At 42.4% G+C, this 576,716-nt stretch overlaps 1 protein-coding gene across 1 annotated transcript; it reads left to right on the top strand.

Annotated features, from left to right (window-relative positions):
• The first annotated feature begins 106,848 nt into the window (after positions 1-106,848).
• On the top strand, positions 106,849-503,691 carry LOC124625104 (zwei Ig domain protein zig-8-like). The gene is made up of 5 exons (XM_047149148.1): positions 106,849-106,951; positions 345,597-345,807; positions 462,472-462,599; positions 476,672-476,840; positions 503,315-503,691. The coding sequence occupies exons 2-5, from the start codon at positions 345,705-345,707 to the stop codon at positions 503,422-503,424; spliced, it is 510 nt and encodes a 169-aa protein (XP_047005104.1). The 5' UTR covers positions 106,849-106,951; positions 345,597-345,704; the 3' UTR covers positions 503,425-503,691.
• Positions 503,692-576,716: the final 73,025 nt, after the last annotated feature.

The following is a 576,716-nucleotide window of genomic DNA, read 5'->3' as shown; positions in this document are numbered from 1 at the left end:
GTCTGCCAATTTTTCTTCTCTGTCCTTCAATGTATTTCTTCTGGTAATTCTGAGTGTGAAAGGCACCAGCACCAAAATACTGACCTCATGTGAAAGTTTTTAACTTAAATTTAATTTTTAAAAAATTTGATGTACTGAAAACTAACATTTCGGTGGTGGATTCAAAATTTCGGTTATTTATATTCTGCTTCTTTTTAAAAAAATAAAAGCTTCTTTTAGCATCAGTTTTCATATTTTCTATTTCTACACATTCCCACCCGAAAGCCACTAATTACGTTTAGGTTACTGAAATTGAAAACGAGAGCTAGTAGCTGATTTCCAAATGTGGCCCGGCAGTCTCATTGCTCTGAAACACAGGATTTCCAGAACTGAGTCTGACGTAGGATTAATGGACAGAAATCCGGAACTTCTTACAAAAGAAGCACATGTGTGTCTGAATGTTATTAAACATTTTTGTTGACATATGATACAAATCGCAAAGTTATAAATGTTGCTATTTTCATATGTGGTACCCCAATAAGTACACACATCACTCTGTCAGTTGTTTTCTCACTGCATCGAATAGTCTACCCAGAAATACGTCACAAATTTTACTACCTGATGTTTTCTACACCGCAGTACTGCAACACTACATGGACTTCGCTTGTCACTACAGACATCCACACGTCCACATTTCAGCACCTAATCTGCCCCCCGAGGAAAATAAGCGTGTTTGCTTGCTCTTGACACCTGTATTTGGAGGTATCAACGAACGTAGAAACATAGGGCATGTAGTAGATATAAATATTAGTTTGCAAATTATGTGAATACTGAGATAATGTAGTTCAGAACGCCGTACTCAACCAATAATGAAAAAGTAGGAAATATATGCATTTATTCCTTTCACATCCTGTATTGTTTATTGAATACTTTGCTCTCTGAGTATTTCGTGTTCATATACCTAGCTAACAGAAAAAGTAGATTTGGTATGTTGTATAACGATTAGTAACGGTTCTCGACAAGGTTTAACAATGACTGAGATTGCATCGTTGTTTTTGTATTAACGAAATGTTTGTTGCGTCAGTTATTCCGGTAATATACGCGTAACTACTAACAGTACGGCCCATATTACGAGTAGCTTATATTCAGTTCAGATATGCTCACATGAGCTTTAGGCTATTGTGGATGAGAATTTGATTCATGTCTCGAAGGTGAAAGTGTCATCAATTGTCTCTTATGAGCATTATATAAAATTAAGTTTTGTCGAGTTACAAGGAAAAGTTCATTTAATCCGTGCCGCTGTGTCTAAGAATATATATGGCGTTCGAAAATTCCGTTACAAACTTCTAGGACTTGTAGAGGGAAATGAGTAGACAAAATTTTTAAGTGGAACCCATATCCGGATGTTTGGTAGTTGGGTATGCAACATTGGGGGGGGGGGGGGGGGGGGGTGCTTGCGTCGGATCGCACGATGTCATTTGCCGACCGCTGTGGCCGAGCGGTTCCAGGCGCTACAGTCTGGATCCGCGCAATCGCTACGGTCCCAGGTTCGAATCCTGCCGAGGTCATAGATGTGTATGCCGTCCTTAGGTTAGTTAGGTTTAAGTAGTTCTAAGTTGTAGGGGACTGATGACGTCAGAATTTAAGTCCCATAGAGCCATTTGAACCATTTTGATGGCCATCCTACCTCTCTGACATGTTTCGAATTTCATTCACGCGTTTGTGAGCATTATAGCAATATGGTTGACTACACGTTCGCAGAATGCACCCACATGATCCTTCTGTATGGCGATGCTCATGGTAATGGAAGAGGTGCTCTTATTCTTTATCAGGATCGTAATGCACGACGTACCACTCCATCACATACCGTTTGCGCCACAATTACGCAACGGCTTTGAGGAAGAGGCCGTCAGCAGGCTTCACTGTGGTGCTCTAAGGAGACGTCGTATACCCGAAATGGTAGTCCGCAGCTCGTGGTCGTGCGGTAGCGTTCTCGCTTCCCACGCCCGGGTTCCCCGGTTCGATTCCCGGCGGGGTCAGGGATTTTCTCTGCCTCGTCATGACTGGGGGTTGTGTGCTGTCCTTAGGTTAGTTAGGTTTAAGTAGTTCTAGGTTCTAGGGGACTGATGACCATAGATGTTAAGTCCCATAGTGCTCAGAGCCATTTGAACCATTTTGAACCGAATTGGTAGAGACCATACTTAAACAACAGTATTAGTGAAAGCTGGTTAAATTTCCTTTTTGCTTCCTTTTTTTAATGAGCAGAATTACGACAGTGTTTGTGAAAACTGGTTAAATATCCGTTTTGCTTCTTTTTCTTTTAATGAGCGTAATCGTTGGACAAGTGATTTACTGGGTCAAGTATAATAAATTACTTGCAGTAGTGGTCTCGTTACCGATATGTTCTCAAATGATTGTAGCACGGAAACGGTACGTTTCTGGTGTGGCGGAACCGGTTTATAGTATTTCGTGACTTTAATTACTTATGAATGATATTTCAGGTCCCCTAATAAAATATTTCATGTAAATCGTCCGAAACAGTTAGGCTTTATACATCAGCAAATAAGCAATTGATATTACGCAACGTGCTGTGAGCACTATTTTTAAAGATTCAATCTGAGTTGAATTCTGTCTTTTGAAGTAGATTCTGGACCAACGGTGCACATTTATTTCCATTCACTTATATCTAACAACATTTATGTTTGTTAAAACCCTCGATTCAAAACTGCCGCGGAGATAATTTTGCTAAGACGGCGGCAGACATACGATAGTCAAATTGTGTATCGTTATTATCAATTCCTTTTATATCAAGTTAATATATTCAGATAAAAGTCATTAAGCTTTATGTTCACTATTCTTTAGCACTTAAAATTATTCTCAATGAAAAATGTTTCGTGTTTCTTATACCAGTTACTAATAAATTCCGCTGTAAGTTATTAGCGCTAATGGCTGCAGTCCTAATTCGGGAGCTGAAAATTAACACTTAAAAACATTAATTAGATTGGATTACAATTGAAATAAATACAAATCCACGCCTAGACAATAGCGACTCTATTTTCCAAATAATAATTAACAATATAGTTACAGGTTTTGTCTTTACAGACCTCACACGTCTCACGTCCGGTTAGCACAGGAACAACAACTGAACCACAATTACCACAGATAACAAAAAAATTATACTTGTCGTTGTCTATAAATATAGTTCTCTGATAATAGTTTTAATTCACACAGAAATTAAATTATTACAGAAATAATGAAATAATTATCGTCATTTTTACACGATACAGTCTTTTTTACACGTAGTGACGATAGTATTTGTTGAAGTTTGTACACTTAGTTCATTTTAACATCTTGTGGCTAGAACATAGTGTCGTGGATATTACACTGGACATGGGTTCCAGTTCAAATGTTATCTAATCAATCCCCTCTAGAAGTCCCTTAAGTTTGTAACAGGAGTTTCCGAACACCCTGCGTTCTCTTACGACAGCCTCCATCGTTTGAGGGTATTTATCGACTCTTGGTTTACTCCGTCGTCGTTTTAAGAAAAGTCATCCACTTTGGCTTCTTTTCAGAAACGAAATGACTTCAGTGCGACTAACGTAGTTACAGTCTGCGAGCAATGTGGGGACGTGCTGTTATGATCGTGGCTTTATTGACAGGGGGTGCGATATTGCAAGACTGACGTCATATCGCTAAACGGTTCATAGCGCATGTTGTCCGTCATTTATTTTTTTTTACAAATGCAACTGGTTCTCAGAAGAATTCACTTCTTTCGCACACAAACCAAGCCAACATTCCCAGCCGTGGTTGACAGTGTGACTGTGTCGAGATACCCATTTTCTCCGTAAACACGACAAGATAGTACTCTCGGCTTGCTATTTAAGTGGAAAGGTTTTGTGCCAGACGTGGCATCGGATTTGCATCTACAAACCTTAAATGGGTTCCAAAACGCGACCTCAATAATGTATTTGTGTATCGCGCTTAATTATGCTGTCCTTTAAAACGATATAGGCTTTCACGGCCGAGTCCTTGATGAAAACATTTTACCTCCGAAGATGCCTCTGGCAGTCGGAGACGAAACGCCATGGTTTGATTTTACCTCTAGACCACAGCCTGTTAGGTAGGAAGGCTTAATTGAAATGACCACCAGCCGTCAACACCTACATCGTATGCGTGAACGACTCTGCGGGAAGGCATGTCAACATTGGTTTGGACACGGGGCTCACACAAAAAGAAAGCTCAGCTCTGTACGATTGCTGTCCTGCTATGCTGCCGGGATGCTTCGACTGTTCTGAAATTTCTTAAGTCTAAGAGGATCTTTCACTCTTCACAAGATCACCGTAAAAGCAACCGCGTGGAAGTAGCAATGTTACGAGAGCGAGTCCACCAGGGCTGCGAGAAGTGCCGACAGCTATCAGTAAGCTATTACGTCTCCATTTGTACATCAGCAATCATCCGCAGTACTGGTACTAGAATAAGGATGAAGTCTTAACGTTCAGGACTGCGGAATTAAGTGCAGAGATGTCAGCCAATACAAGGAGAAGCTTGCTAGCTTACGGAAGAACAAGTCTCAAACTTCGATTGTTGACGATTCTCGAAAAGGCGGTTATCTCTCAGCATCTATATGAGTATTCTGCAACTGACGCTTAAGTGCCTGACAGAGAGTTCATCGAATCGCTTTCAGGCAATTCCTCTACTGTTCCACTCCGACCAGCGCGTGGAAAGAACGAGCATCTAAATTTTTCCGTGCAACTTCTGATTTTTCTAATTTTTAATGGTGATCGTTTCTTATGCAAGTGAGAGTCAACACAATATCTTCGCATTCGGATGGGAAAAATGGTGTCAGAAATTTCCTCAAAAGATCTCACCGCAATGAAAAACGCCTTTGTTTTAATGGGTACCACACAATTTTAGGTATCATATCCATAGTACTTCCTCCACTGTCTCATGGTAGTACTCTTTACTTTTTCGATGTCCTCCGTCAATCCTATGTGGTAAAGATGCCATACCGCGTATAAACAATCTAGAAGGGGACGGACAAGCCTAGTATATGCAGTTTCTTTGTCGATTCGTTGTCTCGTCAAAGTGTGCTGCCGATAAAACGTAATTTTTTGTTCGTGTTACGCATCTAAGTGATCCTTCCAACTGAAGTTGTTCGCGAATGTTATCAGTTTTTTAGAGCCAACTACTACTTTTTGCATCATACAAGTAGCGTGACTATACCGTTCTGCAATTGGTTTTGATCTTCTGATGACTTTATTTGTCGGTGAACGACAGCATCGTCTACAAACAATCCAAGAGGGCTGCTCAGATGGTCTAAATCGTTTGCAAAAATTAGGAACAGCAGAGGGCCTGTAACATTTCCTTGGGGAACGCCATGTATCACTTCTGTTTTACTCGATGTCTTTCTCTCAGTTACAACAAACTGTGAAATTTCTGACATGAAATATCGAATCCATGCGCACATCTGGGCCGACAGTCCATAGCCATGCAATTTCATTATCAGTTGTTTATGAGGAGAGGGGTCAAAATACTTCCGGGAATCTCTAAATATGGGATCCACTTGAGATAACCTGTCGATAGTATCCATTATTTAATGAGAACAAAGAGTTTGTCGCAATCCACAAGAACGATATTTTCTGAATCTCTACTATGTTTCTGTTATTACAGGCCCATATCGTTAATGTCGATATGCAGCAGAATTTTGGAATCTATTTTGTGTTCGAACCATATGAGTTACCTCTAAGAAAACGATCTATTGACTCACAGTCAATAAGAATGTAGAAAACATCGTTCTTGTAGACCACAAGTTGCTCTTTACTCACGCGAAGCGTTGAGTGCTAATGACAACGGATTTCAAATTGATTCCGTATTTGTAGATTTCCAGAAGGCTTCTGACCCTGTACGACTCAAGCAGCTTGTAGCAAAATTGAGTGCTTATGGAATATCGTCTCAGTTATGTGACTGGATTCGTGATTTCCTGTCAGAGAGATCTCAGTTCGTAATAATTGACGGAAAGTCTTCGAGTAAAACAGAAGAGATTTCTGGTGTTCCCCAAACTAGTGTTACAAACCATTTGCTTTTCCTTATCCATTTTAAGGATTTAGGAGGCATTCTGAGCAGCTCTTTCAGGTTGTTTGCAGGTGACGCTGTCGTTTGTCGACTAGTTGTAAGTAGGCTGTTTAGGAGCGCTACGTGGCGTTACCAATAAAAAAACCTAAACAGCCTACTTACATAGTTAAGTCATCAGAAGATCAAATCAAATTGCAAAACAATTTAGAAAAGGTATCTTTATGGTGCTAAAATTGGCGCTTGACCCTAAATAAATAAAATTGTGAGGTCATCCACATGAGTACTAAAGGGAAGCCGTTACATTTTGGTTACACAATAAATAAGTCAGATCTAAAGTCCGTAAATACAATTAGATTCCTAGGAATTATAATTACGAAGAAGTTAAATTGGATGGAACACCTACAAAATGTTGTGGGGAAGGCTACCCAAAGACTGAGTTTTATTAGCAGCACCTTAGAAAATGTAACAGATCTACTGAAGAGACTGCTACATTTCACTTGGCCCTCCTCTTTGAGAATACTGGTGCACTGTGTTGGGCGCTTATCAGATAGGCCTGAAGGAGTACAATGAGAGTTCAAAGTATGGCATCACATTTTGTACTATCACAATGGGAGAGAATGTCACTGAAATGATACAGGATTTGTGGTGGACATCATTAAAACATTCACTATAATAACGTAAGGGAAATCAGAGCTGTTGGCTTCCCCCGCGCGCTGTACGAGATTGGTATAAAAGAGAATTATTGAGAAGGCGGTTCGATGAACCCTCTGCCGGGCATTTAAGTGTGATTTGCAGAGTATCCATGTAGATGTATATGGAGATCGTTTCCTTCGAGGTAATTCACAACGTTCGAGCACCGAGCATGCTCCAAACTCCTACTGCAAATTGACATCAGTGATGTGGCTTTGTAATTCATCGGATTACTCCTATTTCTTTTCTTGAGTATAGGTGTGACCCGTGCAACTTTCCATTTTGTAGGTACGGCTCTCCCGTCGAGCGAGTGGTTGTTTATGATTTCTAAGTATGAAACGATTATATCAGAATATTCTGAATGGACCCTGATTCGTTTATAGTCTGGATCGGAAGACTTTCCTTTATCAAGTGATTTGAGGTGCAAGCCGGGGACATCTGCTTCCTAGTTAATTTTGTTGGCAGCCAGTCTTTCTTCGACTCCAGAAATATTTACTTCGTCTTCTTTGGTGAAGGAATTTCGATGTTACGATAATGAGTTTCGCTACCACGACGTTGTGGTAACTAACCCTGTATCCGCTATGATACCGCCTATTTGCTCATGATTATTTATTGTTAAGTGGCCAAGGATGTTTTTGCAACCATTTACACTTCGAATGGACTCAGAACTAATCGCCCAAAATCATTTTCGCAGTAAGCATTTAGTGCAATTTCGGACGACATTTCGTGCCTACCATGGCTCTGAACACGTATACCGAAAGTAGAATAAAGAAACCACCAATTATAATTTATAGAACTTTTTCTAATCTACGATGGTGTGATGCACCAATCACTGGAAACAGTACGAAAGAACAAACAGTATTGGTTGCAAAATGGATTTTTTTTTAAATTTTATTCCATCTCCAATGACGCACTTCGCCTTATACAAGGCATCTTCAGATAGGACTAAGAGAAAAAAATACAATTTTCATGTACATGGCACGACGCCGATTTAGCGAAGTGAGCTTGCAAGGGGGAAAAATGGTGTAGTTTCCTCTAAAATAAGAAAAAAAACATATCGGAATATGGCCGATAAATATTCATAAGCCAGTAAACAATCTAATGCATTAATAGCCCAAAACATACTCAAACAAATTTTAAAAATATAAGGAAACAACTTACTGATGTAGACCACGGCAGTTACATTGGGGGACCGTGTCCAAAGCACATGAAAGCCCCAGTAGGTAGTTGTCACCTTTTTTTAAAGATCTCGCGTACTGTTCTGTAAAACATATCACCTAGAATGCCTAAGAAGTCTTGTAAAGCAAATAACTGGTTTAGTCTCATAAGAAGTACGTATTTCTGTACATACAGATATGCGGCTCCGTCTACATCTCTAAAACGGGATCAAGACTACGTAGATGCACCACACAGTAAATAAGTAGGAGGCGTGGCTGCTCATGCAACTTTAAAAATATGAGAGGGCCACTACCTGGTGGTTTCCTGCTAGGACATTTATAAGCGCGGTATCCTATGTATTTATCACTTCTTTTGTCTTGCTAGACCGATTCTGCTAAATCGGAGTCATGACATTTATAAGCAAAGTTGTATCTGCCCTCGTAGACCAATGTGAAGACGCCTTGGTTGGCTCTGAGCACTATGGGACTTAACATCTATGGTCATCAGTCCCCTAGAACTTAGAACTACTTAAACGTAACTAACCTAAGGACAGCACACAACACCCAGTCATCACGAGGCAGAGAAAATCCCTGACCCCGCCGGGAATCGAACCCGGGAACCCGGGCGTGGGAAGCGAGAAGACGCCTTGTATAAGGCGAATCGCTCACTGGAGGATCAATCAGATACCCACTTTGGCAACCAAAACTGTTTCTTCTTTCACATACACAACCACTCACTTATTTCAATACACCCAACAAATGGCATCTAGTCCTCTTTAGATAGGTCCAATATCGTGAGTACGGTTGAGGAAGCAAAAGAATAGTACAACAGTTTTACACATGTCATGATTTTTGTTAGTGGTTATCGAGATACTATAGTATCCAGCAAAAAACGTTTTGTACATAAACGTTATGTACCTATCTGATACAACTGTTTACCTATTTGCCGACAGACGCCGCATGTGGTGCATCTGTGTTGTTCCCTGTAGTGATGTGATGCCCGCAGCGAACGGCAAGCACTGCTACGATATATAACATGTGGTTTCTACACGTCATTTCCTTCGTGACATTGAAGTGTGCACATCGCTAGTATAGCTTCACGAGTAGAGATATCCACAGAAGAAAGTGCTGCAATTTTAGTACTAAGCCAAGCAGGTTTATCTATCCACCAAATTGCGAACAGTGTAGTGTATCTATAGGGAGAGTGCAATACACCCTTCACCGCAAGAGGACAACAGGTAGCAATAACGACATACCATGAACAGGACGACCTAGTAAAACAACTAAAAGTGATGATAAACGTATCAGAATTACCAGTAAAAGAAATAGATCCAAAGCAGCGCCCCAAATTCGTACAGAATTGGTAGAAATGAACACGATAACAGTATCTGTTGCAACAGTAAAAAGGCGACTGACTGAAGCCGGCTTGAAAGAATGTGTCACGGCAATAAAACCCCTTCTAAGACCCATAACTAAATAGAACAGACTTGAATGGGCTAGAAAACATCGTAATTGGACGTCGGAAGAGTGGACGATGGTGTTATTCACTGATCAATCGAAGTCCTAGATTTTTCGAACGAGAATGAAAATATTTGTTCTTCGATTTGTAGGGGAAAGGGTAGCCCAGCAGTGTGTTCTACCTGCAGTTAAAGACAGTGGAGGTTCTATTATGGTTTGGGCACGTTTTGCCGGTGATAGAGTTGGCGGCATTGAGAAAATAGAAGGGTATATGGATCAATAACAGTACCACCCCATACTTAACTATCATGCAGTACGAAGTGGATTGCGCTAAATAGGGAAATGGTCCACCTTACGACCGGGTAATGACCCAAAGTTTCGGTCGGCATACTGTACGAACTATGTTCTGTCAAAGAAAAAACAGGGAGTACTGAACGATATGGCATTGCCGTTAAAGGCCCGATTACCATCCCATTGAAATGGTGTGGGATGAAATGGACAGACATATCAGGGATGTTAATATATCCAGCAAGGAACATCTCCGGAATATTGTTAAGAATGTGTGGAATCATATAGATTCACGACATATACGATAACTGATTGACCGCACGCCTCGAGTTTGTGAGGCAGTGAGTTTGTGAGGTGAATTCTTTGATGAAAGTAAAATGTAATGATTGTGATTGTATTATATATGGGGAAGTTAACATAATTATATTTTGTGAGAAATAACGTTCATTTGTGCTGTAAATCTGAAATACCAGGGTGTATTGAAATTAATGAGCGGTAGTGCAGTTGTATGAGTGGAGTAACTGTTTGAACTGAGACTTAATGAGTCTTTCAGCCATTCAGTAACTGTATCGTACTATTTCTGGAGCCAGTAAAAGGAACCAGTTACTAATTTATTCTGGTTGTCAATTATAACCTCTACCTCTGGTACATAATTAACTAAAGACGTCTTGGAAAGTTTCCACAGAAGACATTACAGTAAATGTTGACACAGCTATCGGTCTGTTACCAGAACAGTCTCCTGATTAACTTAGGACAGAAAAGGCTAGGATATTACTTAAATGCAAGACACACTCATTTAGTCGAACATGTAAGTAACACGAAAGGAAGTGCCGAGGTAGAACATATTTTCCGAGATCAAAAAATTAATTGCAGTGAGACGATCTTTCTAACGAAGACAATGCTTTATCATTAGAGAGGCCTCATGGATTCACCAACATCGTAATACTTTAAACACAAAACAAGAAGGCGTTAAAATAGGTAAAATATGTATGATGACCTTGCACCTACAGATTAGAGAGCGATTACCTTTAGTAGAGAGCAATGCCGCCAGCCACGTGCCCTCTATGCAACTCTAAAAATTAGGCTATCTCTCGAACCGTTGATGGAGTTGCTGTTTTACATCTGAAGACGCCTCCCAAAGCTGGTCACGAAAAGTTAGCTATTAGTATTATAAGTCGACTATGGTCTGACAGCCAGGAAGTTTTAACTGAAGTAAGTTAATCTGAAATATGTTCTCCGAAGTCGAGGTAAACATACCGACGTGGCAAGCCAAAGCTGAAGAGACAGAGAAAGTACGTTACCTCATGACCAGGCAGAGATTTCGAAATCAGATAATGTACTGTAAGATGTACCAAGGAGAAGATATAGACTCATATCACAATTTAGTAGTGATGGAGAGTAGTCTGAAGTTTAAAAGATTAGTCAGGAAGAATCAATATGCAAAGAAGTGGGAGGCGGATGTTCTAAGGAATGACGAGATGCTCTTGAAGTTCTCTAACGCCATAGATACGGCAATAAGGAATAGCTCAGTAGGCAGTACAGTTGAAGAGGAATGAACATTTCTAAGAAGGGCAATCATAGAATTTGGAATGAAAAGCATAGGTACAGAGAAGGTAAATGCGAAAAAAAAACGTGGGTAACAGAAAAAATACTGAAGTCAATCTATGAAAGAAGGAAGTACAAAAATGTTCTGGGAAATACTGAAAAACAGAAATACAAGTCACTGAGAAATGAAACCAGTAGGAAGTGCAGGGAAGCTAAGACGAAATGGCTGTATGAAAAATGTGAAGAAATCGAAAAAGAAATTATTCATGATTGACTGAGAATATAGAATACTCGAAAGAGCCTCCAGTACAATTAAAATCAAGGTTGAAAAAATTAATAATGCAATGGGAATTCTGTCGAATGCAGAGGAGAGAGCAAACGGGTGGAAAGAGCAGGCCTGTATGAGGGGGAAGATTTTGTCTCATGTGATAGAAGAAGAAACAATAGCTGTATATAGGCGAGACAGTGGATCCAGTATTGGAATTTATAAGAGCTTCCTAAGACTTAGGAACTGATAAGACAGAAGGAATAGATAAACGAGAGTTTCCAAAACCATTGGGGAATGGTAACAAAATGACAGTTCACTTTCGTGCATAGAATATATGATTCTGCATCATCTGACCTTCGGAAAAGCATCATCTACACATGAAACTTCCTGGGAGATCAAAACTGTGTGCCCGATCGAGACTCGAACTCGGGACCGCTGCCTTTCGCGGGCAAGTCCTCTACCAACTGAGCTACCCAAGCACGACTCACGCCCCGTTCACACAGCTTCACTTCTGCCAGTACCTCGTCTTCTACCTTCCAAAGCAGTGAGGACGGGGCGTGAGTCGTGCTTGGATAGCTCAGTTGGTATAGCACTTTCCCGTGAAAGGCAAAGGTCCCGAGTTCGAGTCTCGGTCCGGCACACAGTTTTTATCTGCCAGGAAGTTTCATATCAGCGCACACTCTGCTGCGGAGTGAAAATCTCATTCTGGGAATCATCTACACACTTCAGTGGTTTCCAGGAGCTAAAAAATAGGAGAATCATCGCGCAATCAGTTTAACTGCTCATGCATCACACATGCTTTCAAGAATAATATACAACAGAAAGGGAAAGAAAATTGAGAATTTATTTCATAATGATCAGTTTGGCTTTATGATAGGTAAAGGAACACGAGAGGCAATTCTGACGTTGCGACTGGTAATGGAAGCCACACTAAATAAAAATCGAGACGTATTCATAGGGTTTGTCGACCAGAAAAAATATTTGTACAATGTCCAACGAATGGCACAAGGTATTTGAAATTCTGAGAAAAATGGCGGTAAGCTGTAGGTAAAGAAGGGTAATATACAAAATGTATAACAGCCAAAATGGAACAATAAGTGTGGAAGAACAAGAACGAATTGCTCGGATGGAAAAGCGTGCAGTTACTGTTCAAAACATAAATCATAGAAGAAATGTCGGAAATAAATGAAAGGTTCAGGAGAAGTATTAGAATTCAAGGCGAAAAGATATGAGTGGTAAAAGGGAAGAAGAATTACAGGATTTGCTGAATGGTATGTGTAGTGACTTGGCAAGACAGCCAAGCCACTCGGAGGTAGCCGAAAGGAACGCGTTTAGCTCACGCAGTCTGGCGTGAGGTCTGGAACAGGACATTGTCTTGAGAATTGCAAATAAAGTACGAAGATCTTGGAATACTTAACTTTAATCCATAATTGGAGAACATCGCTCTTGTTGATACATTAATATAATCTCAATATAACTGGTAATGGCGCCTTGCTAGGTCGTAGCAAATGACGTAGCTGAAGGCTATGCTAACTATCGTCTCGGCAAATGAGAGCGTATTTGTCAGTGTAGCATCGCTAGCAAAGTCGGCTGTACAACTGGGGCGAGTGCTAGGACGTCTCTCTAGACCTGCCGTGTGGCGGCGCTCGGTCTGCAATCACTGACAGTGCCGACACGCGGGTCCGACGTATACTAACGGACCGCGGCCGATTTAAAGGCTACCACCTAGCAAGTGTGGTGTCTGGCGGTGACACCACAGTATGAGTATGGTATGAGTATGGTATTGAGTAGAGAAATGGAAGTCGAAAGTAATGAGAAGTAGCAGAAATGATAAGAGCGGGAAACTTAAGATCATGACTGATGATCACAAAGTAGATGAGGGAATTCTCCTACCTAGACAGCAAAATTACCCATGACGGAGCAAGGAGGACATAAAAAAGAGACTAGCACTGATGGAAAGGACATTTCTATTAATATCTAACTTTGGAAGGAAGGATTTCAGGAAGAAATTTCAGAGAATGTAAAAATGGTTCAAATGGCTCTGAGCACTATGTGACTTAACTTCTGAGGTCATCAGTCCCCTACAACTACTTAAACCTAACTAACCTAAGGACATCACTCACATCCACGCCCGAGGCAGGATTCGAATCTGCGACCATAGCGGTCGCATTGTTCCAGACTGTAGCGCCTAGAACCGCTCGGCCACTGCGGCCGGCTCAGAGAATGTACGTTTGGACCACAGCATTGTATGGTAGTGAAACAAGAGCTGTTGGAAAATCTGGAAAGAAGAGAATCTATGTATTTGAGATGTGGTGCTTCAGGAGAATGTTTAAAAGTAGGTGGACTGGTAAGGTAAGGAATGAGAAGGTTCTCCGTAGAATCGGTGAGAAGGTGAATGTATGGGAAACATTCAGAAGAAGAAGGGACAGGATGATAGGACGTCTGTTGAAACATCACGGAATAGTTTCCATGGTACTAGGGAGAAGAACGTAGATTGGAAGTACTACTGTGAGGTGAGGAGGGTGGCACAGAAGAAGATTTCGTAGCGGCTGCATGAAAGCTGTCAAAAGACTGATGACTCAAGAAACATGTTGTCTTATGTTTACGATTTTTACTCCAAATTGTGTCTTTATTGCTTACAGTTGCGGCTTGGGAAATAGATTCTGCTCAAAATTACATCCACTAATAGTCGATAATTCAATAAATATGGTAAAAAACGTTTAGTTTGTATTAAATGTATAAGGTATTCCGGGATGGAACTCGCAGATGACACTTTAAAATCCCTATGGCTCTAAGATCAGAACTTTTTGTGTTACAGCGTTCTAAAATGCACATCATCAGGCATATCACGGCAAAATGATCAACAGATGTTAAAGTAATTCCACGGATTCAGCTGTTCTCAAACTCATCAGTCGCACTATAGCTCATACCTGTTACATCCGTCGCAGTATTCACAGAATGAGGAAAGAAGGAATGAAGCGAGCGTGGCAGAGGCAGTGGCAAGAAACTGAGAAGTTGCTACCGTAATTTTGTCACTGAAATGATTAATGATCGTGAGATAGATATTTTCCAAAATTTGACAATATGTCTTCAGTGACGACCGGCCACAAATGTAATTTGTGCCTTGGGTTTATTATGTTCATATAACATACAATCCACTACATGATACGGAATAAACAGGTAAAAGTAACCTGGACTGAACCGTTACTGAAGGTGTAAGCGAATTCAATAAGAGGAGTGCTAAATCACTTACGGCAATATAATGTTTCAAGCGAGGAACAATGCAGACTCTACAACAAAGAAGTTTAGCGAAATTGTATGACAGTCGTGTCATTCAGAGCAATCAACAACGCTCTGAACAGTAATAATAAAAAAGAGAAAGACAGGAAAAGGAAGAGAAGAAGGCAATAAATTGGTTCCTTACGTCTCAGCATAATATTCAGGGAGCCTTTGATGTTGGTCTGCACATGTAACCTTTTTTTTCCTTGTTTACTGGACCTTCCTTGTTAGCATTCCTTACAGCGCAGTTTATATGACACAACTCTGAATGTTATCACTCTTTACTTTATTATAAGTATATTTTTAACATGGTTAAATACATTATAAAGCCAGGATTTATTATTTGATAAAAAACGTTGAAATATGAGGTAAAAAAGTAACAGACACCAACCCGCCATCAGTGCGTAAAACGTAACACAAATTCAAGAATTATATGCATACTGAGAAAGTTTGCTAAATATGAGCAGAAGAATGAAATTAGTTTTTCTGCGCAAGGAACTTAAAACGCAATGAAAGCTACTAATTTACTTCTCATGTTATTGTGAATATCTGGTATAAATTTTATTGATTGGATGGATGCATTAAATTACGAACATAACTTTCTAATTTAACTACTACGAAAAAATCAGCATTTTAACTTGCTGTTATGTTTATTTCAACTAGTAAAGCATTTTCTACCTTCCTAACCTATTCACAAACAGGAGGTTGTATGTTGTATGTTGAGTTTCATGCAAACTGACGTCCAAGTGGGCAGAATCAGGTACAGTCTTAGTGTACTCGTTTACGTCGGAGTGCTGTTTACTGACTGCGCTTGGCTGGCACCTACGTCTAGTTCAGGGCCGGCCAGAAATTCTGCACGCGTGCGGTGCTGTCGCACATGTGCAACTTCCGTGTCGCAGCGTGCACGCCGCAGCCGTCAGCGTTCATGTAGTGCATGTTTCTACACACAGATGTCGCTGCTCTGTTACGCAAAGTGCGTTATCGACTCCTCGTATGTATATCACAACCTGGGCTGTATCTGTAAGATCTGTTGCTTCATCGAGCGCAACAGAGAAAGCAACAAAGTATTTAGCCCTATTTATAGCTGCCTGTGCAGATCGCCGGCCATAGCACTTGTCACTGTTTGTTTGGATAGACTGATTTCTTGAAACCTGCTAACGTTCGTGGGACACACAAGTTCTGCAGCATCAATCAGACACTCTTTCACAAACTCCCCTTCTGAAAAGGGTTTCCCAGATTGTGCAATTCTTAATGCGATTTTAAAACTTGCTCGCAGTGAAGGTTTAGTGTGGTTGTCATTCTGGAAAATTTGAAACAGTAAATTGTACAGCGTAGAGTAAAACAGACATAAATGTAACACTAGAAACTAAGAGTTCAAGAAGTATCAGTTACTTTGACGTACAGTAAAATCGAGTTGATGTGTCTCGTCCATTTTCTGGAGGACATTTAATTTTGCTTGCCGTTCTTCACTGTTGAGTACACTACACTCGTCTTTGTGATATGTATTGTAACGTCTTTCAATTGAAAACTTACGCTGGACGCCTATTATTCGGCGGCACAGCAAACACTGAGTTTTCACCAACGGCTACAAAAAAGAATTGCAGTTCCCAGTCAATTTTAAACGACTGAGAACATAGATCTCCCGTCCTTTGCTTTTTCACAGTACTTAACATTTCTCAGTACTTCTGCGTTAAAGTTAGGGTCACCAGGGGTAAACGAGACTGGATATGTTGCGCTCTTGCTTGTACCACAGGGAAGTGGAGCCGCCGCCGTTCATTTAGGACACATGTCTAATAACAGATGTCGCTCCCGCTCGCTGCCGCACACTTGCGCACATGTGCAGCACTTCCGCACGTCTGCACACTGTGCAGCGTTTGGCCGGCCCTGGTCTAGTTGGTATGCACAAAGCGTCCGTACTGGCGCCATTGGGAGTTACTTGCTCCTTAAACAGTTGCGCGAATAGCCGCTTTAGACTTAGCAGCCAGTAAATATTCAACAGATGGAGGAAGAACCTACTGTGAAAAAGATGAAAAGAGAGTAAGAATAGAATAATCAGTACGTGTTCCTGTTAGTTGTACATTTCACGATAAAAGGAAATAGCAGGTGATGATCATATTTAATCATTTACTGTTTTACTTTTCAGTGTTTATGGTTTGTTTTCCACTTTTCCTGAATGAGACAATGAAGCAAGGTAACAGTTTTCATCTACATTGATATTTCACAATCCACCTTACGGCACGCGGTGGAGGGTATCCCATACCACTACAAGTCATTTCCTTTCTGTTCCACTTGCAAATAGAACGAGCGAAAAACGATTGTCTATATGCCTCCGTAAGAGCCTTAATTTGTCGTATCTTACCCCCGTGGTCTTTAAGTGCAATGTATGTTGGAGGTGACAGGCTCGTTCTGCAGCCAGTTTCAAATGATTGTCTTGTCCCATAAATTTTCTCAGTGATGTTCCTCGAAAAGAATGTCGCCTTCCTTCCATTTGAGATCCCGAATTATCTCCTCAACACTTGCATGTTGTTCGAACTTACCAGTAACAAATATAGCAGCCCGCCTCTGAATTGCTTCGATGTCGTCCTGTAATCCGATATGGTACGCATCTCAAAGACTCCAGAAGTACTCCAGAATAGGTCCCACTAGCGTCTCTCAATGCTGTCTCCTTTGCAGATGAACCACACTTTCGTACAGTCCTCCCAAGAAATCGAGGTCGTCCACTTGTCTTCCCTACTACAATCGTTACGTGCCTCTCCAGTTCCATAATAATCAACTTGACTATATCAACCACGACACTACTGACAATGTATCCGACATTATGAGTTTATTTTTCCTACTTATCCGTATTAACTTACATTTATCTATATTTCTGCACTTAGAGCTGGCTTCCATTCATCACACAAAGCCGCGTCTAAGTCATCTTGTAAACTAAGACACTCACTCAACTCCGATACCTTAACATAGACCTCAGAATAATCACCAAACAACCACATATTGCTCCCCACCCTGTCCTCAAAATTTATGTATACAAGGTCTTCATTTTAACAGAAGACACTGAAATATCTCGATAACTATACATTGAATCAAAAACATTGTAATTCCAATTTGTTTATTTAGGAGGGGGCCATTCAGTGATACTACTGACAAGCTGCATTGGAATTTTATCAGTGAAGTGGTGAATGATCGTGAGAAGATGAAGAAAGGCATTTTCCACAAGTAGACAATACGTCTTCAATGATTACCGGCCACAACACGTAATTTCTGCCTCCCAGCACCATGCGTAATTCGCGGGGGGCAACTTTGAAGTCTTCAGTGAGATCAAAAAAATGGTTCAAATGGCTCTGAGCACTATGGGACTTAACATCTGTGGTCATCAGTCCCCTAGAACTTAGAACTACTTAAACCTAACTAACCTAAGGGCATCACACACATCCATGCCCGAGACAGGATTCGAACCTGCGACCGCAGCAGTCGCGCGGTTCCGGACTGAGCGCCTAGAACCGCTAGACCACCGCGGCCGGCTCAGTGAGATCCCCCCGTTTTCTATTGCAGCTTACGATTCTACGGCAAAATCTGCATACGTTTCGTCTGAATCATTTTCTTTGTTTCACCACATATGACGCTGTAATCAGAGAAATAGGAATTAGTACACAATCACAATTTACGACATGCTACTCAATGGCCCTTTAATATCCAATGGCACATGGGATCCCATTTCCATGTTGTGGTGATAGAACAGGCCAATATTTCATAACTTCTAATTGCAAACGCGATTCGCAACATTATAATCGTCGGACATATCGAACAGGGGACTACTCGACGCAGCACTGTGGCCTTGGATCGACGCGAACGACATCCAATTAGAGTACGTGTTCAAACTTAGGACCGCAAATTTCAATACACTTAGTGATCCGCTTTGCAAATAACTGTACACAGGACAGTAGCGTATGTGGAGGAATGTCAGCACAGTCGTTGGCGTTTCTGATACGGTCGACCATGTCTTCACGCCCTGTTGGCACCTGCTGGTATACCTTATCGTTTGAATAACTGCACAAAAAGATATCAGGCTACCTCAAATCCATTAGCATAGCCTGACAATTAATAGGGCCACCTCTGACGATCCGCCAACCAGTGTCAACCCGGTCTAATACCTCTCGTGCTTCAGTTGCGTAATGCGCTAGGAAATCGTCATACTGAAACCCCATACGTCGTCGAACGTCCAGAGCAACATCCTGCAGTAGTACCGGTAGTTGCTGTTCCAAAAAATTCGATATTTCCGTCTGTTTAATATGTTATCGATAAAATACGGACCAATGAGTTTTTTCCCCATTATCCTTTCAATACGTAAACCGACCAAAGATGTTCATGGTCAACTTGCCATAACCAGTGGGAATTCTCTGCATTCCAGTAATGCCTGTTATGCCACTTAACACTACTATGGTTTATGAATATAGGTAAATTCATCGGAAAATTGTACTTCTGCAAAGAACATGGGGATCGTTTGCATATGTTGACGTGCTCATTCACAAAATACTACCCAGTAATGGAAATCGGCGCTATGAAGTGCTTGATGCATTGACACTTGGTATGGATATTACTTATGACACTACAGTTTTACGACAATGCTACCTACGGACATACAGGAATCGCGGTGTAATAACCGGACGCTTATATGTGGGTTGTGATGCATTGACGCTAGTACAGCTATTTCGTTAGCTCCTCCTGCAACACGTTTGCTTCGGTTCCTTTATCTGGCCTGTACGCTGCCATCAGATGTAAATGCGTTCTCAGCCTTGTAAAAGAGCGAACGAGACTGAGCTTTGCCTGGAAAATGCTAGGCAAGAGCAGCCTCAATTTTTCTCATACATTCTCCATAAATCAGGGACATTCCTTTCTTTTCTGTGGTTGTAATATTCCTCGTCCACTTGCACATCTGTTCGCCGACTGATAGGTAGGTATGCAGGCAATAAACACTGTACAAAATTGTAAAGTTTAGGGCCACTATCTGTTTTACTTCTGGATGACACGCGAGCTCCGGTCGCAGTGTATTGTCTGTTGTGATGCGTCGTAGTTCGCTACATGGCCACGACGGCGCTTCGAGTAGTTTCGTGTTCAATATGCAGGAGATATTCAATGTTGCGAGTGGTGTTTGCTATTTGAAGTTAAGAAACATTGGCCTGTCCTACCCTCGCAGCATGGAGGCGGGGTTACAAGTGCCACTGGGTATTCAAGGGCAATTGAATAGCATACCGGAAATTGCAATTATGTACTCAATAGTATTTAAAGTTAAAACACTAACATCCCTCGGTCGCAAAAATGAAGTCTTTAGACCTAGGTTTCGGCAACTACTAAGAGTGCCTTCATCAGAAGTAAAAGATTCAAACTGGCCTATAACATAAGAAATAACTCCTAGGAATTATTTATTTATTTATTTACTTTTTTCTTGTGTTATAAACCAGTTTGAATGTTTTACTTCTGATGAAGGCACTCTTAGTGGTTACTGAAACCTAGGTCACACGACTTCATTTTTACAACCGAGGGCTGTTATTGCTTTAATTTTACTTTCTAAACTGTCACTGACAGTGCAGCCGTGTTCAAAACTTCCAATAATATTTCTCAGACTACAGCGCCATCTGTCGCGAAACGAAGAAAATGTTTCAACGGTATGCAGGTTTTGCCGAAGGTTCGTAATCTGCAAATAAAAAACTGGGTTTCACACTGAACATTTCAAAGTTGTCCCTCACCACCCACGCACGTGTTTGGACACACGTGTTGGGATGGGGGTTCGAGTGTGGTAGCATTGGACATCCCCCTCTGAGAAAAACAGATTGAAGGTATAACTTCTTTTGACTCGAAGCGTATTTTTCGAGATACTTCAATGTCCTCAGTTAAAATTAACACCCTATATAAAGAATAACAGCGGTCCTGTAGCACCCACCTAGGACATTCGTGACGATAGTCCTGTCTCTGATGAATATTTGCCATCGAGGACAACATACTAGGTTCTATGACTTACGAAGTATCTTGACCACTCACGTATCCATGAACCTGTTCCATATTCTCGTGCCTTCTTCAACATCTTGCAATGGGGCACCATGTCAAACATTTTCCAGAAATCCAGAAATATGGAATTTGCCTGTTGCCCTTCATCCAAACTTCGCAGTATGTCATATGCGTAAAGGGTAGTCTAAATCCATGCTGATTCGTAGACATCGGTTTCTCAGTGTCAAGAAAATTTGTTGCATGCCGCCTGAGAATATGTTCACGGATTCTACAAAAAACCGATGTTAAAGATGTTGGTCTGTAATTTTGCGTGTTCGTTCTTTTGCCCTTCTTATATACAGGCGTAACCTGCGTTTATTTTTCCAATCGCTTGTTACTCTGAACAGGGCGAGAGATTCTCAATGAATGCAAAGCTAATTAAGAGGATAATACTGTACAGTACTCTAAGAAAAACCGAATTAGGATTCCATCCGGACGTGCTGACTTTTCCAGTACTTCAGCTGTTTCGCTTCGCCAGGGATGTTATGTCGTTCATACGGGTGTCTGTTCTCTCGTCAAACGACGGTATAATAAATAATAATAAATAATAATAAATAATAATAATAATTATAATAATGACGTGTGACGAGGACCTCCCGTCGGGTAGACCGTTCGTCTGGTGCAGGTCTTTCGAGTTGACGCCACTTCGGCGACCTGCGCGTCGATGGGGATGAAATGATGATGATTAGGACAACACAACACCCAGTCCCTGATCGGAGAAAGTCTCCAACCCAGCCGGGAATCGAACCCGGGCCTTTAGGATTGACAGTCTTACTCTCCCACGTGAACGATTACTTGAGCGTGAAATTTAAAAATTCGGCTTTCGTTTTGCTGTCTTCGACTGCCACAACAAACTGGTCAACAAGTAACGGAATGGAAGGCTTAGACCAACATAGCGCTATTACGCAGGACAAGAATCAGGTACTTGTTTACCTCGGAGTAACGTGTACTGGTTGCGCTTGGCCTGCATTTATGTATAGTTGGTATGCAAAAAGCTTCCGTACTGGCGCAACTACGAGTTTACCAATAAATGGGATAAAAAAAGCAAAAAAATGACCCGAAGGATATACACAGTACAAATGAAATAAATAATGTGTTTTTGAGTTTTAAAGCTGCGTAATATATACACTGCTGGCCATAAAAACTGCAGCACCGTGAAAACGAGCGGAATATATGCGATATTGGCATGGAACGTACGACATGCTTGGATATACAATTGACAAACGTTGCACCACATCCCGACACCAACTGAAAAGATCCGGTAATAGCTTGTGAAGAGATTGTACGTCAATACTTGGCAGTTATAGATATTGATGAAATCCGACATGGAGTTGAAGCAGCACGCAATGATATACCCTTACCTGTCATCCAGGCTCAGTTCGGCTGGATATCGACCCATGTTATAGCTATCGTTGTGCAAAAGGCGGCAGATACGTGTTCTAAATTTAAATGCTCAGGTCATCTCAAATTTAATGATGTTGTGTATCTACTACACCAGCAATTTAATTGAACTCACATTTTTATTTTCTTAGCTCATGCACATAATTAGACAAAATTAAAAGGGTGAATTGTTCAGTTGAGTTTTAAAGACAAGTCCAGACTAAAAACAGCACGTTCCAATATGGATTCATTTACTAAGCGCGAAAGTGACACGGAAATTCCCCGCCATCTCCAGTGGCAGATGCAGCAAAGAGGTTACTGCATAAAGGTTCCTAGAAAACTCAGTCAATATATAGCTACCTCTTACGTATATCGCGCAAAAAGACTATAAAGGTAAAATCAGAGAGACCTGAACCACACGGAGGCGCAGCAGCAGCTGTTCTTTCAGCAAGTGATCCACAAGTTACTAGAACAGGAGAAAGTGATACTGGTGCATAAAATTCCCTCTTCCATACATCGTAAGGAGTATAGATGTAGATTTAGATTTCTAACAACAAAAGAATCGCCTACTGTGTACCATTTGCAGCCGCTGATTGTAAAGAAATAATATAAATAAAATATTTAATTGTGTGATGCAAACAATTGAAGGGACATAAAGTGAAAATCCGATAACATTGCTATACGAGAAGAGTAAAGAGCTCAACAGACAGTAGTCGTAATAAAGATAAGAGGAAAATTGTAGTAACGAAGGAAAATTGACACGATAATCAGCCGACATAGCTTGCTATTACAAAAACCAGGAGCGAAATTAGAGAGTGATAGCAAAGTACAGCACGCAATTGGATTTTCCATTGTGCAAGAAGGAACTAGTATGACTGGCCGACTCTCATGTTTCAGAAAGTTTTAGAGAAATTTTGAAGTGAATAAAGACTCCAGAACATAAAATATTTAATACACTATGTGATCAAAAGTATCCCGACACCTGGCTGAAAATGACTTAAGTTCGTGGCGCCTTATATCGGTAAAGCTGGAATTCAGTATGGTGTTGGCCCAACTTTAGCCATGATGACAGCTTCCACTCTCGTACACATACGTTCAAGTAGGTGCTGGAAGGTTTCTTGGCGGATGGCAGCCCATTATTCATGGAGTGCTGCACTGAGGAGAGGTATCGATGTCGGTCGGTGAGGCCTGGCACGAAGTCGGCGTTCCAAAACATCCTAAAGAAGTTCTATAGGATTCAGGTCAGGACTCAGTGCAGAGATGTTATTGTCGTGTAACCACTCCGCCACAGGCAGTGTATTATGAACAGGTGCTCGATTGTGTTGACAGATGCAGTCACCATCCCCGCATTCCTCTTCAACAGTGGGAAGCAAGAAGATGCTTAAAACATCAATGTAGGCCTCCAAATTTTACTGTTGGCACTCACTACACACGCTGGCAAATGACGTTCACCAGTCATTCGCCATACCCACACCATGCCATCGGATCGCCACATTGTGTACCATGATTCGTCATTCCACACAACGTTTTCCCACTGTTTAATGGTCCAATGGTTACGCTCCTTAGACCAAACAAGACGTCGTTTGTCATTTGCCAGCGAGATATGTGGCTTATGAGCAGCCACTCGATCATGAAATCCAAGTTTTCTCACCTCCCGCCTAGCTGTCATGGTACTTGCCGTGGATCCTGATGCAGTTTCGAATTCCTGTGTGATGGTCTGGATAGATGTCTGCCTGTTACACATCACGACCCTTCTGAACTGTCGGCTGTCTCTGTCAATCAACAGACGAGGTCAGACTGCACCCTTTTGTATTGTACGTATCCTTTCACGCTTCCACTTAACTATCACATCGGAAACAGTGGACCTAGGAATGTTTAAGAATATGGAAATCTCGCGTACAGACGTATAACACAAGTGGCACCCAATCACCTGACCACGTTCGAAGTCCGGAGTTCCTCTGAGCGCCTCATTCTGATCTCTCACGATGTCTTATGACTACTGAGGTCACTGATATGGAGTACGTGGCAGTAGGTGGCAACACAATGCACCTAATATAAAAAAACCTATGTTTTTTGGTGAGTCCGAATACTTTCGGCCACGTAGTGTATTTTTCATAAAGACGCAGAAAATCCAAATTCCAGGAAGTAGAAGATCTATACTATGACTGAAATCCATTGTAGCAAAGATGACGTATGTCTATTACAGGTTTTCCTCTGGAAAACAATGAGATATTCATACCGAATGTCTTTACGTACATTGTGTTCTGAACATAAATCATTTCTCACATTCAGAATTGTTTCTGTGAACCAACGAACATACATGAAGTAAGTTTTTTCGTATATTAGTGGTGTATCTGTATGCAGTGTTAGTTACACTACCGAAAACTGAGCAGTTTAACTGAAATAAGCAGTTTCATAATATCGTATACCATTGTTTAGTGACCGCTTAGTTACTGAAAGCTGACTCGTTCCACATCATTTCGATAATCAACTGTTCATATAATCTATGGAACATGTAACAAACTCTCAACGTACTTGAAGACTACTGCACAGTTTACAAATGCTATTTATCAAATATTGAAAGTAATGCGGTCCAGACAACCGATCTCTCCATAATACAGCTCACACGCTGTTTTGGATAGATGTCTAGTGATCATAAATAATACAATTTCTTTCCTTCAGGCAGATCAGACTTAAGTAAATATTTTGGGAAATGACAGCATCAAAAGAGACATTGAAATGGAACACCTCATTCATTACGTTAGCCCCTAAATTTCAACAAAGGAAGATGTGGAACAGGACCAGTATATCAAAATTCCCTCTTTTCCCAGAACAGGCCCACCACACACAATAAATTATAAATGTCGTGTGACTAGGGCCTGCCGTCCGGTAGACCGTTCGTCGGGTAAAAGTCTTTCGATTTGACGCCACTTCGGCTACTTTTGCGTCGATGGGAATGAAGTGATGATGATTAGGACAACACAACACCCAGACCCTCAGCGAAGAAAATCTCCAACCCAGCCGGCAATCGAACCCGGGCTCTTAGTAGTGATATTCTGTTGCGCTGACTAGTCAGCTACCGGTAGAGAACACTGTGGTGTCACCGCCAGACACCACACTTGCTAGGTGGTAGCCTTTAAATCGGCCGCGGTCCGCTAGTATACGTCGGACCCGCAAGTCGGCACTGTCAGTGATTGCAGACCGAGCGCCGCCACACGGCAGGTCTAGAGAGACGTCCTTGCACTCGCCCCAGTTGCACAGCCGACTTTGCTAGCGATGGTTCACTGACAAATTACGCTCTCATTTGCCGAGACGCTAGTTAGCATCGCCTTCAGCTATGTCATTTGCTACGACCTAGCAAGGCGCCATTACCAGTTTATATTGAGATTGTAAAACATGTACCATCAAGAGCGATGTACACCAATTATGAATTAAAGTTAAGTATTCAAAGAGCTTCGTACTTTATTTGTTAGACTCAACTCCTTTAATCGTTCCAGACCTCACGCCAGTCTGCGTAAGCTTAAAAGCGTGTATTTCGGCCTCCTCTAGGAACACGGTGTTGGCTCTTCTGCCAACACATCAGACACCACACACAACAGTACACCCACATACACAGTTTATAAATGAATATCAGACTAGATACAGATAACACAACACAAACAAAAGACGAAGTAAAAACACACAGGAAAGGTGGCAAACATTATAAGCATTATGAATGAAAAAAGCAGAGGTCAGCTTCAATTTTCTACAATCTTTATAATTTCAAACACTGGTTTTTAGCTGTTACGCAGTCGTCAGGTACAAAGACAATAAGTGTATGTGTCAAATTTTTGTGGAATAAAATATTTTAAAACAGTACTGTTTATGTTTGAATCAGGGCTAAAACGACACGAAACGGTTCAGTAAATATTTGATATATATTACTTAGTCTTAGATAAAATATGAGACTCATTACATAATTAAGTACGTAACAAATTACATCAATTCATCGGAAAAAAGGTGGAACGATGTTTATCAGACTTTGGAGACGTGTCCCAAAGGGGTGACTGAATAAAATAATTATGTCCTTAAAAGGACATTTTAATAAACAGGTACAATATAACAAGTGAGACTAAATAGGTAAATGAAGCAACTGTGATTCTTTTCCTTCATCTTATCAGTGTTTCCCACGTGTTCCATACCCTGTCAGTCCAGATTATTTTCAGCAGTGTTCCGGTTTCCCCACAGTCAGTGTTTCACTACCAGACTGTGCTGTTTTCCAAACGCACATACTAGAAATTTAGTGCTCAGACTAAGGCCTATGTTTGATACTAGTCCACTTCTACTGTCCAGGAATATCCTCTTTTCCTATGCTAGTCTGCTTGCCTCCTTGTTTCGTCCGTCATGGGCAATTTTGCTTCCATTTATCAGAATACCTTAACCTCGTCTAATTATAGATCCCTAATTTTGATGTTAAGTTTTTCGCTGTTCACATTTCTGCCACATTTTTACCTTTGTCTTTTTCCAGTCCATTCTCAGTTCATATTCTGTGATCACTGGGCTGTTCATTCCATCCAAAAGATCCTGTAATTCTTCTTCAGCTTCATTGAGGATAGTAACCTCATCATCGAATTCTGTTACTGATATGCTCTCACACTGAATTTTAGTTCCACTCTTGAATCTTTTCTTTTTGTAATTACCTGTTCGATGTATAGTTAGAAGAGTAGTGGTGAAATATTGCATCCTTGTCTTAAGCCCTTTCTAATCGGAGCACGACTTTCTTATTCTTCGAGTCTTATTTGTATGGACCACTCTGTAGTGGCAACTAGGCAGGGAGTGGCGCTTGTGTGATGATGCTGTAGGTGGTAGGGAACCGAACAAACGCTGTGGAAAGTTTAACAAAATAACTTTATTCTATCTTCAATTCTACACGGGGTAGGCACGTCTCTACTCATGAGCTCTGGTCGGTGCAGTTGGCGTCGACTGCTAGGACGGCGTTCGACGATGCTGCGGTAGGACTCCGGCCCTGCGGCGAAGTCAAGGCCACGTCCAGTTGCGACATCGGCGCTTCGCGAAGGGGCGATATGCCAAGCGGCGGCGTCGCTCCTCTTCGCTTCGCAGCGGCGGAGGCAGCTGTGAGCGGGTCTCGACCCGCGCCCCCCGGACAGTGGAGGAAGACAGCTGGCACCATCGTCGAACGTTTTAAGTAGATTGACTTTTTCGATGAAAGTGACTTAACTTTTCATTAGTCTTGCTTCCATTGCCAAGCAACGGCAGAACCTCTCTGGTGAATTTACCTTTCCTGAAACCAAACTGTTCATTTAACAGAGCCTCGGTTTTCTTTTCCTGTCTTCTGTATATTATGCTTGTCCGCGCCTTGTACGTGTAAGTTGTTAAGCTGATTGTGTGATATTAGCCGCACATTTATGTTCTTGCTATCTACGGAATTGTGTGCATGATATTCTTTCGAAGCTGTGATGGTACATCGGCAGTCTCATAGCCTCTACAAACCCACGTGAATTATGGTTTCGTTGCCACTTCCCTAAAGATTTTAGAAATACCTATGGAATGTCGTCTCTCCCTTCTATCTTATTTGATTCAAGTCCTCAAGTCGGACTAATACTGGATCCCTTATGTCTTCCATACGGATTCCAGTTTCTTCTTCTATCACGTAACTGGTCATGTCTTTCCCCTCAAGCGTTCAATGTACTCATTCCATCTACTCGATCTCTCCTCTATGTTGAACGGTACACTCTTAATGCTACCACCGTTACTTTTATTTTCACATTCCGAGTCAAGTCCTTAGCCCAGATAATTTCTTTTTCAATATCTTTACATCTTTCCTGCAGCCATTTGGCATTACCCGCCTAGCACTTCCTATTTATTTCATTACTAAGGGATTTATATTATGTATTCCTACCTCTCCATGATCAGTTTTCAACTTTCTTCTTTCATCGATCATCTGAGGCATTTCTTTTGTTACCCATAGTTTCTTCGCAGCTACAAATGGTTCAAATACCTCTAATCACTGTGGGACGTAACATCTGAGGTCATCAGTCCCCTAGACTTAGAACCAATTAAACCTAACTAACCTAAGGATACGACACACATCCATACCAGAGGCAGGACTCGAACCTGCGACCGTAGTAGCAGCGCGGTTCCGGACTGAAGCGCCTAGAACCACTCGGCCACAACGGCCGGCGCAACTACATTGCTTGTGCATATGTTTGACCGCCCAACATCTATGACACCCTTTTTAGAGATGGGCATTCCTTTTCAACTGAACTCCCTATTGTGTTATTCCTCATCACATTATCTACATCCTTAGTAATCTTCAAACTCGTCTCCACATTCCTGAGTGCTCCGGTACCCCACTTTCTCCCACACTTATTCTCCCGGGCCATTCTTCAGTGTACTCTTCATGTTCAACATATTGTGATCTGAGTTCTGGATCTATATCTGCTCCTGGTACGCCTTACAGTCCAGTATCTAATTTCGAAATATCTGTCTATCGTGATGCAATCTGTCTGGAATTTTCCCGTGCCCCCGGGTCTTTCCCAAGTTAGACTCCTCCTTTTATGATTGTTGATTAGAGTATTTGCTGTTAACAGTTGAAATTTATTGCAGAAATCAATCAGTGTTCCTCTTCTCTATCGCTCCTAGAGCCAAGCCCATATTCCCTCGTAAACCTTTCTTCTACTCCTTCTCCAACACCCGCGTTGCAGACCCCCATGGTTATTAGATTTTGATCTTCCTTTACATATTGAATTACCCGTTCAGTATCGTCATATACCTTCTCTATCGGTTCATCTTATGCTTGCGACATAAGGATGTATATGTGAAGTATCTTCGTCGGCGCTGGTCTGCACTCGAACCTGATGAGAACAACCCTGTCACTGAACTGTTCACAGTAGCTCACTCACTACCCTAATTTCCTATTCGAATCCTACTCCAATTGTATCATTTTCTGCTGCTGTTAAAATTTCACTGTGTTCGTCTGAACAGAAATCCATATTTTCTTTCCATTTTATTTCATTGAACCTCACTATATCTTGAGTGAGTCTTTGGCTTTTCAGATTTTCTAGATTTCCTACTACGTTCAAACTTCTTAATTCCCAAGCTCTGATACGTAGAATACTATCCCACCACTCATTATTACAACTTTTTCTCATTGGCACCCGATGATACGGAGGGGTGAGGGGTGGGGGAGAGATAGCAGGTCCGGAATCTTTTGTGAGTCTTTTACTATTATATCCTAAGTGCCCTACTGATAAACATTTTTCAATGGTTTCCATTGCTTTCTGCATCATGTCGTTCTTCATTGCTGGTTCTTCCATCTTTCATGGGCAGTTTCTCACACCAAGTTCAATAGAGTGCCCTGAACCTCTGTGCGCTCCTCCGCCCTTTTTAAATAAGACCTTCGACAGAACATAGGTGACTTCTTGTGCGGGAAGCCTTCTGGCGGAGTTGTTAATGACTTTTATTGAAAATGTAAGCAATGTATGTGTTCGAAAGGTGGACCCTATGACATTTTTGTTACCGTACTGATCAAAGTCTCTACCCCTACACCACGGGTGAGCTCAAGTGGTCTGCATGCGATTATTAGCAGTACCTATAGTTAGAAGTGGCGAGTAAGGGAGCTATGATTATTCAGTTGTAAGCTTTGGTACGTGGTTAAATGTTTCTCAAATGCCTTTATTTTAAGGTAATTAACCTTTCTTGTGGATTTTAAGTGAAATTTAAACCTGCACATCGTAACTGTGGCTTTCTTTAAGCAAGTGATTCACAAAAGTAGTCTCCCTTTCTAAGTCTCAATCTTTTATGGTCTCCTTCCTAGCGGGTGGATGTTGCCACGTCAGACCGACCAATAGGGCATTTGGCACAATTTTAAATGATTCTATATATTCCACTCTTTCCCATAGGTGAAGGACTGTCTCTCCCGTTGGGCAACAAGTGTCGAATAGTGTTGCATACATGCAATGTTTTTTTAAAGTTCTTGGATTTAAGCTTTCAGGCCACATTCTGAGAGACATTACCTAAATGCGGAAACGGGCATCATTTGTTAGGGTCATGAGGTTGAGGTTTAAGCAGAGAGAGAAATCAGTCTATATGTGTTCAGAAAAGTAAAAGTAACCTGAAATTCGTGGAAAATTTTAACTTCAGCAAGGAACTACAGTTTTCATTTCGGAAAGAACCACTCGATTCTTCAAAGCTATAGCTTTTACACGCATCCAGATACAACACGGTGTCCTTTTTCACATTTACCACCAAAGTTTTCATTTACCTTACACAAATTCTCAGTTTGCCCTCCGCCGAAAACTCAAAAAACTTCCAGAGTTAGTCAAAGAATCCCACACTTTTGTGAACATTACTCGATTTGCTATGCGGCTTTGCAGATCATCCAAATCTGGCAGGCGAGTAACCACATGATGTCTTTCAGAAAACCTTACAGAAAAAGGAAGAAAAAGTAACATGAGCTTAAGCGACCTTGGAAGCCTAAATCTGTATGCCCCTTCACTATCAATGCAACGTCGAGGCACCTCATTGTTAAGAAATGCTGTTACAATCCGGTGCCAGTGCGTTGGTGTTCCGTACTGAATTTTTCGTCATATTTTCTTGATTGTTAAGAATGTAGGTAGGTCATATCTATAACTGTATTTTCCGCAAAACAGAAAGGACCCTGCATTTTATCTCAGGAAACGGCACTAGACAAATGGTGCTTTGGAGAGTGTCTTTCATGGTCGACGATGGTGTGGTATTTGGCCGCTGCGCTCCCATACACTTACCTTTCGACTGTTTACTTTTCCACTCAAATGGAACGCAGGTTACTAAACGTGAAAGAAAATTGTTGTCTTCCATCTCGAGACCTAGAGAGAGCTCATCTAGCGCTACAGGTTGTTGATTATCGTTATGAAGGGCTTGTAGCAATTGAATACTATATAGTCGCAGCAGAACACGCGAAAGACATACATTAAGTATGGCCAACTCTCGGCTAGCATCGCGACGTGAGTTTCGTTGGCTACATGCGAAACTATCGTCCTTGCTTTACTGTTTTTTTTTTTTTTTTTACTCCAGCGCGTTGCTGAGGTCATCGGTCCCTAAGCTTACACACTACTTCAACTAACTGAAAATAACTTACGCTAAAGACATCTCACACACCCATGCCCTCCTACGGGGGGATCCGCGCGGACTGCGACAATGCGCCACAGGCCGCTCGGCTACCCTGCGCGGCTCGTCCGTGCTCTATGTCTTGAAGGAAAGTAGGAAGCGACGCTCATTATTGTCCGATATGAACGATGTCTTGAAATCGCCGTTAGTGCCATTGAATGCTTTGAACTCCAGAATGTGCAGTGCCGCGCTGGCGTTGAAAATCACGGCACACAGGTGTAACTGAATTGCACGTGTCGAAAGGAAGGACGCAGAATGCCTTTTGGTGCTACCTTATCGCAACCTAAACTCGCCCCTATCTGGATAATGAATGAGTGAACAATGGATCTAGTTGCACCAGGATCTCTTTATCGGCAACTGCATGGATGAACAACTTTTCTGGGTTATTAGGCCGCGTCATATTTGTACTAAAATGATCGATGTTTCGACCCATCTGCTGGGATCTTTCTCAGGATCTTTGGTGTTCACTACTGCTAGGACACTGTCAGGGGAAGAACTGTTAAGGAACGCATTAAGGAACACGAACGGCACATGTGGTTTAAAAAAAGCGCCAAATCGGCAGCAACGGAACAACACGAGAACTGTGCCTCTGACATCGATTTTAATAACGTACGTGTACTGGCTAAGTCAGCAAAAATTTATAGAAGGAAGGTCTGAGAAGCGGCTCAAATTTCCAAAAATGCATGTAACTTGAATAGAGAGGAGGGCCATAGACTTCCGGCATCGTGGCACCCCGCCATCAAGGGAGCGAATACGCGGCCGCGGTTTGCGAGCGACATAAACAACGCGCTGCAAGTCAATTCGGCGGACAATAATATTTTGGCTAAACATTCCCCCTCTCTTGCTCTATCTGTTTCGAATCTACCGAATGATGACTACCAACCAATAGCAGTAGCAGGAATTTCAATCAATAACCCTTCTCCAGCGTAAGTGTGGAATAGTGCCTTTCTATCCAATGACGATGCGCCGCCAGTGGCATTTACAGGAGATTAGCCAACGACGCCCCTTCTTCTACATCTGAGCGTGAAAATTAGCCTATAACTAAGGCTCAGCAATGGTGCCCATATGAATTTTAGCCAGTACTATGACTTCTTCAGCACGAACGCGAGAAAAGTCCCCTTTATAAAGGACGCAATAATCGTCGCTGACAGTGTCCTACCAGTAAGGACACCAGAAGATCCTGAGGATGATCCCAGCAGAGGGGTGAAACGTCGTTCATTTTAATAGAAATATGACGCGGAATAATAACCCAGAAGATTTAAACTTCATTGACAACAGCGAGGAAAGTAAAGTTTTCTTATTTTCGATGCATAACGTAAAATTCACCCGACACTTTCTATACTCACGTAGATCATGTACTTTGGCGTGAAAAATTTAAGAACGAAAGTACACTACTGGCCATTAAAATTGCACACCACGAAGATGACGTGCTACAGACGCGAAATTTAACCGACAGGAAGAAGATGCTATGATATGCAAATGATTAGCTTTTCAGAGCATTCACACAAGATTGGCGCCGGTGGCGACACCTACAACGTGTTGACATGAGGAAAGTTTCCAACCGTTTTCTCATACACAAACTGCAGTTGACTGGCGTTGCCTGGTGAACCGTTGTTGTGATGCCTCGTGTAAGGAGGGGAAATGCGTACGATCACGTTTCCGACTTTGATAAAGGTCGGATTGTAGCCCATGGCGATTGCGGTTTATCGTATCGCGACATTGCTGTTCGCGTTGGTCGAGATCCAATGACTGTTAGCAGAATATAGAATCGGTGGGTTCAGGAGGGTAATACGGATCGCCGTGCTCGATCCCAACGGCCTTGTACCACTAGCAATCAAGACGACAGGCGTCTGATCCGCATGGCTGTAACGGATCGTGCAGCCACGTCTCGATCCCTGAGTCAACAGATGGGGACGTTTGCAAGACAACAACCATCTGCACGAACAGTTCAACGACGTTTGCAGCAGCATGGACTATCAGCTCGGAGACCATGGCTGGGTTACCCTTTACGCTGCATGACAGACAGGAGCGCCTGCGATGGTGTACTCAACGACGAACCTGGGTGCACGAATGGCAAAACGTCATTTGTTCGGATGAATCCAGGTTCTGTTTACAGCATCATGTTGGTCGCATCCGTGTTTGGCGACATTGCGGTGAACGCACGTTGGAAGCGTGTATTCGTCATCGCCATACTGGCGTATCAACCGGCGTGATGGTACGGGGTGCCATTGGTTACACGTCTGGGTCACCTCTTGTTCACATTGACGGCACTTTGAACAGTGGACGTTACATTTCAGATGTATTACGACAAGTGGCTCTACCCTTCATTCGATGCCTGCGAAACACTTCATTTCAGCAGGATAATGCACGACCGTATGTTGCAGGTCCTGCACGGGCCTTTCTGGATACAGAAAATGTTCGACTGCTGCCCTGGCCAGCACATTCTCCAGGTCTCTCACTAATTGAAATCGTCTGGTCAATGGTGGCCGAGCAACTGGCTCGTCATAATACGCCAGTCACTGCTCTTGATGAACTGTGGTATCGTGTTGAAGCTGCATGGGCAGCTGTACCTGTACACGCCATCCAAGCTCTGTTTGACTCAATGCCCAGGCATATCAAGGCCGTTGTTACGGCCAGAGGTGGTTGTTCTGAGTACCGATTTCTCAGGATCTAGGCACCCAAACTGCGTGAAAATGTAATCACATGTCAGTTGTAGTATAATACATTTGTCCAATGATTATCCGTTTATCATCTGCATTTCTTCTTGGTCTAGTAACTTTAATGGCCAGTAGTGTAATTTCCTCGTGATGCTTAAAGGTTAAGTAACATATCTCGATGAATCTTGGACATAGACGGAACCGCTGTAGTATAGTACAGAAGGTAGCTGAAAGAATTGACGCTATAGTCAAAGACAATAATTACACTGAGGTCACCTCGAATTATGACGGTCACTTGAACATGCAAACGGCGGGACGTGGTTCTTAACATGATGTGTGGTGCAGTGAGCTCCCATGCTGGCCACAAGGTTAGTAAGCAGTTCTTGTGGGAGGGCGTTCAGCATAGTGGTTGAGAAATGCTGGATGGTCGTTGGCGCATGTAGACGTGCTTCAGTACGTTCTCGATAGCATTTAAGTCGGTGGAATGGACAAGCTAGTCCATTCACCGAATGGCTTCTCGTGAAAGAGCTCTTCCACCTGCACAGTTCGATATGGTCGCACATCATCTTTCATAAGAATGTAATCAGAGCCGAATGCACACAGGAAAATACGCACATAGTGTGAAAAGTACAGTGCCACAAGATCGTTGACCGGTGAGTTCACCGCTTTCAATGATTTGGAGGTCAGTACACACTTGCTACATTAAACCCCTACATCGTAACATCTGGATCTCCAAAACGATCGTGTTCGGCAGCGTTCCTGGGAGCATTTCGTGTTCTAACCTCTCGCCATATGCGGTTACATCCACCATTGTTGATCATGATAGTTTCCGTGGTCTAGGTGTTGCATTGTGGGGAGACATAATATTGCAAGGTGTAGTGGCCTCCAAACGTTTGGACGCGACGCACTCACCCGTCAGCGTGTTTGTGACACTGTACTCCTTCCCGACGTCTTTTATGTGATTACAGATGACACTGCGCTACCGCATCGAAAGGGGCAGGTGGAGGAGCCCTTGCAACGCGAGATTATTTTGAGAATGTGTGGGCCAGCCCGTTCTGCGACTGAAATCCCGTCGAGCGCGTTTGGGATGCGTTGAGGTACCATCGACATTCACCAATGAACGTTACCAATTGTCAACCGCTCTGGTCAAGGAATAGAACTTTTTACCAACTTTTTGGCCGACATATATGCTCATTTCAGAACATGCGCTGCCATCCGTGCTGATCAAAAACCCTTTTATGAACCACGTCCCGCCATTTTTCGTGTGAAAGGAACCATCCTGAGTCGTGATGACTTCAGTGTGGTAATTGACTTCGAATAATTGTATCATTTCTGTTTCTCCCAATAACAGTTTCTTTCAGTTAGCTTATAACCTATGTGGTCACAGTTCTTTCCGTATCGTCCAAGTTTCATCGACGTATGTTTCCTTCCAATCAAACATAACGCGGATCGTCGTACATCCATAGTTGAAACGGAGGACAGTGGGACGTCAGCTGGTATCAATTTATATTAAAAATGAAGAAATTCCTCCAGCTGTATTTAAGGTGTCGATTTTATATTGGCAACTAGTTTCAACGTTGTAACTACGACATCTTCAGGCCTATACACTTGTTGACGTCAACTGCGTGCGGCTGATATTAGACGTCAGTGGTGAGATACTGACGTGCTCCGTGTGGAAGGTGGAATAGCCGCCTTCCACACGAAGCACGTCCGTGTCTCACCACTGACATCTAGTATCAGCCGCACGCAGTTGACGTCAACAAGTGTATAGGCCTGAAGATTTCGTTGTTACAACGTTGAAACTAATGGGAAAATAAAATCGGCACCTTAAATACAGCTGGAGACATTTCTTAATTTTTAATATAAACATAACGCGGAAGTTAATTGCGTCCTTAAGCTTTGCACAGTATTTCAGTTTTGTATAACAGGTCAGCTCTTTTGCCTTTTAAAAAACTCCGAACTGGACTTAGAGCGAAACCATAATGTGACAAATAGCTGCATTAACCTTGTGGTGCATAGTGTCCACTATCAATCTGTCCTGAATTTGCAAATACACACAGTCCCCTGCAGTGGGCGATCCCTGCTGCGCCGGCCGGAGTGGCCGAGCGGTTCTAGGCGCTACAGTCTGAAACCGCGCGACCGCTACGGTAGCAGGTTCGAATCCTGCCTCGGGCATGGATGTGTGTGCTCTCCTTGGGTAAGTTAGGTTTAAGTAGTTCCAAGTACTAGGGGACTGATGACCTCAGAAGTTAAGTCCCATAGTGCTCAGAGCCATTTGATCCCTGCTGCATGTATTTGCAACCTCATGACTGGTCTAAAACGCCAGAGAAGTGACAATTAAAAGCTGTCAACTGCAGTGAAAATCATACACAACAGGGTTGCAGGTGCAGAGGCTTACAAGAAATCGTCAGTGTTAGCAGCATCTCGTGAGAAACACGCCTGCCTGTATCCAGCTATCCGCTCAGGAACGGACATCCGACGCTACTCTCCTGACGAGGCAGCTGGAGTCGGCTGCAACTTTCCAGTCCTCTGCAGAGCCACTGCCACAACTCTGCGGAAACAAAGCCACGACCCTCGTTCCTCTGAGGCGAGGAAATTGGATGCCCGCGCTAGCTTATCAGCCGACAACGCGGACGCTGCTGGTCAAGCTGGACCAACGCGCCGTATCTACAGCTCCCAGACCTCAAGTTTCGTGTAGCATTATGCTTACCACGGTCCATTCATTACAACTACATAGACTTGCGCATTTCTTCCAAGCAGACTGAAACGTATTCTTCAGTTATGAATGGAGTGAAACCTATGATTTTATCTTTGCACAAAATTACATTTGTAGATGTTGGGTCCTTGGCTCTGGGCCACACTGTTGATACAACAATATTCGTACCGTGTCTAAATTTGTCATTTATTAATCAGGAAGCTTCGAATGTTATACATATTTTCAATTCACCAGTGCTCACTGAATGCGGATTTAAGCCTGAAAGCCACCTCTTGATCAACGAATTTATCGTTCAAGTGGTAAAGAGATACCAACGGCCCTGAACAATATTTACTGATCCTACTGATTTTAATGTCAATGTCGTATGAAATAATTTTGATGTACGTCTACCTTGTAGTCAGCTAAATAACATCGTAAGCTGTCATGAAGTAACTGAAAATCTCTAGTAGTTTTACGAAAGCTGTCGCCTCTTAATAATATTTTTTACAAAGTTTTTTGCGTGTTGTGTGGAAAAAGAATCCAGAAATGATTTGTTACTCTGTTGTTAAATAATTATACAATTGAGAGAAACTTCGTCACAGCACACAATTACTAAAGAGATAGTTGATGAATAACTGCAGTGTGCATAAATCGTGACTTAGTTAACAAACAAGCAGTCAGGATCGAAAGACCCTACACACTCCATAATAATCGTTGTTATACGGATCACTTTTCACAATTAGTCACTTACTATTTGGTTATTACCTTCTTCTCTAGAGCTACCATTGCATGGCACAGTGTAACATAAGCACCGCTTTCACAGGGAACTGTATTCATCATTAACACTTTCACCTAGAAATCTGAAAACTCTGAATCTTCCAAGTTTATTGTAAACTATTAGGGAGCGATGACTTCAGCAATTTGGTCCCATAGAACTTACCACAAATTTCCAAAAACTATGAATTTGGTTGTGTCTGAATCTGTTAGCTTTGACGGTGATCTTAAACAAAAACTGAAATCTGCTGTTTCAAAACAAATACAAACTCTGGAGCTGTCAAATGCCGCTATTTCATTGCTTATGCAAACTAAGTGTTACTGTGTTCAGTTCTAGGTTCATGAAACTATAAATGCTAGACATCATTAGTTAAGTACTTTATCTCTGTTGCCATTGTAATTTTAATACTACTACTATGAATGAAAAACAACACAAAATCTGCCTTACAGATCCTGTTGCAAAAGCAATTGTAACAACGTGGATTCTGCATGAATGGTTATTTTAACTTTAAGACGATTCTCTTACTTGGCGAGCACCATAAATACGTATTACATTCAATATATAGTTGGTTTTTTTGACGTACAACTTGTAGCAATGCTCTTGTTGTATGGAAGATCTGTTATGCGACTCCAAACGTTGATGATCACGTACTATTTAGCTCACATTCCTCTTGATGTGCCAGAATGAGCATATAATTTCCTCTTGCCATACGTACTGATGAACACCCATGAGATGCAGGTTAAATTTTATTATAAGAGAAGGAACAGCCTCGATAAATGCTCTGCCCTCTTATCTTGTCGCCTTCCGTTGAAACATAAACACGGCACTGCTTAGTCACAGTTCACAGTGCTTTATGCACAGGCTTTTCACTTTATAAAACAAATTGCTGACCGGTGTTCAAAGTCTTTTTTAAATATTTGTAGTAATTCAGACTGGGGTTTTGTCACAGTTTTGATTTTACTGCCCAGTCTCACTCAATAAATATTATTGTAACCACGGCATGTTGCCAAGTGCTAAGCCTTTGTTGCTACTGCAGCGGCGCGCGTTTAACGGTTTTGGCGCGTCCCATGTCAGCAACACGCTCACTAATACTGCTAAGGTGGGTGTGTACAGTCTCTATGACCATTTTATATTCGATAATAGTTTGCAGATACATTTACGCCAAAGCACATAAAAATACGAGTCGTTACAAGTGTCTAATATCACACAGAACATTAAGAAATCGTTAACAAAAAAAAAGAAAAAAAAACTTAAGATATTTCGTGGTACCTCTATAAATAAGCGTTATAGTTTGTCCCACTTTCTGCTTAACGGATTAACGTAGCCGCAAAAAAAAACAATATTTACGAATTCATTTAGCATTTTTGTCATTGATGATACGTGGTAATTACCCCAAGAAGGAATACCTGGAGGCGAGGACCCACCCATATAACTTTCTTTCCACGCAACCTGTTTGTTTAATAATATATAACTAGAACATTTTCTTTGACAAAATGAACAAATCTGCAAAATACTTTTGACTTTAGACCTTAAGTCGAGTAAGCTCTTTCAAGAGAAATCAAACAGCAAACAATATGACAATGATTGCAAGACGGCCGGACCTGCAGCCCGCCCGTTATCGAGTGAAACAGCGGTGTTTATTACAGCCGTGGACACAGTCTGTCTTATTAAATACCGTTCTGCAACACATGAAAACTATATAAGCACCATTGATGTCAAGAGTGATTCAACTACTCAAAACAGATGACGTAACTTTTAATTTCAAAGCTGTATGTCGAAAGGTTCGGGGTTAGGATGCGCATCTTTGCTTCAAACAGAATAGGAAACAATATGGCAATGATAAGGCTTACTTCATAGCAACCAACCACTTCGTTTCAATCTGTAACCTAGGTGCGACTGGATCCCCATCCGTGCTTTTTGAAAATTTAATTTTGACTAAAGCCCTGGTGACAGTTGGCTGTTAATATTTTTAAAATTAAACTGATGGTCAGTTATTAAGACTGCTCCGAAGGAACGTCTTAAAACATTACTTGTGAACACTTATTACAAGAGAAATCACTCGGTGGGACCACAAGGTCCAGCTAAAATACATCAATATTGACCAGGTCTTTCGAACACAGTTACGAACAGCATAGCACAACAGGTTGTTCAGATAATAACTAGCGACTGAAAAATGCAATTGCAATCAAAGAACTGAACCGGTTAACATCCAAATCTAACCACAGGGTTCCTCTTTGTTTAACGGCAACCTGTGCGTTAGTACAATTGTTCTGGCTGTATTTACGGCCAGGAGCTGATTCATTAGAACATTAATGATGGGGTGCCAACCAGAAAGGAAAGACAATATAATAGGGGGACAAAATTTCTAACGACAACTTGTGTCTCAGTACAATACTACGGTTTATATTTACGACCAAAGACCCGAGAAGAAAACTCTGAGGGTCGGGTACAAACCAGAAAATAATAAGGAGGGCAGGTAGGCAATGACAAATCACCACGAGGATTATGAAATGTTACTCCCCTTTAGCAGCGACGAGTTCCATGGATCCGCGGTGCGTCGCAGCGGTTACTGTGTGGTGCCGATGAAAGTCAGGTAGAAGAGGTCAGCCAGGCCACGAGCGGTCGTCTGATACGAATGTTGCCAACCAACCGACGGAATGTCGGCCTGCTGCCTGTAATCGACGCTGACCCCGGTGAAGTTCTCTGGTATCTTCGCTCTGCGCAGGCCCTCCTTGCGCACCTCGTGGCTTCGGCCTCTCGGACCTCGTGACCAACTCTTGTCGCGACCCTACCGCCAATCCCCAAACTACATGCCTCCTTCTAGGGCCAGCGAATCCCGTAAGGACACAACCCACAGATACCAACTCTTCCTCATAGATGTTGTCAATGGGGCCGCAAGAGGAATAGTCGATACTACACCTGTGTCAGTGGCGCCAGACAGAACAGTCTACTAACTCAATGGCGCTACGTCTCACTTGGTAAATTTCAAATATTAACGTAGTTTATGTAACGTAAGTACAAGTAAGTAGTCTCATATTTGGGGAATGATGGTAGGGGAGGAGGCGCAGAAATCCTACATCACCAGTCTATGCAATGCCCTAGTGGAGTTTGTATGTCGTTGGCTTCCCTGGAACGTATACAAATTACAATGACAAATACAAGAGACTGCATTCAGTAATCAAAATGTTTCATTTGAAACGCTCTTCAGGTACTACATCAGTTAAATTAAGAGCATATCGAACCGTGTCAGGAACAGGGGCACAACGACCAAAATCGACTTAAAGAATTCTGTAAATTTTATACTGCAATAATATGAACGTCTTTTGGATTTCAAGTAAATAATTTTGATAGTATGCGCCATTGTAGTCTACACAACAATAATGTGGACATATAGTCCTGTACTCGACGAATATGAGGGGTTATAGGGCAATTATTAATTAATTCTTTGAGTTGTGTCATTTTTCTTGATTTTCTAATTTTCCTTTTACGATCCCTCTGGTAACTTCTTGCCAGTTTTCCATCACAAATAATATTTTATTTTACTTAACGTAATGTAAAACAACATTCAGACCTCCGTAGACAAAAATAATGTTCAAGTTAGAATAAAAAATGGAAAACAGGTTGAAATTGTTGTATTAGAGAAATATAAAAGTCAGAATTGTAGTTTATGAAAATTAATAAAATTTAATAATGGACACCTAGCAGGTACACTTTAATGAATAGAACTTACGAAAACATAGAATCATGAGTAGGCTTATGTAATGTACGAATACTTTCAAGTGGTTCAAATGGCTCTGAGCACTATGGGACTTAACATCGGAGGTCATCAGTCCCCTAGAATTTAGAACTACTTAAACCTAACTAACCTAAGGACATCACACACATCCATGCCCGAGGCAGGATTCGAACATGCGACCGTAGTGGTCGCGCGGTTCCAGACTGAAGCGTCTAGAACCGCTCGGCCACTCCGGCCGGCACGAATACTTGTCGTGGAGAAAAGAGGTGCACTATGAACTTCCCTTGTAGCAGTAGTTCCCCTTTTTTTCTCGCGAGGCGTAACGCACGAAATTTGCTAATATTTAAAAGAGCTGCAATCTTCAAATCAGGACTTTATCATGTTAGTTGCAGACACTGTATGAACACAAACATTGTAACAATCAATGATATTAAAAATTACAAAACAGTATCTTATACATTGAAAGTTTCACAATTCACAATGTGTCACTCCCTTTGAATTACTCATGCACACCTGTCAGCAGCAATGCTGAAGTGAAACTGATCTTGTCGTGGCGAATCATGAAGTAGCCTACAACAGAACTATCGCAACTGCTACGAAGTGGACAAATAGCGAGACTGAGACGTGACGCTTTTCGTGCCCTTTGGGGAACTTCACACATATTTTTGAAAGACAAAAGATGAAAATTGCATTTAATGACATGTGCCATTTTCGTTGCCGGGTTGCGAGACAATGAACCTGCAATAACGTCCAGAAATATTCAAGCAGAATAGACGCAGTCAGCAAGGTGTGCTAAACGGTAAAAATAAGATTACGCTCATGATCTTTCCAAATAATAATAATATCTACTGTCATAACGGAAAAGTGTGATTTTTTCTACACTCACAAATATAAGTATTCTACATAACTTGGAAGCTAAGTGGTATTATCAGGAGTCGCCTATTGAAAGACTGCTGTTGTTTTACTTCATTAATAGCATTTTACAACGTCGCGCATTGCCGTTTAATGAAAAAAATACAAGGCTAAGGAGTATCGGAGCAGACCTGCGATTGGATAGAAGACTTTCTTGCAGATAGAACTTAACACGTCGCTCTCAACGGAACTATATCGACAGATGTAAAGGTAATATCCGGAGTACCACAGGGAAGTGTCATAAGACCGTTGCTGTTCACAATACATATAAATGATATAGAAGAAAGCGTCGGGTGCTCTTTAAGGCAGATCATACAGTTGTTTGTACCAAAGTAGCAACGCCAGAAGATGGTAATAATTTGCAGAACGACCTGCACAGTATTAATGAATGGTGCAGACTCTTGCAGTTGACCCTGGACGTAAATAAATGCAACATATTGCGCATACATAGGAAAAGAAATCCACTGCTGTACAATTACTTGCCGATCAAAAACAGTTGGAGACAGCACCTCCCGTAAAATATCTAGGTGTAACTAACTATCCAGAGCGACCTTAAATGTAATGACAATATAAAACAAACGATATAAAACAGATAGTAGGAAAAGCAGGTACCAGACTCAGATTCATCGGAAGAATCTTAAGGAAATGTAACTCATCCAAGGAAAGAAGTGGCTTGTAAGGCGTTTGTTCGCCCGATTCTTGAGTAATGTGTATCTATCTGGGATCCCTACCAGGTAGGGTTGATAAAGGAGTTAGAGTAGATCCAACGAAGAGCGGAGCGTTTCGTGACGGGATCGTTTAGCTAGCGAGAGAGCATTACAGAGATTCTAAACAAACTCCACTGGCAAACGTTACAAGAGAGGCGTTGTGTACCACGGAGAGATTTACTATTGAAATTTCGGGGCAGAACTTTTTGGGAGGAGTCATACAACATATATCTGACCGCAAAGAAATTTACCTTATAGACGATATTCCGTGCACTGCACATGTTTTATGCGGTTTGTACAGACGGAAACAATTATGAACCTTTCTTAATCGCAAAAACCCAGACCTCTGAACATACAAATGAGAGGCTCCCTCTGATCACTGGTGACAACCTGTGACGTGTGCTGGCGGCGCTTCTTCATATTTCGTCAGTCTAATGTGCAAATACTTACCCAAAAAATTTTAAATATCACATAAAACAAACTAATACCCATGGCGGTGTATAATGTACCAGATATTTGTGAGCTCTGGTGCTATTAAACAGGGAATGCAATCGTTATGTGGCCTGCAGAGTTTGGAAATATTACAAGAAAAATGTTAACCCTTTTCAGACCTGCAATATTGAAATTAATTTTTTGAAATTTTCTTGTATTTATTTGCTTATTTGACATACATTGAGACAGAACAGTGTACAAAACAAGCGTTACATACTTTATTGGAACAGAAATGGGTTGGTTTCAAATGAAGCCGCTGTGCGTGAGATGTCGTTACTTTTGGTAATAAAGTGTAATACAGTTCCTTTCAGCAATTAGGGACAGGGCTACTCAACAGTGAGCACCTTTCATCTGCTTCTGTGATGTTTCTTCTTCGTACTGCAGTGTACAGTGTTCTGAGATGCTATGTACTGATAGATGGTTTGCTTCTGTTGCATGTTTTTCGAGTGGAATAACTGTTTCACATTTTTTGTTAATGGTTCTTTCTCTCAGTCTTTGGAGTAGTGCAAGATAACGGTGAGTTTTTTCGTTCGAAGATCAAGATCACTGTGTTCGGCTAACACATCATCTCCACTTCCACTACTACTGTCAATCTGAGTCGGTACCGAAGGAAATCGCTTCCAAAAGGCACCCCTGCCGTAGACCACGAGCTTATTTAGCCATGTGGTAGGAAAAGCGACAAGTATGTTAACCCTTTCAGACCCGCAACATTAAAAATTATATTTTTGAACTGTCTTGTTTTTATTGGCTTATTAGACATACATTGATAGAGAAAAATGTAAAAAAAAGACGAGTGTTACATACATTAATTGAAACACACGGGGTGGTATCAAATGAAGCCACTGTACATGAAATCATACTAGTACAAAAGAGATAATTTGCCACTGCATGCCATATGATACACCAAAACCAAAGAGCATCCAGTGAGAAATGTAATGCATCCTCTCAGGCAAAGAGACATGATAAGCCATCGACTACTGACTGCTGGAGCACATCGTGAGAAACTGGTAACGTTGGCCTTAGAGCTGCAGTGGTCTGAAAAGGAATCATCACAATAATTAAGAAAATAAATACAGAGATTCAATTATTACCACAATACGCAGAACATAAATTTCAGCAGAACAGTTTTCTGGGCCTAATCCATGCGCAAAACACGCAGAGACAAATCAAGTCATAGTATGAAAACGAAGAGAATCGTGCACTGCATACAAAAATGGGTCCCACGTTACCTAGTCTAACTACTAAGATCAGAAACACGTGAATTTCTTCAAGCTACACCGCTACATTTCAGCATCTACTGCAGAAGTAAAGGGTGGCTATAGATGTGGCTACTGTGCAGGTGCCACGAAATGAGAAAATCCTAACTGGCTTATAACGGAACCACATCGCCTGAAAAGGTTAAAAGAAACTAGCTCGACGACACCAGATTTGCTAATAGCTCGCTATATTAAAAAACCATCTCTTTACAGAGTAGACAGCTATAAACTGGACCTTCTCAATCAACATCGAAATGCAAACTGAGTACAAAGGGGATAAATTTCTGCTGCATGCCGACTAATAGGCACTCAAAACCTAAGGGCATCCAGTGAGATATATCATGCGTTGCCCCAGGCCAAAGAGCCACAACAATCCGTAGATTATAGAACCCAGCGCGTCAACATGCACGTCTCTTTGGTTAAGGCAGGATATTAACCTATGAGTGAAACGAATCAAGGCAAAACCAGATGCGTTTAGAAGTTGCTAAATTTAAAAGTCATGCAACTATACACAAAGAACTCGTTCTTCAGCGAACTAAAACTACTCTTAAGGCGGACAGACCAAATACAATGAATGCTTCACATTTTGCTTGAAACTGGCAATTTTGTAACAGTCTTCTATTTTGTAGGCATCGCACTGCGTTCGTTAGTTCCGACAAACTAAATATTCTTCCAATATTCCATCTGGACAACCCTTCAGAGGCTATTCACTAGAAATTACTTTATTCAAGCACTTCTAGTAGCCAACTAAAGGTGTGATCGAATATCACAAATGGTTGCATTTGCTGCCCGCGTAGGTCAAAGATATGTGCTGGTGACCAGACGTGGCACGCTATTAAATTTGTCACTGCTGTGGTGTGGCTAAGGTGGTCCAGCGAATAGAGGACCAGACGCCGGCTGTGAAGGTCCCAGGTTCACTCCCATAGGGGCAGAGATGTTTCCTCTTTCGAGTTCCTCCAGGTCAGCCTCAGATCCACACAGATCGATATTATATGAGTGCAGGGAATCTTTTTCAGGGGTAAAGGGTGACTGGAGAGGTGAGCCCATGCTCCCCCTTCTGGTGGAATGGCGAAGAACGTCAGTATAATAACCATTCACGGGCTTATGCCACAAACGGACTTTCAGGTTAAATCGCGTAATCTACACAAGAAAATGTAAATTTAGTTTGTTCAGCATCATAAATCTTCGACTGGTTTAAAATTATGACAAAGTTGCATTCGAATACACATGTGTTTTTGCATACCAACTGGAGAACCGTATGGCATATAAATATATAAAGGAAATAAGTTGCCAATCTCAGGTTCGTTTGTTCAAAAACTTAAATATCCGAAAGTGGTTCACCGATTGCTTTGAAATTTTAATACAACATTGCATGCAAATACGCGCGTGTTTTATATAACTCTTTATAAATATGTAGAATATGTAATAAACAGATGGAAAGCTTCTTACCAAAAATCTGGAATAGTTCTTCACCGATTTACTTGAAATTGTAACCTGATACTCTAATGGACATTCGGACTTATATATATATATATATATATATATATATGTAGTACATTAAGAAGAAAAATGGAAAACACTGTTACCAAAAATTTCAGAAGGTACTCGACTGATTACTTCAAATTTGCAAATTTGAAACGAGTATTTAACATTCAGACGCATACAGACTACATACACTAAAAAAAAAATGTAGATTTTCTCCGAGTGCGAGAAAGAAACGGCTCTTCTGTACTGTGGTGTAAAAATGTGAGCTTTTGTTTCCCTTGTTTTTTGGTTTTTCGACTTATGATTAGAATACCAATACGGACTTTAAACTTACAATAACAACAAAAAAGATCAGAGAGGATGGGAGTGGATATGGACAAAGGTTGTAGGAGGAAAGGAACATAGAAAACTTGAAGAAGCAAATGGCAGGGAGACGAGACAGAAGGAAATGGACAGAGAAGAGGAGGAGGAGAAGAGAGGTGGAGAGATGGGGGAGGAAGTGATGACAGTGAGAGGGAAAGGAGGAGGTGATGAACAAAGAGTGGAGGAGCATGAGATGGAAAGACACGGGGATGAGAAGAAGATTGGGGCGCATATCAAATTCCCATACCTATTATAAAAGCGTGCTTCCTTTTTTCTTTCTTTCCGTTGGGCCACAGCAACGCGTAGCCGGGTACAGCTAGCAGAAAATAATTTAAGTGGATATAATAAGCTGGAGTTTTTCTAAATACATTGAAGGTAAATTAATAACATTACTGTAAGGCATACAATCAATTTAAGATGAAAAAATATGTTTTTCAATATTTAATTCTGAGCTGTTACTACACACACCACACAAACACACACACACACACACACACACACACACACACACACACACACAAAAGACTTCGGCATGAAACGACAGAAACACGCCGTGGTGTTGAGAAAATAATATTTGTGACGTGTTGCCCGTTAGTACTCGTCTAGGAACGGGCATTTACCGTTCTCCGACGTTTCGCCAGCAGGAGGGGCTGGCATTGTTAGTCACTTACCCTTCATTGCTGATAGCGGCTTGGAATCCATCTCAGAGCCGGAGATTTATTTGCACTTGCTGCGCCAACGTCTCTAGGTATTTTCTTGATCAATACCGCTTATTTTGTTCTCTTGTTAGAAGCAGTGGTATGGGCTGTGTTTACACGGAATATACTGAGTCGTCTGGTCCAAGCGACTCGAGAAATGTCTGGTAATGGTTATGTTCGGCTACTTGGAGATCTTTGCTGTCATTCAAGGACTTATCCCCAAACAACCATGGAATTTTTATGGACGAAATTGCGCCATAACTATTCTGATTGGTTTGAAGAACATTCTGGACTATTCGAGCGAATGGTTCGGCCGCCCAGTTCGCCTGACATGTATCCGATCGCAGATTTATGGAACATAATCGAGAGATCAGTTCGTCCACAAAATCCTATACCGGCTACACTTTTGCAATAGTGGAGTGCTGTAGAGGGAGCATGGCTTAGTAATTCTGCAGGGGACTTCAAGAGACTTGTTGAGTTCGTGCTACGGCGAGTTTCTGCACTAAGCCGAGCAATAGGAGGTCCGACACCGTATTAGGACGTCTGCCGTGACTTTTGTCACCTCGAGGTAAATGTGGGCTGCTGTAGGCTGTGAGATTAATTATTTCAAAAATGCACAACTGTATACAGGGAAATCAAGTGAAGGTAGAGAAGTAAATCAATAGTAACGAATGTTTTACGTTGTTTAGTTGATCACCTGAGGGAAAACGCTATGAACATCTCCACTGATAACATTTTATAAATTTGTAATCTAATTATTGGATGCAACGATGGAATTAGAATTTCAATAATGTGCGTGGGTTCTCACAATAAGCCCTCATTATTTTTGTGGGAAGTATTTCACCTTTTATCGCCAGGTAATTGCTAGAGTCACACTGAGGTCAAAAAGACCCTACACTCATAATACGTTTCTCCAGAGCTGATACCACCCGAGGGAAAAATGAACCTAATTTCAGACACGTTGGCAAGTCGGAAGGAATTTAGTTATCACTTTTGAATGCTTTTCAGCACCTGTCTATACATATCTTATTAGTTCCTTTCCATTTCCTGCGAAAGGCATCACTGGAACCATCAAACCACGAAGACATGCGGAATGTAGTCCAACGATACGTAGTCTGAATGGCTTCACCTATAATATTAGTGAAAGGACAGGGTAGAGATAAGCATAACGTACAGTAAGACAAATATCACGGTAATCCACATTGTACGGGCTTGTATTTCTGGTACGTCCATTCTCAAGAAGCGGGAAGAAAACAAGAGAAAAACGAGATGCTTTGAATTCTTCTAGTTGTAAACCCTATCCGCTTGTTTTATAATTTAATACCGTAACGAAATTACACAAAGTCTGAAAAAATATAAAGAATCGCGACTACTCCCATTACTAAGGTACTTCTCTCACTGAGTATTAATGCACGTATGTTTTTCTAACTTAACCTCATGACAAGCTTATTTAAAGCTAATCGACTTTGTGAAAGCAGACGAGATCCTTACTGCGAACGTGTTCTTTTGCTACGATGAAAGGTGAAACCTGTGGAGCTCTTGTACTGCTTCAAGAGAAACGACAGGCGGAAATTTTTTGTGATGTCAAAACAATGAATACAGAAGCCCATGAACTCAGATGGTTACTGCTTTCAAGACAGCCATCTCTAATTGAGCATACTATTAAGTAAATAATTTTTCTGCCTAACTTTTTCCAGTCTTTGTGGGAAAGTCTGGGGGGGGGGGGGGGGGAGGGCAGGACATGGAGAGGACAGCACGTGTTGACGGCATCATTTTACCATACGGTGCATGAAGGCAACCGTAGCTTTTTAGTAATAGAAGAACTCTTGCTTCTTTTGCGTTAGGCCTGGTATAACGACGCAAATGATTTACAAGTCTCCTGAAAATACTGTTATGCTTTCTGTGTTACACTTAATTGTCGTTGTGTGTATCATCACAAGGTTGTGTTAAAGCTGGTCACCTGACTTCGTTGTAGAGATAGTTAGTAGCAGGAGTGCACCCAGAAACAACGTGCGCTTCTTCCCAATATAGAGTTGATTACCAACTATTCTTGCGAGTATATTTTATTTTTTTCTCAAATTTCTTGCTTCAGTTACTGCTTCTCTTTTACTACGAAAAGACCGTAAGCGTATCATAACTCAGTCACTCAAGCAGTTTTCATAACGCGGATGAGCCGACGAGAATTCAACATTTACTATACACGCCCAATCCTCGTCACTATTTCAAGCACAAGAGTTATGGCTCTGGCGGACTCGTTTTAAGAGAGCTGTAAATTTTTCTCGTAAGTGAGAAATACTGCAAGGAGAGTTTCGTATTATAAAGGGGAGGGAGAAAAAAAAGTACGGGAGAAGTGCGAAAGACTGATGGCGTTTTCCTGTCTTCTTTCTGGTGTTCTTTTTCCCTCGCATTCTGCGCCTCTGAGATGCGTTTTCCAGTTGTTGTTAGGTTTTGCGTCACGCTGATATGCTTGCAGTCTATCGCTCCCTTTTTTTTTTTTTTTTTTTGGTCATCAGTCTACTGACTGGTTTGATGCGGCCCGCCACGAATTCCTTTCCTGTGCTAACCTCTTCATCTCAGAGTAGCACTTGCAACCTGCGTCCTCAATTATTTGCTTGACGTATTCCAATCTCTGTCTTCCTCTACAGTTTTTGCCCTCTACAGCTCCCTCTAGTACCATGGAAGTCATTCCCTCATGTCTTAGCAAATGTCCTATCATCCTGTCCCTTCTCCTTATCAGTGTTTTCAACATATTCTTTCCTCTCCGTTTCTGCGCAGAACCTCCTCATACCTTACCTTATCAGTCCACCTAATTTTCAACATTCGTCTATAGCACCACATCTCAAATGCTTCGATTCTCTTCTGTTCCGGTTTTCCCACCATGTTTCACTACCATACAATGCTGTACTCCAGACGTACATCCTCAGAAATTTCTTCCTCAAATTAAGGCCGGTATTTGATGTTAGTAGACTTCTCTTGGCCAGAAATGCCTTTTTTGCCATAGCGAGTCTGCCTTTGATGCCCTCCTTGCTCCGTCCGTCATTGATTATTTTACTGGCTATGTAGCAGAATTCCTTAACTTCATTGACTTCGTGACCATCAATCCTGAAGTTAAGTTTCTCGCTGTTCTCATTTCTACCACTTCTCATTACCTTCGTCTTTCTTCGATTTACTCTCAAACCATACTGTGTACTCATTAGACTGTTCATTCCGTTCAGCAGATCATTTAATTCTTCTTCACTTTCACTCAGGATAGCAATGTCATCAGCGAATCGTATCATTGATATCCTTTCACCTTGTATTTTAATTCCACTCCTGAACCTTTCTTTTATTTCCATCATTGCCTCCTCGATGTACAGATTGAAGAGTAGGGGCGAAAGGCTACAGCCTTGTCTTACACCCTTCTTAATACGAGCACTTCGTTCTTGATCGTCCACTCTTATTACTCCCTCTTGGTTGTTGTACATATTGTATATGACCCTTCTCTCCCTATAGCTTACCCCTACTTTTCTCAGAATCTCGAACTGCTTGCACCATTTTATATTGTCGAACGCTTTTTCCAGGTCGACAAATCCTATGAAAGTGTCTTGATTTTTCTTTAGCCTTGCTTCCATTATTAGCCGTAACGTCAGAATTGCCTCTCTCGTTCCTTTACTTTTCCTAAAGCCAAACTGATCGTCACCTAGCGCATTCTCAATTTTCTTTTCCATTCTTCTGTATATTATTCTTGTAAGCAGCTTCGATGCATGAGCTGTTAAGCTTATTGTGCGATAATTCTCACACTTGTCAGCCCTTGCCGTCTTCGGAATTGTGTGGATGATGCTTTTCCGAAAGTCGGATGGTGTATCGCCAGACTCATATATTCTACACGCCAACGTGAATAGTCGTTTTGTTGCCACTTCCCCCAATGATTTTAGAAATTCAAAATGGGTTCAAATGGGTCTGAGCACTATGCGACTTAACTTCTGAGGTCATCAGTCACCTAGAACTTAGAACTAATTAAACCTAACTAACCTAAGGACATCACACACATCCATGCCCGAGGCAGGATTCGAACCTGCGACCGTAGCGGTCACGCGGTTCCAGACTGAAGCGCCTTTAACCGCACGGCCACACCGGCCGGCTTTAGAAATTCTGATGGAATGTTATCTACCCCTTCTGCCTTATTTGACCGTAAGTTCTCCAAAGCTCTTTTAAATTCCGATTCTAATACTGGATTCCCTGTATGCTGAGTCTGTCCTACCGACAATCATATCTTTTTCGATGTCTTCACATTTTTCCTGCAGCCATTTGGTCTTCGCTTCCCTGCACTTCCTATTTATTTCATTCCTCAACGGCTTGTATTTCTGTATTCCTGATTTTCCCGGAACATGTTTGTACTTCCTCCTTTCATCAATCAACTGAAGTATTTCTTCTTTTATCCATGGTTTCTTCGCAGCTACCTTCTTTGTACCTATGTTTTCCTTCCCAACTTCTGTGATGGCCCTTTTTAGATATGTCCATTCCTCTTCAACTGTACTGTCTAGTGCGCTATTCCTTATTGCTGTATCTATAGCGTTAGAGAACTTCAAACGTATCTCGTCATTCCTTAGTACTTCCGTATCCCACTTCTTTGCGTATTGATTCTTCCTGACTAATGTCTTGAACTTCAGCCTACTCTTCATCACTACTATACTGTGATCTGAGTCTATATCTGCTCCTGGGTACGCCTTACAATACAGTATCTGATTTCGGAATCTCTGTCTGACCATGATGTAATCTAATTGAAATCTTCCCGTATCTCCCGGCCTTTTCCAAGTATACCTCCTCCTCTTGTGATTCTTGAACAGGGTATTCGCTATTACTAGCTTAAACTTGTTACAGAACTCAATTAGTCTTTCTCCTCTTTCATTCCTTGTCCTGTAACCTTTTCTTCTACTCCTTCCCCTACAACTGCATTCCAGTCTCCCATGACTATTAGATTTTCGTCCCCCTTTACATACTGCATTACTCTTTCAATATCCTCATACACTTTCTCTATCTGTTCATCTTCAGCTTGCGAAGTCGGCATGTATACCTGAACTTTCCCACCCCTAGGACAAGAGAGTTCCCTGAACCTCTATCCGCTCCTCCGCCCTCTTTGACAAGGTCGTTGGCAGAATGAGGCTGACTTCTCATGCCGGAAGTCTTCGGCCGCCAATGATGATTATTTATCAAAATTTAGGCAGTGGCGGGGATCGAACCCGGGACCGAAGACGTTTTGATTATGAATCAAAGGTGCTACCCGTAGACCACGGGTGCAGGCCTATCGCTCTCCACGTAAGAATTAATGTTACTATGTGTTTGGCGTACATACTGTCCAGTGAGACATGATGGCAACTGGCAATAGCTAAAATTTCTTCATATTTTTGAGGAATGAAAATGTAGTTAAATAGGGCAAATTCAGAAAATTTTTCAGGAATCCCGTTGGTACATAATTATCGGTTACGGCCTTCGGTTTCCGTAACGCAGCGATAAAGCTCCTTTTAGATAATGTAATTTCGCTAGTAGCCATCGGAATCGTGTCTGAGCTGTCTTGGTTAATAGATGTCACACACACAGATACACGGGAAGGTTGTCATCAGTGTACCCTTTCCGTAGATGTACCATTGTTATATTTTCGTTTGTGTTATAGCTGCTGCTATGCAGCTAAGCTGAACTGACTTAAAAGTTGAGAAACATGCCACTACCTTAGTTTGAAGGTTGTAGGTTACAGCGGAGACCTAATGTAGACGAATGAAGAAAATAATGTTATTTTTTGTTTCGAGTTGTGTATGGTGATAACATCAATTATATCGGGTCTGCTTGGTGTATACCATTGCTGAACGAATCTCCTCTACGTTTCATGGATATATTCAACTTTATATTACTTCCCTGCAACTTCCTATCTAATGACCTGTATAGCAGACCCTACAGTGTTATCACCATCTAACCACTACAAGCCCCCATGAATAGGCATCTGGCCCATTCATGGGAATACCGTAAAATTATTTAAGGATATCATCTGCACAAACAGTATTAGGATTTATTTATTTTACTGGTGAGAGATACGTGCAAGAGGCCACTCCTGTTCCTCTGATAGGTACATAAATATAATTTAAATTACAGATATTGCATACTGTAAACAATAACTGCAATTACATGTATAACCAATGCTATTAAATTATTATTGCACGTTAAAATTATTGTAGCAAGCTGAGTAAAAACTGGTGAATTATGTTTAATACTATAATCTTGTCATCACATGCACTCTTTTCTTAATTGTAACACGTCCGTGAGTACAATTTGGTGGGGTGGTACCTTTAAAGTGGTGGTCGTTTCGCTTCTGGGACCGTGTTCCCTATCCACTCCACGTAGCTGATAATCCTGCGGCGGTCGTATTGTCCTGCTCCACACTGCTGCTGGCATGCTGAAATGATCTATCGAAATATGCAAGCAGGTTTAGGGGAGCCACTCAACGTTAAAACACAACACAGTTCGACGTCTGGTATGAACAACTATATTCTGAGACGATTAAAGAAAATCGCAGGTTGCACTGTTTACATTCTAATTAATGGATGATTACCAGTCCACAGTATCACTCAGACGAGCGTACACGTAACCGACACGGCATGGATGATTGTTGATGTTGTGAAAGCCGAATAATCGAACGAAAGTTCTTTCACCCGCCACGCATACACAGATTTCTTTTGATACCAGTCCTCCTTGACGCTATTAATGATATAACACCGTTCGTAAAGTTAATTTTTCAGTTCTTCGTTCTTACTTGTACTAGCGTGCGCGTAAACGTCGCGGCGTGGCTGATTGTTGATAATGCGGAACGCGATGACCGAACGCACGTTCACACACTAGCAACAAGACACTGGCACTTGACTTCACTCTTTTATGGTAACTAATTTCCACTGTTTCACATCAGTTCATTCTTGGAGACCGAACATGGCGCGGATTATTGATACAGTATGGTACGACACGCAACGATAGGATACGCAAATACGTTATCAGCAGCACTCCTCAGTTTTAATTACTTCTTGACGCACTTCCCTCTGAGTCATTTACTTATTTTATCACTTTACTGTAATAGCACTTGTAGCATCACTTCAACTTCCATACTAACAATGCCTCTCACATGCACAGCTACACACTACACAACATAACAGTTCCGTGTCGCGCTCGACCCTACAGACGCGGCTGCCCGCAAAGATACTCCACAACTAAGCCAGCGATATGGACAATACGCTTACAGAATGAAGAGTAAACAGTGGTGACAGAGACAACACCACTCCAACCGACAGGGATGGAAGGGGCGTTAGGTTGAACATCATGCTTAGACCATCAATAACGCAAAGGCCATCGGAAAGACTATTACTGGACCCAGTCGTTCGACTGTTCCTTTATCAAATATTTCTCCTGCTCCGAAAGCTGCCACGTCACTAAAGGCTGTGCCAAGAGAAGACAAAAAGCTTTAATATTGACAAGTTCTCATACAATAAAAATTATGAAGCACTGAACCTTGCACTAACTGAAAGAGAAAGCTGGCCAAAGTGAGTCAAACAAAACGAATGAAAATACCAACACTAGTGTCTGGTTTTGTGAGTTATGTCAAAAATGGATCAGTGGGCGAAGAAAGTGAGTGCACGAAAACTTATCTGGAGTTAGGAGCAATATTAAAACATGGTTTTAATTGCATATAAACTGTATCCCTGTGTTACGGAAGTTCGAACTGGCTCCTACTTTGTCCGCAATTATATGCAATGGCAGTTATTTTATAAAGTAGCGTAAATCTCAATTACTTTCATAATAGCATCAGTTTAGAGTTATTCTGCACTTCAGTACTAACCTAATTTAGTTCTTTTTATGTCCTGAATCAACTTTCTTTGTTTATATTAAAACTAATTTCCACTTATTTATCCTTTTATTTTCTTAATTATTCTGTGTCGCCTTATTAAAATCCACCCAACCATGAGATGTTCTAGCATGAAATTTTGGATATTCGTTTAATGGTCTGTTCATGAAGTTTAACCGGTCCATTGATGGAAACGGGTTTCCATGAATGCATCTTTACGAAAATGATTCGCATTGTTTCCTGGTGGCGTGAAAAGTACTTCAGGAATAACCTTATACACTGCAATATAGGTTACCTGAAGAATTGTGACATTCAGTTTCAAAACATTTGAAACTTTGATTTCTTTTAATGCAAGACAAAATATAATTGGCCCTCCTTTGGCAGCCTTACCCTGTCTGCTATTTAGGTGTCTCTTCAGAAAGTAAATTATACATGTAATTCTACGCTAAGACTGTCCCAGGGTGACACGCTCTCAGAAGAGGGTACATCCTGCAGACACAGTGCAAGTCAAATGGTACGGAAATCGGAAACGTAATCCAAAGATGAAGTACGCGGGGCGGTACGATTTTTGTATGGGAAATATCGAAATTTCAAACAGATTCGTTATGAAATTTACATAACACAGTGACCAAATGTAATGCCGCGTCAGGTCGCAGATGAATAGTGAGAAAGTTTGACTAAGCATGGACAGGATGATGATGACCAGCCATACAGAATACATGTCGCACCATGTAATTTCCATCTTTTCGGCAAGTTGTTAGAACATCCTGGGTCCTCTAATGGCCCTCTGGCCTAAAACGGATTCCTATGGTCGAGCCGCGCGGGTAACAATGAGTAAAATGTTCCGACGGTGGTTTACAGAGATTTGATGAATATGTAGAAAAATAGTGTCATGTAACTGCGTCATTCTGAAGTGTAGTACAGCATTCAGTAAGAGTTACTTGGCCTACCATTACAATGTGTAACAAACTTTTCAATGTACCCTCGTACATATAATGTATTCGTCGTATCTTCTGGTCTGCTGATTCCGGTGAGGCTAGCGAGAAAAGAGTGCGTGCACTTGGTTAGTCTCTTGCCCACAGTGACATCCTGTTCACGATATCACCCACGGGGAAACATGCGATTCAAAATAAATTCAACCATCTCCAGATACAGGGAGATGCAGCGTTCTCACCGAGTAATACCGCTACAGGCTGACAACAGTATTTTATGTATCTTCTGAAAGGTCATTATGGACTTAATTACGAAGAATTGGAAGGCTTGCGACAACAGATATACGACAGGAGACTGTCGAAGAGACCTGACAAATTGGCCACTCAGCAGGATACGGAGATTTGCAGATACATTTTTCTTACCACTACTACTCACTCTTTGCCTCGATGTGCTGTTTGATACAATGCTCACTTCAGCGGCCGATGTTAACATACTTGGTAATTATTGTCATATGCCTTAGGACGCAGTATAATGCCCTTATAAAAGAAAAGACCAAGGATGAAGATATCTGTCACTACCGCTATTGATATTCTATTAAAGCTTTTCCATTCACTGTCGCTGGTGAAATAAACGAACAGCCAACTCGATTCTTGGGTTTCCATGTTACCTGCCTAAACCGATAGGTCTAGCTCTACTTACAGTGTTACACAAGAACATTATTTCCTAAGGCCTTCGAATTCATGTGAAATGAAGCGTTCAGGCTTAAATCATGTGCTTGAAAATGACCCAAGATTGAAATTGTCCAATTGCATGGATAATAAACAGATCGCAACAGGCTTGGACCACGTTTCCATCATCACGTTGAAGCACGGGCCGCGAACAAAAATAAAATTTTAAAGAGTTTAGGAACATTAACACTATTGACATTTTACTTGTTGAGCTATCGCTGTCAAAGGCGGGTGGTTTCTGGAAGTGATGCCCCACACCTAGAACAATATTTTGAAAGCAAATTAAAACCACCTACCTTGGCATGGCAAATCATTTTATTTTGGAACCAGTTTCACTAATAGCATATCGCCATACTTTGCGATACTCTGTGGTAACTTGTTGAAAAATTTCTTTTTCGTTTGCTGCCACCGAAAAGTCCACATTTCTTTAAGGAATTGCAATCAGTCAACCTACATGCTGTAAGGTTAACGCTGTTAATTTAGGTGGCTATTGGTCCTCTCTTGGATTCAGGTAGCTGTGAAAAATTTCGGGAAAAGGAAATACCAATGAACCGACACTGAAATTCATCAGTGACATAACGTCTTACAGCATAAGCAAGTATACAAGAGGTACATATGTGGTACAGAGGGAAGCTGACGGGTAGCGGTTGGCGCATCTCTGACTGACGTCAAGGAAACTATCTATTCAAAAATATATGCCAGCCCCCTGTCAAATGCCGTACAGACTGCAACGGTTAACATTACTTACGACAAAAATGTGACATGAAAGCACCGTGTAGATACTTCCGTGACCCTTTGGAAAACCGTAACTTGGGATTGAACGCCTGTCTCCACCTCAGGAGAAGACTGGGTAGGAGAAGATAGGAGGCCAGTTACGAGTAACGGATGTCTAAAGATCACAGAACTATCTGAAATGAGATCGTCTATCTTGGGGCCCTTTCAAGTGCCCATTTCGGTTTGGACTGTATTGTATTTGGTGGGTGTTAAGCTGACTGTATTTACTTCTCCTTTACCAGAGGGGGAAGCTTTGTGCTCAGCACCTGCAGAAACAGCGGTTGCATTTCCATTCATTGACCAGTATTAGTTCACACTTGTGGTTTCACCTCCAGGTCTCTCCCATATCAACACTAGCAGCTGTAGTCGCACAACACAATTATAGCTCAGAGGTAAACGTAAAGGTTAGTAACAGTTTTTGATTTTTAACAGATGGAGATATCATTACAGTAGTTTACTTTTCACCATTTTACAATAATTACATTGAAATCGAAAAGAAAATATGACATACACACCCACACACACACACACACACACACACACACACACACACAGACACAGAAAATAACGACATCTCGTTCTCTCACTCTCTATTCCTCTCACACACTCATACACATACACAACACACACCCACACACAAAATATATATATATATATATATATATATATATATATATATATATATATGTGTGTGTGTGTGTGTGTGTTTGTGTGTGTGTGTGTGTGTGTGGGTGGGTGTGGGTGTGTGTGTTTGTGTGTGTGTGTGTGTGGGTGTGGGTGTGGATGTGTGTAAGCCGAGTGTATGCACGTGCTTATACCTGGAATCTTCTGAATTGATTTCAGCCAAATGTGGCAGACAAACAGCAGGTGCCACGAGTATCAGCACTGTGGGGTTCATAGCATCTAAGGTTCAATAAGAGTGGAGATGTGGGTAACAATGTATTTTTCCAGCCCCTTTACGACTAGCATGCTGTGGAAACAGTATCCGCCTGCGAAATTAATCTGCTTCCCAGGATGGCCTGAGTGTCATGGGCAAGAAACAATTTTCCAGGCCCCCACACGTAGGCTGCCCTATGTGATGCGTGTTGTAGTGGCGAAGTATCAGCCTGCCTTAGCGACGTGCTTTGAATGGCGGTCTCTACAATAGGGGCTACTGTATGATATTCGAGGCCCTTTCGAGTATCTTGCTCTGCATGACAGGTATGGAACCGGCGTAGGAGTGTTTTATTCAACTGTATTGTAGAGGCTACACGTACTGGTGAGCATGATTCGGGACAGGCTAAGATAACTAGAGGAGTGTATGAGCAGAGTGAGGAGGAGGGGGAAAGGGGAAAAGATAGGGGGAGAAGAAAAAAAGAGACAGTGGCTGGAGGAGGAGATAGAAAGATTGGGTGGGAGGATGAGACGGACACAGGGAGGAAGAAGTGGACACAAAGAGAGATAAGACGAGGTGTGTTCAAAACATGTGATAAACGCAAAGCCGGCCGCGGTGGCCGTGCGGTTCTAGGCGCTGCAGTCCGGAACCGCGGGAGTGCTACGGTCGCAGGTTCGAATCCTGCCTCGGGCATGGATGTGTGTGATGTCCTTAGGTTAGTTAGGTTTAAGTAGTTCTAAGTTCTAGGGGACTGATGACCTAAGATGTTAAGTCCCATAGTGCTCAGAGCCATTTGAACCATTTTTGAACCAAACGCAAATGCGGGCGAGACCACGGAGATAAGTCTAGCGCCTCACTTCTTCGAGACCCCTAACTGCCCCAAGAAACTTCAAATAGCAAAAAAGTGTCGATGCATTTGTAACAAATCCAGAGGTCAGAAGTTCATGTGGCGTGTAAAGTGGGGCTATGACGCCAAATTGGCACCACATTGCATCACAGTTCTTACCAACCCCCGTGGAGGTGTCACATCATCGGAACGTCTTATCACGTTACACGTGCACGTAGCCTTGAGCAGAATTGTGTTGAAATTTGGTGCATATGTGACATCATTATTCCACCTTACAGTTCACAAGAACTTCTGCGCTCTAGCCTGTTTTTCGGTGTTTGAAACGTCGGCTAGCCCGGGGGTGACGTCGCAGTGGGCCACGCCCTCGCACCTTTATAGAGGATAATTGCAGGCACATCTGAGCCAAATTTAAATTATCTCCGTCGGTATGGAAGACAATTAAGGGATTTCTAAGGAGTCCTCATTTAATTCTGTTGCGCCTTATATGTGTGTGTTTTACCATTTTTTCTGTTTCTAGTCGTCGTACTCTACTATTTATTTTTAAAAGGATCATAAGTCCTCAACAAGTCAGATCTAAACAAGGGACGCCTTAACTCCTCCACTTCTGACTATGGTGTTTTTAATTTTATTTGTCATAGGGTATATTGTGACGCTGAAGGTGGCAGGGGTAAAATACAGGGAGCGAAAGGCTATTTATAATTTGTACAGAAACCAGATGGCAGTTATAAGAGTCTAGGGGCATGAAAGGGAAGCAGTGGTTGGAAAGGGAGTGAGACAGGGTTGTAGCCTCTCCCCGATGTTATTCAATCTGTATATTGAGCAAGCAGTAAAGGAAACAAAAGAAAAGCTACGAGTAGATATTAAAATCCATGGAGAAGAAATAAAAACTTTAAGGTTCGCCGATGACATTGTAATTCTGTCAGAGACAGCAAAGGACTTGGAACAGCTGTAGAACGGAATGGACAGTGTCTTGAAAGGAGGATATATGATGAACATCAACGAAAGGAAAACGAGGATAATGGAATGTAGTCGAATTAAGTCGGGCGATGCTGAGGGAATTAGATTAGGAAATGAGACGCATAAAGTAGTAAAGGAGTTTTGCTATTTGGGGAGCAAAATAACTGATGATGGTCGAAGTAGAGAGGATATAAAATGTAGACTGGCAATGGCAAGGAAAGCGTTTCTGAAGAAGAGAAATTTGTTAGCATCGAGTATTGATTTAAGTGTCAGGAAGTCGTTTCTGAAAGTATTTGTATGGAGTGTAGCCATGTATGGAAGTGAAACATGGACGATAAATAGTTTGGACAAGAAGAAAATAGAAGCTTTCGAAATGTGGTGCTACAGAAGAATGCTGAAGATTAGATGGGTAGATCACATAACTAACGAGGAAGTGTTGAATAGAATTGGGGAGAAGAGGAGTTTGTGGCACAACTTGACAAGAAGAAGGGACGGATTGGTAGGACATGTTCTGAGGCATCAAGGGATCACAAGTTTAGCATTGGAGGGTAGCGTGGAGGGTAAAATCGTAGAGGCAAACCAAGGGTTGAATACACTAAGCAGATTTAGAAGGATGTAGGTTGCAGAAATACTGCGAGACGAAGAAGCTTGCACAGGATAGAGTAGCATGGAGAGTTGCATCGAACGAGTCTCAGGACTGAAGAACACAACAACAACATATTGTGACGCTGTGGTTGTGAACTAAAACGTAAGTGTTTAGCTGAATACAGTGATTGATCATAGCAACCGCCAGTCTCTGGATACGTCTTACAACGAAAGCCGGATGTCAGGCTACAGGATGCGAGCTTCCGACGCGACCACTGCAGCGGTAAAAACGTGTCCAGGTGCCGAAGCTTCGCCTGTGGGTGTCACTGTGAGGGAGACGACCGACTTATCCCAGGCGAGGGCCGTAGAGTGGGGCGAATAACTGCTGTTTGTTCGCGAGGCGTCTCTATTGGCAGCACGCCAGCGAGCAGCCGTTTCCGAGAAGGCATTCCTCTGTTTGCTATTCCTCCAATATTGGCTTTCTCCCCACTGCTGACAGGCGAAGACTTAATTGGCAAACTGATGAAGCCATTCAGTAGCCGACAAATAACTGGTCTCCGGAAACAGTTGCTATGAGGTCCTGGTTGCGTAACGGAAATCGTGCTACGTAGATTTTTGCATGACTTTCCGACATTTGGGAACACGTTATTTTATTTGTTCTGCGTCCTTTAAATACAAGTTTCAAACAGTTCTATTCTTGCAAACTTTTAATATTCAACACAATTCAGGAGCCGCATCACCAAACTGTTTAGCCGGCCGGGGTGGCCGAGCGGTTCTAGGCACTACAGTCCGAAACCACGTGACCGCTACGGTCGCAGGTTCGAATCCTGCCTCGGGCATGGATGTGTGTGATGTCCTTAGGTTAGGTTCAAGTAGTTCTAAGTTCTAGGGGACTGATGACCTCAGAAGTTAAGTCCCCCAGAGCCATTTGAACCATTTGAACCAAACTGTATAACTGAAATGGGCAGAATATTATTATAATAACGTCGGCCCTTGCGGGGAACGTGAGTTGTGTGCCTGTTACATTTTATTATGCACAAATTCTCTGTAGGCTCTGCAGTCTAACATTTAGAGCTGAGTCCCGTCATTCTGTAGCTGTAAGGCATGTTCTCTTCAGACACAGAGTTATCACTGAATATTGCTGGTCGAACTGACAATCAGACTTCCGTTCAGGTACTTTGTTGTTGTTGTTGTTGTGGTCTTCAGTCCTGAGACTGGTTTGATGCAGCTCTCCACCCTACTCTCTCCTGTGCAAGCTTCTTCATCTCACAGTACCTACTGCAACCTGCATCATCCTGAATCTGCTTAGTGTATTCACCTCTTGGTCTGCCTCTACGATTTTTACCATCCACGCTGCCCTCCGATACTAAATTTTAGATTCCTTGATGCCTCAGAACATGTCCAACCAACCGATCCTTTCTTCTTGTCAAGCTGTGCCACAAACTCCTCTTCTCCCCAATCTTACTCAGGACCTCCTCATTAGTTATGTGATCTACCCATCTAATCTTCAGCATTCTTCTGTAGCACCACATTTCGAAAGCTTCTATTCTCTTCTTGTCCAAAATAGGTATCGTCCATGTTTCACTACCTAACATGGCTACACTCCATACGTATACTTTCAGAAACGACTTCCTGACACTTAAATCTATACCCGATGTTAACAAATTTCTCTTTTTTGGAAACGCTTTCCTTGCCATTGACAGTCTACGTTTTATATCCTCTCTACTTCGACCATCGTCAGTTATTTTGCTCCCCAAATAGCAGAACTCCTTTACTGCTTTATGTTTCTCATTTCCTAATCTAATTCCCTCGGAATCGCCCGATTAAATTCGACTACATTCCATTATCCTCGTTTTGCTTTTGTTGATGTTCATCTTATACCCTCCTTTTAAGACACTGTCCATTCCGTTCAACTGCTCTTCCAAGCCCTTTGCTGTCTCTGACAGAATTACAATGTCATCGGCGAACCTTAAAGTTTTTATTTCTTCTCCATGGATTTTAATACCTACTCCGAATTTTTCTTTTGTTTCCTTTACTGCTTGCTCAATATACAGATTGAATAGCATCGGAGGGAGGCTACAACCCTGTCTTACTCCCTTCCCAACCACTGCTTCCCTTTCATGTCCCTCGACTCTTATAACTGCCTTCTGGTTTCTGTACAAATTGTAAATAGCATTTCGCTCCCTGTATTTTACCCCTGCCGCCTTCAGAATTTCAAAGAGAATATTCCAGTCAACATTGTCAAAAGCTTTCTCTATGTCAACAAATGCTGGAAACGTGGGTTTTCCTTTTCTTAATCTAGCTTCTAAAATAAGTCATAGGGTCAGTATTGCCTCACGTGTCCCCATATTTCTACGGAATCCAAACTGATCTTCCCCAAGGTCGGCTTCTACCAGTTTTTCCATTCGTCTGTAATGAATTCGCGTTAGTATTTTGCAGCGTTGACTTATTATACTGATAGTTCGGTAATTTTCATATCTGTCAACGCCGGCTTTCTTTGGGATTGGAATTATTATATTCTTCTTGAAGTCTGAGGGTATTTCGCCTGTCTCATACCTTTTGCTCACCAGATGGTAGAGTTTTGTCAAGATTGGCCCTCCCAAGGCTGTCAGTAGTTCTAATGGAATGTTGTCTACTCCCGGGGCCTTTTTTCGACTCAGGTCTTTCAGTGCTCTGTCAAACTCTTCACGCAGTATCATATATCCCATTTCATCTTCATCTACATCCTCTTCCATTTATATAATATTGTCCTCAAGTACAGCGCCCTTGTATAGACCCTCTATATACTCGTTCCACCTTTCTGCTTTTCCTTCTTTGCTTAGAACTGGGTTTCCATCTGAGCTTTTGATATTCAAACAAGTCGTTCTCTTTTTCCCAAAGGTCTCTTTAATTTTCCTGTACGCAGTATCTATCTCACCTCCAGTGAGAGAAGCGTCTATATCCTTAGATTTGTCCTCAAGCCATGGCTGCTTAGCCAATTTGCACTTCCTGTCGATCTCATTTTTGAGACGTTTGTATTCCTTTTTGCCTGCTTCATTTACTGCATTTTTATATTTTCTCCTTTCGTCAATTAAATTCAATATTTCTTCTGTCACCCAAGTATTTCTATTAGCCCTAGTCTTTATACCTACTTGATTCTCTGCTGCCTTCACTACTTCATCCATCAAAGCTACCCATTCTTCTTCTACTGTATTTCTTTCCCCTATTCTTGTCAATTGTTCCCTTATGCTCTCCCTGAAACTCTGTGCTACCTCTGGTTTAGTCCGTTTATCCAGGTCCCATCTCCTTAAATTCCCACCTTTTTGCAGTTTCTTCAGTTTTAATCTACAGTTCATAACCAATAGATTGTGGTCAGGGTCCACATCTGCCCCTGGTTCCCAAATCTCTGTCTTACCATTATATAATCTGTATGATGCCTTTTAGTATCTCCAGGGTTCTTCCATGTATACAACCTTCTTTGGTGATTCTTGAACCAAGTGTTAGCTATGATTAAGTTATGCTCTGCGCAAAATTCTACCAGGCGGCTTCCTCTTTCATTTCTTACCCCCAATCCATACTTACCTACTACGTTTCCTTCTCTCTCTTTTCCTACTACCGAATTCCACTCACCCATGACTATTAAATTTTCGTCTCCCTTCACTATCTGAATAATTTCTTTTATTTCATCATACATTTCTTCAATTTCTTCGTCATCTGCAGCGCTAGTTGGCATATAAATTTGTTCTACTGTCGTAGGCGTGGGCTTCGTGTCCATCGTGGCCACAACAATGTGTTCGCTGTGCTGTTTGTAGTAGCTTACCCGCATTTCTATTGTTTTATTCATTATCAAACCTACTCCTGCATTACCCCTATTTGATTTTGTATTTATAACCCTGTATTCACCTGACCAAAAGTCTTGTTCCTCCTGCCACCGAACTTCACTAATTCCCACTATAACCAACTTTAACCTATCCATTTCCCTTTTTAAATTTTCTAACCTACCTGCCCGACTAAGGGATCTGACATTCCACGCTCCGATCCATAGAACGCCAGTTTTCTTTCTTCTGATAACGACGTCCTCCTGAGTAGTCCCCGCCCAGAGATCCGAATGGGGGACTATTATACCTGCGGAATATTTTACCCAAGGGGACGCCATCATCATTTAATCATTTATCCATACAGTAAAGCTGCATGCCCTCGGGAAATATTACGGCCGTAGTTCCCCCTTGGTTTCAGCCGTTCGCAGTACCAGCACAGCAAGGCCGTTTTGGTTAGTGTTACAAGGCCAGATCAGTCAATCATCCAGACTGTTGCCCCTGCATATTCTGAAAAGGCTGCTGCCCCTCTTCAGGAACCACCCGTTTGTCTGGCCTCTCAACAGATACCCCTCCGTTGTGGTTGCACCTACGGTACGGTTATCTGTATCGCTGAGGCACGCAAGCCTCCCCACCAACGGCAAGGTCTATGGTTCATGGGGGGTCAGGTACTTTAGGTAAGCATTATTAGCGATGCGCAGCCTTTTCTCCACATACACAGCACTGGAGGTGCTACCATCTATTTGGAAAATTTGAATAAATCAAAACAGATGACTCAGTTTATGACTGCACTTCCTGCTTCACACATTACCCACACATTGACCATTTCTCAAATGAGTTTAAATTTTCTTAGATATTACAAAATTTTTAACTTTCAGAAAATCTGTAATTGACAATTGAAAACTCTGTGAAGCTAATGTATATTAAAGAAAACAGTTCTTTAGTTTGTTATTAACCGCAGCATAAGAATTCCACAGAAACTGATAGTAACACTAATGATATAATACATTTTTACCACAGAGAGGAAGATACGGCACCAGCTACAAAAATGAAACCATCTACATTCAAATAACACGAAAAGAGCCAAACTTAGGTCACCTTGTAAATCTCAGATGATGTCTTAATTTTCTTTTTCAGTTTGCATTAGAAGCACAAGTCGATGTTCGGTGCATACTATTGCTGCATAACATATCGCGCACCAAATTTCTGTTACTAAAAGCCCTTTTTGAAACTTCTGAGTTATGAGCCATGAGGGACCACATAAAGGTCATATTTTCAATTTTTCCTTACTTTGCCTTCTAGGATTGTTATGTATCATTTACGATTCTTTGCTATACTCATATCCTTTGGTTTGACGGAAGAGACTAATACAGAATGCTTAGTAACAGTAAGTTGTTACATTTTTTCGGTTATTTCAGACCACCAACATGCTCTGAAACGTATCCCATTTAAGTTAGCATCAACATTTGGAATCCTTCATGTCTATTCTAGATTTCCTTTAAAATCTCTTAAATTTTTTATTTGCAATTAGTACATTATAGGCTTAATTTCTCATACAAACTTGAGCCTGCTACAGAAAATGTGGCGAGATTTCTCTGTTTTTGTTAATTCACCGTTTATGATTTCAGTTGCTGAAATATCTCTCCCAAAATTGATTCTACCGCAGGGAATGTGGTGTTTTTTTTAATTATCAATTCACCGTTTGTGCCTTCTATGTTTTCAAATTTATCATTCAAATTTTTGCCTACTAATGAAATAATGTACCACACATATTACGAATGCAGAAGAACGTTTCCCTGTAACATGTATTGATTGACGAGTTCGCCTGTCAGTACTTTTGACGGCTCTGACTTCTTTTCCATCCTTCATAGTATGAGTCCTCTTTTCTGTCCTGAACATCGTTTCAAAGTTGAAAAGCATTGTTCTATTGTTATTCCTCTAAAGCCTATTACAACGACTGCTCTCGTCTGATTAGTAATAATGTAAAGACCGAGATAATTAATTATTTCTTTGCTACAAATAACTCTTCTTTCACTTTTACAGCCGATTATAATGTGAACTTAACATACTATGGAGTCGGCATGACACCATACATATGTAGTTAAGGCATGATCGCAATAATCAAGAGTTGGCTTTGTCTGACGGAGTCAGGAAGAAGTAAATTTTTTTGAGTGGGTGACCATATCTAGGTCTAAATAAAGATATCTTTTCGGTTCTGTTGTAGACAGTTCTGCCAGTAGCCGAAACATGAGCTACCCGTTCAGAGAACTTAATAAAAGTCTCAAAAGCTACTGCATGGAGCCGTACAGACACTTATAATGTACAAATGTTACAGAAGAGACTACATGCCAATCACTGAGACTTTAATGTCTCTAGAATGTCACTAGAGGTTGACCTATGTGAAGGCAAGCTCTTAATTTGAGTACGATGGCGCTTTGTCTTCAATGAAACAGACGAGAGCAATAAAATCGTGTGAAGTCATTGCACCATACTCCAAAGATGCGGATGTATACTACCGGTAATTAATTATGCTTTCACGTTTCTGTGTTGTGAGAGATAGCACTAATATTGTTCCTTTCCACGGAACTTGGTTAAATGTGCTTCCCACTACGGGGAAAGCTATGCCTAGTGAAAAGTGGACAGAGAAGAACAGCTGCCCTCAATTAAAATAATTTCTATGAACCGTTAGCTGCCGCCGCTTAAATATTCCCAGGCGAAGCCGCGAGACTTCCAGATGATGCCCCGAGGATAAATACTCCTACAAACAGCTAACGCTCCAGGTTCCTGGTAACTTGCGCGTAATGGAATACGCTAAACCATGGGAATGACTTCCCTCGTGTAATTAAATTACTCACCGGTACCGATCAGCCTTTGTAGATCATATCTCCAGTACGTCCGGTCTGACAGTTAATAGGAAAACTTTAGTGATTCGGGGGAGTTCTTATAACGTCCACCTCGAATGGAGGTTCACCTCTGCATTCTTATTAAACTAGAAAGATTTCGCATTAGAAGAAATAAGGTACTTTTGAAATAACTGTGGAAGCTCTAACACACGGTAGTTACTGTTCAACTGAGTGGCGAAGGACAGTGGAACAGCTATGGATGACATACATCAAATGTGAAGGACCTAATTCTCGTGTCTTATGCCTTAAAAATCATGTGTAAACGGCTTACTGACTATCTCACTTACAGTGCCTTTTTGATACGCTTACTCATAACTGTAAACTGCAACTATGAATAATAGTTTCCAAACTACAAAATGAGTATTTCCACTCCTCTTTCAAATAATGTCACCCTATTGTTTCGGTGGGAGCATCGAAAATCATTTGAAAATTTAATTCATATCTACACATCTGTAAGCAACTATAAATAAACATTGAAATTCATAGGCTACAGATAGAATATTAATTAATATTGTCGTGCAATAAATTTTCGCAGTACAGATCTTGTTTGGTTTCTCGCTTATTTATGTATTCTGTTCGTCTGCGGCTCTTATAGCTATGTCTCTGTGCCTTAACATTTTCACTCAATGAGTGTCGGCAATTGATATTGGAGTAATTGGTTCTAGAACAATTCCCCTTCCCGAATATCATCTTACAATTAGCTATAATGGTGAATGGAAATCAGACTTGGACCAAAAATTAAAAAAAGAAGTCCACACATTTATATAATTGTTTTTGAATCTGCAATACCTCTAATGCATCAAGCAGAGTAATTATACATCAGTAAATTTATATCTTTAGAGTATAAACTTGTACATTATACCTTGTTCCTAACCTTATTTGTCTTGGCACGTGACCAAATCTAGTAAAGAAATTTGTCTAAATGTAAGCAATGATACACATCATCAAGTACTGAGGTAATGGCAATCTTGTTAGCGGCAAAATGTAATTAGAAAATTATGTCTCTTGTTTGTATCGAGACGAAGTGTCGCCATGAACTTTCCTCATCTTTATTGGTGCTCTTGTGGTAATTCTGCCTAAAAAGATGTAATGTTTGCAACTGCAGCATTACTTCAAGTCCCAAATTCGTTTCATTTATATGTTTTTAGTATTGTCTGGCTTTACGTTATGTTCCGATTCTGTTATTCAGCAATTTCCATCATGCAAGTATCGGGTAGATTCGTGAATAAGACAATCATCTGCTCGTCTCTCCACGTAACAAGGAGCTATACACTAAGGTCAGAAAAATCATGGGATAGCGATCTGCACATATAGTGATGGTGGTAATACCGAGGTATAAAAGGGTGGTGCATTGTGTGGAGCTGTCACGTAAACTCACGTGATTCGTGTGAAAAGTTTTCCGACGTGATTATGGCTACAATACAGGAATTAGCAGGCAACGCAGTGGCCGAGTGCCTTCACTTAACGATGAGAGCAGTGACGTTTGCTTAGAGTCGTCAGTACTAACACACAAGCAACACTGCGAGCTATCAATGTGAGACGTGCGACGAATGTATCCGTTAGGATAAACTAAACTAAACTCCACTCGAAGTCCCAACGGTACCTCCCGGCAGCCGTGTCATCTTGAGCCAGCAGGCGGATATGAAGGGGCATGTGGTCAGCTCATAGCTCTCCCGGTCTCATGTCGGTTTACGAGACCGGAGCCGCTACTTCTCAATCAAGTAGTTCCTCAGTGGACACTGGTGCGAAATGTTGCGTTAATGGGCTGAGGCAGTAGAATGCCGACGTGAGTGCCTTCGCTAACAGCACGACTTCGCCCTCAGAATATCTCCTGGGCACGTGATCACATCGATTGGATGCTAAACGACTGGAAAACGGTAGCCTGGTCAGAGGAGTCCCAATTTCAGTTGGTAAATGCAGATAGTAGCGTTCGAGTGTAGCGCAGAACCCAGGAAGCCATGGACCAAAGTTGTCAAGACGGCACTATGCAAACTAGTCGTGGCTCCATAGTGGTGTGGGCAGTGTCTGCATGGAATGAGTAGATCCGCCGGTTAGCGAATGATCTGGCCACCTAACTCACCCTACACGAATCCCATCGAACATTTACGTAAGACAATACAGGAGTCAAATCGTGCACAGGGTCCTGCACCGGCAACACTTTCACACTTATGAACAGCTATAGAGGCAGCATGGCTCAGTATTTCTGCAGTCGACTTCCAACGACTTGTTGAGTCCATGCCACCTCGAGCTGCTGCACTACGCAGGGCAGGAAGAGGTCCGACACGATATTAGGAGGCATTCCACGACTTTTATCACCTCAGTGTATATTGGTTTCTCATTAACATACTTTTTTGTTGTCATACAAAATGTCAAATAAATATATCTCAGACCACTGTATTGGACAGATCTATTTGTTCAGTGTGATACAAGTGAATTCAGTTACATTTGTGTACCTGATCGGCTTTGTTCTGGTACCGTGTACGATTCTACTGATTGATGTAGTTTTGTCCAATTTCAGATACAGTCCGCAGCACTACAATGGATCGAGAATTTAACCTGTCAGTACATATGTTTGCCACTGTTTTCTTACGTTGTTCTAAATCTAGAAAAGTTTCTTCAATGAGACCATGTCCAGCCACGTCTTTTCAGTCGTCAGATAAATCGCTCCGTTTCCACACTTTTGCAACTGCACTGTTTTCCACGTCCCCCCTATGCATTTTATATTCCTCCACTACTAGTGCTGTCACCCGCAGTCTGTGAGTTGTTATTGCTGGTAGAAGTCGAACTTAAGCGGTGGTCCCATTAATGTGAGTGTACTGAGTATAGCACTCCCTTCGGGGACCTCCGATATTACCTGTACATCTATCGACTTTGCAGCGTTATGTGGAGGTATTGACTTCTGCCTGACAGGAAGTGTTGTTTCATTCATACTCCGACGTTGTAAAACGGTATTGCATGAACACCTCACTTCTTTATTGGTGGTTTTGTAGAAAATGTAGCTGAGACGATATAAGGCTTCTAACGGCTGCGTTAGTTCATTCTGTAAATTCGGTTCGTATACGTCAGCTAAGTTTTCAGTGCCGCCTTGCTTAATGTTCTGCAACGATTCTCTTCTTCCGTAACTTCGACGTGTCAACCATGCTCTCTCTCAACATGTAATGTGCAGCTATGCGCAGGTTTCTGCTTTACCTACGTTTGTGTTACAACACTAAACCTCAAAAACATTTCTCTCAGACATTACTAATGTAATGATCAATTTTCCAGTATGAAAATCCCTTAGTCTTAGCTGCTTACTGTATTCAAAGAACTGTAGTCCCCCTCCCCTTTCCATATTTCGACTACGAAACTGGCGATTCGTTCATGCCTCAAGATGTGTAATATCACCCGATCTCTTTTCTTAGTCCAGTTGTACCATATATCCTATCTCTCCGCAATTACATTCAGTAGATTGTCACATACGCAACAAACTTTTTCTGTAGTGCCACTTCTAAGGCTTCCATCCTCTTCTCGTTTGAACTCTTCATTGTTCACGCATCACTTTGCTTATAAGGCCAAATTCCAGTCACATACCCTCTGCATTTGTTTTCGTTTTGACAAAAGATTTCCCTACCTCTGCCAGGGCGAATTTTATATCCTCTGTACTTCATCCATCATCAATTTTTAGCTGCCCAAAAACGAAAACTTCTGTGCTATTTTTAGTGGTTCATTTAATAATCTAATAACTTCAGCATATCCTCTGTAATTCGACTACATTCAATTTTCTTTTTCATGTCGTCTTCAGTGCGACTGGCATAATAAACTTCTCCTGGATAGCTCTCCTTCTGCATCCTTCTAATTAACACAAATAGTAAATGGTTGAATAGGTTATCAATTACTGTAGTTCACAGTATTATGTTTTAGTTGGTTGTTTGATTTGGGGGAGGGTACCAAAAAGGCGAGGTCTTCGGTCCTGTCGGATTAGGGAAGAATGCGGAAGGAAGTCCGCCGTGGCTTTCTAAGGAAACAGCCCGCCATTTGCCTGAAGCGATTTAGGGAAATCACGTGTGTTTAGAAATTCTCCATTTACTGAATTAAGTTGCTAAATACACTCACACACACACACACGCACACAAATACAGGGCTTCTGTTTGCGTCTGCTCAGCTCAATAACAACTAGGAGAAGACGAAACACTTCTGCCTTTATAATTACCATTAATTTTAAGGCCGCTGAAATTTGGACGGCAGCAGAGACAAAACTGCTGAAGTGAGCGCCCAATCAACACTTGAAGTTACTTGGTGAAAAAATAATATGAAAGTGTTACGTAAAACCACAGAACTTAACAGCAGGAGTTATGTCGCAGTGAGGAAGGTTTGATGCGATACGCTTTATATTATTTATTTAGATTGATGTTGATTTTACAACACCTTTCGCTATTATTATCCCTTTCCGTCTGTCGTCGTCAATCGTGAAACGCGATGCAGTTGCAAAAATTATTTAGTTAAGGAAAGCAAAACACGGTTTCAAGACGTATCTCCCATCTTCAGGTGCATATTAAAATGTGAATCCAGATATTTTAACTTGGGTTATGCATCCATTGTAGATTCATATTTTAATATGCACTTGAGCGTCCGTCACATGTGTTGAAATCGGACTGTGCTTTCCTGTTTAGAAATAAATAAATTTTACAACTGTAGCGGATTTTATCACTCACTATCCATTGCTTTGAACAGAATTATGCTACCAGCAGCCTTCAAAGATTTTATTTGTTCTCCCAGAGTCTTAATTCCCTTTTCAAATTTTTCGTGGTTTCCTTAATCCTACTTGATGTCCAAACTGAGTGTATCTGCCTTACTCCCTTCTCAACTACTGCTCCTCTTTCATGCCTTTCGACCCTCATATCTGCACTTTGGTTTCTGTAGAGGTTCTAAGTATCCTCTCTCTCCTTTATTATATCCGTGCTGCCTTTGGAGTTCTAAAGCTGATGAAAAGATTGAACTGACAGATGGTATTAAATCAGATACCTTTAGTTTCAGGGTTTTTTGTTTTTAATTAAAAATAAGGAACCTTCGCAAATTAATTGGATTTAATATTAACAGTCAAATTAAAGTGTTGACTTTTCTCACTTTTAATCGAAAACTAGAAACTATGGGTAAGCTTCTACCGACATGAGCATTTTGTGTCACACTTTTAAATAGGGAAGTAGAAATAAACATCCTTTCCAGTAGAGCACACTTGGTCTCCAGTACTGCTCAGTCCATCAACAAGCCTCGAAGGATCATTTCAGAGTGAGACTGTGTCCCAAGTCCAGGATGTAGAGACCCCCACCCCTCCCGTGCACGAAGATTTGGAAGATGATAAGATGATAGGCAGTGAGCATTGTACTTTAAGAAAGGTTGAAAGCCGTTCATTGGGGAATGATAGGTGAGGGAGAAAAGCGTTAGGCGTTCTGTGGTATTATAAGATGAGATGAGGGGAGGTATAATAGTGATTGTAAAAATCCTGATGTGAATCAAGCCCTTCATAGTCTACAGGAATTACATGTTCCAGCCTTTAAATCCCTATGTGAGAACATCGCTGGGCTTAAAGATCTTTACTAAGAGAATTGTACGTGGCTTCCGTAGGAACAAAGAACCTATCACCTTTCTGTATAACCGGCAGAGAGGCTGACGTGGTTGCCAGGGTGCCCCAGAAGATGAGATTGTTTGATGTACAGCAGGGCGAGAGAAGAGAGCAGGGGAAGCAGCCCCATCTCCCCCAGCTGTCAGCCGGCGGTGCTTCCAGCTCCCGACGTGGGAAACCGTGGGAGAAGAAGAGCTGCGGGGTTGCCGCCCGGCAGGCGCCGCCAGGCAGGCCGACAGCAGCAACTGGCGTTCTCTCGAACTAGCTGCCCGTCTACACCCGTCAAACGTATCCCGTTACTTCTGAAATCTAATTTCGCTGGCTCTACTCTTCGCCCAAAGAAAGATCTTCAATCTATTTAGCGAATGTATCACAACTGTTAGAGGAACAGTTTCTAAGATACCTCAACCAGTCACAAAATTTTTTGAATACTTAAACTATTCAATCAGCAAGTTGTTTCAAGGCTGGACCTTATCACCAGGTTACAGTCACAGTAAGGAAATACAGAACACAAGTGCACATAAGTATAGTTGTTTTACGCAGTTGTGGTAAATGTTTTTGTACTGCCACTGCAGCCTGAAGATGAGGTCTAGCCTCGAAACATATTCCTAACTACATCGTTTAAAACATCAATATATTTTGTGACTCGTAGAGGTATTTGAATAACCTTTTTATATTTTTAAATAGTCACAGCGATTAACCGTAAACTCGAATTCAAAGAAACATTTGAAACTCTATTTATTTTAAGATAAATTTTAAGAACTTCCCTATTTCAGCGAGCCATAAATAGTTACCTCCATTCATCTATTAGTGTGCTGCAGTATTTAATATAAGCAAATGGCCGTAGGAAGTTAGTGACGAAATCGTCTTGCAAGCACAGTTTACTTGTTATAAAATTCCAGAATGGAATTCCTCACTTCCTGAAGTGCTAATTACTGAGAACGCAATATGGAAATAATTTTTTTTATTCAAATCCATACTGAGGCAAGAAGGTAATAAATTTGAAAACTGTCTATTTTGAAAAGTTTATAGGATTCCTCATATTCCCAGCAGTTACATCAATATTCGTCCATAAGCAATTTGCCTTTTACTTGCTGTGGTGTTGAAACTCGAGACACATTTCGACCCTTGTGTGAAAAGAATCTTCGGTGGGCATTAGGTAAAACATTTGACAAAAAGACCTTATTTCCTGTGTCAAGAGATGGTGTAAAAGTCAACCCCAGAATTTTACCAAAGTGCATATACATCTTGAAAAGAACGTTGGGCCAGATGCGTCACAGCTGATGGAGGCTACATTGAGTAGGCTCAATGTATAGCTAAATGTTCCAAGTAAGTTCACGAAAATTTTCATTTTCCTCCTGCAAAAAATAAAAAAATAGTGACGATTGTGCAAAACTTTTTGAACGCCCTTTGTAGTAAGACGTAAATGCCCAGAGAAGTTTCCTGTTTTTTTCTCCATGTGGACAAAAGTCGATAGTCGCACTACAGAGTATTTGTACATATTCTTGACGACGCAATTCCTGTTTTCTCAGAATTAGTTCAGCGCACAGTATATTTCTCAGGTGTATTATTTACAATCTGCCTCCCAGTTATCAGATACGCCACAGAGAGTGTTATTATTTCGAATAAGGAATCTAAAACGCTAAAATCTTCAGGATGTGTAAAACTAACTAAAACACTCTTCCACAATAACAGCGAAAGGAGTCATGTTTTGTTATAAAGACGAGTGAAAGAAGCATTTAGTCTTTTTTTGCTTTTAGTTTGGGATAATTTTCCAGTACGTTCTTCCATGTAGTCGTAGTACAGCTACATTTAAAATTTACATCAGAAGAAGGCGTTGAAGATCGCAACACAGCTGCCCGATTCAACTATCACACGAATGACGAAATGGCACATAGTGAGATAAGCGACTACAGAACAGAAAATCAACTAAAACTACGAAACAGTGGAGTGGCGGATTAATTGGATTAAGCTGCTGTGAGACTGTATAGATGTTACCCAAGAGAATCGCTCTCTTCGTGGCGGTAGTTAATTGTAACACTCTGGAGCAAGAAAGGTTGCTAGCAACTTCTCGTTGATGTTTTTTATGTATTGGAAAGTAACTTTGCGCTCGACACTATTTTATATTAGTAAATTGCTTTAAAATCATTTGCCCTATTGTGTGTTTTGGTGTCTTTGATGGACAAGATTAGTTACTGACTTTTCGAATACTTTTGGCTATTATATTCCATTTAGTTTTTATTTTAAAGGGCAACACGCAATTTTATGAAAATATTGACAATGTAGTTTGCCCACTATGTGAGTTACATGGACGGAAGCCTTTGTGTTTATGAGCTGTTATGCCGGTAAGTTGGCTTTAATATTTCCCTTTGTAGTCCAAAGATTTAATAAATGGGGGTAATGCCAACTTCAAAGAAAATTTTGTATTTTTCATTGTAGGCCAGTTTAAATATATCTTAAACAAGGCGAAACGCGTTATTGGCAAAATATGAAATGATAAAGCCGATTTGGTAGCCAAGACTGTTTATCTTTTCAATACATTGTCCCGCTGAGTACTCCCCAATATCCTGAGATAATTTCTCCTGTCAGTGGACCAGTAACGGCGCGCTTGATGTCAGAGAGTCCGAAAACCGTAAATCTACAGTACTGTCGCTATGAAATCCATTTATCTGCACAATTTTCACAAGCTGCTCCGTTTACAATAATTGCTCGAAATGGTGTCCCCCAGCGTCGGTCCAGGTTGTACCCATTCCAGTATCCTCGGTGTCGGTTCAAATGGTTCAAATGGCTCTGAGCACTATGCGACTTAACGTCTGAGGTCATCAGTCGCCTAGAACTTAGAACTAATTAAACCTAACCAACCTAAGGACATCACACACATCCATGCCCGGGGTAGGATTCGAACGTGCGACCGTAGCGGTCGCTCGGCTCCAGACTGTAGCGCCTAGAACCGCACGGCCTCTCCGGCCGGCCCTCGGTGTCGTCTGAACAGTGTCGGAGACTGCGAGAATTCTTGCCATCAGTTTCACATGGCCCCACAAGGAGAAATTAAGAGAGATTAGGTCAACTTGAGACACGTAACACAACCTCCTCCGCCTATTTGCTTATCGTGATATTTCTGATCCACGTGTTCACGAACCCTTAGTCCACAGGGAGGTGAATCTTCATCATGCTGGAACCACATCTGTGGACCGATAACAGGTAGACTATATTCCAGGAACCTGGGCAGCACCTTTCTGAAAAACACCGTGTACACAGGCAAATTTCAGGGTGGAGGAATAAAAAATGATCCTGATGGGTGACCACTGACTATGCCTGCCAAAAAATAGGCCGATCATCTCTGTTGATGGCACTGTACAATTTTGTGTGGCGATCCTCATCGGCCAAAACATGACTATTGCGACCATTTAGTACTCTGTCTCTGCTGAAGCAGACTTAATCTGTATCAAGTACATACGCTGAAATGTTAGGATTTACTCTGAGGAGCTTCAAGTACCCTTGGCTGAACACTACTCGAGGCCCGAAGTCAGCAGGAATCTAAACATGCACTTTCTGTGGATGGCAGGGGTGTAGCTGCATTTCCCGTTGTACTCGTCTCACAGAACATTGTCAAACATTCATTTCACGTCGAACTGATGAATGCCGATTGCATGCACCTCTTCCACTCGCGCGAGTAGAGCATCTCCTAAGTCCTTAGGGTTCCTCGCCATCCTCGAGCGACTTCCATGTTTCACTTAATCTTGGAAACAGTCTTGGAAAAATGGTATGAGCCAATGGGATCTAAGTGGATATTTGATTCTGTACAGTCTTTCCCTATCTCTGCTGCTTTGCCGGCCGCTGTGGCCGAGCGGTTCTAGGCGCTTCAGTCTGGAACCGCGCTGCGGCTACATTCGCTGGTTCGAATCCTGCCTTGGGCATGGCTGTGTGTGGTGTCCTTAGGTTAGTTAGGTTTAAGTAGTTCTAAGTCTAGGTGACAACCTCAGATGTTAAGTCCCATAATGCTCAGTCATTTGAACCATTTCTCTGCTGCTTCCGTTTGCTTGTACACGTACGAAAATCATGCCGCCAAGATGATCAACGTTAGTAGTTCGAATTGTATACGCAGACTACAGGCTACTACAGTACAGACATTGGACACCAGGACTGCTTATTTTAGTACACAGTACGCCATTGCATTGGGTTAGTTGAGTTATTATTCTCAGGTCTACACCTGGGCCTAATCGGGATTGCGTACCCTATAGTATTAGCACCAACGAAACCGTTGGCCAGCATCAGAGGTATCTGAACGATTTGCGCTTGTAACTTTCGACCCGATCGTTTCCGGACTAGGATACCTTATCGCAGAATGATACATTTTACACATATTCATGGTGTCTGAAACTGTGTAACATACTGTATAACAAATAGCAATAAAAGCAAATGCTTTTTTTCATTGGGAGAATTTTATAGAAACATAATTCACCCACGAAAGAGATAGCTTAAAAAATTATTCGACCAGTACTTGAGTATCTTTCATCAGTCTGTGGCTCTTGCCACGCAAGATTAATAGCAGATGTAGATAAGTTATGGTGAAAAGCGATACGTCTACTCGAAACGGGAGCGCTACGAAGAGAGGCATTGTGCATTACGAGGAGGTTAAGTGCGGAATTTCGAAAACCTACGTTGTAGGAAGAGTTTGACAATATATTACCTCTTCCCTCATACGTCACGCAAGGTCACCATGACCAAGAAATGAGAAGAATTAGAACTGATGCGAAAATTTACCGATAACCGTTCTTCTCACGTGTCTATAGACCAAGTAGAGGGTGGGGATTAGATAGTGGTACCAGAAGAACTCACCGACGCACACCGTAAGGTGTGTTGCGGTGTGTAGATGCCGAAGTGGATGTAGGTACCGTATTGGAAGCTTATAGCATACTTTACGGAAATGCGTGTCACCAGAAAAACACTTCTTTCGTTACTTACTCATCGCCTTTGGTGGAAGTTTTAAATGAAATTTGGTGGAACGCCTGTTTACATAACACTAGTTTGTTATAGGAAAGGAAATTCGTTCACAATATGTTCTCAAAACAGTTACTTTTCTAGAGGAGCCATTGCCAGTTTCTCCGAACGATACTGATTAATTCTTTATGTCACCGGAACTGCAATAAGTAATATTTATGACCATACAGTGGATTCTCCAGTCTCTTCTGTTCTCTTTAATGGTGAAATACAGTTTTTAAATTTTTTATAAAGATAATAACAATGTTGTGCCTGGATTTTCGTATGGTGCTGTAGAGAGCTAGATTAGTTTGTGTCTGTAGCGAGCACAAGTTGGGTGTTATGGAGCTAGAGAAATCCAATTTCGTCGGTATCAGCTTGGCGCAGTTCCATCGCAGTGTCGAGCAAACAAAGACTATACATCACCACACTACACACTTTTCTAGTTACGTGTAAAAATGGTGATAAAGGTAACAGCGATGCTATCGAAACCTATGAGTATCAATGAACGAAACTTGTTTCTCGATGTCAGATTCAGAAAGGGGATAAAACATAAGAGTCCTACTCAGAGTATCGCCTGAAGTAGATGATGGATCCGTACAACATAAATGATTTTCGGTTTAGCACGCTTGCCTTTTCAAAGTTATGCGTACGATTCTCACTTTTTATAGCGATAAAGAGTAGCGTAGGGACTCCCCCGAATCTCGTCACTAGTAAGTTCACTTAATGCTTTGTCCTCTCATTTTGTCCGTGGTCTCTTCACGGAGCGACTCTTCAGTTTCACCCTACTACCGCTGCATATTTGGCAAACTTTGTCGGTGGTAGATTCGCAGGAGACTCTCCTTTCGCACAAACATCATAAAATTTGTATAATGGCGCAATCAGGTTTTAGACAGGTAATTTAAAACTAGATGGGCTAGCTCATATCTGATCTTACTCTCGGCGTTTTATAGTGCAGCATACCGTCTCCACACTGTGGTAACAGTATCAAAGTTGCTACAACCAGGCAACTCTTAAAACATTATACGCTGAAATATAACTTGCGTGATCATATATGGCTCCACTGTACTTCTAAAACTCTTATGAGTCTGTCTCAACTAATTTAGACAAATAGTCATATGACGTGACAGGATGGTTTACGTTCTAGTGGAAATTCAACATCGCGACAGCTGCACTGAGCTTTCGTAGACGAACGCGAAGCGTGCGTCTCATATTTATTGTAAAATTATTATCAACCAAATAGAGTAAACGAATGTGTTTCTATGACAGTAAACACAATGGTCTTCAGCAGTAGACAACAGCCAACTCGTAAAAATACTCATATAGCTGTTGTTAAAAATTATTCCTTGAAGCAATTCAACAGACACTTGCCTCAGAAGATTACAATGTATATCTTGTCCATTATAATTATCCGGGCTGTTATGCCGTGGTCGGTTGATGAATTCTGAGGTGATTCCCAACGTTTCGTTTCCGACTGCGGGAGACATCTTCAAGGGGGTCCGTAGCTTGATGGAAGGTTCTACACACACACTGGCTCAGTCAGTAGCGAGCCAGTGTGTGTGTTGGACCTTCCATCAAGCTACGGACCCCCTTGAAGATGTCTCCCGCAGTCGGAGACGAAACGTTGGGAATCACCTCAGAATTCATCAACCGACCACGGCATAACAGCCTGGATAATTATAATGGACATGATATTTCCGGCCGTGAAAGTTTACATTTTAGTATAATGTACATCTTCTTCTTCCTCTTTTTTTGTGTGTTTGTCCCGCATCGGCGCAGGGTCAGCATGATTGTGAATGGATCTGGCACTGTTAATTGCGGAGTGGCCGGCTGGGTGCCTGTCGCGGATCGGTTACCCCCTTGGCCGGAATACAGTATGTGCACCCCATCCATCTGCGTGTAATGTTATTCACGTGAAAGTCAGTGAAAGTTTTCTGCCTATTTGAGAATCGTGTAACTGAAGTAGGACTTGTGAAACAGCTTAAAAACAATATCCACGCTGCTCGGCACAGCGATCCTCGTCGTTTATCAACTGCAACAACATTCTTATTCGGTACGTCACGTGACCCTCGGAATGCCTTCAGGCATACTATGGAGGTATTTTCTCACGAAAGCTTTTCTAACATTTCTGTGACGCTGGGAACGACTTCATAACTGACGTCACTAACGCAATGTAATGTAGCCCTTCTCGATCCGAAGGCAGCGAATGTAAATCCTTGGAGGCGAGAGACAGCTGTTGGGTGCTACCTTTGCGTCTCTTTTGAATGAAGTGTTACAGGGTAGAGTAGCGTCGACCTCGTTCAAAGTGTGAAAAATTGTTTTAATGCCGAAGCGCCCTGGACCGGCTTTCCCAGATAGATTTCGCCCAATTACTTCGTTAAACTTTGGTCATAGGACTGCGGCGAGGGCAGCTAATAGTAGGATGTCGGCTCTGATGGATGTGATACTTACCGGCCGGAGTAGCTGAGCGGTTCTAGGCGCTTCAGTCTGGAACAGCGCGACCGCTACGGTCATAGGTTCGAATCCTGCCTCGGGCATGGATGTGTGTGATGTCCTTAGGTTAGTTAGGATTAAGTAGGTCTAAGTTCTAGGGGACTGATGACCTCAGAAGTTAAGTCCCATAGTGCTCAGAGCCATTTTGTGATACTTGCCAAACATCAAAGCTGCGTACCTGGTCGTACCATTGTTACTCCTATAGTCTAGGGTCGTGATGTGGTTTCGGTTGCTGAAGTAACGTCCATCCCTTGTGCCCTTGCCTTCCTAGACTTCGGTAAGACATATTTGAGCGTGTTAATCACGACTTCTTGCTTCGGATTCTGGAGGCAGTTGGTTTTACTGCTGACACACAGCGAGTTCTCTCAAATCTGTTTACAGGTATTTCAGCTTCGGTGGTTGTTCATGGCCAACCGACACCCCCGATAAATATCCGTCGGGGGGTGCCTCAAGGAATCCCGCTGTCAATGACTGATAGTGTTGTCTCCGGAGCCCCTACTTCGGATGCTAGCATCCCAGCTGGAAGGTTGGACGCTTTCCGGAGGGACTACAGCTGTTCGTGCATACGCGGATGACGTGATGATTCTACTCTGCAATTCTGTGGAGATACCTCGACTGAAGGCTGTAATCGACTATTATTGTCGGAGTTCAGGTGCACTACTTAATGACGGTAAATGCAGGTTTCTTACTTTGCGAGGTTTTGATGACGCAGTTTTTCCATGGGCTACAGTGGTGGATCGGTATACGTCTCTCGATATCATCATTGATCGTTGTCCACTCGAAATGGCGACTCTCAACTGGAAGTGTGTTACGGAAAAAATTCAGGGAGCGATACTAGAACATGAAAGAGGTTCTCTTACTCTGCTCTAGAAACTCCGAATAGTGGAAACATATGTTTGATGCAAAGCTTATTACGTGGCCCAAGTTTATCAGCTTCCCTCCATGATGGCGAAGAAACTACAGTAACTGTTTGGTCGTTTCTTATGGGAATGACACATCTTTGGCTTACGGTATGAGGTGGTTACAAAGCCTCGTTCCTTTAGGGGGTTGGGCCTGTCTGACATACGAAGGAAGATGCCGATGCTATATGTGCGACGTATTCACGTCTCGTTTATTTCTCGGCGTCCGTCCTGCTAGTCTTGAACCCCCTATTGATGTTGGTCGTATAAATAAGTTAAAACACATTCGTGACTTCAATCTTGGGTGAGCTATTTGGTGGCTAACATTTTATGGAGACGCGTCCTCACCATGAAATTCCTACAGAGTCGTTAGAAAGCAGTCCCTTGCTCGAACCTCGTTGAAAGAGGATCGCAGCAAAGAAACTGGGCGACAGTTTGGTGCAATATCGGTCTTCCGATATTGTCGACACGCGTAGCGTCCTCTTGGTATAAGGTAGTAAATAACTTAATTGCAACGAACGAGCGACTTTTCCGTATTGGGCTTAGCGACACGGATTTACGTAGTCTACAGGTACGATACGACATTGCTTTACTTGTGGAGGTCATATGGCAAATTGGTCTTGGGTTAGAACTCAATTGGTCTTTCTTCCTTGATCTTCTGAGTCATTATACACTACGGACATCATATTGCGACCGGATTATTCCATCTTTCCACAGACGAATACTCATACCGTTATGTGGATACTGGAACACTTCATTCATTATGTTGTACAAGGTAAGTGGGAAGATGATACGAACTTCAGGCAGTATATGATCACGGCCTACTGGACGTGCTTGCGGATGCCTCGATATCGAGACCTCTTGGCCAACTTGTTGAATTTTGTTTTCCGTCGGGAAGGTGTTGGTTGATATCATTTTTCTAGTGACAGGTGTTTTCCTTGTGATGTATGTTTCCATATGATTTGCTACAGTTTGTTCTCTTCCAGTTTCCTTGCTCGATTTGTTTAGTGTTTTCATTCAGTATCGCTTCAGTTCTATTGTAAAATGTGTATAGGTGAAGTATATGTACACATGAGCGTGTAGAATCCTTGAAATCATACTGAAAATATTCTTAGTTTGCTATTTAGAATATGATCTGATTCGTTGTCTTTCTGCTTTTAGATTCTATATGATATAAAATAAATAAAAATTAAAAAACTAAACAAATATAAAAACTATAAAAAATGTTTATACATACCATGAGAGCATGGTGGTGGTTTCTCGGCTATGTTATCAGTTTTTACCCTTTATCATTTTATTATTGTTTTGATATCATAATTAATTTGTTCTCCCGTCTGCAGCTTATATTACATGATGATCTGACTATGGTCTACTGAAGTTTCATGATAGTACCAAGTCACTCTGATAATTAAGAGAAAGATTGCTCAGTCGGATACAGCGTCTGCCATGTAAGCAGGAGATCCCTGGTTCGAGTCCCGGTTGGGGAAAAAAAATGGTAAGGCGACCGCTCGCGATAAGCGGGAAACCCGAGTTCCAGTTCCGGTCCGGAACAAATTTTGTTGTTGTCTTTTCAATCTACAGCTGATGGTGGCCCTTATTTGCAATTGCGAATAAATTTAATCTGTCTCATTACAGGTTTAATACGCACTACACAACCGTCCGAGATATCGTGGCTTGCTACAACAAAACACCCTTAAACGCGATGCTTAGGCAGATTCACTTCGGACTGCAGTGCCATGGAACATATGGCATTGTTTTCTCAGTGCATTTCTCCGACAAACACGCATACCATTTTGAGGCTCTAGGTAGCCGTTCACTCGTTAAAAATAGCTAGTGGAACTCGCCACTGTCCACTATCTACCCCCGCGGCGTGTGCATAATCACTCCTCCCTTCAGTCCACACTCTTCGACAGATACATCAGAAGGCAGCTCGCCACAACCTATTACTGCTCATCTCGGTCGACAGGCGTTGCGTCAGCATGGGGAAACTTGGGCAGTGTCCCGCAAGCGAGGCACACTCGCTGTTAATTTGGTTCCTCGGCGAACAGTGTAGCTTACTTCCTCCACTTCGGCAGCTACTTCCTTTCTACTCTACGGACACTTTGTATCCTCGCTCTCTCTCTCCCACTGCAGCTACCTCTGGCAGGCGTTGCTCAAGTTTTGTCGCAGCCAGAGAATCGCCTAGCTGCCGCTTGTGCTGCGCGCAGATCTCACTGGAATCAGTAGCCGCTGCGACTGCCCAGATTTCTCGACCTGTCTTTCCATATTGGACACTAAAGACTGTTCCATAATTAAATGGCTAAAGTTACACTAAATGATTCTCTTCACATATTTAATAAGATTAATCACATTTAAATGTATTAAGAGTATCATTAAAATTTACAGCTTTTAGGTTACATAGTATTTGGAGATGCTGATTTGTCATCACCAATCAAGCTTGTCATAGAACTGGGCTTCCAGAATACACAATGGAAGGTTTTCCAGAGCTGCAGCCGTCGGCTGTTGGACCGTACTTTCGGACGTCAACATTGGGCGCGCCTAGTTCGACGTGTTGCTGAATGCTCAGAAACAACCTGACTCGAGCCTACGGTACGTGTGTGCCTCAGTGTGGTACACACGATCGCAGCGCGCTCCAGCGGTAGTTGTCGGCTCTATATTGCTCGCAGATCACTCTTTTTACGAAATGGAGCGACGTAAATTTCCTGCGTTAGGTCTGTTAAACTAACACGGAAGTCACTATAGTCGACATAATTATCTTGAGAGATTCAGCAACTGCTTAGATAATCAAAATAATTCTCGTTTATTGTTACGTCTCAGTTTCACATTTTTAATTGGATTACACATTTTGATACATCAGGATAATTTTCAAATCTAAGTAGCTGTGTCAGCAACCCGTCTTGGCTACTCAGAACCACGCATCAATGCTAGTGAGACTCGATAGTGAAACGGAATTATCGTAATATGACAGTATCGCAACTTATTAGGAATCTTGAAGGTTGTTTAAATTATTCTTATACAGAGGGAAGCGAACAGGCGGCACATCTGCTGCATCGCAATAAGATTCTTCTCTCTTGCTCATTACGCTATCCTGGCCGTTAGTAATATATGACCATACTTTGCTTCTGACCTTTTCCTTGAAGCTTTAATCAGTAGATACGTTTATTAACTGACAATGAATTACAACAAACGGTAATGAGAACAAGGCATTTTTATTGATCTTCAACCTTCTGTTGTCTTGAAACGATTTACGTTCACAATATCCAAGTTATATTAATTGTTTAACGACCACTATGACGTTTCAATATTTTCGAGAGATCCTCAGTTTGAGGCATCTAGAACGCAGATAGAAATGGTGTTGAACTGAACGTCAATACGGCGTCTCGCGACTCTGTACTGAAGAGAGATGGCGTCATGTGACGCAGGTGGCGTTTTTCTGTCTCATTGGTCTACGTTCAAAAGAAATTTTAGAATATCTTACGTGCTAGATGTTGCTCTCCACGTTCGGATAGTCTCCCCAACGAGTTATTTCCACGCTATGACGTCAGAAATCCGGCAGGCTAAACGCTCGAATCCACGACCGTCGGTCGACGGCATCACGAGCTTGCTATCCACTTCACTCCTTGCTGTTGAACTACCCTACACGACCTCCGGGTAAGGATTCATTCAGGCCGTTATTTGAGGCCACGGTAAAATCCACAACCGTTTGTATATTACCCGACGAATTGGTAGACAAAAAGACTGCCACTCGGTAGTGTCCCTCTCTCTCGACGTGAAAGCCGCTTCTGGCCGTACCAAAACTTGGCGAATTAAAAGCTCCCGGGAGTGGGATGTGGCGGTTAAAAGGGCCAGCGCGATATCGCGCAGCCGCAGCCGCAGCCTTACTCGCTACTCATGTGTCAGTCTCTCCCCCTACGCCCCACACCTAACTCTCTTTCCCTTACAGGGCAGAACGCGGGCCGCCTCTGAGCCGAGCCCAATATCCGGCATGCGTGCCGCCCGAGGGGTTAATTGCAGCGGCGCGGCGCATGCCAAATCCCGACTCTAAACTAATTTCCTCTTTATCCCGGACAATAAGGCCGCGGCTGTCTCTCCCTGCCCTCCGCCCCCGGCCCGCTTCCGGAGGCATTAGACGGCTGCCGCCAGCCCAGCCTCCTGTACTGCAGTGCATGGCCCAGGCTCTCACTGGCCGCCGCAGCGCCCTGCTTTAATCTGCAGAGGCCGTCTGTGGCGGCCCGCAGCGCGCACGGGGCTCCCGGCTGAGCAGTCGCCGTCTCTGCCTTGGCGCGTATTATTGCTCTGTTTGTGCGCTGCTGCACTTCGCGCCGTCAGCCACTAGCGCTTACAATTGGCTCCACTCCTGTGAATTGGTGAGTCTCCACAGCACTTGCAGCTTAATAGTGTTTGTAAAATATTCGTCCAGTTCCACATGACTGTGTCCTCAGACTTGAGACAGAAACTTGGGGTGAATTTTAACTTACGCACCGAAACCAAAAGCTGAAAAACGTTCAGTGGAATACGTCTTCAATTTACATAACATATATCACAACCATGGATTTGCGTGGTGTCTACCTTTCGGCCGGCTGGGGTGGCAGAGCGGTTCTAGGCGCTACAGTCTGGAACCGCGAGACCGCTACGGTCGCAGGTTCGAATCCTGCCTCGGGCATGGATGTATGTGATGTCCTTAGGTTAGTTAGGTTTAAATAGTTGTAAGTTCCAGGGGACTGATGACCTCAGCAGTTAAGTCCCATAGTGCTTAGAGCCATTTGAACAATCTACCTTTCGGACATGTCCGAAGGAACATACAAACATTCACAAAACTGATTTGCCTCGATGAGCAATGAATCCACAATCAGTTTCCTTTAATTTACGTCTATGGTCACACACTTTTTGTTAACAGATTACTGGTTTCGGTCTATAATGACCATCATCAGATCTGCAGCAAAAAATGGGAAAAACATGAATACACTCGGATATTCTCTACAGCTTAAAAACAATACACAGACCATAACGAAATGTACTACTGACAAATATACGTATTTGTGCGCTTTAAGTATGAAGAGGCATACCTGTTTTATAAAAAAACATGGTTCAAATACTCTGAGAACTATGGGACTTAACTTCTGAGGTCATCAGTCCCCTAGAACTTAGAACTACCTAAACCTAACTAACCTAGGGACAACACACACATCCATGCCCGAGGCAGGATTCGAACCTGCGACCGTAGCAGTCGCGCGGTTCCTGACTGAAGCGCCTGGAACCGCTCGGTCACCTCGGCATGTTGTTTTATAAAAACAAAGTCCTAATGTACTGCAGCCATAGTGGTATAGTCAAATGTTAAATGCAGAATCAGCACCAGCATCGTCAAACTTATTTGAATGCACGAGTCATGTTGTGAGTAGCACTACTGTTGTTTTCAAGTTGTAGACCATCTGCGAGTGGATTTATGTTTTTCGCATTTTTTGCTGCAGATCTGATGATGGTCATTATAGACCGAAACCGGTAACCTGTTAACAAATGGTTCAAATGGCTCTGACCACTATGGGACTTAACTTCTAAGGTCATCAGTCCCTTAGAACTTAGAACTACTTAAACCCAACTAACCTAAGGACATCACACTCATCCATGCCCGAGACAGGATTCGAACCTGCGACCGTAGCGGTCGCACGGTTCCAGACTGAAGCGCCTAGAACCGCTCCGCCACTCCGGCCGGCTGTTAACAAAAAGTTTGTGATCATAGACGTAAATTAAAGGAAACTTATTGTATATACGGGTCACTGTTTTATTCGCGACAATGTCGCAGCTTGGGAATCCACAATCTTCTCTGCAGACGCAAGCTTACGTTCGATCTCAAGCGGAAATCTGAAGTTAGCGAGCGTGGAGGACATGAAAGGGGACTAGGACAGGTTGATGTGTGGCTCAGATGGGGGTCTGCCGAGATGTCCGCGCATTGCCATAAACACTGTCGCCGTGTGGCGCAGTGGTTAACGCCACTGCCTAGCAAGCAGGCGATCTCTGTTTCCAGTCACAATATTGCACATAGTTTCACTCGTCGCCACTGACTGCGCACAAAGTCTCGATACATCTTATGAGTTATCGAGCATTGCGCCCTCATTTAAGTATATGGCCGGAATAGTCAGCCTTCAGGAATTGTGAAACGGACCCTGTCGTCGAGGACCGTGTGCCACAAAGGGCGCAGATTCACCACGAGATGGAGAAATTCGCTGGCGTCTATTTTCTATTGAGGCCTAAGCACTGTAGTGTGCGACTGAGACAGACGAGAACATACGTCATAGGGAAACCCAGTAGAAGTCGTTTGTGGCTGACGAGACGTTGCAGTGTTAAATGTGACAGACCTAAGATCGGCCATAATGGAAACATTTATGAGATCTATTTAATTCTGTAGTAATGTAGGGAATGAAGCCAAGTAATTTTAATCTGCCACACTCCACAAATTTTCGTGGTGATCCCAACAAAACCTGATTATTGATCATCTCTGTAATAGAAGCTCATCATTAAAATGACAGATGTTGTAAATATCAATTCTGTAACTTTATTTGTTTAAAAGATATAGTAAATTTAAACTATCCGTAATTTCAGTTAAATATCAGATCATCATTTCCTCCACACAAAACAGATTCAACGATGGCAGCATGACACCCTATTCAATCATTAGGTAATAGAATATTTGTTGTAAAATTTAGTGCATAACAGTTACTTTTGTTCTTTATTTATTTATCAGAAAGCACATTGGTGCAAGGCTACTGGCTGTGACATTCAAAGTTAAGAACGAAATTACATTCGTTTTATGTAAATGAATTTAACGTTTCTTATGCAATGGATATTATTGTTACTTTATTTAGTGGTAAATCTTTGATTATTTAAATGTGTTAAAATGTAAAGTAATGTATAATAAGCTGTAGCCAGTCACATGGACGGCTTCAGTCAGGTGAGCGAAGATCTTCGGCGTGCGTGAAACGTGGTCGGAGATGGACAGAGAAAAGTTCTGATCGAGACACCAAAGAGGACAGTTCGGATGGAGACGCGAAAACGGACAGTCGGTCTTTAAGCAGCTAGGAAGTCAAGTGAAACGACTTAGAAAATTTCGAATTGTTCGCTATCGCGGGATTTAGTCTCTGATTCAAATGGTCATCAGCCGCGTGTCTGGTGTAAACTCTTAACATTTCGCGTAGTTAACGAGGTGAATTTGTAATCCGATATGAGATGGTGAATGATCGAACTGTGGCAAATGGGTATGTGCTCGAGTTTAACAGTAACTCCAAGTATGACCACTATCGCTATTAGTTTGCTTTCTGAATAAACATTATTATAACCAAATCGCAGCTGTGTGGCCAACATTATTTATGGGCCGTTAATTTACTTCCCGATATCATTACTACTGTTATTAATTGTTATGTTAACTTTGTTTTTTGCAAAGTTGCCATCAGCCAGACTATTTAGCCAAAGGGTCACTTCACAAGTGCTTGAGTGCTGTTACACGCAACGCGGAAAAATATTGAAAGCTGCTGCCGTTAGGTATGGCGGGAAGGCGAGACTCTTCGCTCATAGCTGACTTAACTGCGGCATTCCACGCTTTTTGAATTCACATTCATTTTCTACCGTAATCACAATATTATAATGTGCAGTGTATCCGAGGAAACGGCAGTCAGCAACCCAAGCTGTTAATCACGAAAAATTCCACTTTTGGATACCTGAAACTATCTTCACACTGGTTATACGAGCTGACGGGATGTCACCTGACGAGCAGTCATGGTTGGTACTCAGTTACGACTTAGGGACGACGTAGGCATAAACCAAACGAAAAAAAGAATGACGAGAAGAAAAAGTAACAGCAAATAAAAAACTTAACACGATGATGGAAATGAAGCGACAAAGGATTAGAAATAAAAAATTACATTTAAACTAATTATTTGGATAAAAATAATAATCATAGTCGTTTTGATAAAGAATGAAAAATTAAAAAAGTGTGTCACGTGTCTAGATCCCGCACGTAAAGAATGTAACTAAAACATTACGTTGCACCAACGCTGCCGCTGCAGTATTATATGTACACCTCTACAAAACCAATCGCAATGATGAGTTGTTGCCTGCATAAAGTCCAGCTTCGTGCAACCTCGTATGCCAGTCTCTGTCAAGACCATAATTGACTGTGTGTCTCCAACTCTCGTCTTGTGCGAAACGATCAGTTTGTATTTGGCTGATGCTGCGTATGACGCAAAGGCCTACGTATTTCCTTACCGTCGTTGTACGTATGTTGTTTTTGGTGTTGTTATTATGTATGATGAAATGCGAAGAAAAAGGGCCAGACACAGGGTTCGGGATCCAAACGGATCATGGAAGAAAGCCAGATAAGGAAATCGAAGTGAACGGACCACTTGTGGCAGTATGGCAATGGCGAACAGGTCACACGTGGCGCTGAGCATTTTGGAAGAAACCAGTTACACTGCATGGAGTATCAATTAATCAGTATATAACCTTAGGCTGCATAGCGCAAACTCGGCTACACGCCATACTTTTCTGGCGGTAGCTGTGTAACCAATCCCGAGTCGGGTTGAGATTTGAGCTAGCGTGTTCATGTGAGATAAAGACAGTTGTCATTATAGCCGACATACTCTTGACGAGAGAACAGAAACTGTACCGGTATCGATATTTAAAACAATTTTAATGTCGTTCATTTTTCAGTCTCAAGTTGCACATTTTTTTAACCGTATGACTGGTTTCGTATCCCGTGGATCATTTTCAGATCTATGTAGCTACGCAAGCAAACCGTCGTGTCGGTGTCAGAAGCATATATTATGATATGTGGTTCTCATACGGACTCGACGGATCTACGTACATAGATCAAAAAATTGTCGGAGGCGATTCTAACCAGTCATACTGTCCAAATATTTGCAACTGTTACCCAGAAACGAAGGATACTTAAAAATTGTTTTAAAGACACTTATGTTTCCGGGATGGCATGGGCTACACGAATCGCGTGGACGCTGCCTGCACTCTTAATGGAATTTTGGTCCAAAATCGATGAGTTTGTCTAATGTTTCATTTAATTGGGCATTTATAAACTGCAACCTATAAGAATTTGTGGTGAGAACTTTATCTGGTCGCTTTCTTTGGTGTAATATACTATTTATTTCTAGTTGTGCTTTCTTTGTGGCCAAGGCTGAATCGGTTGTTAAGACTCAGAGACTTTGGTAGATGTTCAAGGATCAATATCGGTCTTTTATTAGTCATCTTTGAAACACATTATGGTTCACGTTACTATCCCACTTATTTAATATGACTACAGGTATTAGAAATTATATGGGTTCTGCTTTTGACGATTTGTAGTCATTGTATTCCACATAACTCCTCTATGATTATCTTATTGCATTACTGACGTATCGTGATGTTTCTCTTGCATAGTTATCAATGATTACTCACACGCCTATTTATTGTTCTTTATTTACCGTGCTTTCTTGGTGAGCTTCTATGTGCTTTACACTTTGTCTAACGTGAGCACACTTAACTGAATACATAATGGCTTCAGTTCTATCACTGTTTAGCATGGTGCCATCAGGAGATTATACAGCTATTTCTTTGGATGAAGTCAATTCTCAGCCGTAGACATCTTTGAGACACTTGCTGATCCCGAGTATTCGGAGAATGACTAATATGGCCGGCCGCGGTGGTCTAGCGGTTCTAGGTGCGCAGTCCGGAACCGCGCGACTGCTACGGTCGCAGGTTCGAATCCTGCCTTGGGCATGGATGTGTGTGATGTCCTTAGGTTAGTTAGGTTTAAGTAGTTCTAAGTTCTAGGGGACTGATGACCACAGATGTTAAGTCCCATAGTGCTCAGAACCATTTTTTTGAATGACTAATATGGTTAATTATTCTTGTGGTAAAGTATCGGTTTATGCAACGTGCACTCTGTATCTCAATTGCACGCATGATACCCGTAAAGGAGGATGCTGTACACTTACATATCGTGTTATTATGTGTTAAAAACATTCGACTTATTCGTGCAGTACGTATGTTCGATATCCGCTAAGTCTACCTATGAAAGTCTTCCTACCAGCGAATATATCATGAAAAGAAGTGATACTCAAGTCAGACCAGTTTTGTCCCCAAACAGAATTTAAAATGGATTACAAGACTTTCAGAATTTGCCATGTTGCCAGTTGTAAGTTGGGGAAGTTCATGCCGATGGCGACTGGCGTCTCCCTGGAGTGGCAAGCTCGTTCTCTCGTTTATTACGATTATGGCAACTGGTTCTTGAATTCATTATCAGTTTCATTGGAAGTATCCAACGTTTTATAGCAGGTAGCTGATGTAACAGAAAAGAAATATATCGGTGTCTAGGGCTAAGGAAAGCTGTTTCTTGGTCAGTTTGCACACGGCACTACAGTTGTGAGTTTCTGCTAACATGAAACCAACAGATACTGCTACGTCCTGATTGGCTAACGGGGTATAGCTAGCGCGCCGAAAACTGTAACTCAGTAATGTTGACGAATTGTTCAAGGCGTCAAACAGGAAAATGGGAATAGGTTTCTCATTAATGTAGTTATAAGTACGCAGCTATTAAAATTGTATCATTTGTGGAAGACGAAAAGACGTGAATAGCAAGGATCACTTCGTGGAATTTTCAGAGAGTCACGAACAATACCGCAAGAAGAGATGCGTGCTGGTAATTAGTCGTGGCATGCTCACTTTGGCAGCAGCAGTGACGTTGCGTGTTGGCACGAATCTGCAAGCAGCGCAGACCAGTACTACGGCAGGAGATTTATTTTCTGCTCACTGCGTATGAAAAGTATTTTTTTTAACACTTATAGTCTTCCGTGTCGAATATAGATCATTGATCATTATGAGCACAGGAATGCAAGATTTTGTTATTGTGGTCAGTGCCAACTTCGTGAGTAAAATAACTGGATCTCTTCTGGAATTTCGACTACGTCAGTTAGCATTCTTCCTAAGCCTTTGTATCTAAGCCACACATCGTAGGACCAATTTCACGTACTGGTACCTGATCGAGTTCCGACGCCTCGGCTCTCACTGCAATGGGACGAACTACAGGGTGGTTCATAATTAATCGCTCGCTACTTGGGCCAGTGAAGACGAAAATCATCTACCATATGCCAACCCAACTTCTTAGAGATTTGCGTTGTTAGTGGTATTAGTATCGTGACTTGCCGTTAGCCGCCTGTACTGGTATGGTGACGTAGTGTTGAAATAAAGCATCGGTTGCAGACAGTCAACAGGGGACTGGACAAGGTGAGCAGGGATTTACTCGTAAAGCTGTTTTATCAAAACAACAGTAACAGTGCTGTTGCCCTCCGCGAGTATCGACACATTTAACGAATACGGAGACGTTACCTTTCCGCATCTGGGTTGAGGAACCTGATACGGTACTTCGAATTAACTGGCTGTTTGGAAAATATTTCTGGGAGAGGCCAACAAATTTACCGTTACCACGGCTGAGAACGCTCGAGGCAATGTGCGATCTTCAAGCGTCACATGGGCTGTGTGATGGCACCCGAACATTCCATGGTTCACCGTTATTTCGGGCTGCAGTAGAGCAATCCCTAATGCGGCTCCAGGCTGTCGTGGATGCAGATGGTCGTCACATTGAGCAACATTTGTAACCTGGAACGTAAACATGCTACGCAAATAACAAAATAATGTTAACTGATGATGTGGAACTTTTACTCTACTCCAATTACACACACTGACGCAAGCAAGTTTTGCGTCCCCCACAAGAACGCAAGCAAATATGGAACATGAAGCTGTAAGTGCCGTCCTTTTTAAATGAGGGTGAGAATGGCGTTATCTCGGTCGAAAGTTCCTTCTGCATTCTTCGTTCATAAAATCTTTTGTGAGATGGCTCCCGCTGGTGCCATGGTTCCGGTTGTACTCAATTGTATCCCCTTGCCTTTCAAACCTACATGGCTAGGAGCAGCGATCAGACCCGCCGATGACGTCGTCAAAGGTAGTGAAACTGATCATGACTCCCTATCCTGCCGCGCGGAGTGGCTGCGCGGTTAGATTCGCCGTGTCACGGATTGCGCGGCCTTCCCGCCGGAGATTCCGGTCCTCCCTAAGGCATGCGTGTGTGTGTGTGTGTGTGTGTGTGTGTGTGTGTGTGTGTGTGTGTGTGTGTGTTGTTCTTAGCTTAAGTTGGTTGAAATTAGTTGAAGTTAGTTTAAGTAGTGTGTAAGTCTAGGGACCGATGGCCTCAGCTATTTGGTCCCTTAGGAATTCACACACACACTCTATCCCCACAGCGTTACTACATGACCCTCGGTCACCCATATATACAGCTCACTCAGGAGGGACTCAACATCTCTCCATTTGAAAATTCCTGGCGGATTAAAACAGTGCTCCGGGCCGGAGGTACTGGCGCAAGTAAAGCTGTGAGGACGGGTCGTGAGTCGTGCGTAGGTGGTTCAGTCGGTACAGCCCTTTCCTGCGACATGTAGGGCTACCAAGTTCCAGTCTCCGTCTGGCACACAGTTTTAATCTGCCAGGAAGTTTCATATCAGCGCACACTCCGCTGCAGAGTGAAAATTTCAGTCTAGGAACTCTCCATTTATTCCAGCGTAACAGAGGAACGGAACTTCTGGCCAGTTCTCAGGAATTTATGCACATCAGTAAGTTTTAAAACGGACCTGGCTAAACAGCACTCCGCGAGAGCTTCAGCCGCGCTTCTGTCTAGCGCTCTGTGCGAAGTGGCGAGTGGGCTAAGTGACGCAAAGGAGGTGGACACTGAAGGCGGCAGCCGGAAGTCACTAGAGATGAACCGTTCCAGCGTCACGCGCCATGGACTTTGCTGACTAACTTGCGTGAAATCAGATTGAAGTTGTGCTTTAGGAGTACTATGGCGTCACACAAATGTCCAAAAAATGTGGGGAACTAACATCATTGAATTCCAAGTAGGAATAACGTTACTTTTTCTGTTGCTTAAAGGCCAAGTCTAGGGCTTCATATTCCATCGCAATATTATGAGATGGAAAAACATTCTTTGGAATGTCTTTACAACGGCGTACAAAGATGTTATGATGCACTTTTTTTTCATGAACGACGATGAATGCTGGATGAACCAAAGGCGGTCATTCGGGAACAAAACTAAGTCATGATAAGTAGAATGGTGATGAAATCTTTTATTTGAATTTATTAAGTTTCTTAATACAAGGGTAGAATCTTTTGGCAACGCATGTGGTGGACAATATTGATGCTATAAACCAAAAATAAATTTTATGGAAAAATCAGCTTCAAGTTCGTGACATGAAACATTTCCCATAACACAAGACAGTGTTTTGTGGATCACACGTGACCGAAAGCAATTTATGAAGTCCCACCAACATTCGAGTTTCAGAGATTTTAAACTGTGTAGCTCGATGTGTTTGACTGTCTGATCCACAGCTGCTTGGAATAGCGCAATGGTGGGGGAAGCCAGAGTACTCAACAGACTCGACTGTGCTGGTGGAGCAGTGTGCGCTCTAGGAGCGCCAATGTTGACCAGATCTGTTGTAAATGTTAACTAAATTAATATTCCACTACTTGAATCTCTTAGACACTCATTGTGGGATGAAAATGTGCAATTTGATCTCAAAAGTGTCAGAGAAAACCTGTATTGGAGGAGGAGGTCTCAAATGAGTGCTGCCTCACAATATTTGCAATTTAGTGAACACTGTATTTCAGCTCATCCTCTGGGGCGATATTGATGTGCATACTGATTGATTACGTAGCAGCTATCTGTAATGAACATTTCACTGTGAACATAAACTATCTAATCTATTCGGGATTATTACCCTGGAGCCAACTAGTACTGATCTGAAGGTTGTTCGCAGCTGCTGGTAGCAGTAATAACTGTATTTGAGGAGAGGTAACGTCAGTCGAAATTGGACATTGAAATTACTGGATGGCGAAAATTGAAATTTGTGCCAGACTGGGAATCAGACCAGGATTTCCCATTTTACGTGAGCAGTCGGCTTAACCATTTCGGATATCCGAGCACGCTTTCCGTCTAACCCAAAGTCTCAACTTAACACTCACTATAAATTGGCGCCCCTGTCCATTTACTTCATTTTGCTCACAGCGTTTCCTATATTTACGCAAGAGTTTTGGACCCTATTGTACATCCACTCTGAGGATACCATAGCAACCAAACTTGCCGACATACAATGTGTGTGTGGTACCTAAGGACAGGGATGCTATCTCGTAGAGTATGGTAAATTGAGTATTTGGGCCGGACGAAAAGTGTGCTCGGATAACTGAAGCACTTAAGGTGATCGCTAATGTAAAGGGGGAACATGGGGATCGAGTCTCGATCTGGCACAAATTTTCAACTTTCGTCATTGAATTGTTTCGGTGCCCAACTGCAGCTGACGTCGATATCCTCCTCGAAATATTGGTATTCATGGCCACTGTATCAAAAGCATTAGTGTCTATTCTATCAGACATCTTGGACATACACACATAAAAAAAAGTTTTGCATCACCTCGGTTCCAAGAGTTCCGGAAACTGTACAGAAAATTGGTATAGAGGTCAACATAAAAATCATTTACGCCCTTTTTATTGCTCACGAAAACCACACATTGTATGTTGTACCACCAAACAGCGAGACCATCAGAGGTGGTGGTCGAGATTGCTGTACACACCAGTACTTCTAATACCTAGTAGCACGTCATCTTGCATTGATGCATGCCTGTATTCGTCGTGGCATACTATCCACAAGTTCATCAAGGCACTGTTGGTCCAGATTGTCCCACTTCTCAACGCCGATTCGGCGTAGATCACTTAGAGTGGTTGGTGGGTCACGTCGTCCCTTTTCAATCTATCCCAGGCATGTTCGATGGGGTTCTTGTCTGGAGAACATGCTGGCCACTCTAGTAGAGCGATGTAGTTATCTTGAAGGAATTCATTCACAAGTTGTGCACGATAGGAGCGCGAATTGTCATCCTTGAAGACGAATGCCTCGCCAATTGCTGCCGATATGGTTGCACTATCGGTCGGAGGATGGCATTCACGTATCGCACAGCCGCTACGGCGCCTTCCAGGACCACCAAAGGCGTACGTCGGCCTCACATAATGCCACCCCAAAAGATCTGGGATCCTCCACCTTGCTGCACTCGGTAGACACTGTGTCTAAGAAGTTAAGCATGAACGGATTGCCTCCAAACACGTCTCCGACGATTGTCTGGTTGAAGGCATATGCGACACTCATCGGTGAAGAGAACGTGATGCCAATCCTGAGCGGTCCTTTCGTCATGTTGTTGCGCCAATCCGTACCATGCTGCATGGTGTCTTGGTTGCGAAGATCGACCTCGCCATGGACGTCTGGAGTGAAGCTGTTCATCATGCAGCCTATTGTGCACAGTTTGAGTCGTAGCACGACGTCCTGTGGCTTCACGAAAAGCATTATTCAACACGGTGGCGTTGCTGCTGTAGGGTTCCTCCAGCCATAATCCGTTCGTAGCGGTCATCCACTGCAGTAGTAGCTCTTGGGAGGACTGAGTGAGGCATGTCATCGAAAGTTTCTGTCTCTCTGTACCTTCTCCATGTCCGAACAACATCGCTTTGTTTCCCTCCGAGACGCCTGGACACTTTCCTTGTTAAGAGCCCTTCTTGGCACAATGTGAAACAATTGTACCACATTGCTAGTGAACTACTTAGAAGCAATCTATGACGGCCGCGGTGGCCGAGCGGTTCTAGACGCCTCAGTCCGGAACCGCGCGACTGCTACGGTTGCAGGTTCGAATCCAGCCAAGGGCGTGGATGTGTGTGATGTCCTTAGGTTAGTTAGGTTTAAGGGGAGCCGGAGGTGCCTATGCTGCCCATGTTAAAATCACTAAGTTTGAGGAACATTTATGAATAAAATACGAAATAGAAAAATTTGAATTTTTTTTTACATATAGAGTGGTTTAGTATTGCAGTTATGACAGAGGGATTTTGGAGTATCTTTTCTAGTTTCCTTCCAATTATTTTTTTATTAATGACCCCAATTTTTTTACAAATAATTGCTTTATAATTAAACTGAAATGAAACTACTGAACATATTGCCAAATGGCTGTGTTACAATGTAATTTTGACCACTGGGAGTGCTGTATAAAAATTTCATCTCTCTAGTTTTTGTGGATTTTGAGAAAATGTTCCTTATATTCGAAAAATTCTAATTTACGGGAAATGGCTATCAAAGTTTCTCAATACATTCCTGCATTATAGGATGGATTTTCAGGATCTTCTTCTTCATCCTCCAAAAGCTTCCTCTTCTGTCTTCTTTTCTGGCCTGTTGTTCCATCATACATCATATGCCTTTCTCTTCTTTCTGCTCCTCTTATCCTTTCTCTGTCAATATTTCTTAGTGCTCGTACAGTGTTCACCCCAGCTGTAAATCCTAATGCCTTCAGAACTTCACACTTCACACTGTTTCCTTGGTTGTAGGTTACTATTGCATCATAAATGCCGAAGTGCAGTGTTTTTATGCTTACAAACACCCTTTTAGGAATCACTTTCCAAATCAAATTGTTTACGCTCTCATTAGGATTCTGCGTCTTTCCGTGTAGACATTTGTGTAACAATTCTGGCTGTGCTAAGTCATGAAAAATTGGTTTTATTGCATTTATCACAGCTGCTGGCAAGCCATGTTTGTGATCATAGTCCTTTTTTGCATTATATTTGCACCAGGAATCTTTTGGGCACAGGTTGTGTTGAGGGTATTCATTGGAAGAGGCAGTATGAAGGAACAATGCCCACACTGCTTTCCGCATGTCACTAACATTACTAGTATTTTGCCTTATAGCATACCCATAGTATCTCTGTAGACGTTCAATCACCTCATCAGTAAGCCTGCCCCTCCCTCCTATTGTCTCTCCATCACTGAGCTTACTTGAATCCAAAGTTTGTTTGAGCCTTCGAAGCCGTGCACCCATACGCTTTTGCATATGCCCAATGCATTCCAACTATTCAACTACAAATTCATTTCCATATGGTATCAGTTCCTCTATAGTCTTGAAACCTTTGGAGTCACCATCCCCAAGGTAGTATTTGTATGTAACATTGTATCTGGGAACTGAACGTTCAAAAATTTGTTTCACTCCATCCACTTCCATTGCTCCACGTGATCCACTAAAATTTGCCTCACAGGTTCCAGTGTGCTCTCCTTTGATTTTATTTTTGCACCTACAATGTTTTAATAATATTGCAACATCTATCACTTTTGCACTATCACCACAAGTAGCAGTTACAACCCCAGTCAGGGATTTATGACCCCTCTTTTGCTAGGAACCATCTAATTCCACTACCACCGTTCATTTCTACAGATTCCTCCACTGCTTCCTTCATGGTTTTCAAAGCCACATCTTCAACAGAGGATCCTACCAGTTCACAGTAGTACCCAAATTTGCTTGGAGGCGATGGCAAGTTCATAATACCACAAAACAGTTTACCAGCAGCAGACCCTTTTCCAATGGATCGAAGACCGTACACAAGTCGAACATTCACATCAAACACTCTAGATCGTGCCCGCATCTCGTGGTCGTGCGGTAGCGTTCTCGCTTCCCAAGCCCGGGTTCCCGGGTTCGATTCCCGGCGGGGTCAGGGATTTTCTCTGCCTCGTGATGGCTGGGTGTTGTGTGCTGTCCTTAGGTTAGTTAGGTTTAAGCACTTCTAAGTTCTAGGAGACTGATGACCATAGATGTTAAGTCCCATAGTGCTCAGAGCCATTTGAACCAACTCTAGATCGTCCATTTTCACCAAAGAGACTGGCATGTGAATTGTAGAAAGTCACTTGATACTTGCAACTTGCACAGATTATCTTCATCTCACAAGCTAAACCAAAGTGCTTTGTTATCTCTAGTCCCACTCCTACACTTGAACACATTTTGCACAGAACACTTTCTTTCAGCACGGAAGATAATAATCCAATATTCAGTACTTCGTTAATATCATCACTGCCACTAACATATTCACGAAATCTGTCACTTCCACCAGTCAGCTTTTTGCTTGAAGATGCCACAGGGCTATGGCTGGCCATGTGTTGCTTAGCAGAAGAACGCGCTGTTTCAGTAATTTTAGTATCGCAACTTGGTATTAGTGTTAATTTTCTTTTCCCTACGTTCTTCCTCTTCTTATATACACGGTTACTAAAACGTGGCATCGTAACCAGAACAACGCTTCACGCAAGAAGTATAATACTACCAACAACAGGCGCAACACTGAACTAATTCGAAACGGTAAACAGCAAAGAGACGATGTTCCGCGCTCTTAGCGCTTCATTTGTCACAGAAAACAATGTAGCCAACCCTTGCACACTCGCTGTATGCGTAACATAAGGCGCTGTATGCGTAACAGGCCGAGAAAATCCCAAGCAGTTGGCCAGGAAGTCACGAGAGGGTGTTAGATGCATTCAGCGGCCGCCCATTTCCTCTGCAGGCGTGGGGGAAAATGGTAATAACTCCACTTCTAGGGCGAGTAGAACAATAATTCAAAGTTTACGTTAAAGAGGATTGTTCCAATTAATTTTCGGTAGCAAAAAAAATCGTAATTTTTTGGATTTGACCACCTCCGGCTCCACTTACGTAGTTCTAAGTTCTAGGGGACTGATGACCTCAGATGTTAAGTCCCATAGTGCTCAGAGCTATTTGAACCATTTGAAGCAATATCACGGTTATTAGGTTTGATCCTTGACGGACTCCAAATAACATGTGTCACAAATTTAACTTGTCGTCAGATTCTCATGAACGATTTTATCAATTCGGCAGCGGTGAGTCAATTACATTTTCATGTTCGTGTGAAAGGTAATGGATTTGATAAAAATTAAAATATCATACTTCATAAATAGATATGTTTTTGCTGTATTTAATTGCCACTCTTTGAATAAACCCATCCTTCATTAATTGATATTAAATGAGATATATTTAGCAATACGAAGACGTACATCAGCTCACAGTTCTGTACAGTTTATTCGCATCATGACCAGTAAACGTGTCGCCACTCTCGAGCTCATTTGCTAACAGGCATATTATCAGACTCGCTGTGGAGCAGCCACCTATTTACTGCCCATTCTCGTTATAATTTTTCTGGTAATATACGTCATAAGGCTGGACTGATAACTCTGACGTAACTGGTACGTGTTTCCACCCTGCCTCACGCAAGGGGACTCTCATCTCAACTCGGTGGTCAACAATTAACCAGTTGGTTATAGTGGTTGGTAACTTATTATTGGGATCTTAAGCAACATTGCATGATCACCTAGATGTACATAAAGACACACTCTGCATGCTTGGCCATAGCTTACCATTTGTTTGTCAACGAAAATAATATCTTTCAGTAACAGAGGCAGGGTACACTAACCCCTTGAAGGGCCAGAGTTTCTGGAAAATAGCTGTAAATGGTGTTTCTATGTAAATCAAGGAGCGTATTATTGCTTACCCCTTTCCGTACCAGTCAGCAAAAACTTACCAAAGAGGCACAAGTTCTAAAATTTGCACTTTTGACGTAACAAATTTGGTGATTTTGAGAATGTGTTGCACCCACGAATTTAATTTTACAGGAAGTAAACACAGGACGAAGACTGTCAAACTATTGCTAGTTGAATTCAGTGTTCTGGAAGTAGAAACACGAGATCTGAAGATCCGCCATTAGTACGCAACAACAGCTGAAAAACCTTTTATGTTATCGTTTTCAGAAAGGGTGGTACATCTTTGATATAATGATTCCAAATTACTTCCCCTTATGATGAAATACAGCCTATCGATCCATTTAGGAAAGGAACTTAGAAAAAAGGTATTTTTGTTCATATGCGAATAATGTCGTGATGCCCCCTGAGAATCTACATGAAATCTGAACATCTAGGAAAGTCCTGTTAGTTACTAATTTAAATAACCAGGACAAATACGACCGAGTAATATTTTTCAAAGTGGAGAAAGAAGAAATAATTTTCTGTACGTTTATCAGTTTTGATGTCATCTGTAACTAGTTACTTACAGAGCATCAAAGTGGATCATGCTAATGGATGTGTTGCTTAAGATTTTTTTAAGATGATTAGTGTAAAGTAAATTTAATAAAATGAATTTTGGAACTTACATTGTTTGGTTTTTATGGTTTGATTAAATTTTAAACCTGGTCAGATTTCGACGAGTTGAATGTGGGAAACATCCCAAAACAGGATTCTCAGCGGGATTCAACAGCAGAAGTAGCGTTCTTCTGAAGATGGCGACCGGCTGGATGGCCAAAATATCGAATAGAGTTGATTTTAGGACCCAGCAGCAAACCCGAAGAGACTTTCAAGAGTTAATACGCCGGGAAAGCCTACGATATCACATCGTAAAACAACCTCGACTGTGCAGTACAACTGACTGTTAACAAAAAAAAGGCTGAAACTACACGATCTTTGTCTCCACATTTGCCATACTATTGAGCAAACTTGCCAACTGAGCTTCTCTAACCGCAATTATAAGAGTGCATGTTACGCCGTGTTACGCGACATGCAGTTGAGGAAGTTCGCAATTTCTGGAGGGGAAATCTTCCTATTTCAAGCATTCTTTCCTATTGGTAGGGCGGAAAGCGTTATTTTACGTATTCGACTGATGTATCTGGGTCCATAGCTTAATTACTTGCGAACACATATTGTGTGTGGTAAGATCGTGTTCTGCAGGGTCTGCTACAATCGGTCTCCGGTTGTGAAACACCGTGTGGCCTGAGCATGCCATGACGAGTGTTGCTTGTCAACATATAAATAGACAGTTGTCATTACGTTGCGCAGCCGGGGGACGCACGGAGGTCTTGCTCGGCATTGGAGCCGTATTTACACGCTGTAATCAAAAGTATTCAGACACCTATTAGTAGACGTTAATACACTACTGGCCATTAAAATTGCTACACCAAGGAGAAATGCAGATGATAAACGGGTATTCATTAAACAAGTGTACTACACTAGAACTGCCATGTGATTACATTTTCACGCAGTTTGGGTGCATAAATCCTGAGAAATCAGTACCCAGCACAACCACCTCTGGCCGTAATAACGGCCTTGATACGCCAGGGCATAGAGTCAAACAGAGCTTGGATGGTGTGTACAGGCACAGACGCCCATGCAGCTTCAACACGATACTACAGTTCATCAAGAGTAGTAACTGGCGTATTGTGACGAGCCAGTTGCTCGGTCACCATTGACCAGACGTTTTCAATTGGTGGCTAGGGCAGCAGTCGAACATTTTCTGTATCCAGAAAGGCCCGTACAGGACCTGCAACATTCGGTCGTGCATTAACGTGCTGAAATGTAGGGTTTCGCAAGGATCGAATGAAAGGTAGAGCCACGGGTCGTAACACATCTGAAATGTAACGTCCGCTGTTCAAAGCGCCGTCAATGCGAACAAGAGGTGACCGAGACCTGTAACCTGTAACCAATGGCACCCCATACCATCACGCCGGGTGATACGCCAGTATGGCGATGACTAATACACGCTTCCAATGTGCGTTCACCGCGATGTCGCCAAACACGGATGCGACCATCATGATGTTGTAAACATAACCTGGATTCATCCAAAAAAATTACGTTTTGCCATTCGTGCACCCCGGTTCGTCGTTGGGTACACCATAGCAAGCGCTCTTGTCTGTGATACAGCGTTAAGGGTAACCGCAGCCATGGTCTCCGAGCTGATAGTCCATGCTGTTGCAAACGTCGTCAAACTGTTCGTGCAGATTGTTGTTGTCTTGCAAACGTCCCCATCTGTTGACTCAGGGATCGAGACGTGGCTGCACGATCCGTTACAGCCATGCGGATAAGATGCCTGTCATCACGAGTGCTAGTGATACGGGGCCGTTGGGATCGAGCACGGCGATCCGTATTACCCTCCGGAACCCATCGATTCCATATTCTGCTAACAGTCATTGAATCTCGACCAACGCGAGCAGTAATGTCGGGATACGATGAAACGCAATCGCGGTAGGCTACAATCCGACCTTTACAAAGTCTGAAACGTGATGGTACGCATTTCTCCTCCTTACACGAGGCATCACAGCAACGTTTCACCTGGCAACGCCGGTCAACTGCTGTTTGTGTATGAGAAATCTATTGGAAACTTTCCTCATGTCAGCACGTTTTAGGTGTCACCACCGGCAACAACCTTGTGTGAATGCTCTGAAAAGCTAATCACTTGCATATCACAGGATCTTCTTCCTGTCGGTCAAATTTCGCGTCTGTAGCACGTCATCTTCGTGGTGTAGCAATTTTAATGTCCAGTAGTGTATGAGACATGTCCATCCTTCGCCTTTTTGGCAACTTGACGCTGGATTCTGGAACGAAGTCGACGCTCTAACTCACCTCAAAGGTACTCCATAGGATTCGGGTCGGGACACGAGGCAACCCTGTCCATTTCAGGGCAGTCATCGTCTCTGAACTGTTCTTCAGTTGTATGCGGTACACAATACTCTACAATGTGTTCACATTCAACCGCACGTAGCGTTTTCTTAAGCACACTGGGACACCACGCCCTAAACGCGAAAAACAGCTTTGTGTCACAACACCTACTCCTCGGTACTGAACTCTAGGCGCTACACGTGACGGCAGGCAATGTTCTCAAACCATTCACCAAACCATAACTCTTTCGTTGAATTACCACAGGGTACACCTCGATGCACCACCCGTTTGCATTTATCCAGTATCCATTGTCACCTCAAGGTACTTAGCGCTGATTACAGAAATATGCGGCTTATGAGGAGCTGTTCGATCATTGTACGTCATTCTTTCTAACTTTCTACACACAGTTATTGTGTTAGCTGGACTGCTGGTAGTACGATTCCTTTGGGGATTTAATGCGACATTTTTTACAAAAGCCTCCGCAGTGCTCGATGGTCCCTGTAATTCAGTACACAAAGTCTGCCTGGTCTTGCTTTAGGTTTGATTGTTCCTTCGCTTTTCCACTTCACAATCTTTATCTTTTTTTTCTAGTTAAAACACAGTTCACAGTTACGTGCCCCCCTCCCCCCCCTCCCGTATATTGGCGGGTCCACGACTAGAGACATCTAGAGGGCAATCTTTCGTTACATTTGGCTGTCCGGATACATTTCATCAGATAGTGAATACTGTGCTGAGCTTAGGTACCGGAATTCGCGAACCCTCACTCGATGAGGACTTTACGAGAAAGGGAGAGAGAATACACTAGCCCGACTGTTTTGTTACATAGCAGCATCGGATACACCGTTAGAGTGAGTAGCAAAGAAGTAATACATTTAAACGTCAAGCACAATGCGGCGGTTTTTCATTCATCCCAGTGTTTATGACGTCATATCTCGTGAACTATGTACGGTAACATGACATAATTTTGTACATGCATTTAGCGGCTTATGAGAGTAGCATCTGTGAAATTCATTGCGAAATGCACATCTTCCCAACATACGCTGGCGTGTTGTTTTCAAACAACTTAAAAAACATGTCAGAATAAAAATCAACAGGTGAAATTATATGGTGTCAGATTACAGGACTAGAAAAGAAGAAAAATATACAAATAACATGACATCAAATATAACAGAATTTGTTATAACACAGTAAAATACATCGCACTGTAGGTAAAGTTTGGCAATAATTTGTGCTATTACCTTTCCTACCTTATGACGTTTTTTCAGGCAATACAATGTATATTACCATTTATCCACTATTTGTATTTTAGATTAATTGTTATGGCCTACTTTGGATATATGGTTTTTTTATAAATTAGCTTTCATATTATAACGGGTCCCACTGCTGCTGTGATACATGTAATAAAATTATCTCCTTTATATGAGTATCCAAAACCGTTTGCTTCACAGTTTTCATTTCTGTTTTATCAACAGTAAAGGTATGATGGGTTCTGACCAAGTGCTTGTGCAATAAAAGAGTATAGATTGAGTACGATGTATTTATTTGGGATAAAGCTTTTATACTTTAAAGAGAACACTGTTTCCTTATGCCCGAGTTCTGTTTGTATCATATGATAATTTTTTCTATCAATAATAGGTGCGATAGTGGAGGTATCTACTAATCTAGGGTATTTCGTACGCTTGTCTCTATCCAAGATATAATTTATTCTTTGAAATTTGTAACAGTAGTTTTCACCCACGAATGCGCTAAACGATCTCTGCATCCACAATGTGCTTTTAAAACATTCTGCTTTCATAATTATGATGACTTTTTAATTTATATAAAGTGTGCACATGTCCCAACGGAATAAATGAGATGTGTGTTTCATCACGTCGTTAAATATGATAAAAATTGTTAATCTGCACACTTTAAATTTTTTTTATAACACGTAATGAGTTTCATGGCATTTTGACCTGCTATATTGTGACATGCTTTGTATAATTACATTTATGTATTTGACTTATTGGTTTCAATGTAATATTTTACGTAAATTAAGAAGCTTACATCTCTGACTCCCTACGAAAGATGGCGGTTACTGTGTTATAACAAATTCTGTTACATCTGATGTCATGTTATTTGTATATTTTTCTTCTTTTCTAGTCCTGTATTACGACACCATATCACTTCACCCGTTGATTTTTATTCTGACATATTTTTAAGTTGCTTTAAAATAACACGCCGGCGTATGTTGGCAAGATGTGCATTCTCCGCCCCCCCCCCCCCCCCCCTGCCTTTTTTTGCTATGCGTTTTTTAATGTACAATTATAAAATTGAAATATTCAATTAATGATTTGCAAGTGCACGTTGTTATTTTGTGGTAATCTCTTGGCAAATAAAGAATTGTTAAGACTTCACACGTGACACACGTCTCATAGAGGGCGTTCCAAGACCCTGTCACACCGAGGCCTGCTGTATAGGTGAATGTAAACAGCGGCTTCAGTTATTGTGATCGCTTCTCAGTTTTGGTTACTGATAACTTGATACCAGTGTCTGAGTTTAATTTGTGCAGGTATGTTCTTTCCAACAGTTGGTTTATACTCAGGTGTGTTTGTGGTTTTTTGTTTTTACTCACTGATCGCTATGTAAAAATTTTGAACTTCCAGCACCGAAGATGATCACTATGAAATCAAAAATCGATTCTGCTATCAATAAAACATCAATATTACGGCCAACGCTGACGTTCATTTTAATTTAACATATATGGTCGATGAGCATAAAGGACTCCATGGAGTCGCCAGTCAACATATGTATGGTTTTTCCGTATCACTAGGATGTGTTGGACGGTACTGTGATAGACGGTCGTACCTATAAACGACTACGAACTCTGCATTGAAGGAAGGAGCTGTATTCTGCATTCCACGAGTCACAAGTGTCCCATTTTTTGCTTCTCTACGATACTTGCGGATACCTCTGACCTTTATCCCAATTGACTCTAAACTGCATTTTACCTGGTCGTCCCATTCATTTAGATTTGAACCTAACAATGCTTTGCGTATCGGAAAAGTTAGTGAGACGAATTGTAAGCAAGCTGATTTGAACCATGACTGGAATATGTAGCGTCACAATGTTACAGACGTCGATCTCTCTGTGTCTGGCAGGCTGGGCGGGGTCGTTCTTCCTAACGGACTTCCTTCACGAGCTGCCGACGCCCGCCACGGGCCCTCAGTTCGACACCTCCGTGCCGGACAACCTGACGTCGCTCGTGGGCAAGGAGGCGGAGCTCAATTGCCGCGTCAAGAACCTCGGCAACAGGACGGTGAGTACGGCCCATTTACATACCGTCACACATATAGTTTAATTCTAGAGACTGTCGTTTGGACACTCTACAATGCATAACTACACTCCTGGAAATTGAAATAAGAACACCGTGAATTCATTGTCCCAGGAAGGGGAAACTTTATTGACACATTCCTGGGGTCAGATACATCACATGATCACACTGACAGAACCACAGGCACATAGACACAGGCAACAGAGCATGCACAATGTCGGCACTAGTACAGTGTATATCCACCTTTCGCAGCAATGCAGGCTGCTATTCTCCCATGGAGACGATCGTAGAGATGCTGGATGTAGTCCTGTGGAACGGCTTGCCATGCCATTTCCACCTGGCGCCTCAGTTGGACCAGCGTTCGTGCTGGACGTGCAGACCGCGTGAGACGACGCTTCATCCAGTCCCAAACATGCTCAATGGGGGACAGATCCGGAGATCTTGCTGGCCAGGGTAGTTGACTTACACCTTCTAGAGCACGTTGGGTGGCACGGGATACATGCGGACGTGCATTGTCCTGTTGGAACAGCAAGTTCCCTTGCCGGTCTAGGAATGGTAGAACGATGGGTTCGATGACGGTTTGGATGTACCGTGCACTATTCAGTGTCCCCTCGACGATCACCAGTGGTGTACGGCCAGTGTAGGAGATCGCTCCCCACACCATGATGCCCGGTGTTGGCCCTGTGTGCCTCGGTCGTATGCAGTCCTGATTGTGGCGCTCACCTGCACGGCGCCAAACACGCATACGACCATCACTGGCACCAAGGCAGAAGCGACTCTCATCGCTGAAGACGACACGTCTCCATTCGTCCCTCCATTCACGCCTGTCGCGACACCACTGGAGGCGGGCTGCACGATGTTGGGGCGTGAGCGGAAGACGGCCTAACGGTGTGCGGGACCGTAGCCCAGCTTCATGGAGACGGTTGCGAATGGTCCTCGCCGATACCACAGGAGCAACAGTGTCCCTAATTTGCTGGGAAGTGGCGGTGCGGTCCCCTACGGCACTGCGTAGGATCCTACGCCCTTGGCGTGCATCCGTGCGTCGCTGCGGTCCGGTCCCAGGTCGACGGGCACGTGCACCTTCCGCCGACCACTGGCGACAACATCGATGTACTGTGGAGACCTCACGCCCCACGTGTTGAGCAATTCGGCGGTACGTCCACCCGGCCTCCCGCATGCCCACTATACGCCCTCGCTCAAAGTCCGTCAACTGCACATACGGTTCACGTCCACGCTGACGCGGCATGCTACCAGTGTTAAAGACTGCGATGGAGCTCCGTATGCCACGGCAAACTGGCTGACACTGACGGCGGCGTTGCACAAATGCTGCGCAGCTAGCGCCATTCGACGGCCAACACCGCGGTTCCTGGTGTGTCCGCTGTGCCGTGCGTGTGATCATTGCTTGTACAGCCCTCTCGCAGTGTCCGGAGCAAGTATGGTGGGTCTGACACACCGGTGTCAATGTGTTCTTTTTTCCATTTCCAGGAGTGTATATAAATAGAACTACATCTCTACAACTGCAGTTAGTGATGCCACATTAGCAGTATTTATATCCAGGTTTCACACATACTAACAAGCAGTGATTTCTTTCTTCGTCTGCACACTGCTATTGTACTCCTGCTACTATTTCGCTCTGTCGTATGTTGTCGTTTGGATACATTCAAAACAATTTCAACCCTACCATTTTTTTGTAACTGATGGTGGAAGGGGGAGACAGGAAAGGAAAAGGACGCAACTAATGATATCAGCTGCATCCTTCCCCCCACCCCCCACCCTCCTTCCCTCAGTTAGAAAATATGCAGGGTGAGGTACTAACTATTGCCACCTAACCACCAGAAAGATGATAGGATGTGGGACGAAAGTTGCATGGGACAACGGGGGCCATAATATGACGTTGGTTTTTCTGTTGCTAGGTGGGGTGGCGTCAGAGATATGGTCAACTTTGTTTCCTTTTTTCTTTTAAATGAGATGCTGTAGTTTCTTACTTATTTTTTGATAGCGGATATCGAGGCGAATCCAATGATGTGTAACAGTAACGTCTTTGAAGGTCAACGTAGGTCACAAGGGTGGCATGAACCTCCATTTACAGAAGGTGTTCGAAGTGATGATTCCTTATCACATGGGCACTTATCGAAGCACATGCTCTGACAATTCTCTCTCGCATATCTTGAGGTGTAGCTGGAACGTCTTTGAAAACAATGTCTTTTACGAATCCCCACAAGAAAAAATCCAGAGGCATCAAGTCTGGCGAACGAGTCGGCCACGACCTATCTCCTCCGCGTCCATTCCAACTATTTGGGAATTGTCTCTGTGACTCATTTCTAGCCAACAGCGAAAAACGTGCCGGACACTCATCGCATTAATACCACATTTTTTTTATGTTCCTAAAGGTATTTATTCCAATAAGAGACCTAATGTTTCTTGCAAAATGGATTCAAATGGCTCTGAGCACTATGGGTCGTAACTTCTGAGGTCATCAGTCCCCTAGAACGTAGAACTACTTAAACCTATCTAACCTAAGGACATCACACACGCCCATGCCCGAGGCAGGATAGAACCTGCGACCGCAGTGGTCGTCGGTTCCAGACTTTAGCCCCTAGATCCGCTCGGCCACTCCGGCCGGCATGTTTCTTCCAGAAATGTAGTGTACTTCCTACAATTAAGATTTCCTTCGATGAAATAGGGGCCTATAATTCTGTCCTCCAGAATCCCGTACCGTACATTCACAGACCACGGTTTTTGGTGTGCAACTTGCCGCAGCCAACATGGATTTTCAGTTGCAAAATAATGCATTTTACGCAAATTAACATTTCCATGGTTCGTGAATGCAGCCTCGTAAGTAAATAAAATCAAATTAATAAATTTGTCATCCCTCTGTAACTGAAGTTGAGCCCATCGGCGGAATTCAATGCGACGCATACAATCCGTACCAGTTAATTCTCGGTAAAGACTGATATGGTAAGGATGATATTTATGGCTATGCACAACACGGACAGCACTACCCTGGTTCATGCCAGATTCCGTTGCGATTTGACGCGAACTAAGATAATGATCTCGAACCACAGTGGCAAGAGTACCAATTTCCGTGTCCTCGATAGTAACTTTCATTTGCCCGATGTGTTTCCGATGCGTTAAAAATCTCGTTGTTCTCAATTTATCATACACATATTCAAATGTACGACGTGTGGGCTGAGTACGTTGAGGATATCTTTCAGCGTATAAGTCTCTAGCTTTCTCTGAATTTCGTTGGCATTCTCCGTAAACGAGAAGCATATAGACTTGTTCTTCGAAGGAATACATCATTCACATTCGCTTTATTCGACGATACTAGTCTTACCGTTCCTATTAGTGTTGTACTGCGAAATCCTCGAATGGCTTTTAAATGACACGTTAGATAGATGCGCCGTATTCGGCGAATATTTACTATTTGCACTATATACGGGAGAGAATTGTCAGCGCATTTGCTTCGATAAGTGCCGAAGTGATAAACAATACCACTCAAACCATGATAAGAAGATTGTAGCGCTGCATTGATACCAATGGCCATCACTTCGAACACCTTCTGTAAATGGTCGCTCATCCCACCTTTTTGACCTTCGTTGACCTTCAAAGACGTTACTGTTACACATCATTGGATTCGCCTTGATAGCCGCTATCAAAAAATAAGTAAGAAACTACAGCATCTCATTTAAAAGAAAAAAAACAGAGTTGACCATATCTCTGACGCAACCCCACCTAGCAACAAAAAACCAACGTCATATTACGGCTCCCGTTGTCCCATGCAACATTTGTCCCACAAACTTTTCAGCTACTAACATTCTTTTGGAGTTATTATAGGTGGCAATAGTAAGTGACTCACCCTGTATAAACCAGTTGCGGTTCCCGCTTGGTGTCTGTTCTTCCGGACATGCCAAATGAAAATACACTACGCGTTTATATGATTCAAACATCGCGCCTTTTGTTTATTATTTGAGTAGTGATGTGCTAGCACAATGGAAATGGGTGACAGGTACTGTTATGAGTATTATTACTGCCAAAAAGAAATTTCATTTGCGGCGGAATGTGCGCCGATTGGATTATTCCTGGAAGATGAAAACTATGTGCCGGACAAGAATCGATGCCTGAAGCTTTGTCTTTCGAGGGCATTTGCTGCACCGACTGAGCCATCCGACGCGACGAACGCTCTGCTCTTACAGCTTCACTTCCGCCAGTACGACTTTCTTACCCTCCACGTTTCTGCAGCATACCTTGTAAGACTGTACTGTTGGAAGAAAGAAAATTTTGGATAAATGCCTAACCCTCTTGATGGGTGATTGTCCCTAGAATGAATTTCACTCTACAACGGAATGAGTTCTGGAATGAAACTTCCTGGCAGATGTATTGCAAAATAACGTTGTACTGTACAATTCATAATACGTTGGGTGCTTACACTGCTCCTGATATCCTGATGGCGTTGACTTATTGAAACAAAATTCGAAGTTCCATAGCTGTCAGTGGTATAAATCTTGGCGAACGTGACAAATGTGGAGGTTCTGAAATCTGTTGTGAATAGTAGTAGTCAACAATAATATACCAAATAACTTTAATATTTCCACGTGCTGTGTGTTTTCCGCCAAGGTGTAGTGGTCACAGACGCTGGTTTGCGACCTTTGGTGTTACAAGTTAGATTCCCCCCTAACACAATCATTAATCACTTTAAGTCATGTCATGTGGAGGATTGTGGAACATGCGAATTTTCTGAAACATTCTCTGTGTGTACATGTTAAACGGGGTACTCTCAGTTCAGACAGGCAGTTCCGTTACGTCTGTGTGCCCAATAAACATGTTTTCATTGTGAAGTGTTACTTATTGTTGCCTTCTTTGCCCATGTTACCGATTCGTAAATGATTTTACATAATAATGTCGACTAACTCAATACTGAGGTCCGATATCCTCAGATAATCGATGTAGTAAGAGCCCAAGACCGGAAACCAGAATTCATCAGATAACAAAAGCAAATTGGTAGTCGCACAAATTGAAACATCTTGGTTTGTATCTTAAACTGCTGAATGCAACTAAATCTTATTAAACTACTAAGTGAAATTGAACTTACAGTCTCATTGCTATTTTTTATCATTTCACTGACCTACAGAATTTTCCCTGACAAATACAACTCAAATCTATTCTGTTTATTTATTGCCCACAATATCCGCGCGCAACGCAATCGCACGGAAAATAATTAGCACAAAATATCGGCCCTGAATCAGAAGAAATCCTAACATGAGCGCATACATTTCGTAAGTCACTTACCTCACAGAAAATCTTCATGACATGAACTACAGCAAATACAGCAAACAGCAACTACACCCAGCTAAATAAAAAGATTCTAACTACTGTAGACTCTAACTACTAATAGGCATGTGGTTAGCAAGTGAAAGATTTTGTTGCCGAGCGAACAATGCATTTAGCAGATTTTACCTTAATCATGTGACATCCAGTTCCAAAAATTATGTAATCGTCAAAAATTCCATTTCCCAATCATTAGCAAATACATCAATCATCATTTTAGAATCCATTTCCCACCAACACTAAATCTCCATGAAGGACACACGTCCAGACCGTCCGCCCGCGCTGACACTGCCAACCTCCATCACTGCTAACTATTAAATGACAACTGCCGGTCCGTCCAGCCACAGAGTCTCTTAGCGACGGCGCAGAGTGCTGTCAGTGATATTATTGCAGTCTATAGCGCTGCCAACATACAAACATATAAACAGGCTACTTATAAAATATACACAGTGATGAAATGCACCATGAGCAGATACTACTATTATATGAAATACATTAAATATTCTGAAAGCTGTAATAGCATATAAGTATATCAGTTACATGATGTGGAGCAGTAAGCTGGTATAGTGTGATTATAACGTATACAGTAACAAACGTTATTTTAAAAACAGCTTCTATTTCTTTTGATTGAGTAATGATTGTTGATACTCGAGAAAGAACGATGTTGCATGTATTTCGATGACAAGAAGTACTGTACACCACACTACTTTAATGTTGAGGGGCTGCTGGTAATAGGACAGTTGAGTCATAAAATTAAACATACATGGTGCTTTAATAATACACTGAGTTTTCAAGAATTTATTTCTTTGTTATTCCGTGTCCTAGGGTAGGACTGAAATTGCTCATATTCTGGAGCTCGTCTCATTTCAACCAAGTCGTAACAAACTATGAGTGGTTTAGAATAAAGCGTTATCAATGGAGATCATATCGAAAGTATTACTGGTGCCAGCGAAGAGAATCCTCACAAACAGCCTGCTGCTTCTGTTCTTACAGTGTGATTCTATCCCAAACAGAAATATGATTTCATAGCAATTGTTTGTGTATTTGTTCTTGTGTGTGAGACAGTATCGCCAGTGACTTGTTCGACTTGGGCATTGTGCTTCCTGCTATGCAATTAGCCATTACTGAAATCAGTGTGCACATATGAATCCGATAGTATTACTAATGGGTTGGTTTGAAATTTCACGTAACGTTTTATGTAGTTAGGCTCTTAAAATAATTTCTGTTTTCCATTTCATATTGCAACCCATACAACACTGAAGTATCAGAATTTTATGCTGCGTGACGTTCTGGCAAATAATTGTTACGTATGTACACTGACGAGCCCAAATATTACGTATGATCACCTGTTTCATAGCGAGTAGGTCCACATATGGAACACAATACAGCGGCGATTCTGCATAATATGGATTCAAGAAGTCCTTAGTCAGACTAATTTGACGGCTAAGACATCAGCGTGAGTTCACTGTCATGCTCTTCGAATCACTGTAGCACTGTTCTGGCCTTGTGACGTGAACAGTTATCCTGCTGGAAGGTGCCAACATCATCGTGGAAGACATCGCCCTTTAAGGATGCAGGCAGCTGCAATAAAGTTCGTGTAGTTCGCGGGCCTGGCTGTCGATGTTCGAGACACGACCATCGACCTTCTGTTAACAAGGAACGTGATTTTTTGTAAACAACGACACTTTCATTGGCTTACCGTTCAGCCTCGATGATTCTGTGTCTACTGCAGTCGTAATCAACTTTGTAGCTGCGTCAACTTGTAAAAACGCAGAGGTCGTCTGCTGCAAAGCTACTTGTACAACAATGTACCATAACGGTGTGCTCCAGGGCACTTACGCATGCACCGGAATTGTAAGATGTCATCAGAACTCCTATAGATCGCCGCCTACCCTACTTTACACAGCGGGAAAGCCTTCGAGTTCTGCGTTCTGTGATGAGGCGTGGACGTCCAACACCTTGCCGCCTACTCGTCGTTTCGCCGCCCTTCAGACACTTTTCGTGGATGCTCACAACAATACTGCACGAACACCTGACCAGCTTCACAGTTTGTGAGATATTTGTCCGCAGGCGCCGGGTCAGAACAATCTGAACCTTCTCAAAGCGATTTAGATTAGCCGATTACTCCATCTGCGGCCCATAACATCGCTGGAATGATTTCCCGCTCGTCTCTTCTCCACTTTTATACTTTTCTTACCTTGTCACGTGACCGCCAACGTCACCAGGCGGCACTAAATCTGGCGGTGGGCAGTGGTCGTAATGTTTTGGCTGATTAGTGTAGTTGCTTCGTTGTTTATTTCACATGTAGAGGGTACCAAAAGTTGAGAACCTGTTTCCTCTCTCTCTCTCTCTCTCTCTCTCTCTCTCTCTCTCCCTGGAACAGTGCGAGCACTGCCTTCACTGAAATAGTGTCCAACGTTACCAGCCCAGATAATTTTTATCGCTGATGTGGCGGTGACATTTGTATTATCTTCGATGGAGCAAGGGAAGTGGTCAAGGCGTTAGTAGAAGACTTTAACTGCATCCCAAAATGGAATTCACCCACGAATTGATTGATAAATGTAATATACCTAATTATTTAGATTTACAGGTGAAACTCAGTGGAGGTAGTATGTAATCGGATACATATCGGAAATCTACTACGAGCGACGTGTTGATCTTGTCACCCAATCCGTAAAAAAATCTTACTTTATTAAGGTAATGATTCATCGGGTTTGTGAACTGCCAATATATTAACCTCCACAGTGAAAGAGTAATCTAATCTTAGGTAAACAGCCGTACGTAACGGCTTTAAAGCGGTGGTAGTTGACGATTTATACTGGAAGAAGACTATGGCAAATGAAAACCTTTCGTAGGACTTAGCCAAACTCTTTCAAGAATACGATTGTAATTTTGTATATTCATAGACTACTATGCTGCAGAATCATTATATTCGTAATGAACAACCATATAGAAACAAATTTAACCGTTCTTGGGTATATATCATTAACTGAAGTGAATGGGATGCGCCATACATTGGACACACACGTAATAAGTTCAATACCAGATTCTACAAACATTAGTTGTACATTCTAATGTTATTGGCAGGAAAATAGTAATAGCTGTTTCAAATTCGTAAATTCAATCTGCTGCGAAGAGATAACTGTTACGCTCCAGATAGTGACGTTTTACGTTATACATTATACGTTGCCATTCATATATTTACCGATACCAAATCAAAATAAATTATATAGGTGTGACATGCTGTAGACAAAGGAAACCAATGTCTCATGTATAACTGTTTAGTACGTATTTTTGATGGATTTGTAAATGACAAGAATTTAGTCAGAACTCATTTGGTGAGAAGAGAAAAAGCAACTTTTCTCCAGCTACTGAATGCTACGCCATGAAAGTTACACGAAAAGTTAGTATCCGCCTCCGGATCCCATCGTCGTCTTAGCGGTACCTGGGGAGCCATCAGAAACTCATTCCAAGTTCCCGAAGATCAGATTTTTTTTTATGATCAGTAGTAACTCCCACGTGAGGCAGTGTATGAAAGAGGGAAGATTACTGACAGTAATGGAGTGATTGATGGACTCTTACAACCTTTCGCATACCGTATAAAGTAATTTTTGCAGACGTGAAAAAGTAGTTTATCACCACTTTGTGTTTTATCATCTCGTTCCCTTTTACAAAGCGACCACATTAAATTTGGTACCGCTGTTCCAACAATAACACTTCTTACGTTAATATACAAGGTAAAATAAGTTTCGCATGACTTTGCAGTCAAAGCTTAAGCACTAATAAGTAAAACACATTTCCATTTATCTCACATTTGATTTTACACAGTGCCGTCTCCTTCAGTTGTTTAATTTTCCACAGTTTTCATTTTCAGCTGACAATAATTTTGCTGTAGAACATCATCAGCTAAGAGAACCCGAGCGGAACGTCTAGTGTATCCACCGGCTCCACATACCATTATTTCAGACACTGTGCCAGTTTGGACGACAAATATTTCCTCCAGTGTGAGATCTCCTCGGAGTGTCAGCATGCGGGCATAAGTATATTTTGTCATGTTTTACGTCAATAGATATGTAGTTCATCGAAGGAACGTGAAATCACGCCAAAATATCACTGCCGATAGAAGGGAATGTCTGGAACTGTACAAGCAGTTGACACTGACAGATGTAAATAGAAGTTAGATAAAATTCGTATCACTAACGATGTTTTCAGTTGGTAATACGAGAAGTGTAAGATGAAACAATTACACATTTTTATTAGTTTCCAAGATTGATTTTTAACAATTTAAGCAATTAATACTACACGAGTACTATTATTGTGTTCATTAATAATTTATGATCATTTTTCAACCAGCAAACATTAATAGAAACCTTAGAACGTTTCTACAATTTTCTGTCTTTTGATTTTGATAATTAATCTCTCATCTCAACTAATGAACCATGGTGTCTGTCCAGCAAACATTTCTGCTTTGGCTTCTTCATACAGTTACAATTTCCATTTGTCTCTTACTAAATCTGTACTACGTCTTCTCATATCCTGTTGAAGTCATTACTAAACAGTATCCAGTATATACCAGAGTGGGGTCGAAATTCTTGGTGAAATACTATCAATGATAACATCCGATGACACTTCTATTCTCAGTGAATGTGAAGAAGAATTGCAGGATCTATTGACTGAAATTAAAAGTCTAATGAAGGACAGAGCATGGATTGACAGTAAATCGAACGAAGACGAAAGTAATGATAAATAGTAGAAATGAGAACAGCGAGGAACTTAACATTATGATTGATGGCCACGGCGTACATGAGCTTAAGGAACCATGGCCTTCAATTTGAGGAAGACAAAAAAAAAATGGTTCAAATGGCTCTGAGCGCTATGGGACTTAACATCTGAGGTTGTCAGTCCCCTAGAACTTAGAAATACTTAAACCTAACTAACCTAAGGACATCACACACATCCATGCCCGAGGCGGGATTCGAACCTGCGACCGTAGCAGTCGCGCGGTTCCGGACTAAAGCGCCTAGAACCGCTCGGCCACCGGGGCCGGCTGAGGAAGACATTTCTGGGAATGTGCGTCTGCAGTACAGCACTGCAGAATACTGAGAGGTAGACTGTGGGGAAACCGGAACTGAAGGGAATCGAAGCATATGAGATCTGGTGCTACAGAAAAATGTTGACAATTAGGTGAGTTGGTCAAGGAAAGGGAAGACGTGGTGCTCCTCAGAATTGGTGAGAAATGAAATGTATGGGGAACACTGAAAAGATGAAGGAACAGGATGACAGGACATGTGTTACGACTTCAGGGAATAACTGCCATAGTACTAGAGGGAGCAGTAGACGGTAAAAAACGTAGAGATTGGAATACATCCAGCAAGTAACTGAGGACGCCTGTTGCAAAGGTTGCTCTGACCTGAAAAGTTTGACACAGGAGAGGAATTAGAGGTGGGCCGCATCAAACCAGTCAGAAGACTGATGTCTACATAAAAGGAGAAAAAATCGGGTTCCTACTGCCATATGTGGTATTTCTTTCTGTCTCTTCAGTAGCCACTTTCGGATCTGAGATTTTTATTTCTTTCTTTCCATTTCTTCTTACTTACTACATGCTCTGCTGGCCGCGAAAGAACGTTTGTTTCACCCTTTTGTCTGCCCGTATAATATTCACATCCTAAAATGCTGAACTTGGTGCTGGAGTTAATTTGGTACAGCTTGATATTCCTAAATAAATTTTCAGAAGCTGAAATAAAAATCTTGTGTCCCGTATATTAAGATGCTTGCTTAATATGGGTGCAGTATATTTTTCCTGCCCAGAATATCATGAGGTGATAACGCCCCAGGTCACTTTTGACACTTAATCTCTGAATATGAAACATGAGATAGCATCTGTAGGGGACCGAAGGGAAGATCGTCTCATTCGCCTCACTCAGCACCAAATCAGGCAGTCTAACATTCCGGCATTAAGCATCGCAGTACTTGGTCACCAGCGGCTCAGGGTAAAGGGGCGATACTATCCAAAAGAAGCATCTACTGCATGGAATGAAAAGTCTACTGAAGTACAGAGTATGGATTGGGAGTAAATCGAAGGAAGACGAAAGTAATGAGAAATAGCAGATTATGAGAACAACGAGGAACTTAACATCAGGATTGATGGGAGCACGTATATGAAATTAAGGTACAGTTTAAGTCAATTCTTTGCTTCACTTTGTATGTGTTGTCGTGTTAAAAGGCAGAGCCGAAGGCAACCAGTAAGTCCCGGACGCCTAGGGATATTTGAAAGAAGCACAGAAATTCCAATTGCAACAAGAAGGTTTATTGTTGGGAGATAGCTCTCCTGGCGACTCAACAGTGTAGACAATCAGTTGAAGTAGTTTGTAGTGGAGCTCACGAAAAAATACGACCTGGAAGCCACTAAGGAACGCGCTGTCCATGGTGTCTATTCCCACAACATGAAACAGCGTGATAGTGAGGTTAGAGTTATGCTGCAGCCTAGAGACTTCCCGACTGGAAAGATAGCAAATTTTGTCACTTTATGTGTAGTTATGCAGTGTCGCTCATTCATTGGGTGACGCTGCAAATAGAGCCTACCTACCACAAAGGCGATATGACCGGAAATTCAGCGTCCTGGAGTGGGGGACAATGAACAAAACTGTCGAGCATGGACAGCCTGGAGGTGAGAGAGAAAAACGTGAGTGATCAGAGGGGCAGTGAGCGGTCGATCAGTTAGAGGAGGACCCAGAAAGCCCTGAGAAGAAGTGGTGAGCCTTGTTCTAAACTCGCCTTCTGAAGGGATGATGGCCTATTGTCGACTAAGTTTTGGAATTTCAAGCCTGATCTCTGCACTCATCGCAATGTCTATCATCAATTTTCAACATTCTCATTTTCCATTCCATGTCAGATAGACTTCTTCCTTACTGCTGGAGTCTGTTAATCTAGATGTGTTTCGTATGAAACTGTATGACTCGGGAGTATATGCTGACTCAAGCGACGAAAGAAAATTTCTATCTAAGCCGGTATTAGAACCCTGGTTCAAAATGGCTCTGAGCACTATGGGACTCAACTTCTGAGGTCATTAGTCCCCTAGAACTTAGAACTAGTTAAACCTAAATAACCTAAGGACATCACAAACATCCATGCCCGAGGCAGGATTCGAACCTGCGACCGTAGCGAGAACCCTGGTCTCTCACTCAATAGGCAGATATGTGCTAACTAATATGCTACCCTGGCATAGTGGCATCTCTGCATAACAATTCCGCCTAAACACGAACAGCATTTCAGCGGCTCTCCATCTGCACTGGAATAACATCGCTGCATGGAACGAAACAGAAGATTTCGCCTGCAGCCCAGTCGTAGATGCTTTAATCAAATGAAGCCATAGGGCTCCGGAGTTTTCATGTCTCAAACATCTGTGATGTATACATGGTGACTCTTACTAACGTTTAAAAACCTCCTAAGTGGCGTAGCTAACGCTGAGACAAGTAATTTAATATAAGACACATGGGGTCGCAAATATGTATGACAAGTGTTAAAGGAAGGAAAAGAAAAATTCGAAGTAGGAATTAAAATCCACGGAAAAGAAATAAAAACTTCGAGGTTTGCCGATGACATTGTAATTCTGTCAGAGACAGCAATGGACCTGGTAGAGCAGTTGAACGGAATGGACAGTGTCTTGAGAGTAGGATATAAGATAACCATCAACAAAAGCAAAACGAAGGTAATGGAATGTAGTCTAATTAAATCGGGTGATGCTGCGGGAATTAGATTAGGAAATGAGACGCTTAAAGTAGTAAAGGAGTTTCGCTATTTGGGGAGCAAAATAACTGATGATGGTCGAAGTAGAGTGGATATAAAATGTAGACTGGCGATGGCAAGGAAAGCGTTTCTGAATAAGAGAAATGTGTTAACATTGAGTATAGATTTAAGTGTCAGGAAGTCGTTTCTGAAAGTATTTGTATGGAGTGTAGCCATGTATGGAAGTGGAACGTGGACGATAAATAGTTTAGACAAGAAGAGAATAGAAGCTTTCTAAATGTGGTGCTACCCGAAGAATGCTAAAGATTAGATCGTGTAACTAATGAGGAGGTACTGAATATAATTGGAGAGAAGAGTAATTTGTGGCACAACTTGACTAGAAGAAGGGATCGGTTGGTAGGGCATATTCTGAGGCATTAAGGGATCACCAATTTGGTATTGGAGGGCAGCGTGGAGGGAAAAAATCGTAGAGGGAGACCAAGAAATGAATACACTAAACAGATTCAGAAGGATGTAGGTTGCAGTAGGTACTGGGAGATGAAGAAGCTTGCACAGGATACAGTAGAATGGAGAGCTGCATCAAACCAGCCTCTGGACTGAAGACCACAACAACAACAAACATGTGAAGTCACCAGATGACGTACATCACTAGATGTGCAGCGACTGAATCTTTCGGTTTGTCGCACCTGATTATCCCAATCCAAGTCAAACCATTTCCTCGAATGTAAACATTGTAGCGCTAAATCATCCCATCACGCCCAACCCCAACCACTGCTCCTGCAGACTAAACGACGATAGCGGCTGTATTATGCCGCTCATGGCCCTAAGGGACCTTGAAGTTGTCATTACATTCCACAGAGACTTTTATCGTTTGACAATCACGTTATACTTTTACATTTTAATTTTTATTACTACGACATTTCTGTTTTACGAGGGCACTTTTGCTTTGACGTTTTAAACCATGGTATGATTACATGTATTCCATATAACTTTTTATTCTGATGAAGATTGCCTAGTGCAATCAAAACCGTGGTCAATTGGCAAATTTTGTGCAACCGAAGTGGTCGTATATACGTTTATGTAACTAAACAGAGTACGGTTTCTGGATCACAGCCAGTAAAATGTTTAAAATTTCTACTTCGGTTATATAATATTTCGGAAACAGTCACACAAATATCGAACGATACCATTGCGAGGTAGGAACAGGTCTTTCTACAGAGAATCGAGACGAAACTGATGGAAGAATAAAGTTATGAAATTTGCATGCAGAACAGTATTTATCATAAATTTCACCAATGACTTGCAGGTACTGTAGCATTCATGCGAAAGAGGTCACTGGATGAGTGGTCTGATTCCCTGCTAGCATAAGGGTAACAGCGAATCATAAACTGATGAATACTTAGCAACACGATAGCTTAAACTGCTCAATTACAGAGGTAATTTACGATCCGAAACGCATCAATAGGATTAAGAGCTTCATACCGTGGGGTGTGAGAAAACGAATGAATCTCAGCCAAGCGGTTGTACATAATTCAGCAATGTTTGCGTTACAATGACGTGCACATTTGTTAGTGCTTTGCATTATGTCGCACAACTCTGATAGCATTATACTTAAGAAGGGTCATACAATTAAGCTACAAATTTATCCAAGAAAGCGCTATGCTGTTGCGTGACGTAAGAGAGTGATGTTAGTTCCGCACGTACTGATCTTTAACTGTCTACCGCATGCACGAAACACATTCGCACTGTTAAATACGTTTTAGTTACTAGATTTTTTCTTTTGCAATGATGTAATAGTGTTTACTCCTTAAGCCAAAGGAAAGAACTGCAGTGTTAAGTATTCCACCGAGTAGACGTCATTAACAGAGCACCACAGACCACAGACCATGCTAAAATTTTGACCTTGATGTACCCAACCTTGCCTTGACATGCTGAGGCCATACAGCGCAGTTTGGAATCACAACGAATAGAAATGGAATACCTTTGAAATGTACCCCATACGTAATGGAGTCCACCAAATTTCCATAGAACTTTGTTCGTTGTTATATGATGGACAACTGGTGACCAGCTCAGGCTGCGGCAGGATGGATATATCGGATGTGAATCCCTCAACGATTCCCTCTCTCCCACTAACATATGTGTGTCAGTACGACATGATGTGATAGATGATCGAAGCCCGAAGCAACTTCGAACCATTGAGTTCCACTGGAGACCCAGCACTGATGCGATGCCGATTCCCCACTGTCACAGAGTGGAGAAGTTGTGGCAGCCTCTTCACATCACAGCACCGAGGTAGCCTGGCCACAGTCGTTGGCCAGATCAGAAGCAGGGTTTACTGATGACAGGGTCGAACCACACCTTCTGTTGGATGCTCAGTCATGAAGCTGCAAGCTAAAGTCACCCAATGTGACACAAAAAGAGATGTCAGCTGAAAAATATCGATTGTTGGAAGATGACTCCAACACTCTTGCCGCATCTTTGGATGCGACTGATTCCAGCAGCCTCATTCAACAGCAGGCACCAGACACTTTGGAACACACGCCTGCTCCTGGTGGTTTGGAAAACGAGGCACTTCATGTCTATCCCCTGAATGTGGCCACACATAAAAGTTGCCAGCTGCCACTTGTCTCCCAATCCTCTCCTGGTGGTTGGGCAGACAACGTGGAGGCATACACAGCACACACCGAAGCCCATGGCTGTTGTTTAGTCCTGAGGGCCCTCATAGTTTGGAAACTGTACTACCACTGTAGTGCATGTCATGCAGCCGAACAGATGCATACTGTCCAACCACGCCATGGGCTTCCACCTGCACATTGCCCCATTACCATAGATGGCTCAATCCTACTTGTGAGAACAGTCATGCCAGTGGCGTTCACTCCACTGTCAAACAGTGGAGGGTGGCACAGTATCGTAGATCGCTGGAAGAACGTAAAGTACCTAGCGACTGGAAGAAAGCGCAGGTCGTTCCCATTTACAAGAAGGGTCATAAATCAGATGCGAATAATTATAGGCCTATTTCGCTTACGTCAATCTGTTGTAGAATAATGGAACATGTTTTGTGTTCTCGTATTATGACGTTCTTAGATAATACAAATCTCCTTCATCATAACCAACATGGATTCCACAAACAGAGATCATGTGAAACTCAGCTCGCCCTATTTGCCCAAGAAATTCACAGTGCCGTAGACACTGGCGAGCAGATTGATGCCGTATTCCTGGACTTCAGGAAGGCATTTGATACGGTTCCGCACTTACGTTTAGTGAAAAAAATACGAGCTTACGGAATATCGGACCAGGTTTGTGATTGGATTCAGGATTTCCTAGAAGAAAGAACACAACATGTCATTCTTAACGGTTCAAAATCTGCAGATGTAGAGGTAATTTCGGGAGTACCGCAGGGAAGCGTGATAGGACCTTTATTGTTTACAATATACATAAATGACTTAGTTGACAACATCGGTAGCTCCGTGAGGCTATTTGCAGATGACACGGTTGTCTGCAAGAAAGTAGCAACATCAGAAGACTCGTACGTACTCCAGGAGGACCTGCAGAGGATTAATGCATGGTGCGACAGCTGGCAGCTTTCCCTAAACGTAGATAAATGTAATATAATGCGCATACATAGGGGCAGAAATCCATTCCAGTACGATTATGCCATAGGTGGTAAATCATTGGAAGCGGTAACGACCGTAAAATACTTAGGAGTTACTATCCGGAGCGATCTGAAGTGGAATGATCACATAAAACAAATAGTGGGAAAAGCAGGCGCCAGGTTGAGATTCATAGGAAGAATTCTAAGAAAATGTGACTCATCGACGAAAGAAGTAGCTTACAAAACGCTTGTTCGTCCGATTCTTGAGTATTGCTCATCAGTATGGGACCCTTACCAGGTTGGATTAATAGAAGAGATAGACATGATCCAGCGAAAAGCAGCGCGATTCGTCATGGGGACATTTAGTCAGCGCGAGAGCGTTACGGAGATGCTGAACAAGCTCCAGTGGCGGACACTTCAAGAAAGGCGTTACGCAATACGGAGAGGTTTATTATCGAAATTACGAGAGAGCACATTCCGGGAAGAGATGGGCAACATATTACTACCGCCCACATATATCTCGCGTAATGATCACAACGAAAAGATCCGAGAAATTAGAGCAAATACGGAGACTTACAAGCAGTCGTTCTTCCCACGCACAATTCGTGAATGGAACAGGGAAGGGGGGATCAGATAGTGGTACAATAAGTACCCTCCGCCACACACCGTAAGGTGGCTCGCGGAGTATAGATGTAGATGTAGATGTAGATGTAGATTTAACACTCTTGACTCGCACTCATGAGGATGATGGTTCAAACCCGTGTCTGGCCATCCTGATTTACGTTTTCTGTGATTTTCTAAATCGATTCAGATTAATACTGGGATGGTTCCTGTTAAAGGATGCGGCTGACTTCCTTCCCCATCCTTCCCTAATCCAATGGAACCAATAACCTAGCTGTTTGGTCTCTTCCACCAAACTAACTAATCAACCAACCACTGCCAAGACACATACTTTACAACATGAGAGCTGCAGGCTAGGACATTACCCCTCTCCAATGTCTGTCACTGCATGCACTGATACACAACATGAACCCTTCGAAACATACCTCTTACACCACAGGAATTAACATGGATATACTCTCTTCATCAGCCACTCTACCAGTCATCTGGATCAGACGTATATCCTGTGCAACCTCCGCACAGTGATTAGTGATGCAGAAATCTGGCCAACAGCCTTCACAGATCGTCTCATGTATGTCTGCACTGTCACCCTGCTCCATCAATTGACCCGATGCTGTAGGGGCCCTTGGACACTAAATGTCACCCGCCTTCATGAGGAAGCAAGTCGGCGAGTGGTTGCTGACATGGGCGCCATTGTCTAAGATGCCTGGCCTCTTACACATTAACATCACATTGGTGGCTAGGATTTGTCAGACATGCACTCAAAGGGACTGTGATGGTATATGGATATGACAGAGTGAGTCAGTGAAGTGCGACATCACAATGTAACTACGCAGCGTTCTGCAAGCTCATGGCGGAACTGTCTTCCTCCATTTTCAGTTGGATATGCAATGCATCAAAGCCCATCCACTCCACATGACGGTGCACCAGTTAAAAGGCATCCGTGTCACGTCCAAGTCTATGCGAGAGTGCAAGACGATATTCCCCAAAAATGGCGTCAGTCTATCGCTTAGTCCACGAGAAGAACCATTGCAAATGCGAGCTCATTACGGCGATCAACACGGAGGCCAGCGGGAGCTCTGTGACACAAATCAACATAACACTCACATTTGCTTGGTACTTCGAGACCTTTCGTGTAGAAGATAAGAGGAATGTTCGTGACAACGGAAAGGTGCTGCACTATTTGCCCATCCCTAGAGACTTGGCTCCAAGTGATAGGCCTGCTATTGTCCATTACAATCAACAAGTTGAAATCGGCTTTGAGGCAAGGATCTCCAAACAAATTGCAAGGGCTGGACTGCATACCATAGGAATTGTACCACTTACATTACACTTCACACACACACACACACACAGATATATATATATATATATATATATATATATATATATATATATATATATATATACTGGAATGGAGCGTGTTGCAAATTAGTAGAAAAATAAAAAAGACATGCAGGCCATTAGGAGCAGTATTATGCTGTGCGAGACATCAGTCTGGGTGTACATACGACTTGTGGAAGTAATCGAAGAGGTCGAAACTGTGGACTACGAAATCATTTTTGTGAACCGGCTGCTTTCCTTCACGCTTACTCTCTCCTCCAGCAGTAAAACGTACACGAATATCGGTGACATTCTTTCACTCCACTGCCAAAATAGCTACAAATCGTCCAATGCCATGCACCACGCAGATCGACGTTTCCGTGTAAACATGTAAGAGGACATGCGACACGAGCTGGTTGTGCAGCGGATGGAGAAATAAGTTGAGAAGGAAACTGGTGTGTAGGTTAAACGGTTTCAGCAGAATCTGAAGAGGACTGAATCTCTTACGTAAAGATGAAAGACTTCTCTTGAAGCGCTCCGTTTACTTGTGCTTTTATCACGAATTTTTTATGCTTGCGCAAATTTCAATATGTTACTCCATCATCAAAATGTGGCCACTGAAAGGAGGAAAAGTTTGTGATCACTAGATTGCGCCATTCTCATGGATTAATCCTGTTAAATAAGTCGGACTTCGATCAAACATTAGCTACATGGATCAAGTATTTCTCTTACAAGTTTCACAGAAGCTGGCTTCCAGAAACAGTTAAATACCCCTGCTGTTGTTATTATCTGTCTTCAGCTCGAGATGTCGTGTGGAGGAGGGGTGTTGTCTACTAGCTGCTCCTCGTACTACCTTGTAGAAGAATAGCACCACTTTAAGAAGGACTTAAGTATAATGGGACAATGTTTTCGTAAATTTGGACCTCAACTGGACCCTAGGAAACAGATATTTTCATCTGTGTAATATCGTATCCAATCTTGAATTGGACACAATTTTAGAGAGTGATTCCCTGGCTCGTAACAAAAATTCACGTTGCCCTAGAGTTATAACTGAAAGAACACTGTAAACTAAACTGCATCTAACAGAGAATACAGCTGAATTGCGGACAATAAATGAGATTAAGCAAACTTACAGCATACAACATGGGGTTCTGCAGCTCCGAACTTAACGATCACCTGTCCTTGATGTTGTCTACTTAGGTGCGGAATATTGCACCCTGTCTGCGTAGACAGAACCCGCACGAAGGCGGTAGATGCGCAACTAAATAAGAGGTTGCGGAGTTACTAGCAGCATTAAGTCCACTCCAGTATTCTAGTTAGTTACCCTGAACCACATTACACAACCTAACCTGAGAAGGAAGGCTCTAATCCCGAAGGAATGTAATCATCAGCTGCTGCAACAACCAATAGCTGCCAAAACGTGCGGCGTTATCTGCTATCCGGATTAACAGACGCCGTTTCAGACATACCTCACCAACAACAGCTACCGAACTGAAGGACCACAACTTCAGTCTCCATAGCAAGAAACCACATGAACTTGATATGACCCGCATGATACGGAGCACACTTAGCAGCATCTCTACCAGCCATGGAAGTGGATGTGACCTGTTACACAATGGGTGGAAGATTACCACTACAGAGGGCACCAGTGACGTTCCAAGAGAGACTGTTATATTGTTGGAGAGTGCTCCCGAAATTAGTACCCTGGAAATTCCTCGGACGTCTTGGACTCATCAGGCGTGATCAATTACGTAAATAATTTGTAGATTATATACATAATTTATTTGTGCTTCGAAAGTGATGCGCAAAATTCCTTGCGATTAGTGATTGATATAATAATAATAATAATAATAATAATAATGATGATGATAATAGTACCAAGTATGTTTCGTCATTTCATTTCCGAGCTGGTTCAGCAAAAATAATACAGTTTTCAAATCAAGAAGCAGTCTTTGTTACAAATATTTGTTTTAAAATAGACGCTTTTCACGCTAGTGGCGCATCTTCAGAATGTCCGTAAATTAACACTAACGTATGTGTTAATGTATTACATGACGAACAGTCATGTCGCAGAACAGTGAGCAATAACTGCACTATGCAGGCTGCTGGCTGCGACATCGGGCTGCGTGCTGATATAACGTAAACGAACTGCTGACAATAAGCGCGAAGCAGCCATCGCCTATGCCTGGTATGTGGCCATCATTTACATACTGAAAGATAATTAAAAACAATGGTACAAGATAGAAAAGTACACAGTTTCATTAAATTAATGGTTATTAAGTAACGCCTTTACAGATGTTACAACAAACATAAACTTGAAAATTAACTGAGTAGATACGAGGTCATAGTGGCGGCTGACAAACGGCAATCGTGCTGGTGATTACTTAGCCGTAGAGGAACGGGATACTTAAATGTTTGTAAGGCTGACACCATTGTGTCATAAACATACCGCTTTTATAGTTTAGCCAACGGCCTTACCGCATTGGTAATACAGGTTTCCGTCAGATCACCGATGCGCTGTCGGGCTGCCTAGCACTTGGATGGGTGACCATCCGGTCTGCCGAGAGCTGGAGGCAAGCGGGGTGCACTCAGCCATTATGAGGGAAACTGAGCAGGTACTTGATGGAGAAGTAGCGGCTCCGGCCTCGGAAACTCACATTCGGCCAGGAGAGCGGTGCGCTGGCCACAAGCCCCTCCATGTCCGCATCTGGTGACACCTATGGGCTGAGGATGACACGGCGGCCGGTCGGTACCGTTGGGCCTTCATGGCCTTTTCAGGCGGAGTTTAGTTTTTAGTTTAGTTATTATTATTTACTTTTGCGTGATATGCCTGTTCACCGCAAGCCGGTCCACGCCCCTGTTTTCTCTTTGAATTCGTGAGTGTTAGTGTCTAATAGTTCCCAGTTAGCTTCTTCGTCCCCATAGGCAAGGATAGTCCGTGCTAATAGTTATCAATTATAGGATGAATTTTTAAGAAAGTTTATTTACGTTTTAAAGCTTCTGGTTTTATGTTTGACGAGTGTGATTACTCTTAATTCAATGTTTACTTTTTGACTAGTGCTGTTTCCATTGCCCAAGGCAAGTTCCTCTTACAGGGTTTCGACAGGCTCTGGTCACAACTTTATGTAATAGACTCGTCATTTTTAATTTACAGAAGTTCTATAGTTTCACCACTAGCGAGAGACGAGTCAATCTTAAAACAAATACCTACAATGGAGACTGCCTTTTCATTTGAATAACCCTAAAAGTGGACCTATAGAACTACTGATATGTGATGAATATTTCTTGGGTTCCGGTCTCCCCAATAGATCTGTCCAGCAGATGAGTCAGTTTGGATCAGCGATCTAGTTGCTTACTACTACTCCAGATAAGTTGGATATTGCTGGAACCAGCTGTCACTCTTCTTGTTTCTGAGTAATCAATGCGATACACAACTGATAAATCATGTACAAGTCGAATGGAAACATTGACCAACGACTTCAACAACATGATGCTCAGTTAATAACGTGAGTTATCTCGCATTATCGTGACACTGAAATGAAGGTATGAGGATTGATCAGCCATAGTGGTTTATCAGAATTCCCTTTTCCAATGGTTGTGGTATAATTCTATAAATTAAATGTCTATACATGCGAAAGACGTAGCTGAGAATCAAACCTTTCGTAACTGCAGCATTAAGGAGATGTTTAAAGTATTTCTAACTTCCCTGTTTTATTGCGTAATACCGATACAAGCAATTCGCGGGTACGCTGTTGATATGGAAGCCGCCGATGTAGCCCTACAGGAAGTACTTACGAAGGACGTGGCCTAGGCGTTCAGTTAGTCAGTCAGGTGCAAAGTGCTCTCTGCAGTGTTGTAGAGTGAGGAACGAAGAGGCCTCTTTATACAGAGCGTGTACAGCAGCATGAGTAAAGTTACGAGGACCACTGCATCCATACAACGTTGTCATGGCTACGTTAGCACAAAGGTCCCGAAAAAAGAAACGCTCTTGGCTTGTACACGAAAGTCGCATAAACAGGATGAATAATTACTAAAGCGCACTGGTCCGCTCTTCTTACTGCACTGTGAACTTTCCTCGTTTCCTGCCGGGTAGAAGCGAGAGCAAGAGGGCTTGTAACTCTCGTCAGAGGCACCATTCGACTCGTATGATAGTGTCAGCCTTCTTTTCAGATACTGAGTAGGGTTTGAATTACTAGTTTAGAAATGTCAAACGCTGTTATGCAGGGCAATATAAACATACACGAGTTAATTAACGGAAGTACATAACATTTAAAAAGATATTATAATATTCGCCTACCTATCCGTTACACACTGGGTTTCATGAAACGCCCTACGCACCGTACACAAATGGCAGGTTTTATCAAATTTATAAGGCCACATCTTATTCACTTTCCTAGCATAACTGACTTAGGTTCGCTTCCCTTGCTTCTTCTAAACTTGTCTCTTAGAGTAGGACTGATAATATTTTTAAAAATATCGAAAATCCGATATATTGATATTTAAAACATTATCGATATTTCGACGGGAAAATATCGACGTACCGACCAAAAAATTGTATCGGCTGCACATTAAAAATATACTGCTATGTTAGAACTGAGCATTAAAGTGTTTATTTATTTATTATTACATGTTCTGTACATCAACAAGCTAACAGCCTCCTTATGCCCCTCAGAACAGGAATTGAAAAGGAAACGAGGCACGTTCACGCTTGGCGGTAATCACTTTGGTAACAAGGTAACTCCTTGCATGTGGCACGAAAAAAGGTTTCCGATGGGCCCGTCGTCCGGGTGGGTCACATATTGGATTTGTCTGGAACCCATCATGTCGACTTCCCTGTTTTTTCATTTCTGCAAACGCCAGCGACCTAGCAGCTGTAATGTCGAAATTGCGTGATAAAGTTCAACGTAGCAGTTTCTGTCGGTAGCGCCGGGCGCCGATTCAATCAGCATTTCCCCTCATGTGTCTCCGCCCACACAAGGATCGGTCTCGTCATGCAGAACTTTTTTCTGTAGTTTCAGCAACTGTTTTTGAAGATTGCCGATGTTCGGAAACAGCACGCTAGCAGCGTTAAAAATGTTTTTTGACGCAACTGGTATGGTATTTCTTCACATCGGATAGCTTGCTACAGTCAAAGAGAAAGACTCCTTCACACAGAGAAAGTAAAATTAAGTTCAACCTCAGTTTCAAAAGAACAGCGTCAAATACACTCCTGGAAATTGAAATAAGAACACCGTGAATTCATTGTCCCAGGAAGGGGAAACTTTATTGAAACATTCCTGGGGTCAGATACATCACATGATCACACTGACAGAACCACAGGCACATAGACACAGGCAACAGAGCATGCACAATGTCGGCACTAGTACAGTGTATATCCACCTTTCGCAGCAATGCAGGCTGCTATTCTCCCATGGAGACGATCGTAGAGATGCTGGATGTAGTCCTGTGGAACGGCTTGCCATGCCATTTCCACCTGGCGCCTCAGTTGGACCAACGTTCGTGCTGGACGTGCAGACCGCGTGAGACGACGCTTCATCCAGTCCCAAACATGCTCGATGGGGGACAGATCCGGAGATCTTGCTCGCCAGGGTAGTTGACTTCCACCTTCTAGAGCACGTTGGGTGGCACGGGATACATGCGGACGTGCATTGTCCTGTTGGAACTGCAAGTTCCCTTGCCGGCCTAGGAATGGTAGAACGATGGGTTCGATGACGGTTTGGATGTACCGTGCACTATTCAGTGTCCCCTCGACGATCACCAGTGGTGTACGGCCAGTGTAGGAGATCGCTCCCCACACCATGATGCCGGGTGTTGGCCCTGTGTGCCTCGGTCGTATGCAGTCCTGATTGTGGCGCTCACCTGCACGGCGCCAAACACGCATACGACCATCATTGGCACCAAGGCAGAAGCGACTCTCATCGCTGAAGACGACACGTCTCCATTCGTCCCTCCATTCACGCCTGTCGCGACACCACTGGAGGCGGGCTGCACGATGTTGGGGCGTGAGCAGAAGACGGCCTAACGGTGTGCGAATGGTCCTCGCCGATACCCCAGGAGCAACAGTGTCCCTAATTTGCTGGGAAGTGGCGGTGCGGTCCCCTACGGCACTGCGTAGGATCCTACGGTCTTGGCGTGCATCTGTGCGTCGCTGTGGTCCGGTCCCAGGTCGACGGGCACGTGCACCTTCCGCCGACCACTGGCGACAACATCGATGTACTGTGGAGACCTCACACCCCACGTGTTGAGCAATTCGGCGGTACGTCCACCCGGCCTCCCGCATGCCCACTATACGTCCTCGCTCAAAGTCCGTGAACTGCACATACGGTTCACGTCCACGCTGTCGCGGCATGCTACCAGTGTTAAAGACTGCGATGGAGCTCCGTATGCCACGGCAAACTGGCTGACACTGACGGCGGCGGTGCACAAATGCTGCGCAGCTAGCGCCATTCGACGGCCAACACCGCGGTTCCTGGTGTGTCCGCTGTGCCGTGCGTGTGATCATTGCTTGTACAGCCCTCTCGCAGTGTCCGGAGCAAGTATGGTGGGTCTGACACACCGGTGTCAATGTGTTCTTTTTTCCATTTCCAGGAGTGTAGTTATCGAAAATTGAGACGAAAATATAATACAAAATAAAAATGTTGGCATTCTACATTGACATTTAGATATCGATATAACGGCGAAGATACCATCGCCGATGTATATTAATGCTTTTTCGGTAAAAGTACCGGTATATCGATATTTTATCAACAGCCCTATCGTAGATCTCATCCCCATTGTCTTCTTCTCAATATGAACGCAGGATTCGACATGCAAACAACAAACAGTGCTAAATTCAAGTGGAACTGTTGGAGAAAAATCAGTGCTACGAAATTAAAGTTATCAAAACCTAGGATGCCACTTGATTTTTGATTATTAACGTTTAGCGTTATTTAAGAAAGGCAACTAAGAGCTTGATTATGTTCGTTCATTAAATCAAATTCTGCGAAGGCTTGCTATATTCGGAGCACCGAAACAAAACACGTATGGTGATTCACAGTACTACAAGACGTTCAAAAACTGTTCAACATGATAAATGATTTTCGGGTACTCGTTACACTACATAGTTCAAAGCAATTGTTGCATTTCTTCATGCCTGATATAAAACTTCCAGTGAGTTTTTACACACGTTGCCCTCTCGTACCCGGAAGAACACTCGTAGTGGTTTACGGTAACAGTTTGTCGTCCGCTTATTCAGTGCGTGCTTCTCATTGGGCAAAGGTCTACTACCTATAACGAATAATTTAGAACGATCTTATTTACTTTTGGTTTTAGTTAATGACTTTATTAAGGCTACTATATTTTCTTCTTAGCATATGAGACAGCTGCAAAGGGAGTCCATCATCATCCTCGGAGACGAAGACGACCTGGGCATTCACTAAAACGACTTATGGATCCTGTTTAACAGGAACCGAAACGGGTCAAAAATGAGTTTTCGTGACTGGAATGTAAGGATATTGCATTTCAAAGATAATAAAAAGCCTTTATTATTTATATGAAACTAGTACAACTTAGTTAAAAGAAAGAACATATCACATTTAAAACAATTTAACATATCTAACAAATCTTTCATGTATAGAACAAAATTTATTCATTCATTCATGTTCACTTATTTACATATTTTGTACTGCAGTGAATAATTTCACAAGTCTTTCTGAGACTCACCAGTCTGTCACACATTTCCTCGCATGGGAATGTGAAATTACATTGTAGCATTGAGGAATTCGCAAGCGTGGATTCCAAAATATTGGCCTCTTCACACGATTAGTACATATTTATTTTTGAAAGTAATACGCTCGATGGGTGCATCTGAGTCTGGAACACAAAGGATAAATTATATAGCCTTAGGGAGGATGGTTATTGCAGTGTATTTCTGCTTGAATACTTTGAAAATTTCCATTCACGTATTTTGTACTGCTACATTGTTAGCACAAGAGTGAAATGTCAAAGATTAAATTACCAATGTCCTGTATTGTTGAAAACTAGCCTCCACACCTGACCTTTTTTTATTTGATTTCAAACTGTAGAGCATATTTACAAATGAATAAAATCCATCTTGAGCTGGATGGTCACAGTCATACAATTTCAGTAACATAGATTTAACTAGGAGACTCAAGAAATTATTATCATCCTATTTTTCACCTTTGTTTTTAGTTGCTGAGGCAACACAAATATTCTGCTTTTCAATTTCTAGAATGCTTATTTGAAAGATATTTAGCAGGCCTTGCACAAAGCATAACCATAATTCTGATTCCTCCTTTCAAGCAGCGGGGCATCCTGACTCTGACAGAAATAATGATTTTAAAGTAGGCTATAACTTCACAGTCCTTTCAAGTGCAGGAAATAATGCTAGTCACCTTGTGCTGCTGTAACCCAGTACTTACTGCTATTCAGTATTCACCAATCCATAGAATTCCTTTAGTCGTTCCGGTCTAACACCGTGTACATGGAAATATTTATAAACTGTTTTCTACATCGATTGTTAACTTCCCTACTGATGTTGTGAATCATAAGTGCCACGTAACCAATCCCTACAAGAGACATTCTCAGACTTACTTCTAATTTGTCGGAAACATTTTCTTTGCCTCCTCTCTTAACAGCACGAAATAACCATTCGTATTATCAGGTGAGAGACACACAAATTTTGACTCCAAGTTATGGGCCTGTAGAACATATTGTACATACTGTGATAAGACAGATAATGTTTCATTTTCGACAGAACGGGAATCTAACAACTTTGCATGTACCACATTTCAGGTTTGAAGTATCCGACAGTGAGAGGAAGTAGTTTAGTAGATTTATGATTGCTGGTATCGATAGAAATTCTTATGAAATTCACTTCATTACGGTCTTCAGTAAGAAGCTCTTTGCACTACAGACCCAATACATTATTAACAACGCATTCTACTTTTGTTCCTGCAGAACTAGCTTTATTTCATACAGTTTCTTAATCATTTTGTATGTGCATCCGTGGAACTATAGCTTTGACAGTGTGGTAGGCAAATGTTTCTTCTGCCGCAGCCAATTTTGATTTTTCATTGCCTGAATTTGTAAAAGTTACTAACAAAATAAAACAATGCAGTAGTAACAAAAACATAAGATTTCAATATTACAGTATTCTCTTAACATATCTAATGTTGCAGTGGGGAAGGACGTGCTCATTTTCGAAGATGTTGCCGCAGCTGTTGAACACTATATATGTATCTTAGTTTCCTCGTGCTGTAAAATGTCTGAACTTCCACCATGTGCAATGGAAAACGTGTTGTGGCCAGTTGTGCAGTAAACCTCAATTTATTTTGGTACTTTCCAGAAAAAGGTACTTTTCCTTAGGTTTAGATGAAAACATGCACTTGGTTTGGCGTAAGTTGAAGAAATGTTGTATCGCAGTAAGAAAGAGAATGATTATCTGAATACAGAATGTGAATACAATACTGATATGATTATTTACAAAGCTCAACAATATCACAAGCACTTCATAAAGCATTAAACATTCAATAGTCACCACTCAGCTGAGGTCGGCACAAGAATGCACAGAAAATAAATAAGAATTGTCGATATTCAAATAAAGAAACAATACATGTGGCTAAATTCAAACTTTCCCAAAGCAGTAGTTTTACTTCTCAGCTAAATCATGGATTGTTTCTGTTTGAAAGTAAAATTAAAATGGTGTAGTGGAATCGAGATGTAGGAGAAGCGGAAGGGGTGGAAGGAGGGGAGGCGATAGTTGACCATAGCAGTGTCGTGTGGAAGCATATGGGTACTTCAGCGGAAACCTAACAAAAATAAATAAAGCGATAACCTAGAAAATAAGGTAATTATAGGACGTATATTTAAAATTACAGATCCCAATATTTTCAAAAAGTTATACTAACTTAAATATAAAAATGGTTCAAATGGCTCTGAGCACTATGGGACTTAACATCTGAGGTCATCAGTCCCCTAGAACGTAGAAATACTTAAACCGAACTAACCTAAGGACATCACACACATCCATGCCCGAGGCAGGATTGGAACCTGCGACCGTAACGGTCGAGCGGTTCCAGACTGAAGCGCCTACAACCGCTTCGCCACAACGGCTGGCTCAGCGTTGTTAACTTAGTGCATAAAATGTACATGCGAAATTTTAATGTACAGGACATTTGTGCGTTCCGACAAAAGTTAAGGGGAAGCCGGATACCTGAGCCAGAAAAGGAGACCGTACCGTTTCTTACGTGACGTATGGTAGACTTGCACTTTCTGGAACTATTATTAACCTTCAATCAGTGCAACTAATGTTGACGCTATGGGCGGAAGAGTATCGCACTGTTCATATAATAACTCTTAACTAACAACACTGTACTGCTCGCGCCACGCTCAGTATGTGATTCCCGGCTGTCGATACGGTATTCCAGCATGATACAGTCACCGCTAGCAGAGGCGTTATATATATTTACACACACAAAGATGCGGGCGAAAAATGTACAGAAATGGCACAAGTAGTGTAGTGACGGAAGAAAATATGGAAGCGTATATACGTCTTTATATTCAAGTGTGATTGTTTAAGACATACACTATGTGATAAAAAGCATCCGTACACCTGGCTGCAGATGACTTATAAGTTCGTCGCGCCCTTTATCGGTAATACTGTAATTCAATATGATGGTGGCCCACGCTTAGCCTCGATGACAGCTTGCACTCTCGCAGGCATACGTTGAATCACGTGCTGGAAGGTTTCTTTGAAAATGGCAGCCCGTTCCTCACCGAGTGCTGCATTGAGAAGAGGTATCGATGTTGGTCGGTAAGGCCTGGCGCGAACTCGGCATTCCAAAACATCCCAAAGGTGTTCTGTAGGACTCAGGTCAGAACTCTGTGCAGGCCAGTCGATTACAAGGATATTATTGTAGTGTAACCACTCCGTCATAGGCCGTGCATTATGAACATGTGCTCGATCGTGTTGAAAGCTGCAGTCGCCATCCCTGAATTGCTCTTCAACAGTGGGAGGCAAGAAGGTGCTTAAAGCATCAATTTAGGCCTGTGCTGTGATAGTGCCACGCAAAACAACAAGGGGTGCAAACTCTCTCCATGAAAAACACCACCACACCATAACACCACCGCCTCAGAATTTTACTGTTGGCACTACATACGCTGTCAGATGACGTTCATCGGGCATTCGTCATACCTACACCCTGGCCTCGGATAGCCACATTGTGTCCCGTTGTTATTTATTCTACACAACGTTTTTCCACTGTTCAGTCGTCGAACGTTTACGCTCTTTGCACCAAGCGAGGCGTAGTTTGGCTTACCGGCGTGATGTGTGGCTTATGAGCATGAATTCCAAGTTGTCTCACCTCCTGCCTAACTGTCATAGGACTTTTCAGTGAATCTTGATGCAGTTTTTAATTCCTGTGTGATAGTCTGGATAGATGTCTGTCTATTACACATTACGACCCTCTTAAACAGTCGGCGCTCTCTGTCATTCAACAGATGAGGTCGGCCTGTACACTTTTGTGCTGGACGTGTCCTTTCACGTTTCCACTACATTATCACATCGGAAACAGTGGGCCTAGGGATGCTTAGGATTGTGTAAATCTCGTGTACAGACGTATGACAAGTGACACCCAATCACCTGACCACGTTCGAAGTCCTTGAGTTCCACGGAGCGCACCATTCGGCTCTCTTACGATGTCTGATGACTACTGGGGTTGCTTATACAGGGAGTTACAAAAAGGTACGGCCAAACTTTCAGGAAACATTCCTCATACACAAATAAAGAAAAGATGTTATGTGGACATGTGTCCGGAAACGCTTAATTTCCATGTTAGAGCTCATTTTAGTTTCGTCAGTATGTACTGTACTTCCTCGATTCACCGCCAGTTGGCCCAATTGAAGGAAGGTAATGTTGACATCGGTGCTTGTGTTGACATGCGACTCATTGCTCTACAGTACTAGCATCAAGAACATCAGTACGTAGCATCAAGACGTTAGTGCTCATCACGAACGTGGATTAGCACGGGGCAATAGCCGTGGCGCAGTACGTTTGTATAGAGACAGATTTCTAGAACGAAGATGTCCCGACAGGAAGACGTTCGAAGCAATTGATCGGCGTCTTAGGGAGCACGGAACATTCCAGCCTATGACTCGCGACTGGGGGAGACCTAGAACGACGAGTACACCTGCAATGGACGAGGCAATTCTTCCTGCAGTTGACGATAACCCTAATGTCAGCGTCAGAGAGGTTGCTGCTGTACAAGGTAGCGTTGACCACGTCACTGTATGGAGAGTGCTACGGGAGAACCAGTTGTTTCCGTACCATGTACAGCGTGTGCAGGCACTATCAGCAGCTGATTGGCCTCCACGGGTACACTTCTGCGAATGGTTCGTCCATCAATTTGTCAATCCTCATTTCAGTGCAAATGTTCTCTTTAAAGATGAGGCTTCATTCCAACGTGATAAAATTGTAAATTTTCACAATCAACATGTGTGGGCTGACGAGAATCCGCACGCAATTGCGCAATCACGTCATCAACACAGATCTTCTGTGAACGTTTGGGCAGGCATTGTTGGTGATGTCTTGATTGGGCCCCATGTTCTTCCACCTACGCTCAATGGAGCACGTTATCATGATTTCATACGGGATACTCTACCTGTGTTGCTAGAACATGTACCTTTACAACTGCAACACAACACGTGGTTCATGCACGATGGAGCTCCTGCACATTTCAGTCGAAGTGTTCGTACGCTCCTCAACAACAGATTCGGTGACCGATGGATTGGTAGAGGCGGACCAATTCCATGGCATCCAGCTCTCCTGACCTCAACCCTCTTGACTTTCATTTATGGGGGCATTTGAAAGCTTTTGTCTACGCAACCCTGGTACCAAATGTAGAGACTCTTCGTGCTCGTATTGTGGACGGCTGTGATACAATACGCCATTCTGCAGGGCTGCATCAGCGCATCAGGGATTCCGTGCGACGGAGGGTGGATGCGTGTATCCTCGCTAACGGAGGACATTTTGAACATTTCCTGTAACAAAGTGTTTGAAGTCACGCTGGTACGTTCTGTTGCTGTGTATTTCCATTCCATGACTAATGTGATTTGAAGAGAAGTAATAAAGTGAGCTCTAACATGGAAAGTAAGCGTTTCCGGACACATGTCCACGTAACATATTTTCTTTCTTTGTGTGTGAGGAATGTTGCCTGAAAATTTGGCCGTGCCTTTTTTGTAACATCCTGTATGGAGTACCTGGCAGCAGGTGGCAGCACAATGCACCTAATATGAGAAACGTATGTTTTTTGAGAGTGTCCGGATATTTTTAATTACATAGTGTAACTATTCGAAACTGACATTTCTCAAGAATTCAAAGAAATAGACGTCTAGAAAGTATCAACTACTGATCCCTTTTACTTCTGCAAACTGGTGCAACTAATTACAAAACACACTCTAATATAAACAAAATATTTAACTAAGAAAGGCAGCGTCGTTTTCGGTCAGACTGAGCATTTCAGTATTAAGTTCATCAGTTGTCCGAACCTGTATTCATTCCCGGAGAAAAGAACGGTGATTTACAGCATTCAGTGTACCTTGGTCTAGATCCGAATTCAACACAGTACCTTCGCAAATGTGGAAGTTAAACTATTTGGTTACATCGCGTCCTAAGTGTTCTCTTACATCCTTCTCGCTATTTTGATATTCACAAGATAACAGTTTCACCAGGACGTTTTAACTAAAACGCACTCCCGCAATACTGCATACGGTCGTAGACTTGCTGGGCACTGTCTCTGGAACAAACTCGTGTGTCGTCACTGTAGGCGTCTACACCATTATGATTCTGTGTGTAGAGGCATGATCCGGTTCGATTATTCCAGCTCCCGTGGTCGACGTCGCACTCAGAATCGTCAGTGTTTTCATCGTTGAACTATACTTTACATAATGCATACACTTCATTAGGAAATTTTAAGGACAGGGAGATAATGTATGAGAGAATTCGTCAACATTCTTTCGCAAAAAAAAAAAAAAATCCTATGTTAATAGTTATTAGCTATTATAATATTGGGTCAACATAGGTCGTAGCTGGCGTGGCAATCTCCGTGCTATCAGCAATAGGAGTCATTCTCATGAAAGGGTTTTGTACGATCTGTGTACTCCTAGCCTTACCAACCGAGATAGTGCTACTTCAATGAACAACTGACACCAATATCATCACACATCTGACACCTCACGAAAGGCGTGTAACCAAACTATCACTATCCAACCCGACCTAGACCTCGGGCTTCACTTCTTGTCAATCTATCACCAGAAACACCGTTCCAGAAAAAACATAGTAGCAAAATTAATATTTTCAGACCGAGCACAGTGGCGCAGTGGTTATCAGGCAGGAAACGCATTAGAGACGACGACGGCTGAAATCCCCGTCCACCCATCCAGATTTAGATTGTCTGTGATTTCCCTGCATCGCTAAGGCAGATGTCGGGATGCTTCCATTTTAAAAGGGCATGGCCGATGTCCTTACTCATCTTTTCATAACCTGTGCTTTGATCTAATGGCCATTCTTTTTTTTTTTATCTTTTCGAGCTCTGTTTGCGTACAGTGATATCAGGCGTCGTCGTTCAGCATCGGCAGGTTTAATTCAGCCGATGGATAAGGATATAATTACTCCAGTGGACTTCAGAATGAAATAAAACGTATCCCCTGGCTTCAATAATTATCAGATTTAAATATTATCAAAGACTGAGGTCTGTATTAAAGATTGAATTAATGGTCCATTATCATTGTCAAATAAGTACAGGACAATTGTAATTTTTCTGTGAGGAACAGATTATGAAATTCTGGCAACTATTCGGTTGTTAAGCGCAGTGAGAGTGTCGGGCTCGGGCTATTTCGTTGCCAAAAGCAGCTGTACACCAAATTGTGTTGGTGTTCATATTGTGCTGTCCAACTCGTGTAGACAAATAGCATAGAACCCATTTTATCAGAAAAATATTACCACGTTCATCAGATTCGAGAAAGACAGCAATAGCAACTTCATTCAAATCGACAGACGCTATGGTTAATAGCTGTGGAATGTTCTCATTAGGTACCAAGAAATTTGCAACCTGACATCAGCACAACTCAGAGCTCCAAAAACACTGAAGCTCGTACAATACAGAACGAGCATACGCCTTTCTGCTTTGCAAAGTCTTGTCGCCAGCAGTGGATCGGGAGTCGACCCCGTGCCCTACTGAGTGGACGGTAGTTCACTAATTGCCTTGTTAATAAAGTATCTGTAACTATGTAAGAAGTTCGTGTGTCCACATCGCTTTCATTCATATTTCCATAATGTAACTGCTGTCTTCAGCGGGTATGGAACATAAATGACAGGAACAATATAAACTGTAATTCACACGTAAGAGAACACATGCAGTGTCCTAATAGGCTGTCTTCGTTCAGATACTTCATCGTTTCTAATGAAGCACTTCTTAGCTTCACGCCCATTATTCACGCCGCAAAGTATCAACATGCCTCCGTCGGCGTTCATTAAATCTCTGCGCCGAGTGCAGTGATCTCCCGCAAACAATGCTCTTAAGCTTGGCTCTTGGCAACTTAATGAATTCAAACGCGGTTTACTCTCCACAGGAGCGGTTCCAAAGGCAGACAGTCTTAATGCTTTTGTAAATAACAAATAATCCTTCAATGTACTTCACTAAATCTCATGCCATATAGCTGCTAACAAATACGTCTGATTTTTACTTTAACGGCTTTATTCTAGTATCTAGAGTCTTTCATATAGCTCAGAATCTGAGCATTGAGAACAAAGCGAAAATCCCATAGCGTTCATGTGACGGAAAATTTTCAATGAATTTCAGAGCCATCGGCACATGGCCTAGTATTAGTATTTCACCATCAACATTGTCAAATGGACACAATGAAGAGCACAGAAGCTGAAACAACGAAATGAAATTTGTGCCACGGCCGGAACTTGGATCCAGGTCTCCTGGTTATCAGACAAATTGGTAAAAACTACTATAATAAAGAGTTATTGTATTTACCGCTCGACATTAAATTATGGTGTGTGGTTCTCGAACGTAATGCCACCACCTTTCCTCCGCTTTACTGTTGAATACTGCGGATGACAATTTTTAGTCACAGCACGACTTGCTTTGGCCACTCCAGACCATGCGGAGTGGCCGCGCGGTTCGAGGCGCTATGGCACGGATTGCGCAGCCCTCCCGTCGAAGGCTCGAGTCCTCCCTCGGGCATGGGTTAGTTTAAGTAGTCTGTAGGTCTAGGATTGATGACCTCAACAGTGTAGGCCCTTAGGAATTCACATACGTACCCCATTCCAGGACTATATACCTTCTTTATGCGTTTTAGTGACCTGCGATATTCCATGGGGTCCACACTCTCCTATCTATTTTTAAGCACACTACTAAACATGTTGGCTTCAACAAAGTGCAATGTTTCGCTGACTGGTTTGAGCCGCCCACCACGAATTCCTGTCCTCTCAGAGTAGTACTTGCAACCTACTTTCTCAATTATTTTCTGGATGTAATGCAATCTCTGTGTTCCAATACAGTTTTTACCCTCTACAGCCTCCTATAACACCACAGAAGTTGTTGCCTGATGTGTTAACAAATGTCCTTATCATCCTGTCCCTTCTTCTTCTCAGTTTTTCCATACATTTCTTTCCCTGCCGATTCTTCGGAGAACGTCCTCATTCCTTACCTTATTAGTCCCCCTTATTTTCCGAATTCTTTTGTTGTGCTACATCTCAAATACTATGATTCTCCTCTGCTCTGGTTTTCCCACAGTCCATGTTTCACTACCACCCAATGCTGTGATCCTAACGTACATTCTGAGGAATTTCTTCCTTAAATTACCGACTATATTTGATACTAGTAGATTTCCCCCGATTGTGTTAACTGCATATTACTGTTCTAACCTAGTACTAGGCATACTCAACGCTTGAGATTCGCTTGTTCATTTGAGGTGGATGAAGGGATGCTTTATGCAGAAAAATACACGGTCGCCTTGTCCCATATCTGTGTACAACGGAGTTTATGCTCCGTTTCTAAGCAATCGGTCACAAAGAGACGCAAACCTTGACGCTCATCCTCTCCACTACAGGAGCACTCCTGCGGCCTCGGATCGATGCCTTCTGCCACTCCCTCACCCTTTCTCTTCCAACTCAGACTCTCTCCTACAAACGTATTTAAAGGATTTTTGTAGAATAACCATAGGAGTGAAACAACGCCATACTCCAAAAATTCTGCTTAAGCATATAGCATTAATTACATGCGAACGATTACGTATTTAAATAGAGTAATAAATCCTTACACCTGTCAATTTTACGAACGTTCAGGTAGACTGTCTGTCCTGTATAGAAATTTTGTAACTGAAAATCAGGAATTTCGTGTAAAACTGGTAGCAATGTGAGAATTCATCCGTGGTTCATCACAATAAATTGTCACAAGACTTATTATTTTGGTCATTGTAACATCTGTGATATAGTATATGGAGATTAATTTTCATCGATAAATCATATTACTTGTTACATATGATGACCTGAACACGACACGGTAGTGGTGTTACTGAAAGACCTTCACGTAAGCATAACTTGCGACTATGAGACGGCTGTAATAAACGTAGGATTAGTGATATGCTCCCAACGCAGAATGTATTTTGAGTATTTCTGAGATTAGTATCGCGCCAATAACATGTTACTTTTGAGTCGTCGATATTCTGACTGTTTCGATGCGGCCCGCGACGAACTCCTCTCTTATGCCAAGAAGGCCGTATGAAATCGGTGTGTGTTCGAGGTGGTTAATCACACGAGTCTTACGATGCGAAAAGCCTTCGCAATGGACGCTCTGACATGTAAGCTGGTTTTATGGTGAACCAGGTGTCGCGTGTTGCATTTACTGTAGCCTAAAAACCAAAACTAAGGCGCAGTCATACTTCTCAGATTAGTAATTCCACAATACGTTCAAAATGTTCCTAAGGGATGGGGGGGGGGGGGGGGGAGATATATCTTAGCTAAGTAAACATGAAGCATAGAATCCGGTGATGAGTTTCTGATAAAAGGAGAAGCATTTCCGTTAAAACTACATATCAGAAAATGATTTAAAATATTTTCCAGTCTCACTGATGAATTAGTAAAATGACACGATCGGGTAACCTACGTCTTCACCAATCATGGGCGTTGGAATGTGTTGCACAATTTCATTGCACAATCACGCAAACTATTCCCAGTATCTAATAGCGCTCAGTCTGTGCAGTCTTCTGTCTTTGATGTTCTTTAGTTATAAGTAGCTTTCTAGTATCTGGATATCAGAACATTTTCGTTACGTCAGCCACTGTCTGCTAGTCCTCACAAGAGACTTTTATTGAAATTGTTTGCATATGGAGAATCGTCTCAGTTGTGTGATGGGATTCGTGAATTTCTCTCAGACACGTCACAGTTCGTAGTGATAAACGGTAAATCATCGAGTAGAACAGAAGTGATATCTGGCGTTCCGCAAGGTAGTGTCGTAGGCCCTCCGCTGTTCCTGATTTACATAAATGATCTAGGTGATAATCTGAGCAGCCCTCTTAGATTGTTTGCAGATGTACTTTACAGTCTAGTAAGTTCAACACATGATCAATTACAATTACAAAATTATCTAGAGAGAATTTCTGTATGGCGCGAAAAGTGGAAATTAGCACTAAAAAAAAAAGAAAAGTGCGAGGTTATCCACATGAGTACTAAAATAAATCCGATAAATTAGGGGTATACTACAAATCACACAAAGGTAAGGGCTGTCAATTCGCCTAAATATCTAGGAATTACAATTACGAGCAACTTAAACTGGAAAGACCACATAGTTAATATTGTGAGGAAGGCGAAACAAAGACTGTTATTGCCTGAACACTTAGAAGATGCGACAAACCCAGTAAAGAGACAGCTGGAATACTGCTGCGCGGTATGGGATCCTTACCTGGTAGGATCGACGGAGGACATCGAAAAAGTGGAAAGAAGGGCAGCTCGTTTCGTGTTATCGCGCAACAAGGGTGAGAGTGTCACTCATATGACACGCGAGTGGGGGTGGTAGTCTCTTTTCTTTGCGGCGAGATCTATTTGCGAAATTTCAATCACAAACTTTCTCTTCCGAATGTGAAAGTATTTTGTTGACACCCACCTACGTATGGAGAAATGATCGTCATAATAAAATAAGAGAAATCAGAGCTCGAATGGAAAGATTTAGGTGTTCCTATTTCACATGCGCCATTCGAGAGTGGAGTGATAGAGAAGTAGTATGAAAATGGTTCGATGAACCCTCAGCCAGGCACTGAAGTGTAAATTGCAGAGTAACCATGTAGATTTAGATGTAGTTTGTTTCACGAGGAAACTAAATAGTTATGAAAGGACTTTAATGAAAAAATGAAACAATCAGAAACTGTTGTGGTTCCTAATGTTCTATCCACACTGTCTACAGCACTGCATTGCTGCAGCAACATTCGCATGTCAATAGCAGTCGGAGACTGGTAGCTAAGAGTAAAGTAATGCACTTTGATGGTATTTATTCATACTAATGCAATATAAAACAATCCAGTTGAAATGTATGCCATTTTTTTTCTCACACAGTTCTTGTGACAACAGCTGTAGTTATTAATAATGAAAATTTGCAGTCTCCCACGCGTGCATCGACTTCTTACCAAGCGATGTAGGCAGTTAAGTTAACTCCGTTTCCAACTACCTGCTACGCTTCAGGACATAAGACACAACGCCTCCTGCTTTCAAAAAGAGGAATTTCCGCCAACCCAGCGTTAGTTAAGAAATGCATCCAAGTCGAAGCCACAATGTTAACAAGGCAATGTGAGACGTAGGCTGTTGTCGCCAAAAACGTTACAGCCAGCATTGTATACGACAGAACCTGACTGGATGGATTACTTCTTTGGTCAGGTGGCTACTAGCAAAGGTGAACGCAGTCGAGAGATACACCATGAGAGGTATCGAAGGGTGATTTCATTCAAAGCGGACGGTTCGTGTAAGACGCACTCTCACCTGCAACAGAGCATGAGTTCTTAAACGATTTCCGTTGCTCGCCCTTTATAAAACTTAATTATTTTGCCCCCAACCCCCTATTTGTCTTAAGGGGAGTCGTACCGCTGAAAATGACAAAATTTGACATTTTTACTTTTATGCAAATTATATAAATATGGATGTTTATGCTTAATTTGGTGTTGGTTTTATTGAAATATTGGATCATTTACTATTTTAAATAAATATTTGAAAATAATCAGGCAATGACATTTCCGAGAATTTTGTTTTCCATCATTTCGCATATTGGCATTTTTCTCTGGAACTATATAGTCTAGAAGGCTGTGGTTTCTTTTGTTTTGTAGAGAACTGTCCCTCTCATAAGTTTCCTACACTGGCGGTACTTCGCAGTAAACTCTTTGAACTGTACATTTGTTTCTGTTTGACAACAACAGTTATCCACTAGCCGCGTTTTAGTTTCTGTGTTTCCTGTGATAGTTTTCGTCATGACTAAACCAAAAGGAGTGTTTAAAAAAATACGAAGCAAAGGAAAAAGATACTACAGAACAAATATAGCAGCAGTAAAAAGAGTGGTTAGCTCCGAAGGGCGTGATAATTTGATTGTAAATAGTGACAGTCCAACTCCTCCGAACGCTACCAAGGAAAAAACTGCTGGGTAATGATGTAAAATACAACGCAGCTTCAGACAGTGAAACAAACCGCAATATCATTATTAATCTCCATATACTTATTTTAGCTTTGTGTGAATCAGTGTGTTGTCGTATATGTGGAAGGGAAATTGAAATTTCTGAAAAGCTATCTCAACGCAATGGTCTGGTGTGCGCTTTACAAATAATGTGTTTGAAATGTTTGACTGTCAAGACTTCAGAAGTAAGTGTAAAGAATGGACTTGTTGACACCAATCTGATGGTTCTATGGACTTATATGCATAGGAGAAGGCCATTACGCTGGTAAGGTTCTTTGTGGCTTTCTGAACCTCCCTAGTCCCACTACAAAATCTATCAAATAGAACTCCATAGTAAGAAGTAGTGTCAAGGCGTGTGCTGTGGAGTCAATGACTACAGCAGCAGAACAGGCTGTAGCACAAAATGATAGTTCTGACAGAGCAATATCATTCGATGGATCCTGGCAAAAAAAGAGGTTTCCGGTCAAAGAATTTATGAGCATCTGTTATCAGCATAGACAATGGGAAAGTGGTGGACGTTGATGTGTTGACCATGTACTGTCAGGGTTGTAGGCAAGCAGGCAAGAGTAGTGAAAAGCAAACTAAGCATGAAATGAATTGTCTGAGAAACTATGAAGGAACTAGTGGAGGGATGGAGTTTGCTTCTGCAGTGAAAATGTTCCAACGTTCCGAACATGACCGTGCTGTTCGCTACATGAGTTTTCTTGGGGATGGAGACTCACGATGGTGAAGGCAGTGGTGGAGAGTAAACCGTATGGCGATTTGTCAATTGCAAAGCTGGAGTGCATTAATTATGTGAAAAAGAGGGTGGGCACGAGACTATGTAGACTCAAACAGCAGTTGGGAAGTACGAAGTTATCTGATGGTATAAGTATAAGACGCCGACTGACTGATAAACAATTTGACCAGATTACGCAATATTATGGTTATGGCTATTAGAAGTAACAGAGATAATTTAAATCGCAAGAAGAGAGCTGTTTGGACAATTCATTTTCACAAGCTGTCTACAGATGCTGAACCAATACACAACCTGTGTTCCACTGAATGGCGTAAATACTTGAAGCCAAAAGAGGTGGGTAAAGTAGACACTTTCTCGCACAAAATTACTATACCAAATGCTGTTATGCTTGCCATGAAACCTGTGTTCCAGGATCTTGCCCAAGGAGAGCTGTTGAAGAAATGTCTCAAGGGCAAAACACAAAATGCGAATGAATAATTTAACAATGTTGTGTAGTCAATGATACCAAAAACGTTGTTTGTTGGGGGGTCAATCTTTGAACTTGGTGTATTTGATGCTGTTCTTACTTTTAATGATGGCTGTTCTGGAAGATTACAGGCTTTGGAATATCTTGGCATTCATAAAGGTTACAACACCACGTTAAGTGTGATGGACTTGGACTAACTGCGAATCATGAAGGCAGAGATTGCAACAAACAATATGTCAAAAGAAGCCAGATCCAAGAGGAGGAGGGCAGCACTGGGTGAGGAAGATGAAGGAGGAGATGAGGACTACCATCCAGAAGGATGCAGTTTTGTCAATATGACATTTTTCAGTAAAAAAGCCCCCTTTTTCTCAGAAACTTCTGAATCTACATCAATGAATTATTCACCACATAACATAAATAGTACAGTAATGTTGTAGCTCTACTTTAGTAGTATTTACTGTAACAGTTAAAATTCAAGAAATTAAAATTGTGAAAATTTACACGAAAAATTATATGTTTAGGGAAAAAATCATAACTTTTTTCCAGTTGTTACTTTAAAGTGATTGTTGAGCAATACAGTCACAAAACATGAGATAACATGTGATAAAAACACAACATTTATATACTCAACAGTTCCTGTGAAAACGGGGCATTTCTATAGTCAATTTAACATTGTCGAGATAGAGCGGTACGACCCCCCTTAAAGACACTGGTAGTAGTGTTGTGCTGAAAGTTTCATAATATTAGCAAAGGAACTGTAAACGATGCCTGGAGACTCCAGTAGAGCAGGAGTTCTTAAACGATTTCCGTTGCGCGGCCTTTCTAAAACTTAATTATTTTGTCCCCTACCCCCTACTTGTCTTTCTCTCCTCAGCACTTTTCACACTTGGCACAAAAACGACACACGGTATCTATTTACTTCTAATTATTGCAACTATTAGTTACAGTAATAATAATATTAACAATTAGAGAGATTCCTTCGAGCACATCAAACATTTAGAAAAAAAAAACTTATCATACCTCTGCATTATTCAGGGATGGTGAAAGCTAACAATTACATCTAGTTTATAAATAACTGCAGCTGCCTGTACAGTTACTGAACTGAGCAAATAGATGTATTTCACAATATTACTTTTACGCTGCTATTTATACTACTTTTAATTTATTTAGAATGTTTTGATATTTGGAAGATCACGACGATAATCACCATTTAAATGACAAATCATTCAAAAAGAAAATAAACAAGAGTAAAAATGCATACGGATCAAAATTCGGAAGTTTTCTGACATATGCACATTTAGCCTGATGCGTGTGCTTCAATATACGAAGAAATCCAGTCAAGTCTTGGTTGGATCTTTGAAACAGCAGTTCGGATACCCCCTTCCAGCTGCATTCGACGCCACTGTGGAAGATATTGACCCACACATCTAAGTTCATGCGAAGGGTAATAACACGTTGAATGCCCTTCCTAGTAAACTGAAATACTCATTCCTCGTCTTCACTCAAAAATTTTCAAAGAAAACCATTTACATTAGTGTTGAAGTATTCTATCACTTCATTTAATTTATCGTGTATTTTTGTCAAATGGTCTACAGTGATTGTATCGAACGGATGTGTAGCCAGTCATACTCAGATAAAGATTCTGTAAATTTACCCTCGAATTTTTGACGTATGTTTTAGAGATGTACTACGCCCGTTCTACTGTTTTTACTTACATCCAATCTATTTTTCTTCAGGAAATCATTCAGACAGTAAAATATCTCGCAGTAACTCTTCTCCATCTATGTTTCACAAAGTCCTAGTTTTCTTTTATACGCAAGCATTATCTCTCTTAAAAAGATGATATTACCATTTAGGCCCCGAAGTGATACTTCAGAACACTTAGCTTCTCAAAAATATCGGCCAAGCAGCTAAATCTTAGAAGCCATTTTTCATCCAGAAACAGAGCCGCGAGTGTAGGCCTGTTCTTCAACAGGAACACGAAGTTCATCCCTCACATACATAACGCAACGAAGAATTTTACCGCGAGAAAACCAAAGTGTTCAATGGAAGCAAATCGTGAGTAAAAATCCATTCCTCACAAAGAATGGAGAATAGCGTACAGTCTAGAACTTGTGTTTTCACATAATTTACGGCACTGAATGCATCTTTCGGCAATATATTGAGTTTCGGTTGTACTACTTTAGAAGCCAATGCCTCCCTGTGTATCATACAATGTCTGAAACTTACAGAAGGAGAAATAGCAAACACTCTTCCCACGCAACCCCTTTTCCGCCCTAGTAAATGCTGCCGCCACTTTGGTACATATACCAACAATGTTTGCCCATGAAAGATTACAGTCAACAAAAGAGGAAATCATGAGAAAAAAATTTCTTCCCGGACGTTTATAAAATAGAAAGTCGTCGTGCATTTGATTTTTATAACGGTCGCGGACAAAAACGAGAATGTCGGCTGATTTCCGTTTTCAGTATTGGCATCAAGTAGCGGGACGAATCTTGCGCTCTCATGAAGACGTGGTAACAACTAATTTTTCGGGTCAGTGGCTATTGCGTCAGTATGAAGGGCTCTAGTATCATCTGAGAGTAGTAACTTTCGCCAAACATTTCTCCGTGGATTATGTCGTCTGCTTGAAGAATTAATTTCTCACCATTAATATCTAGTGATCTACATTTTGCAATTAAGTAGGATACCTCTAGGGATACTCTGAGGGCTTTCTTTCGAACTGATACCTATTTTTCAGGAATCTGACATTTCCTATTAGTTGTCGCTATGGATCTTAAAAATGTTCAGTGCGTTTACTTAAATGTTCCTGGTGATTTGCTTTACAGGCTTCAAGCTATCGTTAGCTAATCTCTCGCAAGAACACATTGTGGTCGTTCCACCTTATTCAAAACAATGCTAGTAAAACCCAGTGAGGGGTAATCCACTTCATATTTCTGGATTTTTGTTTTGCGTTTAGAATTAACGTTGCTCGTAGAAACAGAGAAAGATGCGAAAGAAGAACGTACTTTGAGTAAATTGGAATCTTTTTCCTTATTGGAACTGCATACTTTCCAAGGAGGAGGGACGCTAGGTGAATCACTCAGATAGTCTGGTCCCTTCATCCCCCACAAACCAACCAACCGAATCACGCAATGGGCTCTCTTGTTACCACTGCGAATCAGCCATTTATCCATGCAAACTTACATCACTGTATTTTAAATTCGTTTAACTACCGGCACTGAACACGTAGTAGGGAGAAATTTCCGCCCAACTCACTGTCTTTGAACTGAATCCTAAAGCCCGTCTGTAATCGCTTGGACAGCCACAGTGGCTGTGACATACTATTGTTATAGTCAATGCTGCAAGGACGTGAAGGTCACATTGTTCAGCGGCTTATTGCCATTGTTGTTGTTGTGGTCTTCAGTCCTGAGACTGGTTTGATGCAGCTCTCCATGCTAATCTATCCTGTGTAAGCTTCTTCATCTCCCAGTACCTACTGCAACCTACATCCTTCTGAATCTGCTTAGTGTATTCGTCTCTTGGTCTCCCTCTACGATTTTTACCCTCCAAACTGCCCTCCAGTACTAAACTGGTGATCCCTTGCTGCCTCAGAACATGTCCTACCAACCGATCCATTCTTCTAGTCAAGTTGTGCCACAAACTTCTCTTCTCCCCAATCCTATCCAACACTTCCTCATTAGTTATGTGATCTACCCATCTAATCTTCAGCATTCTTCTGTAGCACCACATTTCGAAAAATACTATTTTCTTCTTGTCCAAAATATTTATCGTCCATGTTTCACTTCCCTACATGGCTACACTCCATACAAATACTTTCAGAAACGACTTCCTGACACTTAAATCTATACTCGATGTTAACAAATTTCTCTTCTTCAGAAATGCTTTCCTTGCCATTGCCAGTCTACATTTTATATCCTCTCTACTTCGACCATCATGAGATATTTTGCTCCCCAAATAGCATAACTCCTTTACTACTTTAAGTGTTTCATTTCGTAATCTAATTCCTTCAGCATCACCTGACTTAATTCCACTACACTTCATTATCCTCGTTTTGCTTTTGTTGATGTTCATTTTATATCCTCCTTTCAAGACACTATCCATTCCATTCAACTGCTCTTCCAAGTCCTTTGCTGTCTCTGACAGAATTACAATGTCGTCGGCGAACCTCAAAGTTTTTATTTCTTCTCCATGAATTTCAATACCTATTCCGAATTTTTCTTTTGTTTCCTTCACTGCTTGTTCAATATACAGATTGAATAGCATCGGAGAGAGGCTGCAACCCTGTCTCACTCCCTTCCCAACCACTGCTTCCCTTTCGTGTCCCTCGACTCTTATAACTGCCATCTGGTTTCTGTACAAATTGTAAATAGCCTTTCGCTCCCTGTATTTTACCCCTGCCACCTTCAGAAATTGAAAGAGAGTATTCCAGTCAACATTGTCAAAAGCTTTATCTAAGTCTACAAATGCTAGAAACGTAGGTTTGCTTTTCCTTAATCTTTCTTCTAAGATAAGCCGTAGGGTCAGTATTGCCTCACGTGTTCCAATATTTCTACGGAATCCAAACTGATCTTCCCCGAGGTCGGCTTCTACTGGTTTTTCCATTCGTCTGTAAAGAATTAGCGTTAGTATTTTGCAGCCGTCATTAGTGGTTGTTAAATGTTTGTCAAGTAGATAACCTTGCGGGAGGTCGGTGAAGCGGCTTTGTATTGAAATACTACTCGTGACTTTTCTCGGCAATCATGCTGACAAGATCTGCTGGTCAGTTCTTGTAAAATAAGGAAGTACAATAACCCAGTTCATAGAATTGAGAATCTGACGCTAGTGCTCTTTGTTCACCGGAAGTTCTTCTATTACATAGTATGAAATATAAATATCTTAATGTAAATCTGCGGCCCCCTGTATACTGTCTGTGTCTTCTCCCCCACCCCTTCCCCTCTCTTCACAGAAAGGTGAGTCCCTCCAACTTTCAGGACTGCTGCAACAGAAGATAGGAACCCTCGTCTGAAAAAAATAGTTAATGGCCGCTAGGTGGTGTGAGGTTACGAGGAACGACGCTCCTGTTGTGCCATATAAGCGATGATTATAATGTCTACGTTAGTGAACCGTACGAAAATCATTCGAGAGTGGTAAGTGACAACACTACATTTTAAGGATTCCACAATTTTCTTTAAACACATAGGAATGGACGGCCAAGTGCATACGTAAAATATATTTGAACGCGTAAAATACCTACTGCGGTCTACTAAACCCTCAAATCCACATTCGAGAAGTGTTACAGTAATTTAAGCTGATACTGATAGGATTAATAGGGGTCAGATAAGGACGTAGCATTTCGGCCACATTTTCAATATACAGTAGACTAAGAGACTACTCTGAACTGTATGTAGACAATATCACTATTTTAACAGAGAAAGAGAATGACCTACAAAAATGAATTAAACATTTAAGCAAAACAGCCAAATGCTCTAATGGATCTATATCAACGAAAGGTAACAATGGCTTTTATTAGATAGGACTCCATAAGAACGAAAACAATGGAGAACAATGCAGTAGTAGAAGATGTCATTTATTTTAAGTATCTGGGATATGAAATTACATGTACGTGTATGAAACGTATAGCCAAGAACGTAGCAACATTTTGAAAAACAGACTAGGCACAAAGCAACCCTCCTCAACATATGTGAAACGTGGGTCATTTAGAAATGACAAGAAAGTAAGTTTCAGGGAGCTCAAATGAGATTTCTTAGGGCTGTGAGTGACTGTACCACAGCAGGAACATGAAGAAGCAGTGGCGTTAGGAAAGATTTAAACATTTTTAATGTAGAAACGAAACTGAAGACTGCAGAAGAAATTGGACCCAACATCTCAACAGAATGAACAATAAAGGACAAACTTATAAAGTCTTAAATTATAATACTGTAGGCGGAAGAAACTGACTCTACTGTTACTCATTAAGTAAGCACTGTTTAAGCAACTGTGTTATTATTCACACATATCTCTTCACAAGGCTCGAAAGTTCTTCTGATCTAGAACTTTTGATTTTAATAGATGTGACAAGGAAACTTACTGCATATGGTAGCAAGATATACTGAAAACAAATAGATAATTTTCATCAACATAGCTCTATAGGAGTTTCAATGTGAAAACTCATTAAGTATCCAAACCTGTGTTAATGATTTTGCTTCTCTTTTTCTCTGCCTTATTGTCTTGTAAGGACCAGGCTGCGGTTCATCTTCTTTCCAAGTCATTCATCTCTTCTTCAGTTGGTTGTTGACTCTTTTCTGAAAGAAAATTTGAAGATCCTGTTGGTTAACCCATTTTCATTTACTCCATAAATGTGCTCAGCGAAGATGAAATTTGTGTTCCTAATTGTTTCTGGTACGTTTTCTATGTTCTGGTACATTGTATAGTTACTTCTTAGTTTGCGAATTTGTGACGTTTCCAGAGGACCTAATATTTTCCTTATAAATTCCTAATACATCTAGCTTTTCTAGCATATAATCAGCACTAAGCATTCTGTGGTGTATAGGTATCCCGTTTGCTCTGTGCTGTAGTGCATTGTTTTAATGTTTTTAGATAGCCGTTTTCAGTACCATAAAATCCTTTCATCCTACGTATATTTCACAGCAGTGTAATCCAAAGTATATCTTGAATATTTCCTTCAAACATTTGAATTTCGTTACCTTTTTGACCATCGTGTCTTCATAAACATTTTATAGGTTTTTTGTGTTAATCATAAATTTAAGTCAAATATGTTGGCACTCTCTTCCGGGGTGTAGCCTCTATTGCTGCATGTGTTACAATTTCAGAATGTATGGCTAAATCATACGCAAATTCTAGGCACTTTATTGCGTGACGTCATGACCTTCATTCTTCCTTCGCAGCAAGAGTGTTAGTATTTTGCGTACATAATTCCCCAGTGCAGTATTCCAAAATGCGATTCAATAGGATTTGAGGCAAGTCATTGCCTCATCTGACACCTGTGCTTCTTTTGAAAGATCTGATTAAATTTACCACAGATTTTAGAGACCGTGTCCCTAACGGTAAATGGACCCAATTAGCCAATATAGATTTAAATCCACATTCTCAGATTATTGTATGTAGGTTATCTTCATCACCAAAGTCAAAAGCTTTTTTCAAAGCAATAAATATTACGACTATGTTTTTAGAAGTCAATATTCTGTTACGGATTATAGAGTTCAAGCAGAAAGCTAGCAGGAGTAGGATCTTTGGAAAGCCACCTCCATATCCTCACAGTTGACTGTGAAGCAAATATTTATTTATATCGAAGTAACCAGCAGTCACTTGCATAAAAGAAATTTAGTTTGTTAAACGACTTCATGTTCTTAGAGCTCTTCTGCAGAAGGTTATAACTGTCGCATTATTTGAAGAAAGGCACCAAGTGTGTGCAGAAGGCTATCACTGTCGCATTCTTTGACGAAGGACACCAAGTGACCGAAGCCCGTTAAGAATATGAATTTCTTTTAGGCATGTGGTTGCAGAATTTTCCAATATATACGACTACAGTTGCTGAAGAAGATGTGTAACATGTTATTTTTTTTATTTAACTTGATCTAATTAGGACCAGGCTCTCTCTAACATTGGACCAGGTTTTCAGCACAGTTATCTAAGAAATAACAATTTTGAGATGACAAGTAGCATTAAAATGATTTGAGTTTCTGAAGTGACGGCGTGAGTTAATCGTGCTGACTATGAATCAATAAAGTTATTATCAGCAGTGCTTGTATTACTGCAGTTACGGCCACTAACAGTGATAACAGTAATAACATAAATAACGACAATATTGTCAATAATGATAGTGGAAGATATAAGAATACATAGGTGTGCCACATAGATGTTTTCTGATGTAGCGAGTTCTGGGGAAAGGAAATTTAAGGGGGCTGCATCGGCTAAGAATACTGGCAAACGGGGAAGATTAGGTTGGAAAGAGGGATGTACAATGATAACAAGAGGGTACGGGCACAGTGGTAATCCTTGTTGCTGTTTTAGTATATGTGTCATTAACAGTCTTCTGAATCTGGAGATGTCATGAAGTTCTTTAATATGGTTCAAATGGCTATGAGCACTATGGGACTTAACATCTATGGTCATCAGTCCCCTAGAACTTAGAACTACTTAAACCTAACCAACCTAAGGACATCACACAACATCCAGTCATCACGAGGAGTTCTTTAATATACTGCGGTAGGTTATTTCACAGTCGGATTCCTGCTACTGAGAAGGACTTCGAGAAAGTGGCTGAACGATGGAGTTGGACAGAACAGATTTTACTGTGATGGGAGCGGGTATTTCCGCCATTCAGAATAGAGGTCCCCCATATCTCTCGAGGAGAGACATGAGGGACAGTGTTCACTGACAAGAGAGTAAAGGAGACAGGGGGTGTGGAAATCTCTGAGATTGTGTGAAAGCAGCCATGACAGCTGTAAATGTGGTGGTGACATATGATCAAAGAGTCGACCATCACAAATATAACGAACACAGGCATTCATAAGAATTTCCAGGCGCCGTGAGCTTTACTGAGAAAGGCCTTGCAGCATAACATTGTTGTAGTTAATAATTGGAAGTATAAGTGTTCCTACAAGTTTCCCTTTCAGCTGAAGAAGCATTTGAGAAGGACTTATTTCATACGTTAGGCTAGCAATAAAAAGATTAATTTATTGCATTTATACATGGTTTCGGAAATTGCTGTTACAAAATTCTAGGCCTTGTAGAGGGGTCTGAGTACATAATATTTTGAACTGGAACCGATATCTGAAAACTCACAGTTTCCATTCGACCATGGTTTCAGTTCAAATGTATAACACGTCGACATCTGCTGAGGGAAAGAGAAAAGTTTTAGAGTTGCTTCTCCTGGTATGCAATAGGCTAGACAGGACGAGTGTAGTACATCAGACGGTCACCTAATGCCACTTAACATCTGCCTTGCTATCAGACTCTTTCAGAGACAGAGGAGGATCTTTAAATTTTACTGGCGGATCTAAACTGTGTGCAAGATCGCGACTCGAACTCGGGAGTTTAGCCTTTCGTAGGTAAGTCCACCGAGCTTCCCAAGCACAAGACCCGTCGTCAGAGTTATACTTCTGCCGGTACCTCGTCTCCTATCTTCCAAACTTCACAGAAGCTCCCTTGCGAAAGTTGCAGAACTAGCGCTCCTGGAAGAAAGGACACTGTGGAAACATGGCTTAGCCACAGCTTGGAGGATATTTCCAGAATGAAATTTTCACTCTGCAGCGGAGTGTGCGCTGATATGAAAATTTCCTAGCAGATTATAACTGTAGAAGAGGAGGTACTGCCGGAAGTAAAGTTATGGGGAGCGGGCTGAGTCGTGCTTGGGTGGACCAGTGGTGTAACGCAAAGAGTCCGAGTTCGAGTCTCGGTCTGGCATACAGTTTTAATCTGATTAGTTTCATATCGGTCCTTACTCCGCTGCAGAGTGAAAATTTCATTCCAGAAGAAGATCTCGCATAGGTTCTGGCCTCTGCAATACAAACTGAAGAGACTCATGGAGAGTATCTACCACACTATGCTTTATAGGTACAAGGTGAATAACAACGTTAGTGGTCGCTACATCGAGCCTCTGCTGCAAAGCATCAGTATTGTTTTATACGTACATGCACTGGCTTGTTTTTTGTTTTGCAATAGTGTAAACACGTAATACAAACAAATGTGCTTAAGTGATAATGGAAGTTTTGTAATGTTTCCTTTAGAAGTGTTAAGTAGCAAGTATACTGTGTCACACGTAATTCAGTTCCTGAAGTTGAAGTGAATGAGTCAAAACTCTGATTTGAAACCGTCTTAGAACAGAAAAGGCACGTTTCCTATTCAAAATATTATGCACTCACTCCCCTCTCCACATGCTAAGAGTTTGTAACGGAAATTCCCGAACACTCTGTAGAAGCTTCAAATTTTTAAAAATTATTCCAGTCTATTGTGGAAGGGTTCTACAGCAACCAGTTTCGATTTATTTTAGAATAAAAACAGTCTCGGTTGCGAAATTACTTAATATCAGTGAAGCGTTTCATCCTTTTGAGGGTCATGAGATTGTGTAAAAGTAGCTAGATCGTCATAAAGGCATATAAAATAGAAAATGTAATATTCAATTACGGTTGCTTCCATTTTTCATTCTGTTGGCATTATGACGAATGGGCTTCGTATCCAGCTACTTTAACACAATCTGATGACGCCTCAAAAGGATGAAACGCATCATTGATATTAAGTAATTTCGCCAAGATAGATTTTATTGTTTCTACTCTGAAATACCTCCAATTTTGAGGCCTAGTAATCACATAAACTAGAAGCACTAAAGCACTCCGTCGTCAAGCCGCAAGCGGCCCATCGGGACCAACCGACCGCCGTATCATCCGCAGGTGAGGATGCGGATAGGAGAGGCGTGTGGTCCTGAACACCGCTCTCCCGGTCTTTATGATGGTTTTCTTTGACCGGAGCCGCTACTATTCAGTTGAGTAGCTCCTCAATTGGCATCACGAGGCTGAGTGCACCCCGAAAAATGGCAACAGCGCATGGCGGCTGGATGGTCACCCATCCAAGTGCTGGCCAGCCCCGACAGCGCTTAACTTCGGTGATCTCACGGGAACCGATGTATCCACTGTGGCAATGCCGTTGCCCGCATAAACTAGAAGGCTGTACCATAATTACTGATGAGTGATTTTTGCTACATGTACTGTGAGATACCGCGAGTTTCATAGAGTTTTAAGCACTTTCTTCGGCAGACTTGTGAGTAAGTCACCCTAAGCTCAGGGCTGGGACAGCATTCATCTCGTTGGCGGCAGACTTTGCTGCCGTGCGGAAGTGGCCGTAGCAGCGGCGGACAAGAGGGGCCCCCTGGTGCTACCTAAAGGCCATTCAATTTTCGACGGGCGGGCCTGGTGGTGCGCTGCGCGCCATGTGCTGGCGCTGCCCCACGGAGCGCCGGTCAAACTTGGCCGCCCCATCTATCCGCCAAAAGTCGCTGACGCGCCGTTGCCGCCACTAGTTATTGATAAACTTTTTCGGCCCACAGGCACAGCGCCAGCCGATATCGACCCGCCGGTTTCTAGCGCCACCGAGGTCTGACCCCACCGCCTGTGAACCGCAGTTGCCAACTTACTGCTCAGGTGTGTCTGGTGTCTGTGTCACAGCCACAAATGCAATTACACTGTTGGTATAAGTTCTTAAACATACGAGCCGACAAATTAATGTACGTGAAGATGGCACGCAGTAAACCACGGATTTGATTTTGGAAGTACACCACAGGCCATTAAAATTGCTACATCTGGAAGAAATGCAGATGATAAACGGGTATTCATTGGACAAATATATTATACTAGAACTGACACGTGATTACATTTTCACGCAACGTGGAAACATAGTTCCTCAGATATCAGTACCCAGAACAACCACCTCTGGCCGTAATAACGGCCCTGATAGGCCTGGGCATTGAGTCAAACAGAGCTTGCATGGCGTGTAGAGGTACAGCTGCCCATGCAGCTTCAACACGATATAACAGTTCATCAAGAGTAGTGACTGGCGTAATGTGACGAGCCAGTTGCTCGGCCACCATTGACCAGACGTTTTCAATTGGTGAGAGATCTGGAGAATTTGCTGGCCAGGGCAGCAGTCGAACAGTAACTGTATCCAGAAAGACCCGTACAGCACCTGCAACATGCGGTCGTGCATTATCCTGCTGGGTTTCTCAGGGATCGAATGAAGGGTAGAGCCACGGGTTGTAACACATCTGAAATGTAAGATCCACTGTTCACAGTGCTGTCAATGCGAACAAGAGGTGACCGAGACGTGTAGCCAATGGCACCCCATACCATCAGGCTGGGTGATACGCTAGTATGGCTATGACGAATACACGCTTCCAATGTGCGTTCACCGCAGTGTCGCCAAACACGGATGCGACCATCATGATGCTGTAAACAGAACCTGGATTCATCCAAAAAAATTACGTTTGCCATTCGTGCACCCAGGTCCGTCGTTGAGTACACTACCGCAGGCGCTCCTGTCTGTGATGAAGCACCTAGGGTAACCGAAGCCGTGGACTCCGAGCTGATAGTCCATGCTGCTGCAAACGTCGTCGAACTGTTCGTGCAGATGGTTGTTGTCTTGCAAACGTCCCCATCTGCTGAATCAGGGATCGAGACGTGGCTGCACGATCCGTTACAGTCATGCGGATACAATGCCCGTCATCTCCACTGCTAGTGATACGAGGCCGTTGGGATCCAGCTCGGCGTTCCGTATTACCCTCCTGAATCCACCGATTCCATATTCTGCTAACAGTAATTGGATCTCGACCAACGCGAGCAGCAATGTCGCGATACGATAAACCGCAATCGCGATAGGCTACAATCCGAGCTTTATCAAAGTCTGAAACGTGATGGTATGCATTTCTCCTCCTTACACGAGGCATCACAACAACGTTTCAGCAGGCAACGCCGGTCAACTGCTGTTTGTGTATGAGAAATCGATTGGAAACGTTCCTCATGTCAGCACGTTGTAGGTGTCGCCACCGGCGCCAACCTTGTGTGAATGCTCTGGAAAGCTGATCATTTGCATATCACAGCATCTTCTTCCTGTCAGTTAAATTTCACGTCTGTAGCACGTCATATTCGTGGTGTAGTAATTGTAATGACCAGTAGTGTAATAAGCATTACGGTGCATCCGCACAAAATATGCTATCAGATGAATATTGAGGGGTGTCACCCATCGAGTTTCCGGTGACTTAAACTCTTCTTGGGATACTTTCAGAGAGGTGTCTGAAGGTCTGTCGAGGAATGGCTGCCCATTCTTCCTCAAGAGCCGATACCATAAAAGGTTGCGTTGTGGGCATTGGGATCTCGAGCGAAGTCGACGTTGCAACTCTAGTGAGTGGTGTACCACTGAGTTCAGTTTGGGACGCTCTGCAAGTCAGTCCACTTAATGAATGTTGTTGTCCACCAACCATTACCTCATGGACACTGCTTTATGACATAGTGCATTGCCGAGGTCTTACAGTCAGTCATCGCCACCGAGTTCTTGCTCTGGTGTACCCAGTACACAAAGCTGTAATCTGAGAGAGTATTCTTCCGCGATCAGCGTTTTCTTAAGCGCAGTAATGCGACCAGACCCTGACCATGAAAATCACTCCCATATCGTAACAGCTCTTCTTCCGTACTTCACTCCTGCCATTACACTTGATGGAAGATAACGTTTTCCGGCCGTCTGCAAACCCCAACTCTTCCATCAAGTACCACAGGTTGAGGTGTGGTTCATCAGTAGAAATCACTCCTTTCCATTCATTCTTTCTCTTGTGGCTTTCTGAATTGTCGCTTAACATTGACTCGAAAAGTATCTGGGTTAGAAGAGCTGTTCGCGGATTGTACCTACCCCACTCTTTTTAATTCCTCACGTACAGTCATTGTGCTAGCTCGATTGCTGGTAGCGCTTTTGCAACTCACTTCTGTTTCCTTTCGCTGATTTCATGCCATGTTTTACAATCATCCTTCTTAACGACGGACGGGCCACGTCCGTCAGTTCATGATGTATGCCTGATCCTGGTTTACTTGTTCTTATTCGTCCGCGTTTCCGCAAACATATGTTCTGCATGTGACTTCGGCAGATTCAGGCAGGCTGAAATGTCCACGATGGATTTGTTCCTCAGCTAATTTATAATATTACAAGGCAAGTTAGTTTGATGTGAAATAGTTTATTTCATGACCAATTTTGACAGTACGTCGATGACACCGATGTGTAGTTACATTTTTATTTGAGACTCTGAGGATGACAGCTGGATACTGTAGAAACTGGTCATGAAATAAACTATTTCACTTCAACTGACCTTGGATTGTGATGATATAAATTACAACATTAGATCGCCCCAACAGTATGTGTAAATTATATGTTGCTCAGGTGACATTTGATGACTTGTCCACATTCGAAGTCACTGAGCATTCCCGACCGACCCATCCCAGTGTTCCTCGTTCTCTACTGACAACACTGTGCACTCCGAATCTTTTTACGCTCGCAGGCCCTCTTCTCGTTACATCTGGTGGTCAGTTCTGCATTACATAGCGGTGTCCGGACACGTCTGATCAGAATGTGTAGGTAAGAATAATGCTGTCTACATTCTATACCACAACAAAACATTATTCAGCGAATTTATCACTCAGAAGTGACTTTTGAATGTTGTTTGTTTGGGAGATGGAAAAGCGTTAATGTAACAACTTCAGGTAATCCAGAAACGATAGAGTCGAAAGATGCGTGCGAAAATCTTTCTCATACAACAGATAATGCAATATTTGTATCGGTACTGTTGCTCCTAAGACTCACAGGCAAGTGATATTCAAGGGTTACTTTTTATTTCTTATTTCTCTTACTCAACTGATGTTTGAAAAACTCTATTTTGGGATAAACTCTCTCTCTCTCTCTCTCTCTCTCTCTCTCTCTCTCTCTCTCTTTCCAAGCATTAATCCCGACTTGCGGGGTCTGCTGCTATGGTTAACCGGATATGGCGTGTTAATTTTAACGGGTGGCCGGATGTCCCTCTTGTCGCCACCTCTCACCTCCCCTCCCCCAGGGATGGAATGTGTGCACCCCAACTCTCTGTGTCTAGTGTAATCCACTACCGAGGTCGCCGATATGAATTACGTGCGAATGTATTTCAAATGTAACCGAGGTGGAACTTTGGGACCAGCCGAGTATTTACCACATTCTGGCTGGCCGGCACACCGGCCCCTGTTGTTAGCCCGCCGGGCGGATTCGATCCGGGGCTGGCGCGCCTATCCGAGTCCAGGAAGCAGACCGTTATCGCACTCGGGTACCCTGGCGGGCATTTTTGGATAAAGACTGTGCACTCTTACTTGTTGTTGTTGTTGTGGTCTTCAGTCCTGAGACTGATTTGATGCAGCTCTCCATGCTACTCTATCCTGTGCAAGATTTTTCATCTCCCAGTACCTACTGTAACCTACATCCTTCTGAATCTGCTTAGTGTATTCATCTCTTGGTCTATATTTCGTAAAATATGCGCTTGTCAAGAAACTAGGAAACACGTTTGTACACAATGTAATATTATACTTAGAGAAACCTGTCAATGTCAATGTAATGTCGCTGTTAAAGAACTGATAGAGGCTTGTTATACAGCTACCAATTTGTCTTTTTCGTTTCGGAAGTTGTACTGATAGTATTTACCTCGATCTGGTTGTTATTTCTGGTTTAATAATTATTTATTTCGCTATAAATAGCTGAGTTTGTTATTTAACTTGATATATCATCCTGTCTATCATGTACTGTGCTTCAACTGTTTTCAACAGCAAGAAAAGAAAGGTTGGAGGTGGATTCTTCGGGGGCGAACATATGAACACTATTTGTGCTCATTCATTAACTGCTTTTCAGTCCGTAGTCAGATCCCCCCAATTTTATCCGATAATTTCCCTTGCTGCATGTAACATTTTATTGCGTGAGTTGTGTGGGAGTGATCGGATGTCGCCTTCGAAGAATGACGCCAATCGGCCTACTCAGCAACCAGGTGATAGCTTTGAAACAACAAAGTGTGATGAGATGATGGACCAGAAAAAGGAAAATTTCAGCCATTACTACTGAAATTTCAGGAAGCTGGACCGTACGGTGCTCTTAAAAAAATCATTGTCCATCATCATTGTAGGTTGCCTCCACGACGTAGAAGCCAATTTATGTAAGTTTATTTATCTTATGAAACGGTATTTAATGACACCCCATTGACTGGTGGAAACTCTGGTTCCCAGCCAATAATTAACGACATGCAATCATACATATTGGTAGCTAAATGACAAATGAAGTAGCCTATACCATATTTTATTGGCGACATTACATTAACATCTTCCATACATGGACAGGTTTTCTGTGCTTGCCGGCCGGAATGGCCTTGCGGTTCTAGGCGCTACAGTCTGGAACCGCGTGACCGCTACGGTGGCAGGTTCGAATCCTGCCTCGGGCATGGATGTGTGTGATGTCCTTAGGTTAGTTAGGTTTAAGTAGTTCTAAGTTCTAGGGGACTGACGACCACAGCACTTAAGTCCCATAGTGCTCAGAGCCATTTGAACCATTTTTTTTCTGTGCTTTGACTGTGTTTCAGTAGCAATACAGAAAAGGTCATAGGCGGATTCTTCGGGGGCGAACTACCAAACACTATTTGTGTTCATTCGTTAAATGCTTTTTAATCTGAATTCAGAACCCCATAGATCGAGTGGTTTCTCTATGTATAAATGTTCATTTCATTTGTCAAAACGTGCATATTTCGTCAAATATAATTAGGAGTTCATGGCCTTTATTCTAAAATGGATTACTTCACAGATAAGTTAAATAAACGCAAAAAATTTACAAATAAAAGAAATAAACAGAAACACTTCAGTATGGGCCAGGGAAAGTCCGATAAACATGGGCTCCAAAAAGCGAACTTCAAGAGCTATGAGCACTTTCATCTTCGCTTCGGTGAAACACATCTCTTCTACTAAACAAGTGCTCCTAGCATTTCCCATGTTTGCTGGAAATTTCTTCCTTGTTTTGGTCCACACTACCGCCTATGAAAGTTGACTGCCTTACAATCTCAGTGGCATCACTACTGGTACATGTACTCCATTGTCAGAGGCAGCAGAAAAATGTTCGTTTATGACTTTTGACCCGGTCGTTTCTGGAGCAGGGTTCCCTAACTTATATTGATATATTTAACCTTCTCTATCATCCCTGAAAGCTTGTAATAGAATCACGAAATCACCCTGTGTAGATACTTTCGCATTAGATTCTGACAATACGTTGATATCTGATTTCTTGCACTGTTCGTGTAGTTAGAAGCGTCCATGTGGAACATGGTTTGCCAATATATACACTATATGATCAAAAGTATTCGGTCAACCCTCCCCCCCCCCCCCCCCCCCGCATACTTTTTTCACATTAGGTGCATTGTGCTGCCACCTATTGCCAGATACTACACATCGACGACCTCAGTAGTCATTAGACATTATGAGTGAGCAGAATGGGGCGTTCCGCGGAACTCGCGGACTTCGAACGTGGTCAGGTGCTTCGGTGTCACTTGTGTCATACGTCTGCACGCGAGATTTCCACACTCCCAAACATCCCTAGGCCCAATGTTTTCGATGTGACAGTCAAGTGGAAACGTGAAGGGACACGTACAGCACAAAAGCGTGCAGGCTGACCTCGTCTGTTGACTGACAGAGACCGCCGACAGCTGAAGAGGGTCGTAACGTGTAATAGGCAGACCTGAATTCCAGCATTACCGATGGAGGGCGCCACGAACTTGTAAGTCATTTTGAGCCAGGTGTCCGGATACTTTTGATCACGTAGAGTAAGAACATTATGTAGTACTTCCCACCTTAAACGTGACCTGTTTGCACAAAATGATAGCCATCGGGGTTTTTTGCCCTATCATTTCTGAGGTGAGAAGCGATGTTACATCCGATGGAATTTATGGATTCGAAGCTGAGTTCATAATCGTATTTAATGAGCCCAAAATGAAACGTCAGACGCCAGCATTTTGAACGTGAATCAAACACTGACATGATTTTACCTGCAATAACATCGCGCATTGCCTCTTCATGAGCACTTAGACATCGAGTAATGTGTGGAGGAGCATGTCCCATCTTTGACATTTTTTAAACCGATTTCGTACGGACGCAATACTGTCTTCCAGGTTTCTTTGATTTTATTTTTGAATTAGAGCTCAGTGATACCTTTCCTCTCATTCTCAAGTAATTATCTGAATCAATATTAATAACTTAAGAGAAATTTTACGTCGAAAAAGAGTATACAAACAATAACTGTTCCCTTGCCCACACGCAAATGCAGTAAAAGAAATGATAATACTAGTACGAAATATCCACCTTCTCCCTCCCCTAATCTCCACCACCCGCTATTTCCACGCCCCCCCACCCATCCACCCACCCACCCACACACCCACACACACAGACACACACACACACACACACACACACACACACACACACACACAGACAAACACGCACACACACACATAAATTGCCGGTCGCGGTGGAAGAGCGGTTGTAGGCGCTTCAGTCAAGAACCGCGCGACTGCTGCGGTCGCAGGTTCGAATCCTGCCTCGGGCATGGATGTTTGTGATGTCAAATGGTTCAAATGGCTCTGAGCACTATGCGACTTAACTTCTGAGGTCATCAGTCGCCTAGAACTTAGAACTACTTAAACCTAACTAACCTAAGGACATCACACACGTTCATGCCCGAGGCAGGATTCGAAACTGCGACCGTAGCGGTTGCTCGGTTCCAGACTGTAGCGCCCAGAACCGCACGGCCACTCCGGCCGGCATTTGTGATGTCCTTAGGTTAGTTAGGTTTAAGCAGTTCTAAGTTCTAGGGGACTGATGACCTCAGATGTTAAGTCCCATAGTGCTCAGAACCATTTGAACCATTTTTGAACACACGCAACTGCATTCAGCCTATCAGTGCCACGCACAGTGCAACAGATTGTGTTGTACGCGTACAGTAAACCACACGAAAAGATGAATGCATGCTGGGGGCTACAGTACTTCAGCACCTTCGGATAATGTTTCAACCCAGTTTCCGACCGACTCATTTTCCTTCAAGTACGTCGTAATATCTTAGTAATGCCGAACGTGTTTTAATATTTCGAGAAATGCTGGTGTTACCTCTTCCTCTTTTCCCTGTGTTTCGGTAATGAAAGTTTATCGAATGTGAATAGTGATCGTGAATAATATTGCATATTTTGCTGGCATCATATTTGCAGTCTGCCAACGACGTACGCTCTCTTGTTTTCTTTTAGGAGTCGGGAAGTCGGGTCGTCAGTCAGCACTTAAAAGTACTCTACAGGAAGAAAAGGTATCAAAGCGCGCCCTTAACAATATTTTCATTTGTATTAAAATTTAATGTAATCATTATTTTACGTGATTATATGGTCGTTTCCTTTTTAATGATGAATTTCTGAAGCATGTAATTTATCAAGATGCATCGTTCGATAGCCAAATGCGGCTGCTGACTTCTGAGTCAGAATATAGACCCACACAAAATTTCTAGTGTTTATTACGTTTGTAAGCGTGTTGGCTCTTTCCATCGCCGTCTGTTTACATGTTACTGTAATTACGTTGTCAAATGTCTGAACTAAAGTAATATTTGCGTAATCTATGTTCTCTCTGTTCTTACAGCACTTCATATGTTATAACCTTTATCACATGTGTTGGTATCTGTTGGTTTGAATTTGAGAATTTGTAATACCGATATCATGAAAATTATTCAATAGCCACAGCTATTCCTGTCTGATTTCTGTACTTTCTCTCGCCTGCAGAAGTAGAATGACTTGTTTTCTTTTTTACATCTCCAAGATGTGACTTTATAAATAAGCAAATCTCCTGCTCGGTGCTAATAACTACTTCTGAGCTTCTCTTATTAAAAGCACACTATTTCACTCATGTAGTTGTTAAAACTCTCCTGGGGTACAAAAATCGAAGAGAAACGTTTATACTATTCTTATATTATAAAGAATCGTGTCAGTGGTATACGGAGAGTAAACAGCGCCTCATATCTCGGCATTTACTTGTCCTTTACGACATTTTGTTGAGAATTTTATCGTCATCGTTATAATGTAAAATACCTCTTGCTCGTGCACTGATATGAAGGTATGCGGATGGCACCTTTTTATAAGACATTACACGGATGTGGAAAACTGATTTGAATTCTAAAATAAGTATTGTGCTGTCTTGTTAGTACGATCCATACTGCGTTGTTTTAATTCCTTGTGATTAAGCGAGTACGACCTTTACCTACCACCCGGACCATCCTTTGCAGATCACGGCTGTAGGGGATGTCAACAGAATGTTATGTATTGGATTGGGTGACATAAGACGGAAATCACTAGAGCAAACGAGTATTTAATATTTTTCTGGAATAACGCCAAGTGTCGAAATCGCTTATGTGGCTGCTGTACACTTTAAGTCTGGCTCTTGCTCTGATCACCTCCTCGTCGACGGAGCGTTAAATCCCAATCTTATCTATTACTGCAGGGAGTTGTTCAAGTACAGTCTGAGTGATTTTTTGGCACTTCGTAATTATTTTCGTCATGAGAGAAAGGAGTAACAAAAACTAAAGAGACCAATATTGTTCTCTCACCTGAGAACACTTTTCATAAAAATGATTCCGACCTCATGTGACTCGTTTTTACTGGCTACAACGAACCGACCAAAAAGTGAACAATAAGACGATCAGAAAGGTTCGTTTTGTTTACGAAAATACACCAACGCACATTTTCAGTTTCAATCGGCAAATCGTGTACCTGTGTAACTCAATAGTTCCTGACCGAATATCGTACAAGTTTGGTCACTTGAGCACTTCCTTTTGGAAAATCTGAAAGGTCTAGAAATGAAAATCAAATTTTGCAATAATCTCGAAGCAGTACCCTTTGTAACGCTTAAATACATAAAAAAATTGAGACTGTCTGCTACGATAAATCACTACTACGCTGAAGCCAAAGAAATAAAAATTACGGCGCTTGAAACTCATTTCCTCCGCACATAATAAATCGGCAAACAGCCAGTACAAACTAGCAGTGCATGAAGCTACACACAAATGGAGTGCGATGCTTATGTTCGGAGACGCTGCGTGCTTTCTCATTCGTTTTTGAAACAACCAAAAATTTGCCGGGCATCTTCCCAGAGTCGTAATGACCAGTTGGAGAAAACGATACAGCGATGCAAATGGGGTAGCTGCCTTAAAGGATCTTTTTTTCGGCTGTTTTCTTGATAGCAGGAGTTAGTTGGTGAGAACGCCTTCTGGGGCGCTCATTACGTTTTATGTGGGCTTCCTTGCAGAAAATGGACGCGTGCACCGCAGTCGTTTTGCACCGCTTCGTTTTCATAGCGGGCACCCGCTCTAAACACCGAGACGGCTACTTCACTCGCTTTCGGTGCTAAGGTTGGTTCGCTGCGGAATGTATTTACCTGCAGTATAAAAGAAGAAGCCAGAAGTACCTCTGAGCCACACTCTGGTGACAAAAGGCATTCGTAAGTCTTCTTGGGAAACAAGTGGTTTCACCTTTTCAGTAACAGGAACGTAAGCAACTTTAATAATAATGCATTACTGAAACGCGAGCTTGCGTTACACTCAGAAGCAAACTACAGTGAAATATTTCACAATGACCTTTAGCAAGCAACAATTGAAGACCTCTCTCAAAGAAGGCTGTGTTTCTCATTTTTGGCAGTATTGAGTTTTCACTGGAATAAAGCTGTGCGTCACATGAGACATGGAGCCTTAGCAATGGATGACTTTTCTTCTTTCTAGAAGTTGAGCCAATTGTAGTTGCAAAGTTGGCCACGCTGGAGGAACGTTGTATATCAGTGAAAACGGTGGATGTGTCTGATGAGGTTTCACGCCAAAGGATACTGGATCGCTAAATAAGAAATTGATCAAACAGGAAGGAGAATGTCAAGGAAAGTAGGAGGGATAGTGGAAAATCTTATATTTCCATATCTGGTAATGGCGTGCCTGAAAAACCTACATCAAATGTGATATGTGAAAGAACGTCGTATATCATTACACATCAAAATTGTGTACTTAAATAATTAGTTTGGTCTTACCGTTGATTTGGGCAAAACAAAAACGGGACCATGACACGTTCTGTACAACTACATTGCCTTGACTGAAAGTGTGTCTCAGGTTATAGTTTTGTAATGGGACGGTACTTTTTCATCAAATGTAAATGTCGCGTGACTAGGGCCTCCCGTCGAGTAGACCGTTCGCCGGGTGCAAGTCTTCCGATTTGACGCCACTTCGGCGACTTGCGCTTCGATGGGGACGAAACGATGATGATTAGGACAACACAACACCCAGTCCGTGAGAGGAGAAAATCTCCGACCCAGCCGGGAATGGAACCAAGGCCCTTAGGATTGACATTCTGTCGCGCTGACCACTCAGCTACTGGGGGTGGACTACACTTTCATTTATCGGAACAAAAGAAGAGTAATGGACATCATGATTACCTATGAATGGAAGTGTGCGACATCTGAAACTCGTTTATGTATATCTTTCGTTATATTGGAAACGAGCCAGAATGAATATTTTGCTGTCACTGTTCTTGAAGGAATTAGGAAGTGTGAGCCGTACTCGAAAATTCCTAATTCATTATCAGTATCAATGCAAAATCAGCCTGTCTTCGTCATAATTTCATTAACCCTTGGTAGCCATTCTCTGCTAAAAATCAACCTCAAGTAAACATCCCTGTTCCTGTCGTGAGGCTTCCGCCATCTACACCTACTGCTCTGCAGTTCACACATACACCGAAGAGCCAAATATTGTGACCACCTATTTATACCGTATTGTTCCACTTTTCAAACACAGTGCAACAGAGATTGTGCTTGGTGTGTATTCTGCAAGTCCTTGACGGGATCCAGAAGTATGTGGTCAGGCAATTCCCAGAAATTACGGGACGGTGGCTTACGGGCACGCAGATGGCGCCTCATATGTGTTCGAAAGGGTACAGATCAGGCACATTTGCTGGCCAAGACATCTGTGTGAGTTCACTACAAAACCCTGAAACCTCTGTAGTACGATTTTGACCTTGCCACACGGACAATTATCCTGCAGGAAGATGTCATAGCCGAAGGGGGGGGGGGGGGGACATCAAGCCTGAAGCGATGCAGGTGGTCCGCAGTAACGTTAACGCAGTTCACTGTTGCCACTAAGCCTTCGATTACCAAAATAGATCACATGGGAGTCAAATTCAATGTATCCCTTACCATAATTCTGTCCTCAGCGGCCTGGATCGTGACGCGGTACATGTTTCGTGCACCCATTCGCCTGGATGACGGATTGTAAGAACCCAACCATTGACCTGGTACAACAAGAAATGCGATTCATTCGACAGGGGACACGTTTCTATTGATCCACGCCCACTACAGTCGTAACTGACGATGTCGATGGGTCAGCATAGGAACACATAGGGGTTGTGTGATGTGGAACTCAGTGCTCAACAATGCCCTTTGAATGGTGTGGTCCGAAACTCTTGTGTCTGCACCACATTGTACTCTGTCGTCAGATCGCCGCACGGTCTGAGGCGCCATGTCACGGATTGCACGGCACCGCCCGCCGAAGGTTCTAGTTCTCCCTCGGGAATGGGCTTGTGTGTTGTTCTAAGCATATATTAGTTTAAGTTAGTTTAAGTAGTGTGCAAGTCCAGGGACCGATAACCCCAGAAATTCGGTCCCATAGGGATTCACACACATTTGAACAATTTCTGTCGTCAAATCTGCCACAGATCGCTACCTGCTCGTTACTTCACCATCCTCCAACCATTTTCCATAGGTGCTCACGACAGCAATACGCCAACAGACGTTAGAGATCTCGTTTCCAGCCACAGGGACGTAGCAATGTTCCCTTTATCAGAACCGCTTAAGTCTGTGGATTTCCACATTTGTGGCTCGTGTGTTCGCAATAATTACTGTCCATTCGTCGCTCTTCTGCTTACAATCTTTCTTTACTGCGAAACGTGTCCACAGTATTACTAGGAAGCATTCAAACCTCGTGGTGGGCAGTTGTCATAGTGTTTTGGATCACCAGTGTTAACTGCATGGCAGAGAGGTCAAGGAATCTACTTTCATATTATTTCTCTACCGTTCCGCTCTCTAACAGCGCGCGGGAAAATACAATACATAAATCATTTGTTCGAGCTCTGATTTATTTTATGAAAATCATCATTTCTTCCTGCGTAGTTGGGTGCCAAGAAAATATTTTCGCTTTCGGAGGAGAATATTGCAGATTGAAGTTTCGTGAAAAGATTCCGCCGCAATGAAAAACGCCTTTGTCTTAATGGTTGCCATCCCAACTCCTTTTTATCACATCCGTGACACTCTCTCCCCTGTTCCACGATAGTAGAAAACTAGCTGTCGATCTTCGAACTTTTTTTTATATCCTCTGTCAGTCTCCTCCATCAGCCGTAAATTCCTCTGCTGCATCAACAGCTTTTTCCTCTTGAAAGCCTCCCACTCGCTTTTAGGTGTCTCTATTAAATCGGGCATGCTCGATTTGCGTAGCTTAACGTTCTTGCACATCATTTCCAAACTGTGATATAATCCTTTCTCTTCTCTCGCTAACTGAAGGAGACAGCCCAAAATAATTAATTATTCAGACTCGTACTAGCACAACGAATAAAGCAAGAGAGAGCTCCGGTAACCGAGGAAGTTAGCCATCTAACCACACACACTGGCACGATCCATGTTTCTTACCCCATTAAATTCTTGTACCAGCTAGGTTATACTCATTATAATATTTACATTCAGTGTAGGGGTACTTATAATGGTGGGCATAGTGTTCCAAATCATCACAATTAATGGAGAAAATTTTCCTGTTTGGGAAAAGTATTCATTACAGCATGCACATGAGACTAAGGAAATGTATGCGTTAACAAAATCTTTACGCCCATGTGACGTACTTGGTTAAACGCTCGTCTCTTAACAAGGGAGTGGACAGACTTGTCATGTCGGAACTTGTATTGCTTTCTTTACCACGGTGAGTTAACGTTGTAAAAAGTCCGCACCCAATATTTTAGCTGCTTACATAACATGGACCACTGTAAAAAGACTTTATAAAGTAAGACATTTATTTGTCGCATGGTTTGCGCCCTAGTAACCGCTTGTTTTACAGCGCTGACCTCCCTCGATACTTTATGCCTGCGCCATCAAGGGACAGGGTGACGTCAGCTACGCGCCGCTCTCTTACCGCAGCAGTGAGAGAGCAGATTCGGCTAGTCAAAGCGGTTGTAAGGTAATTAAACATTCGCTGAGAAGTACAACTGATAGGCTGTCTACAACTTTCTTTCTAAATTGCCATTGATTAGACGCAAATAAATATACGGCTTAGAACACGACAAAATTAATTTTATTTCCTTTAACTAACGCAAAAATGCAAAATAATGATGCAATGTTCTAAACACACATTTTTCTGCACCAAGAATATACAAGTCTGACCATTCCTTTCTTACATATGATATGCACGTGTACATTGGTGGTATCTATGCATCTATACTAGGAGACAATCAAATCTCTATCAAATACAGATTTCGATTACAGTTCAAGCACGAACATCTAGTCCACCGTTAACGTACGAGACTGGCCATACAAGGTTGTTGATACAGACATTTTTTGGGACAGGAAATCAACTTTCTGTTCGCGTAAACATAAAGTAATTTGGACGAGACAGGGACCTGGAGATATGAACATTAACAGTAACACAGGCACATTTACAGTAACACATCCAACTCATTGCTTCTCACTCGCGCACATTAATTCGTAGTCTGAATTTCAACAAGAGCGTGATACATCTTACAGTTTAATGCGTACATCGCTAGGTTGATATATCCTTATCAACATTATTCACGTTTTAATGACACGCTCTTGGCCTATAGCAAAATGGTCACTCGCAGATGCCTTAACTAAACTTCCTCAAGAACGATCCACAAGTTCCATGCTTTACTCACCGTCACTGATCGTTCTTGGGCTATATTAAATACAAAATTTCACAGATTTACCTACGCTTACTAAAACTATGATGTTGGTGGCTGATTCCCCCGCTGTGACAGCCCAAGAAGGCAGATTGGAGACAGTGATCGACTGTAGAAAAGTCCATTTAAAGCAAATTATTTCACACGCTGATATTTCTTAAATACTTCACACAGATGACACCTGTTTCCTAAATAGCTGCTCATGAGTTCTGTGAACCATCTAAGTTATTCAAGTTACGACCACATGGGTAGTTCAAACAATGAATGAGGGACAATTTACTAATAAAAATCTCAAATACTTATTAAAACAGCAAAAGTTAATCGTAGTCTAAATTGAATTTAGAGCACATCTAATATCAATTGTGCTTAAGGAACCTAAACATTAACTTCATTCTAACGAATGGTGGGAAGCTCCACGTTTGCATTTGAATCCTAAAAACTGCTGAGTTTAATATTGAATGCTACTACAAATGGTGGTCGTAACGAAAATTTGATAAGACAACGGATAAGACACATAAATGATATAATACCTCACGAATAATGTCTTAGACTGTTCGTATGGCGGAGATTATCAGTGACTCTGTGCACACCCTCTGCACTCCCGGAAACAAGTAACCAAAAGATGGCGACCACCTCTAATGGCCGCTCTGCTTTGCCTGAAGGGGAGTAGAAACCTGTGAGTTAACGAGCATTTCGCTCTCATTTAAGTATATGGCCAAAAGTGTCACCCTTCTGGAATTGTGAAACGAACATCTTCGCCGCGAGATGGGGAGGCCGTCTATTGTGCTGAGTGAGGCGTAAGTGCTGTAGTGAGCGAGGGAGGCAGACGAGAACCTAAGTCACACGGAAACGCAGTAGAAGCCGTTTGTGGCCCAGGAGACGTAACAGTGTTAAATATGTCGTACCTAAGATCGGTCATAAGGGGAAACATTTATGGAAACTATTTAATTCTGTAGGAAGTCAGGGAATGAAGTCATAGTAATTTTAATCTGCCATCCTCCATAAAATTTCATGGCGATCGCAATAAAACTATTGAATATTGACCATATATATAATAGTTTAGGATTTACTGTTAAAGTGAAAGTAATAAGTTTTGTAACAAAGACCTGAATGCTAAAATCTGAACGCTTTGGTCGATCTTCACGATCGACAATTCATTTAGAAGCTTATCATTAAAATGACTAATGTTGTAAATATCAACTCTGTAACTTGATTTGTTTAAAAGATGCAGTAAATTCAAATTATCAGTATTTTCAGTTAAGCATCAGACACCGTTTTGAACCATTAGGTAATAGAATATTTGTTGTAAAGTTTAGTGCATAATAGTTACTTTTGTTCTTTATTTAGTTATTTGTCAGAAAGCACATTGGTGCAAGGCTACTGGCCGTGGTATTCAACGCTAAGAAGGGAATAATATTGGTTATATGTAAACGAATTTCACGTTTATTACGTAGTGGATATTATTGTTACTTTATTTAGAGTGTGAAAGTGGCCAGCCTTTGATTACTTAAATACGTTAAAATGTAAATGAATGTAGAATAAGCTGTAGGCAATCAGATGGACGGCTTCAGGAAACGGAACTGCCTAGTCAGTTGCGCGATGAGATTGTGAATGATCGAACTGTGTCAAATGGGTATGCGCTCGAGTATAGCAGTAACTCTAAATAGTACCACTTTCGCTATTAGTTTACTTTCTGAATAAACATTATTCAAACCAAATCGCAACTGTGTGGCCTACATCATTCATGGGTCGTTAATTTAGTTCGCGATATTATTATTGCTGTTATTATATGCTTTGTTAACTTCGTTTCATACAATTTAGCAAAATTGCAATCTGCCAGACAATTTAACCAAAGGGTCGCAAGTGTCTAACTTAGGGCTTTTAATGCGACACGTTCGGTTCAATCCCTAGACGAATTTGAGCCAAGACATTTCGACGAAGAGGAACTACATGTAAGCCCGAACGTCTTTGGGATGTTAGCTCGCAAACCCCCTGCCAAACCTTGTAGCCTACACGGAAACGGTGTATCCCTGAAGTCACATAATCAGTTAGATTGACACCAGAAACCCAACACCTAATCTATCTTCGATACTCCATCACCCAGCAGACGACCTTTCTCACAAAATAATTCAACATTCAATACATAGCAACATAGAGGGAGAATAGGATGTGCATTACGTGATTTGTAGTAAAGATACACTGTGATGTTCCTTCCTTCACCAGAATTTCACAGAAAAATATGAAATAAAATAGAATGACCATTTACGCCATTGAGACAGGAAAACTATTGTGTCGTCGTGATAAGCTAATGAGGCGGAATAATTTCTTCCGATTCACTTTATCGACAGAGAAAAGGAGGGACTTGTTCGGTATGTGTAAATAACGTGAATTTTATGTGTATTTCCGAGTGAACAATTCAATTTCTTCTTCTTTTGATTTATATTTTCTTTGCTTTTGTTCCATGTCCTGTGTGTAACTGACTTCCTTTGGTGTAGAGATTCACTAAATAAATACAACATATTATTTCAATATGTCATATATTATGTTAATTCTTTCCATTATTTTTGCCGTTGTAAGGGAGAATTACAAGTTTTTGATATACGACACAGTGTTATTTTACAGGATATGCAATGTTCATTCACGGAAAGCTACATAAAATGTAAGATAACATTCTTAATATTTTACAATATGCTAACTACGTGTTGCTGATCTGCAATAAATACTGTATCCATTGATCATACAAGTAAAAACAGGATAGAAATAAATAGTACCCCAAAGGAAACAACAACTAACATCCTGAAAAGCTAAGAGAGTGTGATAAACGATCTTCTTTGAGGAAGTCTTCAGTTATAAAAAATTCTCTTCGAACATCTATCGAAGCTGATAACATTTGGAAGGAACAGGGAGTTGCTACATGTTTTATGTAATCTACGAATGAGATGGTTCAAAAATGGTTCAAATGGCTCTGAGCACTAAGGGACTTAACATCTGAGGTCATCAGTCCACTAGAACTTAGAACTACTTAAACGTAACTAACCTAAAGACATCACACACATCCATGCCCCAGGCAGGATTCGAACCCGCGACCGTAGCGGTCACGCAGTTCCAGACTGAAGCGCCTAGAACCGAACGGCCACACCGGCTGGCTCGAATGAGACGAATTAAATGACAGAAATACAGTGTTTGAGTGGAAAATTGCAGCACTATCTACTGTCAGGTTTGAAGTCAGAGAGCAAAAGCCGGTAGTAGAGGCTGAAAGGGGCAAACGCGGCCAGTACTTCGAATTAAAAACCATGTCAGATTTTCCTCTTTGGGAGATCCTTGGAAATAAAAATTTGTTTGCGGCTGGATCAAAATTTGAACCCTTCGATGTGTTAATCTAAGTTTTTATGCCTTGACCTTAGTGTCAGCTGCCTTGGCGGGGAAAGGGATTGGGTGGGGGTGGAGTGGAGGGCGAATAGCATCAAGGCTGCTTTTAACTGCTTGTTTACTCGAATCTGTGTCGTCATTTATCTGTCTTACACTCCGCAATATCGGTCTTCCGCTAAAAATTTTAGGTACAGACTTCTCCCATCATTCCGAGATTAGCAAGTGACTGACATCTCAACCATAACCCTACCAACCGGCTGCTTCCTCGCAGAAAAATTTTCTCTAATCTTTGAGCTGACGCCTGCTTTTAAAATATCCGATTCCCCTATTATTGCGTCAAATCGTTCCGTTTCTACACTTTCTTTGCTTTCCTCACGAACAAAATTTCATTCAAGAATGCTTTCTGATTAGATAATGCTTTCGTTGAACTGAATTTCTTCTCATTTGCCACCCTGTTTATCTGCGCATTCGTTTATTATTTTGCACGCTTTTGCCCTCCAGTTCTTCTAAGATGTCATTTATTCCACCATATGAAATTTCTGCTTACTGCTATATGTCTTTAAGTTTATATTTGATATATATCCCAGAGTTCTAGTTCCTGTTCATTCTGTTTAGAGCTAATTTTTCGTTGAGACGTATGTTTAGAGCATAAATATTAACACCAATTGACCATGAATATCAATGAAATTTTAGAATGCTTGATCACACGAGTAACAAAACGCAAGTGTCTAATTCCTCATTTTGAGATTAATTAAGATCTGAAGATGTGTAACAAATTGTGAGAAAGTATAAAACACCAGTGCCTTGTGTACCACATCACCACGTTGGCGTACGCACCGTCAGTAGGGCTGTACCACATTCAACTAAATAGATAGCCTAATGCGGAGTTCTTAATGTTAACAAAGTAATAAATATGTCAGATGAAGCTATGAAGCTATGTACCATAGCTAGAGGACGTTCACTATGTGACGGAAGGCGCATTCTGTGTTAGTTTTTAGCATTGGTACACACGTAGTGACGGCTGGTGTTCATTAGGGTTTGTATAAAATAAATAAACGAATAACTGACAGCGACATCGTCCCGTAAAAGAAAATATTTCGAGAGCACGTTACAAGCAAAAACTGTGCTCCGATGGATAGATTAGATAGGGCATTGGTCCGTGCGACCGACATCCCAAAGAAGCTTTGTGTACGTTACTGTATAACATCATGACATCAGTATATGTACTCCTTTTGGAGAAGGGAATTAATTTAGATTATCTTTTTTTTTTATTTTTTCGCACTTCAAACCTGATAAGCTGTGTAATTAAGACGATAAATTAGTACTATAGAAGACCAGAGCCCAACCCCATGTGCGGCCTAGCTGATAGAGAACTTCTGTAGCACCTCTAGACTATTTCAGATGAGTGGAGGGTCAGTTAATTCGGATTGTTCTTGTGGGAGATAAATAGAGGAAACAACAATTTTCTTTCTGCCAAACCTTCAGTTCAGTGGTATTAAGTATTCCATAAAAGTTGAAAAGGTAACAATGAACCAGCGTCGTCCCCTTCGGCTGCGTTTGCATCGGAACATATCGTCCCTACTTCGCACCAGCAGGTCCCTTAAAGGCACCAAAAATCATGTCCATCATTCTGCGCAGAACGTAAGGGAGAAAATCATTGTCAGTGGACCGTAGTTACCATTGATTTGATATTTATGTGCACACCCAGCCATGCTAACCGCCAAATCCTACACAAAACACTTTCTTATTTATATGTGACAAGAATAACCCCAACTATCCTCTGTTCAGAGACAATAAATGAAATCACATCACACCGATATCTGTTCGAAATGTCATGACATTTTGATGTGTAAGAGTAACCTATATCATTCGCTTGACATAGGTAATAATTATACTTTTCTCTTTACTGAATGCCTTCAGCGTATGAAACAAATTACGTATCTGACGTATTGATATGCCAAATTGCTTTGACTTCTAAAAGAAGTAGAGCCGCGCGTAAAGCCGTATCTTTTCCTCGCCTGGCTCTAAAATCTAGTGTCAACCTGAGATCATGTCAGCTTACATCCAATTAGATTCATACGATCAGCTCTGCTGCACGTATACGCTCTCAGTTATCACCCTAGATTATATCTAGATATATTCCTCTTTCAAATTATCACTTTTTCCTCTTCCAGCAGAAGCTGTTTTTTAACTCAGTTGTTAATGTTATTAAATTGCATCTGGCACAATGTAATAACGTCGCCGTCCTTCGAGGGTGCATTTCCATATTTCATTTGCTGGGAACATTTACAGTCGTTGACATAAGTGTCCCTAAGACTGTCCTGAAAGTCGCTTCCCTTCTCAATACTGTAGAGCGTCGTGTGGATGTGGTGGAAGGGAAGGAGCCACCACCTACTCTGTGGTGCTCTCCTAATACTTGCTTTCGTCTAGTTTTTGCACGTTGTTGAAACTGTTTCCTCTTCTCCCGTTACTATAATGTTTCCATTGCTAGTCACCCCTCCAGTCAGCCTGAGATGCGTTCCAGATCACTGTTGGCACTCTTCACTAGATGCATTAGGGAATGGTATTATATCTTTGGGAACGCAAACAGTTTCTTTACAACGCTCACGCCATGGATGTGTAAACGTTATACAAACGTCTGAAAGGAACTTACATACAAAATCGGCAAAACCACACTTATTTGTCTCTTGCCTGCAGGAGGATCATACGTCAGGCCCACATCTGGTAATCTTGATGTAGGCTTTCCAAAGTTTCTTAAAATTATTTATGGATTAGTTTCTTCCAGAGAAACATAGTCTGTTGCCTCTCTCATATATATTCAACATTGCTAGGACTGCAACTGTATCGACCACATCATCGGCATGACGTTATATTCTGAGCGTCCATCTTCTGTTTTTATGTGTCACACGCAACAAAAAATACCAAACACGTGTTCGTTGTAAATTTGGCCACATTCCGTTATATCAGTTCCACAAAACACTTCCATTTTAATACAACAGGCGCAAAGAAGTAAATGGTCGTTTAAAACCTGCTCTAGTAGCTATCTTAAGAGCCGTGGTACACTCTTATATTATTATACGCTTTAAATGCAACAGCTCCCTTATCATATAACAAAGAAGTGTAAAAACGGAACGTAGTGCATTTCTGTTTCCTAGTGTCAAATGATAATGTTCATTCACTTTCGCAGAGCATATTTGAGAAATCGAATGTTTCAGAAATCCTGACTACTCGCTATTTGAAATATATTATACGAGAGTCATAAATTATGCGTGCAAAAACATGCCCTAAATCGGATATGCCGTTGCAGGCCAGAACACTTGCTGTACAGTCATACTCAAAAGTATCCCAACGACCTGAATTGCATTTCGCCCGATCCGCATACAACCGGCATAACGCGGCTGTCTAGCAGGTCCTCTAATCGCTCCTTGGTACAGTCGTTTGACTATTGAAAATGGTTCCAACAAGTCACCACTAGAAAACACTGCTCTGTATCGCAGTAACTCAAGATTTAAAGTAATACCACGATGCTACAAATATCAGGGAACGCCTTATCACAGATAAGACTGTCCTTAAGGCTTGTAAGCTCACATTTATTAAATAAATGACATACCTGAAATGTTACCACTCTCATTATTACGTCAGATAGGTAATGCACGTAGCAAGTTCGTCGTATTCATGATTTCCTCTTCAACGTAATATACAGTACTTATTATTTAACACGAAATGACATTAAAAATTTAAGTTATCCGCGAGCAGTTAGTTGAGAATATGTATGAACTTCAAATGACACGACGAACCGTCTCTTTCTGCATATGGATTCAAACCTAGGTCAGGCAGACAAACCAAAGATTTCGTGACAGACGCAAACTAACAGTCATTCCTGATTAGGCATACAGAGAGCGATATACCCGATTTTAGACAGTATCAGTTAGCAAATATCAACTTTAAATTACATAACGAAAACATTTTTAACGGACGCGAATTCCTACCAAGCATGTCTTGTCCCTGTTAACGAACTACGAGAGATGTTAAATATTGCTTCTTCACAGGTAACTTATTTGAAATGCCGTGAGGTAAGGCTTTGTGTTTGACAGGGATTCGAACCCAGAACCTAATCGGATTGATATCTAAGCACAACCAACTGTGACATATCGGATTTCCTCGGCAGTAGCTAGATGTTTTAACTGAAATGACGAGACGAAACATTAATTTTATCCTTCCCAGGACTCCAACCTGGCACCTATCGCTGTAATATTCTAGAGAAAACGAACGTTAAATATTGGTTTGTTGCACCAGCAGCGACATATGAGCATGTTTGAACTAGAAATGTTGTGACGAAGAGTTCAGTGCTCACTGGGAAAAGAGCCCCACACACATCGTTGTTGACTACACACAAAGACACGTCAGCTACCGAATTTTTCTCCACCAGTAGCTCGGAATAACATCTTGAACTTACAGTGATCTCGCAAATAGTTCTGTGTCCCACTGGGAGTATAAAACGTCAGATATGGTTAGTGTTGACAACGAATGAAAAACATTAAAAACCAAAATTATTATCCACCAGAAGATATGCTAGAGCTTGATAATACATAATGAAATCATTAGTGCCAAGCCAGGATTCGAACCCATTCACGCGTAATATGTGGAGATGTTGAGGAATCTGCAGTTTTGAACAAACAACAAATTGTAGCCGAGCTGTATTGTCACGAAGGGATCGAATTCCGCGTTAAGGGCGGTCTCAGTTACATTCTCAGTTCAGAACCAATTTTATCGACATACAGAAACTCAGATGAAAGATGGAATAAGTGTCCTGTGACCCTACATAGCGTTTGTTTCGTCACTTGAAATAAATAACTGGTATAAGAAAGGTTACTGGTGATAGAATTTCTACATGTCGCCACTCCAGACTTTATTGTGGTTCAACCTAACGTCTACTTGGCAGAGAAGGAATATCATCTTTAATGTGAATTTCAGACCACATTGCCATTATATCTTCTTCACTTGGTGTAGCCCGAAGAGACGGGAATCTTTCTCTCCCTATCTAAAATCATTGACAGATTTGGGGATTTTTTTTATTTTTTTTTTTTTTTTACGGGTCTCCTTCCTCCCCTTCAACCCGTCCTTTACGCTCGCCAATTTTTGCCTTCTCGGCCCGGCTTCTCCGCCTTTAAAGAGAGAATGTAACTTGACGTGTGGAAACGCGGTTTTTCTGACCGACAACCTAAGTATGCCCCTTCTGCTGCCTTTGTTTGCAACATGGCTTGAATAAAAATAAATGTAAATTCCATTGAGAAGGCTTTCACATAATTGTTATGGAAACGTAACTGCATCTATAACTTTCTTTCTCCGTGCGTGGAAAAACGGAAAGCAGCAAGCTCATTATTGCTGATATGTAAAATTCTCTTCTTCAGAAGGGTAATGAATTAAAGTAGGATTCTGCTGCTTGATTTTACACATAAATAACATAAATATGTCTTCCTGTGAAGGGAAGGAATGAAAGAAAGAAACTAAATAAAGGGTAGATATGTGTGTCGTATGCTTCCCTCAAAACAAAGTAATATATACGTATAGGCTTAACTGGTTTATATTTATGATCTTCTCTGATTACTTGCTGTTGGATGTCCTCCTCTTGCTACGTGAAGTGCAACCTTCTACCACAAAGCATTCGTCTAATATACGAAATACTTCGTTGGATAATGTAAATTATGCACTTCTATTGGTTACGGTATTGTCTTAGTTAAAAAATTTGTGTAGTTTCCTTTGTATTTTTTAGTACACATCAACTTTTGGTGCTCAGTTGTAAGGTATACCCAGAAGTCCTCCCTACTGCTTGATTCTTTTGTTAGGATGTAATGCATCGTTTGGCCTTTCAACCAGTTGATTGCGTTTCGCTTTGTTTTAAGGGTAAGGTATACTGTCAAGGTTTAAAAATTCAGCAGGCGTAACGGCGGTGGGCGTAGTTCTGCTGACGCTCGCTATCTTTTGTCGTATGTAGAGCCATATGTCTTGTACCTTATCACACAACAATCTATGCTCTTCGGTATCTGGTATATTACATAATGTACACAGCGGTGACTCGGCCAATTGAATAGAGTGAAGTTTAGAGTTCGTCGTAATTTTCCTGTTTACAGCATAGTACTATGTCGATCTGACATACGTTGGCAGGTTCCGGCAGTGAATATGTCACAGTTGGTTGTGTTTAGATATCAGTCCGATTAGGTTCTGGGTTCGAATCCCTGTCAAACACAAAGCCTTACCTCACGGCATTTCAAGTAAGTTACTTGTGAAGAAGCAATATTTAACATCTCTCGTAGTTCGTTAACAGGGACAAGAGATGCTGGGTAGGAATTCGCGTCCGTTAAAAATGTTTTCGTTACGTAATTTAAAGTTGATATTTGCTAACTGATACTGTCTAAAATCGAGGTATATCGCTCTCTGTATGCCTAATCGGGAATGACTGTTAGTTTGTGTCAGTCACTAAATCTTTGTTTTGTCTGCCTGACCTAGGTTTGAATCCACATGCAGAACGAGACGGTTTGTCGTGTCATTTGAAGTTCATACATATTCTCAACTAGCTGCTCGTGGATAACTTAAATTTTTAACGTCATTTTGTGTTAAATAATAAGTAATGTATGTTTTTTTGAAGAGGAAATCATGATTACGACGAACTTACTACGCGCATTACCTACCTGACGTAATAATGAGAGTGGTAACATTTCAGGTATGTCATTTATTGTAATAAATGTGAGCTTACAAGCCTTAAGGACAGTCTTACCTGTGATAAGGTGTTCCCTGTTATTTGTAGTATCGTGGTATTACTTTACATCTTGAGTTATTGCGATACAGAGTAGTGTTCTCTAGTGGTGACTTGTTGGAACCATTTTCAATAGTCAAACGACTGTACCAAGGAGCGATTAGAGGACCTGCTAGACAGCCGCGTTATGCCGGTTGCATACGAATCAGGCGAAATGCAGTTCAGGTCGTTCGGATACTTTTGAGCATGACTGTACGTATACAAGCGCGACTAAAATCTCCCGCGTTTGAGTAACAACGCTAGAGATCTAGAGTGAAAAATATTGCAGCGATACCTGTATTTCAGAGATAAATACGGAAAAGCGACATGTCGGTGGAAAAGTAATGGCATTTCTCTGTCTTCTTCCGCATGTTCTTTTTTTCCCAGTGCCTGCGAGAGTGCTTTTAGGTCTGTTGATATGTCGTCTGCCCAACTGCTCTTCCCTCAACAGATAACTCTAGGAGTTTTTAGCCGTTGGGAATAGCGCACTCCCCTAGCGTTCACGGATCTCGTATGAAGACAGCTGCATACTTCAACATTCGCTTTACGTTGTCCAGCAGATGTACGCAGCTGAGTACGACCTACTAGTACTGTTTCACTCTACCCTCCTCTTTTCCATTTACTAGCTCTTCTCTCTGTCTGTTTCTTTCCATCTCTGAGGCAGTGTCTCTTGTACGAAACATTTCTCTTGGGTATACAAGATGAGATTCCTCAAGTTCCTTAATTGCATTCACGTTTCAGGATCCCTTAACTTTCTTTTTGGTCATCAGTCTACTGACTGGTTTGATGCGGCCCGCCACGAATTCCTTTCCTGTGCTAACCTCTTCATCTCAGAGTAGCACTTGCAACCTACGTCCTCAATTATATGCTTGACGTATTCCAATCTCTGTCCTCCTCTACAGATTTTGCCCTCTACAGCTCCTTCTAGTACCATTGAAGTCTTTCTCTCATGTCTTAGCAGATGTCCTATCATCCTGTCCCTTCTCCTCATCAGTGATTTCCACATATTCCTTTCCTCTCCGATTCTGCGTAGAACCTCCTCATTCCTTACCTTATCAGTCCACCTAATTTTCAACATTCGTTTATAGCACCACATCTCAAATGCTTCGATTCTCTTCTGTTCCGGTTTTCCCACAGTCCTTGTTTCACTACCATACAATGCTGTACTCCAGACGTACGTCCTCAGAAAGTCCTTCCTCAATTTGAGGCCGGTATTTGATATTAGTAGACTTCTCTTGGCCAGAAATGCCTTTTTTGCCATAGCGAGTCTGCTGTTGATGACCTCCTTGCTCCGTCCGTCATTGGTTATTTTACTGCCTAGGTAGCAGAATTCCTTAACTTTATTGACTTCCTGACCATCAATCCTGATGTTAAGTTTCTCGCTGTTCTCATTTCTACTACTTCTCATTACCTTCGTCTTTCTCCGATTTACTCTCAAACCATACTGTGTACTCTTTAGACTGTTCATTCCGTTCAGCAGATCATTTAATTCTTCTTCACTTTCACTCAGGATAGCAATGTCATCAGAGAATCGTATCATTGTTATCCTTTCACCTTGTATTTCAATTCCACTCCTGAACCTTTCATTAATTTCCATCATTGCTTCCTCGATGTACAGATTGAAGAGTAGGGGCGAAAGGCTATAGGCTTGTCTTACACCCTTCTTAATACGAGCACTTTGTTCTTGATCGTCCACTCTTATTATTCCCTCTTGGTTGTTGTACATATTGTATATGACCCGTCTCTCCCTATAGCTTACGCCTACATTTTTCAGAATCTCGAACAGCTTGCACCATTTTATATTGTCGAACGCTTTTTCCTGGTCGACAAATTCTATCAAAGTGTCTTGATTTTTCTTTAGCCTTGCTTCCATTATTATCCGTAACGCCAGAATTGCCTCTCTCGTCCCTTTACTTTTCCTAAAGCCAAACTGATCGTCACCTGGTGCATTCTCAATTTTCTTTTCCATTCTTCTGTATATTATTCTTGTAAGCAGCTTCGATGCATGAGCTGTTAAGCTGATTGCGTGATAATTCTCGCACTTGTCAGCTCTTGCCGTCTTCGGAATTGTGTGGATGATGCTTTTCCGAAAGTCAGATGGTATGTCGCCAGACTCATATATCCTACACACCAACGTGAATAGTCGTTTTGTTGCCACTTCCCCCAATGATTTTAGAAATTCTGATGGAATGTTATCTATCCCTTCTGCCATATTTGACCGTAAGTCCTCCAAAGCTCTTTTAAATTCCGATTCTAATACTGGATCCCCCATCTCTTCTAAATCGACTCCTGTTTCTTCTTGTATCACATCAGACAAATCTTCATCCTCATAGAGGCTTTCAATGTAGTCTTTCCACCTATCTTCTCTCTCCTCTGCATTTAACAGTGGAATTCCCGTTGCACTCTTAATGTTACCACCGTTGCTTTTAATGTCACCAAAGGTTGTTTTGACTTTCCTGTATGCTGAGTCTGTCCTTTCGACAATCATATCTTTTTCGATGTCTTCACATTTTTCCTGCAGCCATTTCGTCTTAGCTTCCCTTAACTATAAACTCATAATCCATATAACAACTACGTGGTGGTTTATCCGTCAGTTCTCAATTTGGGATATTTGTTCAGTGCATTGAAATAACAAATCGTTATATCTTGGATTTGAGCTTTGTCTAAACTTAGTGGTGTAAGCGACACCACGATGAAGCAAAATCGTCACGTTTACGTGAGCTCTAGGTGGCAGCATTCGATGAACCAGGGTGAGGAGAAAATTTGTCATTGCACAGACATCCTCATAAACGCTGTTTTTTGTTTGTTTTTCATGCCGCACAGGAACATAAAACACGAATCAACTTCATTTTAAGTGTTTCATATGGAATTTGGAATCTGTGATGTCCTACGTGTCTTATATAAACGCCACAGTGGGATAAAACAAATTTTTTATGAGTATCGCAGAAGGTCTGCAATGACACTATTTTTTTCAATTTGAAATACAACAAGAGATCTATGGCAGAGTTCAAACGTTTCGTACGTGTTTGGATTACGATCACTGTGAAAGACATGCCAAAACTTCAACCAAAGACGAAAACAGCGAGACATGGCACATTGTAAGGTTAAAAGACTGGTGATTAAGACTGTTTGAAATTGATTAGACCATAAGTATATCAGTGTTTTGTGTAAGAGTTTAGGGGAAGAGCTTGGTATGAAATTATTTTTTCCAAGATACGCTTCGAATATCTTGATGCTGTGTAAAAATAAATGTATTTATATTTGACTCGTTTAACTAAGGATTTGTGAGTTGAAAATGTTTCAAACAGAGTGAAACACGAATAATTTTGTAGAGATTTGACAGATATAAAAATACAATCTACTCACTGAAAAATGTAAAAGCAATAAACTTAAAACTGAATTCCTAAAGAGTAAACATGTTACCCATCACAAAAACGTTTCTTTCGCCTAAGGCTCGTACGAGCGTTCGTTTAAGAAGATTCTATGAAATAAAATACCACTAACATAGATAGATGGCACAAGGGCACCACTACGTAAGTAATACACTCCTGGAAATGGAAAAAAGAACACATTGACACCGGTGTGTCAGACCCACCATACTTGCTTCGGACACTGCGAGAGGGCTGTACAAGCAATGATCACACGCACGGCACAGCGGACACACCAGGAACCGCGGTGTTGGCCGTCGAATGGCGCTAGCTGCGCAGCATTTGTGCACCGCCGCCGTCAGTGTCTGCCAGTTTGCCGTGGCATACGGAGCTCCATCGCAGTCTTTAACACTGGTAGCATGCCGCGACAGCGTGGACGTGAACCGTATGTGCAGTTGACGGACTTTGAGCGAGGGCGTATAGTGGGCATGCGGGAGGCCGGGTGAACGTACCGCCGAATTGCTCAACACGTGGGGCGTGAGGTCTCCACAGTACATCGATGTTGTCGCCAGTGGTCGGCGGAAGGTGCACGTGCCCGTCGACCTGGGACCGGACCGCAGCGACGCACGGATGCACGCCAAGACCGTAGGATCCTACGCAGTGCCGTAGGGGACCGCACCGCCACTTCCCAGCAAATTAGGGACACTGTTGCACCTGGGGTATCGGCGAGGACCATTCGCAACCGTCTCCATGAAGCTGGGCTACGGTCCCGCACACCGTTAGGCCGTCTTCCGCTCACGCCCCAACATCGTGCAGCCCGCCTCCAGTGGTGTCGCGACAGGCGTGAATGGAGGGACGAATGGAGACGTGTCGTCTTCAGCGATGAGACTCGCTTCTGCCTTGGTGCCAATGATGGTCGTATGCGTGTTTGGCGCCGTGCAGGTGAGCGCCACAATCAGGACTGCATACGACCGAGTCACACAGGGCCAACACCCGGCATCGTGGTGTGGGGAGCGAACTCCTACACTGGCCGTACACCACTGGTGATCGTCGAGGGGACACTGAATAGTGCACGGTACATCCAAACCGTCATCGAACCCATCGCTCTACCATTCCTAGACCGGCAAGGGAACTTGCTGTTCCAACAGGACAATGCACGTCCGCATGTATCCCGTGCCACCCAACGTGCTCTAGAAGGTGTAAGTCAACTACCCTGGCCAGCAAGATCTCCGGATCTGTCCCCCATTGAGCATGTTTGGGACTGGATGAAGCGTCGCCTCACACGGTCTGCACGTCCAGCACGAACGCTGGTCCAGCTGAGGCGCCAGGTGGAAATGGCATGGCAAGCCGTTCCACAGGACTACATCCAGCATCTCTACGATCGTCTCCATGGGAGAATAGCAGCCTGCATTGCTGCGAAAGGTGGATATACACTGTACTAGTGCCGACATTGTGCATGCTCTGTTGCCTGTGTCTATGTGCCTGTGGTTCTGTCAGTGTGATCATGTGATGTATCTGACCCCAGGAATGTGTCAATAAAGTTTCCCCTTCCTGGGACAATGAATTCACGGTGTTCTTATTTCAATTTCCAGGAGTGTATGTGTTATTTTAATGGCCACAAACGTCTGTAACTTAAAAGTGACCTAAAACGACGTTGTTTATCGTTCGCTTCACTGATACCGTCCGCCGGCTGTGGCAGTTTATCTCCAACGAATGGTAACCACACTATTACTGTGTGAGTTTCAAGTCACAGACGTTTGTGGCCCCAAGGATCGAGTTTCAGTTAACTATCTCAGCCTCCACTATAAGCTGTGAATATCTTCATACGTTACTGTGTGATACTCTAAATGTGACGAATTGTTAGATTAATTGAAGAACGTGCATTTCATTAAATGACGAATTTCAAGTAGTTATGGTGAATCCAGCAGGTTATATGCGGTGGACTATGCAACTTTTTTCTACCTAACATTTCGTCCAGAGTTTCATTCAACGTCTTTAGATGCGCTCCTGGTTCCCTTGCGTCCTGTACTTCTAAAGGTGGTTACAAACAAACAGTGAAATGTACAGGAAAAATGTTTTGATGTGTGAACATGGAATACTATCATTTCGTCCAGAGTTTCATTCAACGTCTTTAGATGCGCTCCTGGTTCCCTTGCGTCCTGTATTTCTAAAGGTGGTTACAAACAAACAGTGAAAGGTACAGTAAAAATGTTTTGATTTGTGAACACGGAATACTATGTCGTTTTACATTAGCTGCTTTTAAAATTAATGCCCGGTAAATGGCGTCCTCAGTGTCGGAGACGTTGAAAATGCCTTCTCGAAAGTTGTGCTTACCGTATGTTATAGACCATAAGACGCTACGAAGACGCACTTTCGTTTTTAAGCCATTTTTTAAGAAAATTAAGTTTTCACCATTTTCCTTTTTTATTTTTAGATTTCAAAGCCAGACTACAAAAGTATTAGTCTATAAAACCGAACTGACCTTTAAAATACCTGAAAATCGTCATCTGAACAGTCTTCGTCTTGTTCCTTTACTTTGTTATCTGTGTGCTTTGCATACATGAGGTTGTCTTCACTGCCATCTTGAAAGATTTAACAACCATATCTTCGCTCACTCTAGACGACGACTATTTTATCCACTGACACAATTGTTTGATTGGAGGTCGTTTTAAAGGTCGCTTCGGTGTGAATTCATTTTGCGTTTCACCCATCATCTATTTATTCCATTCGTCTCTCATATACTCTTTAAATGGTGTATTTACCAAGACATCAAAAGGGTGAAATTGTGAAGTAAGTCCTCCTGGAGTAACAGCAAGCTCTGTATTGCCCTTTCTGTACTGCACCTTCACGGAATTTTTCAAATTACTGCTAAACTGTTGTAGCACAAGAAGAGAACTTTTCTTCTTTCGCACTCTCTGTTAATCCATAATTTCATACCAGCCTCGCCATCCGCCTGCTGTCATGAACGTGCACTGTAGACTGCAATGACGCATTATGGGCTAGACAGTGTTCTGGGTTTGTGGTAGCAGGGCGGGGCGAGACAGTGTCGGCAAGCTAGTGAATCCCAGCAGCTCATATTCGTCGAATTGGTGCATTGCTGCTGCCAGTTGAATCCAGTGTTGCCAGATCGTGAAATGTTTCCCGCGGCATCGAGTATATGTCCATTTTTAAGGCTGGCTGCAATTTTAAATCAAACACTGGAAATTTTTACATTAATTTCGAGAATAAGACGAACCTGAACTCTGGGCGCAATTTTTCGAAGAAAAAGTGCACTTTATGTTACGTAAAATGCGGTAGTTTTTCGTATCATTTCCTTTGTATGTTTGTGTTCGTGTATGTCAAGATCTCTGCGCCGCTTCATCTTACGTTCATATCACACAGTCCCAGGGCAGCTGCATGTCTAAGTGCTAAAAGCTTTGGAGACTGTTGGGCGGACGCCCTAACAAGCGTGACATTTGGCAGCGTTCTTCCAATCCGATGGCGGCCACTAGATTTTCTTTCTAGTTCAGAAACTGATAACCAAACTCGAACAGTTCTCCTATTGGAACAGAATCATGTTGGCCGAGTTCGAACCGAATACGTAGTTCTCGCTGAGTAGTAATCACAGAACCTCCATTGTGAATATACTGGCCGCACGTAGTGGCCGCATGGTTTGAGGCGCCATGTCACGGATTACGAGACCCCTCCCGCCGTAAGTTCGAGTCCTCCCTCGTGCATGGGTGTGTGTGTGTGTGTGTGTGTGTGTGTGTGTGTTGTTCTTAATATAGGTTAGTGTAAGAAGTGTGTAAGTCTAGGGACCGATGATATCAGCAGTTTGGTCCCTTACGAATTCACACACACTTCAGCATTTTTTTGAATATACTGTTGGACAAGAAACGCACGATGCTCACCTGCTCAAGCCATGCAGATGGTATGTACACATCTATCGATCAATATCCCTCCATCTCTGTACCTCCACCTAAGCTCACACAGCGGCCTCTCCAAATATGGGAATTCTTTTCGACAGACCCTGTATAATGCTTGTCAAAGACAAAACTTACTATCACACTGCAGTCGGACAATGGTAAAACTTATTTGTCGATTTTGTACAGCTACTGCCCATACGTCACTAAGGTTCGTGGTTTCCCATGATTGGGCCTACATAGAGGGTGGGTCAAATAGAAGTGGCCCAGAGAACAGAGTACCAACGTACAAAGAAACACAGGAAACGAAAGGAGATACAGTACCAATGTGACTATAGCAGAAGTTGAAAGTGACCACCACTCATCGCTTGACACTTTAGAGTCCTGGTCAACAAGTTGCTGAAGGCAGATTGAACCTGGACTGCTGAAATTGCTGCATTCTCGTCCTAAACTTTCTGCTGGATTACTTGAACACTATGAGGATTGTTGCGATACACCTTAGACTTGAGGGCTCCCCACACAAAGTAATTGCACACTGACAGATCAGGTTACTTGAGTGGCCAGCTAGGGCCGCGACTAGATTGACCTCTGCTAACAACTCTGTCAGGAGGAAGACTGTGTACGTTTGTTCCAAGGTTCAGTCTTACACATGGTGTGGTTTTTTGTATACACTCACGTCCAATTGTGTCCACTTGCATGGGCCACTTTTATTTGCCCGTCCTGTATTTCATGGCTTCCCCACTTCGCGCTGGATAATACGCGTTTCAGGATCATTAATGTGACTACCACCTATGTTCGACGTCAACGTGCAATAGCCACTCAACGGCAGGTGGCAACCCTAGCAATGGAGGGGGATGAAGAGAATAGAACAGTCGTTGTCCTAAAGTGGAAACGAAATGATCTGGTCATTGGCATCCGGGGAAAGTGTGGAAGCATTTTCGAAACGGCTAAGCTTATAAACCGTCCACGTCCCGCCGTGCTTAAAATATATGGTGCACTGTGCAATGGCGCTATCCAAAACTGGAGCTGAGGCTGCTGTGGTTATCAAGGGTTGGGTTGGGTTGTTTCGGGAAGGAGACCAGACAGCGAGGACGTCGGTCTCATCGGATTAGGGAAGGACGGGGAAGGAAGTCGGCCGTGCCCTTTCTAAGGAGCCAGCCCGGAATTTGCCTGGAGCGATTTACAGAAATCACGGACGAGAGATTGAACCGTCGTCCTCCCGAATTCGAGTCCAGTGTGCTAAGATCATCAAGGACCATGTATGACAAGAGTGGACCGCGATTGCGGTGCTGTGTATGGGCGACCAGATGAGCAGCTGTTGAACAACTGACCACCCAGATGAACCAAGGAGCTACCAACAGTGCCCCCTCGACGATCGTTCTGCAAAGGCTGCAGGGCATGAGCCTCTGCAGCAGGTTCACTGTTCGTGCTCCCATGCTGACTGCTGTTCGTCGGCGACAAAGGCTGGAATTTGCACACAAGTACCGCAATTAGACGTGCACTGACTAGTGACACGTAGTCTTTACAGATGAATCACGTTTTATACTCCATCGGCGTAAAACATTCTGAAAGCAAACACCCCGCAACAATCGTCGGTTCTGAGTCGTGGAGAGTGCATTATTGTCTGGGGAATGTTTTGTGGCATTTCCTGGTGATCTCGTCGTTCTGAAAGGCACAGTGGATCAACACAAGTAAGCATCTTTCCTTGGGGACCAGGTCTACCCCTAGGAGTACATTCCTTTACCTCGGCATGATGGATTGGTAGATACATCATGCAGAGGATACAATACAACGTGTCACACAGCGCCCAGTCTATGTGCGTGGCTTAAAGAGCGCCAGAATAAGTTGATCATACTCCCCTGGCCATCAACCTCCCTGGGTTTAAACCCAGTCGAGAATCTGTGCGACCACGTTGATCTGGCTGTTCGACCGATGGATCCTCAACCGAGAATCCTACCGCAGCTGGACATGCCACTGGAATAACCAAGGGTCTATATCCCTATCGGTACTGTCAAGAACCTACCTGACTCGCTACCTGCTCATCCGTAGCGGTCTGGGCTGCGGAAGTTGGTTATTCTGGCTTTTGACCAGTGGTCACATTAATTTGAGTGGGAAGTATAATTCGTCTTTCCTGGCTAAAGCACATGCTCTGCTGTTGCACATTTTTCTAATGTCTCTAGTCGACAATGACTTTTGTGTTCCTTCAGATGCGAGGTCACGTTTCTGTTTGTAGTTCAAATGTAGACCTTCTACACGTACATGGAATCTTATATCTTGAGCGTGCTAACAAAGGAAGGCATTTATCTTTTACGGAAACAAAGGGTTGGCACCATTTCTCTATTTGTCTAAAAAGCGGTGACCTGTTATTTTTCTGTAAACTGTTACCGATACGATCAGTTAGGTTTTTATTACAACGGGAGAGAAACTGTGATCTCCCTTTTTTTTTCATCCTTGTCCTTCTGGCTAGTGCTGTCCGGCAAGAGAATATTTACTTCTTTTCCTGAGTAGCCATTCCTCTGAACGAGAAGTTAGAAACAAAGGGTTCCGCGGACCTCGACGATAAAACCTGGAATATTCATCGGCAACTAAGACAACCGGTCGTGATATGCTTCATTGTACTTTCCATATGTATAAAGTGCGTTGAAAAAGTTTTCGTTCGGCAGCCAGACTAACCCTTGCCTACATCTCGATGCTTCTATACCAGCATCAGAGTCGCACTGTCTTGGTTATACGCTGCAGCAACGCCCACAAACGGAAACTCAGTGTTTGCCTCTTTATAATTGGACAAGTAACATGCAAGATGCATCTCACTCGTAAAGTGCGGTTGCAGTCTGTCTATGTACTAACTCACGTTTTCTCCAAACAGCTGGCCTTGTGGCAGGCGTTGTACCTCGTATCTACGACACTTCTTACTGCCATCGGATGACGTTTCCTATCATCAGTTTTTTCTCAACACACCCTCTGTAACCCCTCGAATTTTGTCAGTATCGTTTTGATACGCCTGTATAAGTGGGTGTAGCATCCATTTATTGAGGCAATGGAGTATCTACGCCCATGGGGTACTGTCATATAAGTCCTGAAAAGTCTACGAGCCATACGTGCCATATCTTGTTTGATATACTGTTTTTACTGAACTACCACCTCGTTATCTTAATTTCAATTACTGGTCTCACTGAGTTGCCGCCTTGCCTGCCCGTGAGCGGCAGCAGCAGCGTTTATCGATATAACCCCTGGAGTATTATGTTTGCTGACTGCTATTACTGCCCGGTTGTCGTGTGTTCGGGATTAGTTCGGATCTGCCAGTGAGTTGAAAGGCGCTAGCAGTGTAGTTAGGACCTGGCAATGTTTGGCAAAAGTTCAGTCGGGGCGCGGCTGCAGTGAGGTCCGGACCCTTGGTTGGTTGATTTTGGGGGGGGGGGGGGTGGAGACCAAACTGCGAGGTCATCGGTCTCATCGGATTAGGGAAGGATGGGGAAGGATATCGACCGTACCCTTTCAAAGGAACCATCCCGGAATTTGCCTGAAGCGATTTAGGGAAATCACGGAAAACCTAAATCAGGATGGCCGGACGCGGGATTGAATCGTCGTCCTCCCGAATGGGTCCGGACCCTCCTGACGGTTGCCGATGCATATCGCTTGAGTGAGGACAACCTTGGTCGGTCGTCGGTCGGTCGTCTTGTCGGACGTCGTGTATGTTGGCCGGCGATCGCTTATGGGGTTTGTGGTGTCACCGCCAGACACCACACTTGCCAGGTGGTAGCCTTTAAAACGGCCGCGGTCCGTTAGTATACGTCGGACCCGCGTGTCGCCACTATCAGTGATTGCAGACCGAGCGCCGCCACACGGCAGGTCTAGAGAGACTTCCTAGCACTCGCCCCAGTTGTACAACCGTCTTTGCTAGCGATGGTTCACTGACAAAATACGCTCTCATTTGCCGAGACGATAGTTAGCATAGCCTTCAGCTACGTCATTTGCTACGACCTAGCAAGGCGCCATTACCAGTTACTATTGATACTGTAATCCTGTACCGTCAAGAGCGACGCTCATCATTAATGGATTAAAGTTAAGTATTCCACCAGCTACGTCGGTTTTTCTAAAGTCTAATTTCCTTGTCCTGTTCCAGACCTCACGCCAGCCTGCGTGAGCTAAAACGCGTGCCTCTCGGCTTCCTCTAGTACCCGGTGTTGGCTCTCCTGCCAACCCACAACAGGGTTTCCTGCGTGTGCCGACTCGTGATCCGTCCTTGTTATTGCACAGTCGCTACCGTTAGTAATGTCTAGTTCTTCGTGCTAGTGTTCGTGAAACTGTGTGCAGCTTGTGATGTCGACGGCTCAGTTATTTTAGTGCTGTCTCCGTGCCGATGTGTGGCAGTCGGTCGGTTGGTGTGGATCAGCCTGGAAGTCTCCGGGCGGCGCAGTGGGTCGGGATCGCTGGCGGTCTCTACGCAGTGTCGAAGTGTGTGGGAGCTGTTCCGATTGCTAAGGGGTTCGTGGCTCACCGAGTCAGGACATCAAAGTTGAGTGGTGATTTAATTACCGAAGCCAGACTGTCTCCAGTGTGCATTTGGATTTTTATGGTTGGCTGTTGGGGGTATTCCCGTGAGCATCAGCGAGTATTCGAGTTGGCGAAAGTTTAACTATATTTTGGTTATTTGAAGTCCAAGTGCACCAGCGGAATTGTCTGTCTTGTGGCCGTTAGCGTTCCGGTTACCTGACCTGGACGCTGACGTAAAATTAAGGTGGTGTCCTTTCCTCACCGTGTTGCCGTTGTGCAACACGTGTGTTTAGTTTTGACAGCTTGTGCATACTTGGTTGTGGGCGGCTACACCTTTTACGTTTTAGCTTTGGAGTTCCTTGTGCACTGGTAGAGTGGAAAAGCAAGTCGTCTTGTCGGTGGGTCCGTTAACTGTCTCTTGGTTGAGTCGACGGAGCGTCGGATATAGTTCGGCCGACTACCTGTTTCCCCTAGGCGGACGTTAATATTTCAAGTGAAGACCGACTCCCGGAAACTTCTGAGCGCCGCTGGCTGTACTGCCTTTTCTCATTGGTGTTTGATTGTGTATTTTAGTGGCTCATAGCCGATGGTTTGAATCTGTGTGCTTTTAGTTGGGTTTTAAATAATGGGCGTTCAGCCGTTTTAAAATTTAAATTCTGTACTTGTAAAATCTTAGATTGTTTGGGCCTTCGGCAAGTGTAAAATACTATTTTGAAATAAAACTTTGGGCCTTCTGCTTACTAAAATTTATTTTAGTTGTTTTAATTAATCGGCCTTCAGCCGTTTTTAAATTAAAAGTTCTTGTATTTCAAGTATCATACTTTGTGGGGCCTTCAGTCTAATTGAAGATAAGGTCTTCTGCCTTGTGTCTTTAAATTAAACTTGTTTGCTTCTCTAGTGTTAGATTTTTTGGCCCTTCGGCCAAATTATATAACTTATTTACGTGAGGCCTTCTGCCTTCTAAATATTCTGTTTTGAGTCTGAATTTTAAGTTCTGTCCTGCGGACTTAAACAGGGCATTTCAGTCTACCCTCGAAGAAAGTAGTGTGATTGTAAAATCTCTGAAACCGGATTTAATGTTACGAATATTCTACAGTCTCCCCCCCCCCCCCCCCCTACCTGTCCCTGATCGAGACCACGAAATATTATTTACTAATCTGTCGAACAGTAACTTTTCAACTGTTATTATTTCCACGCTCTGGCTTTCGATGAGACTAGGAGAAGCACTTATACTGTGATGCAGTCGGATGTAGAATATAGAAGCCAGATTGACAATTGCCTTACTGACTGAGACATCTTACGTAGTTCGTGACGGTTCGTCTGTGATGACCTTCAGTTGCGTAAGTTTAATCTCAACGTAAATCGTAAAGCTAGAGATTATATAGATCAATCTTGCTGAACGTCGGAGCAAAACTACAAATTGGGTAACTGTCATCTGCTAATGTTTGTAAATATATTTTACAGAAGTTATTTATCGTAACGCCGTATCCAAGCGGGCTGGGGAAGATAAAATTACCTGGCAGTCAGCTGCGTGAGCGATGGTAGTAGGCCGATAACACACCGTCAGCCAAAGAACGTCGCCGGCCGTTGTGGCTGAGTGATTCTAGGCGCTACCGTCTGGAGCCGCGCGACCGCTACGGTCGCAGGTTAGAATCCTGCCTCGGACATGGATGTGTGTGATGTCCTAAGGTTAGCTATGTTTATGTAGTTCTAAGTTCTAGGGGACTGATGACCTCAGACGTTAAGTCCCATAGTGCTCAGAGCCAACCAAAGAACGTCGTGGTGCCACTACTGTGGAACATGTAAATGATATTCTTGTACGCCTGCCTTGCTCGCGCATTCGTAATCGACTGACGTAATAATATACTTCATTTGAACGACGATAGAGGGAGGTAAAGAACGATCAAAGAAAGACAGGAATACAGCAAAATAAATCACTCAGGAATGAAGTAAATACTAATTGCGAGGAAGTCAAGGTGAAATTGTTTCAGAAAATTTTTGAAGAAATCGAAGATGAAATGATCATTGAGAGAATTGGCGCAGGATACTAAGTCGAAAACAACCTTTGGTGAAATTAAAAGCATGGGGGGGCGAGGAGGGCAACATTAAGGGTCCAATTGATTAGATTGTTGATAGGTGGAAATAGTACACTGATATCCTGTTTACGTGAAATGACTTGTCTAATGACGTGATAGATGAAGATACGGGAGTCGATATGGAGGAAGTGCGGTATGTAGTATTGGAGTTAAAGAGTTGTAGAAGACTTGAGATTAAATAAGACAGAACAGGAAGATAACACTCCAGAAGAATTCCCAGAATCATTGGGGAAGTGTAACGAAACGGCTCTTCAAGTTGCCGTGTATAATCTATAAGACTAGCGACATGCGGTCAGAGTTTAGGAAGAATATCATCCATTCAACTTTCAAGACATTAAGAGTAGGTAATTGCGGGAATCATCGAACCATCACCTTAATAGCTTATGCATCAAAACGGCTGACAAGAATAACATGCAGAAGAATGGAAAAGTTAATTAGGAAACTGTTACACGACGATCAGTTTGCTTTTAGGAAAGGTAACGGTGCAAGAGGAGCAGTGCTGACCTTGAGCGTCAGAATGGAGCCACGACTGAAGAAAAAAAGAATGGTCAAGATACGTTCATAGAATTTGTCGACATGGAAAATTTGTTAGAAAATGTAAAGTACTGCAAGACGTTCGAAATTATAGGAAAACAGGAGTAAGAAATAAGGAAACACGAGCAGTATGCAATACATTCAAGAATGAAGACTAAACAATAAGACTGGTAGACAAAGAATGAAGTCCTCGGATTAAAAAGGTCGTAAGACGGAGACTCAGTCTTTCGGCCCTACTATTCGATCTATACGTCGAAGAAGCAATGACGGAACTAAAAGAAAGGTTCTAGAGCGGAATTTAATTGCGGAGTGAAATGATATCAAAGATAAGGTAGGCCGATAACATTGCTATCCTCAGACAAAGTGAAGAAGAATTAGAGGACCTGTTGAATAATGGAATGAACTGTCTAATGAATAGATATATGGATCGAGAGAGAATCTAATGAAAAGAGAAGTAGAGAAATATAGTAGAAATGAGAACAACGAGAGACTTTACATCAGAACTGATCACAAAGTACATGAAATTAAAGATTTGTGATACCTAATAGTGCCGTAGTATTTAGGGTGCATGAACATGGCAGAGCGTAGCGAAGCGAAGGGTTGGAGTAAACCGCATCGTTCTAGATATTATCCTCGTGTTACGGTTATGTTATACGTCCGCTTGTTTCACAAGTCACTATTATTATTGGTGGACCGTAAGTTCAACTCGGACTTGGAATAAATGTGCAACTTGGAATTTTCAACAAATACAGGGTATTGTAATATCTTTGCGAAGAGCGTATAGAGGTGTTAGATTACGTCATGAGGGACAACCTATTTTTGTGACAAAATGTTCACGGGCGCTACCCAGAGACACCAGGAGTTCTTCAGTATTCTCCGGCACTGGAACGACGAGATTTCACGGCGCTAACAGGATCTGCTAGTCAGGTGCGCATCATACTGCCTACCACAGGTAATTGATAGTTTTCAACATGAAAATTAAAAGAACGAGTATCTCTTCATGCAAGTAAACTACAAGAAGTTTATTATAAAGATTTACTAAATATTGCAAGAATCTTATTCGCATTTGCAAATACGGTGAAGCTCCATCTGCACAATGTATTAGTGACAATGAACATTTGCGCCGGACTGGGACTCGAAACCGGATTTCCCGCTTTACACTAGTTGCCTCCTTAACCGCATCGGCTATCCGTGCACGCTCCCCAGACAGACACAAATTTCCGCATGTCACTGATTGTCTACGTCCTATACTCACTTAGATACTGTGATTAATGTACTAGGAGAGATATTTTATTAAAGTCGCACATTTGATCTTAGCCATAAAATACCATATTATAGTGCCTGTGTTGTTTCTATATACTGTGCAATGTCGTTCACACACGCACGTACGTCGAGTACATCGGAGCAATGATGGTAGTGCAATATGGTTCTTGATTTTGGTTTAACTGACGTCAACATCTTTCTTGAAGCAGCATAATGCCATGACATGCCAAAAACGTGCAGATTTTGTGTGATAAACAGAGATTGATAATTTACAGTAAACGAATCACTTTGAAGTACATAGTCGAGTTGCTGCGTTATCAGTAAGAAACATGTATAAAAGCATATAAAAAGTATAACTGACGCATGTTGAGGAAGTTGTACATAATATATACGGAAACGTGGCACATAATTTCACATGCGTTATTGCTGATGTTAACTGGGTTAAAAAAATGGTTCAAATGGCTCTGAGCACTATGGGACTCAACTGCTGAGGTCATTAGTCCCCTAGAACTTAGAACTAGTTAAACCTAACTAACCTAAGGACATCACAAACATCCATGCCCGAGGCAGGATTCGAACCTGCGACCGTAGCGGTCTTGCGGTTCCAGACTGCAGCGCCTTTAACCGCACGGCCACTTCAGCCGGCTAACTGGGTTAATTAAGGCCATTTTATAAGAGACTGTATAGAATCAAAATAATATGTATTGTTCAGTACAAGCAGATTGGTCAACAATTCTTTGAAATTTACATACGAATGTATATTTCGAACTCTCCTATGATTTCACTTCCGTAGCCGTTGGCAACTGCACAAAAAATTTCCTTGGTACAGAAAGATGATGGAGGAACAGTGTGTTTCTCTATTTTGAGAAGCTATGCGAAAGTTAAATTATATGAATTTTCACCATCTTCGATGAGCAAGTGCTCAGAAAGCAGGTCTTAAATGTCCTGATTGTCGGTCGTCTAATAATTCGGACATCACAGATTTGAGAAGTCTGTCAACTATAGACTTCTAACTATATACAAACAGCCGCTTGGTGACATTATTCATGATAAAACACATGGCAATGTCATATTTAAAAAAAAAAAATTAGTTATACGATATGAAATGTTATCTAGAAATGGAGCTGTAGCGTATTTCTTAACAAAACGATTATTTATATTGAGTGTAGATAAATTTACATTCTGAAGATGACAGATTGTTGAAACCGGCAAAGTGAAATTAATTTTCTAACTGTGCAACTGACGATTGAATTTTATTCTAACACACACATTGGTTGCAGATGCCACACACTGGCTACAGCCTGCAACGTCTTCGGGGGATGACCAGTCTTAAACGACGTCTCGCATCTCCGGAAACTCGGCGAGCAAAATGTGACCTGTTATCCCTGGATATTTTCCACAAAGACTTTGAAACAACCTGTACAGAAATCATTGTCAGGGGCGTAAAAACATCAAGAGGTAACGGGAAAACCTGAGAATCTGAAGCACCTTAACTTAGGATATTTGCCTGACACCCGGCTAGTCAGACCCAGGGACTCTCTTCAAATTGGAAATTTCGATTTGTGACAATGTGGTATTTTCGTCTCGTCGTCGAGTAGGCCTTTAGAGTGGTCGACGCAGCGTGTACAGTAAATTAATTTCAATTCGGTAATCAAATTTTGCTAGGGTCAATCGTAGAGTGAGAAGAATAGGTTTGCAGATAACGAGCGTGCAGCAACTAACTTGCACAGCCACCTTTCGGCAGCTACATCTGCATCTATATCTACATCTACATGATTACTCTGGAATTCACATTTAAGTGCTTAGCAGAGGGTTCATCGAACTACAATCATACTATCTCTCTACTATTCCACTCCCGAACAGCACCGGGGAAAAACGAACACCTAAACATTTCTGTTCGAGCTCTGATTTCTCTTATTTTATTTTTATTACTGAAATTTCGTAAATAGATCTCGCCGCGACGAAAAACGTCTTTGCTTTAATGACTATCATCCAACCTCGCTTATCATATCTGCCACACTCTCTCCCCTATTACGTGATAAAACAAAACGAGCTGCCCTTTTTTGCAACCTTTCGATGTCCTCCGTCAATCCCACCTGGTAAGGATCCCACACCGCACAGCAATATTCTAACAGAGGACAAGGAGTGTAGTGTAAGCTGTCTCTTTAGTGGACGTGTTGCATCTTCTAAGTGTCCTGCCAATGAAACGCGACCTTTGGCTCGCCTTACCAACAGTATTATCAATGTGGTCTTTCCAAATGCCGGCCGCGATGGCCGTGGGGTTCTGGCGCTGCAGTCCGGACCCGCGAGGCTGCTACGGTCGCAGGTTCGAATCCTGCCTCGGGCATGGGTGTGTGTGATGTCCTTAGGTTAGTTAGGTTTAAGTAGTTCTAAGTTCTAGGGGACTTATGACCTAAGATGTTGAGTCCCATAGTGCTCAGAGCCATTTGAACCATTTTTTTTCTTTCCAACTGAAGTTGTTCGTAATTTTAACACCCAGGTACTTAGTTGAATTGACAGCCTTGAGAATTGTACTATCCATCGAGTAATCGAATTCCAACGGATTTCTTTTGGAAATCATTTGGATCATATCACACTTTTCGTTATTTAGCGTCAACTGCCACCTGCCACACCATACAGCAATCTTTTCCAAATCGCTTTGCAACTGATACTGGTCTTCGGATGACCTTACTAGACGGTAAATTACAGCATCATCTGCGAATACCCTAGGAGAACTGCTCAAATTGTCACCCAGGTCATTTATATAGTTGAGGAACAGCAGAGGTCCCAGGACGCTCCCCTGGGTAACACCCGATATCACTTCAGTTTAACTCGATGGTTTGCCGTCTATTACTACGAACTGCGATCTTCCTGACAGGAAATCACGAATCCAGTCGCACAACTGAGACGATACCCCATAGGCCCGCAGCTTGGTTAGAAGTCGCTTGTGAGGAACGGTGTCAAATTACTGGTTCAGTTGGGATAGAAAAGGCAATGAAGCCAAGGGGTCCTCACAATCTGACGCCAATGTCAGAGGTGCCTATCGATTCTTGTCCCGTTTTTTTTCCCCGTTTAACTGCAATCAGATGAACAAACAATTTGGCAGAGTAGCAGTGTTCGTGACCGCATTTCTTTCCAACGGGGCGACCGAAATCCAGCCGGCCGTGGGAGGAATGTTAATGGGGCGTAATGAGAGCGCCAGGCGCCAGGTTTACGTACGGCGAGTAATGACAGGGCGGACCGCTCTGACTGCAAAGGTCAGGGTTCACAGCTCGTCAGCGGCCTCCCGCGCCCTTCCGCGTGGGACCCCCGTATTAGGCGGCGTAACAAGCCCCCGAGGGCCGCGAAATCCTGGGCCACGCGACGCAGCGCCGCCCCGCGCCACCAGAGCAGCCCACCCCTGGCCGGGCTGCAGGGGGCTACTGCCAAGTACTGGCCGTCAGAGCGCTGGTCACGCGACCGGCCGCTGCGGAGCTACCGGCACGCTCCGCTCCTGGCCATCGTCCATCTGATACACAGGTCCACCTCGCTACACAGCAGGTGAAAGACTCGACCTCAGGGACAGGAAGGTGACACGAGGCTTCTCTTCGAGGGCTACCTCTGGTAGCTGAAATTTAACAAAGCCAACGCTAGGCGATGGGGACTGACTTGTCGCGCTTTGTGTTATTGCATTCGTAACGCGGTCCCGTTCGAAGCTTTCTACTTAAGTTACTTACACATTCCATGCCGAGTGAAACTAACCAGTTTTAGTATTCGGGGTGCGGAAAGGCGTGTGCCTATGTATGCAGACCCCATCAATTCGTCCCATATATGTACTGCATTATCTTATGAAACGGCAAAGAATCAATTCTGTTACAACTAACTGCTTCATAATATACACTGAAGAGCCAAAGAAGGAGGTACATCTACTTAATACAGTGTAGAGGATGTAAGATGAACATCAACAAAAGCAAAACGAGGATAATGGAATGTAGTCGAGTTAACTCGGGTGATGCTGAGGGAATTAGATTAGGAAATGAGACGCTTAAAGTAGTAAAGGAGATTTGCTATTTTGGGAGCAAAATAACTGATGATGGTCGAAGTAGAGAGGATATAAAATGTTGACTGCCAATGGCAAGGAAAGCGTTTCTGAAGTAGAGAAATTTGTTAACATCGAGTATCGATTTAAGTGTCAGGAAGTCGTTTCTGAAAGTATTTGTATGGAGTGTTGCCGTGTATGGAAGTGAAACATGGACGATAAATAGTTTGAACAAGAAGAGAATAGAAGCTTTCGAAGTCTGGTGCTATAGAAGAATGCTGAAGATTAGATGGGTAGACCACATAACTAAGGTAGCATGGAGAGCTGCATCAAACCAGTCTCAGGACTGAAGATCACGACAACAACATTTCTTTTTTAGTAAATAAGAACTGAATTACTTTTAAAAATTATTTAGCCTCTACTTGAAACCTTTAGCTTCGCCGACTCCAGTTTCTAAAAAGAAACTATGTAATTTATCCAAGTAATCCTCTTGCTTCAAAATAATTGTTGTGTTCCTCTTGTCACCATCAAAACCAAAGCTTCGATATCGTTAAGCTTCCCATTTACTTATTTTAACCCTTTCGCTTCTCTGCCCACCCTACCGACTGATAGTTCATTTTCAGTTTCGATGTTCCTTTGCTAGGCGCCAACAGTTTATGGAAAGGACTAATGTCTGAAGTAGTGCTGGAGGCAATTCACACCATGATTCCTGTAGGGATGTCCATTAATCACTGACAGTACGAGGAGAGATCTCTTCTGAGCAGCACATTGCAAGCCATCCCAGATATGCCGAATAGCCAGCCGGTGTGGCCGAGCGGTTATAGGCGCTTCAGTCTGGAACCGCGCGACCACTACGGACGCAGGTTCGAATCCTGCCTCGGGCATGGATGTATGTGATGTACTTAGGTTAGTTAGGTTTAAGTAGTTCTAAGTTCTAGGGGACTGATGACCTCAGATGTTAAGTCCAATAGTGCTCAGAGCCATTTGAACCATATGCCGAATAATGTTCATGTCTTGGGAGCTTTGTGGCCAGCGGAAGTGTTTAAACTCGGAAGAGTGTTCCTGGAGCCACTCTGTAACAATTCTGGATGTGCGGTGTGTCGCATTGTCTTGCTGGAATTGTCCAAGTCCATCAGAATGCACAAAGGACGTGAGCAGAGGCAGGTGATCAGACAGGATGCTTACGTACGTGTCACCTGTCAGAGTCGCATCTAGACTTATCAGGGGTCCCATATCACTCAAACTACGCAACCCTCACACCATTACAGAGCCTCCTCCAGCTTGAACAGTCCCCTGCTGACACCCAGGAGCCATGCATTCATGTGTTTCTCTTTCATGTATCCTGCCTACTCGTAACGTATGGGGTGCCTAGGAAACATGCTTTCTCGGATCGCTAGACAACAATTCAAGCTAATCGTTTTAATGAATTTATTACAAGCCGGCATCTGTGGCCGAGCGGTTCTAGGCGCTTCAGTCCGGAACCGCGCTGCTGCTACGGTCGCAGGTTCGGATTCTGCCTCGGGCATGGATGTGTGTGATATCAAATGGTTCAAATGGCTCTGAGCACTATGGGACTCAACTGCTGAGGTCATTAGTCCCCTAGAACTTAGAACTAGTTAAACCTAACTAACCTAAGGACATCACAAACATCCATGCCCGAGGCAGGATTCGAACCTGCGACCGTAGCGGTCTTGCGGTTCCAGACTGCAGCGCCTTTAACCGCACGGCCACTTCGGCCGGCTGTGTGATATCCTTAGGTTGCTTAGGTTTAAGTGGTTCTAAGACTAGGGGACTGATGACGTCAGATGTTAAGTCCCATAGTGCTTAGAACCATTTGAACCATTTTTTTTTTAAATACAAAACGAAGTGATTATAGTACTCAACTTTCTGTTAAACAGAAGTGTTGCAGGCAAAGGGTGACAGACAGAATAAGGAATCTCTTCAGTATATACAATTCTTAATATAAGAGAAGTACTTAAGTCGCTGCCATACAAGTGCCTATTCTAGATGCCGCTCTGGGTAGAACTGCTCTTCAACTGGGCAGCGGCCAGACGGTGAGGAGGTTATGTCTTCTTCGTGTTGAGGGCACTGCCGTCTCGTTGTCATACTAGATCGGGGTCGGTCCACCTGCAATTGGCTGAAGTCTTCTTCACAGCTCTCTCTGCTCTAACGTCCCCGCCCGACGTGCCGGCGCTTGACTCTACGCCCGAAAACTCTCCATAGCCGTACACGTCCATCCGCGCGATACAATTTGAAACGAGACTCATCGGTCTAGGCAACATGTTTCCAGTCATCAACTGTCCAGTGTCAGTGTTGACGGGCCTAAGCGAGACGTAAAGCTCTGCATTGTACAGTCGCCAAGGGTATACGTTTGGGCCCTCAGCTCCGAAAGCCCGTATCCATTACGTTTCCTTGATTGGTTCGCACGCTGATACTTCTTGATGGCCCAGCATTAAAATCTGCAGCAATTTGCGGAAGGGTTGCACTTCTTTCACGTTGAACAGTTCTCTGCAGTCGTCGGTGGTCCCATTCTTGCAGGATCTTTTTCCGGCCGCAGCGATGTCTGAGATTTGACGTTTTATCGCATTCCTGACGTTCAGGGTACACTCGTAAAATGGTCGTACCGGAAAATCCCCACTTCATCGCTTCCTCGGAGATGCTGTGTTCCATCACTCGTGCTCGAACTGTAACATCACAGTGAAACTCACTTAAATCTTGATAACCTGCCATTGTAGCAGCAGTAACCGATGTAGCAACTGCGCCAGACACTTATTGCCTTATATAGGCGTTGCCGACCGCAGCGCCATATTCTGGCTGTTTACGTATCTCTGTATGTGAATATGCATGGTTATACTGAAACGTCCCCTTTCAACAATTATACATGACTGTGCTTAAACTGACACACAATATTTTGTTAGCGCAACGCAATCTGACTTTCAAAATTCCCTACAAAAGAATGGCCCTGACTAACATTAAACTATACCTTTCACAAATCACTTACCTCACAAAAATCTTCGCTGCTCAAGCTACTGCAATACAGCGAGCGCCACTACTGCCAGCTAAATAAAAGATTCAAACTATGGAAGGCACTAACTACTGATAGGGATAGTTAGCAAATGAAAGATATTAATAGAGAACAAACAATGTATTTACCTTGATATCATCGTATATAAATATAGCAGTTCATGACAAATTTCAAAACTCCGCCATCTCTCTCCCCACATCCACCACTGCTGGCGGCTCACCTCCAACTGCGCAACGCTACGCGCTGTTCACAGCCAGCTGCCTAACACTACAATGGCGAGTATTACAACAATGCAAAGCAGCCACAGACTGCACACAGCACAGCCAGTGATTTTCATACAGAGGTGGCGTTACCATAAAAAAACCTAAACAGCCTACTTACATAGCCCCCATGCTCCCCACAAAAAAGATTACAAATTGTATTCGGCAGTGGCCAATAATGATTTGATAAAATTTTTCATAATTACAATAACAAAGAAATCAAATGCACACACTTATTGATACAATGTTGGTCAAAAGCTAAAAATTTCTCACAGTCCATAAAAACAGTCCAGATTGTTCATCACAGTAAAAATGCAGAGTTTTTGTCAAAGTCTGAGCAGTAAAAGAAAATGCACACAGAAGTAGTGGATTTCCATGCAGTTTTGAAGAAGTAGTGTTGTGCTTCCAACGAAAAGACAATGCTGACTCTTGACATGCAGACAGGTAATGGGCCACAACAGAGCAAACCCACAGCAGAGTCAGTCGAAGTTGAAGAATATTGGTGGGTAGGTCATCACAGAGCAGACCCACTGTAGTCCTGGTAGAGATTACGGTATTGGTGGGTCATCAGAGGTGCAGACCCACTGCAGTCCTTGTAGAAATAATGGTATTGGTGGGCCATCAAAGATGTAGACCCACTGTAGTCCTTGTAGAAATAATGGTATTGGTGGGCCATCGAAGGTGCAGACCCACTGTAGTCCATGTAGAGATGGCCAGCAGCCATCTGTTGCGACTGTGCAGATGCACAATCACCATCGAAGAGTCTTGCGGAGAATATAGCAAGTCCATAACCACCACTTGTGCACTCACAAAGTTTTTTGGAATTGTCCTTAGAACGAGCAATGCTGTTATCCAGTCCCTTGCTGAATTATCAACACACGTGCAAACACTAACAGTCCCTACTTCTCACATATTGTCCATATACTATGACCAACAGAAACGTGTGCAGTGAAATGGAACTTACAAGTTACTTAATTTGATTAACTGATGTCAATTACAATATTATAACATGAGAATACAATAACAAAGGTACAGAATACATCATTAAAAACATAACAATACAGATAACATTTGTAGTACAGGCTTTACAAAAGAATCGAACTAACATATACATCAGTGGAATTATGACATGAGTACATACATAAAAGATCACAATAACTTTTGAAACATCAACTTCACACATGAGCATTAAACAGAACAGAATTAATAATGTCTAACATCTTTACTAAGTAAATAACATATTATTAATGCCAATTATATTCGAGGATAACAGTATTCCTCATCATAGTGAATCTAGCTTAATATTAAAAGAAGAAAAAATTCTATGAAACTACACAGAGACAGGAAGAAAACAAATACACAAGGGTACACAAACATATAGTGGGATAACACAAAAGGGAAAGGACAGGGTTTGTTTTACTGCAGTATTTTGCATGGAGATCTCCCTTTGTTCATCATTATTCCCAAAAAGGCCTATCTAAGCCTGCTTTCTGTATTCTGTTCATATTTCTTTCAAAATAATTATTTCTGATTGTACAATACTCATTTGGGCACAAATCATTTTCATATAACTTCGCAATGCATTCTTTACCTATTCTCCATAGTCAGTTTCTTATATAGTCTACCCCCTCTTAAGCTAACTTAAATCTACTGAGCTCAGATGCTAAACTAAGGGACGAGGCAATGCAGCAGCACATAAAACAATTAATATAAACAGCAATGAAAAAAAATGGAAAATTGCAAAGCAAGCTGCAGTAAACCTAAATTACCAAGCAATTCAACATTACAACTAATATGAGGCAATGCGCAGCAAACAAAAAAATAAATCTGGCTTAGCAGAGTAACACAAATTAAAGTTCAGTAGCACTATGCCTGGCAAACAGCAGCTTATATCTAAACATGACATAGCTCAAGCAGAAAAAATAGTACACTAAAGATAACAATGCAGAAAAGGGAAATGTATAATCACATCTTAATGTCTAAGTAATTCAAGTGGTGCACCACAACAACTGATTGTAAAAAAGAAATATTACCATGTACTTGAAAAGAAAATTATGTATCCAGTTACTGTTACTAGTCCCTTCTTATTGTTCTTTCCTTTCCAAGTGCTTCTTTTTTTTTAAAGAATGTGGATCACAAAATTATCGTTTAATAGATCTGTTGACAGAAAGTGTTCACATTAGCAAATGCATTTTATTTTATAAAAGCAATGCTGCAACACAGCTGGAACCCAGATATCAAATGAAATAAGCAACTATGAAAAGCAAAGCATAAAAATATCATTCAGTAGTCATGTGACATTTCATAAGTTATTAGAAATTTTCTCAACTCTCATAGAAAGACGCTTGTCATAATCAGGTGTGCAGATGTAAAAATATTTCTTGTCATTTTATTAGGCATTTCAGTAAATATCATAAATTACGAGCTCCACAGTATGCTTTCAACAAGGAAATGTCAGTAGCACAGACAATGGCCTCCCCTTTTTTTTTCTACCTGTGCCGCTGAAAGGCTAATGGCTTTTTTTTTTTTTCGGGCGGCTGTCGCCCAGGTGGGTGCCCGCGACGCATTACGTGCAGGTGGTCACTTAACTTTCTTACGGAAATATTTACGACAGCAGTTTCCGCTACAGTGACAGTCTCACATAAAAATATTTCACAGGTCAAGAATTAGCGTTGCAAATCTGTAGAAAGAAAATCCTATAAATATAAGTGTCCAAAAAAATTTTCGCCGGCATTGTGATACATTCACGCATTTACACACATTTCATAACTCTTAAAGTACGATTCTTGGTTTCCAACATCCTGTTTCACAAGTCAAGAGTCCCTACCCACTATTCATTACTCCTTACCTTATTACATATATACGTATCCATCGACACTCGTCAATATTTCGTCATTATAAATATGAAGCATAATCAAATAACTCATATAGCCTCAGCCTATTAATCATAAACATACCTCAGCAGCATAATACACATCGTCGTCATAAAAATAACATCATAACACCTCAGTCAAATCTCAAAATCGTCGTAGCTTCCTTCAATAATTTCAAAACCTAAAAAAAATTCTCTGATCATTTCAATAGTGTCATCTACCTCAAACGTACTTTAAAAATCATGATCTCATACCAAATACATCATTCAAAGCTCTCATAGTATCACAATGGGTCCAAAAAACTATGAACAGTTCACACAGTACAGACAAAATACAATTTCATAAGTGTGAAGTAATCCAACTCTGTAATTGCGTAAACATCTGTCACTGACGTAGTAAGAAGAATGTTTGTTTCTCTGTCAAATAATCAGATAGCTGTGTAATTCTGTGTTAGAGAAATATGGTACCGAAGTGTAAAGTTGTATAAGCAAATACCATATTAGCTAGGGTTCCTTGTGGTTGCCACACACATGGTACACAAAGTAAGCATGTACCCTCCTGAGGATTAATGTAATTATACCCTCAGGTGTTACAGATTACAGCAATGGAATGAAATGTATCACGGAAAACCTTTGTATCATTGTACTCCAAATATCTTTAAAAATAAATATTTTAAGTACAAAATCAATCACTCAAATACGTGTCCTGTAGCACTGAATGTGCGTCTTGCTGTAAGATAATCTCTCTGGAAGTGTCGTAGTTATCGTCCTCCGAAAGCTAAGTTCTGCAGAAGTCAATGTACTTACCACATGATAAACAAAAGTGAAATGCTTTGCGTATAGATATCGTAGTTATTATGCTTATTGGCGTGATGAAGAAAGTACTGTACAGTAACGTATTGTTATGCCACGAAAAAGGCTGTCTCATTGTTGCTATACCACAAAAGTTACTACTAAAACATGGTTTTCTTCCTAGAAGAATTCAGAAAACTGTGCACATATAAAACAGATACACTGCAAAAGCAAAATTGTAAATTGTCACTCATTAGTAGCTTCGTGATAACATCGTGTAGCTGTCACATAAACTAACCACTGTGTCCTCTGGTATCTCACAGAAAGTACTTTAAACCCAGAATGTATTTTCAAGTAAACCAAAATGTTGCATTAAAATCTCATTAGCAGTACCAGTATGTGTCCTAAGTATGTAAGCCTGATAGTCGTTACGTAATCGTGCAACTAACAAGCAAGAATGTACAAATACAGCACTGTGTCGTCTGTTCACTATAACAATGCATTCGTAATTTCTGTTTAAAAATGTTCCCTAGGTTCTAGACTGGATATTTAACTTCAAACATTGTTACATGTTAACAGATTCTAAATCTGACAAAGCATACCAGAAATGTGAAGTGAAAAGTTTTATGGCAAAGACAAAGTTAAAAAGCAGATTATATTTCAATAAACGGTTTTACATGAGAAATGTGGTGTAAACCTTTACTCTTCCTAGTACGCAGAGTTTCAACTTCAACGCAATTATCATGTGGTATACGTCGGATTCTGTAAGGTCCATTGTAAACTAGAAAGAACTTGTGACTCAAGTGTTTCTTCTTATGTGACAATGAATGAGCTTTAATGAGAACTTTCTGACCAATATACAATTTCTTTGCATTTGCTTTACCGTGTAGTTTTCTCCTTTTGTCTGCTGCAGATATTATATTTTTAAGAGCCAAATCAATTATGTCTTTGTGTCGAAGTTTACGTGTATTTGGGAAAGGTACATGCTCTCTGATTCTGTTCGGTGGTTCTTCATTATTTAGTACAAGAGTAGGTGGTAAAGCAGTGGAATCATGAGGCATTTCATTCAGCACATTTTGAAATAATTGTAGATATCTGTCCCAATGCTGATGCTTTCTGTGACAATAAAGTCTGCAAAGCTTATTGATTTCTTTCATAATCCGTTCAGACGGGTTGCAATGTGGTGAGTACAATGAAATAAAAACAGGTTTGATTTTATGATTCCGAAGCGTGCGTGACCAAACTGCAGATCTAAATTGCGGTCCGTTATCTGAAATGACTTTAGCAACGTGGCCAACTTCACGTAAGAAATTTTTAACAAAGGCGTTGGAGACAGATCGTCCAGTGGCTTTACGTAACGGAGTGAAAGAAACAAATTTTGAAGTAAGTTCAACAGCGACTAGAACGTACGAAAATCCATTAGATGTTCTGACAACCGGTCCCAAGAGATCAACACCAGCAAATTCTTTTAATTTAGAAGGAATGATAGGAAACAGCGGAGCACTATGGGAGATAGTAGATGGTTTCGCCTTTTGACAAAGTTTACAAATAGACAAGACTCTTCGAATTCTCTTTTCCATATTGTTAAAACAACAAGTCGTTCGAAGAATATGATAACATTTTCGTGGGCCAAAATGTGCGTAGCTGAAATGAATGTACCAAATGAGCTTATTAACAAAATCGTCTGGAATGCAAAGTACCCATAGCTTGTCATCAACAGTGCAGCATTTGAAGAGTATGTTGTTTCTAACCAGGTAATAATGCCGAATCTGAGTGCGTGTCTTTTCATGCCATTTACTTTTGATGTCTTTCCAAATCGGATCTTTATCTTGTTCATGAGCAATGTCTTTTAAAGATGTGGTGATGAAGTTTTCAAAGGCGACTTTCTGCATGTAAAGAATAATGAAATTTTTCTCGAGGTTGCCTTCTTTGTTACTTTTCTCAAGCCCAGCCGGTGCGCGTGACAGTGCGTCCGCAACAATGTTCTCCTTGCTGGGAATGTAGACTATTGTGAAGCGGAATTCTTGCAGAAACAATGCCCAACGTTTTAACCTGTCATGATTTAATTTTGAAGACATAAGAAATTGTAATGCACGATGATCACTGTATACTTTTACGTGCTTACCAGAAAGAAAGAAACGGAATTTGTTAAATGCCCAAACGATTGCTAAAGCTTCTAATTCAGTAACGGAATAATTTTTTTCAGATTTTGTTAGCACTCGGCTAGCAAAAGCAATGGTTTTCTGAACAGTAATGTCATTTTCTATGGCTTCTTGAAATAAATGGGCACCAAGACCGACTTTAGAAGAATCTGTGCTAAGGCAGAAATCTTGTGATAGATCTGGATGAGCTAATATTGGCGCATGAAGTAACGCTTCTTTTAAAGAATCGAATTCCAACTGTGCTTGTTCGTCCCAGTTCCAAATAGTATTTTTTCCAGTGAGAGAACAAAGTTTTGGTGTAACAAGAATTTGCATATTCAGAAAACGACGGTAAAAATTTACGAGACCTAGAAAACTGTGGACTTGTCTTTTTGTGGATGGAACTGGAATGGCTCTGATTGCTTCTAACTTTTCAGGATCCAGCTGAATGCCTTTAGAAGAAATAATATGTCCCAAAAACTTCACCTTTGTCCGACCGAATTCAGACTTTTCCAAGTTAACTGTAATTCCAGATTCTGCAAAAATGCGTAACAAACTGTTGAGGATGCGATTATGTTGTTCCCATGAAGCTTCTGCTATTAGAATATCGTCCACATATAAGGTGATGTGACGTTTTAAGAACTCAGGCAATATGGAATTTAGCCCGCGAACGAATGCTGCTGAAGAAATGTTCAAACCAAAGGGAAGTTTCCGAAACTGATAACAAACGCCGAAACAAAGGAAAGCTGTGTATTTTCTACATTCTGGATGAAGTTCGATCTGATAAAAGCTGGATCTGAGATCAATGGAAGACAACACTTTTACACCATTAAAATTTTGAAGAAGTTCTTCCAACGTTTGCGGCCTGTCTGTTTCAGGAATAATGATAGTATTGATTTGTCTCGAATCTAAGACAAGTCTGATCGATCCATTTTTCTTCTCAACAACATGTAATGGATTGTTGTATGAGCTTACTGCAGGCTCAATAATGCCCTCATCAAGCATAGATTGTACTTCTGTTCTAACACGGTCCCTATAATGCGCTGGAATTACGTATGGTCTAACACAAAATTTAGTATGCTCACGAACACGAAATTGGTATTGAAATCCCTTGATTGTTCCTGTTTTGTGAGTAACAACTGTGGAATGTGCTTGTAAATTCTCAAAAAGGTCCTGCCTATCAGTGTCATTACAATTCTCAATTGTTTGAATTTTATTCTGAATTAACTTATTAGTGTCAAATGCGCCGTCGATATCATCCCTGTCAGTACTTGCAGAATGATTGTTAGCGTCAAGTTCCGTCGAAAATTCCGAACTGTTGTCTAACAGGAGGTAAAGCCGATTAATTTCTTCGTCATGGTTTGAGAGCCAATCTTCAAATTTCAAAGCTACTGACTTACCTTCTTTTTCTAAAGTTATTTCAGCATCGTGAAGTTTAAGATTGCTTTGTATTCATTCAAAAAGTCTACTCCCAGTATAATTTCCGTCGACAATAATGGAACAATAAGAAAGTTCATAGAGAAGCTGTGGCTTTGACAAAAGAATTCTAAGTTGGTTTGTTGGCATACATCTACACTTTTTCCAAAGATTGCACCTTGTAATTTAATCTTACGTAACGGAAGTGTGGGGCAATCGTTCGATTTGTTGCATTTGCTAAAGGCTGTTTCACTGATTACTGAAATGGGACTGCCAGAGTCAAGTACTGCCGTAAATTTTACGTCATTTACTGTAATGTGAATCACAGGATATGCAATGTTGTTATGTTTTACGTCGTGTTCTTGGAGTAAGATGTCCCTAATGTCTTCCATTTTTACGTAATTACTAGCTACGGCAGCTGCGTCGTTTGTTTCATACGTGCGTTTTGTGGCTGCCTGCGGTATGAGTCATTGCCTATTGTCTCTTTGTTGGCGCGCGTCGTTATTGGGATTTGGAGACCTAACTTCTACAAATTCACCGTGACGAGAGGGCCCTGCCCTGTTTAAATCCCGCCAGTTCTGATTCAATTCAGGTCTGTCGTTACGATCACATCGTCTGTCGTCATGTTGGTAGTTCCTGTAGTTTCTTTCTTGTCGGTTAAGTGGTGGAGAATTTCTCCCTGAATCGTAACTGCGCGCTGGACCGTTGCGTCTAAAGTTATTCTATCTCCCGTAATAATAATTATTTTGGTTCCCATATTGTCTGTTTCTCTGATTGTCTCTGTAATAGTCATTACCGCGGTGAGGTGATCTTTCCCTGTAATTATTACTACTCTGCCAACGGTTGTCATACGGGTGGTGTCTGTTTCGGTCACGATTTGTGTTGTGAGAATAGCCTTGTCGCGTCCAGTTATTATTTCTTTCATCGCGGAATTGCGACTGATGTGATCTGTAATTGTTGTGCTCCTGTGTTCCGCGATTGTCAGTGTCACTTTCCAGTTCTTGTAACAGTCCCTCAAAAGCTTCAATGTCGTCTTTGAACGTCCTGCCAAAATAATATGTCGTAAATGTTCAGGTAATTTGATTAAGCAAATGCGGATGAGTTCTGAGGGGCTGTATGGGTTTGACAGGTACTGATTCTTGTGCAACATGTCTTCAAACTATTTCACAAGACTGGAGAATTCTGATTGTTCGAAATGTTTCATCATTATGATACCATGTTTTACTCGGTCTTGTGTGGCTTGAGACCAATATGCTGAGAGGAAGGCATGGTAAAAGTCTCCTTCACTGTGGCAATCGTGAATGACCGATCGCATTCTTACAGCTGGTTCATTCTCTAAATAGCCACACATGAATTCTAATCTGTGTTCTAACGACCAGTTGGGAGGAAAACAATGAGAGAATTGATGGAGCCATGCTTGTGGATGAATGTCGTTGCCAGAATTCTTAAATGTTTTGAATTTACGTGTAGTAATGAATAGCTTATAGTCAAAATCATCATGTCGGCAAGTCGCATGTCGGTCATTGTTACGTCGTTTCGGCGGTTCCATCTCAAAATTCGGCGTACCTTGCCAACTTCTTTCACAATTTCCGAAGTGCCCTGTGTTGTTATTTTGTGTCTGTTCCATATTTCTATGTCCCTCTTTCCGTAATGGGGCGCGAGTGTCCTCTGAAACACGTAATTCTTGTACTACGTGTGCCAACTGATCTTGCACTTCCCGGATTTCTCTTTTATACTGTGTATTGATTTGATTTTGATTTTGTTTGAATTTTCTAATTTGTTCATACTCTTCAATGTCCGCAAGGCTACAGGTGTTGTGTCATTCAGATCATCATCTACCTTTGTAGATAAATTAGTGAACTGATCCGAAAGTTCGGCTACTTTCTCCGATAGTGTACTTATTTCCCCAGTGTGTTTTTCTGAACCAAGTTGTAGAGTATCTACTGTGTCCTTTAAGTTTTCCTGAGTTTTTGCAAGTTGCGTAACCGAATCGATAGATGCAACTGAGTCAAATTTTGCTTGCAAGGTCTCATGATTTTCATGAACAATAGTTTGCAGTTTTTTTATGGCTGCTTCGTGATTCTGTAATGCATTTTCATGCCGCGAAAAAATAGGTTGAAAATGCTCACAAATTTGTGTTTTTACGTCATTACAGATTTTTTGACATTTCGATTCAATGTTATGTAACTCAGTAGTTAAATCTTCACGTGTTTGTTCAAGAGTTTGTTCCAATGAGTCTAACTTTTTAAGATTTTGTTCCATTGTGTCTAACTTTTGAAGCTTTTGCTGTGTTTGGCCCATTTGTTGTATTAATTGTAATAACAATGCATTGGTGTCTGAAACATGTTCCTCAGTGCTTTTCGGCAGTGAATTTGCACCGGAAACATTCACATTTTGACAAGCAGAAAATGTGTCTTGACTTATTTGAGAAAACGGTGAGGATCCAAAACCTGAATCTACAGTATTTGCGAGATCGTGTCGTGTCATTTCGGCTTCCTGAGGCGAGCTATTGCCGACCGATCGATCGATAATGCTTCCCTCTTCACTAATTGTTTCACTGTCCACGCCATTGTTTGACGCCCGCTCCATTTCCCTGTGCACAGTTACCAAATTACTACTTTCAACATTAGTAAATTCATTACTCGGCGGCGCTGATAAGCTACGCTCGTCGTCACTATTATTTCTCAGTTTAGTTTGGAGCCTAGTGTTACGTTTTTCACACGCCATAATTGTCACAATATTTCACACGATAACACAGAAAAGCACAATTTGACGTGCAAAAATAGGAGAACACATTAACATAGCACTCAAAATAATATCTAGTTAATTGCAAGCGTAGCTGCGAAATACTTGGTGCAAATCTATATGCATGCCGCAACTGTTTTACTATACAAGAATGAAAGGCTACAACTACAAAGGAGATTCTCTCTACAATCACGCGCTAGCAATAAACAAAAGCTACACTAAATACACAAACTACAAGAAAAAATCAGAAGATTCCAGTGAGGTATCCTAGGCTAAGGGTCGACATATGAAACGTCCCCTTTCAACAATTATACATGACTGTGCTTAAACTGACACACAATATTTTGTTAGCGCAACGCAATCTGACTTTCAAAATTCCCTACAAAAGAATGGCCCTGACTAACATTAAACTATACCTTTCACAAATCACTTACCTCACAAAAATCTTCGCTGCTCAAGCTACTGCAATACAGCGAGCGCCACTACTGCCAGCTAAATAAAAGATTCAAACTATGGAAGGCACTAACTACTGACAGGGATAGTTAGCAAGTGAAAGATATTAATAGAGAACAAACAATGTATTTACCTTGATATCATCATATATAAATATAGCAGTTCATGACAAATTTCAAAACTCCGCCATCTCTCTCCCCACATGCACCACTGCTGGCGGCTCACCTCCAACTGCGCAACGCTACGCGCTGTTCACAGCCAGCTGCCTAACACTACAAATTTCAAAACTCCGCCATCTCTCTCCCCACATCCACCACTGCTGGCGGCTCACATCCAACTGCGCAACGCTACGCGCTGTTCACAGCCAGCTGCCTAACACTACAATGGCGAGTATTACAACAATGCAAAGCAGCCACAGACTGCACACAGCACAGCCAGTGATTTTCATACAGAGGTGGCGTTACCATAAAAAAACCTAAACAGCCTACTTACAATACCAGTTTCTTTGGCGCTTCAGTGTAATAATAAGCAATGAAGAGATACAGAAAATGAGTGTCATACAATATAAGCCCAAACACGTGCACTGGGAACAGCCAACAGCTCTGCAGGGTATTTCACAATTCATTTTACACTTTTTCTAGGAAGCCATGTCCGAAAACGTCATACAAAGATCCTACAAAGCGTCAATGTGGCAAGCGCCGGCGCCTGTAAAAGTATGTGTATACATGGCGACTCTAGGATGATGGTGAAAGAGAAATGTATCAATTTGAGATAAGGATCTCAGTACCGGAAACGAACGAGTCGAAAGTTATAAGCGAAAACTGTTCTGATAACCCTGATCTTCGAATACATGTACTGCTACTGTTGTTGTTGGGATTGTAGGGTAGGCAATATCAGAGGTAATAGTATGGACCAAAACAAGGAAAATATGTCTAGCAAACATGCACTCCAGAATACATACCCGAGGAGCTATGAGCACTTCTTCGATAGAGGAGATGTGTTTCGCGAGAGCGGAAATGAACAAGTGCTCCCTTGTTTTGGTCCGTATTATCACATCTTGAAGTTGCATACTCCACGTCCTCAGCAACAACAGTACTGGTAATGGACTCCATTGTCAGCGGTATCAGAGTGACATTCGCTTGTAACTTTCGACTCTTTGGTTTCCGGCACTGGGACCCTTATCTCAAACTGACATATTTATCATATTTATCCGTCGCCATCATTGTAGCAAGGTCGTATCATCCACAAGGAATCGCCTTTAACTTTGGCGCTCTGTATTGTTGGATGACGTTTCCGAACATGGGATCCTGTAACTTGATCAATTACGTACGTTCTAAAACCCCTATAAGTGTGTAACACGAATTGTGGAACGCCCTGTATATTGTCACAACAGAAGGACATAAACGTTGTTCAGTTACTTAATTTCGGTAACGACGTAACTATGACAGATGAGCATAATATCCTCAGAAGCACACTACGTGTTTAAAGGCGACACTGGCAGCACTGCGCAGTGAAACTGAGTGAGAGCTAAAACTTCAAAATGAAACATCTTTCTGTGAAGAGAAGCACAGCGAATCGCTATCACTAGTCACAAATGCATTAGACCTTAGCTGCACCTTTAACGAACATGCGCACTTACAGATTATCTTGTTTTACAATGTTTGAATACGTGTGCCCGCGCTATGTAACAACGTCACGAGTGTATTTAAGACTATTGACAACGATATAGAAATGTGTCAGCTTACATTATGCTGATATGCCCTACAGATAACGCCGTTTATAACCAACATACTAAATGAACCCCTAGTGAAGGGAAGAGCTCCGGCAGCCTGGAAAACTGCGAATACTGTAATTATAAAGAAGTCTTCAGATAAAGAATCATCCGACCCTAGGTCTTACAGGTCTATATGCCTGCTCAACTCGCTAGGCAAAGTCTAAAAAAGACTGCTATACAGCCCGCCGACTACAAGGACTGTTTTTTTTTCCTTTTTTGTCATCAGTCTTATGACTGATTTGATGCGGCCCGCCACAGATTCCTCTCCTGTGCTAACCTCTTCATCTCAGAACAGCACCTCCAACCTACGTCCTCATTTATTTGCTGGATGTATTCCAGTCTCTGTCTTCCTCTGCAGATTTTGCCCTCTACAGCTCCCCCTAGTACCATGGAAGTCATTCCCTCATATCTTAACAGTTGCCCTGTCATCCTGTCCCTTCTCCGTATCAGTGTTTTCCACATATTCCTTACGTCCCCGATTCTGCACAGAACCTCCTCATTCCTTACCTTACCAGTCCACCTAATTTTCAACATTCGTCTGTAGCACCACATCTCAAATGCTTCGATTCTCTTCTGTTCCGGTTTTCCCACAGTCCATGTTTCACTGCCATACAATGCTGTACTCCAGACGAACATTCTCAGAGATTTCTTCCTCAAACTAAGATTCAAATAGTTCAAATGTCTCTGAGCACTATGGGACTTAGCATCTGAGGTCATCAGTCCCCTAGAACTTAGGACTACTTAAACCTAACTAATCTAAGGACATCCCACACATCCATGCCCGAGGCAGGATTCGAACCTGCGACCGAAGCGGTCGCGCGGTTCCAGACTGAAGCGCTTAGAACCGCTCGGCCACACGGGCCGGTCCTCAAATTAAAGGCGATATTTGATATTAGTAGTGTTCTCTTGGCCTGGAATGCGCATTTTGCGTTGCTAGTCTGCTTTTGATGTCCTCCATGCTCCGCCCGTCATTTGTTACTTTACTGCTTAGGTAGCAGAATTCCTAAACTTGATCTACTTCGTGACCATCAATCCTCATCTTATGTTCCTCGCAGTTCTTATTTCTACTACTTCTCATTGCCTTCGTCTTTCTCCGATTTACTCTCAGTCCATACTGTGTACTCATTAGACTGTTCATTCCGTTCAGCAGATCCTGTAATTCTTCTTTTCTTTGACTCAGGAAGTAATGTCATCAGCGAATCGTATCGTTACTAACCTTTCAGCTTGAATTTTAATTCCACTTCTGAAATTTTCCTTTATTTCCAGCATGGATTCCTCGACGTACAGATTGACCAGTAGGGGCGAAAGTATACATCCTTGTCTTACACCTTTTTTAACAAGAGCATTTCGTCCACTCTTATTATTCTCTCTTGGCTCTTGTACATATTGTATATGACCTGTCTATCCCTATAGCTTACCTCTACTTTTTTCAGAATTTCGAACACCCTGCACGATTTTACACTGTCGAACGCTTTTTCCAGGGCGACAAATCCAACGAACGTGTCTTGATTTTTTTTTCAGTCTTGCTTCCATTATTAACTGTAACGTTAGAATTGCCTCTCTAGTGCCTTTACCTTTCCTAAAGCCAAACTGATCGTCATCTAGCGCATACTCGATTTTCTTTTCCATTCTTCTGTATATTGTACTCATCAGCAACTTGGATGCATGAGCTGTTAAGCTGATTGTGAGAACTAAAATGTCTAGGTGAAAATGGATTCCTTCATAACAAATTAATAGACGGTGTCATTAAGATGATACTATTATCAGATGTTTCGGCTAGTTCAAGAAAGAGTCAAGGAGTTATTTTATTGTGATATTCGTAGAGATCCTGGGAGAGTTCGATAATGTGTGGACGCCGGCTAAGTGAACTGCAAGTACCGGCGTCCATGTACCATGTACTGTAGTGGCAGGGTGGCGCAATGGAGGGTAAAGAATCGGATAGTGGTGAAGAATATCAAAAATGGTTCAAATGGCTCTGAGCACTATGGGACTCAACTGCTGAGGTCATTAGTCCCCTAGAACTTAGAACTAGTTAAACCTAACTAACCTAAGGACATCACAAACATCCATGCCCGAGGCAGGATTCGAACCTGCGACCGTAGCGGTCCTGCGGTTCCAGACTGCAGCGCCTTTAACCGCACGGCCACTTCGGCCGGCGGTGAAGAATATCACATAAGGATCAAGATGTGGAGTGTTTCCTGAAGAGTCAGCCAATATATTTTTTCATCCGTTATATTTCTGGAGAAAGGACCATGAACGGAAATTTAGGGCGATTCGCACTCACATGAAGGCTTACCTCAATCAACTTTTTCATGAAACATACGAGACAGAACAAGAAAGCGAGGAAATGACAGTTTCACCCAGAGAATCCTCCGACAAACACCGTAAGATGGCATGCTGAGTATTTCTGTATTTGTAGATGTACACTGTCTATCCATATAAGGTGACTAAATTTCAGAAGTCTGAACAATGAGCTTTTGCTGCGTGGGATGCTGCGAGACGCGCTGGACAAGAGACAATGACGTTCTGGAAAGTACCGATAGGGTTGTGGAGACATGGTGACTCCAGTGACGCGTCCAGTTGCGCGATGTGCTTCGGTTGAGGATACATGGCGCCACTCCGATGGAGGAGGTCCCTAATATTCTCGATTGGATTTAAATCCGGGAAATGTGATGGCCAGAGGAATACGGTGAACTCTTCTCGGTGCTGTTCGAACGACACACGTACACTGCGATCTGTGCGAGAGTTTGCATTGTCGGGCTGATAGATGCCGTCGTGCCGAGGAAAAACAATCTACATTTAGGTGTGGACATGGTGCCCAAGGATAGATGCACAGTCCTGTTGACCCACTGTGCTTTGCAGAATGACGAGATCACCCAGGAAATGCCACGACAACATGCCCTAGGCCATAACGCTCCCTCCTCTGGGACCTTTCCCACTGTCGTTGCAGGGTGTTTGCTTTCAGGCTTTTCGCGCTGACGGCAGTCTGTCGAATGAAGGAACTGGCGTGTAAATTCCAGTCTTTGTCGCCGTCGAACAGTAGTCAGCATGGGTGCATGAACCAGGAGTCTGCTACATAGTTGAGGAGACTATGTTGGTAGCCTCTTAGCTCAGTTCTTCAATAATTCCATATCTATTCGCCTGTACACATCTCCACAGCCGTCGTTCACCCCTATCATCTATGGCCCGTGGCGCAACACATCTGCCTCGGTACCTGTTATGGATAGCGCAATTTGCCATGCACTGTACACTTCAACCACGGCGGCACGCGAACACTGTAAAAACATAGCCATTTGGGAAATGCTTTCACCCTTGGCCCGAAAGCCATTGATCATGCCCCCTTCGATGTCAGATAAATCACTCCGCATTACGAAAAAAAACATGCACTGTTTTCCGCGACTCCCAACAGAGTTTACATACCGTGCACCGCTGCCACCTGCCGCCTTTGAGTGGTTATTGGACGTCGACGTCGAACATAGGCGATGATCACATTAATGTGACTGGACCCAGTATCTGGTGAATCACTCTATTGCGACCTATATTCGACAAAAAGAAAGCCTGTGAGGCCGTGACCACATGTCTGGAGCCGTCAACAGCGGACCAGCGAGTGCGAACAGGAATCGCAAACAAGCGAGGAAGGATGAGTGGAGAGAGTATTACAGGTAAACAAAGTCCAAGCTAGAGAGAGGAAAAAGGAGACCAAGATTCAACATTGCGTTACAGCGAGATGATTGCGAAGGGAAAACTTCGCTGAGTGCCGTGTCGCTATGCAGTAGAACTAGTCTAGCGCAAACTCTAATTAACCGGCGGAATGGTTTGTGCAGTACGTTGTGGCAGGCGAAACCGGCGCTGAGGGTTGCTCTACTTAGCAGCCGACGTCAGATTTCGTGTTATGGGGCGTCATTTCAAAGTTTCCGAGCCAGCCTCATAGACACTCCTCCCGACGACCGTATCTTTTTCGATTTTCTCACATACTTTCTTCAGCCATTTATCTCTGACTTCCCTGCACTTCCTACTTATTTCATTCCTACGCGATTTATGTTGCTGTATTCCTGCCTTCCCGTAAACATTTATCTATTTCCTCCTTTCGTCGATCCCTTGAAGCAGTTCTTCCCTAACCCATGATTTCTTCGCAGCTACCTTCCTAGTTCCTACGTTTCTCTTTCCAAATTGTGTCATTGCCATTTTTAGATACGTCGACTTCACTTTAACTGAAACTATTATTGTGTTATTCCTTACAGCAGTGTCCACATCTTTAGCGAACTTAAGACGTGTCTCATCCTTTCTCAGTATTTCAATATGACACTTTCCTCCACACAGATTCTTCCGTACAATGCTCTTAAACTTCAGTCTACTAATGATCATCACCAAATTGTGACCCGACTCTGTATCTGCGCATAGGTATGTCTTAGTATTCTGTATCTGATTTCCGAAACTCTGTCTGATCATGATGTATTCCATCTGGAATCTTCCCATGTCTCTGGACGTTTTCTACGTATACCTCCTTGTGGTTCTCGAACAGAGTAGACGCTATTACCATCTGCAATTTATTGCACAACACAGTCTCTCCCCTCCCTCATTTCTACACCCAAACTCTCACATTCCGATAACTATTAATGCTACTCCTTCCCCTACAACCATACTGCAATGCCCCACGATTATTAGATTTTTATTTCCCTTTTTATACATAATTACCTGTCCGATATCCTCATGTACTTCATTTCTTCAACTTCTGCTTTCGACATCGGCATATATACCAGAACTATCTCAAGATTTTAAACATGGCTGCAACAGCAACTGTTGAAATTCTTCACGATAAAGGATGACAGCCAAAAACAGTTGCAGGATAAAAATTTTATTAAAATTCTTGACCAGTGTTTCGGTACATATAAATATACCTTCATCAGAAGTAAAAAAATCTAAAATTACATGCTGCAATGGAGATAAATAAAACAATTGCGCCAAAGGCGTCGTCAATAATTAAGACATCTGTGCCCATAGTCATGTTGTACAAATGGAGACGATGTCTTAATTATTTACGACGCCTTTGGCACAGTTGTTTTATTTATCTCCATTGCAGTATGTAATTTTAGATTTTTTTACTTTTGATGAAGGTATATTTATATGTACCGAAACCTTGGTCAAGAATTTTAATAACATTTTTATCCTGCACCTGTTTTTGGCTGTCATCCTTTATAGTACCAGAACTATCGTTGTTGGCGTTAGTTTTCTGCCCTGGGCCATGAGAATATCCGTATCACTGATCCCCTCAGTGTTCGCAGAAGCTCAGTTACTACCTCAGTTCCCATTCATAACGACTCCCTCCCACGAGTACCACTGTCTGCTGCTGTTGATGTTACTGTATATCTGTTTGACCATCAATCCTTGTCTTACTTGCACTTAACGTCACTGACCCCAAATATATCTAGCCTGAATCTTTCCTATTCCCTTTTCATATCTTTTGTTTCTCTACCATCTTCTAACTTCTGATATTCCACGCTCCGACTGCCATAGCTGATTATTCCATCTTTTTCTCGTGGCCGTACCCTCCCGGAGATCTGAACTGGGGCTAGTCCAATGTAGTGATCTTCATGACACTTTTTTCAATTACAGGCTACATATCCTCTGGATACGCGTTATGTGTCTTTAATGCAGTTGTTTCCAATTACATCGCCGTTCGTCATTGCTGATTCATCTGCCTTTTAGGGACGCTTTCCCATCCCAAAAATAAGAAAGTTCCCCGAGCCTCTGTCCGCTCTTGCACACTCTTTTACAAGGCGTTTGGCAGGCGAGCTTCTCATGTCGGAAGTGTTAGGTCACCATCGCTGGATTTATTCATAATTTGAGTTATAGCTAGACTCGAACCCGAAATGCAAGACTTTTTGATTACTAGTCAAAGACGCTACACTCAGACCAAGATTTTAAATTTTCTATTACATTCCCTGACATTCTTGTACTTTCTTATTGCTACAATAAATTGAAGCACGTCTTCTGTTACCCAAGGTTTTCCTTAGTTTACCTACTTTGTACCTCTGTTTATCTGTCCATTTTAGAAACGTCCATTCCCTTTTCAACTAAACTCCCTACTGTTGATGTCATGACTGCGGTATGTAGCGAACGCCAAACGCGTCTCGGCATTCCACATTGCTTCAGTATCACACTTGTTTCCACGTTGATACTTCGGGACGATTTTTTACAACTTCAACCTATTCATTATTACGGAATTATTGTCTCAGTGTACATCTACTCCTCATAACCCTTTGTACCCAAGCATTTCATTTTGGAATTTCTGGTCGTGATGTAATGAACATTTAATCTTCCCGTGTGTCCAGACCATTTCCAAATGTACATCCTCTACTACTGATTTTTGAAGTTGGTTCACTATTGGTAGCCGAAAGTTATTCAGTAACGCAAGTGTTCTCCTTCTTCACAGTTTTTACAATCAGTTTTTTTCTCGAAATCCCTAACTACATCATTAATATAGACGGCAGTTATTTTACTTGACCATGACTGCTTGGTCGAAAGCGCGTAGTCGACTATAATCTATATCCTTTCTCTGCCCCTTTAAATTATGTTCATAATGTCGGTATGCATACCTAAACATTCCCATTATCATTGGCTTTCAGAGGATTCGAATGACCGTACCCTATCACTGCAATGGACGTAGTAACTCGGCCCCACCCCTATCTTCGTTTCACAGTGGAACCTGCTTCTATGATATCAGTATCTGTTACTCTTGAATTTGCCCATTTGGCCACAAATCCTTGTTTTTAATCCATTTCACTTAACTAATACTTACTACCTCTCGACTGAACCATTGAACTTCCCTTTTCCCAGCTGCCCCGCGCCACGATTTTCCAATTTGTGGCATCCCAATTGCCGACTCGTAGTGTGTTATTATTTCGACGGTTATTCCTTGTCACAGTCACTTTCCGCTTGGCAGCTCCTCTAGGAGATCCGAATGGGGGATTAATCCGGAATGCCGTAGAGAGATCATCACCAGAGTTGTCCAGTTGGAGGTCACATGTCCTACGGATGCACATTAAGTGTCCTTAATGCAGAGGTTTCCATTGCGTTCTGCATCCTAGTGTCATTATTTATTACGGATCCTGCCTAAAGGATACCAGTATAACAATGAAACTTATGATTTATTCGAACTCGCGCACTTGACAGGTTCCCCATCATGGGCATAACTAAGGTATCTCTTGAGACGCCCTGCTAAACCCACAGGACAGGACAGGCAGTTTAAGTTGTGGAAAGGGTCCAAAATAAGTGGCTGTCAGTCACACTCGAACATACAACCTTTTATTTGATGAAACATTACAAGAGCCAAGAATAAAAAAAAAAAAAAAAAAACACCTTTAGCTTTGGAACTTAATTAGCGACTGAATGCGCAGTACAGTCTCATGCCTTAAGGGCAAGACCACTTTAACTTAAAAACGGCTGAAATCAAATATTTTAAAGCTCAACGAAAATCAGATAATTAAAAGGAAAAGCCTTATCTTAAAACAGTTCCTTAATTAGGCTGAGGGTCCTAAGAATCTGACACTTTAAGAGAAAACAACTTAAATTCAAAATCGGCTGAAGGCCCAACACTTAAGACTCACTAACATTAATTTTTTTTAAAAATGCCAAAGGCTTTATGTAAAACAGTTCTTAATTTAGGTTGAAGGGCCAAACCATCTGACAGTTTAAGATCAGAACAACTTTAAGTCAAAATCGGCTGAAGGCCCAAAGTATCTGACCCCTTAAGGGCGAAACAACCTTATCTCAAAATCAGCAGAAGCCATACAAGTACAAACAACATCAGCAAACAAGAAAAGGCAGTAGACCCAAGGGCGCTCAGAACTTCCGAGGGTCGACCTGGAATTCAAACACTAAGGCTGGCTTCGGTGAGACAGGCCGTTGGCCCAAACATTGTCGATCAGACGACAACTCAACCGCCAGACAGTCAGCAGACCCACCGACAAGATAACCTCCACTTCACCCGACCAGCACGCAACACAGAGTTCAATGGAACAACATAGGAGGCATTGATGCCCACAACCAATTATACATTGACCTGTCAAACTACACACCATGCTGGACAGCGATGACACAATGAGGAAGATACATTGCCTGAATTTACGTCTACGGGCAGGGCAGGTAACTGGAACGTTAAAAGCCACAAGGCAGAAGATTCCGCTGGTGCACTTCAATTCAGATAACCAAGTACAGTTAAACTCCACTAGATGGTGGCTGTAATTTGCCAACTTGAAAACACACATTGTTGTTTGCGGGAATATCCCAACAGCTGACAACGAAATCCAAACGACACAATGTGGACAGTCGTGACTTGCTGGTAGATTAAGTCAAAACTCAACTTTCATGTCCAGGATCGGTGAGCCACGGACCTCGTAGCAATGGCAACAGCTCCACACACTCCGACACCGCATAGAGGCCACCAGCGGGCCCGGCCAAACTACGTGCCGCGAAGATTTCCTCGCTGCTCCTCGCCAACCGACCAACTCCCAGGCCTGAAAACGGTGAAAGGACCCAATATATACGTCGGCCGATGAGACGACCAACCGAACGACCAACCAACGGTCGTCCCACTCCAATCTCCCTCCGTCGGACAGTTCATGTGTGTCGCCGCGGTCGGTGAGCACTGGCAGTCGGCGCCTCACCGGCGCTCCGTCGCCGACTTCACTGCAACTGCTGCGTCCCGATTGCACTGCTGGTGTGTTCCGAACTCACTGCCACACACACGACGACCCGGAATACTAACGGTCGCTCCAGAGATGGTACGACAGTGCACTTATCCATACGCGCTTGTAGCGCCGCTTACGGGCAAGTAAGGCAGGAAGTTAGTGACGACAGTAAATGGAATAAGAAAACGAGGCGGCAGTACCGTTGTAGATGACAAACAATAAATGGGATAAACGCGAGCCGTGCACCGCTCATCTTTACTTTCTCTACTTAGGTATTTTTAGCTGAATCACTACTCAGAAAAATAACTGCGTGTTTCTTATAACTCAATTCCTTCATAGCGAAGTGTTCGCATACTTCACATGTTTTATGGGGATGGGAGATGGGAGATGGGAGATGCAGGTAAATTAAATATTTCTTCGTTTTATCCTCATTTTTATAAGTTCATCTGTAACATGTTACCGTGTCTACATTAAGTCACTTTTAACAACGCTGCTTCCCCGAAGTGTTGAACTCAAACCCAGTTGCCTGTCACCTCATTAAGTTATTAAATAGTTTTCGAAGCGAATGCTGGGATACTTCTTTCAAAATGACCGAGCCAGTAGGCGCTTTGGAAAGATACTGAAATCGTTCGCGTCGTGACCTTCTATGCATCCTTTTACGAGTTTTCTATCATTTCTGTAAACAGTTTATGATTGGTTCCTTTGAAAGGACACGCTCTGTTTGCTGCTTCATCCTTACGATATTCAAGCTTGCGCTCCATCTGTATTGATCTCCTAGTTTAAAGGATTAAATATTCTTTTCCCTACTTTCAGTATTCCCGTATTTTCTGTCCATTCTTGCACATTCTTTGTATTTCCTCAGTAATGATATAGAAACAAAAAGACTAATCCAGATTCAATCTTCCTAACTACTCTCTTCACTTTCTACAATATCAAACCTTAAGTTTCTGTTTGTGTTGTTTTTCCTGTTCATCATTGTCTCTCTACTTTCCCGTTGTGACGCTAATAGCTATTCAACATTCATCCTCCCGAAACTTTTGCTATTGGCACCCGCTATTTTTTACATTGTTCAGTCCATCACATTGTATGCATATAATATTAGTTTAGTGTTATTGTTGCTCGTTCATAGCAGAATCACGATGAAATTATTCTCTCACGCAATCGTGCAGTGACCTCCGCACTAATCCCGCTGTCTGCCACGAAGTGCAGAGCTATTACAGCACAGTCTGTCGCAGCAAATGCTGTTTTCTCGCTGTCAATTGTTTGTAATGATACGACTAAAAATACGACGCTCCATAATATAATATTACTTCCGTATACCTGACGCACGAGCCCACAGAATTACGGACTGTACGACGGGTAATCTAGATTTATTGTTGTCATTCCAAAAACCGAATAAATCTTCTCACACAGTAGAGTTTATTGCCTACTGTTTTGTGCTTCATAGACCACCCAGAACCTTGTACTCATTTAATTCGCTATTCCATTTCTTCTGTTGCATATCATTGCCTCCACAGAATTTTTTTGTGAGTGTGATCACCTTTTTTTTCCTCAGTGAATATTTTGGTAACATTTTTGCAAATAATTTGTTCGTGAATATGTGTCCTACCAGTCGTCACCTCCCTCAAAGCTTTCCTTTGAGCAGTTATATCCACCTGACTGCTATGCGGATTGATTTACGGTCAGCTTCTTTACAGCTGGGTGAGGCTTGTGTAGTCTCCATATTACTGCTTCCTCACGTGTCCTTTCGGCAAACCATTGTAGATAACAGATATAGTGCAAATCTACAATCTCTTCAGGCTATCGACTTCAAGGAATAATTAACATTTTCTTGATGACACGAGAGAAGAGTGATAGTTTAACAAAATCGCTGTGGGAAAATAAAGTGTTCAATGGTAAATTATAATCATTGATTCCAGTGAGAAATTCGTTTTGCTTTAACCGATATTATAACACGGAAAGCCCCTGAGGATTTAACTTGCTTTCATTCTCCAGGTCATTAATGGCATAGGATTTCCAAGGTTGGACAAGGAAGGATAAGTAATTCATCGAAAATAATTTACGAAATTCTCGGCAATCCCCAGTATCTGTGGTCGGTGGTTAATTCGCAAGCCAGAGTGCGAGACTGCTCCTGAATTTTAGACACATGCTTCCACCTCAGCTGTTAGTATTTGATTTGCCACTATTATTGTTAACTACATTTTACACGATTAGCTACTTTTGGCCTTCCAGGTCATTCACATATGCTACTGGTATCAAAACAACGACAACATGTAAGCACGAAGCAGCTGAGATGTTCTGTAAGGCCGGAAATTCTTGTAAATCAAGCAGTAACAGCCGATGTGGAACTATGTCTCAGACCTTCAATAAGTTCACGGCTTGGTACACTGCATTAAGAAACCGATCGAGACCACTCTCATAACCACGAATTATCTCTGTCGAAGTGTTCCGACCTCGAGCGCATCTTCAGTTTGCGGTGTAAGCTTCTTGAAGTAACACTGTATAACTGCAGCGGTATTTTTCCTGTAAGAATGTTACAATGATTTCTTAGCAAGATAAGTAAATAAAGTATTTTGTATGTGAAGGATGTTCAGAATGTTCAAATGTGTGTGAATTCCTAAGGGACCAAACTGCTGAGGTCATCGGTCCCTAGACTTACACACCACTTAAACTAAGTTATGCCAAGAACAACACACACACACACACCCATGCCCGAGGGAGGACTCGAATCTCCGGCGGGAGGGGCCGTGCAAACCGTGCGGACGATCCGCACGGCCGAAGGATATTCCATTATCTGTAGATGGACTTCAGGTTAGAATAAAACGTATGGTGATAGATCGGCTTTGTTTTTCTCATAAATATAAAGCTGAATCTGCAAGTTTGTGACAATTTTGAAGCATCACAACTGTATATCCTAGCGATAAATGAATAATTCTAAATATTATTCTTGCAACAGCAACTGGAGACACTCTTTTGACCAAGAGGACAATAAAGGTGAGGATTCATAGCAGACAGTTGGGAATTAAGAAGAAAATATCGAGTGGTCATAGTGATTAAACTGTGAGTAGTCTATTATTACGTGAATATAAAGTATTTAGCAGTTTTAAAACAACATTTAATTCGTTGCCTTCAGACTTATAACATGAACTTAGTGAGATCCACTGAAACATAAGAGTCGCACATGCTGCACTTCAAACTTTCTCTTGACATTTACCTTTCTTCTATAAAGGGCCTTAAAAATACTTTCTTACATCATGGAATTCATCTGTCTTCGATTGACTTGGTCCATTCGTTAGGCTCTATGCTAAGTTCCACTCTATTTTATTTATATTATGGTCTTCTTTACGTCTTCCATTCCAATTTGATCCCATATCAATTTATTTATCTTCCTGGATCTTAAGCGCACGTATGCGTTGTTCGGTGAGTAACTCTCTGTTTTTGATCAGTATTCACACCGGTAGCCTATGTCTCACTCACAAGAGAAAAACACTAATAATTGACAATGATAGTAATCTTTGCGTTTCAAACAAACTGATGGCAGAGTTCCGAAAACTCTGTTTTGTTAATCGAAAGTACTTCAAAGAACGTTCAGTTTCCGTTTTCCTATATTATTCTTTCTCCACCCCTCCATCCGTCTCCTTAAACTACTCTTAATATAGAAATTAGCAAGCTCCTTGTATGACTTCATTAATAATTCTTTATCATCTTTTATATCTTTCGTAACTGAATTACCGCCCTAATTTCAGGTTTGCCTGTAGCAAGTTCTTCTACTGAAATTCATCGGCACTGGAGAAAAAGAGTACAGCGTCATCAGCGAAAAAATATTTTTCCTTTTTATCAGTTAAGATTTATTCACTCTAATACAACTTACGCTAATCTAACTTACGCTAATTTCCATGTTTTCGGCACTAATTCGACTGTTGAAAAAAGAGCCATTGTACGCCTTGGTAGCTCCGAAGCTGAAACATTCTTTTACGCTATGCTGGGGAAGACGCAATGCCTTATTGAAAATTTACAGCCATCATATGAAATGTTCTTCGTCAATACAATTCGTAGATTGGTATCTGCTGTAGGTTGTGATCGATTCCGCGTCCATCGTAGAGTTTTAACTTCGGGGTCAATTGTCCACATCGTCAGCAACACATATAAAGGCTATCTGCACGACTAGAAAACTAAGTATTGTTACTGTAGATGGCGTAGGTCCGACACTCAGTTTTAAATAACTGTAGGTTTGCTTCATACTTTACCCTAACACTGTCTCTATGATATATTCAGTGCAGAATCCAGTTATAACTACAACGCAGCATAACACCACAGTGAACTAATGTTCTAGACCTCCAGAACCTTAGCTACACTTGCGAGACTGTATGGAAGTGGAAACAGTAATATAATCCAGGAAACTAGTCATAAGGTGCAGACACGACACACGACATATTTTCTAAGGCCAAAACACACGACTGCTGCGAGACGGACTTAACCATATCGCTTGCTCGTAATGTTAGTTGTAACTCTTCGGTTTTTCTGTGCAATATATATCTTTTAGGTTATGTATTAATGGGCTGCACAAAACACTAACAGTCTGCGCAATTGAATGACACAAAGTTTCATAATTTCAAAATAAGTCGTTTCAACTTTTCGTCCACGATTATGGCGTACTTTAGTTTCTAATAAAGTGCGCCGTAGCCACACACTGATAACCGGAGAGCTAACAGGGATACTCAGAGGGAATTAACCGGCACTATGACAGAAGAAAACGAGAAACTGTGGCTTGGATGAACTGATGTACATAATGGGCTGTATGCCAATTTTACAGTCCATCGTCCAATAGTAGAGACTGCTGTCGATGAAACCGAAAGTTTCATTGCAGCGGATGTTACACTCTGAAATTCAATTTTGTCTGACGCGTGCACGTGCCATATGCTTCACTGTTTACACAATGAATTTTTTTTCTCGGGAAACAACAGATTTTTTCACATCGTGATTAATGCCGTTGAAATATTAACCCTATATTTCCATACAGATTATAGAAAAGAACTGAAGTACGTAATACAGACTAGAAATTTCTGGCAGAGGACAATAAGTACTTCCTCTAAGTCTAAAAATGAAAGTAAGAAGGAAGATGTCCTGTCAATGATCAAGTCTTAAGAGTCAGAGTATAATCTCGGGTAAGGTAAGGACAGCATAGGACAGTGGACGTGTCCTATCCAAAGGTACCATGCTGAAATCAACAAAAACTTTAGTGTCGTTTGCCGAATTGAAATTTGAACTCCGCTCTTCCGATTCGCTGTCCGTTATCTTAATCATCACACCAAGCATCCGGAAACGATCGACTGGTAATTAGATCGTTTCTAAATGTGTTTCGGAGAAGCAGGTAAACTTCACAAGCAAAGTGTGGTGGGCCCTATCTTGCATAAAAACTGTTGAGTTCAATGCGCCTCTTTCCTGTAGGGCGAGCACCACAGGCTCGCGAAGCATATCGCAGTATCTCTGGCCAATCACATTGCACGTCTTTGATCCCTGAGCGCCAACCTGTTAAAAAAGAATGGGCGAATGATGAACGTGGCTGTGAAGCACACCATACACGTTCACCAAACTGATGAACTTAATGCACAGTGACTGGAGATGAATATCCCCACATTCGACAATTCTGTGTGCTTACCTCACCCGTCAGAGAAAAATGAGCCTCGTCTGTCCATACGATGGTCAAGGTCCTGCCCTCATCAACTTCAGTCCTTGCGAGAAAGTAGAGAGCAAAGTCAACATGTCGTTGTGCGTCGTGTGGTGCGAGTTGCTGTAGGATGTGAATCTGGTACAGATACCGTTTGAGAATGTTTTGAAGCACCTTCCTTACAGTGACCAGGGGATGTTCAGCTTCGTGACACAGCACGTGCATTGCCTGACGGTCGGGAATTGTAAGCACCGTTGTTTGCCATAGCAACACTGATTTCGTCAATCACCTGTGGTGCAACCGATCGACAGCTTCTTAAAAGAAAAAAAAAAAAATGCGACGTCCTGAAACTTCCTGGCAGATTAAAACTGTGTGCCCGACCGAGACTCGAACTCGGGACCTATGCCTTTCGCGGGCAAGTGCTCCACCAACTTTTTTTTTTTTTTTTTTTTGTTTTTTTTTTTTGTTTTTTTTTATAAGAATATAGCACAAGAGAAAGAAAACAAATAGGCTGCAGATAGAGAGCTATGTGTGGAAGGGATAAACATGTGTAAGGAGAAAAAAAAAAAAAAAAAAAAAAAAAAAACTTAGAAGAGGAGGAGGAAAGAGAACTGAAATAAAATAGGAATACTTTCCGCGCCATGCTCCACTTTGGCGCGCCAGCAGAACAAAATGCATTCTATCATTGACCATTGAAGGGGAACGTGGGATCGTCCAGCCTTGGCTGGCACGGTTCGTTGAGATTCCAGCTTTGAGGCGGGTTGGTGAAAATGCTCTGTAAATAGTTCGCGAAAGTGGCCCGATAGTGTCGATGCCGGCGAAGGGTGTGGTGATGTACTTGGAGGCGTGTCCAAAAGTCCGCCGGATCGACGATGTCGTCCCGGAAGAGGTAGTTGACAGCCATGCCACTGATCCATGTGATGGCGTGCCACTTAGCCGATGGAAAGTAGGTCGTGTCGGGATATATCATCATAGTGGGAGAAACGTGATGTGGTGGTACTCGGAGGTAGAAAGCCACAATCTTCTGTACGAGGGTCCAGACAGCTGCTGCTGGCCCACACTCAAAACGATGTAAATCTGTATCTTCGACATTGCACTTGAGGCACAGGGGTGAGTCCACCAGTGCGATGCGATGCAGTTTCTGTCTTGTAGTATACTTGCCGTTGACGAGAAGGTACCACATAGAGGTGGTGTCAGTGGTGTGATATGGTTGGTGGATCGTTTTCCAAACTGTAGGCCATGAAACCTGGGGGTGACGTGTTTCGACGGGGTTGCGGGGTGGAGACTTTCGGAGAAGGCGGTAGATGTCGCGGGTGGTCGTCTTCCTGGTCCTGGGGAGCTCGGTGCATATGTAGCTGTACTCCAAAAAGAAACGGCCGATATGTGACATCGGAGGTGGGATGTGTGCCAAAGACGTCGGTGGGCGTCTCGAAACAGGCGCGAGCTCGGTGGTCAACATTCCAGTAAAACTAGCATTTTGGCTTTTCCATAACCGGAGCATAGTATTGGTGTAAAGTGCCGTTGTCCTGGCTCTCACATTAACCAGATCGAGGCCACCGTCCCGCTTCGGTAAGGTGAGAGCTTCATACTGGACTTTGAAGATGTGTCCAGAACAAATGAAATAGCCGAATGCCGCCTGTAACCTGGCCGCCATTGTCGCAGTGATGGGCAGAATCTGCGCTATATGGGGTATCCGAGCTGCCAGATGGGTATTGACGAAGGTGACTCTCTGGCACATATTCAGCGGGCGTAGTATGTGATTTTGTATGTTGGCCCGGATGCGTTGCAACAGCGCACGAAAATTGATCGCCGAGGTGCGGCGAATGTCTCGCGTGTACACCAATCCGAGACAACGAATGGTGTCTACCAGTTGAAACGGAGCTACGCTGTCTGCGGGAAGGCCGCGGCCGATCTTCATGGCGCATGATTTTGCCACGTTCATAGCGCTCCCTGCCCCTGCACTGTAACGGGTAATCCACTGCATCGCAGCTTGTACTTCAGCCGCTGAACGTACGAAGAGGGCCAAGTCGTCCGCGTAAGCTCGGCAGCGGAACATATGATCCCGGAGTGGAATACCTGTCAAACGTCGCCGTAATCCGCAAATAAGTGGTTCCATCGCAATGGCATAAAGTACCGTCGACAAAGGGCAACCCTGCCGTACTGAGCGTTCAATCCGTATAGGTTCTGTAAGTCTGCCGTTGACGAGAAGTCTGGACGTTGCTCCACGAAGGAGCCGCATAATCACTTGCGTGAACGTCGGGGGAATTGCCATTCGGTCCATCACTGCGTTGAGGAATGCATGATTGACGCGGTCAAACGCTTGTTTGAAGTCGATGGAGATTAAAGCGCTTGGCAGTCGCGAGTGTGTTGCCACAGCGATCACATCTCGATATTCACTGAGGGCCGTCTGTATATTACGATCGCCGCCTAAGGATGTTTGTTCGTGGGAGACAATGTCCCGTAATACATGTTTGAGTCGCACTGCCAGAAGGCGTGTGAAAATCTTGAAGTCCGAATTGAGTAACGTGATCGGCCGATAACTGTTGAGTCGTGTTCCTCCTGCGGGTTTCGGGACTGGTACAAGTAAGCCTTCCATGAACATTGGTGGCGGGTTCGCCGCGCCGGACAAAAGTTCCCGGTACATGTCCCTCCATCGTGGCATCATCAAATCTTGGAAGGTTCTGTAAAATTCGAGAGGTAAACCGTCCGGGCCGGGAGATCGATTCAGAGACCCCTTCGCCACAGCGCCCTGGACGTCGTCGGTGGTCACTTCAGCAGTCAGGAGGGTTGCAGCTGCTGCGTTTAGAGTACCAAGTGTCTCATGGGCAACCTCAGCAATGGCCTCTGCACCGGCAGGTACTTCTTGATAGAAAAGTCTATAGTGCGTTGTGAATGCATCCGCAATGGTAGCTTGCGAAGTCAGCCGTCGTCCATCAGGTAAGTCTAAAGTTGTCATTAAAGCCTGTCGGCGTCGACGAACATTTTGAACAATATGATGCATAGAAGGTTCTTCACCATTAATCCTGTCTTGGCTGCGGGCTCGTACAACGGCTCCCTCTAGACGGCATCTGGTCAAGGATAGAATCTTGGCCTTGATGCGTTGAGCTTCTTTGAGGCGATCCGGGGATGGAGGATGATCCATGAGTTCACGTAGAGCGCTATAGTAGAAATCAGTTGTATGGTGATTCCACCTGGCTTTTGCTCTGCCATAGTGTGTCAATGTGCGTCGGATGGCCGGTTTGGCGCACAGCAACCACCACTGCAGTGTGGTCTCGTAACGCATAATGCGTTGAACACAGGTGTGCCACGTGTCGGTGACCTGTTGTCGACATTCAGGGTCCCGCAGTAGCGCGACATTGAGTTTCCAGGGTCCTGCACTGCGCCATATAGATTGTCGACGTAGGTTCATGGTACAGATATAGATGTCATGATCCGAAAAGGCAGACGGCCAACGTTCCGCGTCGAGGAGTACTGATTTTAGAGCGTTAGAGATGTATATTCTATCAAGTCGGCTGGCGGAGTGGCTCGTGATGTGTGTATACCCCGGGCGGTCGCCGTGTATCACTCGCCAAGTGTCGAGGAGACGAAGGCGGCAGACGAGGAAGCGAAGTTCGGGACATGTGGTGAAATGGGGGTATTGGTCTGTGTGCTCGAGAACACAGTTGAAATCTCCACCTACGATGAGATGATCGTATCGACCGAGGAATAAAGGCGTGATATCTTCTGCGTAGAACTGGGAGCGATCCCTCCGTTTATCAGTGCCCGATGGGGCGTAGAGATTTATGATTTTGAGTCCTTCAACTGTTATGGCCACCCCTCGCGCTGTTGGGAGGTATGCGACATCGGAAACTGCAATTCCTTCTCGGAGGAGGATGGCTGCGCCTGTGTGTTCCATAGCTGCAGGGGCGGCGTACGTCTCATATCCATAACACCCAGTCCAAGTCGCTGTCCTCAGTTCTTGTAACAGGGCGATGTCGATGTCCGCTGCTCTTAGCGTGTCACGGAGTAGTTGAAGTTTAGCATGGGAGCCGATATTATTAGTATTGATAGTAGCTATTCGGTACGCCTGATGGGAGATCCGTGCTGTTGATAGGGTCGTAGCTGGTGAAGATTGTTGTTGTGGATGCTGGAAGTCCATAGAAGTCGCAGGATGCGCCGTAGAAACTTCCCCCATTTTAGTTTTGGTCGAGCGGAGAAACAGATCTCATTTCCGCATCAGATGGAGGTGGGAAATCCGTGTCATCCGCCCATGAAAGGTGTCCGACAGGTTTGACATCGGCGAGAGGTGGCAGCGCTGGCCGAGTCGGCTCAATGGCGTCGGTGACAACAGGCGTGCTATGTTCCATGGCTTCTGGGCGCGGGGCTTGCGCACGATCTCTGTCAGACGGTTCACCGTCTTGTGGATGACGCGTCTCCGTGGCAGAGGAGAAAGTGTTATCGTGTTCTCCGTCGGAGTGATGTGGCATTTCTTCGTCCTGCGGAGGGGGCTCAATGGTCGATTCTGATGTCTTGCGGCGTTTTTTTCGTCGTTTGGGCGACTTCTGCTTTCGGCAATGAGTTTCGGTGTCTGAGGAAGGAAGAGATTCACGTCGTTCCGGTACAAAAGCCGCGGGTGCTATGATGCGGTCTTCATTCTCCAGAACACTCTCATTGGTATCCTTGTGATCTTCTATCGTGGGTGTGTCCGGCTGTTGGACATGTTCACGGGCGCTATCGCCGGTGTCAAGGTGCTGGGACGCCTCCGGGTGTATCGGACCAGAGAGACGCTCGTGAACGGCGCCTTGTGAGGGCTGGACGAGCAGTGTCGCCGCATAGGTGACTGGAAGGGTGGTCGTGGTTCTGTCGGTGTTCGTATCGTCGGGCCTTAGTTGTGTGATGCGGCGTTGCAGGCATTCATTACGGACGTGGCCTTCTTGGCCACAACCGGAACATGTTCGAGGTTGTCCGTCGTAAATGACTACCGCACGGCAGCCACCGATAGAAATGTACGATGGAACGTGCCGTTTGAGATCGATTCGGACTTGTCTCACACCATTAAGCACCGGATACGTCGTAAACTGTGCCCATGTCTCGGCTACGTGGCTCTGGACTTTTCCGAACGGACTTAGCGCCGCGATGACTTCATCTTCAGCCACCTCGAAAGGCAGTTCGAATACACGGATCGTCCGAAGGCCAAGTCCTGCATGGTCGACATCCACAGGCCCGACGTTTCCGTCGGAGTGTCGAAATTTTAGTCCATGTCGCGTCCTTTGAATGATCTCGTTGCAGGCAGCGTCGGAAGTCATCTTAACATAAACGACGCTGCTAATGATCGATAGGTGTATGCCGATGAGTTCGTCACGCGGGATCTTCACGTCTTCGCGTAGGAAGCGTTCGACGGCCAGTGCTTTGGGTCGTGCGTATTCGTTTGAGAAGGTGAACTTAAGAGTGTTCTTCCTGTAAGAGTTGGCCATTACAGCTTGTTCGACTGAGAAGCGCTGTGACGAGGAAGTAAACAAAACACTCCGCGCGCGCAGCGGCGTGGACGGCCGAGCGCGGTGCGCACTGCTGCCCTGCCGAACGCAGACTGCCAACTGAGCTACCGAAGCACGACTCACGTCCGGTACTCACAGCTTTACTTCTGCCAGTACCTCGTCTCCTACCTTCCAAACATTACAGAAGCTCTCCTGCGAAACATGCAGAGCTAGCACTCCTGAAAGAAAAGGATATTGCGGAGACATGGCTTAGCCACAGCCTGGGGGATGTTTCCAGAATGAGATTTTCACTCTGCAGCGGAGTGTGCGCTGATATGAAACTTCCTGGCAGATTAAAAATGTGTGCCCGACCGAGACTCGAAGGTAGGAGACGAGTTACTGGCAGAAGTAAAGCTGTGAGTACCGGACGTGAGTCGTGCTTCGGTAGCTCAGTTGGTAGAGCACTTGCCCGCGAAAGGCAAAGGTCCCGAGTTCGAGTCTCGGTCGGGCACACAGTTTTAATCTGCCAGGAAGTTTCATATCAGCGCACACTCCGCTGCAGAGTGAAAATCTCATTATGCGACGTCCTGTTCTCCAGCTCATTCGAAATTCTTCATCATGCTCCGCACAACAGGTGGAGAACGAGGACCCTCAAATGTTTGTTATTCCAGTCTTTGATCAAAATATGAATTCTTTAGACGATGACCGGTTTCAGTCCGTAATGACCATCCTCAGATCTTTTTTACACCATGCCCCATCTGAGAATGGTCATTACGGACTGAAACCAGTCATCGTCTAAAGAATTCATATTGTGATCAAAGACTGGAATAAAAAACATTTGACATTATTGGATCACTGTTTGTATACGCGACCATGTCGCAGTTGGTGAAAAGAGGACCCTTCCATAATCCTTTCAGCCCGGGATATTCTCGAAGGGCAGCTACAGCGTTACTGTTTCACCAGTAATGCCCTGCTCCTTTTGTCGAAGCCCATGTTGCCACGTCAACAAGTGCACTGCGGCTGGTCAGGCTGGGAGACTGTGAATCACGACGACTGATCACGGCACCTGGTGGCCACAGTTGGAACTCGATTGTGGCGCTGTGACGCACGAAAGTCACGCACCACATACTTTCGGAATTAATGCAACCAAGTTTGGTTCTCGTACGGTCATTAGTTTCTGTCTTATAAAGTGTTAAATAGAGATGGTTCAAATGGCTCTAAGCACTATGGGACGTAGCATCTGAGGTCATGAGTCCCCTAGACTTAGAACTACTTAAACCTAACTAAACTAAGGACTTCACACAAATCCATCCCCGAGGCATAACCTCCCGGTAAATTTGCCACAAATTTTTGAATTTTGTCATCTTCTTTCCACATACAGGATTTCTCTTGAGAAAAAAAATATTATCAGTGGAATGATACAGGATAAGTGCAAACCTTCGTTTCTTCAATTTTTTTTAAAAAAAGGTCTGTGTTATTAGGAATTGAACCACAAATCTTCAAATGTGCAGTCTCACTCCCATGGTGAGACTCTTAGTAAATGGGGATAAGCAATGATATCTTCATTACCTGCAGGATGTGTTGAACGGTATGTCCTTACGCTATTTTGGAGTAAGATAAGAAGTAAGAAATGAAACGATAAAACACTACTACATCGGAGTCACCATAAATGTAACACATTTCCCTACAGGCAATAAATGACATCTTTGGTCCTCGAATTCCATTCTTTCCGGTGCCCCTGGAAGAAAAATCACAGAATTATACGAGCAAAGTCAGCGGATCCGCCAGTAGATTCTGCAGCGCGGACCAAACAAGAAACCGGCAGCGGCGTCTTTTTCTTGGCGCGGTGGAGGACTCTGACTGTATGCAGTGACTGCCCGGGGGGAATCGGCGCGTGGTGAGGAAGCCGTGCCCGGAATGCGGACGGACCTGTAGTAGGGTGAGAGGGTGGGGTAGGGGGAGGCGGAGGTCTCGGTAGGGGAGGGGTGTGGGTGGCAGACTTTGGACGCAGAAACCTGGCGCGCCATTCACCGCGCGCCGCAGGCTCGGGGCAAACGCGCAGACTTTGTCAACCGTGCGATTTTATCGCGCTCGCCAGCGCCCGGGCTTTTCAGCAGGAAGTGCCGGCGTGCTATAGGGCCCCGTGTAAAGGCGGGCGGAGCAGGCGTCGCGGCGCTGCCGCTGGCGCTGTTGCCACGCGGCTTTCGACGCCTCCGCCGCGGCTTCTGCCTACACACACTGTGCGGCCCAAGCAGGTGGTGCTCACAGCCGCCGGTAAGTGGCGATTGTTTTACGGAGCTCTACAGCACTCCAGTCGGGAGCCTAAAACACTTCGGCAACGCAAGGCCCCCAACAAGTGTCGCGATGATAAAGCCCCTCTGTATAATAGACAGAACAGTCACCTTGATATATAGTTTGAAGTGGTTTGAGCCAATATTTTGGCACATACGAGGATAAATATGTAGCAGCATCGTAGCATGGTTCATTCCAACCAAAAAACCAAATATGCGAATGAAGCAAATAATCCAGCACGTAGGGCATAACGGAAATCATAGCACATAAGAATATTTTCACTATTTGGAGTGTGTAAGGTAACATAAGGTAACCTTTATTTGTGAAAAGGGTAAATAACTTACAGAAATATTTGACAAAGCACTGTATACTGTTTATTTTCAATTCTTATTGCCGCATAACAATGTTAGTTCCCGACGTTCCTGCTAGGTGGCATGCATGAATGAGGTATTACAACAGTCATCACAGTTTAAACGAATGCCTAATGTCTGTTCCAAAAGAAACAGACATCACACAAAGCGTCGTCAGTGTTGTTCATGGTTTCGTGGGCCACCTGCTTAGCTGGGTGGTAACGTTGTGGCCTCCCATGCACTGGGCACAGATTCGATTGCCGGCCGGTTTGGAGGTTTTCCCCGCTCGTGAACTGGGTGTTGTGTTGTCCTTATCATCATTTCATCCTCATCATCGGCCGCAAGTCGCCCAATGTGGCGCCGACTGAAATAAGACTTTAACTTGGCTGTCGAATCGGAATGAGATCTCCCGGCCAACAATGCCACTCTATCATTTCGATCATTTCATTTCATGGTTTCATGAATCCAAAACCGCTACTTCACCTCAGAGAGGGTTCAGGACTAGATATCGCAAGCCACCATGTCAAAGGCAAATATTAATTGGTGCAGTCGTCTCACCGAAACTGGTTGTCTATCACACAGGACGCCGGATGACGGTAGGCCAGCAGCTAGCATCCCTGCACGTTCGTTTGTCTGAAAGGAAACACCCAAAATGGGCTTGAAATGTTGTGTGATGTGGTTGGCGTCTGTAAGGGTACTTGTTTTGGTACGGCCGTGCTACCTCTTGACGGTTACCATCTGTTTGGCCGTGCACGAACACTCGCCGCTTGTTCCCAACATGAATATCGGACCATCTGCTGCTTACAGTACGCTGCGTCAATCACACAACCTGCAACGTACAAGGAACACTTGGCAAGTGCTGATAGGAACGTTCATTCGTCAGCGTCATCTACCGTGTTTCCGAACACATTTTCATAGGACCTTTTTTCCACCATTTCCATGCAGAAACCCGTCCCTGTCGTTTGTAGGATTTAATTTCACCCTGTAAAATGCATCGGTTACAACAGGATATGGGAACGGAATTTATTTTACAGTAAGATGGCGCGTCATTACATTACCATAATGAAGTCGTTGCGTATCTCCGCAGGAATGTGCCGCGTTGGATTGGACATGGTGGAACAATATCTTGCCCACCATCTGATTTAACCCCAATGGACTTCTGTGTATGGGGCTAGATTAAAGACAGAGTGTTTGTTTATCCGCTTCCAGGAAACGTCGCCGAGCTTCGATAACGGACAGCAAGCAGTCACCACCTTACATCAAAACTTGCTTGATGGGGTGAGGTAGAAAATTTATTACTGATGGAAAATTTGTCGTTTTACAAAAGTAACTACACTGAACATTTGTAAATAAAACTCGAAGATATTTTGTATTCATAGCTGTATAAAACATTTCTGAAAGTTACTTAGCTTTTCCCCAATTAAAGATTGCTTTTGAATAGCTAGATTATAAACACCCTGTATATGTTCCGCATTTTGATATGTTTTCAGAAAAATAAACATACTGCCGATGCTCCAGCTATGTCAGAAAACGTAAATTTTGCATCCTTTCTTGAAGATAGTTCGACGTAGATAACAACTGAAGGTGGATGTTGGTCGACGCCATGGTATTACGAAATATGAATGAGCGTTATACAAGACTTTAATTCACAGATACTACTCTGAAGAAGAAATGAAGTGTAAAAAATTCACTTGCCTGGAAGTGTAGAAGGCCTCTACGAATGGGTACTTTTAATGATAATACGTCGTACAACCGAATTCGTTTAATGAATGAACAAGGAGACGGAGGGGATAAACTGTTTTAGTTATGAAGCCACCTTAAAGGATATTGGTGAGAAGCGCCATGTTGCGTTTACGTAGTAGTCAGATACATCCCAAGACCATCCCTTAGCAAGTTTAGCACAATGACTATTCATACTAGACTGTCGCCTCATTCTTTCAAGCAAGAGAGGGTTCAAATGGCTCTGAGCACTATGGGACTTAACATCTATGGTCATCAGTCCCCTAGAACTTAGAACTACTTAAACCTAACTAACCTAAGGACAGCACACAACACCCAGCCATCACGAGGCAGAGAAAATCCCTGACCCCGCCGGGAATCGAACCCGGGAACCCGGGCGTGGGAAGGGAGAACGCTACCGCACGACCACGAGATGCGGGCTTCAAGCAAGAGAGATGTTATTCAGTTGTAGTGCTGAATCCTAAGTCTGTAAATAAAACTCGAAGATACATCTAAGTCTGTAAATAACTGTATATATGAATTACTTTACTATTTTTTTGTTCTTTTTTTTGTAATACCAGGACATGTTCTATGTCCTTTTGTAAGATACTTAGTGCTAAATAAAACTACTACTACTATTACTTCTGCTCCTACTAAGTATTTGAAATATAAATCTGTTAGGTAGGACGCATCTCACTCTCGACACACACACACACACACACACACACACACACACACACACACACACACAAATCATCACATTGAAAGTTGTTCTATCGCCTTTCTCTGACCAAATCTTTAGGAAGTATTCTTTTGTTTACTTTGTTTAAACAGTTTAAGATTAAGGTCAAACCGAAAATTCAGTTTTGTAAATTTCCATACTGTAGCTACAGTTTCACAAACAAAATGCACTATTTTATAACCCTTCCAAATCATAGGGAGCTGCCGCACATATTCTCAACTGAAAACGTATATAACTAAAGTGACCTGTACTTCCCAAGCCACGAGACAGCGGAATGAACAGGATTCATGATGGGATGGGATGGGATGTGCATCTCGTTCACTAAATTAACCTACCATATTTCTTAGGCATTTTTCCACATTCTTTTAATCAAATGTTGGTTTTGTATTCCTCATGTCAATCATCTAACACACATGATTAAATCACGAATATATAGAGGGGAAAGTTTTTCACATGATTTACGTAAGTGGCACAACAGCTTGATTACTTTACCGCAACTCGAGGTAGTTACCACAGGAAGTGCATCAAGTAATGTCAGTGGGCTGTTTAAGGTGGTGATGTGAACTTCATCGAGAGGAAGAGAAGAAAAGAAAAAAACCAAATAGGAAAGTATGCAGAAATAATATGAAAGTTAAATAACTTGCATGTATAGTGGTGATCAGCATTCGATCCAAATTACCATCTACACGGTATGAAAGAGTTAATTGTTTTGTTACCACAAAATGGTATAACTTACCTGTTACACTTTCATACAAAAAGTCAAACTTCGGAATCTCTACTGTTTGTATTATAAGCTCACCGGATCCCACTCCTGTTTTTATTTGAAGTATGATTTGTCTTCACTGACATTAATTTTCTGGGAACAGTTTTGGCCTTCCTCGAAAGTAATATTGTATTGGCCGATATATGGTGTCATTTATACCTCAAGAAGAATATAGTCCACAATATAATTGTTCTGAAGGAACATAGAAAATTTGCGGAACATTCTACAGTTCAGATTTAAAGGGCGCAAACTGCTTTATGCTAAAATCTGACAGTGATTAACGAAGAATGGAAAGGTAAAGTTGATTGACACGTATGTTACATAATTGGAACTGAAAAGTATTTTGGATAATTATTCGAACATTAGCTGCACATTATAAACAAATTTCGTTTCTCTGCGTATAATACGAACATGCTTTATGCAGTCACACCCCTACTTACACAACAGAAAGGAACTCTATGTCATCTCTTTGATAAACAGTCTAACGCATTATCCTTACCGCTGCTTCCATTTATTACGCCGTCTTTTGTATTGAATTTCTCGTTATCGTTGAGGAAGTTTCTCAACGGAATGGTCAACTAGACAAAATAAAAACACTGCGTCCACTTTCATTGTGATGACATTAAAAGAGAATACCTGAGCTACCTTCCTTCGCAAACACCATATAATTATTAAAACCGTGGCCGGTGTCTGACATGAGCAAAGATCGACAGCGTCATTGTTCAGAGACGAATTACCGAATTATTCGTAACACATCTTGTACGAAATGAATGTAAGATACAGTAAAATGACCGTCGTTAAATCACAGGGCCGCTGATTGCCATGAGCAAGACAAACTAATGACTGACGGCAATGCACGCTCGGCCAATACGTTTCTTCACAACGATTTGCCGACTACACTGGTTTCACTCTGAGAAGTATATTTTACAGTACCAAAAGGCGTGTAACTATCCGCACTAGGGATAGTTAAATTAAAATAATAGCAATAGTTCTTCTAATACATATCAATTGTAATTACTATAGACCAGCACGCCTGTTCACTACGATAACCTATAGAATAACACAAAATATGAGTGATTTGAAGTAATTCTCTTACAAAGAAACAAGAGAAGAACTCTATATTTGTATCTGATTTAGCGACAAGGCGTTTAATATTTCCAACGATCGATAAAGTTCCACTATGATGTCACAGAATAGACCTACTGTCACATTACATAGAACAACAACTAGAAACTGTGTTAAATCTTTTCTCCTTCCTCCTTCAGAGGCTATTAAAGGAGACAAAAAACACATATACGCCAGGAGACTGGTTCGTTCCGAACATTAATAAACGTATATTCTCGTTGAGAAAAGAAACACTTCGAGGTGGACTCTACTGCGTTCAAACAATTTCTCACTGCTTTGTACCGCTGATTTGCACGTTCATGACGTGTGTTATTGTATTTCACGCCAAGACCAGTTGCTGCCTAATATCGAGAAATGATGCTGAAACGTATATATATCACATCTGCCTGTCGTGCAGTATATTTAGGCAATGACCCGTTTTCCTTCTCAGCGATTCAGTTGCAACATATCCTGTAAAGTCCATGACTTTTGACGCTTGCGACATATCAGGTTACTGACGTACATCTGAGAAAAAATTTTATCCGCTACACTTAACGCCACAGATGCCTTTTGTTCGTGTCGCTTGCTGAATTCCACCGGGAAAACGTTAATGGCAGCATGTGCGCAGAATACCAATGAGGATGTACATAAAAACAAACGTGCGTTCCTTGTTTTCTCACGGGCCTTTGTGTTGTGTTACCATCCCCGCATGTTGATCCTCTGTGTTATTTTTGACGACGCTTTTGAGGACGGAACTGCGTACCATCGACAGTCGTGCCCGTGTATTCCTTTGTTATGTGTACGTCAGCACCGAGTGCAGAGTTTTGGCTCGTGAGGAAGCCTTTCGTTTAGAGATTAAAAGCGTTTTCTGCTGTGCACTCTCCTCCTGGTGCCATTACTATTTCCCGTTGATACCGATCCACTTTGCTTCGTCAGTCCTTAAATTTACGTAACTTAATGTAATATTTGTATATTACTGATTAGTGTCACTACTGTCGCTGCACGAGTCTAATCTCCCAAACACATTGAGACCATTATTCATAAACTTTCGGGCGTGCATCTGGGATATGATTAATGCTTGTTGCGATATTTAGGTTTACTGACTTTCAGCCATTCACATTTTTCTTCCTTTATTGATTTTCTATTTCCCCTCCCCCCCCCCCCTTGGGGTGGGGTGGGCTGACATGAGCTTAATACGCTGCTCTACAGCCGAGTTAAACAAACAATGGTGAGACAACAAATAATAAAAAAAATGCGATAAAACGGTGAGTTTGTTGATAATGGGGGAAGGTTGCAGAACTTAAAATACAAAAACAGGACATTGACGATGCGGATGAAGACACACAAGAAGGAGACATGCACAATGAAAAAACCATGGGGGGGGGGGGGGGAGTTCCCGGACATATGAAGGGGAAAAAGGGGGAGGAGAAGAAAGGAAATAAAAGAGGGAACCAGTGGAGGGAGGGGACATAGAAAAAAAGGGAGGGGGCGGGGGGCTCGGCAGACGCGAGAAAGAGTGGGAAAGGCAGAGAGAGGCTCAAATGGCTCTGAGCACTATGGGACTTAACTTCTGAGGTCATCAGTCCCCTAGAACTTAGAACTACTTAAACCTAACTAATCGAAGGACGTCACACACATCCATGCCCGAGGCAGGATTCGAACCTGCGACGTAGCGGTCGCGCGGTTCCAGACTGAAGCGCCTAGAACCGCTCGGCCACTCCACCCGGTGGAGGCAGAGAGAGGGTAGGCGGGGAAAAAACAGGACAGAAGGGGGGGAGGGAGCCCAGAGAAAAGACAGAGGAAGGGAGGGCAGGTGAGGATCAGAGTTGACAGGAGGGATAAATGGAGGGAGAGAGGATATCGTCTGGGAGGGGGAGTTGATGGAAGGCACCTTGGGAAAGGAGATGAAGGGTGTAAAGATGGAGGGTAGGGGGGACACAACAGTGAAGCCGAGGCAGAGGGTGGGGGTTGAGTAGACCAATCAGGGGATGAGGAGGATCAAGGCAGTGGGAGGTGTAGAGTATGCAGATATATTTGAGGAATAGGATCGGATGGGGGAAAAGATTTAGTTCATAGAGGATCTGCGTGGGGCACAGGAGATGTGTGCGGAAGTCGAGGCGGCGTGCATGGCGCTCGAGGACCTGGAGGGACTTATAGAATTTGGGGGGGGGGGGTGGATATTCAGGTGGGACTGGAATAACAGAGGCTGGGACGGATTAAATATTTGTAGGTGTGGAGAATGGTAGAGGGGTTCAACCCTCATGTCCAGTCAGAGGGGAGTTTGAGGAGTTGGTTGTGGTCTCTGGATTGGATAGAGGGGAGATGAGGGATCCATGTGAGGTGACGGTAAATGGTGAGTCCGAAGTAGATGAGGGTGGGTGAGATGCGGACAGGGCAGGCGCAGATGGTAAGGGAGAAATAAAGGAGCCAGAATGAGCGAGTGGTATGACCTGCGATAATTGCTTGAGTCTTGGAAGGATTGATTTTCAGGAGACACTGGTTACACCATGCTGCAGCCATTCTCAGCCGTCAGTATTTTTAAACATTGCCCACGAATGATCTTGAAAATGGATACGACATTGTGAATGGAAATATTAGAACAAGAATTAATAATATTCCAGATAGACGTCCGAGGATGATGGAATATTCTATAACTGATAAGACTAGCTGGACAGTGAATCCACCTTCTTCAGTGTGAATGCACAAATACGTTCGGCCCCTGTGGGAATCTCTGAGTAGCGGACGGAATATAATGGACAGGGACTGCGGATAGGTGGCGCTCGGTGCGAGTGTTGATCGGCTGTGAGACGTGCAGAGATAGTCCGTGCAGTTGCGATAGGGTTATGTACCAGATAGCGCAGTGGTTGCCGCATCTACCTAGTAAGCAGGAGACCCTGGGTTCTAATCTAGGTTCGGTACACGTTTTCGCCTGTCGCCGCTAATTCCACTTAATGATCTGCTGCAGCTGTCAGCAGTGTTCCACCTCGGCTAACAGATAATGTTTCACAGCTGCGCACTCTTTTCTGGGCGAAAACTTCAAGCCGGCCGGTGTGGCCGAGCGGTTCTAGGCGCTACAGTCAGGAACCGCGCGACCGCTACGGTCGCAGGTTTGATTCCTGCCTCGGGCATGGATGTGTGTGATGTCCTTAGGTTAGGTTTAAGTAGTTCTAAGTTCTAGGGGACTGATGACCTCAGCAGTTAAGTCCCATAGCGCTCAGAGCCATTTGAACCATTTTTTGAAAACTTCAGAAAAAGATTTAGACTAACTGTTCGTGGTAGCTGCATTGAGCATAAAGTTGTATACAGATCAGTGGCAGTTTCCCTGTAGCCGTCTTCAAATCTTAAATAACACGTTAGCCACTTCGATTCCACGCGAATCTGGTATTCTTACATTTTCTTCCTGTTTTGCGTATGTTGTACCTGTGAGATGTTTCACCTTCTGTACGAACTGGTCTTCAGGTTTCATTCCGTCATTTCTGTTCGTAACGCGTGACATTTTATATATTTAGTACATGTTCCTTATCATAGCCATTATTCTCCTTGAAACAAAGGCGACCTCTCTACAATGGATTGAAACAATGTACGTACACTGTCATAACACACGGATTAGAAAAAAAAAATGGTTCAAATGGCTCTGAGCACTATGCGACTTAACTTCTGAGGTCATCAGTCGCCTAGAACTTAGAAGTAATTAAACCTAACTAACCTAAGGACATCATACACATCCATGCCCGAGGCAGGATTCGAACCCGCAACCGTAGCGGCCGCTCGGCTCCAGATTGTAGCGCCTAGAACCTCACGGCCACCCAGGCCGGCAAGGATTATAAACATTGTTTTATTCCTTAGTAGAACCTACATTAAATCCGTCATACATCTAAAACTGATTAGAATTTCACACCTTATTCTTCACATTAACATTATAAAATAGCGGAAAACTAATCCTGAAAACGTGAAACAACGCCTAATTTAAATCGCCCTGTTTTTCGGCTTGCAGCGTACAACCACTGTCGTTGTTTGTCGTACATAATAACAAGAAATGAAAGGAAAAGAATTTCAGAGCACGAACGATAGTGTATTTGGATGGAAATGTGATATTTCAATAGTGAAAACGCCTATCTGAACAAGAATGAGGAAGCATGAGAACACTGTTGGATGGAATGATGAGGACCAAGTGGCATCGAATAGCAAGGCACTGGCGCACCAGTTGATGCCGTGTTCCTGGACTTGGGGAAGACGGTGGTTACAGTTCTGCAGTGCATAGCACACCAGCTATGTAAGTGGAGTGAAGAGTTTCTAGCAAATAGAACACAGCATGTTCTTTTAACGAAGAGAAATATTTAGACATAACAGCAGTTTCGAATATTCCCTCAAGGGCTATTTACTGCTCACAAGATGCACGAATACTTACTGGACAGCGTCTGAAACTGCATGAGACTGTTTGCAGATGAAGCTTTTGTATATAGGCAAGGCACAATCCTACGAAATAGCAGCGAAATGCAGCAAGATCTGCAGTAGATCGTCATTTGGTGCAGGTATTGGCAATATATCTTCAACATAAAGAAATGTATCGTATTCCGCATGATTTGGAAGAAATATCCGTTATTGCTTGATTATCCGATCGCTGAACACTCACAAATGCCAATGATGTGCATAAAATATGTGGCAATATATATACTCAGTGATTTTAAGAGGAGAAATCGCATAAAATGCAGGAAATGCGGATGCTAGACTGAGATTCATTGGAAGAACCATCAGGGAGTTCAGCCTCGAAGGATACTTTAGAACTGTTCTTAGGTCTGGGGCCCCTACATCTTAGTATTTACAGAGGAAATAGGAAAGATACAATGATGAACGGGACGTTTCGCTGCGTGATAGTTAGGTAAGGGTGTGAGCGTTACGGTGATGTTGATCCATTTATAGTGGCAGTCGTTGCAAAAGAGTCTATACGCAGCTCGACGAGATGCACTGTTAAAATTAGCGAACGTACCAAGAAGAATCAAGTAATTCATTGGCGCCTTCTATGTACGTCTTGAGAAAAGACTACGATGGGAGATTTTAAGTCATATGGAGATTCACCAGCGATCATTCTCCCCACGCACAATTCGGGGTTTGAACAAAAGGCGGGGCAACTGACAAAGCTACGAGAAGTACTTTCCGATACACATCGTAAAGTGATTTGTTGACTGTGATGCAAATTTGGATGTAAAGGTAAACAAATCTGAAACGAAGACAATTATTGAAAGTGCAGGAGAGTTTAGCGAATCGATAATCAAAATTTAAGCAAACACTGCAATACTAGTATTGAAGATATTCCACCTAGAAAGAAAGCATTCGCAGAGAATGAAAAAATAAAATAACCTGGCGTCAGCTATTTTCGCCAATCATTTAACTTCAAATAAGTAAGAAATTTGTAAATGTGTACGTCGTGAATACAGTAATGCATGGGAAAGCTGGAGTGGAAGAAACTGAAAGAATGAGAATGGGATGCTACAGAAGAATGTCAGTAATGAATTGAACGGACAAACTATGAAATGAACAGGTGCCAGAAAGAATTCAATGGCAAACCGTTACCAAATTTTAGGATCACACAAAGATTAAGCTACGGAAAACAAGCTACGAAGTATGTTGGTGTGATAAGTAAACAACAATGATAAACTTAATTCAAGAAAGAAAGTGCCTGAATATCAAAATAAACCGCTTGTAACAGTGATGAATTATAGGATGAGATTAAAAATACTTATGTCCACAAAACTGAATTTACACTCCTGGAAATTGAAATAAGAACACCGTGAATTCATTGTCCCAGGAAGGGGAAACTTTATTGACACATTCCTGGGGTCAGATACATCACATGATCACACTGACAGAACCACAGGCATATAGACACAGGCAACAGAGCATGCACAATGTCGGCACTAGTACAGTGTATATACACCTTTCGCAGCAATGCAGGCTGCTATTCTCCCATGGAGACGATCGTAGAGATGCTGGATGTAGTCCTGTGGAACGGCTTGCCATGCCATTTCCACCTGGCGCCTCGGACCAGCGTTCGTGCTGGACGTGCAGACCGCGTAAGAAGACGCTTCATCCAGTCCCAAACATGCTCAATGGGGGACAGATCCCGAGATCTTGCTGGCCAGAGTAGTTGACTTACACCTTCTAGAGCACGTTGGGTGGCACGGGATACATGCGGATGTGCATTGTCCTGTTGGAACAGAAAGTTCCCTTGCCGGTCTAGGAATGGTAGAACGATGGGTTCGATGACGGTTTGGATGTACCGTGCACTATTCAGTGTCCCCTCGACGATCACCAGTGGTGTACGGCCAGTGTAGGAGATCGGTCCCCACACCATGATGCCGGGTGTTGGCCCTGTGTGCCTCGGTCGTATGCAGTCCTGATTGTGGCGCTCACCTGCACGGCGCCATACACGCATACGACCATCATTGGCACCAAGGCAGAAGCGACTCTCATCGCTGAAGACGACACATCTCCATTCGTCCCTCCATTCACGCCTGTCGCGACACCACAGGAGGCGGGCTGCACGATGTTGGGGCGTGAGCAGAAGACGGCCTAACGGTGTGCGGGACCGTAGCCCAGCTTCATGGAGACGGTTGCGAATGGTCCTCGCCGATACCCCAGGAGCAACAGTGTCCCTAATTTGCTGGGAAGTGGCGATGCGGTCCCCTACGGCACTGCGTAGGATCCTACGGTCTTGGCGTGCATCCGTGCGTCGCTGCGGTCCGGTCCCAGGTCGACGGGCACGTGCACCTTCCGCCGACCACTGGCAACAACATCGATATACTGTGGAGACCTCACGCCCCACTTGTTGAGCAATTCGGCGTTACGTCCACCCGGCCTCCCGCATGCCCACTATACGCCGTCGCTCAAAGTCCGTCAACTGCACATACGGTTCACGTCCACGCTGTCGCGGCATGCTACCAGTGTTAAAGACTGCGATGGAGCTCCGTATGCCACGGCAAACTGGCTGACACTGACGGCGGCGGTGCACAAATGCTGCGCAGCTAGCGCCATTCGACGGCCAACACCGCGGTCCCTGATGTGTCCGCTGTGCCGTGCGTGTGATCATTGCTTGTACAGCCCTCTCGCAGTGTCCGGAGCAAGTATGGTGGGCCTGACACACCGGTGTCAATGTGTTCTTTTTTCCATTTCCAGGAGTGTATATACACTCCTGGAAATTGAAATAAGAACACCGTGAATTCATTGTCCCAGGAAGGGGAAACTTTATTGACACATTCCTGGGGTCAGATACATCACATGATCACACTGACAGAACCACAGGCACATAGACACAGGCAACAGAGCATGCACAATGTCGGCACTAGTACAGTGTATATCCACCTTTCGCAGCAATGCAGGCTGCTATTCTCCCATAGAGACGATCGTAGAGATGCTGGATGTAGTCCTGTGGAACGGCTTGCCATGCCATTTCCACCTGGCGCCTCAGTTGGACCAGCGTTCGTGCTGGACGTGCAGACCGCGTGAGACGACGCTTCATCCAGTCCCAAACATGCTCAATGGGGGACAGATCCGGAGATATTGCTGGCCAGGGTAGTTGACTTACACCTTCTAGAGCACGTTGGGTGGCACGGGATACATGCGGACGTGCATTGTCCTGTTGGAACAGAAAGTTCCCTTGCCGGTCTAGGAATGGTAGAACGATGGGTTCGATGACGGTTTGGATGTACCGTGCACTATTCAGTGTCCCCTCGACGATCACCAGTGGTGTACGGCCAGTGTAGGAGATCGCTCCCCACGCCATGATGCCGGGTGTTGGCCCTGTGTGCCTCGGTCGTATGCAGTCCTGATTGTGGCGCTCACCTGCACGGCGCCAAACACGCATACGACCATCATTGGCACCAAGGCAGAAGCGACTCTCATCGCTGAAGACGACACGTCTCCATTCGTCCCTCCATTCACGCCTGTCGCGACACCACTGGAGGCGGGCTGCACGATGTTGGGGCGAGATCGGAAGACGGCCTAACGGTGCGCGGGACCGTAGCCCAGCTTCATGGAGACGGTTGCGAATGGTCCTCGCCGATACCCCAGGAGCAACAGTGTCCCTAATTTGCTGGGAAGTGGCGGTGCGGTCCCCTACGGCACTGCGTAGGATCCTACGGTCTTGGCGTGCATCCGTGCGTCGCTGCGGTCCGGTCCCAGGTCGACGGGCACGTGCACCTTCCGCCGACCACAGGCGACAACATTGATGTACTGTGGAGACCTCACGCCCCACGTGTTGAGCAATTCGGCGGTACGTCCACCCGGCCTCCCGCATGCCCACTATACGCCCTCGCTCAAAGTCCGTCAACTGCGCATACGGTTCAGGTCCACGCTGTCGCGGCATGCTACCAGTGTTAAAGACTGCGATGGAGCTCCGTATGCCACGGCAAACTGGCTGACACTGACGGCGGTGGTGCACAAATGCTGCGCAGCTAGCGCCATTCGACGGCCAACACCGCGGTTTCTGGTGTGTCCGCTGTGCCGTGCGTGTGATCATTGCTTGTACAGCCCTCTCGCAGTGTCCGGAGCAAGTATGGTGGGTCTGACACACCGGTGTCAATGTGTTCATTTTTCCATTTCCAGGAGTGTAGGTCTGACTGTCAGAGACAAAACTAATTTCCTGGCCTCATACTTCCCTGAAATTGTGGAAGATATTTCTGAATATAGCCACTCTCTTTCACAGGAAACCTGGCCTCCACGTACTGTCGAATTGAGACTAGACGTCACAGTGAAGTTGACCTCCCGCAGTCCAGCAGTCAGCTGTAGCTGGCAATTTAATGGGCGGCAGTAGTTTCTAGGGCAAGTGATGTCTCGCGATCGAGCAGTCTCTTGCTTTATTCAAGATATAACGCTTATGTGTGCAGACTTTTATATTGAGAATGAGGACCATGTACTGAAAAACAGTTCCTCACTATTAACGTCACTTGAAAACTGATAATTGTAGCTGTTATAACTAATATTTTTTAGATTGGGTAGTTTCTTAAAGTACATGTGGTGGTAGTGAGACATTAATACTCATTTTCCCCTGAGTGGCAGGTCAGGTGTTGAAGTGTGTATGCGTGGACGCCATTCTGAGAGGCCATACTGCCAGGGGTCGTTCACTTCATTTCCCACTTACGGCCAAGCAGAAACCATCAGGCAGCAAAGTCTGTGACATGTTAATGGGCAGACTGTTTGATACAGAGGAAAAAACAACCAACACACTGATGTGTATACATGTTAAGACACCATGTACAAACATTTCTGCACTTCTATCCATTGCACCCCGCATAACCCTGATTTAACATAAATAGCATTTCATTGGAATTATTCGATAACATTTTGATACCGTATTTTGTCAATAAGCTAAACCATTTTGTCTAATGCAACCAAAGTCACATGTTATTCCATTTTCCTGCATACGAATAACAATCGTATCATGACAAATTGATCTATACTTCAGAATTCACCCATGAGACAAGAATGTTCAGTCAGGTCAGGGCCCAGGCTCTCAATGTAGTGAGTGTAAAGCTGTTTGTTGCTATGATACGATTTTACACTGAAAATGTCTACAATGGTATTCGAAGTGGAGAAATGACTTCTCCTATTGACTTTCGTGAAAGAAGGCCTAAAAAAAGCAAAGCGATAAAAAATAATGTAACAAACGTTGAATTAGCTTTTACCCACAACCGGTAGTATGTGATCTGGAAGTGCGGGAGAACTTAAAGGATAATAATGGCGGTATTACTTGAAATCGATGGCAAAAATATCTCTGACAATTTCTGAGCCACCTTACAGAGGGATGGACGTCAAAGTGTGCTGTTTACCATCTCGATTGAAATTTATCAGAAATGTGGGAGAAATTACCTTCATATGAAAATCTTCGGGGAAGGTTTGATTTGGTCAAAGAGGATTTAACTACAAACGCTGCCCATTTAAAATTCACGGAGCTGAAAAGCTGTTAATCTCTTAACGAGTATCGATATTGGATCATCTTCATTTAAAGTAGCAATTTAGATCTTCCCCGAAAACATGGTTTTGTGGTGGTAGGAACAAAAGCATAGAGATATCCAGTTTAAAATGTTCAGTCTTACATTCTAGTCACTGAAATTGTGTATTCAGACAGAGAACTGAAAATGCTGTCAACTGTTGTAGAGGCAGATCAGAGATATGAAAAACTGTAATCCTGCATTGAATAAATATTTCAAATCCTTTTGCACCAGAAAAGAACTAGATTGAAACTTCCTGGCAGATTAAAACTAGATTAATTACTCTGTTCACTGTTGCGTCGATTACCTACTTTTCTTGATCCCGAAATTACCAATAAAACCTGAAACAATGCCTTCACAGTTCCTTAAAGTCTTTTCTGAGAATTGTTTCCTTCAAGCAATCTGATGTCTCAGCTGCACACATGCACGACTATTGTTAGTGAAGCATTGACATTAGGTTGCAAACAGACGAATGCTTCGGAATTCGTAATGGAATTTCGTTGTAGCGGTTAGCTGGTCGACTGTTACGAGTGGGAAAGAACTGACAAACTATATTGGTTTACCTGCAATGGGAAGCCGACAAGAAGTCGAAAACAGAGTAATACGGGCAGTAAGTGCGCAACATCTTGACCTTTAGAGTGTTCACTGGGAGTAAAATGTGTAAATTCCATACTTACCACTTAGACACTGTGTTCACATAATACAGAACTACACCTGTATCAAAAAATAACGACGAAGAACTGAATTACACGAAGTTTCTATCTGAAGGAAGAAACTCCAACTAGAGTATTTAACAGAACAATTCAGTGCAAAATAGGATAATTATGTCGTCAATCACAGTGATTCACGTTCATCTGATTTCCTCTCAATGCCAAGCGTGGTATTTTCGGCCACTTTCTGTCTTTGTTTTTGAGGAGGGGATTGGGGGAGAGGGTGGGGGGGGGGGGGGGGACATGAGTCTTCAGGCTTTAATGTGGTATAGCACGACTTACTCTCTATCGACACACGTACTACAACCTCTCCATAGTGCTTACAAGCAACGTCCTCAATTATGTGTCTGATGTAATCCAAAATCTGTTTTCCCCATCAGTTTATTTTCCTTTTTGCAGTTCCTTCTACGCTATTCCTCGATATGTATTCTATCATCCGGTCCCTTTTTCCGATTAGTGTTGTCCACATAATGTCTTCCTCGTCGTTCTGCGGAGAAACAATTTCTGATCAGTCATTCTTACCTGACGAATCTCAAACGCTTCAATTCTCATCTTTTCCTTTATTTTACACTGCTTGATTCACTTCCCAAAAAGTACCATACACGAGATGGACATTCCCACGAATTTTTCTCTCAAATCGTGGCCAATGTTTAATACCAGTAGCCTTATTTCTGCTTGGAACGCCGTCTTTGCAAGTGATAGCTTCTTATATATTTGTTGCTTCGTCCATCATGCATTAGTGTATTTCAGAATCAGAATCAGAATTCCTTCAGGTCTGCTTCTACATGATCCACGATTTTCATGTTCAGTTTGTCCTGTACTTCTGCCTCACTGTCTCAGAACGTGGATACGTCATTTACTAATTTTATCATTATCACGCCTTCACACTGAATTTTAGTCTCACTCACGAATATTTCTTCGCACTTTTACTGGTAACCACGTAAGAGGGGTCGTCCTAGATACCAGACCATCTCTGAAGCCGTTTTCATCAGCTGTCAGATCAAACTTACGCCTACAAGGTGAGTTACCGCCTCGGTTAGCGGACAGACTAGAACAATAAGTGGATAATTGCATGTAGACCGCTACGTGTATAGCATCATCATATGAACTTCGGTAAGATTCATACATTTACTGGTGGTGGACAAAAATATGGAAACACCAAAAACAGGGAAACACTGCCATGCCTAACACAGTGCAGGAAATACTCTGGCGTTCAAAAAAAGCTTCCAATCGTCTCGAAATGGGTAAATAAAGGCCTGTATGCTTTACAGTTCTTTGTGCAAAATAGTTTCAAGTTGATGTAACGATAAAGGACGTGGATAGCGGTCATGTACACTTCTCTCCAAACTACGTCACAAGAACAATATTTAGATCTGGTGACTGTAGTGAGCAGGGCAAGTGCGAAAATTCATCATCCTGCCCACAAAACCAGTCCTGGACGATGAGAGCTGTTTGAACAGGGCCCCGTCGTCTTGGGACGCAGCTCACCCATGGGGAAATAACATGTACCATGGGATGCACATGATCAGCCAAAATGGTCGCATAATCCTCCGCAGTATCGTGATCCTGCAGACTACCCATGGTGCTCGTGCTATAACACTTTCTGGCTGCCAAAATTACCATCGAAAATTACCACCGAACCCACTTCTAAGACGTGATTTCGGCCACAGACTGGAAACAGTGCGAATTAAGACACAACCAACGAAATGAGTTTCTTCCGTTGCTACATAGCCCAGGTTTCGGTACCGCGCTTACCTGCTACGGTACATTTGCGTCACTAATGTGTAGCTTTGGAATTCCAGGTAGCACAGCAATTCACTGCTTACTGATCTCCTTTCGCGTTATTTAGGTGCCGACACGGTTCACGTATGCGACATTTAGATCTGCAGTGATATTCACAGGTGTCGCCCTTTTATTTTTGTTAGCAATCCTTTTGCATGACAGTCCGTCACGATCACTCAAAACAGACTTTCATCTGCGTTGTGACTTAGCTGGTCACGTTATTTTGACTTCCTGGTGGTGTAAATTTTCGATCGGTTCTTCTTGGGCCAACGATTATCCATCTGGTCTCAACAGCATTGGTGGAGGAATGGAACGCACTACCACAAGAATTCCTTAACAGCACTATGGTCAGCTTGGGAGCACGCTGCAGAGCATGCCGTCTGCGGTTATCATACACCCTGTGATGTCTAGGGGACCATCATGAATTGCAGTGCCTTTAGTGTAATAATTGCCTTTTGATCAATCATTTCTGTTCGTCTGACTGCATATTCCTTTTAGTTATCATCTGTACTATACTATAGCAGCTGGTTCCCTATCTGTTGCCCATACGCTGGACTTCTAATAATATGCATATCCATGTAAAACACTCCATGCCAATTTTGGCTTGTCGCGATTATCCGCCGACGGCACACTGCAGAACCAGCATGGCTGGTGACGTACCACTTGACCCTTGCTGCAGGCCAGAGGCGGCAGCCGAGCGTTCGGCAAATTTCAACAGCCGGCGCCAGATGGCCCCTTCGGCGCGGAGGTCACACAAGGCGAGGATGAGCGCGCACCTCCGGCTTTATTTGCGGAGAAAGCCGCACAACACTGTGCTTCGGCAAACACGTCGCGCCACCAGTACTACTCCTATAAGCATCCGCCACCTGTGTATTTAGGGCTGTGCTGACGTCTGCAAAGGTTGCGGCTGCCCCGCATCTCAGAATATATAGTTTAAAATTTAAAAGTCTCCAACTACAGAGCAACAATATTTCTGGATGTGGAGAAAGCCTTTGATAGTGCCTGGAAGGATATATTATTGCGAACTTTAGCAGATTACTGCATATCGCTCATCATTAGTTTCCTTCAACATCGGAGAATTTTGGTGAAAATCGATGGGCAAAGTTTAGGTGTAAACAGCTTTCCGATGGCATCCCACAGGGATCAGTCCTCTCTCCTTCGTTATATACGTGAACGATCTCCCTACCTTACCAAAGGTGGTACTACTCGCTCAGTTCGCCGAAGACTCTGCCCTTACCACCAGTGGTCGACAGTGACTGCAGTTATCTCGCACTTTCAACAGAAACTGACAATCACTGAACTATGGGCCAAAGAGAACTCGACCTCTTTCAGTGCCATCAAAACAAGGGCGCCAATTTTCAATCTTAAGCGTCCACTATTACGCAACTAGTTCGCCCTGAATGACCGGGAAATCCCTTGGACCAACCATGTCTGGTAGTTAGGTGTCTTGCTGATTGCAAAGCTACTGTTTAAACTACACATTCAGAACAAACGGCAGAAGATTTTATGGCTCATCATCCGATTCTACCTGCCATTAGCGAATGTAAACATGAAAGCAGGCACTGAACTTCGCCTGTATCGAGCAACGGTCCTCGCAGTAGTACTCTACGGGTGTTCAAGGTCGGGGACGACCAGTGCCTCAAACCCCAAGCCCGTTCAAAGGCAACAAAACCTCTGCCTCCGCCACATCCTGCGGGCACAAACATGGGCGAGGGTTCGTGACCTTCACGACAAACTGAATCGACCAACGATCTGGGACTCCATCGCCCGCTCTCCACAAGCGACTCATTAAGATCGAGGCTTTACGTCCCATACTTCGTCATCTTGAATACACAGGCTCTGTCCACCCCGAACTCTGGCACCGGATTCGAGTGCCTCGTGCTATGACAGAGGTTCCGACATGACATGACACCTATGGAAGAAGCCACGTTATACAAGATAGCAAGGACAGACAGCCCATAGACTTTAAGAGCAGTAAGTAAAGATAATATTATCCACATACTTCACAGGCAAAAGTTCAGCCACGAAGTCGGTAGAACTTCGCAGACACTGCACACACACACACACACACACACACACACACACACACATACATACATACACATATAGGAAAAAAATCCTTTACAAGTAGCTTCTTCGCCGTCAGCTTTCTCAAGCCCGACGACCACGCAGCCAACCACCACCAGGTACCACACTGCCCGCTCCTCATCAGCCTGCTCTGTCATGGGGCCGTTCTGCTGGAAGTGCGGTATCTCACCGGTGTTTGGACGGACTAATCGGCGGACTTGTCTCAGGCTGTCGTAGCGAATTTTAAGTTCACACAGGCATGTTAAGTGCAGACTTTAGTCTTTGCCAGTGTAATTCAGATTTCTTATAAGCCGAGGAAAGCAGACTTGACTTTTTTTCTTTAGATATCTTTAGTAGTACGAGGTGCATTCAAGTTCTAAGGCCTCCGATTTTCTTCTCCTGACTGGAAAAGATAGAAACATGCGCATTGTTTTAAAATGAGGCTGCGTCCATTGTCAATACGTCCCAGAGATGGCAGCACCGTACAGCAGATGCAATTTTACCGCCAGTGGCGAGAATGAGAACTGTTTTAAATACTTAAAATGGTGACGTTTTCCTTACTTGAACAGCGTGCAATCATTCGTTTTCTGAATTTGCATGATGTGAAACCAATTGAAATTCATCGACAGTTGAAGGAGACATGTTGTGATGGAGTTATGGATGTGTCGAAAGTGCGTTCGTGGGTGCGACAGTTTAATGAAGGCAGAACATCGTGTGACAACAAACCGAAACAACCTCGGGCTCTCACAAGCCGGTTTGACGACATGATCGAGAAAGTGGAGAGAATTGTTTTGGGGAATCGCCGAATGACTGTTGAACAGATCGCCTCCAGAGTTGGCATTTCTGTGGGTTCTGTGCACACAATCCCGCATGACGACCTGAATATGCGAAAAGTGTTATCCAGGTGGGTGCCACGAATGCTGACGCACGACCACATGGCTGCCCGTGTGGCATGTTGCCAGCAATGTTGACGTGCAACGACAGCATGAATGGGACTTTCTTTTCGTCAGTTGTGACAATGGATGAGACGTGGATGCCATTTTTCAATCCAGAAACAAAGCGCCAGTCAGCTCAATGGAAGCACACAGATTCACCGCCACCAAAAAAATTTCGGGTAACCGCCAGTGCTGAAAAAATGATGGTGTACATGTTCTGGGACAGCGAGGGCGTAATCCTTACCCATTGCGTAAACAAAGGGCACTACAGTAACAGGTACATCCTACGAAAATATTTTGAAGAACAAATTCCTTCCTGCACTGCAACAAAAACGTCCGGGAAGGGCTGCGCGTGTGCTGTTTCACCAAGACAACGCACCCGCACATCGAGCTAACGTTACGCAACAGTTTCTTCGTGATAACAACTTTGAAGTGATTCCTCATGCTCCCTACTCACCTGACCTGGCTCCTAGTGACTTTTGGCTTTTTCCAACAATGAAAGACACTCTCCATGGCCGCACATTCACCAGCCGTGCTGCTATTGCCTAAGCGATTTTCCAGTGGTCAAAACAGACTCCTAAGGAAGCCTTCGCCGCTGCCATGGAATCATGGCGTCATCGTTGTGAAAAATGTGTATGTCTGCAGTGCGATTACGTTGAGAAGTAACGCCAGTTTCATCGATTTCGGGTGAGTAGTTAATTTAAGAAAAAATCGGAGGCCTTAGAACTTGAATGCACCTCGTAGACTGTCAACCAGATAGTGATTGGTAATCAAAATAGCGGTCCAAGAATTAATTTACTGCAGTAACTGGAAGGCACTGTTTCGTTTCGTTTACAAATTTCCTGAAGAGAAACTTTAGTCAACTCCATTTTCATCTTTTTTGTTTTTAGTACAGTGATAAACTTTCACTTAACGACTTGTGCCTGAAATGTTCAGAACTGAAACTTACGAAGAAAATTTGTTTTATTTTGAATATTCACGTGTTCTTTTTCGACTGCCCCTAACACGGGGCACTTCATATTTGGCACATATTGTGCGTCGTCTTCGTGGTGTTGCATCTTTAATGAGCAGCACTTGCCAGTACCCGAGTACTTAGATGGACAAATATGCTTCACACTATGTTCTGTTTGTCACTCTTACAGAATCATTTTATATTGTTTTTCTTGTCTGATATGCTGCTTTTGTACCGTTTATGTCCACCATTTCGTAGCCACATGCCTTACGAACGGAACATAAACATCTGATATCATCACGTATGAGACAACAAAAACGTTTTACATGCGATATGGGTTCAATAAGTGGTGCAACACATGTTTTTGTTAAAGTAGATTGGTTTTGCGATTGCATTCCCATTGCCAGAAGATGATGGGTACGAAACTCATTGAAACGTTGCGACAAGACGACACCACCACTCGGCTGATAACCCGAGAAGAATTCATCAGTAGACTGGTTTTATTCCGGATTCCAACACACCGTATTATTCTTCCCTATTTCTTACGTAATATCCGTTCTGGGCGACGATCTTACGCCACCGTACTGGGAATGCCTGTATGGTATTACTCTACTGATCCACGTTGGAGACAGAGTCTTGCTGCATCCATAATCGTCGCTATATCTATGTATTGATTCCAGCAGAGTGCATCCCTCTTAGGGCCAAATAGATGGTAGTTGGAAGGAGCGAGATCCGGACTGTAGAGCGGATGAGGAAAAGCGATCTAATGAAGTTTTGTGAGCTTCTCTCGGGTGGGTAAACTTCAGTGGAGCCTTGCGTTTTCATAGAGAAAGAGAAATCCTTTTGCATTTTTGTGGCAATGAATATGCTGAAGTCGCTTCTTCAGTTTCTTGCGGTATCACAACATTCTTCTGCGTTGACCGATGCACCATGAGGGAGAACATCAAACACAATAAGCCGTTCAGATTCCCAGATGACCACTGCCAAAACTTTACTGCCTGAGGTTGCGGCTTGAACTTTTTCCTCGGAAGAGAGGTGATTTGGCGCAACTACTTGGATTACCATTTTGATTCCAGTTCGAAGTGATGAACCCATGTTTCATTGCCTGTGAAGAAGTTCGACAAAAAATTGTTACGATTAGCCTCGTAACGCGCAAGTAATGCCGCACAGATGGCCCTTCGTTGCTCTTTATATTCTTCTGTTAGGCGCCAAGGAACACAGCTGGTGGACGACTGTGTCAGTACTGTCATCAGAGACATCCAGTTGAGGAGCTGGGTGTGTGAGTGTGATTTCGTCGACCACCTCGAATGGCACTGCCAGAAACACAGCTGTGCGCAGCCAGCAGGATAGGTTTGCGCGACCTTGTTGCGATGGAGATGGAAACGAGCGTTTGATCCCTTACGGGGCAGGTCGTTCCGCCTTGGTGCAGGTCTTATTACATTCGACGCCACATTGGGCGACCTGCGCGCCGGATGGGGATGAAATGATGATGAAGACAACTCAACACCCAGTCCCTGAGGGGAGAAAATCCCCGACACCGCCGGGAATCGAACCCGGGCCCCTTATGACGGCAGTCCGTCACGCTGACCTTTCAGCTATCGGGGCGGACACCTTGTTGAGATAATGGTAGACGTCTCACCCAACGACGCGCAGTGATTTTTTCACCATGTTTCCGTAGACTTTCTGCAATTGCTTATGAATATCTGCGTTGCCCTGGTTTTCTGTCAGAAGAAACTCTCTGCTTGGAACCCACCTCCGTTACAGATGCCATTTTTAATGCTACGTATGTCACCGCGATTCGGAAGTTCATGGAACAGTCGGGGCTGAGTGGAAATACTCCACGTCCCACGATACATTCCGCGTGTTTTTGTTTTTTCAACCTAAGTTGGCTATATAATCAAAAAGTTTGTTTTTTGTTGTTGTTTCTACGAGTCAGCGATGAATAACCCAGGTCTTACAGCTGAGAACCAACGTAAGACAAAAACACAATTTCCCTACAGGCTAGTGAAAAAGATATAAACAGACACATATATTTGCTAAAAGAGATAGCAGATGTAGGAGAGAGAACTTGAGGATAAATATTATTTGATACAGTTTTGTTTGTGTTAGGAATTGTTTGAAGGGAAGTGGCCCGCGGCGGGCGGCTCGGTTTCTCTGTGGAGGCGGGCGGCAGCGACGTGTGGGCCAGAGAGCCGGGGCGCCCGGGATGACGCCTTTCAGCCACTTCTCGCGCCGTTAGGCAGATGTTTCGCCCAGTGGCTCTTTGCCTGCGGGACGCTGCTATTCGCCTGCTCGAATTTCATTAGCTGCGCTGCTTCCAACTTCAGTGGCAGGGAATTTCAAACCGGTGGAACTGCCCCCGCTGCGTTAAAACGATTCCCGCGAGAGCGGACGCTGAGAGCTGGGGGGGAAAAAAATTAAAATTCCGGGCTGTGTGTTCGTCCACGCAGCCGGCGGCGAGCGTTTACGCCGTAATTACTTCAGTGTACAGTATTTCACCATGAGTGCTTTTTCATATCTAGCGAATTGACTGCAATGACGATCGCAGAAAGATGATCGTACCAGAACGAATTCGCCTAAATGTTCAGGCGATTCGATAATCGTGATAAAATCGCCGATGGATTTCGGCGCTTACATCCAAAATACTGACAATTCAGTGGCCTTTCTTTGTTTCCGATTGGATTATATGTTTTTCATTGTCTGATGTTGAGACTAAACATCAGCAATTTCACGTCAATGCCTGTTTCCGATGTAAATTGTGTATGGGGCGTGAGACGAATCGAATTTAGCAAGGAAGGCTTTACAAAATTGTTAGTGACGTCGTTTCAGTGGAGCGATGCATAAAAAAAGGAATACGTTGCAGTAAGTTGAAACGACTACCGTATTTTTTTTATAAAGTCGTGGTGGTCAAGCTTTTTCATTAAAAACTGACCTATCGAATATCAAATTAAACTGCTCCTTTACAAAAGTAGATTGAGCAACAAGAAAGGAATCGATATTCTAATACTGAGTATCTCCAGCCACCCAGGTATGTCACTAATGTCTCAAATGTAACGTCCACAAGTGGTGGCGATGTACTGCCCAAGTACTTACAGCTTCCACCCTGTTGATGGAAAGAATCATCATAATCGCTGTTTCTACTGCAGCTACTCGTCTGTGTATAATCTCTTAGGTTACACTCCAAACAAGTCTGTAAATTTTTACTTGCTCAGAGCATTTATCGGTCGGTAACACGAAGTCCTGAATTTCACCAGCGAAGTGTGCTACGTGTCGTGATACACCTCTGTCCTTGTTTAGCTACCGACGGTGCATGCGCATCACACAGTCTGACATCTGGCGTAACTTATACTTTGGATGACATTACAATTTGCATTTCAAAGTAGTATGATTCACAACTCTAAAACTTGAAACACATGCACTGTTTCTTTATGGACACAGAAGAATGTTTCAGATGTTTAGTGTTTAAGAAAAAATATAGTTCTTAGGAAAAAATTCGCAGGACGTGTAGATGATATTTATCTATTAATGGTATTTATGTATTAATGGATTCGTGCATAAGTTAGTAGCGTCGTTCCATAAGTTTAATAAACACAATAGATACAGGGTGACACAGAATAACGAGAATGTTTGAAATAAGTAACGGCAGTCATGGGCAGATGGCAGCACTCCGGGTTCGTGACAGCGAGTAAACAGTCCGCCATTTCAGTAATCATTGATCAGTGGAACGGACAAAAGCGTGCGTTAGCCATAAAAATGTTGTATAAAAACCACGGTAGCGGCGCAGAGGGAGTTACGACGTTTTTGTAATTTAGGACGTCATGATATCGTTCCGTCGAAACACGCTATGAAATATTGGGTTAATAACTTTGAAGAGACTGGATCTGCCCCCAAGGAGAGACCAAAGGGCCGACCAAGAAGTGTTTGCTCTCCAGCGAACATTGATGCTGCACGCGAGTCTGACTTACGGAGTCCACGGCGTTCAGTTCGTAAGCAAGCAGCAGTGGTTGGAATGTTCCGGGAGAGTGTTCGCAGAATTCTTCATCTCGATCTAAAATTTCATCCTACAAGCTACAGATGGTCAACAATTGAAGGACAACGATTACCGGTTACGATTAGGATTCTATCAACAATTATAACAAAAATAAACAATGCCGATGAATTTCTAAACAAATTATGGATGACAGATGTGGCACATTTTCATCTTATAGGTGACAATAAACAGAACTATAGTTACTGGGCATATACAAATTCTAATGACGTTCATGAGCGCCCTTTACACGCTCGTAAAGTGACAGCATGGTGAGGTGTTTCATCACATGCGAATATCATACCGCGTTTTTCCGTAAATGAACATGGAAACACAATGACTGTCAATGCTGATCGTTACGTGGAGAACTTTCGTTACACCTGCATTGATCAACTTTCCAAACGTTCAAGAAGCCTGATTTCAGCAGGATGGAGCGACATCACACACTGCACGTCAATCAATGGCATATTTGCGAGAATTGTTTAGCAACCGTGTGATCTCAAGATTCGGTAACATTCCCTGACCCCCTAGATCGCCAGATTTATCCGTTTGTGATTTTTTCTTGTGGGGCTACCTCAACAGCAAAGTCTACATGACTCGACCAAGAACCCTGGATGAGATAAAACAGAGAATTCTGGATGCAATTCACAGTATCCCTGCAGAGATGTTACAGCGGTCAATGGGGAATCTCTACAGCAGATTTCACGAATGTATTTATACGGGAGAACTCCATCTAAAACACGTAATTTTTAAAAAAGTATAAAATCCATCAATGTTTCGTATATGGCTAAGTTGTAAGATTTTAATTACGATGAATGAAATTTCGTTCCATCATCACTTCTAGTTTAATTGGATTGTAGAAATGTTACCGTTTTTCTGCGTCACACTGTGTGTAAATAACACAGATTTTAATCGTCAACACTATACACTCCTGGAAATTGAAATAAGAACACCGTGAATTCATTGTCCCAGGAAGGGGAAACTTTATTGACACATTCCTGGGGTCAGATACATCACATGATCACACTGACAGAACCACAGGCACATAGACACAGGCAACAGAGCATGCACAATGTCGGCACTAGTACAGTGTATATCCACCTTTCGCAGCAATGCAGGCTGCTATTCTCCCATGGAGACGATCGTAGAGATGCTGGATGTAGTCCTGTGGAACGACTTGCCATGCCATTTCCACCTGGCGCCTCAGTTGGTCCAGCGTTCGTGCTGGACGTGCAGACCGCGTGAGACGACGCTTCATCCAGTCCCAAGCATGCTCAATGGGGGACAGATCCGGAGATCTTGCTGGCCAGGGTAGTTGACTTACACCTTCTAGAGCACGTTGGGTGGCACGGGATACATGCGGACGTGCATTGTCCTATTGGAACAGCAAGTTCCCATGCCGGTCTAGGAATGGTAGAACGATGGGTTCGATGACGGTTTGGATGTACCGTGGACTATTCAGTGTCCCCTCGACGATCACCAGTGGTGTACGGCCAGTGTAGGAGATCGGTCCCCACACCATGATGCCGGGTGTTGGCCCTGTGTGCCTAGGTCGTATGCAGTCCTGATTGTGGCGCTCACCTGCACGGCGGCAAACACGCATACGACCATCATTGGCACCAAGGCAGAAGCGACTCTCATCGCTGAAGACGACACGTCTCCATTCGTCCCTCCATTAACGCCTGTCGCGACACCACTGGAGGCGGGCTGCACGATGTTGGGGCGTGAGCGGAAGACGGCCTAACGGTGTGCGGGACCGTAGCCCAGCTTCATGGAGACGGTTGCGAATGGTCCTCGCCGATACCCCAGGAGCAACAGTGTCCCTAAGTTGCTGGGAAGTGGCGGTGCGGTCCCCTACGGCACTGCGTAGGATCCTACGGTCTTGGCGTGCATCCGTGCGTCGCTGCGGTCCGGTCCCAGGTCGACGGGCACGTGCACCTTCCGCCGACCACTGGCGACAACATCGATGTACTGTGTAGACCTCACGCCCCACGTGTTGAGCAATTCGGCGGTACGTCCACCCGGCCTTCCCGCCTGCCCACTATACGCCCTCGCTCAAAGTCCGTCAACTGCACATACGGTTCACGTCCACGCTGTCGCGGCATGCTACCAGTGTTAAAGACTGCGATGGAGCTCCGTATGCCACGGCAAACTGGCTGACACTGACGGCGGCGGTGCACAAATGCTGCGCAGCTAGCGCCATTCGACGGCCAACACCGCGGTTCCTGGTGTGTCCGCTGTGCCGTGCGTGTGGTCATTGCTTGTACAGCCCTCTCGCAGTGTCCGGAGCAAGTATGGTGGGTCTGACACACCGGTGTCAATGTGTTCTTTTTTCCATTTCCAGGAGTGTATTCTTCTTCACTGTTTACATCAGTCTGCCATGTTGGGGTAACCTTCCAATCCCGCGACTGAAGGCATCACGTTGTTTTGAGGTAAAGAACTCGTCGAGCCACATTCGGAGCGCATTTTCGTTCGGAGAGAAGTTCCTTGGAACTTATTCGATACAGACCGAGAAAGATTAAAATAGAGTAAATGTCCACTGAAGACGAAAGTAACGGGAAGTACCAGAATTGAGAATAGCCAGAAATCTAACATCACGTTGATGTCATGATGATGTTAAGGAATTCTACTATCTAGGCAGCAAAATTACCACTGACGGGCAGAGCAAGGAGGACATCAAAATCAGTTTAGCACTGGCGGAAAGGGCATGACCGGCCCAGAGAAGGCTACTAGTATCAAACATAGGCCATAATTCGAGGAAAAAAATTATGAGAACGTACGGATGGAGCCCAGCATTGAATGGTAGTGAAACATGAAGTGTGGAGAAACCGGAGCAGAAGAGAATCGAAACATTTGAGATGTAGCGCCACAGACGAATGTTGAAAATTAGGTGGACTGATAAGGTGAGGAATGAGAAAGTTCTGCACAGAAACAGAGAGGTAAGGAATATGTGGAAAACACTGACAACGAGAAGGGACATGACGAGAATATATCTGTTATGATATCAGGTGATGCTTTCCGTGGTAGAGTACTGTAAGACATCATAATAGCCTGCGACACACTTAACGGAGCACCAACGCAAAGACTGTGCTCATATCCGCAACCAAGCGTCAGGCAGCCCTTCCTACAAACACGTGTTGAGCTCGGAAAGTATGCGTTTCCAGACCGGTGTTTATCGGACTTACTTTTCTTGTTTCGATGAGCACTACCACCTCTCAAAGTACTGTACAATTCTTCTTAAACACCAGGTATAGACTTGCTGTTATGTCGGACTATGCGCTGGATCTGTGTTGACTTCGAAATTTCTCGCAGTATTTTACAGTATGTGGTTCGGTCTTGATGCTTACATTTTCTTCGCAAGTACACTACTGACCATTATAATTGCTACACCAAGAAGAAATGCAGATGATAAACGGGTATTCATTGGACAAATATATTATAATAGAACTGACATGTGATTACATTTTCACACAATTTGGGTATACAGATCCTGAGAAATCGGTACCCAGACAAACCACCTCTGGCCGTAATAACGGCATTGATATGCCTGGGCATTGAGTCAAACAGAGCTTGGATGACGTGTACAGGTACAGCTGATCATGCAGCTTCAACACGATACCACAGTTCATCAAGAGTAGTGACTGGCGTATTGTGACGAGCCAGTTGCTCGGCCACCATTGACCAGACGTTTTCTATTGATGAGAGATCTGGCCAGGGCAGCAGTCGAACACTAATTGTATCCAGAAAGACCCGCAACATGCGGTGGTGCATTATCTTGCTGAAATGTAGGGTTTTGCAGGGATCGAACGAGGGTAGAGCTACGGGTCGTAACACATCTGAAATGTAACGTCCACTGTTCAAAATACCGTCAATGCGAACAAGAGGTGACCGAGACGTGTAACCAATGGCACCCCATACCATCACGCCGGGTAATACGCCAGTATGGCGATGACGAATACACGCTTCCAATGTGCGTTCACCGCGATGTCGCCAAACACGGATGCGACCATCATGATGCTGTAAACAAAACCTGGATTCATCCGAAAAAATGACGTTTCGCCATTCGTACACCCCGGTTCGTCGTTGGGTACACCATCGCAGGCGCTCCTGTCTGTGATACAGCGTTAAGGGTAACCGCAGCCATGGTCTCCGAGCTGATAGTCCATGCTGCTGCAAACGTTGTCGAATTGTTCGTGCAGATGGTTGCTGTCTTGCAAACGTCCCCATCTGTTGACTCAAGGATCGAGACGTGGCTGCACGATCCGTTACAGCCATGCGGATAAGATGCCTGTCATCTCGACTGCTAGTGGTACGATGCCGTTGGGATCCAACCGACACCCCCGGGATAACAAGGCCGCCCAGCAGTGTTAGTGACGTCACACTAAGCAGCCCATAGCCGACGCAGCAGTCCACGGCCACCTCCGTACAGACGCGCCTGATGCTAACGATCTTCTGTCCGTCATACAGAAAGGAGCGAACTATAATTCGAACCAAAAACCAAATTATAAATATTCTTATAAACAGCATAAAGGTTCAAACGAAATACGGATTACATATACGGGCAGGAATAAGTTTAATCGATTGAGGAATGTCGCGATACGACAAACCGCAATCGCGATAGGTTACAATCCGACCTTTATTAAAGTGGGAAACGTGATGGTACGCATTTCTCCTCCTTACACGAGGCATCACAACAACGTTTCACCAGGCAACGCCGGTCAACTGCTGTTTGTGTATGAGAAATCGGTTGGAAACTTTCCTGATGTCAGCACGTTGTAGGTGTCGCCACTGGCGCCAACCTTGTGTGAATGCGCTGAAAAGCTAATCATTTGCATATCACAGCGTCTTCTTCCTGTCGGTTAAATTTCGCGTCTGTAGCACGTCATCTTCGTGGTGTAGCAATTTTAATGGCCAGTAGTGTATGTGATATGAACATAGCAGCGTCTCCGCTACACTTTACTGCATCTAACTGTATGTACAGCATACATGTATCTGCAAATGTGCAAAACCAACATCTAATCATGAAAAATTTTAATAATTATGGAAATTCTAAGTGGAAAATTCTGATATAAGAAAAAAGGTAAATTGTAAAAAAAATGTGAAAATACGAAAGTCGAATGGAACTAGTGATCTCCTGAAACTGGAAACAAGAAAGCTATATAAACAATACGAAACTCCATTCGACATACGTGAATGCGTGTTACACATCTCAACTTCCTAAACTTCTCACGGATGATGCAGTGGCAGCCGAATATAGCTTTCACGTGATTCTGTACGTATTTATTTTGTTTTGACAAGCCCGTGACACGCGTTACCGTCACTAAATCCATTGCAGAGTTCTGCGATAAGCTCACAGTTTGACGTATCTGCTTTCACACAAAGCCATGCGTGACTTCTTGGGACCACTCCCGGAAATTGCTTTCTCTGCTCCCTTTCAGGCCTATCCTCGTGCTAAACTCCTTGGAACTTCACTTCACGCGTTTCGCGAGAAACTGAGGATTAAGAAGCCTGGTCCCGAATTCATAATACTCCTCATTCGCCACTGTAGCCGACTTTCAAGCAGCTGTGTGAGGGTGGGGAGTGGGGGCTGTGGGGGGAGGAAGGAGAAGCGGCGCTCTGCAGCATTTTCATGCAGCGCGATGGCTGTTTGGCAGCTGTAGCAAAAAGCATTCAGCAAAAAATTTTTAAGTCTATTCAAAGGGTCTTTTCAGTCTACATTACACGCTTCGCATATCTGAGCTGGTGTATAAATAACACATGGAACCACGAAATAGCGAGCAGTGGAGGAAAAGCAATGGGACATAGCAGGCGCTTACCATTGAAAGAACGGGATACGCAAATGTGATCAAGTCGTTCCTTTCAGCCTATTCGGTACTGTAAAGTAGGTTGTTACGTTTTTACAATAACTGATTGTTTTCGGTATTAAATATGATCAGGTTTATAATACAAAAGTGCTTTTGCTGGTGTGTTTTTGTTTCCACACCTTATCTTACTCAAGACGAGTTCGGCAAATAATTTCATTCGTCAGCGTGATGCTTGATCCGTCAGCTCATGCACTGTTCTAGTGACACCAGTGTAACGTAAACATTCGAAAATGCACTGACCTTTTCTTTTTTTCTAAACACGTCGGAAACGTGAAGCTGAATTGACTTTCAGAGTTTTCAGTATGTAGTTTGGAAAAACTCACACGTGCTTCTCATTAGTCACTGATTTTTCTATTTTTTTATTTGTACAAGCCATAAATGGAGACATAAACAGAGGAATAGACAGATAAATGTAACCTCTGAGGAAAATCACTGGGTCTTTTCATTTATTTATATTGCTTTTTTGTATTCGTGTTTTACTAGTGCAAATCTCCAGTTCTTCTAATATATCCACTCTATAATTTGTTTTAATTCGTGGAGAACTGAAAGATGTTTTTCCTTACCTTCCAAATTGCATATATGTTTATGCGTGTGTTTGGCATAAGAGAGTTTTTGCAGAGCATGACACTCAAAATTCAACTCCTGGGATTAATATTACATTTTCCACAATTTGATAGACAAAAATGTAGTATTTTTGGAGTGCTTTCTTTGCTGACTGATTCCAAAATTACGCAGGTGCTCACATAATGCAAGCAATGCGTTCATATTTTCATGCATCAAAACAAGGAATAGACATTATTATCGGGAACCCATTGGCACAAGATAAATTTAATTAATGTAAAAAATAGATCATACAAGGGGAATAACGGTTCAACTGAACATTGTAAATATTGAAAAGTAAATTTTATGATATTTAGCTTTACATGAACGTCACTTCAGAAAGGTCGCTGTATGCCATTCCTCAATTTTTCTTTTAAAACTCGTCGTTTGTGTTTTAAAACTGAATCACTGGGAAATATTTATAAATCAAACTTAATACATACTGCGCTGTTCTCTGGCCAGTAGCTGCCCGTGATACTCGGGAACAAACCATAATTGAAGTGCGGGTCTCCAAGTACGCCCGAACTACTCTTACGATTGGACTTCGTGACGTTTTCACCGGCACATAATGGCCATTTTCTTCCGTAAACGGAAGAAATTGAAACAGTTGGTAAATCAGTTCGTGTAATACCGATCCTGGTAGTGACGAACACTTGCCTTCAACAAATCCAGTTAAAATGGTGGCTCCAGCTACGTTTCACTTCATAGATTTTACCTAAAATCTCAGTGCATTCCGGAATATGTGTGGTTCCGTTTCCAGTTGATGTGGCAGAGGACTCCAGGTAGTTATAAATCTGGTATGTGTCTGACCAGCCTTTGATTAACGTGTAACTAGCGTATAATAAGAAAAAGTCTTACGGCGTTAGTCATGTTGACACAGAAGAACTGGATTAGCTTATACCACGCATGACACATGTCTGGAGTATCTGAAATACGTTGTACTTCACTGTTAAAATTTAATTCTCACTGTTCGTCCTCATGTTCATTTTCTCAAAACCAAACATTGCAATTGTCATTGCACATCATTTGTTGAAGGTCATCCTCTTCTCGTTTAGGTTGGATGATTGTTGTGCACCGGAAGTGAAACAAAATGTACAGACTTAAATTTTTAATGTACGTTTAACTTGGTAAGTGCTTAAAAATGTTTGAAACTGACAGAAAACACGAAGCCCCATTCAAAAAATGATAAGAAATTGCTGAACCTAAATAAGTAGTTTGTCAGTCCAGTTGCACCACTCGGCTCGTGTATGAACTACACTGCATTTTTCGCAAATATTAGCAAACAATAGAACCATGTCATCATCTTTCAAGCGTGTATCGGGACAGCAAAATTTCTTTTTCCGATACATCGGATGTTTGAAATACAGGTATCTTAAAGGTGAGTATGTGTCTTATTTAAAAGTACTTCACATAAGGACCTACTGTTGGGTAGAAGAGCGTGTCAGAGGTAGTCGGCGCAAGAATGTCAGTCATACATAAAAATTCATTCATCTAAGCATAAAATCTAGCAAGCGCCCAATCAGCAGTTATGATTAAGTGATTAATTATTAACATGGGTAGCATGTGATGGACTGCCAGGCAGTGAAGTCTCAGAACAACAATCCCTCTAAGTTCACAGACCCGAAATGAGTCATCCCATACTTGCCGAGTTGAAAGCCGCTCGAAGCACAGGAAAATCTCACAATAATACGATACAGTACACGTTGATACACGGGGATATCAGGATGTTAATACGTCAAAACACCCAATAAGCAATACATATCACTTGGTCACCAGACACCAACCACACAAATGGATGAGATATTCTCGTGTGGAACGATGTTTATCAAGTCATACTCACGAGGTTGGTCCTTCATATGTCAAATAGAGATAAGAACGTAGTCGTGCCCTGAGAAAGGCTGTTGCAATTCGGCCAAAACGTCGGTTTTTGTTATTATTGTTGTTAGTTTTTAGCATTGACGCGGCATAATACCCAGAAGATTTTTAATCAAAAAGATTTATTTGAACACCAAATACATACCTCTATTACTCGTAGCCTTATCGAATATTGAAGGCAATTGCGTCCGGCACTGTCAATGAAGGAAAAAAAATGGGATAAATAATTCGTGTAGCCACAAAACTTTGTGCAGTGATTGGAGAGACTGCCATTAACAACATAATAACCAATCCTGAAATTGGGGATGAGCGTGAGGACAGGGGTGCGTTTAAAAGTCATATTGTATATTTTACTAGAACAACTCCGAAACCGCAGGCTCTAGTGAAAACTTGCCCCGGTACAAAATTATGCTATATTAAATTTCCTACAAAAATTGGTCATATTCATTTTTTTCTCTAGGACTAATTGTTTGGGCCGTGTAGGAGATGGAACAATCACAGATTACGAAAAATAGTGTTTTAGTGATATAAAAGTAATGTTCACCGTCACTTGTACTTGGCGCACACTTAGGATCACGGATCATGGAAAACAGCTTTTCGGCATCCTCAACGTCCTCCACACGCAACAAAATATCAACAAAAGATATTGTTCAGTATCGCATCAGGGGCCACCGGATCTTTGGTCATTGGGGTGAGTAGTTCATCTTCTGTTGTATATTCACGTTATCATTAGCAAAATGCTACACCGACAAAGCACTGTCTAATATTGGATAGGCCAAACAAACGTCCCCTTCAACTTTTCATAATGTAAGATCTTCCATATTGCACACCCTTATTTTTCTTCTCCTGGAAAGTTGACTTCTTGCTGAATAATACACGGTCCATCTCATTATTGACTTAAAACTGATGCCAAACAAACGTCCTCCGCTCAACCTTTTGTAAAGTAAGGCCTTCCACATTCCACACTCTTTTTTTCCTTCTCCTGGGAAGCTGGCTTCTTGCGTAATGATCCTAGCTAAAATAACTTGAGCCAGTAAAAGTCCTCGAACACCTCTGCTTAAGCATGCCCAGTTAACATCTTGTCAACTGAATCTGCTGTACAAACTACGTGTAAAGTTTCTTTTGGCCCCTATCCTGCCAATGAGTGACCAGTGCACCCGATGAAAGACCTGAGTGACTCAAATTCTCCACATCTCGCGAAAATTATCTCAGATATAATTTTTCGAGCCTAAACAAATGCGATTTTTAACAATACGAGGTACTGTTTCCTGAGGTCACTACAGAGTTTGTCAAAAGGCGGATAAACGAAATTGAAACTTCTCATTGAGTAAATGTCTTCGTAGATTTTTGATACAGCCCTCTCTGCTTATTCGTCTTTGCACTTTCAAAAATATCACGCATTCAAAATTTGTTCACGCTAACAAAGAAAGCACAAAACTGTTTTCATCGAGTGAATTGTCGGGAAAGCAACGTGTTTCCCGTAATTTTCGCTCATGCTATTCTTGACTGTCCTTTCATGGGGTATTGTTGCGGGAACTTATTTCAGCAACTCATCGAAGGAGAACTGTCAGTCGTAATTTGGCTCTTTGTAAGGGAATATCTCCTACAGGTACGTGGCAATACCTTCTTCTCTATGTAGTTGCTGAGCCCATAAAAAGCTTCTGTAGGAAGCCCACATCTACAGCTACGTCCTCGGATAGTGTCTCCCATTCAACCTTCCTCTCTCGTGCACTGACTGTTACTGTATTGTCAACACCGGTGTTGGCCGCAATATTAGGGATTTTTCTTGTGTATATCAAGAAATTCGTTGACAACAGCTTCCGCGTAAAACAGACAGGTACTTTTAAAGTCATATCGCGCTTCAGCTGTACACAAACTTGAGGCCCCACGAGACGTCGAGGAATACTCCTACAAAAAAAAGAAAAAAAAAGGTTAGTCAGCTCTGATTTACGGTTTACAGCAAGAAGCACGAACAACGTTTTCTTTTTGTTCCTAAATGCTTCAGCTTTCCAAGCCTTCCTTAGACAACTTGCATGTACCAATACACAGACTTTACATAAGCCACTAACAAATCACACTCACAAATTAAACACGTGTCAGGCATTGTTTTTAGGAACTTGTTTTACGTAAAGACTCTCTCAACAACTGCAAATGAACACTCATTTAATAAACTGTGAGCAGCCCCCACTATATAAACACGAGCTCAGTGAAATTATTTTGTCCATTCACAAAAAATAACTGGACAGAAAATGTCGGGGTCGCAGGAAGTGAAGAGCGAGTAGGCCTTATGGTAGTTGAAAGTAGCATTTCCGGGAATAACAATGCAACTTGAGTAAGATGATTAAGGACGTTAGCTGTCTAGCAGTGCAAAGCAGAGTGTGATCATTTATGGACGAAATAAATCTCGGGTGAACAGCCTGGTATGAGTGTGCATAGGACACAATATTTCGGCAATCGACCACGTTGCCATTATCAGGTGCGCTGATGTACTGACCGGCGGTGGGCCGGCGCCAGGTATATATAGGACAATCCCCCTCCCGCTCCTCCCGCAGGGGCTTCCTACGAGTCGGTGCGGTCCAGGTACAGCGTCCGTTCTCCCGCCGTCTGGGCGCTGCGTCCTAGGTCTTCTAGTTCAGGGGGGTATGCCGGCAGCGCTCTCGTTATCCTTCCCTCTTCCCCCGAAGTCGGTACACTCTGGGAAATATCCTTTTTCTTCTTAGTCCGAGTGATCGCGGGTTCCCACGCCTTGCTAAGGATTTAACCACTGTCACGATTTAGTTGTGGCTCCCTTACTCTGATCTCTATGGCTTCTTTGATGACACAGTCCCAGTATTTGGAAGTCTGTGACAGGACTTTGGTTTGGTCATAATCCATGCTGTGGAGTTCCGACAGGCAATGCCCAGCGATTGCTGACTTACTGGGCTATTGCAGTCTAGTGTGCCGTTGATGTTCTCGGCATCGGTCGTCAATGGTACGAATGGTCTGCCCTATATATACGCTACCGCACTGGCAAGGTATCTGATAAACCCCTGATTTACGTAGACCAAGATTGTCCTTGACACTACCAAGAAGGCTCTTGTTTTTGCTTAGAGGACGGAAGATGGCTTTCACTTGGTGTTTACGTAAAATGCTTCCAATTTTTCCGGATAAGGCCCCACAAAACGGAGCCAAGGCCGCCTCCTCGTGAAGTTCATCGTCAGCTTTCGCAGATGCTGCAGGTGTGGGATGTAGATTATGTCTTTTTGCGTTTATTGCTGTAGTTTTACTAGTAAGTAATATCTGTATTCCGTGTAGTTTAAATGCTGTTTGCGTAAAATAAACGTTCCTACGGCGTGTCTGCGCAGTGGGTAGTTACTGATTTATACGGCGCGCTGCAGGAGGGTCGGTGTAACTGTGAAACAGCGGCTTGTGGCTTCCTGTGATACAGTGGCATAGAGAGTAGAGAATCGCTTACTCGCTCTTCAGTTTGCAGATTCACGAGTGAGGAAAGTGGAAGTGCCTAAATGCATGGGAAATGTGTGAGCGTGCCCATATATTGCCAAGATTGTTTCGACTACGACGCAGAGGTTTCACTGGGAGGCTCTTACAAATCCTACATTGAGACCCGATCTCTTCGCACGTGATTTCCATATTGCTGGAGTTTTGAAGAAACACAATGGTGGTTTTTCACTTTCTTCGGGCGAAGAAGTGCGTGCCTGGGCGCAATCATCTTTCCGCGGACAACTGCAAACATTTTTTTCACGAGAGCGTTGCCGGCTTGAGTCACAGTGAGATAAATGTATTAACAGTTACGATGCTTACTTCTGAAATAATAGGTAGTTTACTCGCGCAATTTTTTTCTATGTGTCTCGTTTTCGTTTGACACTCCTCTATAAATCGGGCAAAATACTGGGTGATTCGTTCACAAGAATTAACACGTTTTAGAACACTTAACATTGTAGTTTACGTACCGCCTGCTGTAGTATAAATATTACACATTTTTGTAGAACAAACTCTTTGATATCTTCCCAAGAGATATGTCCTACAATGTGTAGCCACTTTCATTAGACTGCCAAAGGACAATCATACAACTTGACAATAACTACCTGGCACTGGTTATCTGCAGCACTTCCGATCTGAGAGTTTACACACTCAAAATACACACTCAAAAAAGAACAAAAGTATGAAATGATACAGATGAGTATTTAATATGGGGCACAGTGAGTAATAGCTACAACTTCGGAGACACCGAAGTGCAGTATTAATGCTTCCTTTTCGACATTTCACAAGTGGTAACTGAACGTCCAGTTAGAGATGAAATTTTCACTTACTTAAAGTAGTTATAGACAGACTTGTGAGCCAATAAAACATTTCTTAGTGAATACAGACAATACACCTTCTAGGTAGAGAAGCCGATGAAAAAATGACTATTCAATATTTTATTAAAATCTACGCAAGTTAGCCACACTTGCGTATGCCAATTTGGACCCCGTACATTCTAACATTCTGCGTGGTGTCTGTTTGTTCTATATCGTGTCTCCCTACCACTTTCGCGCAACGACGCTCTGAGCGTGTTTTTTAGGGAATTGACTAGTTTGAACCTGGGACCTGTAGCTGGTAAGGAGACGTCAGACTACACATGACATGTAGAATTCAGAAGAGTTGAGTGAGACTAGCGGTGATATAACTAATTACTTAATGATTTCAGCGTCAGCTCCACTGCACTACCTGTAAAAGAATCTTAATACTAACTAAATTCAGTGGAAGGGGTTCAAGGCTTTCCTATTTTTAGTCAGCTGCTAAAATAACGTCGAAAAAGCGGTTAAGTTTACCATTGGAAATTTTATTCTACTCACAACACATTGTTTATAAATTGCACTGTTGATAAAAGGAAATGTTTTAATACAGGATGGTAAAAACCAACTGCGTTCAACAAAAATGTGAACTAATATTCCCTGAATGGGTTTCCATGTTCTACAATGGATCAAAGGATGACCTATGCCATATCACATATATAATCTAGGTTTAAATTAAGTTTCACAAAAGAGAAAACTATCAAAATAGTCTGCAGTGACCATCAATTATCTTTAATTACTTATCTAACTTGTCGTAAATTACAGTGGCTGACGTGGCTTCTCAATAACTACATAACAGAAAAATCATGGCGTTTCAGATTCTTACTTCAAGTGGCAAATGTGAACACCATGAGCTTTAATTGACGATCAACACTAGTATTACGCAAAAAGTGGGTGTAACAGATGAGACTTCTGCAGTTCTGAGTGAAGCTTTATGCGCTGTTATGCGGCATCGCGTGCGTTCATTGCCTTGTCAGGGTTCGTCAGGGGGCGCGGGCAGCACAGCTCCGCTCACCTCGCCGTCTCGGAAGCAACTCCCTCCTAACTTCTCCTTACTACAATTTACCGAAGTTCGTTTAAAAAACTATCTGGCTGTGTTTTCATCTAACCAAACAGGGTCTCAATGTCAACCTTAAGCTCTGACTAAAAAAATTTTGTCTATCCAATGAGAAACGTTATACTTTTCGTGGTGGGGCACTGTTTTTAAAGTTTGCAACGTAACAACGACGCGAAAAAGTCTCACGCTAAAACTTGCAGCTGGTGTGGTCCTTTAGCGTTATCGTAAGATCTATACTGTTCTTCTGGAGGGCTCTATCTTTTAACATGGGCTGGGGGGTGGTCCTAACGGAACAGAGACGCGAAAAAGTCTCACGCTAAAAACTTGCGGGTGGTGTGGTCGTAGCGGTTAGCTAGCGACGTGGGTGTCCGTTCCTTATCGTAGGGCCTTCTAACTTAACACGGTTCTGCTCTCGGCTTCTGTTCTCGTTTCTCCCCTCATAAGTGCGTCTGTCTCACGGTGGGAAGGTATGACATGCATTTAGGCATTCTTGTGTTAGTCTGTGGTATTCCATTTGCTCACTCGTTACTCGTATTACTTTGGTTAATTTAATGTCACGATTTATTTGGAGCTATGTGACATACTACAGGATTTGCTTATCATGTCAGGGTTTTCATGGAAGGTGTTGGATTTGCCTGACACCTTACAACATATTTTATCAGTTCTGGTATTTTTAAGTGGAAAGCGCAAATTCCCAGTTTAGTATTTCTTTATTAGTAGAATTCATAGAAGATAAGTTCCCAAAGCGTCAATGATGAAGGTTCTGAAAATTATTTTAATGTGTAGCGCCGCCATCCTGCCACATCCACTTTATGGAGAACGACTTCAGTACTATTGCGGTCAACGATTCCATGGATTACTTTGAAGCAAGTTTACATGGGATTCATCTAGAAGACTGAAATATACACTCTTTGGTTTTATAGATCATCTGAGTCTCTTTTTCCGTATCTTGGAGACAATAAGAAAGTTGAAGATGGAAAGCGCATTGGTTGACACAAAAGACTCACGAAGAAGAAGACAGATATTCTCCAAGTGTGTTATGGCAAGCCTATCAGACTGAATCCACCCAGTGTAAGTGATATGATAAGTGCATTATAGATTATATATTTCCACATGGAGTCAACAGATGAACATCCCATTCATCATGTGTGCCCCATTAGCTTGTGTAAATATCTACTGGCTCAGAGGGATAACAAACCCTAAATTCAGAAGCAGAAGCTGCAACTTGTGTCCTGGGTGTTGCCAAGCCCACTTAACAGGTTTATGGTCCATAGCAAAACCAAAATCCAAAGGAGTCTCTAAATTCAATCACGTGGAAACGATTCCGTAATACCATATTTTCATCTGCTTCTCTTGTCAAATATTCAACTAATGATGCAGTTCTTGTATTTATTACTGGGAACGTAGCGAGGATCAAAATATTAGAGATCATGGACTTTAAGAGAGGAAATTTCACTCAAGACTTATTAAAAAAATATATGTTTACTGCGCTCCTCTGCATCTGAAAAGTCAGTTGAAGATCTGGTGAAGGAAGGAACGGAGAAAACAAGAAACAGAAGAGAAGCCTTGAAGGGAAAGAGGAACGTGGGGCCCTCTGAAGAGGTGACATAAGAAACGTTAATCTGAACTTTAAATTGTATTTCCTGAAAATTAGGTTTCTCAAAGTTTATGTACCTTTTTCTCAGAATCTGTGAAGGCTACAATTATGAATTTTTTGTACTCTTATTCCTGTAAAGCCAACAAATGTTCTTGCAAGAGAAATTTTGAAATTGTGGATGTAAGCTGGGATATGAGAGAAAATGCTTGCAGTTTTGCATGGACTTCATATTATACCCACAGAACTATATTAAAAATTATTAAAAATCTTATATCCCATATATACAAAAAACCTCATGAGAGAAGCTTACTATAGGTAGAGATATTAATAAGAGAAGACTCTGTAGTAATTTCTTGAATAGTTTCTGAGGAAAAGGTAGATATATTTTTTTTTTGAAAATAAAATTTTTAAATCCCACATAAATATTAAGTATAATCATGCAAGAAATTTAACTGTTAATTATGTTAATCTCGTGTAAAGGATAGCACAAAATTACCTTGTTCACCTTCAAAATTGAAGATTTGGTGCATGTTTTAAATAGTGTAGGTTTCTTGTGAAAGATTCCGCTTAACAACATTAAAACATTACAAATTACATTAAACCCAAATGCATGAAAATGAGCGTGAATATACGCGTCAAAAAGCCACAACAAAGCTCTTAGGGTATAACCTATCCTAGATGATTAATTACAAGTCCATCATCATCACCACCTTCCTTTCATGAAGTAGGCTATTTTACATTTCGAAATGACAGACGAAATCATTCCAAACTTTGAGTATCTCTTTTCACGTTTGGTTTCTACCTCAGGAAATTTTGGGGAATTCTATCACCTGGAATTGTCGTAAGGTATTGTCTCCAACTTTTGCAACACTTAATTTTTTTTATTCGCGTTAACAATACTTAATTCTACTTTTTCTGCAGTCCCTCGTCCTCCTCAGTAACCTCTTTTCTTCTGCTTGAATATTTTTCTCTTTTCTTTCTTTAAGGTTGTCATGCTTTCACTTCTCTATATTGGGAAATAAATCATCGTCGCTTTACAGAATTTCATGGTTGCCTCTTTATGTACTTTCTGACCGAATATTGTGTTAATCGCAGCATGTATAGCTTAGAATTTGTTTACTTTTTATGTCAGAGACAAAATCTAAACATATATGAATCAAATCAAAACCTGTATCTCAGAGTGTGGTTCTAGAGTTGAATTATCTAAAACAATTCTGGATCTGCCATGCTGTTTTCGTTGAATACCATTATTTTCGTGTTATTATGAGAAGCTTTTAAACTGTATTTTTTTACACATTTCCTTCAGCTGCTATATGGATCTTTGGAGGTATACTTCATTCTTCTGAGTAAAAACGATATCGTCTGCAAACAGACATTCAGGTAATCATTGTCTATCTTAATCGTTTTGCTTACTTTACGTTTACGGAGAATGAAGTCAATGTAAATATTAAAAATAGATACCGATAGCCAACATCCGTGTCTTCCTCCTTGATTAGCAACTATTTCCTCTAGTTAATATATGCCTGGGTTTAATACAATGTGTGTCTTCTTATAAAGACTTCATCTAACCCTATTAGGTGATAGGGACAGCCACAATCAAACATAATCTTCCATAGCTATCACTGCTCACATAGACGAAAGCCATTTGAACGTAGATTAATGTCATATGGGTTTTTAGATTACATTCACTGCGTTTTTCTGTAATGTTCTTAATTACAATTACACTGTCTGTGCACGAACAACCTGATCTAAATCCATTTGTTTCCTCGGGAATAATAGCTTCTGTCATATTCTTCACGCTGTTTTTGTCTACCTTTGAGTATAGTTTGCGGGCAGTGCTTAGAATACTAATGACACGTTAGGTTTTACAGGCAACTCGTCTCCATTTCTTGAAGAGATAGATTACTTCTGCTTTATACCAAGGGTCTGAGATCTTGTAATACTTCCAACATCCATTTATTAATTGTAAAAGACTTTTACCTGGTAAGAAGCTCCGGATGTAATTGGTTTGACATTTGTCCCATCCATTCCAGTAGCTTTTTTGTGCTTCATACCTTTCAAAGCTTCATGTAGTTCCTCTTCTGGATCTACTGTTTTATTGTACATATTTCTTCCAGTATAATCTTTGCCCTTGTGTGTACATCGTAAGTCCATATTGTGACGTATCCATTGCCTAGTTAGTATAATGTTCAGTGAATTACTGTTTATTTGTTTCTTGTTCAAGGCGCATTACCGTCTACCGTGTACGTCTAGAGGAACTTAAGGAGTATGCGTGCCCTCCGATGGCTGTTGGAATTCGCAACAAATTCTTCCTTTGTCTCCCTTGCAAGATGGGAGCCAAACTTCTTTCTTCTTGACTGACTTTCTTTGCGCAGTTCAAGCTGTGGCTGTGCGGCAGTTTGGGCCCTGCATGTGTACCGCGTATGTCGTTTACTAAGACGCTACTGAACGTGTGCGCCCGCATCTCGTGGTCGTGCGGTAGCGTTCTCGCTTCCCACGCCCGGGTTCCCGGGTTCGATTCCCGGCGGGGTCAGGGATTTTCTCTGCCTCGTGATGGCTGGGTGTTGTGTGATGTCCTTAGGTTAGTTAGGTTTAAGCAGTTCTAAGTTCTAGGGGACTGATGACCATAGATGTTAAGTCCCATAGTGCTCAGAGCCATATGAACCATCTGAACGTGTGCCATGACCCTTGGTGAGATTTTTGCAGTTTTTGTTTATCAGCATTCCTTTTTATTTTGTATGTTTCACAACTCTCTGACGCTTTTGTCTGTTTTTGTTAAACAAACCTTTTAATTTCTGTGTTTCAGATTCTGAATATTCTTTTTCCATTCGTTTTCTTTCTTTCTCCAAGTGCTTCTGAGATTTCTTGGACGATACGGGTGCCGGCCGCGGTGGCCGAGTGGTTGTAGGCGCTCCAATCCGGAACTGCGCGACTGCTGCGGTCGCAGGTTCGAATCCTGCCTTGGGCATATATGCGTGTGATGGCCTTAGGTTCGTTAGGTTTAAGTAGTTCTAAGTTCGAGGGAACCGATGACCTCAGATGTTAAGTACCATAGAATTCAGAGCCATCTGAACCATTTTGAGCGATACGGGTCTTAACGTAAGTCCATCCCATGTCGCTGTCCTTATTGACTGGAGGTGAAGCAAGCTTTTCTTGGAGTTTTCTGATACCGCATTCCGGCATCAGATGTACTTTGAATAACTCATGCTGTGGCTTATTTCGGAGTTCTTTTGTTTCCTTCCAATTTGATAGTAGTCTCATCTTAACTCCCAGAAGGAAACAGCTACTACCTTTCTCACCCTCACTATAAACACCAATATTTTTCATAAGTTTCTTCAATTATCATTAATAGGTATATAGACAGTCATAGACCTCGAGCCCCATGCTCTCTGTGTAAACCTGCGAATGTCTATCTTTTTGGAAAATGTGTTAACAGTTATCAAAAGTAGAAAATTGGCATAATTCCTGTCCATTATTATTAAAAATCCTTTAACTAAATAATCATATTAGTCCTGATATACGCAGTTTTCCCAACACACTAAAATCACCAACGATGACGCGACCTATTTTGTTAATTTTGTCCGCAGCTCGTGGTCGTGCGGTAGCGTTCTCGCTTCCCGCGCCCGGGTTCGATTCCCGGCGGGGTCAGGGATTTTCTCTGCCTCGTGATGACTGGGTGTTGTGTGATGTCCTTAGGTTAGTTAGGTTTAAGTAGTTCTAAGTTCTAGGGGACTGATGACCATAGCTATTAAGTCCCATAGTGCTCACAGCCATTTTTTGTTAATATTGTTCACTTCTTTTTGAAGGCCATAAAAATGTTAGTAACAGCCCTACCTACTCTGAAACGAATACGCCTGTAACTGTTAGATAACCTCTTGGAATTTTAAATCTGACTGTCAATATTCTTTCTGTTATGAAGTTGTGCTCACGAATCTTTCCTCTTTACTTATCATCGATTAAAGTTGCTACGCCGGCACTAGCTAGTTATCTTTGTGTGACGCTGCGATAAGCCATAAGGTAGTGTGTGAAATATTTTATTCCTTTTAGTTTTGTCTTAGTTTGTGTTATTATCGTAATGTCTACTTCCCTTTCTTCGAATACTTAACTCGCTACATTTTTTGCTCAATCCTCGTGCATTTCACGTTGCCAGTTACAAGTTATGAATGCCCAAATTTTACCTACTTAGTTCCATTCACATGTATAGTGCATACTGTTGTTGCAGTACCTAGCTTGCTGATGCATCCTTAATTTGAATAGTCTTCAGTTATAATTAATTATAATCCCAAATTGCAGTTAGAGATTATACACACAATTCTGCATACTACCGATTTTCTTCCACGTTCAATGTTGAACATGAAACGACAGAACAGTGCTTTCCCCTAGAATCGGCCTCCGAAGACTCATGATCAACAGACGGTCAGCTCGGTACTTATTCTGCTCGGTGAACCAACGTGGTTCCTTTATAATTCATAGCCACTTGTTCTCCCTGTCCCAATTGACATTGACAGTTATCTTACAACTCGTTACGCCCACTCTGTAGCGCTCGACATCATCTCGCATCACGTCTCAGGTTCCACATTCCGCCTTGTGCGGAGTCAATAACAAATGAGAGAAGTCAACTAGGAGTGAGTTGATTTGAGTCAACAATAGCTTACCAGTAATGTAGGGCAGTTCAGTTTAACCATATAACGTACTGTCAGCTCGCGTTCGCTCTACTTCGGCGTATGAATATATCAACCTCTGGTAGAAGTACATTCTGTTGCCAAGGGCTCGAGTGCCACAAAACCACAGCATAAATTGTATTCCCAGGTAAAACGCAAGCCACGATCGCCAGCTGCTACTGTAACCCTCTTACCCCCTCCTGTGCACACCCGCTTACCCCATATACAACACACATTTCTCTCTCTCGCTTGAAGCTTTATCATGAATTTGGTCACAGGAAGCAAGGGAACAATGTTTCATATAACTGTTTTTGTACCTAATTTAAATATGAGCTGCTCTCTCGGTGTTGAATGCTCTTTGCGAATGAGTTTCTGGTGTTTGTTTCGCTTTGCACAACTCTATAAACAAAGCAGTCATTAGCTCGGACCCAGAACGTGTCTTACCACATTTTCTTGTTAACAGCTAAAACTACGTAAAAACTAAACTTCAAAGGCCAGAAGTTGAGCAGGCTGTTGCACCGTGGTCGACTGAATGCTTTGGAAACTCAACGTTTCGTCGCCATTTGCGTGGAACGTCATCAGAATGATGAGGAGGTGTCGTTGTTGATTGAAGAAGCTCTCGCTCGACGGAAGCTTCGTACCTAAACACTGGAAAGGTGCGCAGATCACACTAATACTCAATAACGGAAATGTTACTATCTCCTGAATTACAGACTCACACAACTAACGTAGGTTCTTAGTACGTGTTTGGGACATGCATTGTGTTCGAACATTATGAAGTGCTTCAAAGAAAACACAGTTAGCGCGCGTTCAGAAAATATCGTCCCCGTGCAACACAGCTAGCTCTTATTCACTCGAAGTAACTAGTGCTATCGACAGGAGAGCTTAAATTGATTCCCGGTAGTGAAGCCCTCCGTCTAATTAAACTGCATGCCTATGGAGTATTATCTCAGTCGTGCTACTAGATTCATATTTTTGTGCCAGAAGGTCATGGTGGACGTGTGGTGAGATCTGGCCTTTAACGGACTAAAAGCAGTAGAAGAACGACGCAAGTATCTTTCCTAACAACATGACATCGCCTCCTGAGCTCGTGACCACATCGGTTGGACCCTAGTCGACTGGAAAATCCTGGCCTGGTCAGATGAGTCGCGATTTTAGTTGGTAAGTGAAATTACAATGAAATCCAGGCCCTTAACTGCTTACAGGTGTTGATAAATGTCAACGGGGGCAGTTGCAAATGTGGGCCCCGACCGGGACTCGAACCCGGAATCTCCTGATGGAGTACATCGAAAAAGTTCAAAGAAAGGCAGCACGTTTTGTACTATCGCGAAATATTGGAGAGAGTGTCATAGAAATGAGACAGGATTTGGGCTGGAAATCATTAAAAGAAAGGCGTTTTTCGTTGCGATGGAATCTTCTCACGAAATTCCAACCACCAACTTTCTCCTCCGAATGTGAAAGTATTTTGTTGACACCGACCTACATAGGGCGGAACGATCACCACAATAAAATAAGGAAAATCAGAACTCGTACGGAAAGATATAGGTGTTCATTCTTTCCGCGTGCTAAACGAGACTGGAATAATAGAGAATTGTGGAGGTGGTTCGATGAACCCTCTGCCAGGCACTTAAATGTGATTTGCAGAGTATCCGAGTGGATGTAGAATTAGATCGCAGAGACTCTAGCAGTCTGAGCCACCGAAGACACAGAGGATAGTGCGACTGTAGGGACTTATCTCTGGCATCCTCCTCGTGAGACCCATATTCTCGGCTTACTGTCCACACACTAAATTTTGAGTGCCTCATCCCACTATAGTCATTACTCGCGGCAGTCTATCTACCGATTCCCGTAAGAGTTCGGGCAATTCGAGTGCATCCGCAGTGAAGAAGATCATGGGCCGGTAAGCCTTATCTATATGAAGATTGTGTCTGCTCTTTCGGACGTGTCCGAAAGAACAGATACCATCTTCATACAGTTTGAAGAATGGGAGAAGAGCTGCAAGATCGCCAGTGATATCTGTACAGATACCAGCTTCATATAGAAAATAGCATAGTTAGGCAAACACTGTAACGCATTATTACATTTTTACTGATCGTTTTCTTTGGATACTTTCATACTACCTTATTTATTATAAGTTATGGCACCGCGCGACCGTGTAGTAACCACCCATAAATTGTATATAAGAATGACATTTAGCATAGTGAAACTGTTACGAGCTGAAACGAAATGAAAGGTTGGGGCGCAACGGTATGTTGAAAAATGCTCAGCGCTTACAAATCCAGGCTGTATCATTCCTCTTCACCAGAAAATAACGCAGTTGCCGCCGACAGACAGCTAAAAGTACTCGGTCTTGCGCTCCCATTCTCCGTTCCATTCCGAAGAGCCAGTTCAAGATACGACCTGTGTTACGTTGACTGTCATTTATCAGATGACCACAACCCTCGAGATAGCAGCCAGTCCGGCCTGTTGGACTTAGCAATTGTGACCTGGTGCTCTCCATTGTCGATTTGAACACTTGGAGCTTTCGACCTCCTGCCTATTGAAGACTCAGCAGATAGTGCTTAGTGCGCTGCCGAACCATTTCTCTCCCGGGAAGGCACGCTAACTTCAGCGAGGAGACACCAGTGTCCACGGCTACCGCCAACGCACTTAGAGCTACTGCAAGTCTGCTAGGAATCTGTCTTCGATGTTCCCTAGTAATCCGTGTTGCCATGCTGTCGCAGGTCACCACCGAAAGGGAAACACTTGCGGCCAGTTGGGCCGACTACTTTGAACAAGACACATTCTGCTGTACTATTGGCCCTGACCGCGACACATGCTCTCGGGGTTGCAAGGGCGGACGCACTAACCCATGTGCCACTTCTGCTGCCATAGCAGCTGCCATGGAGAAGATTATTAAATAATTGTAAAACTAAATGTGTAAACTGCTAATGCTGTCTTGTGAACATCCCTGGACACCAGGTAAGTTCTCATCACCATACTCCACGCATCATCCTGTATTTATACAGGTCATACTCCACCGACTATTGTGTCCAGTGCTGTCGTTGGCGGCACTATGGACAGTGCACCTCTCTCTACAATTGCGTGAAGGGATGCGACAAAAATTTTCAACTTTCTGGTTGTCCATGATGCTCCAGATTACATCGCCATCTTGCTGTGGATACTTGTCTTGCTACAGGTAAGCTCACTTACTAACTCAAGGAACATGAGGTAGATGTATGATCCTGCACAGCTGTGCAAGAAGTGTGTCTATGCTCTTGGGTGCTAATCGCACTGGGCCACTGAGATCCTACACGGCGTTGGGCTTGGAAATCTTGAAGATACTGATATATATATAGAGTCACGGCATTCAGACCAATGAGAGCAGTAACATCATGGGCTGATAAACCTAAGTCTCGATAGGGAACGGTCTTGCAACTGTCGAATTCCGACACAAGCTGGTAGATGTTACCCTTTGTTATTGGAAGTATAACGATGTTCTCACAAACAAACTACATTCGAAAACATTTCCTTAATGAGAAAGCCGATGTGTAATCTCTCTTTATCTAGCTGAGTACCCTGTATTGCCTTGGTATGTATCTATTTCATTTTTCTATTAGTCCATCTCCTATTCCTCCCTCTCTTTGTCCATCTCACGCTTCATCCTCTGTCTGTCCATTTCCCCCACCCCTGTCTGGCTGTCCACTTCCACGACTCCCACCACCCCTCTCTTTGTTCATCTCGTACTGTCCCTCTCTCTTTTCATCTCTTCCTATCCCTCTCTCGCTGCCCATCTGCTCATCCCCCTCCCTGTGTCCAGTTCCTTTTCTCTCTCTCCCTATTCATCTCCTCTTTTCCCCCTCAGTACATCTTCTCTCTCTGTCTATCCCCTCCTCTCCCCTCTCTCTTTCCTTCTCCTCCTACGCCAATCCTGTGTTAACCTCCTCCACCTACCTTCTCTCTTCACGTTATCGCCCTTACCCTAATGGGAGGGTAGTGGTTCTCACCACCACGGTATTTCTTTCCTGATACTAATTAATATCTGTAGCAAATTTCGCTGAAATCTTTCCAGGGCTTGAGGATGTGCTTTTTATTCCTGGCTTTGCCCGCCTACGCACTTGTCACATACTTTTCACGCATATTTAACGTATGTCATACGTTTTTGCATACGTATTCCATATGTATCTCCAATGAATTTTCACACAGCTTAGTATTTATGACGTTAAGGATATATCTTTTTAGGTTCATTCAGCGGAATATGTGGATACTGTCTGCGAAATGTGTCGTTAATACAGGTAGTAGCACCGAATCAATAAATTTAAACGTCATGCACGATGCGAAAGATTTTCACGCATTCACGTGTTTATGACATAATATCTCTTAAAGCAATTATCACACTATGACATAGTTTTGCTGTTACAGTCGGTGTTATATGTGTGTACTGTCTGTAAAATGCGTCGTGAATACAGTTAGTAATAAAGAAGCATAAATAAAAACATGCTTCATACAGCATGTAAGCGATAAAATTTTTTCCTTTCATACATTTTATGAGGGTTTTCAGCGAGAAAAAGTTTCACACAGGCTTGAATTGAAATATAAAGTCTGTTGAACGTCACTAAGTGATCTCATTCTCAAATACTGGGTAACTAATGTAGGGATATTAGCACGTAGTGGGCTACTATGTTTTTTCATCCCCACCCACGTCTCTCTGATAAGAAGATGGTTCTTACTCCCACTGCAATTCTTTCCAGATGTGGAACGTCGATACGTAGGCCGACGTATATACGTACATATATTTTTTATAAAATGTTTGGGTATAAATGGTGCTCCTCCTATCTCCTTCGTGCGGTTATGTTGGAATCATAATCGTTTGCGGGCTTAAGTAAGCATTTCAAGCAAGTCTGACGTTTGTTGCATGCCATCTTAAAGGCGTTGTAATTTTAATGGACAGCAGAGTAATTAAGCCAAATTCATGGGTTTCCACGTGTGTTTATGCAAAAAGGTGAAATAATGAGACATGAATACCCCTTACGTGTGTATCCGTGGCATTTTGATAGCCTGGAAGTCTTCTTGTGGATGAAGCTACGGCTGTTGGTGGGAGACGGCAAATCCCATCGCTTTCTCGAAGCCGACTACTGTCGAGTAATGCCTATGTCCGAATCAGAAAGTCTTCGAAGGCTTCGAAGTAAACACTCAAAAGACGCATCCACGGAATCCAGATATTGATGGCTGCAGTATGCAAGGATCGGTATATCTGACTGTCTCTACGTGAAGTGCCTATGGGCATAAAGATGGCATTATTGAGATGCCGAAATTGGTTGTCTAAATAAAGTAACTAGTCGAAACATAAGGCTAGTTGGAGATTTTCCTTGGTAAATAAAGAGGATATGGTCAGTGTTAAATAATTACACACAGTCTAAAAGCTGCTTTGCTGCCTATATCTTTCCTATTAACATTTCAGCAGACCTTTGAACGTACATGCACAAAGAAGAGAGTTAACGGTCCCTCTACTTTACTAAGCAGATCATTTCTACTGGCTGCCCGGGAGTAACCGTTTTGCCTCTCCTTTCTGAAACATTCAGATATCTGTCAGACTGGAGATGTTTTACATTAAAGAAAATATCTCAAAAGATATTCCAGTGTGGCTCTGGGAACTCAGTAATTAGCCATCGTCTGTTGCCAGAGGAACAAGACGTCAAAGAGAGCAGCAGTCTCGTCCAGTTCTCGTGTTCTGTGGCCTCCGGACAGAGCTGTACTCAAACGGAATAAACGATCCGCTCTGATGTCTGTTCACCCTTTTTTCTGTCTCTACTCTGGGGCCGTATATAAACCACGTAACCGCCGCTGTGCGCCACAACTGTTTAAATACACGCGTGTTTTCAGCCTTTCACTGATGGAGTTGTGGTAAGATACGGTTCCCTTACATTTTCGAGTGTGTTCTAGCACCAGAGGACGTGCGATACATACGCAGAAAGTAAGAGCGGACTTATAATTAGCCGCTATTCCTTTCACATGAAAGGGATGTAGCAACTATGCCCTCTCCGGGATCCAGAGGAAGCCTGTACAGTAAAGTCTACTTGGTACGCCTAATCCGCAGAATAAAGCTTACAACGCAATTACGCCAAGGTGTACAGGGTGAGCACGAAGTCTTGCCCTGATTATAAAAATTTATTACAGAATAACCGTTTGACATAATAATTTACATTTGATGCCATTACATACTTTAGTGTTACTAGTCATTTTAAGACTGCTTACGCCAGCAAACCTCAACGTGTGCTCCAGTGGTAGCTCGGAGAATGTCGAAGCGGTATTCCAGTACCCACCAGGTATTTCGTAACACGTGTTTTGTCACAGTATCCACAGCAGCTTGTATCCTAGCCTTCAGTTCGTCGACGTCAGCAACTGGTGTGACGAAGACTCCGTCCTTGTTATAGCCCCAGAAAAAAAAGTCAAGGGGCGTAATGTCTGGAGATCAGAGTCTCAAGGGTGTTGGACTGTTCTTTCCAATTCACCTATCCGGAAATGTTTCATCCTGGAAAACTATCCCGGGTTGCTTTTCTTCTAACTGTGGGGCAATGAACTGTTGCAAAACGTCTGAGTAAATGTTAGCGGTAATGGATTGTTCCGCAAAGAAACACGGTCCAAAAACCTTGTTATGCATGAGGCCGCAACAAACATTAACTTTTTCGCTGTCTCGCTGTAACATTAGCATGTGGAGACTTTGAACCCCATATACGAACACTATGCCTATTTACCATTCCACTGACATTGTAACCTCCCCACGGAAATATTAAATTAAAATATGAACCATGAACCATGTGTAAACTCCCCACGGAAATATTAATTAAATGAATTTTTAAATTATTGTAACCTCTGAACAAACTTAGGTTCCCATTTATAATCTCTGTGCAGAAATGCATTCACATTTGATGTACCCAAAAAAATTCTTTTCTCATTTAATGTTAAGTTCGAAACAGAAAAATTCCTAAACACCAAAATAATAAAAATTCATTAACCTGGTAAATTTTATGGCGACAGCAGCGCTGCGCCACGGCCCCGTATTCTGAATAAAAAAGCAAAAATTCTTACCTGAATAAAAACTGCGAATATATCTGCTCTTACATAAAAAATTTTCGGCACAGCTTCGTGCAATGCTGGCCTATGCTTTGTGATTCATGAAAGGAAAGATAATCCATTGAATAAAATCTTTAAATTCAAATGAATGCTTTTTTTTTAAAAAAATTACTTTATATTATAAAAATTATTATTGGGGCAGTTTTTTTAAAGAAATTGGATGACAGTTAACATACATTACTAGATATGCGCAAGGCTGCTTCTTTACCTTCTACAATAATACTCATCCTCCAGAGTCCCGACCAGAGCAGACTGCAGACATGCGCAGACACGCGCCGACAACTGCCGACTACTGCCGACTCACGCAGACTACTGCGGACTACTGCCGACTACTGCCGACTAGCGACAAGCAACAACTAACTACATACTGCTCTCTGGTCAGAGACTCTCTTAAGTCTTGCCTGTTGCAGGCAGCGCATGCATCGCATACCTCTTACATAACCCTCCACTGGGGGGCAAAAATTTGGCAACAATGGTGAGTCAATTGGACTTGCCATGAGCAACAAATTTTTCCTAATTAACTAAGTTTACAATCACAGAATATATACATATATATAATTGCAGAACATGAAATAAAATATAGTGCACATGCAATGAGTACAGAACATATCAAGTAATGACAATATATACACGCAATGAGTAGAAAACATATTAAAATGGCAAAAGTGCACACGCACTGTACTACAGAACATATCAGGAAATCACAAAATGTATACGCAATGAGTACAAATCATATTAACAAATGACAAAACTGCAAACGCACTGTAGCATAGAACATATCAGCAAATCACAAAATGTATACGCAATGAATACAAATCATATTAACAAATGACAAAAAGTGCACACGCACTGTAGTTTTTTTTTACTATTTTACAAGAACTAGGATAGGAAAGGGAAGGATTGCATCATGGTTGTAGCACATTAGGTTGCATAACCATAATAACATCTCCATCGCTCAAGGTGGTGGACAGCATGTCGTGTCAACTCCACGTTCTTGTAAGGTACATCAACGTAGAATTAGTGCAAAAACCAAATATAGTGCTCCATGAGCATGAGGATAGACAGACAAACGGATATTACAGTAATTTCTGGTAATTAGATCACAAGGTGAAGGACATTAAGTTTTATGCCAGTCATCATTGATAATTACTAGTCTATCAACTGATTTGATTAATTGGAGGCTCTCATCGCCCAGTTACTGAACATTTCTGTACCATGTATGAAGTATTACAGAATAATGTTCATAAGTCATCTATTTGCAGTGAACATTAGCACTCATTGACAAGTTACAAACCATCAGAAGTCATCATTCAAAACAGTAGTTAATGAGTGTAGCATCAAGCTACTGGTATTCATATATATAGCATAAAAGTGATATAATACAAATTTAAAATATAAGAAACAGTGGCATTCATTGGCCAATAAGTATTAAATATTACAAAACATTTTTCATCATTCGAGTGACATATGACATATTTAAAAATAATTATTGGCACCCATTGGCCCGTTACTAAACATCAGAAGTCATCATTCAAAACAGGAGTTAATGAGTGTTGCATCAAGTTACTGGTATTCATATATATAGCATAAAAGTGACATAATCATCATAATCATCATCTTGGACAGTTTCCAGCCACTGGCTGGGTCTCTCGGGAACACAAGCCTCTCCATCGTGTTGTGTTTTTCCACCATTCCCCCTCTTCCACCTTCGTCCAGTTCTCTCCTCTTCTCGTCACACATTCCTTCACTCCCTTCACCCATCTATCTCTTGGTCTTCCCCTGGGTCTCTTCCCCTCGGGTTGCAGATCAAACATCCTCTTTGGAATTCTTCCCTCATCCATTCTCTTCATGTGTCCATACCACTGCAGTCTTGATTTTTCTATCCTGTCCTGTACTGGTTCCTCCTTTAGTCTTTCCCTCACATACACATTTCGCAATCTGTCTCGTCTTGTTACACTCAACCTGCTCCTCTGGAACTTCATTTCACTAGCTTGTATTCTACTTTTGTAGCTTTTGTGCATTACCGATGTCTCACTTCCGTATGCCAATAAGGGGACAAAGTAGGTTCGGTATATAATTCCCTTGGATTTCTGTGGCACCTCCTTGCTCCAAATAAGCCCCCTAATGTATTTGAAGAACTGCCCTGCCTTTCTGCACCTTTCATTTATTTCCATTGCGTTTCCCCCCTTACTTTCAATCATGCTTCCCAGGTACTTGAAGTTCTCTACCACTTGTAGTTTTTCCCCTCCACAAGTTATATCCACATTTTGTCTATTCTTCTTCCTTGTTGTGACAATTATTTCACTTTTCTTTGCAGAGAAATGCATTCCATATTGTGCTGCCGTCGCCTCCCATTCATCCAACTGCTCTTGCACCTCCTTCTCGCAATTTCCCCATAACATCAGGTCATCGGCAAAAAGCACTGCTTTCATTCTATGATCTCCAATTGCATCTGATACTTGCTGTAGGATTTCATCCATAACAATAATAAACAATAAAGGCGAAAGTGCACTTCCCTGCCGCAGCCCATTTTCCAGCTTGAACCAGGCAGTACGTTCCCTCCCCACTTTCACACAACTCTCACTTCCCTCATACATTTTTCTGACTTTTCGTGTTATCTCTTCATCTATCCCTTTTGCGTTCAGCACATCCCAGAGCTTGTCCCTATAGATACTGTCATACGCCTTCTCAATATCTAAAAAGGCCATGATTAAGTCCTTCCCGTACTCATAGTGCCTTTCCTGCAGTTGCCTTACCGCAAATATGAGGTCCATTGTTGATCTTCCCGGTCTGAAACCATACTGCTCCTCTTGGCACAGTGGCATAGCAGGGTGATTCCTCTGTAGTTCTCACATCTCCTTTTATCCCCTTTCTTGAAGATCGGGACTATAATTCCTTTCTTCCAATCCTCAGGAATTCTGTTCTCCTTCCACACCACGCTCAGCACTCTGTATAGCCACTGGGTTCCTACTTCTCCTGCTGCTCGTATCAAATCCACTGTTACTTCGTCCCAACCTGGTGCCTTGCCCCATTTCATCCTCTTTATGGCTTCTTCCACTTCATTCCAAGTTAGATCATCAATTTCCCCACTATTATAATCGTCTGCTGCCTTAGGCTCTCCATCGCTGCTAGTTACCCGCTTGGCGGCATTCAACAGATCTTCTTGCGGGGACTTCGTGTGCCCCAGGACCGCTACGGTAGCTGGGAAGGCCCTATGGGAACCCTGAAACGTGACGGCTAACGGGGCTCTGGTGAAGCTGCGATAGGCCTAGCAAGCCAGTAGTGGATAAATCAACTGCATTCAAAAAGGGAACATGCCTCGGATCACGGAACGGAATTAAAGGAAACCGACCAAGCAATGGAAAAGGATTACTAGATGGTTTGCGACTGGGCACCTTAAATGTAAGGACTCTAACTGGGAAGTTAGAAGAAATTGTAGAAATGATGGAAAGGAGGAAATTGGACATCTTGGGACTTGCTGAGACTAGGTGGAGAGGAGTTGGTGAAGAACCACTACGTAAAGGATGTAAACTGTACTGGATAGGGAATGAGAGGGGAAGAAATGGAGTGGCAATAGTGGTCAGAGAGGGTCTGCAGGAGGAGGTGGAAGGTATCAATGATCGAATGATAAAAGCCAGAGTACGAGTGAAAGGAAAAAGCATTGAAATCATCCAAGCATATGCCCCACAGGTGGGGTGTACAAAAAAGGAGAAGGAGGAATTGGAAGATGACATGCAAAAGCAGCTAAATGGAGGTAATCAGATTATAATAGGGGACCTCAATGCACATGTTGGCACAGACAGGAAAGGATTCGAGAAGATAATGGGACCAGAGGGCTGGGGGAACCGAAATAGAGAAGGAAAGTTGTTGCTGGAATTCTGCAAGAGGAATGGGCTGGCGATCGCAAATTCCTGGTACAAGAAGAGAAGTAGCCACAAAATAACTTGGTACAGTGGAGACTGGTCCCAAACTTCAGTAATAGACTATGTACTAGTGGATAGGCAGATGATGAGCAGCCTCACAGATGTTAAGGTCATTCCATCTGAGGTCTTAGACAGTGACCATCGGCTGTTGGTAGCCACCCTGAGAGAGAAAAAAGATAGGAGGGCAACAGACATACAGGAGAAAAGGTTGAAGACATGGATGCTGAAAGAGGATGAACGGAGGACCCAGTACCAGACACTGATCAGGAAGAAGCTGCCAAAGGAAGATCAGAGAACAGTGGAAGAAGAATGGGGAGATTTTAAGAGGGCTCTAGTTGAGGCAGCTGAGACTGTGTGTGGAAGAACTAGCACAAAGAGGAGAAGTAAGGAAACCCCATGGTGGAACAACATATGTAAAGAGGCAGTACTTCGAAAGAACAAAGCCTTCAGAGGATGGTTCCAGACCCGAACAGAGGAAGCTAGAATAAAATATAAGGAAAGCAAGAAAGCGGCACAGACCATAGTAAGGGCGGAGAAGAAGAAGTGGATGGAAAAATGGACAAGAATGTTAGAAGAGGACAGTGAAAGGAACAAAAAAGTACTTTACACCATGGTAAGAAATAAGAGGAACGACAGAAGCGAGTGCCTGAGGACCATGGATAATAATGGAAGAGTTGTGGAGGAAATGCATGAGCTCAAAAAGATTTGGAAGGAGTACTTTGAAGATAAAAGTGACATAATATAAATTTAAAATATAAGAAACAGTGGAATTCATTGGTCAGCAAGTATTGAATATTACAAAACTTTTTTCATCATTCAAGTGACATATGACATATTTAAAAATAATTATTGGCACTCATTGATTAGTTACAGATCATCAGAAGTCATCAGTCAAAACAGGAGTTAATGAGTGTAGAGCATGCATGCATTATTACAAAATATCATTCACTATTATTCAGAACTCATCATTCAAGTGACATAAGCCATAATTAAAATGTAACACTCTGTAACTATTACTCAAAGTCTGCGATTAGAAAACATCATTCAGTATTACTCATAACTCTTTTAAATTGGTTGTTTTATTTGGGACTGGTAATACATTTTTTTTGTGTGCTAGCAATGCATTGCGTTGGGATCGATAATTAATTGCTGGGGCATAATAATATTTGCATTTGACTTATTGCTGCAAATGAAGATGTGTAACGTCATTCGTCATGAGTCAGCTGTAGCAAGGTTATGAAACAAATAGAGTATATGTGATCACATTCATGAATGACACAGGTTTAATGACCAACTGCTTATAGCACATTAATTTCATGAATAATTTCTCCTGCAAAAAATACAAAATGGATTATTAAACTGAAAGAAGAAACGCATATTATGCTGAAAAGTAGTGAACTTCGAATTAACAGGTAATGAAATGTGTATTAAATATATATGTTCTCTAGCTGTCCTTTCCAAAACCTTCAGTCATCATACCATGCGACATAAGACATACTGTCAAAACGAACTGCAACAAATACCTAAATAACTACATAGCATTTCTTAACTAACAGTAAATATATAAACTTCATCATTATTTTCATCTGCAAAGAAAAACTTCATTATCATTACTATCATCACCTGCAAAGAAAAACTTCATTATCCATATCACCATAATTCCATTGTTATCATCACCTGTATAGAAAAACTTCCATATTAGCATATTCTTCATCACTATTCATCATCATTCATTATCATCTACAAAAAAGTCACTTCATTATACAACTGTTCATAGTATAGAGTTCCTTATTTCTAGCATATTTCATCACAAAAACTAAGATGTGTAGGTCTGTCTGACAGTCTGCATCAATCACCTCGTATTCTGAAAGAAAAAATTTCTTAAGACTGCTATCATACGATGTGTATAGTATATTCTTGTTAATGTTTGTTAATTCTGATCCATTTACTCTTCGTGACGAGGTATTGCACCTTCTTTCGTTCATTCCGAAGGTGAAATTCCCATTTCTGTTTAATTTATTTCTTTTACACGTTATTTCTTTCTGAAAATGATGAACAATGATTAATGTCTTGCATTTAAATCATATACCCATTAAATAAAAGCTGGTTTCTAGTGATATAATTGAGCATACAGCATAGCATGACAGAAAACGTAATATGTCAAAAACATAGACAGTGTGTAGGTGCAAAAATGTACACAGAGTATCACAATGTAGCAGCGAAAAAAAATGTAAAATAGTCACAATGTTGAGATATCATAAGGCAAAATGTCAAAGTCAACTGGTGTTTGTTATATCTTAAATATTTCATAGTGCATACAAACAAAACAGGAAAACAATCATACATACATGAAAAATTTAAAATGTGCACAGTCTGATGTGTAACAACAAGAAAAGCGACCTGCTAACCTTACCTTGCCGGGCACTTGCCAAGAAAAAGTACGATAATCATCAGTAAGTAATCACATAAATATAATTGCATAAGTGGTCATAAAATGTGTAAGTCCATCTGGAAAATGTGCACGGTCTGATGTGTAACGACAAGAAAAGAGACCTGCTAACCTTACCTTGCCGGGCACTTGCCAAGAAAAAATACGATAATCATAAGTAAGTGTTCATGTAAATACAATTGCATAACTGGTCATATAAAATCAGGAAATGGCATTACAGTGTGATAAATCATAAAGTATGTTCATTCAATAACGGGTTTGATGTTGGAGACATGGTGATTCCCTTTGGTTTTTCTGGTTCTCGGAGTTTCGACGTGTACTACATTGGGGTGAGGAATGCTGCGAATTCGATGTGGACCTGCGTATAAAAGCTCAAATTTACTACAGCTACTTTTTCCTCTACTAGATAAATAATGTGTGTGTACTAATAATATCTTCTGTCCAATGTGAAAGTCACGGCGTGTACAAACCTGTTTTTGCTGTCTTCTCCGGCTCTCTGCGGCACGTTTGATGTTGTACAGCGCAATGTCAATTATTTCATGGTGTCGTAGTCGACGAGATGTAGGAAAGGTTACTAATTCTTTAATTTTGTTAGGTGGTTCAACATTTTTCAGTATAGCAGTCGGAGGTAGCATAGTAGATTCATTTGGTATGGAACTAATTACATCCTGGAATGGGAGTATATGTGTGTCCCAATCAATATGTTTTTTATGGCAGTATATTCTACACAGTTTACCAACTTCTTTCATTAACCGTTCACAAGGGTTCGAAGAAGCATGGTACCTGGATATATAGATCGGAGAAATGTTTCTAGCTCGTAACATACGTCTTCTTATAGCAGATCGAAACTGTGATCCATTGCCGGAAATTACTTTCAATACATGCCCTACATGAAATAGAAAATGTTTTACAAATGCTTTCGAAACAGTTTTAGCAGTAGCTTTGCGTAACGGAATGAAGGTAACAAATTTGGAAAGTGAGTACAACAGCGACAAAGATGTAGCAAAAACCTCTATTAGTTCTGGAAATCGTACCAAACGTGTCTGCAGCGGCCATGTGTCTCAATTTAACAGGTACAATTGGATGTAATGAAGGAATATGTGAAGTCGTATCTGACTTAGCTTTCTGGCAGATTTTACATGACGCTAAAACTCGTCGAATACGTTTCTCCATGTTGGTAAAATAACAGTTCTGTCTCATTATAAAAAAACATTTTCTGGCTCCGTAACGTGCGTAACTTAAATGAGTATACCAGATTAATTTGTTAACAAGCTCGTCAGGAATGCACAATAACCAATTGTTAGTCAGGGTGAGAGCGGCGAAACAGAATGTCATTACGTACAGTGTAATGGTTTCTAATGGTAAAATTATTCCTATCTTGCCAAAGGTGTTTAATTTTTTTCCATACATTGTCTTTACTCTGCTCTTGTGCTATGTCTTGTAATGACGACGAAATTAAATTTTCAAATGCAGCTTGTTGAATGTACATGACGCTGAAATTTGCTTTGCAGAAGTTGGTTGCGATGTCTTACTGATTGTTGCTGAGAGAACGGGATAGTGTGTCTGATACAATATTTTGTGTACCGGTAATGTGAACAATTGTAAAATTAAATTCTTGTAAATAAAGTTTCCATCTGCTTAATCGGTCGTGTGTAAATTTTGCGGAAAGTAAAAAAACTGTATAGCTCTATGATCTGTGTAAACGGTAGTGTGTCTTCCGTGAAGAAAATGCCGAAATCTCGTAAATGCCCATACAACACATAGTGTTTCAAGTTCTGTAACAGAATAATTGTTTCAGCAGGTGACAGAATGCGACTCGCAAAGGCTATGTTTTTAATTTTTGTAGTACCATCTTCTTCAATTTCCTGCAAAATGTGTACGCCTAAAGCGGTGTTAGAACAGTCGGTGGCAATGGAAAAATTTCTAGTAAGATCTGGATGTAATAAAAGTGGTGCATTTAACAAAGCATGTTTCAAATAACATCTTCGTGAACAAGATTCTGTGTGTCAAAAGTATTGCTTGCGTTACTGGAAGATGCAACCCGTACTGTATCTAGTCAAATTCTATCTGACGTGCTATTATTTTCGGGAGGATGCTGTGGCATTTCCACTATTTGAACTGTTCTGTTATTTCTTCCTGACGTATTACGTTTGGGATGTTACCTACTGTCTGCCTGCAAAATGTGTACGCCTAAAGCGGTGTTAGAACAGTCGGTGGCAATGGAAAAATTTCTAGTAAGATCGGGATGTAATAAAAGTGGTGCATTTAACAAAGCATGTTTCAAATATCATCTTCGTGAACAAGATTCTGTGTGTCAAAAGTATTGCTTGCGTTACTGGAAGATGCAACCTGTACTGTATCTAGTCAAATTCTATCTGACGTGCTATTATTTTCGGGAGGATGCTGTGGCATTTCCACTATTTGAACTGATTTGTTATTTCTTCCTGACGTATTACGTTTGGGATGATACCTACTGTCTGGTTCACTCATGATAATCTGATGTTGCGGATGATTCTGCTGCTGATAAGACCGACTGTTATTAAACGAACGCTGAAAATTGTGCTCATTACTTTTACGTCTGTCATGATAGTCATTTCTATACAGTGCATTGCGACAGGAATTGAAATGGTGTGTTTTCTGTATGTACTGGTTTCCTTGTTGCTGTGCATTACTATTTGTTGGGGCTGACGCTATACGCGTACGTGTCGACACATTAAAGCTTGGTTGACCTTGTACATTACATTGTTGGTTAGGTATGCTAACCGGCTGCTTTTGTTGCTGTTGTGGTGAAAAACCTCTATTGTTACCAAAATGCGTTCGCTGTTGCTAATAATTTTACACATACTGATGATTAAATTTTTGTCTGTTATTAAAGTTCTCGTGGTTGTCATTTCTGGAGCATATAAAGATAAATGTCACTTCCGATAAAATTTGTCTTATCAGGTTTTCTTTACTCTTTCATAATTATAGATAGATCGATAGTTGAAGAGCTGTTTTAATAGATATAAAGGGTAGTAGAAGAGAAGGCAGCAGTGCAGAAAACTAAAGATGAAACAGCACTACTATGGCTCGGGGCCCTGTGCATGCTACGGCACATATTCATTAAAGCGTAATGAATCCCCTGAGGTCAATTACGCGCTACAAATAAATTTTAGCTTTTGCGTTACAGGCAATGCCGGTGAAAATTCAAAAGCAAATCGCTGTATCCAAGCCAATGCTAGTTTCTCCATTACAGGTAATGGCGGTGAAAGTACAAAAATAAATTGTCGTATCCAGTTCAAAGCGTGTACCTGTGCTCGGTCATTTTTATATACCTTAGATTTCTCAACGGATAAAAATTGCTCGTAATCAACGTTAATGTCTCCGAATGTGTGAACAGCTTGAGGATTGCATAAGAATCTGTTTGTCTGTGATTGTTCGGAATCTAAGTCACGTCTCTCTGTAAATTACCTAAATTATACTGGCTGTGTGAGTGTGACAAATGTTCGCAAAGTGGCGTATGCTGTGACGTGTTATTGACTGAAACATTTTTCATCTCTATCACTTCTTGCTGTAAAGTTGACAATTTTCTACGTAATGTATTATTGGACGAATCTATCTCACTGATCGTCTGCTGTATATTTTGGAATTCAGGTGTTTGATTAAACGAAATCGGTGAAGTATCGTCTGATTTGCTGTCATTATTACTTTCGATAACATCAATATGACAGGCCAATTCATCATATTTTTCAGTCAGTATTTTTACTTGATCATCGTTTTTAGTGTCACAAGCATTAATTTGTTTTTGTGTTTTACGTGTGGTTTCGTTCAATTTTTTAACGTCTGCTTTGATGACATCGGAATCCAGTATTAGTTCTGACTGTTCAAGTCTATCGGTCACTGTCTGAAAGTCTACAATGTGTGTATCTGTTTTTGATTTAAGATCGGAAATTTCATCACGCAATTCGGTGTTCAACTTTTTGATAGTATTAATTTCGTCTGATACTGTAGCAATATTGTTGTCTACGTATGGTTTTGCTTTCGTAAACAATTTACGTTTATCTTCCTGTCTCTCTGCAGCAATTGTTTCCATGACTTGTCGTTTTACTTTATTTTGTTCCTGTACGAATTTACGGTAACGCGTTTCACTGTTTTGTAGGTGGTGATTAAAACGTTCGTCAATTCAATTTGACTGTTCTGTTGGTCAAATTTCGCGTCTACTTTTGCATCCAGTGTGCGCGAAAGTTCTGCTGACATTAACTTAAACTTGTCGCGTAACTGTGTTGCGTTTTCAGAGCATTGTTTAGCGACTGCACTAATTTCGTCACTAAGTGATTCTGTTGCAGCTGTTTGCGTATTCCTTAATTCTTGAGCAACAGATCTAATTTCTTCACTACTTTTCCTAGCACAAGCCTTAATTTCCTCACGTAATTGTTCTTTAGTATCATGACACTGCGCGGCAACGGCTGTAATCTGTTCACTAAGCTGTCTGGAATTCTTGTCTAATTTTTCATTCAAGTGTTTGGAATTGTTGTCTAGTTTTTCATTAAGGTTGTCTTGTTTCTCATTATTTTCATTAATTTCTTGTTTGAGACGTTCACTAAGTTGTTTATAATTGTAGTCTTGTTCTTTCTTCTACTCTTTGGAATTGTTGTCTTGTTTTTTATTATGTTCATTAATTTGTAGCAACAATGCCATAATTTGATCCAAGCCAAAATTAGCAACTCTATTCTCTGTGCTGTGAGTTGATGTATCTGCATTTGTCACGTTTTCTGTAACCATTTGATCATTCTGTAATTCTTGAAAAGGTTTGCCAAACGGATGTGCACTGATAGTCACAATCTCGGAATCAAATAAATCTGTCGTACTTTGAGTACACTGTTCATTTTCGTTAGAAAAATTTATCTGTTCACAATTCAAATTTTGCAAACCGGGTGTGTTAAACTGGGCAGCGTTCATTGTAACAGAACGTGCCGCGTCATCAATTGTCGTTAAATTGACAGACGACACAATTGAATTTATTAGTTGAACATTAGGATCAAAATCAATATTAGTGATCGGTACGCACTGATTGTCTGTAAATGGAGAATTGTCATCATTACATTGAGTGTCGCAAGTACTATCGGTCAAATTATTCGAGTCGGCTATTTCACTCATTGCACATCGCGATGTACTGTTACCAGTTTTTCGCCGCATTTTTCACAAATCAAAATTAAGCACAAATGAAACAAGGACAATGCAAAAATGCAACAAACACAATTACAAGAAAGAGCAACAAATTGCCGATGATCTGTGAAAGAAAGAGTGACAAACTAGTAAAAGCGTTGCGCCAGATGCAAACTACATTTAAGTAAATAAGAGCAGATATATGGCTACTTATCAGAAGATTCACAAAGAAATACGATCCTGGCCGGATGTAACCTCCCCACGGAAATATTAAATTAAAATATGAACCATGAACCATGTGTAAACTCCCCACGGAAATATTAATTAAATGAATTTTTAAATTATTGTAACCTCTGAACAAACTTAGGTTCCCATTTATAATCTCTGTGCAGAAATGCATTCACATTTGATGTACCCACAAAAATTCTTTTCTCATTTAATGTTAAGTTCGAAACAGAAAAATTCCTAAACACCAAAATAATAAAAATTCAGTAAATTTTATGGCGACAGCAGCGCTGCGCCACGGCCCCGTATTCTGAATAAAAAAGCAAAAATTCTTACCTCAATAAAAACTGCGAATATATCTGCTCTTACATAAAAAATTTTCGGCACAGCTTCGTGCAATGCTGGCCTATGCTTTGTGATTCATGAAAGGAAAGATAATCCATTGAATAAAATCTTTAAAATTCAAATGAATGCTTTTTTTTAAGAAAAATTACTTTATGTTATAAAAATTATTATTGGAGCATTTTTTTAAAGAAATTGGATGACAGTTAACTTACATTCATACATTACTAGATATGCGCAAGGCTGCTTCATTACCTTCTACAATAATACTCATCCTCCAGACTCCCGACAAGAGCAGACTGCAGACATGCGCAGACACGCGCCGACTACTACCGACTACTGCCGACTCACGCAGACTACTGCGGACTACTGCCGACTAGCGACAAGCAACAACTAACTACATACTGCTCTCTGGTCAGAGACTCTCCTAAGTCTTGCCTGTTGCAGGCAGCGCATACATCGCATACCTCTTACAACATGAAATGTTGATTCATCGGTAAAGCATATGCGATTTAAGTCATGGTTAGAGCCATCAATACTGTTGCGAATCTCAGTTGCAGATTCCACCTCTCAGCAAATCATTCGGTTGCAAGGCCTGCACGATTTGCACTTTGTAAGCATGGAACCTAAGCCTTTCATGAACAATCTTCACCACACTTGCTTCCAGTGTTTGAAGTTCACGTGGTGCTTGACGAGTTGTTTTAGACGGACTCCGGTGAAACAATTGCCGAACACGACGAACAGTTGCATCACTCACACGAGGCCTGCCATTACGAGGACGATCTCCAACGCTGCCGGTTTCGTTACACTTTGCATACCGTTGCTTTATTGATTTAACGTCAGGAGGGCTTCGTCCATAAGAAACCCAAAATTTACGCTGGACACTGATGGGCGATTTCGTTTGGTGAAACCAAAGAAAAAAAAGAATGGTTCAAATGGTTCTGAGCACTAAGGGACTTAACATCTGAGGTCATCAGTCCCCTAGAACTTAGAACTACTTAAACCTAACTAACCTAAGGACAACACACACACATCCATGCCCGAGGCAGGATTCGAACCTGCGACCGTAGCGGTCATGCGGTTCCAGACTGTAGCGCCTAGAACAGCTCGGTCACTCCGGCCGGCAAGCCAAAGCACACATTGCGCTTTTTCCTGCATCGAGGCCATTTCGCTAGCAACTAACGTGACCAAACAGAGCGCACCGGTGTTGTTGAGCACTAGCGCCTTTTGTTGGTCACAAAAACTAGTGACACTAACCTGTGTAACGGCATCAAATGTTACTTATTATGTCAAACGGTTATTCTGTTATAATTTTTTATAGTCAGGGCAAGACTTTGTGCTCACCCTGTATGATGGTTATGGCAGAGAAACTGTAGATCATAATCGCACTGACAGTGGTCACTGTGCAGTATGTGCGAACGGAAGAAGATGGCAATGATAGTGATGCACGAAGTAGCCCTCTGCTGAACACAGTATTTTTCCTTCGACAGTATAGATGTGAACTGGGAAGATTCACGCCCCTTCTTTTTTTAAGAAAAACAAAATTAATCTTCTGGTTGGTTTGATGCAGGTCACCATGAGTTCCTATGATCTGGCAACTTCTCCATCTCACAGTAGCACTTGTTGCAACCAACGTCCTCAGTTATTTGCTGGATGTGTTCCGATCTTTGTTTTCTTCTTCAGATTTTACTCTCTACAGCTCCATCTAGTTATTTCCTGATGTCTCAATAGATGCTCTACCACCCTCTCCCTTCTTCTTATAAATGTTTTCCATATATTCCTTTCCACACTGATTCTTCGGAGAATCTCCTCATTCCTTACGTCATCAATCCACCTAATTTTCAACAGTCTCCTGTAGCACTGCATCTTAATGTTTCGTTTCTCTTGCTTTCTGGTTTTCCCACAGTCCACATTTCAGTACCCGACAATGCTGTGCTCCAAACGTGCATTCTCAGAAATATCTTCGTTAACATAAGGTCTATATTTGATACTAGTAGACTTCTCTTGGCCAGGAACGCTCTCTATGCCAGTGCTAGTCTGCTTTCTAAGTCCTCCTGACTCCGTTCGTCTTGGGTTATTTAGCTGCCTAGATAGCAAAATTCCTTGACTTCAATTACTTCGTGGTCTCCAATCCTGATGTTAAGTTTCTCACTGTTTTCATTTCTGCTACTTCTCATTATATTTGTCTTACTTCGATTTACTCTTAATCCATATTCTGTACTCATCAGAGTGATCATTCCATTCAACACACAGCCGCACGGGATTAGCCGAGCGGTCTGGGCGCTGCAGTCATGGACTGTGCGGCTGGTCCCGGCGGAGGTTCGAGTCCTCCTTCGGGCATGGGTGTGTGTGTTTGTGCTTAGGACAATTTAGGTTAAGTAGTGTGTAAGCTTAGGGACTGATGACCTAAGCAGCTAATTCCCATAAGATTTGACACATTTGAACATTTTGAACGTTCTACACACCCTGTAATTCTTGTTCACTTTCAGTGATGTTAGCAATGTCATCAGCGAATCTTATCATTGATAGCCTTTCACCTGTAATTTTAATTCCACCCTTGATCGTTCCTTATCTTCCGTCATTGTTGTTCGATGTGTAGCTTGAAGAGTATGGGGCAATACTACATCCCGATACACCCTTTTTAATTCGAGCACTTCGTCCTTCAGTGTCTATTCTTATTGTTGTGACTTGAATCTTGTACATACATTATATTACTCTTCTTTCCCTATAGTTTAATATTTGTCTTAGAATTTCGAACTTCTTGTACCACTTTACATTGCCGAACGCTCTTTCCAGGTCAAAAAACCCTATGAATGTGTCTTGATTTTTTTTAGTCCAGCTTCTATCATCAATCACAACGTCAGAATAGCCTCTCAACTTCCTTTACCTTTCCTAAAGCCATACTGATTATCGTCCAAAACATCCTCAATATTCTTTTCCATTCCTCTATATTTTATTATTCTTAGAAACTTCTGTGCATGAGCTGTTAAGCCGATTGTGCGATAATTCTCGCACTTGTCGGCTCTTGCAATCTGCGGAACTGCGTGGATGATGATATTCATGTCGGGTCTCAAGGCGGACCATAATGTTGTCTTGACACAATATTTCGGCGGCCCACCGGGCCTCCATCTTCAGGTCGCATGTTCCGGCGAGTTAGTGCGACGGCTTACTCACCTGAAGATGGTGGCAAGATGTACCGCTGAATTATTGTATAAAGATGATGTTACGTTCCGGCTGGAGACCCGAAATTAATATCATCAATTACTACGCCAGGAAAGTTCACGGAGGCACATGTGTGCATGATGTTACACGTAAAGTCAGTTGATGTATCACCAGACTCATATATTCTACACAGCAACGTGTACAGGCGTTTTGTTGCTGTAGCATCAAATGATTTTAAAATTTCTGATGGAATGGTATCTATCCTTGCTACCTTATTTGATTTTAAGTCTTCCAAAGCTCTTTCAGATAATGATTCTAATCCCGGAGCCCCTGTCTCTTCTATATCGATACCTGTTTCTTCTTCTACCACTTCATCAGGCAAGACTTTCACCTTCACAGATGCCTTCAATGTAATATTTCGACCCATCCTCCGTCTCCTCCTCATTTACCAGTGGAGTTTCTGTTCCACCCTTAATGTTAACACCCTTGCGTTTAATTTCATGGAAGGTTGTTTTGACTTTTCCCTATGATGAATCAGACCTTCCGACAATCGTTTCTTTTTCCATTTTTTCACATTTTTCATTCAACCATTTCGTCTTAGCTTCCCTGCCCTTCCGATTTATTTCGTTCCTAAGTGATTTGTATTTATGTACTGCAGAATCTCACTGTACAATTTAGTACTTTCTTCTTTCACCGATCAACTGAAGTATTTCTCCTGTTATTCGTGGTTTATTCGTAGTTACCTCCTTTTTACCTATTATTTCTTTGTACCTATGCTTTTCTTTCCAACTTATGTGATTTTTTTTTAGAGCTGTCCATTCCACTTAAGTAGAACTGTGTACTGAGCTATTCAGTATCGCAGTATCTGTAGCCTTAGGGAACTTCACGCATATTTCTTTATTCTTCAATACTTCCGTACCCCACTCCTTTATGTATTTATTCTTCCTGACTAGTCTCTTAAACTTCAGCTTAACCGCTCCTGTGTCCGCCTTACAATACGGTATCTTATTTCGGAATTTCTGCCTGACCACGGTATATCTTCCTGTACGTCCTGGCTCTTTCCAAGCATATCTCCTCTGTGATTTTTTGAACAGGCTATTCGATATTACAGCTTAAAATTTACTGCAGAACTCAATTAGTCTTTTTCCTTTCTCATTCCTGGTACCAAGCTCACATTCTCCTGTAACTTTTCCTTCTGCTCCTTCCCCTACAACAACATTTCAATCCATTATGACCAATTGATTTTCGTCTCCCTTTACATGCTGAATTACCCGTTCGATATGCAGGGTGATAATAATTAAATTTAAGCTTTCAAAAGACTGTAGAAATAACACCACACCAGAATGACGCCAAATTGCAACGAAGTATTATCGGAGAAGGGCCAAAATGCATGGCAGAAGAAAAATAAACAGTTACAAAATATAACAACAGATGGTGCTGTAAGCATCATAATTTAATAGTGGTCGACAACAAATGACAAATGAATCATATTTCTGATATTTCAGCCACTGAAAAGATGGAGGTAAACTCACGGAAAAGACACTCCCATACAGCAGTAAGTACAGTGAAACAAAAGCCGTAACTATATCAGTAAGGCACAGCTATGGCTTTTATGTTAATGTACTTGGTGTTGACTAGGACAGTCTTTTCTGTGCGTTTACCTCTGTGTTTTTCAACGGCCGTATGGCAATGTGCCACATATAGTGGCTTTTTCCTTCACGTATCCGATGATCTGTAGATGGCTATATACGTTACTGGAAGTAATAATAAGATCATGTATCAACTGCTTCTGACAATCTCTGGTAGTTACATTTGGTAATCACTTGCTGTGAGAGCTGGTAAGTACCGCGGCTACGGAAGAGTGCTAAAGTAAACTCCAGTGATGCTTGCAACTGTTACCCGGGCAATATGGCGTCTACCACTGCAAAATGATAGCCGTCCACGTCGATTTGACCAGACTGCACGTCTAAAACGATTTTTCCACATTTCAGAACATGCAAATGTGATGATGTTTCCCCGAGAGACGGAGTGGTTCAAGATAACGCCCCGTTGATCGAACACGAGACTCGGCACGACCTTTCCTGATTTGAGAAGAGCTGGAACACATGTTGCTGATTACATTCATGTGTCTGCACGTTCGTCAAATCTTTCTGTGCTGAGCTTTTTGTCATTAATTTATTAGAGAGGATGCCTGCGGAAACGTGTACCTTTTAGAGAGGAGATGGTTTTAACAATCCAGTAATGTCATCCAACAAATAACTCAAGACGTAGAGTGCAAGTGCTACTGTACGACGAAGATATTGGAACAAGAAAGGAATTCGTCATATGCTGCAGCAATGTGTGCTAACTTCTTCATCTCATCCTGTGCTAACCTCTTCATCTCAGAGTAGCACTTGCAATCCACGTCCTCAATTATTTGCTGGATGTATTAAAATCTCTGTCTTCCTCGACAGTTTTTGCCATCTACAGCTCCCTGTCGTACTATGGAAGTCATTCCCTCATGTATTAACAGAGGTCCCATAATCCTGGCCCTTTTCATTATCAGTGTTTTCCACATAGTCCTTTCCGATTCTGCGCAGAACCTCCTCATTCCTTACCTTAAACGTCCACCTAATTTTCAACATTCGTCTGTAGCACCACATCTCAAATGCTTCGATTCTCTTCTGTTTTGCTTTTCACCCTGTCCATGTTGCACTACCATACAATGCTGTACTCCAGACGTACGTTCTGCGAAATTTATCCTTAAACTAAGGCAGATATTTGATTTTAGTAAACTTTTCTTGGCCAGGAATGCCCTTTTTACCATTGCTAGTCTGCTTTTAATATCCTCCTTGCTCCGCCCGCCATTCGTTATTTTATTGCCTTGGTAGCAGAATTCCTTAACGTCACCTAATTCGTGACCATCATTGCTGATGTCAAGTTTCTCGTTGTTCTCGTTTCTACTACTTCTCATTACCTTCGTCTTTCTTCGCTTTACTCGCAACCCACACTCTGTATTCATTAGACTGTTCATTCCATTCAGCAGATCACGTAATTATTTTTCACTTTCACTCTGGATAGCAATGTCATCAGTGAATCGTATCATTGACATCCTTTCACCTTGAATTTTAATTCCACTCTTGAACCTTTCTTTTATTTCCATAATTGCTTCTTCGGTGTACAGATTGAACAGTGGGGGCGAAAGGCTACATCCTTGTCTTACACCTTTTTTAATACGAGCACTTCATTCTTGGTCGTCCACTCTTGTTATTTCCTTTTGGCTGTTGTATGTATTATATATGACCCGTCTCTCACTATAGCTTACCCCTAGTTATTTTTCAGAATTTCGAATGTCTTGCATCATTTGACATTGTCGAACGCATTTCCAGGTCGACAAATCCTATGAACGTGTCTTGATTTTTCTTTAGTGTTGCTTCCATTATTAACCGCAACGCCAGAATTACCTGTCTCGTGCCTTTACCTTTGCTAAAGCCAAACTGGTCGTCATCTAGCGCATCCTTAATTTTCTTTTCCATTCTTCTATATATTGTACTTGTAAGCATCTTGGATGCATGAGCTGTTAAGCTGATTGTGCGATAATTCCCGCACTTATCAGCTCTTACCTTCTTCGGAATTGTGTGGTTGATGCTTTTCCGAAATTCAGACGGCATGTCACCTGACTCATACATTCTACACACCAATGTGAATGTTCGTTTTGTTGCCACTTCCTTCTATGGTTTTAGAAGTTCTGATGGAATGTTGTACCCCAATATAAATAAATAAATGAAAGGAAATTCTAAAGGTGTTTACGGCAGTGTCCATCGGATAGAATTGCAAATTCTAGCGTTGGCGTTTGGCTATTCCACAGAATCGTTAGTTTTTGATGATGTCTTCCCTCGTTATAATATGTCTTAGTATTCACTATTGTTTAAAGATCAGGAATGTATTCAAAGTTAATTGCATCACTGTAATTATCGTATGATTTCTGGTTCTGTTCTTCAGCAGAAATGGTCTCGTACAAGGAAACACTACCAGTCGGTGGTCTGATGTTGTACACTCGCCGAAAATTTTGATGTCTGCGATGCAGCTGTTCCTTAAGCCTTACACTTACTCGTCAATGTGGCAAACCTTTGTACTTGGTATTAATATGCTGCACGCTGTTGTTACTGAAAATGCCTTCCGTTGTTTTGGTGTTTTGCCGCAGTGTTTTAGCCGCAGGTGGTGTGTATCTGCATATGCTGCTGCAGATTTTTACCTTTCATTACCTGCATACCTGAGCGCTGCGCGTACATTTACGCAATACTGTGTCATTGAAAGTCGCATTTAACCATCTTAACTGAATTGTTACAGAAATCTCGCTGTATGGTAGCAAGAGAAATCAGTATCTGACAGTGTACCGTCATTATTATGCTCTATTCTACTGTAGAAAATTTCTGTACTAGTATCCTAACTTAACTGATAAGGTTACGAGGACGGGTGTGGTTATTGTCGTATTGTCGCTGCCATCTGCTCTCTACCGATAAGACGAGCACTCGCTGACTGTGGGCTTTCATGGCTATTTATAACACGTACAGGTGCTCAGGTTTTTTATTTAGTTGTCCTTTGAAACATCGTATTTTAAAGTCGTGTAATTTTTGTTCTGATGTAATTCTCATTTAATTCACTGCTTAGAGGATGCGCATTCAGGCTCCACTGCTAGACTTAAGGGATTTACTGATGAAATCTCTGTCGTTGAGGCTCTTTTCGTCGCTGATTGTGGAATGAAATACGACATTTGCATTCAAAGACGTAGCCCTACACTGGAGACGTTTACATTGGAGACGTACACATTGCTCAATATTGCGGCTCCGGAATTCGTAAACTTCAATAGCAAAACAAAGAATTATGGATCCAATACTATGACAAACGAGGAAATAAATGACATTTAAATCAGCTTTCTTCCCCAACTGAGCGAATGTATGGACCGAGATGCATGATAGAAAGGTACACCGAAATAGACAGATTTCATAGTCACAGGGAGGGGTAAAAGAGGAAGACTATAAATAGCAAGGCGCACATATAGCACTAGAAATCTCTAAAAGCAGGTGCTGATAAAGTTCATAAACACGACTGAGGATTTTGACGTGTTAAATCTAGGAGACAGTGAATGTACATAATTACAAAATAGTAAGCTACAAACTTGCCATGGTGTGGTCACGTTTTCTTTCTAATTATTCTAGGATGAAACAATCATCTAACTGAAATTAATAAAGAAGTTGTTGTACTACCATCTAGCAGAATCTATGTTCAAAAGTTGACAACAAAAACTCGTCTAGCCCTTAATTTTTTCGTCATTATTTTGAAGAGATTTCGCGTTAATGATTTAAAGTGGATGAATAAACACGAGCACAGTATGAATATAAATCATATTAGCCCACATCTCATCAGTAACAGCCACTTTCCGCATTCACAGTACTGGAGTAAGGCACGATATCATCTAGCCCAAAACAGAACGACACTAGAGTTCCATAGTAAATTTTTGTTCCATAAAGGGTGAATCGAAGTGAAAATTTTTGTGACGAGTAGCACTGAACACTGTATGATCAACTTCTACCTGTTTAGTTAACAACATAACCTTCAATTTTGATATCAAATCAGAAATTTAGCTTGCTATAGCGCCTCACAATAATATTAACTATTACTTAAAGGAAATATAGAAGGCCGCACAATTTTTATCATTGGACGCTATTCTGAATTGAGATCTAGTCGTCCTCGTGATGCCAAACGAGGAGCTCCAGTAAATAATCAGAGGAATTTGGACGTGCACAATCGAAGATGACTCATTAAAAGGTTTATATTCGGTTAGGAAAGCATCAGCAAAACACCTCGTGCATCCAAGTTACTGACAAGAATAATATTCAGAATGAAAAAGAAACTCCACCCGAACAGGTCATGTAAGCCCATCGATTTCAACCGGCCGCCGAGTCATCCTCAGCCTACAGGCGTCACTGGATGCGGGTATACAAGCATCTACATCTACACTAAATGATCAAAAGTATCCAGATAACCCTCCCCCCCCCCCCCCCAAAAAAAAAACATGCGTTTTTCATCTTAGGTGCATTATGCTGCACATCTGCTGCCAGGTACTTCATGCAAGCGACCTCAGTAGTCATTGGACGTCGTGAGCGAACATAATGGGGCGCTCCGCAGAACTCACGGACTCCGAACGTGATCAGGTAATTGGGTGTCACTTGTGTCATACGTCCGTACGCCAGTTTTCCCACTCCTAAACATGCCTAGGTCCACTGTTCCCGTTGTAATAGTGAAGTGGAAACGTGAAGGGACACGTACAGCACATAACCGTACAGGCCGACCTCGTCTATTGATTGACAGAGACCGTCGACAGTTGAAGAGGGTCGTAATGTGTAATAGGAAGACATCTACCCAGATCATCACACAGTAATTCCAAACCGTATCAGGATCCACTGCAAGTACTATGACAGTTAGGCTGGAGGTGAGTATACTTGGGTTTCATGGTCGAGCAGCTGCTCATAAGCCACACATCACGCCGGTAAATGCCAAACGACGCCTCGCTTGGTGTAAGGAGCGTAAACACTGGACGACTGAACAGTGGAGAAACGTTGTGTAGAGTGACGAATCACGGTATACAATGTGGCGATCCGAAGCCAGAGTTTGGGTACGGCGAATGCCCGGTGAACGTCATCTGACAGCGTGTGTAGTGCCAACAGTAAAATTCGAGGGCGGCCGTGCTATTGTGTGATCGTATTTTTCATCGAGGGGGCTCGGCACCCCTTGTTGTTTTGCATGGAACCATCACAACACAGGCCTATATTGATGTTTTAAGCACCTTCTTGCTTCCCACTGTTGAAGAGAAATTTGGGGATGGCGATTGCACCTTTCAATATGATCGAGCACCTGTTCATAATACTCGTACATGTTCTGTGACAGAGTGGTTACACGACAATAACATCCCTGTAACTGACTGCCATGCACAGTCTTGACCTGAATCATGATCATGGGAAGTTTTGGAACTTCGACCTCGTGCCAGGCCTCACTGATCGACATCGATACCTCTCCTCAGTGCAGCAATCCGTGAACAATGTGTTGTCATTCCCCAAGAAACCTTCCAGCACCTGATTGAACGTATACCTGTGAGAGTGTAAGCTGTCATCAAGGCTAAGGGTGGGCCAACACCATACTGAATTCCAGCGTCAGCGACGGAGGGTGCCACGAACTTGTAAGTAATTTTCAATCAGTTGTCCGGATACTTTTGATCACGTAGTGTACATCTACATCATACTCCACAAGCTACCTAATGGTGTGTGTCGCGGAGGGTACTTTCCGTACCACTATCTCATCCCTCCAACCATGTTCCACTCGCGAGTAGTGAGTGGGAAGAATGATTGTCAGTAGGCCTCTGTATTGGCTCTAATCTCTCGAATTTTCTCCTCGTAGTCAATACGCGAGACGTATGTGGGGGGAAGTAATATCTTGTCTGACTCCACCTGAAAAGTACTGTAGCGAAATTTCAGTAGTATATCTCTCCGTGATGCACAACGTCTCTCTTGTCTGCCAGTGGAGTTTTCTTAGCATCTCCGTAACGCCCTCTCGCCATCTAAGCGATCCCGGGACGAAACGCGCCGCTCTTCGTTGGATCTTCTTTATCTCCTCTATCAGTCCTATATGATAGGGATCCGGAATAGCTGAAAAATATCAAGAATCTCGCGAACAAGCGCCTTATAAATAACTTCTTTCGTGGGTGAGATATTTCTTTAATATTCTTCCGCTGAATCTGAGTCTTGTGTCTGCTTTTCCCACTATCTGTTTTATATGGTCTTTCCACTTAAGGTCATTCTATATAGGTACGCCTAGATATTTTGCGGCAGACGCTGTCTTCAACTGGTTGTCATGAACAGTGTAGCTGTACAGTAGTGGATTTCTTTTCCTATGTATGCGCCATACGTTACATTTATTTACGTTCAGGGTCAACTGCCAGAATCTTCACCATTCATTAATTCTCTGCATGTCGTTCTGCAAATTCTTTTCTATCTTCTACCGTTGCTAGGCTTTGGTATTGGTATAAACAACTGCATCGTCTGCAAATAGCCTTAAAGAGAATACGACGCTTTCTACTAGATCATTTATATACATTGTGAACAGCAACGGTCCTATCACACTTCCCTGTGGTACTCTAGCTATTATCTTTACATCTATCGATTTAGTTCTATTAAGAGCGACGTGTTTAGTTCTACCTGCAAGAAAGTCTTGAATCCAATCGCAGGTCTGTTCCGATACTCCGTAAGCTCAGAATTTTTTTTCATTAAACGGCATTGCCGGACTGTGTCAAATGCGTTACTGAAATCAAGGAACACGGCGTCAACCTGAGCGCCGTTGTCCACTGCGCTGTGGATCTCATGGAGGAACAGAGAGAGCTGAGTTTCACTGGATATCTGTTTATTGAATCCATGTTGGTTTTTATAGAGGAGCTGTTCAGTTTCCAAGAACATCATAATTCTTTAGCATAAAACATGTTCCATAATTCTACAACAGATCGACATCAACGATATAGATTAGATCTGTCTTACAGCCTTTCTTAAAAAGGGGAATGACCTGCGCTTTTTTCCAGTCGTTACGTACCTTTGTTGCCCAAGCGATCTGAGATAAATTATCGCTAGAAGGGAAGCAAGTTCTTACGCATAATCTTTATAGAATCTTATAGGTATCTCATCTGGTCCTGAAGCCTTTCCACTACTAAGAGATTGTAACTGTTTTTCTATTCCCCGAGCGGTTATCTCAGTATCTGCCATTTCGACGTTCGCACTACGATTCACAGGAGCGACAGTGTTACGATCTTCCGCGGTGAAACAACTTCGGAAGACCGAATTCAGTATTTCGGCCTTCTCTCTGTTATCTTCAGTTTCGATGCCAGGGTCGTCGCTGAGAGAATGAATAGATGATTTTGACCCACTTACTGATTTTACATACGACCAAAATCTATTAGGGGTTTTACTCAGGTCGGTTGACAACCTCTTACTTTCGAAATAACTGAACGCTTCTCACATTGCTCCCCCTACGCTCATTTTTGTTTCGTTCAGCTTTCGTTTGTCAGCTAGGCTTTTATTTCTCTTGAATTTGAGATGAAGTGCTCTTTGTTTACGTAGAGCTTTTCTAACACGGCTATTAAACTATGGTGGATCATTCCCATCCCTTAAAACCTTACTCGGAAAATACTTGTCTAGGGCATATTAAACGATGCATTTGAATTTTTTCCATTTGTTCTCCACATCTTCGTCCTCATCTCCGAATATTTGATGCTGACTGTTGAGATATTTTAAAATTTGTATTCTGTCACCCTTGCTGAGCAAATATATCTTCCTATCTTTCTTGTCATTCCTTGTAGGACCCAAAGCTATAGATGCTGTCACAGACTTATGATCACCGATACCTTCCTCTAGGTTAACTGATTCGATAAGTTCCGGTCTCTTTGTTGTCAGAAAGTCTAAGACGTTGCCCTCATTAGTTGCTTCTCTAACTGTCTGCTCAAGGTAATATTCTGACAAGACATCCAGAACAATTCGACACGATTCCCTGTCTCTGGGACCAAATTTGATGGCATAACACTCCCAATCTATACCTGGCAAGTTGAAGTCACCCCCTATTACAACAGCATGATTAGGAAAATTACTAATGATATTCTGCAAGCTCTGTCTGAGGCGCTCTGCAACTACAGATCCTGACCCAGGTGGTCTATAAAAGCATCCTACCACCATTTTTGACCGTTATTTGATACTCAGTTTCACCCAGATTAATTCACATTCGTAATCGGTGTTAACCTCGTAAGATTTTATCGAATGTTTTACTGCAATAAACATTCCAGTCGGAACTTAGGATTTCATTGTCATTGACGTCTGGCTTCAACCAACTTTCTGTTCCCAATACTATCTGTGCATTATAACCTTCAATAAGCGATATTAATTTTGGAGCTTTCCTTGGATGCTCCTGCAGTTTACTAAAATCCTATTAATCTTTCCTATCGCTGATCTGCGAGGAGCAAGATACTCTGAGATCGCTGTGGCTAACAAGCAAATCGTATTTGCTCCGAAAGGGATTGGGGGGGGGGGGGGGTCCTCTAACCAAAGAAAGCCCCAAGTGCCCGCCATACGTACTCCGCCAACCTAGTAGCCGCTTCATGTGTGTGTTGCACGCCTGAACTGTTAAGGGGAACCCTACAATTCTGCACTCGATAGCGGAGGTCGAGATATTCGCATCCACTACTGCCGCAGAGCCGTCAGAGCCTCTGGTGTAGACCTTTCACTCTGTTCCAAACCAGAGGACCGCAACCAACCCTGGGTACGATCGAACAAGTAGCTTAGACTGCACCCTGCGTGCGTTGCCAGTTGCCTTCACCAAATCAGCCAGCCGCCGAAAGGAGTCGACGATGGCCTCTGAACACATGCGGCAGGCGTCATTCGTGCCGCCATGTGCCACTAAATGCAGCCGGTGGCAGCCAGTACTCTCGATAGCCGCCGGCAGGGCCTCCTCCACATCACGGATGAGACCTCCCGAAAAACATACCGAATGCGCACTGAAATTCTTTATCGCCTTGCCTGCTATCTCCGTGGGGGGCTCCATCACCCGCCTAACATTGGACCTACCAATGACTAGCATACCCACCCTCTGTAGTTGTCCGGATCGGACCGGGCATATGGTCAGCACACCGCTCTTCCACCCGTTATGTCAGCTCACGAAACAGGAGCCGCTACTTGTCAACCAAGTAGCTCATCAGTTTGGTTCACAAGAGCTGAGTGCACCCAGCTTGCCTATAGCACTCGTCAGACCGGATGGTCATCCACCGAAGTGGTAGCCCAGCCCGACTGCACTTACCTTCGGTGATCTGATGGGAAACGGGGTTATCACTGCGGCAAGGCCGTAAGATACAGAAGAATGGAAAAGAAAACAGAAGATCTGTTACATCAGTTTGGCTTTACGGAGGCAATTGTGACGTTGATAACAGACGCGAGAGAAAAGAAAAATCGAGACGCTTTCATGGGATTTTCCGACCTGGAAAAAACGTTTAATAATATCAAATGGTGGAACATACTCGAAATTCTGAGAAAAATAGGGTAAGCTATAGGGTAAGATGGGTAATATTCGGTCTGTACAAGAACCTAGAGGGTATAATAGGAGTCGAAGACCAAGAACGAAATGTTCGGATTAAAAAGGGTATAAGACAGGGACGTACTCATTCGTCCGTCCCATTCAATCTATACATCGAAGAAACAATGACGGAAATAGAAGAAAGGTGAAAGGACATCAATGATAAGATTTGCTGATGAAATTGCTAACATCAGTGAAAGTGAACAAGAATTACAGGATGAGTGAACGGAATGATCACTCTGATGAGTACAGAATATGGATTAAGAGTAAATCGAAGAAAGAGGAATGTAATGGGAAGTAGCAGAAATGAAAACAGTGAGAAACTTAACGTCAGAAATGGTGAACGCGAAATTGATGAAGTTAAGTAGTCCTGCTTCCTCGGCAGCAAGGACGATATAAAAAGCAGCTAGTACAGCCAAAGAAGGCACTCATGGCCAAGAGAACTCTGGTAACATCAATGATACGTTTTAATTTAAATAAGTAATTTCTGAGAATATACGTTTGGAGCACAGCATTGTATGGTAGTGAGACATGGACTGTGGGAAAGCGGAACAGAAGAGAATTGTAGCAGCTGAGACGTAGTGCTACAGAAGAAAAAAGTTAGGTAAACTGTTAAGATAAGGAATGAGGAGGTTCTTTGCAGAATCGGGGGGAAAGAAATATGTGGAAAACAGTGTCAAGAAGAACGGACAGGATGATACGACTTGTGTTAAGACATCAGGGAATAACTTCCTTTGCACTAGAGGCAACTGTAGGGAAAGACAGAAAATGGAATACGTACATCAAATAATTGAGGACGTAAGTTGCGAGTGCTATTCTGTGGTGAAAAATTTGGCACAGGAGAGGAATTCGTGGCAGGCAGCATCATCAAACCATTAAGAAGACATCCGTACGGTAGAACAGAGAACAATATGTCAAATTATTAAGAAAATACTCTTTTAGTGTCTGTTTCGTTGGTCTTCACCAAAATAATTATTTGTGGTAAATTCTCTATTTCCATTATGTGCTGTTACAGCTGCATGTGAAATGGACATAAGGTATGGGGAAGCTTTCAGAGCTATAATGGAAATGTCCGCAGTTCTTGTGGCACAAAGTAAATTGATATTTTTGTTTTTGTTCTCTCATTATCTGTGCTGCCACTGAAGCGTTGAGGGTTTGTGAATTATATGTACATATAAAATGAAGTGCCGCGGCCGTTCGGTACCTGTACAACATCAATTAGTTAATTATACTTCTCTCTCTCTCTTTCTCTCGGATTCATCAATAGAGCGCAATATGTGACCAAAGTACACCTACATCGACAAGTATAGCTAAACTCGATGAAAGAAGAACCCTAACAGACGCAGTGGGCTTCGTACGACTATTTCGAGCGTATCCACCTCTAACAAGCACGTAACACGAACTTATATACGTCTCCATGGCGATGTCTGTGTTGTCGCAGCTCCATAGACGACTACTGTTATCCCCTGCAGCTGTTTGTGCTTCACAGTTAAAAGCAGGCTACAATTTTGCTAGCAGGGATCTTTTTTCACTGACTCTGCTACGTGCGTAGTTAGCCTAAATAATTCATCAAGTTTCAAAGGACTTTTTATTGACAAGTAAACGACGTACAAAGACAGACGTAAAGAAATGGACGGTACTTGAAAAGATGGATACACTCACCAAGGTTAAAAGTCCCATCTCGTGGTTCGCGAGCACGTCAGACGGAAAGCGTGGTTCGCGAGCACGTCAGATGGAAAGCTTGTGACGAAACTCAACAAGATAGCGGCAATGCAGGTGAAGGGTTTTTGGGTGTAGAAATATGTGAAGTGTGTGACGGTTACGAGCGTCCAGCGCTCATCCCTACGCAAATACGAAAATGCTGCACCTATTCGCCTTAGCATTTTCCGCTCGTTTCTAAATACTGGTCATTTGTGTAAAGGGTAAAGCACGGAGTAATCGCGTGTCTCAGAGAAAATCGCGGAGCGCATGAGACAGAGCTTTGTGTGCAGTCCACAAAAGCCAGCCGTTCGTGCAAGCTGTGAAGTGGGTGTTCCACTGGAAAGGGTGCGGCGTTTGCATGACAAACCCTACCGTTTGAAACAATGAAAGCGCTTTATTCCGCATCAGAATGCCTGCTGATTCCAGTTCTGTTCCAGAATGCAGGAAGCTTTGGGAGATTATGATGACTTTGCGGAGACAACGGTATTCAGGAACGGGGCGACTTCCCAACTGTTGGGAAACGTGAATCGTCATAACGTGAGAGTGTAGGATTCTGCAATTGCCGCATGTACGTGTGGAACTGGAAAAGGGATTCACCAAAAGTGAATGTTTGCTGTGCTCGTCTGCCTGGATATGTTGCAGTTGTGGTTGTTGCCACAACTGACTGCTGACTCCTTCCATATTTCTACATGACGGCTCTCCAACTGATTTGAGGAAACTCTCCCCGCCTTTCCCGACAGAGAACTACCACACCGTTGGATGGGGCACACTGATCTGGGTGATCTTCTTTGTTGACATAGCTCACCCTCACCCTTATTTCTATTGCCAGATCTCACGCCATGTAATTCGTTCCTTAGGGGTTATATTATGGACGAAGTTTTTGTAACCCCATCGCCAACAACGATACAAGAACTGCATCAATGCATTACTGCTGCTGCGACGGACAGTAACAGAAATATGCTAGTGAACGTATGAGGGGAACTAGATTGCTGTTTGGATGCATGCAGTGTGGCCAAGTGTGCATGCATTGAACATTTGTAAAATGTACCAGAGATGTTTGTGAGTATATCTATCTTTTCAATGTATCACCCATCTCTGTTGAATGTTTACCTGTAAGTAAACAGTGCTTTGATACCCAATGAATTGTTTAGACTAGCACCGTCTTACGCCGAGGTGACAAAAGTCACGTGATGCCTACTAATATCGTGTCGGAGCTCCTTTTGCCCTGCGTAGTGCAGCGGGTCCACGTGGCATATGGACTCAACAAGACCCCTTCAGAAATATTGAGCCATGCTGCCACGGAAGGTGCCCATAATTTCGAAAGTGTTTCTGGGGCAGGATTTTGTACACTGACTGACCTCTCGATTATGAATCATAAATGTTCGATGTGATTCCCGTTAGGTGATCTGGGTGGTCAAATTATTCGCTCGAAATGTCCAGAATGTTCCTCAGACCAATCGGAAACAATTATGGACCGATGACGTGGCGCATTGTCATCCACAAAAATTCCATGTCAGAGAATATGAAGCTCATTAACAGCTGTAAATCCTTTACAAGTAGCCAAACACAACCATCTCTAGTCATGATCGGTTCAGTTGGACTAGAGCATGCAGTCCATTCCACGTAAACACAGCCCACGTCATTGTGGAGTTCTTGGTTTCGTGGTGTCTGCGCCACACACGAACCTTACCAACAGCTCTTACAGATTGAAATCGGAACTTATGCAACCAGGCCAAGGTTTCCCATTCGTCTAAGGTCCAGTCGATATAGTCGCGAGCCCAGGAGAGGCGCTGCAGGCGATGCCATGCTGTTAGCGAAGACTCTCTCATCGGCCATCTGCTGCCATAGCCCATTAACGCCGAATTCCTCCTTACTGTCCTAACGGATACGTTAATCATGCGTCCCTCATTGATTCTTGCTGTTATATGAGGCACTATTACCGGCCTGTTAGCAGGAATATTCTACGAAAATGCCGCTGCTCTCGGTCGTTAAGTGAAGGCGCTTGGCAACTGCTTTGTCAATGGAGAGAGTTAAGGCCTGAAGTTTGGTATTCTCTCTTCACTCTTGACACTGTGGATTTCGGAATACTGAATTTGGTAATGATATCCGAAATGCAGTATCCCATGCCTCTAGCTCCAGCTACCATTTCGCGTTCACAATCTGTTACTTCTCCTCGTGCGGCCACGATCACGTCGGAAAGTTTTTCACGTGAATCAAATGAGAGCCCTGCTAATACGCTACCCTTTCATACCTTCCGTAGATGACACCACCAAATGAGTATATTTCCATGACTTTCATTGTAGTGTGTGACATGCACACTCGCACTGTTTGCTAAACACAGAGTTTTATACCCAACGAATCTAGTATTGAATGTGAGAAAAATCCGTTTCGGTTGTAACTAATTTGTCTTTTTTATTGCACCAGCAGCTTCGGAAGCTACATAATTAGGTGCCATCAAACAACAAAAAAATCAAGAATATGTGGCGATCGAGCCTGTCAGTAACAATTTTATTCCATCACAATGTTCCTCAGTGGCGGATGTCCACCTCATCAAATGGTTTGAATACGAGAAACTTGAGGCAAATTCAGAACGTGCTGGATAGTGCATTCGTCTGGTATACTGAGTAACAGACTGTGTTGTTTAAAAGTAACAGTGTTTTCATGCTCTTCAATAGAAAAGACCCACTGGCAACGGGGGTGTGAGAACTGTACCATGCAAGTTTAACTGGCGATACTGAACGGATACACTGAAGCACGGCATGAATGTCGACAGTTTTGTTTGAATATTACGAAGAATTAACATTAGGTGAGGAATCAAGGAATACTCATACTTATTTGTCGCTACAGCAGAGTTTCCGAAGAAACGATTACATTAGATACAATCTTAACGGATCCATATAAGCAGTCATTTCTCCATCTTGAGCTTTGTAAAATGCTTTAATCCTTCTTGGAATTCTGTGGAAAAACAAGAATCATGGACACATTTCTACGCCAGTCAGTCACACTCTTTGATGCTATCCATCTGAGTTAATCCATTGTGTGGACTGGATTAATGGGACAACGCTCTGCAAGATGAAACTGGTCCCAACCAAGTTCGAACGGACTGGTGTCAGCAGACACCACAGGCCATTGCTTTCGGTTGATTCCTGTCACCCGCGGGAAAGTGTTCCCCAAATGGACACAGTGTGCTCATAACTTAGCTTCCTGAAAGAGGAGGTTATCGCAGAAATTGTGACTTTAGGGCTGCACTACAGGTCTTAGGATCCTTTCCCGATACTGCACTGCTCTCAGGTTACCATAGACAGCAGTGTAGATCCAGATCTTCTGCGAAGAGCTTCTGTGAAGTTTGAAAAATAGGAGAGTAGGTACTGTGGTAGACATACGCCGAACGTAGTGTTCCTGTGAGAAATCGGCTAAATCTTACGCAGTTTCACCGTGAAATTCTGGCGGTATGTAGACCAACTGCAACGGCACGTCCAGCCGTAGTGGAATGGTGCGTCAGTTTCATAAAGGACGCAAAGAAGTTGGTTACGCTCATAGGGAACGAAGGCCATCGATATCCCCTTCAGACGAGAATGTCTAGGCAATCGGCGAATTAATTGGCAGTAATCGCAAACAGCGTCTCTCGAATGGCAGCAGGTAGCTGTCGTCGAAGAACAGAAATTTTGTTTGAGAGTTCTGATCGTTTTGTACATAGGCATGATGACTATGTGGAAAAGTAATGTCATTTCACTGTGTGCTTTATAGCGCAGCATTCCCTACAAGCTAGTTGGCCTGCCATAATAATGTGTAAATCACTTTTCAAATTCACCTCGCAGCTAAACCAACAGTGAAGAGAACCCGCCGCCCTTGATCCAGACTCAAATCCAGATGTTCTCTTGCTCATCTGATTCGCACACAAATGTGCTCTGGGTTTTGTACTTTCGAGGTCAAATTGATCACGTGGAAACAGGCATAGTCTTTCCTGTTATTCAAAAAGGGCATCCGTTTACCTGTTGCTGTTGTTGTGGTCTTCAGTCCAGAGACTGGTTTGATGCAGCTCTCCATGCTACTCTATCCTGTGCAAGCTTCTTCATCTCCCAGACCTACTGCAACCTACATCCTTTTGAATCTGTTTAGTGTATTCATCTCTTGGTCTCCCTCTACGATTTTTACCCTCCGCACTGCCCCCCCCCCCCCCCAATACTAAATTGGTGATCGTTGATGCCTCAGAACATGTCCTACCAATCGATGCCATCGTCTAGTCAAGTTGTGCCACTAATTTGTCTTCTCCCCAATTCTATTCAGTACCTCCTCATTAGCTATGTGATCTACCCATCAAATCTTCAGCATCCTTCTGTAGCAACATATTTCGAAAGCTTCTATTCTCTTCTTCTCTAAACTATTTATCATCCGCGTTTCACTTCCATACAAATACTTTCAGAAAAGACTTCCTGACACTTAAATCTATACTCGATGTTAACAAATTTCTCTTCTTCACAAACGCTTTCCTTGCCATCGCCGGTCTTCATTTTACCTATCATCTCTACTTCAACCATCGTTAGTTATTTTTCTCCTCAAATAGCAAAATTCATTTATTACTTTAAGCGTCTCGTTTCCTAATTTAATACCCTCAGCATCACCCGATTTAATTCGACTACATTCCATTATCCTCGTTTCGCTTTTGATGATTTTCATCTTATATCCTCCTTTCAAGACACTGTCCATTCCGTTCAGCTGCTCTTCCAGGTCCTTTGGTGTCTCTGACAGAATTACAATGTCATCGGTGAACCTCAAAGTTTTTATTTCTTCTCCATGGATTTTAATTCCTACTCCGAATTTTTCTTTTGTTTCCTTTACTGTTTGCTCAATGTACAGATTGAATAACATCAGGGATAGGCTACGACCCTGTCTCACTCCCTTCCCAACCACTGCTTCCCTTTCATGCCCCTCGACTCTTATAACTGCCACCTGCTTTCCGTACAAATTGTAAATTGCCTTTCGCTCCCTGTATTTTACCCCTGCCACCTTCAGAATTTGAAAGAGAGTATTCCAGTCAAAACTGTCAAAAGCTTTCTCTAAGTCTACAAATGCTAGAAACATAGGTTTGTCTTTCCTTAACCTATTTTATAAAATGAGTCGTAGGGTCAGTATTGCCTAACGTGTTCAACATTCCTACGGAAACCAAACTGATCTTCCCCGAGGTCGGCTTCTACCAGTTTTCCCATTCGTCTGTAAAGAATTCTTGTTAGTATTTTGCAACTGTAGCTTATTAAACTGATAGTTCGGTAATTTTCGCATCTGTCAACCCCTGCTTTCCTTGGGATTGGAATTATTATACTCTTCTTGAAGTCTGACGGTATTTCGCCTGTCTCATACATCTTCCTCACTAGATTGTAGAGTTTTGTCAGGACTGGCTCTCTCAAGGCCGTCAGTAGTTCTAATTGAATGTTGTCTACTCCCGGGGCCTTGTTTCGACTTAGGTCTTTCAGTGCTCTGTCAAACTTTTCACGCAGTATCTTATCTCCCATTTCATCTTCATCTACATCCTCTTCCATTTCCATAATATTATCCTCAAGATCATCGCCCTTGTATAGACCGTCTTTATACTCCTTCCACCTTTCTGCTTTCCCTTCTTTGCTTAGATCTGGGTTTCCATCTGAGCTCTTGATATTCGTGAGCTGTAATTTGATTGAACCGTTCGTCAGTTGGAATTATTGCTCCGGGCGTCCTCAGGAGGAGTATATCTGCAGCATTTTGTGACTCACGACTGTAACTAAATTTGTGTACCCCAATTTGGCCTATAACTTCACATATTTACATCCCTTTCTCTTGTGAAGTGACAATGAAAGGGCTATCTTTCCTGGAAAAGACCCTTCCAGGTTTGTAGCACAATCAGTCTACTTCTTCCATTTTGTTTGATTCAGCTAATGACATTGAGAGTGAGCCGAAGTAGTGTGAAGACTTCAGCACGCGATTCCCGTTCATCGTAAATATCGTAAATAACATTTTCGAAATATGTGTGAACAGCTTACAAGATATGGGCCATTTAATTTTACAAATAACATGAAATTCATTCAGGGAAACAGAAATTAAGCCAGCCTGTGGGACAGAGTGAATGGCTGAGCGTTAGATTGGAGAATATGTATATGTTTTGTCCTAGACGTTCTTTCATTTTCGTCCTGCAGAGTTCCCTGCAACGCATTTAATTTTTCAAATATTCTGTTTCATACACCGATATTACGTATTGAACTGGAAACCGGCATCAGATATGTATGTGTATACTTTTCTGTTCTTTCTCTTTTTTTAGGCTTGGGAGTCCGCGTTGATTAAATTTAAATTAAATTCGTTTGTCTGCGGACAGACGTTTATCGATGGCAGGCTTTGACATGGCGCGTAACGTTCTGGTGAACCCACCTGGCGCGCGTTATCCAACCGACGCTGACAGCTCGGCTATTAATAGCCCCTGTTCCCGCCGGATGCCGGGGCCCACCGTGTTGTCACGTGATCAGTCGCGTGATGGTCGCATCCGCTCGGAAAAACTGTATTTTTCGAGCCATTTGGTACAGCTGTCCGACGCAAGCCTCATCCTGTGTTAAGCAACAGCGGCTACAAATAGTCGAAATTCGGCATAAAAATGTTTTCATCTAATTGTCATTTAGTTCATACAGTTTGCACTCAAACTACGAGGGCCACTCTGAAAGTAATGAGCAACATTTTTTAAAATTTTAATCTTTATCTTTTTAGTCAAATCACGTTTATCACCTTAATCTACGCAGTTTATTTCAAAGTCTAAATGTAATATAAAATTATATACGTTGTCGTGTTGGAAGACAGATCTGGAATCTGGAGAGAGCTGTTGAGATCGAATAAGAGTCTCTAACCCTTCTTTCCACTAAACTGTATTCTTCTAAAGTTTCGTCCCCAGCTCAGAAGACAGCTAGTCGGTCGTGGGATCTTCTTCGGCGGAAGCTGCTATTCTGTCTTCTCAAACGGGGACCTGTGTTTGTGCTTTTTTTGTGGGATACCACTTGCCCAGGTCTGGCTCTTTATCTACAGAGGGCAAGATCTGCAGTACTGACAATGATGGTAGGCGACACCTCTTATTAATGTATCATGTTTGTTTATATTTTAAAATATCACTTTTTCCACTGTCTTCTACAACACTCGATGCACATACACCTCCGGCTCTGAAGAACACCCGAAGCAGAGTGACTAGCGCAGCCGAAGTACTTCGTCTCCCATGCGCTCCAAAGCGACCCAAAGGTGTCCGAAGCATTTCGGTTGTAATATCATGCGGCTTATGTTTCTCAAAACTAGTGAAATTTAACAAGCAGAAAACGGTAGACCCACAGGGAACCATGAGAGACTGTCATACTAAAAACTGGGTTAAATACAATGAAAAGCATATAAATAATTAATAAGAGAAATAAGCGTTTTGGCGCTTAACACCTGAGTGTTCTGGCCAATCAGAAGCAAGTTCAGTACAATTGGCGGACTCTCCCTTGGGTCTGGTACATACTCTACCATCTGTCGCTTGTACCTCACTCCACTTTTGTACCATATGCTACTTCACTTGAATCAAGCTGCATCAAGGCGAGCTCCTAAGAAGACAAAATACTGGCGGCCACAACCAGGAATATCACAGTACCCTTACCACAGAGCTCCGCTCCAGCATCTCGAAGGCATTGACGCACTACTTGCCGGGTATCCTCCACCATCTTGTAAAGCGTTAGCCTTGCGTCTGTCCCTTACCAGAAGCTAAACGATGGTAATCGGAGGGCACCAAGTCGGTACCAAGGGGAAATGTGAAAGAGCGTCCCACCCAAAAGGCCTGATCTTTTCCATAAGAAACGAGAATAGAGAGGACGCTTGTTATCATGTTCCAGATGCTTTTGAAAAGGGTGTTTATCGCGCAACGCACGACGTAGATTAGAAAGTGTTTCAATACAGCGGGCAGCTTTTACCGTTTGTCCACGTGTAGTCAGAATGCCACACGGCGGCGCCCCGGGAGACAGCGCCCGTTAGTTTCGTGGCAAATGGCACTGTCTCTGCTTACTTCTTCGATGAACAATCTAAGTGGTTTGGCGCTTTGCTTGTTGCTCGTAATGATGGAACCTTCTTTGATCGGCTGCCACAATAGAGACTACTCATAAAGAAATTGTCTCCATCATTTTGAAATCTCTGAAGAAGATTTTGGATAATGGTTCTTCTCTGAAGTCTGTGCTCTTCGGTCAATAAACGTGATCCCAAAGGGCACATACATGTCGATAACCTATGTTTTCAGGTATTTCTGCACTGCACTGTGTCCCTCTGCAAGTTCTGCAGCGGTTTCTCTCACTGTGATGCGCCTGTCTTTTCTAGTGAGCTCATCCACTCTTTCCTTGTTTCTTTCCGTGGAGGCAGTCTACGGCGACCGTTACGAAGCTCATCTTGGATACTCTTTTTTCCATCTTTGAAATATTTCAACCGCCACCAAACACTGCTAGTCCCCATACCAACATCTCATTAGGAACATTCAAGTCTGGGGTGAATTTCAGCAACATTGCCTCTTTAGCAAGGAATTCAATGACATCACTCTGTCGCAACGAAACATTGTTGTCGACCATATTGGTAGTTCTGCCTGTGGACTCTTGATAGAGGCTAATGATATCAAAATATTGCAACATATGTTGCAATGTCTGTAAATTACAATACTGCTGCCGTTTTTGTTTTAGCGCTTCAAAGAATTTTAAAGTGGGTTGCTCATGACTTGTTCCCTCTCCCTCTCTCTCTCTCTCTCTCTCTCTCTTTCTCTCTCTCTCTCTCGCTCTCTCTCTCTCTCTCTGTGTGTGTGTGTGTGTGTGTGTGTGTGTGTGTGTGTTTGCTTTTTGTGTGTGTGTGCATTATGTTTGTAGAAGGAGGGGGGACAGATTTACGTCACCTAAGAACACAACTAAAAGTTGGTAGGCTATGGAACAGCTGAAGTTTCCTTGAGAGCGAAGTACCTGATTGTTAAAACAGTTTGAAAGATAGACATGACATCTATTGGCAGATGTATAGGGGGCGTTCATAGTATGGCCTGATACTAGGAAACAGGAAATACGTGTTACAATGGTTTTGTCATGGTGGTCCTATTACCAAATCAGGTTGGTCACCAGTTAAGACGACTACGGACAAAAACGGATTTGTTCAACGGCCATATGAGGAGAATAGTTAACGATAGTCCAGTTCAGTCTGGGATAAAGATGATTGTAAGATTTCGATAATCTACTTTACTGATACTGTTCCATCAGTGGCTGAACAGTACTGATTTCGTTGTCTTGTCACCGTTTCGGGTGACATTATTCTGATAGTTTGTACTATAAAACGAGTTTTGTCGAGCCATAAGTGTTTCGCCTTTATGTTTTGGAGGACATCATCAGTGTCAAGGTTACTAGATACTGCTCTATGTGTATTCTTATTCTTATTCTTATTCTGATTTTAGGATTGTTCTTCTACTTTCTGTCATTCATTGCTGAAATTATGAACAGTCGTTTACTTCTTATTATGTTTTGAATTCACAAGCGAAACGTGTACGGCAAGATAGAGCTCGTTTTATTCAGTTGCATACATACGGAGCTAATGTGAAAATCAGAAACACACTAACATGTTTGTGTTTCGTCGCAGGACTGTTGCATAAGAAATATGTATCTAGACTTGTTGATGCCTGTTATCTCTTACTCTACACATCAAACCATAGCCACCATTGTTGAAATCATTAGCTATATTCCGTCACCCTTAAGAAGCTATCAATATAATACATCAACAGAACATTTTGAACCATGTGATTCTTACATCATGCCACCCAATAATGACTTCTTAAAATATTTCGTAGTGTTTCGTACCCATCTGAATAATTCTACGTTATTCATAGTCGAAATACTCAGTTAATATTGTTTTCTTATCTAGGGGTGTACCTCATATGCGACTGTTCGTGCAGATGGTTGTTGTCTTGCAAACGTCCCCACTGACTTAGGGATCGAGACGTGGCTGCACGATCCCTTACAGCCATGCGGATAAGGTGCCTGTCATCTCGACTGCTAGTGATACGAGGCCGTTGGGATCCAGCATGGCGTTCCGTATTACCCTCCTGAACCCACCGATTCCATATTCTGCTAACAGTCATTAGATCTCGACCAACAAGAGCAGCAATGTCGCGATACGATAAACCGCAATCGCGATGGCCTACTATCCGACCTTTATCAAAGTCGGAAACGTGATGGTACGCATTTCTCGTCCTTACACGAGGCATCACAACAGCGTTTCACCAGGCAACGCCGGTCAACTGCTGTTTGTGTATGTGACATCGGTTGGAAACATTCCTCATGTCAGCACGTTGTAGGTGTCGGGCACCAGCGCCAACCTCGTCTGCATGCTCTGAAAATCTAATCTTTTGTATATCACAGCATCTTCTTCCAGTCGGTTAAATTTCGCGTCTGTAACACGTCATCTTCGTGGTGTAGCAATTTTAATGGCCAGTAGTGTATATTTTATGAACTGGTTTGTCACCGTGTTTTATTTTCGAATGATCTTTGATGCACTGATTTCTTATCAGTTCTCTTTATCAGGACACTTGAAAATGTCCTGAATTCCCATTTAAGCATCCCTTAAATCGAGCTGAAAAAGCGGACCTTTAAAGTGGAAGTGGAAATTTACTTGTGGTTAAACGCGACACAAACAACTTGTCAGACTGGAGACGCTGCATTGCATTCCATGACAGTGAACAGCATGAAAAGAAGAAAATGGTTTTCTTTATGAAAAAAAGATGATCAGGCGGGAGTAAAGAGGAAGACTGACGTATGTTTAAAAATAACTTACGTTAGAGGACGAATATTCACTTCGAAATTAATTAAGGTTGGATGATCAATTTCTGCAGGACCTAGTACAACAGTATTGACACTGTAATTGGATAAGCAATTACTTTTCCTGCGAAGTTATCAGCTACTCTAAAGTTGATGCTAATGACGGAGTCTGTCAAAAAGCTATGCCTTTGGTCTTTAAAAATTCACACTATCAGCACTACGTCTCATGGGGTCTCGACGACAGTTTCTTTAGCATTAGAGTAAGGCAGATTCTTAATTTTCTTTGTAGTGGCCTCCGCTGTTGTCTTCATTCTACGCTCTTTTAATGCTATATCACGTTTTTGATAAGTTTCACTTTGGAAGTCAACAGGATGTGCCTCAGTTGTATAGTAAAGTAAACGCGTTCCTTGCGCCACGTTGCCATATTCTACACTCCTGGAAATTGAAATAAGAACACCGTGAATTCATTGTCCCAGGAAGGGGAAACTTTATTGACACATTCCTGGGGTCAGATACATCACATGATCACACTGACAGAACCACAGGCACATAGACACAGGCAACAGAGCATGCACAATGTCGGCACTAGTACAGTGTATATCCACCTTTCGCAGCAATGCAGGCTGCTATTCTCCCATGGAGACGATCGTAGAGATGCTGGATGTAGTCCTGTGGAACGGCTTGCCATGCCATTTCCACCTGGCGCCTCAGTTGGACCAGCGTTCGTGCTGGACGTGCAGACCGCGTGAGACGACGCTTCATCCAGTCCCAAACATGCTCAATGGGGGACAGATCCGGAGATCTTGCTGGCCAGGGTAGTTGACTTACACCTTCTAGAGCACGTTGGGTGGCACGGGATACATGCGGACGTGCATTGTCCTGTTGGAACAGCAAGTTCCCTTGCCGGTCTAGGAATGGTAGAACGATGGGTTCGATGACGGTTTGGATGTACCGTGCACTATTCAGTGTCCCCTCGACGATCACCAGTGGTGTACGGCCAGTGTAGGAGATCGCTCCCCACACCATGATGCCGGGTGTTGGCCCTGTGTGCCTCGGTCGTATGCAGTCCTGATTGTGGCGCTCACCTGCATGGCGCCATACACGCATACGACCATCATTGGCACCAAGGCAGAAGCGACTCTCATCGCTGAAGACGACACGTCTCCATTCGTCCCTCCATTCACGCCTGTCGCGACACCACTGGAGGCGGGCTGCACGATGTTGGGGCGTGAGCGGAAGACGGCCTAACGGTGTGCGGGACCGTAGCCCAGCTTCATGGAGACGGTTGCGAATGGTCCTCGCCGATACCCCAGGAGCAACAGTGTCCCTAATTTGCTGGGAAGTGGCGATGCGGTCCCCTACGGCACTGCGTAGGATCCTACGGTCTTGGCGTGCATCCGTGCGTCGCTGCGGTCCGATCCCAGGTCGACGGGCACGTGCACCTTCCGCCGACCACTGGCGACAACATCGATGTACTGTGGAGACCTCACGCCCCACGTGTTGAGCAATTCGGCGGTACGTCCACCCGGCCTCCCGCATGCCCACTATACGCCCTCGCTCAAAGTCCGTCAACTGCACATACGGTTCACGTCCACGCTGTCGCGGCATGCTACCAGTGTTATAGACTGCGATGGGGCTCCGTATGCCACGGCAAACTGGCTGACACTGACGGCGGCGGTGCACAAATGCTGCGCAGCTAGCGCCATTCGACGGCCAACACCGCGGTTCCTGGTGTGTCCGCTGTGCCGTGCGTGTGATCATTGCTTGTACAGCGCTCTCGCAGTGTCCGGAGCAAGTATGGTGGGTCTGACACACCGGTGTCAATGTGTTCTTTTTTCCATTTCCAGGAGTGTATCTAGTTTTTTTTTTTTTTCATTATCACAATGTCAGTACGCTGTGGGCTCTCTGAATTGCACAGCTGCTGTCGGTTTCGCCGCTTGTTTGCACACATGGTGCGAACGCTCCGGCTTCCACTGATAACATTCGGGTAACATCGTATGCGGTTTCACGGTTCCGTACAAAATGCAGCTGTGACGTGGGGATATCAACTTTAGGTAGTCTGAGAACTCCGTGGGCTCTAGTTGTGCGTTAAAAGGAACTTTTAAGATGACACTAAGGCAGAAAATCTACAAGAGTACAAACAGTACTGTGACAGGTGGAATACAATCGCTTAAAAACATCTGTCGCAACTCTTGACCCCTTTTAAATGAAAAGTATTTTAAATAAGTCTCCAGGGGTGGATGTTACACGGCAACTGGAGAAATGAGCTGAAGAAACAGTGTACACTATGAACGCATTATTTGAAGTACCTTTCTTTAATAGACGTTATTTCATTTTCTAGCTGTGCCTAATCGTCAAGTATAGCAAAACTGTGGCTAAGTAAGAAGGCAGACGTAAGGAACTTAAATGTCATGCTGCACATATGGAAAGAAAGAAGTTCATGGACTGTTTTTACCTGTACAGCAGCCTATGAGCTAATACTTGTGCTAGGACAGCCACGACGACTAATTTTGTGATGAATGAAGAAGTAGAACGAAAGACTTTCAGGTGAACATAGGAAAACATATCTGCGGTTACTCATGGCCATTTGTGCAGAAGCTGTGGAAAGGATATATACCCAGGATTAATCGACAAAGTCTTGAAAGACGGTAAGGTCTCTAAAGCAAGCAGAAGAAAAGATGTTGCCTTAATGATTATGGCTTGGCTGTACTAGAGTTGCCCGTTGTAAATACAGTGATGTGCATAACTTAAGGACGACAATAACTTTCGCATGATGAGTCACTGCTAAGTAATGTAGATCATTGAATCTTAGACCATGCCTAGAAAGAACTGCTACTGTATAGGGCACAAAGTAACTGAAATAAATGCGTAGTGAGACGAACAAAGATGACCCTCTTATTCAAGGACAATAAGGACACTTACGTCATTGCGTTTTATGATGATCGGCTGGGCATTAAAAAAGGCGGGACGTGGTTCTTGTGTTCCCATGCTGGCGACAAGGATGATGTGGATTTCTTGTGCCAGGACGTTCTATTGCTCCATCAGAGCGGTTGACAACTGCGTGCTCAATGAGATTTAACTCGAGGGAACGGGCAGGCCAGCCCGTTCGCAGAATATCTTCTCGTTCCAAAACTTACCTCAGCTGCGCAGTTCGACGCGGCCGCGAATTGAAATCGATGAAAATGAAGTCTGGGCGGAATGCAGCCCTGAAAAGACACACGTGATGACCGAGTTCAGAGTCACGGCAACGTTGACTAGTGAGAATGCCTCGTTCGAAGATTTACTGGTCAATATGCCCTAATAACATTATGCCTCCCACACTGTAATACCTGGATCACAAAAACGATCATGTTCGACAGTATTCCTGGACGCATTACGTGTTCCCATTTCTCGCCATAAGAGAATTCATAATGCACCTAGTGACACTGTCGAACATAATAGTTTTGATGGTTCAGTTGTTATGGTGTGGTGAGGGGTAATGTAGGACTGGTTTACTGACTTCCAAATCCTTGCACACGGAACACTTACCGCTCAATGTTATTGTTACATTGGACTTCTTAACCCTTGTGTGTCTTTTCAGTGGCGTATTCCGCTATGCACTCATTTTTATGGATGACAATGCGAGGCCACCTAGAATTACGTAGTTGGCGGAGCTCTTGAAAGGATAGGGTATTCGACAAATGGACTGACTTGCCTGTTCCATCGACTTAAATTCTATCCTTCAAGTGAGAGATGCGTTTGGGAGATGTGTTACAGCACCTCCATATGCAGCAACCCCTAAGGATGGGGCCCCTCCACGCCCGCACCAACGTGGTGACCAACACAAAAGTTCTACTGTCACCTCCGTATGCATGTTAGTTTTGAATCAAGGCGTCACAGGATGCAGGCTGTGATGTTATCCATGCGTCTGGGTAAGGCTACTCATTAACATGGTCCATCAGGAGATAGTAGTGGTCGAAAGCGATCGAAGGGTAGCGGTTGTAAGAGCAGAGGAAAAAAAGTGCCAAGGCCAGCGCCAAGGGAAAAAAACCTCTGCGACAGTAGGACGGGAAGTAAGAGCAGTAGCGGTTTGCTAGCTGCGACAGAGCATGCAAGGTGAGGGGGGTTAGCGTGAGGTATCGTGCAACGTTACCTATGTACTGCGTGGTCGTTCGCTGGGTCAGTCCGGTGCCGCGGCTGGGCTCCCTCGTTGTCTCCTGGGCCGGCCGCAGTGGCTTACTCCCTGTAACACAAAAGTTCGGCGCGGCAGCGCGGCGACGCTTGCGCGATGAAGACTGCCCTGGCGGTTTTCTTCTTTGCACCTTTCACCTGCGGTGCTGCTGGGGCAACCGCTGGGACAGGCGCGCGAACGTCCTTCTGCGAGGTCGCAGGAGTGTTCGCAGGTACGACTGCACTGAGGCCTTGGGCGAAGACTGCACGCAGTTGCCTCAAGGCCTCTTCCTTCTCTGCAGCCACGGCGGCTGCGAAGGCAGCCCTCTCCACCGCCATTACGGCTTTGAGGGCTGCTGTGGCCTCCTTCACGGCGATGCCGAGCTCGAGGTCACATCTCTTCGCGGGAGGGCGAGCTGCGTCCTGGCGGCCCGTTTCCGAGCGGCCGTCCCCGCCCCTGGCAGGTGGATCTGCTGCTGCGCCGTCCCTCAGCTGCACCGGGCTGTTCTCCGCCCTACGCCGTTTCCGACGTCGTCTTCTCTTCTGCTGCTGCGTCGGTGCGGCCGCGGCCGCTTCTCCGCCCCCGGCACGGCTGCGGCTAGAGAAAGCCGCGCAACCGCGCCAGCTGGCGACGTGCGGGCCGCCACATCGGACACAAGTCGGCAGAGCGTTGCTGCCGCGGTCGCAGGCGCGGCTGTCGTGCTCACCTGAGCACTTGACGCACCGCGCCGCGTTGCGGCAGTACTTCGCAACATGGCCCTCGCCCTGGCACCTGAAGCACTGGGGCTGAGGATCCATGGCGGTCGGGAGAGCCTCCGTCGTAACCGGGAAGCCCAGCAACTTCCGCAAGTCGAAGATGTCGCTCCCGCCGTCGACCGTTTGCACGGTCACGGCATAGAGCGGCGCCCTCTTCCTGTTGGTCCGGTTGTGCAACCTTGCGGCTGCATTACCAAACCCTGCTCGCAGCAGCCCTTCCCGGACCGCTGCCTCGTCACAGCACCAAGGCAACCCCCTGAGGAGTGCCTTAGTCGTCTTCATCCTTCCTACGGAAGGTGCCTTCTCACGCGCCGGCGGCGCGTCGACGATGTGGTCGGCCACTGCGACCTTGATCGCCCTGTGGTCGGCCACGTTTGCGGCTCGAACGCAGATCAGCGAGTCTGTATCGACAGACTCGTAGACCACCTCGTTCCGAGCGCAATTCGTCATGGTGTCGAACAGCGCTGTCCACCCGCCTTTGCACTTGACGTACAAAGGGGGGACAGGCCGCGACTCGTCTTCACAGGAGTTCCTTGCACGGTCGGCAGACTCAGAGAGTCGCACAACCGAAGGACCCTTCGTAGCGGCAGGTTTCCTCTGCGCACCCTTCTTTCCCATGCTGCGAGGCGCGGAACACGACAACTTGCACGCGTTGTCAAAACAACGCACGACAATTTGCTCTCCGCAGCGCCCACAGCACAGAAAACCTCTTCACGAGCTCTCAGCGGCCGAGTAAGCGAAGCGCGCAACAGCAGCGATGCGCTCGCCTCGCCAGCTCAGGCCGCTCTCCATATGCAGCAACGACTGTCCAGCAGTTTTCAACGGCAGTGGTTGAAGAATGGAATGCCCTACGACAAGAAATCGTTATCAACCTTGTGGCTAGTATGGGAACACGTTGCAGAGCATGAATTACGCAGAGTACTCAAAACACGCAAGTGTTGTGCCTGTATTTAAAAAAAAAGGTAATGCGTAGGACATATAAAATTACTGCCCCGTTTCTCTGCTGCCACCTTTCTCAAAACTAATAGAATTAATTTTGAAAGACAGTTTAATGAATTACCTGAATAAGTACAACCTTTTATGTGAATCATAGTTTGGTGTCCAAAGTGACACGATCAGGGAATAAGCCGCAATAGAATACACATGAGTGGCACTGGCTGCTCTTGACAAAGATGAGTGTCCGGGATATTTTTAGATCTTTCTAAGGCTTTTGATACTGTTGACTATTAGATTCTGCTAAATAAGCTAGAAACATTAGGAATGAGATGGATAGTTAACAACTAATTATGATCATACCTAGCAGATATGGAACGAAGAGTAGAGATAACGCATTTCTCAAGTAATATAAATTTTTAGTAAAACACGTATCAGAGCCAAGATACGTTAATATTGAAGTTCCTCGGTGTAGCATTTTAGGACCAATGCTGTGCCTGATATACATGAATGGATTTACGACTTGTGCGTTTCTGATACACTTCAGTGCTTTTCCATTAGAGTTAGTCACAGGGAAAAATTCTCTTTGCTGATGACAGCAACATTATAGACTATGGGAAAACAAAAACCCTCCTAAAGCGAATGAAACTTTCAATGAAGATTACAATTGATCAATAAACAATGAAATGAAATTGGTCACAAAAAAAAAAAGATGCCGAGAATTTCAGTTTGAAGAGGGAAAATGACACTATGAAGGTAAATGTAGGTATCATCTCCGTAGACAACGTAACAAATGAATAATATCTAGGAATGAATATTGTATCTCAGTTGAAGTGGTGTTAACACACTGAGATATTTGAAAATAGAATGTTATCGGCATATTACTCCTTTAGTGCTCTGTTATCAGTGTGTAATGGCTGGTGACTTTCAGTCAAGTACTAGTCATATGTACACTGAGTTCTTAGCTAAGGCATTCCTTTCTGGGGATCAAATGCACAGTATATGAATGCAAGTTTCACCCTGTACAGTAGGGTCATAAGGGTTGGGTTGTTTTGGGGGAAGAGACCAACCAGTGAGGTTATCGGTCTGAGGGCCATAAGAATAAGAACCGAATATAGTAGTCGAGCTCGTTGTAAAGACCTGTTCAGAACATTGTGAATTTTAACTGCATCATATGAATACTTTTGCCAGACAGTTGTACACATCAAATATAACGTTGGTAATCGCTGGAAGAACAGTTTAGTCCATGACCATGAACAACGTCTAGAATGAACTCACGTTAAACAAGAAAGAATGAACATAAAATTCAAAACAAAATTTCCTACACAGCAGTAAAACTGTACAATAAATTACAAAAGATGAGTAAAGAAATTGCTAAAACAAACTTATTTGAAAGGTTAGTTAGAAAGTTCCTGTTAACCTATACACTGTATACATTGAATGATTGCTTAAAAAACAAAGAGTAGGGAGGTGGTAAAAGTGCAACACAAATACCAATAACGATAGTAAACCTACATACCACACAACAATTCATTTTCCTTCAATCTTGACTTTCCTTCTTTCACAATCGATTTTCCTTCTTTCACATTCGGTTCTCCTCGTTTCACACTCAATTTTCCTTCTTTCCCCAAAGCTATGCAATGTATGATAATACCACCTTATCCTATTTCTGAGCTCAACATCTTACTCGTCATAGAGGGATGCTGACTCAGTTTTCCAGGCTAGAAAATGGAAAGTGAAGGTGCACAAACTGGTCCTGGTAGCAGCTAATACACTGCGTGTAGCGTTACGAAACAATGTATAGGTGTCTCTGTGTGTTCCTGTTTGTGTTTGTGTATAGTGTGTGAAATGACTGGTAGTGGTAAATAAATATACATTGTTTCATCTGGATTTTATTATTATTAAATAACTTATTTGTGCAACAGTATTGTACCTTAGGACTCTGTTCTATTCTGGAGAGTGGAGGCTCCAATCTGTATAAACCCGTCCTAGTTAAGGTTTCCCGTGGTTCCCTAAATTATTGCAGGCGAGTGCTGGCATGGTTTCTACTATAAGCCCACGATCCTCTATCTGTTCCATGCTTGTCATTCTAGACCTGTAACTCTATTAATGACAATACATCTCCAGTATCCTTCTAAGACTGCTACTAGGACTACTACAACTATTACCATTACTAATCACGATCATCCATTTTTACATTTTTTTTTTTTTTTTTTTTTGGCTTAGGACTGACATTAAAATATCACTTTCAGCATAGGGAATGTCAAGTTTTATACTTACAAGTAATAAAAGTACACCCTTTGTGCAGTTTAGAATCATGTGCACTATCTAATAGAAATGTCCATAGACTCGTATGTAACACGGAATTGACCTCTAGATGCCACCAGAGGAGACCCGGCAGTACAAAAAAAAAGAGGGGAATATTATGTTGTCAGTGGACAAGCAGTAACAGCATAATGGGTCGGCGAGGAGACCTCAATGACTTCGAGCGTGAACTAGTCACTGGACGTCAACTGAGTAATAAAACCGTCAGGGACATTTAAATCCTTCTAAGACAAACCAAGTCGACTGTTGGGGTGTGACTGAGCAAGATGTGCGAAGGAACATCTACAGCTAAACCAAGGCCATACAGTCCTCATAGACCAACGGACAGGGACCGTATAGCATTGCAGAATGTATTTGTAAAAGGTTGCATGAAATCAGCGAAACCAGTCACTCATTGATCCAAAGTGCTACTAGCAGCACAGTTAGCACTATCAATGTGTGTTAAGGGTTAACAATAATGGGGCACAGTGCTAGAGCAGATCCTCATGAGGTGGTTTAAAGAGAGACGCCACTACACAGTGGATACCTGCTTCGGCGAATGGGAGCTGGTTCCCCTCATTCCGCCTCAGTTACCTATGTCTGTGATTGCTGCGCAAACACCGTATCCACATACGGGTACACCATAATTACTCTAGCATGGAAACATTTGGGGTTACACTCACGTGGTATGAGACTTCCCAGGGGGCTCCACTGGGGGCCGAACCGCACAATAACCATGGGTCCGGTGTGGGGCAGCGGTGGGGTGAGTGGACTGCTGTAGCCTGTTGTGGGGTTGTGAACCACCTAGGGCTACGGCAGACGCGAAGCCTCTACGTCGTTTCTAGGTCCCCGGTTCAGTACACACAGATACACACATACACACTGTAAGGTGTCAGGCAAATCCAACACCTTCCATGAAAACCCTGACATGATAAGCAAATCCAGTAGTATGTCACATAGCGCCGAATAAATCGTGACATTAAATTAACCAAAGTAATACGAATAACGAGTGAGCAAATGGAATACCACAGACTAACACAAGAATGCCTAAATGCATGTCATACCTTCACACCATGAGACAGACGCAATTCCGAGGAGGGAAACGAGAACAGAAGCCGAGAGCAGAACCGTGTTAAGCGAGAAGGCCCTACGATAAGGGACGAACACCCACGTCGCCAGCTAACCGCTACGACCACACCACCCGCAAGTTTTAGCGTGAGACTTTTTCGCGTCTCTGTTCCGTTAGGACCATCCCCCAGCCCATGTTAAAAGCTAGAGCCATCCAGAAGAACAGTATAGATCTTACGATGACACAAAAAGGGCCACACCACCCGCACGTTTTAGCGTGAGACTTTTTCGCGTCTCTGTTACATCAGGACCACCCTGCAGCCCATGTTAAAAGATAGAGCCCTCCGGAAGAAAAGTATAGATCTTACGATAATTCTAAAAGGACCACACCGGCTGCAAGTTTGAGCGTGAGACTTTTTCGCGTCTTTGTTACGTTGCAAACTTTGAAAACATTGCCCAACCACGAAAAGTATAACGTTTCTCATTGGATAGACAGAATTTTTGTAGGCGGGGCTTAAGGTTAACATTGAGACCCTGATTGGTCAGATGAAAACACAGACAGATAGTTTTTTTAAACCAACTTCGGTAAATTGTAGTAAGGAGAAGTTAGGAGATTGATTGCGAGACGGCGAGGTGAGCGGAGCTGTGCTGCCCGCCGCCCCCTGACGAACACCAACAAGGTAATGAACGAACGCCACATAACAGCGCATAAAGCTTCACTCAGAACTGCAGAAGTCTCATCTGTTACATCCCCTTTTTGCGTAATACTAGTGTCGATCGTCAATTAAAGCCCATGGTGTTCACATTTGCCACTTGAAGTAAAAATCTGAAACTCGATGATTTTTCTGTTATATAGTTATTGAGAAGCCACATCAGCCACTGTAATTTACGACTACTTAGATAAGTAATTAAAGATAATTGAGGGTCACTGTAGACCATTTTGATAGTTTTCACTCTTGTGAAACTTTATTTAAACTTAGATTATAGATGTGATATGGCATAGGTTATCCTTCGATCCATTGTAGAACTTGGAAACCCATTCAGAGAATATTCGTTCACATTTTTGTTGAACGCAGTTGGTTTTTACCATCCTCTATTAAAACATTTTCTTTTATCAATAGTGCAACTTATAAACGATGTTTTGTGAGTAGAATAAAATTTCCAATGGTAAACTTAAGTGCTTTTTCGACGTTATTTTACCAGCTAACTAAAAATAGGAAATCCTTGAACCCCTTCCACTAAATTTAGTTAGTATTAAGATTCCTTTGCAGGGAGTGCAGTGGAGCTGACGCTGAAATCATTAAGTATTTGGTTATATCATCGCTAGTCTCACTGAACTCTTCTGAATTCTACATGTCATGTGTGGTCTGATGTCTCCTTACCAGCAACATGTCCCAGGTTCAAACTAGTCAATTCCCTAAAAAACACGCTCAGAGCGTCGTTACGGAAAGTGGTAGGGAGACACGACTTAGAACAAACAGACACCACGCAGAATGTTTAGAACACACACACACACACACACACACACACACACACACATAGAGGATAACAGGAGACTAACAATTTAGAGTGACGAACCACATTATATAGCATAGCTACCATAACGCCACCCGTCTACTAACCTTTTATAGTGAATGCTTAGCCGGCATCTGGTGGCCGAGCGGTTCTAGGCGCTTCAGTCTGGAACCGCGCGACCGCTACGGTCACAGGTTCGAATCCTGCCTTGGGCATGGATGTGTGTGATGTCCCTAGGTTAGTTAGGTTTAAGTAGTTCTAAGTTCTAGGGGACTGATGACCTGAGATGTTAAGTCCCATAGTGCTCAAAGCCAGCCAGCCAGTGAATGCTCATAGCGAGAAGGGTTGGTGCAAACCTCTGAAGCAAGTAGGCAACCATTCCATGGAGAAGCACTCGTGCTTCCTACAATCAACTTACAGAGTTTGAAATGGGTAGATTGCGGGCTTCCGAATGACGGCGTGGTTCTTTGGAGTAATTCCCACACAAGCCTGACGTGCTGCGTTAGTTGTGCAACGATGGCAATATCACTCACATTCCCATAAACGAGTTTCTGGACGTCCACGCACCACAGACGCCAGCCAGGATCGTCATATTGTAAGGGCGGCAGTAGCAGATTGTACAGCTACTGTAGGACAGATAAGAGGGCTTGGGAGCCCAGACGCGTCAGTACGAACTATTGCGAACTAGTTATTAAGGGGCTCCGGAACGCCCTACACTTGCAATGTTGAAGTAACGCTTATAAATTACATCTTTCCTCACAAAGTATTTGAGGTAGGAAGTTGAACTTTTTACAGATTATTTATTGGAATATGGACTACAACTTAACACAGGGATGTTACAAAATTTTAGTTCAGATATTAAAGATGATTGTTTTTCAATTGTAATGAAAATTCACAACATTTTTTTGCAATTTTTTATTTATATATTCAAATATACACAGTTTTTAGGAAAAAGGCTGTGTTAAATTATGCAGAAGGTACTGTGTAACATTTACTGAAAGTTTGAAACAAATATTTTTGGAAGATCCTTAGAAAACATGTAATTAGTATGAGAAAATAAAAGTTTTGGGAATCGAGCGACAAAGATTGGATTAACTTTTTAGTGCATTCCAGGTCCATAGGATGGATTATCTTCATCCTCTGCAAACTCCTCCTCCAGCTTCATCTTGTTCCTCCTCCTGTTTACTCTTGCTTGTATTTCTAGACTCTTTACAGCCCTGTCTGCAACCCGAAGGCGTTCCTTGTCTAAAGCAAGCATCGCTCCTTGTTGTGTTCGTAGATTTGGCTACCATTTTCTTCAGTTGCAGTTACTGCAACTGGTCATGTATGAACACTTATCACATTTCAGTTGTATTTCACTAGCAAGTCCTACGTGCTTTATTATGGAGAGTTCGAGACTAACTTCACTACAATGAATATATCTTACGCAGTTTGAAAAAATTCCTTTGAGAACCGACATATCAAATATTTCATTCACATCCGATTCGCCCATAAAACATTCATAGTTTTCACTCATTGACCCAAGCTTCTTCTGTGAAGTATTTTCTTTCCCACTTTGACTGCTATGGGCAGGTGTACTTGAGAGGTTAGGTTCACTCACTTGGTTATCGTCTTTATTGTTTACAGTAATAACACATACCTTTGGCTTTCCAACATTTCTCCTTTTCTTAAAAGCTTTCAGAGGATTTCTAATAACTTTACTTTTACTCATTATTATACTTCAACAAAACAGAGACTCAAGAAACAGAATCAATTACGAATATTTTCGAGATAACGACAGAGTAAATAAACATGAAACAATCAACAATCACACCAGCGATAAATATTGAACCATCACAGGTTAGCCACAACACATACTATATCTCACATCACTAAAATGTACCTGATGAACACGGACGTTAATAATAACACCATTTGACAGCAGTTTAACAGCGCCACAGTGGGTCACGCCCATGTAGAACACATTTCAAAAAAAATTTAAAAATAGTTGTAGTCTTCGGAATTGAATAAATTACATATCTATTAAAAGGTAAAAGTCTGCAGATTCAGAAAACGCAACTTTTCATGATTTTGAGCCGTTCCGGAGCCCCTTAACGTTGGTGCTATGGGCACACATACCTCTGGCCCGTCTTCCACTCACGCCACGGTATCGCCGTGCACGGCTCGAGTGGTGCCGTCGGAAGATCACTTGGAAGATGGAGTGGCACGCCGTGGTCTTCAGCAATGAAAGCAGGTGGAGCCTGCACGCATTCGACTTCGTGAGCGCTGTCTCATAGACTGTATTGATCGAGATATACTGGCCGAACGCTAGGCCTTATGCTTTTGGGAGCGATAAGCTACAATTCTTGTTCATCTCCGGTGTTTCTGGAGGAGACACTAGCCAGCGCTTGGTACGTATAGAACGTTGATAGACCCGTTCTTTTGCCGTTATTTCAACAGGAAGGTGATGTTTTGTCTAAAAGGATAATACTCGCCCACACACTTCCCGTGAAACTCAATGTGCACTGCAAGATGTGTAGCAACTTCCTTGGCCCGAACGATCTCATAAATTGTTTCCAGTCGAGCACGTCGGTACGAGAAGTGACTCATACGGCTCTTCTACCAACAACTTTTACAGAACTACGTGAATAGTTTGATCAGGCGCGGCATAACTTTTCCCTCGACAGTATTCTTCATCTGTACGATCGACTGGATGCAAGTGTCGTCTCCTGCGTTACTGCTCTTGGAGGCTTCACCACGTACTAATATTGGTGTTTTAGCATGGGTCGATATCCAGTACTTCTGTGATCTGTAAATGTTATCATTTTATGTACTAGGTGTTGTTGTAACAATAAACCTTGAGTTGATTGGAAATTTGTAAAAGAGTGTTCTAATTTTTCCCGGGGTGTATTACAAGTCCTTGTAATCGCTGTCGGAGTTCTGTTAAACTTTAGTCCAATGTTCTGGTTTATTTTCCCGCAGCCGAAGGCAGATAATTACCTCACTATGGCATTGGTTATAGGGAAATAGCTGATATTTCACAGTATTAACTCCCATAATCGCTGGCGAGAAGTGTGACAAACGTAAATACAAGAGCATTGCGTAGAAGCGCCATAATGAACTTCTGATAATGGTTTTTATCGATCGCTCACAGCATCCCATTTGCCTGCCTCGTGCGGTCGTCCTGTACGGTTATTACGCGCCCAGTAAACTTTAATTTTAGTGTTTATCAGACCATCAACCAAGATACAGTGTATTTCCTTATTGATAATAAGACGGTAACCTCTGTGATGAAAGATTACCTACTTCTGTCCACCGGCAGGTGTCTTGGGTGAGGCACCGCGACATCCACTTGCTGACGGTCGGCCGCTACACGTACACCAGCGACCAGCGCTTCGAGGCCGTGCACTCGCCGCATTCAGAGGACTGGATGTTGCGCATCCGGTACCCGCAGAAGAAGGACTCCGGCGTCTACGAGTGCCAGATCAGCACCACGCCGCCCATTGGCCACCAGGTCTACCTCAACATCGTGGGTGAGTCTCATTCACTCTAACACTTGCAGTCTTGCAGTTACTCTTCAAACACTATCAGCTCAGATAAACAGGCTCTGCGGCATGACACCGAAATTAATGCTTGCCCATTACTATTGTGTATTGTGAGTTATTTACTTCCCGCTAAGTGCGTACCAGCCAATCCACTGGTGTAATCTTCACTTTTCATGACAAACAAAATCCCAAATCTGATTATGAGGCAGCCGAATTCGCTTAATCTGCACCTTCTAATCAAGACTTTTATGGAAAGCAGTTACTTCTTATCAAAGATAAGTACAAGACGAATTTAGTAACTTTGTTAGCTACATTTCCATAAGCCTACAACATTTCTTATTTCTGCCACACTCTTTTAAAATTTCCATAAGCTTATAACCATAGCTTCCAGGTAGCTAGGGTTAACTATAGGGAAGATGTGTGTTTACTTTTTTTTAACCCCCAAGTCATGAGGTGACTTTTCTGTAATATATACTACGAGAGTGATCTCTCTGGACTCATATGTTTAGACGGACGTCTCTGAGACTTGAATGTTTAAACCGATATTTAAGAAACAAATCACTTGAAATTTTAATTTAAGTTAAATAAAATTTAATTTTACAATTATTTAACATATAAAATTTAAAAACCGAGATCGTATTGAATACTATTTACTCCTGACGACTGGTTCAAACTCTTAATACTGTCATCTTCTGATCTCCAAAGACCTTCTTCTTATACATCCCGTTCTGTAATGACTGTACCACACGTGCCTTGTTATTATTATACGTTCACTTCCATCACACATGAGTGATACAGTAATAGTAAAACATGATGTATAACAACAAGATCGATTATGACATTTGTAATTGTTGAAACCGGTCATCAGGAGTAAATATCATTGAATGTGATCTTGGCTATTAAATTTCTTCAAATCAATTAAAAATAGCTCCTTCCTGTCTAATTACGCGAAATTTACAACAATTAAGTGCTTCCTAAATGCTCTTCATTGATTTTATAGCACTCAATAAAGCCTGCAGTATTTTACTTTTTATAGCACATAATCACATACTTTTGACGATTGTTTTTAAAATTACGCATAAACTGATTGTTAGAGAACTGAATTTAAGAGTCTGAAAAAAATTATGGCTTCTCTGTAACAAATAATTTTTACGTAACACTAAATTACAGGAATCAAGCTTACACATAAAACTGCACTCCATAGGTGCAAAAAGTAAGTCTGCAAAACCTACATTTTTCTTGCTCACTGCTTTAACATATTTGATTTCAACTAATGTTTTAATCATTTTATTGGAGAAACAAGAACGTTCACTTCACATTTGTTCTGAAGTTCTCTCTCTGAATGATTCTCTTACTCGCCAGCAGAACTGTGGTCACTGATATTAGGCCCTGTATTTTAAAATACTAAAACAACAAAATTTCCGACGTTTCGATTCGGCCCACTACCCAAAATAATTTTATCCAAAATGACACCGACTGTGGAAGCGTACGAACAAATTAATTTGTCGAAGCTGGTGAGGCAAAATGAAAAATATTTGCAACTGACGACTTAATTTTATTCTGAAAAAATATTTACTACAGTTGCTGAAAATTATAGTAATCAATAAAATAATTTTATTCAAATCTACAAATATAGGTTCGTCTTTCTATAGCCTATTTTCTATGATTAGTTGTACCGCCATTATTACTTACTTATAGGGCCAGTGATGCCCCGCGTGCTCCTACATCTCTTACAAACCTAAACTGATTTTCACTGATGTCGACTTCGACCAGTCTTTCCATTTTGATGCAAATAACTGGTTAATATTTGGCAGTCGTGACTTACTAAACTTATGGTTCTCAAATATTCACTCTTGTCTTTTTGAGAACTGGAATTATATTGAGGTATGGATGTATTTCCCCTGCTTTACATACCTGCTTTTCGCGTTATCATACTTCCTTCCCCATTTTTATTGGAATGGCGGTAATTAATCATGGAACAGGTTAGCTTGGTTGCAGGGATCCTTGAGCAGTAAGTCACTGACCCTTTTATTAAACATCTTAGCTTGCCAAACAAGCAAGATTTAATCTATGTGCCAGTGAAGCCGACCCGAGGGGAGAAATCGATACATACGTATGATTTACCTACTTTCTCTTCCTTTACCGTTATACCTCCCACGCCTGATTTCGGGCATACTGGCTATTTTCGGGCGACTAGTAAGTAGAGGTGGAAAACTTGGCGAGGCAGTATTCATTGAACACCCCTGTGTGTGAATAATTGAATACAGGAAGTACCGTTAATTCCTAAATCAGTTACGTGATACGTATAGTCTGTATAGTCTTCTGATGAAAGTTTTTTAGACATGGAAGTGTAATTCCAATTTTACATGCTTTGTTCGGTATTATATCTATCTAAGTTGACTTTGAAATGGTCATATAAGCGGAAATCGTTTGAGTATGTGATATTAAATAATGTGTAATAATTACAACCAAATAACACATAATTGGCCTTACTTAATTTCGAACACTCTGTGGAACCCAGTTCGAATAAATCGCTGACATGCTTTTTAAATCTCAGGTTTAACTACGTAGTACAAAACTGACGAAAACAGTTTTGGGAAGTGTAATACATATTAGAAGAAAATGAGAACAGGATGTCTGCAAGATGAATATGGTACTACGTGGGGAAGAGAAAGCAGAACTATCAGATATTCTGCACACGCTCCGCAAAGAACAATCTGAGGCCCGCTGATGTTTCTCTTATAGAGGGTGAAAAGTATTTAAACCGACAAACTCTGTGCGGTTGTAGGGGACATCAAAACAAATATTTTTCCCCAGTATCATTTTTTCCTATGAGGAGTATTGAAACCGGTAGAGGAAGATTTCTCTGTCGGCAAATTAATTAAACCAACAAACACTTTTCCATTTTTTATGACCAAGAGACAACACATTAACACAACCCAATTTCAATTACAGTAGATTTTCAAAAATGCCTCCATTGACACGTAAACAAAGGTTACACCGTCGGATCATGTTCTGTCTGACACAGGCAAAACCCCCAGGAGTATCCTGAATTGTTCCTGCTGCTGCTACTATCCCGGCATCCAGATCCTATTCTGATGCAACAGGAGTTGCGCAAACAAGGTTGCGCATCGCTCCCCACACAAAAAAGTCCAGAGGGGACATATCAGGGATCGAGCAGACCATGGTACAGGATCACCTCTGCCAGTCCACGTTTCTGGGAACCATCGGTCCAGGAATCGTCGCACACGACGACTGAAATGTGCCGGCGCCCCGTCATGTTGCAACCACATGCGTTGTCTTGTAGGGAGCGGGACGTCTTCCAGCAATTCTGGCAATGCTCTGGCAAGAAAATTGTAATAGTGCCTGCCATTTAATGGCCTAAGTAGCAGATACGGCCCAATTAGACAGTCCTCAACTACACCGACCAACACATTAACGAAGAACCGCACTTGATGAGCGCTGGTAACTGTGGCATGTGGGTTATTCTCACTCCAAACATGCGAATTATGTTAAAGACTCCATCACACCCGAACTTTGCTTAATCGGTAAACAACACAGAGGATAGAAATTTAGGATGTATTTCACACTGTTCCAGGTACCACTGCGAAAACTGTGCTCTGGGTGGATAATCAACTGGTTCCAGGTTGTGGACACACTGTAAGTAAAATGGCCGAAACAACTGCTCTTGAAGGACTGTTCTTACATTCGTCTGATTCGTCCCCATGTTACGTGCAATTGCACGAGTGCTGATTGAAGAATCCCGCTCCACATGCTGCAAGACTCCTTCCTCAAATTGCAGTGTGCTTACCGTGCGACGGCGTCCCTGTCCAGGTAATCGGCTAAATAACCCGGTCTCGCGCAGACATTGATACACCGCATCAAATATCGTATGATGCGGGATACGGCGATTAGGATATTGTTGTTGATAAACCCTCTGTGCAGCTCGTCCGTTGTGGTGTGCTACGTAGTACGTACCAACCATATCAGTGTACTCACTCCAGGTGTATCGCTCCATTAGTAAACAGAGACAATGCACTACTACACTGGTGGACAGCAGTTGCCTACAACTGAAGAGCGTAATACGCCCTCTAACAACTGAAGGTCGTAATTCGGCCTCTAACAACTGAAGAGCGTAATACGGTCTCCACCGGTTGAAATAATCCTCATAGGAAAAAATTACAGTAGGGAAAAATATTTGATTTGATATCCCATACAACCTCCCAGAATTTGCCGGTTTAAATACTTTTCACCCTGTATGAAAACGGTCTTCTGTCTAATATACAAGAAACAGAATTAATTTTCTTGCAAACGACACCATTATTATAACAAATCAAAACATACAGAGTGCAACAGAGTAAGTGGTAAATAATGTTGGAGAATAGTATCTTTAAATCACTAGTTTTCTGCAAGTAGTTTCACTATCAGTTTCAAAAAGACAAAATATATTCGATTCTGTGTAATTAGAGGTCCTACATCAATGATAATTACAACATAGCGCGAGGAAACAATAACTGGGACAAAAAAGAAAATTTTTTTATATCCATGATGGTAAGAATTTAAACTGAACACTTGAGATATCGTCAAACAATTAGCTCAGCTACCTTTCCAATTAAAATTATTACAAGTCTTAAGGAGAGAAAACTTTAAGTCGACATAATTAGTGTATTTTTATTCAGTAACGTCTGTTTAATGAGTCACAGTTGCAAAATATTAACGCAAATTCCTCAGAGACAATTGGAAAAACTTGTAGAAGCCGACCTCAGGGAAGATCAGTTTGGATTCCGTAGAAATGTTGGAACACGTGAGGCAATACTGACCCTACGACTTTTCTTAGAAGATAGATTAAAGAAAGGTAAACCTACCTTTCCAGCATTTGTTGCCTTAGAGAAAGCTTTTGACAATGTTGACTGGTATACTCTCAAATTCTGAAGGTGGCATGGATCAAATACAGGGACCGAAATGCTGTTTACAATTTGAACAGGAGCCAGATGGCAGTTATAAGGGTCGATGGCCACGAAAGGGAAGCAGTGGTTGGGAAGGGAGTGAGGCAGGGTTGTAGCCTTTCTCTGATGTTATTCAATCTGAATATTGAGCAAGCAGTAAAGGAAACAAATGAAAAATTTGGAGTAGGAATTAAAATTTCATGAACAAGAAAAAAATCTTTGAGGTTTTCCGATGACGTTGTAATTCTGGCAAACACAACAAAGGACCTGGAAGAGCGGTTGAAGGTAATGGACAGTGTCTTGAAAGGAGGATATAGGATAAACATCAACAAAAGCAAAACGAGGAAAATGGAATGTAGTCGAATTATATCAGGTGGCGCTGAGGGAATTAGATTAGGAAATGAGACACTTAAAATAGTAAGTGAGTTTGACTATTTAGGGAGCAAAGTAACTGATGATCGTAGACGTAGAGAATATATAAAATGTAGACTGGCAATAACAGGGAAAGCGGATCTGTATAAGAGAAATTTGTTAACATTGAGTTAGGCTGAAGTGTCAGGAAGTCTTTTCTGAAATTATTTGTATGGAGTGTAGCCATGTGTGGAAGTGAAACATGGACGACTAATAGTTTAAACAACAAGAGAAAAGAAGGTTTCGAAATGTGCTATAGAAGAATGCTGAAAATTAGATGAGTAGATCACGTAACTACTGAAGTGGTACTGAACACAATTGGAGAGAAGAGGAATTTGTGGTACAACTTGACTAGAAGAAGGGATCGGTTGGTAGGACACGTTCTGTGGCATCAAGGGATCACAAATTTAGCATTGGAGGGAGGCGCGGAGGAAAAACGTTGTGGAGGGAGACCAAGGCATGAATACACTAAACAGATTCAGATGCAGTAGTTACTCGGAGATGAAGAAGGTTGCACAGTATAGACTAGCATAGAGAGCTGCATCAAACCAGTCTCTGGACTGAAGACCACAACAACAACAAAGTCATACGAAATAATGTTGTGCGGCAACTCATCTTTAAGAAGGCAAGTCTTCATTGCTCACATACAGGCTGTAAATTAATATGTGGCGCTCACATACGATCGTGTTGTAGACATCTATTTAAGGAGTAATGCATTTTGACTGTTGTTTCATGTTATATTCATTGCCTCGTGAAGCTTGTTGTAAATAACCGAGTACAGTTCAATGAGGTACATAATTACAATACCAGAAGAAAAAAGTTACATTCATTGTTCCACATTAGAATTGTCTTTAGAGGGTGCGCAATTCTGGCACCAAAATTTTTGATCACTAGCGCCGTGATACCAACTGTCGGATAGACAAAAAAGTCAAATTTAAAAACCAGCTGTAAAAGTTTATCATCGACAGTTCTTTCGATTCCGTACAAGAATTCCTATTTTTCTGTGTAAAAGATTGCGGGTACGTTAACTAATTCGGATCGGTATTTAAAATAGATATTGAAAAATTAAAATATGCAAATGTCTTTGAATAGTCAGTATGTAGCCACATTTACATACGAATGTATAATGTCAACGTAAAACATGCCGTTCCACATCATCAAGACTCATCGGACAAAGGTCAATCTAATATCGCGCCCCACATCTGAGAAGTGTCATGGACTCTGGAGAAACCAGAAGCATCTTTTAAATAGAGCGCTATAGAATGAGGGGTACGTTGTTTACGTCTAAAGGTTGCTAAATTTTTTTTATTTTTGATCAATAGTTTCTTAGATGATGATCAGTTTGGGTGTAGGAAACTTCGCAGAAGCTCTCCTGGGAACCTTGCAGAACTAGTACTTCTGGAAGAAAGGATTTTGGGCAGACATGGCTTAGTCACAGACTGGGGAATGTTTCCAGAATGATATTTTCACTCTGCAGTGGAGTGTGCGCTGATATGAACCTTCCAGGCAGATTAAAACTGTGTGCGGACAGAAAGTAGGAGACGAGGTACTGGCGGATTTAAAACTGTGAGGACGGGGCATGAGTCATGCTGGGGTAGCTCAGATGGTAGAACACTTGCCCGCGAAAGGCAAAGGTCCCGAGTTCGAGTCTCGATCCGGCACACAGTTTTAATGTGCCAGGAAGTTTCATATCAACGAACATTCCGCTGCAGAGTGAAAATCTCATTCTGGAAACATCCTCCAGGCTGTGGCTAAGCCACGTCTCTGCAATATCCTTTCTTCCTGGAGTGCTAGTTCTGCATGTTTCGCAAGAGAGCTTCTGTGAAGTTTGGAAGGTAGGAGACGAGGTACTGGCAGAAGTAAAGCTGTGAAGAGTGGCTGTGAGTCGTGCTTGGGTAGCTCAGTTGGTAGAGCACTTGCCCGCGAAAGGCAAAGGTCCCGAGTTCGAGTCTCGATCCGGCACACAGTTTTAATCTGCCGGGAAGTTTCATCATTTCAATTATTAGTAGTGAGTTACAGAGCGCCCACAAAAAAACAACACAGTAATTAAAGATAATCGTTTTCGCCGCCGCAAACTTGTCATCGTTCTAGAAATTTTAACTACTTATCGAGGGACAGATTTTCATCTTAATATCATTATTGGAATCAAAATCAGAGAAAACGTATGGACTCGAAACGTAGTTCTCGACCAATGTATTAAATACTTTACAGAACTTTACATACAGTCTGTTATCAAATGCCTCTCTCACAAATAGCATTAACTCAGTTACGGGGTATCATTAAAAATTCTTTATCCAACCATACTATCTTTAACTAAAATAACAAACTAGATTGTTCATTGCCTGTATTGCGTAGCCAGTTTACACGGAAACTGACTTTGCACTATCCATTTCAAATAATTGTAAATCTTTGGTCTTGATAACAAGACAACACTTTCGACTGTTATTGATCGTACTAGTTCTTCTTCACATACAGGATGTTTCCTCGATGACGCATCCAACAGCTGCTTGCAGAGTTAGCAACATACTCTTCAGAAACGTTATTAAGGAGGTTTCCTACAGGCCGAAGATATTACGAGTATGAATTGACATGAACACCCTCAAAGATATCAGCTGTGTATTGACACTTGAGCGGAAGTATGACAAAGGATTAAAAAAAAACAAGCCAATTACCTGAGATAATGGGACAGTCACGTCGGCGACATTTCTCATCACGTTTGCTACTTTTGTGAAGCTCTTTCTCTTGAATAAATCATCCAATTTTTGTGAAATTGGAATCAATTTTCTATCTGTACCTGAACATCACATCTACCGGTTTCCGTCCCTATGGTATAATTCTTAGTCGTGTGCAATTTTTTTTGTCTTAGAATGTATGATTAGGTAGCTGGCCAGTTCCAGCTTCAAACTGCAATGGCCTGGCTGTTTATTAAAGTGCTCTTCTAACTGTTTATTTTTGCAATGTATACATAATGAAGTGAAAAACACGGTTCTACACACAAAAGCTGTCCAATGAACCCTAATGTTTGTCCTACGTATAACTTGCGAAACGACCAACAAGATAACATTAAAGGGATTCGAGCTCACATGGAGGGCTAGCAACATTCTTTATTCCCGCACACTTTCCACGAAAGGAGAGGGAAGTCGTGGCTGTGCAAACCAGTATCACCTGCTACACTCCATCAGGTGACTTCGGAGTACAGATTCAGATGAAGGCGTACAAGTCAGCGTTTCACCTGTCTATCACGTTAAGTAATAACTCAAAATATGGTTGTGTCACGTGTTTTGTGCACCAGTCAGAGTTCATATCATCAGTCATAATGCGACGCATTCGTAGTGAATGCGTTATGTTAATTCCAGTTAGTATCTTATCGTCTTGATTCTACTTAATTGACCGTTTTTGCTTCTACCTGGAGCCTAACAAACGCTGACCTATTGGGCAAAAAATAACACGGGCGACTAGCAGAAATGGCCATGACGCAATTGGGAATACGACAGGGCTCTCTGACAGAGAATTTTACAGACGTTACCTTCCCTTGTCGACAGACATTAGTGGTGCCTTCCATTTTATGTGACGATACGATCAGGAAATGGTTTTAAAGTTACAACACCTTCTGATCCTAACTGTACTTTAAGAATATAACTGACAAAAAGTTTAAATGGAAACCTGGACATAAAGAATTAGCAGATAGGAGCAGCTGTCAAATGTCCTCTTGACACGTTGCCGTCTCAAACCGCTTCCAAGTGTCCACTACCGCGATCATTGCCCAACTTTCTCACACCTTATCTGTTGAGGTGGACTTGCATTTAGCGGTAAAACATGTTCAGGTTAAGTGAGAAATATTGTTTTCCTAATAGGAAGCAGTTGCTGTGAGCCTTTAACACTAAATAGACAGAAGTTTTCATCTGCACTTGTTTCCATCGACGCTTAATAATAACTAGTTAATATATAGGTAATAATGTAATAAGGTTGATACTGGTGAGCTTATAATCCTCTTTGTTTTCATTATTCCTGTGGTATGGTTGCCAGGCTTTAGGACGAAATTGTAAGCGAATTAACACAGCAGACCACACGATAGATGTTCACAGGGTTCCAGGTGAGGAGCTCTGAACGTGCAGCCAGCATATCCACCTGGTTATCGACGATCCACAATATAGTAACTCTTTTTAATTTAAACTAGTACAATAAAGCTAGTACAAAAATGTTATGGTCCCAAATTATTATCACAGTGATTTTTCAAATTGTAGAGGTTCGGCTGTACTGTAACATCCTTCAATAATTGTAAGAAACATAGTAGAAAGCAAAAATGAACCTTCTCTGAATGGAAAATAGATAAATTGAAAGGTCCCCATTATAATCGGCCATCTTCCATGTATTCTGTTTTTATGTAGTTTCGTCTGGCGAGCAGTCTTTTCTATTATATCTGTGGCACATTCCGCATATTCATGACTTCTTCCGGTCCGCGAATGAATCTACCTGAAGCGTACGTAGCTTCGACCATTATCTTGAAATGTTGTTGTCGCCATACATGCCTTGCTTGTTTTGAAGGAAAACAAGTTCTGCTTTAGGCTATTCCGTTTCGGCCGTCCGAATACCGATCTGGCTAATAAATATTGGAGCTACAACTTCTGGTTTTTAAGACGTCCTTTGATAGATATCTAAGACCTGTGAACATCAAGCATTCAAGATTTTTATACCATGACGCATGTAGGCGAATATTAAGGTAGCAGTATGATTCCACAGCAAGGAATTCTGTTGCTTGGCCAGTACGGTATCTGATAACTCAATGTTGGGTATTGTTATGAAAGATTGTAAGAACTAAATACGGCATTTTGAAGAAAGGTAATTTAACGAAAAATAACAACTTTAACAAAGAAGTAATGAAAGCTATGTCAGGACGTTTAGTTATAGAGTGTTAAATTAACATCGTGATGGATGGACTGTCGGAAAACAAGAAATGAAGAACAGAGTAAGGAAAACAGAGATGCATACATGAAGAAACATAAAAACATCATAACTGAACAAAAATGGTAACATACAGTGCGCATTCAAATAAATGAAGAACATAAACACGTTGCAGAAGGGGAATCACGTATTTCTGAGCTATGTTTATTTTATTTTATATATACATTTTTTATTTTAAGAATACATTCTCTGGGAAATTCGTGGGATGTAAACTACGAGGCAAGTCAAGGGCATGCGGACTGCAAAGAGCCATCAGGGGAACACTCAGAACACAACAATATGGACTACAGTAAAGAAAGAAATGTCGCGTCAGCTAGGCGGTGCTTCTGTAAATGATGATAAGCGTGGGAAGTTTTCAGGAACCCTTACGCTAAACTTTCTGTCGATGAGTTGTGCTAGTCCCAGCCCGAATGACAAAAAGATTTTTTGCCTTGAACTTACCTGTACTGACTTACGCTGTTGCCAGAACCACTCAGTTAAAACCGTTCCATTTCCATCAACTAGAGTATCACAGGCCGATATGAGTGCCACATCGTATGGCGTTAAGTTATTTTCTTGATATGTATCGTACGTCAATTATCGCAATGACTGCACCAATTTTAACCATTGTCTCAATCACAAGTAGCTTCTGTGCAGCTGAATGTCCATGAAAACCAGGGCTTATTTCCCACAAATCGATCGTTTTGTAGTTGTAATTGAGCTGCAATTGAAGTCCTCTGCAGTAGATTAAAGGAACTGACAATTACTGCCTCCATTGTAAAATTGCATTGCTGATGGTGGATCGGGACAAATGTAAATCCTGTGAAGCCTCTGTATGTCGATGTTGTAACACGTGTCAGATAACGTGTTTTAGAGTTATATCTACTTATTCTCCTTATAACGCGTTTGGATGTGCACTATCTTCAAAGTATTGGCGTATGTCAAGGTCAATGCCTCGTCTATATGTTTCCGCAACTAACGTAAGTGTTATCAGTGCCACAAATCAACCACATGTCATTCGAATCAAATTCTCAGTTTAATAATTCTTACAAAAGAGATGTCCATGATATTGACGCATTACAGTTTCGGTTAATTTCCCTCGGATGCGTATGAATAATAGAATACTCGCAGACAGTCATAGATTGTAAGATATACCGCTGGGAAAGATATCTTGTCTCTTAAAACTGTAAGTTACTAAACAACAGTTTTTCCAAATAAGTCTCAGAAATGGATTGGTTATTTCTAAGTTATCGTTGAACGATCATACTTCAGAAGATACCGATTTACGTAGCATTTAGTACACAGTAGGTAAGGTAAAATGCTAGTGAATTCTATTGAAATTACGTACATAAGCCAACACCTCATAATAAAGCACGGTCCGATATAAAAATATTAAGACTAGAGCATTTAATCGTAGTATAAACATAATATAAGTACTAAGATATATCCAGGCAAGACTCTAACATTTTAATTACAAACAGTGTTCCGTTAAGGAACTTGAACTTCGGACTTTTTCTGTACCTTATGCCATGTCCCATAATTTTCTAAAATAAAAACTACCATTATGCAAAGATATCATTTTGCCACTTTCATCCTGTGGGGAGGGTGCTCCGGATGGTTGACTCATTCGTGTAGAAGCATAAATCAGGGTTAAAATGTACGTAGGCGATGAGCCAGTAAAAAGAACATCACTGGTGGTTGTATTGTTTTGGTTCGGTGATAATTTACAAGCATTTTTAGCGTTGCAGTTACCATAAGAACAAGCCATTAACAAGAACAGCAATTACAGGATACTGATTCACTTCCGACAGTCACGTCGCTGATCCAAACTGCACACAGGACAGGCCGTCACACACACGCATACGCGCACACACAAACACACACACACACACACACACACACACACACACACACACACACATGTCCGCGAGCATGCACTTGCTGTAACTAACCGACGTCAGTGAAGTACTCTCAATGAACGACAAGCAGATCTCTTGATATTCCATATCTAAATGTAACCAATATAAAGGTCAAAGATTCACTACGCTGTCTAGTGTATTTATGTCTGACGTCTACTTTCACTGACTGATTCAATGGTCGGAATAAACGAAAATTCAACGATGCTGTCTGAAAGGTATACAGTTTCGCAGAAGGTACGATATTTCTATGCCATTAAACTTGTTTCTCTGCTGTAAATTCGTCTCTGTCCGTCTCTATACCTAAGCTCACTAACGCATACCGTAGCATCGTTGACGTATCTATGTAGCCGTTACTAATCATGTTTCCACAAGGAACTTCCATTACTGATAAGTAGCTAGGATGGCGTACGTAAATGCAGAGAGGAGTGGCGTCCAGGGATATAGCGTCACTCCTGGAGCGGTTAACTGATGATTTATGGCATTATTGGTTCAAATGGTTCAAATGCCTCTGAGCACTATGGGACTTAACATCTATGGTCGTCAGTCCCCTAGAACTTAGATCTACTTAAACCTAACCAACCTAAGGACATCACACAACACCTAGTGACTTTATTGGTAAAATGTCTGCCTAATAGGGATATTTACTCGTAGGAATAGGGTATCAAGTGTCTGCGGCCTTCATACCATACCTCCCTTTGTTATCCATAAGGAAACATGTACGACTTGAAAGCATATACGACTCTAATAAACAAATGTTTATTATAACTATGAATATAATATGTATAGGTATCTTTACAGATCAATTGGTGACATCAGCAAACCTCGTCGCTTAAAACTACGCACAGACTTATTATAATCAAGTTATTAATTTCTGCACCTCTGCGTAAACGCAGTAAACCGCACAATTCGTGTCAATGCGTATTTTGATGCCACAATAAAATATAGTAGACTGCATTGCTACATTGCTGCCTGACCTCGAATTGCGTATTTCGGAAATAAATGATTACATGCATAAAAGGGCACAGTGGCGAGTAGAACGAAATTCCGAATATTATTTCTTCCATGTCACTGATGCGAGGACTGAATAAATTACCGTGAGGGACATGAGTATTGTACGATCGGTGTAGCTACTACTCTTGATTGTTGTTCTAATGCTTAGTGACTAACGGGGATAGAGTACACGCAGATTTTTGAGGCTGTACGTTGTACGTTTCATCACAGCGAAAGTGCAGCGCCAAAGCTCCTACAGTGTTCGGTATTGCTCTCGCGCCGTTGCTACCACCAGCTACCGCTATGCCTCAAGCCGTGAAGTAGCTAAGAAGTAACAGTAACGGCCTCAAATAATAAGTACAATATCAAAATCACTAAACAGCCACATTTCGTTAGGACGTGTGAAAAATTTATTTTATTGTAATGAAGTTAATAATTTCGGTCAACGGAGACTTTCTGCACATCTTTGTAAATGCAGTGCACCGCACAGTTTGTCTGATAGGATATTTTGATGATACAGTGAAATACACCACAAGAATTGTACAATATACTGCATTTAATCAGATCTGAAGAAGATCATTGGTGACCGAAATTAATAACCTGATTCGTAAACATTTCTGGTCCGTGACTGGATTTTTAATAAAATAAACAGTTCCTGGATCCATGGAGAACCTTACAGCGACTGGGTGGAAAGTTGTGAAAGTATTTGGAAAAATCATATTCCGTGGCTGTGTTAGAACTAATTTAACATTGCTCCGATTCTAAGAATCAACAACAACACGCAATACATCGTTATATGAATCCAATCCTTCTCAGGCACCGCATTCACTGGCATATCGCTTGGATGGGAAGAAGGGAAAGAAATTACTCTGCCTGCAGGCCTTCTTGCGGACTGAGGGAAGTAATAATCGCCGTAGAGTTTAATAGCAGCAGCCGGGGTTCCAATATCTGGAGGGCAATCAGCGACACGGCTTCGTTCCTCGCCGACAGCTCTCGATAGGGGGAGGAAGGGAAGCGAGCCGAACGGGACCACGCTTCTGACATTCTCGCTTCTTCTACAGAGGAGAAAAAAATCCACTTCACGATATTCGGAATTGACTTACCGTCGCCTGCTCCAGACGACGCTGTACCTCATCGACACATCTAGCCCGATAACTGGGACACACAAGTTTCGACATTCGCTGCACTAAAGCTTGTCACATTCTCATAACAAAAGTAATCTAAGGAAATTAGTAATATTTCTTAAGAGGTTACTGTCGGTCAGCAAAGACTGGTGCTAGATATAATTATTGACTTGGTCGTTAAATCATACAAGAGATGTATCCAAGAAGTAACAATAATTTTTGTACTCCGAAAACAATTTTATTTATTTCATTAGTTTCTGGCCGGCTGAGTTATGTCAAATTGAAAAACAGACTGTATTGAAAAATTTTTTGTCTTCGACAACGCGTTCCGCTCTATCGGGGCACCATCTGAATTTCTAACACTAACACACACTTTTGTTAGTGTTAAACGTGCCTATTGAAAGCGGTGTCTTGTGTTGTAGATAAGATGCACCTCTCATTCTGTACAAATATGTGATGGGTGGATTTTGTATCCAGGTACTTTTATACAATCTGATGATACGAAAAGCATTATTGAAATTAAATAACCTTACACTCAGACTGGTTTTCAGTTTGAAAGAATTCTACTTATTCGTTCGTATCAATGTTGTTCCCTTCAGAATAGTCCACACTAGACACTTTACACGTACGCCAGCGCTTTCTCCGGTCCCCGAAACACTTCTTGAACTTATAAATACCCTACTGCAATGGTATTGCTGACGATAATTGACTTCAGTAAATTATCATTGTCTTGTGATATAAAAATAGTGTCCTGAGTAGCAGATGTATAAAAAATCTGTCTCTACTTATCTTTTCGATGGTGCAGTAGTCCAGAGGCTAAAATTATCTATCCATTACTATCCAACGAAGATAACTGGGCTCGCTTCGTGAAACGACAGCAAACTAATTATTTACTGTTGTACACTTGAAAGCAAATTTTATAATGATATACTTCGGAACATACTGAAATAGTTTCAATTAGATTATTTTTCGATTCTGATTCATGATTTTAAGTTACGCCAAGCAGTGTGTAAGGTGCTGGCTATGATCTTAAGTTTGCTAGCATGGACTGAGCTGATGGTAAACTAGTGGTCTTAATATCTATTTTTCGTTGATAATAGGCAAAAATGTGATAGTAATACACACGATCACTAATTCCTATCGTTCTTTTAGAACGTCTCCTGATGATGGTGTCGTACACCGTAAGTGCAATGGCCACACTGTGGTCAATTGAAGCAGGGCGAATTTCTGCTCTGAAGACAAATAAAATAATTTCTGTAATCTGATGCAGCGGGTACAAGCAGCACAGTATGGTCTTACGGGGAAAAACACAATGTATAGCCGTAACTCATATTTTCTTTTATATATTGCCTTATGCATCTTAAAATTTTCTGGGATGCTTGAAGTGAAAGACTGAATTGAAACCTTTGGATTTATCAACAGTTACTTGTATAAGAAGGAAATTGGACCTGCGTATCCAACAATGTTCTTAACTTACGAAATGAAGACTAGACAATAACTTAGCAGGCAAAGTGATCAACTTGTGGTGTATCTCTGTGGGAAGGTGGCAAAGGATTTTATAGGCTTGTGTGTGATCCAACATGCTGCAAGAAAAGTAAGCGTTGCTGGGCAGGGCAAAGAACAAGAGAGAAAGTTGCTATTATTCGTTCACAGAGATAGGCGCTGCTGAAAAACTTACAGTTTTATTATCCAATTTGCACGGGATATTAGCAGAACGAGAGAGAATTTCACGTTAGTTGCAGCTATTTAACCAAGAGCACGAGCACACTGGTCAACCTAAGACAGGGCGATGTAAAGACTTTGGCTTACGACACGCGTGGCAAATATTTCAGCAGTTCGGAAGGAGTTTGGTACACAGAACTGCGACTAGTGCTAACAAGATCAGATCGAAACCTAACTTACAGCACGCCGGGAATCTACCGCAATGCGTCTCACCGTCATTGCCTCGCGGTAGAGTTGCTCAGCGTGTCCCCACAGGCTAACAGCTTCGCCAACCTTACCACACTGCAGCTCGTTCCGTCTTCAACTGGCAACGGTTCGGTCCTCAACACCGCCGAGAGAACACACTTTTTGGCACATATTCCGGCCAATAACAGGTCTGGCTTCCGGGTGCAGAACAAGAGTCCAATCGGCTAGCGACAAAAGCGCACACGACGGATCCCATGTTCGCCTGTTTTAACTGACAGAATTTCTAGAAATGTCTCGTTGCTTCTACCGCGAACTTCTGGCAACCAATGGAAACACTCGCCCACGACTTCATGTCGAAAGATGGCTTCACCTACGCGCCCGGAGTCATGTACGCCAAGACAGAGACAGCTGGGGTCCTTTGCCGCCATTTTTCTTGTTGCTGTTCTATCCTCCCCCTGCTATTGTCCTGTGCATTCCAACGGTTCAGTCCCCCATTTTTATCTCAGAGAGAGCAAAAAATTCGCTTTAGGCCACAACCAAACTAACAGAATGGATATCATGCAGGGTGTGTTCATGAAATATATGCTGCTAATCGTGACGGGAAATTTATTATGTCCGCAGCTCGTGGTCGTGCGGTAGCGTTCTCGCTTCCGGCGCCCGGGTTCTCGGCTTCGATTCCCGGCGTGGTCAGGTATTTTCTCTGTCTCGTGATGATTGGGTGATGTGTGCTGTACTTAGGTTAGTTAGGTTTAAGTAGTTCTAAGTTCTAGGGGACTGATGACCACAGATGTTAAGTCCCATAGTCCTCAGAGTCATTTGAACCATTTGAACCAAATTTATGATTTTATGAAACACATACTCCAAAGATCACTTCCTATAGACACTGGTCCGAGTGGAATATGAGAAAGATGTCATATAAAAAAGGTAAAATACCGTCCGTAGTTGATAGGACATACTATACTGAAAGATGTAATCAAATAAACGTACGTCGTCCAAGTGTACGACTTTACAGAACCGAGAAACGAACACGACTACTCGCCTTGCTTGGCACCAATCATTTCCGAAGATAATCTTACTTCAAAGATAAATATTTTCACTGTCTTTTTTTGTGTCATCAGTCTTCTAACTGGTCTGATGCACCCCTCTATGAATTCCTCTCCTGCGCTAAGCTTTTCGTCTCAGAGTAGTGCTTGCAACCTACGTCCTCAGTTATTTGCTGGATGTATTCCAATTTCTGTCTGCCTCTACAATGTTTGTCCTCTGCAGCACTCTGTAGAACCATGGAAGTTGTTCCCTCATTTCTTAACTGATGTCCTATCATCCTGTCCCTTCTCCTTTCAATGTTTTCCACATATAGCTTTTCTCTCCGATTCTGCGCAGAACTTCCTCATTAGTTACCTTAGCAGTCCACGAAATTTTCAACATTCGTCTATAGCACAACATTTCAAATGCTTCGACTGATCACTGTTCCGGTTTTCCCACAGTCCATGTTTCAATGCCACCCAATGTTGCGCTCCAAATGTACAGTCTAGGAAATTTCTTCCTCAAATTCAGGCAAATGTTTGATACTAGTAGACTGCTTTGGCCAGGATGCCCTTTTTGTTAGTCCTAGTCCTAGTCTGCTTTTGATGTCCTTCTTGCTCCGTCCGTTAGTGGTTATTTTGCTGCCTAGGTAGTAGAACGTGTTAACTTCGTGACCACCAATCCTGATGTTAAGTTTCTCACTGTTCACGTTTCTGCTACTTCTCGTTACTTTCATCTGTCTTCGATTTACTCTCAATCCATATTCCGTACTTATTACACTTTTCATTATGTTCAGCGGATAATGTAATTCTTCATCACATTCACTCACGATAGCAATGTTTACAGCGAAGCGTATCATTGATTTACTTTCACCTTGAATTTTAATTCCACCCCTGACCCTCTCTTTTATTTCCATCATCGCATTTTCTATGCACAGATTCAAAAGTAGCGACGAAGGACTACATCCCTGTCTTACACCCTTTTTAATTCAAACACTTCGTTCTTGGTTGTCCACACTTATCACTCCCTATTGAGATATTGTATATTACATATTGTAGATTACCCGTATTTCCCTATTGCTTACCACTACTTTTCTCAGGACATCTTGCACCATTTTACATTGTGGAAAGCTTTTTCCAGGTCGATAAATTCTGTGAACGTGTCTTGATTTTTCTTCAGTCTTGATTAAATCATCAACCACAGCATTTGAATTGCCTCTCTGGTTCGTTTAGCTTTCCTAAAACCAAACTGATCGTCATCTGACACAGCCTCAATTTTCTTTTCCATTCTTCTGTGTATCATTCTTGTCAGCAACTTAGCTGCATGATCTGTTAAGCTGATTGTGTGATAATTCTCTCACGTGTCGGCTCTTGCAGCCTTCGGAATTCTGTGGATGATATTTTTTCGAAAGTCTGGTGGTATGTCGCCAGCTCAAACATTCTACACACCAATGCGAATGGTTTTTTTCCGTTCCCCCCGTGATTTCAGAAATTCTGATAGAATATTATCCAGCCCTTCAGTCTTATTTGATCTTAAATTCCCCAAAGCTCATTCAATTTTTGATCCTAATACTTTATCCCCTGTGTCCTCTACATCCCTGTCTCCTCTAAATCGACCTCTGTTTCTTGTTCTATCACGTCAGACAAATCTTCTCCGTTATAGAGGACTTCAGTGTAGTGTTTCCACGCTCTCTGCTCTTCATTTAACAGTGGAATTCCCGTTGCACTGTTAATGTTACCACCCTCGCCTTTAATTTCACCGAAAATTATTTTCACTTTCCTGCATGCTAAGTTAGTCCTTTCGACAATCATTTCTTTTTAGATTCTCCACATTTTTCTTGCAGCCACTTAGTCTTAGCTTCCCTGCATTTCCTACTTATCTCATTCCGAAGCAGCTTGTATTTCCGTGTTCCTTAATTTACTGAACATTATTTTAGTTCCTTCGTTCGTCAATCAACTGAAGCATTTCTTCTGTTACCCATAATTTCTTCGCAGTTACCTCCTTTGTGTATATATTTTTCTCTCCAATTTTTGTGACTGTGCTTTTTAGAGATTTCCATTCCTCTTCAACTGTACTGCCTACTTAGCCATTCCTTATTGCTGTGTTTATAGCCTTAGAGAACTTCAAACGTATCTCGTCATTCCATATTACTCCCGTATCCCACTTCTTTGTGTATTGTTCCTTCTTGACTAATCTCTTTAACTTAAACCTACTCTTCTTCACTATTGAATTGTGATCTGTGTTTATATCTGCTCCTGGGTATGCCTTACAATCCATATCTGATTTCGGAATCTCTGTCTGACCATGCTGTAAATTTACTGAAATTATTCCCATTATCACCCAGCTTTTTTCATGTAAACCTCCTCCTATTGTGATTTTTGAGCAGAGTAATTGCTATTACAAGCTGACAGTTATTAAAGAATGGAATTAGTCTTTCTCCTCTCTCATTCCTTGTCTCAAGTCCATATTCTCCTGTAACCTTTTCTTCTACTCCTTCCCCTACAACTGCATTCCAGTCCCTGATGACTATTAGATTCCCCATTTTAAGTACTATATCACCCTTTCAATATCCTCATATGGTCCCGGCGGAGGTTCGAGCCCTCCCTCGGGCATGGGTGTGTGTGTTTGTCCTTAGGATAATTTAGGTTAAGTAGTATGTAAGCTTAGGGACTGACGACTTTAGCAGTTTAGTCCCATAAGATTTCACACAACAAATCGAGAAAAATATCCTCATATACGTTCTCTATCTCTTCATCTTCAGCTTTCGACGTCGACATGTATACCTGAACTATCGTTATCGGTGTTGGTTTGCTGTCGATTCTGATAAGAACAAACCTATCACTGAACTCTTCACAATAACACACTCTTCGTCCTACGTTCACATTCATAACGAATCCTACTCCTGTTATACCATTTTATGCTGCTTTGACGATGTAAAATATTTCTGTGATATTGCGTCGTTATCGACAAAATTTGTATTCATACAACATTTTGTTACATAAACTTATTTTGACGTTACGAGATATATAGCTTTACTAATTTTTATTTAAGTTTGACGTAATAAATTCCAGTTTACATATTTCTGCACAAAAGTCATGCCGAATATTCTCCTAAATATGAAATAGTAGGCCTATAAGAAACTAGAAATAACTGAGAAATGCAATAAATGAAAACAAGCTCCGCAGTAACGTTACATATAAATACGACGAGAAAGGTTATCGTACTATGCATAAATAGAGGGACCGGCATCGAGCGATTCAGTCAGGAAAAAGAATATCAGCCAACCATCGTTACAGACATTATGTTTGGGATAACTTTAAGCTCCCTCAGAAATACATTCTTAATTTCATCTGTGCTTTCAAACAACGGATTTTTAAAGTTTCTTTGTTATTGTGCATACAAAAGCCGCATGGACCCCTGTGTGGCATATCTATAGGCTGGGACAACATTACGGAACTATTTGTTTTATCATACAATGAAGGCTTTCACGACCGGATGATTCAGCTGCTGAGAATTTTTTCTGGTTGTATTGCCGTGGTCTAACGAAGTCTTCAATCCCTGACGTATCGTACAAGGCTACGTTGGACATCTTCGGAGGTGCTCCTGGTTGTGCTGAGTCTTGCCGACTTGTTTTATACGTGATTGCGGTCGCAGAATTAGTGGGGTTACTATAGTTAATCGTATCTAGTGTTATCCCGTAGTACGTTATACCGTTCAAAGGAGGGAAGATTAGGGTATAACGTCTCATTGATGGTGAGGAAATAAGAGACTGTGCAAAAGCTGAGAGTAGGACGAATGGGGGAATAAATGGCCTCGCCACATTGTAGGAACCACCTAAGTGTTGCTTAAAGCGGTTTAGAGAAATCACCGATAACCTAAATATGAATGGCCAAACGAGGATCTGTGTTGCCGTCGTCCTGTGTACAAGTCTATTTTCTTACCACAGCTTTGCCATGCTAGTAACTTGATTCAAGGGAAAACTTTCCCTGTTGAACATAAACCGGAAGAAAAATACTGATATAGAGATAGTTTCGTAAAAAGAATTGATACCACTAATAGGAAGACCACTGTCACTATTATACAGTGTCTCAATATTTTGGGTCAAACTGAGACAGGTAATAGTCGGTCCACAACCGATTATATTGAGATAGTCAACCAATGGTAAGAAATGCAACTTTACTGTGTTATGGACAAATGCGGCGTACACGACATACAGGGTGGCGCACAAAATGTGTTACCAATTGTTTCTTTCACTATTTACGACGCACATTAGATATCCAACTGGAAACTCTACAGCAGTACCAGCAGAGCTTGTAAAAACAAATGAGTTACGAAATGACGTGTAATTCACGATACTGCCAGTAGGAGACTAGTAAGCAGCAATAGCTGACAATGGAAGACTGACAACACAGCATCGATCGGCAATTGTGTTACTTTTTCATGAAACGGAGAGCCTTGTTTTGACTCAGAGGCGTTTACGACAACAGTTTAACACGCGATGGGTCCCTTGCATCCACAGGTTGTACGATAAATTTGTACACGAAGGAACAGTATTGGAATCGAAGCGAACTCGGCCTAAGCCTGTTTGTTCGCCGGAGAATATTGAAGCGGTACGAGTTGTTGTAAGGAGAAGTCCCGGGAAATCGTGCAGAAAGGCAGCTGTGCAACTGGGAATATCCAGACGTTCCGTTCAACGCATTCTTGAAAGTGACCTCCATATGTACCCATAAAAGGTGACCTGTGCACAGAAGCTCACTGAAGAACACAAGCAGCAGAGACTACCGTTCGCTCAGTGGGCGGAGGATAGGGAAGAGACTCTCAACTACGTTTGGTTTTCAGACGAGGCGCATTTTCATTTAGACGGTGTGGTTAACAAACAAAATGTACGCTTTTGGGCCACTGAAAACCCACAAGTGCTTCATGAACGACAACATTATGCTCCGAGGATTACAGTCTGGGCAGCAATTTCCAGTCACGGACTTATTGGACCCTTTTTCTTTGAAGAAACTGTGAACAGCGAGCGTTATTTGAGCATGCTTCGCAATAGCTTCATTCCACAGCTTCTTGCTACTGCCTTGCCCTTCAACATGCAGTGGTTCATGCAAGATGGAGCAAGGCTACATACTGCAAACACTGTGTAGGAGTTTTTACACGCACATTTCGACATGCGGATCATTTCACTCAGGTCTCCAGGTCGCTTCAATGACAGACAAAATTGGCCCCCCAATAGTCCAAACCTCAATCCATGTGACTCTTTCCTTTGAGGGTACCTACAGAAAAAAATTTTCCCGTAACGTCTACGTGATTTAATGGAGCTCAGCAGATTTATTCTTCAAGCTTGCACCGAAATTACGGAAGACATGTGCAGTAGGGTAATCACTAACTTCAATGTTAGTTTGAAGTAAGTTAGGAAACAAAATGGTGGACATATTGAGCATGTGCTGAGTTTGAACAAATCTCCATCGATGGCTCTTCTTTGTAGTATATGTTCCTTTCAGATTGTAATGACAATAACGTTTATATTCAAAAACAAGTTGGTAACACATTTCGTGAGCCACCCTATATATGTACGTCATATCAATTCTTCAAACCTACAAACGCCAGTCTGAATGCATGTATTTCAACTTTGCATGCAGTTCTGGCGGACTCTCTCAAGGACCCCAGGTGCCTGTTGTACACAGGACAGGCAGCGGGTGATAAACAACGCACGTCCCTGACCACCTAAAAGACATATTGTACACAACTTAGCTTATAGCACGTGTGACATGTGACGACCGCACCGCACCGGCGCATTAACCTGTGCCAAACACACACCACTATTCCTGGTGTCATCTGTCCACAGCATCTAAGAGCTCTGTGTACAGAGCATGACGTGTAGTCGCAGATGGAACGTTGATCTTCTGGATATAGTACCTGTAAAGCAGCACGAATGTTCGGCGAACGCGTTCCTAGCAGGCGTTATCCTAATTGGAAGAAATTTATTTCTTTGGATAGCAACTTACGAGAAACAGTGTCAAATGGTTCAAATGGCTCTGAGCACTATGGGACTTAAACCTAACTAACCTAAGGACATCACACACATCCACGCCCGAGGCAGGATTCGAACCTGCGACCGTAGCGGTCGCGCGGTTCCAGACTGTAGCGCCTTTAACCGCTTGGCCACCACGGCCGGCAGAAACAGTGTCGTTCACATCAAAGAGAGACGGTAAAGTTCCCGCCAAAGACATTACCTAACACCAGATTATGCGGAAATGGTGTTGGATAGTGTGGCCGATCACCCAGCAAAAAGCATCCGTCAACTTGTCCATTAAACGCAGGATACAGTGTGGAAACTACTGGTGGGATAGGTATTACACTTGTATCATAAGGACCGTATTGGATTATCCACTGCACTGCTGTATTGCCAAACTTCATACGATTTGTGTTGATCACTGATGCGGCATCATTCAGCTGTGATCGTGTTTTCAATGTTTCCAACACTGGCAACACCCATGTCAGGAGGAGAGAAATTCCTATATCACCCACGTCTGTGCTCACGTCCAACGACTCTCTGCCAACGCATGGGCGGGTATTGTCCAAGATTAACCAGATTATCTAACAGGATCTTATTTGCTATCCTCCCGTTTCAGGGGTCCACGTTACACGGTGTCTCTGAGAGGTGTGCTACCACAGTTCTTGGAGACTGAACCCCTTGTTCTCCGTGACTGGATGTGGTTCCTAGACGACGGTGCATCAGCCCACTTCGATGTTAATCTCCGTGAGCACCTGAAGAAGACGTACCCTCATCGTTGAATTGGAAGGGTAGGTCCTGTCCCATGGTCAGTGCCATCGCCGAGCCCCACATCTCTGGAACTTTTCTTGTGGGGTTACGTCAAGATAAAACCCCGTAGAAACGGATGAAGTTGTGCTTGCTAGGGCCCAAGCTGCCTGTCTACTGGTACAACAGGCACCAAGAGCCTTTGAAAGAGTGCAGAAGAGCTCCATGCGTGGTTGCCATGCATGCGTTAAGACTGGCAAGTCGTCACTTTGAACAGTTACTATGAGCTACATTGCTGGTATGCAGTGTACCCTGTGTATGTCCGTATCACAATAAATATGCATTCCGACCATTGATTCGCTATCTCAATGTAATAGGTTGTGGACTCACAGCCATCTGTTTCAATTTGACCCAAAAGGTTTGAGACAACCCCTGCACACTGACGGAAAAAGAATCGCAACAACAAGGAGTTGTGCGACAGAAACGAAAGATGACAGGTGTGTTTCTACATCTGAAAGATGAAAAGAAATAGTATCGGCAGCAATTGAGAGATTTATACCAAATAAACTAACAAACGACGGAGCTGATCCTCATTGGTACACAGAACGGGTTAGAACACTATTGCAGAAACAACGTTACAAACATGCCAAATTTAAACAGATTCAAAATCCCCAAGATTGGCGATCCTTTACAGAAGATCGAAACTTAGCGTGGAGTTCAATGCGAGACGCCTGTAACAGTTTCCACAACGAAACTTTGTCTCGAAAGTTGGCAGAAAATCCAACGAGATTCTGGTCGTATGTGAAGTATGTTAGCGGCAAGAAACAATCAATGCCTTCTCTGGGCGATAACAATGGAGATACTATCGAAGACAGTGCTGCCAAAGCAGATTGACTAAACACAGCCTTCCGAAATGAATTCACGAAAGAAGACAAACTAAATATTCCTTAATTCGAATCGAGAATAGCTGCCAACATGAGTAACGCAGAAGTAAATATCCTCGGAGTAGTGAAGCAACTCAAATCACCTAATAAAAGCAAGTTTTCTGCTCCAGACTGTATACCAGTTAGGTTCCTTTCGGAGTATGCTGATGCATTAGCTCCATACTTAACAATCATATACAACCGTTCGCTCTACGAAAGATCCGTACCCAAAGACTGGAAAGTTGCACACGTCACACCAACATTCAAGAAAGGTAGTAGGACTAATCCTCTAAATTGCAGGCCCATATCGTTAACGTCGATATAGAACAGGATTTTAGAACATATATTGTGTTCGAACATTATGAATTACATCGAAGAAAGACAAGTGGCTGTGTATTCACATGAAATGCTGAGTGCTATTGACCAGGCATTTCAGATCGTTTCCGTATTCCTGGATTTCCGAAATGCTTTTGACACTGTACCACACAAACGGTCATAGTAAAATTGCGTGCTTATGGAATATCGTCTCAGTTATGTGACTGGATTTGCGATTTCCTGTCACAGAGGTCACAGTTCGTAGTAATTGACGGAAAGTCATCGAGTAAAACAGAAGTGATTTCAGGCGTTCCCCAAGGTAGTGTCATAGACCCTTTGCTGTTCCTTATCTATATAAACGATTTGGGAGACAATTTGAGCAGCCGTCTTAGATTGTTTGCAGATGACGCTGTCGTTCATCGACTAATAAAGCCATCAGAGGATCAAAACAAACTGCAAAACGATTTAGAAAAAATATCTGAATGGTGCGAAAACATCTACATCTACATCCATACTCCGCAAGCCACCTGACGGTGTGTGGCGGAGGGTACCCTGAGTACCTCTATCGGTTCTCCCTTTTATTCCAGTCTCGTATTGTTCGTGGAAAGAAAGATTGTCGGTATGCTTCTGTGTGGGCTCTAATCTCTCTGATTTTATCCTCATGGTCTCTTCGTGAGATATACGTAGGAGGGAGCAATATACTGCTTGACTCTTCGGTGAAGGTATGTTCTCGAAACTTTAACAAAAGCCCGTACCGAGCTACTGAGCGTCTCTCCTGCAGTCTTCCACTGAAGTTTATCTATCATCTCCGTAACGCTTTCGCGATTACTAAATGATCCTGTAACGAAGCGCGCTGCTCTCCGTTTGATCTGCTCTATCAACCCTATCTGGTACGGATCCCATACTGCTGAGCAGTATTCAAGCAGTGGGCGAACAAGCGCACTGTAACCTACTTCCTTTGATTTCGGATTACATTTCCTTAGGATTCTTCCAATGAATCTCAGTCTGGCATCTGCTTTACCGACGATCAACTTTATACGATCATTCCATTTTAAATCACTCCTAATGCGTACTCCCAGATAATTTATGGAACTAACTGCTTCCAGTTGCTGACCTGCTATTTTGTAGCTAAATCATAAGGGATCTATCTTTCTATGTATTCGCAGCACATTACACTTGTCTACATTGAGATTCAATTTCCACTCCCTGCACCATGCGTCAATACGCTGCAGCTCCTCCTGCATTTCAGTACAATTTCCCATTGTTACAACCTCTCGATACACCACAGCATCATCTGCAAAAAGCCTCAGTGAACTTCCGATGTCATCCACCAGGTCATTTACGTATATTGTGAATAGCAACGGTCCTATGACACTCCCCTGCAGCACACAAATCACTCTTACTTTGGAAGACTTCTCTCCATTGAGAATGAAATGCTGCGTTCTGTTATCTAGGAACTCCTCAATCCAATCACACAATTGGTCTGATAGTCCATATGCTCTTACTTTGTTCATTAAACGACTGTGGGGAACTGTATCGAACGCCTTGCGGAAGTCAAGAAACACGGTATCTACCTGTGAACCCGTGTCTATGGCCCACTGAGTCTCGGGGACGAATAGCGCGAGCTGGGTTTCACATGACCGTCTTTTTCGAAACCCATGGTGATTCCTACAAAAGTGGCAGTTGACCCTAAATAACGAAATGTGTGAGGTCATCCACATGAGTGCGAAAAGGAACTCGTTAAACTTCGGTTACACGATAAATCAGTCTAATCTAGAAGCCGTAAATTCATCTACATACTTAGGTATTACAATTACGAACAACTTAAATTGGAAGGAACACATAGAAAATGTTGTGGAAAAGGCTAACGAAAGGCTGGGTTTTATTGGCAGGACACTTGGAAAATGTAACAGACCTACTAATGAGACTGCCTACACTACGCTTGTCCGTTATCTTTTTAGAATACTGCTGCGCGCTGTGGAATCGTAACCAGGTAGGACTGACGGAGTACATCGAAAAAGTTGAAAGAAAGGCAGCACGTTTTTATTATCGCGAAATATGGGAGAGAGTGTCACGGAAACGATACAGTATTTGGGCTGGAAATCATTAAAACAAAGGCGTTTTTCGTTGCGACGGAATCTTCTCACGAAATTGCAATCTCCAACTTTCTCCTCCAAATGCGAAAATATTTTGTTGACACCGTCCCACATAGAGCGGAACGATCACCACGATAAAGGAAGGGAAATCAGAGCTCGTACGGAAAGATATAGGTGTTCATTCTTTCCGCGCGCTATACGAGATTGGGATAATAGAGAATTATGAAGGGGGTTCGATGAACCCTCTACGAGGCACTTAAATGTGATTTGCAGAGTATCAATGTAGATGTAGATGTAGATGTAGATGATGTGTATTCAGATTTCGCAACAGCCGCATAATAATCGCGCTAGTAGCGCTACCACGAGGTGCAGATGAGTTTTGCTTTAAACATACTCTGTAAAGGTTATGAGCGTTAGTTACTTTTTGAGAATGGACGTGGTGAGTGGATGTTAGCTCGACAAACCTTATCCTGCTAATGTTCATCGAAAAACTCGTTTTTGATACATGTATATGTACAGTCTCAACATTGTTTGCATGCTATTACGGAAATGGTTTCAGGGAAGCCGAAACTAGTCATAAATTAAATAAAAAAGCTGGTTCTAGCAACGTCAGCTGTTTTCTACATCGAACTGGTTAACAGACATGGCTCTTCCGCCGACCGAAGTGACCGAGCGGTTCTGGGCGCTAAAGACTGGAACCGCGCGACCGCTGCGGTCGCAGGTTCGAATCCTGCCTCGGGCATGGATGTGTGTGATGTCCTAAGGTTAGTTAGGTTTAAGTAATTCTAAGTTCTAGGGGACTGATGACCTTAGAAGTTGAGTCCCATAGTGCTCAGGACCATTTGAACCATGGCTCTTCCGTCATTGGACTAGCATGTTGGAAATCCACTTAATGAATTTACTTAGTGGTCCTTTCCCGTTACAAACTCACAAACACGTATGCAGTACGAAACTGCAGTGCCTGTGTTGTGAAGAAGTACCGTGCAGTGTTCCTTCGGACATGTACGCACGCCTGCGAAAAATCCGTGAGCGAGTTCTGATCCGGCACAGGTTTTAACTGTCGTCATTTCATTATACAGCTGGAGGTGGTTCATATTTGCCATGCGAATACACATCACACACGCCGTAGTAACAAACACCCGTTATGATAATAAATGACATTAGAACAACGAGCAGGAAGATTCTTCATAATATGAAGGGCATTCAGAGCCCGGTAACAGAAATTTCCAACATACAATACTGCAAAATGCTGTGAAATGTCATCTGGCAGGCTAAAACAATGTATCATACAAACAGAATAAAACGCTCCCAGAATAAATTAAAAATATAAGTTCCATTGTGAAAGAGGTATCAGGGCGCAGTAACGGTGCACTGCATATTTCGCCTCTTTTGCTTGTGGATAAAACTGTTAGTGATGCTGCAGAGCTGTGCAAAATATTTAATAATCAATTTTTAAAGAAATCAGTGTCGCTGTAAGTTTTTATTTATTTACTTCACTATCGCCTTTTCGCCTTTTCGACTGTAGGCCTATTCGCAGGTGCCCTTGAAGACGGTTTTTCAGCCGAATTCGCGATGCTGAAGTAACTAAATAAAAACTCACAGCCAAATGACGACAGTGCTTTCATTTCTAAACTTTATTATAACTGTTTTCCCCAAGCACAAAAATGTATTGTTTATTAATATGGGATCCTAAACAGGAAGGACTGACAGAAGCATTAGAGTGGATCCAACGAAGAGCGGCGAGTTTCTCCACGAAATAGTTTAGTTGGCGCGAGAGCGTTAACGAAATTCTCAACAAACTCCATTGGCAGACGTTACAAGAGATGCGTGGTACATCAGACAGAGGTTTACTATTGAAATTTTGAGAGAACATTTTCCGGGAAAAGTTGGACAACTGTTACTTCCTCCCATATGCGTCTCGTGTAATGGCCATGACCAGAAAATTCGAGATATCAGAGCTAATACAGAGGCTAACCGACCTTTATATTCCCACACGCCATTAGCGAATGTGACAGCGTAGAGAGATCATTTAGTGGCACTGGAAGTAGTCGTCGTCACACGATATTACATACCTTGCAAAAAATGCAGTGAACACATTGTGTGTTGTGGGGCGATCACTCTGTTGTAGAAATAATTCAAAAGTCAAGATCGCTTAAATACCGTTTACTAGATGACCGGTTTGAACACACTAACATGTATATATTCAAATGTGTGTGAAATCTTACGGGACTTAACTGCTAAGGTCATCAGTCCCTAAGCTTACACACTGCTTAACCTAAATTATCCTAAGAACAAACACATACACCCATGCCCGAGGGAGGACTCGAACCTCCGCCGCAACCAGCCGCACAGTCCATGACTGCAGCGCCCTAGATCGCTCATCTAATCCCGCGCGGCTTAACATGTATAAATCATTTGGATATAACGATATATGCGGCAGACCAGCTGATATAAAATCTGAGACAATGATTTTATATCAGCTGGTCTGCCTCATGTACCGTTATATCCAAATGATTCATACAAGTTAAGCTACATTCAGATCCGATGATGGCACCTTTAGAGTGCTGAAACCGGTCATCTAGTAAACAGTATTTAAGCAATCTTGGCCTTTGAATTATTTCTTGCAGAATCTGATGAAGATGTAAGTACGTTACATTTGTTTATATTGATGGTCAACTGGTGTTCTATGCGACCACCGACTATTGCCTCTATCGTCTTCAGGTATTCCTGCGTCTCGCTACTGTTTTGTAGCCTTGCGACTTCTCAATATGCAACAAAGAAAGGCTCGCTAAGTTTTTGACGTTCTCCAGAAGGTCGCTCTTATTTGTTGTGCGAGGTAATGGTGCTATAACATTAACGTGTAGTACGCCTGTATCTACTTTTATCTTTGAAGATATGTCTACGATAAGAATGACATACTGCGTTTCCTTTACTAGCAAATTTTCGTTCCAACCGCACAACTGCTCTGGTGTTCCGTTCACTCCTATTTTGTTCGCTAGGTGACAGTGTGGGATTGTACCGACTAAGGCTCGGTATAGGGAAATTTTGGGCCCACTGCGCCGCTGGTGATATCTGTGTCACCAGTGGCTCAGTGGGCCCAGAATGGAGACCACTGGCAGGTTGGCCAAAGTTTCCTTATACAGAGCTTTAGTATCGACAGCCTTCTAGAAGTCAAGCAAGACAGTATCAACCTAGGCGCCGATATTTACTGCTTTCTGTGTCTCGTGGACGTACAGAGCGAGTTTGGTTTCACACGATCGCCGTTTGAGGAATCCATGCTCTTTCTTACAGTGAAACCTTTTCATTATTGTTTCCTAATGTGCATTCTCTCATGATTCTCACGAAATCAAGTAACTTTCAGCCTTTCGTGTTTGCTCCCGGACCTAGTAGGTGAACTGAACGTTGATTATATTACAAATTACATGCACAAAGAGTGTTTTATGACCAGAGGAAAGATCACAACATGGCAGTTTACTTAATTGCACCGTAATCTAAGAGGAAAATTACTGTCGTGTTCGGAGACACTGCGCACTTCACAGTGAGGAGATGTGTGGTATTGTACTTTGACTTTTGGGCCCAGTCACTGAGATTACGTGATGCCTTAGCATCACGGACTCCGTTCTTGACTAACCAAGTGAGGCAGAGCAGTGATTAAGACGGTGGACTCACATCAGGAATGGTTACAGCTAAATTCCTGACCATCCAAATTTAGAACCTTTGTAGTTCACAGTGCCAGAATAGTTTATTCCTATCCTACCCAATCCGAATTTATGATGCGCATGTATCACCTTTTCATTTTTCCTATGTTTTATTCCATGTAGAATGTTGAGAGAGAGCGTGCTATGTTAGAAACGTCGGTATTTTTCAATCTGTTTTAGGCAAAATACTAGTGAGGCAAGAAGACTCTCGACTGAGAATTAATGGGAGCGAGATTTCTATTTCCTATTTTCCTTGAAATTAAAGCAAAGTCGCCTCCATCTTTATCGTAGGTGGTGTTTCTAGTTCCATGCACTGCATTTTTCACTCACACTCGTTACAGACAAAAATGCTTGGACCAAGCACTTGTACAGGGATTTGACAAAAATATTAAAAAATTGCGACAGATGCACGCTTAAAAATAAATGTAGATGCCAGCGAAGCCTCCAAGTTGCTATTGTATATTTGACCACGAACGGCACCTGTGCAGTGTGCTCAATAACTTCCAATTGTCATTCGTTGTCAGAAGAGTAATGTGTGTAGTTGTGAGGGCATTATACCCGACTGCTCACAGGGAAAGTAGAAAACATCACATCGCGAAAGACAGTGAATGTTAAGTGATCGTGGCAGACGACGATTGAGGAGGATTGTGACGAAAAGTAGGAGATCGACAGCTGCATCAATCACTGCAAAACTGGTTTGTCGCACTCGAGAATCCAGTTAGCACCTAAATAGCAATATGGGGTGCCATAGAGGCAAGCACTTGCTTGGCAAGCTGTAATTCCAAAACCACTCGTCAATGATGAAAACGCACTTAACAGAAACAAGTGGTGTCAAGACTTGAAACCTTGAGAATGGAGCAACTGCTCGCCGAGTTTACTTTCCTAGAGAGAAACACGGTGGGGTTTCGTTGATGATTAGGGCAGCCATATCGTAGTATTCCATGGGCCCGATGGGTACTTGCGAGGTCACACTACTGCCAAGGATTATGGGACCATTTCGGCTGATCGGTTCCATCGCAGTGATCAATGGTGTCTCAGAGCTCCTGTTCACACAGCTTACATCGTTCAGGACTGATTTTGTGAGCACTAGGATGAATTGTTCCATCCGTCTTGGCCATCAAATCTCAATATTATTGTCTGTGGTCTACTTTTGAGTGTGGGGTGCGTAATCGCTATCCATCTCCATGACCGCTACCTCAACCTGCCACTAATCTGCAGGATGTATGGCATACGTTTCCCTTCGAGAACTTATACGACCATTGTTTATTCGTTAAGGGACTATTGGATGCTGTTACGAATGCCAATTGTTTTCCTACACCGAATTAGTCGTGGGAATGTATTGAGTTCTTGGTGTTTGTGTAAGTGTGTTTTCTCTTAATGTAGTAAATTGGGCAGTATGTCTTAGGGCACGCTATTGTCTTAGGCAAATAATAGTGAGCGGTGAATGGAGAAAGACACACTGCCATTAAGATTTATTCCCAACGAGGGATCAGATTCAGGAGTTTTGGCTTTCAAAGCGGAACTGGACATTCTTAGTTTGATTACCAAGTATATCATAAATCAACTGTGGTGTATACAGGGTTAAAGCCGTAGCTGCACATTCATATTTATATTTCCAGTATACCTGAAATCAATTCAGGTGCGAGCTTCGATGGTAACTTCTATTCTGCTCTCATTCTTGTCGACCCGGTACAGAGTGCCGTCTCACAGTACGTCAAAATCCTGAATTCCATTGTATTTCAGTTTCCAGTTGCAATATTAGGAGGTAAACTTCTCCACAGTCTTTATCGGAGCCAGAGTACTAGGCCCAGACCGAAAATGATATTATTTAAATTTCAGATCTTCCTTTTAGGTCATATTTTGTATAGATACCGAATAGCGGATTGTATAGTTGCCTAAAATTTCGTGTCTTCACATGTGAAATGAAACCATTTGTAGCTTGTATTGTCTCACTTGTAAGTCAAATGAAAGAACTGGAAATCCACTCCCAAAATACCCAATTGCGGCTCCCTCTTCCCCACTACATGTTGGTCCGATGTTTGTCTGAGAAGTCTCTAGCACTACAATGGGTCCTTATTCGAACAGACCGCTATACTTAATGGTGAAAAATATTCAAAAAATGTAAACAGTGGCGAACGATGCGTTTTACACCGTAAAATTCACCACTTATCATTTCTACTAAGTTTATGCGCTGCATTCTTACACATGCCTTCTTACAAATATACCACCAGGTAGAAACGAGCACTAAGTCTTCTTATTTATGCTCCAGATGTATCATACGGTGAGAAAGAAAAAAATCCTTTGTCAGAACCACCGTTACTTTTGGGAAATCCATTGCGCAAGTACCGTGCAGGCTTTGCGTATGGTCTCCTCCGAATGCTATGGCATAAGCTTCTAGGCTGGGAGCTGATTATATGCCATTCATATATCACTCGGTTGCAGTTGTCCGCGATCAAATGCCTGCAAGCGCACAGGCAATCCTCTGGAACTTGCAGCATACAACAGAGACTCTTTCAAAGGTGCCGTTTCGTTTACTGTAAAAATAAAGTATCTGTTCTTCCAGTTTCGATGAGCAGTTTTCGGAAGTTTCTGTTGGGTAACAGGTGTATTCGGGAACTGATAGTCCTTTCCCAAATATTGCCAAAAGGAAAGTCCTATGTAGCACTCCTGGACCGTTTGTATTTAGCTGAAAAGAACAGAGCTCACTGACATAGTAGATTTAAAATAGTATGCCATAACCTTGAAATCAAAATTATATTACAAAACTGTCAGCGCGCGGACACCCACCCACCCATACACACACACACACACACACACATACACACACGCACATACACGCACGAGCGACAGGATGGGGCGGCGGCAGGTAGACGAATTACATATATGTTTCGTTTTTCCCTGGATGTAAACTTAATATAGGTCCGATTTTGCGGTTCGGCTGATATTACCGAGACATGAAAGCGGCATTTGTAGCTGCAGGACACGAGGAAACACGCGTAGGGTACACCACGCCTTGTGGAAACTTGTTTGCGACATTCGTTGACAGCGTCTCCACCGCAGCTGCGCCGCCTGCCTGTGACAAGTGCGACGCCAGAGGAGGCGCCCCGAGTGTCCGGCGCCAGCCCGCCCCCGCCGCCCCCGGCCACAGGAAGGCACGCCCTTGTCCGCGCGCCAGCCCGCTGCCACAGTGTCCGCCTGTCGCCGGGTGCTCCGCCGCCGCTCCCGGATGATATTGACATTCTGCCCCCGTAAAGCCGCCGCCCCATCCGGCTGGAATTTCCTCCCTTTATCCGGCCCGGTAACTCGCCCTTCCTTTCGGCAGCCCCGTGGACGCCGTGTGCTCCTTGTGCTCTGTACACAGTCGCCCGTAAGTCGCTTCCGCTGCCTTCCAATATTAGACGTGTGGATATATGTGGCTGGTGCACTGTCCCCACCCTTTGCTTGCTCCTCTGAGCGTCTGCTGTCCTACGTTCTGCTAACTTCTCGCTAGCCTCTCTTAAAAATAACAGAAAACGCCTTCTGCGACCTACGAAATGAAATAGTAGAAGAAAACCTAATACAATCAGTATCATAATTCAAATAAACTCCTTTCACGTGTTATGATTTCATATCACGAGCGTCGTTTATGGCCACATCTCTTTCTATTTATGCAGTCTCCTTCTTGGATATAAGCTAGTCGCGTTTCTACATGAAATCTTGACCTGTGGTAGATGGGATCGAATATTCGTCTCTGCTTTCGCCAACTATTGTCATCAAAAATTTTTTTCTTCAATTTCCGAGCCACAATAACTCTTTTGTTTCCATCACGACAAGTAGTATTTATCCTGTTCCTATAATTTTATCCTCGAAATGCAACAATTTTTTTCAAGTACATAATACGTATTCACAACTGCGAATATCGACAACTATCAGCTGTTTAATGGAATGGCGACATAGAAAATTTGTGCCGAACTGCGACTCGAACCAGACTTTCCTGGTAAGAGCGAGCGGCCGCCTTACCATTAAGCTATGCGAGCACGACTCACGGCCATACCCAAGCTTCCACATGTCATCAACTATGTGAAACTGTGAACACATTTCATGTATTTCATAACAGTTGTACTCGCAGCAGTGCCTGTTCCTTCGGACATGCATGTATGCAATATATGTACCTGAGTATCATACACTACTGGCCATTAAAAGACGTGCTACAGACGCGAAACTTAACCGACAGAAAGAAGATGCTGTGATATGCAAATGATTAGCTTTTCAGGGCAGTCACACAAGGTTGGCGCCGCTGGCGACACCTACAACGTGCTGACATGAGAAAAGTTTCCAACCGATTTCTCGTTCACAAACAGCAGTTGACCGACGTTGCCTGGTGAAACATTGTGATGTCTCGTGTGACTTGGAGAAATGCGTACCATCACGTTTCCGACTCTGATAAAGGTCGGATTTTAATGTTCAAATGTGTGTGAAACCCTATGGGACTTAACTGCTAAGGTTATCAGTCCCTAAGCTTACACACCATTTAACCTAAATGATCCTAAGGACAAACACACACACCCGTGCCCGAGGGAGGACTCAAACCTCCGCCGGGACCAGCCGCACGTCGGACTGCAGCCTATCGCGACTGCGGTTTATCGTATCGCGACATTGCTGATTGCGTTGGTCGAGATCCAATGACTGTAAGCAGAATATGGAATCGGTGGGTTCAGGAAGGTAATGTGGAACGCCGTGCTGGATCCCAACGGCCTCGTATCACAAGCAGTAGAGATGACAGGCATTTTATCCGCATGGCTGTAATGGATCGTGCAGCCACGTCTCGATCCCTGATCAACAGATGGGGACGTTTGCAAGACAACAACCATTTGCACGAACAGTTCGACGACTTTTGCAGCAATATGGACTATCAGCTCGGAGACCATGGCTACGGTTACCCTCTCCGCTGCATCACAGACAGGACCAACTACGATGGTGTACTCAACGACGAACCTGGGTGCACGAATGGCAAAACGTCATTTTTTCGGATGAATCCACGTTCTGTATACAGCATCATGATGGTCGCATCCGTGTTTGGCGACATTGTGGTGAACGCACATTGGAAGCGTGTATTCGTCATCGCCATACTGGCGTATCACCCGGCGTGATTGTATAGGGTGCCACTGGTTACACGTCTCGGTCACCTCTTGTTCGCATTGACAGCACTGTGGATGTTACATTTCAGATGTGTTACGACCCGTGGCTCTACCCTTCATTCGATCCCTGCGAAACCCTATATTTCAGCAGGATAACGCACGACCGCATGTTGCAGATCCTGTACGGGCCTTTCTGGATATAGAAAATGTTCGACTGGTGCCCTGGCCAGCACATTCTCCAGATCTCTCACCAATTGAAAACGTCTGGTCAATGGTGGCCGAGCAACTGGCTCGTCAAAGTACGCCAGTCACTACTCTTGATGAACTGTGGTATCGTGTTGAAGCTGCATGGACAGCTGTACCTGTACACTTCATCCAAGCTCTGTTTGACTCAATGCCCAGGCGTATCAAAGCCGTTATTATGGCCAGAGGTGGTTGTTCTGGGTACTGATTTCTCAGGATCTATGCACCCAAATTGCGTAAAAATGTAATCACATGTCAGTTCTAGTATAATATATTTGTCCAATGAATACCCGGTTATCATATGCATTTCTTCTGTGTGTAGCAATTTTAATGGCCATTAGTGTATTTGTAAGCCGACACCGGACAAGTGAATTTCAATTGAAATCTCTCCCCTGTACTGGAATATACATAATGGATATCGATTGAAGGTTGTAGGCACATGATTGACATCATAATGAAGTTTGGATCTGGCTGTGAAGAGTGCACGGATAGCCTAATGGGCAGTTCGCCTTCAACCACAGAGCAGCACTAATGACTGTTTACGTCTACGGCGGGGAGCGTTGCGCGATCGAAATGTTTACCTCTTGTGTTTGTCGCAAGCAATTATTCTTCAGACACAATATGTCTCGCTCATATAGAAAGTCAACCATCAACATCAGCTTTGCTACTTGATTCGCACAACGAAAGGGTTTCAAGTGAAGAAATCAAAATACATCGACATGACCTGTCGGGCATCCACCTCCCTGTAAAGGGTGGCGTGGTTACCTTAAACTAATCACTTGAACCATTTGTCACAAAACTGTACATGACCGTAAGAAAAGGCTAAAATTCAAGCATTCTGATGGTAATATGAGGTCGGCGTCAGTCTGTCACCTGGGTCATTCCACACGATTACTGTTTTGTGACTCGGCACAGTAGATGAACACGTGGCCATAACAACTGAGTCTGAGAAGGTCCTGCCATAACATTCGTCTCCACAAATTGGGGCCACCAGCTACAGTAACTGGCAGTGACATAGCGATAAGGAAGACACCGTACCGGTGGAAGTCACCGGTCTACCATCGGCAGGCGGAATGGCTGTAACAGGGTGTGGTTTCTCACTATCCACGCGTCATCAGGCTCAGAAAAGTGAAGAGAAGGATCGCCCTCCTTTGCGGAAAACTAACAAACTCTTTCTAGGACGGCACACTCATAGCAACCTCGCCGTCGACTTCGATTGTGTGCTAGCTCCGAAGGATCAATTCCCTCGGGATAACTCATGCCCAGAATTGGGAACATTGGCAAGAGATCCGCATTCGGTAGATTCGTGTCAACACATCCATGGATACTGAACGAGATACACATACTAGCCCCTCTGCTTGCCACATCTATCGCGTCTACGTCACGCACCGCTTCCAGTCTGCCATTCATGACCCAGAAACGTGACCAGCGGCCTTCACCAACCACACCTTCAACGACCACATGGTATATACCTACATGAACGCCCTCCTAAGACAGAAGGTATGGCGAAGCCGCAGCCTATGGAAAATAAATGTGGTCCCCGTTAAAGCACCAGAGTGTCACCATATTTCTGAAGAAGTCTGACAATCTTGTGAAGACCGTCGATGGATATACCCTGCGACGTCACATTGGTGGTTAGAGTGTACAAAATGGCATACGGCGTGAAATTATTGCATTGGGCCGCGAACATTCACAGTGGAGACGGCGGACTTTCAAACTTCTATTTGAAGGTATTATGAGAACGTGCCAACTGGGCACTTACGGCGGACGGTAGTACAACGTTCCCAGGCGAAAATCACTGCTATTATGCGTTCTCATCTGGAAGGGCAGCGGTTCGTGCGAGGGCGCTAAATCGAGTCGCGGTCGAACGCCCGTCGATGTACCATGTCATTAGTGATCATAAGCGGCGCCGCAGAGCCCTTATACATACCACTGATACAGAGGATGTCACACATCTGACGACACAAAATGGTTTGGCAAATGCCTTCGTCGACGATTACATCGATTACTCACAGGGCAGAGGCCATACTAATGGAGGAAGTTAACGTGGAGAGAGTGGTAGACGCTATAGGCAAGAGGGCGCTCAGTAAGACACCAGGGCCGGACAGAAAACGCTTGGACTTTTATCGGTCCTTTCAAAACTTGATGGCTCGCTGAAATATTCCACGAGCTAATATCTCCTGACGTATCTATGTAGAGGGACTGATCATCCCAGTACATAAGCCTGCAGGTGGCACACGACGCGGGTACTGCCTCCCACTAACACTACATAACTGTGATTTTAACATTTTTACCAGACTGATGGCGGCATGACTCACAAGAGTATTGCGTAGTGTTTAGTCACTTGACCAGACACACCCAGCTGCGGTAATAACATCCAAAAGGCAGTTGCCGAATACTACGATTCGAACGTATTGACGAAACCTTGTCGATTACACGGAGCTCTGATATCCACAGACTTCGATCAAACCTTTGACAAGATGAGCTCTGCGTACTTTGTGGAAGTGTTGACACAAATGAAGTTCCCGCTGTCCTACGTCGCCAGCTCTGAAGTTCTTGTTAGTGACCCCTTAATATTACGAGTTCAATCAGACAAGGATGTCCCTTATCGACGATCATATATTCAATGGACCTTGATCGACTTCTCAGCAGCCTTCGCCAGGACGTAGTTAGGAGGACACACTTTCCAGTGAAACGCGTACGCAGAATACCTATTCCTGGTGGAGCGGAACGCCAACGAAAAAAAGCGTCGTTGGATTGTAACAATAGATAAGGTGCCGCTACGGGCAGCCGTATGAACCTGGACAACTTGGTCGCCCTGAATGTTGGTACTGCATTGCCTGCTGACTGCGTTGCACCCTTCCAGATACGAGACAGTATAAAATGTCTGGGGATCGTGTTCAGGAATAACGTACGACGCACCATGGCGGCGATCAACTTCAGGAGGTTGTTACTAGCTGTCCGGAATGGAGTATCAGCGAACGGCTTGCACGCCTTAGACATGATTCAACTGGTCGCCGAAATAAATAGTGTCTTGTCATCATATATCCCCCAACACAGACAGATTTTTCCGATGCCATAAATGATCACTCGATGCACACTGGCAGCATTTGGATACTTCGTCATTGCAGGATTATGGTTCAAATGGCTCTAAGCACTATGGGACTTAACAGCTGAGGTCATCAGTCCCCTAGAACTTAGTACTTAAACGTAACTAACCTAAGGACATCACACACATCCATGCTCAAGGCAGGATTCGAACATACGACCGTAGCGGTCGCGCGGTTCCAGACTGAAGCGCCTAGAACCGCTCGGTCACTCTGGCCGGCATCGCAGGATTACTCTTCAATATCCAGTCCAATGGTAGAGGAGACCTCGACCTCGTATACGCTCACGAACGCACAGTGGCGCTTTATCTCAGTGCGATGCTGAAAACGTGGTGTAGTAAGAGCCGAACCTGCCGGGACTCTTGATAGACGAACTGGAGCCAGCTTCTTGACCAGAACCGATGATGATGAAGAATATTGCCCAACGATTTCAGCATTTCAGAGATTTTTTTCTTGATTATAACTACTTTATGAAAGGTCTACCGGCCCACACACTGGTAACAGAACGTGACACCTACCGAATACTGACGGGCAGGCCACAATCCACTGATCGAAAATATGGCGGACCATTCACCGTATTACCCTTCACAAAGAAACACAAACAACGTGGTATCTATTAGTTATAGAAAGTCACCGGATCCGCCCCCCCCTCCCCCACCACCAATATGGTGAACTGCCTGTTTCGTCAAGTGTGTCAGGGTAAAGATAACGACACCCACTGTCTTATGTGCGGCCCCTCTGCGGAAGTGAGGCATATAGTGACGAAGATGATTGCCTTCCTTCTATGCACAGTGCATTAATACATTAATTCTATGATTGGTCTTCTTCCGGACAGAACGTACTACCCACGAGCCACGACGAACGCTGTGACGTGGCTAAGAGCCCAAACGGTGAATTACTTGCTTCGCGACGTCCCGAAGACTGTGCTGGACTTCTGGAACCACCTGTATACTCGACATACGGCGATTGTGCGCAACCCGAAATACTGAATATTATTATTCTAATTCTTGAGGACTGTGTTACAAGATCCTCCGCTCAGGTGGAACGTCCCGGGTATGAAAAGCTGATGTAGAACACTATGAAGAGGCGTACAGCGCGGATGACTAAACGGTTACCTCCTCCAGTTCTATGAGGTGAGCGCTCTTATACGTACTCACCCAATACTGGGAGATTTTTTCTCCCTTTTCCGTAGTTATTCGAAAACACGTATCCTTTCCTTAGTGAAGAGCGCCCAGTGAACGATATCGTTATAAACTCAAAAAAGGTGGATTTTGTTTAGTTTGAGTTGTTCCCTTTTCAAAAGCGTTCTGAAATATCTGCTACTTTTGAGTTGTTTATTTTCGAAAGTCTCTCGGCAACGGAAAAACGTGAAGCCTCGGCAACTGTTTGTAAGGAGACCAGGTATAAGTTTTGAAATAGGGAGCTGTTCATCGTACTGATCTTTCAGATAATCCGTGTGATGATCTCTGTAGCATGGACATTTGGCTACTGAAGAAGCTTCAAACAGCACATTGTAGTGCATATACATTAATAACATAGTTCAACATATAAAATTTAATAGAAATGTAAAGCGGTAATCTTTGTTAATTTGCTGTCACTGAATTGGAAATTGCAGATAAAATTCACCTATTAGCTCAATCTTTCGAATTTCAGACTTACCTGCAATTACTATTTTTCACGTAAATAATTTTGTTGCAGTTTCAAAGAATGTGCCGATTGTCATAGCATAGCATCATCGGAAGGTGAGGTACAAGCACTGCAAGGGTTCGTCACTTGAAAAGTAGAGTTCTGGTCAGAAGAGGGTCTACAGATTTTAAAAGTTGTTGCAATCAAGTGGATGTACTGCGACGCTTCTCGAATTGCTTTTCTGAGAATTGTGTTATGATACACCACAAGCTGTTAGTCTGCTTTTAACAAATATGTGCTAAGATGTCGAGTGCGTGCTTTAGTAATTGAGATGCTTTCTGCTATATTTACGGTGTACTAATATTCTATGCCAGGAACTGCCCAATTACAGCTTGTATTAAAAGGGGCATGTTCCTTGTATTTTCAATGTGAGGTAGAGCAGGGGATGGAAAATAGGACGGCACATGTGCTGTACGACGCGTTCGTCCAATCTAAAAGCATGGATGAAAGCCGAAGACAGTCGTCTGCCATTTTGACTGTTGATGGTTTTAGGGCAGCCACCATCCGTACTAATGACGTATTTCTATAAGTTCCCCTTTTATCAAAGGAGTCGTTATGTAGAAATAACTACATGATATATATCCTGACATACGGTTACTAATTCGTCTTGTACCTCTTGCCAAAGGATATTGTTTTCCTGAAATACTGAAAAAGGTGTCTGTAGTCTCTAGTGAGTCTTGAATTGAAGACTTAAAACCAATCAGCGGGAGAGATGACTCTGCATCCATGTACATCAAAAGCAGCCCCAACTCAGTTTTGGAAATAGTGGATGCAGACGTCTTTATTGGTGTATTGCTAAGGGAACTTTTTAGCTGCGAAATTCCAGGAGGAAAGAGCATGAGTATCCCGTGCCAATATTTCCACGGTTTTTTTGTGAAATTTGAAACCTGATGTGTGCGCGAACATCTAGAGTGTTATAAGCCATTAAAAATGAACTATGTGCAACTATCTCTGCGTTTCTGCCTACCATTGTGTAGTGATGTGTGCGTTGAGTATGGTAAGCACTTTCACCAACGTATTTCACAGCTGGAGGAAAAGTGTAATGAGAAATGAAGTGCTGACACTATAAATAAATATTTTGGGATAATGAAAACGGACTCTCCTGTTACAAGTAACAAAGGCAAGCCGAAAGGTGCACTGTGAAATTGTTCGATAATTTTTACATCTTTTCTTATAAGACACAAATAAAAATATCATCATATCAAAATCGTGAACCGATAAATAAATTTTAACTTCACTTTGGGTTTCCGTGATCCATAAAGTATAGAGGACTTTGAAGGAAAAGTGTCTCAAATGGCTCTGAGCACTATGGAACTTAACACCTGAGGTTATCAGTCCCCTAGAACTTAGAACTACTTAAACATAACTAACCTAAGGACCTCACACACACCCATGCCAGAGGCAGGATTGGAACCTGCGACCGTAGCGGTCGCGTGGTTCCAGACTGAAGCGCCTAGAACCGCTCAGCCACTACGGCCGGCTTTGAAGGATAGTAACAGGTGCAAACATGTAACTCTTTTGTGTCGGTTGTGAATAAATAGTTGCCACTATTTAAGTTTCAACCCTCGCAGTACGGGGAGACCTCCGTAGACTTATATAGAGCATGCCACGTAGGCGTCAGGCATTGATAAACGCTCATGGAGGTTATACATGTTACTGAAATTCTCAAAGCCCAATGAAAAGCCCTGAGAATGACATGATGAACGATTGTTTCCTCTCTTGTTTTCGACAACTGTCGGAAATTTCAGCTATTTTCATGTGAACGATGAAGGATATATGGATGTTTTCTTTTGTATTTAATTTGTGAAAGATAAAGACGTTATTTCGTCGTTCCCAGTGCTGCATTATTGCACAATGGATTATGGCAGACGTCCAAAGTCGTTTTCCCCCAATTCTTTTGAGCATTGTATATAAACGATTTCGAAGACAATCTGAGTAGCTTTCTTAGTTCGTTCCAAAACGAAGCTGTCGTTTGCCACCAATTAAAGTCATTAGATGATCTATACGGATTGCAAAAATAATTTACACAAAATATCTGTATGGTGCGAACAGTGACAATTGCCCCTACCGTAAAAAGTGTTTGGTACTCAATACGAGTACGGCACGAAAGGAAAACCATTAAATTTTGGTTGCAAGATAAATAACATAAATTTAAACGTTATCGATTCAGCTGAATAGCCACGGATTAAGATAATGAACATCCTATCGGCAGAACAGAAAATGAAACAGACCTCCTAAAGAGACCACGTCGACTACGCTTGTCTGTCCTTTTCTGGGGTACTGCTGCGCAGTATGCAGTAGTAGACGGGCTCGACAGGTGGCATCGAAAAAGTTGAAAGAAGGGATTCTCGGTTTGTATTATCATGAAGTAGGTGAGAGAGTGTCACAGATATGACACGCGAGATAGTGTATCAATTATTATAGCAAAGGCGTTTTCATTTGAGACAAATCTTTTCACGAAATTGTATCGTTCTCCTCCGAATGCGAGACTGTATGTTCACTTTTCCCACGTCCTAGTCGAGAGTAGAACCGTCGAGAAATAGTCTGAAAGTGGTTTAATTACCATCTTCCAAACACTTAATCGTGGGTGCAGGGTAGTTAGTCATGTGGATGTAGAATGACATTCATAACAACTCAGAATTATCTGAACTCCCGACAGAAACCGACAGATATACGGCAGCTGGGAAGACTTCTGCGACGTAGTATTTTGGAGGTTTGCCGGTAGCGGATCTTCAATGAAAATTGGGCTTTCGCTGCTTGTAAGCGATCACTCTGCGGGGGTAGTTCTGGCCGTGTATTTCCTGAAACTAAATAGTTCCTTCGGACACATTTCTGGAACTCGCCGATACCATCCCGACGAGTTCGGCTTTAAGCGGTAAAAGCCGCTGTCTCTCGAGTTGTAGCAGTATTTTCCTCGTGCGCCTCTGGGGGTCATTACGTTTTAGTGTCACGCCACCGAGATTAAAGGTCTCATTAAAGAGGTCGTGCCGCCTTCTATATTTCACAAAGATGAGGAACAGTTCTCGCTGCGCTCGCCTCAGGCTTCCGGATCGACGCATCTGCCACACAGCACAGAAGAATAACCGTCGGTGTTGAATCACGAACACCATTTAAACGTCAAAAACGGCGTTTATAATTACTAATTACCACGGGGTAAAATACTCTTCACTTAATTGAGAGAAGAAGAGAGAGAAAGATAAAGGGAAGAGAAATGAGTGAGCCAAGAGGTAGAGAGAGAGAGAGAGAGAGAGAGAGGGGGGGGGGGGGGGGGAGGGAGAAAGAGAGAGAGAGAGGACGGAAACGTAATTGTCTACGAAATATAAGGCGCAGTAGCTATTACGTTTCAGTTGATTCAGTAAAATGTGCTGGAAACTCGCGTAAACAAAAGAGAAAAATGCTGACAAGCAGAAGCTGTCTCACAATGTGACCTCAGGAATCTTTCCTCGAAAGATTGAAAAGGTTCTTCACAAATCAACATCCCATCGTTATATATGCTTCTCAAGATTTCACAGTAGTCAGTCATGACCGTCACTGTACAGACATAGATGCGTACATTTAACAAAAAAATGGTTCAAATGGCTCTGAGCACTATGGGACTCAACTTCTGAGGTCATTAGTCCCCTAGAACTTAGAACTAGTTAAACCTAACTAACGTAAGGACATCACAAACATCCATGCCCGAGGCAGGATTCGAACCTGCGACCGTAGTGGTCTTGCGGTTCCAGACTGCAGCGCCTTTAACCGTACGGCCACTTCGACCGGCTGTACATTTAACAGATGGCCGTTAAATTTACATCCGTGTAATTTATGCAAACAAGAAAGCGGACGGGGATCGTTGTCAGCAGACACGTATCACCTAGACCGCACTAACGACTTATGACCGCGTTTACGTTACCACTATGGAACTAACTGTTGACTGTGTAACGCAAATAATGTGCTGCTATTGCCGCACATTTCACCATTACACATACTTTATAAAACACAGTAAACCTTATCCGGAAGACCTACATTAATAAACTTATAACAACACCGTGAACAAAAGGCAAAAGGAAAATAATTTAAATTTAGTGTACCACAGAGAAAGGTATATTTGTTCATCATTCTGTGGTACCATCAGTGGCAGCGTGACGTTAGTTTTTAGAAGTCAAAACGTAAATGTGGCGTTTTCTGCTACGGTTAACCTTTGTAGAATTGTTAAAAAAAGTTATTGAAAAAAAATGTGTTCCACCGATGAGGTGTCTATAGAACTGAATGTCCCAACTGCGCTGCATGCTGTGTGGGACAGAAGCGTGAATAACCTGACATTGTCGGTATAGGAGAAAGCGATCGTAGTCAGTTAATCAAATGTAAAATTATAAAAATTTGTGAACTTTTTATAAAATTTTTAAAAACTCTCAAAAATTTTCAATGTATTGTGCCAATCGCTTCTAAAATTAAATTTTTTTTACAAAGTGATGATCAGTTTCAGTAGCTTAACTGTTATCTTCAGATAATATATGGTATTAAAATCTACTCGCAGTGTTCAAGATTGTTGCATCGTACATAACATATGTACTTTAAATCTTCAGGTAAAATGTGCTGTGTACACCCATATTATCTATGACAGCAATTGAAACAAAGAACCTGTACACAGTCGTAATTCTTTTATACATAATGTTGTTTCTTTTATACTTTACTGTTGACTCCAAGTGCATCACACATGGTAAATCTCTGCTTGCATTTACTAGTTGTAACGGAAATAATTACATGGACGCTTCAGTGTATAAAAAAATTACGACACTGTACACGCCTTTTGTTTCAATTCTTGTTATAGATTGTAAAAAGTTTTGTAGAAAGTTTTCTTAAAATTTTCATAATTTTACATTTGATTCTGACGCTTTAATAAAAAAATGCGGCAGAAAAATCTAGTTCGCTGCCCACCTTGCTGAAAGCTGACGTAGTGTATCAGATACGTCCTCACATATGAAAACATTTCTTTATTGATTCTTATATAAAGCTTATACAATTGTACATATAACAAGGCATGATGTTATCTTACTATAACTGTTTCTTTATGCCTTTCGGCATGAACATGGCCACGCAGTGACCGAAATATGGATTTGTAATAAACGTTATTTGTAATGATTATTGAAGTCTTTATTTAAACTTAAACTAAATGGAAATCCGTCCGAACAGGCCTTGGAAGGCCCAGCGGAACCGACCGGTCGCCGTGTCATCCTCACCCCAAAGGCGTCACTGGCAGCGGATACGGAGGGGCATGTGGTCAGCACGCCGCTCTCCCGGCCGTATATCAGTTTACGAGACCGGAGTCGCTACTTCTCAATCAGTTTACGAGACCAGATCCGCTACTTCTCAATCAAGTAGCTCCTCAGTTTGCCTCACAAGGGCTGAGTGCCTCCCGCTTGCCAACAGCGCTCGGCAGACCGGATGATCACCCATCCAAGTGCCAGCCCAGTCCGACAGCGCTTAGCTTCAGTGATCTAAGGGGACCTGTGTTACCACTGCGGCAAAGCTGTTGGCGTAGTCTTTATCACTATAAATAAATACAGTTATTCGGCATATTTGTTTCCACATGGAATGAAACCTGGTTATACCATTCGTCCTGCAAACTAATGGCAAGTTCAGATAAAGATGATTGAGGTGGTTGGCAATTATCCACCCTTCTCTCCAAAGTGGACAGTAAAGGCTAAATAACATTGAGATGTGTTGACTGTGGTGGCCATTATCGTGCTCACAGAACTAGTCCTGGACGAATGTGAGCCGTGTGAATGGGAACTTTATCTTCTTGAAACACAGCGTCACCATTTGGGAGCAAATATTGTGACATTATATGCGCCTGATCAGCCAAAATTGTCACATAATCCTCGGAAGTGATACGTCTTCGCAAAGTAACCATGGCGCCCATCGAATACCACGATATGGGTACCCTAATCATCGACGAACAACTGCCATATTTCACTCCTAGAAGGTATACTCGGTCAGAAGTTGGAATGAGTGTGAAAAGAGTCTCATACGACCGAACTACTTTCTTCTATTGTTCAGTAGTCCAGATTTTATGGTTTCGGCACCACGTTTTCCTGTTACGGGCATTTGCAGCACTGGTTTTGGAATTCCATTTCGCTCTGAAATCCACTGCCTAAGAAGCTCCCTTCCTGTTCTTTTGATGTTGACGGGATTCGTGAGAGAAATTTTCGGTTCTGCATTGACTTTTGTAGCTGTCGTCCTCTTACTTATCGTCACCATCCTCTTCAATGACCGTCTGTCACGATCACTCGACACTCACATTCGCGCGCGTTGAGGCTTAGTGGACTATGTTTTTCCGCTTTCCGTGTATGCGGTGCAAATCTTGGATGCGTTGCCTCTATGTTACCGTACGAGTACCAACAATTTTCACTTTCGAATTCACTTATCTTCGGAATATTGGTAATTTGTAGTAAGTTCCTTTGGGACCAAGCTCTTGAGGTCAGCGGTTCCTAGCCTGGCACACGACTTAATCTGACTTAAACTAACTTAGGCTAAGGACCAGCCGCGCGGGATTAGCCGAGCGGTCTTGGGCGCTGCAGTCATGGACTGTGCGGCTGGTCCCGGCGGAGGTTCGAGTCCTCCCTCGGGCATGGGTGTGTGTGTTTGTCCTTAGGATAATTTATGCTAAGTAGTGCGTAAGCTTAGGGACTGATGACCTTAGCAGTTAAGTCCCATAAGATTTCACACACATTTGAACATTTGCTAAGGACTATACACACACCCGTGCTCGAGGGAGGACTCGAACCTCCGACAGGGGGAGCTGCGCGAAACGTGGAAAGGCGCCTAGACCGAGCGGCTACCACGCGCAGCTTTAGCTTCGACGTAACGCAATCACAGCTACATAGAACACACGATGCAGTGTCTCTGGAAACATCAAACATTTCGGCTACCTTGGTTACGGAAGCATCCACTATATGAGCACCAACGATTTTCTGACATTCGAGTTCATTTTGGTCCGACATAATGTAATCACAGCTACACAGATTACTACTCTGGCCTCGGTTGGCATTTGCAGTGTACTGAGGACACTGCGCAGGTGTCAAGTACAACAGCGGAACATGCAATCCTGGCTAGCGTCTGCATTTATGTTCAAGCATGAATTGCTTGCAGTGTTTCTATATTTTTCTCCAACCCCAGTACGTCTCGTACACAATGTCACGGTTTCTTTACTTCTTAATGAGATACAGTTTACGTACTTGTGTTGTTCCGCTGAGACGTAAAAAAACGAGTGATTTAATCACACAGTTCCCTGTCTTAATTAATCTTGGTAATGGTGACAAATGGATAAAAAATATCAGCGAATGAGGGGTTTGTTAGGCGACCTCATTTATGAATTTGCGCTGTTTTACGGCCGTATTCCTCTAATGTATTAATAATATACTACCGTGCAGATCTGCCCACGATGGTCGTCTTGCTAGGAAATACTAATATTTACATCCTAGCTGGGCAGCGAGTCGAACAAAATGAACACATCACTGGAGAGTACTGTGACTGAGCTGTTGGACGTCTAGGGTAGGTATACGCCTATGGAATATAAATAGAACATGTGGCAAATTCGGAAGATTATAATCCGATTTAGTTGCTCACATGGTCTCACTGGAATGCGGATAGCCGAGATTGATGACTGGCTTATTGTGAAACTAGATTTACCTCTAAGGATAAGCGTAGATTTCAGTTCGCTTTGTGGAAGTAGGAATGCAAGGGACTTTGGCTCAAAGCGACCTTTGACTTTTCATCTTGGTGTCGACAGTTTCTCTGTACTCAGCTCTCCCCCCCTTCCCTGTCCCTTCCCCTCCACCAATCTTCAGCATTTTCTGTCTCATCTTCCTTGCTAAGGAGTGCCTCTTTTTTTGGAAACAAAATAGTTTGAGAGCTTCTGAGTCGACACATCTATTTATCATATATGCAGACTGAGGCTATAAATGAAAATTTGTACCGAAGTCAGGATTCCAATCTGAATCTCGTGCTCGCTGGACAGACACGCAAACCACTATGCCACCGTTCGCCGACCTGTTCTCTGGGATCACACACTTTCATTTGATAAAAGGGCCTAGGCCTGGATTTCAGACAGGATTCCTCGATTCGTTCGATCCTGCGGTGCCATCCCAATACAGAGAACCTCTGTCATGCTATTCGAGTTCAGAGGGAATACGGAGCAGGCTGAGGCGTGAATGGGTATTTGGACTGAGAGGGGGCGTGCTAGGGTAGTCCGAACAATTACGCAAAACCACTCTGCCAGCGAGGCGTAGCGGCCACTTCATGTCTCTTGTGAGCAGCACCCCTAGGATCGAATCCTGGTCTTGATACAAATTTTCAGTGCTCATAGATGTTGACACATGATTCGGTCTCTGGAACCATAAAATTAGATATATCTCGCTCTGTCAATTACGGCTTAGTATTTTGCTAGTATGCCTGCTGTTCGTATAGGTTGTAAAATTCATGTTTATTCTAAGAGGGGACGTACGAGAATTTTGCAAATAAGCTAGTTCGCTGTCTACATTTTCCCGTTATTGGACCGATGAACCAAAGTCTGCTTCGTGTCATCCTGCGTTTGAGGGTATTTGGTCATAGCTATATGATTTCCACAAATATCTCCACAAACTGTTTTACACCTCTGTATCCGTGTGGGTGTTCGATTGCAGTTCTGACTCAGCATTATTGCAGAACTAGGATAATAGATTCCTGTGTTCCCGCATTTACGAACATTTAAAGCAGGAGGGCAATATTTACACAACAAAATGGCTCTGAGCACAATGGGACTCAACATCTTAGGTCATAAGTCCCCTAGAACTCAGAACTACTTAAACCTAACTAACCTAAGGACATCACACACACCCATGCCCGAGGCAGGATTCGAACCTGCAACCGTAGCAGTCCAGCGGTTCCGGACTGCAGCGCCAGAACCGCTAGACCACCGCGGCCGGCTTACACAACATTTTAATCTTAACAAGATCTGATTATATCTGCTTGCAGTTTTTTTTAGGTTAATATTTCGTTATGGATAAACGAGTAATTTGTAAATATCCTGTGGTCATTATTAATGCCGACTGTCACATCATCGAATGCAGGATTTCACGACTTTTGTTTGTGTCCTAGGTGATTATCATTTTATGGTCATTAGGTCGTGGTACAAGACATATTTCTCTCCCTAAGTGCTTGAGACATCATCATACGCTAAAACGACAAAGAAAGCAGTTACGGTTCCAAACAAGTTCACTCCAGGCAAATGCCGGGATGGTTCCTGTGAAAGGGCACGGCCGACTTCCTTCCCTAATCCGATGAGACTGATGACCACGCTGTCTGGTCTCCTTCTCCAAACAACCAACCAACCCAAACAAGTTCTGCAACCCGCGCTATTTACCACCTGTCTGAACAACAGTCCGTTCGTGATGTTCAGGTCGCCGCATAAGATCGCTGAGTGTCACCAACGTGGGTTACAAAGCTTCTAGTGGCAAACGCGCTGTACTCTTTTTAGCAGCAAGACACACAACTTGTCCTGTTTCAACCCTTATTTTTGGTTTTGAATTTCTGTGGGCACTCTGTACGTCCTACTAATGTAGTCATTGGATCAGGGAAACAAATTAGGTAATTCCCTGATTACAGTCCTTGATCCTGGTTAGATTATAGAAATGATTCATGCTGCTCTTTAACATCCACTGTATACGGAGGTGAGAAAAGTCACGGGATACGTCTTAACACCGTGTCGGATCTGCTTTTGTTCGACGTAGTGGACCAGCTTGACGTGGCGTGAACTCAACAGGTCTATAGCTGTCAATAATTCCAAAGTATTGCCAGTGTAGGACGGTGTGAATGAACGGATCTCTCGATTATGCCCCATAAATTTCGTCCAAGTAGCACAACATAACTACTTCCTGTTAGTGGTCGGTTCAGTGGGACCAGCTCAGTCCATTCCATGTAAAGACAGGTCACACCGTTATGGAGTCACCACCAGCTTGCACTATGAATTAAAGACAGCTTGAGTCGATGGCCAAACTCGAACCCTACCATGAGCTCCTACCAACTGCAATTGTGACTGTTTTCCAGCCGTCTAGGGTCCAACCGATATGGTCGCGAGCCCAGTAGAGGCACTGCAGGCGATGTTGCACTGTTACCAAAGGCCCACACGTAGGTCGATTGCTGCTGTAGCCCACTAAGAACAAATTTCGTCCCACAGTCATAACGGATACATTCGTCGAATGTCCCTCATTGACTTCTGCGACTATTTCACACAGTGTTGCTTGTCTGTTAGCAGTGACAACATTGCGCTATTGCCTCTGCGCTTGGTCGTTAAGTGAAGGCTGCGTTGTCCATGGTGAGAGCTAACGCGAGAAATTTGGTATTCTCGGCACACTCATGACAGTCTCGAAATACTGAATTGCCAACCGATTTCCAAAACGAAATGTCCCATGCGTGTAGTTCCAACTACCATTCCGCATTCAGAGCCTGTTAATTCTTAACGTGCGGCCAAAATCACGTTGGAAAGCTTTTCATACGAATCATCCAAGTACAAGTGACAGCTCCGCCAATGGACTGCCCTTTTATGCCTTGTGTACGCGATACTACTACCATTTGTATTTTGCATGTCGCTATGTTCAAATGTGTGTGAAATCTTATGGGACTTAACTGCTAAGGTCATCAGTCCATAAGCTTACACACTACTTAACCTAAATTATCCTAGGGCCAAACACACACACCCATGCCCGAAGGAGGACTCTAACATCCCCCGGGACCAGTCGCACAATCCATGACTGCAGCATATCGCTATCCCGTGAATTTTGTCACTCAGTGTGCGGTGCCTACAGACATCCTCGGGACATGTTTCTCATCCTTAAGTACGTCAGAAGTGGTTTAAATTGTGGTTGATTCATTCTTAGAAATGAGCTCGTGAATCCCACGGAAAGGCATCCTCATCATCATTTGGTACCGAAGTTTTCTCCAGCGGCATTTGTCGGCTGTATCTGGCTCGCAGACAACACAGTTTGTTTTCGAAAATGGACGAGGGTCTAATGCCGACGATAGCACTCATAAAACGAACATTTCCTGTATTGTACATATGAAGTTCCTCTATCTGTAGTATTTATCTGAAACGTGGATAAATAAAAACTTCAATTTCCAGAAACATGTCGTAAGAGGGATAAATGAAAGTTCTTTGTACAGTCAGCAAGGTCACCAGCTTATAAAAGTTGCATATTAATTTACAATCGTCTTCCATATAAGAATCAAAACTGTTTATCGTCTCAGTTTTTAACAAAACCCTAATACACTGCTTCTATTTTTAAAACATGTTAAATACAGGACCATAAAGAAGAATGCTCAATATCTCCCACTACATTATCTGTACTTCGTGAAGTGTGTGTATGTGTATGTGTGTATGTGTGTGTGTGTGTGTGTGTGTGTGTGTGTGTGTGTACGTGCGTAAAGTACATAGTCATAAACAATGTTTATAAAGGAAGATTTTTTCGGGGAATAAGTAAATACAGAAACACAATTGAATCAGGTAGTGACGTGGAACAAAATGTTATAATTCGTTAGTCCATTTTCCCCATGCATGGTCACGTAAACATCGATATTCGCTCCATATAGAGTGCGCTATTATAATTACATAACATCGAATATTACAAAACATACTTTTAAGAAATTTATGAGAAAGTCCTGTTGACTTCGGAACTCCATTCTCTGTTCTGAACTTGTATAACACGAGTCTGTGTTTCATAAGATCTGCTAAAGGCCATATTTTCAGTTGTATTATTAACTGACAGTCAGTTATAACAAATCTTTCCAAGAAATATACGTCTATAAATCGTCAAGAGTCATTCCCTAAAACTGCATATTGCATAACACATAAACTGTAGTAGGAAATCACCCAAATACGAAAATTCCTTAATCATAAATATGATGTCCCCCATCGTTTTATTACTGCAAATCGAACCAATAATGGCACATTACTGAGAGGTTCTCAACAGTATGAATTCATTTGTCATAATGTATAACACACCATTAGACTTCATTTGAGAACGACAAAATCGAAATGACGGCCCCGAGTTTTCCTTGTGAAGTAGAACTCGATCTCGTATCTTATTGGTCATGTTCTTCTCCACGGAAGAAAAATTTTACTGCCTTACTCAGTCTTTCACGAGACGTAATGCTGTGGAGCGTGAAATACCACGTAGTGACGTCACAAAACTCAACCAGCACCTCGTCTACAAACGCTTTCTCGTCCTGTGTCAGGACCGCTTTAGGGAGCATGTATGTAGCTGTATGTAAGTTCCATCAGTCACTAACACATATTTCTGGTATCTTATGTCAGCGATCTCAAATGTTGTACATAACTTCCTGTCGTCGCGTACTCCCCACATAGCCGTGCGTTTTATGAATTTTCTTATTATTTTCTGAAAATCGTCAGAGAATTCAATTAAGAAAACATCAGTGGCGTCACATATCGAAATTGACATTACGCAATGACTGTGGCGTACGATCTCAACGGCTTTTTACAAGCGAAAGGTAACATCAGAACCCACCATGGTGCCTTATACTTCGCGCGGGTGCAGAGCACCAAGTATTGTGAAAGGTATTCCTGGAAAACCTGCTTTTATTACGTAATTATTATTTCAGTTCTGATTGTGACGCAAATTGCGCATCTATCGTGTGCATTTTTTTTTCTCATGGAACATAGCGTTCTTCCTAACAGCAAGTAGCAACAGAGGACACTTCGTTATCAGTAGGAACAGAGGACACTTCATTATCAAACAAATGCACACTGATGCAACAGACGACACTGACCGCAAAAGGTTGTCATTGTGGTAATTAGTTGTTACTCTCCTGCATTGAAGCAGTCTCCAATCTCTCGTAATTGTGACCCGAGCTAACAAAACGGGACAGTGCACGTCGTCAGCATGCCCCAAAAAGCTGCGTGGGAAAATACTATTCTTCAATGTCTTATATCTCGGGTACTATTGAACACAGAGATAAAGAAACAAGAGTTCTGGACAGCGCTTGGCCTAGCGATAATGTTTAAAGCTATCGGAAGAATGGGCATACTCTTTCTGTCCTTGAATATAGGGTCAAAATTAAAACGCTTTACATTTCCTGCAGTCCAATCAAATTGAGGAAATCGGCTGATTCTTTTGCATTAGGTGTGGTCTAGGTGAAAGCACTTTCTGTTCATTGGCGGTTCCTGAGGAATCTCCGAAAAACTATGATTTATGGGTGTGAAAAGTACAAATTGTTGTGATGGCCATTTCTATAATTTCTATTCATACAGCTCATCGAAATTTTAAGATGATATTCTCGGGGATCTTAGAAATTTTTTTCGGTATCATTATACGTTACCGAGGTCCAGAGGGTCATAAGTTACCGCACTCAAGCAGAAAACCACAAAAACCGGTTTTTAGCCAATTTTACACAGACGAACGCAATTACCTAAATAACTAAGCATAGCAAATGACTCAAATTTAGCTGTACGAACGATATTTTCTCGTTTTCCAAAATATGTATCCGCTATCAAGGCACACCCAAAAAAAAAAAAAGATTTTTCCGATATTAAAATAACCAATAATGTGGCTGGCCGCTTCAGTAACTTTTACTCAAAGCAAATATATGAAATTTTTAACATATATTCTTAAGAAAATGTTCTCGAGGAACCGCAAATATTTTTCCGTGTGACTATCCGCTACCGAGATCCAGAGGTTCCAAATTACCTTACATACGCACATAATGCACAGTCTGTGGCATTAATGTTTTAACTGACGTGGTGAACATATGCGAGGGTTATATAGTCATCATGGTTCTCCAGTCACCAAATTATGTTTTTTGTCCCCATACTTTCACCAATAATACTTTGACATACGGACTGTCTACAGCGGGAACCTTACGCCTATACAGATATGCCTAAAGTAGTCTGCAGTACAAAAAACGGGCTAAGAAGAAAATTAATGATGCCAAAAATGATTACTAAAAATTATGTAAAACTCTAAAGACTGCAAATTCGGTAAAGTATTTGTAATAATATTTTTTCAATGTTAAAACACAAATCATAAGTCGGGAGTGTTTGATGAATTGCGACCGACGAGCAAGGTATCTAGAAGAAAGGTAGTGTAAACGACTTTATGTTAACCTTCTACAGTATAATGAATAGTTATTTATTGTTTACATTTGTCATAATATAAAATAAACTGTCAAAACTGAGATAGGATTCGTTTTATATAAGCTGCACATCTTGGTGTAGCAGGGAAAGGAAGGGAACCAGCGAAAAAATGGTCCTGTTGCAGAACGAAAGGGCGAATATGTCATCTTTAAGAGACTCTGAGAGAAAAATAGGGAAACAGACATCTCAATCCTCATTCCGCCTTCCTCAGAGAAAATTTTGGTATATGAAAATATTCGCACTGTTTTCCGCTGAAAGAGAGTAGTGGAGGGCATTAATGGTGGAAGGCCCGCCCACTTAGTTGTGTGGTCTAACGCGCTGCTTTCCTGGCGGGAAGGCTTGCCGGTCCCCGGCACGAATCCGCCCGGCGGATTAGGTGGAGGTCCGGCGTGCCGGCCAGTCTGTGAATGGTTTTTAAGGCGGTTTTCCATCTGCCTCGGCGAATGCGGGCTGGTTCCCCTTATTCCGCCTCAGTTACACTATGTTGGCGATTGATGCGCAAACACTTTCTCCACGTACGCGTACACCATCATTACTTTGCCACAAAAACATTGTGTTTACAATCGTCTGGTGTGAGACGCTCGCAGGGGCTTCCACTGGGGGCTCAACCGCACAATAACCCTGGGTTCGGTGTGGGGCGGAGGTGGGGTGAGTGGACTGCTGTAGCCTGTTGTGGGGTTGTGTACCTCTGCGGGCTACGGTAGGAACGAAGCCTCTCCGTCGTTTCTAGGTCCCCAGTTCCATACAATACAATACAAAGGTGGAAGAGAGAGGAACCACACCAGTCAGAGACAAAGGGAAACAAGACAGAGATAGTGGGAGAGAGAAAGCGGCAATAAAGAAGACTGACAGGTGGATGAAGGCGATATCAGTGGGAGCCAATGAAAGAGAAGATATTGATGGCCGTTGACGGCGAGTGGTGATAAAAGAGAAAGAGAGATGAAAGGAGAAAGAAGCAGTGGGAGAAAAACGGAGAAGACGGTGGAAATGAAAAGTACAGTCTACCGTGGGAAGGGGTAGAGGGATGGTGGTGGTGATGGTGGTGGTGGTGGGTTGGGGGTGGGGGTGTTCTCTACCGACCCAGACTGGCGAACACGTTGGTATAAGGGGGGGGGGAATTTTGACCGAAATTTTAAACCCGTGGGTACAGGGGGAAAATACGTTTGACCCATGATCAACAGGACAGCAAAGCAAAACGAGACAGTGTAGGTGTGAGAGAATGCACTGACAGTGGGGCGTACTGTAAATCAACGGGAGATATAGTAGAAAGTGGGAGAGAGACTTGAAGACAATGGCAGTGAAAGGCAGATGCTGAGTATGAAGGGACAAAGACGAAGAGAGAGTAAAATTTACTTAGAATGTGTCAAGAGAGCGCTAATATGTTGGCGTGGTTTGTAAGGCTGGTTCAAATGGCTCTGACCACTATGGGACTTATAATGTGAGGTCATCAATCCCCTAGAACTTAGAACTACTTAAACCTAATTAACCTACGGACATCACACACATCCATGCCCGAGGCAGGATTCGAACCTGAGGCCGTAGCAGTCGCGTGGTTCCAGACTGAAGCGCCTAGAACCGCTGGGCTACCGCGGCCGGCCAGTTTGTAAGGAAGGTGGAATATGTATTGTGACAGTTGGTTCCTCACTTTCCTACTTATTTATTCATTTGTTTTTAAATAGGAAGGTATTCGTCTCTTTGTGCTTCGATAGGAGCATTTATCCGCTGGTGAACACTTCCTACCTATCTGGGAGCGTGTAAGGCGCTAGTTGATAAGAGATTCATGGTTAGGCAGGGATAGCGATTGTGTACGGTTTACATAAGCCTTCAGCTTTAATTTCGGAGAAGTGAAGAAGGAAGTGAAATACAATTTAAGAATATGAAAATAACGTACAAAACAGTTACCCGTGCTAAGGTTTGAGAAACTACTGAAAAGCGTGAAAATTGGGCCTATTGCAAAATATGATTTAATGTATGACACAGCCAGTATTAGATTGGGAACGATATTAGCCAGTTTTTTGACATTAAACTGAAGAATAAAACACTGAGAGGAACTGTGCGAGATGGCTATAGGAAGTAGAATGTTAGCGGTAAGTTGGTATAGGTAGGTGTTCTGTTGTGGGATACACATCATTCCACTGCCGTAGGCAGTAGTTCGACCATGGGAACGTCCCATTTCATTGTACAGTTTAGACGGATGCTATCGTCAGTTGAAAATTTCTCGAAAAAGCCATGACTCCGTCTTTATCCGTATATGCAGGGTCCTTTAAGAACTTTGCCTTAAAAAACTTCTGGAGTTTAGTTATGGAGATAGTTTCAGTGGGGTGGTAACTGATAATACACGAAAAAACAGACTACGTAAACCACTAGATATGTCTGAAAAAAAACTCTTCAGAAAAAAAAACACGATCAAGTACTTTCCAGCAAGTGCCTATGCAGTGATACAACAGAATTCTCCCCTCGACTGTTCACATTCTGAGCACGCACATCCCTTAGCTGACAGACGGAAAAGTTGCAAGCTATGCCAGCAAAATTCCTCATCCTAAAGAAGATTCTTGAAGTTGTATTAAAGTTTCTCAATATTAAAACAAGTCATTCACCACGCGGTAGTACTAGTTGTACACACACCTGGTTTATAACATTCACAGTGCTTCAGATGCTTGACAAAATTTAGAGCCCCAAATCGAATAGAGTCTTCCAAAGTTCGCCATCCAGTTTGACGAAGAATGTTCTATGTTCAAACAAACACGGATTCCGAAGGGCTGTTGAGACTAGAGCGGTGACGCTGTCTCTGTACCATCGCTCTACCATCACAACCCGACCGGCGAGCGGCGCAGCTTTCAACTGGCGGAGCGAACGGCAGTAGGGACATCTATATGAATGTGTGGTATCTGTTCTCTCGAACATGCGGTATCCGCAGCTGTGATGCACTATATGTAAATTTAAAGTGTAGGAGGAAGAAAGGAAAGGAAAGTAACTATTGATAACTGCATCGGGACATTATGCAAAATGAGCGGCGACGAGTGGAAACTTGTGCCCGACGGTCATTCGAACCTGGATTGTCTTCCAGAATGAAATTTCCACTCTGCAGCGGAGTGTGCGCTGATATGAGACTTCCTGGCAGATTAAAACTGTGTGCCGGACCAAGACTCAAATATCAGTGTACACTCCGCTGCAGAGTGGAAATTTCATTCTGGAAACATCCCCCAGGCTGTGGCTAAGCCATGTCTCCGCATTATCCTTTCTTTCAGGAGTGCTAGTTCTGCAAGGTATGCAGGAGAGCTTCTGCGAAGTTTGGAAGGTGAGAGACGAGATACTGGCGGAATTAAAGCTGTGGGGACGGGTCGTGAGTCGTGCTTGAGTATCTCTGTTGGTAGAGCACTTGCCCGCGAAAGGCAACGGTCCCAAGTTAGAGTCTCGGTCTGGCACACAGTTTTAATCTGCCAGGAATTTTCATATCTGGGATCTCTTGTTTACTAGGTGGATGTGTTAACCATTATGCATTTATACTTGCGAACTGATTCGCCTCTATGGGCAACGAATCCACCTTCTTCAGTGCGGATGCACAACTACATCTGACCTTCTGCGGGAATTTCGCAGTAGCTCGCAGGAAAGACAAGGACAAGGACTGTTGATAAGTAGATCGGCCGAGAGAGTTCACACTGTGACGATAAACAGTGTGCGTGGGTAGCAAATTAGTGAACGTACCTTCCTTGTAAGCAAGAGATCCCGGGTTCCAATCCTAGTCCGGCAGACATTTTCACTCGTCGTGCTGATTCCGCATAAAGTCCTCATGCTACTACCAGTAGGCCCTAATCTATCTTTTCTTCCCCCCCCCCCCCCTCCCCCCACTCCACCTGCAATTTACATATAACAGAAGGAACATCTGTCCTCACATCGTTAGTGGCTGCTTTCAGGGAGCAAATGTAGTCCATCACAGTGTTCCCATTTAGGTCTCTATTGTGTTTTGATAAATTATTGGCATTCGTGGATCTTTTCGTGGATGATTCCCAGCAAAAGTATCCTGCTAGTTTGCGAAACAAACTCAGGGGAATTTCTTAATGACGCAACATGGTCGCTGTGGGATTTTTACGGATGCATGAAAGCTTCACTGGGCTTGAAATCTGCTCCAAAACCACACATTCGTACGCACTTCTGTTTGACTCGAAATATGAAAATATCTATATTGAGGGTTTTAAAATGATAGTTATTCATAGATATCATTATAGTAACTGAATCATTGAGTTCATAATAATTCCCCCCAAACTGAAAGATATCTGTAAATGGGCTCGGAGATTGCTTCCTGAATAGGACTAGTAAAATCTCTGAAGCAGTTGAATTACAACGCTCTAACGCCATTCTTTAGCATCCATCAACACATCGAAGAAACAGAAATATCTCTAAAAGTATGTGTTTAATTTTGAAGAAACTACAAGAAGTGCCTTGTGAATACGCTTTTCTCGCTGACAGCATTGTATCTACCGATGAAGGTTCCTTTAGAACCTCTAAAATTATTTTACAACGGACTGTGACGTCACCACTAAGCTGTCTGCGCACACAACGGACAGAGCTGTGTGTCTGAAACCAGGCGGCAGGTTGAAGTAAGCCTCACAAGCTTCCTCACACAATTTTTTACCGGCATGAAGTGCTCACATGGGATTGACGCCGAAGTTGCTGAAAGTACACTGTGAACCCTGATAATGACGAAGAAGTGAGGTTTGACTCGGTCACCTTGGCACAGCAGTTCACACAACTGCACCGATTACCCTCCGCCACTCAACTCCTGACTGCCGCCCCAGTCTAGTCTAAATTCCTCGTTACCCACGAAAGGAATTACTGGGGCTCTCCATGTTCTGGAACAGCACCTCAGTATCGGACATAAATGAGGGATTCTGCCTGAAATCCAGGAACAGGTACTTATACAAGTGAAATGACAAAGCTTCAGAGATTTTGCTAGCCCTATACACGTATAATTTTATGTATACAGGGTGTTTATAAATGAATATCGGGGTTTTAACGCTTTATAATATTTATTATGTTAAACTTACAGTTACACATGATACGTCAAATGAAAGAGCAACTTAAACAGTTTTACCAAGAACCTTATAGATGTTCAGTGTGAGCACCATTTGTCACACGGCATGCATCAAGCCTACATCAAGTCTATAGCCGAGTTCTTCCCAAACGTTGATAAGTGTGTCTCCAGTGATTGTAGCATCAGCTGCTTCAATCCGGTTTCTTAATTCAGGGAGGTCTGCAGGTAGCGGAGGCGCGTACACACAATCCTTGATGAAGCCCCAAAGGAAAAAAATCGCATAGCGTTAGGGCTGGTGAACGTGGAGGCCATGGAAAGCAAGCCCTGTCATTGGGCCCCTTGCAGCCTATCCAGCGCTTGCTTACAGTGAAGTTCAACCAATCGCGTACTTCGCTATGCCAGTGAGGTGGCGCACGATCTTGCTGGATGGTTCTTGGTAAAACTGTGAGTTGCTCTTTCATTTGACCTATCATTTATAACTGTAAGTAATATAATAAATATTACAAAGCGTTAAAACCCCGATATTCATTTATGCACACCCTGTGTATACAGTGCAGTAGACTGGGGGGGGGGGGGGGGACAGTGAGAATTTGGATCGAGGAAGGAGGCGTGCCGGGGTAAACCGTGCAGATGTGTGACCGCTGTCATATATATATGAGACCAGTAAAGTCTGTTAAACTTTGTCACTTTGTGAATTCTGTTCCGTTAAAAACGACGTTTTGACTTCTATCTGCAAGAAAGTTTTGTGCCGGCCATTGTGGCCGAGCGGTTCCACGCGCTTCAGTCCGGAAAAGCGCTGCTGCTACGGTCGCAGGTTCGAATCCTGCCTCGGGCATGGATGTGTCTGATGTCATTAGGTTAGTTAGGTTTAAGTAGTTCTAAGTTCTAGGGGACTGATGACTTCAGATGTTAAGTCCCATAGCGCTCAGAGCCATTTGAACCATTTTTTCAGTTTATCCAAAGTAGGTACTTTGTCGTGTTTTCACCACATTTTGTAAAATGTTTAAAGTGAATTTACTTACGGATCTAATTCAATCACATATTTATTCATTAGGGAAATTATTTTACCCAAATTGTAAACAATATAACTAACCTTTAGTGTGTTAAATGTATTCTATCTATAAATAAGGTGAAAATAATTTTTAAATAATTTATGAGTATGCTGTATGCAACCAACAGTCACATAATAATACGATAGTAAAATGACAAAGGATGAGAAGTGCATAAGACGTACACTGAAGGAATTAATGTCTTTCTACTCTAAAAGAGAAGAATATTTTAGCGACAGTATATTCCATTAAAAATGTGTAATGATATTAACTTCATAAAAGAGTATAGGTGCAAAACGCATTAACAAAATTACTAACCTACCTTAATGTTCTGGCATCATAGACAATTGGTTTGTTAATTGGTAACGAAGGAATGTACAGTACTTTATCCAGCAACACACAACGTGGCTGTTTGGATTGCACAGATATTTCATAAATCGCTGTTCACTTTTAAAATAGCGCCCTCGCAGGACAGTACATACCTGGCCGGCCCTGTATTTGCGGTAGGAATTAAGACACTGTAGCTTTATCGATATTCGGCGCAGGTAACGAGCAGAGCTATTTGCAGTGGCGGCACGTCGCCCCTATTGGGTCACGGGAGCCGGTTGGCGCGTGCCCAGTGCCATCGAACTCTGTCTGTGCCGATAAAGGGATTCCTTAATAACACGTACTTTCCGACTGCAGTAAAATGCAAAGTACATTCATTTTATTCCAGTCCAGTGAAACCATTTCCGAACTCTCGTTTCACGGTACCAGCACCTCCCAATTCAAATCAGTCGTCTACGCAAGCAGCTTTGGCAACTAAATTTCGTTCTTTTGTCCATACTGTGTTTTCTTCTCCTGCCTGCATGCATCGTTCCAGAGTTACCCACATCTCTATGAATTTAATCATGAAAAATTCGTGTTCGTGCGGCTATACGGATGTATGCTCAGAGCAAATTTAAGTACGTAAACGGTTTCCGCAATTAATCGTTACAGTCGTATAAACAGCCGTAGGAGATTTTAATGGAATTCATGGAGCCTACCATTAATATCACAATAAATTTCATTCCGTTTCGAAGTGGAATAAATATGTGACTGAATATACAGTATTATAAAGGGGGAGTCACTAACTATTGTCACCTGGAATAACTCCGAAAGTATGACAGGAGCTGAAAATTTTGTGGGACAAATGTTCCATGGGACAACGGGGGCCATAATATGGCGTTGGTTTTATGTTGCTAGGTGGGGTCGCATCAGAGATATGAAGTTCAACTCTGTTTTTTTTAAATGAGATGCTATAGTATGTTTTCTGATACCGGCTATCGAGACGAATCCAATTATGAGTAACAGTAAGGTCTTTCAAGGTCAACGAAGGTCACAAAGGTGGCATGAACATCTATTCACAGAAGGTGTTCGAAGTGATGACCATTGGTATCAAAACAGTGCTGAAATCTTCTTAGCATGGATTGAATGGTTTTCCTTATCACTTCGGCACTTATCGAAGCACGTGTTCTGACAATTCTATCTCGTATACCGCGCAAAAAGTAAATATTCGCCGATTACGGCGTATCCATTTAACGTGCCATTGATGTGTAAACACCATTCGACGGTTTCGCAATACAACACTAATAGGAACGGTAAGACTAGTATCGTCGAATCAAGCGAATGTGAATGATGTATTCCTTCGAAGAACAAGTCGATATGCTTCTCATTTACGGAGAATGCCAACAAAATTCAATGAGAGCTTGAGATTTATACGCTGGATAACGTCGTACACATAAATGGGTGTATGATAAATTGAGAACAACTGGATCTTTAACGCATCGGAAATATATCCGGCAAAGCAAAGTTTCTAACGAAGACACGGAAATTGGTTCTCATTCCAGTGCGGTTCGAGATCCTTGTGTTACTTCGCGTCAAATCGCAAGGGAATCTGGCATGAGGCAGAGTAGTGATGTTCGTGTTCTGCATCACCATATATATCATTTTTACGTTATCATTCTCCACCAAGAATTAACTGATACGGATTGTATGCGTCGTATTGAATTCTGCCAATGTGCTCAACTTCAGATTCAGAGTGATGACACATTTATTAATTTGATTTTATTTACTGACGGGGCTACATTCACGAACCATGGAAATGTTTATTTGCATATAACATGCATTATTAGGCAAATGAAAATCCATGTTGGCTGCGGCAAGTTGCACACCAAAACCCGGGGTCGGTGAATGTATGGTGTGGGATTCTGGAGGACAGAATCATAAGCCCCTATTTCATCGAAGGAAATCTTCATGGTAGGAAGTACACCACATTCCTGCAAGAAACATTAGGTATGTTATTGGAAGAAATACCTTTAGCAACAAGGAACAGGCTGTGGTATCAAAACGCTGATAACTAGAAATAAATTACAGATACAATTCCCAAATCGTTGGATTGGACGCGGAGGACATGTATCGTGGCCGGCTCGTTCGCCAGACTTGACGCCTCTGGATTTTTTCTTGTGGGGACTCGTAAAAGACATTGTTAATAAAGACGTTCCAACTACACCTGAAGATATCTGAGAGAGAATTGTCAGAGCATATGCTTCGATAAGTGCCGATGTGATATGGAATACCACTCAATCCGTGATAAGAAGATTGCAGCACTGCACTGATACCAATGGTGGTCACTTCGAACACTTTCTATAAATGAACGTTCATGCCACCTTTGTGGCCTTTGTTGACCATCAAAGACTTTACTGTTACACATCATTGGATTCGTCTCTAAAGCCGCTATCAGAAAGTAAGTACCAAACTATAGCATCCCATTTAAGAAAACAAAGTTGACCTTCATATCTCTGATGCGACCACCGAGCGAGGTGGCGCAGTGGTTAGCACATTGGACTCGCATTCGGGAGGACGACGGTTCAATCCCGCGTCCGGCCATCCTGATTTAGGTTTTCCGTGATTTCCCTAAATCGCTCCAGGCAAATGCCGGGATGGATCCTTTGAAAGGGCACGGCCGACTTCCTTCCCCGTCCTTCCCTAATCCGATGAGACCGATGACCTCGCTGTTTGGTCTCTTCCCCCAAACAATCCAATACAATCTGACGCGATCCTACCTAGCAACATAAAACCAACGTCATATTATGGCCCCCGTTGTCCCATGCAACATTTGTCCCACAAACGTTTCAACTCCTATCATACTTTCGGAGTTTTCTTGGTGGCAGTCGTTACTGACTCACACTGTATATTTGCATTAGAGCACTTCGAACGTAATCACAAAATAGAAAATTTTAACTACCGTTACGTTTAACTCAATGCGCGACAGACGATTTTTGGATTTAAAATGTTGCTACGACACATACTTTTCTACGTGGCATTTCATTTTCGGGGAACACTGCAACAAAATTTGATGTAATGTATATCAGTTTATCGACGTTAACTGCTTCAAAGAATCTACTCTTTAATCACGATATCACGAGTGACAGACGTTGCGTAGTGAAATCACGCTACCGTTGTCGAGGTTGGGCGAGACGCAGTAAATCTCTAGGCTCGTTCATCCGATAAGTATGAAAGGTAATGTCTCATTCCCACGTAAGAAGACGGAATATGTAAAATGGGGACAGATATTCAACCAACATTAATCATGATGTCGATGCCGTACAAACAATTGCATATAAAATAATGAAGCAATGGAACCCGAGTGAAAGTGCACTGTTTTAGTCTTTGTGATCATGAGGATTCTGGGTTAAATTATCAAGAACTAAGGACAATCCCTGGGCAGATTTGTGCTGACCCATACGTTGTAGAGGAATAAATTTAGGATTCTACTCCTATGACATATCAAGTTTCTGAGTAAATATTCGAGCCAACAAAAAGAAAAAGGAAAGCTTGTAGCGGAAATTGTATGGATACTGAATTAAATAAAAGTGCTTCATCGTCATTTTAAATGAACTTACTGAATGTTTCCTTGAGGACGTACAGAGCATCGAAAGAATTGCCAGAGAACATAATAAATGACATTTCCTAAAACAGAGAATAGAGGAGAAAGCCACAATTACAGCGGAATCAAGTCAGTGAACGTACAAAACAAACGCGCAAATTGTGACAAAAAGGTAGTTGGTGAAATCCCTCTGAAAAAAGAACGCTGCGATTTTAGAAGAGATCGTTTCCATTCTCATTGTTGAAAAATTTGAACAAAAAATAGGGAAACCTAATATAGTCTACCAACATTCTTGTTACTCACTAATTATGATGAAGGATTTTCCTGAAATTAAAAGACATCCCAAACATTAGACCAGAGAAAAGAAATAAAATTTTATATATAAGCCAAAGATTGAAGATAGAGACTGCACGGTTACTTAAAAAGGCAATTTCATTGTACGCCCCGCCTCTTATGCAGTCATTGTAATTTACAAGGGACGATCAAAAAGTTCCCGTTCGGGGACCGTACAGTCTAGAATCCGTATGCCATACTAGTTTGGTAAAACAATGTGTCATGTTGCGTGAACAAGTCGTTAATTGCATGCAGAACGTCCTCGTCAGACAGGAATCTTCGGTCATCCAAGGCCTTTTTTTAGGAACCGAGTACTTGATAATCGCGTGGGGAGGGATCAGGACTATAGGGTGGGCGCTCGAGTGTCTCCCACTTCCGTTGACGTAACCTCTCCGTTACGATGATGCTGATGATGACGTTTGGTTTGTGGGGCGCTCGACTACGCGGTCATCAGTGCCCGTACAAAGTCCAAATTTTTACGCAGTTCTATCTAGCCACTGTCATGAATGATGATGAAACGTTGAGGACAACACAAACACCCAGTCCCCGGGCAGAGAAAATCCTCAGCCCGTTTGGGAATCGAATCCGGGACCCCGTGATCCAGAGTCAGCAAAGCTAGCCACTAGACCACGAGTTGCGGACTCTTCGTTACGAAATTTGCGGCATGGGGACGTCCGTTATCGTTAAACAGCAGCAGCCCTTGGCACACAATTCCACAACGCTGGATGTCAACTAGCGTATGTCCTTTGTCACACAAGAAAAGAGTAACAACATGTTTGGATGCATTTGGTAACAACGTCACAACTTCAGGTTTCCGCATTTACTGCACACACGTCGGAAAGACGCGAATGCCACGTTAGTCCCTTGCTTGCATGTTGGTGCTTTACACCCGCATCGGAGTTGAGCAACATTGCATGCACGCTGCAACAACGCCCACAAACTGAAATTTTTTATCGCTCCTTACACATCACTTGACGCCATATAAGCGACAGTGATTGTTTAACCACCAAGAGATAATGGAACTTTCTTTAATAACTTAGTGGCTGTGGCAAACGATATGAAGAAACTAGCCGCAAAAACAAAACGTTCGAAAATCAATAAGATAGGGATGTCCAATGTCATCATCCTATTTAGTATATGCATAGACACAGTCACTCAGGAATGGCTGAATACTCTGACCAACAGTTTTAAAGTTGGTAATACGATTTTAGTGCCCTTTTACTTTCAGATGACCTCGGTTATCTTTTTCTGTTCAGAAAATGCGTGAAATTTGCGGCAACTGAGCAGAAGGCTTTAAACTGAACATACATGTAACAAAAACGAAGGTGATGGGCTACCAGTGGAAACATTTGGGAACTGACATAATTATACACGATAAAAATATAGAACAAGCTCGTAATTTTAACTACGTACCGTGTAATGTGAACTACACGATCAAAAGTACTCGGGTTCTCCTACGGAGTGATTAATGAACCAGTGTATGTCACTAGGGGCTGACCCGCCAGAGTAACAGATGGCGGGGAAGATTGTGTTGTCAGTAGGTAATATGTAACAGCAAATGGGACGTTCAGGACAGCTCAGCGACTTTGGACGTGGGCAACTTACTGGATTTCACCTAAATAATAAGTCAGCCAAGGACATTTAACCCTTCTAAAAACGCCCAGCTGTTGTTTGTGAGTCAGTGAAGTGGAAATGTGAAAGGACAACCGCAGCTAAACTAAGATCAGGAAGACCTAATGTAATGACTGACAGGGATCGTCGAGGGTTACCTAAGATGACTGTAAAATAATAGCAGGAAATCAGCGCAAGAAATCACTCGTGATTTTCAAAGTACTGCGAGCAGTCCACTTATCACTATGACTTTGCGAAGGGATACACACATCAAAAAAAGTTTTGCATCACCTCGGTTCCGAGAGTTCCAGAACCTGTACAGAAAATTGGACTAGACAGCTACATAAACATCATATCCGCCATTTTTATTGTTCATGAAAAACACACATTCCATGTTGCACCTCCATACAACGAGACCTTCAGCTTGCATTGACGCATGACTGTATTCGTCGTGGTATACTATCCACAAGTTCATCAAGACACTGTTGGTCCAGACTGTCTCGCTCATCAACGGCGATTCAGTGTAGATCCCTCGGCGTGGTTGGTGAGTCACGTCGTCCATAAACAGCCCTTTTCAATTTATGCCAGGCATGTTCGATAAGGTTCATGTCTGGAGAACATGCTGGTCACTCTAGTCGAGCGATGTCGTTATCCCCAAGGAAGTCATTCACAAGATATGCACGATGGGGGAGCGAATTGTCGTCCACGAAGACGAAAGTCTCGCCAATATCCTGCCGAATGGTTGCACAGTCGGTCGGAGGATGGCATTCATATATCGTACAGCCGTTACGGCCCCTTCCATGACCACCAGCGGCTACGTCGGCCCCAAAACAGCAGGGAACCTCCACCTAGCTGCAGTCGCTGGGCAATGTGTCTAAGGTGTTCAGCGTGACCGGGTTGCCTCCAGACACGTCTCCGACGATAGTCTGGTTGAAAGCATATGCGACACTCATCGGTGAAGAGAACGTGATGCCAGTCCTGAGTGGTCCTTTAGGCATGTTGTTGGGCCCATCTATACAGCGCTGCATGCTGTCGTGGTTGCATAAATGGACATCGCCATGGAAGTCGGGGGTGAAGTTGCACGTCATGCAGACTATTGGGCACAGTTTGAGTCGTAACACGACGTCCTGTGGCTGCACGAAAAGCATTGTTCAACATGGTGGCGTTGCTGTCAGGGTTCCTCCGAGCCATAATCCGCAGGTAGCTGTCATCCACTGCAGTAGACCTTGGGTGGCCTGAGCGAGGCATGTCATCGACAGTTTCTGTCTCTCTGTATATCCCCCATGTCCGAACAACATCGCTTTGGTTCACTCCGAGACGCCTGGACACTTCCCTTGTTGAGAGCCGGTCCTAGAACAAAGTAACAGTGCGGACGCGATTGAACCGCAGTATTGACCTTTTATGCATGGTTCAACTACAGACAACACGGGCCGTGTACATCCTTCCTGGTGGAATGATTGGAACTGATCGGCTGTCCGCAGCTCGTGGTCGTGCGGTAGCGTTCTCGCTTCCGACGTCCGGGTTCCCGGGTTCGATTCCCGGCGGGGTCAGGGATTTTCTCTGCCTCGTGATAACTGGGTGTTGTGTGATGTCCTTAGGTTAGTTAGGTTTAAGTAGTTCTAAGTTCTAGGGGACTGATGACCATAGCTGTTAAGTCCCATAGTGCTCAGAGCCATTTGAACCATTTTGAACTGATCGGCTGTCGGACCCCCTCCACCCAACAGGCGCTGCTCATGTATGGTTGTTTACATCTTTGGGCGGGTTTAGTGACATCTCTGAACAGTCGAAGGGACTGTGCCTGTGATACAATATCCACAGTCAACTTTTATCTTGACATGCAGTGCACTCGAAATTGTCCAACCTTTGGACATACCTGTGAGCACTGTGCGTAAAATTCACGAACCATTCATCTTTGCTATCCATATAAAATTGACGACGCTCAGGAGTTGCTTCAGTCTGACTTTCCAATAAGTCAAACGTTTGCTCTAGAATTTCTTGCTACCAAGGAAGTGAAAAATGAATGGCCATGGATCACTCTGTGTAGATATAAGGCCCATTACCATCTTCAAGGAGTTGTCAATACACATTATTACGGAATATGGGCAACGGAAAATCCTGTCGCACAGCAAACGGTACCACGTTATTTGGCAAAGGTAACTGTGTGGTGCGGACCTATTTTTTCTAAAAGATGTGATCTGCGGTTCCTGTTATCTGTAGCGTCACTGTTAAAAGCTATGGAAGTCTGTTGCTCACCGACGCATTCTAACGCTTCAACAGGGTGGATGTGTGAAGGATCAATTTCATGCAAGATGGCACGCCTCCACACATTCTGCGGCCAGTGAAGCAGCTGCTGCAGAACCAATTTGTAAATTCTAGAATTATCAGCCATAATACTCTGTAGCCTGGCCGTCCAGACCATCTTTATCTGGGTGACTTCTGACTCTGCGGTCACCTGAAAGATGTTGTGTTCAGTGCTCCAATTACGAACGTCGCTAAACTGAAGACATGCACTGCACAACGCTTTCTGAACGTGACCCCTGAGACATTCCGATCAGTTATGGAAAATGGGGCATCTCGATTTCAACTTGTGGCAGGAAACGGTGGACAGCGTATTGTTCTTGTCTTGCGCCAGTCCAATGACCTTTACAAAACCGATTTCAATGCTGATATTTTATGCGGTTTTGACTTCAGGAGAATTAAAAACCGATTTCCCTAACAGTGACGCAGCTGTTAAATGACAAACCCACACCGTAGCCGTCGCATTGCCATTCATCTGTCATATTCAGCCCGGTATAAGGCGCCGTAGTCATGGACTGTGCGGCTGGTCCCGGCGAAGGTTCGAGTCCTCCCTCGAGCATGCGGGTGTGTGTTTGTCCTTAGGATACTTTAGATTACGCAGTGTGTAAGCTTAGAACTGATGACTTTTGCAATTAAGTCCCATAAGATTTCACACACATTTGAACAACACATATTTAGCCCAAATCATTTACCTAGGACACAAAACAATCTAGTGGGAAAATTTTCGTTACATTTTTTCCATTACACAACGTTCCCTCCTTATTCAATCCATAGGGGCATCCTGACTTACTTCCTCTATTTTAATGTCTTAGTTTACTGTTATTAACTTAATGTTCTGGCACTTGACCTATCGCCATTCGCCTTCTTGCTTCCCAGTGAAATGTTACTAAGTCTGAATTATAATCACTTGTACATGGTAAAAATTGTCTTGTGACGTACAGTATATAGCAGGACTGAGATATGCAGGTGGGAGGCTAAACATTCATGTACAGTAGTCAAGCGGGATAGGCCTAATGCTTGGTCCACTAGATAGTTTTGAATCATCCTTGAGGTTTTTCCCGGTATTTCCCACAATTTCAATTTCATTCGATTATTTTAATTCTGCTTGAAGTAAGTTGTTAATAGGGTGTTTCACTGTAAAATGCGACACGTTAATTTTTCCAGTATGCCTAATTTTTGTGCCCTTTTCGAGCAGAAAATTTGTTTTCAAATTCCCGTCTAAGCCACAGTGAGATGGTAACCACTGAACTGCAATTGTTTTTTTTTCTGTCGTAAAGATTTAGTTACTTCTTGGGGTTCCTTAACTTTGGTGATTGATTTCTTGTGTTGGTAGCTTCCGATATTGCTGCACTGGATTCACAAGATGTGACTGCTTTCTCAAATACGTGTAGCTAATTGTTCAGACTACTTATTGCATTTATGATGGCCTCAACTTCGCCTTCAAAATTTGACCTGTGTTGTCGTGAAGTTTGATAGCAAGAGAAAATTTTACTGTATATTCGTAGGACGACGTTGTGTTCTTTCTCCATTCATGAACTATCTGGGTAGGTGTGGTGCCACTGACCTTCGGAGTCTCTGCGACTGTGCGTCTACACTGGAAAGACAATATACTCAAATCCATCGATACAATGATAAAGGAAGACGAGAGCCTAAACCCACTAACAGAATTCCAAATTTGCTCAATGTTACGGGTATGTCTTAGTAAAAAGCTTCTGAAAAACATCAAAGGAGTGGGAACTTTAATCGAGAAAGCTTCATACCATGATTCCCTGTCTTTTCAACTAATTTGCTGTTCCGATTTAATGGGCGCAAATTTACGGTACGATAAGCTTAAAGGTCACTATGAATAAAGCAGCAGGGCAAAGATTCATGAGGCGAAGTGAATTTAAATAAACCACATTTGTTGCGCGAACAACTATACGTATCGTGTTCGCGTGTCGGACGACCACGAAACTTACTCGTCTTTGCACGCGAAATCATAATTCCAAATGTAGTTTACAAGAATATGCTTTGAAGAAGTTAGATTCTATACAAATAAGATAATTAATTACACATTAGTTTCCAATTTAAGACAACTACACAAAAAGACCAATCCAAGTGGGACCATTTCAGCTAATATTGCTCCAAAATGTTCGCAACAATGCATTGGTACTTAAATTGGCTGATTCGTGTCATGATGAGTACAAAAATGTATTACTATATTGACATTTCGTTTACTGTACACAACTTTTTTTCGACTTTGTAGCATAATCTTCTAGGGTTGGTTGATGATGGGACAAGTTTTGGCTTTTTATACGTCATGTGGACGAACAAAAGTGTCTATACCCCATGGGTTTGCAATTAATAAATCACACAAGATGGATTCAGAATGTAATTGACTTTCTTTTCATTTCACAACAGAATGACACAGAACTCACTTAGTATTCGTGAATAAACATTAATTTTTACTATTTTCAAGTATTTTATACACTATACAAAAAAAGAAAAAAATGAATTCCCGCAAGATAAATGCCATTGCTCCTGTTTCTTAACAATTTTTTTGAGTCAGCGGTATTCTGACAGGTTTGATGCGCCTCACCATGAATTCCTCCCTCTGCCAGCATCTCCATCTCAGAGTAGCACTCTTAGCCTACTCCTTCAATTATTTGCTGCATATATTCAAATCTCTGTATACCTCTATCGTGTGTACTTTCTACATCAACCGGCTAGGCCTATTTTTGATACTAGTAGACTATTGTTGGCCAGGAATGCCCAGTTTGCCAGGGATAGTCAGCTTTTGATGTCCTTTCTCCGCACGTCATGGGGTATTTTGCTGCCTAAGTGGCAGAATGTCCTTAAGTTTATTTGCTTCGTGATCACCAACCATGATGTTAAATTTCTCGCTCTTCTCATTTCCACTACTTCTCATTACTTTCGTTTTCCGTCGATTTACTCTCCATCCCTATTCTGTACTCATTAGACTTTTCATTACATTCAATAGATCCTGTAATTCCTTTTCACTTTCACTGAGGATAGCAGTGTCATCAGCGAATATTATCAATCACGTTGAATTTAAATCCCACTCCTGAACCTTTATTTTATTTCCGTCATTTCCCTTTGATGTACAGATGCAACAGTAAGGGCGAAAAACTACACCGCTGCCATACACCATTTTAATCCGTGCATTTCGTTCTTGGTCTTCCGCTCTTATTGTATGCTCTCGCTTCTTGTAGATATTGCATATTACCCGTCTTTCCCTACAGGTTACCCCTGTTTTTCTCTGAAATTTCAAACATATTACACGATTTTACATTATTAATGCTTGTTCCAGGTCGACAAATCCTGTGAACATGTCCTGCATTTTCTTGAGTCTTGCTTGTGTCATTAATAGCAACGTCAGAATTGCCAAACTGATCGTCATTTAACAGATTCTCAATTTTCTTTTCCATTTCTCTGTATGTTATTCATGTCAGAAACTTGGATGATGAGCTGCTAAGCTTATTGTACGATAATTCTCGCACTTGTCAGCTCTTTCTATCATCGGAATTGCATGGATGAACTTTTTTCCGAATGTCAGATGGTATGTCGCCAGACTCACACATTCGACACACCAACGTGAATAATCGTTTTGTTGCCACTTCCCCCAATGATTTCAGAAATTCTGACGAAATCTTATCTATTATTTATGTCTGATTTTACCTTAAATCTTCCAAAGCTCTTTTAAATTTTGATTCTAATGTTGGTTCCACTGTCTTTCCTATGTCGACTTGTGTTTCTCTTCTGTCAAGTTATCAGACAAGTCCCTCGTAGAAGACTTCAATGTAATCTTTCCACCGATCCGCCCTTTCCACTGCATTTAACTGTGGAATTCCCGTTGCACTCTTAATGTTACCATCATTGAGTTCCATTTTACTGAAGATTGTTTTGATTTTTCAATATGCTCAGTCAGTTCATCAGGCAGTCATTTCACTTTAGATTTCTTCACATTTTTCCTACAGCTATTTTGCCTCAGCTTCTCTACACTTTCTGTGTACATCATTTCTAATTGGCTTGTATTTCTGTATTCCTGAATTTCCTGAACGTTTCCGTATTTCCTTGCTTCGTCGGTCAGCTGAAGTTTTTCTACTGTTACCCATTGCTTCTTGCAGATATCTTCTTTGTACCTACGTTTTTATCTCCAACTTCTGTCATTACCCTTTTTAGAGATGTCCATTTCTCTTCAACAGGACTATCTACTGAGCTATTCTTTATCGCAATATCTTTAGCCGCAGATAACGTCAAGAGTATCTCTACATTCCTTACAACTTCCGTACCCACTTCTCTGTGCATTGATTTCTCCTTACTAGTATCTTTAAGTTCTGCCCACTCTTCATCATTACCTAGTTGTGATCTGAGTCTATATCTGCCTCCGGGTACGCCTTACAATTCAATATCTGATTTCGGAATCTTTAACTGAAATCTACCTGTGCCCCCGGCCTTTTCCAAGTATACGTTCCCTCTTGTAATTCGTGAAAAGAGTGTTACCTATTACCATCTGAAATTTATTGCAGAACTCAGTCTTTCTCCTCTCTTCTTCATATTATCAGACACATATTCTCCTGTAATCCTTTCTTCTATTTCTTCCCCTGCCACCACAGTCCAATCCTCCACGATTATTAGACTTTCATGTCCATCTACGTACTGAATTAACTCTCACATACCCTCTTTGTCCCTTCATCTTCTGCTTGAGACGTTGTCATATATGCCTGAAATCATTGTTGTCGAAGTAGATTTGCTGTTGAGAACAACTCTATCACTGAACTCTTCACGGTAACACACTCTCTGCACTACCTTCTTCCTCATGATAAACCCTAGTCCTATTACTCCAGTTTCTGGTTCTTTTGATATTACTCTATACTCGTACGACCAAAAATCCGTGTTTTCTTTCCATTTCATTTCACTGACGCCCACATATCTCCATTACACTTCAGCATTTCCGTATTCAGGTTTTCTTACTTCCCTACCACGTTCAAACTTCTGACACTCAAGGCCCCGACTCGTACAACGTTATCCTTTCTTTGGTTATTTAATCTTTTGCTCATGATCACCTCCTCACTGGCAGTCCTCTCCCGGAGTTTCGAATGGGAGACTATTCCGGAAACTTTTGCCAATTGAGAGATCATCACGTATTCATTTACAGGGCGTATGCCCTGCGGTTATACGTTACATGTTTTCAGTGCTGTGATTTCCGTAGCCTTCTGCAGTCTCATGCAGCTGATCATTGCGGATTCTTTCCCTTTAGGGCAGCTTCCCATCGTAAGGGCAGGAAATACCCTGAACTTCTGTACCTTCCTCCATCCTCTTTGACAATGCCGTTGGCAGAATGAGGGTGACTTCTTATGACGGAAGTCCTCGGCCGCTATTGCCGTACATTTTTATTCAAAATGTAAGCAGTAGAATGGTTCGAACCCAGGACAGAAGGCTTTTTGATTGCTGATCAAAGACGCAACGAGCCGCCCCCTTTTGTTTTTGAGGTGTATGGGGCATGGGGGCAGAGAGGGCAGGGGTCACCCCACGATGCCTGGCCATTATGTCGTCTTGGTCTGGAACACGGAGCGAAGGAGGAGACACAAAGGGTTCATCATTTTTGTATTTTATTTATTTAGCTATTTGAGCTTTAATTACAAAGTAAATACTATACTACCTAGGTAAAGAAAACCGTACAACAACTAAGCAAGGAGATTCTGTAAGTCTCTGTGATGAGGAGCTCAGTCGCTTACGAATACAGTTTGATATCGAGCTTGAATTGTGGACCATCGTCATCTGTCTCTTCTCGCACCCGGAACGCCCCAGTTAGTCGGAGGGTCCATGAATAACGAATGTAGAAAGATGGCAAAACAGAACCTATATTTCGCTTTGCCTTGTAAGTCTGTCTGTTTGTCCTGCCCCTAGATCAGATATTCGTTATGTGGTTGTGAGGAGACAAGGAGGGTTGTTGACGCTACTGCATAGATCTAAACGTGATTCAGAGTGATCGAAACGTGTATTCTAATAAAAAATATGCAACAGAGACGGAACAATAAATGAGAATTATCTTAATTGTCTAAAGAGTTCCTGAATCCCTCAAAACGATTATGCCGACCATAATCAAAAGAGTTCGCCTACGTAACAGGTTAACAATAACAATCGACATTGTCATCAAACCACTGAATATGAAGTTACAGACTTCTTCGTAATAAACTGGGAATGGAATATAAAGTTAGATTGCCTTCAAGCAACGTTTATTTGCAAACTTCAATTGTGGTTTCTACTTGTGAGTCAACTAAGAGAACGGAAAGCTAACCTGTGTGAGTGTAACGGTCTCATTTGGTACCAAAATACTAATTCAGTGATTTAGAACAGAATTAGTTTAGCATTACTGAAACTTCTAGTAGCAAGCGAAAGGTACTGATAGGCATTTGACGTATATTTTCATTTATACCTCTTACTCTTTCAGATAACAAGTACAGTCAGGATGGAACAGCCTATCAGTGACGAATTCCCATGTCTTTAACACTGCACTGATTTGGATGAGGTTGCTACTCAGACACAAAAAGAGAGCGGAGAAAACCAATTTCAAAACACGCATTAATTTTGGAAACGAATATCACCTGGAACAGTAAGATGCAATACAGAAGCAAAAGTGGAAAAACTGCCGCAACAAAATTAACGTACCTCAGGAGGCTTCAAACTGTGAACAGCGTAGACGTTCTACAAAATTCGCAGTGGCACGTTTGGTATACCTCCCTACCACCTGAACCTTAGAAATTCGCTCAAACGTAAAAGAGCATGGAGGAATTACAGCTCGTGTTGTATCCACGATGTACACGATCATCCATTCCGCACGTGCTTAGTGGATACTTAAAAACTGTCAAATTGTGAAGTAACTTCAATAACGGCTGATTTAAATCGACGTACGCAAAAGTACACACACAAACAAGAGCGCGCGCGCTGTCGCGAAGGGAGAGAGACGAAGCGGCCATTAGGAGGGGGAGGGGGGGGGGGGGGAGCGGGGCGGTTAGTGTAAACAATACCTCCTATTATGAAATTAGGAAACTCAGGTGATGTTGAGAATGGCTAAGCATTAACTTGCGATATCATATACGCAGTTGCGATGTGGAAAAGCGACCTAACCCATTTTCACACATAAATTTTGAACGGATGGCAAAGGCAATTGTTCACCTGGCAGTATTTCATTACGGCATGAGTTACATAACAATGGCTTTAATGTTCGCCTTTTGTGACTACAGAATCACCAAACATCACAACTGGAAATATTGATCCTGCCGATGCCAACACCTCCTTTGGACCAAGACATCATAAACCACTGATCGAAATACAATGTGCGTAAAATACACACCGTAATAAGAGCTTGAGTTATTCTCGTGATCTCGTTGTCTTCGATATAATACACTCAGTGTCACTTTCCAGTTTAACTTTGATATCCAGGCATGCTACTTTTCTCTTAGTGCAACTAAGAGTTCTTATACATATTAGTTGGCTACATCAGCCCACTGCAAAACTGCCATCTTCCAGTTGAGCCTAGATTTTCACTACTCTACAGATCAGTCGGGTGCTACAAACTTTATTTTAAACAATTGTCACTGTTTTTGTTTTCAGACACTTGATATCATACACCAATGCATCATTGTGTAGTGTGTATTAAACCGGGGACCTAGAAACGACGGAAAAGGCTTCGTCCCGCCGTAGCCCTCAGTGGTTCACAACCCCACAACAGGCCACAGCAGTCCACCCACACCTCCGCCGCCCTAGACCGAACTCTGGGTTATTGTGCGGTTCGGCCCCCAGTAGACAGTGGACACTAATCCACCGGGCGGATTTGTGCCGGGGATCGGCACGCCTACCCGCTTGGGAAGCAGCGCTTTAGACCGTGCGACTGTCCGTACGGGCTAATACATCGTTGGTCCACAACTCCAACTCTACGTCCAGTATCTCTTAATTCAAACGACCTCCATCCACCTGCCTCCAGTTTTACGGTGTAATCGTGAGGTCACAGTCTGGTGACAACTGGTTCGAATTCTGCTAGAGGTGCAAGAATTTCATATAAGCAGAATTTGGCGTAAATGTAATACGAAGTTTGCTGTGAATATGCGAAGAATTCATAACAAGCACAACTCTATCATATGTGTTGGGCTAAATTCGTTGCATCTACTGTGCGTCGCAATAAGAACGTGAGGCACAGTTGACTGTGATCCAAGCGTCAGACGAGAACCTAACACTCTTCGAGTGGAAAAATATCTGTTACAGCAGATGCTTTCCTCTCACCCTTCTCGCGCTCCCTCGTAAGTTACGTAAATCAAATGCTACGTATTATATGCCCTCATTATCGACAGCTACAAAGAAACAACTACTCTGAAGCTATACCATAGGACTTCAAGGAGACCTTTTCATCTTGTGCAATGATTTACAAACGTTTCGGCCATTACTGAAGGTTATGAACGTTGCCCTCGTCAGAACGTGTAATGCTACGCAGTGCAAACAATTCGCATTTCCACGCTATACGGAGGATGTTGCAATGTTTCCCAACAAAATCGCTGACTCGTAGCTTTCGACCGATTGGTAGTGTGGTTATTTCGCAGGCCTTGAAGGACACGTTTCCATCTTGTACAATGATTTACCAACATTTCGACCATTACTGAAAGTGTCGAAAGTAGCCCTCATCAGTATACGTAACGTTACGCAGTGCTAACAATTTACATTTCCACGCTGTACGGAGGATGCTGCTATGTTTCGCAGCCAAACCGTTGACTCGTAGCCTTCACCCGATAGGCAGTGTAAGGGCGGGAGTTATCGTGCAATAGTATGATTCTGCCCAACAGCATTCCGGGATGTTTTGACTTTACGACGCATCGCAGTTCCAGCAGAGTGTTTTCATAGCGCTGCGCATTGCTTGTGGTTTCACGCTCGAGGAATTCGATGAGTAGAAGCTGCTGCAATCGAAGAAGGTCATCATGACCTTACCGTGCTGGGGAGTCGGGGGATGTTTCCACTGTCGGCTTTGGCATTTGTCCTCGGGCTGTCCGAATGCTGTCGGACGGAATCACCCTGTTGCACCATAATACCCGCCACCACACTGCCAATCGGACGAAGTGAGTTGGCTGGATAACACTGCAACAACTTAGGTACAGCATGGATCTTTCACCGTCTGATTGTCACGTATTTAGCGGCCTGAAGAAAGGCCTGCATGGACGTCGGTTTCAGTCGGACGAGGTAATGCGTTTTACAAAAACAGGAATTGATCGTCTCGTCTCCTAATGTAACAAATGCCTTACCAAATGTCGTGATTATTTTTGAATGGAACCCTTCCACGGTCCCGTTGTGTCGGCTGTTGGATTTGCATTTGACTATCTCCCATACAATGTTAGCGGTTGTAGCCCACTAAGCGTAGGTCATATAATATATATTTGCATATAAATAATACGCAAACTATTCCTTTGAAGATAAATTACTCTTCTGTATGTTATTTTTTCTTAGCTTTTTTATGCCATAGGAAAGCGATTCTCCTAGAATGTCATCTGGAGGCATGACTCTTTCCGAAATGAAAAATTTCTTCAGTTGTCCTATAAACTATATGCCAGAGTGTTTTTACACCGAGATATTTCTGTGTTTACGCCAACAAAAAGATAATTAGGAACGAATGTCACTTTCGTAAGATGTGTCATAGACAAGTAACATAGCTCGGCCGACCGTTGTGGCCGAGCGGCTCTAGGCGCTTCACTACGGAACCGCGCAGGTTTGAATCCTGCCTCGGGCTTGGATGTGTGTGATGTCCTTAGGTTAGTTAGGTTTAAGTAGTTCTAAGTTCTAGGGGACTGATGACCTCATACGTTAAGTCCCATAGTGCTCAGAGCCATTTGAACCATTTTTTTGCAGGGAATGTTCTTATTTGCGGCCCACATCGTCGCTAGGATGATTCCTCACACTTCTCTGCTCCCCCCCTATGCACTTTCGTTACCACGTCACGTGCTCGCAACGCACCGGGCGACATTCAGCCTCAAGGTAGGCAACTTGTAATCTAGAGCGAATTACTAATGATTAATTATATTCGTAAGCGGAGTAACTGTTTACTCTAAGTAATTTATTTCGGACACTAAGCTCAGCGTGCTGACAAGTACTTCAATAATTCAGGCACCTTTGCAACTGGACTTTATGAAGACGTTATTTATACGCTGATGAGATCGCAAATGAATTGGCAATACATTGGGAGCGTATGATGTGGATGCGCATACAGGGGTTGGGATAAAATCTTGAAACACCGAGAGAAATCTATTGTTGAATATGAAGTAATCCAGATGCTGGACAAACGCGCAGGTTATGCTGTCGCCTTTGACACGATCGGAACCTGCGCAGTTTCCACAATGCATTAAAAGTAGCAGTCGTGAGCAGAGCAGTGTTGTGTATAGGTTACAGGTGAAGGCGAAAGTCTGCGTTGACTGATCGTGACGGACGGCCACTGAAGGGAATTGTGACGAAAAAGAAGTGCAGTTGCAAACGTCGCTGCAGAGCTGAATGCAGGTCTCGCGGACCTTGCCAACGCCAAAACTTCGCGAAGTTAGCACCTGAAACAGAGAGTTCCAAGTCGAGCTGTAGTTCTAAATCCGCTCGTCAGTGATGCCATGAAATCTGGACTACGGAGCAGTGGAAGATTGATCGGATGACTTGCTGCAAACTGTTTCCAACTTCTGGCCGAGAATGAAATACGGTAGTGTTCGCTGACGATTTGTGCAGCGTTATTGTGGTAGTCTTTGGCTCACTTGGGTACTCTGCAGGGTTCCACTACTGCCAAAGATTATGTGAACAATTTGACCATCCTCTGGTGCAATGCTTGTTTCGTAATGGCGATGCTGTATTCCCAGATGATAGAGTCCGTGTTCACGTAGCTGACATCATCGAGGACTGGTTCTGTGAGCAAGAGGATGAATTGTAGGACCTCCCCTTGCCACCACTGTCACAAGATGTCAAAATTATTCAGCTATAGCGGTCTGATTAGGAGAGAGGAGTGCGTGGCTGCTCCCCATACCTCCTTTACTTGCCACTATTTTGCAGGAAGCCTGTAACCAATTTTGAATGCCAAAGGTTTTCCTACACCGTATTGTCCACAGTAATGTGTTGTGTCTCCATATTTTTGTGCACCCCTTGTACTTTTTACGTACCATTTTGCCTGTAGTATTTGAGAGGGGGGGGGGTAGTGTTTGAAAAATTATGACTAGTATGATATCTTTGATACGGCACTTGTAAAACTGAATATAGTTTCTACTGCCGGCTTCTACATTGACTGAGTTCTACTTCTAAAGTACAAAACCTCTGCCGTTTCTTCTGAAGTTTACTGCTCGTTCCTCATTTCGTAAATGCAGTGTCGCCTCCAAGATAATCCTGGCGAGCTCTGAAGCTGCGTCGACAGTTCGTGCTCGACACGCCGTTACTCATTTTTCACGTTTTTACTATCGCAAATGAAACAAGAATCGCTGCTACGAGGCGACATGCCGGGCTCAGGGTCGCCGGAAGGCAGAAGGCAGACTGCGTCGTAAAAGTTTCCTCTCGCCTGCGGCCTGCGCTCGCTGGAGCCGCGACATAAAGGCGGCACAGTAGCAGGCAGCGGCGCTGGCGTCGCCAGACCAGGGCGGACCCGCCGGCCGGCTCAGGGGCCCTGGCTGATTGAATGAGTGGTGAGCCAGAGGCGCACCAGCCACCAGCTGCCCCAGGGCAGGACGTCGCCGATATCAGCGCTGTGTGGGCCCTCCTGTCAGTCCAATCTCATTACTTCGTCTCCTGCTTTTCAGTTCCAGGCCCCTGCCGTAAACCTGACCATGATGTTACAACCAGTGCGCAAATACAATGAGAGAAAAAAAAATCGCAACGCCAAAAAGTAATTAGTGTAGAGTCATGAAATATTGGAAATACATTTATGTAGGTTACACATTAAAGTGATGAACATTGCAAGATCACAGCGTAGTTTAAGCGAGAGATAAGCCATTACCAATGAAGCATGCTAAAATTTTAATAACTGATGTATCGACCGACATCTTGAATGCAAACGTGATTGCACTGTGTTTTACAGGTGACGGATATCACTTTGACGTTGACATATGGACCGTATTCATGTTGAGAATATTATCTGTACTCGGCAGTAGGATGGAATAGGTGCCACAGTAAATTATGAATGAGCACACGTGTGGGCACAGGAAATACCCTCGAGAAGTTATGGACGTGAGACATCAGGATAGCATCAGAATCAGGGCACGAGCAGGAACTGTCGGTGACAGACTCATAGGGCCATACACTTTAGCAAACAGAGTAACAGGTGCTACGTCTCACCGATTTCTGAGCGATGAACTACCAGCGCTATTAGGGAACATTACCCTAGCAGAAAGACAATGACTGCAGTCTAAGCATAGTAGGGCATCACTCCGATTTCTACGAAGCTAGTGGCAGGCACCTTCTCCGTAACATATCATGCTTTATCAATTGGTCGAGGAGGTCAAGTAGCATGGCCTCCCCGTTCATCGGACCTGACTCCATGGAATTTATAGATATGGGGACATTTAAAGACATTCACGTTTTCCAACCCATCGCTGGTGTGCTAACGTTACAAAAGCCTTTGACCAATGCGTGCTACGCAGTCAGAATAAGGCCAGATTTATTTCTAAGACTAAGTGGCTCACTTCAAAGGATGTGCTAGGATCGGTGGTAACCACAAGCAGCGCTACCTATAGTGTCTACGTCTGCGTAACAGGCAGGTGGGAATTATGGGACAGACTAGCCCATATTTCAAAAGGTGCACTACTTGCCACTAAAAGTGCTACGCCACGAAGATGACGTGCTACAGACGCGAAATTTAATCGACACGAAGAAGATGCTGTGATGTGCAAATGATTAGCTTTTCAGAGCATTCACACAAGATGGCGTCGGTGTCGACACCTACAACGTGTGGACATGAGGAAAGCTTCCAACCGATTTCTCATACCAAACAGCAGTTGACCGACGTTGCCTGATAAAACGTTGTTGTGATGCCTCGTGTAAGGAGGAGATATGCGTACCATCACGTTTCCGATTTTGATAAAGGTCGGATTGTAGCCTATCGCGATTGCGGTTTATCATATCGCGACATTGCTGCTCGCGTTGGTCGAGATCCAATGACTGTTAGCAGAATATGGAATCGGTGGGTTCAGGAGGGTAATGCGGAACGCCGTACTGGATCCCAACGGCCTCATATCACTAGCAGTCGAGATGACAGGCATCTTATCCGCATGGCCGTAACGGATCGTGCAGCCACGTCTCGATCCCTGAGTCAACAGATGGGGACGTTTGCAAGACAACAACCATCTGCACGAACAGTTCGACGACTTTTGCAGGAGCATGGACTATCAGTTCGGAGACCACAGCTGCGGTTACCCTTGACGCTGCATCACACACAGCAGCGCCTGCGAATGTCAAAACGTCATTTTTTTTTGATGAATGCAGGTTCTGTTTACAGCATCATGATGGTCGCATCCGTATTTGGCGACATCGCAGTGAACGCACATTGGAAGCGTGTATTCGTCATCGCCATACTGGCGTATCACCCGGCGTGATGGTATTGGGTGCCATTGGATACACGTCTCGGTCACCTCTTGTTCGCACTGACGGCACTTTGAACAGTGGACGTTACATTTCAGATGTGTTACGACCCGTGGCTCTACCCTTCTTTCGATCCCTGCGAAACCCTACATTTCAGCAGGATAATGCACGCCCGCATGTTGCAGGTCCTGTACGGGCCTTTCTGGATACAGAAAATGTTCGACTGCTGCCCTGGCCAGCACATTCTCCAGATCTCTCCCAACCGAAAACGGCTGGTCAATGGGTGCCGAGCAACTGGCTCGTCACAATACGCCAGTCACTACTCTTGATGAACTGTGGTATCGCGTTGAAGCCGCATGGGCAGCTGTACGTCTACACGCCATCCAAATTCTGTTTGACTCAACGACCAGGCGTATCAAGGCCGTTATTACGGCCAGAGGTCGTTGTTCTGGGTACTGATTTCTCAGGATCTATGCACTGAAACTGCGTGAAAATGTAATCACATGTCAGTTCTAGTATAATATATATGTACAATTAACACCCGTTTACCATATGCATTTTTCTCGGTGCAGCAGTTTTAATTGCCAGTAGTGTACATTTATGTAGGTTACACATTTAAGTGATGAATATTGCAAGATCACAGCATAGTTTAAGCGGGAGATAAGCCATTGCAAATCAAACATGCTGAAATTTTAATAACCGATGTAGTGACCAATATCTTGAATGCAAACGTGTTTTCATTGTGTTTTACAGGTGCCGGATATCACTTTTTAGGTTGGAGTTCCATGCCTGTTGCACATGGCCGGTCAATAAAAGGACTGTTAGCACTGGTTGTGGATGACATGTGAGTTGTCGTCCGACCATGTTCCATATGTGCATGTCAGGAGACAGATCCAGTGATCGAGCAGGCCAAGGCAACATGTCGACATTATGCAGAGCATGCTGTGTTACAACAGCTGCATGTGGATGAGCGTCATCCTGTTCCAAAACACCCCCTGTAATGCTGTTCATGACTGTCAGCATAGCAGGTCAAGTCACCAAATTGTCGTGTAATTTTGCAGTCGGGGTGCGTTCGATATCCTATGGAGTGTTCCTGCTGTCGTACGAAATAGCACCGCATATCATAGCTCCAGGTGCAGGTCCAGTGTGTCTAGAAAGCAGTCAGGTTGGTCGCAGGTCTTCAACTGGCCTCCTTCTAACCAACACACTGCCATCACTGCCACTGAGGCTGAACCAGTTTTAATCAGAAAACAAAACAGACTGTCCACCCTGTTCTCCAATGAGCTCCCACTTGAGTGCCGTTGGATGGGGTCATTGGAATGCACAGTACAGAGCGTCTGACTCGCAGCTGTCCGCTAAGTAACCGTTTTGTATCAGCAGTGTCCCTGTGCACCACACTCCTGCTCAAATTGCAATTGCAGATGCAGCACTATGAGCCACACCCACACGCCGAACACGATGGTCTTCACTCTCGGCAATGCCACGTGACCGTCCGGAGCCCGGCCTTCTTGGCACCGTATATTTCCATGACCACCGCTGCCAGCAGTCACGTAAAGTAGCTACATTCCTGCCAAGTCTTTTTGCAATATCATAGGAGGAACATCCAGCTTCTTATAGCCCTGTTACACAACATGGTTCAAAATCAGTCAGGTGCTGATACTTGTGACTTTGCCGCCTTAGAGACTTTCTTGATTACATCAGCATAACATGTCCATTCTCAAAGATAACAAAGGCGCACGACCGTTACAGCGTGTATTTAAAGTAAACACGATTTTCATCCTCATAGTGACGCTACTTGCGCCACTCTTATGCGAAGCGTCACTCTTATGCGACTGGCGGGAAATATGAATAGACGTCTTTCAGATGTAAAAACACGCTTACCAACTTCCGTTTATAATGCACAAATCATTCTTGGTGTGGCGACTTTTTTGCTGCCTCTGTAATTCTGCCATACTTCTAATCGAGTTCACACTCAGGATCGCTTTACCGCATGTCCTCCAGTGAAGAGTGTTTTGGTGATGCAGCAGCGGAAGGAAATTATGCAGTTTCTTTTAATGAAAGAAACAACTTCATGTTATTTCACCCTCTGCAGTGTAGATGAAGAAAGTAGATTACGAAATGTACTGAAAGACGAAGTCGAAGGAAGAACTCAATGGAAGAATCTTAGCAGAAGAAGGTGTAGGTTAGTGAGGATTGGCGTTTAGTTTCCGGACCATATGTCAAAAACCAAGAATCGTCACGTTCATCACGCTTTCCGAGAAATCAGCATCATTTCAATAGTATTCAAGGTGTTAGTACAAACATTTTCACGAGCTTCTTTATGTTCCACTGTGAGAGTTTTTGGCACGAGTTTCGCACGCACTACCCTCATGTTGCAATAGCTATCTAAAATTTGCCTTACGCATTGCTTGTCGTCAATTCTTACAGTTTCAGCAATTGATCGAAGACTCAACCGACAGTGAGAATCATATTACCAATTTTTTCGGTATTTTCATCCATTTTTGATGTTGGAGGCTGTCCCGCGCTCGAGGCATAACGTCTTCTCGGTCATCTTGGAAACACCTTAACCCGTCAGCAACTCGTGTACGTCATTAACGCTCATCACCATACCCTTCTTCTAGAAAAAAATACACTATGTGATCAAAAGTATCCGGACACCTGGCTGAAAAGGACATAAGTTCGTGGCGCCCTACATAGGTAATGCTGGAATTCTATAAGGTGTTGGCCCACCCTTAGCCTTGATCACAGCTTCCACTCTCGCAAGCATACATTCAGTCAAGTGCTGGAAGCTTTCTTGGGGAATAGCAGCCAATTCTACACGGAGTGCTGCACTGAGGTGAGGTATCGATGCCGGTCGGTGAGGCATGGCATGAAGTCGGCCTTCCAAAACATCCCAAAGGTGTTCTATTGGATTTAGGTGAGGACTCTGTGCAGACCAGTTCATTACAGGGATGTTATTGTCGTGTAACCACTCCGCAACAGGCTGAGCATTATGAACAGATGCAATCGCTATCCCCGAAATGCTCTTCAACAGAGGGAAGCAAGAAGATACTTAAAACATCTGTGTAGGCCTGTGCTGTGATAGTTTCACGCCGGCCGGCGTGGCCGAGCGGTTCTAGGCGCTTCAGTCTGGAACCGCGCGACCGTTACGGTCGCAGCTTCGAATCCTACCTCGGGCATTGATGTGTGTGATGTCCTTAGGTTAGTTAGATTTAAGTAGTTCTAAGTTCTAGGGGACTGATGACCTCAGATGTTAAGTCCCATAGTGCTCAGAGCAAGTTTTGATAGTTCCACGCAAAACAACAAGGGGTGCTAGCCCCACCCATGAAAAACACGACCACACCATAACATCACCGCCTCCGCATTTTACTGTTGGCAGATGACCTTCACCAGGCATCCGCCATACCTACACCCTGCCATCGGATCGCCACATTGTGTTCCGTGATTCGTCACTCCACACAACGTTTTTCCACTGTTCAATTGTCCAATGTTTACGCTCCTTACACCAAGCGAGGCGTCGTTTGGCATCTACCGGCCCTGATATGGGGCCGGCCGAAGTGGCCGTGCGGTTAAAGGCGCTGCAGTCTGGAACCGCAAGACCGCTACGGTCGCAGGTTCGAATCCTGCCTCGGGCATGGATGTTTGTGATGTCCTTAGGTTAGTTAGATTTAACTAGTTCTAAGTTCTAGGGGACTAATGACCTCAGCAGTTGAGTCCATAGTGCTCAGAGCCATTTTTTTGATATGTGGCTTGTGAGCAGCCGCTCGACGATGAAATCCAGGTTTCCTCACCTCCCGCCTAATTGTCATAGTATTTGCAGTAGATCCTGATGCAGTTTAGAGTTTCTGTGTGATGGTCTGAATAGATGTCTGCCTATTACACATTACGAACCTCTTCAACTGTCGGCGGTCTCTGTCAGTCAACAGACGAGGTCGGCCTGTATGCTTTTGTACTGCACGTGTCCCTTCACGTTTGCACTTCTTTACCACATCGGAACCAATGAACCTAGGGTTGTTTAGGAGTGTGGGTATCTCGCGTACAGACATATGACACAAATGACACCCAATCACCTGACCACATTCGAAGTCCGTGAGTTCCGCGGTGCGCCCCATTCTGCTCTCTCAGAATGTCTAATAACTACTGAGATCGCTGATAAGGAGTACCTGGCAGTAGGTGACAGTACAATGCACCTAATATGAAGAATGTATGTTTTTGGGGCTGTCCGGATACTCTTTTCCACATAGTGTAGGATTCAGTAGCAGTTTTGTCAAGTTTTATGTGGAATTTCGCAAGTTCGTTGCTCTATTATTAAACTTATAGTTTTACCAGCAAAAGAAAATAACTGCTCTTACACAAATGAAGGCCACGGTTACACTGAGTTGTCTACGGATACCACAGATGCCTGATTCGACTGTGAAGATGTTCTGGTAGTGGGCTATGCCCGAAACGAGTAAGTAAATAAAATTTTTTGACAGCTATTGACCAGCTATTCCAGCGATCCTATTCAGCAGTGGCATAAGTCTCCTCAAATTGAATGTAATATTTGCATAGAGATTCCACAAGGTAGGCGAAAAAGAAACTGCATCAGACCAGACGAAGCTCGTAAGAAAATACTGGATACCTTGTTCGTCACTACGTAGGGTGAGTATTAAGTACGGGGACAAACTTCGGGAGACGATCCCCCGCAGGAGAAAAAGTAATATTGTTCATATCAACATAAGCCCGTAAACTGACTGCCAGTCCACAGTGAACCACTTTGTATCGGTACTTTTCACTACAGATTACAAGGAATTATTCTCTCTCATGCTACAGCAGATTTTCGATGTAGCCGCCGTTGGACCCAGTGCAAATGTTCAAACATCACATAATGGATTGCCTCACTCGAGTGTTGATGGTAACTTAATAGCGTCACAGATTACACCGACATGGTATTCAAAAGTCTGCACATCGGCAGCTGGTTAAGCAAACACGAATATTTGTTGTTGTTCACACAAGTGACAGTCACCTTGGTTAAAGGTCGAGGTTGACGGAAATGAGGGATTCTTCATACTATTCATCTACTGTGGAAAATGTAACTGAGATATTGACTAACGATTATACAAAAGTGAGCTGGTGTCCCATCATGCATCAACCACATAACCTGGGGGACTGCTAAAGGGGCATTCTCCACAAACAGAGGCAGAGTGTTCTCAAGGATTTCCAGGTACGTGTCATTGGTTCCACATGTACTGTTCCACAACTTCAACGTAATTCCTAACCGTAAAAACCGTTTCTTACGTCCACAGTACATTGTCGTATACTTTTATTATACTGATCACCTTTATCACATCACATTAGTTGTATGGTTTCAGTCTGTCGGTTTTCAGATACCCATAATATCAAATGTCAACGAGCTAATACAAGATAAAGAGGTGAAACACCTTTTTTTGACTTAGGTATACTTTCCAAGTCACTGCCACACACGTGTAAAATCTGTTCCCAGGTGGCGCTAAGTAGTCTTTTCCTTTTAAATATAATGGCATACATTTCATCGATCCAACTGTAAGTAACTCAAGAACAATGTAATTTGTAAGGCTGAAAGATGTTGAGAAAAATGTTTTACCTCCTTACTTTGTGTTAGCTCGCTCATAATGCGGTCATTTAAAAATTTTTGAAAATTTGAAAATGGCAACAGACCGAGACTTACGGGCGTGATATAATAAACTTAAGCTGTAAAAAAAAAATATTCGGGAAGGTCAAGATGTCCATTAAACGTAAATCAATATACACGTGTACATAAATGTGTTGTAGCAAATCAAGTTGTCCGAGGAGATGGTCGTCAATAATCGCTGCCCAAACATTCATACTAGACCATAGCTGGAGAGACGATTCCCTGAGGTGTCTCTCAAACCCACAGAAGCTGTATGGTGCCATCTGGTAGAATGATTTATTCAGTTTCACTGTCTGTTTCTTGATGTATGTTGATATGTACTTCTTTGTTCCAGGAATAAAGTCCTTTAATTGGTCACCAAATTTAATATTCACCGTGCATTTAGATTGGAGGCTGAAGACTTGGATTTTAATACATCGCCTACTTTTAAATTAAAATATTTTTGTAATAACTACGTTATACTGTGTTTCGTGTTAGTAACAAATTGCAGCTTGTTAGATTAATTTCGTCATACGTGTATCAGTTTGGCCATTACACAGGTTCACTGTGTAGTGTTGGCCAGAAAAGTCAATTGACTTACAGATAAATTGAAAAATGTTGAATCATTTTTTACGCAAACCAATATCAGCGAAGCTCCGGCAGCTTCTCTGTAGCTGGAAATAGGTCGGAAGAACATAAAACTAATTAACACATTGATAAAACGGTTGTATTAGACAGATTTCATGGAGCAGTTTCATGTGAAAGAAGCACGTTTGTCATGAAATGCATGAACAGTTCCAGTAGTGATCCAAGAGCAAAACGCTCGTAACTTTGGGAACACAAATTTTAGTGTGAGCTTGTCTGGCTGGGTTACGTGCCGAACGTCGTCGAGTGAATGTGGCGTATTCTTCTTTCAACGTACCCGAGATGTGTTAGCAACAAAATCTCGGAAATTTTCAGCATGTCATCTTGTGCCAACGTCCACATGCTCCTCCATGTTTTGGTTGTAGTTGGTTTCGACAAGTGTAAGCAAATCACTTATTTTATAAACAGTTGACGAAACAAGAAATAGAAGAGAGATTTTGCTCACCAAATTGTCTGTACTCTCTGGCAGCAACATTTTCCTTACACATCTATAAGTGAATTCAAAACTATTCTGAATATTGCACTCTATTTTTAGAATAAGTCATGAATATCTGTTACTTTTTTGTTCCTTCATGACATATTGCTTGCAGAGTAGAGAAACAAAGTTAATCATTTTACGAAACATTAAAGGATCTCAATAAGTATGCGCGTTATGCACCTATTGTCCTGATTTGAGCAGGTCTGAACTTAGAACATATCTGAAACGAAAATCTCATTACAGAATATGAGGAACAGTGAGATATCCTCTCAACCACGTGTGGCCAATAGTTGCAGTGTTAGCTGTTAAGACTAGTGAGAGGTATATACGAAACACGTTCTCTAAAGAAGAAGAATGAGTATGACATAGTTATGGTGGACAGCTTTGCAGTATTAGTATTATGTGATAAGAGCCACATCAACAGTTGTAAATGAAGCAGTGCTATCACCATGATAATGTTTAGAAATACACCAACATGCATCTGACCTGTGTTCATGTTAAAGGGAGAACATAATTTTCAAGAGACCAGTTGTAACAGATATTTACTAAGATGCGCAAGTGAAAAGAAAACAATCCTCTCTGGATAAATTATTCACGGTGAACTGTGTATTTTTCTAATCTGCACTATTTAATGTGCGGTACAACCATCAACTTGTTGAAAGCAGACGAGGATAATTTGTCGCAAAGTGTTACGGGGAATAAGGACAAAATTTTGTACTACTGGAGTAAATTTCTTGGAAAACTTCACTGTGCGAACACTGTAAGAAATATCTTCTGCACTCTGAAGATGCAAACTATATTATTGGCATGTTACATATGAAACTACCAGAATAAATTAATGACTGCATTCGTGTACGCCAGCAACAACGAAGTACTGCGACATTATCTATAGTCATCTTACAGAGACACATTACATTCTTAAGCAATCCATAGTACTGGACTCCTACCTTATTTTGGCACTACTACATTTTATGATTTTTGACATAAGCTCCAGTACTTCCTCGACTACATACATATTTTTCGCCTATATTTTCGCTGTTTTTATAGTGTTGTATTTATTCACGCTTTGTTATTTTTCACTACTCTTCTAGTGAACAAGTCTCAACGCTTTTACTGAGTCGTCGGTCAATTCTGTGGAGAATTTTGCTCTCAGTTTTCCCTCATTTTCAGTATTTCGTCATATAATCCTTTTTCTGTATCCTCATGAATGTCAACCTGCCCATCGTCGGCACTGGATTATGATCTAATACAACATCCCCACCTGGGAAGTCCAGAGAATGATCTTTAAATATTTGTCTGATCTTGATACAGTCACGTTGTCGATAGGTTATTAACAAGGACACTATTTCTTCTGGATTCTTCGGATTATTTAGTGTGATAGTATCCTTATAAAAATTTATTGATTCGCGCAATAGTGCCACATTTCAATAATACGGTGTAATGCAGTTTCTGCATTTCCGATCGGGCCGCACGGGGAAGCCGCGCAGTCTGAGGCGTCCTGTCACGGTCCACGCGGCTCCCGCCGTCAGAGGTTCGAGTCCTCCCTCGGGTATGGGTGTGTGTGTTGTTCTTAGCATAAGTTAGTTTAAGTTAGGTTAAGTAGCGTGTAAGCTTTGGGACCGACAACCTCAACAGTTTTTTCCCATAAGACCTTACCGCAAATTTTCAATTGTCAAATTTTCGATCGTTCGTTAAAACTGCATATTTTTGGAGGAAGGAAAAGGTGCTACTTTGTTCAAATCATACCGTAGCATTGGCCTAGCGAGTCTGGGTTGTCTATGAAGGACAAAATAACCTTTCTCATATTTAAATATAGTTATAAAATTAAAAGATCTAAATTACAGTAGAAAATGTAATGTGTTGCGTGTACATAAATTCCCGATTACAGTAGTTGATCTACAGACAGAAATGTATTACCAGCTTCTTACCCGCGACTGCTATCTAGAGCAAGCAGAAATATAATTTGCGGCGACTGACTGTGTCATTCACTTCATAGTTACCATTAAAGTATCGTTGCTTCTACGTTGTTGGTTATACTCTTCCGACAAAGTTGCATTAAAATATGTTTAAAACTACAACCAGGTATCTCCATAGCTGAGGTCACTAGCGCAAACTTGTAGTCGCACAAAATTTGGAACTACCATCTTTGAGTCCCTTTAATGGATAAAATTACCTTCGCCTCTATGAGGCTAGCACCAAGAATAGGGCAAATGTCGGAGTAGATTTTGATCACCCTTCTCTAAGTCTGAATCTCCGATTAACTATGAAAGTAATTTGCAGTGTTTCATACATTGCGAGCATGTACTTTTTTTATTCGTGTTAATTCCTATGATATGCTGAGCTCGTCGGCCTCCTAAATGTTGCTGAGCATGAGAATATATCTCAAGCTCTTCATTCTCTTATATTCTCATCATCAACACGAACACGGTACTACCGTGCACATGCTATCCTCATTCAACCAAGTTACATAGAAACGGAAAGGAGAACATCAGTAAATAACAGCAGTAATTTGATGTTTTAGACTGTTAATTTGGTGGTTACTTCTAACAGAGCTCTCTGAGTTTTATTCTCAGTAGTATTATTTCATGGACCTAACGGTAAGCATCCATGTAATAAATGAACTGTCCCAATATGATTTACTCCATTAGAGTTACATTTGTAGATTCAAGAGAAAATATTTGCTTTAAAGTTCTAGCCAAAACTATAATGGACGTTGTAAATCATTTAAAAACTGTCATGAAATGTAGATAATTTCCAGCATCTGGAATCGTGTTTCAGATTTCTTCGTAGTTGCCATAAATATAAACGCACAAAATAAGCGTCATTACAATGTTCGATTCTGCGATAAAAATTCCGTAAATTTACGAAGCAGGCGTAGCCTCCAAATGAGTAACAATTTTGGTATTACATTTTAGTTTTATTACAGAATGTCATGGGAAAATAGTTTTACTTTCACTTTCTACTTTCTAGTAATACAAAGAATGCTGCTGCCAGCGAATATCATTTTACTGCACACAAGTAAATAAATACATAAATAAATTAGCGTTACAGAGGCGACGTCTATTATTTTGTATCTATATTTTTGCGCTGTAGTCTAATAACTCCCGGGTTTGTTAATGAATTTCATTACGGGGTGACTACTTCATGCAACAGATAGCGGCGAATTCGGCTTTATAAATGAAAATTTGTGAGACTAAGCAAAATATTATACGCAGAACTTCCAGTTTTGTTCAGATGCCGGACTGGTATGTTTGTATGCGCTATATTCATTAATAAATTCGCTATTAATGGCTGTTATGATTTCATATTTGTGTACAGCTGATTGCTTTATAGTAATATCGAACAGAGCATTGTCCATATCGCCTGTTATTATAGACAGTATTCACACGACGAGGATTGTTTTACTGCTAAAAAGCATTTTAATATTTTGAAATGCATGTAAGTCTAAAGCCGTTAGTAATTTCCAAGTACACGGTACAGTTAGACTTGTTGGCAAATAAAGCAATTAATATCAGCACTATCCACAGTCGACAGTGCACAGAATCAGCTACCGGAAGAATTATCCATTAAACACAAGTAACTCAATTCAGACCTACTGCAAGAACGTTGATTAACAGAAAGTTTCTACTTTTCGTGTGCTGTATTCCCGCAAGACAACCGACTCGGGTAGCGTTGCAGCCAAAGTGATATTTTTAGACTAATGTAAACAATGGTATGAATCTCATTATCTACGGTATGACAACTGCGTATCGTAAATGGTTTTCATGTAGGACCTACTCTGACTAAGGTTAGCTGTCTGCGATCAGGATGTAATCGTAAAGGTATGGTCATAATATAAATTCTTCAAGATGCAGCCGCTTATGTAAGATGACCAGCGCACACAGAGCTGCTAACAGTAATAACAATTTAGAATTAATACCTAGAAAGAAAGCCTCTATCCCATATGGTGAAGTTGAAAAGATGAAATGATGATGCATGAGGGTAAGCTTTCACGGAAGTAAGTTTCCATAAAATACTTCTAGTACGTTCGCAGCTTCATACTGCACCGCAAGTCATCGATACAGGTAACACTGTAAGGGGTCTTTTCGAGAACCCTTCACACATACGACATATCCACGTAAGACCCGAATAGAGTTTTTGCAGTAATGATCAAAATATTTAATTGCGTTTAATTATGACACAGTCCAAACTGGTCAAAATGGTTTGATGTATTGCTTCCTATCGCTGAAGAATCGCTGCACTAATTGAGGAATGACAGGCATTAGTGAACACGTTGTGTTACGAAGAGAAATTGCACAACTGTATTTTCGGTCCAGTAATATTTTCAAAATGCAAATTGCTGCACATCGTTCTTTTAATGGTATCAGTGCTAGGAGTATTGACTCTGTGACACCCAAGCTAACAACGTTTCAACCTTACTACCAAGATCTTGTCGCTGAAGGGTAAAAACGAGAGAATTTAAATCCTCTGAACTCACTACTTATGGCTTACATTCATATAACCAGTACGTCAGTTCTTCTGTTTCGATAGAAATGACACAGTGATTAGCAAAATAGTTGAATTTCGTGTTTCCAACTGCAGTCACCGAATGACTACTATCACAAGACTCATTGAAACCACTGATAATCCGAAGTCTCCTAGAACCCAATGACATGAGAACAAATCTATCATATTTAGCTTGCAAATTTTTCAGGAATATACCTATCAACTTCGTGTGAAAACTTTAATGAAACTAACACTATTAATTCAATTATTTTGTGAGGTCTTACACTATTTAATGGTAACAGAAGTCACTCCGCTCATCATAAATAATTAAAAATCACATTTTAAAGGAAAATGAAAGTCAAACGAAACAGCACACTCGTAAAAGTACAATGTTCACAAAACAAAGATAAATATTTCAATTGATTTTCAAAGCTTCCTCACCGCGATGTCGTTATTGCACTAGTTATTGCGATACACAGTTTACAGAGTGATCTGATGTGGCTCTTACTCTAACCTTTGCAAATCTCTTCATCTCTGTACAACCATTGCAACCTGCATCCACGTGAAGCTGATTACTGTAGTCAGGTTTTGGCTCCCTCCATAATTTGTACCACGCACACATGTGGCGTTACGAAGCTGACGTTTCTTGACACCTCAGGATGTATCCTGTCACCCAATCACTTCCTTTAATCAATTTGTACCACAAATACTTTTTCTTCACAATTTGATTCACAGCTTCCTCATTAGTAACCCAGTCTACCTACCTAATTTTCAGCATTATCCTATAGCACCCCATTTCAAAAGCTCATATTGCAGTCTTGTCTGAATCGTTTATCGTCTACATTTCTCCTCTAACTGTAGAAAGGTACCTTCAGAAAAGACTAACTAGGAATAAAATTTAAATTCTGTGTTAATAAATTTCTTTTTTTTTCAGCAATTATTTTCTTGCTGTTTCCAGTATTATTTATATTCAGTCTCCTTAAGCTATTTACATTCACTTCGCAGGGCAGATAACTCACCCGCCAGTTTTACTGTCTCATGTCCTAATCTAAGTTTCACGGGATCACCTGCTTAATTCTTTTGCGTTCTACTGCTCTGGTGTTGCCTTTAGTATTTTATTGGGTATATTTCAGTCAACCCTGTCAAGTGCTATTTGTAAATCTACAAGTACTATAGTAGTAGGTTATCTCCCAATAAGAGATCAGTATTGACTCGCGTATTCCTACATTACTCGGGAATCAAAACCGTTCTTCTCCTTGCATGATTTAAACCTTCTTTATAGAAATCATAATGTCCCTATATTTTCCAGATTACTTGAGGTCTCCAAGCTCTTTTTCTATCTCTGAGTATGTCCCACACAGATCTTTCCGAGAGGTAAATTTTTGCGATAAAAAGCTTCCAAATCATCTGTATTGGAGTGCAAAGCGAGATAAACACAATAGACTTCCATATGGTTGGCGCCCTAGGAGCTACGCCATAAGAGCAATAGGTGTTTTAGCCTACATCTGTCAGGAGGTTGAATGGGTTTGGTGGGGGGGGCAGGGTGTCGGACAAAAACAAAGCAGCTGGAAGCGCCAGATAGGGTTAACCTCTGCCGTAGCGCCTGCAAAAGCGGAGCAACAGGAAGTACGGCAGAGTGCGCGCAGTGCATCGGCCACCCGCAGCACAGCACTTGACCTCGTTCCCGCTGGCCGCTCCGCTTCACAATCCACAGCGCAGAGCGGTGCAGCACACGGTAGCCTACCTACAGGGCACCCAGCGCCACGGCTCCGTTCCCGCCGACGCCTGCAGCGGCGGTAATTGCCCACATGCGAGTGGCGCAGCGAGGCGCCCGGGGCCCCGTCAGTGGCTCGTGTGAGAGTAAATATCGGTTAGCCGTCCGTTCCTTATGGCCTGGCCGCCAACTTCGCCGCCGGCCAACTAGCGGCGCTAAGCCGCAAAGTGGGCGCCACACAACCCCCTTCCCCCGTTCCCCAGCTCTATTTACATCGCTCGCGTCCGCCCTCCTCCCCTCTTCTGCTGCGCCCTGTCGGCCTAAATTGGTTTTTCGCTCGCTTCCCACCGCCGCTCCAATCTCTCACAAAGAAATCTCGCGCAACTGGAGAATTCCTGCGCGTATTTTCCAACTTATCCCTGTACTCTTGCCAGGTTCGCTGATTAAAGGGTTTTTTCCCCATTATTGCTCAGTTAGCAACGCAACGGGGCGGAAAGCTCCGGCAAGTAAATACTGGCTCAATCCTGGCGCTCGGCTTTGCCGGGTTTCCAATCTATACTGTTCCGCGCAACAAACCTCGCGGGCCTAAGCAGTTTGCTAAGTTTGGAATACATTCTTTTCTAAAAGGTGAAATAATGAAAACACTTTCTTTTCTCTCTGAGTAACACAAAATGAACCTTACCAACCGGTATCCAGCTAAGTGGTGTGTTTAAAGTTGTTAAGCTGGAATCATACATTTCCTTTTTTTGTTTGGTGCAATGTGTATCTTCGAGAGTGAAGACATTGGCTTTATTTAAAGGCCTTCGATTCTACTAAATACTGAGGAATTACAGGTAGAATCACGTTTAATCTGAATTTTCACATAAAATATTCTGTAACGACCGTTTTATTAGCTGAACGCCTACAAAGGATAAGAAATGCACTTAACAAACTGCAAACACTACACTTGTCCGTCCTCGAGTCCTGCTGTGCAATATATGATATTTACAAAATGCATAGTAGAAGATTTGTAAATAGCCCTGACAAGGTAGACTTATTGGTGTTATCACGAAATAGGCGAAAGAATGACAGATAAAATTGGCTGGGATGGCGATTATTAAAAGAGATATTTCCATCGTTGCGACAAAATATTTTCCAGAAGTTTGAATCAACAGTATTCGTCTCAGTTACCAAATTAATTTGTTGAATCCCACTTACTCTGGAAGGATTGACCATCACGGTAAAACAGAAAGAATATTTAAATGTTATTTCTTTGCACATTCTATTCGAGAGAAAAACGAAAGTGATATAGGCTTGAAGTGATGTCTTTGGTCATCTACCAAGCACTGCAGTGTGAACTACGTAACAGTCAAGTAGGTGAAGATGTTACCTGATCTAATGACAGAATCACTCTCCTTCCTCTTCTCCTATCAATGGATGAACCACTTAACCTCTTATGCCTCCACGTTATACAGCGTATTCTTATCAGGTTTTCTACTATCCCCACCACTATTTGATTTTAAATCTAATCCTTATTTGTGCTGAATATTTAACTACCCATCATTCTACTAAATTATTGCTTAGTGTTAGCATCTTCGAGTCCTGCGTCTTGTCACATATGTCCAAATGTAGCTTGATTAACATATAAGTTTTTATCACGATCTAGAAGAATCAGATAATCCAAACAGCCGAAGAAAGTTGCATATTCCATGATTACTCAGTTATTTTGATTAGGGTTAGATCTTTGCCACGAACAGTTTAATTTTCGTCTTAGATACAACCTCAAATGTTTATCTTATTGGACAATGAGTTGATGAAACCCTCCTTCAGACTTTTGAGAGCGTTCTGATATTTCGTAGAGTCATCAGTACACCTGTTATTACGTTGTAGTTGTAATTTAATTTCTTAAAATCTGGTGAACAACTTCCGTTGTATACCTTTCCATTATTGGACTGAAACCATGTCGCACACACCGGCTCCGCTACTTCAGTGCAGCCAATATATCTGGAAAATGCCATGTTTCGTTCTGACATATATATCATATGTTTATTTCACTTTCCAAATGTGATTAATTGCTTTGGCGACACCAGTCAGGTTGAAATAACATTTCCATGCATAGTTCTATAGGACTTGCATGAAAGTCTACGTCACGTGTTGTAAGATATGATCTTACATATGATCCTCATCTGCGCCCCAAATATACGTATTTTCTGTGGTATTACTCGCACTGCAGCACTATTTGTATCCGGCCTCGTCTCTTGGCAAGGTCCAGTATTTGAGGGCCGATTCTGGCGTTTCCACCACGGACTCACATCTGCTCCACGATTATACGCAGACAAATCTGACGAGAGGTATTTCAATGGGTTCATTGTTGCATCTCTGGCGCTTTTCAGTTTCTTAAGTTTTCGTACATGTTTATTTCGATAGGCTTTTCTGTTTGGGATGGTGTGTCACATTTACTGGTTATGGGCTCTCTGAAAGCTGGTTTTGCTACAGTATGTACACTGCTTCAGTATGTGGTGTTCTCAGTTTCTTATAATGGCTTCATATAAAAGACCTCTGAAATGCGGTATACACAAGTATTTTTGAGAGCCAGATCGCCTTCCACACTGGAAGGTACATATTTTCCTTTTGTGAGAGTGTGAAATACCCTGGATACAATTTACTTGTTTTTGCTGCTGGCTATAATTCCGGAGATAAGGATTCATCTATCGTTTTTTTCATTACTGACTACAAATTCCACTACTGTTGTTCCTTTTGACTACAGCACCTCCTTGATTTGTGTTTCTTTGAAAAATTGTTCATAGGTTACGTGGTTCTTCAGCGAAGCTCCCCTTTCTTGCAGTGGCTGATCATTGTGGCTCACTCCTTAGAACTATCCACTTTGGAGTGTTATAATACAAACCGTAATTCACATTTTTAACCGTGCTTCCTAAATATTTCTGTGCAATTATCGGAGCGCTTAGATAAATGAACACCACGCCTACTCCAAGACTCGACCCTGCCCGAGAGAAATTAAACTCCCTGCTACTACGTGAGAGTGCACCGAACCTGCTTTCGTAATTTGGACACTTAATTCGCTGTATCGAGGAACAATAATCGCAATGCATCTCGTACTGATAGCGTCACTCGCTTAAGCTCGTATTACCAACGCTCCTCTTCCACCAGAGGCTATTGACATTTCAGTCGATGGTCATTTTACTTTTGGTAAGTTTCCCTGTGATTCAAATTAAGTAGGGACTTCATTATCGTCCTTGCGTTGCTCTACTCATCCACTGCTGCATTTGATCAAAACTTCAATTTCTTTTTCCTATTCTACTGTTTTGACTTTCATTGTTGGATTTCTTCGATTGAGTCACATTCTGTAGAGACTGTACATCATTTGAATAAGAAGTTTGTTAACCACTAGTAGCCTATTTCAGCCTAAAGCTCATTTTCAAGTGTACGTATACATCAGTACTGAGAATATTACGCATCAGTTGTCAACTGTGGGATACGTTAACCACTACTTGTTACGGGACTACGTTATCCCATTATCAAGTGCTATAAAACAAGGAAACAAGTCAAAACATTACAATACTGACAACAATTTCAATATCTATATTGTCCTGCAGTATAAATGCCTTAAAATTTCTATTCCAACATCAGACATGCATTATCAAACATAAAACTCTTTCCTGGCGCATCGTACTCTCACAAGGCTCAGTTGTAAACTAAAAGCAGCTGCTTTCACCTCTCAAAGATAGTACTAAATGGTCATGCGTGTGTCGTAACCACCAACAGTGCAACTGTCTCCATAAAATATTTGAACAATACGTGGAATACTAGCAAATACTAAAACTTAACTCTGCTTCAATACAGAACATGCGCAGAAGATTCTGACTCTAAAGTATTACTTACGAGAGGATAGTTTTGAATTTCCTTTAGATAGTGTACTTTCCCATTATAAAAGCATTTTTGAGGGTAGATACCGAACCATTTATTCGATAAATATTAATTTTAGGTTTTGAACACATTACCTCGGAAATAGGGTAGTTGGTCAGTAACGCAAATGCTGTGTAAATGGAGCTTCATCTTGATACCCTTTTCTTTCTCTCTCTACCCAACTGATAAAGAGGGCTGTTTGACACTCCAATGCATTAACAGAGCCTTGGATGCTTGCAGCTAAAACCCCCCAGCCCAACACACTCACACAAAACCCCACACACAGTTCGATTAGAATATTAAAGAGCAAGAAATAGCTAGTAGAAACAGCAGTGATACAGCAGCGTACCCATATTTTCAGCGAGACTATCATCCTATTCTGTTGAATACCCTACGGAACAAAGAAACAAAAATGGATGCACTTCATTCCCAGATGTGTTAGTTTCTTAAAGTGGTCTGTGGTAACTACATTCCCTAAACTCAGATTGATGATGAAAGTATTTGACGTAGTTTCTATCGCCACTCACGTCTACATTGTAGAAGCAGCCCGAGTTACCTTCCCCTGTGAGGAGGATTATTGTATATTTCGCAAACACTTTGACAGAAGGAAAGAAATTGTAGAACATAGATGGTACGATTTTAAGGACTTTTTTACTAATGTGATGCTGTTCCTCCATGAAGGAAACCATTTCAACATTTCATAAACTTCATACTGTAGCCATGCAGATCCCAAAAGGTATATAAACATATTTATGGATAAAATGGTGCTAATTTAAGGAAATACTAAAAATTAAAGGAATTTTACTGCGGAATCCCACTACTGCTTCATGTGATTAATACATAATGAGCAATAACTCATCGTTTCGTTACACACTCGTCCTTAACCACACATACACAACACTGCATGAGCTTTGTTCACAGTCAGCACCAGCAGACAAAACTTTGAATCTTCGTAAAAAGACAGAACTTCAAAAAATCACTACTACTTCGCCACTACAACGTTGTTCAGTTCATAAAAAGGAATTATCGCATTGTACATAATGCAACTTATATGATTACTTAAGTCTTATCGAGTTTGGATATCACAACTTAAACGTACAGAGAAAATATTCTTCCTTAAACTTCGGGATCAACATGTTCGTTATAGTTTTCAAAATATCCCCTCCTTTCGCACCTCCATCTTTCTCTTTAAATGTTTTTCTGACCAGTCGGGTAACAGAGTCAGTGGTTTATGGAGAATGAATACGCGAAAGACTCCAAATTAATTAAATCTGGGATTTTCAGTTCGTATTTACAACTAGTACTTTCGTTACTGGGTCATAATACATTCCTGAGGAAAAAAACTGTCACCAGTTAGACGCGCCGTACCGATAGACAATTACATAGGTTAAAAAATTCTTAAAAAACAAGTTGTGAATTTTCTGTACGTGATACTGTGACGCTGCTTTCTTTCGTGACCGTCAAGATCCGTTGTAAGCATTTTTATTACAGCAATTTCCGTTCGTTCACCACCTCAATAAAACCGACGAATTAAGCACTTAAAATCCGGTGGTAATTTGTCTACGCCAGAAACATTGCTTTTATCGAATTATTATCACACTGAAATTAACCAGGCGTAATTGAGGTGACTTACCTCGCGTGGTGATAAAAACTTTGACAGCCGTAAATTTAGAACTTGAGGGGTGTTGTTAAAGATATGCAAAATCTTTCCATCACTCTTGAAAACTACTAGAAGCACAGTGCTTAAAGGTCCACTGAATATATAGCCCGTTATCTGAATGAGAAATTGCGTTAAAAGTGTGCATTCATATGTGCATTAAGTAATATATCAGAAAATGTCATGGAGCGATGAACTTTCTAAAATGGAGGAGTTTTATCTGCTTTACGCAATAAGTAATGACTGCAGTACTTTGCAAACGACTGTGAGGATCACGGTAGAAGTTGCTTCCTACAACATCTCTTATGTGGGGTTTTTTCTGTTCGATCAGCGTATAGGTCACGAGAGGAATGATTTCTTAGACGCCTGTGTGTGTGCTATAATTGGTCTGACTCTGACTTCACGGTCCTTATTGGGACAATAAGTAGGGGGTTTTTGAATATTCCTAGAGTCCTCAGTTTAATGTGCTTCCTGAAACATCGTAAGTAGACTTTTGAGGGTTAGTTGCCATCTGTTTTTAGCGCATGCCAGTGGGGGTCCTTCAGTACCTTTGTCACGGTCTTCCTTGGGCAAATAAACTTGCGATCTTGCGTGGTGGCATTCACTGTATACCTTCAATATGACCTGTCTGTCCTATTGGCTATAGTTGAGCAATGATCTGGGATAGGTCGAACTAGTGTTGTGTAAGCAGTGTAGTTCATAAACTAACTACTCTCTGCCAGTGTCCTATCTATGAACCGGAATCAGCCACCTGCTTTACCGACAAGTGAGCCTATGTGACCATCATATTTCATATCCCTATAGATTATTTCACTCAAGTATTTGTACTACATCAACTGTAGAAACATTGAGATTTCTGTTAACCCTTGCAAAACCAACGCGTGTTCCACGATGCGCACATGCTTACCGACATAAACGCACTTTCGACAACGTGTATTACAAAAGATGTGAGACGTACTTTATGTCCACACTCAAAAGTTAAAACTGCAAATTTCATTACTTGTTTGAGTTTTACTCGTAACACACTCTTTAAAGAGATGTTGATGTGTAGCCGGCCGTTGTGGTCGAGCGGTTGTAGGCGCTTCAGTCCGGAACCGTGTGACCGCTACGGTATCAGGTTCGAATCCTGCCTCGGGCATGGATGTGTGTGATGTCCTTAGGTTAGTTAGGTTTAAGTAGTAGTTCTAAGTTCTAGGGGACTGATGACCTCAGATGTTAAGTCCCACAATGCTCAGAGCCGTTTGAACCATTTTTTGTTGATGTGTAAGCAAGGTCTTGAAACTGAAATTATCGAATATAACATTCACTGGAGAAAGAGACATCTGCTACCAACATAAATGTTTGATCTTCGTACATCATTATTGAAATTGGATTATGGTGAAACAGAGGTTGTATAATTTTTATTAAAAATGAAACTCCTCCATCTGTACTTAAGATTTTATATTTATTTGGCCACTAGTTTCGGCGTTGCAGCAACTCCGTCTTCAGGCCCGTTTAAATTGATGAAATCAATTGTGTGTGGCTGAGTACTAGAAGTCGGCGGTGAGACCAATATTTGCTCCACAATGTTTGGCTTAAGTTTAGATAAATGTTTTGAAACATATATAGAATCAGGAAAAATAATTCATTAAAAATAGTTAATATTTTGTTCAGAATTCTAAAATATAGAGTAACTTACTAGAGTGGAATATTTTCAAAAGATGGGCATGCAGTATCTCCATTCGTATTGCGAGGGTTAATACTGTGTGCAAGATCATTAATAAATAACGAACAGCAAGGAACCCAATAAACTTCCCTGCGATTCACCTGAAGTCGTTTATCCGTTTGCCATGAACTCTTCATACAAGATAACATGTTGTGTTCTCCCTAGCAAAAATCCTCAATCTAGTTACCAAATTTACTTAAATACTTACCTTGGCATTGCAACAACATTAAACTTTCTAAAATACTTCGAAAACTTTCGATTGTAATGCGTGTGACATTGAGAAATCTGTACAGAAAAGACGCTGTGAGAAAGCAAGTTGCTTATGATGCAATGGTTCTAGCACTTCGTACCTGGGAAGGAAACTGTAGCTGATAGTGTGGCTTCTCAACAAACAGGAGCGGTGTCAGGCACCATCTCGAAATTCCGACAGGTGCTGAAACAGGAGTGACTCCTGTCTTTGAAATTAATATTGGAGGAAATTAAAATTTCTGCAGCAAAAATAACTGGCAATCTCAAGAAATAATGTAGGAAAACCATTTGATATTACTCTCTCATCTGAGTTAAAGATCTATCTTATATATAAATTGGAATTTACTTGCAAGAAACATCTGGCTCTAAAATTTCTACGTGAAATATAGAGTTTATCATCTCTCCCAAGCCTTAAAATTATGCCAGCTTCAAATGTCAAGGATCACGAAAACCTTAGGCATCTATCAGCACGTATTACGTTTTGACAACAGTGTGTGATCTGTAGACATCAGATTAGTTTGTATTTTATGTACTTCTTTCTCTTTCAAACTTCCACGTATATCTTACACAGTAGTTACAGGATGACACTACAGATTTTTATAATGCCACTCAACGTGAACTTCAAAGTATCCTTTGGGTAATCATAACTACTTTCGGGTGACCAATAGCTATTCCTAAATAATATTACAGTTTAACGTGTGGTATCTCTTTAACAGTGAACACAAATATGTGTGAGAGGGACTGACACCGGGAAACTGCTACCCGTTTACTGATTGAGGAGAAAAGTTGGCGATACAAGAATGCACCGCAATGACTGCAGCTCGAGAAAAGACAATGCATGCTTTATCTTGGTTTCCCTCAGACTCTCCAGATTAATTCAATACGCGTTGCTGTTTTGTACCGATTGTTTGATTTCCATTACACAGATATATAGTTTTACATCTCACCTCTTTCTCTACCATCACAATTATCTCCTCTGTTGCGTCATAAGAGTGAAGTTAACTATTCGTGGACGTTTTAGCACACAGTTCTCTTTGATGACCAATGATTTATTTTCATTAACTAGTTTCTCAGCTGTTTCAGTCTCATCTTCAGATTCGTAGAGAAGAATGATTCTGATCATTGGATGCTGTTTTACTGCGACAAAAGGCAGAAACTGAGATATATCGCCTTCTGCGGTGGCTATTCGACAAATTAAATAGAATGTTGAAATTAAGCGTGATACTGATATATTGATCATTGTAGAATTAAGCACTATACATTGCCTTCGAATATTCGTTTCTATTATTTTGCAAAACACAGCGTGTCACGGGAAACCGACCTGCATTTACCATCTGCTGCACAGCTACACCATGAAGATGTTCGAAAGAAGATGTAAAGTTCATTTAATAGGTGGTTACACTTATAAGACAACCACCGTGAACACAAGTACACTAACATAACATTCTAATAGCATGGACGTTGAATTATTGATTTACAAGAAACACAGGTTTAGAATCTTACAGCTGTTGCCAGTTAAATTTTCTTTGCATTATCGGAACAATCAGAATTTATTGAATGACTATATAAGTAAAATATCGACCTTCATAGTATATCAGTTCAAGAAACTTAAAATTATCTGATTAAATCGCAAGCAATATTCTTTTAAAGGCTACTGCCCAATAGCATAATCAGAAATAAATTTGCGAAATGAGAGAGAGTGTTAATAAATCTTGGATGTTCTACCGTAAAAACTTGTTTGCCAGTTTTATACATTGTTCAGCACTCGCATAGGCTTGTAATTATTACAAAGGGGAGTTTTTTTAACGGTATCCTCTTCTTGTTAGAATATGGTAAGTGCTTTTAAGAGTATTTATTTTTCGAATCGTATGTTTTTGATTCCTTTTTGCTTTTATGCATATGAGATTTCTGTTTACGGCTTTGTAGATATTTCTGCAGAATTCGAGGGTCTGGTAGCATTTGAAGAGGGAGATTCGGTCCTTCTTTCTTTTACTCACTAGCCTTTGTACTCCAACTTCTTCTTCGGCCCCCTGTCTTCGAGGGTGTCCTTGAACTTTGCCTTAATTTTTCCATTTCCTCAGTTCATCTGATAGCTACGAAATGAACCTTTTTATCAGACGGTGGTGTCCTATTACATTTTACCATTATGGGCAAGGTATTGTAATAGTTATCCATTATCTTCAGGGGACATTTGTGGTTATTGTATAGGTTAATTGGTGAATGATGTCGATCCCGCTTTTCAGTTATTATAAAATTTACGACTTCAAATTTCTTCTCTCCTTCTTTGCTTACAACCACTACAGCAGGCAAAGTTCATAGAAAAATTATGTTTTCATTTCACACACTCAATGAACAAACCCTTTCAGTAAGCAATCGTCTGGTGGTTATGGAGTATATTTGTGCTTTGGGATTATACCATATCATCTTTGTGCGAAGAATTTTGTTTACTGTTGCCACCGAAGTAGTTTCGTGTTTTTGTAGCGTTTTACCAAGCGAAGAAAAAAATTTTTGCACTCCGCTTTTATGTTTGATATAGAAATGTTTGCACGAAACGCAGGACAACGTACATGAACTTCCTTTGTCAAGCTACATCTATAGTTTAGAGAATCACTTCGAGTAGCCTGACGAAGGATGCTTCTTATTGCACCATATAATAAGGTTCCTTTCCCTTTTCATTCACGAATAAATTGTGGTTTGCCCACCTCTGTGTGAAGTACTCTCCACTTAACTTTTTCTGGAGATACTTTATGGGATAGGTACGTAAGGGGCTTCTTATCTTAAACATACTTCATGAGCAAGCGGTTTGTGAAAGCTGCTCGCAAGATGTACTGCATCTTCCTTCCAATGTCTACCAGTTAAAATGTTTCAATATTTCTGTTGCACAGTTCGTCCAGTCGAACAATCTGTAACCATTCGCGCCACCAAATTAGGCCGACCTAATATCGTTCCCCCAGATATGATCAGCAATCACGAATCGGCCATTCATGAGTTTTATAGGCAGTTTCTTCTGTAGAGGAGCTATAGATTCCTAGCGTTCTAGTAATGAACAGTAACTTACAAGTGAGGGTAAGTTGTGCCTACACAATGTTATTCCCCTGGGGCACTTCCGGTATTGCGTGTCTGTAGGTGACTCTCCATAAGTCGATAATTTTATACGACGACATTGTGTTATCATGAATTTTCTTAGTATGTCGATGCTGTTAATGTTTGCTAGATAAAATGTAGAAGATTGTCTTCCCAGTCACAAGCATCGTTCGCTATCTCATAGCAATGCGATATCCTTTAAGTCGTCGATGTTGTACCGATTCTTAATCTTTTGGAAACAGAAACATCGAATCGACCTTGCTTCCTTTCCGTGTTGCACTAAAAGGGTTATATGAATAGGGCGAACTAAGTTTCACATGCTCAAGGTTTCTGAAACCTTTGCTTTTACCGTTGGAGAATGTTATTTTTTGTAAGTGTGTCATAATTTTTGACTTCATTATACTGGGAGTCAGAAACCAACACATGTGAGTAATTCAGAACGGTAGTTCTATGTATCAGTTCTGCTTCATTTTCTGTAAACAGATGTGCCATGTGACTTTTCTAATCACGGAGAACTTGTTTTTCTTCATGACCCTGTGATAAATTATGGCCTGGTGTGAAGCCAATTCATTTGCAAATTCTGTACATTTCTCTAAGAGGACTCCCTCGGTTCCGGATTCCTTAATGAGTTTTAAGGATTTAAACAGATTTTCAATTCCACTTATACTGATTACTATATTACTCATCTTACAACTACAGCTACTGAATAATGTCAAATATCCTTTCTTTTTTTACTTTGACAGGGAACGTCTGAGAATACACTTAACCTATGTGAACCTATGTCCTTGGATGCAATCAGTGTTGATCCTATTCCTGGACAAGCACACATGTTTAATATGTCATTTCGAATTTCTTTCGCTAATGACTGTTTAGATTTCTCTCTCGTCCACTAGTTCTCGTGCTATAAGTAACCTCAAGATATTACCGATATTTCATCCATATTCAGTGATACATTTTCATCCAGTAGTTAGTCAAGGCTTCACGCATTGCCTTTCTGGTAGCAGAGAGCGTTTCAGTCAACGTCTCCCTTTCGCCCTATCTGTGCACTGTTTTGTTTCTGTTGCTCAGCAGTCGCTGTTCCTATAGCCGTCTCTTTGTATTGTGTGTAGTCCAAATTTAATTATTCAGTTTCATTAGCCCGTCGGGAGCAATCCATCATTTGAAGATACATTTGCGTTGTTTGTTAGAGTTGTATTGCATGAAACTGCATGTAGTTCACTTGTAAGTTGCTGTTCATCGATCATTATATTTTGTGCTAAGTGATAACAATGAAGGCAAATTGCAACACACTTCCACAAATTTCAGACGCAAGTATTGGAAACAAAATCCGGAAGGCATACACGTGAGGTTGAATTTTGGCGAAATGGAGGAGTCAGTGAAGTTTCTGAAAACTGCCCTTCAGCATTGAGTCATTCTTGAACGTAGGTACACGTCTGAATATCGCCGTCTATGGTGCAAATGAATGATGGCAATAAATTTTCCCGGTTATGAAGAAAGAGACTGCATGTGTGTGTTTATCCTAGTGTCAAAGTATTTCCCTTAGTAATATCCATCGAAAAAGCACTAATAATGATGCCGTTACCTCGTAGACAGGAGTGTCTGGTACCCGTCTTTTCTCTTTCACGATACGCGCATAGGACCTTCTTTCCGGTTGTAATGATGTTGTGTTTGAAACTTCCACCACTGCAGCATCAGTTCCTAAGCGTATGACTGAGCCTACTGAGAGGAATGGGATGTGTCCGTAATTTGACCAGTAATTACTTCCACCTTTAATATCTCTTGTGTATGTTCGAAATTTTCTTCACCTTCCCTACTTTGTGGTGCAAAATATCATCATCACGGACGCAAGCTTCGGATCAAACAAAAGAATGCCCTTAAACATACACCCTGCCTTCATCAGATAGTTTAGGCTGGAAACATCTGATTGAAAAGTGTGTCACATACTTCGAAAAATAATAAGGGCGGTAAGTTACGCTCCGTAATCTGTGCATCCCAGGAAGCAATAGTTCATGTTCTGCGCTTGTGGTTACCAGACTGACTACTAGATTATTCACCTGTAACTGCCAGCTAATTTCTGAAATGAGGTAAACCTACTCTCTACTTGAAGATAGATTTGAACTTCGTGAATGGGTGATATTGACCATGAGGTTGAAATTGGCAGGGAGCGAATAAAAGTATTACATAGAGATCTGAAAGTAAGTATCACGTTCCACGAAATGTAATTCATCATCCCTCCCACGTCGAAGCTCATGTCGGCAGTTCCTTGGTAAAATTGTCGAGTTAAAGGGGCAGGATCCTCTCGGGACTTTGTTTAACGAAAACATATTTCAGAAGTGTTTGAGGAAATACTTGCTCTGGACACTTCACCTCTAGAATATGAAATTCAGTTTGTAATAACGTCACCTAGCTGCTCTGTAACAAAATGTTAACTTTACGATAGATGAAATGAGGCTCAAAAATTTCCATCTCGATTTAAGTTTCTTAGTACTAATGAGACGAACTGTAAATTTGTCCTCGGATGAAAATAGCGGTGGAAAATTTTCCATGAAAACCAGATGTAGGTGGTATTTACATTCCAGTTTTGACGCATTTTGCGCTACCGGTGACTCTCTGAGGATTGTCAGTCGGGAGACACGCGATCTGTTCTGTTAAAATGTGTCGATAAGAATTATAAGACAAGATGGCGAAAATTCCTTTATTGATTACTAGTTTGAGTTTATGACGACCTTGCAGTTCAATATGTTAATGACAACAAGGGCGATTCAGCTCAATATAATATGACGATGTCAAATGCATGGTGGCAGATACAAGATGAATTAGGCTATAATTTTTACTGATCTGAAGATGGCTTGTCAACACGCTGAAAGTTGTTGTCGATAAAGGAATTTTCGTGAATTTGACTTAAATAGTTTTATTCAGATGCTCTGACAGGAAAGTGAGTTGCTTAACTGTAAGTTATGTGTTTCGTAGAACTTTATTACGGAAATATTATTTACGCTATTACGATTTGGGTAGACCAATGGGGCAACTTTTCGCGGCGATAATTCGTAATTCGGTTGCGTGCCGACCGGTAAAAGCCAGTTGTGAAAGCCATTGAAGAGAGGGGGGGCGGCAGAGGGAAGTAGAGGAGAGGGAATGAACATTTTTCGGGCTATTGCTGAATTCTCTGCAGTATTATATATGGCTTTGAATATAATAGAATGAGTCTTAGTGTATCCATCTCAACCGCGACAGAGGTTTCCACTGCATTGGCTGTGCCACATAGCTCGCAATTATTGTTTTCATTTCAGAAGCTGACTACCCAGGAATCCAAAGCGAAATATTCATTACTTTAAATCAGTCGCAAACTGTCTGGTGGCACTTATCATTCGAAACTAGCGTCCGTAAACTGATTTACGAGACAGAACTTTTGCCAGTCGTCTTACATCGTATGTGTGAGGTTCGAGTAATAGCCCTTTTTCTTAAGAGATGCATCATAACTATCATTTGTGGAGCATTATAGAATTTCCCTATTTAATGTGCCATATTGTCTACATAGGGAAAATAATATTTCCTTACTTTGGTAACATGATTACTCTACACATTTTTCGTCGTCACAAGTGAAAATCACGGATGGGAGACACAGTGGAAAATTTACGTATTTATTTCACGTTGCCTTCCATTTAAAAACAATTACTTTACATTCTTTCTTACTCTTACGTGTGGTCATAAGTTCATTTCGTTTAGGTCCTGCAGTAATGAACTAAATAACTGGACCTTGTTTTAGCTTCTGTGTCCCTCGACTACCTCATATGGAAATCATGTCACGTTCTCTCGAATTTGCAAATGAGAGACCATAGTTAGCGTGAAACTATAGAGGCGAACAGAAACAGTGAACAAAGTTTGGTTCCCTTTTAGTGGTATCAGAGTCCCACAGAATTCAACAATACACAGTCTAACGGCAGCGACATGAATTACTTTCTCGATGGTTTCGACCGAATCAATATAACTGTTTTAATAACACTATCGAACTCACTGATGGTAGTAAATATCGTCAATATCTCCAACTCATTTTCAAAAAGTTCATTATCATTGGATACTAATTTCATTGTGTAGATGGCGTACAATTAGTGTAACTGATGTTACAGACCATTGAAAATATAGAACCGATGCACACGAAAAAATTTATTTGTTACAGTTGCTGGTTATGAATAAGGCATTTGTTCTCAGATGAACGAGGCGGTATACGAGTCATGTAATGGGAAGTTTGTAATTTCTCGACGTAAGCCGGTGACATATGCGCCATTTTGTTGTTGTGTTGGTAATCATACCTGAAAAGGGCCTCTGCAGTGTTAGTCAAATTGGATACTTGGTCAATTATGAGCTGTCAAAAAAATTATATTCGGTTTGGTAGTATCGGCAGTTACTAACTATGTGTACTACTGTATACAAACAATTAGTTGATCAATATCGTTACCGACAATATCGAAAAGTACTTCCTAATTTACCTTAGAATTTTAGACTAGAATGAATATTCGGACGGACATATATAGCTTTTTAATATGTGCAATACATAAAGATAGCGATATATAAACGGCAAACGTTGTTACCAAAAATCGTGAAAACGTCTTGAGCGATTTACTTTAAATTTTTACGCTTTAGTCTAATAAACTTTCAGACGGACATAGGAAATATTTTTAAAGATACTCTATGTGATCAAATGTATCCGGGCACCTGGCTGAAAATGACTTAGAAGTTCGTGGCGCCCTCCGTCGATAATGCTGGAATTCAATACAGTGTTTGCACACCCTTATCGTTGATACCAGCTTCCGCTCTCGCAGGCATACGTTCAGATAGGTGCTGGAAGGTTTCTTGGAGAATAGCAGCCCATTCTTCACGGTATGCATCACTGATGTCAGTCGGTGAGGCCTGGCACGACCCTGGCATTCCAAAATATCCCAAAGGTGTTCATAGGATTCACTTCAGGACTCTGTGCAGGCCAGTCCATTTCAGGGACGTTATTGTCGTGTAACCACTCCGCCATAGGCCGGGCATTATGAGCAGGAGCTCGGTGGTGTTGAAAGATGCAATCACCATCCCCGAATTTCTCCTCAGCAGTGGGCAGCAGGAAGGTGCTTAAAACATCAATCTGCCCCTGTCTGTGATAGTGCCACGCCAAACAACAAGGGTTGCAAGCCGTCTCCATGAAAAAGACAACCACACCAAAACATCAACGCCTCTGAATTTTACTGTTGGCACTACACACGTGGACACATGATGTTCACCGGGCAGTCGCCATACCCACACCCTGCCATCGGATCGCCACGTTGTGTTGTGACTCGTCACTCTACACAACGTTTTCCACTGTTCAGTCGTCCAATGTTTACACTCCTTACAAAAAGCGAGGCGTCGTTTGGCATTTACCGGCGTGATGTGTGGCTTATGAGCAGCCACTCGACCATAAAATCCAAGTTTTCTCACCTCCCACCTAACCGTCATAGTACATGCAATGGATCCTGATGCAGTTTGGAATTGCTGTGTGATGGTCTGGATAGATGTCTATCATTACACATTACGACCCTCTTCAACTGTCAGCTGTCTCTGTCAGTCAACAGAGGTCGGACTGTACGCTTTTGTGCTGTACGTGTCCCTTCACGTTTCCACTTCACTATCACATCGGAAACAGTGGACCTAGGGATGTTTAAGAGCATGATAATCTCGCGTACAGATGTATGACATAGGTGACACCCAATCACCTGACGACGTTCGAAGTCCGTGAGTTCTACGGAGCTCCCCATTCTGCTCTCTCACGATGTCTAGTGACTACTGAGGTCACTAATACTTAGTACATGGCAGTAGATGGCAGCACAATGCACCTAATATGAGAAATTTATATGAATACATAGTGTGTACAGTATGTAAATATGTAGAATATAACAGAGAATCTTTGTTAGCAATTGTGTCGAAAAGTTCTTCGCATCTGGACGTAATCTATATATTTTTCTAAACAACAATAACAATAACCAACGCTCGATCTCAGAGAGAGAGAGTGTGAGAGAGAGAGAGAGAGAGAGAGAGAGAGAGAGAGTGGGTTAGGTAAGGACACAGACATGGGGAGAAAACTGACATAATGAGGGACAGGGGGAGATGGTCAGGGAGAGGGGAGAAGGAGATGCAGAGGGCGTGGGAAGGAAAAGATGGACAAAGGAGAGGAGGAGGAGGTGAACAGAGAGAAGGAGAGGAAGCGGAGGAGATGGACAGAGGGAAGGGGAGAAAAAGGTTAGGACGTATATCCAAATCATAAACATCTTTAGCAATGAGAAGCGTTGTCGGGTTTCTTTGTTTTGTATAAAACTACTTCAGATATTTTGGATTACAATTTGTATTAGACGAGACTATATTTCAGATTAAAAATCTGAATTATTTACTTCAGTAGAACTAGGGCTTGTGATTGGTAATGGCGTTTAGGAAGAGCGCCCTGGACGCCCCAGGATATCATCGACAGCCGGCCGGAGTGGTCGTGCGGTTCTGGGCGCTACAGTCTGGAGCCGAGCGACCGCTACGGTCGCAGGTTCGAATCCTGCCTCGGGCATGGATGTGTGTGATGTCCTTAGGTTAGTTAGGTTTAATTAGTTCTAAGTTCTAGGCGACTGATGACCTCAGAAGTTAAGTCGCATAGTGCTCAGAGCCATTTGAACCATTTGATATCATCGACAGATTATATCACGGAAAGGATAATACAAAATGACTATGATCTATCGTCAGATCATAACCTGAGAAATACCTAATAGATGACGGAATATCAATTCGCTCATCACGGAAGAATGTTTTGGACGTTTTTGATATGAAACACTACTGAGTTTCGAACGAAAATTGCACGGATTGCAAGTTGCTCAGAAGTCGCTAGATGAAGCTACAACGACGCAGAACTACTGAAATGCGTCGTAATAGGTGATGAAAAGTGGAGTTCTGGATACGACGTTGAAACAAAGACTTTACTGGCCGATTGCAAGTCTTCTGGATAGCCGTGACCGACAAAAGCTCGCCAAATGCGGTCAAACGTAAAGGTTATGGTACTGGTTCCACAATTTTTGGGGAATAGTGCACCATGGATTCTTCTCACGAAGCCGGACGATCAGAAACACGCACTAGGTACAAGTGCAACGACGCTTGCATGAAAAATCAGAAAAATCACGGGTTTGTGCCCAAGAATTTCATGACTTTTGCTCCACGATAGTTCACACGCTACCACTTGGTTTGTTGTTCGTGAAAGTTTGCCCAAAAACAATATCGTAGTGATGTGCCAACCTTCATACTGGCCATACATGGTCCCATATGGCTTTTTTCTGTTCCTAAAAACTAAAAAAGGATAGATGAGACTGAAATCGCATTGCTGAGAGGGCTATAAGGTATCTCAAAAGTCGAGTTGCGGAAGTGATTCGAGGAGTAGAAAAATCGCTGGTATTAGTGTATAATATCTAATGAAAACTAGTTTGAAGTACATAACATTGATGTAGACGACTAAACAGAATTCTTTAAACAAAAATCCGTTTCCTTAACTCATATAATAAAAGATGCAGATGGTACGCTATAAACACTCAACATGGGTGGAATGAAATTCTTACTTGGAGTACATGTCGTTAAATGCGTATCAGACTTGGTTTAGTGATATGAAACGAAGGTCACTAAAAAGTATAAAGGCCCTGGAAAATAGTTAGGCCATCGTTAGCACATCCACAGTTTCTGACGTCACGTGTAGTAAAATTTAAGACTGTTACCAGCGTTGTTAAAAGCTTACAGTACCACAAGCCTCAGAGAATACAGTGAGGTCCAAGATGCAATGGAAGAAACTTCCATGACGTCAGAGTAACTGGCACACTAGTGGACAGTAACACTAGGTACGAGGCTCTGCATCATCCGACGCTCACACGGGATGACAGTTGACTGACCTCTATTTGGTCTTCAGAAGGGAATGTGATCACGCAGCCAGCTTGTCTCTGCTGCACTGACTGAGAATTGAATTACTGAGGATTTCAGTGTATCATACATCATCCCTCATGAACTTAAACTTATCCGCTGGCTTCAATGATGTGTTGATTGGTAAATATGCTGTAGATGGCAGTAAGCTTTTCTTTAATCTAGGTACCAGTTACATTGTAAAAATAATTTTTTTTAATGCAAATTTCATTACGAAAATGTGAGACTTACATTGCACTTGGAATGGTCTCGAATTTCTGTATTTTCCAATGTTTTAGGGTAATTCACAGAATGTGAAATATTCGTTTCAGCCCACTGATCCCTTACTTAAAAATATTAAGTTTACGGTCATTTATTAAGGTAATTTGAATGATTCTCACATTTACGTTTCTGAACTCCGTATAGTGGCAGACAGTAAACGATGGCTACATCTACATACATACTCCGCAAGCCACCTATTGTGGGCTGTCACGTACTAGTAATTTCGTTTCCTGTTCCACTCGCAAATAGAGAGATGGAAAAGCGACTATCTGTATGCTTCTGTGCAAGCCCTAATTTCTATTTTTTTTATCTTCGTGGTCCACACGCTAAATGTACATGGGTGGCAGTAGACTCATTCTAAAGTCGGCCTCAGATTCTGGTTCTTTGAATTTCCCCTGTAGTAAAATCTGTCTGCGTTTCACAAAAGACAGTACTATGTGTCCAATATCTGTGTGAGCCGCGTAATTTACGGCATCTGTCCCGAAAGCAATGCCACTTAGCCCATTAAAACTAATTTGTTAATCAGAGCGGTAAAATGGATCAAATTTCTTCTAAATAAGACCCTCTTGCGTCAGTATATTTTACAGAGACAGATTTCAAAGTATTGTAGGCATCCTGGAAGGCCTCGATTAGAATGTCCTTTAGGGAATTCCACGTAGTCGAAGGCCTCGAAACGGTGTCCTTTCAAGCGTGTCTTAAGCCGAGGTAACAAAAGAACGTTCATCAGAGTGTCGTTTAAATTGTATTGGGGATGGGATAGCTTTGGCACGTCGTTTTTGCCCAGATAAAGTAGGTGGTATTTCTGGGAGCATTGCCCTAATGGAGATCCTAGAAATCCGCTCATAGTTTGGAAAAGTTTCGGCAGTGGAATTCCCACGTTTAACGAATATTGGTTCTGAGGACCGCTGCTCAAGTGATCGCTGCATCGCGGGTGGAACTGAACCACATTCCGGGAGCTTCGAAGACACTTGGTTTGGTGGCGAGGGGGAAACTAACCATCTCCATGAAGCAGCGCAGGCAGGCAGACCACGCTCCGAGCCATAGAAACGTGAGAATTGTACTGATAACGTTACGTTACGACCAATCTTATATTATTGAAACTATGCTTCAGTCGTTAGTTTGCCTGCTGATTTTCTTCGTAATTTGAGAACCTAGCGTTCCATTTCTAGTAAACCTGTTCTAAGGAAGAAGGTCTTGACTGACGTCAGCTCGTATAGAGCGAAAAACGTTTTTCACTAAAACGAGATGAGGTGATTGCTGATTTCGATTTGTTCAGCAAACCATCTTCAAGTTTACCACTACAGCACTGAATAAAATCTTGCCTGTCGTAAATACGATTTTTTACGTAAGCCGAACAGTCTGTAGCCGGAACACAAATAAAACATATTATTTCTTTTCCAGAACGAGTTTTTCACTCTGCAGCGGAGTGTACACTGATATGAAACTTCCTGGCACATTAGAACTGTGTGCTGGACCGAGACTCGAACTCGGGAACTTAAGTGCTCTACCATCCGAGCTATCCAAGCACGACTCACGATCCGTCCTCACAGCATCCAAGTGTTTCATCGTCTTGAACTATTAGCAGCATAGGTCAGATCACCGATAAAACAGCTTAACTGTTATAGAAGTGCAGCCCACTCTCCATAGCCATTTGTCAATGCAGCGACACATACTCTCTGCCGATATAAAGTTTTCCTTATTTGCTCGCAGAGCCACGCTCCGAGATCTTGGGCGGACCCGACATCTTCATCGACGCGGGGAGCACCATCAACCTGACGTGCCTCGTCACATACCCCCCAGACCCGCCTCCCGACATGGTCTGGACGCACAACGGCAAGGTAAGCACCTACTGTAGAAAATTTCATCAAAATCGACTATGACTTTTGTCTAATAGGTTATAATGACCACAAAATGAAGTAGTTTGAATGGTCATGTAGATGGTTGTGGGTTGACTATGTGGTCATGCTGACAGTAGAATGATATTTAATTCTGATTTCAGAATTTTAAAAACCACGTAAATTTTCATTATTAGTGCTACACGAACTACACTACTCATCATCATCATCATCATCATCATCATAATTTAAGACTGATTATGCCTTTCAGCGTTCAGTCTGGAGCATAGCCCCCCTTATACAGTTCCTCCATGATCCCCTATTCAGTGCTAACATTGGTGCCTCTTCTGATGTTAAACCTATTACTTCAAAATCATTCTTAACCGAATCCAGGTACCTTCTCCTCGGTCTGCCCCGACTCCTCCTACCCTCTACTGCTGAATCCATGAGTCTCTTGGGTAACCTTGCTTCTCTCATGCGTGTAACATGACCCCACCATCTACGCCTGTTCGCCCTGACTCCTACATCTATAGAGTTCATTCCCAGTTTTTCTTTGATTTCCTCATTGTGGACACCCTCCTGCCATTGTTCCCTTCTACTAGTACCTGCAATCATCCTAGCTACTTTCATATCCGTAACCTCAACCTTGTTGATAAGGTAACCTGAATCCACCCAGCTTTCGCTCCCATACAACAAATTTGGTCGAAAGATTGAACGGTGCACAGATAACTTAGTCTTGGTACTGGCTTCCTTCTTGCAGAAGAGAGTAGATCGTAGCTGAGCGCTCACTGCATTAGCTTTGCTACACCTCGCTTCCAGTTCTTTCACTAGGTTGCCATCCTGTGAGAGTACGCATCCTAAGTACTTGAAACCGTCCACCTGTTCTAACTTTGTTCCTCCTATTTGGCACTCAATCCGTTTATATTTCTTTCCCACTGACAATACTTTCGTTTTGGAGATGCTAATCTTCATACCATAGTCCTTACATTTCTGATCTAGCTCTGAAATATTACTTTGCAAACTTTCAATCGAATCTGCCATCACAACTAAGTCATCCGCATATGCAAGACTGCTTATTTTGTGTTCACAAATCTTAATCTCACTCAGCCAGTCTATTGTTTTCAACATATGATCCATAAATAATATGAACAACAGTGGAGACAGGTTGCAGCCTTGTATTACCCCTGAAACTACTCTGAACCATGAACTCAATTTACCGTCAACTCTAACTGCTGCCTGACTATCCATGTAAAGACCTTTAATTGCTTGCAAAAGTTTGCCTCCTATTCCATAATCTTGTAGAACTGACAATAGCTTCCTCCTAGGAACCCGGTCATTAGCCTTTTCTAGATCTATAAAGCATAGATACAATTCCCTGTTCCACTCATAACACTTCTCCATTATTTGCCGTAAGCTAAAGATCTGGTCCTGACAACCTCTAAGAGGCCTAAACCCACACTGATTTTCATCCAATTGGTCCTCAACTAATACTCGCACTTTCCTTTCAACAATATCTGCGAAGATTTTACCCACAACGCTGATTAAAAAGATACCTCTGTAGTTGTTACAATCTTTTCTGTTTCCATGTTTAAAGATTGGTGTGATTACTGCTTTTGTCCAGTCTGATGGAACCTGTCCCGACTCCCAGGCCATTTCAATTATCCTGTGTAGCCATTTAAGACCTCACATTCCACTGAATTTAATGAGTTCCGAATTAATTTCATCCACCCCAGCCGCTTTATTGCACTGCAATCTATTGACCATTTTTTCCACTTCCTCAAATGTGATCCTATTTCCATCATCATTCCTGTCCCATTCTACCTCGAAATCTGAAACATTACTGATCGCATTTTCACCTACATTGAGCAACTCTTCAAAATATTCCCTCCATCTGCCCAAGGCATCCACAGGATTCACCATCAGTTTTCCTGACCTGTCCAAAATACTTGTCATTTCCTTCTTACCTCCCTTTCGAAGACTGCTAACTACACTCCAGAATGGTTTTCCTGGAGCTTGACCCATAGTCTCCAACCTGTATCCAAAGTCTTCCCACGATTTCTTCTTCGATGCTGCAATTATCTGTTTGGCTTTGTTTCTTTCTTCAACACAACTTTCTCTATCTACCTGGGTTCTGGTATGTAGCCATTTTTGATACGCCTTCTTTTTCCTTTTACAGGCTGCCTTGACTGTATCATTCCACCAAGCTGTTTGCTACATCCTACTTTTACACACTACTGTTCCAAGACATTCTTTAGCCACTTCTAGTACTGTGTCCCTGTACCTTGTCCATTCCTTTTCCAATGACTGTAATTGACTACATTCAACTAACTGGTACCTTTCTGAGATCGCTGTTATGTACTTGTGCCTGATTTCCTTATCCTGAAGTTTCTCCACTCTTATCCTCCTACATATGGACCTGACCTCCTGCACTTTCGGCCTCACAGTCCCAATTTCACTGCAGATTAAATAATGATCAGTGTCATCAAAGAATCCCCTGAATACACATGTGTCCCTCACAGCCTTCCTGAATTCCTGATCTGTTATTATATAGTCAATGACAGATCTGGTTCCCCTGCCTTCCGAAGTACACCGGTGAATGTTCAAATGGTTCAAATGGTTCTGAGCACTATGGGACTCAACTGCTGAGGTCATTAGTCCCCTAGAACTTAGAACTAGTTAAACCTAACTAACCTAAGGACATCACAAACATCCATGCCCGAGGCAGGATTCGAACCTGCGACCGTAGCGGTCTTGCGGTTCCAGACTGCAGCGCCTTTAACCGCACGGCCACTTCGGCCGGCCCGGTGAATGTTCTTATGTTTAAAAATGGAGTTTCTGATTACTAAGCCCATACTGGCACAGAAATCCAAGAGTTGTTTCCCGTTCCTGTTGGCCTACATATCCTCCCCAAATTTACCCATAACCTTTTCATGCCCTTCTGTTCGATTTCCAATCCTGGCGTTAAAATCATCCATGAGCAGAACACTGTCCTTGTCCTTTACTCTAACAACTACATCACTGAGTGCCTCATAAAAACTATCCATCTTATCTTGATCTGTCCCTTCACAATGCGAATATACTGACACAATCCTAATTTTCTTGCTAGGCACTGTCAAATCTATCCACATCAGTCGTTCGTTTACATACCTTATTGCAACTGGGTTCCATTTCTTTCCTGATGTAAAGCCCTACACCCCATTGTGCTATTCCTGCTTTGACTCCTGACAGGTAGACCTTGTATTCTCCCACTTCCTCTTCCTTCTCACCCCTTACCCGAATGTCACTAACAGCTAAAACGTCCAGCCCCATCTTACTTGCAGCCTCTGCCAGCTCTACCTTCTTCCCAGAGTAGCCCCCATTGATATTAATGGCTCCCCATCTCATTACCATTTGTTTGCCAAGTCGTATCTTAGGAGTCTCTGGTTTGTCAGTTAGAGGTGGGACTCCTTCACCTCCAAAGGTCCGAGGCATTTTGCTCTGATTATTGCCAGCATCATATTTAAAGTACCAGGGAAGCAGGTTGCTAGCCTTACTTGCCCCGAGTCCCATTGGGTTTTACCCCTAACGGTTGAGGGACTAACCGGTGGATTTGGTAGTCTTTGCCGTATGATCACAAAGGTGACCACGACTCAGAATATGTCCGAGATGCCCAGCCTTATTCCAAAGTAACTGGTATCCCGACTGTCGGGACCACTTACTTGGCCACTCATACGTTGCCCGTGGTTCATGAACTAGGACATGACTACAGGAACCCACACACTGCTGGCCATTAAAATTGCTACACCAAGAATAAATGCAGATGAAAAACGGGTATTCATTGAACGAATATATTATACTAGAATTGACATGTGATTACATTTTCACGCAATTTGGGTGCATAGATTCTGAGAAATCAATTCCCAGAACAACCACCTCTGGCCGTAATAACGGTCTTGATACGCCTGGGCAGAGCTCGGATGGCGTGTACAGGTACAGCTGCCCATGCAGCTTCAAAGCCATACCACAGTTCATCAGGAGTGGTGACTGGCGTATTGTGACGAGCCAGTAGCTCGGTCACCATTGACCAGACGTTTTCAATTGGAGATAGATCTGGACAATGAGCTGGCCAGGACAGCAGCCGAAAATTTTCTGTATACAGAAAGGCCCGTACAATGGCACTCCATACCACCACGCCGGGTGATACGCCAGTATGGCGATGACGAATACACGCTTCCGAAGTCCGTTCACCGCGATGTCGTCAAACACGGATGCTGTAAACAGAACCTGGATTCATCCGAAAAAATGACGTTTTGCCATTCGTACACTCAGGTTCGTCGATGAGTACACCATCGCAGGCGCTCCTGTCTGTGATGCAACGTCAAGCGTAACCGCAGCCGCGGCCTCCGAACTGACAGTCCATGCTGTTGCAAACCTCGTCGAACTCTACGTGCAGATGGTTGTTGTCTTGCAAACGTCCCCATCTGTTGACTCAGGGATCGAGACGTGGCTGCACGATCTGTTACAGCCATGCGGATAGGAAGCCTGTCATCTCGACTGCTAGTGATACGAGGCCGTTGGGATCCAGCACGGCGTTCGGTATTACCCTCCTGAACACACCGATTCCATATTCTGCTAACAGTCATTGGATCTCGACCAACGCGAGCAGCAATTTCGTTATACGATAAACCGCAATCGCGACAGGCTACAATCTGACTTTTATCAAAGTCGGAAACGTGATGGTACGCATTTCTCCTCCTTACACGAGGCATCACAACAACGTCTCACCAGGAAACGCCGGTCAACTGCTGTTTGTGTATGAGAAATCGGTTGGAAACTTTCCCCATGACAGCACGTTGTAGGTGTCCGCACCGGTGCCAACCTCGTGTGAATGCACTGAAAGGCTAATCATTTGCATATCACAGCATCGTCTTCCTGTCGGTTAAATTTCGCGTCTGTAGCACGTCATGTTCGTGGTGTAGCAATTTTAATGGCCAGTAGTGTACGTTGGTTCAATTTGGTATTACGAGCCATATACATTCTAAAAACGGTGCCACAATAGCACTTTTAGTAAACAGTCAGAATTTCATGAAATTTCAGAAATTATCATAACAACCAGTGAAATTAATGAATACACAGGGTATGCAATGATGACCAAATTCAAAGGGCATGTATGTTCGGCATCCTGTAGAGTGTAGACGGAAGCCATTGATGTTCATATCCTGGGGGACACTGTCGCGGTGTCCTGATAATTCCGTTGTAATAAGGGGTGACTTCAACTTGCCAGTATAGATTGGGAGCGTTATACTAACAGTATAGTTGTCGGACCCAGGGGCTCACGTGACACTGTTCTGGATGTCTTGTCCGAAAATTACTTTGAGCAGATAGCTAGAGAGGCAACTCGTGAGTGTAACGTCATAGATCTCCTGTCAACAAACAGACTTGAACTTATCGAATCATTTAACGTAGAGGAGGGCATCAGCGATCATAAGGCTGTGACAGCATCTATGACAAAAGAATGTTGAGTAAGGTCGGAGTACCTGTTTAATTAGTAATAATAACAGGGTACAAATTTCGGAGTATCTGATTGGTCAGTATCAAGTATTCGGTAATGAGCACGAAGGTGTGGAGAAAAAATGGAAAGATATCGAGCAGAACGCTCTATACAGGTATATTCCGAGTAAGATCTTAAGGTATAGGAAAGACTTACTATGGTTTAATAATCATGCTAGGGAAGTGTTACGTAAACAAAGGGACCTTCTTGTTCGATTCAAGAGAAGTAAAAGCCTAGCGGACAAACAAAAGCTGAGCGAAGCGAAAATGAGCGAAACTAGAGCAATGAATGAAGCGTTCGATGACTCTGAAAGTAGAGCTTTGTCGACTGATCTGAGGAAAAACACAAAGAGGTTTTGGTCGTATGTAAAATCATTACTTGGGTAAAAAAGACCTATTCATTCACTCAGTGACCATACTGCAACCGAAACGGAAGATAACAGAGAGAAGGCAGAAATACTGAATTTGGTCTTCGGAAATTGTTTCACAGGAGAAGATCGTAACAGGGTTGTTCCTGTCAGTCATTGTACTAACTTCAAACTGGCAGTTATTGAGATAACAGATCACGGAAAACAAACACCACTACAAACGCTTTGAAGTGGAAAAGCGCCAGGACCAGATAAGACACTTAAAATATTCTACAAAGACTGTGCAAAAGAACTTGTTCTCCTTCTAGCAGTAACTTATCGTAGAACGTTCGAGCAACTAAGGGTACCTAGCGACTGGAAGAAAGCGCACGTCATTCCATTTTTAAAAGCGGCCGTAGGACAGATGCACACGAATATAGACCTATATCGTTGACGTCAATCTGTTGTACAATTATGGTACATGCTTTTAAGCTCAAGGATTATGGCGTTTTTGGAGAATGAAACTCTCCTCTATAAAACTCAACACGGGTTCCACAAAAAGAGATCCTATGAAACTCAGCTCTCTCTGATCCTCCATGAGATCCACAGCGCAGTGGACAACGGCGCTCAGGTTGACGCCGTGTTCTTAAATTTCAGGAAGGCATTTGACACCCTCCCCCATTGCCGTTTAGTGGTATAAATAAAATTTTATCGAGTATCGGAACAGATTTACCACTGGATTAAAGGCTTCCTTGCAGATAGAACTCAACCCGTCACTCTTAACGTAACAAAATCTGCAGTTGTAAAAGTAATTTCCGGAGTACACCAAGGAAGTGTGATAGGACCGTTACTGTTTACAATATATATAAATGATCTATTAGAAAGCGGGGTATGCTTTTTAAGGCTGATCGCAGATGGCACGGTTGTCTATAACAAAATAGAAACATCAGAAGATAGTAACGATTTGCAGAATGCCCTCCAGAGGATTGATGAATGGTGCAGGCTCTGGCAGTTGACACTGACGGCAAATAAATGTAACATTGTGTGCATACATAGGGAAAGAAATCCAATGCTGTACAGCCACACTATTGATAACAAACCGCCAGAAACAGTATCTACAGTAAAATATCTAGGGGTAACTAACTAGAGCGACCATAAGTAGAAAATGGTTCAAATGGCTCTGAGCACTGTGGGACTTAACTTCGGAGGTCATCAGTCCCCTAGAACTACTTAAACCTAACTAACCTAAGAACATCACACAAACCCATCCCCGAGACAGGATTCGAACCTGCGACCGTAGCGGTCGCGTGGCTCCAGACTGTAGCGCCTAGAACCGCTCGGCCTCTCCGGCCGACCCGTAAGTGGAATGACCACATAAAACAATTAGTGGGAAAAGCAGATGCCAGTCTCAGATTCGTAAGAACAAAGGAAATGTAACACTTCCACGACGGAAGTGGCTTACAAGGCGTTTGTTCGACCTATTCTTGAGTATTTGAATTTTGGAAATTTGTGTTAACGTCTATGGGACCAAACTGCTGTGGTCATCGGTCCCTAAGCTTACACACTAATTAAGCAAACTAACTTACCCTAAAGACAACACACATACACACCCATGCCCGAGGGACAACAAATTACTTCCGTCCGCATATCTTTCACATAATAACCAAGAGTAGAAAATTGGAGAAATTAGAGCCAATACAGAGGCTTACCGACAATCATTCTTCCTATGTGCTATTCGCGAATGGAAAAGGGTTAGAGAGTTCCGTTAATGGTATGAAAGTGTTCTCCGCTACACACTATCAAGTGGCTTGCGGAGTATGATATAGATGTAGATGTAGATGTAGATGAAGATGTGACGTCACTTCGACCAAATCGGTTGTAGCATTGTTCCTTTTTTCGATGCCTCTGTCGCAGTTCTGTGCTGTCCATCTGATATAGCTAAGATGCGGATTGCGATTTCATTCAGAAATAACGTACAGAATATCTTTAAAATAGCTATTTAATTATAACATTCACCTCTGAATCGTACATTGCGTTTGGCAGTAAACGCTCTACGTCTCGTAAATTGAAAAGGGAATGGTTCCTTGATTTTTCTAGACTTGCACGGTAGTGTAGGAAACAAATTCTTGAGATATGGACGTGAATACATATCTCAAGCATAGTTTCAGTGTCTAGTGTAAATTTAATAACATTTATGCTCGCCAAAAAAAAATTGTTCAAATGGCTCTGAGCACTATGGGACTTAACATCTGAGGTCATCAGTTCACTAGACTTAGAACTACTGAAACTTAACTAACCTAAGGACATCACACACATCCATGCCCGAGGCAGGATTCGAACCTGCGAACATAGCAGCAGCGTGGTTCCTGACTGAAGCGCCTAGAACCGCTCGGTCGCAGCGGCCGGCCCTCGCCGAATAAATAATGCATTTTCAACTGGGAAATAGATAAAATGGTTGCCGTTAACGGGCTAAGCATCAGAGCGATTTTGTGCCACTTAAAACAGTTTGTTTCCACATGAGATCCAGGTTGCTGATGTTACTTGTCAGAGGAAGGTAATTCTGGCTTATATAGGGTCGTTGTGTAGACGACAGCTGTTTGTTTGGTGACTACTTGACTTTAATTACTTTGATGTGGAATTCGTTTACTTACACAGATTTGTACGTACTTAGAGTGTTGCGAGTAGAACCCATCTTCGCCCTGAGAAGGTCGTCTATACGTCATGGTATGGACTGAAAAAGACACCACAAGCAATCGCGCATCGTTCTGATCCATCATGACTGCTTCAAAGCCTCCCTAAGCAAGGAGTTCCATCGCAGCTACTTGCAAGATATGCACATGCACATGTAAGTACTGGAATCACTTGACTTCGAGAGCCACACACGCATCCCCACTTCCCGATACGAACCTGACACGTTGGGAGAGCCGTGTGGTGGTGCATTTCTTTTTGAAAGCGTACGGCGCACTAAGCGAACAAACTGATGTACGTGATCGAGCCGTAGGTTTCTGCATAATCCATAGTAACAACCCTTTGTGCTCTGTCATCAGTTCCTGACAACCTGTTTCTGATATTCGGGCGTCAAGTAGTGGTGTGTGCAGTGAGTAGAGGTATACGAGATGGCCGATAGCTCCTGTAGCAAGGAGGCGCTTCAGATCAGAATGGATCTAGCCTGATGTTGTTGCCGAGCACTGAGTAGCTGTCTGATTTTCTGCGCAGTTATCCGTCTAACCGTTCTTCCACTCTGCGATAGTGTACTGCGAGCACTGTCATCTGACTGCGTAGCTATGATACTCCTTCGATACAGTGGCGTACGAGAAGCCCACCCTGAATATGGACTACCGTACACGTCGAGAACTCACGATCTGACTCTGCTGAAACGTCCTGAGTTAGTCTTCTCCATCCTAGTATCGACCGCAATGCCAACGACCAGTACAAGATATGGTGACATTCCATTCATGTGACATTACAAACTATTCTAGACGCTGTAGCAGCTATATTTAATTCATCTGCTGAGATGGGCTGGAATGACAATGAGCCTACTCAGACCGTGGCATAAAACTAACTATATGTCAGTATCTAGGTTCCTAATGCACATAAGAGCCGTATCGTGAGCTTTCATGAGGTCGCTCCAACTCCCCTGGTAGGAACGCAAGGGGCATTCATCTCTAATGTGCCTGACTGTCTGGTTCGGAGCCCCACAGTCTTAAACCGGAGACTCTGTAAAACGCCATTTGTAAAGAGCGTCTGCGCATCGTACAAGCCCAGTGTAAGCTCTGTCTAAATTGACCACAGTTTCCTGTCGAGTTCTGTGCCAGAAGTATCACAGGCATATTTTCGGAACCACTTGTGCTTTTCAGGATTTTCAATAAGTTGACATCTCTGACCCCACAAGTCTCTCACCCCAGTATTACTGGCGTCTAGCTGTTCTGTTTACCGTGGGTTTCTTGAACGGAAGCTATTTCGTCGTAAACTTGGTATGTCTTTATGTATTGATAAATCCGGGTTCATCTGTAGCTTACCGTGTTTCCTAAGCAAGGCCTAGCTTCTGCGGATTGCGGGTGGATAGATATTGCTCAGAAGAGGAAGCCACTAAATTGGTTTTTCTCGGATTTCCCAGTCGTTAACAGCATATTGTCGTTCAACTGGACGTCGATCAAGTTGATATGGCATCTGTTTAGCCACACCTGGGCACAATACTCGACTGCTGAGACGACCAGCTCAATGGATTACATGCGCAAGGTATCTACTGTAGCTCCCCATGTCATTCCACACAATTTTTCAATAATATTGTCTAACATTCTGCGTGGTTTCTGTTTATTCTATATCGTGCCTCCCTACCTCTTTCGCGCAACGACGCTCTGAGCGTGTTTTTTAGGGAATTGACTAGTTTGAACCTGGGACCTGTTGCTGGTAAGGAGACGTCAGACCACACATGACATGTGGAATTCAGAAGAGTTCAGTGAGACTAGCGATGATATAACCGAATACTTAATGATTTCAGCGTCAGATCCACTGCACTCCCTGCAAAGGAATCTTAATACTAACTAAATTTACTGGAAGGGGTTCAAGGCTTTCCTATTTATAGTTAGATGGTAAAATAACGTCGAAAAAGCAGTTAAGTTTACCATTGGAAATTTTATTCTACTCACAAAACATTGTTTATAAATTGCACTATTGATAAAAGGAAATGTTTTAATACAGGATGATAAAAACCAACTGCGTTCAACAAAAATGTGAACGAATATTCCCTGAGTGAGTTTCCAAGTTCTACAATGGATCGAAGGATGACCTATGCCATATCACATCTATAATCTAGGTTTAAATTAAGTTTCACAAGAGAGAAAGCTATCAAAATTGTCTACAGTGACCCTCAATTAGCTTTAATTACTTATCTAACTTGTCGTAAATTACAGTGGCTGATGTGGCTTCTCAATAACTATACAACAGAAAAATCATCGCATTTCAGATTTTTACTTCAAGTGGCAAATGTGAACACCATGAGCTTTAATTGACGATCGACACTAGTATTACGCAAAAAGGGGGTGTAACAGATGAGACTTCTGCAGTTCTGAGTGAAGCTTTATGCGCTGTTATGCAGCATCGCGTGCATTCGTTACCTTGTCGGTGTTCGTCAGGGAGCGGTGGACAGCACAGCTCCGCTCACCTCGCCGTCTCGGAAGCAACTCCCTCCTAACTTCTCCTTACTACAATTTACCGAAGTTGGTTTAAAAAAACTATCTGGCTGTGTTTTCATCTGACCAATCAGGGTCTCAATGTTAACCTTAAGCTCCGCCTACAAAAATTCTGTCTATCCAATGAGAAACGTTATACTTTTCGTGGTGGGTAAATGTTTTTAAAGTTTGCAACGTAACAGAGACGCGAAAAAGTCTCACTCTAAAACTTGCAGCTGGTGTGGTCCTTTTAGCGTTATCGTAAGGTCTATACTGTTCTTCTGGAGGGCTCTAGCTTTTAACATGGGCTGGGGGTGGTCCTAACGGTTAGCTGGCGACGTGGGTGTCCGTCCCTTATCTTAGGGCCTTCTAATTTAACACAGTTCTGTCCTTGGCTTCTCGTTTCTCCCCTCGGAACTGCGTCTGTCTCACGGTGGGAAGGTATGACGTGCATTTAGGCATTCTTGTGTTAGTCTGTGGTATTCCATTTGCTCACTCGTTACTCGTATTACTTTGGTTAATTTAATGTCCCGATTTATTCGGAGCTATGTGACATACTACTGGATTTGCTTATCGTGTCAGGGTTTACATGGAAGATGTTGGATTAGCCTGACACCTTACAATTGTTACGAGTATTTATCTCGGCAGCAGTGTTTTCAATATGTTATCTTTATGATCTCGCCCTTTCGTACGGAAAACATCTAGTAAGTACTGCTGCCAACATAAAAGCTCGTAACAATATTATTCAAAAATTGTGTGGAATGAAATGGGAAACGTCAGTAGAAACCTTGTCCACACCATCCATTGCGCCTGGTCCCCTCAGCAGCTGAGTATTGCGCTCCATTGTGGGGCACAGTGGAATTATTACACTATTCAACAAATTTAAACATTTTTTCTGCCTCTGGTTTTTAACCTGGTGGATATACCTTTTTTTTTTGGTGCTGAATTCCATGGTATAATCAGTTTTTTTCTATCATGTCGCATTTCATAGCTATACATTAGACTCGAAAACAGTGCTGGCGAACATTGAACGATTAAAACAGGAAATACGTACTTGGAATTAAAGAAGCTCCGATTAGGAATGAATGGAGAAGGAAATCGTCAGTGCCTTTTTCGAAGGAACTATCCCAGCATTTTGCTTAAGCTACATGCGTTCCGCCAATAGAAGGCCTGAATTTGTTCACGAAAGGTTTCCAGCTTTAATCTTCCCTGGTACCCTAAAAATGCGACAACGATTTTCTTCCTTTGTTTGCTATTTCATCACTCTCTTTGTCAACATACCATCATCGAAGAGTTTCAGTGAATGTGATAATGGCTTTCCTTGGTACGGATGTATTTGATAAGAGAATTCACTTTCTGCACAGAATCTTCTTACAGCAGTCAAACAGATCATTTATAATGGAAACGTAGCTATTATCTCTTCTATCACTGAAATGACCCTTACAATTTTTCTGAAAGACGACCAGCAGTTAATTCGATATTTTCGAGTTTAGTATTAAAGGTTAGAATTTTAATAAGTTTTCTTAGTTGCGGACCATCAAATACAATTTACTTCAGTTTTGCTTCACTCAATTTGGGAAAGTATTCTTCAAGTGCTTGAAGGCCAGACAATAATAAAAATTTCAAAGACTCAAAATATTTACGTGGCAGAACATTTTGAAAGGTAGAATCAGATTCTACACAACAATGTGTACAAAAATTTACATGTCACATGCCAGGTGCAAAATGGCTTTTGATTGGTGTAATTATTGAAGAGATTTGCATTATTTTTATGAAGGAAACGATTTTTCATAAAAATTGATGCCGAAAATATAAAGAAACATTGAATCTGCAACTTCATTTCATGCTATATAACTATAGGATAAAGCACCTGTTTACAGTTTTACTGTACGGCAGTTAGACATACCTTCTCTCAAGATGTAAATTTCATAGGGGACGAGCTGAGTTATGATGTTATCCAGGTGACCAGCATAGTTTCCAGCCTGCCGATAGTGAAGTACGTATCTACACTCCATTTGACAGATTATTCAGAACGCCATGGATGCCAAATATTAATTATTTTTGTTTTTAGTTTTATTTTAAATATCTAGTTAGATGATATTGTCTGTGGTCCATAGGGAGTCGTGTAATGGAGAAATGCTGTGTGACTACCAGTCTAATTGGCCTCTGCGCAGTTCACAAACATTAAGGTTTAATTTTATGTAGTTGGACTACCACTGCAGCTTGCTGTACCCGTTATCAAATGTTAGCACATGTGCAACTTATCTGCTCATACCGAAGGTAGTGCCTACAAAAAGCGAGCCATGTACGAGTAAGACTCGCCCACTAAGGGACCCGTACAAACTTAATTATGTTATAGACAGTTTATCCATTCCTGGAACCGAGGAAATTGCCAATATTTGGCTGTTGTCGACATTGGTACTGACAAGGTATCGTTCCCAACGATTCCATGACTTTCGAGAATGTTCAAATTTCAAGTTTGTAGTCGGATAACACACGAGAAGAGGTATATTATTTTCGTGTGATGTAATCACAAATCAACAATTTCGAATTTTTCCCTTACATGTACTGTGAAACCTTACTTCCTGCCAATTTCATGATTCTATGTCGAAGGGAAGTACCCTATAGGTTTTGATGACTGAGTTTTAGAGTTTCAAAATAGGTGACATAAATGGCTGTATTTTTTTATTGCATTGACTCAAGAGCTTATAATGTTCACACCACCAAGCGACCATAAGCATTTGTACATGACATCAACTTGTACTTCTTACGTCTACTCTTTCCTGAGAGAAAGGGCTCTTAACAGTCGGACATACAGAGAGACAGACAGATGGACAAAACAGAGATACAGTAAGAGTTCTGTTTTCACACACTAAGGCACGGAAAACTGATTAAGTTTCTGTTTCTGCTGTTAATGAGCTTCGACTCTCTGCAGGACGGTATCAGCCTAGTAACAAAGGCGTCACCGTTAGATATTCGAGCTTTGATTCACAAGGCGGTGGCCACAGATATTGCGTGTTCTGTGCAGGTGATCAGCTTCGATTCTCCTCGGGGCGGCGTGAGCCTTGTGACGGAGAAGGGCGCCGCCACCACCAGCCGGCTGCTGATCCAGAAGGCGGTGCCCACAGATACCGGCCTCTACACGTGCACACCCTCCAACGTCGCGCCTGACAGCGCTCGCGTGCACGTGCTCAGTGGTGAGTACTCCTCGCGTAAGCTAAGCAACCCGGTGAAAGAGGTCAGCTCTGTTAAATAACCTACTGGGCACAGCCCCAAAATACGTGTTCCAGACAAATTGGATCTTTGTAATATCTTTTCGCATGCGGTTTTCTTAGAAGTAAATCAATGTTCAGGAAGAGTTTCAGTGGTGACAAGTTATAATGGCATTTGTTTCTTCAGCTTCTCCCGGCCTAATTCATGACGTTTAGTTCGTGGGTGATGTCAGTGTCTATCGAGCGCAATATCTCAGCAAGCGACCACGTTGCTATCATCAGGTACACTGATCGACTGACTGCTTAGGATTTGAGGTGGCGCTTTTATCTCTAAATGGACCTGCAGCACTGTTCGAGGTCCACGACGACGGATGAGCTGGCATCCAGTACCTCCACTTTACTTCCCTTCCCCCCCCCCCCCCCCTCCTTCCCCCGTCTGTCTGCCGCCCGAAGTCCCCCTGTCCCATGTTCGCGCCGCGCCCAGGGACGTGTGCTCGCCGTGTCTCTTCTTAATCTCCATGCAGGTTCAATAGCCATACAAAAGATGTTGCCACCATACGAGAGATAAGCGGTTGTGCGAAAAAAAGCCATATATATTGCTATTAAAATGTTTTATATATTTTTTATAGCGTTTCAACCACAGCCATCAGCAGATATCAAAAAGCTTAGACCTCGCAAAACAATGTTCACTGTTGGTACTAAAGCCTATGCCTAATCGAAGCGTCCGTAAATTCTTCCAAAAAATCCCTACATGCAGAGCGATTCAGCTGCCCCTAACAATATCGTTTTATGCTACCGCTCATGACAGAATAATGTTGGTCAGTTCGCTCTAGAAATATGAAGAAAATTGTGAGAATGCCGCAGAATAACTGGTAAAGTATATAAAGATATCTTAGGAAGCAGCTAGGTGATTAGAAACAGTGCACAAGTTCGGATTGCGAAAGGTTGTGGATGGAAATTGGTAATCCTGGCATATGCATTAGGTGATTTAGGTAAATCACTGAAATCTGGTTTGCTGGATGGGGATTTGAACCGTCGACCTCCCGAATGCAAGTCGACTGTGCTAACTACTGCGATACTTTGCTCAGTGATGACATATTAGCCCAATTGTTATAATTTTGTTTATGAAACTACTTTAGCACGTTAACACAGCGAGTCATTTATTAATTTTTTCGTTGGGTATATAACGAAAAGTTGTATCTTCAGCATTTCCCATTTTGATATCTCCTGTTAGTTTCGTTGTTTCGCATGATGAGGCATATTACAAAAGGCAACGTTTGTGAACCATTTACGAAAGATTACCAAGAGTAGAACTATGATATCGGGACTTGGCTACAATAATTACACGTCTGTATTTTGAAACTGATGAGCAATATTTTATTCAAAATCGTCTCTATTGCTATTTATACATTTTTCCCACCACGCCGGCAGGTTATGAATGCCACGCCAAAAAATCTGTTCTTCTTTTGAAGCGAACCAGTCAGCGAGCCATTTCTGTACGTTTTCGTACGAATTGAAGCGTTGTTCAGCGAGAGAATCTCCCAGTGATACGAACAGACGATAATCGGACGGAGCAAATTCTGGAGAATAAACTGCATGCCCTTTTATATCCCAACTGAACGTTTCCTTGACCCATATTTCAGTGTGTGATGGGGCTTTATCATGGAGCAATATGACTTTGTGTTGCCTTTTTCCATATTCCAGTCGTTTTTCACGTGATTCTCGATTTAAATCGATCAATTTCTGTAGTTTACCCGGATTCACTCATGATTTATGACGCTTAGGATTTTCAAAATATATCCATTTTATACATCTTTCACTATTCAATGGATAAATTACTTCATTTTGTATCTGGCGTTCAGAATTTCACAAGTGGTCTTACTATTTGCTTTCTGTCTTTCATTCAGTTCATGCGGAACCTATTTTCCAACTATCTGCGCCTTTCCCATCGCTTGCAATCGAACACATTCAATTGTTCCGCGAATTCGTGTTGAGTTTGAGTATCATCTTCATCCACTAAGGCCTGAAATTCGTTGTCTTCGAAGTTTTTCAGTGGTTTCCCTCACGCATCGTTTCTGACGTCAAAATCACCACTTTTGAATTTTTTGAACCACTCGAAACACTGTGTTTTCCCAAGAGGATGTTCTCCGAAAGCTTCGACAAGCATTCGATGCAATTCTGCAGCAGTTTTCTTCAAATTATAACAGAAAACCAATGCTGTCAGCAAATTGCGGTTGAGACAGATACCGATGTATGGAACTTGGATCACTGTGTGCCGACATTCGTCGTCTGCCGTTACAGGAAGCAGATGGGGCTGCAGACGTGATCTCATGGGACCTACTGACGGCTACCACCATTTATAGAGAAATTCCGGTTTCATACTTCTACACCTGGTAAACACTATAAACGAAATAAATTTATAGAGGCATCTAAAATCTGTGTGGCTAGATCGCTAATTACACAAACAAAGATTGGAGACACTTGTAAAAGTATTGCAGAAGTAAGGTATATCTTGTTCCTAAAATACGTTGTAGCTCAGTGCCATTCCTCACTTTACTTTTCTACAGTATGATTCCGTTGGCTAACCTTCTCTCAAACTTACGAGGGCTGTTCGGAAAGTAAGATCTGACCAGTCGCAAAATAGAAACGACAGTGAAAATTAAAAAATAAGTTTGTTTGGAATCGTTAGCTACGCTTCCAGATAATTTTCTATATAGTCGCTCTCCGAATTGGACGCTTGTCATGATATTGTATTAACTATTCAATACTCTCATCATAGAAGGCAGAGGTCTGTGCTTTTCGCCAATTCTCCACGCTGGTCTACGCTCGTTGTCTGTGCCAAAATGTTGTCTAACAGCCAGCGATGAATGTGAGCAGAGGTGAAACGTATGGGCAGCCAGTTACAGGGTGATCAAAAACTTCCCATTTAAAACGTTGTGAGAACATCTTTATTGTCCCTGCAGAGTGCAGCCAAAAATTGTCTAGAAAAAGGAAACGCATGACAGTCAAGTTATGCAGGCTGCATGACTTCACGTTAAATCTCTCACTAGGCTCTCATAGCGGGCGGGAGACGCTATTGTCTAGACATCTTTACGTGCTCACTGTGCGCTCAGAATTGAAAACAGCGACGTGATGCTATCAACGGGAATACTAGAGACCCTATCTAACACATTTGTACAGGGCTTCATCGGATATTCCCTGTGTTTTCCATTCCGCGCCAGATTGAATCTCACTTTCCGAATAGCTCTCGCACATCGGTTACGTGGCTGTCGCCCAGTTGCATACCGTTTCTGGCACATATGTTATGAGGGTTCCATAAAACGGTCGGTAGGGGTAGCTGATCGCCCTGTATGCATTCCAAACTTTTCAGTATCCTGTCACATACCTACCCATCGCATATTTCTTGCCGCATACTATCATCACAGTTTTATCATCTTTTATTATCCAGTTTGAAGACCTTCTGTATCCTAATACACACCAAGCAATGTACAGGCGTAGAATATGCAATTACCAAAAGAATATGATGTTTACTATACCGTGTTTATACATTTTATGCCCATCGTCGGTCAATTTCAGATGAAGCAGAGCTTTAAATGCAGTATGTGAAAGTTTTGCGTTGTCCATCAATCCACAATGCCTAGCTTTCATTCGCTAAGGTGTTAAGACGACTGATGATCGGTAATAATGTGAAAACTATGAAGGATGGTGTCAGTAAAATGAATTTCATACGAAAACCTTCTGTACTGCTTATAATATTCCTAATGAGGTGAATTTGAAACATTGGCACAAAAAAATAGCACGTTTCTCTTGCTAGCAGTACCCTTTTCTTCCATATGCATCAGCAATTCCGTGATTCTCAAACATAACAGACTCCCGATGCACGTAAAGCACTTAACAGGTAATCTGTAAGAGCGGTGCTCTTTCAACGTTTTCGCAGTAAGCTCTTGTTATCTTACGGTATCAATCTCTACTACCTTCCAGGCACCACAAAGAAAAATAATCGATCACATAATGTGAGAAACGAGACTGCAGCTAGTATGGCTGCAGAAATTATTGCGTAGTGTCTCATGACAACATCATAGCACTACTTTGTCCTAAGATGGGAAACTCGGTGTATGAGAGGCGTAGCACACAGTCGGATATTGCGGTAAACACGCCACCGGGGGGCAGGTTATCGAGTAAGTTAGCAAGTGATGGGATCGGCCAACTCTATTCAAGTGGGTCAGTAAGTCAATAAAGCCTGCCGTTTAGGGATACGGCCGGTCCCAATAGCCCGTGAAGGACGATAGGGGACGGCTGGAGTGTACGCCGCTATAGAATGGCGGAGAGGGGAGGGGGAAGGCTGTTGGGGGAGGGGGTGGAGGAGGCGAGTCACAACTTGGGGTCGTTCTCTGCTGATAGCTTACGATAAGCTGCCGTTCAGAAAGCTCTCCTCGTTCGGGACCCTGAGAAAGGGCCGCGGGCCACACTTCTTTTCACATGCAAAACTTGTAACACACTGAATTCCTTTCCCAGACAGAGAAATCCTTGCTTAGGGTCAGAACCAAACAACGACGAAGCTCTCGATTATGATATTCCTGTCATTGCCCATGAGGAAAATAGACAGGGGGCGAACATTAATCGTAATACATCCCTCTGATCCCACCTTAAAGTTACGTGAGCACGAATAGTCTTCAGATGTCCCTGTTTTTAATAATTTGCTCTTTATTTAACCCCCTAGAAGAATGGTGTTGCTTCAGAGGTAATGGTTATAGAATGAAGAGACATTTCCATCCATGATCAACAGCTTACACAATCAAGCAAATGTCTTAATAAATATAACAGCCTCTGAGGAACATATAGCCTTCGTTCCACGTAAATATATGTATTCACTGTGTCGTAGTATTAGGAAAGGTTAAATAAAATTATTGCATCTTATGAAACTTCGTTATTGACCGTTTCCATTTTTAAGCTTGGCATAAGCCTCAAAGATTAGTACGCATAAATGTTTTCTCGACGCAGGACAGTGCACCAGCTCTCATATCTGCATGGCATCGTCACGAATAGGTTCTACGAAGTGTCACACTATGAACGGAATTTCTTTTTTTAAAATACGGCAGCATATGAAGTTTTGATAAGAATTATGGAAACCAGAGGAAGTAGAAATTCTGTGACATGCTGTTATATGTCAAGATGACTGCGATGAACATTTAACCAGACGGCCTTAAAAAACGTGTAGTGTGTATCAGTGACAGCCAGTAAACGCATCCCATACTCTACAACTACATTTACATGCATACTCCGCGACTTATCGTATGGTGTGCGGTGGAATATACTTTCTAGTACTACTAGTCATTTTCTTTCCTGTTCCTACTGCAAATGGAGCGAGGGGTAAAGGACTCTATACTCCACCGTAGGAGACCTTATTTCTCTTGCCTGCGTGGTCCTTACACTAACTGTACATTGACGGCTGTAGAACCGTTCTGCAGTCAGATTGAAATGCAAGTTCTCTACAGTGTTCCTCGAAAACAACGTCGTCCTTCCTCTAGGGTTTCCCATTTGAGTTCACGAATCATTTCCGCACTACTCGCGTCTTGATCGAACTTGCTGGTAACAAATCTAGCGCCGGCCGAAGTGGCCGTGCGGTTAAAGGCGCTGCAGTCTGGAACCGCAAGACCGCTACGGTCGCAGGTTCGAATCCTGCCTCGGGCATGGATGTTTGTGATGTCCTTAGGTTAGTTAGGTTTAACTAGTTCTAAGTTCTAGGGGACTAATGACCTCAGCAGTTGAGTCCCATAGTGCTCAGAGCCATTTGAACCTTTTTTTTTTTAACAAATCTAGCAGCCCACCTGCGACTTGCTTTTATGTCTTCCATTAATCCAGTTTGGTGGGGATCCAAAACACTCGAAACAGTGCTCTTGAATGGGTCGCTCTGTCCGCCCCGATAGCTGTGTGGTCAGCGTGACGGTCCTACGGGCCCGGGTTCGATTCCCCGCTGGGTCGGAGATTTTCTCCGCTCAGGGACTGTGTGTCGTGTTGTCTTCATCATCATTTCATCCCCATCCGGCGAACAGGTGACCGAATGTGGCGTCGAATGTAACCTGCACCTGCACCAGGGCAGCCGGATCTTCCCCGCAAGGGGCCTCGCGGCAAACGATGCCAAACGCTCATTTCCATTTCCAGTGGGTAGCTCTAGTGATCCCTTAAAGGATCTAACACTCGTGTACACAACAGATTCATACCAGTGACTATTTTACAAATGATTAATGTGTTAAATATTTCACTTTAAATAAAACCTATATGGCTATAGATGCAAAATCCTGATGGTAACCATCATCAGGATGTTGCATCTATAGCCATATAGGTTTCACTTAAAGTGAATTTACTTTCTCATTATTGAGCAACGGACTAATGAAAAAGTCAAAACTTAAACTGGTAAACCAAAGAAGTGTTAAGCCATTTGTTTGTTGTTATTGGTTAAAAATGGTTCAAATGGCTCTGAGCACTACGGGACTTAACATCTGTGGTCATCAGTCCCCTAGAACTTAGAACTACTTAAACCTAACTAACCTAAGGAGATCACACACATCCATGCCCGAGGCAGTATTCGAACCTGCGACCGTAGCAGTCGCGCGGTTCTGGACTGAGGGCCTAGAACCGCTCGGTCACTGTTGTTATTGGATTCTTGGTTTAAAGCTAATGTCATAACCTGAATGGCGATAGCTTTGCCCTCCTGTATGAACTCAACTCACGTGATGCGTAAAAGGTGCCTGTAGAAATTTGATAGCAGAATGTAGAAACAACGGCCCACGGTGCCCCTACCGTATTAGCCAGCGTGGAACTTACTATGGTCACATTTTAGTTGCTCGTGGAATCCCAACTCAGAGCAAGTTTTTACTAAGCTAAAGTGAGTAAGCCGCATACCACAACGCAGCGATTGTAACCGGACTGTATTGGGTTTTGGTTTCCACACGACGCCGACAGTCTTTCACAACCACATCTGCACTGAACATAAGTCTTGGCGACTGACGGGAAGGATGTCGGAGAGCAACACAAATACTATGGAAGAGAGATATGTTCAAAGATTACAGGTGATGGGAGGAGATGATCCTATGTCAGAGATAAAAGTTAACCATCGACGTCGTCTATCAGAGATAAAACTAATTTATCGATTCTGTGGACCAATTGTCGCTATATCACTAAGTTTCATGGTTTCTTCTTTTCTGTTGATGTAATCCCTGTATTTATGAGGACAGTCGCTGTAGGGAATCGGTGCATCAGTTTTATATTTGATGGTGATGATCGATGTTATTTATCTTTGATACAGGGTTATCTTTTCCAATCATTTGTAAATTCCACAGTATTTAGTTCACTCTCCAACGCTCGATCCGCCAATCTGCAAGACACAATGGAAAACATCCGGCGCAGCTCATGATGAAATTTTAGGAACGGAAGAGTTTCAGTGACCATACAATCCGTTACATCCGCAGGCGGCGGAAGGCAGTGCTTGCGTAGGACGCGAAACACCATGTGATTAATGAACTTGCCGTATGAATTACTGTTGAGCCGTAATGCTGAGTAAAGTAAATGTTAACAAATACAACCACGACTGTATTTCCGGTACATTATTACGTCGCAACTTGTTTAGTTCTAAAAGAATGTTATTATGTAACATCCAAAAATCACCAACAAGCTTCGTAACAAATTTTCTTAAAACGGCAAAAATGCACCATTGTCATGGCTCAGAAATGTGAGCAACGTGCTACTCAGTGTCATATGTTCGCATTGAACGAAACCGGTTGCGGCGTTATATACCGGGTGATCAAAAACACAGTATAAATTTGAAAACTTAGTAAACGACGGAATAATGTAGATAGAGAGGTAAAAATTGACGTAGATGCTTGGAATGACATGGGGTTTTATTAGAACTAAAAACAAAGACGCGTGAAAGATCTCTTGCGTGCGTCGTTTGGTGATGATCGTGTGCTCAGCCGCCACTTTCGTCATGTTTGGCGTCCCAGGTCCCCAGACCTCAGTCCGTGCGATTATTGGCTTTGGGGTTACCTGAAGTCACAAGTGTATCGTGATCGACCGACATCTCTAGGGATACTGAATGACAACATCCGACACCAATGCCTCACCATGCTTTACAGTGCTGTTCACAACATTATTCCTCGACTACAGCTATTGTTGAGGAATGATGGTGGACATATTGAGCATTTCCTGTAAAGAACATCATCTTTGCTTTGTCTTACTTTGTTATGCTAATTATTGCTATTCTGATCAGATGAAGCGCCATCTGTCGGACATTTTTTGAACTTTTGTATTTTTTTGGTTCTAATAAAACCCCATGTCATTCCAAGCACGTGTGTCAATTTGTACTTCTCCATCTACATTATTCCGTGATTTACTCAGTTTTGAAATTTATACTGACTTTTTGATCACCCAGTACGTATCTGAAAAACAGGTTTAGTGGTGTTTACTACTATTCACATCATTTCTCAGGACAACGGAGAGAGCTGACTTGTCCTGTGTGCAGCAGGAAACATAATGACTGATTTCAGGGTACGTGCGTAATGAAAACCCACGACACTGCAGGCGTACCGAGCCTTCAGACGGGCGCGCCCTCCGCGGCGGTCAACACGCAGTAATTGATCCCGCGGGACGGTCCCAGACGGCGTTACCTCCTGCTGTCCCTCCCCTCGCGTTTGTAATCTGGGACGCGAGCGCACGCCATTCTGCGTCCCGGCCCCACACGGACGGCGCGGCCGGCTCGCTTGCTGAATCAACACGCGGGGGGCGGCGCTACGTGCGTGGCCTCTGCGATATCCGCCTTCTTACCCACCTCCCCGCCGCCTCCCCCAACGGCGCTGCCTTCCCGACTCGTCGCGGAAGTTTGCTTAGGATTAAGAATTTCGCCAGCGACATTATTATTGCAGGCGGCCGGAGGTATTGCGGATCTCTGCAGGACCGCTGCAGGTAGCTGAATCTCCGACCGTTGTCCCTCTGCGCCAGCGAGCAGCGCGGTAGGGTAGAACTGGCGCAGTGGTTGCCACGGAATGCCACGGCCTTGTGGTGGTATACAATGTGCTAGACAGCATAGGTCCTGCAATCTAGACATCATTTGCAGACATCGAATACAATAAACGCAACACAGAGGCTGTCGGCAATTCTTGCAATATTCCTGTAATTGGACGGTAATAGTTCTGTCGCCTTAGAGCATTGGCCATTGAATACAGCTCCGTCTAGTCAGCACCTACGTTTCCAGTAATTAAACAACCTTACTAAAATAATCAAGTTTCGCACCGTAAAGAATTTATTGTCTTACAGGACTCTCATTTTTCACATTTAACGGAGGGTGTTTAAGAATGAGTATATCTGTTTGTAGGCTGTGTAGCATTTATTACATTCATCTTGCGATTATAAATAATACATCAAATTAAAGAGCAGCTCGGACTGTCTTTCTTAGAAGTGTTTAATGTGAGCACTATTCGTCACGTGGCAGACATCGAGTTGATAGGCAAGTTCTGTCCAAACTTGATCTATGAACGTAGAGTCATTGTTGCAAAACTGCTTCAGTCCTGTTTGTTAACTGAGATAGATTAGCTTGTAGCAGGCGCATATACACGTGACACTTAATGAGCCCCTCAAGGTAAAATTCGCATGACATCAAACCAGGAACCGTGGAGGCTATGGGAAACAATCTCTGTCATGCTACCCCTTGCAGCGAATCCGCGGCCGGGTACAATGTCGTGTAACCAGCCGCATACTCAGTTCTTGCAGTTAGCTCGCGCACCATCTTGCTGTCACATAAAGTTATATGGTTCCGCTGCTTTCAGTCGGAGAAACAGCCATAGTTTATCGCATCAAGATAATAAACGCTAGGTGCAATTGTTCCACCGAAAAAGAAAGGTCCATACACTTTGCGGTAGGATATGGCACGAACACAATTCAATTTAGCGGAGTCCCGTTGCAGTTGTGCGATCTCGTGGGGAGTTGCTGAACCCCAGATGAACACATTATGTCTGTCCACATTTATATTTAGGTCAAATGTCCATACATCACTAAAGACGATACGATGAAGAAAATCTTCATCGCCCTGCAGCAGCATTCTTTTTGCAAAGTTGGCATGTAAAGCGTGTGATACTTGTTGCCAGAGCACAATATAACAGTACCCTTCACACTTCCTTTTTTTAGCACGACAAAATAGAATAACAGCACGGCACACTGATATCATCACAGATATTCAGACTACTTTAATCGATCCTTAGCTAGTAAATTTTATTTGAATAAAATATAACAAAATGAAAATCTAAATTTGATATTATATTGAATTTATAGATTGGAGGCACCTGCGATTAGCCCGTCCATTATAAGAATCTCTCATACACATGCAATAATTGAAAGCGCAAATTCGTAAAAAAATTGAATGTTCATCTATGAATGACTCAATGTAAAACAAAGTTCACTCCTAGACACGCTTGTGAAATTATATCTCAACTGAACTTAAACTTCATATTCAAATATCGCAATTCCATAAAAGATTAACCATTACAAGGATACAACCAGTTGCTTTTTGAGGGTAATTTAAGCAAGATAAAAGTTTTCAGCATCTAAACAAACTTACTTTGGAGGTAAATAGAGAAAGCAGATCCTTCAAACAGCAGTTTTAGTTTGTCTTTTCTGCAACCTGATGGCTACAGTAGAATCAATACACTCTACTATCTCTTACTTGAGATAGTATGATTGACAAATTAAAACAGTTTCTTGAGGAATGCACTTTCTCGCCAACACTGTGTTGTTACACTATGGCACCGTTGAGAGAGCGTAGGCTCGCTCCACTGACAGCGCCCGAAGGCGGCAGCACCTAAGGCAGCCTCGGACACGACACAGGCAAACAAGTTGCACCCTATAACATATGGAAAACCCAATAAATTTATAACCAAGTGTTGTGTGTCTTGTAAAGCCGTGAGCCTTTTACGCAGCACTAATTTAAGATAGAAGACACTGTATTAACGGATCTGAAGAATCAGTTATTTCGGTAAATACCACACACCTCGTAATGTAGCTCACATAGAAAAAGTTTCAGACAAGCAGTTGATACATAACTCTATCTTTCCTCTTTAGATAACCACATTGAAAACTGACAGCACATTAGTATTTAACTACACAACACAAGCTATAGAAGCACTGGATGAGGAAGAGACTTAACTAACCCAAATAACATGGAACACCAGTAACGCTCAGCAGGAAGGTTTGAAATTTACAGTGTTTATAATGACACCTCCCAGACTGAATGTAATTTGAGATCACTAGCAGAAGTACTACACCTGCTTTTTGTTTTCCACTGCATTAATTTTAAAACATTTTAAATGGTATGTGCCTGTCGCAGCCAGAGGAACTCATTAAAAAGCCCGAAACCTTAACACGGGCCACATGAACATTCAGAACCAACTGATTTAAATATGAATTGCGGTATAGAAGAGACATAACTCGAGTGCGGCTGAGTCAGAAAGTGAAGTAGTCCGGTCACAACGGGGAACAGCTCCCAACAGAAAAATAGCAGCCAACCACTAGTTATTTCGGAGTACAGAATTTAAAACGGCTCGCCAGCTAGAAAGGACGCCGTCAGTAACTGTAGCACGAGGATTGGACATACTGTGTGATGCCACATGACAGGATGCAGCCACGCGCATTCCTAAACCGCCCACGGACAGCAACGTCGTCCACTGCGGCTGCAGCTAACCTCGGATAAGCTGCGCCAGCGTGGCCCCTCCGCCTCGAGCCGCCGACCCACTAAGCTACGCCGCTCTCTGCGTCACGCCAAACCTACAGCCGTGGCTCCGCACTGCTACAGTGCTGACTGCTCGCTGCGACCGCCGCGGCCCTCCCACCCTCACTGCAGGAGGGTACGGCCCTCTCCCGGACGAGCTCGTAACTCCCTCCAACCTCGCAGCAAACCGAGCTGTCAGCCCCTCAGCCCGCTCCTTTTAAGCTTCACGTGACCAATCTCGCCACGGCAAGGCAAGGTAGGCGAAGAGTCTACACACGGCTGGTATATACTAAACTGTAAGACTCAGATCACAATGTAGTAATCATGAAGAGTAGGCTGAAGTTTAAGAGACTATTAAGGAAGTATCTATGCGTGAAGAAGTGTGAACGGAAGTAGTAAGCAATGAAGATATGCCCGAGTTCTCCAAGCCTGTTGATACTGCCATAAGGAATAGCTCAGATGTAACAGACTTACTAAGGAGACTGCCTACACTACGCTTGTCCGTTGTCTTCTAGAATACTGCTGCGCGGTGTGGGATATTTACCAGATTGGACTGACGGAGTACATCGAAAAAGTTCAAAGAAAGGCAGCAGGTTTTGTATTATCGCGAAAAATGGGAGAGAGTGTCACAGAAATGAAACAGGATTTGTGCTAGACATCATTAAAAGAAAGCCGTTTTTGGTTCCGACGGAATCTTCTCACGAAATTCCAGTCACCAACATTGTCCTCCGAATGCGAAAATAGTTTGTTGACACCGACCCACATACGGAGGAACGATCACCACGATAAAATAAGGGAAATCACAGCTCGTACGGAAAGATGCAAGTATTCATTCTTTCTGCGTGCTATACGAGATTGGAACAACACAGATTTGTGAAGGTGCTTCGATGAACCCTCTGCCAGGCACTTAAATATGATTTGCAGAATCCATGTAGATGTAGATGAGTACGCAGTTCAGTTGAAGAGGAATGAACACGTCTAGAAAGGATAATAACAGTAGCTGAAAAGAAATACATAGGTTAAAAGGAGGTAATTACGAAGAAACCATAGGTAATAGAGGAATTCCTTCAGTTGATCGGTGAAAAAAGGAAGTACAGAAATGTACAGAAAAATTCAGGAATACAGAAAGATGAGTCGCTTAGAAATGAAATAAATAGTAAGTAGGGGCAAGCTAAGGTGCAACAGCTACATTGGAAACGTGAATAAATAGAAAAAGAAATGATTATGCTACAGACTGACCTAGCGTGTCAGCGTACAGAAATCGTGAAACAATCTATAGTGAAATTTAAATCAAGGTTAGTAATATTAAGAATGTAATGGGAATTACACTGTTAAATGCAAAGAATAGAATGGAAGGGTGGAAAGAGTACATTGACGGCCTGTATGAGACGAAAGACTTGTCTGATGTGATAGAAGAAAAACAGAAATCGATGTAGAAGAGATAGGTGATCGAGGATTTGAATATGAGTTTAAAACAGCTTTGACAGACATTAAGATCAAATAAGACAAAAGGGTTAGAATAAATTCCATCAGAATTTCTAAAATCATTGGCGGAAGTGGCAACAAAACGACTCTCCACGTTAGTGTGTAGAATGTATGAGACTGGCGATAAACCATCTGACTTTCGGAAAAGTATCATCCACATAATTTCGAAGACCGCACGAGATGACAGGTGCGAGAATTATTGCACAATCAGCTTAACAGCTCTTGCATACAAGTTGATTACAAGAATAAAATATAGCAGAATGGAAAAGATGATTGAGAATGTGTTAGATGACGATCAATTTGGCTTTAGGAAAGGTAAAGGCACCAGAGAGGCAGTTCGGACGATGTTATTAGTAACAGAAGCAACACTAAAGAAACATCAAGGTACGTTCATAGGAATTGTCGTCCGGGAAAAAGCGTTAGACAATGTAAAACGGTGAAAGATGTTCGAAATTCCGAGAAAATTTGTTGTAAGTTATAGGGAAAGACCGATAATATACAATATGTGCAAGAGCCAAGAGGGAATAGTAAGAGCGGAAGACCAAGGCCGAAGTGCTCGGATTAAAAAGTGTTTATAGCAGGGATGTAATCTTTCGGCCCTACTGTTGAATCTGTACATGGAAGAAGCAATGATGGAAATAAAGGAAAGGTGAAAAATGGAATCGAAATTCTAGGTGAAAGTGTTTCAGTGATAAGATTAGATGATGACATTGCTATGCTGAGTGAAAGTCAAGAATAATTACATGATGTGCTGAGTGGAATGAAATTTCTAATGAGTACAGAATACAGACTGAGAGTAAGTCGAAAAAAGATGAAAGTAATGAGGAGAGGCAGAAATGACAACAGGGAAAAACTCTACATCAGTGTCACTCGTCGCGAAGTAGGTGAAGTTACGGAATTCTTCTACCTAGGCAGCAAAATAACCAATAACGGACGAAGCAAGGGTGACATCAAAACCAGACTATCAATGGTGGAAAGGGCATTCCTGTCCAAGAGAAGTCTACTAGTATCAAACATAAGCATTCATTTTAGCGAAACATGTACGTTTGGAACACAGCATTGTATGTAGTGAAACATGGACTGTGGAAAACCGGAACACAAGAGAATCGAAGCATTTGAGATGTGGTGTTACACACTAATTGTGAATATTAGATGGACTGATAAGGTAAGTAGTGGGGAGATTCTGTGCAGAATCGTAGAGGAAAACACTCACAAGGAGAAGGGGCAAGATGAATGAACGTCTGTTAAGACCTCAGGGAATGACTTCCATGGTACTACAGGGCGCTGTAGAGGACAAAAGCTGTAGAGGAAGACAGAGATGGGAATACACCCAGCAAATAATTGAGGACGTAGTTTGGTACTGCTACTCTGAGATGAAGAAGTTTGCACACGAGAGGGATTAGAAGAATTCGTGTCGGCCCGCATCAAACCAGTCAGAAGACTGATGACAAAAAAAAGAAGAAGAAGCAGACAAAGAATGGTGCAAGGAGGCTATAGGTTGTATCTAAACTTACTAGAACTTTTCACGTGGAGATCGCTTAAAATGAAGTGAAGGTGCACCATATCACCATATTTTTTACTAGAGTATTTTCGAATCATCGGCATGAGGGACATGAAAGCTTCGTGCCAACAGATTGCACATGGCAGTTGACTATGGCTGCAAAACAATTAGTAACGAGATGGATTCAGGACAAAAGCAGGCACGGGACCTTCCAGAGAGGATGAACAATGAGAACATCGTAGGATTCTTCGACAGGCTTAGACAATTAGATCGACAAATCGTTACAGGATATGCGTGCGTGATTAACCCTCGCATTACCAAGCGGGGTATTCTGACAACCCCAGGTTGATTTTTTCCCTATAATAATGTTATCTGAAGGGCCACATGCTTGGGGTTTCATAACTTTGTACTAAAACGATTGACGTTGAATTCACACTCATGACTGTCAAATTTTTTTGGCTTTATCATTGTTATTCAAGTCATTTATTGGTGGCGTTGTGAGACTACCCCGCTTGGTATGAAACGTCTTATTTTCTTATTTGTAGAAAAAGAAGATTTTGGGGAATATATCTGTCATTCATCTTCTTTGTTGGGATTTTGCCATAGATCCAATGATTGTTATTGTTGCTCGTTACTATTGTTGAGTTGAATTTGACGTTCACTGTTGAGCAGACATTTCACGAGCCAGTATTTCATCAGCAAGTAAGGATGTCCAAAGGACTTTCTAGCGAAGAGATCATGAAAATTCTATACAATTCTGATGTCAGTGACGATGAAAGTGAATGGGACATTGATAATGAACTGAATGAATTTATAGAACTTCTTGACAAAGACCATATCATAGCATCAGATATCGCTGATCATGAAATATCAGAAGACACTAAACATTCACGTGAACAAGTAGTAGAAGAGGAAGAGGATGATGAAGAAGAAGAAGAAGAAAAAGAAGTCGAAGACAACTGAGAAGTGTTTGTTTCTAGAAGTGGACTACAGTTTTCTAGTGAACCACCAACAGGTGGGCGGCGTCGACGTCGCAACATTTTGAACGTAACACTTGGCCCAGTGAATGATGGAAAAACAATTGAAACAATAACAGAGAGATTTTTATTATTTATCTCACCGGAAATCGTGAGCACCATTGTAGAAGAAACGAACAGGAAAGCCAACGAGTAATTTCTTTGTGGAATGCAGCTCATTCTTCGAACAAAATGACATGAATGACATGGAGAGATATAAATGCAACTGAAGTGTAGGCTGTATTAGCAATTCTAATAGGAGCTGGTCGAACTCATGGACATCGCAGAAGTGCTTCCGATCTGTGGGGAGGTAATGTTGCCTCTGTTGACAACGGAGACACAATAGCACAGAGTACTGAAGAAACCAAGGACAAGCTACAAGCCATCAGGGTAGTGTTCGACAAATTTCATTCTAACTTGTGCAAGAACTTCTATCCTTATGAATACGTGACTATTGATGAACGATTAGCAACGTACCGAGAAAACTGCCCTTTTAGGGTTTACATGAAGAGAAAGCCTGGCAAGTATGGCAGTAAAATTTGGGTTTCGGCTGATTTGAAGACATCTTACTTATTACGGATCCAAATTTACACACGAATGGTGGACAATGCTCGGGAAGTTAATCAAGGAGAGAGAGTTGTTTTGTGCAAGAAACCTACTTGTTATATACATAGAGAAGAAACTGTTACTGTGAAGTGCATGCAGTGCAAAAATGTACTTGACTGAAAAGTTGAAGAAAGTCTTGTGTTATTTTACTGCAGTGACTGTTGAGGTACATAGATTATTAGTTTTCGGTTCGTTCAGTACTGAATTTAGTGAAAGATATAAAAATTTTTGTGCTTTGTATCTGTGATCTGATCAAATACTTCTAATAACCTGAAAACCTATTTTACAATACTAAATATACCCATTCAATGGAAATAATGAAATCTGAGAACAAATATTACAATAAAACACAAAACTCTTTTGGGGTAGTCCAAATACCCCGCTTGGTAAAAGAGAGGTGTGAAAAAGCTTAGCAACAGGAGAGTTAATGATCACACTACTACTTTTAATCCCACTCATGCATCTAACCTTTACTATTTATTTATTATTTGCTGGCTACCAGTCTTTAATCAGAAATTTGCCAGTGGAAGAGAAGGAGTTGTCCAGGAGAAGTGATCATAAATTAGATTCAAAACATGCTATGCTATCTGTGAGACTTCTATATTATGGAGTAAATGACCAACAATTTATGTTGCAACATACTGAACTCCTCTGAGCCACTTACAGCTTTAACGGTGGGTAATATAGGTCATTTTTACCTCTAGTGTTGCAGGTATAGTTATCACTGTTCTGAAATTGTGATGGATTATATATGCCGAATTTTATTAGCGAACATACATACTGTGACGGCGCTGTTGAAATGCCTAGCTCCGTGAAGAGCTACGTACGTAACATTCAAGGGGGAACACTCTATGTTATCCTTGTTGCTCACTTTTGTGCAGTCAAAACTTTCTTTCTAAGTGACGAGTTACCTTAGAAAATTATTTCCGTAAGACGTTATTGAGTGGAAATATGCAAAATATGTCAGGAAGTTGATATGTTTGTTTCCAAGATTAGCAGTTATACGAAGAGCAAAAGCAGCTGAACGTAATTGGTTCAGAAACTCAGTAACATGCTTCTTCCGCTTCAAGTTTTTAGCAATATGTACACCCTATTTACTGACGCCTACTCAAGTGCTACATCAGTTGTTGGCATGACTCTAAACTCAGCTGGCTCTGTTCCTCCATGAGATCCGCAGCGCAGTGGACAACGGCGCTCAGGCTGATGCCGTGTTCCTTGTTTTCAGTAAGGCGCTTGACAACGTCCCGCATGGCCGTTTAAAGGAAAAAAAATACAAGCTCACGGAGTGTCGGAGCAGACTTGCGATTGTATTCAAGACTTTCTTGCAGATAGAAGTCAACACGTCGCTGATAATGGAACAAAATCCACAGATGTAATTGTAATATTGGGAGTACCACAGGGAAGTGTGATAGAACCGTTGCTGTTTACAATACCTATAAATGACCTAGTAGAAAGCGTCGGATGCTCTTTAAGGCTATTTGCAGATGATGCAGTTCTCTATACCAAAGTAGCAAAGCCAGAATGTAGTAAGAATTTGCAGAACGACCTGCAAAGAATTGATAAATGGTGCAGGCTCTGACAGCTGACCTTGAATGTAAATAAATGTAACATGCTACCCATACATAGGAAAGGAAATCCACTACTGCACAGCTACACTATTGATGACAAACAGCTGGAGACAGTATCTGCCGTAAAACTTCTAGGCCTATTCAGAGCGACCTTAAGTGGAATGACCACAATAAACAGATAGTGGGAAAAGTAGACACCAGACTCAGATTCATCGGAAGAGTCTTAAGGAAACGTAACTCATCCACGAAAGAAGTGCCTTGTTTGCCCGATTATTGAGTATTGTTCATGTATCTGGGATCCATATCAGGTAGGACTGACAGAGAAGATAAAGAATATCCCACGAAGAGCGGCGTGTTTCGTCACGGGATCGTTTAGCTGGCGAGAGAGCGTTGCGGAGATGCCGAACAAACTCCACTGGCAGACGTTACAAGGGAGGCATTGTGCATCACGGAGAGATTTACTACTGAAATTTCAGGACAGCACTTTTCAGGAGGAGTCGGACAACGTATTACTTGCCCCCACATACGTCTCGCGTATTGACTACAAGGAGAAAATTCGAGAAATCAGAGACAGTACAGAGACTTAAAAGACAACGATTCTTCTCACGCACTATTCGCGAGTGGAACAGGGTTGGAAGGAACAGATAGTGGTACCGAAAGCACCCTCCGCCACACACCATTAGATGGCTTGCGGAGTATGATGTACATGTATTTGTTGCACGGAACTGAACGTAGTGTGTTCCTTTTTAAATTTAGGGAGAGTCCATTTTCAGAGGATCACTTAATAATTCTTTGGAAAATATAATTTACCAACACTTCTGTTGCTTTCTCTCTAATGGGCTTTATGATAACATTGGTGTCGTCTGCCAAAAGTATCAATTTAGCTTACTGAATGTTAATCGGATGGTCATTTACACACACAGAGTGTTTCAAAAAGGACATTAAAATGTATTGGAAGTTATAGAGCTGGGTTTAGTGTTATTTTGTAGGAAAATACATCAAGATTTTTTTACCTTAAACTAAAGATGCCGCATGTGGCTTCCACTGGTTATGCTGCATACATCACCTGTAACATTGCAGGTGTAGCTTGCTCAGTGACTGCGTAAATTCTCGCTCTACGTTCAGGTAAGGAAGCGGCGCAGGAGGTACAAACGCGGTATCGTTGATGAATTCCCATAAAGGAGCATATGGGGAACGTGAGGTCCATGCAATTGACACATCACGACTAATCCCTTGACCTGGAAAGCGATCACTGGGAAAACCCTGGCCTTTAGCCAGGTATTAGGGTGGTGCACCATCTTGCATGAAGTAAACATTTCGCTCTTGATCATTCTCATCGATCTGTAGTGTCACAAATTGTTGTAACATATACAGGTACACTATCCCGTTGATGGTTCTTTCAAGGAAAAAAAAAGGGGTCATACACTTTGTTCTCTCTCAATCTACAAAAAACGTTCAGATTACGGCCGTCACGAACATGTTGCAATCTTTGATATGGATTTTCACTGCCCCAAATCCGATAGTTATGTGTCCTTACCACTTAAGTGAAACGTCGACTCGTCAGAAAAGATGATTTCGACCAAGAAATGTTCGTCTTGATGTAACCAATTTGACATATCCGCACAGAAGTTGTTGCGGCCAATTTTATCAGTGACTTTTATTGCTTGTACGATCGTCACTCTGTAGGGTTACAAAAGCAAACGGTTTTTCTACACACTCCAGACAGTCATATGTGGGATTTTCAGTTCGCTAGAAGCACACTGGGTCGATTTCGTAAGGCTGTTGACAAAACATTTTCTCACTCGCCCAACTACGTCCTCAGATGTGCTTGGACGACCTGACGATTTCCCATGTCTTACTCAGCATCCTGTTTCTACAAAACATTTATGCCACTCATAAATTGTAGGACTATTAGGAGGATCATCAGCGTACTTAGTATGGAAATTACGCTGAATTGTTGTCGCCGACATCGTTTCTTCAAACCAAAACGCACACAGCTAGCACGCTCGGATCCAGTGAAGGCAGCCATTTTATCGTAATTACCGCTAGTGCTCCTTACGGTACGATTCGGCATTAGCGAATTATGCGAGACAACTTGACGCATTTCCCTACAAGCTGACACTACAATCACCTCTGTAGGTTCTATGAATTAATTTATATGAATTTTTAAATTAGTAAAGTCCTTTTTGAAACATCATGTATAAGAAAGAGGAGTGGACCTAAATTGAATTCTGTGGCGCTGCCTTTGTGATTATTTTCTCTAGAGTCACTAAAATGCTCTACCTTTCCGACATTGTCTTAATTATTCAGCACAATCTCCTGCATACGGTTCGTTAAGTGTGGTTCAAGCCAGCTCTGCATAAAGCCACCAATTCCATAAAACCGGAGTTTTCCTAGGAGAGTAACACCATCTTCACAATAACACGACTAGCAATATTAAATAAAGTGCCAACTGCCTATATACTGTTATTTAGGGCATTTACTATTTGATGAGTGAATGCATTAATAGGATTCTCAGTGGACGAGGCCTCCTGGAGTACAAACTACGACGTGGTAAGTAAATTGTTCCCACTTAAGTATGCGACGGCTCTTGAGTACATTACTTTTTCGAATGCTTAGGAAAAAGGTGTCAATAAGGAAACTGGACGACAGTAGTTTAAGTCTATCGTATGCCCTCCCTTTTGGAGTGCTTTAACACTAGCACATACAACAGTTGAAATCTGGGCGGAGGCTGCAGGGAGAGTGTCTACAGGAACCGTCTCCGAAACATTGTTCAAAGGTGAATTGAAATCTTGAATACTCATGCAACGTTTAGTATGATAACAGGACCACTGAGGGGAGGGGGGGATATTCTGTGGTATTCAGTGAGCAGTCTCCATTTCGTTTGGAACAGTTTTGTTTGTGGTGGTTTGACTCACGCCAATGTACCCGCAGACGAACTGATGGAAGGTCACAAGAAGCAGCGATACTCGTCACCCATATCTCACCAGCACCGCAAGACTCGTGGTGCTGAGCTACTGGATATGAAAACAAAGCAGATTTGGTGATCCTTGAACGAATACTCGTCAGTATGTGGTTATTATTGTTGTGGTCTTCAGTCCAGAGACTGGTTTCATGCAGCTCTCCATGCCACTCCATCCTGTGAAAGGTTCTTCATCTCCCAGTACCAACTGCAACGTACTTCCTTCTGAATCTGTTTAGTGTATTCATCTCTGGGTCCCCCTCTACGATTTTTACCCTCCGCGCTGCCCTCCAATACTAAATTGGTGATCCCTTGATGCCTCAGAATATGCCCTATGAACCGATCCCATCTTCTAGTCAAGTTTTGCCACAAATTTCTCTTCTCTCCAATTCTATTCAATACCTCCTCATCAGTTGTGTGATCAACCCATCTAATCTTCAGCATTCTTCTGTAGCACCACATTTCGAAAGCTTCTAATCCCTTCTTGTCTAAACTATTTGTCGTCCACGTATCACTTCCATACATGGCTACACTCCATACAAATACTTCCAGAAATGACTTCTTGACAATTAAATCTATACTCGATGTTAACACATTTCTCTTCTTCAGAAACGCTTTCCTTGCCATTGCCAGTCTACATTTTATGTACTCTTCACTTCGACCTTCATCTGTTATTTTGCTCCCCAAATATCAAAACTCCTTTACTACTGTAAGCATCTCATTTCCTAATCTTATTCCCGCAGTATCACCCGATTTAATTCGACTACATTCCATTATCCTCGTTTTGCTTTTGTTGATTTTCATCTTATATCCTTCTTTCAAGACACTCTCCACTTCGTTCAGCTGCTCTTACAGGTCCTTTTCGGTCTCTGACAGAATTACGATGTCATCGGCGAACCTCAAAGTTTTTATTTCTTTTCCATGGATTTTAATTCCCACTCAAAATTTTTCCTTTGTTTCCTTTACCGCTTGCTCAATATACAGATTGAATAACATCTGGGATAGGCTACAACCCTGTCTCAATCCCTTCCCAACCACTGCTCCCCTTACACGTCCCTCGACTCTTCAAACTGCCATCTGGTTTCTGTACAAATTGTAAATAGCCATTCGCTCCCTGTATTCTACCCCTGCCACCTTAAGAATTTGAAAGAGAGTATTCCAGTCAACATTGTCAAAAGCTTTCTCTAAGTCTACAAATTCTAGAAACGTAGGTTTGCCTTTCCTTAATCTTTATTCTAAGATAAGTTGTAGGGTCAGTATTGCCTAACGTGTTCAACATTCCTACGGAAACCAAACTGATCTTCCCCGAGGTCGGCTTCGACCTGTTTTCCCATTCGTCTGTAAGGAATTCTTGTTAGTATTTTGCAGCCGTAGCTTATTAAACTGATAGTTCGGTAATTTTCGCATCTGTCAACCCCTGCTTTCCTTGGGATTGGAATTATTATATTCTTCTTCAAGTCTGAGGGTATTTCGCCTGTCTCATACATTTTGCTCACCAAATGGTAGACTTTGTCAGGGCTGGATTTCCCAAGGCTATCAGTAGTTCTAATGGAATGTTGTCTACTCCCTGGGCCTTGTTTCGACTGAGGTCTTTCAGTGCTCTGTCAAACTCTTCACGCAGTATCTTATCTCCCATTTCATCTTCATCTACATCCTCTTCCATTTCCATAATATTGTCCTCAAGATCATCGCCCTTGTATAGACTGTCTATATACTCCTTCCACCTTTCTGCTTTCCCTTCTTTGCTTAGAACTCGGTTTCCATCTAAGCTCTTGATATTCATGCAAAAGTTTCTCTTTTCTCCAAAGGTCTCTTTAATTTTTCTGTAGGCAGTATCTATCTTATCCCTCATGAGATAAGCCTCTACTTCCTTATATTTGTCCTCTAGCCATCCATGCTTAGCCATTTTGCCCTTCCTGTCGATCTTATATTTGAGACGTTTGTATTACTTTTTGGCTGCTTCACTTACTGCATTTTTGTATTTTCTCCTTTCGTCAATTAAATTCAGTATCTCTTCTGTTACCCAAGGATTTCTAATACCCCTTGTCTTTTACCTACTTGATCCTCTGCTGCCTTCACTATTTCATTCCTCAAAGCTACCCATTCTTCTTTTACTGCATTTCTTTCCCCCATTCCGGTCAATTGTTCCCTTATGCTCTCCCTGAAACTCTGTAGAACCTCTGGTTCTTTCATTTTATCCAGGTCCCATCTCCTTACATTCCCACCTTTTTGCAGTTTCTTCAGTTTTAGTCTACAGTTCATAACCAATAGATTGTGGTCAGTCCACATCTCCCCCTGGAAATGTCTTACAATTTAAAATCTGGTTCCTAAATCTCTGTCTTACCATTATATAATCAATCTGAAACCTTTTAGTATCTCCAGGGTTCTTCCACGTATACAACCTTCTTTCATGATTCTTGAGCCAAGTGTTAGCTATGGTTAAGTTATGCTCTGTGCAAAATTCTACCAGGCGGCTTCCTCTTTCATTTCTTAGCCCCAATTCATATTCACCTACTACGTTTCCTTCTCTTCCTTTTCCTACTGTCGAATTCCAGTCACCCATGACTATTAAATTTTCGTCTCCCTTTTATCTCATGCATTTCATCAATTTCTTCTTCATGTGCAGAGCTAGTTGGCATATAAACTTGTACTACTGTAGTAGGCGTGGGCTTCGTGTCTATCTTGGCCACAATAATGCGTTCACTATGCTGTTTGTAGTAGCTTACCCGCACTCCTATTTCTTTATTCTGAACAAGATCCTGGACATGGGTTTTCCACAACAGCTTACTATCTATCCGAACGCTTAGGAACTTGAACTGTTCCGTCTCGCTTATAATATGCCTATTCTGTCTGATCAAAATATCGGTTCTTGTTGAATTGTGAGTTAGAAACTGTTAAAGCTGAGTCTTACTGTGATTTGGGATCAAATTATTTTCCAAAAGCCACAAACTTATTTCATGAACTACATTATTTGTTACTGTTTCAATATTACACACAAGATCCTTCACTATCAAGCTGGTGTCATCAGCAAACAGAAATATTTTTGAATCACCTGTAATACTAGAAGGCATATCATTTATATAAATAAGAAACAGCAGTGGCCCCAGCGCCGACCCTTGGGGAACACCCCACTTAACAGTGCCCCATTGGGACTGAACATTACTACCACTCTCAATATTGCGGAGAATTACCCTCTGCTTTCTGTTCGTAAAGTAAGAGGCGAACCAATTGTAAGCTACTCCCCTTACTCCATAATGGTCCAACTTCTGCAGTAATATTTTGTGGTCAACATAGTCAAAAGCCTTCGTTAAATCAAAGAAAACACCTAGCGTTCGCAACCTTGTATTTAATCCGTCCAAAACCTCACTGAGAGAAGAGAATATAGCATTTTCAGTTATTAAACCATTTCTAAAACCAAACTGAACATTTGACAGCAAATTATGTGAATTTAAATGCTCCAGTAACATTGTATATACAACCTTCTCGATAACTTTAGCAAACACCGATGGCATAGAAATAGGTCTAAAATTGTCAACATTATCAATGTCTCCCTTTTTATAAAGTTGCTTCACTACCGAGTACTTTAATCGGTCAGGAAACTGACCACTCCTAAAGGAAAAGTTACAGATATGGCTGAGAACTGGGCTAACATACATAGAACAATACTTCAGTATTCTGCTAGATACCCCGTCATATCCATGAGAGTTCTTGGTCTTTAGTGATTTAATTATTAACTCAATCTCCCTCTTGTCAGTATCATGGAGGAGCATTTCAGGTAACAGTCTCGGAACACTTTTTTCTAAGAGCGCTATATGATTCCCTGTTGGGACTAGGTTTCTATTTAGTTCACCTGCTATATTCAGAAAGTGATTATTAAATACTGTACATATATGCGACTTATCAGTAACACGGACATTCCCACTGCGCACTGATTCTATATCCTCGACCTGTCTCTGCAGACCAGCAACTTCCTTTACGACTGACCATATGGTTTTAATTTTATCCTGAGACTTAGCTATTCTATCTGCATACCAAATACTTTTTGCCTGCCTAATAACATTTTTAAGCACCTTACAATACTGTTTGTAATGGGCTGCTGCATTTAGATTTTGACTGTTTCTAACGTTTTGATATAATTCCCACTTTGTTCTACAAGATATTGTTATCCCTCTAGTCAGCCACCCAGGCTGCCTGTTTGTGCTAGTACCCTGTTTTAAACGTTCTAACGGAAAGCAACTTTCAAAGAGCATGAGAAAAGTCTTGAGAAAAGCATTATATTTATCGTCTACTTTATCAGCGCTATAAACATCTTGCCACTCTTATTCCATTATAGGGTTTACAAAGGTCTCTACAGCAACTGGATCAGCTTTCCTGAACAGGTGATGACTATATTTAACACGTGTTGCAGCACAAAAATCTTTTAAAGTTAAAATTTGTGCATCATGATCTGAAAGGCCATTCACCTTTTTGATAACAGAATGCCCTTCTAATAATGAGAAATGAACAAAAATGTTGTCTATGGTTGTTCTACTGTTCCCTTGCACTCTCGTTGGAAAGAATACGGTTTGCATAAGATTATATGAATCAAAGAGGTCTACCAGCAACCTCTTCCTTCCACAATCGCTTATACAATTAATATTGAAGTCACCACATATAACTAACTTTTTGTATTTCCTATAAAGTGGACCAAGAACCTCCTCTAGCTTTAACAAAAATGTTGTGAAATCGGAGTCTGGGGATCTATAAATAACAACAGTTAGAAGTTTAGCTCCGTTAAATTTAACCACACCTGCACAACATTCAAACACCTTTTCAGTGCAGTACTTTGAAACATCAATTGACTCAAATGGGATGCCGTTTTTCACATACATTGCTACTCCCCCACACCGCAACGAGCTCCTCGAAAAGCTGCCAGTCAACCTGTATCCTGGTAATGGAAGCCTCTGAATTGTCTCCTTATTTAAGAAGTGTTCAGATATACCAATAATTTCAGAGTCAACATCAATAAGCAGTTCACTAACTTTAATACCTTGTATATTTTGATGAAATATACTAATTCCCTCATTACTCGGATACCTAAGCTTTGTCAAAAGTGATTTCCTCGTTAGAAAGACTTCCCTTAAGCAGGAATACCTATCAGCTGACTTCAATCTAAAAAAGGTGCAGCTCTAACACTCACTACTGCAGGAATTTTCCTATGAGTGATCCCACCAACCCCACCTATGCTGTCACCTATAAGCTTTGCCAACCTCCCCTTTCCATACCTGTTGAGCTGCAGGCCGTGTCTAGTGAAAATATAAATGAGTTCGAAATCACTCCCCATTCCCTCCTGCCTCCTTCTTGATTTAAGACACTCGTGGATTCCCCAATAGCAATTCAAATGACTTTCAAAAATCTTTACATGTGGCAACACTAAAATATTTTCTCGATCCTTTTTACTATGCTTATCCGCTTGGATATGTTTCCTTTTGTCACGGCCTCTGAGGCTGTAAGTAGCGTTCTCCCATTCTGCCTACTCGTAAATTCTGCAGTAGACAGCAGTGCAGCATCACATTTCTTCTGTTATCAGATCAGACGCCGGCCGCCATGCAACACAGCGACGCGTCACCCGAGCCACGTGGGCTGCACGTGCACGTGGTGCTACTGTTGTTGCTGTGGGCGGCCAGCGCTGTCTGCTAGCACCGACGGGACTACGGCGGAGACGGACTTGCTGACCACGCCTTCACTTTCATCGACGCGGCCGAGGGCACTGCAGCGGGTTTCTACTATGCGTCCGATGTCCCGGTCACCGGAGGCAGAGCGGAGAATCTTCTGCCACTAACTTCCGCAACAGTGTCCACGGTCCTAACATTGGCGGTGATATTTCGTCACTGTTGGTTGCTGTATCCATCACTGGCTCCAGAAAAGAGAACCTGAAGAATGTGATATTCGAGAGGCGAAATAATCGTCTGGTTTACACGTCGTTGCGATAAAGTGGAAATACGTACAGCGAAAACCTGCATCAAATTTGAGGATCGTTGTGGGCTGGGTAAGGCGTAGTGAATAGTGATTACCCTTCAATGTTTGATCAGGGAGGACTCTCACATACAAATGGTCGACATTGTCAGTTCGTCGACAGGAAGATGTCTTTTCTAGTGCGGATATTTGCAGATGTCGTAAATAGTGGACGTCCTGAAGGGAAACATGGTTCTCAGTTTCAGTGGCCCACAGGCCGCACCGTGCTGACTTGGAAGATCAAGCCAAGTAAACGTGTGAAAGGTAACACCGTTAAACTTCTATTTCTCTAAATTAGAGGGAGGAATAATTGTTTCGGCGACTGCGAAGGACGTAAATGTCACCAAACCTTTGGTCATACACTTGCTCGAAAAAATCTGAGGACGTGTTAAAGTTTTAAATTGATGCACAGCAAAGGGAGCTATGGTTTTAGTTTCGTTGACCAACCAACCAGCGCATATTCACTTCAGTTGTGGTACACATTTATTACACAGTTGCCCACATTCAGTAAAAAACGTGAAATGTAGACGAATATCTTAAAGAATCAGATTTCAGTCAAAGTAAGATAAAAGAAAGATGCCCAAACTGTCAACTTTCGATCCTGTGTCTCCGTTTACTAATTTCAGAGCTATTTTCTTGTTTCTTTCCACTTTTGACATTCTTTATTTGTTCTGTAGAAACGGTATCGCATTCAAAAATGTGCAGTGCCGAAATATCTGAAAGAAACGATTTACCACTGTCTTCACATCAGTGAAATGGTGACACTTGGTATCATGTTGAGTAATTCGCAAGAATAATACTTCATGACTGCGTTGATTTTTCATATGTCTTCAAAATTTGTGTTTATTGAGGGAATTAGGAATTGTAATAGCGCATCGATGGTAATTCCACGAAAGGATCTAAGCGGAGAAATTTTAAAGGTTGTGCGAGACGCAAAGAAACTTTGGGACCATGTACCAAATACAAATAGTATCAATCCTGATTAGATTCAATTCATATCCAGAAAGGATGACTTAATCTAGCAAAGACTCAAATCACCTTGTCGTAAGCAACGCATGCCACGAGGAAACTGAATATCAAATAAGACGTTTCCAAGCAGGATAAGGATTAATGCTTGTCGCAAAAAGTGAATGAAAATAACGGAAACATGTTTATTGCTAGTTCAGACATTCATGTGTCTGCTTAGCGCAAATATCCGACATTTTTGTTGTTAGAATGGACAGTTATACAGCGCAGCACATAGGCAAAAGACACAGATTGATTTCTGTAGGTATTTAACCCTTACGGTTCAATTAGTCCCGAAGTAACAGAAAAATGGACAGAAATTTTGAGATTGCCAGTTACAGAATCAGGAACAATGTTACGTCCTGTGCGGATCATCTTGCATAAGAATTTAGGGGAAAACCTGTCATTACCTTCATTTCGGTTTTTCTTTTTTCACGTTAATATTACACAAAAAAATTTAAGTTTTGCCAACTTTACATCAATATTCTCATATCCGCTGTTTGACCACGTCCTCATGTATATAACAATTCACTGGAAATACCGATGTTTGTTCTTAGTTATGGACATAGCTTTAGTTGTCAAGCAGCATCGGCAGTTGATAGAGCCAATCCGTATTAGAAGGGAAATCTTAGCGAATGGATTTCTTTAATACTGGAGTTTCAAGACACAAAAAAATATCGAAGCTCATCAAGAAAGAGTTAAAGATGTCCCGATCTGTTCCTCTGGATTGAACTTTCCCTGCAGAATGGTGTTTCCATTGTGACAAGTGACTGTGTGAGTGGTGCAGCGAAAGTGAAAACCTGTGCCTCTCATCAAAACTTAATTCGAATGTTAATGTGTATTATTCAAACAACGTCCGTTGGACTTTGTCTTTTTAAAAGATATATGACTATATTTATGAACTAAAATCGTATGAAATATATTGAAATTTAAATATTTCTTTTTTTCATAACATTACGTTACTTCTTACATGTGTATGTATTCAACGAGAGATATTCCTGTGGATAGTTCTCTGAGGCCGTGCCTAGTGTGGGAGACTGGACACGCCATTGTATCCACCCTGGTTCGTGGTTTCGTCTAGTACAACGTTTCAGCCATCGAAGGAAAGGAGTACATCTCTTTTAGTGACTTTGTGGACTGTAGTGAACGTGAGACATTAAATTATTTTTGTATCAATTATGGAGTGTAACACCTTTTTAAAACCTTACATAACACACATTGTATTTCATTGATTTTGAAAAAAGGTAATGGACTGAATATGTAACATCTTTCATACTTTAGCCATATCATTCATGGGCTGTAATAGGGAAACCAGTCGAGGCAATATTGTTTTCCTTTGATTTCGGAATGTAAATGTGTCATTTTTTTAATTGTTTAGAAGTTGCGGAACATCTGTTTAGATGTTTACTTAACAGCTGGAATCGATGTTACCTCTAAATAGTTCGAGTAGCTCCCAGTCACACGTAATATTAGTCAGTTGCTTTTGGAGCTGGCAGTTGCGTACAGCAGTCTGCCCAAATGAAAAGTTAGAGACACTCATTCACTCATTCTTCAACTGAATAACACTTCCATTCTCCTTATACTTCGAAAAAAAACTTGGGTCATGAAATTTAACTGACGAAATAAATGTGGTTATGTGTTAATTACTTATTAAGAACATAACGAAAGTATCGCACTACTAAAATGCACTACTGTTTGTAGAATGTGGAACACTCAGAAGCAATTCTCTGCAACACACCAAGAAAAGAGGCCGTGTAGACCAGTTGAATCAAAACAAGTGATTTAAGTAGGAGAGAGGCAGTTTTCACATACGCCCAGCAGCGCAGGACAGGTCAAAGATACGAAACGGTCACTCGACGCGCAGCCGCCGTATGAATAGGAAAGGTGTAACCAAGTGCCATTATGCCTTGGTGACATGACAGTGTGGGATATAGACATTTGAGTGCGTTCGAACGGGGCAGGAAGATTTTCCGGGATGCGGGTCTGCAGGGCAGGATGCTTCTTCATTGAGGCGTATGTGGAACCGGCAGGGAGAAGAGGCCGTACGACGCAGTGCCGATAGCCGCGCGGAATGGCCGCGCGGTTTTGATGCGCCTTGTCACGGACTGCGCGGCCCCTCCCGCCGGAGGTTCGAGTCCTCCCTCGGGCACGGGTGTATGTGTTGTCCTTAGCATAAGTTAGTTTAAGTAGTGTGTAAGTCTAGGGACCGATGACCTCAGCAGTTTGGTCCCTTAGGAATTCAAACACATTTGAACATTTTGCAGCGCCGACAGGGTACTGCACGACACAACGTGAGGACAGCGCGAGATGACCGCCATCTTCTCTGCTTGGCCGAAACGGACTGAATAGCATCGTCCACAGTGTTGGCGCGACGTTGAGGGACTGCAACAAGTGCGGACATGTGTGCGTCAGCGGTTCGACGCCTTTCCCTGCGAGCTGGACTGGTGGCACGCATGCCGTAACGTTGTTTTCCATTTGTCATAACCCACAACCGCCGCAATGGGCACGTGAACGCCGACACTGGCTCGCTCTGTGGAAAAATGTTGTGTTTTCGAACGAGTTATGCTTCAACTTGTTCTGTAGTCATGGCCGAATACGCGTCCGATGCAGCCATGGTGAACGCAATCGGGCAGGTTATTTTGTTGAGCGGCATAGCGGACAAACTCCAAATGTGATAGTTTGGGGCACCATTGCCTATAACATGCAATCTCGCCCCTTCTACGCCTTGAGAGTAATCTGAATAGCTACTGCTACTTCAGGGACATTTTAATGCTCGAGACAATGCTCCCCTTCCAGGTCGTTCCACATGTCATATTTCAGCACGATAGTAGTTGGGCGCGTGTTTCGAGGAATATAGAAGTCGCTTCCATAGATCGGCTGGTACCACGCTTCCCTGGCCTACCTCTTCACATTTGATAGTATGGCACGTCGCCCATCGGTCGCGTCAGGAAAACGGTTGGTCGGCAACTTGTTCGTTTAAATCTTTCTGCAGCCACAGCTGCGTCGACGAGAATTCCCCAGCAGTATATTCAGGCGCTTTTTGATTCCTTGCTACGACGTCTAGCGGCTCTGATTGTAGCACGCGGTGGCGCTACTTCGTAATCAATTTGCCCAGTCATAGAAGAAGTACAGGTCTGTAAATCTAATAATTTTTGTAGTGTCATGTCCGTAATCGGTCGAATAAATTTCATTGCGATCACATATCCCGTTCTTGACGTTTCACTTTCCCAAGAGGGGAGGTGGTAGATCAACTCTCGAAACTGAAGAAACGATGTGTTTAAGGTGGTAGACCGCTATTTAGATAAAGTTGGGTTCAGATACGCTTCAGATCGTAGCCTTGAATTTTATAAGCCCTCTCAGGCCAATCTCGGGGTTGTTCGCGCAATAAGGTCACAACAATTAGCGTTCCCATTCTTGTCCAATTAACTAAGTCTTTCTGCCTAATGATCTCGATGTCGACTGGAGACTAATCGCACTTATGAGCAGCACCTGACACACTCGACTCAGAAGAAAGGTCTGAAATTGCGAAAGGAACGGTGTCGCGGAGTCTGCTGACCACGAACTATAAGCGTTTACCTTTCTTTCCTTCACGAAGGCTTGATAAAGATACATTGTAGGTCTAACGCAGAACACACTGCAGTGCACTAGTGATTCCGACATGACGAGCAAAACACGCGTCTCATTTCACACACCTCAAAATTTAACTGTATCATTTTGCAAAAACGAATATAAATTTTTGTTGATATTTCTCTACTCGAATGAAAGCACACGAGAAAGAAAGCACAGATGGCGATAAACCTGGGGTTTACCGTATTCCATGAAGTATACGCAATATTTTTACATGTTTTTCAAGAAGTTACTATTATAAACTGCTTTTAGTTACGCTTAATTCCCAGTGTTACGTAAGAACTACTAAAGTTTACGGCGATATGAAACCATTGAGACAAAATTACAGCGCATACTAGTGGGCCATAACTATGGCAGTATGTGTGAACGTTTGTGTTATGTTTATGTTGGTAGAGGCATCACATACTAGAGGTAACATATTTACGTACTGTGCGATGTTTACACTGGCGTCTTTAATGCTACCTGAGAAATTGTTTCTGAATTAATTCACTATCGCAGCCCACGAGTGACTTCCTTTTTTCACCAATAACAACATATTGACGAACAGCGAACTTGTCGAGACTGATTGCGTAAGTATGTAACTTTTCGCTATTGTCTCCTTGTTCTTCTTCGAAATGGAGATCTTTATTAAACTTGCTGATCCATTCTAAAATGATGTATATATTTTTTTTCTCAAAAATTTTAACCGATTCATATTGAGCCTGTTTAGCAAAATAGGCAACAAAGAAAAATTGTGCAGACTTTGTTGATGCTATGGTAGAAATATTTTTTTTATTTCGAAAATACGCTAGCAACAACTACGATGAACTTCAGTGGATTACTCTGCGAGATGCAATTTTAATATTGAATGTACGAAGCTGTAACTCCACTCAAAATTATTCTCTCGACTGTTGTCTGTCGACTGGAGTACAGACATTAATAGCCGAGTTTCTCTCAAAACATACATAGCCGTAGCCGCCGACACATGCAGCGGCGCTCGACAAGAGGTACCTGGTTCGAATCCTTGTGGTAGAAGGAGAGTCGTCGCAAGCAGTTGGCCGACATGACTGCGGTGGAACGGGTTGGAGTTAGAAAGGTATTGCTGTAAAGTTGCTGGTAACGAGATAGTGTGTCAGTCTGATACAACAAACTTTTACTTCAGTGTTCATGCGGCAATGTTGCCGCACGAGGGCGTTAAATTCTGTAGCCCCATCGTACTAACCAAGAGCACTTGGTCCTAAGACGATGTGACACCCACTCCATTCTCTTTAATCGCCGTGACACTAAAACTCTACACGCACTAATTGCAAGTCACTTTACATTTACTCTAAGTACGAAACAACTCTGACATTGCAAGAAGGGATGGTGCTGTTGTGCGCTAAAAATGGAAACTCCGCAACACAATGCCATCGGATTTAGTGGTGAGATGACCCAGTGGATAGACCGTCAAAATCTGCACACAGTTAAAGCTCGAAAAAAGGGAAATGGAGTACTTAATTGTGAAAAAAGTAGAAAACTCGAAAGAGCGAGTTGCACAAGTCAAGATATGGAACATCGAGCTAATGTGAATACCTGCGGCGTCATAATTATGTGATAACGGTGTTCAAATCTCCCTCGTGTTCAATATTTTTTCCCAAAAAATTAGGACAAGTCCATTCGGTCATTGGCGTGTCTGTTCGCTGTGTTTCAAATTGTGTCTATGTCGTGGTGTAACGTCCGTTTGCAACAGCGAGGTGTAAGGAAGGGACCTACACACATACTTACCTTCTATTTGTCCTAAATAAGTACCATATGACTCTTGCACTTCATTTTGGAACTTTTGTCTCATGAATTGCTTTGTTGTAAAGTAACCACATCCGATTATTTGTTGTTTTCAATTCTGTGAGAGGGCTATGCGACATGTCACCTGCTCTCACTAATCACCATGCCATAGTAATAGTCTTACCACATGAGTCATATCCTGTAACCAATGTACAATATGACAATTGGCAGGACTACAGAAGAAGAACAGAGACGTCAGTAACCTGACGGAAATTTTATGATTTTGTGAGTAAAATAATGGATCACGAGACAGATTTGAAATTGGATCTCTCACTTTGCTGTCCAACACAACCACGACGCCATGATTTTTATAATACGCTCGTTGTTACACATCTTGAGCTCGGACTATTTTTTGTTTCTGTTCTGCTTCTTTTTCCACAGTTCAGTACAGTGGCGGTTGCTATATACGAGTGCAAGAGCATGTGAACACCCTAACTAGCCACATCTTGTGCGGTTATTGGTTAATTTTCTTTCAATGCCGTTAAAACGTAGATTCTGCAGTCTGAAAGATACGGCACTTAAACCTACGGGGCTGCTGCTTCTCTAGACTCTGTGAAACTTGGCATCAGGGGAGCGAGCACACCAACACCTGTGCGCGTTTTAAGGAGCTTTTGCGCATGCGCTAATCGCGCGATGTAATTGCCTTACGAGCCAAATACGTACGGATTTGATACACAACGTGTATGTTTCACGATGAGCACAAATAGCCTTTGTCACTCAACAAGAAGTTTATCTCAGTACCTCCAGGTGGTAGCAAACTGCGGTAGACTTTTATGCCCATTCGCTCGAATAAATTCTGCTAGATGATATCACACTCCTCAGATCTGCTGAATAGAACTGTATCGGACGTCAGTATATGTTAAAGTTGTATTGACAGTAAACCTATTTTGGGGTTACTGAACGAATTAAGCAATGAATTTTATTTTACAGTAATCCACTTGAGGCGCTGAGAATCATAATGGTCTAAAACACATCACCGTCGATTGTAGCATTATCTCATGCTTGTGATATATGTTGATATTATGATGAGTGGGGTTTATTCGTGCTGTAGCCCACACTGTATACATGAAAATTCACGAAAAGCTGTTATAACTGATATTCACTTACATGTGGCATCAACGGCGGTGTGCTTTAGGTCGTTACGGATCTCAGCGCCTCATTTGTGTTGTAGTACAGTGATCATGTTGCTAGACATTTCTACTTGAGTTCAATAAGTTTCAAAAATAGCACTTTGCGTTTAGAGTTGATTGGTTACTATGCGGGTACGACTTTCGTGTGCTGTGTAAACGTGAACTTATTTAAATCTATTTTAAATGCAAACAGAAAACTATAGCTGTGAGGACAGGTCTTGAGTCGCGCTTGGGTAGCTCAGTCGGTAGAGCACTTGCCAGCAAGTTTCATATCGGCGCACACTCCGCTGCAGAATGAAAATCTCATTCTGAGAACAGAAAAGTAAATTACCGATGAAAGTTAGCTGCAATGGAACTAGGGCCTCCGAAACCAGATCCTATGATTGAGAGAGTGACTAAATCAAGTAAGCGTGGCTACCAGCGAACATTTACCAAGGAAGTGTAGAGTTAGTACACGCTGTTTTGTGGGCGGAGCCTATGAATATCGGATTTTCAGCACGGAAGTAAATTCGTGAACTAGTACATCTGTTAGGGATCCTGTAAGTTTCTTCGAAAAAATGAAAAGCAAGAAAACTCCCACATCCACAACAATTAGGAATGGAGAGTTGAGAAAGCTTTCACATTATTTCATTATTGCCCTAAACTTAGCTTAATTGTGTACAAAACAACGAAATTCCACAAAAACAAATCTTTCATCAGCTAATGTATGCATCTTATTGTTATTTTATTATTATTGCTATAACTTTGTTATTATTATTGGCAGTGGCTGCAGTTGTACTGTTGATAAGCATAACTGTTATATAAGAGATGCTATTAATTTCACATTGTCATATTGATCTGAATCTAAAAATTGTGAACTCCCAGAATGTACACTCACTAGCCACTACTGGTTCAGTACACTTTCTTCCTGTTTCCATGCTTGATCTGTGTTCAGTTTTTGACGGGCTATCCACTACGCCATTTTATCACTAAACCTAAGGGGGACGCGGTGGAAAGTTGCTGTTCAGATAGACCTTTCCCAACCAGCGATGCTGTAACGTATCTTTCCCTTCTGGTGGATAAAAGTGAGAGATATATTAAAATTTTGATTAAAAGGTGTAATGCATGGGTAAAGGCTGCTCTCGTGAAAGACACACTAGAAATACGATGGATGGTCAATAACATGCTTCCTAAAGCGTCATTTGTTTCTCAAAAAGTGAATGTAATACAGAGACTGCTTATTGCACCTGATGCGTAGTGTCTGTTAGTTGTAAATCACATCGCTTCTACAGTCTTTCATTTTACATATCTGTACACTTTGTGATATAGGAGACTGTTACAGATTGACGGTTTCTTTCAAAAGCAATAAAACATAAAATATCTTTTTAAATGATACACTTTACTGCCATATCAAATTACTTACTTACAACACAGCCGCTGTCGTAATTGACCTTCGGGACAGCAATCCACATCAGCTGTAGTTGCCTTCTTCGATTAATTAATCTGAAAAGTTGGCTCATAGTGAAAAAAGTGGAGTCGTTCTTCGTAGAAATAAACAAGAGATTTTTTCCACTTGTCTAAATCCTTCACTTGTTATACTGAGTCTTCGTTACGTTTTATATCAGTGATTCCCAACTTTTTAGTATATGAGAGCACATTCTACAACACCGCACCGACTGCAGACGTCGTTTACGTTTTCAAGGTAAGTTTGTAAGAGTACATAGATAAAGACAAACAAATTACACGAGAAAATAATTCTAAAAGCATATTTTCAATACATAAAATGCCTTAGTTATATTGGTGTACAATACTGAAATACAATGCCGGAAAAAATTAGTACATCTGGTAAGACGGTTTCGATTCTAATCCAATGATGGCATACGACAGCTGGTGGATGATAAATGTACTGATAATGGTTTAAACGTCGTTCGCCACCAGATAGCGTAGTGGCATAGCCGCCAGAGCGCCATCTGTGTCTACCTTTTAATAGAGAATGCTCACAACCATAAAGTTCAGTGTGGTGCGTGTGAAGCGAGCAGGCAACCAAGCCACTCGTGCTACCGACAGATAACTAAGCAGAATTTGGAAGGGGTCGAACTGTTTCCTGTGGCGAAATGGTCCTTTCAGAGAATTACCACACAAGTTGGGCGCGTTGCGTCAGCTGTGCAACGACGCTGGTGTCAGTGATCACGTGAACATTGCCACACCGGTAAACGACGTCTGGACTTCCACGCCGCACGTAAGTCCGTCAGAATGTCGTAATGTAGGGGCAGCGTTAGCAGATCGCATACCTACTGCACCACACATGAGATGGCTATGGATACGCACACCTCTAGCCCGTATTCCACTCACGCCATAGCAACGACGTACAGTCAGTGGACCACTTGTAAGATGGAACGGCGGATCTTGGTCTTCAGCGATGAAAGGAGATCCTACCTGCAAAAGATTGTCGGTTGCGCGTACGACGTAGACCTGGTGGCTGCTATCTCCTGGAGCGCATTCATACAAGACTCACAGGCCCAATCCCAGCCAGGATGGGCTAGAGCGCGACAAGCTACAACTCTCTTATACCTTTGGCGTTTCTGGAGAGCCCAGCGCTCGGTTCGTGCAGAATGTTGTCTTTCTCCTTTTTTGCAGCTGGAAGTGATGAGTTGTTCCAACAGGATAATGCTCATTCACACACTGCCCGTGAAACTCAACGTTCTATGCAAGACGTGCAGCAATTTCCCCGGCCAGCACGATCTCCGGTCTTGTCTCCAATCGAGCAGATATGGGATACGATAGGACGAGAAGTGGCTCATGCGACTCGTCGACCAACAGCTCTTACAGAAACTCGTGAGCAGATAGAGAAGGCGAGGCATAGCGTACCCCAGCACAGTATTCGACATGTGTACGATCGTGTGGATGCTAGATTCAGCACCAGCATTGCTGCCCATGGAGGCTACGTCACTTAGTAATCTGAGTGATGACGCGTGGGTCGATGCCAGGCAACTCGTATCCAGTTGTGCTATTGATCTGTAAAAGTAATAATTTCATGTACCAGGTGATCAAAAAGTCAGTATTAATTTGAAACCTGAATAAATCACGGAATAATGTAGATAGAGAGGTACAAATTGACACACATGCTTGGAATGACATGGGATTTTATAACAACCAAAAAAATACAAAAGTTCAAAAAATGTCCGACAGATGGCGCTTCATCTGATCAGAATATCAATAATTAGCATAACAAAGTAAGACAAAGCAAAGATGATGTTCTTTACAGGAAATGCTCAATATGTCTACCATCAATCCTCAACAATAGCTATAGTCGAGGAATAATGTTGTGAACAGCACTGTAAAGCATGTCTGGAGCTATGGTGAGGCATTGGCGTCGGATGTTGTCTTTCAGCATCCCTAGAGGTGTCGGTCGATCACGATACACTTGCGACTTCAGGTAACCCCAAAGCCAATAATTGCACGGACTGAGGTCTGGGGACCCGGGAGGCCAAGCATGACGAAAGTGGCGGCTCATCACACGATCATCACCAAACGACGCGAGCAAGAGATCTTTCACGCGTCTAGCAATATGGGGTGGTTCTAATAAAACCCCATGTCATTCCAAGCATGTCTGTAAAAATTTACCTCTCTATCTACATTATTCCGTAGTTTATTAAGTTTTCAAATTTATACTGACTTTTTGATCACCCGGTACTCAATATGCACTGTTGCAACAATAAATATTGAGAGAACTGAAAAATCCTAAAAGGGTGTACGATTTTTTTCTGGCAGTGTAAATTAGTAACACGTACCAAAACTAACTGTGTATAAAAATAACTCTAAGGAATTTTAATCACAAACTCAGTATGTGACCCTACACTGTATTCGTCACTGCATCATAGCTAAAAAGTATGAAGGTACTTCTGCTCTGTAGCCCCCCAGGATGATCCCATGCAAGCGCAATCGACACATAAAAAGAAATTGAACATACGCAGCGTGAGAGAGCGCGCTACGAAATATTTGGAGAGCAGTCGTGCGGACATATTCGAGCCACCGTTGTAGATAGTACTCGATTGATTGTTCATTACTTACAAGTGCATTACTAGATACCAGCACACGACAAGCAGACAGTGGGTATGAAGTGGAAAAAGAGCAATACGGCGCATACTCCGCTGTCAACGTAGTAGAGATGGACAGCAGGGGCTGAGGTGCACTGTCCACTTCGTGCCCTTATCTTTGAAAACAATAAAGGAGAAACACGTAAGTAACATCCAAAGGTCAAACTATGTTCCAAATTTTAGTCGAAACTAATCGTGGCATACAGTGGCGGGAATTTGTAAAACGATCCCCCGTTTTAGATGCACTAACAAACATCCCTACCAGAGTACACTCTGAAATGTGCTACTGAAAATCGACTCTCTTTTAGGCCTGTGTAGAAAAATATTTTATGCCCACGAAGTTTTTAAATAAACAGATCGTTCTGGTTCTCAGCCTGCTTCTGTAGCTACCTCTGTAGAAATGAAATTGGCAGCAATACGTGAGACGAGAAACAAGGAGCTACAGATGTTCCCATTCCCGCTATAAGATTGTGGGCAAGAATTCTGTACTGTCGCCATTGAAGTAAAATCTAAAAGGGATTTATGCCAGTACTTTCCTAGGACCATTTGATGTTCTGAAAAGTGAGCGCTGAAATAATGAAACTTATTCAAACGATTGTTTGGGTTACTAGTCTTCAAGGCCTATAGCACATACATAGTTCGTACATACATAGTACGTACATATTTTGGAGGGAGGCACTTAGTCTAAAACTCAAAACCTGATGATCTCTCATTATGGAAATAAGGATGTTAAACGCCAGCAAGTTGGGTGTCAGTATGCTATGGTAGATATCATTGATGGAAGGTCATTGGATTCTGCAACAGTGTAAGTGTGTTAATGACAGGCCGACGCATTCTACTTCAGTGGATTATGTGCAGTTCATGCTGTCTTACTATTCCATTCCTTCATTCCTTACCACAGCAATATAGGCTCACAATGTTATAAGTGCCTTTTAACAGCCTTCAGTAGTCTACGGCTATTCACATGGAGCATTTTGGTAAGTAAAGGAATGCCACGATACGAGACTTTATAATGGTAATTATTTGGCGAAACCCACATTGTCACTTTCATACACTCATTCGCACATCTTACTTGCGTAAATCACATCTTGAACGAGAGCCGTCACGTACTTAGAAATAACCAAGACATACATTAATTGAAGGAAACAACCAGTGTTGACTACAAATGTAATGTACACCACACGACAAAAGCTATAACTAGCTCTAAAATACTTCAACTGATAATTACGGTAATCACTTCTAGATTGCATTATGCATGTATGTTACCAGAAGAACTACTTTGGAAAACGTCACTAGTCTGCTTCATGTGTAACATTTTTTTCTCCAATACTTCAGAGCGTTTATATAATTTTTCACAGACCACTATCAAATTTCTATGTTCTGAAAAAATCAGCATGTATCTAACAGAAATATCAGACGTACACGTAATTTCTATTTTTGAGTAAAAATATTTTGATAATAGAAGTGCCTAACAATGTATATTTGAGGATTTTCAGTTTCCTGCACCAAAATATAAAACTACAATCTGAATATATCTCTACTTCTGACTGTGAGGTTGTGGATTGTTCAGTTCTTCCAGTATTCAGTATTGTTATAAATTACAAATATGATTACGGAGTGTACGTATCGACACATAAGCGAAAGAATACCCGTATCCTTTAAGAACCCTCAGCAAGATACTCCTTTAAGACTCTACGCTAACTTCTTAGTGCATCTTTCTGAAGAATAAATACTTGTTTCACTTCATCTGCAATGCTTATTAGATTATGTCATAGGACAGAGCACATTGCAAGCAGAAATAGTTTCATTGCTACACTTCCTGCAGATCAACATATCGAGAGAGATTTCTGAGGGTAAATCAGGCAGAACTGAACCTCCTTATGGTTTGAAATTATGTTGGTAATCAACCAATTGTAAGTGTGTTCTGTTATTCTCCTGTCTGTATCTAGTGTATGCGTGGCTGAGAATCCATCAGTATACTTGAGTCAACAGCAAATGTTGCAGCTTTTGAAGAATCCTCTAGTGTGACAGTTACAGAAGGTAAATCATTCATACAGACCAAGAACAGCAGAGGGTCAAGCAACGGACCTGGTAGTGCACAGTAATTAATATTTGCTCTGTCAGATTGTTAACTTATTCTTGTCAATCATTTGGTAATTTTGTTCTCTGTTTTCTGTTCCATCCACACAAGAAGAATACTTTTAATGACACACAATTTTACTTTTCATAGCAGAATTTTATAATCTTACAGACATGAAAAGCTCATAGATGAAGCGAAGATGCTCAATTTACTATAGTTTCGTTCATGACATAAAATACGAGGGTTGGAACTTTAATAGTGGCAACTATTTATTTACAGCTCGTACAAAATAGGTACGTGTTTCAAAGTTTTACTGACATTAAAAGTAGTCACTAGCATTGTGTATAACCCGTTGCCAGCACGTGGAAGTCGTAGGATACACTTAGCAGTGCCAGTTGTGTTGACAGTTCAAGCGGCGCGGTCTATTGCCCGACAAATCTGTAGCAGTTCTGAAGCGCATGCCGAGAAGTGTTTCCTTAAGTTTAGAAACCGAGTTGAACTCAAGAGGACTCAAGTCAGGGGAGTGCCATAGGTGGTATAGCACTAAGCCGTCCCACAGTCAAACAAATTAGTAACATCTTGTTTGACTGAAGGGGCTGCTAAGTGCTATACAACCTACTGTACTCCGCTGACTTAAGACCTCTTGAGTTCAACTCGATTTCTAAACTGAAGGAAACACTGCACGGCATTAACTTCAGAACTGCTATAGATTTGTCGGACAATAGACCGCGCCGCTTGAACTGTCAACACAACTGGCACTGCTAAGGGTATGCTACGACTTCCACACGCTGGCAACGGATTATACACAAGCTGGTGACTACTTTGAAGGTCAGTAATACTTTGAAACACGTATCAATTTTGTACGAGCTGTAAATAAATAGTGGCCACTATTAACACTTTCAACACTGCCCCCTTTACACCCGGCACTTGGCTGTGATCTGGCTTATTTAATGAATGTTTGAAATTAGATTGCAAAGAACAGGAAAACGATAGGAATATGGTTCTTGCATCATTTAAAAGGAAACAGTAAGAGCTTTACATGATAGTGAGTTTATTTTACAATATAAAATACAAATGGGTGTTATAATTAAAGAAGAAAACACAAAATTATAGTGGATAAAAAAGTTTTACATGATCTCTCTCTTGAGTAATGCCATTATTACTGTATCTAAATAAAAATAAAAATATCACTTGACTGTCTAACTGCCGGTACCTGTAAACTAGAGTATTTCAATAGTTCAGATGTAGTTAGCCTTCGTGTGAAAATCCTGGAAACACTGTGGGACGCAAAGGCCAACGCCACAGTCCTTGCACCATCATCTACTTCCTTCCTGATGCGCTTACCCATTTCTTTCTTCCCCCTGTCTGAACATACTTTGCAGTACCTAATAGTATTCACCTTGTTTGCAGTGGGTGGGACCTTCTCTGGAAAGTGCCTTGCAAATGTCCTCTCAATTTGTGAGGATGAAGCGGCTTGTGGCTGAAAAATATTTCCGCCCTTCTCAGCCAATTTCTTCCCCACTCTGTGAATAAAGTCTACTAGGAATTCATTCTACCCAGTGTTCTCTTTGTTGACAGTTGACACTATAAACAAGTGGAAAAACAGCTTTTACCACCACTCAAAGTTTTTCGGGCAAACGGGCTCTTCACTTTATGAACAATTGAGACATATACATACCTGAATCGTCACTTGTACTTTCGTCTAGAGAGTACGAATCCTCTTTGTCAGAATCATCAACTTCAGATTCTTCATATCCATAAAGAATATCTAAGATCTCTACCTCCGTCAACTCGCTGCGCGATATTTTCACGATCGTAAACACCTGTGAATGAACTGCAGGTAATTTCGACTTTGCAGTGCTCACAGCCGCCCCCAGGATGAGATAGCCGGTAAGTGCTTGCCTCTTGCGGAAGAAGAACGAAATACATCCACATTAGTTGGCGAAACTGCTTCGGAGACGCGCTAAACGCGCTTACGGAGCCAAATAAAGGCGCCGTCGCCAACGTCAGGGCGGCCGCGCCCGTATGGCGTACGGGCACCGTGCTGTTAGTGTTAAAGTTCCAAGCATCGTACATGGTATCCAAGAATTGATGCGACAAACTTCTAAGGGTTGTAGAGGGTATATTGAGGAACAAATCAAGGATGGGAACGCATGTCTGGAAACTTACTTACCTATTTATTTATTTATTGCCAATTTATAGACCTGTTATCAGATGTTTTAAAAGATGTCGTTCATCTTAGAGTTTTCGGTTTTGGTATTTTTTTGCAGTTTTCCTTTCTATTGTTTTTATCAACAACATTTTACAAAGAATAATACTTTTTTAACGATAGTTTAAGGTCGAAATATGAATAGAATTTCCCTGTCTTTTTAAGAATAATATAAAAAGATGATAGGATAGAGAAGAGATTTTTAGTGTCATCACCAATTGTGACTGACGGTGAATACCTCGGAATGGTTTCTTCGAGCAGTTGACCGCCAGTCAAAAAAAAAAAAAAAAAAATGTTTGGTTAGTGGTGCATAAATAGTATTGCAAACCCTATTTATTGCTAATCCTATGTAATACCTTCAGGTACTCATCCGTGTACAACATTTGGCGATTTCTTGACTAGATCGCCATCACCTTATTCGTATTTACTGTCACATCTCGTCTTCCTCCTCGTGTTCCTCCTTAGTCACTGTTTCCGCTACCATTACGTGTATCGCTGTCCACCCTCTGAATATTGTTGTTGCGTTGCATATAGGCTTGTCTGTTATGTCGTGTTCCCAGATACTCTTCATGTGTTGTTCTTGAAATACTGGTTGTCAATAAGTTTAGTTGTGCCCATTGTTCTCCGTCTCTTATTGCAGGATATATATCCATCTCTGTTTCTGTGTAGTCAAAGTGTAGTGTATGTGATCTGTTCGTGTACTACCCGGAGTAAAAGACAGTGTGACCTGGCGAACATTCTTCGCCGGGTCTGCATGTAGATGTCTGTCTCAGACTCATGTCGTTTAAGTGCATGGAATAAAGTCCGAGTCCGGTTAAGAAATGAATAATATTGCGGCTGAGAACGATATGTTTGAGCCGGCCGAAGTGGCCGTGCGGTTAAAGGCGCTGCAGTCTGGAACCGCAAGACCGCTACGGTCGCAGGTTCGAATCCTGCCTCGGGCATGGATGTTTGTGATGTCCTTAGGTTAGTTAGGTTTAACTAGTTCTAAGTTCTAGGGGACTAATGACCTCAGCAGTTGAGTCCCATAGTGCTCAGAGCCATTTGAACCATTTGATATGTTTGATTCTTAACCGTACCCTTATGTCAGGGGGAGGGGGTGGGGGGTGGGGGGGGGACTCACGCAGCCAACGTTCCTTGTCACTTACAACCCACTTACCTTGCCATGTATCCAAACGCCAACTTCTAAGGTGACGTATCGTCTGTATCGGCACACTAGTTATCGCGTGTACCTTATCTGGTCTCCCATCTTTAACCAGTACCCTGCAGCTCTATTTGATCGTGATATCTAGGGAGCATATCCCGACCACCAAACACAGTACATCCATTGAGGTGGTGCCAAAGACTCCAGGTAGCCTAAATAGGACACTTACCTGCCCTCGTCTAACTGATGTTTTATTGGTGACCAGGTTCAGTTTGTGTGCCCTCGTGCTAGCTGCGAAGCGAAGTTCTGATTCTAGAGCGCACAGTGCTGTGTCCATGTGACTGGCAGAGGTACTTTGTACTGTTTTGAATCTAGCCTCACCAGTTTATGTAGTATTTTTTCTGCATTGTCTGTTGTCAGCCTTATATGTTAGTGGAAATTCTCATCTATGTGCACCACAAGATAGTGCGTAACGCGTGCTCGTTCGGTATTTGTGAACCCAATTTTAACTTAAGGATTTATTTGGAGTGATCCTTTCAGGAACATCTGTGTTGTTTTGTTTTCGGCTATCCTGAGTTTGTTGTGGTGACACAATTGTGTAATTCTTTGTAGTATTCCACTAGGTTCCTCTTGAATCTGGGCTCTGTTGTTTGCAGTGACTGCAACTAATAGGACATCTGTGTAGGCGACAATGCCGTCTCACCTGTCAACCCCATCTAGAAGTTGTAGGTGGGTTCGACTGTTATGTCCCAGAAGATGAGACCGCAGATCGACCTTTGAGAACAGCCTTCGGTAATTCTTTTAATTACTTTCTGGCTGTCCAGCTTCCATTCGACTACACGGTCTTTATAGTAGTCTAGGTTCAAAATGGTTCAAATGGCTCTGAGCACTATGGGACTCAACTGCTGTGGTCATAAGTCCCCTAGAACTTAGAACTACTTAAACCTAACTAACCTAAGGACAGCACACAACACCCAGCCATCACGAGGCAGAGAAAATCCCTGACCCCGCCGGGAATCGAACCCGGGAACCCGGGCGTGGGAAGCGAGAACGCTACCGCGCGACCACGAGATGCGGGCTAGTAGTCCAGGAAACTGTTGTACAATGATTGCTTTACATCCAGATGTCTTAACCTTTGAAGCATTGCAGACCACCAGAGTTTATCGAATGCCTCGGCAATGTCAATTATTATTACCATGGCGAATTTCTTTGTCGTAGTATTAATAATGTGTAGGGCCTCGTTGATGACATCATATACTAGTTTGCCAGTTCTGAAGCGGAACTAGTGTTGGTTCATACCCCTGAGAGCTCAGTGTGTTTGCAAGTGCTTACACAGTAGCTTCTCCTGAATCTTTGCTACGGTGTTTATTATGCATATTGGCTGTAAGTATTTGGATCTGAAGGATCCATGTATGCTGATCTCTTAATAATGAGTGCTTTGGAGGTTTTCCGTACTGTAGGCACCCTTCTCAGCCATAAGCCATCGTGCAATAATGCTGTTAGGAACGGGGTGATCTGCGGTTCTAGGTTTTGCAGTGTTTCCGAGTGCACACCATCTGGACCACGTGCTATCTGGTTTTTGATCCCTGAGATTGCTAGCGCAACTCATTCTTGTGCAAAAGCACTCCTTCTTGCGCAAAAGCAAAGGTGACAGTTGCAGTGTTGTATGATGTGTGTGTAGGTTTTCTCTTAGTGTTGAATGATATTGTGTGTCTGTATTGATGACGTCGTCGGGGGGCAATTTACACAGCAGAAACTCCGCTGTATCCCTCTATCCCCTCGTCATCGTGCCGTCATTCTTCCTTAGCGTGCCTGGACTAATTGGGTTTTCATCTTCTCTGTCAGTATTTGGTATGGTCCCCTCGCCCCCCCCCCCTCCCCCCTCCCCGCACCATCACCCCACATATTTTGTGTTGTTACAAATGGTTCTCATTGAAATCTATGCGTATTATATAGGATATTTATAGGGACTGTCTGTGCAAGTCCTGTGCATGCCTACATGTTTCAGGTCCTATTCGTCTGTCTGTGTCTAGTACTGTCGTTTGATATAATTTCCTTTTGCTTGTGGCATCTTGTTTGAGTCTCGTGAGTACATTGTTCCATGGTATTGGTGAGCATTTCGATCGAGTTTGTTACGTATGTCGATGTTGAATTATTTGTTAGCGTAAAGTCGATATTACTGCTCGTACATCGAACCCTGCTTATTTTGGCACGTTCATTGCATGTAATTGTGTTTCTTGTATTAGGTCGGTCATTATGCGTCCTCTGTCATCCGTTCTGTCTGAGTTCCAGAGGGTCGAGCTGGAATTAATGTCAGCACTTATAACGAATTTTTTGTCTTATGCATACGTTGCTAGGTCTCTGATGTGCTCTGCGTGTGGTTGTATTTGGTAGCTGTTTGGGTGTACGTGGATGCAGTCACCCATATAATGTTCCCATTAATGTCTACTGCATGACAGTATTACCTTAATTATGTTATAAGTTACATTTAAAAGTACTATTGCCGCCTTACAGTCATTGCTGCGTGTCATTGAGGTAATATGTTTTAGTACAGATATTAGTTGCCCTTTTCTGTTATAAAGTTCTGGTGAGCACATGAGGTGTGCCTGCAAATCTTGTGCTATTTCAAGGATCTCCGCGCAACCTGTCGTACTGTATTTTGTATTATGTTGTAATATATTCATTTTTTGTCTATGTGATCTGGGTGTTTTGCGTGTAAAAAACATTTACTGCCGGTCTGTGAGTAACCGAAATATGTTCGTCCGTGTGCTCTTGCTTGATATGTATATATTTTATCCAAGTCGAATGATTCTGACATCCGCTGGTACACCTGGAGCATGAGGTCAAACAGCGGCTCTGCTGATGTAGGAATACTCTCTGTACTTAGATTGATTCTGCTGCCTGCACAGTTATTGGAAAATAGAGAGAATCAAGCTTTGGATGGCACAATCTAAGTAGCATCCTGTGCGCTGTCTGCGGTAACGCTTTTTTTCTCTAACCTACATAAAAGTAAGTTGAATTCTAAATTATCATAATTAGGTGTAGCTGGCTTCCTGTTGCTGCTGGTTTCTGTTGCGGTTTCTGCGGTGGTACTCAGAGGCTAATCCCAAATGCAAGGTCTCCTATTTTCTTTATAACTACAGAACTCTGTTTGTGTGGCAGTTGGTCACACTGTTACCAAGAGTGCTTCACGCGCTTTGTGTAAACATGTGCACGCCGCGCTGAGGCGCTCAGTCTTGGCTTGGCAGCCGTTGAGAATAGAGCTCCCGTTGGATGTTATCGCCAAGTGCGAATTGCGTGCAGTTATTCGGTTTTTGAACGCAAAGGGCACTGCGCCGATTGAAATCAATGGCCAATTGACGGAAGTGTATGGTGCTTCGTGCATGGATGTTAAAAATGTTCGTAAGTGGTGTAGAGAGTTTGCAGCTGGTCGGACCGAAATTCACGACGAAGAAAGGAGCGAGAGACCGTCAGTTTCTGAGGAGACAGTGTTGAAGGCTGAGCAAAGCATGCGTGAAGATCAGCGGATCACCCTGGATGATCTCTGCATGTCGGTTCTTGAGGTTTCCCGAAGCACCGCTCGCAGGATTTTAACGGAAACAATGAACTACCGGAAGGTGTGCGAAGGTAGGTGCCACACATGCTGACTGAGGACCACAGGGGGCAACGAGCTGATGCTTCCCGCGCATTTCTTCACCGCCTTGCAGCCGGACAACTTTCTGGACTCAACTGTCACGGGTGACGAAACCGGGGCATACCACTTTATACCTGAGACCAAGCATCAATCAAGCCAGTGGCGGCATCCTTCTTCGCCAAAGCTGCGGAAATTCAAACGAACACAGTCTGCCGGTAAAGTCATGACAACCGTTTTTTGGGATCGGTAAGGGATATTGTTGGTCGACTTTATGCCCACTGGGACCACAATTAACGCTGCCAGGTACTGTGAGACTCTTAAAAAACTCAAACGGGCAATTCAGAACCGGAAAAGTGGAATGTTTAGCAAGGGCATACACGTTCACCATGACAACTCTCGCCCACCCATTTCTCTCCTGCAGCATTTTCAGTGGATCATAATCACCCACCCACCCTACAGTCCTGACTTGGCGCCCAGTGACTATCTTCTGTTCCCTAAGTTAAAAGAACATTTGGCCAGAAAGTGACTCAGCTCCGATGACGAGGTGAAAGGAGAGGTTCACTAGGCGCTTCAGCCTGGAACCGCGCAACCGCTACGGTCGCAGGTTCGAATCCTGCCTCGGGCATGGCTGTGTGTGATGTCCTTAGGTTAGTTAGGTTTAAGTAGTTCTAAGTTCTAGGGGACTGATGACTTCAGATGTTAAGTCCCATAGTGCTCAGAGCCATTTGAACCAAAGAAGAGGTTCATAACTTTCCGAGCAACATGGCGGCGAGCTGGTATGACATGAGCATACAAAAAAATGCCACAGCGTCTACAAAAATGCATCGACAGAAATGGTGATTATGTCTAAAAATAGCTAAATGTTCAATCTGTACACTGATGTAAACCATTGTAGAAATAAACAGGTCTACGTACTTATAAAAATAGGAGACCTTACTTTTGGGATTACTCACGTAGATGGATTGTGGTCTGGTGTTGACCGATGATTGGGAGAAACTTTAAAATATCTTTCGGATGTCACACGGTTACACTTCATGATGTCACACGTTTTTTCAATGCTTTCTGCCTTGACATGTTTTTCACTGATGTTGGTGGTGCTCGCTGATGTGACGTTGGCGATGGTGGAGTTTTGTGTTGGACCGACTGTATGTGTTATGGTGTCTTTGTTGATGTTTGGAGTAGTGTTTGTTTCTAGATTCACGTTGACATCGTTGCTAATGTCACATGTATCTCCCTCAGGTCTGTCATCTAATTTTTCTACTTTTATAAGACTGGGTCTGATAGTTCTGCGTTTTGTATTGGTATGTGAACTGTTTATTTCGGTGTCTATTGATTCAGGCTCTATGCATTTATCTATTCCTTGTTCGTTTTGTCCGGGGTGGAGAGTGCCTTTCGAAACAAATCTGACTGTTCACATTTACGTGTGTCGTAGGATTTTCCGCGTGATGATGATTTCGGTTAGTTTTCGTCTTGTGTATGTGTGATATGATGTACTTCGGTTGGGTGAAATTGTATATCAGTATTTAAGTTTGTTTGTACATTTTCTTCTGTATAATATATGTAAGCTCTTCCTCGAACTCATCTATCCTCTGCGTTAATGTTATTTGTAGGTTTATCCGGTAGTGTAATTGTCTTTTGATTCGTTTTGCCATTTCGTAGTGGATGGAGCCACCGATTGTCATGTCATCCATGTATTCTATCATAATAATACAACTATCCTGTAACGTCATTTAGTGTGATAGGGGCCGGATGAGTTCATTGTCCTCGTAATTCTCTCCAGCAGGAGATTCATTTGTCTTTTCCAGGATATTACTTTTCGATAGCTTCTCTGTAATGTTGACGGTGATTGGTATTGGAACTGTTACTGGCTTCGGATGTTTGTTTTGTGTGTGTTGATTTTAGCTGCCGTAGTCTATATTGTTCAGGAGCCGAACATGCAATTGATTATAGGTGTAACAATCAGACACGGCTTCTGTATTTGCAGGGGATGCAGATGCAAGGCTCGGACGTGCACTCAGTGTAGTGTGAACGTCGTTCACCGACGCTGCAGAGCGCCTAATTTGTAGGCGCCAACGCTAGCCACTAGGCTACCCCTTCGGCAGCAAACGTTGCTTTGTACATTGATGGACCGTAGCTGGGAAATCTCGCAGTGTCGTTTATTATTCAATGATCATGACTGACTGCCACATTCGACAGTGGAGAAAATGGAGCTACGTGGTGCGAAGACATACCTTGTGTCCTATGAGTGCGATGCTCTGTGGCCTTGGGGGATAGTTTCAGACACGGGTTTCCAACCCCAGTTTTCTCCTGAAATCTTCAAAAATCTTCAGTGTTTTACGGTATACGGGAGAAAAATAAACTGTAGATGGAAACCCGTGTCCGAAACCGTCATCCGATAAGGCAACAGAGTATCGCATTCACTGTCTTCTCCACTAACGATTATGTCAACCCGTCACGATGGACGAATAATAAACAGTACTGCGAGACATTCCGCCTGCTTTTCGGCAGTATACAAAGTCACGTTTGGTGCCAAAGGGATGGCATAATGGTAGGAAGTGGCACCTACAACTTCGACATTCTACATCGTCGCTGAATCACGTTTCCGGACGCGGTTTCCTGTCGTCGATTTATTCCTCGAGACAGGCTATACAACGCTCCGAAATCTGTCAATACATTCCTGGGACATCCTATACTTACTTGGGAGAATTTTTTCCAAAACCAAATTGAGCATGAGTTCTAAGGTTATTCTCAGAAAGATGATTCTGTATCCTGTTATAAGCTACTTTCTCAAGGTCAGAGGGAGTTCGGTCAAACAGTTTCTTATATCGACCTTTGATTACTGGTAAGACAACTACGTTCTTCAGTCTTCCAGGAAATGTAGCTTGACTCATCGACTGGTTGCAAAGGTTACTCAAAAATGATGCTAGCAAAATAACAGAAGAATTTGTTAGTAGCTTACCTGAGACACGGTCGTGAACAGAAGACATACTGCTATTTAGTGGCTTTAGCTTGGTATCTCATCGAATTGTGTAGAGCTGTCTTCAGTGATGAGCCCCGCTTGGAACTGAGCCCCGATGACCAGCCGTGATGTGTCTGGAGACGTCTCAGCGGTGGGGGGCCGACAACAAGGAGTAACTATCCGCGAAGCCATTTCATTCCATTGGAGGACCCCTTTGGTTGTCATTCGCGGAACTGTTACGTCACACAAGTATGTCGAACGTACTTTACGCCCCTTCCCTGTTCTTCGTGGCAACCCAATCTGGGCTTATATTTCGGCAAGATAATGCCCTCCCACACATGGCGAGAGTTTCTACTGCTTGCCTTCGTGCTTGCCAAACCCTACCTTGCCGAGCAGAGTCGCCGGATGTTCCCTAGTTAAGAACATATGACCTTAACAGACAAGGCACTCGAACCAACTCGGAATTTTGACGATCCAACACGCCAATTGGACAGAACTTGGCGCCTTATATCTCAGGAGACATACTGTTAAGCCAGGCAGAACTGCTGCTTGCATAAGGACCAGAGGTGGGCCAACGCGTTATTGACTAGCTCAGTTTGTGAAGCTCTTTCTCTTGAATAAATCATCAAATTTTTCTGAAATTTTAGTTAAAAAAGGGTTCAAATGGCTCTGAGCACTATAGGACTTAACATCTGAGGTCATCAGTCCCCTAGAACTTAGAACTACTTAAACCTAACTAACCTAAGGACATCACACACAGCCATGCCCGAGGCAGGATTCGAACCTGCGAGCGTAGCGATCGCGCGGTTCCAGACTGTAGTGCCTAGAACCTAAATCTTTTATTAGTCTTAAAGTGTTGTTTGTTAATGGCGTTCGTCGGACTGAAGAAGTCAGAATGACCGGTAATATTGGGACCATCACATTATTTTCACAACGCCTTCTCTCTCCATGCATACTTCATACCCGTTGTAGACCTCATATTGCTCTTGTTCCATGCGAATATGCTAAAAATTGACATAAATAATATTTTTGCTCCAATTAAAAACATTTTTTCTCTCTCCTACTTCTAAAGTGGCCGTGTCTCTCCTGTCAATTACTGTCAACAATTCCACAGATAGAAAAAGATGCACCTACAACTGTAGCATGTTCAGTGTGATCTACAAGCCCTGATTTCCTGAGTTCACGTCACTATTGTAGCATATCTGTTCAATCTTCAGTTTGATTTTGCAGTATAGAATTCAAACACAGCGATGGCACCGTTTGGACATACACCTGTGGGACGTGGAGGTCAAAACCGGTACAATTTATGCCTACTAAGAGACCACAGAGGGTCGACATAAGAACTTGAAAATTCGCACTCCGGACGAAACATTAGTCACCCCGAGGAGACGCCACAATAACAGACGTGTAAAACCCCTCCTAAAGTAGCTATCGGCTCCCATTCAGCGAAGATGAGAGTCCACAGGTTTAAACAGATCTGCCATATTTGGCTGAAGATTTGATACCGCAGAGTTTTTAGGCCAAACTTCAGTCGAGTATGAACAGTTTCTAAGTCGTGGAGCACACGATTAAGTTCAAAGCCAGATAAAAACGAGTTTTATGTTGTACCACATGACGGTTGGATAATGAATATGAAGTTGTGTCCATTTGACCATCTGCCACATTTGTTATCCAACTATTTCGTCGGGCTACATGAACATGAGAATATGTTACTGACTGGGGTTTCATCTACTTTCGTATTTATTCCATTAATCTGTGAAATAAAGACCGTTCATAGTTTCTGACGGAGCTGTTATTTTAATGCCTGTGTGTATATTTGCATGTAAAATGTGTGCCTGAAGATGAAAAACATTTGAAATTTCTATCGCAGAAAATAAAAGATAAAATAATCTCAAGGAACCGGAAGCAGAAGCGACCGTGTTAAATGAGATACTTTACGATACTTTGTGCCATACCTAGGTTTTGCACAGACGTGTGCATTTGCCTCGGTGAATTTTTGACTAATAGATTCTAATAAGTTGTAAGGAAGGCAAATTCTCAACTGCCATGGCAGTTGCAGCGAGTGTGGTCAAAGGGAGATTATTAGAACAAGTAATGTTCTGAATACACAAAGATTAACAGATATAATAAGGAACGTTATCAATTTGATCTCTGGCGCTGTTGTCCACAGGAAGGTTTCGTCGTAGGACAACCGTAAGCAAATGCAGAGAGATTTGAACGTAATTTACATAAGCTATCTTGAAATGAGTCAAATATGTGAGAATTCCCTTAAAAGTCATTCATAGTACAGCCTTAGTAGTAAAAACTGGCGCTCGTCAAATTGTTTAAACAATTGGGGGAAACACAAGCGATGTGAAATATGACGAACACCAAATGTAACAAGTTCGAAAAGTGATAGAAATAGCACACTGGATATAAATGCGTCAATTTTAGAGTGCTGCGCGTTTGCGGTGGGCTTGTTAGTAGACACAGAAGAAAGAAAACTGTCATGCTTTTACTTTTGTAAATCCCATACGAAGTGTAACAATTATCCCCTAGCCACAGAAAACTGGCATCCTCGGAAGACTACTTTGTTTTACCGATATTCTCTTCTAGTCGTCTTAGAGAACCGGTGTTACGATCTCGCACACGACTCATGAGAATAAGGAAATCGGTAATGATGTCACTATTCCTTGCTCAATACGTCAATGTAATAGGACAGGAACCTCTGTTACTGCTGCTGTGTACCTCCCGTCACATATTGTACAGTGTGTTGTAGAGTAAATATGCAACTTTTGTAAATACGGACACTTACATCGTTTAATACATACTGGTGTGCAAAAAGGATGTGACCGGGCGGTTCTAGGCGCTTCAGTCTGGAACCGTGCTACCGCTACTGTCGCAGGTTCGAATCCTGCCTCGGGCATGGATGTGTGCGATGTCCTTAGGTTAGTAAGATTTAAGTAGTTCTAAGTTCTAGGGGACTGATGACCTCAGATGTTAGGCGCCATAGTGCTCAGAGCCATTTGAACCATTTTGCAAAAGGGAAGGGCGAAAGGAGCTTTCTCATGCTGTATCACTGCCAAGAAACGTAGCTCCATGGAAATTAGACCATACATAGATATAACTGCTACAGTACTGTTCAGAAGGTAACTAAAATAAATACGCTATGAGACGAACAGAAACGACAATTTTATTCAACGACAACAATTACACTGAAGACATTGCCACTCATGATTGGCATTTGGATGCTACGAATAGTGGGACATGGTTCTTAAAGTATGTGTGATCATCACAGACGGCAGTTCGTAAGAGGTTCAATGCTGCCCATAAGGTTGGTAATAAGTTCTAGTGGTAAGGTTTTCCAATTCTCCAACAGCTCTGTTCACAACTCCTGGATGGTCGTTGGTACATGTGTGCGTCCTGCAATACGTCCCACTAACGCATCCCACACGTGCTTGAAAGGATTTAAGTCAAGAGACCGGGCAGGCCATTCCATTCACCGATTATTGTACAGTTCGAAGAGCTCCTACACCTTCGCTCTTTGATGCAGTCGTGCATTGTCATCCATGAAAAGTAATCGGGGCTGCACTCATCTATGAAAACCCATACATAAGGAAGGGGTTCAGCGTCACAATCACGTTGACTTGAGAATGGACTGTTTGAAGGCTTTGGAGATCTGTGCGCCTATACTCCCCACATCATACCACCTGGCCAACAGAAACGGTCAGTATTGATGATAACCTGGGTCCTTATGTGTTTCCACCTTTCGGTATGTGAGGGTACGTCCAGCATTGTTTAAAATGATCGTCTTCGTGGTCCAGGTGTTGCGGAGTGTGAAGGCATAACATTGCATGGGCGTGCTGACCTCCAATTCTTCGGACACGTTGCACTCAGCGGTCAATGTTATCATGACTCTGTCCTCTTCCCCATCTGCGTCTTTTCAAGGCTGCATTCGGCACTGACTTCGTTGTTACGGATGACAATGCGCGACCGCATCGAACAGCGCAGCTAGAGGAGCTCTTGGCTCCGACCACTATGGTTCAAATGGCTCTGAGCACTATGGGACTTACCATTTGAGGTCATCAGTCCCCTAGAACTTAGAACTAACCTAAGGGCATCACACACATCCATGCCCGAGGCTGGATTCGAACCTGCGAGCGTAGCAGTCGCGCGGTTCCGGACCGAAGCGCCTAGAAACGAACGGCCGCAGCGGCCGGTAAAAGCTCTTGGATAGAGAGGCTATTAGGTGAATTCCCAAATTAAATACCATAGAGTACGTGTTGGAAGCGTTGGGAAGCCTAGTCCACGTGCACCAGCGACCATCCAGCAGTTGACATCGTGGCTGGTTGAGGAATGGAACGCCCTTTCACCATGTGGCCAGCATGACAGCACGTCGCAGATGACGCGCTGCCCCCAGTAATTACCAGACACCGCATTAAGAACAATGTACCACATTTGTAATGTCCAGAAGACACTCATGACTCGTGATGGCTCCAGTATAATTCTTGCCTTTGAATAAGTTATTTCGCTTCATCTGCATGTTTCTTCCTGTTACTCCTGCACTGCATTACACTGTTGCTATTATTTCTGCGAACGTTTCAAGTTTCAACGAGCTATGTTACTTAGCAGTGACATGATACGTGCCCTCAAGTTTCGTAGACCAGTGTATTTATTTAGTTGGAAGAATCTTCACTATCAATATCAATGAAATTTATGCCTGACCCTAGGCAAAGGTTCTATTTATTCTGTCACTGGACATGGGTTTCCAAGTTCTAAGTATTAATCTGACGACAGTAATGGCCGATAAGAGAATACAAAAGAAGAAAGATGTAATGCATTCTACATGGTGGTCCATTGATCGTGACAGGGCCAAATATCTCACGAAATAAGCGTCAAACGGAAAAACTACAAAGAACGAAACTTATCTAGCTTAAAGGGGGAAACCAGATGGCGCTATGGTTGGCCCTCTAGATGGCGCTGCCATAGGTCAAACGGATATCAACAACTGCGTTTTTTTAAATAGGAACCCCCATTTTTTATTACATATTCGTGTTGTACGTCAAGAAATATGAATGTTTTATTTGGACCACTTTTTTCACTTTGTGATAGATGGCGCTGTAATAGTCACAATAGTAGTCCAATAAAATAACTGTTTGTAAATTAGACGGCTGAAAAGTGTTTGATTTGAGATTCTGTACTGAACAGCCGGGTCCCACAACCATATCTGGCAGATTGACGTCTAGAGGATAATTAGTTTATGGCAATAAAGAGCCAATTGTGTTACACAAAAACGACGTTTTCTGAATCCGTGATGACTGTGTGTGTTTTCGTCGAGGTAATGTATAATGTACGAACATTGAATATGCTCCAAGATCCTACCGCTAATGGAGTTCTGTGATAGTCATCTGTAAATTAGAGGATTACTCCGTATTCCTTTCTTGGTGTTTTTTTATGATCCGTGCAGCTTCCACACTTTCAGTAGGGATCTTACGTCGAACGAGCGGTTGTATATGATTGCTAATTATGGAACTATTAACTGAATAATCAGCAACCAGTTACAGATAAGAAATTTATTTGCTTTATAGGCTTCAGGCACTAGCTTCAGAAGATTTAATTACCGCGTTATTTGCGAGTGTCAGAAATAAGATAAACGCAACATATTGCTGTGGTCATGTGGTTCATAGTACGGAAAGTGTGAAAAGCACGACACATTGAATTCAACGCTAAATTTTAAGCATGTGTAAAACATCGCCAGTCTTGAAAGTTCTGTATTCTCTTAAATCTTGCACCCATTTTACGTTTCTACTGAAACAGTGACCTGACTGGTTTTGAGTACCATTGGAGATTTGTTCCACCTCTTGTTAACTGAAGGGGTGAGAATGATATAATCCAAAGGCATGAAACATAAATTTTTCAGAAGAGCGTTTTAGATCTTTGAATAAATCCGTAAATCATATTTCAACAGGTCTAGGTATCCGACAAAAGTAGTTTATTTCTACTACATGTCTGCAGAGTTATAATGTGAACTAAGTTAAACATTAATAATAAAAAAAATATTTTACGCCCAGATGGCATAACATTAGGCTTTGGCCTGTCTCATGCTACATGAACACAGGGTTTACAAAAATTTGAACATCAACGTACAACACAACTTAACAATGATAGTGACTATAATGTTTCAAACAACACAGCCAATATCTATCACCTCTATTCATGGTCATCACTTTCTTCCTTTGTTTCACTCAGACTGTTGAAGTATCCTTTCGAAACACCTGTTATATACACAATTAATGACATAACATCTTTGAGTTTTTTGTCGCAAATTGGAATGGGTTTTAAGTATTTCCTTGACAGCTGTAAAGGAACGCTCCTGATATGCTCGTCCTTTTCTAGTGATACTTACAGTTCCGAATTCTTCAAAATCATTGTACTGATACTGCGTTTTCAAATGTGTTGGCATTCCTTCATCAAAACGCAAAGCTATCGCTTCAGAAAATAGGAGCTGAGGTCCATCATCATGTCTGTCCTTCTTTGCAGTATTCGTTTGCAAAGGTGTCAGACCCATAAAGTCTGCTTGCTTCATTTTAACGACTGAAAACGGCTTCTTCTTAGACGATTCTCTTATGACTGTAATCCAGTCATCAGGGGTGTACCCAATGTGATTTTCTGTTCTTAACGTGCTGCCTCATCTCGACCGAAATATCGGACACGGGGCAATAGTTTGTGTCCAACTTGTTTCCACAAGTGTTCAACGGACTTAAATTTTCGTGAGCGCGCCAGTGACCTCTCTAGTGCAACAATTGCCCAGTTTATGCCTTGGCCTCTGCAATTATCACTAATATTGTGAAGAATGTTTGCTTGAGACTTTTTTATTTCTATGAATTTTATCAGGCAGCTTCCTATCTAAACAGATCCATGCTCTGCTTCATCTTCACTCTACACGAATATATGTGTCCCTTTTCAGAGCCACAATTATGAATGACAAAATTATACATCCACAACTTCCTCTTATGGAATGCAGGCCCAGCTTTGTTGTTCTAAATGTCTGTTGTAGATCAAAAGCTATTGTAAGATGTTCCTCAGGATTTTCTCTAACTAACTTCGAAAGGGCTGTGTATGATATTTTTCTAACAGATACTTTGGCATGATGTAGGCCACTTTCAATTTTTAATCTTCTCGTCATATCTTCAGAGTTGGTCAATTGTGCATTTTGTTTGAGTTACAAATTCATAACTTACATTACATGTCTCTGAAGGAGGCAATTTAAAACCAATATAAAAATTGTGGTTAAAAAATTTCGAAATTTCCAAACTTTTACTTGTGGTGCATTATTTTCTTTACAATATTTCAAATGATGTTCTTGACGTGTCATGGTTGAAGTACATTTTATTAGGGTTCCGTGAGCGGCTGTAATCACTGGCGTACTTAGGTATATTATTTATGAAATTGTGAACTGTCTGAACTGCTTCTGGTGAAATTTTCCTTGATGGATTCCCTTTTCTTCCTGGAAACAAAGGAACAGAATAAAATTAATTTTAAAAGTAGATGCCCAGATCAGAGAAATTTACTGAATTTATATTTGAATATGATACTTAAAGAAGAACACTGAATAAATAAGCATAATAGGACAAAATTACGGTTTTGCTGGGAAAAAGCATTGATTTAATCTTTAAACAGCTATTTTGTCTTTTGGAGAAGTGGAGTGTCCACCACACAAGAAATTTTGTAAGTCCTTAAGACGTCCTTGATTGTTATGAATCCCATGTACGCTTAAAAAATAACAGACTAATATATTATACAAGTAGCCTTATAATATTAAAATTGTTACCAATAACGCAGTAAATAATGGGAGAAGTATAATTTGTTCATGATTCATACATACGTATTTTAATTAACGAGTATATAATAGTTATAACTATGCAATAATATTTACTCTGATACAGTCCTAAGCCTCATTGTTTTAAATGTTTAAAAAACTAATTACTTTCGACTTACCGTGTCATTTTCGGATGAATGTTCACCATAAGAACAATAACTGCATCTACTAGACGAATAATCTTCAAAATTTGCCATTTCTCTCCTGGAATCCTCTTTTTCGGTTACGCATGGAAATAACCTCTTCCATGCAAGCGCCATTTTACTGTGGCTTTGGGTTGTGTCACACACAAAAAAGGCTCCTTCCTCACTGTATGAGAACAACGAGCGTGAAGTGCTCTGTCATCTACTGAGTGAAACCTAACTATTTTCGAAGTAGTTTCCTCTGTTAAATAGAAGCTGAACTAATTCAAAAATGTGTTTTGAGAAAAGCGTGGCTTTGGACTATATCATTCTCACCCCTTCAGTTTATTCCACCTCTTGTTAATTTACCTAGCATGAATCTCTCAATTGCCGTCATTACTCTGAATTTATCTGATGTTTATATTTTTAAAGTAGATATATTTTGCGCCTTTTTTTCGAGGATTTGGGTGTTACGATATTCATTGTAGCATCCCTCTATATGTCACGATGCTTTCTATTTCTTGCCAATATTTGTTGCTAAAAAGTCAAGTATGTTAATGCAACCATCTACGCTTCGTGTGGGCTGTTGAACAGATGATACACAAGTAATGGAAGTTCTTACCGTTTAACCTGTGTTCTGTGTTTCTCTATTCCATACATGTTGCCATCGTGCTTCGCCCTCACACCGAGCCTCCACCGGTCAGGGTTGAAATTGAAATCGCTCTGAGCACTATGGGACTTAACACCTAAGGTCATCAGTCCCCTAGAACTTAGAACTACTTAAACCTAACTAACCTAAGGACATCACACAACACCCAGTCATCACGAGGCAGAGAAAATCCCTGACCCCGCCGGGAATCGAACCCGGGAATTCGGGCGCGGGAAGCGAGAACGCTACCGCACGAAAACGAGCTGCGGACCACCACCGGTCAGGGTTTCTACTACAGTTATGGCACTCCCTCCTACCATTGTACAAACTTTTGAGACTGTACGAATTATTTTCCACATTTCCTCTTTTCAGGTCCTCATTTAACAGCTTAGCACAGCACTTAAAATTGTAAGACTGACATTTGTATAACTTTTACCTAAAAAATTCGTGAATTTTAACTGCATGATATACCACAGTCACATCATTGTATTCGTCAATCCTTCCTACGACGGAACTACTGTCCTAGTAAGGGATAAGACTGGATCGGACTGTCAACGTCATCAGTTTTACCGTAAAGATTACGAAGGTCATTTTTCTTTCATTACCCTCACGGGCATGTTTAAATCAGTAAAATTAACGAAACAGCCGGCTATGCTGTGATGGCATAATAGCCCAATCAGTAGAGACCAAAAGAGATCGAATTGGGAATAGTTAGTGTAGTCAGAAATTTTTGTACAGTGGTAGGAGGGAGTACGAAGAACAACATACCAGATATCCCCTCTGGTGAAATGGTTCAAATGGCTCTGAGCACTATGGGACTTAACTTCGGAGGTCATCAGTCCCCTAGAAGTTAGAACTGTTTAAACCTAACTAACCTAAGGACATCACAGACATCCATGCCCGAAGCAGGATTCGAACCTGCGACCGTAGCGGTCGCACGGTTCCAGACTGCAGCGCCTAGAACCGCTCGGCCACCCCGGCCGGCGCCTCTGGTGAAGGCTTAGTGTGGGGTTGGAGGTGCATTTGAAAGTCAGTTTTGTACGTTTCTCTCCAATATCTCGAAAACCGTGGCCTCCAGTGGGAACGTACCCGAGTGAAAAGAATAACTGCATTTCGTTTCCTATTAAACGATCCTGTTCATGCTTTCTATCGGACTAATAGTGGCGCGTAGCGAACGAAGGAATATGAAAATCTCGGGCGTGGTTTTTGAAGGCCAAGAATAACATTTCGGGCTGCATTAAACGACATCGTTGGAAGCAGCTTTCCCTTTCTTTGTTGGATTACTCTGCTCGACAGTAAACAGCCATTTCTACTAGCCCTTCCAGTATCTCAGTATATTGGTTCCACTTGATGGGTGCCACAATAGGTCCTGAGCATTTTATTGAATTCCTTCATTATCCATTAGCAGGTTCGGTGTGAGTCTATATTCATTAACATGTGTCTATCTCATACATTGTCTGTAACATTTCCATCAGTACGAACACAAGACCGTTATCACGAAGAACTTATTTGCGTTTCAGTATGTTTACAAATCAGTGGTACTGCATTCTGGCAGCCGTTATTTCACAATTAGGATTCATGAACTGGTGGACCTTCGGAAATTTTGAACACGCGTGTAGTGTATGATCAGGGAAAATTTACATTTTAACTTTGATGATGACACTGGTCATTTAATTCCGATAATTTCATTGCAGCTGGAAATATCTCTTTGCACCTTAACGAAGCTGTCTTAGCGTTTTGTCATTCATCATCTATTCACAACATTCTCCAAACGTTATTACTGACATCAATATGCAGTCACTGTCTAGTTTTTCTAGGCATTTGTCAGGGCAAAAGTTAACTTTAGACGTACGGTGTTACTTTGCAGCGTTAACTTCTGAATGGACTCTAAGATAAACACCCTGGCCAAATTTTTGAAGAAAAGAAGAGGTCTGCTTTTTGCAGCTGTGAGATAAACAAAACTTTGAACTATTTGCTGTTGATCATTGTCTCTGCAACTAATCGTGAAGTTAGTGCAAATTAAGTGTTTGTATTTAGTAAGTTTCTGCAGGCAGTACCCAATTTTTCATTAGAATAATACTCCAATTTACGTATCATATTTACAGTGTTACATCGCAATTCACAGCATCTGCAGGAAATTTGGGGTACTCTGAGATACGAGGTCCGAGAAACCCAAGTTTCCACGTTGATGCGGACGTTGCAACAAAGTTTCCTCGAGCCGCAGTGGCTGTAATCTTGGCGTTAATTAAACTTGAGTCACAACTCCGTGTTTTGGGAAACATTTTGCCCGGCCTCGGTTAGTGGCCAGGGGTGCCGCCACCCCCCCCCCCCCCCCCGCCGGAAAACGGAGACAAAAACAGGATTGAAAAAGCCGTCCGCCATTCCTTCTGTCGGAGGGAACTATGCAGCCCCGAAGAGTTCCACTGGCGTCGCGTTCCTTTCTCGGTGTAAATCAGAGAGCGCCAAAGGAGGAGAGGGCGTCCATTACAGCCCGGCGCGACTCATCACAGGGAACCCGTTTCTGCCAGCCGCTGCTCCCACACCCAGCGCCAACGTCTCCTCCACCCCTTCCCCCATCGCCCACCCCTGCCCTCGATCCTCGTGCTCGCCGTATTTCCACTCCCGGTACTTTCATATAAGTTTTATGAACTCGCCGCCTTCCGCACAGCGGGAGGGAAGGCGAAAAAGCAAAACGAAATTACCGCACGGAAGTTCGCAACTCCAGTAGGCACGAACGAGGGCACATTACATATATATGCCACAGGATTCTGCTCATAATAGGTTGCTTTTCTTCATATACAGTAGCTTCTAACTAATTCGGACTAATCTGAGAGAGTCCCAGTTCTTATTAACGAAAGTCCACATTACTGAAATATTTTCTCAAGTAGGTAGCTGAAACTTTGATTAGGTATATAACGTACAGTGTGAATGATGTGGGAAAGTGGATAATGAATGCAGTACAACATTGTGAGAAATATCATGCAGTATTCTCAATTCAAAAGAAGCGTACGTAGTAATAGTCCAGTAACGAACAAGCTGGTAAACAGACGAGAGATGTAAATCTGACTCGGATCATGGAGTGTCCTGCGTGCCACAGGGTTCTGTTCCGGATCCCTTACTCTTCTTGATTTTTCAGTGACACTCCTCTAATTGAGACTAATTTGGGCAAGTTCCAGTTCGAATTATTGAAAAAATTATAGAAGTATAGATATCTGACACTATGATTAGTAACATTACATGCACTATTACAGTGAATGATGAATCCTCGAATCTCATAAACCAAGAAGGTAGGGGAGGTATCGTTTATTGTTTATAGTGAATTATTCTACCAAATTCCATATGTACTGTAAAATTTTCATTTAAACTTACTGCAAAAATGTAAGTTTCAGTACTAGATGTCACTTTCCCTAGTGAATGTTATATTCAATATTTACATGTTCAGGGCCTTACTTATAAATTATCAGTTTAAAAACTGGTTGATAGTAAAAATCTACAACATTGAAAGAAATTTAGCTTTTAATTTTTATATTTTCTTTTATTTTTATTCTCATGACGTCGGTATTACATGTCACCGAAAGTGCATTGATCTTACTAAGACTATGCTAATAGATATTTTCAGGTTTTGGACAATACTTACACATCAGTAGGCCTACCTCTTGATATTAAAAAATTTTTCCTTCGTAAAAATTGTTACGGAAAATGACTTGGTATTGCTAGGATTTAGTATAAACTAAATGAACTGCAATATTTTGTAAACATTGTACAATAATTTCAATTTAAAAGCAACATGTGCAACGATATTACACTAACGAACAATAGTATTAAATACTTTTAAATTACGGAAGATATTTAAAGCTTACATTAAACAATGATGATATACAGTATATTCGTATTTTATAACATATATGTTTGTATACGTATTCAATAATTGAGGTGTGTCGTCTCCTGGAAATTTGTATGTTACAATCGTGTGTACTTTACCACTTATTTGCTACTATTAAATCGATCTGCAGTGATATGGTCCACAGAAGCACAACGATACTGGTTGATAATGACGCCAAAGCAATATATTCATCCTCTATACCTACGCATAACGGCTCAAAGAAGGCATTTTTTTAGTTGAGACTGGTGATATCTGATCGTGAGGCGCAACACCCTGTGCGCTGGTTTCCGAGTCAGGGGAGTAAGCCAAACCCGGAGAGAATTCACACGGTGGATTAACGGCCTTTGGCAGATTTACAGTGCAGTCTGAGTAGGGTCCTTAGGGATTTTACTAAGCCTTTTAGGGCAAATGCTCAGCTGACCTATACCATACGGAACAAAGTAGACACGAATCGCAGACAGTCGGAGCACACGCTTCCTCTGCCTTAGTTTACCTTGGCGGCTACAGTGCCAATAGGGTATCCAGTCTCAAAGTTAATAATAAAGTATTTGACAAATTCTGAAAAAAGCTGACCCCTACTAGATGAGACAAACGCTAGGGAAAGGAAAGAAAACGAAAGACTACCTTTTGTAATCGGTATTAATGTCAACGAAGTTAATAAATGTGTTCAAATTGTTTCTTACGTTTGACAATTTAAAAGCTAATGTGTTACCTATCCATTCGCTGATACATTTTACTGTCTTTTCGGGGAAATCCCTTGTGTCTGGTCCATTATTTCGCCCCACATGGGGAATTGGTTGCGAAAATTTTCATCTTTTTCCAACCAGTCCCGAACATGTTTGCAGCTTACAATGCACCGTGGAAATCTTATTCTTCTTCTCGCTCAAATCGACCCCATGTCTCTTTCTTGCACATAAGGTTACTCCGTGCGTTTCGAAGAATCATATTTTTTAACTTCCATTCGGCTGTTAGAACAGTCAAAAATGTCACTTCTGATTCATTACGGTCTATTCGCCTATATTACCCTTGCTATTATATTTAGTATCAATGGACGCCTTACATTCAGAGACTTTCTTGCGTCTGTAAAGGCGCTTGCAAGTAAGTCTCATTGCTTGATTTCTAAGTTGTATCAGTGAAGCAGTGTCTGAAGCGATGCGTATGATTTAGGTGGAGTGTGGTTCGGGCTGGTGGTTGTGTAGTCGTTTGCTCAGTTTTAATGTTCGGTTGGTGCATAAGTCCGCAGCGTTTATGTTTTGCATGTTGGAATTCCGGTTGCTGCGGGATTAGTTATACGCTGTCATTTTTTAAATTACGGTTCACTGTTGCTATTCGAGTTTACGTGTTGTCATGTTGTCATTTGGACTGTAGAAAATGGAGTGCCAAGTCGAGAAATCTGAATAGTTCCAACGTATTTTTCTGTTTGAATTCAGTAGAGGGTGACAGCAGCAGAGGCAGCCAGAAACGTTTGGGTCGTGTGTGGGGATAAGGCCACCGGACAGAACAAGGCAAGAAAAAGAAGAAAAAAAAGAAACATGGTTTTCTTGTTTTAAGCAGGCTCTCTACCTTAAAAAGACGTTCGGGGCTTGATGAAGATCATTTAAACGCATTAATCCATAATGATCCACATCACTGTAGTCGAAAACTGGAAAATATTATGAACTGTGATCATTCCACCATCGTGTGAGATTTGCATGGAACGGGGGAGGTTTAAAAACCGGATGTATGGGTATCGCATGCTCTAAGCCCAAATCATAAAAATCAGCGGGTGTCCATATGGTTATCTCTGCTTGCCAGTCATCAATTGACTCGCGAACAAAACCTACCATTCCTAACCTGTATTGTTACTGGTGGCGAGAAATGGTGTCTTTATGGTAACATAAGGTAAAGAAAGGAAGGGCTGAGCCCAAATAAAGCGGCAACTCTTCGTACGAAGCCGTACACGCATCGACAAAAGATAATGTTATGCATCTGGTAGAAAAGCAACGGTGTGGTGTATTACGAATTGCTTCCCCGAGGTGTAGCCATCACTACTAACAGTATTGTCAGCAACTTAGGGGTGACTAATTCTTCTCGGGTTATCAGCGGAGTGGTGGCGTCGTTTTGTCGCAACGTTTCGATGAGTTTCGTACCCATCATCTTCTCCGTAAGAAAGACTACGCCGAGACACAAATAAGACACGCCTTGCGTGCAGACAAGAGGCAGGAGGAGAAACCAGAAGAAGACGAAGCAAAACGTGTGCCGTTTCTGCAGTTCGCAGGACTGCCAAGAGCCAAGATCGCAAGAATATTAAAGAAGCATGCAATAACGACCATCTTTCGCGCACCGTAAAAAGCCAAAGACGTACTTGGCTCAACCAAAGACCAACTGGGGCATTTACAGCATTGAGTGCGAATGTGGGATGCAATATTTCGGGCAGACACAACGATGTATCTCCCAGCGCTGTACTGAACACATCAGGAACGTACGACTAGGACAAACAAACAATTCCGCTGTACCAGAACATAGCATTATCGAGGGACACACGTTCGAATTCGAGAAAACGAAGAAGCTGTGCAGCGCCAACGGTTTCTGGGACTCGGTCTTCAAAGAGACAGTGGAGATACGTCTGCACAGCAATTCAGTAAACAGGGATAGCGGTTTTCGGCTCAGTGCAGCGTGGAATCCCACAATTGACAAAATACGTCAGGAACGCTCCGATATGAAGGCAGCGGCGTCGGCAGACAGATTGGATAGCCACTGGGCCTCGACGCCGGTACGCGCCGCCCCCCCTCCCCCCCCCCCCCCCCTCTTCCGACACCAACGCGGTACCCCCTTCCGGAGGAACGTGATTGGTCGGCCTACAGTAGCGGACGACGGCCAAGCAGCTATATAGATATGTAGAACACAGCATCCCGACTCTACAAGTTGTACACCCAAGGGTTCCCCGGGAGTATAGTTAAACAGATCAAAAGCTATCTCTCGAACAGAACTTTCTCTGTCAAAGTAGAAACGGCCACCTCCACCAGAAGGCGTATTCGTGCTGGGGTGCCACAGGGATCGGTCCTGGGGCCCGTTTTGTACAGTCTGTACACTGCGGACACACCAACGGCCCCCCTGGTGCACACTGCACAGTACGCTGACGATACAGCCTTCTACACAAGAAACGCGAACAAGGACCTGGTCATCCGTAGGCTACAAAGGGTTCTAGATGACACAGAAACTTGGGCCCGTCGCTGGCGAATCACCATCAATTCTGAAAAGACGCAGGCGATGCTGATCACCCGTAGGCTCGGAAGGCGCGAACCTCCTCAACGGCCCCCCCTCCACCTTCACCTAAACGGAACCCAACTCCCCTGGCGCAGAACCGCCAAGTATCTTGGCGTAACCTTGGACTCTCGTCTTACGTGGAAACCCCACATAGACGAGGTCCATAGGAAGGTCTGCGCCAGAATGTCCATCCTGTACCCAATCCTCAACTCATCCAGCTCCCTTTCCTGCTCAGTAGGAGTGAACGTATACCAGGGCCTGATCCGGCCAGTCATGGAATACGCGTGTCCTGTCTGGGGATACGCGGCGAAGCAGCACCTGGACAAACTCCAGAGGCTGCAGAACCGCGCCCTCAGGAGGGCACTGCGTTTATCCCTTGGATTCCCTATCGACGATTTGCATGCCGCTGCGGAAATCCCACTCCTGAGAGAGCGTTTACAAGACCTGGCAAGGGCCTTCTATGAAGGTACTTCCACGTCGGGAAACGCCCTCATCCACTCCCTAGGTCGGTATGACATGTCCCGCGATAAACACAATCGCCCCATGACGATCTTCGACGACTAAGTCGAAGAGAAAAATCCCAATATCCATTCCCAAATCCTGCTCCTACCCAAATTACTATAATTATCTCGCCAAACCTCAGGCAAGTACCAGACTCACACAGAACAATCATCACAGTTCACAGACACCAAAAAAAAAAAACAAACAGAAATAATCACACACACAAGTACAAAGGGGAGTAAAAGCCGAAAGGCTACAAACTCCCCCTCACACTTCCCCAAAGAGGGGAAAGTACTAGATGAAAGCAGCAGCAGCAGCAGCAGCAGCATCCCGACACTTCGCCAGGAGATGATGGGTACGAAACTCATTGAAACGTTGCGACAAGACGACGTCACCACTCGGCTGATAACGCGAGAAGAATTCTTCAGTGGGATACGCCGAGAAGGACTGAAACTGAGAGGTCTTTAGAAGCAATCCAAGACCACCCAGGAAGACTGCGTGAGGTGATGCTACTCCACGATAACTCACGCCCGCATTCTGCTGGACAGACAAAAACACTATACCGACATTAATTTGAGAAGTCATTTCGCATCCACCTTGTTTACCTAATACTGTGCCCTCAGAGTTTCAGCTTCTTCGCTCTCTATCGAAGAACCTTCAAGAAACGCCTTTTCCGGATGGAAATGCGGTCCGAACATGGCTCGACGAGTTCTTCGCCTCAAAAGTATGTGACTTCTACAGTCGCTGTATCTAAACGTTATCCCGGCGTTGGCAGACTGTTGTAAATAGTGAAGGAGAATATATCATTGATGACTAAAGTCTCTGTTATGTGTATCTGTTATTTTTATTAAACTTAAGGGAAAACGCTACGAACTTATGCTCCAACCCAACAATAATTAATCTAAAAGATGAAATTCGTTGTAGCATCCTCTTTAATATAATAACATTCAATAAATAATGAGGTCCTACAACAGGCAATCAGTACAATGTAACAAGTATACGGTCCTCGGCGCTGGAGTCGGGGCACTCGCAAGTCTTTGTACTAAAAAATATCCACTAATTTAGGATACAAATTAAGTCACTAGCTACTCCTTGCTCTATCACCACGAATTACACCCAATCATCGAGACACATAAAACCAATACTAACCTACTACGCAGCTTAGGTCTAAATGATAAGCACTCGAGTTGCTCTGATGATAAACCAGCCACATACGACAATATAAAAATTTTTAGCCCACTTAAGTGAACTATTGGTTTGACAGTAACAAAATCGTAGCACAATTCGGTTCCAATAGGAACAGTTTTAACTGAGCACAGTTGCGTACACAGCGTAGACTATATTCAGAGGCCGGCCGCGGTGGTCTAGCGGTTCTAGGCGCTCAGTCCGGAGCCGCGCAACTGCTACGGTCGCAGGTTCGAATCCTGCCTCGGGCATGGATGTGTGTGATGTCTTTAGGTTAGTTAGGTTTAAGTAGTTCTAAGTTCTAGGGGACTGATGACCGTAGATGTTAAGTCCCATAGCGTTCAGAGCCATTTTAACCATTTCTTTTATATTCAGAGGCTTGCTTTCTGATATAATATTCACTGTCGCACGACCCGCGCGGAATCCACAAATAAGTCATTGCAGATATCTCAGTAATTTCGGTTGACAGCGAATTGCAATTGGCAGCATTTAATGCACCTTCGCACAGTATTACGTAACACTGTTTCTCGACTTGAACCCAAGGTCATTAGGATACCAGCATTAACTCTGATTGTGCTCTTCCCAATGTGTTGAAGTCGTTTCCGGCATTCACTGCAGTGTTGTGCGTGTGACCGGAGAAGACAGCACCCATTCCCTCGGGTTGCAGTCTGCACGACAGCCGTCCGTGTCGAGACTTAAGCTTCCAGAATGGCTCCGCACCAACTCCGTGGGGGGGGGCGCTGCTCACCGACCAGCCTTGCTCTTGTCTCTCCGGGAACTGACCGCCACCTCGGGGACTCTTTGGATCAGTTACACCGACACGAAACAAGTGTGGGACGTGCGCAGTACAACACTTCGCCGCCGGCACACAACTTGCCAGCCGCTATCTGCAGCGGCCTTTGGCGCTGGCGCTGAAGTTGCCGCTTCCTCTCGGTACAGCAGATCGACTGCCACAGTTCGTGCGGTCTCGTATCTGCGCCCAGGTGGCGATCTCGGCGGTCACGTGTCCCGCAGCACTGCTATCTAGAGGCACCAGAGCCACGTTCATAAGAATATGACTGCTGTCAACAGAGAAAATACTCGTGCTGTTCGAAACGACACAGGAGGAAGAAACGCAAACTTGACCATTCCACCGTCACTTGACAAAGCCGGATGAATAGCCGTAGCAATGACAAACTTCGATAACGCTTGGTCATCGTCAGCTTTCTATTTTGGTATCCTACATCAGAGTTTTTGAACTTCTTGAAACAGAAAAAAATGGTTCAAATGGCTCTGAGCACTATGGGACTTAACTGCTGAGGTCATCAGTCCCCTAGAACTTAGAACTAATTAAACGGAACTAACCTAAGGACATGACACACATCCATGCCCGAGGCAGGATTCGAACCTGCGACCGTAGCGGTCTCGCGGTTCCAGACTTTAGCGCCTAGAACCGCTCGGCCACTCCGGCCGGCATTGAAACAGAAATTAACTATTTCGAAACCCCGGCCCTTCTATTGCCTTGTGTAATATTTTTGATTTTCCAGTTAAGAGAGATCTTAAAAAGGGTAAACCAGTGATGCGTACGTTACTTCAAGTCTATGTTTTAAACTGTTGTCCCTGGTGGTCTTTGTATTTTCGGGGACTCACGTGTCGAAGGCAACTTTTCCTTATCCTAGTCCTTAATTCTGCACATAGACCTTCCCTACATGCTTCACTTTCAGAGATATTGCGCCGATTACGGACTCTCAACAGTCGTCTAATACTTAACTTGAAAACTTTTGAGGTGAAAGCCACAGAGCTCCTGCAGTCTCCCAGTTTATTCACCTTTTTCCTTACACAGAATTTTAGTTGAAGGAAGTACTCAAATGATGTTAATAGTACTAAATTTGATTCATGATCATTGGGGATTGGTTGCGTGATCGCACGGCTGCTTTATTTCATTGCACCCCCATAATTTTGTAGAGCTTTCTGTAAATGTAGTGCGTGTCTTCATAAATCGGAATGCATGATGGGCTCGCGTTGCTGAGCAAGCTACGGAGAACGATGGCTGGAGAAGGGAAGGGCAGATTGCGTACATATGTGGTCCGCTGGCTGCACGGCCAGCGGGCGTTCCGAAAGGCGCTACGGGTGTCACCATATAGTACGCGCATTCGGACAATATATTGTGCCCTGCCCGGCACTTAAATAATGGGCAGTCAAATGAAAATCGAATATTGCCACAGCGGGACAATGGAATGGTTGCATCCAAAAGTAAACACCATACGCGTTGAGACATTTACCCAGTGGTAGACGAGATAGACAATTACTGTTTCGTGCAAAACGGTCAGCCACTGACAGATCTACAATTGCAACCAATCTTTCACTTCCTCATCCAACTGAAACCGAAGTCCATGCATGTCTCTCTTCAGGTCGCCAAAGATGTGAAAATCACACGGCTGTGCGGCGGGTATTACAGTGCTTCCCAAACAATGCGCTGGAACATAGGCTTAGTTCGTTTGGCAGTGTGGGGACGGGCTTTGTCATGCAACAGAAAGATTCATCCGATAGCATTCCTGGGCGATTTCACTTTTTGGTAAATCGTAGTTTCTGCAAAACGTCTTCGTAGCACAACGCACTGAATGTGGTTCCATGCACGGGAAACCTGACGAGCAGAGGGCGCTTGCAGTCGAAGAAGAAGGTTGTCATGACCCTACGGGAACTGCTGTGAACAGCTTTGGATATAGCTGGCGGGGAAGATGTTGATTTTTGCCTTTGCTGGCTTCGCTGTTTGCCCTTGGACTGTCAGAATTCTGAGGGATGGTATCATCCAGTTGCACGATAACGCCAACCCCACACTGCCAACTGGATGAAGGTCTGCAATTTTGTTGGAAACACGGCAGCACCCTCCGTAGAGTCCCGATATTAAACCGTGTAAATTCAGATCTTTGGCGACCAAAAAAAGACATGTTTGGTAATCGGTTTCAGTCGCTTGAAGAAGTGTGGTTGTGAATCTGTCAGTGGCACACCGAGTTCTACGAAACAGAAACTGGCTGTTTCGTGCCCCAATAGGATAAATGCCTTAAAGCGCACTGTGATTACTTTTGAATGGAACCAATCCATGGTTCCGTCGTGACGGGTGTTCGATTTTCTTTCTAAATTACTTTCTTTCCGGCTTCAACCTTTTGTTGAGACAGGATCAGCGACCATTTTAATATTTCATATAACAAATCTATCACAGATGCCGCACATTTATATGCGTTTATCGTAAATGCCTCCCTGGGCGCCGTGAATGGAATATTTTTTCTGCCTTGGAGAAGAATAATGCGCCAGTCTGGGTTCCAAACCTAGATACCAATTTGTGCACGCATTGCGTAACAGAAACGCCAGAGTTTAGTAGTCAGAGGATGATAACCTTTAGGCCGAAGTGGTGATTCTTAACAGCACCTCCGACAGGGTGGTAGATTGCTGTGTAGAACTTAGGATAAAATGAAGCATAATGCATGGATAAAATTCTATCGGAATCTTTAAAATCATGGAGGAAAGTGGCAAAAGAACGATTATTAATGTTGTTATTTAGAATGTATACCAACTGCCATGCCGCAGTGTTAACACCGGTTCCCTTCATATCACCGAAGTTAAGCGCTGTCGGGATGGGCTAGCACTTGGATGGGTGACCATCCCATCAGCCGAGCACTGTTGGCAAGCGAGGTGCTCTCAGTCCTTGTGAGGCCAACTGAGGACCTACTTGATTAAGAAGTAGCGGTCTCATAAACTGACATACGGCGGGGAGAGCGGTGTGCTGACCACACGTCCCTTCATGTCCACATCCAGTGACGCGTGTGGGCTGAGGATGACACGGCGGCCGGTCGGTGCCGTTGGCCCTTCGAAGTCTATTCGGGCGGAGTTTAGCTTCTTTTTACGTATAGAACGTATGAGACTGGCGACATACCATGGCCGGCCTGGGTGGCCAAGCGGTTCTAGGCGCTACTGTCTGGAACCGCGCGACCGCTACGGTCGCAGGTTCGAATCCTGCCTCGGGCATGGATGTGTGTGATGTCCTTAGGTTAGTTAGGTTTAAGTAGTTCTACATTTTAGGGGGCTGATGGCCTCAAAAGTTAAGTCCCACAGTGCTCAGAGCTATTTGAACATACCCTGAGACTTACGGAAAAACGTCATCCACGCAATTCCGAAGATTGCAAGAATCGACAAATGCGAGATTTATTGCAAAATGAATTTAAAAGCTCATGCACCCAAGTTTCTGAGGAGAACGAGATACAGAAGAAACAAAGAGAACTTTGCAGATCTGTTAGTTGACGACCAGTTTGACTTCAAGCAAGGTAACACCAAGCAGGCAGTTCTCACCTTGCGGTCTATAATGAAAGCAAGACTGAAGACACATCAAGATTCGTGCGTAGGGTTTATGGACCTGGGAAAAACTTTCGAAGGTGTAAAATGGTGCAAGCTGTTCAGTATTGGGGAAGACAGGTCATACACAACATGTACGAGAACTAAGAGAGAACAATGAGACTTCAAGACCAAGTACAAAATGCTGTTACTAAAAACAGTTTAAGAGAGGAATGGAGCCTTTCACCCATACTCTTCAGTCTGTAAATCAAAGAAGCAATGACGCAAATGTAAGAAAAGTTGTCGAGCGTGATTAAAATTCAAGGTGAAGGGATATAGAGTATATGATTCGCTGTTGACATTGCTATACTCAGTGAAAGCGAAGAAGAATTACAGGATCTGTTTAATGAAATGAAGAGTCTAATTAGTGCTGAATATGAACTTAGAGTAAATTGAGCCTGTCACTGTGGCCGAGCGGTTCTATGTGCTTCAGTCTGGAACCGTGCTGCTGCTACGGTCGCAAGTTCGAATCCTGCCTCGGGCATGGATGCGTGTGATGTCCTTACGGTAGTTAGGTTTAAGTAGTTTTAAATCGAGGGGAATGATGACCTCAGGTGTTAAGTCCCATAGTGCTTAGAGCCATTTGAACCATTTGAAGATTAAATTGAAGGAAGTCGAAAGTGGAAAGCTATTCATGAATCACAGCACAAGAGCTCAAATCACCAGACTGACGTATAAATTTGCAGTCAGGATACGTGGGATAACCAGGAGAGCGCTCCTGCTGTCATACGAAATCGCATCCCAGTTCATAAGTCCAAGTGTACATTCTCGTGACCACCGCTGTCATCCATTAAGTACAGCATATAAAGGGTGTCCCAGCTATCTTGTCCACCCAAAATATCTCTGGAACAATAACAGCTATTGGAAAATGACTTTCACCAGTATCAATGTAGGGCTGGGGCCCATGAATGTACATATTTGGAAACCCCATGCGTTAATGCAGGATGGCAGCAGACCGTATTATTCGTTTCGGACCTCTTGATAAGTATGGAAGTGTGATTACCGTGTCAATCACATCGCAATTACGGGCAGCATGGGGTTCACGCCTGAGCCTCAGGACGTGCGCTAGCAGCGTATGTCGGGTGTTTCAAGCGTCAACTTCGCGTCTTAATATCTCGGAATGTAATGGGAATACTGCGATGCAATCAACGCCATTGTGTATGTGCTTTGTCATGCTATGGATTGCTGAAGAAAAAATGTAGGAGGTCCATTTCAAAAAACATAAGTTTGTGTTAAAAAACACATATGCTTTCGTTTTAGAATGTTTCCAAATATGTACATTCATGGGTCCCAGCCCTACATTGATACCGGTGAAAGTCGTTTTCCAATAGCTGTTATTGTTCCAGAGATATTTTGGGTGGACAAGATAGTTGGGACACCCTGTATATTCTTGACAAGTCTTTATGCAATACTGCAGAAGGAACATACACCTTCTCGTAGCCCTATTGCACGACCTCTTTCGCATTCGGTGAGGTGTTGGCAATGGCGCCTTTGTCGCATTAAATGCATTCTTGACTTACATCCACTCGCTACTTCCAATCTCAAAGATAACTAACTCTCACGACTCTTATATCGTGTGTTTAAGGCCAACGTGATCTGCACCCCACTCTTGCACGATTGCTTTCGAAATCTGAATAGACATCATCTCTCAGATGTAGAAACACGCTTACCAACTTTTTTCTATGTCGCACAACTCATTTTCCGTCAGTGTATATTACCTCCCAGTAATATCATCTTGACCTCGTCGATTTTGACTTTTAGCGAGGCTGTCGCAACAACTACTTCGCCCTAGGCAAACCGCAGTAGGACAGAGTCGCGACGCTTCTTTAGTATACTGAAACTCAATTGGTTACGAAGCACTGATTGTTGTTAATGGCTATGTTAGAGGAGTCGCCTGGCTAAAGAGTCTTTAGTAAGTAATCGATAGGGTTCCTCCAGCAATTTGTCATTTTTCTAGGACCTTTTGCAGTGCACAGTGAATGCTACTACTACTACTACTACTACTACTACTACTACTACGTGATCAGGCTCAGTGGACCGCACGCATCTACAAGTTTCCTCCTCCATTGTATTCTGTCCATTGCTGCTATCCGCACAGTGAATGCTAGGATCCTCAATTTTATCCTTCAGTTGACCCCATAAGTTTTGTGTCAAAGGACATTCATAAAACTCTCCTAGTGATCCTTCTTATCTTTCTCTTAATTTTGTACAATATAAGATATTTAAGACGAAATGAATATCTACAAAGAAGATGGGTCTAGAGAGACTACCATCTCAGAAAAAATAACTTTAAACAAAATGGAAATATAGATCCTGGAAGATCGAGAAAAAGATATGAACCACAACTGGCGAATACGGAAAGTCGAGAAAGAAAAGAAGAAGAAGAAGAAGCGGGGGGAAAATAAGAAGAAGATGCAGATGCTTGTTTTATATGCCGATTTAGTTACCCTTATGTCTCTTTTGTCCCTTCCTAGTGAACGCTGGAAATTTTGCTTGCTTTGTGGACCTTTCCACAAAATTCTGTAAATTGCAAATTCCAAGGTATCCTCGGAATAAGCATTTACCGCCTCTTCGGAATGCGATTTGTCTGTACGCATTCAAGGACCTTCAGTACCAGCAAGTAGCTTGTGTTTACGTTTCCAGGTAATTGGTCCAGATTGGAAATAAGGTAATTGTACAATAAGTGCTTTCCATTTTTCCAGATGGCCGCGTCGTCTCATAGGATTTTTCATGCAAACTGCAGCAGGCACGTGTGTTATCAGCAAACAGTGCGCAAGATTCGCCTTCTTCACACAAGCTTCTTTGACTAGCACGACATCAAGAAAAAGTCGCTCTACAATTTCTCATAGTTCACTCTTAACTAATGCGCGATGAAAAATGTAGATGTGCAGCAATCTAATGCTACTAGACTATCTTGTATCCATGGATCCATGAATTTCCTAATCCTCCATTCATGGTATTCGTGAGTAAACTTCAGAGCTTTCTGAGATCTGTAGAGCAGCTGATTGCACTTCAGAAAAATACGGTAGAACAAAAAGCCGCACAAAAATTGCGTTTGCCACTGACTTCAATATGAAATATTGGCATGTTCAGTGCAAATGATATTTAAATGTGAGCTTTTTGTTTCAATACACATTTAATTTGTATCACCATAATAAGAAATACTGTATTCCTTCAACACATTACACACTACAATACTGTACACTCACATCTCTTAATGGAGATATTCCACAGATCTTATTTGTTTTCGGGTGAAATCTCTTCTCTGCACTGAATTAGAAATCACTACAGACACTCCTCGGACAAACATTAACAACACCGTACAGTCTGCTGCTCGAGTCATTCAGCTGTACCAACTGTAGCGCTTTACACTTCACTTTGCAGATGACCCCAGACAGGATTGCAAGCAGGTGATCATAGAGACCAATGGAGAGGTCGTGCCACGGACCATATTGGTGCTCCATATTCCATAACGTTACCTAGAAGCGGAAGTTCTCAAGCAATCCTAGAAGATCCTTCCACAAAATAAGGTAACCTCGTGCCTCACGTTTCCTCGGAAAAATGTGTGACCCAGTGAGACGATTGACTAGTAACACTAACCTCACGCTAAGTGGGAACATTGCAGATGAGGTGAATCATGAACAGCTTGTTGGCTTTCATTCAATTTGAGCCAGTTACTAAAGTACTTACTCGATAAGTTTACATTTCAAATACTTTTGTACTAACTGTGACAACGTTTCTCACTGAATTCGGTGGTGGCTCGTAGCCAAAAAATCACAAGTCTCTCACAAAGTCTAATTTTAGGATACCTTACCACTGGAACGCTGTTTCTTCTCCTGCCGTATAGTTCCACACGTAGCAGTTTTCGCTGTTTTTGTTATAAACCCTCTTTATATGGCGCACGAATTGTGGATGTGATCAGTTTGATGACCATTAATTAGATCGTCTTCGTGCCTTACTTGCATGTCTAGAGAGTTTTTTATTTATTGTTGGTCGTAGTTGTGACATACTCAGTGCAGTACATGCGGCTTCAATTCATTTGTGGGAAGGTCTTTATTTACGCAAAACGAAAGTGTAAGACAACCAAACAGATGTGCACCACGCCATGAAGGATAGCAAATTTTACTTGCTGTGGTATAGAGCGCAGCAGCAAGAATACATAGTAAAATCTGTAGTTGACTTGGTAGTATACAATTTGCGGCATTTGTTACACAGAGATGTCGCCTCGATAGTTCCATCCCGATCGATTCATCCCTAAGCCAAAATCCGTCAACCGTAGTGGTTGGCGAGAGGTCGCATGTTTGTCTATGAACAACCCACGACCCGGTGTTTTCAGTGGGTGAAAGTTCTAGTCGGGCCTACTCTCCGGCTTTCACTGTACTGATGCAGGCCAGGACAGCACGGTCAACATGAGGTCAACAAGGTGTCTCATTGAAAGATAACGTCACGGAGGCCTCTAATTAGGGCAACACGCAGAAACGTAACGTCTGTCACAACTATCGATTATGCGAAAAGCATTGTTGTGTAGCCGATGGAACCCGGTAGCAACATGCTAGGCCCCAGCCATGATGATGAATGAAATATTTCGAAATACGTTCTAATCGGAGCATCCACACACGGATATGTCAATCGTGATGCCGTAAAAGTAGTTTCGTTGGATAAGTTGAATCTAAGTCCAAGATCTTCATTCTTGTCGGAGCTATAGTCTTGTAAAACCGGATGTTTGTTTTTGAAACCCCACAAATTATCGCTCAATGCTCATGTATAAACCTGCCAGACAATAAACTTGCTTTACATATGTTTATCTATAGTCTCATACTCACAGATAGAAGTAAAATTGCTATTGTGCCCAAAAAGCGTCAATGGCATCCGTAACTTTTGACATCAGCTTTATCAAATAGCATTTCTAGTTGCATAGCTTTGTATTTTTTACGCACCCGTTTCGGTTTCTATATCATTATCCACGTATTGTCATGTATTTGTCCGTAGCAGGACTCTGATTGTTGTTATTCTATCTCACCATTTTCAACTGTCCTGTCCAAGTAGCTCACCCACTGAAATATGTTGTACTAAACCTCGGCAGTACATTCACATGGAGACAGCACTAAGTCCGCAAGAAACGGAAGCTAATGAGCTTGCATCACACTTCACACTTACAAAATCTCAATTCTTCCTAACGCTAATGTCTGGAATTTCAGTCCAACAAAGTTCTACTATTATCTCCGAATTCTCTGACACTGTGGCCTCCAAGTATCGCTCGCTCCTCATCTGCTGCTCACTTCCTGTAGCACAGTCCAGTAAACCGAAGGACTCCTGCCAGCCCAACCTGCGTAGACTTATAGTTAATCTGCTCACGTCGCAAAAAATCTCACACAGCAGGTGACGAATAACTTTATTGATCCGGAAGTATGCATGATGCGTTTCGGAATTACTATTTCCATCTTCAGAAATCTAACCTAGTGCAGTGGTAGCACAGGGACAAGAGTGTTCCTAGTTGTGTGTCTAGCATAAGATGACAGGCTGCTAGTAGTCTGGCCTGCTCGTTCCACCGACTTAGATCCCATCGAGCACGAGTGATTTGTTTGGGAAATGTGGTGAAGTATGTCCACATACACAAAAGACCATCCGCAAATTGTCAGCCGCACTACTGTAGGAGTGGATACCCTACCATATGAACCTTGTAACCAGTATGTAAGCCCGTTGAAGAAAATGCATTGCCGCCCGTGGTGATCACACAACCTATTAAGAACCACGTCCCGCCTTTTGTAATGGCTAGTGAACCATCCTAAAGCGCGACGCCTTCAGTGCGATTATTGTCTTTGAACGAAAGTGTCATCTCTGTCCGTCTCATTGCGGAGTTCTTTCAGTTACGTTCTGTACTCCACTGTACTATACTGTAGCAGTTCTTTTTGTGTACTATCCAAGTTTCATCAAGCTATGTTACTTGGCAGTGTCAGATCATCCAAGTTACTTTCATCCTTACGTTTTACTGCTTACACAATGCTAAAGTCAGTTCTTCAAAAGCATAGTATTGCGGGGAAAAATACTTGGCTCGCAAATATATGCCATTCGTTGATAATAGGTTTCACTAGCGCAGAAAACACCCGGATGACGAACTAATTGTTCCCAGAGGAAACAAGTAGAGTCATAATATAAATTATGCTACTTGTAAAATTTATGCGACCAATAACTGTTGTTAAGGAAAGAATAGTGTACTTGCTTTTTTTCACAGACTTGTTCGAGTGCAGCTTCAATCATTTTTTTACGAGTACTTGGGATAGCCTCATAACACTTGCGAGCCAATTTATATGCTCTGACCTGTGGCTTGGAAGCTATTCTCTAGCGCCATCTCATAACCGGGGATTTTGGCAGACTTGACTCTCATATCTAGAGCTGCCAGTTCGGATAAATCGTTCACAGGGAGTGGGAAGCAGCATTCGTATGCTTGGAGGCTCCTACAGTACATAAAAATTTCGCCTGCCGTAAATTACTTTCTTCACAAGATTTCTTGCAAGCACCAGTAATTACAGCAACTAGCCACTGACAACCTGCCGTCGATATCTTGTGGTGAACAATGTCCAGAAATCATTGATTTATCTCCATAGAATTAGTCGTTCTGTAAACTACTCCGAGCAGGAAACTCTTCTTTTCCCTTGTTTATTTTCTCAGGGTTCTGTCCCTCGCCGGCCGCAGTGGCCACGCGGTTCTAGGCGCTACAGTCTGGAACCACGCGACCGCTACGGTCGCAGGTTCGAATCCTGCCTCGGGCATGGATGTGTGTGATGTCCTTAGGTTGGTTAAGTTTAAGTAGTTCTATGTTATAGGGGACTGATGACCTCAGAAGTTAAGTTCTATAGTGCTGAGAGCCATTTGAACCATTTTCTGTCCCTCAGCTTGTATAAACGGAAGTCTTACAGTATCGTTTTGTTGATTGTCTGTCTGTCCGAATGTTAAGAACCCTCTTTCTCAGGGACAGGTAAACGTTTCAAAATCAACATTATGTCGTATATTAATGGCTATGGCCCCTTGACGACGTAAAAGTTGTAAGCTTCTAAGTCATTTCAATAAAAAGACATGACCACTTACGTCACATATTTTGATACTCGAAAACTACTCATCGAATCCTATAGCGTACTTCCCTTTGTCTAGGGTCATGAATTTCGGCAAGAAGCAAGGTTTCACAGTAGAAGTAAAGTAAAAAATTCTGAAACTCGTTATACTCTAATTACATCAAATGAAAGTACGTTTTTCCCATTTGAATATACAGTGTATTCTTCACCCGTCAAAAGCGTAATTGAGGATCATTACTGCATGCAGACGTAAAATGTAAATGGTACTCATATTTAAGTAAGTAAATAAAAAATGTTTTATTAGTATCATCTCTCTACATATACAAACTGGAGTCCCCTACTCGCTTCTATTTGTATGGTCGGGCTAATAAAAGAAACTACTGTAGAGAGATGCCTACATGACTAATTTCTAATTACAGGACAATAAGCAGCATTCTCTGTACATACTTATTGAATGAAAAGTTTACTTTTAAGTATTGTGTTTCAGCTGCCTCTTTACTTCTTCAGTAATTGTGGTATAATGACATACAGGAAGGATATCAGTATTGTACACTTTTACACTCGTGATCAAATAGCAGTCACTTTTGCCTTGATTACGGTTGCTACCCGCTGTAGTACGGACTCAAAGGAACAATGAAAGTGATGGGGAGCCAACAACCACTCGTGCATACTGGAATGTTTCTTTGAACTTCCGAAGACACTTCGTGTGTTGTGTTGTATCTTAAGTGCTGCTGTTGTGATCTTCAGTCAAAAGAATGGTTTGAAGCCTGCATCGCTCTTGCAGCCTACATGTATTTGAACATATCTACTGTAATCAGGTCTTGGCCGCACCTTACATTTTTATTTCCCCTCCACCCGCGCTGAACTGCGTTACCAAACTGACGATTCGTTTACGTCTTAGAACGTCTTTTAGTCGGGTGTGCCAAAAATTTCATTTTTTCTCAATTACATTAAGTATATCTTCAATAGTTATTCGATCTACCCATTCAATATTCAGAATTCTTCGTTAGCACCACATTTCGAAAGCTTCTGTTTCCTTAATCTCTGCACTGTTTATCGTCCCAGTTTCACTTTCGTAATAGCCTATACTGTAGACGAAACGTTCAAAAAATACTCCTTAATATTGAAAGTCGAGAATAACAATTTTCATTCTTTAAAAATGTTTTTCCTGCTGGGTGCCAGTCGCCGTCTTATGACCTGCCGACTTCAGCAATCAACAATTATCTCGCTGTGAAACAGCATATCTCAGCATTTATTATCTTATTTCCTTATCGAGTTTCCACAGCATTGCCCGCTTTAATTGGACTACATTTCCTTACCCGTTATTTTATTTGCGTTTTTCTTATTCTAATAACCTCTTTTCAGGGTACAAAACTGCTTTCCCAAGCCCTTCACTGTGTTTGATAGAGCTGCATCGTTAACAGCAAACCTCAACTTCTTCCTGGAGATCAATTATCTTTCCAAATTTCTCCTTAGTTTCCTTTTCAGACTGCTCAGTGTCCAGGTTTAATAACATCGGAAATACCCTACAAGTCTGTCTCACTCCCTTCTCGTCTACTGCCTTCCATCCTTGTTCTTCGTGTCTTGTAACAGCAATATGTGTTCTGTACACATAGTGAATATTTTTCACTCCCTGGATTTTATCTATACTCACTTCAGAATTTTAAAAAGCGCAATCCAGTCAACATTATCAAAACTTTCTCTGAAAAGTACAAATGCTACAAATGTAGGTTTGATCTTATTTATCGAATTTCTAATATAATGCCTCGTGAGTTCCTACATTTTCCCGGATGCCAAACAGATTCTCCCTGCGGTCGGCCTCTTATATTTTTTCTATTCTTCTGTACAAAAAACTGTGTCAGTATTTTCCTGTCACTACTTACAACTAATAATTAGGAATCATTTAAATCTGACATTTTTGGTGTTGTCATTATTACATTACATTTCCTAACTCATAATCATTTACGTTCACTACCCCCTAACGTTGTTGTCAAAAACAGTTATCTTCAGATACTCTCTACATTTTTCAGCTTTCCCTTCCTCTCTTAGTACTTCCTTGCCATCTGACGTTCTGGTATTTGTATGTCTACTTTTCTGTAAATGTCTCATTAACTATTCCTCTGGCAATATCAATCATTCCCCACAGCACATATGCTTCTACAGCCTTTCACGTATCATGTGTTGTCAGTTTCACACTTAAATCTGCCACAGTAAATATATTGCGTGTATTTCCATCTTTGAGGCCCTCTTTCATATATTAAGTGAGATAACTGCTCACCTCGAAATCGTGTAAATTCATCACAGCAACTGAAAATCGGATCACGACTCATTCAAACCAGAAGTAAGCGTCATTCAAGGTTAAGTCATAAAGTTTGACTTCCACGTAGAAAAATAAAGTTACTTAATTAATTTTTCGTTTCTTGCAGGTATTTGCACGCAGTTCTGGTAATGGCTGAAATACCTGCGCCATTGTAGTGCGCCACTCTTCTATTACGGGGCCAAAATATTGATAACGTAGATGTACGGTGCACCATTTTGTTTTAACTCCGCTAGTAGCATACTACGATACTTCAACGTCCGGACCGGACGTTACGTTTGGTGGCGGTTGACGACAGGTGGAGGTCATGATAATGATGACTACCACTAGCGACTTGGTGAGTGGATGCCAATCTGACGTTGGCGTTAGTTGAACAGTGTTAAAGAACCAAACATTTGTTATTCGGCAATACATAAATGATATCATGAGGTTCCAGGCTGCCCATGCAGCAGGAAGAAAACGATGTACGCCCTGCCAGGAATGCGCCGACACTAGCTCGCGGTCTGCGTGGACGACAGGGGTATGGTTCAAACGGCTCTGAGCACTATGGGACTTAACTTCTAAGGTCATCAGTCCCCTAGAACTTAGAACTACTTAAACCTCACTAACCTAAGGACATCACACACATCCATGCCTGAGGCAGGATTCGAATCTGCGACCGTAGCGGTCGCGCGGTTCCAGACTGTAGCGCCTAGAACCGCTCGGCAATCCCGGCCGGCACGACGGGGGTAGCTCTAAGCCGCTGATTTGGCGAGGCGACTACAGGAGACATCTGTGCTGGCAGAAGCCGGCTGTTCTGCATGAAGCGTGCGTGTCGGCAACAGTGGGGCCTGTCCACAGGAGCGGGCGGCTGGCAGCGGGGACTGCACGCACTATGATTGCAGAAGAGCAGCTCCGCATCTGAGTACATAAAGAAGGACAGCATGTGGCTGGCGTCTATGTCCTTCCCCTCGGTCTCACCAAGGATGGCAATGCTGCGGCTAACAGCGTCGAAGTCCCAAGGGAAAGTCCTTCTGTCCCACAGAAGTCCGTACACTGTTAAATGAGCAGAAAAAGATCCCTCCTCCAGGCCGGATGGTTGCAGATCTCCACCGAAAAATAATATTTACAATGGTCTCGTTCATGCTTGTAATGCTACCGTACTGTTTTCTGTGGCCCAGCACGTAAAAACTGATGAGCCAGGGCATGGGAAAATCAAGCCATCTGAATCGTAGCTGCTCCATATTTCTAGTGCGTCCCTAATATGGTTCCATGTTGGGCCAGTTTGGCTCTGGGCTGAGTTAATCTAGTCGTGGCATGTCGGTAATACTTGTAGTATCAGAAGACTCCCCATGCTGAAATTCGTCCAGGCTATTATGGCTTAACCTGGTTTTCCTGCTTCTTGCGTTGCCAGGAAAATTACCTGAATTTTTACTTGGCAGCCCCCTTACATTGCGTGCATTAAACAGTACCAAGACTGCTATCTTGTACCTAAAAAATAATAAGAAATAACACTAATTAAAATTATAAAAACCCGCTAACTCAGTCCAGTCACATTAATGTAACCACCCATCTACCTTTTACGTCAGCTTGCAATAACCACTGAGATACAGCTGGTAGGAGCACTAGCTATGGAGGGGCTGTAAAGCATGTCAGAGAGACGCGAAAGAACAGTGCAGTCGTTGTCGTAATGCGGATAGGGAGCAATTTATCTGACATCCAAAGGGGCATGATCATCGGCTTTCGGGCCGAGGATGGAAGAATTTACGAAACGGTTAAGTTTGTAAACTGTTGGCCGCCGTGGTTACATGGATGGCAAAATGGTGCTATCCAAAGGAGATATCACGGGCCACCGCTGACTGAGGCGAACGTGGGCTGTGGAGATGTGCACGGAATAATAGACGTGCAACTATTGAGAAAGTGACCGCCCAGGTGAATCACCGACAGCTCCTCCTCAACGACCGTCCAGTGAAACGTTGCTGCACACGGACTTACGCAGCAGGAGTCTTGTTCAGGCGCCCATACCGACTACTCTACATCGGCGACGAAGACTGGAAATGCAAACCAACACCGCAACTCGATTTCCACTGAGTGGCGACAGGTGGCCTTCTCAGGAGAATCACGTTTTATTCTCCGTCGAACAGATGGCCGTTGGCGTGAAAGGCTGTAAGCAAACACCCTGAAACAATCGTCGAAAAGGTCTAAGCCGGACGGCATTCACCGGATTATCTCTTAATTCTAGAAGGCACAACGCATCAACGCAATTATGCGTGTATCCTTGGGCATCATGTCCCCCTTCACATGTAGTTAGTCTTACCCCGGCATGATGGCATCTACCAGCACGACAATGCAGCGTGCACACAGCTCGCAGTGTACATGCATTATTCGGAAAGTGCCGTCCTTCCTTGGGCACCAAACCTCCCGGATTTAAACTCAATCGAGAAACTCTCGGACCACCTTTATCGGGCTATTCTTGCCTCAACCGAAAAACCTAGCGCAGCTGGCGTCGGTACTGGAGTTGACATGGTTCCACGTTGTCGGTACCTTCCATACCGTCACTGACTCTCTTCCTGTGCATCTTGCAGCGGTCCGCGTTGCAAGAGGTGCTTATTCGGGGTTTTGACAGGTGGTCTCATTAATCTGACTAGACATCATCCCGCCTGATGTTCTATATGGCTGTGAGACATGGAGTATCCGGAAACAGGACTTCCATAAGCCCTTGTTTTTGAGAGAAAAGTGCTTCGGAACATCTTCGGTCCGCTTCTGGATGCAGATACAGGGGAATGGAGGATCAGATACAACCAAGAGCGTGAGGAACTATACCAGCATTCCAACATAGCAGCAACTGTCAATGCCAAACGAACGCAGTGGGCCGGCCACGTGGCCCGGATGGAGGATCACAGATGGCAGATGGCCTCGGAAGCTCCTGGATTTCACATCTACAGGAAAGAAATTGGCAGGGATACCCAAGAAGCGTTGGAGGGATGGACTACATGAAGATTTAAACCAAGTGTCTATAGACGTCAATGGATGGCCGATAGCAGCAATGGACAGAATACAGTGGAGGAGGAAACTTGTAGATGCATGCGGTCCACTGGGCCTGATCAAGTATTAGTAAAATATATATATATATATATATATATATATATATATATATATATATATATATAAGAATCACATGCTTGACATTATGAGCCTTCAGTTAATATTCTTCTCACGACGATTTTTGTATAGTCAGTTCCACGAGAAAGTGTATGCTATAATTTTAAATGTAACGTCAACAGCGACGCCTCAGGCAGTGGTCTCGAATCTGTAATCAATGAGCTTTTGCACAGTCTACAGATAAAAAGTTTGAGATTTGAATGTTTTGTTTTGCCGACCGCAGTTTAAATTGAGTGCAAAATATCTGAAGCGTCATAAGGCAGTGTTCCAGAGCTTTCGTTTGGAGCTGCTGCTAAAATTCTTAGAAAGTCAAAGACATTCGTTGAGAAGTGTGCCAAACGCTATATAGAGGTTGGAACCGAGAATGATTTACCGGATAGAGGGTTAACGTGCGCGACGTGGCGATTTGAACTTATTTACAGCCAGTTTAAACGCTGAAAAAGGTCCTTTAAGAAGCTAATAGGTTTGAACGAGACAAACTGGTCGCTTCAAGAGGATAATGATCCGAAACATCTCAGCCGTCTCTACACAGCGCGGAAAGAAGAGAATGAGGTGTCCACGATGAATCGGGCCGTATATTAAGATGAAGATTAAAGGAAAGCCATTGTAGTTGGACGCTGCTGTCACATAAAACAAATACGATACGGAGATCGTTACCGAGAGAATGTGCAGAAAATCTGGTGAAAAGACTGCCAAAAACGTGCCAAGCTCTAATCGATTGTGGAGGCGACTGGATTACCTATTAGCGTTAATAAAATGTACTTTCATGTAAACGTACACTACTGGCCATTAAAATTGCTACACCACAAAGATGATGTGCTACAGACGCGAAAATTAACCGACAGGAAGAAGATGCCGTGATATGCAAATGATTAGCTTTTCAGAGCATTCACACAAGGTTGGCGCCGGTGGCGACACCTACAACTTGCTGACATGAGGAAACTTTCCAACCGATTTCTCATACACAAACAACAGTTGACCGGCGTTGCTGGTGAAACGTTATTGTGAAAGGAGGAGAAATGCGTACCATCACGTTTCCGACTTTGATAAAGGTCGGATTGTAGCCTATCGCGATTGCAGTTTATCGTACCGCGACATTGCTGCTCGCGTTGGTCGACATCCAATGACTTTTAGCAGAATATGGAATCTGTGGGTTCAGGAGGGTAATACGGATCGCCGTGCTGGATCCCAACGGCCTCGTATCACTAGCAGTCGAGATGACATACATCGTATCCGCATGGCTGTAACGGAACGTGCAGCCACGTCTCGATCCCTGACTCAACAGATTGGGACGTTTGCAAGACAACAACCATCTGCACGAACAATTCGACGACATTTTCAGCAGCATGGACTATCAGGTCGGAGACCATGGCTGCGGTTACCCTTAACGCTGCATCACAGACAGGAGCGCCTGCGATGGTGTACTCAATGACGAACCTGGGTGCACGAATAGCAACACTTCATTTTTTCGGATGAATCCAGGTTCTGTTTACAGCATCATGATGGTCGCAACCGCGTTTGGCGACATCGCGGTCAATGCACATTGGAAGTGAGTATTCGTCATCGCCATACTGGCGTATCACACGGCGTGATGGTTTGGGGTGCCATTGGTTACACGTCTCGGTCACCTCTTGTTCGCATTGACGGCACTTTGAACAGTGGACGTTATATTTCAGATGTGTTGCGACCCATGGCTCTACCCTTCATTCGATCCCTGGGAAACCCTTCATTTCAGCAGGATAATGCACGCCCGCATGTTGCAGGTCCTGTACGGGGCTTTCTGGATACAGAAAATGTTCGACTGCTACCCTGGCCAGCACATTCTCCAGATCTGTCACCAATTCAAAACGTCTGGTCAATGGTTACCGAGCAGCTGGCTCGTCACAGTACGCCAGTCACTACTCTTGATGAACTGTGGTATCGTGTTGAAGCTGCATGGGCAGCTGTACCTGTACACGCCATCCAAGGTCTGTTTGACTCAATGCCCAGGCGTATCAAGGCCGTTATTACGGCCAGATGTGGTTGTTCAGGGTACTGATTTCTCAGGATCTGTGCACCCAAATTGCGTGAAAATGTAATGAAATCTCAGTTCTAGTATAATATATTTGTCCAATGAATACCCGTTTATCATCTGCATTTTTTCTTGGTGTAGCAATTTTAATGACCAGTAGTGTATATTTATGATGTAGTGTCTTATTTCTTACAGATAACGGCGTACACTTTCTTGTGGCACTGACTGTGTATGTCTTTTTCATTATCGTGACAATTTTCAAACCGTAATAATTCTCTTGAAGTTTCCCCCGTACCGAACGGCAGAGCGCACCTGCCAGAGCGTGGGGCGGCGGCGCTGCTGGTGGGAGCCCTGTATGAGCCCCACGACGGCCGCCACCTGTCGCCGCTGCATTTATTTTCGGTGCGCCGCTGAGGCGCGGGGCGTGGCCACGCGGCAGCTCATTAATTCCTGTGTCAGCCGCGGAGTCCCGCGAGCCGCGCGAGTGATTTACGCGACGCGACGCGACGCCGGAGCGCGCGCTGTCCCCACCTGGCGGCCCCTCCCAGGTTCGTCACTTCCGGGACGCCAGCGCACAAATTTCCGCTCTGCCTAAAGTTGCGTGTTCCACCTGTTCCTTCGCCGTTCCATTTCGTAGTTCCATCTCAGCTGGCTGCCGCTGCATTACCTTGTGCCACACAGCGAGCATATAAGCATAAAATGGGATCTAAAAAAACTACGTATACAGAATTTTAGTGAGATTAAAGTACTCAAAGAAACACTTTTCCATCATAATCATCGTTTATTCCATTTACTTTTTATTCTATTTATTTATTTATATATTGTTCCGTGGGACCAAATTAAGGAGAAGTCTCCATGGTCATGAGCGAGGTGGCGCAGTGGTTAGCACACTGGACTCGCATTCGGGAGGACGACGGTTCAATCCCGTCTCCGGCCATCCTGATTTAGGTTTTCCGTGATTTCCCTAAATCGCTTCAGGCAAATGCCGGGATGGTTCCTTTGAAAGGGCACGGCCGATTTCCTTCCCCATCCTTCCCTCACCCGAGCTTGCGCTCCGTCTCTAATGACCTCGTTGTCGACGGGACGTTAAACACTAATATCCTCCTCCTCCTCCTCTCCATGGTCATGGAACGAGTCAATACATGAAATTATAACACGATAGTAGAAAGAGACAAAATGAAATGTAAGTAACATATTCAGGCGACAATTCGTAAGTTTAAATAAAGAAAATCAACAATGTAACACTGGAATTTGCTTAATTTTTTAGCTCTTCCAGGAGCTCCTCGAGAGAATAGAAGGAGTGAGCCAAGAGGAAACTCTTCAGTTTAGACTTACAAATATTTGGTCTACTGCTAACATTTTTGAGTTCCTGTGGTAGCATATTGAAAATGGCTGCAGCAGAATAGTGCACTCCTTTCTGCACAAGGGTCAAGAAAGTGCATTCCACATGCAGATTTGATTTTTGCCTAGTATTAACTGAGTGGAAGCTGCTAACTCTTGGGAATAAGCTAATATTGCTAACAACAGACGACATTAAAGAAAATATATACTGTGAGGGCAATGTCAGAATTCCCAGACTATTGAATAGGGGTGGACAAGAGGTTCTCGAACTTACACCACACGTAGCTCGAACAGCCCTTACGGGCCTTTAAGGTCTACAGCAGAATAAAAATGAATACAAACTACAATATAAAAAGAATACAACTAACTGTACATTATAAAAATTCACAAAGGTACGCACTACAAAAAAAAAAAAAAAAAAATACACCGGTCAGTCACAATCTAAGGACAGGAGGCATTTACTGAAGATGGCGGTACACGGTCCATCGCTGTCGGTCCCCGGCGTCATCTCCTACTCCTGTGGGCTCCACTTGTTTGAGTATTGCCAATACCCGATCCTTCCATCACGTCCTCGGTCGTCGCTTTGGGCGTCTCCCAGCAGGCTGGGAAAGGAGATCGCGGTTAGGGAGGGATCCACCGGCTTGGAAGATGTGGCCACATCACTGTAGCCTCTTCTGCCCCAATATTCGGACGATTTGTGGCTTTCCATACCGCTGGCAAAGGTCTTCTTTTGTTCTTCGTTTCCATTTACCTTCCATGGTATTGTAGACGGGACCATATATCTTTCGAAGTACCTTCCTTTCGGAAACACAAGTTGGCTCTTCAGTTGTTGCTGAAGTTGCCCAGGTTTCATAACCATATAAAAGCTCCGGTCATACTACTGTTATGTACAGCCGAATGTTGTTTTTATTGATATCAGCCGTGATTTGAATAGATTATTTAGGCTGAAGAAAACGCCACTAGCGTTTGTTATTCGTTGCTGAACCTCTTTCATCACTTCACTTTCATTGTCAGTATGGATCCCAGGTATTTGAATTCACTTACTAGTTCGAAGGCATGCCTGTCAACAACAGTGGAGGGGAGAGGAGCTTGATGTCACAAGACAACGAGATATTTTGTTTTACTCTCGTTGACTACCAGCACTATTTGTTTCGCGTTGTTGAGGAATCGTGAAATGTCAGCACTTACTTGCTAAGTATCACATCGTCAGCAAATGCCAGGAATGTGTCTGTTCCCACCATCCCCATTTCTCTGTTTCGACCACTGTCGCGGCTTACTTTATCCAGTCTGCATGCCTGCAGTATTTGTTTTCTATCTGACGCTACTTGCGCCGTGATTGCGGTATCTGGCTTTCCCGTCATCAGTCTCTCATCTGAGTGTGAGAGACCTCTTTGACCCAGAGAAGTGAACTGACCTCTGACAGTCCACTGCTACAACTGCCTCAACCTACTGCGAAAGGGAGGTGTTTACTTCCTCTATCTTTTTTCCTAGCATTTAGCCCTTTCGAGACAACACTTGTTGTCCTTAACCGTTTTGATCATGTGCTCCAGATTTTCATGTAATTTGGAATCAAAGCTTTTGTGCAGTAGTTCCATATATAACACGAATTCGTCGATCAGCCTTTGTACTTAATTTTTCAGCCTCTGTTTTTCTGTTTCTGTCCTATACTTCCCTTACATCAGGGTCTACTCTTCTCTGTCCTGTGCTCTCTTTCAAGATTTTCCAGCACGTGTCTAACCAAACACCGGACGTCGCCAATATTTCCATAATTGGCGATATTCTGCGTCATGGTCGTTTTAGTTTTGCAAGATGGATGTTTTTTGACTGCGTATCTGCTTATAAGATTTCAGGGACTAAGTACATGTGAAGCTGTTAACGATTTTGAGCACATCTGCTTTCATAGCTCATTCAGTGTGTTCAGTGAGGAGTATGACGGCATGAAAACAAACACAGCATAGCAGTGCGCAAACGTCCTGCAGTCACTGGTATTTCACAGACGCGCAAGCCGCGGAAACATAATGCAAACTCTTGGTCCAAAAACTGGACCATTCGGAAAATCTCTAGGTGAAATGGGAGTACCAGTCTTGTTCGACAGGTCTAATGTGGGGTCATCAGTAAAGTCACTGGGAACCACGGTGCAGCCAGCTACTTCTCGGATTTCATACACTCATCCGTGTTACGAATCCACCAGGTAATTCTGTGTAGTACAGAAGCTGTTGGAGGACGACCTATGTACTCGTATTTCACCAACCAGAGATCACTTTACACCGTTCTAAAAATGCAGTTTACATCATTCTGCAGAATAATGACGTGATAAGCTTTTATTGTAGATTCTGAACTCCTTTATAGAGAATGAGACGTCATACGAAATAACGCCAAGAAATTCGCTAGTATCACAGCTTGCAATTATAACAGCAGAGTTTCAGGCGATCATTTATGACTAAATTACTATAATATTTCAGGACACAAAAGAAGTTATCCTAAAATAAATATCCATCAAATTTACTACTCTGTTTTTCTCCCCGATAGGAGCATTACCATGTGTGAATCAACACGATAAGAAAGTGCTGAAACCAGTACCACACTCAGTAAATGTGCGAGATGACAGATTTGAGACTCTCGCACTACTGTTCTGGGAATGCTATGTGGTATATTACTGGCTTCCTCCGAAGTATTATAAATTGTCAAGTGTGTGTCTGTGTGGTACTATAGTTGTGATTTTGGCACAGTGTAATCCGACTAAGCGGACAGGGAATGAAGAAGTGTCATTGCTTCAAGTGGAAATTCAGGAAAATTTCGGATTTCAAATGTTTCAAATGGCTCTGAGCACTATGGGACTTAACATCTGTGGTCATCAGTCCCCAAGAACTTAGAGCTACTTATACCTAACTAACCTAAGGACATCACACACATCCATGCCCGAGGCAGGATTAGAACCTGCGACCGTAGCGGTCGCACGATTCCAGACTGAGCGCCTAGAACCGCTCGGCCACAGCGGCCGGCTTTCAGATTTCGTCAGGGACATCACCATGATGTCCTGAACTGGAATCAGTCCCATTATCAAGTTACGCAAGTACAATGGAGAAGCGTTACAGCTTCATTTGAGCTTGTAGGGTCACATAATGTCCGAAAATGGAAACAGTTCTATTATCAGCTCACACAAGTACTTTAGTTCATTGGTATATCATCAGTATAAAGAAGTGAGTCTTGTGATCACTAAAACGCTGCAACAAATTAATAAAAGGAGTCTACTCACTGTTCGGTGAACTGCAGGAGTCTTATTCACTTTATTGCGGAATGCTTTACTGCTTTTAAATAACTTCGTTATGGTTTTGTTTTTAATGTTATGTGACTTCATCATCTTTCCATAAGTTAAACTGAAAACACGTAGTTCTTAAAAATTGAAGACACACTGTAGAGAAACTCACACAAAAAAATTCTGTTAAGTAGATATCATAAGATTATGACAGATGTTGTACAAACATCGTATCTTAGGGCAACTGAAGACTGCAGTTATAGGAAGGAGGAAGGAAATGCGATTACCGATTAAAATAGGACGGACGTTCGTTATGTAATGCAACACAGTTTTTTCCTCGGCCAATTTCTATTGAAAAAAATAGTTTCATGAAGTATCGGTAGCGCTATTCGTAGCCTTCAAAATGGCGTCAATAACGGGGGTGTGTTCCTAGCAGAGAGCTGTCTTCGCGTTTTTTTTTTTTTTTTTTTTTTGCGGGATACCAGAGCATTGCACATATTTATTAGGCGCTCACAGAATATCTACGGAGACCTGGCAGTGAACAAAAGCACGTCGGGCTAGGCGTCTGTCATCATCGCAAAAAGGTCACGCAAACCCGGCCGACTTTCTTCGTGTCGGATGGCCGCATATAGAAGTGACTTCTGCGATGTGGGAACGTACGGACACTTTTATTTGAGATGAATGACGGATCACGGTCAAACACCACAACTGTACGCCTCTGTTGTTAGCAAAATTTTGGAAAACATTATCAGCGATCTTGTATTAATAATATTATTAATCTTGATCGCAAATTTCTTTTAATCGGTTTCAAATTTTAAGAATCATCTTCACACTCCAGAACGACAAGTGGACTTCCTTGGAGCAGACTGCGCCGATCCACGACGCTGAATTGACTGCTCAGTTCAGCGTCGTGGATCGGCGCAGTCTGCTCCATGGAAGTCCTTCTGCCGTTCTGGAGTCGGAAGATGATATTTAAAGATTGAAACCGCTCTCTCCGATTAAAAGAAATGTAATTATCTGATGTTAGTGCTGACACATGCGATCAGCAGTTGGGGTATTCAAAGATGTGTACTCGCTGGGTTGCTCGCCGCCTAACAGAAGACCACGAGGAGAAGCGAAGGACCACCTGTCCGTAATTGCTTGACCCTACGAGGCTAATCGTGACACTTTTTTTCGAACATCGTCACAGGCGATGAAACATGAGCTCATCAATTCGAACCGGAAACAAAACGTCAATGCGTGGAGTGGTGCCACACCAGCTTTCCTTCGAAGAAAAAGTTTAAAACCGCACCCTCAGCCGAAAAAGTCATGGCGATGGTCTTTTGGGACTCTGAATGGGTTATTCTGCTTGATGTCCCCCATCATAGTGCGTCTATCAGCTCTGAAATGTATTGCACGTCCGCAAGGAAACTGAAAAAACGATGTTAGCGTGTTCGGCGCCACAAAAATGCAAGACAACGTAAGGCCTCGTACAAGTCTCCACGCGCTAGAGGAACTCACAAAATTCCATTGGATGTTCTTCCTCATCCATCCTACAGCTCAGATCTGGCACCTTCCGACTTCCGTATATTTGGCCCAATGAAGAATGCAATCGGCGGGAAGCAGTACGTGGGTAATGGGCAGGTTTCTGGTGCAACAGGGGGTTGGCTCCGACGTCGACCAATAAAGCGCTACCATGCGGACAAACAGGCCCTCCCAGTAAGGTGGCGCGAGGCTGTTGCTTTGAACGGAAAGTGTGTTGAAAAACAGGGCTTGTATTCAAAAGCGAGAGAGATAATGGTGTATTGGAATCCTGAATAAAACCAAACTGCTTTCAGATACAGAATGTGTTGCATTTATTAATGAACGTCCCGCATCTAGCAGTTATCAAATTACAAAACATGGATGGGCAGTTTATCGTTGATCATTACCAGTCCTCTTTTGCGCTACAGTTACCATTAAATTTCTTCGAGAAACATGGAATGATGATACGCCAGTTGTCTCAATTAACATGAAAAAAATTGGTTAATGAGCGTTCCATATGGATAGTGGAATACATTCAGTATAACGAATACAGCATATATAACTGTAGCGTTTTGCTCTTAGTTACCCGGGGGAACACACATAACTCATAAAACGATGGTGAATCAACGTTTAGAATCTGTTTCATCAGGTAAATATCTGAAAGAATGCGTACGGAAGGATTTAAAAAACGAACACACAAAACTAATTGTAAGAATGTCCGATGGGAGACAGTGATTCTCTGTGGGAATCCACGTCCTCGAAGGAGGTATCTTAGAGATGCTTGCCTCATCGATACTTGAATATTGTAATTCAGTCTCCGATTCTTAACGGATAGAACTGACAGAGGAAGTAGACAAGTACCAATAAAGAAGAGTGCGGTCCGACCTTTCACAAGTGCTAAATCCCTACAGAGATGCAACTCTGGGAGAAGACATTGTAAGAGAGGTGGTGTGCATTACAGTGCGGTTTCCTGTTAAAATTCAGAGAGCGTACGTTCCTAGAAGTATCAACCGATGTATTGCTCTCTCGTACACATAGCTCGTGGAAAGACTTAATGTCATACAAAGGCTTCTCAACAGTCGTTGTTGACGCACACCAGTCAATGTCCAAGAGGAAGGGGGAAAGTGAGAATAGCACACGGAATACTCTGCGTCACATATCGTAAAGTGGAATGTAGATATAGATGTAGAATAGTTTTGATATGATGCAATAAACAATAATATATAAAAAAAAGCTTCGCAAATACTTTTTTGTATCCGTGGGCTGACTGTGCCAGTCATAAATTCCATAAATTGCAGGCTGCATCCGTATCTGGCCGCATCCACCTAGACAGCTCCACCCTCTTCCTCCCCCTCGCAGCCTCTTGCAGTTAAGGGGAGTTGGAAAGGAAAAAAAAATCATATTTTCAAATATTTATCTCATTATAAATTTGCAGTTTTCCATATATACAGGGACAGTGTGGTCCATTGATCGTGACGGGGCAAAATATCTCACGAAATAAGCGTCAAACGAAAAAACTACAAAGCCGGGAAACTTGTCTAGCTTGAAGGGGAAAACCAGATGACGCTATGGTTGGCCCGTTAGATGGCGCTGCCATAGGTCAAACGGATATCAACTGCGTTTTTTAAAATAAGAACCCCCATTTTTTATTACACATTCGTGTAGTACGTAAAGAAATATGAACGCTTTAGTTGGATCACTTTTTTCGCTTTGTGATAGATGGCGCTGTAATAGTCACAAACATATGGCTCACAGTTTTAGACGAACAGTTGGTAACAGGTAGATTTTCTAAATGAAAATACAGAACGTAGGTACGCTTGAACATTTTATTTCGGTTGTTCCAATGTGATATATGTACCTTTGTGAACTTGTCATTTCTGAGAACGCGTGCTGTTGCAGCGTGATTACCTGTAAATACCACATTAATGCAATAAATGCTCAAAATGATGTTCGTTAACCTCAATACATTTGGCAATACGTGTAACAGCGAGTAGTTAGCCTTCCGTAATGATCGCACATGCATTGACAATGCGCTGACGCATGTTGTCAGGGGTTGTCGGTGGATCACGATAGCAAATATCCTTCAACTTTCCCCACAGAGAGAAATCCGGGGACTTTAGATCCGGTGAACGTGCGGGCTTCGACGACCAATCCACCTGTCATGAGATATGCTATTCATTACCGCTTCAACCGCACGCGAGGTGTGTTCCGTACATCTACCACGTTGGAAGTACATCGCCACTCTGTCATGCAGTGAAACATCTTTTAGTAACATCGGTAGAGCATTACGTAGGAAATAAACATACACTGCACCATTTAGATTGCCATCGTTAAAATGGGGGCCAATTATCCTTCCTCCCATACTGCCGCACCATGCATTAACCCGCCAAGGTAGCTAATGTTCCACTTGTCGCAGCCATCGTGGATTTTCCGTTTCCCAATAGTGCATATTATGCCGGTTTACGTTAACCTCAATACATTTATTAATGAACGTCCCGCGTCTAGCAGTTATCAAATTACAAAACATGGATGGGCAGTTTATCGTTGATCATTACCACTCCTCTATTGCGCAAGGCAAGTTTACAGTGCAGAACTGTACACGACGTTCAAAGTCGTCGCCAATCAACTCCTGGTGCATAGAAATATGCTACGGGTGCAATCGATGTTGATGTAGCATTCTCAACACCGACTTTTTGAGATTCCCGATTCTCGCGCAATTTATCTGCTACTGATGTTCGGATTAGCCGCAAAAGCAGCTAAAACAACTACTTGGGCATTTTGTTGCAGGTCGTGGTTGACGTTTCACATGTGGCTGAACACTTCCTGTTTCCCTAAATAACGTAGCTATCCGGCGATCGGTGCAGACATTTGGATGATGTCGTACAGGATACCGAGCGGCATACATACCACACGCTTGTTGGGCATTTTCATCACAATAGCCGTACATCAACACGACATCGACCTTTTCCGCAATTGGTAAACGGTCCATTTTAACACGGGTAATGTATCACGAAGCAAATACCGTCCGCACTGTCGGAATGTTAAGTGATACCACGAACGTATATGTTTGTAACTGTTACAGCGCCATCTATCACAAGGCGAAAAGAGTGGTCCAACTAAAACATTCATATTTCTTTACGTACTAAACGAATATGTAATTAAAAATGGGGGTTCTTATCTAAAAAAAAACGCAGTTGATATCCGTTAGACCCATGGCAGCGCCATCTAGCGAGTCAACCATAGCGCCATTGGTTCCCCCTTCAAGCTAGACTCGTTCTTTGTAGTTTTTTCGGTTGATGCTTTATTTTTTGTATATATATATATATATATATATAACTTATAAACACACATGGGAAATAATTAATTTAATTTTTTAAATATAATCTACACCGTCTGAAAAATTTAAAATATTTACGTGCATTACTTCAAGATCTAATAAAATCGGCAATTTTTTATATAGAAGGCTGTGGAGTTCTGTGTTATAAATGTTAAATTACGTGTTTGTTTTTTGTAGCACTGTCAAAACAGTATCGTATCGTTTCATGGTATAAACACGCGTTGTATGTCGAAGTGCTAACGTTTCTCCGAGGACATGTGACGCATAGTTTGATAAATCTCTTAAAAAGTAAAGTAAGACCCCAAAACGAAGTTTTTATAAGAAATGTGGGTTTCATGGTAATAGATTTTCGAATAAAAGGGAAACTTTGTGTTCAACATGTGGCGTGTGAAGTTACAGTCAATGAAATATGGGCAATCTCGTCTGTATTTAGAGAAACACCCATTAGTGCTTCGAAGATTAAAATAAAACGTTGTCATACACAGTTTTCTCAGAACGAAAGTGATGTAAGTAGTAGGTTAGGTAATATTCTGATAGATTTACACATCCTAAACAAGGTTGTTAGGTGAAATGTGTGTGTTGTAGAATATGTGGAAGACCAGTTATTTTACATGAAGACAGTGAGTTATCAAATGTACTAACCAGGAAACTTATTAATTGTGGCAGTTGTAAATATACTCATTTATTTTGGAATTCTGGTAAGTATAAAGATAATTATTTTGAAGTAAATGTTAGATGGTTTTATGGATTGAGAGTTATTGGCAAAGGACACACTGCAGCAGAAACAATGTGTGCCAAGATGAATATGCCACGCCCACCTTGTAAAATCGACAAGTAAGTAGGATTTATTGGAGGTGCTGTGGAATCTGTTGCATGTGAGTCAATGAAGTGTGGTGCAAACGAATCTGTTGAAATAAATTATGGTATCTCTGATATACCAGTAGCTTCTGATGGCACTTGGCAGAAGCGCCTCTACAGTTCTAAGAATTCTGTTGCTACGGTGACCAGTGTGGATACTGGAAGGGTAATAGATTTATACGTTTGAACCAAACATTGCCATAAGCGTAAATCAGGCAATGATGAAGGGCATATTTATGACAGAAATTATGAAGGAACAAATGGTGGTATGGAGGCCTCTGTATCTATTGAAATTTTTAGTCGATCCGTGAACGAAAGGGGAGTGTGTTAAACTAATTTCTTAGGTGATGGAGACTCAAAAGCATATAACAGTGTAGTAGCCGCTCAGTTTTATGGTGAGAAGATTATCACAAAACTGGACTGTCTTGGTCATGTCCAGAAGAGGATGGGCACAAGGTTGAGGAAGTTGAAACAGAGTTTGAGAGACAAGAAACCTCCTGATGGTGAAACCATAAGAGGCAGGCTGACAGACAAAATGATTGATGATCTACAGCTGTATTATGGAATAGCCATTAGAAATAACACTGAGGATTTGTTGAAAATGAAGCAGGCAGTATGGGCTACCTTCTTCCACAGACTGTCAACTGATGAAAAACCAGTACACCACCTTTGCCCTCCTGGGCCTGATTCATGGTGCAGTTAACGCAATGCCCAGTACTCAAACAGTTCATACAGCGATAAACAGTCCATCCCAGCAGCAGTCATGGATATCATAAAACCTATTTACAGAGACCTGGAAAATACTGAATTACTGAAGAAGTGTCTGCACAGTCAGACTCAAAATCCCAGTGAGTCGTTCAGTAATCTTATATGGACTCGCTTACCGAAAAATGTTTTTGTTGGAATGGAGACACTAAGGTAGGTGGTCAGTGATGCTGTTATTGCTCTTAATGATGGCAACATTGGTAGGGTGAAAGTGCTACAGCTTATGAGAATTAATTCTGGGGTAAACTGCATCGGAGAACTTGAACTGATGGGTAAGGTTCGCATTGATAAAGCAGAGCATGTAGCACAGTTGGCCATTCAGGAGTCCAGAAAGTAGAAAATAAGAAAAAATTTGGAAAAAGATCAAGAGGCTCATATACAGTTGGTGCAGGGTGCTTCTGAGTGACTAAAAATAAAAACATAAAGCATATCTTAAGTAAATTACAGTCTTTTGTAACTTTGGAATCCGTTTGTGAAAATTTACGTTTTATGTTGCATTTTTCCCTAAATCTCAGAAACCGCTTCGAATAGAGTATTCAAATTTTCAGAGGGTAATAACACACATATCCTGACTCTACTGAACTAATAGAAGAACATAATGTTATGTATAATCAAAATTTTTTGGATAACGTACAAAAAAGTAGACAAAATTTTAACCATGTTATTAAAAATGTGTATTTCCGAAAGCAGTGGCTGAAATGCAATTATTGTAGTTCAGAAGACTCAGAAGATACAGTTTAATGCCCTGTAAAAGATTCATGTCAATGGCTACAGTGGTTCCAGAGATACAGGGAAGCCAAATCACTGAATTTAACATTGTCAGGATACGGCGTTCCAACTCCCCTTAACGCCGTCTACGGGAAATGAAAAGGCATCACTTTTTATCATCCGCCAACTGGGGTGACAACTTCCGCAGCGTTTCAAGGCGCCGTTTCTATTTCCATCGCAAAATTCGAGTTCCAGCTGAAATCACCCCATCGATGTTTTCTTTCGTATCGTTGCGATAAAAGGAGAAACGATCTATTCAGAAAACGTAGTCAAGGAAAAAACCGTGAGAAAATAGCGCGCATCGTGTAACGACAAAGTCTCGTTATGTGAACAGCAAAAACTCTTACAAATGGACCGTTATTCGCAGAAAAAGAATTTGTGCTTAATTAACCAACTACGAAATGCAGAACGCAGTGACACTTTTGACAGCCTCTCTCAAAGAATATAGAGAAAACTTCTGTGGCAAATCATCAAAAAATATGGACTCCGAAAACACTTAGAGACGATCGTACTACTCACTGATCTGGAGATGTCCGGTTGCGAAAAAAGTAACGTTCTGCTGCCCTTCTAATTTTTTTTATGTCTAGCAGAAACTTTTTCCATAGCTAAGAAAATCTGAAGTAAAAGGAAATTTCACTTTTATCCCAAAAGACTCTCCAAGTTACTTACAGTCTCGGGAACATGAGAAGAAAACTGCAACAAACACAACTGAAGTATTTTATCCAAATAAGTATTGATCACACAGTCATTTTATTTGACAGCTTAATTTGGCCATCGAAGCTTTACTGCAGTTAATTAAGTGGTGAACAGATTTATCGCTGATCTGTACTGGGATTTATTATGTGGCATCTAAGGAAGAATTACATCTCAAAATCATTTAAGTTACAACGCATAAGGAAGGGAACAAATATCTCTTTTCTTTGTAGATTTTATAATATACCTTACAGCTAAGAGAATGAAAACTTCAGTGCCAACAGATTCAGAAATTTCACGGAGCATTCTGATGTAGTTGTAGATATTTCCACTGATATAAATTTTATAACAGTATGTTTGCGTCGAATAATGGGAAAATAGGTCTGTTAAACGCAGTAATGTTAGGAACATAACTTACTGTATGAGGCAGGAGCCGAGCAAGGT

Source organism: Schistocerca americana, chromosome 1 (assembly GCF_021461395.2).
Source record: "Schistocerca americana isolate TAMUIC-IGC-003095 chromosome 1, iqSchAmer2.1, whole genome shotgun sequence".
NCBI classification, from domain to species: Eukaryota; Metazoa; Arthropoda; class Insecta; order Orthoptera; family Acrididae; genus Schistocerca; species Schistocerca americana.
This window is presented reverse-complemented; position numbering and strand designations above follow the sequence as displayed.

Coding starts and splice junctions, on each gene's coding strand:
- LOC124625104 (XM_047149148.1), top strand. CDS start 345,705: ATGTTGCGCATCCGGTACCCGCAGAAGAAGGACTCCGGCGTCTACGAG. Junction 345,808..462,471: donor GGTCTACCTCAACATCGTGG/GTGAGTCTCATT, acceptor ATTTGCTCGCAG/AGCCACGCTCCGAGATCTTG. Junction 462,600..476,671: donor TCTGGACGCACAACGGCAAG/GTAAGCACCTAC, acceptor TGTTCTGTGCAG/GTGATCAGCTTCGATTCTCC.